Raw genomic sequence first — 544,222 nt, forward strand, 5'->3', positions numbered from 1 at the left:
GCTGGGAGGAGGAATTTCTTCACAAAGGGTCTGATTAGACGCTGGAATGGCCTGCCCAGGGAGGTGGTGAAGTCACCATCTCTAGAGGTGTTCAAGAAATGGCTGGACGTGGCATTTAATGCCATCATCTATTTGATTTGGTGTTCGGTCAAGGGTGGACTCTAATTCAGACGCTTTTTCCAAAATAATAATTGTGTGAAAACAAAACACGAGGGGTCTCTGGTGAATTACAGCTTTTCTCTAGAGAGACCCGCCGGCTCTGCTGCCCATCCCGGACGGCGAGGAGGGGCTGACCGGCTGCCTGCGGCTCCCCACGGTGGCACCGACCCCAGCCCCTTTCGCAGCGCCCCGTTCCGCGGCCCCGCCTCTCCCGGGCCGTCACGGGCCTGGCGCAGGCGCGGCTCGGCCATGGCGGCCACCGTGGAGCGGCGCCTCGCCGAGTTCCGTGCCGCCCGGCGCAGCGCTGCCGCCGCTCCGCGTCCAGTCGAGCCGCCGGGAAAGGAGGCGGCTCCGGAGGCCGCCGAGGGACCACGGGCAGCCGCGGAGGGCCCGAGCGGCGGCGCTCAGGTGAGCGCCGAGGAGGGCGGGGCGGGGGGTGCGGCGGCCGGCCGGTGCCTGACGCCGCTCTCCCCGCCGCCTCCGCAGGTCCGGCCCGGAGCGGCGGCCGCTCCGCTGTGGGCGCGCCCGCTGCTGCTGAAGGTGCTGCTGTGGGCCGTGCTGCTGGCACTGTTCGCCGAGCTGGAGCTCGGGCTGCCCTACTTCGTCCTCTCCCTGCTCTACTGGATGTACGCCGGCACCCGCGGCCCCGCCGAGCGGCGGCCCGGCGAGCTCAGCGCCTACTCCGTCTTCAACCCCGGCTGCGCCGCCATCGCCGGGACGCTGACGGCCGAGCAGCTGGAGCGGGAGCTGCACTACCGGCCCGCCGCGGGCAGCTAGCGCCGGGCCCGGCGGGGACTGCGCTGGGCTGGGCCGGGATTGCCGCCGCGCCGGGCCGGCCCCGCCGCCGCCGCCGCCGCGCCGAGGAAGGGCCGGGGCTCGGGGGAATGAAATGGGGTTTGTTCCTATGCAGAAAAGCACCTGAGCCTTACTGCTGGCCCCGTGTCCCGCGGCGCCGGCCGGTCCCGAATAAAGCCGTAGCAAAGCCTGCGCTCTGGTCTCGTTTCCTGGGGCCGGGCAGCTGTTTCGGGGCCCCGAGAGGCATGGCCTTGTCACAGCTGCGGCTGCCAGCGTGTCACCTGCAGGGCTTCAGCTCCCGAGAGCTTTGCCACAGGTGACAGACACGAAGGCTGGCGTTTGACGACACCTGCCGTAGAAGGGCTTGCTGCTGCTCTCCCCTGCACCGGCTGGAAACCTCATGGTGAAGAAACGACGAGCAGCAATAGCCATATACCTAAAATAGGCTGCTGCTTTGGTTTGCAGTGGTGTCTTTCACCTAACACAAACATCAGATTATAATTCCCTTTTTGCTTCATATTACAGTTTTCGTAACTGTAAGCTGAAAAATACTTATTCTTGGCAGGTGTATTTGTATGATCCACTTCTGTTTTTAATATGTAGGTCATTGCATTGAGCCAGACCTGCTCAGCAAAGTGGTAGTCACCTCTGCTTAAAGCATGGGAAAAAAACATGGGTGTGGCATTTGAGAACATGTTTTAGTGTTCTAAAACATGTTCTATGGTGGTGCAGCTACATAGACAGTTGGACTTGATCTTTAAGGTCTTTACCAACCATAACAATTTTATGATTCATTAAGTCATCATTTTGAAGAGCAGCTGCTAGAACTTGTGTCTCTGAGGACAGAGTTAAGAAGAAAAGTCACCAATTGGTCTTTCAGTCCTGGTCCACTATGTCTTTTCTAATTTAACAGCTAAACACATTGTTAAGTGTTTTCAACACAAGTTTCATCACTGGTTGTAGAAACAAAAGAAAGTGGTGCTTTGAATTTAGCTGGACTAGTAAGAGAGTAATAAAGCACATGTAATATGTTAACACTGATAAGCATCTCTCAGTAGCTCTCCAGAGCACTCTCACAGTTTTTATCTTGGGCTGTTGTATAAATTCCAAGTCCTGCTATTTGAAGGCAAAAAAATTTGTCATTTGCACATATTCTGTCATCCTCCAGTAACGCCCCCCGAGAGTTTTCATTATTCTTACTGATTCCTTTTGACTCTATAACATGCAGCATTTTCTATTTGATTAACATATGCTCAGCAGGGTCAAACACCTCTAGGTAGTGGACACACAGTTGCACATATAAAGCACTGTTTCCCTGAAAGAACCACAGAATCTTTCCATTCTTAAAAAGTAGTCTAGTAACAGGGTAAAAAGTAGTTAGATGATACTCAAAACACCTGTAAGCAATGGAATTTTGTGAGTTGAAACTTTATTCACAACAATAAAAATAAACATCAGCATAGTGTTTATGGGGAGTTGATAGTCTGACATCTTGTACAGTTCAGTTCTGTGGGTATTTTTTAAAACAAGGAAATACATGCAAATAAATATTAAATATAAGGCAAGATCAATGAAATTATAAAAATTCATAGCAGCAATGCTGGAAATAAAGTTTTCACTTGCTATACACTCTAGCTGCATTATGTCCAGGTGGATTTATAGACTCTTGTATTTAATGCTTCATGAAACAAGTTACCACAATAAGTGAGCATGAAGCCAAAAGGCACAATAAAAACTGACACAGTTCATCTCTTCCAGTGCTTCGTGTTGGTTTGCTTATTTCATGCTACTCAAATAAATGTACATTACACATTGTGAAATGGAGATGGCATGAATAACAAAGGCTTGTGAAAGGTCTTACTGAAGTAGATAAAATATGATGGAGAAATTGGCACTGAGGCCTTGCTCAGTCTTTAAATACTCAAATATATTGTAAATACTGTAATTCTGCTTGGTGTTAATTACTTCCACTGAGTTGTTTTGAGAGGGGATTTAAAAAGGTTTGAACTAATGAGAGCTTAATTAGAGGGGGGGGGAAATTTCCTCTACAGCCTTCTGCTTGGCTAAGACCTCACTTTGTTACCTTACTTTTCTCTTGTATTCTAACAAAGCAGAAGTCACCAAGTTAACAAGTTATTCCTGTGGGCCCAAAGCCCTCAGTTCACAAATGAGTAGGAGGGACAAGAACAGCTTACTAATTCAAAAGCACATCAAGCTGTTGAATCTTGCTTGTGACAGCAGCTAAGTACAGGTTTGTTACCACACATGGAAGTGCTCTCTATTCCTATGTCTGTCCTCTTTAATTTGTTACACACCCTTGTTTGTCCAGCACTTCAGTGGGTTAGAACACTTCTGTAACTTCCTGTTATCACAGCAAAACTATCATCTTGCCAACAGCTGTGCAAGCAGCAGAAACTTTTTTTCCCAGGTTTGCACGCAACTAAGTAGGACCGGCATCCACTCTTGAATATTAATGAGTGAAATTATTCCCACCAGTGTGCATTAAGCCACAGCTGTAAAGTGCATCTGTCACCATGCTGCCCTTCCACCTACCAGTGACAATCTTTAGTACTTTTTTTCTATTCTTAGCACTTCAGGATAGACATTAGATAGAAACATCAAGCATACTCTGTACCTAAACTACCTCTGTACCAGGAAACTAATTCATTAACTTGCAGGACAGCAGTTAACACCTGCATGTAGTAGACAAGTATTGTACTGATGGTCACACAGCACAGAAGCTAGTTATTAAATATACAGAAGAACCCGAAGTGCTTCATTCCAAAGTCAGCTTTGCAAACGACGTTAAGAGAGGGAAGGCCTGGAAGCAGCCTGCAGAGAAGCCAGCATGCTGGAGACACATAAGCCAGCCTGAGAACTGTGGTGGATTTCTGCAAACATGTCTTTCTCCCTGGAGCTCAATTACTAGCATTAGAGCAGAAGGTGGTAACACATCCTCTTTAATTCAATTCTAACCTTATGATTGCAGAACTAATCCATGCTGTTGGCAATTAGGATTCTAATACAATGATTAAATAATCCCATGCAAAGCAATCTAGCTTCAGGCAGGAAAGATGCTGAGTTACATCCCAGAATATCCAGTCCACTTTCTTGGCAATAGGGACTGTGAATGCAAGTGCAAAGAGACTTGAGAATAGGGAGGGTTATTTCTGCTGAGTCGTTGTAACTGCTTTGCCATGGAAGTTACTTATTACAAAAAAATCTGTGAGCAGGGAGATTCTCAGAGCTTGTCTTTGGCACTTCGCCTCTTTGTTGTAAAGGGAGCCCAAGTAAGAGTAAAGATGTGCAAAGCTTTTTATTAAGTGATGCAACCTATCACATCAGGCTTGTAGAGGTACTTCTGCTTGTCCCCAGCAACTCTTGTCAAGGTCAGGGAGCAAACGCACTACACAGTGCAGATGCAGTCACTGCATGAGCCCTTGTTGTTTTAAACAGACAGAAAAAAAGCTCACGGAGTTCAGGATTTTTTTTTGGAGCTGTTGGTTTTGTTGTTTTTTTTTTTTTTTTTTTCTTTTTTGGAATGCCGCTGATGGGAAGCTGGCAGGCGCTGGAGGATGGCAGCCCACCCCGGGAAGGGGGCGGGAGCTGTCCTTGGTTCTGAACCCGCGCCCTGAGCCAGGGCCACCTCCCCCTCCGCGCGAGGGTGCCTTGCGTCACAGGAGAGAAGGACCAAGGCCAGAGGGGAAACAAAAGTGAGCACACACTGCCAACTACCGAATCTTTGCAATGAGGAGAGGTCTGCTGAGACCAGCAGTGGCCACAAGCTGACTTCTTTCTGTGCGCTTGTACCCACAAGGAGCGGCGTAAAGCTCAGACAAGGAAAGGTTCTCTTGAAACACAATCCATCACCCCATCCCCATGAACACCTGTGTGCCCACCAGGTGGGCAGCCTAGCACTGGCAATGGAAGGGCTATGCACGCAGGGCACATTTCCATCCGTGTCAAGAGAAATAATGTGCACCTATTCCAAGCAGAGGAGGTACCTCACAGATACTGCATTTTTGTTTTGTTTGGGTTTTTATACTTTTTGAAGCGAAGCTTGAAGATAGCATTCAGAAGTGTTCACTACATTACCTGCTGTATATTGACAGACCTTCAGGACGCTGTTCTTCACCTACCCAGAAAACAGATTAGCATATTTTCAACTTTAACTTTGGGAAACCCCTGCTACAAAACTGATTCTTCCCTGAAACACAAGTTGTGTCCCACTAAATTATTTTTTTCTAAAAATGGTGATGGCACCTTACCCTATCCCCAGAAAAGTCTAAATGTATTTTCTGGCAATAATCATATTCTATATCCTTGTAATTTAATCAGTCGATCACTCAGTTCACCCACTCAACAGTAATAAGCCATTGACCCTGTGGTTTCAGACTGGATCAATGCAACGCTTAAGTTTTGGACCCCCGGAGGCCTTGTGTGCAAGTAGAAAAAAACTCTTTTAACTTACTTTAGACATGACCAATTTTTCCTCTGATGTGTTCATTACATTAGCAGATTGCTTTCCCTAGAAACCTTTGTCCAACAGCCTGAAGGCGATGAGCAGCACATGCTTAAGTTTCTTGCTGGAGATGGCAAACTTAAGCCACTTGCTTGGGTATTTAACGGTTTTCAGGTAGATGATACAGTTCATTGTTCTCCATCTGATTCACCTGCAGAAATCTCAGCTGAATGTGGCCTGACAAGTGGCAGCATAGACACTGCTGCCTACTGTGCCCCCACTGCTGATGCTGTTGGCTGGACACTTCAGAGGTTTCATACTGCTGTCTCTCTGGACATACAAGTGTTCCAACCTCCAGCGCTCCCAGCTTTTCCGAAACTCCATCTGAACCTAACAGAAACAAAGAAGGAAACAAAAGGAATGAATGTAGAACTAATCAGCTCTTTAAATTACTCCATCAGAAAACAGCAAGGATACCACACTACTAAGAAAAACTGGAAGTGCTTTAAACCTGCAATATTATTGCTTCCAATTATCCAATTATCTCATTAATCCATTATAGGCCATTCCACATTTAAAATAATGATGACATTCATTTTTACTTGTAGAGAAAAAGCTCTTCTATGCACCAGAAAATCTTACCTTCATTATTTTGCTCTAAATGTATTCACTTGCAATTACTGATTGGACTCTATGCCCTACCAGTACTAACAATTAAACTGACTTTGCTTATCAGCCACGAAACAGCTGAAAAGACTGACTTTCTGCTCAATATTGCACCACAGGTATTCTTAAGAGTTCTAACTTCTGGTTTGATTTAAACATTATTATGTCCTGGATTATTTTTGTTCTTTGAATATTTATGTGGGTTCTTTTTATTTCATACAAAAACTGTATGCCTATTCAGAATTGAAAACAACAATTAAGCAAGTTAGAGACTGAACTTGTTTCCCTTTTAAATAGAAATTACAGTTTCTCATTCCAGACACTAGCTTTTCTTGAAGCTATGAAGTATGCTCATCTAGTCCCAGGTTCTGGGTCAAACTGTGTAACCTCTGCACAGGTTTGGAAGTTTATCCAGGATTGTGTAACTCCTAACCAAGAACAGAATTAGATTTTCCTGTTCCACAGGCAAAGTTCTTGCCACTTGGCTGAAGTAAGAACCTCCATTAGCTTTTAACACATAAGGCAGAGGACATAAAATTTCACACTTGTTAATCTAGATAAAGGCAGGAGTGCAACCACAGTAATAAGTTCATTATGGTGTGTACTTCAGTCCGGAAATAAGTTCACTGTAGGTGGGTCACTTAAGGGAGCCTTCTCTGGAAAGATGCTTTTTCTTTTATTTTAGGGTCTCATACTGAGTACCAAGAGACTAAGTAGGTTGACGGCAGTTTCAGCACAGGTTTGTCATCATGCCCAGGCTGTTGAAACCTTCATATTTCTGAGGGAAACCTCCTAGGGAACCAGCTGCTGTATGTCCGCTTTCTTTGCTTGCGAAAGACTGAATTTGAGAGGCAGTCCTAAAAAAGGAGCAAAGCCTTACAAAATTAATTGTCTTCCCCTGATGGGTGCCTCTATCAGGGCTTGTCAGCTCTGGCCTACAGCCCTTCTACTGAATGTCCTGGTGGAACCAGCTGCATCTCTGTGTTTCTGACAATCTGTCAGAATCCAGAATCTAACCTCCACTGTCACAACCAAATGGGTCAGAAGGAAAGATGCTGAGACAGATGCTTGTATTCTACCATGGTAAGGGGGGGTTTGTTGTGTCAAAAGGTGCACAAAGACCCAAAGAAAGACAGCGTGTCTGGGATAGCTTGGCATAGAACAATGAGAGAGAATGGTCAGACGAAGGCAGAAATGCAGGAACCACAGTGTCTGCAGGAAAATAATTGACCATATTACTGTTCCAGTACTTGGCATCTTTTGTGGGCATGGAAGCATAAGGCAGCACTGGGAAAAAGCTGTTGTAGGCATTTACTGGCAAATCCTGAATGAAAGCATGACTGTAGTGACTGGCTGAGTAAGTAAATGAGCAATAGAAATAGGTACCTTTAGGTCAGTCAAAGGAAGGAAATGAGTCTTTACTCCAGCTGGACATGACAGTATTGAGCTATGATACAAACAGCCTGCAAAACTGAGATAAAATGAATGGAAGACCTGAACAAAAGACTGTAGGAATGGGTCTTTCTTAGGAACAGATATGACTGGCATAATATCAGTTATCAGGAGTTTTCTCTCCAGGGGTTAGGAAGAGGGTAGGGAGCAGGTCTGCTGCCTGTGTGGAATTGAGTCTTTGCCTAAATAGCTTTGAATGTATAAGCAAGGGAATTAATTAAGACTAATTTTGCAGAGGCAGTTCCTGAGCACAGAAGTAGATCTACAGATCTTTCAGCAAAATGCTTATCCTACTAACTTTCCTGTGTTGATAAGATTCCCCAAAAATAAGCTATACAGGAAAATGATACCAAGAACAAAGCCCCCATGATGTGCTGACATTGGCTGGGGTAGAGTTAATTTTCTTCACAGCAGCTAGTATGGGGCTGTGTTTTGTATTTGTGCTGGAAACGGTGTTGGCAATTATAGAGATGCTTTTGTTTTTGCTAAGCAGGACTTGCACAGTGCCAAGGCCTTTTCAGCTTCTCATACCACCCTGACAGCAGGCAGGCTGCAGGTGTGCAAGAATTTGGGAGGACACCCACTTGCCAGTGGGAAGTGGTAAATGAACTCCACATTTTGCTTTGCTTTACCTATTAAATTGTCTTTATCTCGACCCAAGAGTTTTCGCACTTTTAGTCCTTCAATTCTCTTCCCCATCCCACCAACGTGGAATGAGCAAGTGGCTGCATGGCTGCACAGTGCGTAGTTGCTGGAGGTTAAACCACGACACGTGAGACAGGGGAAGAAAAATTTTTATGTAGGGTATTTTAGAAGAAAATGGAAAGAGGGGGGACAACTTGAAAAACATGGTCATGGAGGTTAAGGCTGAAGAAGATCTCTCACAGAGAGCTCTTGATTGAGCTTTATGCAGCTAATGGGGAAGGAAGTTGACAGTGTAGCAATGAATCTGGAATCTAATTATAAAAAATGCCTAAATTTTGGCAAAAAATATCTCAGCAAGTGATAGTGAAAGGAAAGCAGATCTAAAATGGGACGGAACTAAGCTGATGGAAGAATTTAATTAATAGTCTGTATAGAGAATGAAAAGAAATTAAAAGCAAAAGGGAGGATTGGCCAGTATTTAAAGAACTCAGAAGTCCTGGCACCAGGACAGATTCTTTCAAGTAAAAGAGACTGAATTCTACTTCCATTGTGACCAGAAGGCAAAAAGGAGAACCAAGGCTACAGAGAATGAAATCTGAACCATCTTCAACCAAGTGGTGGAAAAAGGCAACACCTCTGTAGTTTAAAGTATTTCTTATGGAAAGCAGCACTAACAGCAGAAAAACTGGTCATATTAAGCCTAGCTCATTTTGCAAAGAACATTGGTGGTAACAGGCAATCTCATGAGACCCTACTGTTGGCTTCAGAGCAAGTTCAGAGAAAATCCAGAATCTTTCAGGCAAAGTAAGACTGAAATATGTGCAAATTCTATTTTTTTTTTAAGAAGTAAATATTAGAAAAGGACATTAATATCACTTCTATCTTCATTTCTACTATTGATCTGTGCATCAAGACTTGCAAGGAACTTTCATTCTGTATGGTTAAAGAAAAAGGAGTCAATGAGTCACAGATAAAAATAAAATGTAGGCCACATTGCAAACAAGGATAGCCTTTGGACACATACAGTGTGTCAGAAAACAGTTTCTCATTTAGCTGAGGAAAAGAATTCTCATCTAGTTTAGAACAGACTTTACTTAACCAAACTCTTTGTAAAGATTTTTGTAAAGATTTTTTTTTATGGACACTGATGACCAGGCTTCACAAAATCCTACTCCCACTCTTTGAACAAGAGTTGGAACAGGCAAAATAATTCATCCTAGATTGTCAGTGAAGCTGAACTCATTGTGTTTAGGCTTTATGAACTACATTACAAAGGCAAAAGAATTATAGTAACAAGAGATTTGGAGCATTTCTTAGGAGCATAGGTAAGCTATTACACAGTAAGCTCCCTCAAATGAAACAAGGGTGCCTGTTTGAGAGCTTGTAATAAAGTTTGGATTATGATGTAACTTTGCTGTTATTTCATGTGAAGGAAGTTATTGAGCATTACACATGAGAGGCCTGGCTGCAGCTGCACAAGGGATTTGTGAGCAAACACCAAGGTGAATCAAAAGAAATATATGATCCACCAGCAGACAGTGCTGCATCTCAGGATTGAAGCACACCTGTAAAGCCATACAAGGAATTTGAAACAAATATTCTCTAATTCATGATACACAGCAAATGACATTCATTACCAACAGCAAAACCTGCTGCTACTCACCTCTGATTTTGGTAAGCAATACAATTAATAGATTCACTTCACTAAAATCTTACCCACAACCTACAAAACTGAGCAGACTCCTGAAAGGCTTAATTCAGGATGCTTGTTGCTTTCCTGTTGACTCCAGCCTGGCCCTAATGATAGAAATAGCACATTCTTCTACTGATTCCAATTCCCTGATGAGGCCTGTCTCTCAATAAGTGATCTTGAATAGCCATGTCATAGTTAAAAGTAGATTTATTGTGAGCGTAAAACATATTGATGTGCATTTAATTTAGTAATGTAGTGACTAAATGAGTAGTGTTTACTTCCCTTACAAACCTGGCTGCCAAGTGAATGAATAATAATCACTTAGAAGGTAACACGAGAGATTTCTGTAATACTGAAACAGAACAATACCCTTTCCCACTAGAGGGCTGCGATTCAACAGAACCCACAGAAGATGGTACTTGCAATCAATTAATTCAAAGCTAAAGGTTCACTTCTTCTGGGTCTGTGAGTTTACCACTCCGTGAGGTTCAGTTTTAATGAGAGAGTGATGATGCATTCAAACAGCTGGGCCAGAGGGAAACCAAATGAAACCAAACTGTACAGTAATAGCCACGAGGATTCTCCAACTTCACCAGCAAGCTGAGCTGAGTTCATAGAATAAAAACAAGCAAATAAAAAGCAAGTAAAAGCAAAACACAGCAAATAAAATAAGACAGATTAAGAAGAACAGCTGTAATTCTTAATTAAAGAATCCACCAGTGCAAACTACACAACTGTAAGAAAGACTGTTTGTGAGATTCCACGTCTACGAATAGTGACCGTAAATTATACTGCCTGAATTCCTTCCAAACACATTTGTCTGATGAGTTATCCCACAGAGCTGTGCAGGGAAGGTTCTGTAAAAGAAAAAAAAGTCCTGAACAAGGACAATTTAGCAGTTCAAGACCATTTTCAATTTCCTTTTCCTATACTGTATGTTGATAAGGCAAATTGGAACAAAATAGTATCTCTCTTACCTCATTATTGATGAAACAGTAAAGAATTGCAACCATCAGCCCCTGAAATCAACAAAAACCAGAATAGTGAGCAGAGCAGTTTCCTTACTTTGCCAAACTCAGTTGCAAAGGGCTAGAGGCTCCACACTGACATGTTTCTGATAAGACTGAAAGGTGGAGAATTCTTGGTCCCTGTCAACTCTGATGGGAGAGCAGAGGTTTGACCAAACTATGTCTCAAAGCACATGATCTTAGGAAAAAGGAGTTGTTGTTTTCTTCAATCTGTTATTTTTGTCTAGTGATTTCTTTCCCCTTCTTCCTTACAAAGCAAAGGTTTCAAGTCTTAAACACTTCATAAGTAAGTAATTCACAGTGGCCTTAAATATAGCTCTGTGCTTGATAAACAGGGAATGAGTGAGTGTGCAAGGAAACAGAATAATTATTTCCTTACACAAGGATACTCATTTGAAATGGCTTTACCTAAGGGAACAGTTAAATAAAAATCACAATAAGCCTATGCCCTCCTCACATGCAGTTACAGCTGGAGACAGCTACCTCTCCCAGCACAGATTTTCCAAGGAGCATCAGAAACACTGGAGAAAGCACAAAATGTGCTTTCAGCAACACCACTGTACAATTACAGGAAATCACAGACAATTTTGTTATTGCCCTGAGGTGAACCATAAGAAATTAATATTAATATGTGGACAGGAATACCAGCTTACTGTAGTAAAATTGGCTCTTAAAAATTAGTCCTTACACTTTCCCTTCCACTGTCATAATTCTGTAACATCCAATGCTAAACTGAGAATTATAAGGAACATAAGCATGCAATGAATGAAAGAGAAAGCAGGTCCTCAAATAGCTGTTAAAAAAGATCTTATGCCCATGGGCACACTGTGAGTGCTACCTGGAAGGAAGCAAAGGAGAGCTCAGTAAAAAGCTTCACGAAGCGCAGCATCCCTCTGGCATGCTCGTCAGTAATAAAGGCAAAGATGACCTCATGGGTCCCCAGCAGGGGGATCAGAGTCAGCGTAGACTTGGCCAACCTAAGATCACAAAGAAATTAAAGATCCATCAGTGCCACTGAATAGACCATTGTTGATTCAAATGATCCCTGGGAGTCAACCTTACTGCATTCTGTTTCTGACATGGTTTCAACTTTCCTAAGTCACTGCACCACTTTGTGACGCAGGGTCCTCTTCAAGAGGCTGCAGGATAAAAACCTCCTCAAAATAACCTTAGTAAGTTCCTACAAGTTTTAACCTCCCCTACCACTTCACTGCAGACCATTTATTGGTGACAGAAAAGTTCTGTATCCAGCTACTGGCTGTATTTCACCTGGAAAATCTTCCATGTGCTTTCTTGTACCTGTGATATCTTTCCTCTGTATTCTTTTCTCCACCTCTAATTGGGCAAGACAACCAAAACCTACCTTCTTGATGTCATGAAAGACATAATCTATCAATAACTGGAATTTTTAAAAAATATCTTGGCAAAGGGAGGAGTACTTGGGTATTCCTTCCCAGCTCTCTGGGTGTGTTAAATCTTCTAAACATTGTAACTATCTGTAACTGCAGAACACTTTGTCAAAGCAATCAAACTGTCTTAAAATGAGTGATGGCAAGGTCAAAAACAGAGCTAGCAAAGGATGAAAGACAAACCAATCTGAAAGAAATGATTCTTCACTTGTGAGAGAGTTCAAGATACACAACCACAGGAAAAAAATCACAAGAATGATCCTTAACTCTCTTTTGATGGACATACATGTCAGCCACCCAAAAGGATAGTGAAAGATGCCTGGGGATCATGTGGGAGTTTCCTGGGCCACAAAACTCACCAACATCCCACAACAACCTGTCTTGAGACAAGCCTGTACATACAAAATCACTCAATCAGCAGGGCTGTCAGACCTTTGTAGCTCTTGTGTGCCTGAGGGCTATTGGCTGCTATTCTGAATTATGTCACCATTCAGGTTGGAAGGCACCTCTGGAAGTCTCTAGCCCAACTCCAGTTCACAGCAGGTTACTCAAGGCTGTGCCCAGCCAAGTTTTGAGTATCTCCAAGGTCCTCCAAAGCCCCTCTGGACCTCTCTTTCAGCTTCAGACCACTCTGACTGTGAATTTATTTTCACCTGACATACAAGGGGAATTTCTCTTTCTATAACTTGTGACATTTGCCCTTGTCCTTTCACTGTGACCCTCTGAAAGTACTCCATTTTCTATACAAGTGGGCTTGGAATCAAAGCCTCCAGCTCAAACAAGTCCTCATCTTTGATTTGAACTCTAAAGACACATTAAGATTTCCAAAATTTCATGTGAGGTAGAGAAGGTAGGTAACACACACGTCAACTCTACACTGATAAGAAATCACCAAAATATATGCTGTGTCTTGTTTAGAAGACTGCAGCATTGAAATACAATGTAAAATAGTTAAGTTTAGTGACAACAGCAGTCCAGATACCACAGCATGTAGCTCCACACTTCAAAAGCTAACTTTTTATTCTTACATCGTTTCCAGACTGCAATACAAATGTCAAGATGGACAAATGAAGGATGCAACTATGAATCTTAGCAAGGGGATTAAGTAACAGGGAGAATACAGACAGGGATAGACTGACTACAAACCAAAAATTGAATTTATCTGTGATAGCCCTGACATTTCTCTTGAAATATCTCATGCATTCAAGATTGAAAGTTTTCCCAATAACAACTGGCAAGAAGAACAAGGAGCAAAACTCAAAATGATCCCATCTTATCTTACTTGAAGTGAAAGCTTTTATTTCTATCAACTCATATTTCTATGTTCAAATTAGAATAAGATAGGATATTTCACCTGGGAGGAACCTATGGTAACCACCTGTTCAGAACTTAAAGCAAGTTCTTAAGGGCACTGTCCAAATGCCTCTTAAGCACTGACAGGTTTGGGGCATTGACCACCTCTCTAGGAAGCCTGTTCCAGGGTTTGAGCATCCTCTCAGTAAAGAAATGTTTCCTGATGTCCAATCTGAACCTCCCTCGGTGCAGCTGTGAACCATTCCCATGTCCTATGGTACCCTGGAGAAGAGCTCAGCACCTCCCTCTCTACTTCGACTCCTCAGAAGGCTGTAGAAGAGAACAAGGTCATCCCTCAGAGCCCTCTTCTCCAAACCAGGCAAGTCAGAAGTTCTCAGCCACTCCTCACAGGACATTCCTTCCAGCCCTTACACCACCTTTGCTGCCCTCCTCTGGGTAATTTCAAGGACTCTAACATTCAGTACTTGCATGTGCTGCAGGTATTTTAAAAATAACTGCTTACTTAATATTCCTTTAGTCTAATGGAAGACTGTAGAGTGACAGTCATCGAGCCTTCTGTTTATAGCACAGGTGAAATACCTGCCCTAGTTTCCCTGAGACTTTTCTGTGGACTGACTGTCCAAGCAGTTACACCAATGCATGACACCATACCTGTGCATTACTCAAGGGTCTTTAACCACCTTGGTCAACCCACTCCTTCCACATATGTCCTTGTCTGCTTCTATTCTGATGAGCACGAAAAGCATCAGACCACCTTAAGACATACCTGCATTTTATGTCAGTTTTGCACATCAAATTAGCCTGCAGTTTGGAGATGATGATGCATATAACTCTGATGAAGATGAGGAAATTCACCTGGAGAAATGGAAGAAGAATTTATATTACCATCAATAAACCCATGCACATAAGTATTCCAAAAGGCTGGTTTGTGTACGCATGTGTAGCTCTCTGTGCATCCTGCTATGAAGCAGCTGCAGAATTTGCCACAGAACTCAACTCCTTGCCAAGGAATTGTGGTCTAAATGTGAATGCACAAGCCACCCTTGAAAACACAGGTACTTCATTATACAAAGCAGAGGGCCCCAGTTACTCTCTGAGGAGTGAGACACAGTAAAGGTGTGGCCCATTTGCCTTGTCTGGAGTTCTGAGCCAGACACAGTATTGTGCCTGCAGAACATTTCTACACAATGCCACACATTTTGCAGGTCTTTTGTAGCCCAGTGTTTGACATAGTATCTTTAGTCTCCCTGAACTACCTTCCACACCTCCTGCTCACAGGGGAGTTAAAGGGACTGCTGCAGCATGCTGTTCTGTTATCATGTCCTGCCACTACAACATGACAGCTTGTGGCCAAATTAAAGAAACAAAATGCTAGTCTGGAATTTCAGTGACAGAAACCAACTTGGCTTCATAAAATCACATTTCTGAATGAAAATGTCAACAGCCTCAAAGGTTATTAGCCTTTGGAGATGCACAATGGCCACATGTGCATCCTTGTACCATATTGTGCTGTTCTCAGGGAAATGTGCCATCTCACAGCACACGTCTCAGACTCACCCCAATGGCAATGAGAATGGGCAGTCTGATGATCAGCCAGTAATTCATGTTATAGTTTCTGGTCCAGCAACTAGTAGGAGGACAAAAAAAAGGGAGGTTAAGGAAAACTTGCAGTATATTACAAAAATCTCTTTCTTTTCATTCTGTTCCAGCAATGCAGATGGAAAACAATATTAAGGACTAGATACCAGGAAAGCACATCATGCTGACATGGAAACAGATGCAGCTGCTTCTGAGAAACACTGAATGTTCTGTACTATTGCAGCTATCATAATCCAGCTGGATACTACTCACTGGCCTTTCTTGCCCACTAATGGCTAGCTCTCTTCCACAATTTGCTATGAATTATCATCCATTAATTGTGAAGATTTACTCCATTAAAACCAAGGTCAAATTTGTCATTTGGCTGAAAGAAGGAGTGGGGGGAATCTGTTCAAGTCTGATCTTTCTGCTGTCATTCTTAGCTTCCTCATCCTGCACTAGTTTTTATTATTCTTCAGTCTCTAATGCCAGATCACCTTATTTAATTGCTTGTTAGTTTTTATCCCATTACTTACCATCATTATTGTCATAACAATATTGAGATCAGTCACCTATTTTATCTGTCCTTATTTTCAAAAAGGAGTTACTCATTTCAACCATGGGAAAGCAATTGCAGCTGCAAACTCCAGCTCCTTTGGTGCATATGCACAAGGTCTCAGGCCCACTGGGAGTTTTAAAAATTATAAACAAGTGAAATCAAAAATGGGAGCAACAGTAACTTTTGCTGACCTGAGCCCTCTGCCAAATAAGTAGCCTGCTGCAGCAATATAATACTTCATTTACTGCATGAGTCTCATTTAAGCTTTCAAAATTCCTGTCTCCTTGAGCAATACGGGAGAAAAATGACAAGAAAAGTCACGGCAGCCACAGTTTGGGATCACTGGTCTGAAGTGAACCTTAAACTGAGGGTTTGTACATCTAGTTCCTTTCCTCTGGCCTCAGCCAGCCACCACCACTGCTTGATGGGCCATGTCTGTGTAGGATCGCCCAGGTGTTAGGGCAGTGCTCACATGCCACTTGGCTTGTTGCTGCAGTGACAGCATTCTTAATACTTCTGTGAAATTACTTTGTTAGCTTCTTGCTTAGCATTACTCAGAAGCAACAAACACCAGTAAAGACAGCAGTTTACTGAGCTATACAGGCTGGGAAACAAACCAGGAAACAGCACTACATAAAACATAGGTTTCTTCCCAAAAAAAGTTTTCTTCAGCTCCAAATCTGTTCTGCCAAGACATACATATACACAATTTTCCCTAAGGCTTCTTAACAGACCTATGAACGTTCAGCTTGGGTGATGCTGGTGGAGCTGAAACCCTCCCCAGCCTTGCAGTGGGACAGTCTAAGAGCAAAGAGCAAACCATGCAGACCTGGGAGGGATCCATGCTACAAGCACACACCCTCATGTGCTCACTTACTAGAGAGGAAAGCCCAGCAGCTTGGCTGTGGCAAGTCCACATTCCCTTGCAGGGACTGCAAGTCCAAGAAGGGCCCAGGATATTGTTTGTCCTTCAATTTCAATTTAATGCTTACAAAAAGCATATTATTGCTACCAGCAGCTCTACAGCCTCCAATTCAATTGCATTTTAGGTATTGGACAAAAAAGGTGTGCAGACTGGTGCAGTCAGCATACCTGAGCCAGAATCTCAGTTACAGAACTTCTTAATTGGTACACATGAGTGGGAGCCAGCTTCATGGAGCCTTTGAAATTAATTTTATTTGAACACTTCAAGACTGATGGGATAATAGGCATAGCTGGAAGTTGAGTTCCAATTTTCTCACTAGCTGCACTAGATGCCGAGGTAATTAAAAAAAAAATCTTTATAATAACAGAGGCTGAGAAACAATTCTTTACATTAACTCTGCTACGTTTCTGTGTTAATTTGCTTCCTGTGGCACACATCCATTTTAGCAACCTTTAAATTTATACAAATATGTGCAATAAAAAAACCTTTACAGGTCAATTAAGGTGTCATGGCTATTGAAGCATCCACAAAATAAAACTGGTAGATCTCTACATGACTTCTGGCCCATCTGTGCTTTGTGTGATTGCCACACTGATAAATACACCAATATCTATTGTGCTTGGGATCTATCCCAACAGTTTGCTCAGCACCTCTCAGAAGATGCTTGGCAACTAATAGCCTCAGACCCGTGAATGGAGAATTTGTCCAATGAAAAAAATGCTAGTGGGATGTTTCTGCCTTTGCTTACCAATCCAGTATTCTCCTTCTAGAAGTGAAAACACTGAATTTTTACCTTGAATTGCTACAGGTGAATGGAAAAAAAAAGAGATTGAAGGCTGACTGTTTTGCTCCCATACTTAATTGCAGAGAGAAGCAAAAATGTGTAAGTATCAGCTTTTTAGGCACAGTCTAATAACTAAGAACAACAGCTTGCCTTTAATTGTATTTATAATTTAGACAAAATATTTTTGAATTGTTCACTTTTCAAAACACTAATTGTGTTCTAAGGGAGTTTATACTTTCACATGTAAGGAAAGAAGAAGGCAGTGTGCAACCAACCAAGTCTTGCAGGCTTCAGTCCTTTACTCAAATGGCTACATTCACAGGACTGCCTCAGATTCCTAGCCCTGACCACATTTATTTCCTGTTATTCTTCATAGCCAGGGAAGTAGTTAAATCAAAATGAAATTTACAGCCCGCTGCATGGTGACAGAGCTATGGCAAATAGCATGAAAGATATCCCTGGCTAATCCAGCAAATGCCTGCCTAAGGCACAGAAATCTTGCCTTTCAGAGCAGCTGCTGCATGTAGTTATTTATTGCTGTATTTTACAAATATTTAGACAAGATTTAGAAAATTCAATAATGTGGAAAATTGCCCCTTTTAAGGTCTGCTGAAGGCAGTGAGTGACAGTTTTCCTTAATAGAAAATATAAATCAGCTCTGAGCACCACATAATGTGGGACGCTCAGCATGGGCACTTTGAATACATTTTCTACATCAATGGGAAGATATGCCCATGGAACATCGCCTGTTCAGAGGCTGCATGGTCTCTACACCTATTCTGATAATTTCAACAAACGTGCAGTACATCAGTGCAGCCACAATCTTGCTACAGAATATCATCACGTCAACACTGAAAAGGAAAGTCAAAAAATCCTAGCATCGCTTAAGCCAGAAAAGGAAGATTTGACTGATCTGGTGCAGTACTATGAGGAATACACACACAAAAAAGCTGGTTCTTAATAATCAGAAACACCAGAAAACGGTTTGGGGGTGGCTCTGACTAAACTGAATCTTCACATTGCAGCAACTCTCCAATAATAATTGTGTCTGGGAATTTAAAAAAAAAAAAAAGAAAAAAGAAAAAGATCCTCTACAAAAGTGTTGGCTGAGTAGTGTGGAAACTAAGTAAGAGGAAAACCATTAAATAAAAAAAATTAGAATAAAAATGAAATAGCATAAATTTATTTCTTTTCACAAAGAAAACTACCCAAATATTTCTAGGCAGCCACTATCTCTAAAAAGAAGCCACTTTCCTCACTTAAAAAAAAGCCCCAACAAACAAACAAAAAAATTCAACAAGCTACAGTGCTATTTGTAAAACAGCTATTTATAAAGCATGTACAAAGGTAATTTTTTCCAGAACAGCCATCATGGAAAAAATGCACAAGAAGTATTTTGTGTTTTACAGCAGTCTTGTTCGTGACATAGTTGACTTCAGCAAGACTAACGTAAGCTGACAGAGAATGTGCCTTTATTTTAGGAAAACCTAAATAATGGGAGCTTAAACAAGAAAAGGCAATCACTTCTCTGCTGCTAGGCATAGGCTAATCACTACAAATTGCAGGCAGAATCCTGTGGGAGGTTGCTGTCTTCTTCTGAAACAACTGTAAAGGCTACTGCCAAAGGCACAGTATCAGGAGTGGTCTTGGTTAGGTAGGATGACTGCTATTGTTGATACTATAAGTACAGAGAAACAAAACATACCTTTCTTTGACCTGAAAAAGAAAAGATTTATTCAGACACGCAGAAAATTCTGATCAGAAAAAAACATATTCTCCTTTCTGAAATGTTATGCAAGACCTTCAGACAAAACAGAAGCAATTACGTGAGTTTTCAGCACATTGCCAAAGCAAACCACGCTGAACAGAAAGCAAACAGTGACCTGCTGGTGCACACATACAGCACAAATGAGATAGCTATAAAAATCAGAACTAAACCAACCCCTCATCTTCATAAAGGTACTTGACAGTTCCCCAGAGGATAACAAACAGCATTGGCACACCTGAAAAGAGAGGAGACAAGGCTGACATTGACATTGAGACTGGGAAAAAAGTGAGAGAAGGACAACTCCCTCTGCCTCCCCCCATAATGATGAGCAACATAATTAACTGGTGTCAGGGTTGCAGCTCCTATCCAATACAGATTGCCATGAACAGTGGGCTCCCACCTAGCTCTCAACAGGCACGAAAAATGAACATCATAAGTGCCCCATAACAGGCATTCACCACTTCTTCTGTGGATATTTTCACAGACAGGCCAAGGGAATTAAATTTTTGGAAGCTCTACTAGCCTCTGTACTCATGCTTGAGAAGGGTGCTCTGTACTCATGCTTGAGAAGTTCTGACCAAAACCTTTGTGTCTGAATTTCTGCTTGTGGGTCTGTATTCAAGCAGGACCAAGTTCAGGCTGTGTATAGTTGAGGTGTTGAGGCTGGAGCACACCCAGCCCCGCATGCCCCCCATGGCATAGGGAGGGTGGGCACCCCCAGAAAGTGTCCTCCCCCACAGAGAAGTGCCAGTTCTGGCTGTGGTACTGGTGTGGACTCGAGTGGCTGCAGCAAAGACAGCAGAGGAAGCTGGCAGTGAGGAGAGGCTTGGCCCTGCCCTCACCTGACAGCACATCTGGGCTGGAAAGGGCAGGCACAAGCCAGGTAGGCTGGCACTCATTACCTGCTTTACAGTATCAAAGGCTCTCTAATTAACTTCTTTCCTTTATGAAGAGCCTAGGTCATTAAAAATAATTTTAAAGTGCACCTACCAACCAATACTCAGTACAGAGAATGATAAAAATGCACACAAGGAAGGAAAGCAGGTTGTGACTCTAAAGGCAGGATGAGAAATTTCTGCTTAAGGACAGATCAAGATGGTCTCATTCCTCCTTGGACAGTGTCTGATGCTGCATGTGCATTGTATAGAAAGAGCAACATTTAGCATACTTTGTTACTTTATTCTTAAGAACCAGTAAAGTCAGGCTGCAGCAGTAAGTTCTGGACAGGGCAAATCCACAGCTGGTGGCAGCAGAAGTCATAGGGAAACTGGTCATCCCCCACAGTCTGAATACCTCAAGCAGTAACTTCATTGGGTGTTTTCAGTAAAAAACCTTCACTTTTGTTGTACTGTAGAATTTCTCTGCTATTAGAACAGCTAAACACTACAGACACAGAATAATATTATTCTCCTTAATCAGTTATTAAAAAAAAAGAAAGAGGGAGAACAAAGAGCAGCATGGAAAAATACCAATAATTAGAATAATAGCAAAGATAATGAACTGAGTAGAGATTATTTGGGCAAATAGCTATCATGTTCCATGGATTTACTTGATATTGAGAATACACATTATTTTGGGAGCAAAGTTACCAAAAACTGTATGCTGCCTTTATAGTCATATAGAGAGATTAAGAACAGGCTCACTGCACATCACTTCAAAACCGAATGAGACTTTGATTCACAGAAATGAATTATAGTTTGAATTATTTCTTTCTTGACTTTGCTGAGCATTAAGACATCTTAATATGAAACTTTCAGGATAAGACACAAACACTGACAGCACAAAGGCTGTATGTCAGTGGATATATCATTTGATAGATCAAGTGATAACAATAATGATTTATGGATATTTCAGTCTTCTGGACACATCAGAAATCTCTCCATGTTTAATCAAATCACTTGACATTTAAATCAAGAACCTATTATTAATACTATATTTCAAAAGAGCCAAACTAGAGTGAGGCTGATACAACAGAATTGCATCAGCTATGCAAATATTATACAAATTAATAGGCAGCAAGTATAAAGCAACTTTTTCAACATTCTCTGCCCACTCCCACTTGTGATGCACACCACTGGTGTCTTGGTATTACAGCACCATCAGTCACACTATTTTCCATGCTGGCAGTGCACATTTTAGTCTGAGACACCAAGACTTAACAGTGCACACATGAATTTCCACTAATGTTCAAACCTTACTGCATGGATACTACCTGACATTTGCCAAATTCACAAAGCCTTGTCCTGAGAAATTGACTGCTCTGGAAACTGTCTGGGACATAGCCTCAGCAGATGGGAACACATGCAGTTTTCCAAAGCTCTAGTGAAGATCTAAAGAGGAGATTGCCCCAAGAACATTCCCTGTAGAGGTCATTCCATCACACCAAAAGAGCAAAGCTGAAGCATCTTTGCAGTAGCTGCCATTTGCAAGGATCACTGAGACTCTCTGAAGACTAATTAACAGTCTTGATATTTAGTTAGCCTACATTAACTGGCAAAAACCCATATATTATTCTGGTTACAGTCAAGAGAACTCTGTCTGGTTTGAGCAGGCAGTAGAAGTAAACTGAATACAACTCACTGAATAAACACCACAGATTACTACACTTCATTAACAGCATCGGTGGTGTATTCCACTCCTGGGCTTCCAACATAACACTTGATGTATTTGAGTTTCAGTCTCACGCTTCTTTCTCCTGCTGCTGCTATTCAAAGTATATCAGATACCCAAGAAAAAAACTGCACTTATTTAAAGTAGGCATTTATTTAAGGTGTTGTCTGAAATCTTTCAAGTTTTGCTTTTTGTCATACAGAAAGCTTTGAGATGGATCTTTTCTGAAATAACTGACCAGAGAAAAGTCTCTGAATTCTGGAAATGGCAATGTCTACTTTTTCTTCTGTACTGAATCACTGCTGAAGATGCCAGAAACTGCAACAGCCTGATCATGATAAACTGTGACCTTAATTCTTGCATGTTCATAGCTGACCCAAAATCTTTGAACGCTACATGGCAATTATGAAATCTGTCAAGTGTACTAGAAAATAAGCCTGCTGACAGCTCAGCTAATAAAGTTCAACTTCAAATGACTGGGCATCTGAATTATAGGCTGCAATAACAATATATATTATGGATGATGAGAAAGTAATGCAACTGCCAAATCATCATCTTAACATTCCACTGCATAAATAAGCAGCACAACCTACTTAGTTTCACTCTGGCTTATATATTCTACACCTGGCCAGGTGCCTGTATAGTAAGAAAAACAAAACAAAAAAAAATTGGTCAAACAGTCATTTTTCAGAATGGCAAAAGGATGGGGTAGGTAAGAGAAAAAAATGTTGAGAAAACCTGTACAGGTTGGCATTTTCAGAATGCTCCACTATCCCTAATGAGAGGGGCAAGAAACTCCTGCAGCTTCTATTGGAAGTTACCATGTCCTGATAGCAGCATGCAAAAATCAGTCTCTTCATTTAACAGGTCTGACATATTTTGGTAGCAGATCAGAAAAGCTCAGGTTTGCTCTGGAACCCAGAACATTCCCAAGAGAGGTGTCACCAGGTGGTGCTATTCCATGCCATCATCCTTCCCTTACCTCCACATGCAAGCAAGTTTCCCTTCTTACACTGTATTTGTAGCTTTGTAATGTACCTCACTTTACCTGGAGGCAATTTCAGGAAAGACATATGAGGAGCAAGGAGGCTCCCCTCATCTTCACATGCTGATTAGAGATTCTTCCTGAGGCAGATTTGTCTCTAAAGGACCAGAGCACTGCTATCCTGCTGAAACCTTTAAAGAAGGTCATATTCTGAATAGAGCATTTTAGGGCTGTTTTCAGTATTTTAGCTGTAACCTGACATCCCACATGTGATAAGTTCAACCTCTGAGAAAACCAGACACATAAACCAGAAGGACACTACTGCTGTCAGAAAAAGTCCATTCTTCTCTCTCTCAGAAAGCATCCAAGATGCTCTGACTTGATCAACTGATTGGTGAAGGAATTCAAGAATGATGCCATGAGGAACTGAAAGAAATTATAAAAAAATATGACTACAAGTAAAAAGAGTAAAAGCACTGAAGATGTGAGAAGATTCTTTTTTTCTTCCAAAAAAAGGAAAAACATGAAAAATTTTAATTTAGAAAACAGAGTGAAGAGGATTAAGAGGAATTCCTGAAATGCATTTCTTACCAAGATCAGTCTGGACACAAAATCTATTTTACATCCTTGTCTGAAGCAGAGTTTTCATTTGAAAATAGAAAAGAAGTGGTCAGTGCTATTATTTCTTACAAGTTACAGTTGTAAGAAATAACAACATGAAGTGACTATGTTTTTGAGCAATACAAACATGCAATTTTCACACATAAATATTAATCAAACGATGAGAAATGAAAAAGTTAAAAAGATATCCTGTAAGAGGACAATTCATTAATGGAACAAAGGGTCAGAGAATCAAATTAGCACTGGCAATCAAATAAATATTTAATTTTTTTGTTCCAGCTTTATTTTTACAGCTGATTGACTATTTCAAAGAGCAGGACAACAGTTCAAACAGGAACCTACTGTCTCTCTCTCTGAAGCCTCAGCATTACACTGAGGCTATGAGGCAGCTCAAAAATCAAATTAAATAAAATCTTCTGAGTGTTGCATACAGCAGAAAGTCACCTGGTGAGGGACTTGAGCACCCAAAAAATGGAATCACCAATGAAGAAGCAGAAAGATCAGGAAAAATTTTGGCATCTTTCCACTGGTTAGAGATGAAATTGTTATCTGGCATAACTAATCTGGGAGCACTGAAACAGCAGATGTTTCTGCATTTGAAGGTGGAGAACCATTGGCAAGGTTTGCACATGCAGACACATGTGGAAGAGCAAGAAATTGTACAGATAATGACTGAATGGCACAGACAGAGCTTTTCTAGAAAGCTTGGATGAAACCCATGTATATAGTGCCAAGTTCTTGCATTGCTGCTCATTTCCACAAACTCATCTAGAAATTCAACATACAATAGCAAAACCACCTTTGTAAAAAAAGAACTAAACCAAATTAACATCGTCTGTTTCTACCTTCTGCCTTTGCAGGAGACAAACTCTAAATAGAAGTGATTCAGCAGACCAAAACCAGCCTAACCCTTTCTTACAGTAAGTAAACACAATCCCCTTAGGATTTGACTAGATATAATTTTGTTCTAATTTCTTTTCCATTTCCTTTCATGACCTCAGTCAGTGCTTCAGGATAGCTCCCCCTCCCTCTTTTTTTAAATTAAATTGAGGGTCAAATTAAAACATATAGTTCAAATGTAAACAAAAAGGTGCTGCTTTTGCTGCATGCCTGACATGAAAGAATATGGAAGACAGAGAACTTTAAATAAAACCCTCCTGCAGGAAACTGCTATTATTTGCATTAATTTATTCCTATCAATATAGCAGAAAACCTTTTCTCATTATATATCAAGTTTTCGTAGAATTGGGTAATTCACAATAATACGCCATTTATATGCATTTTTCCAGAGAACTTATTTGCTAAAATATTCACAATTGAAATCCATAGAGAGAGGAGGAAAGTCAAAGCAATTTAAATGTTCAAACTAGCATCTGTGAAAGCACTTGTAGTATTTATTTGTATTTACTTTCATCTTTCCAAAAGTGGCCAGATTCCACCAAAAGGGGAGGGTAGAGAAGAGGGAGGGAGAGAATGCAGTAAAAGTACATGCAAGATCACTCTAAAAACAGGATTAATCCCAAACTGTAATGTATTTTCAGGTGAACTATATGGTGAAAGAATCAAAGCTTTACCCTTTCTACAGAAGGTGACCCTTACTCAACCAGCTGATTTCAAGACATCACAACCCTTGATTTCCATGTGTGCACACACAGGCACATGGCACATGCACCTCTGACCCTTTTTTCGCAGACAATCCCCATCTGACCTGCTCTGCCCACTTAGCCAAGCTGACACCTCCCTGCCCCTTTGCATCACTCCCCTCCCATGCCGTCACCATTTCTCTACTGTTGTCCTCGCCCAGATGCACAGCATATTTGCTATTTTACACCACAAGCAGTTCACATGTCTTTAAATCCAATGAAAAACTTTCAGGAGATGAAGCAGGGCAGTCCAGAAAAGTCCACATCCAGCAGGAACCACCCTCACACGATCTGTCCTGGGAAGGTAATGTCCTGAAGGAAAAGTATTTTAGCACTGATTTGGTGAGTTTCTGCAGTGTCCCACAGCCTCTGTGCCATGAGCATCCAGGAGCTGTGACCACACCCTCCAGCCCAAACAAGGTAAGGGATCAGGAACAAAAAGAAAATGCAGAGTGCAGGACTTGAACTGGGCAGCACTAGGACAGACACATAAGTAATCCCCTCTGTAATCCCTCCCCTCCTGTAATCCCCTCTGCCAGCGCAGGCACAGGAGGACAAATGCAAAAACCGACTCACCCCAGCCAATGCAGAGATAGAGGCGGAAAATCCTCTGCTCAGAGAAGACAGAGAGCACCAGCAGTGTGTACAGGTACATGCCTTCCACCAGCAGCCAGTAGTAGTTTGCAGCCACACAATACTGCATCATCACAAAGACCAAACGGCAGCTGAGTGATTCCTGCGATGGAAAAAAGCACAGCCCAAAGTAACCCAACAGGGACTGAGAATAAAAGGATACTAACTCAAAAGACTGGTTCTCTTTACTACTCTTGCTCCTCAGAAAGGGAGCTTGCTAAACTAATCACATATTTTATTGCTGAATGGACAGAAGCCAGGAATAGGTTCTATGCACAGCAGACAGAGGCTTTCAACAACACAACTCCTTTAAAAAACTCCTTAAAAACTCCTCCTGTTCTGTATTTTTCCCTCGATAAACAGTTGATTTTATTTTCAAAAGCCTGAATAAAGATGAAAAGATCAAGTGAAAGGTACTATATCAACCACAGTCAGTTAATCTTTCGCTTTCCTGGATACTATATTTTGCAGTTGAGAATTTCTCTGTTAAAAAGAAAAGAGTGGATGGCATAAGGTTGACTATTTGCCAAAGGATATTTTCATAGAAAAGCCATGTTGCCCAGTGCACCCCATTTAAGTGCAAATTCTCCTATAGCTGGTAAAATACAGAGATGATCAGTAAGGCTTTAGATAAGTATGATTACCTAATTAATATATCCATCAGACCTGATGAAACCACTCTTGAGTAAACTGTGTGTAAAATCAAAGTCAAGGCTTTTTGGAAAGCAAAAATGACTGACAATCCAATATGAACTTTTCCAAACCATTTAAGACACGATGTTATTTTCTGGTAACTGATAAATTGCAGATGAGAAAAAAATCAACCATCACATGAGATTCACTAAGTTGTTTTAGCACTTCTGCCTTAGGCAGTGTCAGAAAATGATGGGCACTAAGGATGCATCAGGAGAGTTTCCCCTTACCACTCCAACCCTGTACTGCAGCAGCAAATGCTGTACCCATGTTTTAGAGTCACAAGAGCTATACAGATAATAAAGCTACTTTTCTTTGAGGTGTCAAGTACATTTTGCATTCCAAATCCCAATGGGGAAGGGCACACTTTCATCATTATTTACAAAAGAGTTGTCTATCCTCTCTCATCAGTTAGAAGTATTTAATTAGCCTATTCCTCCAAAGCTTTTCTAAATGTTTTCAAATTTGCATTTTAATCAGATGCTTCCTTTTTTTCCTGTCATCAAGAGACTATAAGAGATGACCAGGAACAACCAACTTAGCTGGTGGAAAACCAACTGACCAGATGGACATTTCTATCACAAAGAGTGCTGGCTTAGGAGAATAAATGCCCTCTTGTCACTGTTAGAAAGAAATGAAACTGCAGCATAGAAAGAAGATAAGGGCATTGGTGCATGCATTCATATATATGTATGCAAAAAGATCTGCTTCTTGTTCCTCTGTCTTGTGGGGGCAAACTTCCCCCAGGTAGAGAAACATGTAATGCCATCAACTAAAGAATTACACTACCTGCTGTCCTGCAGACACACCACAGTGATGACTCCAATATCCTAGGAATGACCACAGTGTCTGCCCTTACCTGGAAGGCTATAAGTCCTTCCCACTGGTACTCTTGTGTGGCTGTGCTGTACATCCACTTCATCACTGAGTCTTTAATGAAAACAGATATAGCCCGGAGGATAAAAGAGGTGAAGAGGTTCAGGTGAATGTAATTCCTCGTGCAATGCAGATGTCTGTAAAAAGAAAAATCTAGTCACGATCCACTACCCGCAAAAAAGATGCAACATCAGACACAGGACTGAGAAAAGGAACAACGAGCCCTATAAGAAATCAGGAGGCACCAGAGGAAACCCCATAACTTGAGAATGGCTGTAGGGATTTCAAACTGTCTTTGGGAAGAAAATACTATCAAGGAAAACACACAATTCAAAACTTTAGCCCTTAGAGCCAATGTCTGGGGAAAGGAAAATAATAGGTGTGTTAAGGAAAAAAAATATTTCAAAAGCTTAAAAAGTGTGAAAATAAAGTCATTTTCAGAAGCCTTATCTGAAAGGACTGAAAAAGTCAAGTTCCACATAATGCTGAAGCTAATTGCTTTGAATTGACCCCAATGTCACTGCACAAATTTACCTTGGCAAAGCTCAGGACTGGTGTGCAGTGCAGCTCAAACCCACCATGAAAAAACATCCACCTGCAAATCACCCTTTGACAACAAGAAAAAAAAAATCTATATTCAAATTGCCTTCTGGGAGAATTGTAAATACTTTCTGTAGAAGTAAAAGGAACAGATTTTTCATCTCTGCATTCAGAATTGAAAACAAAAAAACAAATGAAAAATCCTCTTGAGTTTCAGCAGCCTGCTGCAAAGACAATAAAATTGCTACTTGTCAAAAAAAAGGCATGTTAAGGGATAGCAAAGAAACTGCAGTCATGTAAATGGCATCCAATTGCAGAGTACTGCCAATATTTTACCAGCCTTATTCACATTTTTCTCCCAGCTGTGCAAGGGTACACGCTTTACCAAAAGGAAGTTACACTGGGTATGATTTTTAAGATGCTAAAAGACAGATGTAACATATGGTAATCAGCAATTATTCCAGCACAATTTCCAGTGAACTTATACTTCATTTGTCTGGTTTTTACAGCTCTATAAATTTTGGTAGAAAAACTGACTTGGTCTGAAAGTTGGAGGTTTGCACTGAAGAAAAACTTGTTTGTCATAGGTCAGGTAGAATTTTTGTATCACTTTTAAGTCACAATTTATTTCAAAACTTACCTATTATTAATATTTATGTTCCTTAAACTCAAAATTCATTTGTTACTACCCTTCAGAACTGCTACACATTTCAATCTGATTGAAAAAGTTATGTAAATTAGCCAATTGAAGAAAATAGGTTGCAAGTAGTTACTCAGTATTTTTGCTACAGGCAAAAAGTTATTCAAATTGTTTCAGTCATGAAGTTATGGGCCTAATTTAGCTTCCACCACTGAAATTACAGACTTTCCTTCCATTTTTTCAGAGGATCCAAAATAGGACTCTAGAGAGATATTGTTTCCTCTGCTGTATCACTTTTAAAGACAAATATAAAGGTTATTTTGTAGTCTAAGAACTCTAAGAGGCCCATCAGTATTTGCATGTCATTGAATTAGATTTTGATCCCCATTTGTTGAGGCTGAGCAGCTCTGGGGAAATGGGCAGAGACTCCAGTCAGAACCCAGAAACTGCAATTTGCATAGGGTAGGTCTCATATTTCATGAGATCCAGGACCAAGTTGTCTCCTGGTAAACAACTTAGACAGGAGAACACAAAATGGATTGATTGCACAGTTTTAACAAGGCTCGTGGTATCTCTGATGTCCCTAGAATCTCACTTTCAAAATGAGAAGCACACACTCCTGTACAGTTCTCCAGTCCCTGCTTCATAGTTGAAGGAAAAAAACGCTAAAGCATCACCTCACAAAAGTCAGGACATCAAAATTCCCTCTCTCCTACCAGTCCTTGGTGACAAACTTGCTCTTTGTTGCCTGCCAGAAAACATCCTTTCTCCCTTCCTTCAAAAAGTACATGGTTGTGCTCTGTGACCTTTACATTTGGGCTGCTAAGATTACTCAAGGAGTGTCACTGATAGGTGAAATGAGGAGAAAACAGTTATCCTGGGAGACATTTGGAGACTTCAAGACCATCTGGTGCTTCTTCAGAAAGGTCCCAAAGTTGCACAGGTACAACACATACAAATCATAATTATCACATGGCACTCACAGAGGGTGAGCATGTCTCTGGATTTCTGCAGTCATCTTAAAACTTCCTGGTTATTGCCCACCTATGCTTCTCCATAGAAAGGAGAAGGGATAATATAGTGCTAAAAAAGCATGGCTCAATGTGAGAAGGCTTGCATCACTTTAGTTTTGGAAATTAGAAGTTAAAAGATATGACTGACCTTTTTAAATACATAAGGGAAGAAAGGAAAGGGACTGCCTTGCTAAAAGTGTAGTGCAGGCACCAAAGGAAATGACCAATAACTGGCAATGGTAATTCTTCAGTCAGGGAAGGAGGTTTCTTAAGGATCAGAGGATCACTGAAGGTTCCTGACATGACTTCAAATAGGAGTAGCAGGACATGAACATTATACTTTTTTAGGAGGCAGCCTCATCAGGACATAAGAGGGATGGGACCTGGCTGTAGGGATCAGCTTCATGGCAGAGGGACTTCCTTCCCACAACAGAACAGGATCTCATCTCTGTATCAGTCGCCTGTGCTCAGCACCCCCAAACTGAAGGAAAGTCTGGCTGGAATCAAAACATCTCTTGCATTTACAGAGGGAAAAAAAAAAAGAAAAAAGATCCCTATTAGAATCCAAAGTTGTGTTTTGGTCTGGTGGGGGTTTTTGGCTTTTATTCATTTTCTAACCAAACACATAGAGTGTATCTTTGGCATGGGCAAATTTTTATATGCTCTGTTGAATTTGTAGGTGCAAATCTGGATGAACTCAGTATACCACTGTGGCCAGCTGTCAGCAATTTATTTCAAAAACTTTTCAAGTTTCCAATTAGACTCTCTTCCATATTGTCAAAGAAATAAGAATTTCTGAAAGTTCTCCAAAATTATAAATTTTGTCAAAAATCCATTTCTGCACATCTTGCATGTGAAGACTGGGATATAGGCCAGACTGAGATTTGTGCTCTGGGTAACTCCAAGCAAAGCAAGATGAAAATTTTTCTCCTAAATATCCTTGCCCATCTCAGACTTGTGCCTCATCTGCAAGGTGAGACCATGAAGGAATGCTTGCATCTCTCTCTTTTACCACCTCTTCCAATGGAAATTTCATTCAAATAAAAACTTACCTAACAGAATATTCCAATTGATAAAAAGTACCTGTTCTACATGTTCATATGGTAACTGCAAAAATTTGGCAATTTTACTTGCATTTTGAGAAGGAATTATTTTAGGAAGGAACACAGAAGTAACAAAAGATAGAGAAATAATGAGGTGATGGAAGGAAGGAAAAAAAATCAAATGTTTCTGTCAAAGTCTGATACTGTCATATAGAAAAACATAAGACCTTTAGTCCACTCTCTTCAAAGCTTCGCCAGTTACCTGAATCCAAGAAGAATGGCAGTTGCTATTACAAGGGCAGAGAAGGAAAGAGCATATCCAATGGTGTATATGATGGACAAGTTCAGGAGCTGTTCTTCTGGTGCATCCTGAGAGCATATAAAGAAGAAAAGAAAAACAAAAAAGTGGAGGGGGAAAAGAGAGAACTCATGGCCTTCAGTTCTTTTCTCCCAGCTACTTTCTAGCTTTCTTAATGATAAATAGAAATCATTCTCCTACTTTCAAGTTTAAATGCACATGTCATATCAGTCTTCCACTTTCTAAAGAAATAAAAATTTAATCTTAATTCCTCAGCTGCTCCTAGGTATTCGCTCAAATTGTTGGGTTTTGCAGCCTGGCTAGAAAAATAGATAATGTGACATTATTTCATAATAAAGTTGGAGAGACATAAATTACCACACAAGCAAGTCTTAAAACTGATGGCAGGAAGCACAGACACAACTCAGACCTGCAGTAAAAATGGAAGATCTCACCTTTTCAGACTTGAGCACTTCAAGCAAGTCTCCTTTCTGTGGTAATGAGGAGGGTCCTCATCTACACTTCGAAGTGCAACAAGGCAGGTCTTATTTGATGACTTTGAGGCAAAGCATGCCTTGCATTCACATAGTTAAACCCTTTTCTGCCCCCAAATAATCTGTGTTCTGCCTCAACTATGCAACTTCCTGGTAACAAACCAGAGCCCAACAGCATCTCATGACCTGGGTGTTACCACACTGTTTGAGAGGGAGCAACCTGCTGCAGACCAGAGCAGTGGCAGCTCTCCTCAGATTCAATGAAAACATGATTATTGAGACCCTTGCTTGAAAACTCCAGCCAAAATCCTTATAGAGAAGAGAATTATTTGAAAAAGTACAGGCAGCTCTGAATTTTAACACAGTCTTATTGCTCACCCTCCAAGGCACATTCATATTCACAGTTCTAGTTCATCTCTAAGCACTTATCTTTGTCTAAATAGAGTCAGGGATTTTATTTCCCTTCTTCAAGCTGCTAACTCTGCAATTGACTCCTGAGACCTGTGCTATACAAAGGAATACATTCCTTGTACTTCATAAATTAGATACAGTTATTCAGATGCATTTTGGACAGCCAGGAGGATTTAAGGCTGTACCTTAGATTTGCTAGCTTAATGCTTTAAAGCATTAAGGATGTCTTTTAAAGGAAAATCTCTTCAGTATCAAAGCTTAAGCAAACAACTGAAACCTAACAATTTAAAACACACACATAGATGAAAATGGTATCATACACCTAAATTTATAAAGATTCACTAACACTTTGGAACTTTTAGTTACATTTGTAATATAACACATGACAAACTCATAAAAACAACTTCTTGTTCCCACATGCCAGATGCATAAACCAAAGTTACTATGGGGCTTTATATACATTAGCTGGAAAACCAAACATGGCTGTTCACATTTCAGGGAGTGACACCACCTACAAAGGGTTTCAGAATCCAGATCAGTTCATGAAAAATTGGAGGCAGGTGCCAAATGAAGAAGTGTTACCATTAGGTATCTCACTCATTGGCATGTCCCAACACAGCTCTGGAAGAAATCATAATTACCAACAAGGAGAAGTGAAACAACCAGGCTTATACATAGCATTAAGACAAATGTGTTCTGCTGGTACAGCACAGAACACAAAAGGGACAAGGAGTAAGGCTGCAAGTCAAAGGAAAAGGTTAAAATGCACGTATTTGGAGAAGAGAAACTCTCTCTTTTCCAATCTCCTCCTAGTCTGTAGCCATTTATTCGTTCTGAAGAATGAGGCACCGAGCAATGGAAACCACAGAGGGTATAGATCCTGCAGCTCTTGGGACTTCCATAAACTCAAACTGTTTTGACTAGGCAATGCACTGGCTCCCAGTACTCCAGGCTAGAGAGAGTGCACTCAATTTCTGTGAGGAAAAGCATCGCCCTGGGAGGTTCACAGTAGTAGTGGTATCATGTGTCATGGGAACGCACACAGTGCACTGGCTGACGCCAATGGCTGTCAAAAATCCTCTGAAAATCCCTGTGCTCTCCTTCATTTAGTGCCAGGCATCTCAGCTCCCTGCAGAGTAAAAAGCATGAGGGCAAGAAAATAACACTGACAAGCCTAATTCCATCGCCCACAGAAAATGAAGGTGTAAAGAAAAAAAAACCTTAAACCAAAAAAAAGGCAGGTATTGCCCCATGCCCAAAGGTGAAAAAGCAAATATCCTTCAGTTCAGTTCATCTTAATCACCTTAATAGCTGCTAACAAGACAGACAGAACAAATGGTCACTATTATAATGACGTGACAATGGAAAAAAGGCAAAGGAATAACAGTAGGTCACTCCTGCAGTTGAGCTCCTTGCTCAACTTGCACCACAGCTGGGATGACCTGAGTCACTTCTCTTGGCTCTCACGCACATTTAAAAGTGCTCTCATCTACCCTTCATGTTCCCTTTGTTAAAGGGGAGAGACCTGATGTCCCTCAGCATTAGGCTCACTGAGGTGAGTCAGTCAAGATTACTCTGACAGGAGAAAAACCAGTGGGCATCAACAACTATTTTTTCTCTTTTGCTTTGTCCTGAACAACAGCAGCAAGAGGGGGGGTAAAAGGGAAAAACTCTTACCTGGTCAGAGGGCTCACACTCAGACAGGTTCCTCCAGGGCAGGGTTGAATTCTCCTTGAGCAGCCAGGTCCCCTCCGAGGTGCAGAAGCGGTACACCTGCCCATGCAGCACTGCCAGGAGCAAAGCCAGCCACAGGGTCAGTGGGGAGAGAGCCCACTCGACCGAGGGGCAAGGCTCACAGAGCATCTCCGTGCAGCCCTCCTTGCTCACCCACTGCTCTCCTGGCTGGAGGGGGAAGCTGCAGCATGGCAGGGGATGTGCTGCACCCACACCCTGCCTGCCCCCAACACTCTGCTGCTTGTCCTCAGGGCCCCAGAGCAGCTGCCAAGGTATCAGGTGGCGCCAGGACGTGTTCCAGGACAGTTGCTGACCACTCCACAGTAACTAGAGACTAAATAATTGCTGCTATCTTTGTGTGGATTTTACAACGTGCATAAATTCCAGCTCACTAAAATATTAGATTCTGAAACATACAAATTCTAGGAATCTTAAGCTTCAGCTACAGATTCTACATAGAAAAGAAGGTGCAAAAAGACTAAATATGCTTTTTCTTTTCTGAAAGCATGCAGACCCAGAGAAAACTCAGAACAGGTACACTAACACAAGCTTCCCAAAATGTAAATGCTTATACAAACATCTGTGCTACATCTGGCAAATGTAGCCATAAATCTTTTCCTAAACTAACTATGTACTCTTTCTATTCCCTCTGCCTACCTCTCTGAATAACAAAATTAGCAATAAATTAAACACCTTTCTCAAGTAGTAAGCTGCTTGAGCTTGTAAAAGCAAGTAAATTGCAATGGCTCCTAATAAAATTATGCCACATGGAAGCACCAAAAGAAAAAGTGCAAAGGGAAAGCGGCACTCATTCACAGTGTATGAAAAGAAACTCCCTCTCTAGTTTCTGGAGAACTGGGGAAATCTAACAACTTAGACAGCTGTACACACAAGCAACTGGAAGTGTCCTTGAGCTGCTTTGCAAATAAAGTTTCTCACTAATCACATTTTTGACCCAATAAACCAACCTATTCTGTATAATGAAACTACTCCTCAAAAAGGAATGCTGGGTCAATCCCTCAGCCAGGGTTAGCCTCTACACAGACAACATTTGGAAAAATGCACTTACAATATCTTGGGGGATAAGAAGATGAGTTAGGAGGATTCAGTTCTACATTTGATGTAATAATTCCAATTACAGCTTTTGCTCAAACCCAGTCTTTCCTGCTGCAACCTTATCCTGTTGTCAGCTCCCTTACTACTGCAAACTAGAATCATTAGAATTTGGCATTTCTGTTCAATGGGAAAATTTTAAAACCTATTTGGAATTCTAGCAACCCAGTAGTAGGTTGTTTGCATGTTAGCTGACAACTGGTAATCTGTTTGATAATTGTCAGCAGCAGACAACTAGCAGGTACTATATGTAATAAATGTTTTTAAAAATATAGACATTAATATATTAATAAGCCACTTTTAATGAGCATACTAAATGGTAGCTGATAATGTTTGTGGTAGGCACAGTCTATTTGGTTTTGTAATTGCTATACGGAACATACCAGTAAAAGGTAATATGAAGATGATATGAAAATTAGGCTATGCTTGTGGAGGTTTTTTCTTACTATTAAGGGTATCTGTTCTTGTGAAACCAGGAGAGATTCAGCAACAGCATCTGCAACACAACACATTCACAGCCACTAATTGCACCTGCTTTCGTTATCTACTGCCAGTGCCAACCACTTCTTTAGGTCAGCACATTGCTGTGATGTTGCGCAAGGGTAATAAAAATGCTCATTTAAGAGCATCAGGAATAAAAGACAGACTAGAGAAAACATGGATCCTCTCAGGAAGGACAGGGGAAAACCTGGCTGCAAAGGACATGCAGAGGGCTGTGAGGTACTCAATGGCTTTTTTGCTTCAGCCTGGAGAAGAAAAGGCTCTAGGGAAACCCTACAGCAGCCTTCCACTTCCTGAAGGGGGCTACAAGAAAGCTACAGAGTAAATTTAGATTAAATATTAGAAAGAAATTCTTTACTGTAAAGGTGGTGAGTCCCTGCAACAGGTTATGCTGAGAGGCTGAGGATGCCACATCCCTGGAAGAGTTCAAGACCAGGCTGGATGGGACTTTGAGCAACCTGGCCTAGTGGAAGACATCCCAGTGCAGGGCATGGTGGTTGGAACTAGATGATCTTTCAGGTCCCTCCCAACCCAACCATTCCATGATTCTATGAATATATTAAGGATCTCACACATCATTCCCCCTCTCACCCAACCCCCTTAGGATTAGTGGTCAGCAACTTGAAGGAAGCCATTCAAAACACCTGTGCAAAAGCAGCCCTAGGAATCAGTAAATATTGTATATTTGGAGCCAATAAAATCCAGGAGGTTTAAGTCCAGAGGATCATAGGACTAGGAAATTTTTTCTGACTGTCATTAGATGAGCTATAACCAAGCATTACAAGACAAAGTTATTATGAGGAAGAATCCCAGAAAACAAGAAATTTGACCATATTCCTGGAAAAAAAAATAACACAAGGGGAAAAAACCCACCCTGCTAAAGGAGAATTAATTAAAAAACAAGCAAAAAAAAAAAACCCCAAACCCCAATATTATTTCACATTTTCTAAAATTCTTTGTGAATTCCCCCCCTCTGCCAGTATTTCTTAGTGGCAAGGTCTAATTGGAATGAATGCTTAGCTTCAATATATTTATTTTCCCTCCCAATCATCATGACACACTTTAATTTTCTTTTTATTGATAACACTTTTTAAATAATGAAGAGGAAAATCTGGTGTATCCTGAAGGCTGGCAAATATTAGCAAATTGAAAGGTTTACTGTAAATGAAACATGCAATTTGCTATCAGACAGAAAGACAAGGCAATTCATTTAGATATGAAATAAAAATAATGTAATGCTATTACACTGGACAGAAACATTCCTGCCACACCTAGGGGTCACAAATACTCAAAGTGAATGGCTCTCACAGACTTCTAGGTAGTGACATGCCAGCTGTGTCAGGTTGTCATAGACTCACTGACTGCCAAAACAGGGGTGACCAGTGCAGGACTCAGAGGCAACTGAAGACCAGCTGGGCTATCTGTACCCAGGAAGAGCCTTAAAATATAAAACAATAAATTAAACAAATTCCAAATAGATGAGACTGCACATCACAAAGTGAGAGCCTAAACACCTGGTCTACGGAATAATTTATTAACCAAAATGTTCATGAGATAGCAAAATATTACAAAAAAAAGAAGGTTTTAATGTTTGCTTTAAAGTTTTAAAGCGCATTTATAATGTTATAAAAATTTCCACTTCAAGGCACCATTGAGATGCTAGTTGATAGATGGGACAATGCTCATGAAAGAGCTGGGAGAGTGCAGAATGCAGGACATGAAAATAACACGGGGCTGATGCACCGCAGGCAGCCAGTTACTCTCAGAAATGTGCAAACACGTCTCACTGCTGTGGAAATTGAATGCTTTCAGTAATATGTCAGACTCCCCATTACCCACACAGCACCACTCTGTGGAGCTGAGAAGGGCTCAGAAATTAATAAACACCACACACATGAGGCCCTGCATGCCTTGCAGCTTGGCCCATCCAGCACCAGCACCATGCAGGGTCTCCAGGCAAACCCAGCCCAGGGTGCGGCCACCTTCGAGTGCCTGCGATCGGTCAGAGAAGCTGCCCAGAGGAGACTGCCCAGAGCCCAGACTTCACACAGCATGCCCATGGAAAGGTGTGCCTCTGAAACAGAACCCTCCCAAATTGCATCGGCCCACAGTCATTCCTACTTTCTCCATTTCCCAGAAGCAGAAGGCAAACAGCCTCCATCCGCTCCTCCTGGGGCAACAGGCTCAGTCACAGGCAGCCACCTGCTACTGCCCAAACACAAAAAGGCTGTTAATGTCCAACAGCTCAGAAGGGATTCACCTGAGCTGAATGCTCTTCCCCAATCTTGTCTCAGTGACACGAGGAACAGAATAAAACACCAGCAACTCTGCTCTGGTGTTTCTCCGAAATAACCGATAAAACCCTGGAGACTTTAAATCTTCTCATATACAAAATTCCCATCTTTGTTGCAGGCCCAACAAAATTCGAGGAATCCACAAGCTTTTAATCATCAATGTTTTGACTTGAGAATTGCAAGTGTCTTACCATTCTTTCTGCTCAGAGGAAAGCATGTGGCTTGCAATAAAACTACCTAAAAATGTTTTAAAACAATTTTTTCACATGTACTTTTTATGACTCTCTCTGCACAGGTGGTCATGGCTTAAGATGGCAGAGATCTTCAACCTTCTAAAACAGATACAGGGATAGTATATGTACACATTCTGTCCTTGCTGAGGGCCTGCTCCAAAGTTTACTAGGAACCTCATTTCCTGCAAATTTCATGTGATGCCCTTGCTGAAAAGAAAATCAGTTATTAATAGACACTGAGACAAACTAACAGTGACATGCTGGGAGGTGGCCTGTATGCTGTGACAGAAAGAAGGCACCCACACAGCTTCCCCCACAGCTGCTGAGCAATTCCACCTTCTTGCTCGCAGGTGGCTTACTCAGAGGCAATTCACATTTGCCCATGCCTGAATTCTGCAGTGACTCAGGCTCTCTTACCTTGAATGCAGTCAAAACACCAAGTATGCAAAGACCAGCAGCAGTTCTAACAGACCAGAATGACAAACAATATTTTTTTAAAAAGGTTCAAGGTGGTTCTTGCCTCCATGCTGTCTTGCAATAAATACCTTTTTCCTGTCCTGTTATGTTTTCTCTTACCATACAGTCAATGTTGCAAATCATTCCACTGTATTCTAGAATTGGCTATCATCCTCTGCAAATAAAGTGCACAGGGAATCTGATTTTATTTACTTTTTAAGTTAAGTACAAAAAATTGCAAAACCTTTGGAACAGCAGCCTAATGGCACGAGTTTATTTGAACAGTGTCAATCACACCTCATTAGAATTACGTGTTAAAACATGGACTGATGCCAAAAACTCAGTCTCTGTAAGCTTACAAAAGGTAGAGAGCTAGCATTGAAACTAATAACATCTATCTACTGAACCTGTAAATCAAATCAAATCCCAGAAGTAGCTGGATACTTTTACATATGGAGAGCATGGGCAAAAAGCTCACAAACTTTTCCTTACTAGCCCCACTTTCACTAGAAATAAAAACAAATTGAGTATCTTCTCTATTTGAAACAGCCAACCTCATCTGCATTTTACAACATCAGGGTGTCAAGGTCAGCGTGACATTACTTACCCAACTGTCCCTCAGGATAAACTGGAACATTATTCATTGTAAAAATAAATTACAGCATGTCCTAGCCAATCAATTCTATTCAGGCAGAGAGATGGGAGAATGAGAAGAACAAGAGACTGCAGTTTTGTCTGTCTGCTCTGTGTCAAGTATTATAGACTTGTCCTCTGTTAACATCCATTCTCTACTTCCAGCAGGGAAATTGTTTTGGAAAAGGTAACAATTTTCTTTATAAAGCAGGGACTCTGCAGTATGAGAGCATCACTACACAGACTGGCTTGTTCCTGAAATGAGCAAACTTCCCTTTGATGGGGACAACAACTTACCAGAATTGAGGAGGCTGCTTCCCCATCAGCAGCTCTGTTCAGCTATCACTTGCTGTGACTTGGGCAATGCTCTCCTGGAAGGAATCACTCTTGGCTGTAAATGCTGCTGCTAAGTGTCAGTCAGCCCCAACCCCCATGCTGCTTTCTGCAAAGACATCCTAATCCCAGGACTCATGCCTAGGAGCATGCAGCTAAAAACATGACATAAAGGAACAGCCTGATCCTGAAGCCTCCAGGGAGCAGGAAGAGCCCCAGCCTGCACCACTGTGTCCAAGAATCACATTTATCAAAGTGCTCCTTTGTGTCCAGCTTACCGCCAAATCATCTGAAATTATATTACCTCAACAAGCAGTTTAACTACAGGTACTTTATTTAGTATTCTTTCTCACCATTCCTCTTCCCTCATAATGGATTAGTCATCTCAACTCCTTTGCTTTTGTAACAACAAAAAAAAAAAAAACCACAAACCAAGCCTGTGCTTGCTTACTTGCATGTTTCCTTGCACCATGGGGTGGCTCTTAGGTGGGTGAAAGTTCATGTCTGTCTCTTGGTAGGAGCGTGAATGCATTTACTTCTCTTTTTCCTCTTGTTACTCTTCTTCCTTGCAGTGTTTTGGCTTTTTTTTTTTTTTTTTTTAATTGGAAAAGGCTGGAGGGATTCTTGGATCTTTCAAGCTAGGAACATTCACAATAGGGATGTTTGAGTCTGTTTCGCCACCTCCCACCCAAGCCATCTAAAAATTATTCTCTTCCTGCAGCAAGAACGTGAAGTGACCACCTGACATGACCTCTTGCAGACCTAACAGAACCTTTACACAGTGCAAGGGAAGATTCAACCCAGCATAGGCCACGCTGCAGGCTGCACAGACACCCCTGCATGTCCTGGAAATTCTCAGTGCCAGAATCCTCTGCTGTGCTATCAAAGCACAAAGTCACAGACACCGCAGATGGAGATGATGTTTGGCATCACACAAGGAATACTGCCTGCATATAAATTCTTATTTAAAAACATTCCTTTTGAAATTACATTAACACAACCGCACTAAAGATTCAAGAATTAGGAAGTGTTAAGCTAAAGATACTTAGATGAGTTCTAGTGCCACCCAGTAACATTGTTTCTACATACAAAGTCATGCCTTTTTATTTCCCAGAAGAATCCACGGTTTTATTGAGGACACAGAACAGAGGGAGATAATTTAAGGTGAAATTACTCATTCTTACTGTGAGATGCAAACCATATTTAAGCAGACTGAATCAAGTCTATACCAAATATTGCATTTTCTTATTTTTGTGGTCCATTCAAAGACCACCAACAATTCAGCTCCCCGAGGAACACTAAAGGCTATTAGCTCATATGCATAAAGAGATGATCAAAAAATAAAGATCATATTTTGGTAACATAATAAAGTCACATTTATACAAAAAGAAAATTATGCAACCACAAAATTTGTTCTGCATGGGCTTATTCAGTTCTCTTAGTGTAAATATCATCCTTGCCAGCTCTGCAATATCTTGCCTCACTCAACACAACTTTCTAAGTTAATGAGGCAATGATCCTGCAGAGAAGACCCCCCCTTTACTACATTTCACATGCAAATTCATTCTTCATACTGAAGGCCTAAGATCTGTGAAAAAGAAAACAATCACAGAACATAGCTTCATAATTAAAAACTACTTGCATAATGGTGGCCAATAAAGGTTATGGAAGCAAAGAAGACCATACCAAATCACAAAGTATTCCTTAAGTCAGAAATGTATACATCACTTGGTATGAGTGAGTATCTCAAGAATTAAAATAGCTTTCTGGAAAAGAATATTGTTTTTAACAGAGCATTACCCTAAAAGGTGCTATACTCTCCAAGCATTTAATTTGAGAAACTTGTATTAAGAAGAGGCTGCCATTAACTATGCTAGACAACACTGACACCTAACATAACTTTTTGAAATAAACTTTAAATAAAATCATAAAAGTGCATGCATGCATGTGGGCATCAGGTTTAATAAAGAATGTTGATGAACTATAAAAGATATGTGAATTAATGCAATAAAAGAAGGCAGCTTATGAAAAACAAGTATTTATGATAATGGCACAGCTTTGTCAACATTTGGTAAGATACCAAAAAATACCATTAGAAGTTTTGTTCAGAATAAATAAAAGTGATTGCAATAACAAATGTGATTAGAAGTTTAATGCAAAACAAACTTGTAAAAATGCTGTTAAGAGATTTTGTGGTTTTAGGTTATTGGATCAGTTAATGTAATTAACAGCTGCCATCCTATCAGAAGATATTAAAATTATGCAAAAAAATATTCTGCAGTGAAAAGTTCTCTTAAAAGGCTGCAAACCACACAACTAAGGTTGTCTCCAGGGCAGAGAAAGGGATCTATTTTATTACACCCATATTCCAAGGCCTTATAAAAATAAGCAAAACAACCCTCAAAACAAGCTAAAAAGAAAGGAAAAAACTAGACAAATCATTAGCATAATACTTGCTGAGCTAGAAACAACTTTGAGAAAATACAACAGGTAACTAGTATGTTAAATATGCACAGCCAGGAGGGAGAGGGATCTACACATGCAAATAAACACTGGTTAGTTGATGCAGCTTCTGCACAAAACAAAAAGCTACAGAACACGGAGGCTAAAACAAATGCCAGATGCTGCAAGCAAACTGCCAGTCCTTGGCAACACAGAAATTGTTGTGGTTTTTGGTTATCCACAAAAACAATGGTATAAAGAACCACTGATTAAATAATCCTAAATTTATCATCTCTCACAAGACAGGTAAAAAGATCATCCAAAAAATCCTAAACAATAGGAAGATTTCAGAAAATAGAACATAAAGTTTATCTCAAACTTTCAAACTTCATTTAGGGCTAACTATAATTCCACAAGAATTAGCCACTATCTACACAATATAAAGAATGTGGATACTTCAAAGCAGAACAAATAAAATCGAGCATCTCATCCATTTTAAAGACTGAAGACACACCATTCTTCTCTCCCCCAACTGCATTCCTTTCCTTGGTTCTCCTCTTCAGGTTCATTCCTTCAACCCTTCTTGCTGCTGCAATATTTAGTTCTATGCTGCTGCTCTACCTTCACCCTCCTGCCCTCTTTCCCCCCACACTATTCTACTTCTCTCTCAGCTCCTACCATTTGCCATTTTCCAAAGCCACCGTCTCCTACCCTGCTCCTCCACTGTCTTTTTCCACCATAATTAAAACTGCAACTTAACTCCAGCCTCTCACATCTCCTTTCTCACTGGTCTATTCCTCAGCCTTCTTCATCATACTCCAAGCTCCTCCCACTCCAGCCAAGCAGTGAAGAGGGGCAAAATCAACAAGGAACATCTGCTCTCAGATCTGGACCTACTGCAGCCAGCAAGGCCACAAGAAGCCCTGCTCAGCCCATGCACCAAAAGCACGTCTGACCTCAACAGTCACACATTTCAAGAGAAAGGAACACTACTCCACACTGACACTGCCTCTGGAGACTGTAGCTGCAAACACACATAAGGAATTCACCCCCACAAGCAGCAGGAGACATATCACCAGTATCACAGAAGCCACACTCCTTTTCTCATCCACATGCTGAAATACAGAAGAAGATTTTGACAAAATGTTCTTGGAAAACATCTGCCTTAAAACAGAATTCTAATTTGTTGAATCTCATCATGCCAAGCACTACAAATCTGTAAGAGAGTAAATACAAGCTCTTACAAATAATGGAAAAAAAAAGCAAGGACCAAGCAATTTTATTATGGAAACCGCCATCTTTTCTGTCCATAGCATCTGGAGGCCACTAAAGCTGCAGGTATATCTGGATTTACCTTTCCTTTACAAAGGCAATCTTTACACCGATCTCAAAGATTCTTACCCTTCAACCCAAAGCTGGGACCTACCCCTGATCTAAAAATCAAGATCTCTTACACTCTTATATGGGTAATTTTCCCCAAGTTCTCGATTCCAATTTAATTTCCATTCAATTTTCATTGCTTGAGAGGTATTTGGACGGACATAAAATCCCTTTGACTTAAACTTTTCTTTTAATGCCAAGGAGCAATCCCTTCCCTCGAATATTCACTGCCAATGATACCTGACATTTAAAAAAACCTTAGGCCCACTGTCATCCATCAGTCACACCAACACAATATTTTCCACATTTTACCCCGCTTTCATTCTGTTTAAAGGAATTGTTGGTGCCCTGCTTCATTAAGTTCCAGCACCATTACCAGGCAGTTTTTGCATGTGTAAGTCAGTTTTTTGCCTTCAGAGGAAATATGCCATTAAGCACTTGATCCTTTTCTTACCTAATTCATTTTTGCTCATTCCAATTGTCAAAAAGTAAATTAGAAGCAGAAAATCATGACTCTGACCAGGCATCAACCAGCATTATTTTTGTCATCAAACAAGTCACGTACAGAAGTTCTCTCATAAACATTGCCCAGAAAAGCTTTATTCTTATATAAAGAAAAATTAAAGTGATGTATGGGAATCCTAACAGTTAACATTTGGAGCATGTTTGAGGAGGATTAGACTTTCAAAATTCATGGCAGGAACCTGGGTCTCAGGGAAAATCTAGCCTATGACAGAAAACTCTCAAGGGGAAAGTCACCAATAAAATATGCAAGCAGAAAAGAATAATACTGCTAAACAAATAAAACTGTGTGCATGATTAAGAAGTGTAATCCTTGTAAAGATTAGTGTATTCTCAAGTTAAAGCTGCATATGCAAAATGGCATGAAAGAGGAGGATGTTCTATAATTAGACTTGCATTTAGACACCTTTTAAGTCAGTCCACATTTTTTTTGCAAGACTACCCTGTCAAATGAAAATATTATAAAAATTTCAACCACAGAGCTACTAACTTAAAGAGGCAAAGACTCAGCTGCCTTTACATAAAGCATATATATATATATACACATATATACGTAGATTGAGCTGTATCTTCACCAAAATTTAACTGAGGATATTGGGCAAAGAAATAACCTTTAAGATCACTACCACATTAGAAGCACATCCATTATGTGAGAGGATACATGTAGGCTGGATGTGAGAGGAGTCTTTCCCACCACCCAAGGTGAAGTGCCAGGAATTCCTGCAAAGGGAGGAAGAAGTGAGCCATATGGGCAAGTTCCTCTCCATCTATGCAGTTTTAAAATCAAGTACTCATATCTTAGCACATCTTCTGGGACTTGGGGGGAATAAAAAACCCAAACCAATCAGTATTTTTCTAATTAGCAACATTTAAGTAAGCTGAAAATCAACAATCTGTTTTCAGCAAGGCATTTAATTATGTAGCACACACAAACACTATTGCATATTCAGACCCTTAATTAGTTCACTTTACTCGTCCACAGCAATTAAAAACTGCAAGTTCTTAGGCATAAGTAACCTGAAGAAAGGTTTGAGGTCCCTCTGTTTAAGAGTGCAGTGGTACAGAAAACACAAAAGTAAGTAGATAAAAACTTCAGTTATGCAAGTATGTAATGAGAGCACAGATGAAGTCTAAGATATCAAACATATCAAACATATTTAGCTACCTGCTAGACTAGCATGGGCAAGGCACAGAGGCAGTCCAGCTCTTCCTTGCAGCTGGGTCTAATGGTGTTCACTTCTCACTGAAAGGCACTATTCATGGGCCTGATCAGCTGTAGGCAATGTCTCAAGCACTCACAAAATTAAGCTCAGCTATGTGTTTTCTGAGGTGTGCCTTGACATCCTTGACAGTGCATTTCAAGGAATTACTTTAAACAAAAACACGATACAGTTACAACTAAAAAATTTCTGGAAAACATACAGTCCTGCCAACTGCTCCAACTCCCAGAGACACAGAAAGCTGATATCCTACAGCAGGCTCCTCCAGCAGTGCAAAAAACCATAATTCTTTCTAGCAGGTCTCAGGTGACCAGATCTATACCTGACACACAAACATCATCTTTCCATCACACGTATGTGCATTTCAACATGTGGCTATGTGCAAAGTTTCCTGTTCCAGAACACATTTGATGTATTTTGGTTGCCGCAGGAGGGGAATCTACATGTACAGAAAGTCACATCTCAGCCCAGCTGGAAGGTCATATGCCACTGCTCTATTATATGTACCTCAATCTGAAGTTAAGCAGCGGTTTCTTTAAAAAACTGTTTCTTTTACTTAAGCAAAATTGACAAAACAGACAATGACATTGCCACGTGGCCCAAAATAAATGCATGTTAATAACATCTATCTGTTAATGATTTTAAAAATTATTTCTGCCAACAGCCTCTATATCTACCCTTGAGATGAGCAACATATGTTTGAGAGTTCTCTGGTATACTACCAGATGGAGACTGACAAACAAAGGCAGAGGTGAACTTGGAAGACTAAGGTTTTTTTTATTATTACTTTAAGCAAACTGAAATCGCCAATTAGCTTGAGACAGCTTCTGGTGCAAGGAAATATAAATTTTGAACCGCTTACGGGTTAGCAAATGCAAAGAAACATTTTTCACTGAAAAAAGGTCACACCTTTTTCAGCATTATGGAGAACTTTCTGGAAGCTTGGTTTTATTAAAGCAAGGAAGGGAAGAAATTTAATGAATGTCTAATCATCTTCAGAGTATCCAATATTTGAAGTGAAATTTATTTTTTTGCATGCAAAAAGACAAGCAGGTACTTAAACTACACACCCACGAAGACATCTGCTGTCTCGGTTTTAAAAGACCATCTCAAACTGCGAAGCTGGATGATTAAACAAAAAGTGAGAGAGATGAAACCAGACAAGGTTTAACTTGGTCCCTTGAACCAAATGTTCCTGCCATGCACATAACTTCAAAAACTGTCTGAAGGAAAACTCTCACACAACTGCCTGCTTCCTCAGCTGTAAGGTTTTCCACAGAGCCCTCTGGAAAGCAGCACAGTTTCTTTGGTTTGCTTTGCACAGGCAACACCAGAGCTTCACTGCCACAGCTCTGCTATCCATAGGAGGTTTCACAAAAAAAAAATCAAACATCTTTTTTTAATGTTTTTCCCTCTTTCTGGCACTATGGCATTCTGTCCCCAAACTCCCTCCCCCTCTGAGTTAGAACAGCGTGCAAATGGAACTCAGGGAAAGGCAAGAGGACCAAGACATTGAATTTAATCCTGCAGCGCAGCAGATGCCTCGGGAGTACAGATGCTTGAACACCAGCCCTGAATGACCATGTTTGATAGCAAGGGGCTGAGAAGGGTACTAAATCACATTTAAGAAAAGATAAGCTGCAGAAGTTTTTCCAATGGTCCAGGCACCCCAGGAGTAATGACACAAAATCCTGCTGAGGCAGAAGTCTATGTGTGATTCTCACCTGTGTCAGGATACAGCATGCCACAGACACAAAACACTTGTGGCAACACCTTGACAAACACAACAAGGTTCTGCTCCCTTTCTCAGCCCTTCTTCTCCCATTCACAGATAGATTTAGTTTGGGATCAGATGAATTCATTTCACTACTTTTGGTTTTCCTGCTTGTGTAGCAGGGAATGGAATTTTGAATATTGCTGTTCATGATACCATTACAATTGTGTAATCATGCAAGTTCAATTACACTCTTGGGAAAAGAAAGGCACCACACAAGAAGGAAGATAATAATTCATGATTTAAGCAACAGCCAGGACTAACTTAGACACTAATGCTGGGTGGGGACTGTGCAGACAATTTCCATGATCTCTGCCGCACCAGAATAAGGTTAGTATCTATCTCATAACCCTAGGGAAATTACTTTAAACAATCACAAAATCCTCATGGTTAAACTGCAAACCTCTGGCACTTCAGAGTTGCAAGGTAACACCCCACTTCCACCCGAAGCCTCATGCAGAGCCCCTACCTAAAGACACATCAGGAAAAGAAGTCTGCCACCAGAGAGAAAATGGGGAGTGCTGGAAGAGGGTCTCAAACGCAGGTTACAGCAGGGGAAAATGAGAAAGATCTGACCTCAATGTATCCTTGCAACTGATGGTACTCTGGAGCAGCAACCCAGTCTGATCTCTGCACTTCCACACCCCCACGTGAAGCTCACCTCATACAATCTCTGTGACTGGGTGAAATTATTGTGTGAAGTACAGCTGTGGTGCCAGTTATCTCCATGATTTAATCACAATGACTCCATCTCCAGCAGCCAGAGGCAGCCACAAGGTTACCATCAGAGGTCATCTGGTATTAGTGCTGGGTTAGTCTGCCACCAGAGAGACTTTCAGGTCTCTCACGTCACAGGCTGGAAACCAATGTTGTTTCCAAGGGTCCCCAGGCTGTACTTTACCTGATGATCTGGGAGAACAAAGGAGCAGGTGTCACCACTGCAACACATAATGTAGTAAAGAGAGGGTAATACAGAAAATAAAGTGAATTATAGGAGACAAGTGATTCAAGCAAAGGTGAGTGACAATGGAAGTTGTTAGGTAAACAAGGAAAACCATTTCAAACTAGGAGAAAGGTAAATTTAGACAGCACAGGGAACTACAAAGCACTGAGGCCTCATGGACAACATCAATTAAGGCATACAAGCCACCTGGCCCTTTACCTGGCACAAGAAACGTTACAATTTAATGAGATCTTGGTAGTGCAGAAGTCCTCCAAAGGCCCGTGTATGGCTGTAATGGAAGACTACATAGCAGTACAGCCAAATTGTTAGGTCTTATGCCTCCCTCCAGGACTGACAAGAATCCAGTGCACTCCTGGGGCACAACATCTGGCTTAGTTTCCTCCAAAGAAACAGACACCAAAGCTGCTCAAACTAAATCAGTCTCAGCAAGCAGCACAATTAGGAGCTGCTTCAAAATACACTACTGTGCCATAGCAAGATAGCAACACAGACACAGACTGTCATCAATCTAATTCAGGTATCAGACCCCTCAAAACTGGAGACAGTTTCTAAGCTGGAACAAAAGCATTCAAAGATTACAGATTTTGAGTGGAGATCTGAGCAACAGCCACATCTGTGTTGATGCAAGTCTGTGTTGATGCATCTGTGTTGATGCAAGTCCGCAGCCAGCCTTGGTGCAGTCCAGTGCATATAGAAGGAACTTTGGGTGGCTACTGTTCACATAACTCTTGCCTGAAACTAGTACCTCTGGAAGGTTTTTTAATTAAAAAGGATTTAGTGCTATTAAACAATAAAATATCAGAACCCCAGAGGAGGCATAATTGGAAGATGAATTGTGCAGCTTGACAGTTTCCAAATCCACATGGTGTTACTGGCAGCTGGCCTTCAATTATGCAAAGGTAACAAGAAAAAGCACAGAGCCAGTGACAGTGAGGCAAGGTGCCCATTGTCCCTTAAAGGAGCCCCTACCCCTCAGAGCTTCTGCACTGATTGGCTTTGAGACAGCTACAGCCCCAGAGCCTGTCATAATCTCTCCAACTGCAATGTGGATAGCAAGGTGTGCAAAGTTTACCTGGTGCAACTTCAATGTTATCCTAACCTGAGTGAGCTTCACATACAGGAGGCAAAAGCTTCAACTCTGTCAGCCACAAGTATAGAAAATTTGCCTTCAACAAGCTCTGGCTGCGGGCCGAGATCTGCACTGGCAACTTTGCAGAACAAATTCATTTAACAATAACCTCCCTCCTGCTACTTCAGCATCTCCTCACAAAGACCTGCCTTCAGTGGGAGTTGCGTAAGAACAAATAAAAGCCAAACAGAGCTAGAGTGAAATAGCTTTCACAGATTTGAGAAACTTCTGTAGTTTGCTCTTTCAAAAATGTATAAGCAGACCAAAACCAAAGCTTTGCTTTGGGTTTTTTTTTTTTTTTGGGGGGGGGAGACGGAAGCAAGTCATGCCAAAGTTAAGCATGTGCTTGTTTTGATAACCTAAACATTTCATATTTTGAAAGCATTTAAAAATAACACTTGAAAACCAAGAAATCTTCCCAAAGAGAAAATTTAAGAATTTCCCTAGAGAGCCCTGAACAGAATACTTTGTTTGACCAAAATTAGATTCCCTTCCATATTACATTTGCCTCAATGATCCTGCTTCTTCCTGTCAAGAAGCAAGAAAGAGCTCCCTCACTACATGCACAAAGCTATTTTATACGGCTCTCAAGGGACATGGATGACTTTATGAACTCCTGCCATGTAGTTGCAGCCCAGCAGTGTCTGGGCTCTTCACTTGCTAGGAAACCAACCCCTATGCTGTGAGACACATCAGCCACCTATTTCTCATTCCAGTGACAATGATTTAACCTGAAGCAGAGGCTACTCTAAACCTCAGCTACTTTGGCTTTAGTGGAATACTGATTACCCAGATAACCATAATAGTCTTATTTCACAATTTTATTTTAAGAAAATAATATAATGACCAATATACTTGAAGTAGATGAATGCTAATATAGCTGCAATCACACTTATCAGGAAACTGATCTACATGAGAGAAGAAAAAATAAAACCCAAACTCAAAGGAATGAGGAGAAATCCCACATCTCAGTTGGGTGAAATTTCCAATCTAGTTTGCTGCATAACTACAGATGAAAAAATGACAGCAGTGCCACTGAAGAAAGAGAAAATAACCCAGCATTCAGAACATATCTCAAAAGTGCACCCACAAATGAATACCCACTATTTCAGTGCAACCTATAATAATAAACTTCCTGTAAAAATGCAGGTTTAATTTACTTGTCTGTCACAAAAAAAGTCTGTAGCAGTACAGGCATACATGGTTTCAACCATAAAATCTTGGTCTAATGTTGTGATTTTTCTTCTATTCAATTATCATTAACATATTCCCAGCCCTCAGAGTCCATCCTTGCAGACAGCATGCCAATAGTGACTTTTTCACGGATGCTGACACACCTGCTAGGTAACATAACAAAAAGAAGGCTCAGCCTCAGCTTTTCCAAAGAGATCTGACACGAGTGGGATGGTATTGATTGTCTCTGCTGTACTTTATAGGCTGCCTGTGCAAGCAGCATTTTCAAAAAGGGTTGAAGACAAACATTGCAATCACAAGGGAAGCGATCTTGTAAGGAAACATCTTGCAAATGCACATATTCCTTAGCAGAAAAGACCTGTAAGCCCATCCTGCATGGATTTGTCAGGCAAAAGGCTGGTCTTGAGTGTCTGTATGCATACAAGTCCAAACAGGTACACAGCACTGGACACCAGATTAACTCTCAAGTTTCTCAATGAACAGATTCCCATCTCCCTGCAGTTGCTCTTGAGATAAATGCTCAGTCCAAAGAACTGGAGAAAGCACTTCTGCTGAAACATGCCCACAATGCAGACAGGTATTCAGACGCTGCCACATTACAGGAACAAGCAGAATGTCACACCTCAGGGAGCAGCTCTGTGGTATCACGTAGGGACAAGAACTGCCATCATGTGCAGCTGGACTACTCACATACCTGCTGAGCACATAAAAAGTTCCTCATACCATTTTCAGCCTGCCACTCTGCTAGGCAACCTGCTGGGCCACATCTGCTGCTGAGATTTGCAGAAGGGCAGGCTCAAGACTGACAGCCACTAGGATAAGAGTGGCACACAAACAGCAAAAGCTATTAAAGCATAGTTTGCAAAACCTGGAATTCCCCAAGGAATGCTCCAGCTTTCTGAACATTTACCATGAAAATTCTTCTCCCTATCTTGTGTTCTGGCCAACAACAACAGAAATTTGTAACATCTGACAATAATTGGTTACCAAAACTTATCTTATAAAAAAAAAATAACAGAAGCAGAGAATCACAAAGCAGTCAACACTGGATTGAGATTCTGGATATTTCCTAATACAGCAAGGAACTAGAGCAAGTTGCTCAGGTTCATGTCTAGTCAGGCTACGACATCTTCTTCAAGGACAGAGACTCCACAACCTCTCTGGGTCACCTGTCCTAGGTATTTGACAAACCTCACCATAAAATAATTACATTTAAAGGAAATTTTCTGTATTTCAATATGTGAGCATACACATTGATAAGATTTTCCCTGAGGCTTCTCTTCTCCAGGCTGAAAAACACCAGCTTTCTCAGTCTCACCTCGTAGGAGAGGCACTCCCATTCCTCAATAAACTTCACAATCATTTGCTGGACCTGCTGAAGTAATTCCATGTCTCTCTCTCTCTCATACTGGGGAGCCCAGAACTGGACAAAGCACTCAAGATGTGTCACCCTCCAGAGTAGAGAGAGAGGATCATCCTTTTGAACTGCCACTAATGCTTGCCTAATACAACCCAGGAAGCCGCTGGTGTCCTTTGCCTCAAGGGCACACTGCTGCTCATGCTGAGCTTGGTGTCCATCAGTACCTCCAAGGCCTTTTCTGCAAAGTTGCTTTCCACCCAGTCAGCACTGATACACCCAACTACTCCTCCCCGGGGCAGAACCTCACAGGATTCCTGTCAGTCCATTTTTTCAGCCTTTTGTCTAATTCACACTTCATCAGTTTGTCAAGGAGGATGTTATGGGAGCCACAGTCCTACTAAAGTCAAGACAAAAAAGTCTTACTAAAGTCAAGATAAACACCTCCATTGCTCTTCCCTTAGCCACCAGGCTAGTCCTCTTATCAGGTTCATCATGCATGATTTCACCTTCATAAAACCATGTTGACTACTCCTAATCACCTTCTTCTCCTCTAAGTGCCTGGAAGTCATTCCCAGGATTATTTGTTCTGTTACTTGCCTGGGACTGACCTCTAATTCCCCAGATTTGACTCCTTGCACTTCTTGAAGGTAGTGCTGACAATTGCAGGAATCTCCTTCAACTGCCATGGCCTTTCAAAGATACCCAAAAGTAACCTCACATCAGTATTAATCAGCTCATTCACCACTTGTCAGTACATCCTACCAACTGCTGTGGACTTGGGTATACCACATGAAAGTGTTCCATATTCTGATCCTCATCCAGTTAGAGTAAGTCTTCATTGCTTCCAACTTTATCACTGATCACAGTGGCCTCAGATTGCTGAGAGTGAGTTTTACCAGTAAAGGCCATGATGAAGGCAGTCAACACTTCAGTCATTTCCCAATCCTTTGCCAGTAAATACATCAGTCATTTCCCCATCCTTTGCCAAAGATTCTCCTCTTGCACTCAGCAGTGGATCCATATTTTTTTTCTCGTATCTGTTTAGATGCCCTTTTTGTTGCTCTTCATTTCACTTGACAAGATTCTGGGTGGGCTATGGCTGTCCCAATGCTATCCTTTAATGACCAGTGTATGCTTCCTGGATCACCTTTCCCTGCTTCCAGCTCTTCTACATTTTTATACGGAAGTGGTTAACTCATGAAGAGACTCAGATTCAATGCTTCCTCATTTCAGTACCCCATGATAAGCAACATTTGGTTTCAAGTGACTCAGTTCAATTCCCAGGGGATTTCTGGGGGTATACCCCAGGCAAGCTTTCTACAAACTTGAAAACCTGACTCCTAGTCAAGGGAGCAGCAGTCTTAAATATTTGAGTATACTTGGCTGAAGCACTTCATACTTGATGACCTTCCCTGAATATGTTTTGAAGGTACTTCCCAAACAACATCTCACCTTTTCCTCCTCTCCATTTCCAGGAGATGAGATGGAAGTCCTGCACTGCTAGAACCTACTTCAAGTTCCAAGTAGGGGGCTAAGCAAGAACAAGTAATAAACATCCTTTAGTGACCACTCTAAATCAGAGGTTGTTCAATTTTATATTGCTCTAGGTCTTCTATTACTAAGACATTACCTCTTCATCACAGCAGCTCATTAGCATTCAATTTGTACATGACTCCACAAGATGTCATGGAATCCTGTCAGGTGATGGTAATTCAGGCTCCTAAATTGCATACCTGGCAGAGATACGAACTTCTTGTTTTATATTGGACATTGAAAGGCCTCCTTGTTCCATTTTTATTCCTTGCTGATAAAACAGAGGTTGAGGTATATGCACAATTTGCTCAACAAAAGAACAAATCCAAGGGTTTAATGATTTTCTGAAGTGTTTTGCAATTCTCCCAAGCAAGGAGTTTACAAAATGCTGCTCTTCTCACTGAAACAAACACCGTTTTCAGGATAATTAATTTTAAAAAAAACTTACTTCCAAAAGTATGAAAGATATTGCACATTCAAGTAATTTATTAATCTGCAGTATTGCATTTCCAGCAGTGGTTTCAAGAGCAGTTGAAAGTCCAGGGTCTTAAAGACTGAAAATAAACAGGTCTAGAGGAAAGAAGTTAAAGTCTGCAAAGGGTTTTAAGTATCCAGACAAAAAAGCATTATTGGAAAAAATTCTGCCCTATCCAGCGATTTTATGTTAATTATGAGGTAAATATTAATTTCATACACTTGAAAAAGCTTGCTTATCTATTCCAAAAGCATAACATCTTTAATAACCTGAGGAGGATTAGCAAACAGCATTTTAACTTCTGAAGTCACTTAGGAAAGCAGGCAAGGCTGGAGATGTAACCAAGGGTGGTCTCTGCAAGGAGAGGCTGAAGTTGTCCCATGCTGGACACAACTGGTTCCAAAGATCCATTGCAGGGCCCTGCTGAGCCCCTCAGCCAAGACTACAGAATCAACGAGGTTGGAAAAGACCTTTGAGATCACCGAGTCCAACCTCTGAACTAACATCACCTTATCAACTAGGCCATGGCACCTCAGGGAAACAACATATGCAAGAAAGAACCAAACACTGCCTGGCAGTGAGGAGTGAGGAAAGAAGTGTGAAAAAGAAGTGCTGTGTAGAACACTAAGCTCAGAGAAGATGGAGGTGAGGAGATGCTGCAGGCACAAGGGCAGAGACTTCTTCCACAGCCTCTGGGCTTCCTTGGTGGACGAGGTAAACTGACTGGTGGGCTGCCAAACACACCCTTGGCTGCTTTCCCTCCTCAGGATGGGGGAGAAAAAATAAGATGCAATATCTAGCTGGTCAAGATAAATAAGTAACCAGGAGAAGTAATGGGAAAAACTGGGACTGGATGTTACCACAGAGGGGAACAACTACAGGGAATCCTTTGTGGTTTGAGTGAAGGGCCCAGGGGTGTAGTATGTTTACAGCATTGTATGCATAAATTTTTAACCTTTGTCAGTGCTGTGGTGACATTTTGATTTAAGTGTGGGAATTTACACACACACACCACCAACCCTTCAAGATAATGACAGTTTAATAAGTAAAGCAAAAGCTGCACATGCAAGTAAATCAAAATAAGGAATTTATTTATTGTCTCCCATTTGCAGGCAGACATTCAGTCACTTCTTGGAAAGCAGGGCCTCAGCATGGATAACCATTATGTGGGAAGACACCATCATGAATGCCTCTACTCACTTCTCCCTCTTTATCCCCCTTTCCCTGAGCTTTACTGCCAACCACATCACAGAGCAGGAATATCCCTTTAGTCAGATCAGATCAGCTGTCCCAATTATGTCACCTCCCAACCTCAAGCAGACCCCCAGGCTCGCTGGCCTCGGGCAAGGCTTGAAGTGAGTGCTTTGATGCTGAGCAAGGGCTATTGTGAAGAAAATCATCTCCAACTCAGCCAGACCCAAGATCTCTCCAGCCCTTATTTCATGCTATTTGTATTATGCCCAGGTCCCACATTACACAATATATTTAAGTAACCTCTGACTATGCCATCCCTTCTCTTCACCATTCCTGATATCCCTCCCTACCAACACAACATGTCCTCCATACTTACACCATATACTTTGCACCCATCAATCAGAACTATATATCCTCATTAACTAATATCCTCTGTCCTTTAACAGAGGCCAAAGCCAATTCTCCACACCACCGGAGCTGGCTAATAAACTGTTTCATTTAGACTTCAAAGCATAGAAAGGTCTTCACAAAGTACAGGCTGTACAAGTCACTGGTTTGAAAGACAGAATGCTAGACTAAATGATCTAATACACCTTGCCTTCAAGTGTACATGTACATAAGGCTGCAAAATCTAAAGGTGCCATTCAGTCCTTCATAGAAGGAGTCTGTGAGATGAAGGCATTTTCAGTGGTTGCAAAGAGTTCTGAGAAATAAGTTTATCTCAGGAAGCAGCACAAAACACTTTCACTTTAGACTCTTCCATCTCTATTTTCTACAGGATGATGTACCAGTCACCTTTGTTACTTTTATCTCAGTTTCCCAACTAAGCCATTATCATTATTTGACAGCTCTGCGTGCTTGCTGAAGGCTAAGTTACTAACAGTCACCACTATCCAAGAAGCAAAACCAGATGAGACCAAAAAATATCCAAACTAAACACAACCTTTAAGAAGTCTGTTCTCTCATTTTCATCTTCTCCTGCTAAACAGAGATCAAGAATGTATCATACTAATATCAGTCCCTACTTTCATGTTACAGAGAACTGACTGCACTCACAGACACTTAAGCCAATCTTGTCCTTGCTAAGACTGGGCAAGGAAAATAGGATTGGTTTAAAGCTGTGCCTATAAGGAAAGGCTCTTACCTGCATTAGCCCAGGGAAGATACCAGGGGCAGCTGACATTCACATAGGTGCCAGGCAGTCCATCTGGCCAGCAGGCATAATCATCAAATGTTCTGTTGCAGAACTTGCCTTCTGCAGAGGGAGAGAAGGGAGGCTCACTGCCACTGCCTTGTACTAATACAGCAAGAAGATTGAAGAGCAGAATATAATAGGAAATACAGACATGTATAATTCCACATCAGAGCTTAAATGCACAACATTTATTTGTCCAAAAGAGTGAGCTTACCTTCACACAGGAAACCATTGTTTCAGGGAGGAACTAAGGAACAGATTAGCATCTTACACTGACTCAACAGACAAGGAAGTAATGGATTAGTGTTAATTTATCTATCTTTTTTCACACTCTTACTTGTCACAGTTTAATTTAAAATCATTTTTGTTATGAACACTAAAGATAATAATTCCTCAGAATGGTTCAAATTCATGCAGTTGGAAAGTCTACCCTAATATATAGGTCCACCAATGAAATACCCACATATAACCATAACTTTGCATTACAGCTTAATCAACATGAGAATACTTCTACTTCAGATTCATTAAACTGTCATTCTTAGAGGGCAGCACTCAACTGCTCAACAGAATAATGCAGCAGAGGGAGATGAATGTGTCCCTGCCATTGTCATCAGCTACTGCTCTCACTCTGACATAATAATGTAGTTGAGACAAGGAATATTAACAGTTTAGAAATAATTCCTCACAGGTGCACCTTCAGACACATCTTCAGTGTGTCACAAAAGCACTGAAGCAGAGGAGAGGCTGCATGGTGTCCAACTGTGAGCATTATTGACACGTCACCACTTGTCCTCTAAACACCACAATGCTGGCACATCACAGATGCTCTCAGCATATTACAGCAGCTCAAACACTAAGACAAGCTACAGTCTCCTTAAGTCACTTGCTGCTTTTTCCAAAGCCATTTCAGCATTTTACAAGGCTCAGAATAGCTTATACCAACTTTACAACCCACAAACTCCTAGTTCAATGTGAACAGCATGGTCCCAGATTTCCTAACACCTTGACACCTAAAGAAGTTTCAGGTCTATTACATTACTGGCTGCTTGATATGGTAGAGCTACCACTTGCCACTTCATAACACTCTGGACCTAAGGACAAACATCTTTACAATGAAATTGCTCCATAAAATGCTTCCCCCAGCAGAGGGAAGAGCCCCACAGAGAGCAGGCAGGAGCAAATGGGATAAAGAAGCAATGAACCAGAAAGAAGTATTTTCAAGTTCATAATCGGTCCCTTGCTACTGTTATCGTGCATTTTAAAAATTAATACATCCTATCCCTACCAAATTAGCTTACCTGCCACAATGGGGGGTGTCTCATACAAGTTTTTCTGGCACTGGAGCTGATACTCTTTCCATTTCTGCACAACCTCAGAGAGGGACCCATCTGAACTCTGAAAGAGAAATCAAAAGTCTCAGACATTGCAGGGATTTAAACTATAGGGTTCTTCATGCAAAATGAGTGAGTGTGAAAATGACTACAAAAAGCCAGAACAGCACTGCTTATTACAAAGGGCAGAAGATGATGCTATGTATTTGCCTAATTTCAACCAAAAAAAAAAAACAAAAAAAAACACCCTTCTATTTGCACCAGAAGGAAATAAAAACTCTACAAACTATACCATGTCCTCAGTGAAACCCACATTGAGATAGCCCTGCTCTCTTGAACATGCCCCGGTTGTGTGATTTATCTCACGAAAAGACAGGGACAGCAGTAAGTCCTTTATTAGTAGAGGGTTTTTTTCCAACAGCAGTATTTCTGCCTTCCCATAAATGAAAACAAGGTAATTCACTGTATTCAGCAGACATTCCTCAAGCATTCTTCCAAAATGTGGATGAAAGCTTTACCAGACTTTTTTTTCTCTTTGATGAACAGCTTTTCCCTGCATCCTGCAAATGCAGAAAGATGTGGAGCCTCCGTTTTTGCAGATTTTGACAGGCTGCAGGTTCCACCATCAGCTACCCCAGGTAGCGACAGGGCGGGGGAAAAATATGTACAAACTTGGTCTGAGGACAAAGGAAATTAGCTGTTATTAGAGTGAGCAGCTAACTCAGAGCTGGCTGCTCACTCAGCCCTAGCAGATGTCCTACCTGGCTCACAGAGATCCAGCTTTACTCACTGCATTTGAGTAGAGACATTACTCCTTCTCCCTCCTCTTTTGTGTTTGTATAAACCAAGTTCAAATATCCGGATTAAGAGGCTCTAAGTGATTAACAATGCAAGTAACTCATCCTTCTTTTTCCAGAGAAAGCCCCATGGATGTCTCAGACATACAATCAAAAGCATGAACCTAATGGTACAACACACTAATGCTGCCAAGTGGAAGGAAGTTCATTTAATCCCAGATGCCAATCAATTTATTTAGTGAAGCATGAGGGTAAATAATCCTTGCAGTTTTACCCTCCCAGCTTCAATTGCTAATTTTTATTTTCCACTTGTGCTTCTAAACCTTTTCCAGATGGTTAGAATAAAACCGAGTATGGGAAGAAGAATTTTAAAATGAAGAAGCAATTTTAAAACTCAACTGCATTTCAGGAAAGTCAAGCTGAATTCTGTCCACTACAACCAATATGACTAAAATTTAGACACCAGGGCAATCATCTTGGTATGAAAGAACAGCAAAGACCTCTCAAGTCATCTTCTTTTAAATCCTTCCAATTAAAAACCCATTGGAAAAGAAACAAAACAAGCGGCATATGCATAATGCTTCTGCCTGGATTAACCCAGCACATTCAATTACAAATATGGTCTTGCACATATAATGAAAAATACAGCATTTAGTAAATGCCTGTATTGTGTTTCAAGAGTAAGTACCTATACCTTGTAGCTAGGGCCTCATGGCCATAATTTTAGAAGAATGAAGTCAGCTCCCCCTGAAGTCAAAACAAGCACAAGCCTATGGATCTTGGAAACTCTGACCCTGTTTGCCTGATTTAAATCACCTTATCTATGCCAATAAATGCTGCAAAGTCTGTCCATTGTAAAACAAATGGATTCTACTGAATGGAAAAACAAACCTGTAGCATAGTGATCTATGCTCAACATACCTGAAGGGGAAAGAAAACATCACCTAACTTAGATCTACAGGTGTGTGCAAGGAAACAGATAATCAGTAACCAAACCACCATTTACATATCCATGTAGGCTGAGTAACAACAGATGACCTGAATAGAGGGAGACAATCAGTTTTCATATTTAAGTTTCTCTCAGGCATCTTTACAAAGTGACTTTTAGGTTATAAATCTTTTAGAACCAGAGAATCATTTAAAGGTCTTCATTGTACAAGGCTGGTTAATTGAAATTACACAAGACTGTTTCACTATCCTCTCATCGCCACGTTAACACTCTAATAAAGGAATTAAAAGGAACATTTTCAGAATGAATACTTAAATTAAAATTCAGTATAATTTAGGAAGTTACTAAACATCACACATCTTCCCAAAAAGTAGCTATTGATCAAGCATGTTGATGACTACATCAAGTTAATCCAAACTTAGCTTTTAAAATCATTACAAGATACAGATGCATACAGAGTTTCATTTAGAAACAAGACTCTACTTTTAAAATATCCTTACAAAAATCCTAAAAACTGCTTCCACTAAGAAATCTAGTTCTTTTGGAGTCAGAGAGCTTTAAAGGAATTTTTCAAAATCAAGCTTTCATCTATTGCCTTCATGAATTCAGGACCAACTAGCTTTAAATATAGCTTAAAACCAAGCCTCTATTCCATAATTTAATGAAAAAGCAAAAGCATTCTACTTATACTGGTCTTTCATAATGTGAGAAGACAGATCTAAGAAGGAGACTAGTGAACTATAAAAGTGAAATATTTAGACATGATTTTCTGTGGAAATCGCTTATTTGGTAGACAGTTTTCTATTATCTATGGTTTGTTGCAATAAGACAATCAAATATAAATTCTAAGACTACATAATTTGTTCTCTCTGTGCAACAGTTCACTGTGATTCAGCTAAATACTGTGGTTTGTTATCAGACAAATTGACTTCAACATGATTTTAATACTATGCTACTTTCTATTTCTCTGAGCTTATGGCCCACAAGAAGAGTGCCACAGATTTGCCATGTGCATAGCTATGGAAATATGAGATACTGTATTTTCTTGAGAAGTTATTTAAAGCCTTCTGCAACAAAGTACTAAATGAAAGTATACAAGGCCAAGGTTCGTGGGTCAGTACCTAAAATTTGGAGCAAATGGAAAATGCATAGCTTTGTTAAACTCAGAACTGTTTTCATTGCTGAAAACATGTAGTTGTGGGTTTACTCGGGGTTATTTTCTCCTGTTATATTTAACCATGGGTGGAAAAACAGCAGTAGTTTTGCTGTGGTGAAAATATATCACAGAAGGGTAGCAGAGGAGAAGATGGAAACAGCTGACTGGTTAAGGTGGAGAAGCTAAAAGGCATGAATGGATGAAAGACATAAAGGAGGTGAGTGATGGTACAGCCTAAGGAGCATGAAACAAAGGGAGAAAAATAAGGGCAGTCAAGAGGACAGAGACTGGGAGCCCCTCAGTGTATGTATACAATTAGTGCAATTAATCTCTAGTGAGCACATGCCAAATTAGCACATTTAACAGTATGAAGTCAGAATTCTTTACAAATCCTTATCATAGGAAAGCCCCTTTCTGTCTGCCATCATCTGTCTTCACAGGTCCTACTGTTCAAGTACCCATTTTAATCACTTTTCAACATCTTTGAAACTATTCCTGCTGAAACAAAAAGCAGCATCCACATAGATCCAAGGTGATGAATGCCACAAAAGCAATATTCTAATACAGTGAAATCTGAGCACAGACGGTATAAAGCCTCCAGACAAAATGTCCACCATGAACTGGAATTAAAGTGGAAAGGAGAGTTCTCAGAGCTTCAGAGGCAACTGGTGACTCCTGGGATTATTTTCTCTCTTGTCCCACCTTTACCACATATAAGGTCTCGCATGCAATAGAATGAGAAACTCCTCCTTACATTTATATTTCTTTTGTCTTTGTCTGTTTTTAAATAGGACCACTTATGCTACAACTTTTTCATGTTTTTAATATTTCTGGATAACAAGCAAGACTTTACCATGCTGCTAAAGGCTCACATGTAACATTACAACCACTGGAACCTCCAAATGGCTAATCTTAATCTTCAAAAGCACACAATAAGGAACCTGGCATTGAACAACAATTTGGTACAGCCTTGAGATTCTTCCCTTGGATAGTAATGCTGGGATATCTACCTCATAAGAAGAGGATTCAGATTCTATTTACTGCCTTTTAGCTCAGAACAGCACTGGTGAGTTACTTTTAAACTTCACGGCCCTTGTTTGAAAAGCCCACAGGAAGACATTATTTCAAGGCTATTCTGCTCAGGATCAGCACAGCAACAAAGTCCAAGATAGGTGAAGACTACACAATACAAGCCTTATGCTTGTTCTGACTTGTAACATTTTTTCTGGTATAATATACCTGTTAACAAATCATCCCTTAGGTAACATAAGCCATAGGTTTGCATCAATACACCAGAGCAGAGTGGGACACTCCCCTCCCTTGCCCGGCTGGTGATGCTGTGCCTGATGCTCCCAGGACATGCTTGGCCCTCCTGGCTGCCAGGGCACTCCTGACTCCTCTTCAGCTTGCTATCAACCAGGAGCCCCAGGTTCCTGTGCCACTGCTTTCCAGCATCTCATTCCCCAGTCTGTCCCTACATCCAGGGTTTCCCCATTCCAGGTGCAGAATCTGGCACTTTCCCTTGTTGAACTACACATGGTTGGTTATTGCCCAGCCCTCTGGTTTGTCAAGGTCTCTCTGCAGGGCCTCTCTGACTTCAAGTGAGTCAACAGCTCCTCCCAGTTTTGTACTGTCTGCAAACTTGCTTAGTATCCCTGCCAGTCCTGAGTCTAAGTTGTTTTTGAAGTTGTTGAAGAGCCTAAGATAGAACCCTGCAGAACCCACTAGTGCCAGGTCCCCAGCTGGATGCCAGCCCATTCCCTGTAACCCTTTGTGCCTGACCCATGAACCAGTTGCTCACCCATTATATGATGTGTTTATCCAGTTGTGTGCTGGACATTTCATCCAGAAGGATTTGTGAGAGATAGGATCAAAAACTTTACTGAAATGTACCGTACTGAACTTGGTATTAACAGAGTCCTTTGACTCACTGTTCACCCCATGATAAAACAATCCTGTTGAGGATCAGACCTTCAAGTACAATGCTTCTTGAAGACCCAAAGACATTCTGGAAGCGTGTTAGTGTGGGAGAAAGCTTTATTGCTCAACCCTCACTCTCCCAAAGAGATGATATTCAACCCAATTTTGTAACTACTTAGTTAACCTTCTGCATAATAAGTTAATCTAAATCCATTACGTGCAACATCTCACAGTCCAGTTACTCTCCTTTAAGAACTGAAGCTATGCCAAAGGAGGAAAAGGTACATCAAAAAATGATGTCTCTACTAAAGATAATTCAAAAGAAGTATCATTAAAGGTACCCTTTCAAAGAGATGATAAATTAGATCATACTTCAGGACTGACATTCCCTAGATTTCTGTATTTATCACATTCTCTTCCCACATCACGTTGCCCAGTATCAAGCTTAATGTAGTCATTTGACATTATGCAACACTAAGTGACCCTCTGAGATAAAGTCATTACTCTCAGTCCCTTCTGTAGGGCTGCTTGACTGATCAGATGATATAACATTAATTATGCTTCCCAACTCATATGTTACAAAATATTTCATCAGTGGCTGGATCACTCTGTACAAATTCCTCACCCCTCAGAAAAAACAAACAGGATCAAAACAACTTATCTTTCAGAGGGAAGCCAGCTTCTAGGAGCTTTTCCTGTAAATGCTTCTGTTCCTTAGTTACTAATGAACCAATTATTTAAGAAGCTCAGGACCGTCAGAAAAAGAAATCTTTCAGCATCCTCCTTGCTACTAAAAAGCAAAAAATGAGTTCCCTCAAAAGGAGCTACTGAATCCAGGGAGAAAATCCCTGGTGACACCTGCCAGCTGTTCTTGCCCTTAGGCTGCAGCAGCTTAGTACTTTTAAGTCCTTGAAGAAAAACAAAAAGTCTCAGGACTTCGATAAACGCAAATCTTGAGAACAGTGTTTCACCCTCTGTCCATGCATGGAAAGCCTTCTGTTCTGTCACTGACTTCTAGTTCCATGACATCAAGCTTTTGAACTCACAGCTGTAAGAGGAAGCACTCATTAAACACATATGACCAACACACAGAAAAGACATTCCTCTGTCTGCCTCTTCAGATCTGCTTAGCCAGATTTCTTTCTCTTTTGGTGGTGTTTGTTGCTGTTGTTCTTTTTGCTTGTTTTAAACCAGTGGCTGAATTTCAGCACTTCTCTCTCTCTCACCTGAAAAAGACCACTGCACCACACAGTCCCTCATCCTGGCCTTCCTGCCTTTTTCTTTTCTCTTTTATACACCTGACCAGCTAAGGAAGGAAGGAAGGTTTGCCTGAGCTCAATCCTACAGCAGCCCATAATAGCATCTATAAGGGCACTTATCACCACCATCCCATCCCCATCTCCCACCCCCTCCATTCTTAAGATCTGTTCTTACTAAATTAAGGAAAAAAGAATAAGCACAGGCATCTCCTAAAGGTCTAGAAATGCAGAATGCTTCTGCACAGAATCACAGATAAGCCATTTTAAAGAACAAAACCAAAACTGATTTGAGGCAAACTCCTATTTCTTGGTACCTCTGCACAGGGAGCTCCCAGTTGTTCCACCAATCATTCCAAATACATGAACTGTCTGAGCAGGCAGGAGAGTTCAGCCCTAACCACAAGGGGTTTCCATTCCAGGACCAAACACTCCAGGTCCATCCTGGGATCTTTCATTCGTGCTTTGAAAATAACCAGTTTTCCCAACCCTGAAAACTTTGTTTTGACAAGGTGCATCTCAATGAGAAAAATATCTCTTGGCCCTGTAATTTTCTGGATCAAGAGAAAGTATTTGGCATTCAGAGACATAGATGTCAAAGCAAACTTTTAAAGACCTAAATCAAGTTGCACAGTATACAGTTTCAAAATAAAGGGAATAAAGTAAAGCCTAATATTTCAGCATGCTACAAAATTTAGCATCACCTTCTAGAGAAATAAAGAAATAAAATCAAACTCCCGTAGGTCAAGTAGGATAGTCTGAAAATGTGGTGCCAACCTGTGTTTATAGGGTTCAAGTTTCTATTGTTTGTGTCTTCAGTGATGGACAGACCTGGGACAAGAACAGTTACCTGAAGAGCTCTTTTGTTCCATGAAGAACTTCCCAAAGCTGGAAAGATTTTTGTCTTGGGTGACTGTAGGACCCATGAATCCATATGCTCACTGTTGAGGGAGGTACACATTCAGATTGACAGCAGCTGTTACCAGAAAATGTTATTTCATTACAATGTCTTTCATCTGTCCTGGTAAGTGTTCCTGTCAAGGATGTATTACATGAGCCACTCAAAAATGCCAGAAGAAAATTACTGAGAAACTATGCAGAGGGACAGAAGAAAAATGCAAAATTCAAAACTCACAAACTCTTGGAGAGAAGCAAGCAATCCAACAATTTCAGTGGGAGACAGTGTACAGCACTCATAAGAATTACATTATTATACAAGGAGATTTTACTGTGCATTGCAAATCTAGAAGTGCTCTTTAGCAGAGGACTTTTATTGATGCAGTCATACAACAGGGCAAGCAAAACATAATAGTTTAGCAGGTATTTTTAGAAAGATACACAAGATTATAGCTCTACAAACACCAAGGAATGAACAAAGGCAGAGTTGAAGACCACTACAGGAGGAGCAGAAGCTATAAAGCTGAAAATGAGAGCAGAACTTCATTTATACTCTCACAGATTTAGAAACAAAATTCAGCCTAGGCTACTGGAAGAGCAACTCAGCATTTCATTCATTAGTAACACAGAATAGAATGATTTGGGTTGAAAGACATTTAAAGATCATCTAGTTTTAATATCCCTGCTGTGGTCAGGGACATCTTTCACATAGATTAGGTTGCTCAGAGCTCAATCTAACTTGGCCTTGAACACTTCCAGGGATGGGACACCCACAACTTCTTTGAGCAACCTGTTCCAGTGGTTCACCATGCTAACTCTCATACAAAGTAATTTCTTCTTTCTATCTACAATCATTCTACCCTGCTTTGGTTTAAAACCTTGTCCTATGACACTACAAGCCCTGGTAAAAAGTCTTTCTCCACCTTTCTTATAAGCCCCATTTAAGTACTGAAAGTCCAGCATAAGGTCTCCTCAGAACCTTCTCTCCTCTGGGCTGAACTATCTGAGTGCTCTCAGCCTTTCCTTGCAGAAGTCTCAGATCACTTCCACAGCCCCCTTCCAGTCTAACAGGTCCATTTCTTTAATTTTTTGGGGACCCCAGAGCTAGATGCAGCACTCCAGGTGGGATCTCACAAGAACAGCAGGGAGAAAACCCCTTCCCTCACCCTGCTGGCCATGCTGCTTTGGAAGCAGCCCAGGATACAATTGGGTTTCTGGGCTCTGAGTGCACACTGCCAGCTCATGTCCAGCCTCCTATCCACCAGCACCTTCAAGTCCTTATCTGCAAGGCTGCTCTTAATCCATTTTTACCAAGCCTGTATGGATACTGATGATTTTCTTGATCAGGTGGAGGACCTCACACCTGGCCTTGTTGAACATGGGTCCAGTTCTCAAGCCTGTCAAGGTCCCTCTGGATGGCCCCCCTTCCCTCCAGTGCATCAACAGTTCCACTCAGCTTAGTACCACCTGCAAACCTGCCAAGGGTGCACTCAATCCCACTACATCCACTAATAAAGATATTTAAATTACTGGTCCCAATACAGATCCCTGAAGGACATCACAATCATGTACTATCAAATGGAATAGAGAAAAAATGAGGGATATATACAGCTGGAAAAAGCTGAAGAGGTTTAGGATGGAATTCAGATGCCTGATCATAGGTACCTATAGTTCCCTTTAACATTGATGTATCCCTCATGTTGTCTCCTGCCACACCTACAGAGAGGTACAGGATTCCCCTATATCCTACATCATATCAATTAGTCCCACACAGGGTCTTGAATACTGTAAAATTTTTGAGCAGCTCTAGATGCCTACATTTGGGCAACTGACTCATCTCTCAGCTGCTCAAGCAAAAAAAAAAAGTAAAGAACATCTGTCAAAGCTGGACTTCTGACTCCTCTTGCTGAGGTTTACAATGCAATTAGTTAAGCTGGTTCTTTAGTTGGACATACTGAACCAAGTGCATTTAAAAGGATATTTATTTTATGCTTATAATTGATTGGTTTCTCTGTACCAGCCAGCAACTGGAGAGTCCCAGTGCTGGCTGAGCAGAGACTGAGCTGGCAGTTCCACAGAGCCATGGAATTGCAACATTTGAGTTTCCAAGCTAAAAAGAGTTACTACAGAAAAACATACAAACATCACTTCATTGTAAATAATCTGTATTTTCACCAGGATGGAAAAACTCTAAATCTTTCCACTTTCCATACCAAAATATCCCAACAGAGTTAAGCTCCCCCAACTTTTCAAGTGACTATTTAACAGTCACCCTTCTCAAAGAGCTTTGGTGCAAAGTGTAGCTAGTTTTTTCCAAGATCACAAATCCTGTAACACTCTAAGCCTGGCCACCAATTTGTCATCTCATCACTGCAATCAGTTCAACAACAAGAAAAAAACCCCAACCAAATAAATCAGACACACTAATCTTCACAACCCTTCTTCTCACTGAAAGCATTCCCATCTACACTTTTTTATTTATAAACAGAGTTCTCTAGTTAAAAAAAATTACTCAATAGAAAAACAATCACCACAAAGCTATTTAAAAAACAACACCACACACAAACCCAAAAACTTCAGTTTACAATTTCATGGGTTCTGCATCTACTATCGTCTAGAGATTGCCAGAGTAGAATGCAATCAAATCTGTATTGCTTTTACCAGTCCTAGTTGAGGGCAGCAGTTTATTTTGGTTTTAACAAATGCAAATTAACTCCCTCAGCAGCTCATTGTCACAGCGGCTGAAGGTTCACTGTCCAAATTATCTGCTGTATGGCTTGTCCCTGCCAAGGCAGTTATATGCAGCACCTTTACAAATGGCCAGCGCTTTCATCCACAGTTAGGACACATTTGAGAGCAGAGCATACAGGAGACGTTCCGCCAGCAAAGCTCATTCTCCAGACGTCATCTGTTTGCTTTCCAAATCCTAAAAAAGTAAAAGTACTTGACAAATTCATCCAGAAGAGATTTACTTCTCTTTCCTGCAATCCCTCTAAGCCAGGAAGCTGACTACAGAAGTACAGACAGGTCAAGTTGAATCACAGACTTTCCTTACTCTAGGACTGCAAAGCAACTTATGAACCACCCTATTGCTACAGGAGTCAGCTCAGGTTATTCAGATCAGATACCTCCAATCTGCTGAATTAACCATGCATACCAAATACTCAAATACTAATATGCAGTCCCTCTTGTGCAGTCAGTGCCAGGATCTCTGGCTACAGCTGAATCAGTAGCAAAGGATCCATGCATTACCTCCGCAAGACAATCCCACAAGCTACAATGATTCTCTCCCCAGACAGCTGCAGAAGAGAGGAATTCAGAGGCAAGATCTAACTTCTATTTTTTCAAAAGTTCATCCCTACCCCATCTTCAGGTCACTTCTGGCACACTTTGATTTTCATCAGTTGGGGTCTCATTAGATCGTTTTCTCAATGCATGGGAAATCAGTGTATCCTCTTCGTGCACAATCCTCACCAGCCCTGGGGCTCAGCCAGACAGCACAGACTTCAGTCCAGCAGGTCTGCTGTGGGCAGCAACCAGCCTGAAAGACAGTCATAACTCTCCACAGATATCAGCCTGCCTCCACCTCACTCCTTCTCTCCTTCCCTTACACTCCCCAAGGTGTATGCAGCTAAAGAGGATTGTGCTTTAAGCTACAGAAATGAACTGCAATTGTGTTGATGTTAAAGCTGACAGGACTTCCATTTCTTGCCACTTTTCCTTGGGGACACTTTCAAAATAAAGGGGAAAGTGAGCAGCAGAGTAAGATTGCTGTTAAAGCAGTAAGAACACTAGTTTTTAGAAGGCAAGAGACAGGATAAATCACAAGGAAGAAGCAGCTTGGTAAGGCAAGCAAAGAAAAACATGCAGAGAGCTTCAAGTAAGCTGGACAAATGGAAACACAGAAAAGACAGCCACCCCTCCAGTCAAGTCTCCAAATTACTCATTTTGAGTAAGGTGAAGTTGTGCACAAAGCTTCCCCTTCACCCAGCTCCAATTTTAACAGCACTGAGGGAAGCAGTGACCATGCAGTAATAAAGCTGAAAATGGATAGGTCACTTAAAGGAATTAAACTCATTCCATGTTAGTAGTTTCACAGCTACACGTTTCCCCCTCTGACACTAACCTTAAATCAAACAGCACTTGTAGGAACAGAATATATTCACAGAGAAGATGCTAGAGAAAAAGCTTAGAAATTCAAATAGGAGAGGCTTGGCTTGACATGAATTTTCAGAGGAAAAGTTTTCCCTCTGAGGGAACCAGCTCTGCAAGACTTATGTTTTCATCTCAGTTCACCCTTAAAATGTACTTTTGAAGTACTGGGTCATCTTATGGCATAACTATCAGCATTTAAAGCAGCATAAACCAGCACTGCTGTTGAAAGCAGTGGTTTCTCTTTGCCCAGAGAAAGGTGGTGTTTTCTCCCCCACACCTCACTCCCCTTGTCTCCTTGGGCCTTATGATTCACTCATACCATCAGCACTGCAAGCCAAACAGCCTTACTCTCAGAGGCAAAATTAAACAGGAAAAATATTTGATGGGCTAAGTGTGGCTGTGAAGCAGAAACAAATGCAGCACAGCTCCCAGTGAGACATAAGAACAATCTTAATTATCCACCAACTTAGAAGTGAGTAGTAAGTAAAATCCTATACAGCACATAAAATGAATTACCAGTACCAAAATGTTAAGCTAGGAGTCAAATGTGCTATTCAAAAGAAGGAAAGACTTGAGGACTTCAACAATTGGAGAAATAGCCTCTAAATGTTCTTCATCTACACTCCCTACCACACAGCTCGTGATTTTTCACCTTTTGAAAACCACAGTGACCTTGAGGCCAAAGGACTCATGTGATAAACTCAGCAATTTCCCACATAGCACCTTCTAGAGCCTCCCACCAACTGCTGCATCCATCTCACACATGCCAGCTTGACCAGAAATACCCTTCAGAAACAGATCTAATCTTGACTTGAAGACTCCAAGCGACCAAGAATTCACTGCACTCTTAGGCTAGCTACTACTGTGGTTTATCACCTGCAGTATCGAAATCTTCGCTTATTTCTGGTCTGAGTTAAATTAACCATACAAATGACTTTGCTTAAAAGTAACTACCTTGTAAAACATGAAGTATGTCACAAAGGTTTTAATTAATAAGATGGACCTGAAGTAATAAAAATTGTATCTGACTCAATTTTCCCAAGATAACAGGTTGGTTAATATTTATGAGGTTCAATAACTTCTCAGTCTTTTCACAAAACAGGTGGATGCATATCAGATTAAACAGTTAAGAGATACTAGTGAAAGCAAATAGAAATTGAGTTTTTCATAGATGACTACAATTACGTACCACCACACTGTTGTGGAGCTCAGCAAAGCAAAGTCCAGGATCCTCCACCCCACTGCCACTAAGTTGGTTTCTGATAAAGGAGCCAGTTTGTCCTTTCGCCTCAGATTATGCAGACTTGTTAGACAGTTTTATCCTCATTAGCATTTTTGAAACTGTTGGTTTGTACTTGTTGCCATCAGCTTCCTTAACTTTTCCTTACACACAACTGCTGGAGTTATTTTAGCCACCACTTCAATTTCTTACCAGAACAGTTTAAGTTCTGAGAAGACATCTGCAGAGCTGGAAGAATTGGGGACACTATCAGCATCACTATCTCTTCAAAGTTAAAAATACTTGTGCTTTTTATATGATAATGTTTTCCTTTCACGCTATTTTTACTCTTTCAGCTTTGCAGCTGCAGATGGTACCTTACATTCTTTTTTTCTACTTCTCCAGTTTGAAGGAATTAATTGGGTAAACAAGTCAAAATCTGTAGATGGGAGTGCTGCAGTATCAGGGCTGTAGATCACATCTGCTTTTAGAGATTGGTAAAAGCTTTCATGCCTGAACACCCTGCCCCAAAAAATACATCTGTTCCTTGCAACTACCAAAGTAGCACACTGCTGTACTGCAGACAACAATCCCTTTTTCACCTGAGGCATCTTTTTTGCTTTAGCATTGTAGATTATGACAGCAGAAAGTTCACTGAAACACTTAGATTTAAAACAGGTAAATAAGCCTCTGTATGAGAAACTTCTGCTCAAACATCACTATATAAGTAAAAACACTTATTACCCAGGTAGATGTAAAAGTACTAAGTAGAAAAGAAAGGAAATGACAGCTCCAAAAACAGGATGGAAATGGCAGAAACATTGAAAACCTTGCATTCTAACAACCTGCAGGAACAGCTTCTGTTCAGGTCACTAAGATGCATCCTCCTTCTTTTTGGCAACCAGAATTTACTCAGATGCAGTAAGTACTTGTATATGAAAACCTCCTGCAACATCCTTCATACAACAGTCTCCAGTTACTGACATGAGCAACAGTGAGGTTAAATCCTTTACAATTCCTGTCTCCAAAATGATAGATCATTCAGATATATAGTGTTTAAAAAAGGAGGGGAAAAATAGAGAAAAGTGCATTTTTATTGGCTTTTCAAAAACAAGAGAAACAAATGCTCATCACTACAATACAGGTGATCCCAGAATCTCTGCAGGCTAATCACTATATAAAAAATATATAGGGGGGGGGATGGCAGGAACTTTCCAAAAGTCTCCATCTCAAGTTGTTCAGAAGTATCCATTTCATGGAATTCAAGGGAGGAAACAACACAGCCAAAAAAGGCAGTAACTCACTACATGGAGGACAGGAAGACAACACTGGCCAGAGCTGGGACATGCTCCCTAGAGGGGCCCACTAGATGAGCAGCTTGGGCAAGCAGACAAACACACAGCAGACCAGGCCAGCTTGTCTGCTTTGTTTCTACCAGAACTTTTAATGGAAAGGACACTAACCCACAGAACATTTCTCTTGTCAGATTCCTTGGACCAGAAATGGCCAAAAACTTAAGAAGGCGCCAGGGTGGAGGAAAAGACAGATGAGAGGGAAAAGGCAGCTAAAGAGAAAATGATTTAGTCAAGACCAAAGTAGGCTGACACTCTCCATTCCCAACTGTTCAAATAGTTTATTTTCCAATTTGGATCATAAAACTAAATAAAAGATAAGCATTGCAAAATAAGCATGAAGCATTTAGATCTCAATGGGAGTGAAAGGTGAATATTTCCATGTCGGCTGCCTGTCATCCCATACTTGACAGTGCTCCAAGCTTGCTACAAAATTTGCTATGAAATTATCTTCTCATTTCCCAGTGACATAGTTGCTGCCCATGCTGTCTTTCACATAACACTTTTCTTCTGTGCTGATCCCAGCTGTCCATTGAGCAGGATACAGATACTTTGGACAATATAATAAATCTGTTTTTTCCACAATTTGGTTTTGCTCCAAATATTTCCAGCATAACCAAAAAGAAGAAAGAGGGATGAAGAAGAAGAGCTATAAATTAAAAACAAACCAAAAAACTCCAGAGGCCATAAAGTACCATCAACATAAAGATCACCATATCAGATGTAGTTTGGGGATAAAATATTTGGAATTCAGTATTTTTATCCAAGTTCTTTCCAGCACACTAACTGGAAACTTAGTTTCTCCTTATCTGTCAGTACAAAGCTCTCTCTCCTTCCCCATACAGTACAGGCATATTAATGAATTACTCAAAAATGTGGATTTTCTTTAAGGCTTTAGTTAAGCATTATGCTAAGCAGCTCAGCCATAATGTCAAAGTCACGATTAAACAGAACTGTAAGTCCTTCTGTTAAAAAAAAAACTATAGAGTATTTTCAAAGACAACAGAGGAAAGGACACAACACAGCAAAGCTTAAAGCAAAGTTGTGAACTAAGCTGCCAAACCTCAGAACTCCACACACCACAGGCAATACAAAACACAGACATGAAAGAAACGAATCATTTAAAGCTCGAGCAAGTAGAAAGTTAACCTCATGAACTATAAATGATGTTTACATTAGCTTTTTTCTCCCAATATTACAGCCTTCAAGCTCCCTCAGTAGCATGTGTACACCAACTGACAGTTTGGTTTGTTATTAAGTGTCTGGCTCTGAAGAGTGTGGTGTTTAATACTACAAATAGTCTCACTGATGAAGATCTCTCCTGTGCAGCTGTAACCCCTTCTCCACCAGTAATCAATTATACAGGAACTGAGAACATTTTCAGACAAACACAGTCCTTCAACCTTGACTCAATATAAAAAGCAATTTGTCCTCCACTGCTTTCTGTTGCTATTACAGATCCTTCCAAGGCACCCATCATATTCGTATTCAAACACATAGACTTGGTGAATTAAGTGCAGACAGAAGAAAACATTACTCCTTCCCTATAACAGGCATTTGGAAGGGGTCATCTTACCAAATGGATTATCTCCACACACACACATTTCTAATAGCAAGAGTGACAACAGCTCCTACTTCCTATGCAAAATGTAAGGCAACACTGTAATCCATTTCCCTACTCAATAATTAATATGTAAAACCACAGGAATGTTACTCACCTGACTCAATCTCCCTAAAATGAAGAGAGCAAAATAATAAAAGTCTGAAACTGTAAATCTTTCCATACAAGATAGTCAAAAAAAAAAGGAAACACTTTCCTAAGGCCCAAATTTGGACATTTCTCATCATCAGCCACAAGATGTTCCACCAGACTTGATGAGGGACTATAAACACACTTAACACAAATCTTGAGATACCTCTGTTTCTTTTCTCACCTGACTATTCCATTCTCTAGTTCTGGAAGAAAGCCTTTATTTGAAAGCACAAACACTCTATCAGCCAAAAAGAAAACCTATGAGTGAGCCCCAAGTTACAGTGAGGCAGATTCCTTGTCACCAATAACCACTGCCTTGGATGACACCTCTCCCTTGATTGCTCTGACTAACCATGACTACTACAGCAACAAGATGGACAGCTTGCTGCCCAAATTCTCCTCTCCTAATGTAAAGAAGTTTGAGTCCTATCCCCAAAGGGAACCCCACAGCTGGAAGCAGATACTTCCCACCCATCCTGCCACAGGAATTAATTTTCTGTTGAAAAACATTTTATTCTGACTGGGTTTCAAACAGTTTCCTTACAATACACCACACACAGCCCTCAAGAAAAAACAAACAAAAAACCCACTCCAAAACCCCTCTCTATCATCCTTCTAGGAAGAGGAAGAGCATCCTGGAAGATCACAGTAAAGGTCCAAATATGGACTGCTGTTCACATTTGGAAAGTCTGTGACACTCTTTTGCAAAAACCAAGCAGATGTCAAAGCTGCACTAACACAAGGCTTCTTTTACAGAAAATTAAAAATCTACTAATATAAGAGCTTCCTTTAGAATTAATATGTAGGGGAAGAGATTAATCTATGTACTCATTTGCCTATCTCCTTACCCAATGTCTTGTGATCTCGTAAAGGTCTATTTGAGTCCAAACTAGGTGATTTTAAGTCTACTGGACAGAGACTTATTAGAGCTTTCACCTCAAAAAAGAGCCCAGATTGGTGAAATACCACAGTAAATTCAGTTTATAGCTAATTAAGATGGATGAATGGTAGCAGAGTGCAAAAGAAGGCAGGAGCAAGGAACAAGACAAGAGCTTCATTCAACTATCATAGGATGACCCACCAAACATTTAGCATAAGCAACAAGTAGGAAAACAGATCAGGACATACAGAGCTCTGACAGCTCAATGACCCATTGGCACTGACATTACCTTACACAAATAAATAACTAAGTGGCCCTGCTTGAGCAAGAAGGTTGAACCTCCTTCTAACCTCAGCCGTTCTGTAGTTCCAATGTCATTTAGGTAGCAAAACAAGTAAGAAATCAAGAAATGCAGTTTCCAACTCCAGCTTTGTTTCCTGCAATTTAAAACCATCTCTACTATTGCAAGGCCATTAAGTTAAGAGTTCAAACTATTAAGCTAACATTCCTTTATCATTACATCTTATTAGTAATAAAATCAGTTTTATTTTACAAAGCTTTAATAGCCTTATTCATTACCACCAGGTGTCTTAATCCCCAAAGAGCAATGAACAAATACAGAGCATACTGAATAGCTATAGAATTATTATTCTACAGCTTTTTTCTAGTACAAGGTTCTCCTCTAAATGTAGTTAATTAAAAGATAAAATTGCTGCCCCTTGGAAGTCCATAGGGAGCAAAGCTGAGTGCATCTGAATGCAGGTTTCTCAACTTTCCTGTGTCAACTTTTACTCAATTCAACTAATAAACAGGATTGCCAACATCTAGGCTCAAAGCAGATCTATCACAACAATAAATGTGTTGGAATTTCACTTTCTGAAATATTGTTTGAACAGGATGTTTCTGACTATCTTTATATCTGAAAGCCATCCATGCCATCTGTGATGCTCTGCATTTCATTTAGAGAGGTCATACATATTAAGGATTTAGGGCTTTTTGAAAGAAGTTCACGGTAAACACATCTTAATTTATTTGCTGTGCAATTTATAACAGTGTCACTGCAAACAGCACATAATAGCATCCTGTCTTCTCTTTTTTTATTTTCTCCAGAGTGTACTCTGCCTGCAGTGCCACTGAGTTTAAAAGAAATAGGTTCTTTTTGTTATTCTTAGAGTGATGCATCTCAAATGGTACTTGATGAATTTGTCTTCATTAAGAAATGGTAATGAAAAAGGCAGTATATTAGAGAGCATCACAGCATCTGAAAAAAGCAAAGACCAAGTGCTATTTCAAGTAATTTAGACTAAATACTACACCTTTAATTTTCCCATCCCAAGGGATAAAACCTAAAAGCTTAATTCATTCTGCATAACACACTTTGTACAGTAGAACAATTTTATTTGGGAGGAATAGGACTGAAGGAGGAAGATGGAGACTGACCCAAGTGTTTATCACTGATCTAGTGATACATAGCTGTATATCTTATTTGCAACCCATCCACAGCTCTACCAATATCCTTTTAGAGGTGACTTAGGAAGAAGTGTAAGTGCTTTACAGGGTCTGGCTCCCTCCACAACAGCAATAGCACCTCTGATGATTTTGGGGCATAGGAGACAAGCTGTTACCCTCCTAGATATTGGTGCTTCCCTCACACTTCATGCTTGCCATTCAATTTCACATATTGAAGCAGAGTGAAAAATTCACGCACTGACAGTTATGTTCTCACTCTCTCTGAAAGGCACGAAAAGTGAATTTCTATGTACAGACCTCTTCAGCACAATGATCAGTCTGTAGAGAAGTCACAGCCAACCTGGACTTTGCAAACATGACAGGTATTGTACCACCCTATTCCAGCTCTCAAGGTGCTACTCTGAGCCTGAACAACATAAAGATGACATTGGGTTGAGTAAATGAATAATTTCATGAAGTAGTTGTTGAATAGAACATTCTGCAATCTATAAAGCAAGCCTTTTGAGTTCCCTGGTTTTCCCCCTCCAAGTGGACAAAGTAAGACACCTGATACTTCTCAATACTTCTGTACACCCAACCTTTTCAACATATCAGAACGACTTACAGCAACTCTTCAGTAGCTTTTGTACACTCCAGACATGTCAGAGGAGAAACAAAGTCATCAATTTCCATCCTGAAGAAGATCTATGAAGAGGCTACTGCATTTCCAGGAGCCTGTGCATGTGAGGAAATGAATCTTGTGAAAGAGGACTGCAGATACCAGGCATATCAGTCTCTCCCAGAAGATTTGAAAGGCAATAAGAACTACTTTTTCACACCACAGCTTAGTAGTTACATTAAGCCTGTGCTTCAGAATTTCTACCAGGCACCTGCAGAAGCAGCAAACACCCAAAGGGAGTAAGTCTTCAACCATTGCTTTACCTGCAATAGTTCAGAGACAGTCTGCTTTACAGCAGAGAGCAAAAACACCTGCTGGGTTGCTAACAATACACATGGCACACTGTGCCTAGGATTTATTATCTGCTCAATGAAAAGCCAGCAAAGAGACAAATATCACAGGAGCATACTAGGCAGAAGTCAAGAGAAAGTTATTCTAATGTCTCCATACCTTCCCCAGCATTGGGGCTTTAGAGATGAACTGCAGCACAGAACAAAATATTAAGCCACATCCACCAGGGCTCCTCCTAATATGAACATCAAATATTTTCCTGTGCGCTTTGTTCATACATGACCTCAAACATAACAAGTGAGTTAAAAAACAGTCTCCTCATCTAACTGAGCACAAACCCTTGGTCCTTTCTGCTCCCCATAAAAAGCTGACTATGTCATCTTGAAAAACATTAAAGACTTGGTGATAAGATCTTTGCAATTGCAGGGACACACCACACCTCCTCACCTTCTATCCTCCTAATGCCTTACAGAGTGACAGCAAACTTCAAATTAAAAAAGAGATGTTCTAAAATCCCTTAAAAGTTCAGTTCTGTTTTAGAGTGATTCTCAAGTTCACTTTGATTTGTTTGTGTTTTGTTGAAGATGGCCACAGATTTTGACACCCCTCAGAGGTAATGAAGTAATCCTCTGATTTATTTGCTCTGTAAGGTTCTTAGAGAACTGTGGCCTCGTTGCTGCAGTTGAGAAGTCACCTACTTGTCATCTGCCCTTTATGTCCCCCAGTCCCAGCCTATATTGTCATAAAGTCCAAGTGCACTCATTTTATAAGGGCTTCTTTCAGATGTCAGGAAAGACTGAATTACTAAAAGAGATGAGCATATGCAAAATTTGACTCAGTCTGGTTACACAAGAAATAAACTCTCTGAAACTCAGTTGTAAAGAAGTTGAGCTGCAATTGAACAACTGGAATATGCTTTAAGCAAAAAAAAAAAAAAAAAAAATCAGTTTTCACAATGAAATAATACATAAAGGATGAATATGGCCACAACATGAGCAGTGCTGATATCTACAGAGCAGAATGGGAGTAGGAGTATTGGCAAAAGAAAGAATACAGTTGTTTCCTATAATATACAAAAGTTTACTGTTAGCAGAACTCAGAGGAAAAGGAAGATTAATACTACATATCATGAAATAACCTGGTTTTAAGAAGTGCAATCCACCCACTTAATTGGAATGACTTTTGTACATCTCTTGAGTGCTTGGTAGACATCAGGGTAAAGCTTGACATCCATTCCTCAGCTTGCTTCAGTACATACATGGTGCTCACAGGTAGCTGGACTGCCTTTCAAAGCATCAGAGAAATAGCCACCCTAAGCAGAGCCAGGGCAGCTCATCTGGCAGCTGAACTTCTCGTCAGCTTTTGGCTTGTCCACACATAACAGCAAGTCTCAGCCTGCTCATGCTGCCAAAGCCCCATGCTGTGGTGTAAAAGGACAGTTCCATACACTTCTGCCCTGCACCAGAGACACACTCAATGCAAAAGTCTCAGTGGTCACCATTGTTCTTCCCATTTAGAGAAGGATTTATAGGACAGCACTGCTCTCCCTCAAGCTGCTCACACAAGTGTTTTGGTTTACCTGATACCAGGCCTTTCAGAGTGATTCAGCTTCCAGACTGATGTACTGAGCAGCATCAGAACTGCAGATGTCAGAGGAGTTACCAACACATCATAGTCAGAAATGAAAGTCTTAAAAGGAGCAAGACTTCAGAGATTGTCCTATGCAGATGTGTCCATATACACACACCACATCCCCCTTCCTGTTTGCCCTAAACTCATTAAATCTAAAAAAGAAACTGCTTCATGAGGAGAAGGGGCAGCTGGGGAGGTGGGGGAGAAGGAGAGATGCAGTGCAGTTTTACAGAAGGGACAGGGAAAAATGAGCCTGAACAATAGTAAGATGTGAGCAGATATGCCCCAATTACAACAAAATTTAGATGACAAGCTAACTCATGCTCACTTGTTCTCTAAAAATCTAGAAGGTAGTGGAAAAAGGCAGGACACCACAAGAGCCACAAGCTTCTAAGTTGTGCTCAAAGGGTTCAGTTTCACACATGCAAAATGGTTCTTCTACAAAGGTCCCAACTGGTTAGCTGCTTTCAAGGCACAGCAAGAAAGCAGGTTCCTTTTCCTGAACTTGCTGTACAGCGCAGCAGAGAGCACATGGGTAAAACAGCACTTATCAATAATAGAATGCAAGTTTCAAAAATTGTCCTGAAATTACAGAGAAGGCACTGGGAGAGTACCAGGACATGTGCACAAGTGGGACAAGGCAAGAACAGAACAGGTGAATGCAGATGAGCACAGTGACCAGACGAGCACAAGACAAAAATATGGTAATTCTAAAAGCCAGCATAGAACAACTGTGGAAAAAGATGGGGAGAAGGCAAACTAACAATGAAATGCAATCAATTGCAAGAAAAATAGCGGTCAATACCAGACTGCACTAATACAGCAATCTATTAGCAATCAGTTATGGTGAAATAGCAATAAAACATAGTCAGTAAAATGACCAGCTGAATGAAATATTCTTTTTCACATGTCTAAACTACAATTTCCTCTACACGGTTACCATATTTTTGATTGTTTATTCAATTAAATTAAACCCCTGTTTTCTCTATACAATAACTGCAGTATTTATGAGACTATTAAGAAGCTGTATTTGACCTTGGGGCAGGGGCTACTCACAAGGTTTCATGTAAACATTTGGGAAAGAGCTCTTCATGTTATCATGGCCCCACTTCAGCAACCTGTATCAATTCATTCACGTACATCAGAGGCAGTGGCAGTTGTTCGTCTCTTTGGCAAGACAAAACCATAAAGATCAAGGGGAGGACAGCTGGTAGAAATCTAATCAGGTGGTTCTCCACAAAGATGTGCCACACTATATCCCTGGAACACTGTCTTTAAGGCTTACTGAAGTTCCAGTCAAGTGCAGGGAGTTTCCTTTTGGATGGGTCTGCATCCCTATCAGTAAGAGTAGACTCATCTACATTCCTTCAGCAGTGTAAGCAGTGGGCTTTTCATGTTTATGCTCACAAACCACAAATCATGATGCTGCTGCAACTTTTTTGGGAGTTTCTTGTCCTCATGCCTGTGAAGATCGGCACATATTTCCAAAGCTCCCCTGTATTCATACCAAGGCAAGGGATCACTGGAATGCAGCAATCATAGTCCAGCATGTTGAAATTCACAAATAACAGTTTCCAACATTGAACAAAATGAGGCATCAAAGAACAGTATTCAGCCACCACCACCAAACTGTTTTCACCCTTCACAAGTTCAAATCTGCTGCATATGAAACAATGACATTTGAAGAGGTTACCTTCTATTTGGCAAGCAAGAGATCCCTAGATACTGCTTACCCTATCCCTCTTCTAATGGGAAGCACTGGATGTAAGCAGTAACTCAGTCTTTTTTCAGCAGCTAGGTTAGGAAGTTTTATTTAATGAAATGAGTTCCTGCCTGATGTTTTAATTTGGGCTCACAAGAAAACAACATTGTAGAGCTTAAATAAAAGGTCTCTTAATCTACTTTGCTGACAATATTTTTTTCAAAACTGAGACATACCTGCTATTGTGTACACTCACTTTTGTTAAGACACAAACTAATAGAACTGATATACTGCACAAGGAAACTTGAGCAGGCAGCCTTGGTGGCAGTACATACACTGGTTTATCACAGAAACACAAAAGCTGCTCATGAAAGAAGATGGTAACAGCTTTCATTTCCCTACAGCACTGCAGAAGGAAACAATCAGTTTTGAAAGGGACTATTTCCAAGTGAAAAACTAGTGAAGGCCCTGTGATTTCAGAGATAACAGCTCCTGGTGTGTCCTCTCAAGTAACTGGCAATCAATCAATGCGGCAAATTAAAGCCCTATTTACACAGGCTCACAGAAACAGGATATGATACAATACCTTTAAGAATCTGACAGAAGGCAGACAACTGTTTATGTTCTGTATATCAGGCCCAGTTTCACTGAACTTTACCTCAGCTATAGAGCCACAGCTTTCAGAGTGCAGGAGGTTTAGTTTTGCAAAGCTCCATCACTTCCATCTCACTTTGAGAATACAAGTTCTTCTCATAAAGGAGAGCTACGTGTGCTTGTGCAGCTGTAACATCTGTCCTTCCATGCCCAGCCCTATCTGTCTATGCTTTTCCTCAAATACTTTTGTCCAAACTCTCAGATAGTCTCCTAGGTTGGGGGGTGGGGAAGTGATGGTGGTGTGGTCACAGCTACAGAAATAGGGGGAAGGATTTAAGAGCTGTTTCACTAACTTAAACTTTCCTGGAACAGACATCAGAGCTTTAAAACAATGCCAAGGGCCAAGTCATTGCTTTGTTGTGTGAAATACAGTCCTTTCCTCTAGCTCTTGGAGATCACAGATCCATGGAATGGCCTGGGTTGCAAGAGATTTTAAAGACCACCTAGTTCCAACCCCTCTGCCATGTCTTCTACTAGACCAGGCTGTGCAAAGCTCCATCCAGCTTGGCCTTGAGCACTGACAGGGATGGGGCATCCACAACTTCTCTGGGCCTGTTCCAGTGCCTCAATACCCTCACAGTAAAGAATGTCTTCCTACCATCTAACCTAATACTAGTCTCTTTCAGCCTGAAGCCACTCCCCCTCGTCCTTTCACTACATGCCCTTGTCCTAGGCTCCTTAAGCATAAAATGCCATGTGTCATCCCCACTACCCCCCCAATATAGTTATGTTTGGGATATTGTAACAAGTATCTTATTAATTTGTATCATGAAATTTGCTATGTTAGGCCATCTGGCTTTATAGCACACACACACTGTAACTTTATAAAGTTTCCAAAAAATTAGTTTTCTATACAAAACAAACAAGAAAACCCCCACATTATTTTAAAAATACATAAAGATTTTAGCAACTTGGAATAGCAATTTAATTTGCATTGAATTATATAATACAACCATCTAATTTAGGTTTGTAACATAAAAATATAGTAATGAACTTAAACAGCCTACAAATACTAAGTTTTTAAGAACCTGGCCATATTCCTGGGAAAGCAGCCCATTACCTAGAGGCTAGCCAAGTATCCTTGAATAATAACTACAGCAAGATGGCCCAGTGTCAGACCTTGTCCACCCTTTCCTCCACTGGTTTCTATACCTCTGCCAGTATGTGCTGCTGACGCTGGTGTAGCATATTTTGATTTTCAGAATGCGAGCAACAAAAAAGGACCAAAAAACAGTTCTGTGAAGCTTTTGGGAGCAGAAAATGGAGAAAACAAGCAACTCAGAACCTCCAGCCAACCTACTAATGGAGGGATTTTTACCCAGTTGGTGTAAAAATAACCCCTTGGTTATCCAGCTAACCAAGATGCAGTCCAACTCACCATCCTCACTTCTGCAAGGAGTCATTAGTTTATAGGTTCACTTCTCTTTCTGTTTCTCAGACAAGTCCTATCTACAGTCATTTTCCCACCCTAATGACTTCTAAAGAACACAGATCTACAGGACAGTGGTAGTCAGGAAACATAGCTCAGTTTTCTCACCTTTAGGGTGAAGGTGAGAAAGAATTCAAAAGAGGCATGGTCCTGCAAGCCTGGGCTGGGGCATGCAAACACTTTGGGGACCTCCATGCCCTCAAGGGCAGAGTACAGCACATTAACAAGGCAGTTAAAACCTCCCCCCTCACATCTTTTCCTCAAAGCTTATCAGGATTCAAAAGTAGCCCTCCTGGAGACAAATATCCAATCCTACATACCCATGGTAAAGAAGCAGATGCTGCATGCATGCAGAACTAGAAAGCAGCCACAGCAGGCTTCAGAAGGGCGAGCAATGAGCAATAACTAACTATACATGCCCCTAACACCTGCAACATAACACAATCCTGCTGCTGATCGGGAGAACAGCTGGCTGCTGTATCTAAATAAGACTCAGTAACAAAATAGTAACTGAGAGCACCAGTAACATACACACACCCACACTCAATGTTGATATTTACCTATGTGCTTTTCTATTCCCATACCAGAGCACTTCAGAAACAAGAGGTGAGGAGAGCAAAATATCTATAGCGTTTCTACTGAATTAATCTGTTTCTCCTTCTACCCAGACCCCCTCTATTATTTCTATTTATCCTCAAAAACAAAAGCAGAGGTAGTTTGAGGAACAAGACCTCCCAAATCACAGCTCTGGCACAGCTCTTTCCTGTTCTTCACTGACATTTAAACTACTTCTTTGAGATTATCTTATCAAACCTTTGAGCAAAAGTACTACACAGAAAAGCAGGATCTGAAATCCAAATCCAAGAGAGAGGCTGGATGGCAGTGAACCAGTGACCAGCTGCCGGTCAGCTCTCTCAGCAGCAGGGCATCACTGCTCAAGGCCAAACAGAGAAAGGACACAAGCCTGTCATCAGTAATGAGATTCCACAGTGCAGCCATGTGCTACCAGCTCTTGGTCATTTTACTACCCTCAGTGCTGTCAGGACGATCCAGACCTAGGAATTACCCATCACCCTGCATTTAAGATGATGGCATGTAAGCAGCACCACCTCAGATAAAAACTCCAGACTAAAATTCTTCTTCCTTCTACGTACATTCTCAGCTTTCGCTTCTTCCCTTCCTCACTTGTTTGAGGGGGTGAAGGGAGAGAAAGTCTAAGTAAAACATTAGTCAGAGCACCAATAAAATTCTTCTTCCCTCAACTCTGTATCACATCGTTCTGCCTTCCTCTCACACCTTTTACTACCTGCTATTGACTGTGCAGTGCTATTTTCAGTTTCCTTTAAATACCACCTTTAACACTATTCTAAACTGAACCTGAGAAAATAATTCAGATAGCCAAAGTCTCATACTTGTGTACACTTATGACCGAGTAGAGTACTTCATTCAGTTGTTCAGCACACAACAGGCACAGTCACTGCTCTAGAGAAGTTGTCAGATAAGACCTTCTAGTGTCAGAAAAGGCTATAAAAGTACTTGTTTTACTGCAAGACTGAAGCTATAGTGTTGAGGCCATGGAAGCCTCTTTCTTCTCACCTGCTCCCCATTCCTCATCCAGGTAAAGAAGGCCCCTTGGCCCAGAAATATACTTCACTTTGATCCTCTAATGCTGGCAGCTCCACTATTAGTTTGCTTTGTGGTCGAAGCTCAAGTAGCTCAGGGATTTAGCCTGTCAAATACCAAATACCTTCACAGATGGAAGCTCCCCAGTCTCTCAGGGCCCCTGTTTCAGTTTGATCACCTTAACAATGAATTGGAATTTTTCCTATGGCAAATTGTGCCTGTTCCACCTTTAAGGGCCTGAAGTAGGTAGCAAGTAAAACAAACCCTCCAAGAAAAGCCAATGTGTTAGACAACCCTAGAAGCTTATGCTCAGTTTGGTATTAAACAGATCCTCTTACTGCTGTATTGTAGAAATCTGTAACCCCAAAAGCTTTTAGCAGCTGTTAAGAAACTGGACAGTGTATTTGGTCCATCATCAGATACACTGTCCTTTCCTTGACCTCTGCAGCCCACAAGGCCAGCTTTGAGCCTATCCTTGCTCTCCCTAGAGCAAGAGCCTCCTGCTGCCACCCCAATGCTGTAACCTCCATCCCTCCCCATCAGTCTCTCTTGCCTCGCTGTCCCCAGTTCACCAAACCACAGCCAACCTTCTCCGTCCATCATCCCTTCCCTGGCCCTTTCCCTTTTCCCTATTGCCTGCTCTTGCTTTTCACACGGATTATATTTTGCTTTCCCACCCTCAACGCTGTGTCACAGCCGACCCTGCCATCCGCCGCCAGGACCCCGCTCTGGTTTTCCCACGGCACGACGTTTGTTTGCCATTGCAGACACGCGTGTTATTTCCTGTGGGTTTATGCCGGGGGGAGCATTACCTCCAGGGCAATACCCTCGCAGCAGCAGCTGCAGCAGCGTCTCCGCTTCCTTCCTCCGCTCCGTTCGCCCCAAGCCCCCGCCCGCCCGCCGAGCCCCCGGCGGTGCCGCTTGTGCGGCTCCTGCGCGGGACCCACGCACGGAGAATTCCCCGCGCTCCAGCCCCGCCGGTGCCGCTTGTGCTGCAAGTGTCGGCGGGGGCGCCCGAAAAGTGACGGGTTTGAAACTTCTGACTTCTCTTCGAGGCGTTCCCGGAGCCGCGGGCACGGCGGCACCGCAGCCCCCGCGGGATCCCTGAGGGCGCCCGGCCGGGCCGGGGCAGCGCCGCGGGGCAGGGGCCGGCACTCACCCGCCTCACCGGGAGCGACCTTCCCGCGGCAGCCAGCAGCAGGAGAGCGAAGCCGAGCGGCGAGGAGGGCATGGCCGGGAGCGGCTCCCCATGCGCGGGGGCCCCGCGAGGCTCCGGCTCCCGCTGGCCGCGGAGGCTCCGCGCTGGGCACAGGGAGCGGCGGCAGCCGCATTGGGCGCTCTCGAGGCCGCTTTTGTAGCGGCGGCGGAGGCGGGGAGGGGCCGGCCCAGGTACAGCCCGGCCCGGCCCGGCCCGGCCCCGCCCGACGGAGATGCGGAGCCGCCGCGGGTGGACGGGCCGGTGTTGGGAGGCGGGAGCGCCGAGGGTTGTGTCGGGGAAAGAAAAAAGTGGAGGCAGCGCCTCTGCGATCCCGTTCCCCATCTTTTCAACTTCATATTTTATTTTACTCTGAGTCTCTTCAGGCTTGAGCATTTTGGTGACCTTCATGCTGTTCGTGACGTCCAAGTTTTATTAGGTTTAATAATAGTGAATGCAATTATCCATTTATAACCTGAATTTGCAGAGCTGCACGCGGATCAGATCAGAGCTTGGTTTGTAAGTTGAAGACGGGGCATAGGTCAGTCCTGGCAGAAGTATGATGTGTAAATCTTAAAGATTTATAATACTTATTTTCGTAGCAAAAGAAGGCTCTGAATCTGTTTTGTGCTAGATTCACATTACTGTTCTTATTTATTCACTTTGCTCTGACTGCTAGAACTAAACCAGCACTAAAGCTCCTATATTTGGTGACATTCTAAGGCAGAATCTGGAAGAAAGCCATCAGAGCTAGAAGGAAAGCTGAAAATTGAACCAGGAAGTGGGGAAAATATTTCACATTGGTCAGTTAGATGCCACTAGAATATAAACAAGTTAATAGCTTAAATATTAATGATGTGTATTAATTTCAAACACAACACAGCATCAGTCTGATGCTTTGGAAATGTAACTAGTTAGAGCATTGACGGTGTGAGATCATGAAATAATGAAATTCTTCAGAGTGTGATTTGCCAGGACAGTACTTGCATCTCAACAGCTAACTCCAGACAGAAAGTATCTGCCATGGTGGTTTGGTTGACTGAAGGCAGAAAATATATTTCCTTCAACTTTTCTAAAATGAAATAAAATAAAGATTAAAAAAAATTAAAAATCACTACCTTAAAGCGAGGCAACAGAAACCTTTAAATAAAGAGAAAGTAACATCTTCCACCTGGACAGCCCCACCAGCCTAAACATGAAGCACCTATTTCACATGCCAACATTCACTGCTCTCTATTGTTTCTGCACCAGGCTTATTAAGTTTTCCAGTTAAGACTTCTGCTCCTGAGATGATTCCCAGCACCTGTGTGCAGCAGAGGGCCAGATGCTTTTGCCATGGCTTAGTAGACTGGTGCCTCCATTGAAAAGGGCTACGACGGTGATGTATATCCTGTTGGAAGCAGGAATTTTGCTTTGGAGATAAACTCTCATATCCAGAAATAATCCCATGTAGCTCTTCAGGCCTGGTGACATCATACCAGGGCATGATGACCAAGCAGCCAGGCAGACTAACGCTTAAACTATCACAGCCTGGGGTACACTGTGTACCCTCTACATTATCCTTGTGGATGGAGCTGTGCATGGCTCATACCAAGAAAGGATGAGTTGGCTGAAGGAAGAGGTGCTGTGGAGATTGGATGGTTCTGTTTAGGCTCCAAAGAATGCATAGAATAGAGAGGAGTTATATAACAAGAACTCTGAAAGACACCATGGCCAAAACCCCCACTCTTGCCTTAACTAAGGGACATTAAATATTAACAGGCAAACCCTGCATTTGCTAATAAGCTCAGTGAAGTACATGCTGCTGCATACATGAGTACATTACTCAATTCCCCCCCTTAGATCATGATATACAGAAGGAGAAGGGGTACAATCTTATGCCAATCTTATGATTGGGCTGTGTACAAGCAGGGTAGAAATGTCGCTTGATTAGGAAGAAGACCCACAAAGACCTTGGAGATCACTGATGGGCTACTCTCTTCTCCTCTCTTCTCCCTCCTCGTAAGCCTTTATTGGTAAGCTTCTGCACACAATTATTATTATTATTGCTACTATTAATATCTCCATTGCATCAAATGAATTTATCAACCTCAATTCTGAATCTGGATTTCTATTCCTTCACTAAACCACAATATTCGTGGATCTGTGATTGCACAAGTTCCTATTCACCACAACCAGACCTACAGGGTTGAAACTTCAGTATTTGTGAACCTGTGCTCATGGAAGTTCCTACTGAACATGACCAGACTTAGGGCCAAGTTGGTTATAATCAGAAATCAAACCCTCTGATCTCTGAGGACCTGCTGGAAAACAAGGGAGTTTATTTTCTTGCCAAATTTCTATACTCTTGACAAAACACATAGACTAGTGTTATCTATATGAATAGAGGAAAAAGCAAAGTAGATCAGAGTAAACTCTTAACAGGTGCTTTTTCACTTTAGCCATTAAAAAGCTATTATCACACGACTAAACAAATCCTGTTGACTGAAATGACTGTATGAAAAGACAGGTCATTTCCCTAGAGATGGAAAAGTATTTATTCAATAAATTCAAATATTTTTGTGGGGAAATACTGTTGAAAGTTGTATCTCAAATCTGGGTCTGTTGGATTTTTGTTACATTTATTCATATTTTTAATAATATTAAATTTTAACTTGGTCTTGTGTCAGTGATTATACAAGAAAAGAACAGTTTGAAAGTAAGTGAATCATTAAAATGACACTATCCAAGTTTGAAAGGAGCTGGGATCCTTTCAGTTTGAAAAATACAATGCAATGAGTTGATGAAGCTTTGTTCAACTTCAGAATTTTGTTTGTTGAGGCAAGCACTTCTTTTCCTGTAGCTGAAGGACTTCAGATGCTATTTAATATGCAGGACTTGGTAACAGCTCTCTTGTTCCCTTACCTTCCATCTGGACCAGACCTCTCATGCATTAAGCAGGAGCTGCCTTGCAGTTACACTGCAACACAGGGATTATCGTCCTTCTATGACCATTAAAGTATTCTTAATGCAACTGACTATGTTTTGAGGGCAAAATTGCATTTTGAAAAAGTCCAGTGTCTCTTTCAATAATCTCCCCTGATAATCCCTTTCTCTGGAGATGGCATAAATGTAACTGCAGGCAATACACAAAGCCTTATCAAGGGTTTGGGCTCTCTGCTATCTGAAATTTATCACCACTGGACTTGTATATTGCAGAAAGTAACACCCCTGTCCCACATGACTGAATGCTTTGTCTCTGAAACTTTCTGAAAGGAAAAGTCTGTGTCACAGAGAAATTGTGTGTTTCTGCTGTGACATGTGCTGAGTAGCAGACATTTTCCTAAGCTGCCATGGGCAGTATCCTAAGGAATATTATCAGCTTTAATTGCAAGTTATGCACCTTGTGCTTCTCCATTACCAGTAACTACTAGCTTTTATAAACACCATCTTTCATAATAACTTTGTTTAGGATAGAGATATACTCTTGGATCTCAGTGCAAATAGATCTGAACTCTTAGTGGAATTTTATTCCTTTCTACCTTGTACACGCATATTTGAAGTTGCTGACATCTGCAGAAGTAAGTGTTTTCTGAGACTCAGGATTTAAATGAAAACTGGAGGGAGTGGCTGCCCTGTACAGTGGCTGTACAAGTGTACAGCCTACTTGCCTATGAAAAGCAAGAGCCATTTGCTGTTGTGTTTTATACCTGTAGTGTGCTGCAGCAGTGAATGTGCTTTGGCTCAATTTTTCTTTACAAAGCTAAGAGGAGCTTTCAGTAAAGATCTTTCCAAGCTCAATAAAAGTTAAAGTGTCTGAGCTGAGAACAAGCACCGATGAAGTAACTCAAATAAATCACTTAAAAATTTGAAATATGTGCTTAGGAAAGGAAGAAGAAGAATTTCAGCATTGAATCATTGAATTTGAATGATGTTTGTGGAGCTGTAACTCATATCAATACCTTAACCAAAATAAAAGTTTATCTAAGTGGAATCCTTCTGTGGACCTCCTGGGAAAAGAAAAAAGGTATCTCTGAGCAGGATTATGTAAATGAGAGTTACAAACATATATGCCACAACTGCAATTACAGCACATTGTTGTTTAGAAAGCACATTTAGTCTTGGAGCTATAAATACCTCAGTATCTTTGGAGACACTAAATTACATTAATTGCACCTTGAAACCTGAACTCTGGGTTAATTTATACTTCATAGTAAAACTCAAAATTATCTTCTTTTGAATCAGAACATGACTACTCAAAATACTTATGTGACAGATCACTGTAAAAAAGTTCTAAAAGTTTTTCAAGGGCATTAGGAAGCAGGAGAATTTCTTCTGGTTGCTGACCATCATACACATTTTGCATTAAATCTCAGTAATTTCATTTATTTCTTTTAAGTATTAATTGTTCTGTTACTTAAGTTACCTGCCCACATGTAGGAGAATGTGCTCAGTTCATGAAATGTCTCATGGCAGCTCTGCAGGGCTGGAATGCAGGGGTTCAAATCAACCAGCTTTCCATAATTCTAGATGCAAGCTCAGAATGAATGAACATAATTTGTTGCTCACTTGTTTTTCCAGACATAAGGCTATGGTTGTAAGTAACAGACAATTCCATTTTCAGCTGTCAGACAGTATGGCTTCTGCACTTTGGGCTATAAGTTTCTTGATGACAACAAAGAAATGAGTGCAAATATATATATTTTTTAACTTAAGTTTTGTAAACTACATAATGAACTGAAATAGTTGTATCTACTTTTGGAGTCTAGCTGCCTTGTGGAATTTATTCTGTGTAATGATTGTATGGAGGGAATTATTTAGATGGGTATTTAATTTCAATACAATACAGTTCTCTGTCTTATAAAGAAGAAATTGATTTAAATAGTTTCCTTAAAATGTTGTTGAAGAATTCATATGACTGTTTCAATTTGTGAATATGATCCAGTTATTCCTATATTTAAAAATCTTAGAACTATAGAATTAGAAATGTCAAAGCTAGTTGCAGTCTTGTAATATAATAGAAAATAATTTTTATTACAGTTTGAATTTCTTAGCAAAATCCCTGACTCTTATTTAAAATTTCCATATTAAAAACCTTGTTCAAAAAACTTTGTTAAGAATAATGTTTTGGACTACAGAAGGCTGCTAGGATGAACTAATAATGGTAAGAAATTATCAGCAAAGAATTCAATTTCTCTCCTCATTTTTTACAAGAAAATAAGAAGCTATGACCCACAGAACAAAGGAAGAAATGATAAGTCTTCTTATTTTTATTAAGTAAAATTGACTGAAATATTACTCTCCCATCTCGCTCTTTTATTGTAGTAGCTTTTTTTTCTGTGAGGAAATTATTTGGAAATTCAATGTTTTCCCACCAAGGGAAACCTCAGTATAGAAGAGGAAGACTACCTTATACATATTGTGCAATGATCTAATACTGGTCTTTCCCAAAAAGATGGAGAGAACTTCTGTCTACTCTGCTGCTTGATGCCTCATGGGCAGGACCTGTGTCCCCTCAGTAAAATGCTTCCCAAATGCTAAAACAAGCATTTAGTTGCTTGTCTGCAGTATCTAATATATTTTATTATAAAAATGTCTTTTGAAGAGGGACAGGATGTGTCTCTTGAGAAATAAAACTTTATGGTCTGGCATTTCTTATCAAAATAGTCTCTGCATGAATGAATGAAATTGGGAACCTGTTTCTTGAATTTCCCATGTGTTACCATGGCTGTGACTAAAGAGAGAGAGAAGGGTACTCTTTGGATTAAATTCTCTAGATTGTAATTATACTGGTTTAATAGCTTTCATTTCCATTTACATGCCAATTTACATTTCACTATTTCGACTTTTTGTGCTCAGTGAGAAGGAGATCACAAACTGCTCATCACAATGTCTTTGAGGCTGTTGCTTATCACATCATAAACATTCCCCTAAAAAGAGAAGGTGGCCCTAACCATCCTTCATTTCCATTGCTATCCAGCAGCCTGCTCACAGGTCACCTGGAGGTGCAGGGACAAAGGGCAGTTACCTGTTGAATGCAGTTCTCTGAATTACTGTGTCTGTAAAAATGGTCATTCTGTCTCCGAGTGGCTGTTCACAGAAATCCCACTTTGGTGATTAGCCAGCAGACTTTGAGAAATTAATATTTGGGATTTTAATCAGCTAACCTCTTGAACAGCCACTCAACTAACCTGAATATCAAGCATAAATATATAAACTCCAGTAGGAGGAACTACTGAGTAGTGAACATATGCAGGAAGCTGCAGTTTACCTGTTAAGGCATCCTGCCACAATTACTTGGGAAAATGAAGCATAAGGTGAATTGAAGGAGTCAGCCTGTTGATATTGTAAGACATTTGAAGTTGTAGATCCACAAGGGAGGTCCAGGAGTTGGGACAGGGGTGAGGGAAAAGGCAAGGAGTCCAAGAGGAAATTCTTTAAGTGTGTCATTTTGTCCTGGAAATAATAAAAGGTAGTGTTTTCCTAATATTCAGAAGGTGGAATCACATTTCCCTGGAGCTGAATGAGAGTTAGGTGGAAAATACTGATAACTGTATGTTAATTAAGGTAAATGTTGGCACTGATATTAAGGATGAATTTTGGATGAGATCTCAGTATTCAGGAAAAATGATAAAATAATTTTGATAAAGACTAAATCTCACAGGAATAGTGTGAAGAGTATCTTGCTTCATTATAAAGGATACAAAAATCTGAGGCAAATTTTTAGATCAAACAGCAAGGTAATAATTAAAGTCCTAAAAATTAACTTTTTAACTGGTGGAAGGCAATCACTAATCCTTTTTGACACCTGGGAATGTGAAGATAGTGGAAATTGGATAAGCTACATCTTGTATTCCTGGATATTTCTTAATTACTAGTCATCTAACTAACTAAAACCTTGGTTGAGTCATTCCTTTATTAAATAGTCAATGCAGTAAGTCAGAGACTATTCTGATTTCCCCAGTGATGTTATAAGCATAGAGTTATATCAAATAAATTAGAAATTGTAATGGAACTAGAGAGGCATAGAAGTGAGTCAGACATGTTAGCAGTGCCTTACTTACCCTTGCTAATATCTGCTATATAAAAACCACAAGGTATTTGCCACAGCATGCATTGCAGTTGAGACAGCCACAATACACAGGGTATCACCATACAATTTCAAAAAGCTTCAACCATGCAGAGTAACATCACACCACTTCAGAAGGCTGCATCTGCCCTTCTTGTTCATTAGCCCAGCCTTTTATACCCCTCATCTTCCTGCATTGCACCTGTGTGCCCTCTGTTCCCTTTGGTGGTTGGTCAGTGCCCCTGGGCACTCCATGGCTCATTGCTGCCAATGCTGCTCACCTGTTTCTCACAGCTGTGCCCATTGGGGATGAGGCTCAGCTGCAGGCCCACTCCAAATTACCACAAACTGTGTGCCTACATATTTCTAGTTGCAAAGTCTTTCTCTGGATTTGACCTTTATCATGGACTATTGCTAAGCTACCAAACAGTTTTCCTGAATTTCTAAAAGTTAATGTATGCATGGCTCTTGGTGCTCTGAAGGCAGTGCTAATCACTGGAAAAGACATGGGGTTTTGGCTTTTATTAAATTAGACTCACCTCAGGAATATCCTGCTTGTGTGATGCAGATACAGGCACCAACCCCTACAAAAACATCAATAGACTTTAAAAAAGCACCCTGCACATTCCACACATTTGATTTTCAGTATTTGTGTCAACAGAAACACACTTATATACTGCTGCCAGATGTTCTTCAAGACTTTCAAAAACAATACATTAGTTTAAATATTAAGAATAGATATGGTCAGTGAATGAGGTTACTGAATAAGAAAACAGTGGGTTGTGGCATAAACTATGACTATTCTGACCAAATTTTGATTACAGCTGATCCAAATCTAGAGGCAGAAACAGAGGGTGTAGATGAAGAAAATGATTCTATGGAATTAACAAATCTTTCAAGTTAAAACTTAGCTGAAATGTTACCTTCTTGAAACAAGCTCATTCCAGTCAGTGGCTTTGTGAGATTTAGAAACCTGGACAGAAAACAAATCCTCCCTTTCTTGCCATTCACAAGCTCATTTCCATAGTTTTTGTTAGTTCTTAGCCACTGTCACATAAAATCTCATCACACAGCCAAGCTCCAGGTTTCTCATGAATCATTATCTAAGAAGAAAAAGTTCTGTGAAAAGTGAGTATCTTGAGGTACCAGCAGATCAATGGCTCCCAATTAAGGTGTCCATTCTAAAGCAGCAGGAAAGAATAGAAGTGCCTTCCATCATCTCACTGGCTTGGATTACCTCTGAAAATCAGAGTAAAAGGGCAGGAAAATTCTCTTGGGTGACACCAAGGGAGGAAAGAAAAATATACACAGTGAATGCACTCTCTAAGCCAATTCTGGACATGTTCTTCTTTACATTCTGAAACACAGACCTTTGTGAGTTAGGTCTTCTCTCATAGAGACTAATTAAATGTCATATTTCAAGTACTTTTATTCTCTTGATCATCTGTTAAATATTTGTGTTTTACTGACATGGTGTTCCTTTCTTTGTCAGTTTAGGCACCACAACAGTGTCTCACAACTTAAACAGCAGTAACTTCAATACCAAATCAGCATTAAAACATTCAGAGAGTAACTTTGTTTAGTTACTTTAAAAAACCACATCAAACCGTGTTAATTTAGGAATTTGAATGCTTCTTACAATATTCTGGAGGTATAGAGGATTCCTGGGAGTGAAAAGTCTTGAATTGAGATCTTGAATTCCTATAGATCATGACAGCTGGGAGGAATGACTTGTGGTTCAAGTAATTAACTGCACCTCTTCAGATGTTTGAAGAGCTGGCTGTAAACAAATTAAGTATAAGAATACTATCCTACATATGACCAGGACATGAAAATACTTCATAAATATTCTTGAAGTGTACAGAGACCAAAAAAAGTCTTCTGAATACATAGTAGATTGTTGCTGTCACAAAACATAGATTATTTCCATAAATTAACTGAACAGCTCTATGAAAATTAACGTTCAATGTAACCTGAAAGTAGTGAGCTAATGCATGGTATTGAGGAAAGAGAATGGAACAAACCCCTAGACAGGCTCAGAGAAGATGGGAAATGGAGTTTGGACTCTTGATAAACAAGAAAGAGATGATCTCAAGAATCTGATGCAATGATACAGCTGAGATAACAATATACTATTCATCTCTATTTTTGCTATTATACTGGATGGAGAATAAAATAATCTTCAGTGAAAGTTATGTAACTCAGTACATTAATTTGTACTTTCCCTGCTATTTCCCATATAGGCTTTCACTTGTAAATGTGTCAGTGCACATCTACCTGTGGAGGAATTCAAGGTTACACACTGTTTCTCCATTGTAATTAAGCTAAAAGTCTAGACCAGGAAAAAAAACATCTAGGAATGAATACATGTAGTTCTTGTGCTGGTTTTTGGATATAAACTGTTTTCCCCTCTGCCCCTGCAGTGAGTATACTGGACATGTGCAGGAACATGGGAGGGGAAAAAGCCAGGGCAACTGACCCAAACTGTCCAAAGGGATATTGCATAAACATGATGTCATGTTCAGCACCAAAGACTTCAGGAAAGAATAAGGGACATTTGTTCTCATTGAATCTGTCTTACCAAGTAACCATTTTGTGTGCTAAGGCCCTTCCCAGAAAACAGCTAAACGTCTGCCTACCAGTGTGAAGCAGAAAATAAATTCGTTAATTCAATTTTCTTGTGTGTGCAGCTTTGCTTCACTTATTAAACTGTCTTCATCTTGGCCTCCTTCTTTTCAGCCTCTGATCTTGCAATTCTTTGCCCCATTCTGTTTGGGCAGGGCAGGGTGGGGCAAGCCACTGGGTACTTAGCTGATGGTCAACCCACCACAAGTTCTCATATCAGTATTGCAATTACTGGGGAAAAATCTTTTGCAATTGGAAAGTCAGATTTTTTTCTTCCTTTTTTGAAGATGTAGGTCTGTGGCACAACTTCTAAAAATACATAAAAGCCATAAAAGTTACCCAACACCAGCAGGTTTCTTGTATTTGAATCTAAGTAAATCTATAGAGGAGAGAGAAGAAATGTTTTACTTAATTTTAATTAATTAAATGTTTTACTGAAATCTCACTTTTTTGTTACTCTGCTCATGATGTTGTGTCTGTGTATTGTTATTTCCTGTATGCCATGGACTTTCTGCAAGAGGATATTCTGGGATGGTGATCTCCAATAGAAAGCCATAGGACTCCAACAGGAGGAAGGGCCTTCTATCATCTCAACAGATGCCCAGGACTTTGTCAAGTAGTAGCTGCACTTTGCCACAGCAGATGCATTTGAACACTCTTGAATGGCAAAAGGAAGAAAGTCCAGTCATGGGGTGTAAGTGAAAAACTGTGTTGTCAAATACAGGTATCTGAAGGAAGAAGCTTTTTGGAGATTATTAAAGAGATAGTGTAGACTGCATATCTTGTTTAGAATTACATAAATAGAATTAGTTTAATACTAATTGTATCTGGAAAACTCATGGTTAGGATATTCCTGAGTATCATCACAGAATAATGCTGTGAGGGTCATTTCATGGATTGCAACCCACAGTTAAGAGCTACAAGGAAATGCAGACAAAATAATTATACTTGTAAATAATCTGGTTCTCTAATTAAAAAAAAAATCCATATTTAGCAGTTGGAACTGTTCTACTTCTGTTCCCACACAGCTAAACTGGATAAAAAACATACTGGCCTCCGTCAGATATTCCAGACACAAACATTCCTGGTGTAGTTTTGCTTAATCTAGATAGTTTAACTAGAACAAGTGAGATCTGGGAAAGCCCAAGCAAAAAATATGGATCAAATACATTTTTGTCATATAGTTTCCTGCAGACTCACAGAAAATAAGGTGTGTATCATGCAGAATCTAGGAATTTAAGTTTGTATCTAGGAGATTTTAAATTTTGTTGTCATCATACGTCACTGAAACACCAGTTAAAAGTTCTACATGTGAAAGAATAAAAAAAGCAAAGTTTTTATTTTTGTAAGTTTTAATAACATTTTATTTGACATTCTTAAAGCAAATATCCATTTAAAGTAATATAATGGATACTTCAAAGACTACAAGCAATGAACTTATTTGGAAAGATTTACTTCAAAACTATCAACAAACAGCCAAGGCAAACTGCATTTGCTGACAGCAGAGAAAAAACATGAGTAAGCCAAGACTGAAATGCAATTTCTAGTATAATGACAAGTAGCCACCAAATAAAGACCAGTAGAAGAATTACACATTTAATTTGCTACTGGTGCCACATACTCTTCTGCCATAGTAGGAAAAGCAGCTTACTTGATGTCACAGAGAAGAGCCACTCCTCTCAGAATCCAGTGGTCTGGAGACTTTGCTGTCTTTAAAAATACCTCTGTAATAAAGTTCAAATCTGTTCTCTTGGGCTTCTTGTAAAGAGGACAAACATAGAGCCTGGGATCCCTAGGTTTGGTTGAATCAACAGCAAACATATGGAGCACAGGCAGCTGGACAAAAAGAATCTTTGGTGAAGACTCAACAAGTATGCTTCTTCGTTTGTCCCAGCCTGCACCTTCCAGGAAGAGCCCGTAGATATAAACTCCTTCCTGTGTGAAGAGTAAGCAGATACATCACAACATATAAAGCATAATAATTTTTTTAAACCATTAAAAAAATTTGATTGTAAAAAATATTTGACATTGAATCTCTTCAAACAATTTCATTTTAAACTATAATATAATCCTTTTTCAGAAGATAATGCTACTGAAATTGAGGGCAAAAAAGTTGTTTAATAAAGTCCATATACTACAAAGTTTCATGTAAAGTTTACTATAAATTCCAAAAATTAACAGGTGGTACAATGAAAACAGGTCATTTAACTAATTATTTTTCTCACCTAATTAATATCTTCGTACTTAGTGTTTGGCTTCTATGCTGAGCAAAAACATTAAGGTGAAGAAAGTTGTAACTTTTTCCTCTATCAATCCAAAATGACTCAATGATGCATAATATAAACTAAATACCAAAATTAATACTGAAACATCTTTGCATGTCATACATACAGAAGGAGGTGATATGATTTCTTCTTTGGTCAGCTTTAGCACGTCATTATGTACTGCAACTTTATCTAAAGCCCAGTCTTTATGTGCTCGAGTTGCTTCTTGTTTCATTGCTGTCAGGAATCCTTGAGAAATTAAGCCAGACATTTAGTATTTATCTCACATTATAAAATAAAATCTTGCTCAGTTATTGGCATGGCTCTGCACAGAACTTACAGACAGATAATCAGAGTTGTATTGAAAAAGGAGCATCCTGACTAATGATAGCAAACTTTGCTTTGGGACCGAAATAGGAACAAGTGACAGAAGTGGCATACTGTGCATTACACCAAGAAAAATATTTTTAAATGGCATGTACTTTTTTCTTCTATTAAATTTCTATTAAGAAATATTTGGTCAGGACACTGACTAACAAATTATCATAAGGCAATTAACTACAGGATCCGCGATAAAGGCGTCTTTCAAGAAAGAATTTCAAGGCAAACAAGTTATCCATTGTGTGAGCTGATGTTTATGTAAAGGCAACTTAGCTAAAAGGTGGGGGTGTTTTAAATGAAAGAAGTAGAATAAATTTCATTGATGGAAAACAGAAAATATGTGTCTGAATATGATAATAAAACCACTATGTGAGTGTGGGGAATCTAGTCAATGCAGTGCCTATGAGGAATGAAAACCGTATGTTTTGTTAGGGGAAAAAAGGGTGTCAGATAGAAATTAAGGTAGAGGATGACATAACTGAGCAGCAAGTTAGGTGAATTTTTGAGCATTGTTTTGACAGACTTTACAGAAATTTGAAATAGGAAAGTTTTGAGATGTAAAGGGCTGAATAGTTTAGGCACAGATGACTGAGCAGCAAAGAGGTTTGAATGTGTTATAAAGGAAAAAGCTACAAAAACAGAAACACCAGTACCAAATACCTGGTTGTTTCTGTGTGTGTCAGAAGATAACAATGAAGTCATCAAAAACTCAATATCTGATACTTTAAGCTATGAGATGAACTGCTTGGAATTAAGAGTCATAGAGATCAAGATGAAGAAAGAGAAGTTAACATAGAGAACTGCATTCTTAATAGTGAATTTCCTGGTGACCAGTATTACAAATATAGTCTGATCTTACATATATACTCACCTCACCCCTACCCACAGCACACATTTTGCACTTAGCAAACCTCTCTCTAGCTGAAGAACTACTTTTGGGTTTTAACACAGAGGCTGAAGCAATAATAAAGCTCAAGTCCCTTTGTATCTCAGGTTGGTTGCCCGTTAGGCTAAATGTTTTAATTTGTCAAAAGAATGTGGTCTATTATCTTCTTTTACACCACTGTGAGTGCTGCTTTTGAATCATCAGAGATCAGTATGCTTATTAGCTGTGCCACTTAGTATACAAATGGTGTTTTGACTGGCATCCCAATACCATCTTTTAATAATAAATTGGATGTACTCCAGGCACCTCAGTTGTTTCTGAAAGTGACTCTAAAACAGACTTTGGTATTAGTAGTTTTTACATTTCTGGCAGTAGGAAGGCCAGTAAGAACAGAAGCATCACAAAGCAAAGGTAACTCATATAACATTCAAGAATTTCAGAGGTTAGTTCTAATTAAAACAAAAACACAAAAAAAAAACCCTCAAAGCTGTCACATACAAGTTTCTTATGAGAATTTTGTATGTGTAGTTGTATAGGCTGAAGGAGATTCTCTTAGGAACACACACCTTATAAGGTAATGGGTTTTTTTTTACTCATGGAGATGGTTAAATTTTGTTTTACCTCCTCTTTCCTCTAAATGGTAAAAATATCAAGCTATAACAGATAATGATAGATAATGTTTACTTGTACTTCACAGCATATCTTTGATGGATTTGAAGAAACTGTTCATTAAATAACCTGTGAAATGGATACATACATTTTGATGATTCTTTGTGAAAGACAAAGACCTGCTATAAATTGTGATTCTATTGCACGTTCATAGCCCACGTTGGAAGAGACATGGGAAGTTCACCTGGTCCAACCTTTCATGGGAAAGGGAAGACTAGATGAGGTTATCTAGCACCATCCAATTACATCTTGAAAACCTCCAGAAGCAGGGACTCTACCATGTCTCTGATGAGGCTGTTCCAGTGAGTGATTGCTCTTACTGTACTGTAAAAAGTCATTTTGTTGCTACTGTAACATCTTGCTCTAGATTAAAGCTCTTCCATATTCACAACTTACAGTTTAGAATGAGTTAAAAAGCTTCAAACCAGAGAAAAATAGTATTTTCCTGAAAAGCTAAATCATTATTATTAAGTATACTTTCTTTAGAAGTTGTATAATATCATGCTACAATATGTCAGCAAGATTAAGTGTTTTATTTATTAACCATATGTTTTCCTTCTTGTAATATAAAAACTGTGGCTTTGGGTCAGACTAAAAGATCAGAGAACCATAGAATCACATAGAATGTTTGGGTTGAAAGGGACCTTAAAAAATCATCAAGTTTCAACTCATCTGCCATGGTCAGGGTCACACACAAAAAAAAAAAAAAATTCCACTAGACCAAGTCCAATCCAACCTGGTCTTAGACACTGCCAGGAATGGGGCACCCACACTTCTTTTGTCAATCTGTTCCAATGCTTTAACCCCTCACAGTAAAAAATTATTTATAGTATCAGTTCTAAACCTACCCGTTTTCAGTTTAAATCTGTCTTCCCTTGTCCTATCACTAAATGCAGTTGTGAAAAGTCCCTCTCCAGCTCTCCTGTAGCCCCCTCTAGGTACTGGAAGGTGCTATAAAGGTCACCCCTAGAGCTTTTCCCCCCTGGCTGAATGGCCCCAACTTTCTCTTCCTGCCTTCATAAGAGAGGTGCTCCAGCCCTCTGATTGTCTTCATGGTCCTTTGATTCAGTCGCTCCAGCAGGTTCACATCCTTTCTGTGAGGGCCCCAGAGCTGGATGCAGAACTCCAGGTGGGCTCTCACGAGAGCAGAGCAGAGCAGAGCAGAGCAGAGGGGCAGAACCACCTCCCTTGCCCTGCTGGCCATGCTCCATTCAAGGCAGCCTAGGCTAAGGTTGGCTTTCTGGGCTGTAAGTGCACATTGAACCCATTTTTCATCTTGGCTCCTGTGACACACGCTGGCAGCATAACCATTGAAATAGTACTATTCAATACATTACTACTCAAGTCTTTTCAGTAGCCTTACCTTGCGGATTAAAGAATCCAGTTATCCAAAACACCTTTGGTCTTCCTTGAAATATCCAATTAGATAATTGAGCATTTCTCTCCAAAAGTTCAGTAAACCAGAAGCCAAGTGTGGAAGACTCCCAAGATACTCTTCTCCATACTTGAGGGATTCGAGCATCATACATGTTATCAAGTGCATCTCTTAAATTCTGAAAGAATTAAATTATATTCAGAGTAAATAAATCAATATTTTAAAGCACAGTATTCCATATGTAGTAGAAGCACTTTACTTGCCTCACTCATAACAATACTTCCATCTATGGCTAATTTCAGATCATTCAGACTGGTGCGGACAACTGTGATCACCCTCTGCATGCGGTCAATTTCTTGACGAAGAAAAATATTCATAGAGTTTAGTACTCCCATTTTAACTAAACGAGCCTTTACCTAAATTATAAAAGCACAGAAGGAATTTAGTTAAGTCTAAATTGTTTAAATGCCATTGTAGTTTGCAACATTTTAACTACCCATGTGTTCAGAAAAGTAAATATTAGATTTGTGTATTATTCAACTAACATTTATCTCCTTAAAACTGCTGCAGTTTTTACTTTTTGTCTGATACTACCCAATTACACATGATTTTGCTAGAACAGGACTTCACCCAGAGGGCCCAGGAGACTGCTATCACAAAATGTCAAGATTGACTTTTTTCTGTTTTCCCAAGTAGTTTTGCAAATCCAAGTGTAGTCTCCCCAACATATCTCCATAGCCAATTGTTAGATGTCTTGATTTTAGATAAAAAAACTTCATACCAATTCATGCTGGTAGCAATAAGGGTGTTGGTTCCTTACTTGAATCTGCTACTATTTATATGATCTTTTGTACAATTCGGTGTTTCTTTTTTGGAAGGTGTAATGGGAAAGCTCAACAGAGAGAACAGTAGGACAAGACGAAGGTTAGCTTGCCTCATGAGGTATGTAATCTGGAGGAAGTTTCTCTAGCATGTCTTCAGCCAAACGATAAACAACTGATTCACGAGTTTCTCCAGATCCTCCACCACTTTCTTTAGGCTGAATGTTGGTAATTGTGTCCAGAACATCAGCTGATGTATTTCTCTGGTATCTGAGAGGATGAGGAACATGCTATAAATTACACAGAATATTTAATAGTTAATGATAACTTTGTAGAATAGACAAAAAACAGTGTGCCATGAAGTCAAATCAAAACTCGCACAAAATTGGTTTCCTTTGCATCCTGCACCAACCATAATACACTGCATAATACACTGATCATGAAGGTTTGGTTTACCAAAGTTTTAAAGAATATGAACTTCCCTCTTCCCTGTTATACACTTGCTGTGTGCCTAATTCAGGGATAAGAAGGAGGTCTGCAAGCTGAGATTGTGAGGTGGCAGAAAAACCTACGATACCAGGGATTCTGAGGAAAGGGAAGGAAATGGCATATTCCTGATTAATGTCTTCTAAAGAGCTATTTGTAGAGAAGAAGCAATAAAAGTTTTGTAACAAGGAAGAATATTTGCCTCATTTAATTACTTCTTAAAAGTGTAACGCAGGAACAGGAAAAGGTGGAGGTATAACTCTGAAAGCTGCCCCTTTGATAATTAGTAAATCCATTCTGATTTCAGATGTTTCAGGATTAATGACAAGGGCTGCTAGATTTACAGCACTGCAGGTAAAAAACTTCTATTCCATAGTGAAGCACGGGCAGTGCTAATGCAAATTAATGTTCTGAGTCAATACAAAAATGTGAATTAAATTTGTGTGGCATTGGATAATGAAAGATGGTAGACCACATCAGTCCTTCAACAGAATAATTATAGGAGTATTTTTGTTGGAGTGCCATCCAGTGGCATAGAGCTATGAGAGGAAAAAAAGAAAGAAAGCCTGAAGTACTGAAGTGTCGGCAATGCCTACTTTTACCTTATGGAATCAGCTACACGAGGAACTGACATCAATGAGTGATGTGGGACATACATTTACACTGATTCAAAGCATAGATTTGCATGTCAGCATTACTTTTCAACTTTCCTATGACACCCATCTCCTTCTATTACTTTGTCATACATAATTATATAAGACAAGAAACCAAGGATAGAATGTGTGAACTGAAGGACCTAAAGATGCTTTGGATACAGTGTCACAATACCAGAGAAGCTAGATACTACAGTCTTTCAGCAAAAAAAAAAAGGTGTGAATGCAATTATAAAGACTATAAATCAGAAAAATGGAAGAAATACTACTGGGATTTTGCTTCTCTGAGGATATAATTTCTGCTTCTAAAAATAGGAATGGTGGGGGTTTTCAAGGATTTTCATAACCCTTGGCTTTAGACTCAAAACTCTCAGGCTTTTTTTCAATTTATGGCCCCATTAAAAGAATGAAAGATTTATTCAAGACCACGTATGAGCAGAAAAGATAAAAATTCTCTTGGATTCATGGCTTTATTGGTAATTTGGATGACATACTGGTGGTTGTAACCTTTCCTTTTTGTCTTGTTGATTTAACAAGTAGTGATTAGAGATATGTGAACCTTCATCTTCATACTGTAAGCACCATTCTTCCAATTCTGCCATCAGACTATTTTATCTAGAAGGTGTGGGTTCCCTGATCATTTGGGGTAAAAGGAGAGAATGGCTTTTGAGAAATAGCAGCAAAAGAATGGAATCAAAGGTGATATTGATTGGTGATATTCCTTTCTTAAATGACACAAGCTAGGAACCTTCTGAAGAGAACTTACATGAATCTTGCATAAATAATAATTACTCTTCGAACAAGACTTTTTTGTAAATAAAAATAGAAAAGACAAAAATATGTATCTTGGTCTTTACATAATTAAAAGTAATTTTCCACTGCAGAAGTGAGGTTAAAATACCAAGAAAGAATTTCATTTACATACCACTGGGACATATTCAACATAAAAACCACTCTGCAAAAAAATTTTTCTGGGCTTTGGAAAATCTCACTTTACTTTAGATTGCAAATAAAATGAAGTATAGATGCAAACAATAACAATAAAAAGATGGCAGAAGTCTGTAGAGGAAGTACCATGTTCCTGAGCATGGAATCAGTTGCACGTGATGGGTTGACCCTCATCACATGTAGATATTTATGTGTAGATGTCTCCATATCAGCTTTTTGTCTCGATTGCCCTATTCAGCTCATGTATTTTAGATGTCTGCTTTGTGATGAGAGAAACTGCACTTTAAAAGGATCTATTTTTCTCTATTACTGTTAAGCAAGTCTAGAGTAAACAGAAAGGGAGATACAGCAACATTAAACGAATCTCATTTATAGTGTGAGTGTTGCTTAAAGTATGTAAGATAAAGCACTCAATACATATTTATATATTTTTTCCCCCAAAACAGTATTGTAAAGTGAATTGTGTCATAAGATGAAAAAAGAAAATTAATTTTCTGTGGATTCTGAGCTCCAAAAAACATCATTAAGAGTATTTTCTCAAGAATTTGGATGTAACATACTATCATTATTTGATAGCTGGAATACGTGGCATCAGGGATTTTCACTGTAAGTGAAAACTAAGAAAAAATGCACGTGACAGAACCATTGCCTCAGCTTTTTATAGAAGACAGCAATATCTATTGCAGCATGGTGTTCAAAACCTTACATTCATCAGCTTAACAAAAATTCAGCTACATTTAAAGATTTAGAAGGGAACCAATTGGGAAAGGGTTTTGGCAGAAGACTGTCAGAATATTTCTTTCCTGCTCAGGTACCTGTTAACTATGTGGCTTTGCAGAGCCTATGATTCATACAGCAAGTTAAAATCATTCTCAATGATTTCAGGTGTTAATCCTAAATGAAAGCATTGAAATTCATTGAAGCCTTACAATTGTAACCAACAGATTGAGCTTTTGGCTGAAATGTAAAACTGGCTTGGTAAATTAGCGAGAGATAAGATTTTTCTTGTCCTCAGTAATAGTAACATGTAGAGCTGTTTGCTCTCTCAGGGTTTCAGTTCTAGCAGTTAGCCTTCTACATACTCTGCATACTCTGAGATGACTTGATAAGATATTACAAGAAGAATTTGAGTAGAATTTTATATTGTATGGGATGCTAATCCATTTGGTCTGTGCGTCAAAGATGAAATTCAGACACAGCAATTGTTGCTTATAACAGACCATGATAAGACATGGAAAAAAGCCTTAAGCCGTTAAACATTTTCCCCAAACTCTATAGAAATACCTACAAGGCAAAATCTACAGGAGAAAAAAAGGGGCCAAAGTAACAGGAATATGTGGAGGTAGCAAGTGGAAGGAAAACCGAGCACAGAAGAGAAACCAGAGAGCTCTTCCTACTCACTAAAGCTCCTCCAACAGTATTAGTCTCAAGTTTCCTACTATAAATTAGCTCTCCTACAAGCCTAATTTTGGATCTACAGCATGTCTCTCTTCAAGACTTTGTTTAGCTCTCTGTTAAATCTTGGCTTGTCTTTCTTCTTTAATCATTTCTGAAGGGAGGTCTTGCAAGTATCAGGGAATGACTTGAAACAGAATCTACTCTCAGATTCTTTTCTTCACCAGCATAAATTAAGAGCGGTATGTGCTAGTAGGAGTTGACAATAAAACTGTGTACTCTTCTCACAGCACACCTAGAATACAGGCCTCTTGATATGGCATCAGCCTCTCAACTTTGACACTGAAAAATTGTGGGAAATTATTGCTTCATCCAAAAATATTAGATGATGTTAGGTTTTCACAGCAGCTCTGCATTTGAATATTTTAAAGTAGAAAAATAGCTACGTGAAGAAACAATGAAGGTGGAATGTGGACATACTGCATATAAAAATGCAATATTTCATGGAAAAATTATTAAGAACATCAGTGAAAAAATATTATGATGTTCATATCCTTTTACAGGGCATATAATATTAGAAAGAAATAAAGGGTAAGCTGTTACACAGATTATTTGGAATGAAAGAGTGAATTCAGCCAAAGATAAAATTTTAAGTGGAGCTAGTACTTGGTGCAGTTGAAAAGCCTCTTTTAAATAATGGAAATGGCCAGACCGACTGCAACGTAAGTTTGTAGTTGCATCCAAAGGCATGCTTGTAAACCAAATGACAATCCAGAGAATCATTTAACAATTGTGCACAGAAAAATAAACTGCTCGAAACAGAAGCCAATACTAGAAACTTTCTCTAGTTGAACTGTATAGATCAACTGATCATGTGTTCATATTCAAGTTTCATAATGTTTTCAATTAAAAAAAGTAAAATCATGAGGAGTAAGTAATAAGAGTTCCAACTGCTTTAAAAGGATGTGTAAAACATAGCTGAAGATACTGCATTTATAATAATGTACATGACAGGAAGTGTTCCACTTCAACAGTGAAATTCACATGAATCCTAGGTTTCCAATGCAAAATAGACTTTACTTAACACTTGATAGGAATTTGTTTCCAAATACTAAAAGAAACATTCTCCATTTTCAATATGTTGAGACCTACTTACGTAATATCAGCGTTGGGATGGAGACCAAACACCTCTGGGGTGTCCATGGCAGGAAGTAACTGGATGTATTCAAAGTACTGTTCCAGAGTTTTGCATACTGGAATTTTATAGCCAGTGTAAAAGCAGAAAGCGCTGTCAAACATACTTTCATTAAACCATACCTGTGGAAAATCCATGGGGAAAAAAGAAAGACAGCAATTATTTTGCTACTTCGAGGGCTTTTTAACCTCACTTGTACTCTTGGAGGATTAGGGTTCTTGTTTCAGCTACTGCATCTAATTTTACTTTATTACAACTGTAAATCATTAAGAATATGTCTGCTAGGTTTGACTTCCAGCTGAGTCTTTTTAAGCTTCTGCTCCTCACCAAAGAGGAACCAAAGGAAAGATCCTCACTGCCAAAAAATGATGTTTTGAAAAATTTTACTTTGAAAATTGGTGAAATGCATATTCAGCAGAAAGAAAACCTTCTGATTTCAGTATTACAGCTGCCAATAACCATGACAAATAACTGTATTTCCAAGCTCTCCTACCCTTGCAAAGCAATTAAGAAGACGTTTATCATAGTCATCTGTGACTCGGCCTCCATACTGTACTTCTCCAATCATGTAGCGCACTGTGTTCCACGATATCCCCTGGATGCAAGTAAAGTACATGAAAGACTATAGTTATTATATGTAAGAAGAACATTTTAGTTTAAATACAATCTGAAGCTCATAATATTCTGAAACGTAAATTGAAAAAATTATATAACAATACGTTACTTCTAATGTATTTACTGAGCTCAACTCTGTAATTTTATAGAAGGGTTGGGCTTGATCTTGCTACTATAAATATAGAATCACAGGATCATTTACGCTGGAAAAGACCTTTAAGATCATTGCATCCAATCTTTGACCAAACACCAATTTTGACCATGGCACTGAGAGCCAAGTCCAGTTCTTTCTTCAACACCTACAGACACAGTTACTCCACAGCCTTCCTGGGCTGTCCATTCCTATGCTTGACAACCCTTTCCACTAAGAAAATCCTCCTGATGTTCAACCTAAACCTTTCCTGGCACAGCTTGAGGCTATGTCCTCTTGTCCTGGCACTGGTTGCCTGGGAGAAGAGGCATACACCCGCCTACACCTGGCTACACCCGCCTTTCAGGGAGGTGTAGAGAGTGACAAGGTCACCCCTGAGCCTCCTTATCTCCAGGCTACACACTCTGGGTCCCTCAGCCACTCCTCATATGCCTTGAGCTCTAGAAGTAAAATCTCATATTTTATATATATATGATATATATAAAATATATATATTCATCATTACTTCTTTGACCTGAAATCACTCACAGCTGCTATTGCCTCTCTTCTTACCCCCCATTCCACCCTCCCCACACCACCCCTGTTTCTTATTTTTCTCTCTTGTCTGTGCGATGCTTCATAAGGAAGGGCTATTCCCTGCTAAGCAGTAAAAGATCAAATGGTAGCTGTAGAGAGGTTTGATTTGCTCTATCAAACTTGGTAAATATTTTAGCTCCCTTTCCAAAACAGATAACATACAGACTTGTTAATTTTGGATACAGTGAAAAAGAAAAACAAATTTTAATGTTCTTAACAAATACTTATTTTTACATGCATGACAGCACATAAAATATTTCAGCTTGATTTTCTTGCAGAGAACCTCAACCTTTGATCATTAGAAGTGGCACTAAATGAATAGCAATGAGTAAATTATGATAAACATGAGGAAAAAACAATTTCTGCTGCCATTCAAAGCATTAAAATGTACTATATAAAGATTTTAGCATTCACCTTCTTGATGTCAATTTTTTTTAGGTGATTTATTATAAACTGAATGCTGGCTGTAAAGTCTGCTGAGTTAAATTCATAGGGAATATTCCAACCCAAAGGTCCAAACTTGCGTCGCTCCTTAGGAATAAAATTAAAACCAAATATATTTATGAAACAACTTATAATTTTCTTTCCTTAATAAATTTCAATAACAATACCAGTGGAGTAAAGAATTGAACTGGAGAAGAAATGTAGCCTAAGAAATAGCTGTATGCCTCAAACATATCAATAATACAGTTAAGTTATACCATGAGGGATAAATATTTATAGGAAAAGCAACAAAATAATTTATTAATAACTTTAATAATCAATTTGAAAGTCACAAGTTTACAATGTCACACTTCTGTGTGGATAATGAGATTTTTATATTAAATAATTAATTAATTTAGCATGGTACAGTTTTTCTCTTCTTTTTACATATACTATCAACTAATGATATTTAACATTTTCAAGCTCCCATATTTATGCTCAGTTTTCCAAAGAGTTTTATACTGCCACTTCTGTCTTATTTTTTCAATATGGTTTTTTTAATGTACATGTTTTCAAAATTCATAACTTTATGTTAAGTTTGCCACCATTACATTATTGAAATATATTATTGCATGCCTACTTGGAAATAAAGTCATAACAGTTGTATTAACAGAAAAATAGTCAACTATGAAAGTAAAGAAGAAATATTCTGTAGCCCAAACACTTTCAACATCTAGCACTTAGATTTTTCACAAATATATTAAAGCCACCTCAGTTAATTTGCTCAATGATTTTTTTTTCAGAATGTAGGACAAATTAATCCAAGAAGCTAAGAACTAAATTTATGAATAGCACTGACATTTATCAAATTAATAAATTACATTTTAAAATTATTTAAGTAATAACATATTTATCAGATTTTATATTACCAAGTCACTAATCACTGACAGTCTTTGACACCTGAAGTAACATTTAGGCACCCTAGCTACAATATTTAAAAAGAACTAGAATGAAAAAAAACCCCACCTTTTATTTTTCAATGAGAGTGTTGGGAACCATCATCTGCTTATAAGCAGATGAGACAGCATTAACCAATAATACCATGCAGAAAAGTGTAATCATTTCCTGCAAAGTTTTTTGAATTACATCTTAAGCTATATTTATCATCATGATCTTGTCACCAAAGGATATTAAGAACTGGTCACTTCAAAGGCAGGAAAATGTATATAGTGCTTGTTGGTTGGCAATTCATAAAATTTCTTAATAGATGAATAGCTATAATAGTTTTTAAAAATACTGATGGGTTGAATAAGCATAGATCTTCTAGTTCCACAAGAACAGTATAATCCCAAAGCAGTAAACAGAACAACTTTTTCACTGTTTAAAAAGGGTAGAAGGAAAATAATGGAGAATGCTGTAACAGTGAACATCAAAAAATTGTCCTTCTATCATCAGCTGCCTACACCAAAAAATACAAGATGCTCAGTAGAACCTAAGGCTTAAACAGTGTTTGTAACTATTTTGAGACCCTTGGTGAAAAGGCGGTACATTCAGAGAGCTCAGAATATTAGTCTTTATTGTGATCTCAAAACTTATTTCTCTTTAAAGTACAGTGTATATATATCTTTATTCTCACACTGGAATTAATGTAGAAAACACATTGGCACAGATATTATAAGAATTTTATTTAATTTTAGCCATCTAGAAAATAGCTACTCTAAATTAGGCATCTGGATTGCCTTTAAAATCAATGGAGAGAGTGATATATCTCTAGAAAAATATTCACTCTTAGAGAAAGACAGCTGTGACAGATAAGCTGGTTTTCTGTTTCAGCATGCTTATTTATTTCTATTGACTACAGAGAGAATTTTTTCCCATATACCCAATGACTAACTTTCCATCAGCTGAAGTTAGATGAGAAAAAAAAACTCTAAATGCCCATTATATGAGAATTGTTTAAAAGCTATTAAAAAAAAGAAAAAAGATATAATAATGAACCTTGAAATACAGATTACGGCCGTTAAACCTTTAGTCCTGCAGCATGATGCTACAATAAATATCAGAATGTGTTTTTTCAGGAACCTCTATTAGAGTGACTCCATATATTACACCACTATTTGCAAACCTTTTAAGAAATACCTGAACAGTAGAATGCAGGAAAGCTACAGTGTAAAGCAAAGGTTTCCACATAGGCAGGTTGCTAATGTTTAACAGATCCTGACTAATTCCAGAAAATGTTCTTTTCAGTCCAGCACGTATACCTTGTGGAGGTTCATTTGTGAACTTTATAGCAATCTGTCACAAGAAAAATTTAAAGGAATTGGATTTGTTTACTGAAACAAAAATAGCAACACATGAAAATGTCACAAGTACTAATTATAAATAAAATGTAAATAACTGAAGCCTTGTAGAAATGAAGTTGATATGTACTTAAACTGCATAAAAGGAGTACACAGAATCATAGAATAGTTTAAGTTGGAAAGGACCTTTTAAAGGCCATCCAGTCCAACCCCCCTGAAGATCAGTGACATCTTCAAACAGATCAGGTTGCTCAGAGTCCTGTTCAACTTGACCTTGAATATTTCCAGGGATGGAGTACCTTTCTGGGTACCACCTGTCTCAGTGCCTCACCACCCTCATTGTAAAAAACTTATATCTAATCTAAATAAAACCTTCTTGAGTTTAAAACCAGAATCCCTTGACCTGTTGCAACACACCATACTAAAATGTCTGTCCTCATCTTTCCTATGGGCCCCTTCAAGTACTGCAAGGCTGCAAACGGGTCTTCCCAAACCCTTCTCTTCTGCAGTCATACTAGATTAGGCCACAAAGGATTTTGAACACAGACCTTTAATTTCTTTTGGTTAAAACCATCACTGACACTTGGCCATGGACCTAAAATTTATCCTCAATGACATAAAAGCAGTCACTGTGCTTTTCAGAAGGCTTTTATATCCCTGATTCAATGACTGAATCATGCAAGAGAAGCATCCCTTATAATGACAAGAACAGCGTAGTATTTCTGTTCCCAGAATTTCACAGTAAATACAATGAAATCTCACCCCTCAGATCAGATATTTGTGTTCACAGTGGCTGCTCTGGCTCTGTGTCTGTCTACAGCAGCAAATTAGATTCATCAGAGAATATTCCTGAGTACTGTGGTCAGTAGACATTGAATCCATATTTGTGGTAGTAAATTGCCACAGCCCCTTAGAATTCAGCCCCTTAGTTTCATGCAAAACTACCTAATGGGAAGAATGGCTACACCATTTTCATTTTCAAACCATACCTGCAAATTATTTGGAAAAGTGCTAGTAAGCACAGGTTTTCACATCAGAGAATATTGTAACTACTTACCCCTATGGGCTATTGCGTTCCAGTGCTGGATAATGCTCATGGAACAATTTATTAGTTCAGACACAGACTGGCCCTACCAGAATCTCTGTTGCTCAAGACAAGTAAAAATGCTGTAGGTACTCAAATAAAAATGAAGGTTTTTTTTTTTTTTTCTCCAACAGTAAATACTTGTCTGTCTAGCTTGGGTAACATGGCAGCTTGCACAGGAAGGACAGGCCAGGCAGCCCATGGACACACCGAGCTGTGTTGCTGTTACTGTTGGACTGGATTGGAACACTTGAAAAATCAATGTTTCCACATTTCAAAGGATATCCTGTTCAGGTATTGATGAAAATTCTATATTGAAAAGAGCAAAGCAAATTGTTCTCTTTTCATCTGAGAAGGGGCTTTGGTTTGTCAATTATTCTTGTTCTGGAATTCCTGAATATGTTAACATTTTAACAGGTAACATGACAATATATAGTGGGAAATCACATGTGAAATATTTGAGATAAACACAGTGAAGATTGATCTAGCAACCCTCTGAGTTCTTTTCTCACTTTTAGCAAACTGTGTGTCCATACACCTCACTATTCATAAATCCCTTGGAGATGCAGGATGATTTCTTGTTCTTTTGAGAGAACACAGGAGTGCATACAGCTAGCTTTCCATACACAGACCATGGGGATGGACAATTCTTACTGAAGGTTGTCTCTACACTCTTTCAAGACAGGAGTCCTTCCCCCCTTTACATGCTGGATATCAGGTCTCTTTTTATTCAGAGAGAATTCATCTCTTTTTATTCAGAGAGAATGAGAATGACTAAGGAGACTTCCACTGTTTTTTAGAGGAAAGGGAACATAGGAATGTCAACATACAGCTATTACAGTAGATATTAAGTAACATTAAGACCCAATGAGAGTGTTGGGAACCATCATCAGTGACTTAAGCGTACTTTGTAAGAGTTTAGACAATTCTCCTGGTTGTGATAAAAAGCGTGTCCTTGAGATCTACAGAGCAGCCATTTATAGTTCATCCAAAGGAATCAGGTAGATGATGTTCTCTAAGATGTGTTATCCATGTGTGTTCTGTCCCATTTACACTTCATTTCTTTATTTTAGGGGAATCTGGAATCTTTCTCTGGAAGAACGTTTGTGGGCATTAATCTGTCTACAAGGCACCTGGTCAGGCCAAAAGGGATAGAAGTAAAGCCAGATAGTTTAGACTGAAGTGCTTCTGTGTACAGAATGGACTGTGTACAGTGTGGACTCACACATACATAATGCATCATCAAGAACTTCCAGTTACTGGTAAGTAACCTTCCTTTTTGAAGTGATATTTACATTGTAAAAAAGTCCATTTTTTCCTTGGGTTTTTCCCCTCCATTTTTTACCGCCATTTACATAATTAATTTGAATAATTTTCATTAAATACCTGAATTAAATATTTGAACAAACCTGTAGCAGTGTAATTGGGAATTTAAGATGTTGTTCAGTAGTTATCCAAACTCGAAATGTGTCATTCTGGATCTCAGCAGTAAGAAGTGTCTCCAGTAGTTCTTCCATGAACTCCAGTCCAAGGTGACAATTCTGAAGTAACACCCAGCCTCCCTAAACAAGGATATCAACTATTATCATATAATATTAAGAACAAGTCATTCATAATGCTAAAGCCAGCTCTCTATATAAGAATAAAATTTGGTTTTCCATGTAATTTTTTTAGAATTCTGTTCTGTTCCTAAATATATATTCTCTTTTGATATTATAGGATACTGGCACAGATAAAGCAAATAGGAAAAGTTAGTGCAAAAGTTATTTCCACATTCTCTTTTTCTCAATGAAATAACATAACCAGGCTCAATATTGTAAGTAAAGAATCAGTGCTATCTAGTGGCAAAAAGAGGTTCCTGTACTCTCCCAGCAAAACATCAGTGATAAGCAATCCTGTTCTCAGATCCAAAAGAATGTGAGTGGAAAAGTAACAGCTGAAATTAATGGAATACGTATTTTTAAAAACCGATTTGTTAATAACATAATCTAAATAACTGCAAAGAGGTGGTAATGTCTCTACCTCAAGACATTACTCTAAGACTCTAAAAGTTTTAAACTCCAATTAAAGTTTATATGCAATAAAGGCATTTGCATGATATTCAACCTCCACTTATTTTGATCTTATTCATCTCTCAAATTGCAAGAAAGCTCTAGTTGGATTATTGTCTCTCTAAACTTTTGTTTATGAATTTAAATCCAATCAGCATTTTTAGCATCACTTTAGAAGGCTGATGAATTAGAAGCCTGATATTAAAATGGGACATTATTTAATCAGTTCTAAACAGTGATAGACAGTGGATTTCATTACAGCTTGTAATTTCATTTTAGCAATTTTGTTTTAGCTCATTTAAAAAACATCAGTAACTGTTGGTGAAAAAATATAATTGACATATTTGTGGTGAATTGATAGATATTAAAAAAGAAGATTAAATGAAGGTGTTTTTTTTCATTCTTTTATGGGGATCAACTTTTCTGAGGGAGATCTTTAATCAATTTCATACATTTCCAAATGAATCAAACACAGTTTTTGAAAATTATCTTCCTGTAACACAGCACAGCAGTTTTAATCATATTATGTATTCTTGGCCAGAGGTACAAAAAAAACAAATAGGTATTTGTTCTCATATTCACTAATTCTGTTTAGTAGTTTCAAATCTGATGTACATATTTTCCTCCCTTCAGCACCAAGGCATGTAGTTCAGAAATTGTTACTGGGAGCTCTACTGGAGTGCTGTTTTTAGTGTCCTTGTGCTTCAATTTAAGGGCAAAAGAAAGGAAGGGATGCTCCAGTTTTCACCATTGCAATGAACTGGGAGTTTACAGTGACCATTCTAGACATACAAAAAAAGAAATACCAGATATATGCGTGCACTTATAATATAAATTTTCATTTGCTATAAAGATATTTATTTTTTCTCTTTTTCCAAATTGGTGTACATCTATATGCCAATACTCACGTTCTGCTCTCTATTACTGGAGATATTCTACCCCTCCAAAGTACAGGTATATGACTGATACCCCATATTTTGAGTTTGCAGGCAACTGTGGCTGTATGTCTTCATTTGAAAGACTGTCCACAGCTCCTTGAAGTGTCCAGCTGACCAGAAGGTACCACCTTTGCACTAAAACTTTTATATTGTATTTGAAGTTTCAATTACTATCACTCTGTAGCTGCTACTTGGGTTTTTCATGATTTTAGTGTTGGGGAATATGATCTGCCATAACAAATTACACTACAACATCTAAAGAAAAATTGTTATATATTGTTTAGAAGTTCTTAAACATGCTTGGAACTCAAAGCCAAAAGATCGACAATTAAAGAAACAAAGAAGAGACACCAAATTCTGGTGAGTAAGTGGTCCTGTCACTAGCAGTGTTGTAAGAAAAATGTGAAACAGTATTAGAAGCAAGCACATCCTTCTGTATCTACAACTTTAAGCTACATGTGCACTCACCGTTTCATTCAGTAGAAGCTATGCAACATCCAGGTATCTCTTATATGGGAGGAGAAAAAATGAAAAAAATTTCCAATAAAGAGGTGGGATCTGGACAGGACCAGGCCCCAGTGTCCTTTTACCCTTTGTTAAGAGTGTAGTGATAAGTAAGGGATGTGCTGCTTTTGGGAAGCTGCTCAGTAGCACTGCTGCCAGAGGCATTGCCTTGGACTCCACTGTCACCACATATATATGCCACAGAGAAATGTTTTTAAACTCAGGCATTCAAAAAGACATGGTCACCCTGAGATATGCTTGATAGTAAGATGAAAATGCAAAATATTATAGACTGGATGCTAAAGGGGTGTAAAAGAATATCAAAACAATCAACTTATGTTGCAATGTTTTTTCCCCACCTGTTCCATTGACATCTCTACGAGTTTGCGTGCATGAACCTCTTGTCCTTGGCCCATTGAGATGGTCCTACATTCTATAACATATTTGACAATATAAGATTAATGAACTTACATTATTGAGAAAAAGTAAGAATTTCAATTCCGTCCAACAACCAGTGATATAAATACAGCACAATTAAATAAATTTAATGCAAAAATATATAAATATGAAAGAATATGAAAGCCCTTCGCCATCATATTATGCTATTAATGTATAGCATTTTCTAAACATTGACACTGTATACATTGTATACATTTTCTAAACATTGACATTTTGTATAACAACATTGAAATACACATAGACAATATGCTTACAGAAGTTAAAGAGTGTAACTAATGTTGACTGTGAATGTGAATTTGTGACAAATTTTAACAACACCAGAGCATTTGAAATATGAACAGAGGTTTTTCTCAAGGTGTACATAAACACAATGCAAAGATGTAAAACTGAATTTATGAACACAATAATGTGACTAATGTCAAGAATATACGGGATGTACTCTCAACTCAGTTTGTATTCGCACTTTTTCGAAACTTCCATATAATGTAGAACTAAAGTCCAGAATATAAAAATGTAGACCTTGTAGCTATTTTTTTTGTTACAAAGTAACATTTTAAACAGATTACTGATTTTTCAGTTACCTTTAGTTAAGAGTTAAAACAAGAAAATATTATTGTCACCATAACAGGACTTTAAAAGAAGAATTAATTGCTTTACAAGATAGGGATTTAAAAAGTTATCATCACCAGGAAGGATGATAACAATTTATGAAAAAAAGACTTGAATTACTGTCCAACCTCACACAGAATGGTTCTTAGCATACTCTCTTCTATTTAAAACATTATTTTATCTCTAAGATGATATTTCAGGAACAAACAGTAGTGCAAGAGAATTCAAGAAATACTTCTCAGGAAAAATCATCTCTGAAATTACTTACACTGCCCATCTGTGTCTTAACATATGACAATGAATAATTACTTTCATACCCAGATGAAGCTTCCGAGACAAGGAATTAATCTGATCAGTTGGGTCTGATCCCATAGACAAGAAACAGATGAGAGGTGTTCGCATGTCACTTTCTTCCCAAGTTTTTCTTAAATTCAAAATAACTGGCTCTGTATATTTCTCATGCAAGGAACTTGCAATATATTTCCTCGCTTGGGAAAGTGTTCGGTCTGGACACCAAGACCTAGAAAATCAAATACATACAAAGATATAAATTCACTGCCTCTTCCTCCAAGATCAGACTCAAATTAGAAATTTTATTTTTAGCAATTAGGGCGATTTTTTAAAATAATGATATATATGTATACATACATTCACATTCATATATATATGTTTCTAGGTTTGTCTTTACAGACATTATAACAGGCAGAGCTGATGGTCTTCCCTCTATTTATGATATTTTCCAGTTGCTTACAATTTTGCTTTAACTATTTGCATTGGAATTTTCTCTTCTAGGCACCTTCATTAGTTTGGGACATTCTTCATTTTAAACAGAACTTTTGTATTTGAGAACACAAAGAGGAAAATGTTAAGATTTTTTTTGCCCTTTAGTAAAACTCTGCAGATGATTCATTTGGTCATTTAGCCTTTTAGGGTACAAATTCAATTCTTTTGCACTGGATTGTATTTGTGCTGGTGATGAGTGTTTTTCCCATGGAAAAACAAACAACTAATTTTGGATAAAATATATAACTTTGACAATCTTCAAGTTTTGAAGATTATTTAAATGCTGTGGACTTGGATGGTCCCCTCCCCTCTTAGGGTGTAGAGCATTAAACAATGTGGTATTTTCATCAGATTCCAGCCTTTTTTATGGCACAGGCTGAATCTGCTCCAAAGACAAATCACAGTCTAGTAAATAATGTTGTTGCAGTATTCCATTAGTATATCTGATTTATTTGTTACAGCATTTGGGAAGTATAAAATGAATGGAATAAGATATGATCTCATGTATAAGGCAGCTGAATGCTTCTTTGGGGAAATCCATTTTATCCCAACATCTTAGAGGTCTTATATGGTGCAAAAAAAATATAATTTATAGCACACCTTTCACATGGGATTTTGAATACTTATTTTGGATTTTCACCATCTCTCTTTTTTATTTTATATTTTAATACTTGTTTAAAGGTATTTAAAATAGTTAATTTCAAAAGAAATTTAATTTAAAAAAATTGAAAACTATCTGGAATATTCTACTTTTTCATGGGCTTCTCAAAGAAGGCTGCATCATGCAATCCAGTTTGCATTTCTCCTGACATAAAAGCAAAGTTATAAATAATATTTTCTATAAATACCTTTAGATGGCAGAAAATAGCTCTGAAGTAATTGAATAAAAACATATTTCATGTGAGTGAATTGCTATTTATTGTCACGCAGAGATAACTGAAATTACACTATTATGATAAGAGCATACTGATAGGTTGAGATGCGTTGCAACTGTGTAATTTCCCAAAATTTCTAAAGATGCTCACCTGATGAGTAAAAGCTTGCGAAAGGTGTCAAGTGAATCACTGTATCCATTAGGGATAATTTCTTCCTCAGGGGCATCTTTATCAAACCAGTGTTTCCATGCCTTATCACTGTGAGCTATCTAAATTTGTTACATTAACACACAAATAAATATATTTCAGTTGCAGTAAAATCCCCTTGCAAATGTAGCTTTTAATGAGAGGCCATTATTATATTAGGACATATTACAAGTAACATTGCCTATAGCATTTAAGACATATGCCATGAGAATTTCTACTAAAATACTACAAATAATATTAATTCAATTGCTGCACTCAGTGTTAAGATGCAGACTCTCAAGCCAGCCAGTTATCTATGCATTCCCCTCCCAAACACATGCATCTACTTAAAAAAAATCAGTAATTAGCAGGAGGATTCTATACTACAAGAGGAACACCCTGTGATTGATTAATTTATTCCTTTTGGTCACAAAATATGAAGAGGACCAGAAAAATTTGTCCCAGTGCAGTTTATCCAGCCAATGAATCAAGAATTAAAAGCAGCAGATTCTAGTAAGCTTTTGGCTTGAGAAAGAATAAACCTGACCACAAATATCATCACAATATAAGGCACCTCTTAGACCCCTGACCTAATAGGACAAGGAATACCAGAAGGAAGAACATAGTGAAAATGCAACCGAGCCTTCAATGCAGGGACTGAGGAGGGTCAGCTGCTGCAATGCTCTCAGACCACTGGAAAAAGAACGAGGAATGCACTGCTAAAGGTTTAAAACAAAAGATGTCTGTCTTAAATTTGGCCTCTGGGACTTATTTTTTTTAGAGGAGAAAAACAAATTGAAACTAGCATGAGAAAAAGAAAAGCACAGGAGACCTCTTGAGGACCAGGCATACCATTCTCAGTCCTTTTCTGGTCACTTTAAATAATTTTCTTTTTTATCTAAATGAATAATGATATGGTTGTATATTATATGATTAATCAAATAGAACAGCACTTCTAATGGATAAAAATAAGTATTAAAAAGATGTTTTCACAATATTTGGGTTTTTAATTGATATCCTATATTTGGGTTTTTAATTGGTACCCTTCCATATTCCATATCTATCTATGACTGAAATAATTTTAATTGCCCCTTTTTAACTTTGCAAGTACCTGACAAAAGTAAGACGGTGCTAAAAAATTAATTTTAAAATTAATTAAATTAATAATTTAATTAATTACCGCTTTTGCGGTAACATAGTCACCTAAGTATTTCAGAGTCTAAAATTTTGTTTACACACATTCTAGAAAAGTCCTGGTGAAAGGACTTTTATAGAAATAGGATTCTGGTGCCCTAACAACCCAGAGTGAACAACCTAACTAAAGCTTCTCCAACTTTCTCCTAACTAAATATTCTATTTTGATACCTCAAGAAACCAAAAACTGGAAGAATTGCACTAGTATGTATCCAACTCTTGCCTTGATACAGGTTTTAGAAACAGCCAGGACCACTTGCAGGTAACCATTTAGCTAAAATGTCTGCTACCCCCCAGGGCCATCACAAAATGGACTTGGCCAATGCTGTAGCAGCAAGGAGAACTTACTGTCCTGGCTATCAGCCTGATTAACAAGGAGCACTTAGATACAAGAAATGCTTAGGGAATGGTTCAACTGCACTAAAAAAAGAAAAATAAATTTAACAAATTGAACATCACAAGCTTATGTGCATGTAAGTTCATGCATGCCTATGTAAAACATGGCATTTGTAGCCAGCTCATCATATCTAAATGTTACCCTTGGAACAGAAATGAGTATTTAAAAAGAAGCAGCAAACTTGTAAAAATACACCAAAATCAAGACAGACAAAATTGTAACTTAAAACCTAATACTCAGATTAATTTTATGAGCCTTTTTGATACCTCTACCTTTTTATCCTATCTCTCTTTTATTGACTTCCTGTTTCCTTTGCTCCTGTTCCTTCTCTCCTTTTTCTACTTCAATTATTATAATACCAAATACCCTAAAGAACATAAATAAACACACCACCATTCATGCTTCCTAATTGTCTCTATTCTGTTATTCTGTATTTTTGTGGAAACACAATTGTGATGACAAAATTGGTTATTAACATTAAAAAGATAATTAGAAGATATCACCTGGTTCAAAATTTCTTCAAATTGTGGAAGTTTGTTCAACTCCACTAGATTTAGCCATATCATGTCAAGAATCCAGCGGCATGGTTTGGGTGGGCAAGTCTGTAGATCCAAAGCTGCACCTCCTGTGGATGAAAACACAGGATGAAATGTACTTTCTGATGAAATACATGATATTCCAGGGGTCAAGATATAATTGACATTTCTTTTTAATTTATATATTTTGACCTAAGTAATTTTCTCCAGGATACTAACTGTACTCTTGTGTACTTAGCATTTATTTTATACCTAAGGGTAACTTAGCATTATTAATGGCCTTCTCACAGGTGTTGGAAGGCTACTATTGGGTGCCCTCTAAGGCTTCCCTTTGCCAAGCTGAACAAGCCCAGTTCCCACAGAAATGTTGATAGAAACCATGTAGACACAGAAATAAGATTTTGAAATGGCATAAAAGTTAAAAAAAGTTGAATTAGTTCTACACATAAAACAATTTTTAAAACTTACCTCTAATGAGAGTTTGGAACTCTCTGTTTTCCACATGTCCTCTCTCAATATCAATTTTTAAAGCCAGGAGGAGGGTAAAGAGGAATTTGTGGTTTTCATACAGGCCTCTGACAGAATATGAGTGAATTTCAAAAGTAAGATATTCAATAATATTTGAGATTCTTTTCTGAGGCACAGGAGACTTCTTAGACCTAAATCATGAAAACAAAGCACAAAGAAACCACATGAATAAGAGCAAATACATTGGAAAGGCAAACATCTGAATAGTAGGAAAAATCTGTGTCTTCCTACCTGGCTAAAGATTGATCAAACAGCTTTAAGAACTGAGCCAGTGAAGTTTGATACATATTATTGACCATGCTCATTGCTGTAAGAAGGAAATAAAGAATGCTTCCACGTGTAGCAACAGGTCGATATTCCTCCTGAGCAGTGTTAATCTTCACTTCAGTTTCTGCTGCCACAGACAACTTGACAGCTATTTCAGCAGCTGTTTGCTTAGTTGTTTGCAGGACACCAATTAAAGATTCATCATCCACTAGTGAACCTGAAAAGTAAAATACTAGGTGTTTAGGATATTATTGTAACAATATTTTCACTTCATATGTATATATAAAACAAAAGGCCAAATTATAGGAATTGATTTCAAAAAATGAAATTATTTACTGAATTACAGAAAGCTTTGAAAATAGAGACCCGATAGGATATGTAATACTAAAGATTATTTTTACATCCAATATATTTGAGAAAATTCATTCAAAATATGTTAAATGTATTTATACCAACAGCTTTGCAACACATACTAGAGAAGATCCTATCTTATCCACACAACCTACATAGTCAACAAATGATTTAAATTATTTTGAAGTCTATTCATTGTCACTCTCAAAGTAAAAAAGACTTATGGTCCTAAGGGAAATGGTCATTCAACAATAGGCATGAATCTCCAGCAGTTACTCACAGATTTTCTGTTACCAGATTCTTTTTCCACCAGAGATTGCAAGTGGTCATGTTCAGGCTCATAATGTACTGCAGAAGAGTTTCAAAGCAATTTTAAGCCAGGCCATTCCAATTTATATTTCCATTAAAGGATTAAAGATTTGCCCATGGTCAGATACCTGATCTCATCTGAGGGGCAGAAAGCTCTCAAAAATATAGATGTATTTCAAAAAACCTGTTTAGGTGTTAAGCTCAGGTGTCCTGAGTTGCACATAGTGGCATGTTATAGCACCAAATCCCTCACAGTCCTCATACTCCTGCCATTGTACATTCTCTTACTAAATCTTAGATGGATAAACCAAAATCTGTAAGGAAAAGACCTAGTGTGAATTAGTTTTATCTGCCTAATCTGATTAATATTTTGATACATAACCTTTGGTTGCACTTAGTTTGTAAAGAAGATTGTCTTCCAGTTCCTTCATCTTCCTCTTATTAGAAGTTACATCTTCCATGAGTTTAATTCGTTCTGCCTCTAGTTCCTGTTATTGGAAAAAGAAGAAAATGGCATGACATTTTATGGGGTGCAACTTTTATGAGAGATACTTAAAATTCAGTTTCCGATTTTTCAAGTGAATGAATTGTGATTGAAGATAGAGGTGAAGAGTTGGATCCAGTCATGAAATGTCCATTTTACTTTTCTTGGTATCTAAAACATGTTTTTAATAACAAATGTTTGTTTAAGCAGTGTTTATTCAGTATCTTGTGATTTATCTTATCAATGTCAAATCCAGGTAATTAATTGTTTGTGTTGTACTGACAGTCATATATATATTAAGAGCCTCCCAATGCATTTTTGATATTTGGAAATGTCTATTCTGAATCTGAATATAATTTTACAAAATACCTAATACCTTTTTTTTCCATTTGAAAATTTCTTTTTTTCTACATACCAAAACCAATTAAATGGAAAAAAATTAAATATCACTATGATTTGTTTGTACTGTTAACTTACCTGTTTTTCAGTGAGTATTACTCTTCTCAGTAACTGATTCTCAAGTCCTTTCATTGTAACAGTAAAATCAATAATTGATGTTTTTGCATTAATTTCAGGTGTGAAAGAAGGATTAGGTAGCTTTGTAGTAATGAATAGTCTAAATGTATTCATAACATCTACTTCCTTATCACCAACTTTCACCTGTGGATTAAGTTAAAATAGTATTAAACAGAGGAAAATGAGCTTAATTAAACTCAGTAACATTGAGCAGAAAAAAATTACACTATTTGAAGTGCCAAAAAGAGGAAATTTATTTCACAATTTAAATTTGTCGTGAAAATAAAAGTCAATGATCAAATGTATAAGTTACAGTATGTTATAAAAGTAGCATTTCACTCCAGTTAAATATAGGGATCACTTCCACTGTGGATTATGATTAAAAGTTTCAGAACCATTTGGTTTCTAAGCACACCTCAAATGAAGAGGTAGTAGAAACTGCTGACCTTTGTAGAAGTCATCATTCTCTTATGTCCAAGGTAAAAGGAATTATATGATCCATCAATGGAACAGGAATTACTGGACATAAATTTTATCTTTATTAAGACTAAGCAGGTTTCAAAGAATATTTCCAAATGAAGTAAAAATTCATTCAGAGTATTCAAAATAATTTTTTATAGAATTAAGATATTCTGAAACAGCAGTCTAACTCAAAAGCTGTATGTGCACAAGGAAATCTGATCACTGGATATTGTAGTATGAATCACAGAATTGTTGGTGTTGGAAGGGACCTTAAAGATCATCTGCCATGGGACAGTGGGGGGAAAATGAGGCTCCAACATATGAGTCTCCAAGATGTCTTCAAATACCTGGCTTATAAAGGAGTAGGACCAAACCACTTCCTTAAGCATATTCGCACTGCTTGAAAATCACTAGAAAGAATTTTAAGCATTCAATCAGGTAAGTATAATTGGTTCCAGTTTGGAAACTTCAGTAATAACCCTGCTAGTTAAACTCATAGTTTAGACTTGCCAACTTACTACACAGCTGAGGCTCTGTCTGTTACATTTTATTAGTTCAGTTTGATTCTTTACATCTCTACTGAATACAAAGTTTACCTAGGTGTTTATAACAATGATAAAATAACATTTGTCACAAGGCTAGCTACTTTTTCCATTTCTTTTTTTGATTACTAACCTTAAAAGCAGATCCAGATTTTATGAAATTTTTTTCTAATATATTATCAAGGACTGGATCCAATTCTTCTTCTATATCTTCAATCAGGAGTGATCGTCCCAGTGAAAGACTGTCTTCAAGGTGTTGCCGGAAATACTTGTCATTCAGAGTTGTTACCTCAAAAAGCAAATTATAAATTTGTTGTAAGGACAAAGCATTTCTTCACAGTCTTACATGAAAACCACAGACCTAACCATGGAAAATTTTTTCATTGTTTTTGTTAGTTGCATTTTAAAGCAGGTGCTATAAATGTTGACCATGCAGCAATTTATGCAGAAATACTTCTGTGTGTACAGTGAAAATTACCATAAAATGGTGGCTTAAAAGGTTGGCTGTAACTGAATCCTCAGGACTTCATTATGAGAGTAATAATGTACTAAATCAAACTGGTACAGCTTATGGCATATTAAAGATGTTATCTATATTTTAGAAATCAGAGACACCTAGCCTTTAATTTTCTGTTCTATGTCCTAGAAGGACTAGATTTTCTAATTTTAGCTTTGAAGTGCTGAGAAATTCCTTCTGGAAATCTGAACTCAGTCTAAAAAATGAAACACTACTACAATATTATGAATTCAGATTGATATTTCATGAAATGGGATTCATACTATATGAAATTATTAAAAAGCATGCATAAAATAGTAAGCTATGTAATTAACTAATTCTAAAACCTCCAAAATTTATTGATATTCAGGACATATGAGTTTTCTCAGCATTCAGGCTAAGGTTTTTAAAATGCAGTTTCCTTTTGCCATGTCACATCATTTGGGAAAAAATAATTTGTGATGCAAATAGTGACACATGAACATCTTTGTATTATATTTCATGAGCAGGCATTTTAGCATATTGGCTTAACCTGTAAAAGAGCTATGAAGATTGCAGTTATGTTAGGATAGGCAAATTTTTCATGGGTATGGCTTCAGCTGGATTTCCTCAATTTCCTTTTGTAGTGACCACCTCATTATGAATACCTTCTCAGGTCCTAAATTATGGGCTGCAACACTTGAGGCACTTTGCCTACATTTTCAGAGCTGTAACTTATCCTGCCTTTATCTGTAATGTTACCAACAGTCGCCCAATTTGCTCTCATTTAATAATTTCATATGATACTCTTTTGCTTTTTAATTATCACCTCTTTGTCCTCTTTTGTGTTGGGACTATACCTACCCATCTTGAACAAAATACTTTTATACTTTTTTGCTAGAACTCATACAAGTTGGATAGTCTTTTCCATGCCCTTGAGTGGGATTTACAGCTGTTCTCAAGTTCCCTGCTGATGCATAATTGTCAGTCTGCATACATGTTAAACTCATCACAGATCACATTGACTCAAATGCAATCTCCTTCTAAAGCAATAATGTGTGAAGGAGTGTAATAGAGCACACACCCTTCCTTTAAGACACTGTTTACCTGTAATTCATTATCCTGTTCTTTATTTATAACCCACGCTTTTCCTTGAGTTTGTGGGTCTACTAAAAGTGGGTATCTTGATGCCTTAGTGACAATAATACCATTCTGAATTGAGAGGTGATCTCCAGGCAATCCTTGAAGATTCCACTCACTAATCTAAAGAAAAAAATTAAAAAAAAAAAAAGAGAGAGAGAGAGATGAAGGAAAAAGAGTAGTTTGAAATCAATTATCACGGGAATTTTTCTTCAATTAAAATTTTTCTAAGAAGTAACAGGGACATCACAGGGAATGCATTTCTAAACCTGCTGAAGAAGTATTAATGCAAGTATAAAAATATTTCCAGAATTTTATTCTTATGGATTTTTTAAACTGTATGGAATCACAAAAAGTATATTTTAAAGTGTAAGAATGTTAAAAGACAGCTTGACAGACAAATTAAGCATTGAGATCAATTAAGCAAAAACTAGTCTAAGAGAGCTTTTGGGAATTAATGTTTACTAAAGGAAACTTGAAGATTCTGGCATTTCCCACTCTTTGCCCATTTCTAATACATTTACACTGAATAAAAGGACTTTATGTATTCTATTTTAAATTACAACAAACCCCCTGTTTTAGAAATGTCCTGGTTTTGGCTGAAATAAAGGTCAATTTTCTCTTAGTAGATGGTACAGTGCTGTGTTTTTCTGCTTTAGTGTGAGAATAATGTTGGCAGCCTGATGTTTTGGCTGTTGCTCAGTAGTGATTACCCCAAGTCAAGGATTTTTCAGTGTCCTGTGCTCTGCCAGCGAGCAGGTGCACAAAAAGCTGGGAGGGATCATGGCCAGGGCAGCTGACCTGAACTGGCCCAAGGGATATTCCATACCATAGAATCTCCACTATACAAATTGGGGGAGTTACTCAGAAGAGGCTTGATCATGGTTTAGGGATTGACTGGGTATTGGTCAGCAGGGGGTGAGAAATTCGATTGTGCATCACTTCTTTCTCTTGGGTTTTGTTACTATTACTACACCAAGATTTAGTGGAAATTGCCAGGAGCATTTGGAAACCACAGAACTACTCAGCACAGCAATATTTGGAATACTGGGGATTATAGTTCTTCTCTAAGCAGGCATAATGCTGGCTAACAGTTGTAGAATGTGCTGACAGAAATTCAAATTAAACCCTCCAAGCACCAAGAACTTACTGTTGGTTGATCTACCAACATAGAAATCAGGTTCAAATCATCAGAAAAGGGGATTTTATGCTCTATCAACTCTGTTTCCCATAAGTCTTTAAGCAAAAGGTTTCTGAAGTCTTGATTAAAAGGTCCACAGTATGAAAGAAAGCCTGTGCAGAGCAATATATCTCCCACAAGTCTAGAAAAGGAAGAAAAATCACCATTAAAAGGTGGTGCACATGCACAAATTCAATTTCTAATTACTTAGACAACCAACTTTTGAAATATAAAAAGATTAAAAAAAAAGTTTTTTCCAGAGCATTTTTGAGGCAAAACTTAAGAATAGTATTTTATGAAAACATCATCTCCACCCCTACAAAACAATAAAGCCCTAATGACTATTATTATTTTTTTCCTAAATGAGTTAATAAAATTGTTTATTTCTTAAAAACATGTCTGAAATACAGTATTTATCAAGGATACAAACCTAGTTCTATTGAAACTCCCACCAGAAATGCCCACTTTCCCCATAGCAAATTTGTAGTAACATAAGTCTTCAACAGAAGCTGAGCTTATCTGAAGCTTTCACTTCCCCAGTGACATCAGAAGGATGTGCAGTATTAGGGGGACTGCAGAAGCAGCTGTAGTATAGGCACATAACAGCCATGGTAATAATTTTTTTGGAAGCTAATGCCAAAATCAGAGGTATTGTTCTTAACTGAAATACTAGTACTCAGCACCCATGTATTCTTACTTATGGGAGGAAAATTCAAATTTCAGGGTAGTTCATTTGATTGCATTGCTATATTAAGATTTCCAGGAAGAAAATTAAGTACCACAATTAAAGCTATTAAATTGTTTACCAACACTTCAGTTTTTACAAGCATTTTCTTTTTTGTTTTTCTGTAATGGATTTGATACCTTTTAATTTGAGATTTAAATTCTTTGCTTTGCTGAGTCCACCTAATTTTTTCTCCACTCAGTCCGTCTATAAGTGCAGAGGCTGCTTGCATCTTTCTTTTGCATGTTTCTGCATCATCCTCTAAGTCCTAAAATTAAAAAAAATGTCCTACTTAATCATCAAATGCAAAATGGTGGAGTCATTTTATATACTTTTCATCCTCTTATATTTATTATAACTATTTATTTAATAAAATAAATATTTTATTAATATTTCTCAATAAAATTAATACATTAGACACTTCAGGGCATCTAATATGTTCCTATTCACAGGAAGAAGATTAGGCTTAAATCTCTTACTATTACACCTGAATCTCAGCCATGTTATTCAAGGTGGCAGGTAAATGTGTGTTTGCAGCAAATTCTGATTACATAACAATATTGTACAAGCATTTTTGGTAAGACTAAAATACTTTTATCTCACCATTTTCTCCTTCATTGCTGCATCAAACTTTGCCTGCACTTTATCCAGTTCAGCTTGCTTTTCATCTAATTCTGCCTGAGCTTTATCTTTTTCTGCATTAGCTACTTTCAGGCGACCTTCTTGCTTTGCCAGGTTAGCCTGCAAAGGAGAAAAAAAATTAGAAGTTCAATCATACATATGATTTTAATATAATTCAATGAACTATTTAAGCCTAGTTAGCTGGTAATCACAAGACAACAATGCATCAAAATAACTAACTTTTATATAAACATAAAAACATTTAAGCTGAAAACTATATCACATATATACCAAAGATAAGATTTTTTTATGTGCAATAACAACACAGCACCTAAAGTTCTACTATATATTGTTAATTTTATTCCTTTAAAAAAAATTACATTTCAAGAAGACGGTTAAGGAAGTAAGGTTCCTGATCTGTACACATTGGTTAGACTAGAAGAAAAATCACTCAGTATTCTTGCTTGACTATATGTAGTTTCCTCTTCTACTAGTGAATTTTGTAGTGACCAGCAATCACAACAGGAGACTGGTCCTTTATCAGCTAACAATCTTGCTTTTACATGCTATGAAATGGTCCTAAAACAGTGACTCTTCCTATTGTTCCTAAAATTATATTTATGGTGAACACAAGAAATGAAATTATTTTAAAAAATATTAATCTGTATTACTGTTGCTCCTGTAAATAACACTTCTACCAGTGACAAAATGTGAAAAAAATTTGGGATTGCCATGTGCTCACCGCTTTTACTGGTTTTTTTATTATGCTATATTTAAGGATAAAATAGTTTAGAAGAAAAAAATCACTGACTGAGCTTCATAAACTTGAAAAAGAACACTCACACACACTAAAATAAAAATTTACTCTTAAAAATGTTTTCCTTATTTTGCTCCCTACTATTGCAACATAGCTCCTTTGAGCTGGTGAACTCTGAACCTCTTTAGAAAGCCAATAGGCAAGATGTCAGTGCTCCACTGCTTCTAAGTTACCAGGAGAAAACAAAAATGCTAAAATATCTGCAAACCTCTGTTTGCAGGACCTTCTGGAGAAGGAATGAAGATCCTGGTACAACATTTTTAAAACAATTATAAAGTAATTATAACATAATAAGAAAAGACTGAAAACACCGTTCCCTATACAAAGTAAACCAGATCACATAAATTTAGTCTAGGCTAATTTTTTGTTCTGTTTTCTCTCTAGAATCAAGGAGAAAATAGTTTTGTTTCTGCTCCTACCCTCTTTAGCCACTGGTAAGCAAACACAAAGGAAGAGAGGACGTATTACCTTAAGAGGCAGGACTTCTCTGTTAACACCATAAAATACCACCATGGCTTTTGTCCAAGAGAGGAGTCCTGCCACGTTGCCACACACCTTTTTACCATTTTCCAGTGTATAGTCTTCCATTTCAAAGTAAGGCTGGACTAATTCTACTGTCTCATCATTGATTGTATCCCTAGCAAAGTTCCTTAGGTTGTTCAAGAACGGGCCACTCATAAGCTTTAAAAAACAACACACGAGTTATTTACACATTTGACATTCAAAGTCTTGTACATAGGTGTTAAAGCTGTTAAAAAGCATTCCTAAAATTCTTCTGTAAAAAGAGGTAATTCATATTGCTAATATTATAAGTGTGCTATTCAGTTGTAACTCCTCCCACACACCTGCTGTTATTTTGAAGTTTTAACCAATTACACTCCAGTAACTATATTCCTGTGTTGCACTTCAGAAGCATTTAAGAAGCATCATTTTATTTAAAAAAATTGACCCAAAGAAAGACTCAGAAATATATTTGTAACTTAACTAAATGCAAAAAAAAAAAAATGCTTTGGCAGTTGTGATGTATTATCTAAATTCTGAAAAGTGAAATAATTTGGTTTAATTTTTTTCTAACAAACTTTTTGCATGCTAAAGGTAATTCATGGAATAACTGCTTGTCTCATTTTATTATATAGGTGAAAAGCAAAAGCTTTTGATGACTTTTTTAACTGTAAAAGTCTAAATAAAATGCAAGGGCACTATTTGTTACTATTACCATCAGGCCATGTGCCAGGAAGGGACAAAGAAACTCTAAAGCTTCTGGTGCAAAAGTCTCTAAGCAATTCACCTACTATTTCTACCAGTTAGACATAGTGTATAGATACAGTTTATCTTAAAACAATATGGTTGCCTTTCAATAAAATTCTGTCATGTTTTGGGTAAACAGCATCAAATGTTCTCTGATAAGCTAATTGCTATTTCTGATGTTTAAGAAGCACTGTTTGAAAACTCTACTTACTTTTAGTGATTCTCCCCATGATGGCTTGCAGCAAGGCTTTTCTGGATCCATGGTAACTTGATCCACTCTCTTTTGAAATAGTAGCAGACAGCAGTCCATGATCCTCATAATGAGGTGTGGAGGCTTTGCAAGTTTTCTAACAGTAGCGATATCCTCTGGTCTGATGGTCTGTTTGAAGAAAGGTGCAATAGAATCCTGCATCAATACCATCATTCTACTTTCCCATTCAATATCTTAATTTTCATGTTCATTTATAATACTTTTCTCTGAGGTGCATTTGTATTAAGGATACACCAAAAAAGTGAGAAACCTGGCCTAATTAATAAGTTTCATAGTTTGGTGAAACTTTAGTAATTTTGTGACTATTTTTGTAAGTTTCATTTAACTCATTATCTAAATATCAGTGTAAGAGCAATCAATGCTCCTTTTTTTTGCCTTTACTACTCAATAACTTCTTTCACATAAATTCTTATAATTGGAATGGAAGGCCATGATTGATTTCAGAGGTTTTTTACTGTTCAGAGCAGAATAATGAAATTATGTAGCACAGTAATGCCTCCAGATTTCTGAACCCTGCTTCTGATTGCCCTGAATCCCCTTTTTTCCTGTTTTAGTCTTAAAATCAAAAGCATTGTGGTTTTTGGTCAAGGAAGATATAGATTTTTATTTGTCTCAAAAGACAGGTGTAACTACTTAAGTTTTAATTAAAAACATTCTGTTAGCACAAGAAGTATTCCCTTGAATTCAGAATAACAGATATTCTAAAGGCATCAGTAGCTTTTGGAAAGATCTCCACCTTCATAATGATCAAGTATTCAGATGGAAGGGAAGAAATACTATAAAACAGTTCCTATGTGTTTGAACTAAAATACGTGTGCCTTAAGTATTCTTGAGTGACATGGCCAGCAACAGCAAGGAGCTGGTGACAGCAGTTAATACCAAGAGACAGCTCTGTGTTGGTGGCTCTGGCCTCTCACAGATGATGCAAATAATACTGTACTAATAAAAATGAAACTTATTCACTTTCAGAGCTTCTTCTGCTTCTTCTAGTGCTGGTTTAGCTGCCTCCAGTTTTTTCTCTGCTTCCTGCTTTTCTATATCAATTGCATCCACAATTCTTTGTGCTTTATCTTTCACCTCCTGGACTTCAAGTTTTATTTTAGTTGCGGCTTCAGCACTTTCTTTGACTTCTTCTAGTACCTGAAATTGGTAATAAACACATAAAATCTATAAATCAAAATGGTGGAACAAATGATTACCAAACACATGATAAAATAGGTATGTAACAGCTATTAAGTATATAAATCTAACCCCAACTACAGCTAACTACATATGGTATCATATAACTATTGAATAAAAATTAAATGTGAGAAGTTCAATTTCATTCCTTTCTGTCATATATTTCTCTCTTATGAGATTAAAGGACTCAAAGCATGCAAGCAGTCCCTAAGTCATCACCAAAATTCACTCTCCAGTGCATATTAAATATGCACCATCAGAGCATTATGGTATCTTTCAGAAAACAGAATGCCTACACTGATCCATTCCCTAGCATGCCTTTCCAGAGAGTCATTTTGGAAACCAGATTTCTACCAGACCACCACTCTCATGAACACACAGATACCTTGGTAATGTAAAAGACAAAATCTGAAACTGGACTGCAATGAACATTTTTCTAAGGAATTTTGAAGTAGAAAAGTCCCAATATCATGTTAACTTTTTCTCTGCTAGTAAGTGCACATAAATCCCAAATTTATTATGTCAATTAGGACAAAAAAAAATGGAAAAAACGAAATCTGATGCTTATCTGAGTGGGTAAGAAATGGGAGAAGGACAAGAAAAGCACTCAACCTCTGCTGCAGTTTAAAAGCCCCTCACTTTCAGAAGCTATATATATATAAATCAACGCTACAGAGAGAGTAAAACCTCATTTTAGATGAGGAAAATTCTTGCAAATTACGATAAAATTCTGCAATAGCATTTTACCCGCTGTATATTCTTGCGTTATTTAACGCTCACTCACTTTATCTGCCTTAGCAGATGTCACAGCCAGCTCCTTCTCCTTAATAGCCAAGTCCTTAGAGAGCTGAGCAACAGATTCACTGGCCTCCATCAGCTTGGACAGACCTATTAAGTAAAGGATAAAATTCAGAAATATAGCAACTTTTTTTTTCCTAGTTAGATTACACAATCTAGGCATGATCTCGCATAGGTTGTACCTTGTGTTCTCATTCAATTTTATGTAAAGGAGAGAAAGTGGGTGTAAGCAGACATACTACCATGATTGTGCCTACTGTTCACTTTTCATAGATATAAGTAATTTTGCAAGGCAGAAAATTATGATAAATACGATCAATTCTTCAAAAGAAAACAAAAATGACAAAAAAGGAACTATGTCAAGTATATGTTGCATCATAAAGTCATGAGACGATCAGAATTTCTGAACAATGCTTCATTGTGTCATTACATGAAGAAATTACTAAAGGATCCATGATTGACTTCTAATGGAGTCCCTTCTAGAAAAAATTGGGAAGAAGTGGAGTCAAAAGTGGACCTAAAGATCACAGCAAAATTATGATCTCCAGCTCCTGCATATTGAGTTTACCCTCTCTTGTCCCTGGTGACAGAGAGGGTGAAAAAGCACCTATGTGCTGAGGGCCAGTCCCATCCTAGCTTTTCTGTGTGCTATAGAAACCACTCCTTTTATAGAACCATGGAATCACAGAATATGCTGAGTTGGAAGGAATCTATCAGGATAATCTAGTCCAACTCCCAGCCTGCACAGGACACTCCAAGAATCCCACCATGTGCCTGAGAGCATCCAGAAAGAGATGTGCTTGCTCCCTGTATAGTTATATATTCAGTCTTTCCCATGCACTCATGGGTTCTTTTTTTCTCTTCTCTCTTGCTCATAGACTTAAGCACAGAAATTCTGGCCATTCCTGAGTTCCTCATTGCATGCTGAAGCCTCTCCAGCCTATTTCTTCCTTATCACTGAATCTTTAAATCCTACAAGCTTTCTTGTACTTTTTGTACTTTCTTCTACTTTTCTGGAAGTAAATCCCTTTATTGCCTTCTCTCCCTAAGGATTTGAGTCAGCACACCCTTGCAGCTACACACTGGATGTGTGATATTTCTCTGTGATGGCTCTCCAATTTTCTGCTACCCCATTTCAAACAGAAAAGAGTTCTCTCCCAGCATAGCCCTTGCTCTGACACAGCTGCCTTTTGATTAGGTTGCTGCCATCCTACAGAACCACAGAATCACCTAGGTGGGAAGAAACCCTCAATATCATCTAGTTACACCACCAATCCAGCACTTTCAACCCAGAAGCCACAAAAGGGAAAATGATACCCTTTAATGCTTTACTTTTCCTTTTCCTGCTACAAGCCTAGAGTGTGAAGAAGGAAAGATGGAAAGAAAATAGGAATATGCAGATCAAAGAGAATTGAAGAATTCAATTATAAATGAGAAACCTTTATAGCTTATTGAGGTCCCCTGCATACTTCCAGCAAGAAATATTACAGCAGTACCAACTGTGCAAGTGAAAATAATTAGAATATTTTCTAACTGGCATTCATTAGACATGGTTTTCTATGCATCAAAATTATGAAGATGCTGCAGTAGACCACATCCATTCACATGTTCACTGGTACACAATCATTTTTTTCAGCAGAACATGTAAGGAACTTGTAATAACATGTCAGAGGCTATGAAAATCTACATATGAAATTTTATTGATAGTGCTTAAGTTGCCAATGTTACTACTTCTGAATTACTTTGGAAATTAAAAAACTGTAGAAAGAATACCAAAAATACCTAAACCAACCCCAGCCTTTTGAATCTTCAAGGTTCTCAGACTTTATCCCCATCTCAAAGTACACTGAGGATAAATTCAGCTTTCAAGAACTGGCAACAGATCCATAGAGTGAAACTTACACAATTTGAAAATAATGAGGATCACTTACTCCTCTACAGTTCACTCTAATTCAGTAAAGAATTTATTAATAAAATATCTAGCATTTTTAGTCTAGACTTTTCTTCATATAAAGGGTACCAGCTAATCATTGGTTAAGTGCCACATTCTTTACCTTTGTATGAAAAATCTTATCATGTAGAATTCTTTATTCCATTGAATTGATATGCAATATCTTTTCTGATAAAGGCCAGGTTTCCCAAGGTGCTCAGTTGACTTTATAGATTTACAAAAGCATGTCTAGATGCAAACTGGAGAAAACTGAAAAGACTAGAAAACTGGTGTTCTGAAACCTTTAAATACTAATGCCAAAAATTAGGCCATTTCAAACAGATATCCAAAATCTGTCTGAAGAATATTTCAACCATACTTTTCTGTATTTCAGAACCACAGCTATAAAATGACCCCAATTAACAACTACTTATTCTACAGCAAAAATACAAAATAGATCACATGTGAAGCACACAGATTGCATAGTGAGAATTTCTATAGACAAGTCCAGAAACAAGTTAATAACTGTTTACAATTACCTCTCTCTACACCAGTAAATCAGATGCTACCTCTGCCCATTTTCAGGCTCTGCTTTCTATTAAAAATTCTGATACACAAATATTAAAGTTCAATACAATGCTGAGCTGAGTGGTTAGACTGGTAGCTTCTTTGAGGTATTTTTACAAGAGACTCATTATGAGGTTGTGACTGGGGGAGTGTCTGGTAAAGGTCCTCATATACTACCACTTCTGGACTGCGATTCCCTATAAGTGATCACTGAAAAAGAAGTCTAATGTTAAAAACATAGATCATTTGAGATCACACATGGAATGTATTTGCTTACCAGTTTGCATACGCTCAGCCTGCTCATTAATACTATTTAACTTCTCAGTGTAAACCTCTTTGTAGCCATTGATGAAAGAGAGATAAGATTTAGGTGTTACGTAAGCTCGTCTTCGATACCTAAACAAAAGCGTATTGGCAACATCAACTTCATGTGTATTTTTGATATATACAGCTATTTGATCACTTCCACAAAAAGAGAAAATTACATAACTCAAGTCTCTATTCATTCAAAATCAGATTTCTTCATGATGCAAACCCCTATACTTTTAGTTACATTTTTTTTATCCACATAGACAATATTAAAGACTGTTGAATAGTGGGAATGAAGATGAAGAATTTGCAAGGTAATAGCAATTCTTTTTCATGGCCTGAGGATATAATAGCATAGCAGATTTATTTTTTATTACCCTTAAAATACCTTTATTGATACATAGAACACGAGTTCAAAAAACACTTTCAGTAGCAACATTTTTGAGATTAATTATTGCATTAATGGAAAATATTACCTTTGGAAATAATTCTCACAGCTTTCTGATACTATATCATGGAAGAGACCCATGGTTTGTACTACTTCTGTTTTAACTGGTGGAGGGCAAACCATATTAAATTCTGACAGAAAATAGTTGGACACAGCTATAAGAGCTTCCCTGGGCCATCGACTGAACCAATCCATGGTGCACCCTGATATCAGACCAGGAAATTTCAAAGAACGTGCACGGAACTTCTCACCAACCTGAAGAGAGAATCGCAGTTTGTTAGCAATATGATTCTTAAGCAAAGGTCAATGAAAATGTTTAATTAGTAAAAACAACTAAATAGTCTATTTTCTTCTTGATCAATTTCTGCTAAGAACACCTTGAATTTGTTTTCTTCTCAAATAGAGTTTTGCAAAATTTCTAACATTCAACATTCATGAAATTTGAAGAAAGAAGTTCATTACAAATATATTTTGTTTTAATATTTTGAAGCATCAAATAATGTATTTTAATTGCCAATAAAATACTGTTTTCCAGTTAAAAGCCATAATTTCACAAAAATACATTCACTGATGTGTATTAGGAAAGAATATGTGAGAGGAAAAAAATACTTTAACTTGTAAGAAATTATTTTGTTTTTAAGTATTTTGCTGTTAAGTTTTCATGGCTGTACTATTACTTTTATTATCTCAGCAATTACAACAAGACTTCAGTAATCTTTTTATGCATCTTGAACTTCCTTTAAAAAATAAAACTTGAATAATTATCTTATACCACATAGGCAAGTTTGCTAATGGAAGAAAGGAAAACAGATTTATAGAAAAAACTTACTGGAGAGAAGCAGAGGACAACGTGCAAGTTCTTCTTTGCTCGACTTAAGAAGTACTCATAAAGATTGTCAAAGGTAGGAGGATGCCGAGGCAGCTCTTTTTTCATCACAGGTACTAAGGATTGGGTGATTTCATCCAATTCATCCCGAGCAAATAAATTAGAAATCTTTTTACAAAGTAAGAAATTGATAATTAATTGCATGGATGTCATTATTACAGAATTTATAAATATTTGCCTGTTAATATCTGTATCTCTCTCTCTCTCTGCATATACACAGTTTAGACTAAAAAACACAAGTTTAGACTTATGAAACTCCATTGAAATCTAAGAAGTCCAACTCCAGAAGAGTATAGAATTTGAGTGGCAACCGAATCATCATTTAATAAAAGACTACTGAAATACTAACCACAGCCCTTTTATATTCTCCTGGCTTATACTGAAATAAAGAAACTACATATCCAGAGCACTCCTTACTTAAAAAGTTGAAATATTTTAATTATTATTACTCTACAATGTATTACCAAGACAAATAAAGAAGTGAGAACAAATTCTACAGTACCCTGTCTCTAGAGCACATTGGCTGTCAGGCTGAGACCCTTACCTCTCCTGAAGACAGCAGATTATTTACATATTCCAAAAATGATTCCTCTTTTATCTCATTATCAGTGAAAATGAAGGTGATACCTTGTCCTTCCTGTCCAGCTGTCCTATATAATACTTTTAAATCTTCTGCCAGATTGGTTACATTATAGGATCTAAGAGAGATAAGGAACATTATCTGTTAGTTCAAAACAATGCAGAATACTGCTCTTTTTGGATTATAGTATTTTATAAATGACATTGCAAACATACTTTGTAAACACAGATATTTTGGTGCAGGAATAGCTAACACACAGTCTACCTCTTTCAAGTCAAAATAAATCCAGTGTTGTATACAGACCAGATAAGAGTGTATTGTTTTCAATATTTTTTCAATGGTGTCAAAATTGATATTAAAGAAGAAAGAAAAAAAATAGAAAAATCTGTAGCCAAGTAAAGACAAAGCAATACCATAAACCTGATTTATATATTTCTTGCATTTCTTACCTGGTTAAAGTTATCTGAAATATTTTATAGCCAGCAATGAAGGAGGCTAACTTTGAAAGACTTTGTTTTCCGGATCCACCGACTCCAACAAGTAAAGCATTTCCATAGGCTGTCCGAATAATTCGGGAAATCTATAGAGGAGATAATAAAGAAAAATATCAGTAATAAAGTTGAACATTAGTTAGGAAAATTAAAAAATCTATTATGCTTTATGCCTAATTTGCTATAATACAATGCAAAAATTATTAAAAGGATACTTGCAGAAAATTTTTCCTCAAAAGAACGCTTGTAAATTCTTTGGGAATTTTGTGTGGCTAATGAAGAAGCTGCATATAAGAATATGGGATTGTTATCATCATAAACACATGAAAGGGAACATTTTGAGCTCCAGTTTATTTTGAAGACGTCATCCTGAATGCGTTAAAAAATATCAATAAAAAGCTAGAACAAAGATACTAATTTCCTAATTTTAGTAGTCTGAAAGACTTAACACGAATAAACTACACTTTAATGTTACTTTCTAGTCTATCAACTTTCAACATTTCTTTTGTGATAGTTTTTTTACCAAGTCTCCAGAGACAAAAGTTGAATTACAAATTTTCTATTCTATTGCTTTTTGACACATATTCTTTGGGTTTATGATATATTAGTGCACTATTAAGATTCTACATTATATTTTTGTTCATATGTAAATTATGCACAAAATTCAAAAGATTGGCATCTACATCAAGTCTTTGAAATATATTCATTTTTATCTTTTATAATATTTTAGCTTACTGCACACTTCCTTATGAGGCTTTCCAGATATATATATTAAAGTCTAAATATGAAATTATGTAGGTGACTAGATTTATTGTCACCTTAGGTAGAAAGGAGCCCTGCTGTCACTGATTGCATATCAAGGATTCAAGGTCTTCTGAAATGCACCTTTTGCATCATGTGAACCGTATTTTAAAAGAAATTTATTTACTCCTGCTTAAATGCAAAGCAAACAAACATTTACTTCATTTGAGGTGAACTAGAGACAAACAAAACCCCTTCTTCTGTTTTTGTTTCACTGCAACTTTTTTGTGTCTTTCAGCAATCCAGTCAAAGCAATTCCTGAGATAACTCTTAAAGCTGAGACACTTATACGTTGCCTTTATTTAACCCCCATGAATCAGATTTTGATTTCAGATGAATTCTTTTCTTATACATTCCTTTCTGATTAGGACAACAAATGATTGTTAGTTGACACCTACACACTACCCTAATCTCTACCCTACACACTGATTCTATTGCAGCCCCAGTTTATATTTCCTTTCATCCAGTCAGATTCTACCTCAGGTTGTTTTTGTCCCCTGTCAGGCACAGATACATTTGAAATGTTCTCTGAATTCTAAATGGTTAAAAATAATTTTATATAGACAGTATAATTGTCTTTATTTATGGTCTCACATTTCCTATTGAGGAAAATTTTCATCTGTCCGAATATATATAAGTTTAAACAGATATTTAAATAAGGAATTTATTATAAAACATGCAAACAGGTAAAATGACTGTAGCTCTTTCCTAGTTCTCAAAAACGACCATGCAAAGATGGCAAAGTAGTTTGGGGATAAGAATAGCTTTTCACAATGTGCACTCTAAGAATAACTTGTCCAAATAAACACTGTTACAACAGTTAAATAAAAAAGTAGCAATACCAAACCTTAATAAGATGTGTCATTGCATCCTTGAAAAACACCAGATCAAGAAAGGACCCTCGAATATTTTCATTGTATTGGGACTGATATTGCCGCAATTTGTTACAAAGGAATTCATAGCTTGGAATCTGGGGACAAAAAAGAAAAAGAAAAAAATCTGTAGCAACACTTGTAGAGCATTTCAGAATTTTAAAACTCCCTTGATATTTCTACACAAACTTCAGTTTTATGTTTTGGCCATGTGTAATGATATTATCTTGCTAATTCACCATAATTATTGCAGTTGTGTTTACGCAGAAATTTTTTGCTAATGGTGGAAGAAAAAAAGAAGCAACAAGAACAGGAAAAGATAGATCACATTTGTATGTCATTATTAAATCTAACATCACTAAAATGATTTGTTGCATGCTAACTAGAAAAATCTGGATATATTTTCACAAAAATTTTCATAGCTATTTAACAAAACTGTATTGTATGAGTTCAGCAATATAACACACTTAAAAATTAAAGGAAAACTTTGGTGCCTAGTATTTGATTTGTAAAATGAAATACCTCCTCATAAACTTTTGGTGCTTGAAGCTCAACGTCTTCTGGTTCTTCACCAGTTGGTTCAGGCTCATCTCGTAAAAAATCTACAAAATACGGTTCACTTTTGAGAACTTGACTTAAATCTGCCTCCACATATTCCTCAATTGTTTTATCAATAGTTTGTTCAAACCAAGCTGTGTCTTCGGGTGTATTAAACCTGAAAACCATAAATTAGTACAAATTAAAAATAATATTTCTAGTTATATAGAGAGAAAACAGGTATCTAAGTACTAAGAAAAAACCCTAAAACAACAACAAAAAAACCCCAAAACTTGTAACATTTTAAAGAAAAATATGTATTAGACAATACATACTACACAGTGGTCACAGAAAAGGATTAGGCAACATTCAAAAAATCAAATGCTGCCATACTATAAAGTGTAATAGTCAGTGACATGAAATATAAAACAAGATAATTTGATTTTCCAAGTTTGACCAAGAATGAGACAACAACAGACTATGTAATTTTTCAGATAAAAAAGGCAGAAAAAGGGTGAATGCTTTCCCAAATAACCACGGCTAAGTGAATCTTTCATCTTTCAACCTACAGTAGAACAGCATCATTTCTGGTATCACAACACTGCCTATGGAACTGCAATTAGACAAGGAATACTGAAAGGAAGGTAGTATATGCCACTACATCCTGACTCCATTCTCAACACGTCTTACACAAAAACCCATAATTAGCAGAGGAATACACATTGGGGTAGAGGGGACTAATTAAAGTCCAGAAACATATACTAGTGACTACATTTCATTGTGTAAACAGCTTTATCTGCTTCCCTTAAAAGATTCAATCTGATTTTAATACAGATCAGACCTTTGGCTACTCTGCTTATGATTACCGGTGAAGCAACAAAAAATACTACTTAGGAGTGACTGGCAAATGCAAGAGACAAGATCCACCTCATCCACAGAAAAAACTAATTCCAACTGTCAATGTCAAAGTACATAAAAAATAGTTTCCATATATTTACTTCTTTTTCTTTTCAGTGATACTGAGAGGAAAGTAGAAAAAATGTGAAGAAGCCCAGCGCTGTGAGTTTTCAAATAAGACAAGCTAAATTGAAGAACTGTTGTAGAGATAGCCTAGGTATGCATTACATCACTATTGCTAGAGGTCTTTTGTAATGACATTAAAATATTAATCACTAGGAAATTTAAAAGCAGCATGGAAACAGGGAATGCATGACTATGCTCTCTGTCTCCCTCTTTCTAATATATCTGTACAAATACGTCTTCTATGCATTTTTAAATTTACCACAACAAATTAAAAACATGTATTAACATATCAATAAATACCAATGATACTGCTCCCTAATTTAAAGCAGAAAATAGTACACTGTATAATTCTGTATGATGCTTCTGCCTTAGTAGGGTGGATCCTAGCTTAAAATAAAATTAAATATTTTCCCTGTCTCATTTCAACAGCACTCTGTTGCACATAAAAATTTACAGACATAAATTTTATCAAATATGTATGTTTGTATAATATTTGACAGTAAAGAGAGTGAGAAATATCAGACAGAAATATCAGCACTGCTAATATTTTGTAGTGGACGGACTTCTCTGATCACAGAGAAATAATTATAACTACTCACAGTAGTAGAGGGTATATGTCAGGCTTTTAGCAGCAGCTTTAGTGCTACATCTAGAATTTCACAAGAAATTGAAGCACAATGAACAGAAAAATGTCTTGTGGTCTCCAAGACATACAGGTCATAGTTAGATCTGTTTTATGAATATTTTGAAAGAGATTTGTAGGAAATGGGCCAATTTTTAGTCATAAGCATGCAATCCTGTTTTTTTTCTGTGAGGAGAGGAAAGCAATTTTAAATTAACCTATGTGTATAAATTTAGGACACCATAAAGTTCTCTTTTCTACAGTGCAATCATCTGAGTGCAGCCAAAGGGGGGAAAAAAGTAGGTTAAAAGATACAATACCTAGATATTTTGATGTTTTCCATTCAGATACTGGGTTAATATATCAGTATATACCATGATATTTGTTGGAATAACACACCAATGCAGACTGTATGTAAAATAAGATAAAAGTTTTCATATTGGCCTAATAAGATTTACAACATTTAGCAGTTTTACAGATGTATGAGCATAAATGAAGTACATGGCTAAACCTACAAAATATAAAATGCCATAATTATTTTACCTGTCAGCAATTACCCTGGTACATTCATGTTTAAAAAGTTTTAGGATAACACTGCTGGTTGTGCATTCTTCTGCCTTTATAGTTAACATTCCTTGCCAAATTCTAGAAAGGTCTCGAAGGTTGAAGATATAGTGGAATTTAGATGGTGTAGGTAACATCTTTGCCTAAAAAGAAAGATTGTTAATATTCAAAATCAGTTAACACCAAGAAAGAATCAATAAAAATTATAACTTTATCATTAATAACATATATAAAACATGCAAATAACAAAATACACTACTTTTCACACATAATAGTGTGGGAAAACTGTTTATAAGAAGTCACCAAGAGTATCTAATTCCTTAAAAGCAGAATCTATCACTAAATGTAGAACACCAAGACATACAACATGTAATTTTTTCATCTGTTGCTCTGGGTTTATAAATTAAAAATTATAATTTGCAAAGAATTTCACTCCCTGTCCCTTAGCTATGGAGATCAAAGTTTTGGGTAACATGAATTAACTCATAGGAATGAATGGACTGGTATTTCTATTCTGTCTTCTATACTGAAATCTGATATTTTCCAGATTTCATCTGGAAAACATTGTAGCCCATTCTCTGGGGTTTTTTTTAATCTCTTATTTTCTTTTCCTGTGGTCTGTTTTTTTGTTTGTGTTTTTCTTATAGATATGATCTTAGGGAATAGTTGCCTAAACTAAACTAATAGTCACTCTATGTGGAAGGGGTTAACAGCAGGCTTGTTAGTTAAAGGAGCGAGAAGAAGTTGAGAAGTAAGAAGAAGTTGACAAGGAGTTTTCTCTAAGGTTGTAACTAAGAAGATTGAGAGAAGAAAGATAAGAGAACTTTGTAGCTAGACAAAACATTTTTAGAAAGTTAGTTGAAGTTACTATAACTTCTCACTAATAGTATTATGTTGACTTATTGTAACTAATAGTAAAGATAGAAGAAGCATAAACAATTAGAAAGTGTATAAAACTCAGCTGTGTTCAATAATAAAGTATTGCCAACTAAAACTGCTTGTAATCTCTACTTTATGTCGTAACCACCTCAACAACAACAACTCTATTCAGAGATAAAACTTTCCTTGTATTTATACCTTTGTCCGCTGCCACAATATTCTTCCTGTTGAGACCAATTTTTCCACCATACCACATACTTCAGGGTTGAATTCTCTACAGGGATGAAAGTATCCATTGGCAATTATACCTGAAAAATACAAGACACAATAAACAATTAATCTCAGCTTATAGGATATAATAAGGTAGGTCATGGACAAGACAAATAGGTGCTTATTTAAAATAGTACTTGGTAAAACATAATTTAAAATTACAGGTGAAATTATTTTTCTCTGTTGTCTATGGCTTTTCTGAATTGGTATAGAAAAATTGGGCAGTAAGTGCTGGGTTTCTGCCATATCCTGTATTGACAGAGTTACCAGAATTGAGAAATTTAGCAACAGAGTGCATTCCAGACAGTTCAGAGTTGGAATGTTAACCTACACAGAAATAGCAGTGCTTATAGTCTTCCAGGAAATGTCATTACTTTCTTAATATTTGTTTGTCCAAAATTAGAAAGACAAGAATTTTAAGGAATTAATTTCTCTTCCACAGCACTATTTTTGCTGTACCACAGCTTCAGCTGTTTTCCTGGAAGAACTCTGAATTTGCATGATGAAAGTGAGAAAGAAAGCATACTTTTATAAATTTTAAATCCATTACAAAGGGAAATAAACTGTACTAAAACAAAAAAAAAGTACCAAAAATTTTGTCGATGGATGCATTGGATGGCAATGTACAATTGAATACAGAAAATTGTCTTTTTAAACGCTGGGGAATATCGTTACGGCCTCCTCCAGGATGTATCATTGCTGCTATTATTTGTACATCCACAATTGTAAGGAAGTCTCCAGGTTTATCCAAGCTGTACATTCCTCTCATTTCCATCATCTGACGGACAATTTCATTTGTTATCTGGAAATTTATGTGAGTTGTACAAATTAGAAATTTATGCAAGAAAAGAAGAAAATACACCATGATAATTTAACCTCTTTTTGTAATTCTCCCAATCCATAGTGAGATATTGTTACCTTAATCGAAAAACAGATTGAACTACCTTCCTTAGACATATGGAAAATCTTGGTTTATGTGATTTTAAGAGGCAGGAAAATTTTTTCACAGCTCTACTGGCATATAATATCAAGAAATTGTGTTTGTATTCTTTTGAACTAAACAAAATTAATGAAATTAACTGGAGTAGAAAAAATTTTGTTCCTTAATTTGTTGCTGGAAATTCAGGTACAAATGTTGCAGCTATGCTTTTCCACTCATTCTTGGGCCTCCTTCAAAGCAAAATAAGTGATTTTTTAATGTTTCTTTTGGAAAGGTTATTCACTCTTCATTCCACTCTACAGCTCCAGAGTTTGCCCACAGCAAGTTCTCCAATGATATTCAGCAAGCCTTATGTATGTGCTCACACACCCCACCAAAACCAGTATGATGTGCAGCATGTCACCAATCACAAACCATTATTCCATCAAAAATATTTCAGCCATGTGTTGGGGCCATAATGCAAGACTTAGTGGAGGCCTTGAATTTTTCATAGCCTTTATTTCTCTCTCCAAGGTATTGGCCTTTCTCTTGGCAGAGCTTTATTTATTAGTCCTCTCAGATTATTGTCAATCTTGAAATTGATAATATGCTACTTTAGTACAGTGCTGATTTTTGTTTAGTCTTAAAAAAATAAGGAAGTGGATATTATGTAAAATATAGCATCATTATATTACATATTTCATCAATAAATATAATTTTCTCTCTTTTTTTTTGTGTGCGTCAGTGTACCAAAATTATAAAGCACTTCCAATAATTGACAGTTAATTAAAAAATTTAGGAAGTCCACTATATATATATGTATAAGAAATCCGCATAAAAAACCACAAAAATTTGAGAATAAGTAGTAAATATTTAAAAGGTCTACCTGATCTCCCCATTCATTGATAAATGGCATATTGATATCATCAATAAAAATAGTCATCTTTCTGCCCCCAGGAGGTCCATAAGTGCTTCCAACACGTTTGTCCACATAACTCTCTATTGTCCTCTAAAAAGATAAAGAAAGTTCTCTTTTTATATCTAAAGCAACAATATTTAAAAGAAATCGTTGAAAAACCTGCAACAGCACTCAGCCAATGATTCTGTCATTTTGCTAGCAGTTTCATCTTTAATTTTACTATTAAGGAAACCAGTTCCTAAGGCAACCAACTCCAGTCCTGCAACCCACCTCTGGCTATCAGAGCTTTTTAAAAAGTTTCCAAACTTAGAAATTATCATTTCATTATCAGCATTATCATTCTAATAACTAATATAACTTGTTTAATATTTGCAATACAACTGCAGGGCACAGAGGCAATTTAGATTCCTTTAATTATGATTTTCCAAGTGTCTTGTGAGGGATATAATGCAAAATTTTTAATATTTTGGTGGCAAGAAAGAGGATGCAATAGACAAGTAAAAATGATATATAGCTGAAATGTTTCTTCAAAGTTCTACAGCTCTGCAGTATTTCTAAAGATACATAAACAATGACATAAAAAAACACCTTACAAGATGGTACCAGATGTTTTCCTTAGACAAGTAATGTTTTCTCCATGAAAGCACAAATGTCACCCTATATGAGTAATGTAGCATGTGCTGTCATAAAGATAAAAGTATTAAAAGTATTTTTGAAACAGAAAATACACACATCTTTTGTCCAAGATTTTTGCCCCATTTTTACAACAGGATATTGATGAGTATTTTAAGATACAGGCATACAGAGAATATGTGATTAAGGTGTAAAAGAGAAACTGGTAAGTGATTACATAAGAAATCAAGAACTTTGTAGCATGTCTAATGCATCCAAAATCACACAACCTTTCAAATAGCCTCAGAATGGTGACTCAAAATTAAAAAAAAAAAAAAATTAGTGTAACTCTTTCAAGTGTTTAGAAGCATTTCACCTGCTTTTCTGCTACATCTCTCCATTGGAAACCAGCAGAGTGAATCATGTCTTGAGCTGACTCACTGCTAAGGGAGCCCCTCTTCTGAGGTGCTGCAGCAGAGACAACACACACCAAGGTCCTCTCACACATTCTCTGTACCAGAGACGAGCAAGCCTGGGATTTGTTTCCAAGAATGTCCTAAGGACCCATAATATGCTTGGTAAAGGACACTGGGACAGAGACACTGACTGTTCAACAAGCCTTGCATGCATGAAAGGGTGGCTGCCTTATTCTGTCTCATTTTGATACAAACCATGACCAGAGATCTTACACATAAGAATGGAAAAAACTGGGAAAAACTCAGCAGCCATTCTGTGAGTCTGGAATTTTTTTTAAAAACAGGTGTATGGTTCACTATTTTTCACCATTTTCTTAATAAAATTTATATTAGGTTCTTAAAAAATAGGCCTAATTTTGCAATGGAGTTTGTAAGACTTATTCCATGAATAGATTTTTCAATCAATAAATTTTTCAAAATGAATTCTTTTTCCTACCAGAGGCTCATCACTATGAATTCATTACATTGAATTGGTAATGAAGCTAATTTAACTTACAGAATCATATCCTGGCAAATTAGTAGTATCAAATCATACCACAGTGTTATAAAACCTCCTTTCAATCACTTGAAAAAACTGTGTACAGCATTTTTTTTTTCTGTTTATATAGATTTTTACCAGTTACATAGAGTAAGAGAAATTTCTACAAAGTTGTCATGCTAGAGGTCTTTAAAATTGAATTTCTGATGCTGTAGTTACTCTTGAGCTGAGGGAAAAAAATTATCTAAAGGTTGATATCAGTTCTTTATTTAACTAAAATTAAAATTAATACTTTGTACTAAGGAATCATAAAAAACTGAAAGGATAACCAAAAATCTAAGAAGAAAATCAGAGGTCTTTAGCAAAAAAAATTCATTCTTAGAATTCCTAATGAAAAATCTCACAGCAATCATGAATATATGTATCTCTATGTGAGTTTATATTTATGTATATAATATGTATTTAATGTATGTACATAATGTATGTAATTTATGTATATAATATGTATATAATATATGTATCTCTATGTGAGGCTATATTTTACTCTGATCTGCAAAAATTATTTTTTATAGAATTTTCTGAAATGTTGAAGTGACTTAGACAATACAGATCCTTTAGAATTTATTTCTAAATCACTTCTCATCAGAATTAAGTACCCTTTACACACTTAGCAAGGAAATGGCATGCAAGATTGCTTAAAATCTATATTTTTACCTGAAACATAAATGGTTCTGTGGCAGAAGAAAAGTTTAGACTTTTTGACAAATGCTCTTCTGGGTCATATCTCTTCATATATCCCTTAATCATAACTGTCTTCGCAGTCCCCTGTTCTCCTATGAGCAAAACAGCCTGTAACAGATAATTAAACCACATAAGTAATATCAAAACTTATATTTATATATGCATAACAGACCTATTTTTGAGAAAAGAATAGTTTCTGTGTCTATTTTTAAATGCTACATTTTTTGATAGGTTTTTCTTGTCTCCAGATGCACTGACACCATATGTGTTTTTCATCCCACACAGATTCTCCAAGAAATTTCCTTGAAGAATTAAAAGAGAAAGGAAGAAACAAGAATGTGCCTAGAGGATTTTCTTCCACTTGCCAAACTTCTTCCAGTTTCTGACACATCTGCTGCAACAGTCTCCTTTAGTGGATGACCTTATGAAGGCTTCCTGTAAATTCCTTCCTTTATATTCTAAAGTTTTGTTCTTGCAAAAAAAAATTACAGAGGATCCATGCTAAGAAAATAAAAATAAAACAATATAATGACGCACCTGAGAAGCAATGACTAGAGACAATGACTACAAAATTAAGAACAATTGTAACATCCAGTTATTTTTAAAGTGGTAGGTATATACTAAAATATGTAATCCTGTACTTGCTTTCTTCTGTTTTGCAATTGTGTTTATCAAAAACTGAGTTCTGGTATTATCAACATTTGGAACCAGAATAGATGCATAGTCTGGGACATGATCTGTTGGATAAACAAATTCCTGAACTTTATTACTCCAGTGCTCCCAGGCACCTGAAATGACAAAAAATAGAATACTACAAAGTGTAGAATACTACAAAGTGTAAAAAGGGATACATTTTCTCAAATCTGTCTAAAAGGCACCTAAGAAATGACATTCTATTAGTCATGACCTGTAATCAGTCTACAATCCTACTAAATGTAGACATATTTATTGAGTTTATATATACTTATCTAAATAAAAACCCTAAAGAATGTTTACCTAGAAACAAATTCTCACACTGCTAATGAAAAATTACAGAACATGGCAATATGGATTTCACATGTGTACACTAAACCAATATTGCTGGCAAAAAAAAAATAAATTTGGATATGAGAGAAATCAATTTCTTCACAAGAGAACATACTCTGTCATGACAGTAAGTTTTTTGTGACTATGGTTTTTTGTGCTAGTTAAATTTTAAAATCTGTTCTAGAAAATAGTACGCTATTCCAAATATCAAGAATCAAAATATCTCACTATTCTTATAATTCTATAACTTTTCAGATTCATGCCTGGTTATTAGACGTGAATTACTAAGCAAAATTAAAATCAGATTTTATTCCTTTAACAAAAACTACCACCTATAAGAAAATTAAACATAAAATAGTATTGAGCTAGACTAAACCAGCCTAAGCATGAAATATCTACAAATTGCAGGCTGGATAAATTGATAGAAAAGTAATTTGTAAGAAGGAAATTAAAAAGAAATAATAAAATATTATCAGTGAGCACTCTATGCCTTGTCTCTGACTTCTCACATCCACATATGTGCTGGTACTACACTGTCAAAAATCTTCAACTCATAGGACTGTATAATGAGGACTAAAGCAGTAACAGAGTTTTAAAATGACAGTTAAAAAAGAATATTGGTTCTTTTTCTTACCACGATCAGTTACATAAAACTCATACATCGTTTGATTGCTGCCACGGGGGATTTTTGGTAAGTCTAATTTACTATCGTGAGCTCTAATGAAGGCTTCAAGTTTATCTCGACTGTCCAGCTCCAGAAGGGCACCTAAGCTCCACATTATTGCAAAGTTGAACAATTTATGCAGAAGTTGTATAGTTGATACACCACGTTCTTCCTTCAGTGGAATCAAGCCCTCCAGAAGATTAATAGACTGAAAATATTTTAAAATACGCATTTAGAAAATATTACATAATCATTTTCTATTTAGCCATATAAGTATGCACATGCATTATTTATATATATTCAAAATTTAAATCAATACAGATTACAAAATCCACCAAGCATAAAATTCAGAACAACAAACCAAATAAAATTTATTAAAGATAGCTACATAAAACTGAATAAAATTTTCAAAGTTAATTAGGTAATTTGATTATTAGTTATCCTTCTAAATTATGCCTACAAAACAAACATCATTTATGAACTAGGGTAACAAAGCAGCTTTTTAAGGGACTTTACAATATTCAGAACTCCAAGAATAGGTGAAGCTTAGCCATTTCTTTCCATTTTAAAACATGAAAGAATTTTCAGCATCTGTCTGATGTATTTATCTCAATTATGGTACAATATATGTATCAATCACATTAACTTCTATTTTTTAATTTAAAAAATATTAAATTATTCTGTTATGTGATTGCTTCACTTTGTTTATAAGGAACTAGAGTCCAGATTCTAGAAAAATAGTAACTTGTTATCTACAATTCTGAGATGTTGCTTATGAATTTGGATGTTGACTGTCTTAGGCAACCCCATTTGTACTCCACTTCTATACAAGGCAGTGTACAGCATATTGTTCCAAAATATGCTTTTTTACCAGTGAGACAGATTTTCAGTCAGCTCTTGGAATTAGTATTCTTTAGGCTGTCTTGCATCTCATAACTGGAGTGGGAAGTAATAAAGTAACACATGCCTCTAATGCTTGCCCAGAATCTCATTTGCAACAGTGGCCAAAAGTGGAGGAGTCAAAAGAAAAAAATCTCTCTTGGCTTGCGATGGTCCTGGGGTAGTACTTTCTGTTGGTACCCTCTTCAGCTTGTGGCTTTCTAAACAACACACACTTTTTCTGTTTTTATAATCCCATGTGGTTTTTTCCACCCTGAAAATAGCAAGACTGGTCTTGAGCCTACATAAACTTTTATTGTCTATTACAACATTTGGCAAGATGTTCCATAGGCCTGCTATTCATGGCATTGAACAGTTTGTTTTCTTCTTGTGTGAACTCCTTCATGCTTATCTTCACTGAATTTCATTTGCCATTTTATTACCTATTTATTCAGTCTCATAAAGTCTGTCTACAGTTCTTCATGGTTAGTTGTTTTGTCCTTAATACCCTGAATAATCTAGTATCATCAATAAATTTCTTCACCTAAAACTTTTCCAAACTCTTTATGAACATTTTGAACAGCACTGATCCCTGCAAAGATGCCTCAGGATCAGTGATAGCCTCTATCCTTCCTAAGAACTGATAATCCAGTCATACATTTACTATCTTCCAATACATTGTTTATCTAGAAATGAAACTCCTATCTTCTGCTATGACTATTTAGCACCCATGTAAATGCCTGGTGAAGAAGGATGTCAAGCACCTTTGATCCTTCATGCAGACTATATCAATCAGGTCTCCTTTAGCTACAAGTTTACTGACTTTTCCAATAGGCTCATAAGGCAGGATCACTCTATAAACAGAAAATTGGTGTTGAATCTCCTAAGGTAAGTGATATTTGTCTTCCTAATGAGGTAGGCCAGAGGATGCATAAAGAGTTAGAAAGTCAGTGGAAATTACAAGGAAGAAAGCAAAGGTGAGACCACATTTGTATGAAGCCGTTATAAAGCTGTTGTACATGAATAGGAAACTTAAATTGCGAGTGCTAAAAAATGGAACATAATCAGGTACATGTGCATGTTTGGATAAACATCCAAAACTGAGCTTTGAAACTCAAATACAAGTCTGCCAGGTGCAACTGCTTTGATTTGGTTGTAATTTTTGAAAATGCATGAACTAAACAGGAGCAGCATGTCCTGAATCCTGCAGTTGCTAAAGAGATGTGAGACCCAACAAAACAGGAGGCTGATAAGGTCTCTCTTCTGCACAGAGACCATTTATGGCAAAGCTGGGATTTTAAGTAGGGTAAAAATCTCTGGTGACACTGGCTCTTAGATAACACAAGCGTGGAGGCCTGCTAAGAGTTATTTACTTTGTCACAGATGTGACAGAAACTTGCTAGAGATTTTCATTCACACAAAAAACATTCAATACAGCTTAAATCAGGGAAATATTTCCCTGATCAAGCAGCATGAATAGAGCACTGACTTGCTGACACTTCCTAACAAGTGCTAATCAAAAATAACAGAAACTTTTGATCACAGGAAAAATCTTCCATGAAGACCGCTCAGTTCAGTCAGAGGTTTCACAGATAACAAATGTAGAAGAAAAATTACACCTCTCTCAAAAATGTTGTGCATTGCACAACATAAAGTTCAATTGTTTCTGCCTGGGGACTTCAATTCTAAAGATACTCTACTGTCATTTAATACTGCACAGTTAAGCTCTCCAGCATTTACTGTGGCTATTAGTTTGCAGTAAAATACTTCACAAACTAGAAAATCTGAAACTAACTCTCTAATGAACAGAAAAATGATACTGGGTGCAAATTTGGTAATTTGACATTAAACTGGAGGGCTATCCAAAACATTATCATGTCTAGACTCTTCTTCAAGGGCACCACTGAATTTTTTATGAGTGTGTCAAAACAAAAGGGAGATTCATGGACAAATGGAAAGTCTGGAAACTTAGAAACTGCAGATGACAATAAACAGACTCATAAACAAATCGGTTGGAGATGTGCAGTACAGGACTGAAAGTCTTGCAAAATCTGTCAAACACATGTTTATATTATTAATAAATCACTGATATAGTTTGGACTCCATTCAAGGTAGAATTCCAACTGATAGGAAAGAAGAGGCAAAAATGACTTCATTGATCTTGAAAGACCTGAGGGACAGAATAACACCTATTACATCTGAAGATAAAAAGATAAATAGAATTATTCTTCTCTTTCTGCTGACACTGCCAGTAGAGATATAGCAACCCTTATGATAATGTTTTGGTATTAAAAGAAACAAAATGAATTCACTACCTTATTAAATATATGCTTCTGGAAATTTACTGAAGCCTGCAAATTCCAGTCATTAGAAGAGTAGCCTAGGTATGAAGTAGTAGAGAGAAGAAAAATTTTCTTCTGCACATCTTCACACTTCTTCTTATATTGCCCAAGAAACAAATATTGATTTTGAGCTTTTCTTTTTCAGGCAGCAATATTTTTAGATTGAATTTTATGCCTATCAAATGTTCTCCTTGCTCTTCCTGCATTTTCACTATTGTCAGTCAATTCACACAGACTCATACAGTATCTCTTTTACCTGCATAATGTAGTTACATTCCAGAAGCTCCATTTTGGGGTTAAGGTTCAGTTTCATATATGTATAGGCTGGTTCAAAGATTCTGTCATACAAACTTTGCAAAAGTTCAGCTTCCTGAGCAGTACGTTTTTTCAGCCATGCCTGAAAAAAACATCCACGACAATGTTCTGTATAAAAGGTATAGCAAGCTATAATAAGGAGCTGCCAGCAATGGTTGTGTTACCTGCAATATTGGTCTCCAGCTGAGGACAGAAGAACTGATGAAGACCATACCCATTCGAGAAACTGTTGCTGGAGAGGCATTCTCGATGTTGTGGACCTCAAATAGCAGTTTACAGGAAGGAGACATAGGAATTCGATCTCCATTTGCAAGAGTGAGGGTCTTGTTATCATCCAAAACTGAATTTAAATTCTCAATCCAGATTGCATCTACAGGACCATCTAAAACCAGAAACACATTTTCACCTGGAAAAATAATCAAAAGAGAGATCATTCGTATCACATCTCTGAAAAATCAAGAAAATAAGTGTACAAAAGATGGTTTGGAACTTAAATGTCATCCAAAATTTCATTTTATTTATTGTAATTTTATTTATTGTAATATGGATGCTCCTCACTGAATAAATTGCATACTTAGTTAAGGAAATATTTTTGAAAAGATTGGTAGCAAATGAGGGTGCAATTATACCTTTATAGTGTTGAATATTTGTTACCTTGGCTGGCTACTGGATAGAAACTGTACTACTCTCTTTCTCTACCCTCTCTCAACAGGACATAGGGAGAGAATACAGAGAAAATGTTTGTGGGTTCAGATAAAGACTGGAAGATCACTTGACAGCTGTCATGGGCAAAACAGACTCAACTTGGAAAACATAATTTTGTGGCAAATTAACATAAATTTGGATGATGAGAAGCAAAGACAAACACCTAGAACACTTTTACACCACTCCATCTTCTTTCTACAGATGCAACCTCTTTCTTTACAACCTAATCTAACTCTTCCACCATCCTCCTCCTGCCCCAACCCTACTCCAGCAGCACAGGGAAGTCGGGGAATTTAGTGTTTTGTTGCTAAAGTAAGGGTTCTTTGAGCAACTAAACAAGAGACATTGAATGTTCACAGATCCCTCTCAAGTTAATGAAAACTATGAACACTCCTCTGTTCTTAAAATCTGGTTGTTTTTCTTATACTTTTAAATATAAACATGGATGTAAGTACCTATGTTTTAGCAATTAAATTTTATAATTCCAGCTTCATTTGGAATATATAAATTTTCTAACAGAGAAAACATATGCATTTCCAATGTAAGAAATTCAACTGTCTTCTAAAATTAACATCTTTTTAGAAAGGTTCCCTAGAAGAATTCCCTTTCTTTAATATATTTATTTTTTCAGATACAAATGAAACACTGTAAAAAGGAATTTCAGTATGACAATCCTAAAATACTGGAATATAAATACAGGCAATCAATGCATGTAAACCATGACAATAACATTATTATAAAGATAGTGCCATTAGAACAAGTTAATATAATTTATGATTTATCAGCTTCCAACTAACACATCTACATTGTAGAACTGAAGTGGCAAGAAAATGATCCTTTTTTTTTTTAAATGTAGATATACTGAAATATTAAATCTTTATACCTCCCTTCTTAAGAGGTGTCATCTCATCTCATCTCATATGTTCTCTATGGTTTTCCTCAAGAGGAACATGCGTGAATTCAATATACTTTTTTCAATATATCATTCAAGATACATTTTAATGATATCAGATGAGAAGTATTTACATACCCTTTTTGGTTTTCAGTGTTTTCCTCCACAGAGTAGAAAAGATTCCATCTGTCCAGTCATTAGTTGCAGCATCTAGCTTTCCAAACATTTGAGGAGCAGTAATAGCTTTGGGGTTCATGCGCATTTCCTTATGAGGATGGCCACATTCTGTGAGTGCTCTCATTAATATAGTTATGACCATCGTTTTTCCAGACCCACTAGGTCCAAGCATCATCAACCCATGACGTACTAGATTAGTTTCATACAACTATTAAGAACATCAAAATAAAATATTTCAATTTAAAAATCAAAATAAAAACAAATATATGCTTTAGAAAGGTATTTGCTTGCACTTAGTAGTGATTAAGACATACAAGTTATATGCTCAGGATTTAATTTAGCATGCATTTGCTGAATTTTAATGTTTTGTGGAAGAGTACATATCTTCAGTTCCTAATCTTTTTAGCACTAAGCAAGTACACTATAAATGGTTCACAGAACTAAATCTTACCGAAAATTTTTTAAGCAGCTGAAAACAGTTTTACAAGATTTGAAAAAGGGTTTTCTGTATTATTTAAAAGAAAAAATTAATAGTAGTAAAACATCAATACTACAGAAGTATGAGTAATTACTACAGTCTGAAATACCTATGTATATGAAACAAACAGAGGGACTGCACTTCCTCCAGAACTGTGTATGGGTTTAGTTTCAGGAGAGTTCTCTACTGAATTTTATGTTTGTCATTTAATATTGCCTTTGGTTTGCTGTGGAAGTGTCAGTCTGCCCATACAAGTATGAATGAACTGAATGGCACAAAACAGTGGTAATCCTCCAGGGTGCCAAAATCTTGTAAGATGAAACATACACTGTGTCTTCCTCTGCAAGCTGAATAAAAGCTTGTATCAGTCCAGGATGAAGATCTACAGGCACCACAGTGCAAGTCCCTTGAATTGGTCTTCCTCAGCATGGTGCACACACAACCTTCAGTTTTTCCCATATGCCATGTGCAGGCTCTTGGGTAAGACAGTGGTCTAGCCACAAACACATTGTTCTGACTCCTGATTGTGAAGAATGCTTTAGAACAAAAAGTTTTACCTGAACAAGCTTAAGGTTCCATGGTGGGTGGTTAACCAATCCTGCCTCTTCAACCTGATGAGCTACTGCAGCCTGAAGCTCATCATAGGTACTGCTGTCCAACTGCAACCCCGGGAAGAGATCATTGATAAGACTCAGAAACAAAGGCTCATCTTCATCTATCTGAAACAAAAAATGTCATTAAATGTTTAAAGGATGGTTATTCAAAGAACATTTCCAAATCAAAATTAGTCTCTGTTTTAAAAGAAAAAGCAGTAATAACATACTTTCTAGATACAGATGCTTACAGACAGCTAACAGGAGAGCTTGCTACAAAAAGCAGCATTTTGAAAATGTCATCCACAAGCCATGCAAAAGAGAAATTCAGAATTGAAGGAAATTTCCCACTGAGTAGATGCTGGAGTCAATTTATAAAATTGATTTGTAAACCACTTGCAGCATATATTGGAAAGAACATCCTATCTGGAAAGAAATCTTTAGAAGTCTGATTTAGTGGATACTCATTATTCAATTTACCTATGGTACAGTGGTCAGTTTGTGCACAGGCCAGGACACTGAAAGTCACATGCAGAGGTAAGCATTAATATTAATCTATTTGAACCTTTGCATAATGAACGCTCTCTACAAGTCTAATAAATTCTCTATGCTGTTTAATGATAACATGAAGGTTATCATGCTTAATTTTTTAAAGTAAAGAACAATTGAGATTTTTTCTGATCTCATACAAAACCCATGAAACATCTATTAGGCTTTCCTCTACATGGTGCTTAAATATTAAATTAGATTCTTACCAGCTTAGAAAGATTCATATCTCTTAACCCTCTCATGACAATACTCAATTCGCCATCATTTGGCCTGGCTCTCTTTTGAGCTCCAAGAGTCCTCAGTACTGAAAGGATATTCCTCAGACCAAAGTCATAATGGACCTAGAGAGTGGAAGAAGGCTTATGTATCAGTAACAAATTCTCTAGCTTTATTTCATTAATATATCAAGCTTTAATTGCATATCTACTTATAAAGTGCAGTTGTCCTGCCTGGAAAAGGTAGCTAAAATAGGAATTGTTGCTGCTGTTTAGGAATTATTCTGTTCAAATAAATGAAGGATAATGAAGTTGTTTTCAGGAAGATGTGTGTATGCTATAAGCTTTTTCTTTCCTAATTTAAATTTAATTGATGAAACCATATATCATGCCATATAAAAAAAAATGTATAGCTCTGAATAACAGGATTCTAAAAAACTAATAGATCCATTCTGAGTCATGTCTTTTCACCTAAGGCATCTTAAAGCACAGACTTCAGATCAAGGCAATGCTATAGGGACATGAACAACTCCAATCAAACTAGACTGTGATTTCCAGTTTCTAATTTCCAACTACTTAGCCTAGCCCTAGATAATTCTTACAGAAAAATTACATGACTGGGATATTTTCTGTCTGGCTGACATGTTTAGGCAGAGAACTTCATGCACTTGCAATTAACTAAAAAGCATAATTTTTAACAAAAAAGGTGCATATACAACTACATATTAATGAATTAATGTAGTAATTTATTCAGAAATTTTAAAGAGGTATTTTTTAAAATTACATTTAAAGTACTTCAATATTTTGTAAAAGGCATGAAAGTGATGTTTCAAAAACAATTTGCATAACCCAAAAAGTAGGAGGTTTTATGATGTAAATACAAAGAAAAAAGAATACATAACATTACCTGCTTAGTGAGCTGCTCCTCACAAAGTTTATAAAGAACAAAGAATTTCTTAGCCAAGACCACATTATCAATGAATCCATAACTTGCAAGTTTAACCCTTATAATTATCTGAAATACAAATATTTGTAGAAATTCCATTAGGTTCTTCTGGAGACAGGTCAGGAAATTAAAACACATTTTTTCCTTTCAGTTCAGTCAAGAATTATACCTGTCTATCTGGAACCATCATTGCAACACTTCTAAACTGTACTTTGAGATTTTCTGGTAGTTCTTGACGTCCAGCATATCCAGGATTCTAAGTAAGAAAACATAATGCATCGTTATTATTTGCAAAATAGCCTCCTTTTTATTGTTCAATAGAAATAAATGCATGTATAAATACTTAGAGCAGTTCAGAGTTAGAAGTCTTGCTTATCAATTACCGTAATTTTAATCTCCCATAAAGTAATCTTGGATTGCCATCTGCCTTGGCATTAGGAAACATACACTTTAAAATTTCCTGCCCATGAGATTACAGGAAATAGTGCTATGAAGTCTCAAGAATCCTATGGCAACAAGACAGCATACTCTGAAAGTTAATATTACGGGAGATTGAAGAATTTTTACATATCCATGTAGGTACCCATTAGTCAAGACCTGTGTCCCTGAAAAACCTCTTTCTTATATCTCCTTCTTTAAGTGAATGTTATTTTTCTCCCTTCTCCCTACAGTATCTTTCTCATTAATACTGTTAAAATATTAATACTGTTAAACTACTAATACATTAATATTATTAAAACATTCAGGAATTATTAATGCATTATTATTAGCATTATTAAAGATACAATAGTAAAGTGTATTAGTGTTTCAGTCCTCTCAGTGAGCACAGAAAATTCTGCAAGTTTGGTCAAACTTCTAGTCTGCACAGTGAGTGCAACACAGCAATGAAGGGACATAATTAGGAACATTTCCCATAATATTAAAGTCAAAATGAAGGCAAGCTATTCATGAATAATCGTATTATTTATGTATTTTGCACTTTAATCTAATTCTATAGTAACATTATTTTATGAATAAGACCAATTCTTTTCACTGTATCACTTAACCTCTATGTAGTATAATTTGCCACTTCTTTGAAATTATTACTACACTCACCATAGTTAGGAAAATTCCAAACTCTGGATTTAAATCCACACAGTCCCCATCAGAAAAAATGAACTGCTTTTTTTTTTCTTTTCTTGCTGTTAAAATAATATAGATTTGTTGTGCTGCTACGGACAAGACAGGTAACTCAATTCGATTGAATTCATCAAAACATCCCCAAGATCCAGACTGTGCAAGACCTAAAACAGGGAAAGAAAAAAATATTATCTCTTGTCCTTCATGCATATTTGAATATCTGAACTAAATTACTTTTCCTGCAAGTAATTAAATCACACTAGTTTTATTTATTGCCCTGTGGTCAAGGCCCATCTTCCTCCAATCCACCTGACTGTTTCCATATCTGTCTGAATTAATATTAGTTGATTTATACACAATGCTTAAAAGCGAGCCATAGTCTGAAAAAATATTTTGATAATTTTGGGTATTTGGTAAATATTTTTTATATATCATTCTGTAAATGTAGCCTTTTATTGTAGAGTACCATTCAATTATTTGCAAAAAGCTCTACTGTTAGTCTAAAATATTAAAAATAATTGACTTAGAGCTACAAAACATTTGTCCTAAATGTCACCAAAAAAGTCACTGTTTTGATTTTACCATTTTAAGTCCCCACTAAATAAGTTTCTCATAATAGTACAACACATTAACAAGATTCAAAGTGTGGATATGTCTATGAAAGAAAGAGAGAAACCCAGAGAAAGAAAAAGAAATTAAAAGAGAAATCTAGAAGTACTATATTAATAAGAAGAGTACTTTTTGTAGAGGATTATTTTCACAGTTGCCTAATTTCTGTTTGGAAAAGTAACATGTATGTAGTAGCACCTAAGAGAATTGTTTTTCCTTTCACAATGTTTTATAAGAAAGTTTCTAACAGCATTTTTTCCCCAAATGATATTAAAGTACCAGCAAGCCATGTTTTTCTTTCATGCATGCTAAAAGCTTGTTAATTAATTGTGAATAATTTATGCCAGTCATTCAGAGTTTATTTGTGTTGCACAGTTAAGACTAAATCACTTTAAAGACATTCTGTCATGGATTTTGTCACTCAAAGATTTTCTAAAATTTTAATGACTTTCAAATGAGCAATATGTTTATAAACCCACAGCTTTAGCCACTTTTACGCCTCTTGCTTCCCAATACATACAATACCATTACTCTGAAAAATGAGCTGACAGAAATCCCGTGAAGTTCAAGTCCCTTAGACCAGAATGACCCCGTGCAGCAGTACAAGCTCTGTGCTGACTGCATTGCAAAGCAGTTCTGCAGAAAACGAGCTGCTGGTCCATTTCACAACCAATTAAGCATGAATTAGGTCTATGCCCTTGTAGCAAGGGAAGCCAGCTGCATACTGGGCAAGAGCCTGGCCTGCCGGGCGAGGCATATCAGTGTTCACCTCTGCTCAGCACTTGTGAGGTAGCAGCTGGAGTGTCATGCTCACTTTGGGGTTTCCCAGTAGGGGAGAGACCCGGATACATTCACATGAGCGCACCCAGGGGTTGCTGTGATCGTGACAGTGGCTGGAGGGAGGACAGGACACAGTGGGAGAGGCTGAGAACAGTATTTGTTGGGCCTGAAGAGAAAGCCTATTGCTGTTGACAATAGATAATAGGAGGCACTGAGAAGTTGGAGTCAGGCTTGTTTCAGAGGTGCAGAGGAAGAAGAGAAGACAATGGACATGTGTTTCAATGTGGAAGATTCCAAGCCAGAGGAAGTACAAAAAAATGTGATGAGAATGATCAAAACACTTAAGCAGAGGTGTAGCAGAGCATCCATCCCTGGAGACAGCCAAAACCCAACACAAAAAAGGTACTGAGTGAGCACCCTGCTCTACCTGCACCTGCTCATGACCTGTGGAAGTCTCTTCTATCCTACAGGAAGAAATCTTACCTTTAAAAATCCTGCCCAAACCTCTGAAGTCCATTTGATCAGAGCAGTTAAAGACTACTACGTATTTTCCCAGAGCCTTTCCCATGTCTTTCGTTGTTTCTGTTTTACCAGTTCCAGCTGGTCCTGCTGGAGCTCCTCCCATGTTCATTCCCAAAGCTTGCGCTAAAGTTATATAGCACCTACAAATATAAATTGATGTTAATCTATTAAATTATATTCAAGATATAAATGCATATATATAAAATAAAGATCAATGCAATAGATTTCACAGCCCCTATGTTGAAATGCTACTTCTTAATAAGCAATCCTATGGATTTCCGTGCAAGAAGTTCAGAAAGGTAAAAGGCACAAAATACGACATTTAAACACTACTTACAAAATAAAAGAACCCAACAAATCAAACAAATAAGAAAAGAAACAAACCCTGGTGTTAACAAGCTAAAAAATCAATGTACATCCTATAAAGATATTTCTCATTAACTTTTCTGGCAGCTATAAAGAGCTCATTCTGCTGCTGCATTCTGCTATGCCATCATATTTTGCAGCGTACTAACCCATATACATTCAATTATGCTACCTTTGACTAAATCCTCAAGTGTGAAAGAATAAGGACATATGCATGGCCCCTTCCCACGCTATGTGTAAGATAGAAGAAATAGAAAAGAACCCTAAGCTTTACCCCTTTTTTTTTTTAAGTTTTAAAAAGTCTAGATTACATTTTTACTTATATGTGAATGAGTAATGCTAAAGGAATTAAACAATGGGGTATCTTCACTATCAAATCAACTTAGTTTGGACAAATTCTAAATGAAGTATTTCTGGTATTAATCCATATTGAATAGAGTTTTATAACTAACTGGTTCCTCATTTTAGTTTGAATCACTGTAATTTATTACACCCAACTTGCACTTCAGGAACTTTCTTGCTTTCTATACAATAAAGAGCTCTGAAGTGTCAGGAAGGGTTTCTCTCTGCCATTCTACTTCAATCAATTTTGGGGTAGAGTTTAACAATTTTACATAAAAAATACTCAGTTGCTGAGGGCAATAAAGTTTACTGCAGAAACCTACTGAACTTTCTATATTGTCACGATAGCAGCTCTACCTCTTCTGGAGAAATAAAGGTATTTAAAAAGTCATAGAAGCACATATACCACAGATATCAAAGTAAATTATTGTAAGTTGGAAGTTGTTTTTATTTCTTGAGGGGATCTTTTTGCAAGTGAAGTATCTCTTGGTCTTCTATTTTCTCATTTGGTTTAAAGTGATATCTCAAGAAAGGATCAAAAGGAGAAATAATTTGGACAAGGAAGGAAGCAAAGATATTCCCAAAGGAAAAAGGAAATACATTGTTAAGCCACATTTGAAACAAAATGACCATTTACTTACTTGGCTACAGAAGAAGGAAGGTGAGTGCACACAGCTTTTTCTTAGATTTTCAAAGAAGCCAGAGAATCTTTACAGATTTTCAAAGAAGCCAGAGAATCTTTACAGAATCTCTTATTACAAAATTTGAAATATTTGACCTAACCTTCTCTTCAGTATACTGCTAAACTATATGCTACTATATAACCTTAAAACAATGAATTTCTGTTATTAAATGTTCTTTTTAAACTGTGATAAAGGCAGTGATAAAGGAATTAGTAAGTGTACAGAGTAGTGAGACTCTATTTTACTTTTTCTAAAAGAGTATATTAAACAAATGTATGAGAATGCTTTCAGCCCACACAGGACTTAACTCAGATTGTATCTCTTTAGAGATAAATATTAAATAAATACTATAGATATTAAAAGTATTCCTTATCTATAATTGCTTTTCTAACCTGTCTGTAAGAGGTGTTATAACCAGACGATCAGTGCAACCCAGAAATTCATTTTGGTAAACAAAATCAACATCTGTGATTGCTACGATGACTTGATCATAATCCTCTTTATAGTAGAATCTTGACTGCTTTAACCACTCAAAATCAGTTGGTGATTTGATGTTCATTTTTACCTTAAAAGAAAGTAAAAGTATGTGTTATAACCGAGCACCCATACTTACTGACTTCACCAACTGTGATAAAATGCTTATTTTTATGTGAATAACGAGTGATTACTCAGATTAAAGTTCCTGTGTAAGTAAACTTATATACAATAAACATGATATAACATGTTCAGATGTATGCTAAACTGATATTAAAAAACCTCCTGACCACTTAACCAAATCATCCCAACATCTGTGTTATCAAATAAGTCTGAACCTGCTTTAGTAGGGCAGTCACTTTCCAAGTGAGAAATGCAAATAGCACACTGCTAAATCCTCCAAACACATTGCAACAAAGGGTGTGATGAGGGAAGGATGTGACTGAGGCAGAGAAGCAAATGCTGTATAATCTAAACAACCTCTGGAAATATGTGAGGGACAGTGTTGAAGGATGCCTTTCTCCAAAGAATGAAGGAACAGTAACAATTTAGCACAGTCTCAAAAGTTCAAGTGTAGGATTGCAACTATTTTAGTAGGTCTTTTGTTTGTTTGAGTTCTATGTAGTCTCCTTAGGAAGGTGCAGCCGTGTGCCAACTGAGATTCTGTAAAGTCATGAGGAAATTATGTTACAGTTACAGCACCCTCGGCAGTCTCAACTTCTTAAATTATGCAATTAAGAGTAGTACAACTTCTTTTCAAAGAAAGGAAATACTTTGTTTTGTCTACCAAAAAAAAAACTCTATAGGAAGACATGGAAAATTTAAATGTTCTAGGAAAAGTGTAAACATTTGGCAAAAATATTTAGCTGACAGAACTAATTTTATTCTATTTTAAGCAAAATTATATTATTTTTACTGTGATGAGATTATGGACATCTCTTACATATGCATACACATGTAACTGTAGCTACCACATATAAGAAAGAGTATTATGATAGAAAATGCATTTAGTTGTCAGAAATCAAAATCTATACCAAGTCGTCAAAAATATCACGCTGATGCACGTGAATGGTAATAAGTGTTTCAAATTTCACTCTCTCAAACTTGGAAAGATCCAGTGTGGTCTGGCCAATCAAGGTATTCAGAATATCTAGAAATCTAGCATTGGTTACGTCCATGATTTTTCTGTCATCCTTAGCATTGCGTAGAGCTTCTTCTCCATCACGTGTCCACAATATTTGAATTCCCAGTAATCCAACCTAAAAATGTAAAACATGAAAAATATACAAACTAATCACTTGTTGAACTCTAGCTGTGTGACAGAAGGCTTAGTTATAATAGGAACGATAAATTATGTGTAGAGAGTTCCAAAATATCACTACATCCAACATGACTCTATCCCACCAGGACACCTTGGCTGAATTAACGGGCTCTGCTGCACAGCCTGCTGAGAAAGATTTAAAAATTTTACAAAAATTTGTCACATAGTGAGATACTCTCAAACTAAGGACTACAGTCAGTTTCCCTTCTAATCCTTTAGAGGACTCCAGGAATACGTACTACCCAAACTGGCTCTGGGGGGAGAAGACCTTCTGACAATTTTCCATTGCCAATTTGTAACTAATTAAAGAACATTAAATTGCTGTGAATTTTCACTGAACACGGGATGGCTTGCCTTCTAGCATTCTGTCATGCCCAGAGTTAAGCCTAGAGCACATTAAACTACAAGCTATTTTGCTTCTAAATAAATCTAAAGTTATAGGATGTTGTACATAAATTACTGTTTCAGATTGGTTTTGATTTACAACACCCACAACAAAAAATGACAGACAATCTCTGTATTCTTTTATTACACACATTTTTATATTCAAAAAGCACCAAGTCCTAGAAGTTTTACTAAACATCTCTTTCTACTTTTCTGGCTCCCTATAACTGTAGTGATTTCATGGTTACAAGTTTGTGTATTAGAAGAAAGCCTCATGATTTTAAATGGTGAGCTATCATAGGTAGAGACTAAAAAGATTAATTTTAGAATGACCAATTAGTCAAAGGAAAACAAAAAATAAATAACATTATATTAGGATGTGACTATTTCATGCTATCTATAACAGCAGTTTCTGAGCCAGGAAAAAGACAGTTTGAAGAAAACATTTAATTTGTCAGTATTTTGCCCAACTCCTCTCTTCTGTAGCACAGCTCTTCTTTGTAAAAATTCCTTGGCCAAACCCTTCCAAGACAAACAATTTTTTGAACATGAGAACTTAGCAAGATGTGAGAAAAGATCTTTGCAGACAGTAGTAAAGCCACATCAAAATGTCTGACATGAAACAAAACAGTCCTTATTTGTTTAAGATAGGAAAAACTTTCAAATAAACACTGATGAGACAATACCCAATTACATAATAAATAGAGTTTTAGGATAATTCTATTAAATATTTAAATGTATTCATTTTTTGGAAAATAGCTAGTTTTAATATCTGCAGGATTTTTATTAAAAATTATCCAGCACTGTACCACACAGCAAATTAGAGATTCAGAATTAATACAGAATAGGAAACAGTTCAATAATTTTAGCTAAAATTTATTAGTTATCAGTAAGATGGAGGAGTTTCTAGAATCTTTCAACAAAGCCTTGTACTACCACTGCGTTATCATAGTGACAATTATATGAACTATGAGGTAAATCTTAAAAATTATGAGAAAAATAATCATAGCTCTTACAATCTTAAATTATGAGAGAAATCAATCTGCACATGCAATTTTATTTGCAGCTGAAAGGGATTAAAAATCCATTACATAAAATATAAGCTCTACTTTATATTCACCAAGAGAACTGAAAAAACTAAATTTAAAGCAGATGGCAAGAAAAATATGATGCTATATACTGAGTATCAAAATCAAAGTGATTTAGGATACCTTCTACTGACCAGATCCTTCCCCTTGTGTCCTCTATGAAAATTTCCTCATACAGGCAATCCCACGTGCTCTTTGCCTTCCACATGCCCCCAGATACACCCCAGACTGCAGACACGTGTACACATCTCGTATTCTTACCTGTGCTGGGAATTGATTAAGAAAATTCAACAACTGATATTCTGGGTCACTAATTTGGTAAAATGCTGCCCTAATTATGCCATGCAATGACTTCTGCTGCATTTGCAATAAAGCCTTCAACCAGATTTCTACTGGTCCTTTTGCAAGCACTGGAGTGTCCAGCTGAAAAATTAATGAAAGCAAATGTATAAAATATTGAACATATTTACCAACATCCTGTTCAAGAATATGAGTTACTACATAGTTACTAAATTCCTATTCATGACAGCTACAGACTTTACTTAGTATCAAAGCAATTTATTTCATGAAGACATATTCTAGTCTTGTTAACAAAAATCTTGAAATATTTATTCGTAATTAACCATAATTCACCTTAATACATCTTATATGTTCAATAATAAAATTATTTATCTATTAATGTTTCTAGAAAAAAAAATCAGATAATTACTGAAATTTTTTCTCCTTCTCTTGATATGACTGCCAGTATGCGATCGTAATCCTTTGGGTGAAACTCTACTTCATTTATGTTGTCAGATATGGAAGTCAGATGTGGCTGTAAGGATAATTCGGGAATTATTCAATGTAAATATTTAGCATTAGCAAACAGAAAACCCCCCTCAAATAAGGTTATCCTGCGAAATTCATCTGAACTTACAAATGAATTTCTGGCCCTCCGTGGGTAACAATTACAGAAATGGTTGTGTAGAATTTTATCTCTGTCTACTGTATTTTTACAGTTTGCAGAGATGATCTAGCAGAGATACACTGGCTTATCTCAATTGACCCTCAGTAACAATCCAGACAAGCTGGAAGAATTTTGCAGTATGCAAAGCAGGGAAGCCTCACAGGGCCCTTTTATTCGTTCAGCTGGGAAAGAAACCACCAGCAAATCACTTGATCAAACTATGTTCTATTGTTCTGAATTCTGAAGATTGTTTTGAATTACAGGTATCCATTTCACATTTTTTAAAGTAGTTGAGAAAAAGAAACAAAATTTTTTTTCAAGCAAACTTTATAAAAAGAAAATGTTTGCATCCCATTTTATTAAATGCCTCTCTGTATATTAATTCTTTTTATAAGTAGAAAAAAATCATTAAGGTCATACCTGGATTGTATGAGAATCACTTGCTTGTCCAAGAATTTCAACAAGTGCAGGATCAGAAATAAAAAAGAATCTTGGAAACAGCAGTCTTTTCTTCTCTAAATATCTTTAAAATTGAACAAGATTTTTATTAAACCATTTCAGGTTGTAATTTTTTCTATATAGGGGTGTAAGTAAGACTGAAATACATTTAATGCTTCATACAAATTATTTACAATATAGTAAAGCAGTAAAAATCAAACAAATCATACCCTGTAAGTGATTTCTGACATACTTCCAACTGTTCATGTAAATAAGGGAGAAGTTGCTCCATAGTATCATCTCCAACACAGCAGGCAACTACATTTGCATTTTCATGAGCTCGTTGCATTATTTTTACCCATGATTTGTCAATATTCTGAAAACGCTTTGCTTCCTATATATAGAAAAACCAAAGCATAATCTGTTGAAAATTATTGCAAAGAAAGCTTTCAGTAAACAATATTAGGCAAGCATTGTAAAGTTTACCTGGGGTAACTCTTTTGCAATATCTCCTGCTACAAAAACAGCTTCAAGATAAATCCAGAGGTTCTGCACAATCAGCCATTCTTCAATTATGTGTGAAGAGTTGCTTAGTTTAGAAACCCAGCTCTGAATTTGCTTTTTAAATGCTGTATTGTATCTAAAAGTGGAGAGGACCATAAACTATTTAATTCTAAATAAAGCTATTATAAAATAAATACTTACAATGGTGAAAAAAACCCAAACCCAGAACAAACTAACTCTTCTTTCACTTAGAACAAGAACAACATTTTGGAAAGATTTTAGCAGCTTGATTACATTCAAGTATATTGAGATGAAAGTTGCCATAATTGAATATGCATTGAAGTCTTTCTCATAAGGAGGTTTGTCATTAGGCCTTTTAATAGTTTGTTTTATTAAAAAAAAAACACATTTAATTCAAATTTACTCCTAATTGAGCTCAATAATAGTATTGTTACTATCACAGTGTATTTCTGAAAATGCCATACATGAACAATGCCAAGTACCTATTGGACAGTAGAGAATCCAGAACCATTAAACTGTCCTCCATCAATATCATAATTTCTGCTGATTCAATCCCCTTTAGCAGTAACTCTCCTCTTCCTTTGAACTGTGCAAAGCTCAGATTCTGGGCTCCCCAGGTTTCAGCTACTTGCAACAGTTTGGCTTCTATATCCTTTTCCTTCATAGCAGATATGCATATATCCTGCAAGGAAAGAACCCCTTTTTAGACACTCCAGTCTTGTGAAATGAATTTCCTAGTACTGTACCACCACACATAGTATATTAAAAAATGCAGATATCACACTACTAATGTTACTCACTCAAATTACTTGTATGGACACCTGAAGAAATCACTTTTGGAAATGGATGGATATGTATTTTCTGTGGCTTCACATTTTGTTATTTCTGTTTAAAAAAGACTTTTGGATCATAATTTTTACAAGGCTGAGTGAGGAGGGGCAGTGATTAGAGTCATCACCAGATGAACTCTGACTCTTAGCACTTTTCAGTTTATAGAATCACAGAATCTAAAAAAAGTTTAAGTTGGAAAGGTCAAGTCCAACATTCTATTCAAATCAGAGCTTAATTAAAAATTAAGCTAGTCACCTTGGAATGCTTCCATATAAATCAAGTATAGATATAATATGTTTTTGCATACGTATTTACCATATGAAAAATGGAAATTCCACTGAGTTTTCACAAGTTATAGGGGGTGGTTTTTTTTGAAGCTGTGTGGTTCAAAAGAATCCAGAATAATCAAAAGATTATTTCTAATAATCTAGAAAAAGTTTTAATATTAAATATTCTTAAGCATGAAGTCCTCATCTAAAATTTCTGACTTACCTATAGAACTATAAAGCAACAACAGAGGTAAAAAAATTAGGTGACTATGACCATTTAAAGTCTTGTTTGAGGATTTTTTCCTGCTTAAAAAGAGCTAAGAAAATCATAAAAAATAATGGCAGCAGCAATGTGAAAAGATTATCTACAAATAAGGGTCTAAAGATTCCAGCTGCTACCTCTACATTTTCCCACATAGATAAGAGCTTCTAAATAAAACACAGACTGTTTTAAACCAGTGTGATCTGATTGAAAGTCAAGGACTTTAATGAAGTAATTATTTTTAAAGAGAGTGACCATTCTATAACCAATCACATTATTTTTGCTGACTATAGAAAAGGAACAAGGAGGGGAAAAACATATGTACCTACCTCAATATCTTCTTTATTTTGAAGAATTGGTGCTTCCATGATGTTTCTAAGGCAAAAGGTCTCAGATTCTACATCAAATGGATGCCCTGTTGTTTCAGAAATACGATCCCAGTGTCTTTGCTTCATTGCTTTGTCAGACATCATTTCCAGCAAAGAACAACACTCAATAAAATCCTCAATTCTTTTCTTGAGATCAGAAAATGCTTGCCAGTGGTGGAGGCCTTTAGGTAGTCTACGGCACCTGCAGTTCCATTAAAGTGATACTGTAGTAAATTTCCCTTTGGTCAAAATTACAATTGTTTAAACAAGAGTTTAAACAAGGAGATATGAAGTGGATTGTATTAAGGTCAACATTTCCTATGTCAACTAGCCTACCTGTTTAGGAAAAACTAATACAAATGCCCTACTTAAAAATCATAGTATTTTATAGTCTCAAACAATGATATTTTCCCTGCAAATAAAGGAAATAAAAAATACTATAGTTTCTGTTAAAACATAGTTATCTCTTGCTATTTATTATCAGAAACTCTTTATTGGAAAAGAAAAAGCAAAGAAAAATATTGGTTAAATTAGTTGAATTTCACATATTAAATCATTGTACAAATATAATATTTACTTCAATTTAATAGGCATGGCACTTACTAACATACCAATTTGGAGACAGACATGAAAATGAAATAAACATGACTGTCTCCTCCACTTTTGGTTAGTGGTTCTGAAACGCATTCACTAATGAAAACTATGTATTTCTAGTGTGGAAAAACCCCTGAGAACAGTTAAATAAAGATCCACCTCTTCGACCACACTTTTAAAGAGCCAACATACCAAGAACCGAGAAGGTGACCTACCACAGGAATACCATACTGCAAATGGTAAAGTATATCCTTATTAGGAAAAACAATAAATCCTTGGTTTTGCATCCTTTATCACTTACTTCTCTACCTCCCACTGATATGATTTCATATTCCCGGTAATCAGGAGCAATACAACAGCATGTGTGTGGCTTAGAGCTATGCCAGTGCTGGGTGGTTGTCAGTATGTTCATGTTGGTTAACTCCCTGCTTAATGTCAAACTGGATGTTTAACACCTGCCTGGCTTTCTCTGAGGGTGAAAGAATTGTGTGCCTATTATTATTGGATGCAAAACTTAAAATCAATGGGCTAATCATCCCTGTTGAAGAACTTAGCTTTTACAAATAAAGTTTCAGTCCTCCTAATCTTTCAGCTGGTTTAGCTAATGAGACCGGCACTTTGATCTTATGCCCTTCACTTATCAAAGCTACAGGTAAAAGGCTTCTTAACTACAAGTAGGGTGTTAACTCGTTCCTTCTTGAATAATATTATTGTTTACAACAAACCTTATTCATGGAGGCTTTGATAAATATATAAATGGCTTTGCTGAACTCTCCTAAATCTTAATGCACTTAACATCTATTACTATTAATACGTTAAACATACCTGGCTTGATAATCCGTAAGTTCATTAGTGATTTTTTCAATATCTATCTCTGTCCAAAGTATGTCATAGTAACCATCAATAGTGCTTATTACAGTATCATATAATCCATACAATTTCTGAAGCAAGCCTAACTCCTTCCTGGAAAAAAAAGAAGCAATTATGCCAATAATTCCAATCAGCTTTCTGGATACCTCACAGTATTTAAATACATGATATAGGAAATAATAATACAAAAAATAGGGGCAGACAATTAGAGTATTTTTTTTTAATGTAGAAAAGAATACTTCATCAAAAAATACCCACAAAAAAGGGCAGGTGGTTAGTGCTAAGGACCTAACATCCACTCTAAACATATTTGGAGGAAGTTTTGTTTTTGCCTAGTTCTCAAAACCCCCATTAGTACAAAAGAAACCTAGGTTATATGCCCTGAGCTGGCTCTGCAGTGCAAAGCAGAGCATGGCAGGTGGAAAAAACCTGTCAATTTACTTAGGTACACTCTCTGAATCTGAACTAAAACTCTGATCTAAAACCAGGCAGAAAGAGTGAGATCCTCCTTTGGGTGAATCATCATCAAACTATTGAAATGGCTGGAACAAAAACTTTAGAATCTGATCATCATTTGTACAGCTGCTCAAAAAATTCAGACTTTCAAAAAAGCTGTAGTTAAACTCTTCTTATATCATGATAGAATGATCTTTCCTTACATTTCTTCTTCACTTTCTACCGTATCTTAATATATATATATTTTAATTTATATTTATGTCTAGAACAGGGCATATTGCTGCTTTATATAGTATTTCTACAGAGTAAAATCATCTGGTATCATTCTATTGCAATAATAAATAAATAATTTTTTCAAAAATAACAAATTCAACATTAACAAATTAGAATTACCAAATAGAACTTTATAGATTTTATTTATTTATTTGTTTGTTTGTTTGTTTAAAGGCAATGGAAAACTTGCATATTGTAATATTTCTGCCTTTGGTGTAAGCCTAAGACTTTCTAACATACTTAAGGCAATGATATTTCCACAGTTACCTGACTCTATGTAACATGTCATACTCTGTGACAGGCAATCCAAACAACCGTTCACCAGACGAGTATGTGATAAACTTTCTCCACAGCTCATCAAAGTTAGCCTGATTGTGTTTCATACAGACCAAATGAAAATACAAGTTTTTTAGTTTTAACTTAAAATTGTCTAAAATAAAATCATTAAACTGTTTCAAACTTTTATTAAGTCTATTAGAAGAATATGTAAAATATCTGAAAATATTTTTGATCTAAACATGTATATAGCTTGACGAAAAACACCAGAGTGCAAAATAACACAATTACTTTCAAAGTCTAACTGCTGTCCAAAAGAATATGATCACCATAGAAAAATGGAAAGAAGAATGATTTTCACAACTAGTTTCCAAAAGTACAGAGCATTCCCTTAGCAAAATAAGAAACACAGCAAATTTAACCAGAATTGCTCAATTTTCAGTACATACTAGATGCATTAGAAGTGTTAAGCACCTTCTCTTAGTCACTTAGTTCTTTTTACAAACTAAGAATTTACTTTATACAATCTATACAATATTTTAGATTGACAAAAGTACTATTTAAGTTACTATAACTTGCAGAAAAAAGAAGAAGGATTAAAATGAGAGAAAATACTGCTCCTGGACCTATGAATTAAGGTTCATAACAAATAAATAACAAGTTGAAAGACAACTATCTAATGAAAAATGTGATCTTTAAAGATTACAAAATTGGCTCATGACTGCTTTGTAACCTGGCTTATTTTTGGCCATTATCAAGGTGTCACAATTGACTCTTGCCTATTTTTCTGCTTTTATTACTCCAAATTGATAATTTCTCCTCACAAAATATGAAGAGTGAAGAAAGGTTACAGATCAATCAATTGATCCTTCCACATTAAGGAAAACATTGTGTTTTTAGTGTTCAGAAACACATAATCACATAAGTGATTATATGCAGGTGCTTTTATTAAGAGCTCTGGGTGTCAGGAGTATTCAACTCAAATCTGACTCCAACCATACATTCGAGATGATTGTGTTTTTATACTCTATCGTTATATAACTTTCATGTTAATTATTAAACTTATATTGTTCTATTGTATAAATAGATTTCAGCTAAACATAGCCCCCTTAAATTTCCAACATAGTTTCTCCTGATTCTTCTTATGATTATGTAAATAATTATATTTATTTACTAAACAATCTCACATCTAACAATTATATCATTTATCATACTGCTTACGCAGGTGCAGTGATCTGAGAAAACACAAAGCCTAACATTTTCAGAGTTCTATCTTTAACATTTTCCAGGGCTCCACTATCAGTGTGAGAGGAACTATAGATAACAAAATATTATAAGGAACATCCGAATTGTAATTTGGTAAACTTGTTATGATAAACAAGAACAGATTTAATTAATTAGCTGCAAATTCAACAGTTTACTTTCTTACCTGAAAGATCTGCTGCCTCTTACTGGCTTCCTGAGGTGGAATGTTTGGAACCATAGGCCCTTCCTATCAAATAAGCAATTAACAAAAATGGAATACTAATTCTCAAAGTGACTGAAGGCCACTCTATATTTACAGACCATTACAAAATACATTTTTTTATTAGTCAAACTCCAATCAAGTCATGTAGCTTGGTAATTCAATACTTACAGTGGTAAATCTAAGAAGACGTAACTTCTATGGAATTGAAAATCCCTTACCTTAATTAAAATTAATAAGATTAGACTCTAACTTTTCATACTTCCCTATTTTGCTGAAAATAACAAAACCAGGACAGTGGTCCTTTTTAATGCTGATGTGTGTGCAAAGATGCCACAACATGAACTACAGTTTCTTAATTAATTTGTAATTTATAATCACAATTTCATTACAAGTTGCATCACCAGTGCTTCTTTTCTTTCTTTATAGAGTTGTGTGTATTTCTTCATACTGAAAAGTTTGACCTACAGTGATGACTGCTTAGCAACCGTGGCATCCAACATCAGTAGCTGAGCAGAATAAAATTCTGGCACCCAAATCCTGCAAACCAAAATAATACTAAATTCATTTACCTTTTCATAAGCTGTTTCAAACTGTGCTACATCCTCCTGAAAAACTGCAACCGCTTCTAGCAACTCTTTCTTAAACTTGGGCTGAACTTCAACCAACTCATCTTGCACTACAATCTGACATGGAAAAGATTAAAATGAAAGTTATTTCTGTAAGAAACAGTAACAGATATTTGAGTTAGATATAAATCAAAATTATGAATAAAACATCTCAAATTTTTGAACAAAAGTTGATTATTTGAAGCTAAACACCTTTTTTCCCCTTTATGGTGCTATATTCAATTTTTGAGAGGAAAGGTGAGGGATAAACCAAACCGCCTCAACCAAAAATCATAACAAAATCTTGCATTGGACTTTAAGGGAATATATTTCATTACAAGGGGGTGGTGGAACAAGATCCTATTATCTTTCTTTCCTCCCTCCAAAAAACCTCAAACCCCAAGCTAACAGAGTCATCTTTCTCATACAGGGCTCAGCCTTCTCTTTAACAAATTTCTTTTTCTTTGATCAAAATTTTGAGAGATATAACCAAGAACTACACAAAAATGTAAAATGTACTCTTGAGTCCTTTCCTGAGTGATTAATATGTGGAAGAGGATATAACTTAACAAATTCAAAAAAATACCTACATATTTCCATCTAAACACCTTCATTACATAAAATACTCAATAAACACAGAATTTTTGAGGTATATAAGACTGTTCTAAATCACAAAGGTGAAAGTACAACCACTACTTAAGGGTAAGGGCACCGGCAGAGTACGCACTTCTTAGAAAAATGTAACTTAAGGGTAATAAACTCCCTGATCAGACAAAAATGACACAAAAACTGGAAATGAAGAAGAGCAGACACAGCATTTTCTTGCAGGTTTTATACATATATCTAAAAGCTACAATAATGTTTAAATATCAAAGTTATCCATAGAAATGCAATTAGAATATGAACCTACTAACAGTAGATTAAGACACTACTGCACAACTGATGTCAAGAGTCAGAAGTCAGAGAGGATGGAAAATTAGTCTCACACTCTCATTTATGACCTGAAGAAATTCACATGTTTTCCACAAATGGAAAATAACATAATTTTATGTACTTACAGCTTGGGTTTTTAATTTATTAAAAGCATATCTCATTGTATCAACACCATCTGATTCCTCTTTTGTAATTTCCACATTAAATGCATGTAAAATGGCATAGGCTTCCTAGATGAAAAAAAAAAACAAACCTAACTTAGGAATATATTATAAGTTTATTTGAGGAAACATAGATCAAATTTGTAAAAAAACATTTCAAAGAAAATCTGTTCTTATATTTTAGGCATAACTGTTTTGGTGGGATTTTTTTTTTCTAATACGGATGAGGAATGAAGAACTAGGGAACAACAGCAAAAACTATTTCTTCAAAGATGTCGTGAATGAAAGACTAGGAAAACATACAAACACCATAGATTTAGTATCAGAAAATATAAAATTTTATCATGTCAATGGTATTTTATTTCATATATCTACAGTCCACCTGAATGCAGATTTTGATGAATTTTCCCTAACTCTGAATAACTGTGCACATTAAGTTACACATCTATAAATATTTTGCCATATCATCTACAAAACCTTTTTTGCTAAGGTTGCTGAACTGTCAAATATATGGATACGTATCTGTAATGGAATGAACCTTTCTTATTGTTTGTTCTCATCTTCAATTTATTTGCTTACCTTCTGCTTTATGATCCTCCTCCTACACAAACCGCATTATTTAAAAATAAGTTCATTTTCAGATTTTACTTTTCATTTGCCAGACTCACTCCAGTATGTCCATGTCTGTTTTGTAATGGGAAGCCCAGCACTGGACACAGCACTCCAGCTAAATCTCATATCCCAGAGCAGAGGGAATCATACCCCTCAACTGCTGGCAACACAGCTTGTAAAAGGCCCAGGAGACCCTTAAACCCCTTTGTTGCAAGGGCACTTTTCTAGTTTATGTTCACTTTGGTGTATTTTCAAAAAAGAACTTAGTTCTTTTACTGAAAAGCTGATTTTTACCCAGATTGCACTGGTGTCTAGGGTTATTCCATCTCCTCAAGAAAAAGGATGTAAGGGTGACTTGTTAACATGACTAACCCTAGTGACATTGACAGAACTCATTATATTAATCTAGGAAGGAAATAAATGCTCACGAGATATGAGAATTATAAGTAGTTTGGGAAAGTTCATTATCTTAGTTATTCATCTTAAAGTGGCAGAAGCACAATGATGATGATGATGATGATGATGGTAATAATAATAATAAACAAAATGTTAATACTTCATCTTTGTTAATACCTTTTATTTATTTACAAAGTTTGCGTTATTTCCTACTTATGTAAAACATAACAAGTAGACAGTGCTGAACTCAGTTCCTCTTGCTTGCTTTATTTAACAGCTATGGGTATGATTATCATATCCTGAAGACAGATTAATAACATTTAGTAGATGTGAATATTACTTTAAATGTCTACATTATTGTTCAGGTTCTTCTATTTGATGTAAGGCTGACTTTCTAACATACTTGATACACACTTAAGAAGGCAGCTGTATTTCCACAGTTTAGCTCTACATCATTTAATTAATTAATTTGTTCTATTAGCTGACTGTTTCAGACAGCGATAGTAAATACCAACTACTTATAATGAGCTTGTTTTAGCTTCTTTCAATAGAAAAAACTAAAAGAATGTTGCCAGTTTTTGACAGCATACCATGATGTGTGGTTTCATGAATATTCTCTGGCTATATTTCAAGGAGTTAGATGATCAAGATGTTTGTTTACACATACAGAAAAAGTAAGAGGATTAAGGCTAATGAAAAGCAAAAGGGAGCATAGTGCTCCCTCGTCTTGTGTTCTCATCATCTTTTTTCTGCATGTTGTCTCCTAGATTGTTTCTATATCAGAATTTGAGAAATAATTTTTTTTCTGTTTTGTATCAATACAGAATCTATCAAATAATCTGATTCATAATATATATAATCATATGAATATATATTCATCATTTATAATATAAAAAACCAAAAATAATATTTTGTTTCCCATCTTCAGCCTAGTTCTTTCAAGACAGTGTTCAAAGTTTATCTTATCCTGTGACACTTATTATATATATTATTATTATTAATAATAACAATAACATTTTTCCAATATAACAAATTAGAAGTCATCTTACTTCAATAGGTCCCATAGAGATGTCTATATCTGATCTCTTCTCTTGAATGGCAGATAAAGCTTCCATTGCTAATCTGACATCATCTAAGTCAACCAGAGGTCGAGCCAATTTGTTTAGGTAATCATTTATGAACGACATTATGTCTAACAATTTTGCTTTATATTCCTCATTTAAATAACGACAGAGGACCATCTTCCAGGAATTGGCTTCAATTGTTAAAGCTTTCTTCAGTGGTTCTGGTTTTAAAAAACAATAATAACAAAAAAAATTACTCAATTCGTATCCTAATTTTTTTCTTTAAAAAGCCCACATCATCACATATGGTTCTTTAACAGCAGTTAGAAAACAGCAGACAAGCAATTTAATGACAGCATTGTAAAAGTTTCAAAACAAATTCTATTTGTTTTGAAACTTTTCAAAGAACTTTTCAATAGAATTTTTTCAAAACAAGTTCTATTCTATAACTAAATATATTTCTGTTGTTTTATTGTATATTATGCTATCTGTAAAACCTATTGGTAAGCTTACCTAGTGGAGCACATGGAGAAGATGAATAAAGAACAAAATGTCTACATATTAATGTGGATTTTCAGAGAATAGCTTTGATATACATTAACCAAATGTATTAAGATCAGTGATATTTAAATGCTTTATACCCTTTGAGGAAATGGCATCCTGGGATTTCAAAATTGGGACTTGGAATAGTTCACAGCTAAAACTGTAAGGTGACACATCATGTTATATGCACTTAATATATAATCGCAAACCAACACTGAAGAGACAGAAGAGTCAAGAACTCAAATTTATTTTCAGAAAAAAATAGGATTTTATTAGGCAGCATTTTGTACTCTGGTAACAAAGAAAGCAAAATATACTAACAGCATAAAACACTTCTGCTCAAAAAACCACGAATTTTGCAGCAGATATAGATGCTCCTTTAATAATGTGTCTATTAACATTAAAGAGATGATTTGTGAAGCCCAGGCATATTTCAAGAAAATTACCACACCCTTCCAGAAGTTTAAATGTATAAATCACAATAAATCAGTTCCCAAACCTAAACTGAGTCCAAGAAACTACCTGCTGTCCCAGATCATAAAAAACATTTAATATCTTTGTTCTGTAACCTAGAGGACTTGGGTCCCTGTGATGCAGTGGTCAGAGCATGCTCTGCTCTGCACTGGGGCAGCCTCACCTTGAGGCCTGTGCGCAGTTTTGGTCACCACAAAATAAGAAAGATACTAAACTATTAGAGAGCATCCAGAGGACGTCAATGAAAATGATGAAGGGCCTTGAGGGGAAGCCATATGAGGAGCAGCTGAGGGCACTTGGTCTGTTCAGCCTGAAGAAAAGGAGATTGAGAGGAGGCCCCATTGAAGTTACATCTTCCTTGTGAGGGGAAGAGGAGGGGCAGGCACTGATCTCTTCTTTGTAGTAACCAGTGACAGGACACAGAATGGCCTGAAGTTGTGTCAGGGGAGGGTTAGGTTGGATATTAGATAAAGGTTCTTCACCCAGAGGGTGGCTGGGCTGGAACTGGCACCTCAGGGAAGTGGACACAGCACCAGCCTGACAGAGTTCAAGAAGCATTTGGACAGTGCTCTCAGGCACATGGTGTCATTCTTGGGGATGGTCGTGTGCAGGGTCAGGAGTTGGACTTTGATGATCCTTGTGGGTCCCTCTCAACTATGCATCTTCTGTGATTGTGTGACTATTTTACTCATTATCTTACTGTACATACTAAGATAAGAAAATGTCATACCTGTGTGCAACTCAATTGGACCAAGAAGCATAATGGGTTTAAAATTTTTCATCTCTTGCTCAAACGTATCATAGTGAACTATTTCTTCTTTAATTTCAGACAGGGTGGGACCAGTAGCAAAAAATTCCTGTGTGCAGTTTAAAATGTCAATCAACAAATGTCCTTTTCCATAATTTTGGTAAAACATGTCGTAACTGTAATTCAGCAATTACTGAAAATGTATACCATTATTATACTTGGTTTTAGCCTTCTGTAGCCTTGCTAGCATCATAAAATGAATGTTTATAAATTTCTCTGTCACTAACACTCAACCTTGTTGGGAAATTCCAACCAAATTCAACAGAGAAACAGATAACCAAGACATATTAAGGACCTACTTGTTTTGTGAAAACAGGGGATGAAACAGAGGTCAAATACATGCCCACACTTACAGAAAGACTACCTCAAAAGCCAAATTATGTGAGAAACAATCACAATGAAACACATTTTCTAAGTAGTTCCCTGAGCAGAACTCAAAGGTAGAAACATTTTGTGATTCTGAAAAGCTGAAATTCAGCAATGTTACTTAAGACCTGTATTGAATTACAGGTTACACTGAATGGGCAAGTAATAAATGCTGAAAGCATTTATCATCCCACTTCTACTCCTCTGTTCAAGAGTACCCAGATAGGCAGTGGAAGGGTTAGCATAGTGGAAAAGGAAGAATGTAGAAATTAAACATGTGTGTATAAAACTTAGCTGCCTTATTATTGAAGGCAGTAGCCTATTCCTCAGTAGTAACTAGATCAAGCTAGTAACATTAATTACTTTAGACTTAAAACTTTAATTAGACTAACAGGAAATTTTCAGCCCTGTTTATGAATTGGTGGGGTTTTAACCCACATAAACTCCTGTTGAATTCTACCATTTCATGGTCACTGCAGCATAAAACTGCCCCTTGAGCTTCACCTTCCCCACCCCCAGCTCCTCTTTGTTGGTGAGAACAAGGTAGAGTATGGCACCTCTTCTCACTGGCTCTTCTGTTACTTGCTCAAAGAAGTATCATCAACACATTTCAGGAGCCTCCTGGATTGCTTATGGCCTGCTGTGCTGTTCCTCCAGCAGATATCAGAGTGGTTGAAGTCCCCCATGAGGATCAGGGTTTGTGAGTGTGAGGCTGCTCCTGTCTGTCTACAGGAAGTCTCATCTGCTTGGACCTCCTGGTCAGGCAGCCTGTAGCAGATCCCCACTATAATGTCACCTGTCCCTGCCCTCCTTTTAATCCTGACCTGGTCTTCCCTGCCTAGCTTTCCTAAAGAGCCTGTGTCCCTCCATTCCAACACTCCACTCATAGGTGCCATCCCACCATTTCCCTGTGATATCAGTAGCCTTGCAGGTATGTGCATATCTCTAACTCCTCTTGTTAATACCCTGTGCTACCTGTGTTTGCATAGAGACATGCATCATATCAAATTGGGTTGGTTTTTTGTGGCCAAAAATCCAGAGTTAACACAAACAAAATAAAGCAATTACCAGGTTTTCAGTATCTAGAATGGCACAGAATCAGTATTAGCAAATACAGTACCATTCCTACAGAAAGATAAAAGAATTTCAGCTGTAAATGTGTTTTCTACATCTTTTTTTTCCTTGATTTTTCACAATGTTTTCTGATTTCAAAAGATAGGATTAATGAAGAATAGTCCTGTAAATGATAATCATTAAACTGACCTGAAATATGGTATCTTTATCTTCTGTCCACAACACCTTATATTTATCAAACTCTTGCAGAACTTCACTAAGTCCTTCTTTTAGAGAATTCCCAGCAGAAGAGAGAATCACAATTATTTTAGTAATAGCTTCATTTTCTGCAACACCCGAGTAAAAATTTTTTAACTTTCTGACAAGCTCATCACCTCCTTCTGTAAAATAAAATTATATAGAAATCAATTAATTGCTGACAGTCTGATTAGCATTCTCTTCTAAACCTATGCATACCAAATAGAGCAATGATGCTCTTCAGAAAGGCTGAGTATCCTTCTTCAAAGATCTGTCACACTGCTTAATGTGAAGTACCAGCTGCTAGCTCATGCCAGGCACTATACAGCTAGAGCAAAGTCACTCTAAAATGAAGGTTTTCAAATGGAAAGAAAATAGTCTACTTCATTCACAAATTTCATTTTCTCAATGAATTAATGAATGAAATGAATGAATGAAATGAAATTTCATTCAATTTCATTTTAATGTAATTGTAAGCAGAACATCAAAGGCCTCATAAACATTCCACATTATTTAATAATTTTTTTAAATTTTTGAAATTAAAGTTTTAATGTATATACTGCTTAAAGCTGTGTAAACTTCTTGAACTCTTTGATTAATTGCTGAGAAAATCACAGTCAATATAGAAACTGATACTCTTCAGATCTGATGAGCTCCTTCTTTCATAACAATCCCTGAGCATTTTGAAGCAGATTTCAGTGAACAAAAAAGAAAAATCCACCCTTCCCACAGTATATATTGTTTAATGAGGGGAATTTGAGGCAGCTCCAAGTTCTCTTTTACTCTGAAGGCCTTTTCTGGGGTCTGCTTACTGGAAACAGTCTCAGATTCATCCATCCTTATGAGTTTACTCCATAATCTCATTGCTACAATATTAACATATGCCCCCAGGTGTTGCTGGTGTCTAGTTAAAGGTGATGAAAATGGTCATTTGCTGATGCTGTATTTTGACACAGCAGAGGAAAAGACTCTGAGTATCTGACAAAGATTGGTTCCTGCCACCCTGCTTGAAGCCCATTAAAAGAGGTGAGAATCATACAAGATACATCAGTAGAAGAATAAAGTAACAGCTCTGGACTATCAGAAAGAAAAACTTTCCAAGATGTTACAGATTTTTGAAGGAATGATAACAAAGATATAACTGGATTGCATATCACTGGGTCAAACAGCTAAGAAAAACCGACATGTAAAACGTAAATACGTAAAAACATATTTAGGCTTTTATGGTGACTTGCAAAATGTATGGAGAGACACTTGGAAATAATACTAAGAAATAAAGTATTTGACTAAAATGGACGTAGATCTGTCTCTAGTCAAATATTTTTCATTCACATGAAAGAACATTTGAAGTGTTTTTAATCCAATCTAGGAATACATCCAACAATTAAAATATTTCCTGAAATCTGTCTCTTGCGGTATCTCAATATTTCAATGAGATTTAGTATAAAATCATGGCTTATGGTTTCAGCTATATCGTTATGGCTACATTCCACAATAAGGATGTAAAAAGATTGATCAACAGCTTACTTTGCCTTAACTAAAATATTCAGAATCTAGGAATTTTTAAAAGTTTTTTGCTTACTGTTTTTTGGAGTTGTAATACTTATGTAAGCCTGAAAAGCTATTTCTGAAAAATACAGCTAATTAAATCAAAATAAACCCCCCAAAATCAATGTAAAATAATTCACAGTAGGCTTCTCTGACGAAAAGTGAGCTTATTTACAAATATTTATATATGGCATAGTTATTAAACCAAAAAGTAAAATTAAAAGTAAAACAAGACCTAAACAAACAACTTACTTTCCCCTTTTTTGCCTTTTTTTCCTTGTGGTCCAAAGCCTGCAGATGCTGCTTGCTGCATGCCTGGTTCCGTTTTTAAAATAGATTTTTGCAAATGCCTCTGTCCCCACTGAGCAACTCCTCGATTTACTTCCAGTGTTAAATGAATCATGCGATTGATGGCATGCTGTATATCATCTAAACTGGGAACTATTACCTATTTGAAACAGTTGAAAAATTGTTGAAATAAATGCAACTAATTGTCATTTTTGAGACCTCAGTTTTACTCCACCCATAGTGAATTGCAGAGTTTACCCCAGAAGAGAAGCTGGAAAATACAACTTCAGCAGGTTGTCTGGCTCAGAATTGCTTCTCAAGAGATGAAACATACTGTGATGACCTGCCATCTAATTATGCACTCATACTGTGGGTGAAAAGTCAACCAAGTATATAAGCAGATAGATTTACTGGCTTTTTTTACAGCTATTAAAAAAACTCCTGCAACATTTTAAGCATCATTTTTATAATGACTTCTATATAACGTATGTGAATACATTACAAACCTTGTTTTTCACACTCTAGAATAACAAAGCATTAGAAATTGCATGCTAACGTGCAACCACCACTTCCCGCCCTTCTCAGGCCTTATGTATGATCAGCCACATACATAAAAGCAAGGCTCTTGCAAACTCTTATTAGAGTTTAGAATTAGCAAAGTGCTAATTAGCAAAGTGGTATTTTTCCCAGAATTACTTGATTACTGCCCTGGATCAGCCAAGCATTTGAGGACTGGAAAGACAGATGTACTTCCTTTGCAGTGGGTAGAGCTTGGTGCTTTATGTTTCTACAAATATCAACAAGGTAAGCCTTCTACACTTTGACAGAAATTACATATCATGTGTACACACACACAATGTGAATGTATAACAGAATGCTGATAGGAGCACCAGTTCAATGTCAAAGGAATATCACCTAAGAGCAGAACGTTTTTGCACTGTAATTTCAATATAAACCCATCAATCTTCCTAAGATATTTGAGAAATTTTGTAACCTCCTCTCATAAAATAAAAAATACATATTGCTGACACATAGTTTCCTTTCTACAAAAGGAAAACAAACTAATGCTTTACTTCTTTGCAATTGAGCTGCCTTTTTTTCCCTGTACATAGAAATCCACAACACCTTTTGCTGGTTTTGAATCTTCTATTTTTGTTCAGTGTTCCTCAGTCTGGTCATCTAACTTCCCATTTAGGTTACTAAAGCCAAACTGAGCAAAGATAATGTTCATTATTGAAATTCAACAAAAAATTTAGATTACATAAGAATAAGAATAAGAATAAAAATAAGAATAAGAATAAAGCAAGATGTAGAACCTATTCCATGTAATAGTAGTAATGCAACTACTACACATGAGGAGAACTGCAATCATTCTGCAAAGAACACAGATGAATGGATTGCAATGTAATTGCTAAACCACAGAAGGTTAAAAAGCAAGGTTCTGCAAGCACTACTGAGACAGAGGCCAGAGCATTGGGACTGCAAGCACATTTCATCAGTGCTCTTAGCCCACTGAAAGATATGAGCAACTGCTCTCCTTTGAAGAAGATGCTGGTTCAGTGAAAGTGTGCCCACACCTGCACTTGGGCAAATGCAGAGATAACTCTAAGACAATGTATCTTACCATACCAATATAAAATAAAACTTACCAGATTTGGAATCTCAAGGTGTACTTCTGCTTTTAGAAAAGGAGTGACGTTCTCAGATTTGCTGTAAAATGATTTTGACACATATCATAAACACTTTACCACAAAACCTCCTCAGTTTATCTGAGAAATGTAATTTTGAGCTACATTTTCTGACCAAAGCCTCATGGAGAATTTTCAAATGAAATTATGTACTATTTCGAAAACTTACAGAAGTTTCTTGTTTAAAGGATAAAGAAAATAGCTAGAGCGCCACCATTCTGACAAAGGCTAACTTGGATCCAGCCATTGCTTTCAGAATTTTTTCTCCAGAGTATTTTCTGATTCTGGATTTTAAACTCTCAGGTTCAGAATGATGGAACTCTGCCAGTGGTTTGAATAGGGCATAAGAAGATCTCATTTATCATTAACTGCAACAACCTATCAAGAGCAAAAGTTGTCCCAGTACATTTTAGGTAAGTATTCAACAGAATGGAAAAAAAGTTTCAAAGATGACAAGCTAATGCAAAATTATAAAAACATTATGTTAACCTACTCAAAACTGAAATTAAAACCTAAAAACATAGACCAAAGTAAAATTTTAAATGCTGTGGTATGATATATTAACCAAATAAGGGAGAATTCAACAATATGATACAGTAGACAAATATGAAGGAAACAACCAAATAATTCCCATTGACTTTGATAAGGATTTCAATACATATTTTATGAAACATGTCCTTAGGAAAAAAAGCAATTCAGACTTTAACAAACATTAATGACAAAACATCATAATCTTCACTTGCTTGAACTAAATTCTCTTAAAAGAATTCTAAGTAGGCTTTTCAAAGTACAATATATTATACTGAAACAATTCTGTCTCTGAACTCTATGCCTGTTCGAACAGAGAAGAATCGACAGAAATCATCCTGAATATAGGAGAGTGATTTTGTATGGATCTTGCCATTATCATGAAGAATTCATAAAGAGTGCATACTATTCAGGGAATCCTTCATTTGCAACTTACATTGGAACACTCATTCTTCTTTTAATACGATCCAAAGACAGTCGGGTTGATTTCTGGAGACTGACTAGCAGCCGGCGACTGAAATAGGCAAGTAAGTCTTTACAGTTCTGTAATAAATAAACCATACATTATTTAGCATCATGTTCACATAGGAACCTGAAAATTATTGCAAAAACGTCTTAAGTCAAACCTAATAGATTTTGTCAGAAGGAATTTAAGCTGTAAGCTACACGAAAGGCACAAAGTGAGAAGCTGGGGGGTTGTAAGTAAGTAAATAAGTAAAAGCTGCATGGAAAAGAGAATACAGTATGTGAAGAAACAACTTGTCTTATTCAGATACAGAATACTGAAATCTGTTTGAAATACGCTCCTTCAGAAAAGCTCTCCATATTAAAAAAGAAAAAATAGAAAACCAAGCCACAAAACGAAACCAATATTATTCAAGAATATTGGTGCACATGTACCCATTTTTGAATAAGAGACAAATACAATAAAATGCAACTGGATCAAGAATATGAAAATACAGCAACATGAAATTATCACCATTTTTTAAAATTGCAACATTGTAGCATTATTGTATTTGTACTTCCAAGCTTGAGAATCCTTGTTCTTTACTTCTACATTCCTTCTCTGCTGAACTTGAAGAAACTGCATTCTTCATGGGAAAAGTACAAAGACTATCTTTGCTGATGAAGTTGGAAGAGAATGATAGAAATGATGAAAAATCCTGTCTACCCAAGAAGTAAAGTCCGTGTTATGGCTTAGGCACATTATTGTCTCCAATTTTTACACTTACCACTTGTGTCAAGAATTTGTTTAATAAAGGTGATATACTTGTGAAAACTAAAATCCATCTCAAATGTACTTTTTAGGTAAGCTATTTCATCATTTGTACATTACATTTGATACTCTCCATGTGATGTCTTTCTGTAACATAGATATGGAGCTACCAAAACTCAAGATATGTTTACTAATCCAATTAGCCTAAAAATAATTTCCTTGTTTTCACAAAACACCTTTTTAAACTCTTCTTCTTTATCACCGCTCTTGCTATCTTCACTTTGAGATCCTTCCGCAGGAGTTTTTCCTTTCTCCTTTACTTTACCTTCAAATGCTATACGTTTGTCTTTTCCTGTAAATTAAGAAAAAAGAAAGTTGTTATTATATAAATATTCTGCTTTAAAGCATGCTTTCCCCTCATTAGAGGCAAAACAAATATTGACTTTTGTTTAGTAATACCTGGATCACCAAAAATTGGTTTTATTTCATGACACTTTTTCACACCAGGAATGTGGTTTAGAGACCAGCCTATAAGCCTTAGCTTAGCAAACACAGTGCACTACCAATCTGTAACTAAAGATGGATAGGCAGACATTAATATATCCGTGAAAATGACCAAAAAATCAAAATAATCATAAACAATTTAACAAAGGACAGAGAAGTATTTTTGTGTCCTCTTTTTCTGCTTGCATCCTACTGAACCACCTGTAGTACTGACCCTGCCTATGCCTCTACAGCTGGAGAAACCTGAACCCAGAAGGAAAAAATCCCATGAAAAAAAAGAGCTCCATTACTGATTAAGCCTCAAAATAAAATTTTCCTGAAAACATTTTTTTCCTCCAAATATAAACTATTTCTCTTGTAACAATACGGGATCTTCAAAAATCTTTGTAAGACACCCCAAAGAAGTGTCATTCAAGTGCCATCCTTTGACTATACTAATTTAAAATGACCAGCCAAAAAAGCACATCATTGTACTGCTGCAGGAAAGTTAAAATGACCAGCCAAAAAAGCACATCATTGTACTGCTGCAGGAAAGTTAAAAACAGAGGGACAGTACCAAATAGCTGACAGAGCTGAGAAGAGAGGAACACTGGATTTCATTTACAGGTGGTGAGATGTGACATGGGAGAGTTATGATGAGTGACTGATAGAAATGGAACTCAAATGTTCTTCCTCTAGAGCAAATACTTTGCTAATCTAAACAGAAGGATAGCTTTTAACTCTAGAAACCCCACAACTGAGTTATCTCCGTACTTCATGAGTTAGTGGTTTAGTTTAACAGTGGTTAAAGAAGGCAGAGCTGTAACACAGATGAAATTTTAGTGGGACGAAAATTTGTTTAGCAAATTAGCTAAAACATATCAGTTTTGATAAAAACTAGCTAAAGTCCACAGAACTTTTTATTTAAATAAGCAATTTTAACTACCTTGTAATTCTGAGGGCCTAAGAGATGGAAATTCATAATGCTTTTCAAATATCTCTATTAGATCTTGAACAGCATCTTCAATGCGCATGCTTTTGACATTAAATAACTCAGAACATTCTTTAGTATATTCCTGTTAAATAAAAATATCAATACATTGTCATAGTTAACACTGATTATCTTATTTCTGTTTCTCTTGATGGGGATTCAAAACATTTCCCTGAATATTGTATTAATCAGACCAAAACCATTTCAATGAAACATATATACTTATTAAAATATACTTGTACGTTTATAAAAACTTCTGCTATATTATCACTATACTTTTAATGCCTAAAAAAGCCCAGTTTTTAAAATGCAATGGTACTTTTAGGTGCTTAAAAAAATCCTGAATATTGAAGAGAAGTCACACTCTGAATCTGAAATTACCCAAACACTGTTTCAACTGTCCTTAAGAATTTTATTTACTTGTACTGATTTGATAATTAATACATTTTTAGCCTATTTTGTACTAAGAAAACTTTCCAAAAAGTATATTTGAAAATCTGAAAGTATTTTTTGCCTTTTCCATAAAAACAACAATTTGGAAAAAATAGGGAGGAAGAACGGCTATATATCTCTGAGGTCCTTCATACACAAGAAATCTCATCTAAATACAAAGCACTCAAATAAGATTATCTATGACATACTACAGCTGAAGTATCTCAAATACCAAAGAACCAATATATCTTCATATAAATTATTTTAACCAAAATAATTAAATTACAAATGAAGTTCTGTATTTCCACATAGAGAATTTTATAGTTTTATTTTCATTTACTAAGGCATTTTTTTCTAACATGCCCTAAAATTCAAGTTGAAAGATATAAAGTGGCACACACCTCATTGTCAGTCAACAGATCCTCAATTTTGATAGCACCATCCACTGGTAAGCTAACTAAAGAAGTTCTTGATATTTCTTTTAATATTGTACCAATCCGCACGTCAGTTATAACATTTACCTAAAAAGAGAAAACCACATTAATACCATACATTTATCTTTAAAGAATAATGTCTTCCATTTTAGAGTGCTCTAACAGGTAAAAAATGTATTGCAGAAAAATAAATGCAAGAATGTTACAGAGTAGAAAATTCTCCAAGAGAATAATAACAAGAGTTATGGTAACTTAAGGGTTATTTACAATTGCTAGACTTCCAAAGAATCCTGGCTGGTTTAACTGCAGTTTTAGGCAGACAGGCAGTAACAAAAAGTCAGACTCTGGATCATTCCTTTCATGCAAGGTACACTGCCTCTAGATTAAATAAAACAGAGTAATAGAACAAGCTACACCAATATAATTGGATATTTGTTCATGATCTTACTGACCACAAGTTTAGCAGCAAGGCAAGTGGGGGGGGGGGGTCTACTGTAAATTGCTTATGGGTTAATCTTCAGTCCTTCTCCTGACTTTTAGTCAACACCGTTTTTGCTCGGGTTTTGATCCTCAATTGCAGCATTATTAGTATACAGTTAACTACACTGAATTGTTTTTTGCCATGGAAGAATCCAAATAAAAGTGACTTCTGTCCATCTTTTAGTCTATTATCTGAAGTAGTCTGCGTTTGTGATATTCCATCTTGTTTTTCACAATATACCTCATGCTTCCATTGCACATCACTTTTTTTCCTGTTTGACAATAATACCCCATTCACAGAAATCAAGAGTCTAACCAAGGTTAACTTTTTTTAATTGAAATTGGAGGGAGAAGTAAAAAAAACCACATACAACCTAAATTTACATAAAAACATGGTTATTTTAGATATACTCAGGCTTACAAAACTGTTCATTTCTGACAAAGACAATCTTTTTCCAGCTTTGGGTTTCAGTGGCAAACAGGGCATTACTCATAATTATGATTTTCTAACAGACATAAAAAGAACTAGATACAGTGACTAGTGACTAACAATCTCCTACCGCAAAGGAAACACAATTTAAAATATTCATAGAAAAGATAATAGTCACACAGTTTAATCATCAAGCCAGAAGAGCAATCTGACTGTTAAGCTAAAGTCTTGAGAAAAAAGCAAGACTGGTCCTCAAGCATGATAAATCATAGAATCATAGTATACCAAATTGAAAGAAGACTTCAAGGATCATGTGGTCCAACTTTTCTTGGCAAAAGCACAGCTTAGACAAGACAGTCCAGCACCCTGTCCAGCTGAGTCTCAAAATTGTCTGGCACTGGGGAATGCACAACTTTCAGCGGGAGATTATTTCAGTGGCTGACTGTTCTCACTGCAAAAAAATTTTCCTCTTCTGTCATATTGATAATTCTCCACAAGTAACTTATACCCATTACCCCCCATCTTTTCCACATAAATTATTGTAAAAAGGGAGTCTCCATCTTCTTTGCAGCCAATCGTCAAATATTACACCATGATGATAAGGTCTCCTCTAAGCCTTCTTTACTCAAGATTGAAAAAAAACATTTCTCTCAACTTTTCGTCATTTGTCAGGCCTCCCAGTCCTTTGATCATTGTTATGGCCCTTCTCTGAATCCTCTGCAAATGTCTTCTGTATTGCAGGGACCAAAACTGAATACATTTCCAGGTTTGGCCTCACCAGCACCAAGTGGAGGAGGATGGTGATTTGTTATCACTGCTTATTAATGCAACCCAACATCCTGCTGACTTTCTTTGCTGGAGCAGCACACTGTTCACTCACACTGAACTTGCTATCCACAAGGATGCCCAGGTCAGGTAGATCTCAGCCTATGTTGCACTCCGGGATGATGTTTGCCTAGGTGCAAGACCTTACATTTGTCCTTGTTGGACTTTGTAAGGTTCTTACTAGTCCACTTTTCGTGCCTATTCAGGTCTTCCTGTCGGGTGTCTTTCTACTTTCCCATTTAGCTTGGTGTCATCAGCAAACTTTGTCAGGGCAGACTTGATCCCATCATCCAGATTACTCATGTAGATATTAAATATGAAATCAAATAAATTCAGAAATTATGTGATGAATACCAAGAGAGTAAAAGAGCACAGAGCAGCATGCCAAGAACTGTGAGAAAAGAGCATAATCTCATTCATTATTTTATGGGCTGCACAAAGAGTTTCACAACATGCCTGCTATGGACAGAATTAATGCTCCAAAGTTCTCCACTCAACAGTTCTTACATGGAAGTATCTTTTATGCAGCTGCAGTCATGGACAAGCACTCAAAGACAGGCATTGACTCTGAAAATCAGAGTGAAAGCCACAGAATCTGAAGACAAGAAGTGGAAATAGATTCTATTTTAAGGACAGAAGGAAAAGTCAAATATATGATGGCAATAATAGGAGAGAATCATTGAGTGTATCCCTACTCCAAGAAAAGCAACCTAATTTAAAAAGCAATAAAATTTGTAGGTATGGTACAAAAATAAGTACAGATTATGTTTCACTATGAAATATAGCATCCTAGAAATAATTTCTGTAAGGTATTGGTTTTATTTATATAGTGAGCAAATGTTTACCCTTCTCAAAAGCTGTCTATATATATGCAGAATTTGATCAGCTTCTTTAAAGAAAGTTTCCAATGTGACAGATGACCAAGTCAACATGGTAAGTCCTTGCCTCAACACAGCTTCCATCTAAGCATAAAGATATAATTTAATAGATTAAAAAAAAACCAAAACCACAAGAGAAAACAATTAAAACAAGTTCTATTATTATATTTACTAACATTGCTTATAAAACAGAGTGGTGTGCAAGGGAGGTTACAAGTTTCCACTAAAAAAGGTCAAAGAAATTTATGCAATATAAAGGAAGGGGAGGGTAGTGCATACTAGAGCCTCAGGTTTTTAGTTTCTCAAACTTCTGTCCAACTTTGTAGTTATACAAACTTACATAAACTCTGCAACCTTTCAGTGTGACTGCTTACAAACAAAATGGGGAGGGTTACTTCAAACATTCACATACGTACACTTGTAAATGTCTGACAAAACAAAATTGCTTGTGGGATAGACATCCTGCATCTCCAATAAAACTGTACTTTTAGTGTAGCATAAAACATCATAGTGTAGCATTCTACACCACTGAAGAGACTCAATTAAAAAAGCTAATAATTCCTTCTGAGCAAATTTCCATGTTTAAGCCAGAGATTTGTGGAGATAGATAGACCTCAAAGACCATATTTTTTGTTCTACTGGTCTTCTATCTCATAGGCACTAAGATTATTTGACCGTAAAGCACATTATTTGAGAACTGTATGAAGGATCAAAAAACCAAATTTTTAGTCTTAAAGGTCTCAGAAAAATCCATTAAGATCACAACATACAGATCCATCTAAATATTTCAGAATTATAAATTATTATTAAGGTATTTTAAAATCTTATGAGGTATACTGAAGTGCATGCAGCAATACTAACCCTTTGCATTTTTGGTGTCAGCAGATTTACAAACACATTTCGTGTTCCTTTACACAAATCTTCATAAGCTTCAATAACACCCTGTTGATTGTTAGAAAGGATAGCATCAAACAGAATATTTAAAGCATTTCTTTACTCAAGAAAACAATTTGTCATACAATCAAATCATCTGAAAAAAGATATTGAAAACTGCACAATTTGGTATTTGAAAACAAATTTAGAATTTTGCACAGACATTACATACCTATGAACATCATTTCTGGGATGTAATGAATTTGTATTATGCTATAGAAGGAAAAATGAAAGCCACCTTTTTGTAACACTTTCTTAAGGCACAAAGCCAGAAAAAGAATGAACTTTCTCTAGAAGTGAAGACATCTTAATCTTTGCAATATCCTCTTAATATCGAGTATCATATCCTTTAGATGCTTAAGTCAGTTTTAAAATATCCTCTTCTCTTATGCCGTATACACACACACACAGAGAAGTTTTGTATGATGCACAAGATACAGGCTCCCCAAGATACAGGCTCTTGAAACAACACCATAGCGGAGACTACAATAGGTATAACAAATGTAACTTCTCTTGCAGGTAACCTGCAAAATTCTTCAAAATTCTTCACAATTCCAAACCAGACTAACTCCAATGTTTCTTGTCAAAAACTCTAAAACCCTGCATTTTACTGTTTTTCTCACTGTGAAAACTATTTGTATAGCTTAAATTATTCATGACCAAAGTATACTTAGTGTGCCATTGGGTATATGAAGTGTATATTCTTATATTTAAGTATCTACCAGCCCACACAGGACTTAACAGGGAGTTTTCAAATGAGATTTTCTATGTTCACCTGTGCATTCTGCAAATTTACCTTAAACTTCCTCTTACCCAGCTTTAATCATTAGCTATAGATAAAAAATTACATGTTTAAACACACTATCTTTTTAATTTTTTTAAACAGCAATCACGATACTTTTCAAGTTTACCTCTAACTTCAACTTGTTTGACTTCAATTTATCTTCTATTATTGCAAGTTTGAATGCTTGCTCTGGTACTTCCAGACCCAACTTTATCATACATTTTGTCTCTCGCACAATCTCTAGAATCTGGGGATCAAAATTAACCAGGAACTTCTCAGTTGTAGGATGACGCACAAATATCGTGGATTGTAAGACTGTAAAGACATTCTAGTATCAGTTTCAAAAGCAAACAATTGTTTAAATTATATAAATTATTATGAAATCCATATTTCTAATGTTGAAATATAGTGATTAAGTATGTAGAGTTACTTGTGAAATAGCTTCATATTGTTTTCAGTTAAAGAAAATACACAATCCACTTCCATCATATTAACTTTCTGCCTTTCTCTTCATAATCTAAACAAGCCTCAGATCCAGTTTTATTTGTGTCATAATTTTTCTCAGCCCAAGTTAAAAAATCATTAAATTAGTTCTCTAAGTACGAGGAAACACAATGCTTGACTATCAAACATTTCTAGGTGTTTAATAATAATATATTTGTCCTTAGAGGGACTGGGGCAATACAACCTTATGAGTTATTATACTGGAAAAAGAAAAACCCAGAAAGAATTATTAAATAGTACACATAGAGAATTTAAATACCAAAATTTGTGTCACTAATGTTTACAGTCATCTGTACAGTCAAACAGTGTACCAAACCTGCAATCCTCTGCATCAAAACCCAGCATCAAGGTCAGTAAAGCACTGAGATTGTATTACTGAGTCTGATAACTGGATCACGATTAACTTACACATGTTAAGGGTAAATGAAGCTTTAAAAAAAATCTGATTTGATTTATGTTAACTTACTATTCAATAACAATTTAAAGAACAAGTTCATATTCACTTACTATATTGTAATTGTGACATTTCCTTCATCCATGCATTATGATAGACTACCTCAAACTCCACCAATACATATGCAAGTTTGTTGTACGATTGAACAACTGCTTTACCTTCTGGACTTGCCAAGATATCTGAATGTTTCTGTTAAAACACAGCACATTCAAATTAAAACTATTTCCAAAACCACCGATACCACTTGGGTTTTTCTCAATTTAAGTATTGTCTATACATAGTGTCGGTTAATACTATGAATTATACTGACAGAGGTCTTAAAAACTGTATCAAATATTAATGATTCAAATTTACAGAGCAATAAAGTCAGTAAGAACTTGTAAGGAATAAATACTAAATATTTAACATCAGTAAGAGCAATTACTTAATATACTGTCATAGATACCTGCAATTCACAGTGAAATGGATACTCAGTTCTACTCAAAATTGATTAAGTGAAAATTTATTGTAAAAGTTTTTAATCAGTTTGGGAGGATTAATCAGTATTTATGTCTGTTTTCCTTGGAACAGATTTAGATTATCACTATTCACATCCGAGGGAAACAGGAAAGTGAAAACCTCTCTCACATAGAAGTTAACTTGGCATAAGACCCTAGATGCTTTGTAGGAAAATCACTCAAACATTTCAAGAATTCTTCCAAGTTATTTTCAACTGAAATAGTCCAGTCTGTTCTATTCCAACACTACATCTTGGATCCATAAGGCTTACTGCAGAGCAGTATAAACATACAAAGAAAAAGGTTCCTTTGCATATAACAAGTGATGCAATCATAACCAGAAATTTTATGATTACCCTACAGAAGACAGTTCACAGTTACACAAAACACCTAATTTTTAAGCACATCCACTTACATGGAAATAGCTGATTGGTTCATTTACCCTTCTGAATAGCTGTCTCACCCACAGTATCTTTCCTGCAATAGGTGGCATGTTTCGAGCAAGAGGAGGGTCGTCTTTCTGGGTTTGGTAAAGCTATAGCAAGAACAATATCATTAAACAGATGTATTTTTAAAAATCTATTGAAATGCTAAACTTTTTTCTCTGGTAGCACAATTTCTTCCTCCTCCCAAACAGATTAAATTTGCATGGAGTCACACAACTCATGGAGAGAAAAATGTATTTCTTCCCTGATTTGCTACCCTTCAAAATGCACACACATCTACGCTGGTACCTCTCCTGTCTCCATTATCTCGCGCTGTTTCTCAGCTGTGCTCACTTATGACAGAGACCTGAGTGCACCAAAAGGCACTGTGAACCCTGGGGCAGAGCAGCCAGTACTCAGGATCAAGTCTGACACCTGACTTTGAAGCCATCTGCTGTGTAAACAAGCTGTTTAAGGAAGTGGTGTTAGGAGAACTCTTGTTCCTCCTTTGCTTGGAACCGGCCTTGGGAGATGCCCAAGCTAGACAGTTAACTGGGAGTTTTTTCCTGAATGGAAACATCAACACTGTTCTTCAGACACACATATCTGACTATTAGATAATATTTCAGGATTTGAACTTAATGATTCTTGTGGGTCCCTTCCAAATCACAATAATTTAGCATTCTATGATATGCACTTTTCTACTAACTCCTAACTAAAATGCATGTAGATAGTCCTGGATACACAGCCCATGCTTTTATCTGTGCCCAAGATGAAAAAAGAATGTCCCCTGCTCAGCGAATGGCTGCATTAAAACAAAACAAGGCCTAAATTTATACTGTATGAAATTTGCAATGACAAAGTATTCAATCACTTTAGAACCAGCATTGCAGTAAGAGCAACATTTTATTAGAAATAACTTGCTTGACAAAGATAAAAGGCAATTTAGTAATATCAAATAAATAGTTAAAACTAGTCAGCAGAATCAAGACGTGTTCTTTGACAGAAAAAAGGAGTATTTGGAGCCACCCAACTTTAGGCACGTGAACTCAGGCTGTGATGACACAATTATTCACTAACTAGAACGTCTTAGCCCTACCTTGTCTCTGGTGGCCCCAGCCAAAGAAATCCAAGCAGCTTCACAATGACCTTAAGAGGAACTTACCTGGATGAAACCCTCTCAGTAAATGTACCTATCATTTTTTTTTGTCTGGGAAAATACAGCTAAGGGTGGCTACATGATTTTTAAGCAAGCAGTGCTGCTAAAAATCTGTTCATTTAGTTAAGCCAGTAATTAGGGGTTCAGGGATTGTTTTACACAGTGTATAGATAGGGAAAGGAAAGAGTGGTTTTGTAAAGAGTGGTTCAGCACAGCCTTGCTAGGCTACAGTTCTAAGTCACTGTGTGGAGGAAAAATTTTCTAATAACTGCAGAGTTTATAGATATTGGCTCCTTCTATCATTAGTGAAGTGCAAACTTCTATCATTGATTTTACGAAATGTAAACATCTCAAAAAATCTTTTTCAACAATCCAGCTTTCCAGATTCCCTTTATATTCATTGAAGAAAAATGGTTATTTGGAGGGAATTATTTAAATCTTCAGGACATTATATAAAATTGATCAGATTAACTCACTCTAGAGTAATTCTTTCTTTCTTTCTTTCTTTAGTAGAAAGGGAGTTTAGACATCTAGGTCTGTTGCAGATGTTTATTTTATGGACAAAGTAATAGTTTACAGTAAAGTGATATGAGCAGTTGCCAAAACTTAATTCTCATTATACTTCAGTCAGGGTGCACTACAAAAATCATGAAAAATCATGAAAAACATAAATGCCATTCACCTATATTTTACATGTATTTTATGCTGCCACAGCAACTGATAATAACTACTTATTATTGCAAATTAACTGCAAAAACCTCATTTAATAAAAAAATCCAAAAGGTACAAGCAAGAAATGCACACAGCCAGCAAAGAACACACTTTTTAAAATTTAATTTATGAAGGAATAACAGAAAATATTTTGGTTTATAAAGTAAAATTGTGATGACAAATTTGCCTACAAGAGCAGTTGTCCATATTGTGCTGCCCACTCACTTAGGCCTGTTTTCTGTAACAGGAAAACAGAAGTAGGATAAATTAAGAATTGGGAGTAAATTAGTGAAAGAGGCAGAAAAAATAAAAAATAATCATATTAAAATGTTTGCTCCTATTTTAACATGATGTTTACAACTTACTGGAAAGAAATTAAATACCTTTTTAGTAGCTTCGAGTTCTGCTACATAATGTTGAAGAATACAACTAATTGTATGTGCTGTTTCTTCTTGAAGGCATGGCATATTCAGACTTTGAAACCTGTATTAAAAATTGACAAAAATGACCCAAAATGACATTTCTAAAATAATAACTGTTTTAACTTATTTGGGGGTATATGAACATTACATAAAATGAAATGAGCAAAAATCTAGGAAATTATTTTGATCCTGGAAAACTTTTTTCTTTGAGGAAGTTTAAACAAGTTGAAAATTTCTGTTCTGGTGGGTACTTTGGTAGTTGTTGCTTAGTATGTTTTAGGCTTTTCCTTTAGTATCTTCTTGTGCATAATAATATTCTAATGAAATTAAGAAAAAGAATATATTGATTCCCATAAGAAAGATAAAACATATATTTTATCATGATTATGTAGTTCAGAATATCAGTGAAAATGATGAAAATTAAATGAAAAATTCTCAATTAGGCTGTTTGTTTTAAAATTTGCTGGGCTGTTTCAATTGTGGTAATCAGTAATTTCAAGTTACTTTAAAATATTTTAAAACATAGTTGCCAATACCTTTGAAGTAACTGAAGTGAATTCTGTGAAGACAAAATTTTCCGAAAACAGGTGCGCATAAAATTCTGTAGCTGTGTCTAAAGAATACATAACTCAGTGTGGGTTTTCAGGTCAGAAAATAGTATTTTGATGATACTTTCTTAACATAGTATCATTTGAAATTGTTACTTAATCATTTACAGCACAAAATAGCAGCCTTCATAAGGCCATGCTTAATATAATTATTAAATAGCCAGTTTCAGTCAAACAATCTCTAAAATGTCATACAATTCTATGAAATAAACAAATTAGTTGCAAATTTATTCTGCCTAAAATTTGACCACATTTCTTCAGGCTAATAAATGACTTTCACATAGATCATTCTCTCAGGTATCACAATTTTTGTCATTTTAGCCACAGAATGAAAATCATCCTTAAGCACTGTTTGATATATTTTACACCTTCCTTTGAAAGAAGGAGAAGGAATGGAAAAAATCTCCCTCCAGACAAACAAACTCCATGCTGTTTAGAAGAACAATGTAGACTGTTCACAATCCAACATCCCATTGACAATCAGTTCCATAAATTCTTTCCCACGTAAGTTATAATAAGTAAAAATATTACTCACCTCTAAACGTTCAACTTCTGTCATGAATTTCACAAAATCCACATCAAATTCTGTTACATGTGGATCAAGGGTGTCATATGGTTTCTTTTGAAAAATGTGGTAGATATTTTTGAATTTTACTGCCATAAGATCTATACCTTCAATTGCACACTGAGTCAGTGCATTAAAATTCTGTTCTATGGCTATCATTTCCATGATCTGAAATAAAGATGTTATATTCATACTCATAATGAATTCTTTGTTATTTCCTCTATAAACTAAAACCTGAGCAAAATAAAATATTCAACAGCCACTCTTCTAGCTACTGCATGCACAAATGTGTTGTTTCTGAGACAAGTATCTTCAATACTTGAAGCATGGTTAATTCAGTTTTAAACATCAGTTGTCACCACAACTCAACACAAAGTAAAATAATAATTGTTTTTCTTAAGGATGAAGAGGGTTTTTTTATGTTTTACTGCTAGATCCAATAGGATAATATGGAAAAGGAGTTAAAACATGGCATACTTATGACAAAAATATATATCAAAGAATAAAAAACCACAACCCTACAGATTAGTATGTATATTGAGTGATAAAAAAGTACATTAAAGACTCACAGAATTCCTACCTTGTGATGATTATCATCTTATCCGTTGTCTGACCTTAATCTGTACCAAGAAGCACCTATTACCTTTTCCACTCAAGATTGTTAGTTTAAAACCCCTTCACTGCATAACCAAGCTAAATGTTAAGATGACACCAAGCAGCAGAATCATCTGAAGAATTCTGCTTGGCAGTAAACATGAGTTTTTAAAGTAATTAAAAAAAAAAAAAGTGTGTTACTTCTCACATAATTTTAAACCTCTTAAAATAATGATCTGAATCTAGATCAGGTTATTTCTCCCCACACTAAAAGAGATAAATTGGCAAGTTGAGAAGGCAATTGTGAGGTAATAGCATCAATCATTGGGATGACTTACTCTGTGGAAGTGCTTAAATTCTCTCAATAGAGAGTTACGGACTCCTTTAAAGGATGATTAAGAGAATGTATGTTGGCAAGCATCCACTTTGTAAACTGTTCTTTGGAGAGACTCTTCTTTGCAAATAACAATAGCACCCAATATACTCACTTTTTCTAATCTCCTACAAAAAGCTTCAGATTTTCCAAAAATGTACACTTCTGATACTTCCAATGCCTTTTCTCCTAGATTTTTAGAAGTCTCTTGCCTAGCTTCATGGAAGCATTTCTGATATTCTCTCAACAAATATATGCAGTCCTAACAGGAGAAGGAAAAAAAAACTATATTCATTATTCTATGCTTATGAGTGAGGGACTAGAGTATTCAAACCTATTGACATTCCAAAGCCATTAGTTATCACTTAATCTGGTTTCAGTCAAGAGGCAACAACAACTTAAACAGAGTGGTTTTCTTTCAGTATCTGAAGAAAGTGTTCGCAACATATGAAGGAACATGCAGTAGTAGAGCACAGTGAACCAGAGAGTGGTGGTGAATGGTGTTGCATCCAGCTGGCAGCCACCCTGGTGTCCCCAGGGATCAGTGTTGGGCCCAGTCTTGTTTAATATCTTCACTGATGATCTGGATAAGGGGACTGAGTCCACCATCAGCCATTTTGCAAATGTGGGTGTCCATGTAGATCTGCTGGAGAGTAGTAAGGCTCTGCAGAGGGATCTGGACAGGCTGGATAAATGGGCTGAATCCAGCAATTTGGTGTTTAACAAGACCAAGTGCTGTGCCCTGCATTTGGCCACAATAACCGCCTGCAGCACTACAGGCTGGGGACAGAGTGGCTGGACAGTGGCCAGGCAGAAAGGGACCCGGGGGTACAGGTTGATGGCAGACTGAACATGAGCCAGCAGTGTGCTCACATGGCCAAGAAGGCCAGGGGCATCCTGACCTCTATAAGCAATAGTGTGGTCAGCAGGACTAGGGAAGTGATTCTTCCTCTGTATTCTATGCCTTTTGGGGAAGAGTGGAACTCAGTAACTGAGGTCCAGAAAAGGAGAAGGTAGAAATGAAGTAAACTTGGCAACCAGTATTCCCACAGCTGCACATATTTTGCCATGGCATATTGCGTTTGCTTAATTTGTTCTTAATAGGTCACCATCAGATGAAGAAGAGGAAGACTATCTTAGCACTGACTTTTCATGGTATGCTAAGGAAATCTTGTATGGAAAGGAACTACTGTAACAAACTCAGGGTCTATTCAAACACCAGATTTTCCAGGGTAGAGGAAGATGGTACCATATCAGAGCTATACTCTCCTCCATAGCCCCTCTTCCTCAAGATGGAAAAATGTGAAATATTAATTCCTTGGTTACACATAAAGCAAAGACGCCAATTCCAAGGTCGGTGACAGACCACACTGATAAAGATGAAGCTATGAGTCCATGGGCATTGCTGTAAATGGGAAAACTTGGGAAAACTTTCAAAACATCATGAAATAAAAAAATCCAAGAGGTATGAAGCACTTGATACATATTGATATGGACTTCCTTACAATATCAACAGATAATCAATAGGTTTGACATGTAAATAATATAATGCCAAAATACAAACATTGATTTTTCCAGTGACTACTGGTGTCTCCTGATCCCAGAGTCGATTCAAGCCAGCATCTGTAATGTATGCTTTACATGTTGAGACCATTTGGTTTGTAACCTAGGACAGACAAATGAAAAAAGTTTAACAGTAATTTTAAGCTTAACAGTAAATTTTCCTGTTTCACAAAATCTAATAAAATTCTCATATACATATGTCAATACTATCAATCAAATTTGGAATAAATTTCACTTGTGGAAAGTTGTCGCAGACATCTTTCATGAAAAATCCTTTCTTAGGATTTTTCCTTGTGACAAGCTGCAGTTCAGCAACCAAAGTAAACAATGGTTATCTGCTGCTGTAGAATGTAACAGGTGATTGGTCTCCTGTGGGTGTTTGGATTTCTTGACCACTCATGGCAGAGCTGGCTCTTGCTCTGTCTGAGACACAGATCTTTGTTATTCATTCTTTTCTATTCTTAGCTTAGCTAGCATCTGAAGAAACTTTTCCTTTCTATTGCTTTTTAGTATAGTCTAATGTAACATATATCATAAAATAATAAATCAAGCCTTCTGATCATGGAGCCAACATTCTCGTCTCTTCTTCATCCTGAAAACCCTTGTGACCACAGTCACAGAAAGTGGCTAAAAAACATATGCAATATATACAACAAACACCCTATAAAAACTCTGAGAACACTCCCAGAAGTATATGTAAGTCCCAGGACATATTTGTAAGTCCTATAATTGCAGCAATACACAGAATGCCATCAATCAAAATTCAAGAACAAAAAGAACTTAGTGAGTTCCAGCTATTCTTCACTTACATTGTTGTCTTTACACTTGCAGCACTTATTTAAGGACTGCTCTTAGAGAATTTTTTATCCTAGTAGTATGGCTTTAACTTGATTTCCTGTGGCTATAAAAAGGAAAAAACATTCTTCTACTTCTCAACCATTCTTCTACTTCTCAACCACAAAAATCCAAATTTAGTCATGACAGAAGGAGAGAGAGGAGTATGTGCAGATACAGAAGACATACCACAGAGAACAGCTACAGGTAGACAATTTTTTTGTCTATTAAATAATATGAACAATTCAAAACAATTCTCCTGATGGTGTTGTTTGGGTTTTGCCTTTTTTCTTTTATATGTTCTCTGTATTCTTTGCACATATATTTGTTAGTAGCTAGTTTTCCCAGTACTTTTCCATGGCCTTTCCCTAAGCAGAAAGACAAAACAAATTCCAGAGCTTCAAGCCCTGAGAGGTAAAAGGCCCCAGTGCTCTCTTGGTTCTACCTGGGAGCCAAAGCCAAGAACAACTCTTCAAGATGCATTCTCATGGACAAAGCACAACTAGTGCGGAAGGGGGGGCTCCAGAGAAGGGGCTTGACCTGGAGGAAAATTGCACCACTTGTACTCCTAATTGGTGATTTTTATCAATTATGCTAATTTCCTAAAAGCTATAAATGTGTACTCATCCTTGTAGGGGTAGGCTTTCATGGACATTTTTCCATAACTGCCTCTGAAGGCCTTCATTAAAGATCCTCTTTTATACTACCCCCTTACTAAAATTATCTCAAGTTTCATTTCTGGGTTGGGAAAAAGGCAACACTGACATGAGGCTACTGTAAAGCAGGCCTTAAGTACTCCTAATTGAAAAAAGACTGGAAACTGCCATACCAAAGGCAGCTTCAAACTTTAAGAAAATTACTGATGAAGTTGGAGATAGGACCTCCAGCGTCACTGCTGATGATCATTAAGTGGAAACAAACAGTAAATAGGGACCTTAAACTACTGGATTAAAATACAGATTTTTTCCTTGCTATTTCAAGCATAGCTTCATGTAACCAGTTTGCTATTAGCCTCTGTAATAAAATACTTACTCCCTTAAACCATTAAATAATAGACAGTAGCAAGAGTCAATATACAAATGTACAAAGACCCATTTTATGATAGGTAATATATACCTAATGTGATATATAGAAAACAGCCACAGCGATGAATAGATACAGATTCAAAAGAGCATATACTTCTTAATATCCTAGTTCAAATTGAAATGTAACAAAATTTTATGCTCAACTCTGTGGTGTAAAGAAACAAAAACCGTGTGTCTGTGTAATGAGGGTCCACTGTGAATTTCCCCTGAATTCTTACTGCAGGTGTGTGGCTTAGTTAGGAAGGATCTCTTTGCTAGAAAATCATTGTACAAACCATCTTTGCATGCAGTGGATATCTGGATTCTGCAAAAGACATTGGTATAAATGCACAGCCAGTCTCAATTTTCTCTTTAAGGAGGGAAAGTTTATGATCTGAAATTCAATTAACTTTTCAAGAATGACTTGCTTCAGAAAACAGGAACCTTTTATCTTTCTCACTTTTTGGAGGAACAGCCTTGTCAGATTGATGGCCATCTGCCATTAGGTCATCCAGGCTGAGAGAAAAAGAGCCTTTGCAGATTCTGTGACTTGGGAAACAACTGATGAGATTAATTCAGATCAGAAGATTAATTAAGAATAAAAAAAATTAACACTGATGAACCAAGAATAAACAAAGCTCCTTTCAAAAGAGAAATCTGCAATCCAAGTTTAATCCTCTCGTGATCAATAGAGTTCTTTTCCTTTCCCTTACAGAACCCCACTATTTACTACCATTTTAAAACTCTTTTTACATTTTTAATGCTCTACTGTTTTAAACAATTTTTTTTCTTCTGAAAAGTCACACAATTTTTGTAATTACTATTTTGTTTAATATACTTACCTTTATAAGTAATGATGTAATTCTCTCAGAAGTATTGTAATATTTTGAAACACGGTGAATCATTTGTACAGCCTTTATCAAGTATGGTATTCCCTGTGTCATTAATACCTCAAAGCAAAGTTTCAAGAAAAAAATTACTTCCTATTCTTAGCAACTATATTTCCATTCTATTGACAACTTCTGAATTACATATTTCCCTAAGCCACACGAATCAGTCTTTAAAATTTCATGGCAGCTTACCAAAAGTTTTCTTATTAAAAAAGACTAACCATGCTCAATAAGATTTCAAATATCAACTAACAAGAACAATAAATGGCTAAGTTTGATCATTGGCTAAGAAATCAGATTAAAGATGTTACAAGATAAAATAATTTTAATATCCTATTTTGATGAACAAAATTGAACACTGATTCAAAGTGTAAAGGTTGCATTTTTTGGTGCAATAGGAAGTATTTTTCTGCCAGCAATTTTCTGTGATGGATACTTTTGTTTTCCTTCAGGTAAGGGTGCTAATGTACTTTTATTGTAATAACAATCTTTACATAAAATGTTTCATTCAGACACTTCAGAAAACTCATTAAATAATTGTCACAATGTAAGTTTCATTAACAAATGCCTAATTCCTTCAAGCCTATCAAACACCTAAAATTTTCACATATTTTGTGAAATCAATGGTCACATTGTTAAAATCATACAGTGGTATTACAAATACTCAGTAGCTCAAACACTTCCGAAGTATTTTGCTGGGGAAAAAACAAAACTAAACAAAACAAAAGACAAAACATTATAATTCATTGACATTATCAGGAACTTGTCAAAATTGCAATTCAGAACATGAAGGAAGTAATTTTGGCTGTCACCCCTCAATGGAGAAGCTAAGGTCCTGTAATTAAATTTGAGTTGCAAACTCAAACTCATAGTGTGAATAGAAGGCATTTGAATTTAGCAAGAGTGTGAAATAAATGCTATATAGTATAAAAAAACCCATCCGTGTCCATAGTGTTCATTACCAACACCACCTGTGAAATGGAATCAGGAGATTCTGAGTCTATAGGTTTTCTTTTCCAATCCTTGACAGAAAATAAAACCCTGAATACTGGACTGTGTAGAAATTTCTCTGATTCAAAGCCTCAAGTTAAATGCTCAGTCTGAATTTTCATATATTAACCTACTTCAGCACCAATGTTCACTGTGTGATACTGCATGCACCAAATATCATCATAAATCAACATGTATTCCTTATTCCATTCCTTATTCACTAATATATAAAAGAGTTGTCCATACCAGATACTAAATGCAACTCTGCACAGAATGAAGATCTGTTTAAAACAGGATATATTAAGCTTGGAAATCACTGCTTTTAAGCTGAACATCATAGAAAATCCTACCTAAATTAACTTGATCTCAGGAACATGATTAAACAGAAAATCACATGTATCCAAGCTGTTCCAGATTAAACAAAGAACTCTAATTAACTATTCTGTATTGGTAAAATTATGAACTTTTCAACAGGTTTGCACCCACTAATGTAAAGCAGTTCATCATTAGGGCCTGGTACCTGGCACCCTCTAGTGACACCTTTAAGAGCTGAAGATAAACAGCTTAGTGACACTGCTTATCATACTTGCCTCTTACACTATTCCATGTAATATGAGCTCTATGTCATATCAAAGCCCTTTTGCTTGCCCTCTGTTACAACTTTGTAGTAGGGTCCTAAGCTGCCAGAGATTCAAAAGAAATGCAGCACTTCCTGACAGAGAGCTGGAGGCATATAGGACCAAAACATGAAGGACTCAAAACCAAATGAGAACGAGCACTATTTTTCTAAGGTATTTACTCCTTTCATTCTGTTCTGCAATACACCTATTATAATAATTCATAGTTATTTTACCAAATAACTAGTATCTTGAACTACAACTGAATGGTGTACCCGGAGAACCAATTGTCTAAATTCTGACTGGCAGGTACTTCCGCAAATAGAAGCAGATAATATTGTATTCCATATTAAAAAAAAAGTTTTGCCTATTTAGGACCTTATCAGGTTTCATTATTTTCTATATAACTGAAATTTTAGTACTTTGGTTACAGTTATGTGATCATAGACACATATGGCATTTTCAGGGGAAGACATATTTGGAGATTTTCATATTATAAAATATGTAGCTGGTTTAATTGCTTTAAAAAATAATACCAGCAGCAGGACTGACTTATTAGAAAATTGTATGTATTTATGCTTATTTACTAAATACATATTTCATATTTACTAAATACATATTTCAAAACACTATATTTGATGAAATATATAATAACACTTCAACATTTAGCTTGACACGCTTTTAGAAAAAAAATAGTAAAAATTACTAAATTACTAGTAGTAAATTAGAAAAAAATGCTTTTCAGTAAATATAAGGAAGGAAAACTTTATTCTGCTCTGGGATTTCTATGTAAATACCTAAACTATGCATAAAGAATGGCGAAAGGCATACTTACAACATCAGTGCTATAAAGGGGCTGACAAACTTTTTCAAGTGTGCTTAGGTATCTCACATTATCCTTTGATTCATTTGCTGCATCTGTGATTTTGCCATCTAATTCTTGCCATGACTAGTGGGAAAAGAGTACTGTGAAAAACTTCATACATAGTGAACTGTTTCTTTAACTTGCACTCACTTGACAGAAGTAAACTTTGGTAAATGAATTTTTAAGAGGCGTTGCCAAAACAGGCAATAAAAGTTAACTTATTGTATTTATTACACATATAATGCATTTTATGTTCATTTTTGGCTGCATTCCTGAAATGTCTTGTTCTTTGTCTTGATACATTCAGCATACCAGCAACACATCTAAATTTTCTTCTTCTAATTCTCCTTGGCAAATCTCCCTTAGATGAAATAAAAATAAACAAACAAACAAACAATAACCTTTATTAAAAAAAAACTAGCATAAAAAAGAAAAAAATTATTACCTTTAGTATTTTAGAGTGTGCAACTTTCAGAACATTGATAACAGCTTTACAGTTTTTTCCTTTGATCTGTTCAATAATAAAGTTCAATTTAGCAGACATGTATTTCCAGTTCTCCAGTTCCATCAGTGGACCTGAATCCTTAGCTTCTCTCCTTAGCTGTTTGCTCTCAGTCAGAACCTGCAATCCAATTGAAAAAAAAAATCAAATGCTTACTACAGGAAATAGACATGTCATTATAGAGAGGAAACACTCTTGAGGAAACTCACTTAGAAAAGAACAAGCTTGCAGTTACTGACACATGAAAATAGTTCCCATTTGGAAAAGCTTTCTAAGTCTGAATTGCACTCAATCATATTTTTAAACTGAAAATAAGGCAATTAATATAAATTGCTGTCATACCCTGGGTGAATATCAGAGTATATAGATAAGCCTTTAACCAGAATCTGTGGATTGAAATGCACCAAATGTAATTTCACTTGCCCAGAACTTCAAGAACTAGTTTAATAAAAGTATTAGATATAAGTCATAAATTTTTCCATTTGTATGCTAATAAATGTGCAGTCAGCTCTTTTTTCATCTCTTTAACATTTCTATTCTTATAAACTAAACACACTAACTATAGTATGCCTTATAAGTAGAGTATGTCCCTGCCTACACAGATTCATATTTTGACAAAGGATTCTCTCTTTTTCATGGAAGTCTCAGACTTTGATAACTGAGACCTTACAATGCAAAACTTACACTGGATAAAATACGCCCTGCTGGGCCTGCTCAAAAATCTTCCTAAGAGCAGTACTTCCCACCACAAGTGACAGCAGAAATTTAACAGGTAACGTACAGTTAGGTATGCTCTATATGCATACGTGGTCCTCATCAGTGTTATTAGTCCTGCAACTCTCTGTTCTCTTCTTACTATTTGTGAATTAAGTGCTCAGAAACTCTTATTCTCACTAGACTGTAAATTCCTAGGCATAAGGACTATCTACTTAACTTCCCTTGTGCATAGAAGCAGAGCGCTTCTCTTAATTTGGGTGGAGATGCAGCTGAAGCCTTTGGCAAACTTCAGGCAAGTCTCACATATAATTTGTAAATATTCATCCATATTCATGCTGAATTGATGTGTTAAAAAAGCAACTTACATGTTCAATTTGTTTATACCATATCATAAGTACTTCCTCTAGCTGGTTAACTGTGTCATGACTGTCAGCAGCTGCAGTTATTTTATCAAAGCTCTGGAGTTCAGAAAAATTAATGTGATCTATTTTTTTCAACTCAACTGTTCCTTCAATGCATGCTGCAGCACCTGAGAAAAAGGCAATTAAAATATCAAACCAATTAAGACTTTAAAATAAATTTCCACCAGTCAAAGCAATTTAAATTTGAAAATATACATCTGCAGCCAGTGTCGTTTTGATATAATAGCAATTTACTGCACTCACATAAAGCAGAAATATCTGATTTTAAATGCGGTGGTATTCCTTAAAAGCAATGTGTCACTATTTGCTTAAGAAAATAATCCACCCATGTATATATTATGCAAGTAATGGATAATTTTACTTTTCCTTGCAGAATGTGAGAAGTTCCTTATCTATGCACTACTGCCTTTAAATAGAAATCCTTAAGCAGAATTCCTCTAGTTTGTTTCCTAAATGCAATGCTTACCTCCTAAAAATGAAATGTATTTCTTAATTGTTTCCACAAATTTCTGCTTGTCTTTTGTATCCTCTTTGGACTGACCTAAATCACCCCAATTACTTGTTTCGAGGATAGCAGGGAGAAAAACCTTTTCTAGTAAATCTTTAATACCAGGTAGGAGTCCATCAGTGGCATCCAAAACACCAAAGGAAATTTCCTGCAGCGTAAAAATATTATTGTTATCAAAGCAGTAACTTACACTAGAAACAGTATTATAAGTTCTATGTATTTTTATAAAAGCACTCCAATATGCCAAACAAAACTTTAATTTAAGGAGAGAAAATCATTATATTACACACCTACATTGTGCCTATAAGATAGTACTTTCAATAAAAGAGGGAAGTCAATAATTATTTAGTACAGTTTTAAAAAGCTGTCTAGTTATGCTTTTGTTACATCAGTTATTTATCTATCAATCACATAGAGTTTGGAAATTTTGAAATGGTAGAAAAATCCCTCACCCACAATTAGGTACTAATTAATGAATTGCAAGTAGCAAAAAACTCTCTGAATGTCCTTATCTGAAATTATATAAGAAGCAATTATCTGACTAAATATATATTATCTTGAATCAAGTTAAATTTTTACCTACTCTCCAAAACAAAACTTTACATGGTGTGACTATTTCTAATATTCCAGTATTTAAAATGTCCTTAAAATGAGCAAGTATTAACATACATCATGTAACAAACTTCCTAGAATATAAATTTTCTTTCCTTATCCCTTCAGCATTTGGAATTATTTGGGAAGGTATTTGATGAAAAAGTGATAAAGACAGAACTTGTATCTTACTTATGATAATGTTTTTTCTCCTTCACCTTCCTGGGTCTCAAAAGGAATGGAATATTTTATTATGAAATATAAAGAATATAAACTGATAATGGATTTTCTGTCTGAAGAATTTGAAATAATACTAATTACAAGATACATATGTGAAACAATTTTATCAATTTACAGTCCCTTAAGCACTGCCCAAATACTAAGACATGTAGCTATGAACAATAATGAAGCCCACACTTATATAAGAATTTGTCTTGTAAAGCAGAAAATCTCATGCCACATAATTTATACAGGATAAATGTTTATTTTGTATTTTATTAATCAAAGCACATAAAAAGGTACAGGTAAACTTTTTGTCTCCTGGTATTTGCAATAAAGTCTTCTCAGTGTTTCTTTGTAGCTTAGGAATTTTGATCACAATTAAAATATACTTGGCAGCTTTGACCACTACCAAGGAAAGAGAAATTAAGGGAAATTAATACATATTTCTTTAACAAGAATCCTGTAAGACACTAAATTCACAAGTATTTGCTGAAGTGATTCAGCTATTTGTTGTTTACCCAAAATGGAGAGCAAAAAAGTTACCAGTAACTTTAGTTATGTGACAACTGTGAAAAAAAATAATGACACAAAAAATAGCTGCTTTTAAAGCTTTTAGTTTTTAAACAAAATGAGAGAGTACCTCATGTATAGTTTTGTCATTTATGGATGTGTCATTCTTATAGCGAACAAAATATAAGCATAGTCCTAGGATTTTGTCTGGTGTCCTCTCCAAATAAAATTGAAAAATTTTACTTCCTTTTTCAACATCTGGAATTACCCGACCACACTCTGAAAAGGAATTTCATAGATATGACTCTTTTTTAAAATGAGGGTATTATAAAATGCTTAAAATCAATATAAGGAAATAAAATTGAACATATAAATAATTTATTTTCTTCTTTTGTCAGAGAACAAAAACCAGTATAATTTCTAACTGTAATTAATCACACTATTGAAAAAGTACACCAAACGTATAACGTGTATCTTACAAACATATTTGGGTGCATTGTAATACACTGAAAAGGGAATTTGCTCAGGCCCATAGTTCTGAAACAATTTGTTGGTGACTAAGGTACTGTATTTCCATTTATCCTACCAAAAAAGATGCCAGGTCTAAGTGAGAAAAGAGTGATTTCGAGATGGCCTCAGGTCCTCTGTGGATATATTCCTATGCAATTTGATAGCTCAGTATAAATAAGTAACAGAACAATATTTGCAGTAATTAGTGATCATTAGGGATTTAGGACATTACATTCTAATTCTCTACCACGCATGTGAAATGCGAAAAATTTCAAATATTTATAATAAATGAAAAATCAGAGACAGGTTTTATGAAAGTGCTTTCTAATGAACTGCAGGCAAAACTCATGTATGAAAAAGTCACAACCAATTCAGTACTTCAGGATAACACTTTATAGTCTTTCTTCTAGGAATGGCTAAAATTGATATTTTTTTTCCTAGAAAATTTGACTTGAAGCAAGCATTTAAAATATGAAGTTTTAGTCCTCAGAGCAAAAGCTTGCAAAATTCTGAACAAGCAAAAGCCGATTTTATTCTGAGAAACTTCAAATCAAATGAACAATAGAATGAACTGTTACATGTGCCTGTATTACTGCTATTAGTGTATTACTGCTAAACATTTACCTATTCCTCGTGGATCTCCTTCTTGATAAAAAATTTTCAATGATTTTTTTCCTCCCTTGGCAAAAAAGGAATCAAAAGCATCGAACTGTTAAAACAAAGAGTGAATATTTGTTACTCAAAATATTTTTATGTGCCTTTAAGAGGTGCAAAACTAATTTGACCATGCTACTGTTTAAAGCTTTGTTGGCACTGTTTATCCCCAGATATTGTGAGAAGATAGGAAGCATCCAACTGAAGGACTCAGCCATGGTAGTGGCTTCCTACTCATCAAAAAAAAAGGTCAGAAGTTTAGCAAGCATGTGTGGAGATGCATCACCTGTTCAGGGACAAAGGATACACTTCTAGTTGTGGTATATTTCTTACAAGCATGTTTTTTCCCCTAAATAAATAAATATTAAAGCTGAATCAGAGCAATGATGGGAAAATATGTGACACCCAGGTTGACAGAACTGAAAGCCACTCTAGTGAGAAGACAACATTGCATGAAAATAAAAGTAGCAAAAGCAAGCCAGCTCTGCAAGTGCATTTCACTTTTGTAAACAGCATTAGTGAATAACAAGGTTAAAACAGAGAAAAACACATTAAAAAGACCCACCCCCAAAATAGTGAAAGAAAAAGTTGTTAAGTGCTCAATGCTCAGCGACAAAAAGCAGGAAAAAGTTCACTACTACAAGAAGCACTCCAGCTTGTGAGAAAGAGGAGGACAAACAGTAACTTTGGAACTTGTATCATTCTACACAGAAGGTAAGATGTGAGCTCTTCCCACAGCTGCTGATTCTGCAAAGAATCAATCTGCTGTTTCAAGTCCATGTGGTTCTCACACCCACTGTGTGAATATATATGCAGGCTAACACTTTAAAGGGAAAAACAACTCATGGATATCAAAGACATATGTTTATGGGAATTTATTAAATGACAATTTGGTGAGGGACAATGTTGACACAGCCCCAGCAGCCTGAATTGTTTATAAATAAACTAAAACTGGGAGCAGGAAAATATTCAACCACTATAATTTTTCAGATGGTCCTGGTGACAGCCAAAAAAAACCCCAACCCACCCATACCCAAACAAAAATAAACAAACAGAAAAACTCAAACCAATACCAAATACAAAAAAACCCTAAAGAACCCAAAATTTCTCAATTTCTCAAGTGTTGGGATTAGTCAAACTTGGCGCAGAACAGCAGTTTCACATTAAATCAGAATGATTTAAAACTATATATCATTTAGCAAATGTAAAAAAGGGACAATACTTAGCACACCTCTATGTTGTGTAAGCACAAAAAACCAAACAAATGAGGCTAAGTACATTTTGTGATATAAAAATATCAATAAACAAACAAAACCCAAACAAAGTTGGAGTAAGGCTAAATTTGGCTTGTAACTGTAAAACTGAAGTTCTAAGAATTGATTTGTTTTATCAAAGGAGATATTACCTGGCTGACTGTTAAATGCTAAGTCAAATCTCTCTTAACAGACAAAAATAACATCAATAAGGTGCAACAACAGTCAAATAACAAAAACGTAATCAGAGAAGTTGAGTCGTATCTTTTCACAACAGCCATACAGTTTTGATAATCTCTTTAAAGTACAGTTTTGCTGTTTCCTGCTGTTTGTTTAATCATTTTGAAACAACATGAAAGACAACACTAAATACACAGAAATAGTGAAAGCTTTCAGAAGTTCCATAGATTTGAGATCTACACACTCTGCAAACCCACTTAATCTTTTAAACATACAAACATAAATAAAGTGCTCAAAAGTGAAATTTCTTAGTGGGTCTTTCAAATATTTCCATAGTATTTAAATGGTGCAGGATTAATCTTCCTTCTTACTACTAACAACATGCTAATTTTCAAAATGCTCCCATAAGTTACACAATTTTGCACTATCTTAGAAATTTCATTGAGAACTTGCCTAACAAACAAAATGATCATAATTAGAACATAATAAAGTCAGTCTCAGATGGATGAAACTTTTTGGAACTACTAGATGTGAAAATAAACCCTTTGATCAAAATAACAGCGGCATTTATATTTTCCTTGAGGTAAGAAAGATGAAAAAGCCACAATCAAAAATTGGAGATATTTGCAAATCTGCTGGGAAACTCAGCTGAAAGATTTAGTCAGGTGTCCTTTTAGATTGATTGTGTGCCTTAGTAATCACATTTTCTGGCAGAAACAATAAAAATTATGGATAATACTTTTTATAAAAGGGGTAATCTGCTACATATTTTTACTAATAATTTAAATCAACAGGAATACAAAAGAGACTCACCGAAGGGACATCCAATATCATTTCCTCCACAGTTGCTAAGTCTAAGCCTACCCTGGCACTGAGAACTTCAAATATGTATTTATATGAAGCATTAACTCTCGCTCTTCGATCTTCTCTTGCTTTTTCATATTGAATCTAAAACAGTAAGCAAGACTTTCAAGCTAAAAATATACAAAGTAATCACAACAATGACCTGTAACTTAACTTGCAACTAATGCTGAAATCTACTGTCTTGTATTTACAGCTACAAAATGTCCTAATTTTAGAAATACCTAAATTTTCAGAGGCTAACAGAAGAACAAATTATTAAGTATTATTATAAGATGTGAAGTCAAATCTGAGGATTTGTCAGGGAAAAACAAACATTAAGAATATGACAGTTAGATTTTAAGATTTTTACGTGACATTAACTGGCTTCCTTGTTCACAATCGAAATTTCAATTTATTAAATTAATACAGAAAGGTTAAAACGTCCATTTAAAATGAAGTATCTAGGGTGGGTAAATATTTGCAGGAACTAAGGTGAGTACAGCTTCTATGTAAGTTATTCAGGTAATATCTCCTGCCTCTAACCTCTATTACTTTAAAATTTTAAAATATTACAAACATGGAAAAAAATACTTTCTGCCAGAAATAATTTAGTAAAACAACTGAGTCTAAACAAAAATAAAATCAATAAACAAAAGATTCAAACTAATTTTTAATATAAACTGAATTTAATAATCTGAGGAAAGAATCAGAAACTTATAACCTTTTTTGCTTTGTGACTTTGCACGCTCGGAACTCCACTAGGGCGGTAAATCTTAGAAAAACTTTGACTTCGACTTCCAAAAGAACGAGATGAAGAGGAAAGGCTTCCTAATCGTTGAGCTGTCAGAGAAGGTCTGGGTAAATCTTCTGCAGTGGCTGAACCTTTTTTAGTATTTTTTTGTACTCCCGCCATTCTAAAATCTGAAATTTGAAAAGAGAAGATTATGTTTTTAACAATCCAAACATTTCAAGTCTACCTTTTGCAGAAGACAGGAGCATCTCAAAACTGACTTTCCAGGTATATAAATTTAATAGTCTCAAAGAATCCTCTTCCAGTTTTTAAAATGCCAGACATTAAATGCATTTTTATGATAGGTTACAAATGTCAAGACGAAGATTGAGACATTTTTTAAAAACAATTTTTCATACACATACGTTTTGTGGAGTGAATGCCTCTCTATAAAACAAATATATTTTACAATATAAATAATTTCAGTGCATATCTAATTACTGAGAAATAGAAATGGTTTCAAACATAAATGACTTATTTAAATTTTAGTTTCTAAAATATATACCCAAATTCAGCAACTTAGAAAAGACTTGCATACACAGAAATTGCTATTCTGCTCAGTGTACTATTACAATAAGGATCAAGATAACTATCAAGAATTTCTTAGTAGTTAATATGAGACCTAAGGGCAGCCTCCTACTGCTGTAACAGCATTATATACTCTCTTAGACATTATTACCTGATGTGGGAAGTAAAAAATCAAAGGTGAGGCTGACATGAAAAGCAGTATCTGGTTGAAAAGCAACACCTGGTAGTACATTACTAGCTCCTTACTCTTGCCCATATAATAGGTGACAAATTGGCTGATGTTCCATGGTTTTAGGCATGCAACCACCTGCTACAGAAAGTGTTCATCTCTTTCTTGAAGTAAATGTACCACCAAAAAACAAATTAAGGAAAGACACACACACACACAAAAAAGTAAATTATCATATTTATTTATTTTTCTTCATGTTTCTATGACTGGCCTGGTCATCTACAAGGTTAGCAGTGATGCTTACCTCCTTGATTATTCCACTCAAGTGGAATAGGTTGGATGCTAATTTCCCTGCCTTTGGTTCACTTTTAGCTGATACTTTCCCCTGAAGCACAAGATGACAGAGGTGGGGTTCTTACAGCTTTCTTTCAAAAACCCACAAAGGCTGCATTCTATCCTGGCATCATCCCTGGCTCTCCAAAATCTATACTCAAGATACCTGAAGATCTATCTCCAAAATTTATACTCAAGAATCTCAGGTGAGATTCTCACACTTTTCAAAAACCTGTGTGAGCTCCATCTGCCTCCTTCTCCTGGCTGGAATAACAAACACGCTTTCATGTCAAAACCTCCTTTCCTTCCCTCCAGGATGCCCCAAACCTTCTCTACAGGAACTGTTCATTCAAGGAAAGTAGGTCTGGCTTCCAGCATGCATCATCTTAGGGCTGAAGGAGAATGAGAGGGAAGCAGAAGCAGAAGTGGAGGATTCCCGAGTATTGAAAATACAGCCTTTCGGCTTTCTTCTGAAAAGCTGAGCTGCCTTAGCTTGCACTTCAGCTTTGGCAGAGAGATGCGGGCGAAGATCCCCACCGACCTGGCCGGAGCTGTGTCTCCTCGCAGGGCGGGCAGTAGGGCGCTCACCGGCGCTCCCCTCAGCGGGCAGAGCGGGCGGGCCAGCGCCCGCTGCGGGCAGACTCCTCCCGGTTCGGCGGAGGCGCCGGGCCGGTACCGGGAGCCCGTAACCGCTACGGGACGGCGGCTCCAACGCCTCCCGGCAGCCGCGGGGCTCAGGGGGCGCTGCCGGTGCCCGCCCGCTGCGGCCCCGCGCACGGCCGGCCAAAATCCGAGCCCCAGCATCCGAACCGTCATTCCAACGTAAAGACCTCGTGTACCTGGGAACCGCTTGCCCGCGCGGCTGGTGAGGGTAAATGCGCCTATGGAAATCACTTGAGTAACGCAGACTGAGCTCCGCGCTGCGGAAGTGCTTTGCTCTCGATTATAAAACGTGTGGAGTTTTAATTTTTTTTCCCCACATAGGGTATTCAATCCTGGTTTTCATTCTGCGTTTTTGAGAGAAATATTATCCTTCACTCTTTGGCCTGAAATGATATTTTTATACTAAAGGACAATGCGTAACTCCAGAGGGTGAAGAGACATCTGAAAGAGGGCCTCAGTAATGTTTATAAATATATAAAGGGGGTGGGAGGGGAGTGCCAAGAGGATGTTTCCAGGCTCTTGTCTGAAGTGCCAAGCAATAGGATAAGGGATAAAAGGCAGAAAGTGATGCACAGGAAGTTCTTAATGTGTGAGTGACTGAGCCCTGGAAAAAATTGCCCAGAGAGGTTGTGGAGATATTCTCCTCCCTGGAGATATTCAAAAACCATCTGGACACAATCCATGTACTCTGGGATAATGCTACATGAGCAGGGAAGTTGGAACAGATCCACTCTGGTCCCTTCCAATCTGCCCAATTCTGTGATTCTGTGACAAATGCTACTTGAAATCTTTTCCCAGCACCTGGAGGCAAAAGCAGAAATCAACCTCTGTCAACACTAAACCAAGGCTGTCATGAGTATGATAATAAGGCAAGGCCAGGATTCCCAAACAGCCTGATACTGCCAGGATTTACGAAAGCAGCACCATTCCAGTGGAGCTGGGTTATCAGCTGTGTCTGCTCTGGCACTGGCGTGGTACCCTCGGCCTCCCGGTGGCAACTGAAGGGATGCATCATCAGGTCATTGTAGGGGATCCTCACTTTCATGCCACGTTTCAGCTAAGTAATGCCACAGTCAGGGAAGCTCCTTCCCTTTGGTCCTTATGTTGTCTTGAATGCAGGCTCGTTACCTGTGCAGCACCAATTCACACACTGAGGCAAAATATTTCTACTTTTTATTCTAGTTTGCTCCAAATAGAGAGCTGAGTGGTAACACACAAAATGCTGGCTCCCCAATAATCAAAACTTCACAGTATTTATAAATTTCAACAAGCAAAGGCATCAGCATTCATTAGTTACAAATTACATAACCTTGCTATTCATTAGTACTCAACCTCGTATTTCCTAGCTGTGTCTCTTTGCTAGTTGTGTCTCTGCTAGTTGTGTCCACAGGTGCAATTCTTCCTTCCATTTGAGTCTGGGGTCTGTCTTGAGTGGGTGGTCAATGAGTCAGAGTTGCAACTGCCCATTGCTGGGATTATCTTTTTGCCACTTACTGCTCAGTTTTGCTGACTTCACTCTTGGTGGCTCTAGTCCAGACAGCCCATTCATCATGTAGGATTGCTTTCCCTTTTCCTTAAAACAGAAGATTAACCAAGCAGACGACGTTCACAATGTAGTTGCTTAATCATAACTGTGCAGATAAAACTAATGACTAAGAGAAAAACAAAAATTTAAAAGCTTGATTCAGAGCTTGAGGGACTCGCTATGAGTTAGGGATGAACTGGCAGACCTCGACCTGATCCCACACCTTCGCAGCACGCCTCGGGCACCCTTGCGAGAGAGCGGCCGGACCGCCGGTGGCGTGGGACGCAGCGCCGCCTTCCCGTCTCCTCCTCCTCCCCTTCCTCCTCCTCCCCTCCGCCCTCCTCTCCCGACATGGCGGCCCCCGCGGAACCCAGTGGGCTCACGGACGAGGCAGCCTACGCTGCCTGCTCGGAGCCGGATGCCAGCACCAAGGTGGGGTGGGTGGCGGTGACGGGCGCGGCCCGGGGCCGTGGCGCCCGCTCCTTCCCGGTCCCCTCACGGCGCCTCAGCGGGTGGACGTGCGGGGCATGGGAGCCGGCATGGGGCCGGGCCGGGTCCCGGCGGGGCAGCGAAGGGTGGCCGGGTCCGGAGCTGCCCTGGCGGGCTGTCTGTCAGGCAGCCCGGCGTGGTTCGGGGTCGTGGCGAGGGGCGGCCGGGCCGGTCCCTGTGAGCCGCTGAAGCCCGCGGGGCGCGCTCGGCCGGGCCCGCGGCTGTCCTGGCTCTGAGCGAGCGCTCCGCGGCGCTTCGGCCAGTCCCTGCCCGGGCGGCAACACAAAAATGCATGAAAACGCCACAAATCTCTTTACTTTTTATTAGGAGAACGTTGTAGTTGAATTATTAATTTATTTTTTTCCCCCGTTACCTCTGTCAATTATTATACCACTCACTTTGTATCCACTTGATCGTTCACAAGCCTCTTGGTATATCGTTGCCTTGGGGCTTCAAGAAAATATCCTTACAGGGTGCTAGGCCGGTTTTGCTGCTAAAATATAATCGAGCTTGACAGAAGTTCAATACCTGTGCCATGAAATAATAAAAATAATGAGCTCAGGAGTCTAGGAGGCTCAATATTGAATATTCATGTGTCTGTTGCACTTGTGTGTGAAGTTGTTTATGTATGCTACAGTCCCTAAAAGGATAATAAATATAAGGATACTCTGTTTTGATGCATCTGATAATACATATTGAATGATACCACTCATGGGATTGTTTATTTGTTTTAAACATTATGTTACAAAGATGTATTTATTTAACAAAAATTTGTATGTATAGAATCAGGACAAAAGGTTTACTTTACACTTGGAGTAATTATCTTTGTTACTTCTGAGCCTCCTGGTTTTAGAGTCCTTACTAACTGGCATCACCCATAATTCAATTCTGGTTGATGTATAAAGTATAAACCTTTTTTCCCCACAGGATTTTATATTTCAGCAGACAATGTTAAGAGTAAAGGATCCGAAGAAATCATTGGATTTTTATACAAGGATACTTGGAATGACGTGAGTAGAATCTGAATGCCGTGACTTATCAGAAACTTTTTTTTTGTTCTTCTGAAAATAACTATTTTTTTGGGATGTAATTATATTAATTGGTCTAACTACATAAACAATGCTGTCCCATCAGCTGATGCTTAGTTGGATGGTCTGGCAGTAAGCTGTAGATGCCTAAGCTGCAAATGAACTAATATTGGCCTTGACTAGAAATTTCTTTTTTTCTTAAATAGGTCATTAATTATCAGGGAACAGCTTGCTTACTTCCTCTTCACTGAGCCTGCAGCTAACTGGTAACTTTTATGACTGTGCTTATAATGAGGAGGCTTATGACTGCCTCCAATCACATGAGAATAAATCAATAAAGGGTGAAGACAAAGTCCAGGCTCAGTCTTTTGGAGAGGGCTTTTGGAAGGCAGATGCCATGCAGTAGCTTAACACATTTATGCTGGGGCTTTTTGTGCATTCTTAGCATTTATTTATGTTTTTGAACATTTTGAAATGAGTCCAGACTAAAGTAAAATAAATTACTTCCATTGTAGTGAAAATGTGTGAAAATAAAAATTAAATACCTTGTAAAAAAGAAATTAGATTAATTTTGCATGCTTACTTGTTCCAGTTAAGTGTCCTACATAAAAATGTATGCTTCATGTATTTTTAATTGATTAAACTGTCACATCTGAAAGGGATTTTATCATTATAGCTAGCTATTGAAACTGTAAATGTATTTCATCCAAAGGTATGTTTGCTGTGTTCTTAAACTTTGTCTGGTACCAGTGAGCTCTCTAGAATGAGTAAGATTGAAAGTAGATCTTTTTATTCCTTGGTGAAATTTTAAAGTGGTTAAAGGTTTTCCTGTGAAAACACAGTCAAGTTACAGCGTGACAATCTGAAGATCCAAGCCTTTGTGCTGACTTTTCTATTCAGTTACTGATAGTTTGGTTTTTAAACATCTGATTCTTTTAAATTTTGCAGGTTTGTAATGTGTTCTGGGGTATTTTTATTTGATAGTTTAAAATGTAGCTATTTTAAGGTGTGGATTATAGAAGAACAAAAATTCAAACAAAAAATAACTTTTCTATAGGAGAAGCATCTTGGTTTATTTGCAAGCTGACTGACTACCTTTTTAAGTTACTATTTCAAAATAATTGTTGCCCTTTAGACTGCTTCAAAAATTTGACTTTCCTACTATGAAGTTCTCACTCTATTTCCTGGGGTATGAAGATAAAAACGATATCCCGAAAGATAAAGCTGAGAGAACACCTTGGACCTTCTCTAGAAAAGCTACACTTGAACTGACACAGTAAGTATTTACATAAGGAGAGATGACACTTTGCTAACAGTGATTAAACAGTATTGGGTAAGTGTAAATCCCATTAGACTGAATAAAAAATTGTTACTGTGGATACATCTTCACTGTCATACAAGCTTACAATACATCCAAGATTGGATACTTGGAAAGGTTAATCTTCCTCTTTCAGAGCTCTTTCAAACTGCTAGGTGAACACTAATATGAAACAGTACTTGATATATTTTATATGCATGCCATGTGTGTAAGTAATTTAGGGACCTTTCTTTGGATCCCCAAAGCATCCTAATAATGGGTAACTATTGCTTTTGGAATCTAATCTGAAGAGGTATTAAGTCAAAACATGTGCTTCCTGTAAACAGGACAATTCGGTTAATGCTACTAATCATTATAATTGTGCAGACACAATCTCCTAAATGCTGTCTTAACTGCATGACCTGTTACCCTCACTTGCTGTTCCCCAGTGATGGGTAGCTCAACTGATTTGTGCAGCAAAACCTCCCTAAGCTGAATGAGACAGGAGTATTCCTGACTCATTCAAATGTAGAGCCTAAATAATAGTGAAGGAGTGTGAATATGCTGGATTAGTCCCAAGACCATCCCTGGAGCCCATGACTAGGGAAGATCTTTGTAGTTTAATGAATGCAGCCAACAGCTGAAAGTCTCTGGTTTTTTAGGAGAAACAATTTACCCTCCCCAAGGAAACTGAACATTTAGGATTAGTTAATTTTAATGCTTTTCTTCAATATGTAATAATTACTTCTTACAGCAACTGGGGCACTGAAAATGATGACAGTCAGTCTTATCACAATGGCAACTCAGATCCCCGAGGATTTGGTAGGTCTTTAGTCTTGTGTTTATAGTTTTTAACATTTGAAATAAAATGTACTAACTCTTGGAAAGCAGAAAACTTGCCTTTCATCTTTTATCTCTCTTCTTTCAACATGTATACTGTGAAGGATAATGAAAATAAATGAAGCAATGTGTTTCAGAGTAATGAGCCATAGTTTCACTCTTTATCAAGAATCTAATCCTCTGGCAAGCAAACACATGCTAATTGTAACTACTGAGTGAAGAACATCAGTTGTGGTTGTATATTAGATTATCATGGTGCTTAAACTGATTTAATCTTGGATTTCTGCTGTATAATCCACTAGTTAATGATTTTAAGGTAGGAGGACAATTCCATTCATCTATAGCACTGAGGATATTATTTGTGTGGCTTGATTTGATACTCTGAGTGCTTGAAAGGTCACTGCTGTGAAATTAGTTTTCACACTTGGTCCAGCCACTTGACATTTAAAGCTCCTGAAGTGATTTGTAAGCTCAGTCCTTGCATAGCACAAGTGTCAGTCTCTGCAAAAACAGCATTAATGATAAACTCCATGTGCTGTCAAACAGAGCAAATACAACAAAATTCTGTTATGGAGCTCTGCTTCAAGGAAGAACATGCTGATATAACAGTTTGATTGAAAATCTTGTTTTTTCCTATTCTAAATAAAAGTTCTTGACTAAACAACACAAGATACTTCAACTCTAACATTTGTATTTAAAAGGCATTATCAAAAGACAACTGTTTGAAGAAGAATAATGTTAATACCCAAAACGCTCTTCCTGGAGTTTGTTCTTAAATATAGTCATAGTTTATGTGAACTACAGCATGAAATACTAAACTAACTTCCACAGAACACTCAGCAATATTTATAATGCACTTCACTCTTTTTACCTTCTTGCACAGGACACATTGGAATTGCTGTTCCTGATGTCTATAAAGCTTGTAAGAGGTTTGAAGAACTAGGAGTGAAATTTGTGAAAAAACCAGATGATGGTAAGTCTTGATCAGAAATGCAAGTAAATTTTTTTTTTTTGGTTTTAATATATTCTGTCTATGAGATCTTCCTGGAAAGCTGGGTAATGTGTTGCTAGGAGTTGCCACTGCTTAGAGGTTTCTAGAACCAGTTACTCCCGCACCGCCTTATAGAGTGGGCAAAACTGGCAATAGATCCACCCCAGTAACAAGAATACATCAATCTGCTACATGCCTTTTGTATGCAGCCTGACCTTCAGTAAAATTCACATTCTCTATTGATGTCATAGTTTACATGTAATCTATACTACTCCCTAGAGTTGTTACAGAATTTACTGTAACATGGATCAAATTTACATGGCACATCTGCTTGGAAATAACAAGGAATAACAATCTGCTTAGGAAAATAAGTCAGAAAACAATAATTCCTACTCATTTAAACTGAGTCATTCTTGACTTTTCTGGGTATTTTCATGTAAATCCACCTAACACCTACTATACAACCTACTAGTTATTATATTTTTAACTGTTTTTTTTGAGCTTTGGTAGGAATAGCCCCATTAGTTTGTATCATAATTGACGTGCATAATGTATAGCACAAATGTCTAGAGAGTATATAAGCACAGAATGTGTATGTGAAAATACTGCAAAATTCAGAAGTGGTGAGAAGTCTTGCATTTTTCAGCTGGATTCTCTTTCATAAAAAGACCTCATGAGATTTTTAGAACTGATGCATTCAAAACCAGACATGTAATACTAGTAATTGAAAAGAGATTTAAGTGATTTTCATCTTATTCACTGTGTTCTCAGCTGAAGCAAAATAAGAAATATAGCTGAAAATTTAACTTGATTTCTTAAATTAAGAATAGATGTTGTTATTTCTAGCATTTTAGAGTTTCTGAGCCTTTTTTAATTTGTCTGTTTGTTAAACAGTGAGAGGCTTGAAATGACAGTTGCTGACTTAGAGCTGTGCAGTGGTAGGAATGAAAGTACATAGAAGTACAAACTTAGACTATGGAGAGAATCAGAAGAACTCCTGAAGCAGACAAGGCGTGGGAGCAGAACAAAACTCATCTTTAAAATTCAGAAACAAAATTGATGCAGCAAATGCCAAGGAGGAGGAGGAAGTTTTGGGCTTTACATTGTTTGCAGAGCAGGCTGGGAGATCAAGCATGGGGTTTACTTTCCTGCCTTACTGATCAAACATCTATTTTCTCAGTTGTTTTTGTGACTAGAATATATTAAGAGCTAGGCTGAGTCTGTTACAGTAATAACTTAATGGAGCAACTATAACTACAAGTGTATGGTTAACACTTTCAATATAACATGTTAAGCTGTGCTATCCTGATCTACTGTTGAAAACAACTTTTGGGGATCCTGTTTTAAGGAATAATATGTTTTCCAACAGTAAAGTTTATAACAATCCTGTCCTGCATTTCTTTGCTTTATGAAGTGATGCAGAAGTGTACTGTAAACCACATCAGAGGTAAAAATTTTATGGTAAAATTTCAGTGTGGAGTCAGGAATGATGGGAGATGAACAGGGCAGAGGAACACAGGATTTTATACCTGCAAAGCCAGCTCAAGAAAATATATCAAAACATCCCCAGAGCACAAAAATATTTTTCCGAATTTCAACGATGAACACTTACAGGGGCAAAAACTTCAATCAACAAAAGATGGAATTCCAAAGTAACTTTTAACTATAGCTCTATTGAGAGTAGGATTGACAGTTTGGCATACAAAGATCTAATGCTGATTAAAAGCTAATCTGGATGTTTTTAGAATTATCCATCTAAATTTGAACTAATTCTCATGCAAAAGGGAAAAAAATGTTTTTCAAAGTAGTCATAGTTGACATTTAGAACCAGTCATGTAGTCTTAATTTTATCTTTTTTTTTTCCCCTAATAGGTAAAATGAAAGGACTTGCATTTGTTCAGGATCCTGATGGCTACTGGATTGAAATTTTGAATCCTAACCACATGGTGACTCTCACTTAGTGCTAGTGAAGTATATTGTGTAACAGAGACCCACTTTCAGACTGCTGGAGAAAATCTGTAACAGTTTTGTGATATTTGCTTAATAGAGAGGAATCAGTCATGTTCAGAGTCTCCTCCAAAACTATTCCCTGGGACCTCACTTGGATTCCTTTTCTCTTGTCCTGTGATGTCACTGCAAATTGTTTTCAGTTAGGAATACTCAATCACTTTCTGGAAGAGCACTTAAACAGATTGTCCTTTTGAACATTGATTATGTTAATATTTCAATAAACATTGTCAAAAGATACGTGACCAGAAGCTCACTGCATTTCACACTGATTAAACTAGCAATGACAACAACTGTGTTATTACTGATGAGTATCAATGAGGCAGCAAAAAGAAACTTCAGTATATTTATTTATGAAGTCAAAAGATCCTGAAGACTTCGTATCCTATCTTGTATACTAGAAAATAAAATGTCAGGCTAATTTTGACTGGAGTAGTAGCGTGCTTATAAAAGTCATAATCGTACTTACATTATTCCAAGCAAAATTCTTTTAAGGAGCAGCCTTAAGCAGTCTTGCAAAAAGAAATTTTACAGAGGGAATAAATCTGTAGAGCAGAAAGAATTCCGTCTTTCAGCTCAGCTTCTGACTGCTGATGACAGCCAAGAGAAGAGGTCTCATAGTTGCTAACTCACAGTAACCCGTGTCTCTTTCAACACTAGGAAGAACTTGCTCATAATTTTTGTTTCAGTAGAAGCCTGGGGCTATATTTGACTTAAATGCTCTGTATATTCTGCCTTAGGAAATTAATGAAAAAGACTATCTAAAACAACAGTTTCCTACTACTGGACATTTGATCTGCCCTCCAAAAACAAGTGATAGTACATACCTGTGAGCAGCAGGAAAACATGTAGCATTTCCATGTGTTACACAAACTATAAAACCCTCTGCCTTGTCTTACTCTGGTTTGAATAGCACCTAACTTCTTCAGTTATGTGGCTACCAACTAATGTGTAGTGTAACCAAAAGCTAACGAATAGTGTAAAGGCATTGCAGTTCACTTCTCAATAAAGCATTGGTGAAAACTACGAAACATTTAAAAGCATGATGATGTGTTGCTTTGCTTATTGCTGGATTTTAGATGACTGAAAGGCTCGCTGTTTTGCTTTGAGGATTCTGTTTTGAATCATTGTACTCAGCAGTGAAATTTCCAGTGGTCCTTTCCTGTGGACTCTTCACAGACGTCACTGGTCCATCTCTCTGTCTCCTGGACAGTCTTGGAAACCCAATCAATTGCCAATGCCAAAGGGAGTTGGTCACCTAAAAACTGGGTGAGGCTTGACCCCAGCTTCTCCTGTCATATGTTGGTCCCAAATGGTGGAAGGCCCTGGAAAGCCCCCATGTGAGCAGAAAAGCCACACTGTGGAAAGCCAGTGTCCACAAAGGAGACAGAGGAGTCCTGCAAATTTATTCAAATAACGGGAGAGAGTTCACTGGGGCACACCTGTTATAAACTCGCAGCCACATGTTGCCCTCTTCCTTTTCCCATTGGCTGAGGTACTAGGAAGGTACAGCCTTCCTGAACTGCCTACCACATATTTCCTCCTTAAACATTTTCCCCCAAAGTTGAGAATCTCAGGCTTGTGCATGGACCCATTTGTCTGTTTCAGGAGTCAAATTTCTGGGCTCTAACAAACCTATGGCTTGAAGTTGGTAGAGACATTAGGAACTATTTCAAAGACATTAACACCTATACCCTGCCTATGGAATTGCTTGGAAAGACATTTGCACACATCTTTCCTATCATGTAGTCCAGTGGATAACTACATAAGTAGGAGCAGGCTATGCTAAAGCTTCTCTGCTTAGTAATCAAAATTTAAGCATGTTGGCTAATCTTGTAGTGACCCTTGGTTTTTTATATGCTTGACAAAGTGTAGACATGATAGATTTTGAGTTAGTAAAGAGGAAACTAGTAAAAATCCACTGGCATCTACAAACTAGTTATAGAAGTATCATGAAGTAGGCAAGGTGTGAGTTTGGGTTTTTTTGAGAAAAAAGGTACTGCTGCTTGTCATACTGAGAACTAATTTAAAACAGTATGCAAACAGGAAATCCATGAATAAACTACTAAAGAAAAACACTTAATGGTAAGTCTTTTAAACTGCAACGTTTTTAAAATATTTTAGATGTAGAAAATTTCTGAAATTGTTTCATGTTCTCACTGATTACAGGCCGCTATTTTTGGTTCTTCCAAGGAAGGCTTCTTTTCTTCTAAATAAAGCATGGCATTAAATAGCGTGTAGTGCTTTGCCTCTCGGAGGGCTTAAATTTAGCTTCATGCAGTGCAACCGAAGTCACTCTCACGGTTACATAGCGACAGGCCCACATTCCCCATTCCCGCTGGGAGAAGCTCTCCTGACGCAGGAAAGCAGGACACGCACCGGAGGGCAGGAGCTACGCACGCCGCTACCAAGGAAAGAGGGCTTTTGAACGCAGCCAAGGAGCAGCGGGCCGGTGGCGGGGAAGGTTAAACAGCACTCGCTGTTCCGCACTCCCCGGTGTCCGGCCGCGCCGCTGTGTCCAGCCCGCCCGCCGCGCTCCAGGGGCGGAGCAGGAAACGCGGCGGCGGCGGCGGCGCTCCCGCGGCGCGCCGGGACCTGCTTGCGTCACACGCAGGCCGCTGCTGCCCGGTGACGTCAGCGCGCCGCGGGGTGACGTATGAGCGGCGGTGGGGCGGGGGGAGGAGGCCTCGGCGGCGGCGGGGCCGGTGAGTCCCGCGGGCGGGAGGGCGTGGCGGCCGCGACCCCCAGGCCGAGCGGGGTTCCGAGGCTGCCCGGGGTCCTGAGGTGCTGCCGTCGGCGGCTCCCGCCGGGCGCGGGCAGGGCGGGCCGGGCCGGGGGAGCGCCGCCGTCCGGGGAAGGCGGCGGGCGCGTTTGGCGGGGAAGCGGTTTCACATGAAGTGCCTTGTTGTGGAGGCGAGGGAGGGGGCGGCCGAGCGGGCCGGGGTCGCTTCCCTTGGCGCCTTCCGAGCTGCGGGTCGGTGGCGGCCCGGGCTGCCCTGGGCGCGACCTTGGGCGCATCGCCGGCTCCGCTCCGCGCCCGCCTCACCTGGCGCCCCCTCGTCCTGCCCCTGGCTGGCTCCTCAAGGCCCTGCTGTTGCAGTCTAATTCGAATTTTATTTCTTAAAAAGTATGAGTTCGGTATTTTGACGCTGTCGCGGTACTCAATGTTTTACCTGGTGCTTTGGTGTCGTAGTAGTTCACTCTGCAAGTTACTCACTACTGTGATTCATTGGAATTACTCTTAGCTTAGAAGACATCAGATTTCAAAAAAAACAACTTGATGTTAACTTGCTAGCAATCTGCCAGTGATCTCGCTTGCCGAGCAATGTCTTTTGCTCATGTTTTTAAACAGCACACAGACCTCCTTAAAGTCCTGTGCTGGAATAATTTAAGCTTTTATGTGTTTCAGGATTTAATTTGAGCCTGCTCACAGAGCAAGTGTATTTGATGTGTCTTCTGTTACAATTCTAAATCAGCTGCTAGAAGTGTTCCCTTGAGATATTTACTCAAATTTAACAAAAAAAGACCCCGAGAATTTTCATTAATGGCTTTTTAATGTCTTTTGATAACACAGGCCAACTTGATAACATGCATTACTTATAGGAAAGATACTTACATATTACATTTTGATCCTCAAAAACCAGGAGACTTTCTTTGCAAAAAGGATTTGATTTGCAGGATTAAGGTGTGATTACTTCCTAGTTCATGAGACTACCTAAAAATATTTTTTTCTGCCTTCTCCTCCTTTGTTCTCTTAACCATATCCCATAAAGAAAATTAGAGTGACCCATATGAGAGAATTCATAGATCAAGATATCATCCATTTGGCAAATTAAATACAGTTTATTTTTCCTCCTGGAAGGTTTGATGGGAAGATTAACAGTAATTTGTAATTGTTGAGAGAGACTCGTTATGTTGGTTATGTATTTAAGCAAGTCAATTTCTCCATTTCCTGACCTTACAGTTTTGTTTTGGTTTCCTGTTTAAAAAAAGGCTCGTGCAATAGAAAGGTCAGCAACTGCCTTAAGTTTTGTAAAAAAAAACAACCACCAAAACCCAAACAGAACCCCTGAAACTTTAGTTAGGCAAGAACACTTGGAGAATTTTGTCTGTGTAGGGAATAAAGCATGTGTGATACAGTTTGTACAGACCTGGTTTAATTAGGACACCTATCTGGGAAAATGGTGTTTTCAGGGACGTTAATGCTGAGATGTAACAGAAATGTCAGGATGGAATTTTTTGGCTTATAATGAATATGGCAGTGTGGTTTTAACCATCACTGTCTTCTGTGATGGTTAAAAATATTAGCAGTCAAAATTAAATTATGATGACTCAGAATAGCAATACTATTCCTGCGTTCTGTTTTTAGAAGTTTTCCCATTAAATTGAAGGCTTTTTAAAGAATTTATTTCTGCAAGAAGTTGAATTGAGAAATACGCATTTCTGTCTCACTTTTGTCATAAGGCTTTGTGCTCATGGTTTCTGATGGTGTGTATTTCATGCATTGTTCCAGGAAATGGTCCAGTTGTTGCTGTGCAGCTGGATGTTGCTGAATAACATTTCTATGAGCTTGCTGTTCAATCTGCCTGTTGTTCAGAATGGCGAAGAACCCTAATTTCCCAGAAGCGGGGAGTCTGCCTACAGGCTACACGCACTGTAGGTCTTCAGACAGCTTCACCGGTGAGTGGACACCATGTGTTTTCTTGAGATTTTAATGGTTTTGTTTTATGCCATTTTAACCAGGTTAATTTTATATATGTGTTATTAAATAATCTGAACTAAGTATATTGTTCTTTGTACTTTGCTAAACTTATTCCTTCTCTTCTGTGACAGGAAAGCATCTGAGCGGAATGTAAAATATTAGCGCTACAGCACTTAAGTGACAGGAATGTGTTTGCAGATGAGCAGGGCATAACTTCCCATATGCTTTGAGTCAAAACATTTTTTGGTACTAAATTGCTGTTTAGAATGCTGTGATTGGATGGTGTGGTTAGTTTCCATTAGTGTTACCATCTGCTTTCCTTTTAATCCTTTCACAACAGAAGGGTTGGAGATGAGACTTGAAAGTTCTGTGAATTGTGCTTATTTGAGCTTTCAAATTCTGTTTTTATAAAGTAGTATGGGTTGATTATGTTTTTTGTGGTTTTGGCTACAAAGTATCAAAACTTGTTTGGTGGTTTTGTTGGTTTTTTTTCCGTTACAATTTTCACTCAGGTTCAACTTTGATTGAACCAACCATTGTTACTTAGAAGTACAACGGAGCTAGGGTTCTGACAGAACCAAAGTATTTACACTCTGAATGTTGAAGTATTTACTGAAAATTTCTGTTTTCTGAGATTATATATTTATGAAAAGACATATGTGTATCCATTGAAAATAGAAAAACCATGTGATTTGAACCTGTGGTATGTTTGTACAGTAGTGTTACTGTTACATCTATCATGTTCTGTGAGTCTGTGGTAATAGAAATTGAAACTTAAGTAATATTTTACTGGAATTCATTTCCAATATATGAAGTAATTATGAAGTGATGAATTACAAAAAATTGAAATACTACTCAAGTGCCATTTAATCAACTGAGAACCAATTTTTAGATAAAAGAGCAGCGTAAAATAATTACATTTAAGAAAATTCTCTTTGTGTAATTCTGATAAAAGTATTAGCTTTCTAGGTACAAACTAGAGTCTGTAGGAATTAGTTGTTTTAAAAGTATGAAATTATTTGCTCAGTGTTTATAAATTGGACTTATTTGATGAAAAACTTACTTCCAGTAATAGTCTGTTTACTTGCATTTATTTCTAAAGTTTTGATAGAGCTATCAGTTATGTAAGAATTATTTATTCATGTTATATAAAATTTTTCTTCAAATAATTCATGATTAATTTCTTATAGTCAATTTTCTATACCTGGTAGAAAAACAACACTTTCATGTTTCATTGAAGCAGCACTGCTTTTCAGAGGATTCCTCAATGTTAGCCTAAATGAGGGATGAAGAGACTGAATGCTGATCTTTCATTGCAACTGAGAGTTGTTTAGAAAGGATGTCATTGTTGTGTTTGCTGAATTTCCAGATGATGTTTTTGTATCCCATAACATGTTACAGATTACCTACTGAGTAGAAATACAGGAGACTGCAAGCATGGAGGGGGTGGTTGTTTCTCCAGGCACAGCACACATTATGTAGTATTGCATGCTGCCTTATGTCATTAATACTAGGCTGCATTTTTCACATGCTCGTTGTTGAAGATGGCCACCAAAGAGGGTGTCTTTCAGTGAGGTCATAGAAGTGGTTTGTAGGCCTTAGGACTTAACAAATGCTTTTTCAGATTGTTGCAGTTCTTATGGTGCCTCAAAATCACTGAGAAGACTGTTTTGTTTGTTGATTTCTTGTCATGACCAAAGCTGCAGGAGCTGACTCCTGAAGCAGTTAATTAGCTCTGAATACCTCCTGGAAATAGGTTACAGTGCTGGCAGCAGGCTTACAAATGGCATGTTCTTTGACTTCCAGGAAGAGTAAGCATCTGTATTCTCTGAAAAGGTGATGTTGTTTGATGACAGAAGAGCCAGAGGGAGCTTCAGGAAGGGTTCTCTGCAAGTTCTTAGCAGCATCCATCTTTTTTTTTTAGTCATAAATATTACTTTCGAATAACAACTACAAAATGACATGTTTAGCTATACAGGGAAGTTGTGAGCTCAGTGCAATTTGGAGCAGCTAAAGAGGTTATTAAGTTTTACTTCCTCAAACAAGAAATGTACAGATCACTTAACAAGTTGCCTGAATTTGTACCATTAATTAGCCAGCCTAGGAAGTGAAGTCATGTATTATTTGGTTCTATATTTTGGAGGTAGGACTGTCTCACTGGTCTGCTTTATATGAAAAATCCACAATACAGACAAAACTTCTTTGGGAATCTGTACTAGTAGACAGTAGATGAGTTGGCGTGATTCTTCAATATACTGGTGGTACCCATAGCACACAGAAGAGGTATGAACATGGTTTTGTAAAGGTGGCAGTGCCCAACACTTTGGGTCATTCAAACATTTGAAAGGCCTCCTCAGCTTGTAGCCATCATTTGAGTCCTGTATTTCCTGTGCTCAGCGGGTTTGTGTTTGAAACTGATGGTTGGAATAGTACATGGAACCAGCAATTTGGAGAGCATTACCCATCAGAAGAAATTTGCCTTGCTGCTTACACACAGGCCGATATCTAAATTTCTACTTTCATTGCTTGCTGTTCAGCATCTTGATGTTCATAAGGACTGGGCATCCTCGGGTCACTAGCAACTGTTCCCACTTCAGACTTTGCCCTCTTATATTCACTGATACTTGTTTAGACAGAGGTTTATGTACTCTTGAGAGGGAAGTGTGCTTTTGATTTTATTTGTTTATTTAACCTTAAATAGAAACAATTTCCCTTGAGCTTTTTGCCCTACTGGCACATGACAACATGCACAGCTACTGAAAGCAAAGTTAATGTGCAGCTGGTGGCACTCCCTTGTCTTCACTACTTTTACTCTCAGTTTTATTCAGACAGTACTTGTTCTTTTTAAAGACAAGAGTGGATTCAGGAAACAAAGAAGTAGAATGTAGTAAAAAAGTTGAAATAAAAATAGATTGTAAAATTAAAATGTGCCAATATTTGTACATGGATGAAGAATCATAAATCAGTTCCTGAATCAACAAATGTTTAAACTAGTAGAAGAGAGATTATACAGAGTTCCTTGATGATGTGTAATTCACACATAGTTCGTTTGCCTGACTATTGCAAATGAAGATCAACAACAGCAATTATGGGTGTGGTATGGAAGTCTTCAAGGAGTAGCAGACCTGAGATTGCAGCTGAGTAACAAATAACATCTTTTTGCATACTCCCTCAGTGTAATAAAAAGTTTTGTATTTTGAGGACATTTCAATTTTACTGTTGTCTATAAAGTCTCAAACAATTATGTTGTGGTAAGTGGTATTGCTGGTACAAACAGATGTTGCTGGGCTGATGTAATCACCTTAATTTTGCTTGTTAGAAAGTAAATCTTACTGGAAGTGTATGTAAAATAAATCTAAATTGTCTTAACTAATTGTAAGTTAACCAATGCAAGTGGAAGAAATAGTCTGTTATGATGAAAACTTGAAAATTAATTTGCTTTCATGTCAGGATAGAAGAATGACTACAGTGTTCTGTGTTCCCATGGTTAGGCTGCCTCCAGTATCTTGGCCAGCGTTGCTGGTTCTGTGCTGTAGTGGCTTCACAGGCACACAGCTTCTAATTCAAGTCCCAGAGACAGCCAGGGGAAACCTGGGAGTTTGTTCCCATTTGTGTTGTGATCTATGATTGATTTAGTATGCTGTATTTTTTTCTTAAATTTTATTTTCTATTTCTATCACTTTTTGTTTAGTTTCATTTGAGATTCTTTGGGATTGTGTTTCCACAGTATCTTGATTTTGGATAAAGCATTTCCGTGTGTTCAAGTGCAGATAATAATTAACCCCAAGTGCATCTGATTTTTTACATATTTGCTCATAGTATTTTTACAGTAGAATGTAAAAGTGTATTTCTGTCATGAATATTTGACTTGAAGGATTCGTGTGTTAGGTGTGTGTAAGGTATGGCCTCATCATTTTCTTGGTTCATGTGTTACCACACTTTTCTTCAGCACTGGATATCTGCCCGTTTTGAAAAGTGTCTAGTAACTGGAGCAGGGAAGATACCTCTGAAGGTATGGATGGTCATTATCTGAAACAACCAACCTCTTTTTAAAGAAAAGTAAACCAAAGTGTCACAGTAGAAGCCAATATAAGACCTAAATTTGCTTTTGGATGCTCTTGCCATTGAGACTACAGAAAGTCTGTGTTGCCAAAAAAAACCAAAACTATAAAAAGCTTAAAACCTGTTGTGAATGAAGAAGAAACAAAAGAATTCTGCAGAAGATATGACTAATGTATTTATCTATATTACACATTAATGGGCAATATCCTAATTTTATGACTGATAGTTATGTTTACATACATATATATGTGTGTGTTTGTGTATATGTGTGCAGGAACAAAAAGTCATCAAGGAAACTGAATGTAAAGAATAAGAAAATTGAACTGGACATTGTAAAGCTTTTCTCTCTGACAGACTTGGTTCTTAATTAAAAGTTTTCCTGATTGTTTTTTTGTCTCCCAATTCTGAAAAGCTGAATAGAAATCTACAAAAACAGTTTTTATTTTTAACTGATTTTAGTACAGAGAGGAGAGTTAAGACTAAGCTTAATTGGTTACCTTGCTTATTTTACTTTGTGTGTGTGCATTTTAATTCAGATAAAAGTTGCTTTCTAATGCTAACATGATGTAAAATAGTTGAATTTTTAATTCCCTTTGTTGGTAACTTTTTCTTTTAAGTAAATAGGTTGACTGAATAACAAGGTGATAATTCTCTGAAATACTTAGCTAGAATTGTTGGTGCCAGCTGTGTTGAGTCTGGTTGAAAATGAACTTTCACAGAAAACCTCAGTTTAATTTTTCTTGTAATTATATAATTACTTAGATTAGTCACATTTTTTGTTTTGGTTTTTTTTTGCAGTTATGCTTGCTATTCATAATATTATTGCCCTGTTTAATACTGCTTGCTTTCTTTGTGCTTTAGGTTATCAGTATCACCATCCCTCCAAGATGAGTAACAGCCACCCGCTTCGTCCGTACACGGCTGTGGGGGAGATCGACCACGTCCACATTCTGTCAGAGCACATTGGTGCCCTAATGAATGGGGAGGAATACAGTGACGTTACCTTTATTGTGGAAAAGAAGCGTTTTCCGGCACACAGAGTCATCCTGGCTGCTAGATGCCATTATTTCAGGTGAGTAAGGCTTTTTGTCAGGTTCACAGGAAGTTTTTGTGCAGATGAGATAAACATTATTTCCCTGTGAACTTTTCAGGGTGTAATCCTCTGTCCATTGAGTGTGACCTTTTCTGTGTGAATGCTTCCCAGCGCATCAAATCATTGTGTTCAAATAGAAAAGATAAATACCACGTCACAGTGTTATTCTTTTGACCTTCATTAAATTGGATTTTGAAGGTAGTTTCACAAATTCAAGAGAAAGAGAACTTGAGAGCAGGAAAGTACTACTGCGAAGTTGTTTTGATTTCTCAGAGTATAAATGGTGTGTTTCTATTGAATATGGTCAGATAGCAAGCTTGATTTTGATGAATTGGAATTGAGAAGAGGTTTGGCTGACACAGACTAGAATATATATTTTAAAACTGGGAATAATACTAATCCAACTTTTTCTTAAGAGCTGGAAATTTTTCAATAGAAATACATTTAATATCCCAGTGAATTTTGCCAGAGGGATAAACTACTAACTAAACTCAACTCTCTTCCTTATAGAGCATTATTGTATGGAGGAATGAGAGAATCTCAGCCTGAAGCAGAAATTCCTCTTCAGGACACCACTGCAGAAGCATTTACCATGCTGTTGAAATACATTTACACTGGTCGTGCTACGCTACGAGATGAGAAAGAAGAGGTTCTTCTTGACTTCTTAAGCCTAGCACATAAATATGGATTCCCAGAACTGGAGGATTCCACATCTGAGTATCTTTGCACAATACTTAATATTCAGAATGTCTGTATGACTTTTGATGTTGCCAGTCTTTATTCTCTTCCCAAATTAACTTTTATGTGCTGTATGTTCATGGATAGAAATGCCCAAGAGGTGCTCTCCAGTGAAGGCTTCCTGTCACTTTCTAAGGTATATCTTTAGTTTGTACTTCTTTTCCCCAAGAGTGCTGATTTCAATGATAATACAGTTTTGTGATGAAATACTAATGAGGGCACCAATTAAAAACTTGTGTAAGCTCATAGTTATTTTATGCTTGTGAAACTGTGATGGTTGGAAATGCTCAAGATAAGCCGAACTGAAAATTTTGGCAATCCGTTCTGAATTTTTCAGGTATTGACCAATCAATATAGTTTAATATACTATATCTAATGGAGTGTTCTAAAAGATGGCAGCAGGCAATCTAATTTTAATTTATCTTATTTCATCTGTTCCTGGTATAATATAATTTGACTTCTGAGTACTGCAGAGTGGAAGTCAGATATAGAATTGAATATGACAGGACATACTTTGTTCTATTAATACCTTGATACAGGCTTCATCAGTGATGGGTGAACTTTTCTGCAGGGTGAACTAAAGCATTCTGGAGATTACTGTGATTTATATGGCTGATTGTCATCATGCTCTGAACTTGCAGAATATGGTGGTGTGGTATGGTGGTTTGGGTTTTTTGTGTGTTGTTTTTTTTTGTTAGATGCATAAATATTTGGGACTGAGGCTGTTCTACAAAGTTGAAATTTTGCATTTACTCTGGAGGGGTCTTTGGGCTGGACTTAGTAGCAAGAGTGTTTTCACGTAGTGTTCACATGAAGCAGCAGAGCACCTTGAATGAATGATGCTTTAGTTGGGGCTTTTTAAAGTGTTTTTTTCTTAGGGGAAGAGCTGTGAAGGGTCCATTCCTTGAATGAGTATATGACCCTGCTGTAAATTACTCATTGTGTAAGGAAAAAAAGATATTTTTTTCTCTCTGTACTTTCTCATATGCCGTTTGTTAAAGCTGAGTTCAGAGAGTGTATTATCAATAAAGAAATGAGCAAATATCATTCATCAGGAAGTGTACACTTTGAGATCTTTGACACAGCCAGTGCTGGTATATAGGAGAGATCTTTCCATTTTCTAGGCAAGCTCCTGATGATTCTGCTAGCTAAGTGAAAATCAAAAAGCTATTTGATTATTTGTGTTCTCATTTTGCAGTCAGTGGGTTTTCTACATGAATAAAAGCCACTGGAGTTTTTACCTGATGATTCTTAGTTGGTACCCAAAGAGAGAGAAAGATTGACAGGGCAGAAATCCCAAGTAGTTGGAAATGGTTAAAAAAGTGGTTTCAAGCAATACTTTTTTTTCTCATCAGTGGTCTTTTAACAACCTAAGTTTAAAGGAATACTTTGAACTATACTGCTAAGTCCTCAAATCTGTTATAATATTCCAAAGTAAATTTGCACTACTGAATGGTATTATATTGATTTGATTAGTTCTCTACATTTCAATTTTTTCTAGTGATTTTGTTATATTGCCTATTATTTTGGTCATGGATTCTGTAATTCTTACATAACTAAAAGAATCTACAATTTCAGGGAGTCACCCCTTTGGAGATTATTTTGTAATAGCTATAAGGTAAAATAGCCATTAATTTTTGCCTTATTTGAATTTCCCTTGATTAAAAAAAAAAATAAAATTCAACTTAATTTCTGTTTATTAAGGGGTATATTTTTTGTTATTATTTCTCTTTTCTAGGCTGCTCTTCTAAGTATTGTACTGAGAGACTCATTTGCAGCTCCTGAAAAGGACATTTTCCAAGCTTTGATGAACTGGTGTAAGCATAACCCCAAGGAAAACCATGCTGAAATCATGCAAGCAGTACGTTTGCCACTAATGAGTCTGACAGAACTACTGAATGTTGTAAGACCTTCTGGATTGTTGTCACCTGATGCCATCCTAGATGCCATTAAGATTCGTTCTGAGAGTCGGGACATGGACCTCAACTACAGGGGCATGTTAAGTAAGCATCAGGTTTTTTGTTTGTTTCTCTCTCATTTAGTGACTGTGGTTGTCTGGAGGATATGCTTAATTTTTGCTTTGAGTTTTCATCTATTACTGTTCATCTATTTACTGTGTTAAAAAGGTTTGCAATATGAAACATCTTGTTATGTAACTGTTCCTGCCAATTTTATTTCTCAATATTAGTCAATTATTCTCTTGCTTTGTATCTCAGATGTTGTCAAAAATTAGTGTAATACCATTTTCCAAGAGGAAGTAATTTAGTAGAAAAAGTTTTACAAAATCATTGAAAATAAAAATTAACTGGCTGTGAAAGATATGATATTTAAATGGTTTTTCTGTGACTTGTTTTCTACTTCATAAATATTTTCATAATTTCTCCACTACTTAAGATTTTTCTCTTGCTCTTAACACGCATGTCTAAATACTTTAAACAAGTCTCTGAAGTCTTTTTAATGGAAGCCTAAAAAGTGTAAGAAGACTTGTGTTTGACTTTTTCTGTGTTCTCTGTTAATTCAACAGGAGTGTCTAACACTTAAGCTTTAAAAAGATATTGTTAGCCATCTAATGTATGAATTTGACCCACAGCAAAGGAAAAAAGTTCAGTGTTCTTTAAGAGTCTGCACTGTGGTCTCCATCATGCATGATGAGCCATGAAAATTACTGCTATCTTCGAATTGCATATTCTTTGTTCTCCCTTAGAAGTTATAGTTATTAATATTTAAACTTATGAGTTTAATATTAGGGTATTGTAAAAGTCTTGTTATGTGAGACATTCTGTTGACAATGCAGTAGATACATTTGAATAAGTCAAATGGTCTTCTCTGGCTTCTTTTCCTGGATATTTATCTCCACAATAAAATTTTCTAATCACAGCTTTTTGGAGAGTGGAATTTCTTTGTTGTTTTAGTACTCATTCAGGATCTTGAAGCTTTTTCTGTTTGTTTTCTAGCTCTTCAAATTCTGTTCTTTAGATATCAGACTTTTATCAGCCTGTTAAAATTCATACTTCTGTTGTCAACCTGCCTGAAAAGTTTGGGATAGCTTTTCATCATTTAGTTTTCAGATCATATTTTGTAGGATCTCTCCTCAAACAAAGGCTGTTAAAAATGTCTGTTGAAGAGACTAGTTTACAGGATTTTGTTCTGTAGTTGAAGTTAGGGATCATTATTCCCAGTTAGTTTGAAGGAAGCTGTTCCTAGGACACAGGCTTATTACTGTGAAATGGTGGCATAAAAAAGCTTGCTTTTCCATATGAGTTCAGAGCCCAAGTAGCCAAAAGTTTCCCATTTCACTTGAGTTCATTTAGCTTTGCAGGGTACTGGAAGCTTGTATATCTGTCAGAGGAGCATATGTGTGGCTTTTCTGCTTTGCACCACTCTGCAAATTCAGGATGGATCTTGAACATTTGATACACATCTTGTACATTTAAGTTTCTTCCATTTAGGGGGAAAAAAACCCCACCAGTAAAACCCAAACTAAAAGCAAACAGCAGTTGACAGGTGCAACAGAATTCTGTAAAATCATGAAGGGGACTGAGAATATAGCTGCTACATAATAGTAAATTATCACAGCTTTATTACCATAAAGCATGTAGGAGATACCAAATAAAAGTGAAGAAGCTAAATATTTTAATGCCTCTTTTTTATCTTATTTTCTTTTCCTTTTTTTTTTCCACTAGAGCATGTGTTTGTGGCCAAGAAAGGATACTAGCAGTAAATCTTCGGTCTGACCTAATAGAGTTGATATTCAGAACATCTAATTTGCATATTAGAGTGTAAAATTTAAGAAATTATTCCCTTTTCTTCTTAGTACCAGGAGAGAATATTGCAACAATGAAGTATGGAGCACAAGTTGTAAAAGGGGAGCTGAAGTCTGCTCTTTTGGATGGAGACACTCAGAACTATGACCTGGATCATGGATTCTCTCGACACCCAATCAATGACGACTGCCGCTCCGGCATTGAGATTAAACTGGGCCAGCCCTCGATAATCAACCACATACGAATTCTCCTGTGGGACAGAGACAGTCGGTAGGTGCCAAGGTGACATAAAAAGGGAAAGTAATGCATTTTGTCCTGGACATAATGTAGCAGTGCAAACTATAATTTAAATATTTTATGGGAATAGCATGGTGGTGTTGGAGCTGACAGTTACAAGGTTTATTTGGAAACAACCTGATTTTTAAATGTAATTTTGGTTACTTACATACCAGATCATATTTAGAGATGTTAAACTACCTTAAAGTATTTAAATGTTTTTACATATTTGCATTTCAAACATTAAAAGATTTCTTTTGTTCCAATTTTTCTTAATATATCAAAACAGTTAAGAAATGGCACACTTTGACAATAAGATTGGACTTGATCTTGGAGGTCTTTTCCAGCCTAAATGATTCTATGATTCTGTAATTCAGAGGTAGTAAATTTTAATTTAGAATGTGAATTACCAACTGACTACACTAGTTATTAGAAGCCAATTCATGGTTAGACTGCTGAAATATGAATTGTCATAGATGCTGTAGCCAGTTGTTACTGAGCTACTTCAGGTTATTATGGAATGTATGAAAATTCAAATTAAGCTCATTTGAGCAATTGAGAGGCTGCTGAAGTAGAAAAATTGCAGGGTTCTTTTTCTCTGAGAAATTTAATATATTAATTTTGTAACTTGCTATGACAAAGATCTTACAGTTTAGTAGACAGCTCAGCAGGTATTCATAAGCTGTTAAAAAACAATAAAACAAGCTTACTTATACATTTATTATATACCTTATTACCTTTCTGATAAGGGATTTATTTTATTTTATTTAAAACAAAAACAGTTTAGTGTTGCAGAACATTTTCATTTTGCTTTTTTAGCCAAGCCATATTATTCTAGAACAGGGTGTATAAAAGTTTTAGTTAGGGTAAGGTATTTTGTAAATTTAAATAAATTTTTAAATATGAGTTAGTTACTAATAATTCAAGACCAATTTAATTTTAGCTATTGAACTGTTTCATGGAAGTTCTACTACTTCAGGTCAACTGAAATTTGTTTCACTTATATTTCTTTTGTAAAGATCAAAAAAGTGGATCTTTGAAGGTATAAGGAGCTGCTTCATGTAATATTACACTAGTTGTGCTAGGAGATCAACCAAATTTATGAACCGATTTTCAACCAACTTTATAAAATCTGAAACAGTATTAGACATATATTAGTAATGAGTTCTTAAGCAATTTTTAGAAAACTCATGTAACTGGTAAAATACCCCTCATCTGCAGGGCATAAATTTGCAGCTGGTGAAACTCAAGGGAAAATACGTGCTCCTTGGGACAACTTCTTACAAAGTTATCTGTTACTTGGTGTCCTGTGTGCTTCATCTGAAGTTTGTACAACAAACTATTATCGCTGGCAGAATATCTGACAAGGTGGATCTCTAGAGATTTTTGTCTTCTTGAAATACTGAGAGCTTAATGGTTTAAAATCTAGTTTCTGTGTCTTGCTAATTTTTAGTTTTTTCTTTTTAAATCATCCTGATTTCTGTGGAAAGTTTACTGTTGGGCTTTCTTTTGCTTCCCAGCAGGTATAGTACTGGAATTAGCACTGTCTGTCTTGTGCAAGGCCAGGAGTTGGACTTTTATCATCCTAGGGGTTCCCTTCTAATTCAGAATATTCTGTGATTCTCTGTTCTATGAATTGTCAAGCTTTTTTCCCCTCCAGTAACTCAACTGTCTAAGATAAATGGAAATGAAGGCATTTGGAGTACTTTGTCTATTTGTGGGCTCTTCCGTATAAGATACTGACTTCCTGGAGCGAGTTCAGCAGTACACCAAGATGAAGGCTTGAGCAAGTGAGAACTTGTTGTTTTAGATGAGCAGGCTTAGAAGGGAGAATTTGTTGCTCTCCTCACCTATTCAGTGGAAGAATGTAGAGAATACAGGGACAGAGTTCTCTTGCAGCTGTGTGCTGACAGTGCAAAGAGCAGTGGACACAAGCAAGATAAATTAATAATAAATATTAGGAAAACAATTTACAGTGGGGTAGTTGAACTTGGGAAGAGTTTGGCCAGAGAGGTGTGCAGAAATTTGCCAGCCAAGATCTTAAGGATCTGGGATTGCCCAGACATGTCCATATCTCTCTTACTCTGAGATTGTTCTTGCTTTTTGTAGAGATCTTTTCCTTTCTACCATCTTTGTCTAACAATTGCTGGCCACTAAACTGTGTCTTTCTCCTGGGATACATGAATAATGAGATATATGAGAAAGAGGTGTTTTAACACCTGTACAGACATGAACAGACCTGTACAACATGATTGCTTCTTGTTGAACAATTTTTTAAGCTACTCTGTTAATTTTAACAATCTGTGTGAAGTTCTGATCTATTGGATATTCTTAACAGAACCAAATGGAAGCTAACAGGTGTTTTACACCTCTAGTTCAGAGGTGTTAACAGCTGAATCTTAGCTGTATAAGTGCTAGGGGGAGGCTATCCAAACTGCCTCTGCAAATAAGATGCTATCCAGACTTAAAAGAATTAAAGGCATACCATTGTGTATGATAATGGAGCTCTATTTTTGAGGTAATATTTCTTTGTTGGGTATCTTCAGAAACCAAAAAGTAGCGTTGTGTATTAGTTAGAAATATATGTTAGCAATGATGAGAGCCTCTAAGTTCTCAAGGCAGAGAGAACTGTCAGAAGTCAGTAACTTCTGTATACAAACTGCTCAAACTCTAAAACTTTGGGGCCTGGTTTGGTCAAGTACACATGTGTTAGTAATAGTAATGTTGCTAAAAACACATTGTATTTATGTGGGTTTTGAGTATTACACGTCTGATTAGTGTGAATGTGAAAGCTGGTTGTGCAATTGACATTTAAAGACCCAGCCTTAGCTTTCCAAGGTATTAACAGCTATCTAACATTTTTAGGATTTTTAAACAATATAGCTTTAAGTACGTACTCTTTTAAGTCATCAGGAAAATAAGAAATACCAACAAAGAGATTAATGTTCAATAAAAGATGCTTGTGTAGAACTCTAGAAGAGCAACTCCTCTGTAGAAATCAATGTGAAAGGATGTTAAGTGCTGACATGGTGCTGTTGAAATGCCTGTGAATGTTGCAGACTGGTTCCTTAGGAGAAGGAAAATATTCTGAAACATATATTCAGTGACTTGCAGTCCTACAAGTGAAATATCTACTTTATTCTAAGCATTAGAGTAATGGATACAATAGGGAATTAGCTGTAACTTTTACATTATAGTTTGGGTTTGCTTTCTTTTAACAGCAAACTATAAGGTAAACATAACTGATAAGCAAGAGGAAGACAGATTCTGTCAGTGGCTTTTTTATTTTTCATGAGGTAATTTTGGAGTGTGTAAGGAAGTAATGACAGGCTCAGTGATGGATCATAAAGTACCGAAAGGGTCAGAAATGAAGAACAACTTCAGTTGTGAAATTGTCATAAAGTTTAAATGGTCATAAAATAAATTTGTTTTTTTCAAGTGAGGAGTTTGAATTTGCATTTTTGATCTAGTAATTGTTTTTCATTTTTCTTTATTGATTTGGCAATAGAAGTACCACTGTATCACTGGTGATGATTTACTTTTATTCTATGAGGAAGGAATACAAATGATAATTTTTATGACAGAGTCAAAAGTCTCCATTTCATTGTTTTAGGCATAGTAGTCTCATCTAATGACTGTAGATTGTGAGTGTGTGGATGTTTTAAATCATTTTGAGAATACATCTTAACTGTGAGACTTCCTTTTCAAAGCTAGTTTGAAAATAGGAATCTGGGCAAGAACAGTTTTCTTTTCAGTACAACTGAAAATCCAGAAGTTGGTGTAAAATTTAATACCTAAAATTTGTTGACTTGTATTCTAACCAATGTTTTTTGACAATCCATAGGTCTTATTCCTACTACATCGAGGTGTCCATGGATGAGTTGGACTGGATTCGGGTTATCGATCACTCTAAATACCTCTGTCGGTCCTGGCAGAACCTGTATTTTCCTGCCCGTGTCTGCAGGTTAGTTCGTCAGGGTAATATACAGTGTCTGACACTAAAGAATGTAGGCAACAGAATAATTTGCTGGATTTTGCTACTTCATTATGTATTTCTGAAAATGGGTTATAGCTCAACTTTTATCAGCTATGCTAAAAAAATAGTGTATCTTAGCTTATATAGTTTTATAATAGTTTATATTATCCTTTTCTAATATTAATGTAGTTGATACAATGCAGGTATCCAGTTTGAAAACTATGGTTTTTCCATATCTACCTATCTCCTTCTTTTTTTTTTTTTGAGTCATACCTACCTTTTTTGCAGCTGATGCTGGGTTTTTTTCACTCAGTAGTAAACATGATTCCTTGACTGTCTAAATGTTTATAATGCACTTAGATACCTACTATAGAACTTGAAAATGTATTTTTATGTACTATGTATTTTCTACTGATGCACTGTTTGAAATAGTTGTAAAAGGGGAAAGTTAGGACTGAGGAGCTTTGAGGGATGCCTCCAATGTGCCATTTTGGGTGCCAGAATATAGGAAGGATATTAAACCATTAGAGAGGGTCCTAAGGAGGGCAGAGAAGATGATGAAGGGCCTTAAGGAGAAGCCATATGAGGAGCAGCTGAGGGCACTTGGTCTGTTCAGCCTGGAGAAGAGGAGATTGAGAGGAGATCCCACTGCAGTTATACCTCCCTTGTGAGGGGAAGAGGAGGGGCAGGCACTGATCTCTTCTCTGTGGTGCCCAGTGACAGGACCCAAGGGAATGACTTGGAGTTGTGTCAGGGGAGGGTTTGGTTGGATATTAGATAAATGTTCCTCACCCAGAGGGTGGTTGGGCAGTGGAACAGGCTTCCCGGGGAAGTGGTCACAGCACCAGCTTGACAGAGTTCAAGAAGTGTTTGGACAATACTCTTGGGCCCAAGGGGTCACTCCTGGGGATGGTGCTGTCCATGACAGGGATTTTGGTGATCCTTATGGGTCCCTTCAGCATATTCTGAGATTCTGCCATTGTGTGAAAATGAATAAATGGGTTTAAGTGTTGTTAAAGTGATGTTTTTTAAACCGTAAATGGTTTTTTTTAACTATAGGTATTGGGAATTCTGCAAGAAGCTGATAGTCACATTGAAGCAGTCTTATTCAAAAACTGAATTGAGCTACTTGATAGGGAGAATACAACCTATAAATACCAAAGATGATGTCATCAGTAGGTTTGGGTCATAGACACTGAGAGGAAATGACCTGCATTGTAATAATTATACTGTAGACATAAACTTTTTAATTGGCACGGCAACTCTTGGAATCTCCATGGAGAGAAGTGCTTTCTTTTCCCCAAAGAAGTCCTGTTCTTTTCTATAAATCTCTGTTCCTCATTATCATACCCACAAAATGGTTGGAAATGTCTTGGAGATGCAGCTTATTTGAAGAGTGGAAGAGCTAAAGATAAAGTCATGTAGCAGCCTAAGGTTATGAGCACTCATTGTTAAGGAGCAGTAACCTTAAGGCAAAATACGAATTCTCAGCTGAGTCACCATAATAATTAAATATAGTTTAGATAAGATTTTCTGTAATCTTTATTTACACTAGAGAATTGAAGCCTCCATTGAGGAGTTCAACATTAAGAACTTTTTATTTAATTATATTAATATAAATAGTTAGGTATTACTTGAAGGTTGAATCTCCTTTGATTGGGAATTTTGATCAAATTCCCTCCAGGAGAGAGGCTTTGAGCAGGGGAGGCTGTGTACACATAGAGTGTTAGAGACTTACTTGTCTGTCTTTTCATCAATAATCTGTTCAGAATGAAGTAAGCAAGGACTACTAAATTTTTCTTTTGTCCCAATTTCAGTGTTTTGTGATAATGTATTTAAGGTAGTTCTGTTTACTTAAAATTGTTTTAGTGTCTCAAGTCCCAGTGCCAAAATTTTCCTGTTAATGGATAACAGTACAGAGGAATGGAAGCATCATGTTATGTTCTGTCTTCTTGCCATTAGTTTTGGCATTTTACTCTTTTTGTCTTACTAATGCAGGTAATATTTTTGGAAGCAACCACTTAGGGAACCATGCTGCAATTTTTTAGAAGTTTTGAATGCATTTTTAGTAGATAATCATGGACTGAATGCCTTACCAGGAAGGTCTTCAACTAGGTGGTAGTTTGGTTTTTTTTTATTTAAAAAAAAAATATTTTAGCTCAAAGTGCTTTATGAGGTCACTGTTTAAGATGTCATTTTGAAGTGCAACAAAGAATTGAAAAGTAGAATTATTGGCTGGGTTTTTTTTTATTTGCACACCTTTTGCCAAGGTGAGGGAGTAGAACATGTACAGTTGTCTGATACACTAGAGCAATTCTTCATAGATTATAAACAGGATATGAGCCCTGCAACATTAGGCAGGGTTAGTTGCCTTTTTGAGTTACCTTTCACATAAATATTAGTTGTAAAAGGTGAGAGCTGTCAACATCTGAACTGATTTGTTCATCTAAGTTTTAAGAAGCTACTCAAACATTTCTGTGGGCATAAAAATTGATGGAGTGTGTCTTTTATATGCATGTGTACAGGTTGGGGTATTTGTCTTTTTGAAAACTTGTGACTTTCCTCTTAAGCAAATCTATCCATATTCCCTTTTTAAGCAAATCTATCCGTATTCAATTCTACAATCAATGCCTTTTTCACACAAGCTGGATGAAAAATGCAACCTTCTAGCCATTAGTCGTTAAATAAATAATTTATACAACAGTGAATTAAAACCAATTCAGCCTCCTTATTAATGAATCATTTGTCATGTGTGCCATAATCTCTATCATGATTTGATTTTTTTGATATATGGAGTGTTATGAAATATTTACAGTAGTGTTGGAGTTAGGGGCATTGTTGTGCTTCCAATGAAAGATGATTTGTATTTGGCAAAGTGCATATCAAACCATCCAAACTCATTAGGCAAAGTCAAGTAATGTGATAAGACTATTTACACTCTTGGCTTCTTCCTGTTGCTTACATGCTCCTGTCTGTCTTAATGTGTTCAGAGTAATTTTTGCAGCCATAACCTCTGTCAGATTAATAAGTGAAAAAAAGTGCAAGAGCAATAACCAAAGACTGAAATTCTAAAATAAAAAGATGAGAAGATTGTGCTTTCTCACACACATCAGATCATTTGTATTATTTGTAGGATGCAATTCCTGATTTAGATAAACAAGCTAACTTGTACAAAGATTACTTGTTCAGTGTCAAAGCTCAGTATAGCAAGTAACAGGGTGCTGCTGTATTTAGAGGGGTTTTAGTAGAAGAAAATACTGAGTAAAACATATGGGGGTTTTATTGATGTGATTGTTTTAGACTTTCAATTTTTGCTTTATAATCCTTCTAGAATACGTTATTCTACCATCTTTGAAAATTGAACAATCATATACTATGCAGAAAAAGCAAATAAGAGAGTGGGATTACAGGGATGTTCCTCCCCCCTTTTTTATTCAATACAGTAGTGCATTTTTTTAAAATTTCTTTTGGTCCTGATTTCTTTGTTTACGCTTTCATATCAACTTACATGTAAAGCTGAAAACTCTTTAGAGGGAAGACAGGACACAGAAAATGTTCCTGTGGAAGTTAGGAACAAGTGTCAGGTTCATAGTTATTCCATATTCCTCTTGTAGCAGTGAATGTTAAAAATGCTAAAGGTCTTTGAGCAGGTAATGCTGTTTTCTGTCTTACCCTTCCCACTTTTTTCATCCTTTCATTTTTGTTTTGTAACTTCATCTTTTTACTTCATCCTTGACCACAATATTTGAAGAACTGCATTGAAACAATTACAAGAAAATGAAAAATTTTGAGGTTTCATAATAAGGCAGATGTAGCCACAAGGTGTCACTACAATAAAAGTTTAAGAGACTTAATTTCTTTCTGTTTACACTTCTTTGATGAAAGTGTTTTTCCTACTGTGTGCTTTTTTTGTGTATTAAACTTCCCAGATTTACAAAATCATTCTGGTTTGCTCTTTATGCTATAGAGGGAGCAAGTACAGAGTTAGTACATAAAATCAGAAGGAAACCTTCAATTCATTTTCCATCTTTAGTTTGACATTGGATGATTCTGTGTTTTGATTGGGGAAATATTTCCCTGACCAGACCAATTTATAGTCTGAAATCAATGCTATTTTGTCGGTAATACCAACAATCAAAAAATATATTGAAATAGTAAAGAGATCAATTTTTGTCTGTATTTGCTATTACTGCCTTAGCTCTTTTTGTGGTGATAATAGTGTGATTTATCAAAAGGAAATAGTAATTATTTTTACATGAACAATTGGTCCTAAAGTATGTTTCTCTTAAGAGAACTGGTAGATGCCTGTAGAAGCATGCTGTAAACGTGGGAAATCATTTAAGCATATTGTTTTTCCTGTTTTTTACATCTGCTTTAAACTGAAAAATCTTGAGGTTTGCTAGTATTACTGTGTTGAATTAATAGTGATATAAGGGCTCCATGGTTTCCTTAAAGCACCTGGCTGCTATAGAAAGTGTGGCATTAGAATTATTTTTACTTTAGAAGGTGTATTTGTATTTTATATGTATTTATTAGTGCAGAAAAAATTACTTGCCTTTCCTTTTATTAAGCATTGATGATACTGGGTGGATTTTTCGTTTAGTGCTTCAACAGTTTTTTTGCTACTAATGATTACACTATTTGTAATCCTCTGCCTGAGTGAAGACAAATTAAATTGTAGACTGTGTCTTCTGAACATGGAAAAAATACAAGAAGAGTAAATTTTTCAGTACTAAGGTGGTTCTAAACTCAGACACGGTAGTAGTTGTGCACAATTGTTTTGTATGTAATGATATGCGAGGAGATGTGATTTTCAGATGTAGGTTAGACAAAACATTTTTCTTTGATTCTGGCCTTAATCAGGCAGCCTCACATAACTGTGATAATTTCTACTGGTGGTGCTGCAGTAATTTTATTTTTCTTTGTCTTTTGGAGAGTCATTGAAATTAGCTACTGATTAAGCAGCAGTGTCTCACTCTCAGCCTTACCAGTAGGTCTCTGACAATGGATAATTGTTATCTGTTATGGATAGCCATTTTGCAGTTTTCCTGAGCTTGGTGAAATCTTAGTGTATAGTAACTTACCAAAAGACATTCCAGGTACAGTTTGATTTAAGAAGATGTTGAAACAAGTGAGGAGTCAACTCTTGAGGAAGATGCAGTTGAAGTATAGTCCAACATATTTGAAATGAACTGAGGGGAAAGCAGTGTCTGCAGATTTAATTTAGTGCTGGGAGTGTTTTTTATGTGTTATTTCCCAGTAGGGAATGGTGGTGTTCAGAAAAAGCACGGAGACATCCAAAAGAATATTCTGAATTAGAATGAAGCCCTACTGCATCACTGAGCTAACTAGAAAACATAGACTAAGAGTTGCTGGTAAGAGCTTGGTAAGGCCTTCTGTCAGTCTGAAAAGTATGTGAAAATTTTTTCATCAGTAAGTCCTTAGTATCCTTATAAAAGGACTTCCTGCAAATGGAGTGATTAAACTTGCGTAGCTGAAACCATCTTTACCTTAGTTACTGTAGTACTGAGAACTACAAATAGTTGCACAGGCTACATGTTGATTATTTTATTTGTACTGTTCTTTGGGAAGCGTTGACTCTTGTGTAGATATTTTATTTGTAACTGTGCAGATATGCTGGTGTTTGTGAGTTTACAAAGAAATCCCAACCTTGCTGCATAATTCAAATTAGCTTTTCTTTATATCTGGATACTGAAATTTTAAAATCTTTTCGTGAATCTAATACTGTAAGTGATACAGCAATAATGTAACTTCCAGAAACAAGTAAAAATTATCTTGATTTGCATTACAGAAGCATGGTAATAAATAGTAAAAGCAATTTTGAAATGTTACTCCAAGCCTTTGAGGCTTTTCACTGACATTATTTTCAAAAATCAATTTTCATTGCAGGCAGTTTTCTTTTTTGTTTTGGGGCTGGGGAGTAGAGCTCATTGTTCTTTCTTGTAAGATGTGATCATATTTAGGAGTCTTTATTGGCATGTTTCCAATACCTTGCCTTTTACCTGTGAAATAGGAGGAAATGGTTTCCTGTAGTCTCCATTTTAGTGAATAGCTGCTGCTTGTTTTTCTGTCTATCAGTGTTTAAGCATCCTTTTTTCTCTTCCAGTGGGTTTTCATTCTGATGTTTTTTTCTGTTCCTAAGAAAAGGTGATAGTCTGAGATTTTTCAAACGATGTAGATCATCTACACGGGATCAAGAAAGCTATTGCCTCATCTGGGTTGGAGTGTTTATTGATTTAAAAGATCTTTTTCTTCATTTCAGGTTATGTATACTTTTGATCTTAAGCTTACATTTCTGAATTCATCTCCAAATGTGCTCCTAGTGATACAAAAGCTCATTTCTCTACAGGAATAATCAATAGTATTTTTCATGAAGAACTTTATCAAAGCAGCTTTTTTCTTTTCAGATTCCTTCTCCTGTCTGTCATAGCAATTTCAATTATCTTAACCTAAAGAGCCCAACTCAGCTTTGAGGAAAAGTAAAAAAGCTAGTGTGTATTTAAGCTGTTGATGACAACCTGCCAGACAACTTACCAGCTGAAAATGAGTATTTGTCTGAAAAAGTGTCTGTAGAGGGTCAATATACCTTGGATAGAAATACTTGAGAAATAGGGAGAGCCTGCCAATCCAGTTTGTTGGACATGAATTATTAAAAAAAGTGTAATTTTTTTTTTTTTTTTTTTTTGTTTTATGGTTTGGAAGAAACAATTAACTTTTTAAGAGACCTAGATTACATATTTGTCATGCTTGACATAATAATAACTAGGTTTTTTGTAGTATGGTTAGAATTACTTTAGTCTGAATTTTGAGGTATTCATTTTGAGTTTCTTAAACTCTAAATTGTCTTGAGTTCTGTTTTCAATGTTTCACCTCATAAATGAGATCTGATGTAGGTGAAAATTCTCAGTAATTATTCAGCTTGACAGTGATGCGTAAAGATACACCTAAATGCTGAATTTTCAAATTGTTGATGATAATTCTACAACAAGCTGTATTTTAAAGTTAATGTTGCAGAAGACAAGTGTGTTTAAAAGGCATTTTGAGCACTTATTTTCTTTAAACTCTCTTCTGTGTTTTCTGTTGCACTCCAAGAGATGGAATTAACTGTGAAAACTTGCCATACATGTTTACAAAGACAGGCTTTTCCAGGAGGAAATCATGTTTTGGCAAATTTGTAGGAATTCTGGTTTATTTCACTTCTTTGATCCGTGATGGCTGTCTCTTGAAGTTGTTTGATGCCGCTGTGTAAAGCTTTTCTCTGTTTCCCATTTTTTAGCAGATAACGGGCACAGTTTGCCCATGTGTATCTGAAATGCTGTACCACACTTAAAACTGCACATTATGAGTATTCAGATTGTTTGCATGAACCAAGTAAAGCACTTCTGTGGATTTACTTCTCAGTGTCTAAATTTATAAAGTCACCTGTCAGCCAACATTAGGCCAATCTTTACTGTGGAATAATTTGGATGATAAAAGTTTTACAGTAAAGCAGATTTGTCTGTGATTAAACTTGATTCTTTGTTCACAAACCTCAAGTTATCTTCTGTGCAGCAGAAAGGTAAGAGTATGAGTAGAAAAGCCCTAAAGTAAACTATTCTTCAGTGTCCTTTTTCTTTGCAAAAGAAGCTCATGCAACTTGTCTGGAAGTTAAAATTCTTAGGCTTCACCTGTATTTGCTCTTTCTCATCTCAGTTTCGTTGGGGAGGATGGGGCTGATGGTTCCATTTGGTGCAGCTTTAAATAGTTTTTAAAAGGAATATTCACTCTTTAATATGAAAGAAAATAGGATACAAACAGTTGAAAATGAAAAATCAAACTGAACAAATTATGTGCTATAGAGAATCAAATCTGTAGATAGTAAGACATGAACCTGTGTATAAGTCTCTTCAACTGACAGAAGTGAGAGAAGGAAAGAAAACAATGGAAGAGGTATATTACTCAGAAAAAATACAGTGTTTGGGAAAAACTCTGCAAGTGAAAAATGTTTTAAGAGAGGTTTTTTTATGGTAGGGTTAATGATAGGAAAACCACATGGGATTTATTATTTTTAGGCTGCTACTGTACTGAAAGCAGTTATTATTTGTAATGTCTTCTAAAAGAAAGAAAAAACAGTTTTTCTAAAACACCGGATTCTGCATTTGGGTTTTGATTTTCACCACAAAGTGACTTTAACAGCTTTATACTTTCAAGCTTGTTTTTCATTTGTAAGACTGGGACAAATTTTTCTATACTTCATTGCAGGTGTAATAAAGATCTTGGAAATTTTAGGTACTGCAAGTAACATCTTTAGTGATCAATAAAGTAGTAATTCCATTACTTTTCTTCATACCATTGTCTTTCTTGTTTGCATTGGGGAATAACAGCTGTGATGGAAGGTGTATTAAGTATTGATCTCTAAATCTGTGTTCTGTTCAATTAAATTACCCTGTCTCTATTAATGGCAAATTGCAAAGATGACTAATCAAGCTGCATTTTCATTACATTAACAGTGTAGGTGCCCTGTTGAGCCGGGTCAGTGGGCACCTTGCTGTGTGTCCAGTCTCTGACCCGGAGAGCAGGAGGTGCTGGTCAGGGAGAGGCTGTGAGCACAGACTCCCGTGTGTTCATCCTCGTACTCTTCTGATCCTGCTCATACATATTCAGAGATAGCTTGGCCATTCATTTATCTAAGATCCCTCTCTCGACTGGGGTGCTGTCAACTGCTTGCAGGTTGTAGTGGCAGCACTTTCCAAAAGCTCATTAACCACTGCATAAAAAAAGTAGTTTTATCTATTTAGACAATCCTTTTGCTACTTTGTTCTTTCTAATTCCAGTATTGTGGGATCTGGTGAATGAAGACGTTGCATTCACTTGTTTGACTCTTAGTAAGCCTTTGTGAATGTGAAGTGTAGACTCTTCAACCACTGCTCTTTGGTTCCATCTATTCAGTTGCTTTTATGATTTTTGGTGGTGTTGGCTGTACCATCTGTGACTCTGGTATGTGCTCCTTGAGGTGTGGACACCAGAACTGTATGTGCACATTTGAGGTTTGGGTGCAGCAAACTGTAACAGAGTGACAGAACAGCACTGCTTTGTTCACAGCAACCTTCACAATGATGTGCAGTATTTCAGTGACCCCACCCTGCTATCTGACTACTCAGAGTTTCTTTCCTCATCTGCAGACTTGGAGGCTGCACTAACAAGAACTTAGGCTTATTAGCTCCCAGGCTATTTAAAAACAAGATTAAAGATTTCACTACTTCTGTTCTTGATATTTGACAGTACTTAGCAAATGAAAACATTTTTGGCTTTCACTCAGTTACAAGTAACTGCATGAGCCAAATGAGAATTCCCATTTGGTTCAATTTTTAAAATTAAGATTTGGTAGTATTTCTTTGAATTTGATGTACTGTTTGCAAAGATTAATGCCCTTATATACATTAGAAGCTAAAATCAAATGGAGGGAGATGGATTTTTCTGCTTGGTTGCTTAGTTGGTTTGGTTTCTTTCGGGGGGTTTGTTTGTTTATTTTCTCCAAAATTTTTCCTCTAAAAAATTTCCTCTATCCAGGGAATTTTTTAAAGTCTCTTTTGGGGGAGAGGATAAAAATCCAATTTTGTTTTTTTTAAGTTCATGACTAGAACTCTAGTCTTAAAAATTAGTGAGACATTCTGAAGTTAAAATAATTTTTTTCTTTGATGTTCTCCTGTGAAGACTTGAAAGGGGAACTTTTTCATTTGTTTTGCAGTTTACCTTAAAGTTATTTGATTCTTTGGATGTATAAGATTTGTATTGGAGTATTTTATACTCATTTTCTATATGATCTAAAATTATGTATTCATTTTCCCATTAACTGATCAGGCACCTCTGCTCTTTTTATACCACCAAAATTTGGATAATAGTTTAAAAATAACTTCAGTTAAGAAAGCAATAGCTGAAAAAAATAATGCCTTACTGTTTCTGTAACAAGCTTTTTAGACTAGAAATTATGGGTTTAAGTGTCACATATTTGGACTTGTGAAAAATTTAAGAGTAAATTATGAGTATGTAGTATTGAAGCATACAATCAATCTTAACTGTGCCTTAGGCTGATTTTGTATAGCAGTTGTGTTCCCTCAGTGCATAGTACTAAGTTTTTTATCTGTTAAACTTTCTTCTAATTTCTATTGAGCTTGGCTTTTTGGAATTATTGGTAGCTAGACAATTTAATTATTTTTTTCAGTTTTGCTAATGATGCTAATGTTTTATTTGGGTTTATTTTTCTTTTTTTTACAAGAGAATTCTTGATTTTGACTTAACAGCTAGGAAAACTAAATCTGTGTGAAACACTATATATATGCATAGACACTCTTCCCATTCAGATATTATTTCATCCCATCTTTTTTAAAGGAATGATTTAATGTATATTAAGATGAAAACTGATTTTAAAACTTCGATAGATCAAAATAGGGTGAAGGGCTAGAAGACATTATTGCTGATGATTCCAGCTTGCAGTAAATTATAAAGCACATGTAACAGCTGTAAAGAGAGATTACTTCCTGTGTCATATTTCATCTTGCCTTCATAGGTAAGTGTGTAAATGAAAGGGAAACAAATTGTTTCAATATAGCAAATCTATATTATTTCTTTGGAGTGAAAATGAATGAAATTGAAATAGTTTACTCTTGGGTGAAACTAGAGACTATAAATGTCTTTTATTCTCTTGGTGTGGATTGACATAATGCGGATTAGTAGTAAGAGAATGTTCCTCATATCATCAGCAGTTGTCAGACATGTTCACGAGTATTGAATTATAGTAAAGTAAAAGGGGTTCACTGTACTCACAGGTAATTTACACAGAAGAGTGTGCAATTCATCTTTTTAACAGAAGCTACTGTTCGCTGCTAGAAGATTTATTTTTTCAGACTCCCTAATCTTTCTTTACTCTTTGTATTATGGAAACTTCTCAGTTACCTATGCTGTGCCTGCACCCTCTATGCATCACCTGATTTCTACGTAGATAACTCAAGGCTCTTTACCATCCTCTGGCATGTGGGCATGTGTTGGCACCATCACATCTGGCACCTAAGTGGTTTCCCCCATAGGTCTCTGGAAGTAAATATAATAATGCTCGAGGTCAGCAGCATATTTAGAATACTTTTTTCTGCAACATTTTAACAAAATTTTTGGGCTTCTTGAACTAAGGAACAATTTCTAAGTTGGAATTCTCAAAAGATGTATATTAGATACAATATTAGTTTGTGTCTAAAATTAATTTTAAAAGGCATTTAGCAACTGGGGAGTTGACTGAACATTTTATTCTGTCCTCTAAGCTCATTTAGTAGAGATTACTTTCAAAAGTTATTGCTGAAGAATCCTCCAGACCACAGGCTAAGGAAAATTGTGTAAAGTAATGCATGGAATGTAAACTGTCTGCCCAGATTGGCCCATTTCCTGTATTAGCTTTGGCAAATACAGGACCTCAGTTAAAAATGTGTGGTTTTGGAATGATTCTGTGATAAATTTTTTATTGACGGTGTGGCATGTAAGAGGAAGTAGAATCACGGAGTCATTTAGGTTGAAAAAGACCTCTTAGATGGAGTCCAACCATTAATCCAGCACTGCCAAGTCCACCACACAATTGCCACATCCACACGTGTCTTCTAAGTTCAGGGATGGTAACTCACCCATTTGCTGGACTGCCTGTTTAAACCACTGTTCTAGAACTGTTCTTGAGCAACTTCTTGTTTTTGGAGGACTCAATTTATAATTTTTTTTTTTAATTAACTGATTTCCAGATAGATCTTCTCTATCTACTCTGTTTGAAATTACTTGATACTTTTTCTCATATTGTACTTTGAATAACCAGTGTTAGAGCTGTTCAAAAACAAACTATGAAACTGACTTACTGGCTACATTTGACAAAAACATTGCCAGGGGAAAGATATATCTAGGCACTGAAGAACATCTATTATCCCATTTTATTTTAAGGTAAGCTCAGTGGTACATTATGTAAAATTGCCGTTTTGGTGAAATTCATAATCTAATCTTCATTATGTAGCTTTATGGCTTACATTGTATATAACTGCTGTGATGCAGTGTTAAAAGTTGAATATATTTGTTCTCTAATTCTTTACCTAAAATGGAAATGTTTCAGTATGAAAATGTTATAGTCGTTATTAATTTCTTAAGTGCATGTGGGAGGAATGGCTATTGATCTATCAGATTTAATAGTTCACGTTCAAAATCTATGGAATAGAAGTAATATTTTGCATCTGAGTAACTGCCGAGTAATCCTTCAGGCAGAATTCTGAAAGCAGCGGTAAAACTGGAAAATTACCTTCTTTTCTTTTTCAGGCATAACTGCACTTGAATATCTTTGTTCATTTTAGCTTCTAGTGAATTATGAACATAATTCACTCGAATAAGGAGCTAAAATATGTATTATTTAATTCAGGTAAGAATTTGGTTAAGCTATTAAAATTAGAAACTGTGTGCAGTTACCATGGAAATTACTTGAAGTAGTTGAAGTACTTTAAAGAAAACAGAGGTCACCAGTGGAGTCACAAACAATGTATGGAGAGTGCTTTTGTATGAGGTGCATAGGATCACACTGATAGAAAGGGACTGAGCTTTTTAGCGATCTCTGCAGTTTTTTCCTATTTCTAGTGGTCTTTTTAAAGGAGAGAAGAGTTGTTTCTGGGTTCCTCTGAACATCTTTTGGTTTGCTTCCTTTCACAGTTTGCTCCTTCTCCTTCTGACTTCTGGCTTTCAGAATCCATCATTGTTGCTTCAGACATTGGATAGAAGAAATGTCTTCACAGTACTATGGAACTTTCCTACCCACCTAGTCTTTTAAGGAGAATTTTTATGTTGACCTTGTAGTTAATCTTGATTTGTGGGTCAGGAAAATCATGTGCTCATATGTTGGTTCTTAGTTATAAGAACTATAAGCTCTTATATAACTATAAGCTCTAGCCCAGTTAATACAGTAGTTTAATGAAATTTGGCTAAAATACTCTTAAATTGAGTGAGCAAAAGTTCCGCTAGGATGGAATAGACTAATGTGTCTGATCTTAATGTTGCACAACTTGAAAGAGAAGATATATATATATATATATAAATTAGCATCACTCATAGGGAAGAGTTACTTTTTTTTGTGGTTTATTTTCTTGTGCAGGATATTTTAGGTGTTCATATGTGGTACTTTAGAGTGAACTTATTCCATAATAATTATAGGCAAATATTTTCAACGTTCCACTTCAGATTTATTAGATCTGGAAGATAAAATGGGTATAAAATAAAGTAGCAAACACCTATATGAAGAATAAAAATGGAGAATTCTTATCCAGGTATTCTGAAATACACTTGTGCTTTTCACAAGGCTTGGAAGTACAGGGAATATGTGATCTTAAAAATAAAATTAAAAATTTTCTTCTTTGTTGAATTATGGCCGTGCCTCAGTGTTAGAGGAAGTGTTATTCATCGTTACTGTAACATTAGATCTTTAATGAAGAATACTTCATTCCAGGCTCACTGTATTAATTTTTGTGGCCTGTTTTCTAGAATGCAGTTTCTCACAATTTCCAAAAGAACAAATGGAACAAGTGCTTGTTATCTGGGATGCTAGAAGATGCATTTCTTTTTTACTCTGCTTTCCTCTTTACACCACTTTCTGTTGAGCAAGTTAAATGCAGCAGTTCACTTGCACATTAACAATGTCTTGATGCTAACATTCTTCCCCTATTGCTTTGGAGATCCTTGTAGTTAAAAAACCTGTTAATTCCTTATTTAATCCTTTAAATTCTTTTCCAGGCAAGGGCTAAATTGTAAGTGGTTTATTCTGGTTGAAAGAACCAGATGTTAAGGCAGCTGGTTTCTTGGCCTAGTGACTAACACACAGCTGCCATATGCTGTGCTATCACCGCTTCATCTTCCTTCAGAAGGCCTTGTTGGAATGGTTCCTGCTGGTCTGCCTCTGCCCTGAGCTCAAGGTTAGCACTGAGGCAGGGATTTTTGATGCTGACTCTCACTTTCCTCTTGAAGAGGAAAACATCTGGTGCTCTGCTTTAACCTCATATGCTTAAACTGGAAGGTGGGACTCCAGAGTGTGTGGGAAACTCTGCCAGCCTCTTGCAGAAAGAAGAACAATTAGCTAAATTAGATGTAGACAGGAGATCCAAGAATCAAGCTTGAAACTTCCTTTGCTTTATTCCCTCACTCTACAGTGGTAGGAGATAAAAAAGTCATCAGATTTTTTGCATCATTAGGTATCTTCCACTGGCTGTGGATGCTTGAGAGCAGGATGGTATCTAGTCTGTGAGTGAAGAATAGTTCTTGTTCATAATGCACAGTAATTAAATAGGAAAACACACTCTTGGATTAAACATGAATATGCTCTCCACCCATAGCACAGTGCCCTAGTGACTCTCTGCAGGCCAGTCATCAGTAAAGTGGAAAAATGCTGATTTGATCAGTACCTGGAGTAGGCTGAGCCTTTGTTTTACTGAGCTGCTCTTTTCCTTTTTTCTGCTGTTCCTGGTAGGGTTTCTATATTTTCTTATATCAATTTTTTTTCTTCTGTGTTTTTGATGCTCTTAATTCTCTGCTGAGGTAGTGCCAGATAGCTTTAAAGCTATCTCACATTTGTGCTTTTTCTTTGTTTTTAGTTTACCCGGCATGGCTTCATTCCTTAAACATGTTCTTACCTGTAGACAGATGTGGTAAAGACAACAGGAGCTCATCATTAATTTCTCTCAGTAAAACTGAGACCTGGGTCATACAGCAGGAAGAAGAGAGGGAAGAATAAGGAGTAAAAGTTTCATACTTGATGTGGGAAAGGCCTTAATTCCTCACTGGAATCAGCTGGTTTTATTCTGGCAGCATCTTTCTGTCCTGAACTGGGAGAATCCTTCAAAAAATTTGGACAGCTAGGTGAATGCTATGGACAACCATGATACAACAGCTTGTAAGTAGTGTGTTAATTTAAGGTAAAATGGATCGAATAGTTTCAACAGAATTAGAAGGAATATTTTGTTGATTTGAAAATGATGGGATAGTTGTGCTAGATGAGATGTGGAACTGTTTCAGTAAATTAAATGGTTTATATATGGCAGGCAGTAAAGATTATTTGTAAAGTTTCTTTGTGTGTATTTGGATAATATAATTGGATTTAAACAGAAATACAGGATAATAAAGTAACTGCCAATGTCACTGTTTGATTCTCAGGAGTTTCAGATCAGAAAATCAGCCTGATAACCACAGCGTTTAAAGGGAAAAAATGCTGCACTGGTTTTTTTCTTGATCCAGATTTTGTAGCTCTTAAAATAAAAAAAAACAAACTATTTCATCCTATTTGAAGGCAGCTGGCATTCTCCAGCTTTAAACACACAGTATAAGCCTGATAGGGAGATTACATAAACTCTTAAGAACTCTGTAGCTTGGGAGTCTCAGAAGAACCTGGGCAGAAGACAAGAATAGGAGGATAAGCTTTTAAAGTAAAGAAAACCTTTTAAACTGAGGATATGAGGCAAAGGGCAAAGTAAGCTAAATGCAGAAGGTACGATTAGGAGCAAGTGTCATGTGGAAACCACAGAAGTATGGCCATGAAAGACAAGCCTGGAGAATGCTGAACAAACTTAGGGAATTTATCATTTGGCCTAGAAAGTATATTTGCTCCTAATAACTATTGTTTTAAACCTTTGAAACTGCTTCAAATAGTCTATAGCTGTATCTAAAAATTAATGGACTAAATAGTCCCAATGCCTGTTCTTTCGTCATGTAGAGTCCTTTTACATTTTGGCCATAAAACTCCATTCAGCTTTCAGAATGTATTGAGTGTCCTCGTTGCCCTTGGGTGGAATAGATTCTGGCCCATGTGGATCCTCACTGAAGTAGTGCTTGAGAAGGGACTGCCAGTTGGGCTGGGCTGGAATTGTGCCAGGGACAGGCCTACTGCATTAGCAGTGTGGGCAGTATACTGCTTCCGTTTTCAGATGACCTCAAAAACAGTTAGTGTAGCCAGAATAATCTCGAGATTGGATTCTGGGAGAGGTTTTCTTGTGCTTTTGTGCAGAATGACTGCTGTGTAGAATAGGGGAAAAGCTTGGAGGTAGCAGGCCTAAAATGGGGCTATCAGGTCTAGTGAAGGCATAGTTCTGGTTTGCTTGAACAGACTTTTACAGAGTGTGGAACCTCTTTGCACAAGGTTCAAGTCATTAAATGATTAATTTGGAGAACTTTGCTTGGCATTTCTCTGATGAATGAAAAGCATCTCAGTGTAAGCTGACCTATGACACAATATATATGTGTGAGCTGTACAGAAATTTTGGTTTCTGTTATGATACCGAGTGAAGTAATAAAGTATGTCACTGATAATTACTTTAGGTTTTGTAGAGTGCATTGCTTTTTTTTTTTTTAATACAGGTTATCTAAAAAATTCTTTTAGTTGTATCATCCTTTTGAAAATGCGGAAAATAAAACTAAATTATATTGGTTTATCTGTTTTTGTTTACAGAACAAACTAAAATTGCAAACTTTTATTTTTCATGCTTAAAGGATTTGGATACTGTATATAAAGTAGATTCTAGGAACATTAGTTGCTGGATTTTTAATAGAATGCAAGATGTGTAAGAGAGGGAAGAAAAACATGTATTCAGCAATTGCCAAATCCAAGATCACTTTGTTTCTGTGGCATGTAGGGAATAAGAAGTGCAATGTCAGTTACTCATATAGAATGTTTATCCTCTGGCTCAAGATGAGATTTATTATTTTAAAGTCTTTTGTGTTTTGATCTTTTATGGCATTTTGTTAATACCAAGTTGTCTAGCAGCTCTGGACTGCTTTTAGGATGATGGAATGAATGATGAACCTGCAGAGATGGAATACCCTCTCAGGGGGATGCTGAAGCATAAGACTTCCTACCTCTACAGAATGAGAAACCTTGAGGTAGCATATTTCAGTGGTAGAGTTAATATTCAGTTAAATACAAGAGGAAGAGGAGCAACAGTGCAAGGGAGGAGTGAGAAATTAAGTGGTATCTTTTTAGAAGTCTGCCTTATTGCTGCCTCCATTGCTCCTTTGGGATTTTTCCTATCGAGTGAAAGAAAAACAGCAAGCTCTTCCTGAAAAACCCAAGATGAAATTACTGCCATAAATTTTTATTTTTTTCCTAGTGTAAAAGCTTTATTTAGTTGGGGAGGGTTTATTACCAGTGTTTTCCTGGCATGGCTAAGTTCAATTAATTTCAGATGACAAGCTCCAGGGTTTTCTTCCTCTCCTCCCTCACAGCCCCCACATCCCAATGTGTGGAAAGTACAATTTGTTATTGGTTTGCCTTGGGCTCTGGAGACCTCATTAGGAGCCCAAAAAGGGGTTTCTGTCTCTGCTGTTGGACACTTTTCTGTTGTCTGCTGAGCTGAGGCCATTTGCATTCTCATATGGAAAGGAATACAAGGGCCAGATGATGAAAACTCTTATGTTTTATATTGCTTGTCGGTTATTAAAAATGGTGATAAGAGATTAAAAAATGCTGTTCTTTAGGCTCTAGTGCTATACTAAACTTTGCAATGCAGAAGCAGTTCAGCTCTGAGAAAAGAATGTAAAAAACCTCAACTTTTTGTTGTGACAGCTCATATGTAGAATGTCCGTTTGTTTGATGGTAAGGAAAGATGTCAACAAAACACTACATTTAGTCACAGTTTTAAGGCACCGTGCTAACTTTTCAAATTCATATTCCTATGAAAATTCTTTAAGACTGCCTCTGGAAAGAAGAGACTGGGCTTTTTAGTCTGCACAGTAGTTCAAGACATTGTTTTGGAGCAGAATGCATATAAGAACTGTCATATAAATTCAGTGTATTTTCATAGCAAAAGTCAGCGTGCCTGTGAGAAACTACTTATTCTGTCCTTACAGTAATTTCAAGGTTTAACATGAAATGTGCACAGTCAGATCTTCCTTTGACTAGGAAACGAAATTTTGTGTTATATGTATTTAAGCCCATGTAGGGTACTGAATTTTAATTTAAAGTATTCTTACTGATATAAAATAAATTAGGAGTTCAAGAAAACTGATTTTCTTATATAAGCAGTGGTTCTTATACTATTTTTCTCAGGTGTTGTATCATTATAAAATAATGTGTAGCAAACATAGAATTGATTTTGGCTTTAGTGTTTTCACAGTATTTGGTAGTGTTTTCAATGGCTGTATAAAGCACCTATACACACATGCACACACACGTTTATGTGCATATGCATGAAGACATAAAAACCTATTTAAGCAGAATACTAAGACTACTTTCAGGAAGATTAAATTCTGTTCCTTTATAAATGTAATGAATAGTTGTTTTAATTGCACATTGTATGCTGGTGTAATACTCAGTTTATGTGGGGAATGCAACATTTAAAATTCAAAATGTTACATTAAAATTAGATCAAACTGGGAGTATTAAAAATCTAGCTAGCTAGATACCACATGTAATAATATTTAAAAACAATAATACAAGATTTTTTATAATAAAAGATTTCTTAAAAGTCTTCTTTCTATCAAGACAGCTATGCATATAAGAACTAGAATTTGTTTGTTAATAAAATAAAGTAAGAAATTCAGAATAAAGTCCTGATAAATTTCCTTTCCTAAATTATCAGTTCTGGAAACAACCACAGTCTCCATGGTCATGTACTCCTTAAAATTAAGTCAAAGACCAAAAATGCTTCAGAAAGTCTTTTAATCTAGAATAAGTGTTTGAAACCCTAAAATAGGAATATTTTTCTGTAAAGTTTGAAAAAAGGAATAACATGGATTTATATGGTCTTAAAAAGCCCTCTTGCTTTTTTTTTTTTTTTTATTTTAGGTAGGATCCTCCAGCATTTAGTCTTTACTATGTTCAAAATGAAAACTAAATGGTGCGAACTGTTCTAGCAGATACTTGATAGTGGGAAAAGTTCTTTACGGGAATGCAGTTCATGTTTTAAACTTGCATGATGACAACAATCAGTGCTTTATCCTATTGTGGAATTAAGTTTTTTTATTAGGTTCCAAGAATTCTGCAGTTTTTAAGCCATCAATATGTTTACGATACAACCTTTAAAGGAGTAAGCTGTACTTCCAAAGCTTTTCTGAGCTATGACTTTAAACAGAGATCCTGCTGTGCTCAGCAGGATCATTTTGAACACCAGGTAGAGATTGGTATGGGCAAAGGCTGGTTTTGTATCTGTGGTGTTTTCCAGAAGTTGTGAAACTGTGATGCTATTGTACCAGAAAGACCTGTTTATTGCCAGGGTAGCTTTTCAGAACAACGAATATCCACCTTTACCTTCACTAAATAGATTTAGAAAAACCCAGCAGACCCTGGTAATAAAATCAAGGAAAGTGTTCCAAAGAGTGTTGAGAGACCTCGTATTCTCAACAGGAGCAGCTTAGTTCTGGATAATGTAAAGACCTTAAAATAATTATAATAATAAGAAGAAGAAGAAGTAGAAGTTAAGAAAAATTCTGGTTTATTAGGAGTTTTTTATCTAGTCTCTGGGTCATACCTCAGCTGGTAAGAGGTATCAGAAGTCAATAATGCTTCAGAGCTTGTATGTGTAAATTTTAGGCATACAAAGAAACTGATCCATGTGAAGGCTTTCCAGTGGGCTGTGTATTCCTCCAGCACTAGGTGGTTCCTTAGATAAAAGCATTTTGGCTTGCTTTCTTGAAGCAAGTTCAATATTTAGGTACATAAGTTCTTTTTGCCTGCCGGAGCCTTTTGAATCCCTGGTCCTTGAGTTTACTTTGATCAGAGCCTGCTCAGCTCGCTGTCAGCAGTTGGAATACACTGTTTGCTCCTGCCTGGGGAGCTTGTCTAGGGATGTGTCACACCAACCAATGTATCCCTAGTTGTCTCTTTGGAGGTTTGGGCTGAAATGTACTTCAGTAATTAAAATGTTTTAAACTCTCTTTATTGTGTAAAAGTCTTGTCTAGAAAGCCTAATTTTGCATGTGATACTTAACGCTTAAAAATGAGCCATTTAAATAACAAGAAATGAACAAATGTAGTAAATTGCCATGGCTCCTAGCCTCTGACTATAATTCTAAGTCTTACATTTTGTTAAAAAAAAAACAACACAAACCTGTCTTCAGGGTTTTATTGTTATTTTAAATTTCTTTTATGACAAAGTATATTTTAAGTCAGATGCTCATAATATTTGTATCTTTAACAATGACTTTTAATACAACTGAACTTCACTTTTAATGTTTAAAAATTGTTATAGACAGTTATTAACAGAATATTTACAATTTTGTCATAATAAGGAATTAGCCAGTCTTACCTGTGCTTGTTCTATTGCTAGAATTAAGTTAGTATTTTATTAATCTGCCAGAAAGAATGCCATTTCACTGAAAGATATAAAATGGGAGTTTAGGAACCAGCATGTCCTGAGTGGTTAAATAATAAGGTACAGCTTTTCCATTTCACAGCTGAGTTTCAGATTTATTTTTAATGAACATGGAAATAAGTTGATCTGCATTTGAAAAGTAACGTAAAGGGTTTTTTTTTCTTAGTTCACAAGTACAAAAGGAAATCTGCGTTGTCTAGCACAAGGATCCCAGTAAAAATTTGCTTTTAGGAGAAGTAGGGAGTGAGCTTATTGAAAGACCAGTAAATTCCTCTGCACTTCTTGCAGAAACCAGCCTTGTATCTTTGTTCCCAGGCGATGGATGAGTGAATTTGGGATGACATATGCAAAGATAATAATAATCTAAAAATAAAATAACTTACTTTAAAAATATAACAGAAAATATTACCTATTATGTCTTTTTTTGGCGCAGATTAATGGAGGTAGGTGATATTTGTCATTATATGTGTTAGCTACAATTTATAATGTGCAAAATACAATTTGGCTACATGTGTGGGTATCCACATCTTCATTTGTAACCTACTGAATCATAGGCCTCTTGGAAATATACTTTAGAAAGACATATACATGCAGACTGTAGAAGCTGCTTTCCAGCAGTTCAGAATGATCTGTCCTTACGGGCTCTGCTTGAAGACAGAGAACATCAATGGAGAGTTATGCAAATGCTTTGTTTTGTTGTTCATGGAATATCCTGCCTAGATATAAATTAAAAGGCATGATTTAGGGAAAGATGAAATGTTATTAGATTTAGCATTGATGATCTTCACAAAGATTGTATTTGAAGCACTACCATGAGAAAAGTTGCATGTGAGAGATTGTAGTTTAAAAAAACCCCAAAACCCCACAAAACTAAAACAAAAACTAAAACTAACACAAAATCAAGCACTTTTCCCTAACTCCAAAGAAACATAGGTAGGCATTAAGTAATGCAAAATCGTGTTATGACATAAATTCTTCAATCAGAATTGTTCCAGTTGATTTGAACACTTCTTGCCACTAGAGTGTGCTATGCAATAACTAAAATCTTTGCAGGAAAAAAATCTCCAATTGCGTCTTTCCTTCTTCACACTGAGCAGATAAATTATTGATATTCTTCGAATGGAAAATTAATTTACACTTAACATGCAGGCTTTAACTGTAGAAAATTGAGTGACAGTAATGGTTTCATTGCAAGTTATTTAAACTTTTGAGGTTATAATTTACTCAAAGTGATGTAATTCCTTATTTGACTGAATCAAAACAAAATGCTGCTGCTGTTGTTTTTAGCATTAATTTAACTGTATATGTAAAAAAAAACCCACAAAAAAAATCCCCAATCCCCAAACAAAATAAAGAAAAAACAAAAAACCAAGCCAAAAGTCTTTCTGATTCATATTTTGCCATCCAGCTCTTATGTGGAAAGAAAGTTTGAAAATAAATGTAGTTTTGAAGATTTTAATTTTTAGAACTAGAATTTTCTCAATTTATCTATTCTTTTCTTCCTTCTGCTCAGTTTAATAGTTCTTTATAGTTCTTCCTGTGTTTTTGTTCTAGTAGACTTACAGATCAGATTTGAAGCAAGTGCTGATTCTATGTAGGTGTTTCTAAAAAATCTTGATTTTGAAGTCATAATTATACCTTCTTTAATCTGTATGATTCTATAAATTGAGCAGAAGTGAATGTTGTGGTTGCTGAAATAATAACGTCAGTGTAATTGCCAAACAGGGAACTAAAATGTGGACTTAACTGACAGTGGGAGTATTTAATTCCTGTCTCCTACTGCTGAAGTTAAAACCTCAGCATTCAAACCCAGAGATCTCATCAGGAATTTTTTTGCTCTTTGATACAGATTCAGCTAATAAAGGTGTACAAAAGTACTTTATTGTGCAGTTTTAAAAGGTTTGAATTTACTGAAATTAGCTGCTAGAAAGCTGTAAGAGTCTTGGCTGCTTTTCTTGTTTGGAAATTCAATAGCTGCATTGTGTGAGTACTCAATAGTACAGTATTTTGTTATCAGGAGTCCATAGCTATAGCAGTTGAAAAAAGTGCTCTCCAACCTCATTAAAATGTTGGTCAAAACCTTTGCATAAGGTCTATTATTTTGGTTTAATTACTCTCTAAGTTATGGCAATCAGGATTCTTTCAAATTCTCCTTTACAGAAGCTCCCTTTAGAGTCTTCACTAATAACCTTTAATCTCGGTGAGGAATAGCAGTGATGGTACAGCCACCTGATCTAATTTTCCAGGTGCTCAGAGCACTTTAACAGGCCTCTATTTTTCCTGTCACATCCAGAAACAATATTTAAGAAAGCTTAAGACAGAGTGAGCAATGGAAGTAAGAGTGAATGTTGCCATATGTCTTCCCAAAAGGAGCAGGTAGATGATACAAAGCTCAATACAGCCATTATGCTTGTGTATTGAATACATTTTGTACTGAACCGTGGGCTTTAATTTTACAGTCATCTCTGACAACTGTGAAGTTAGTTTAGGGTGAATTTTCATACATAGTAATAAAGGTTGTTTGATAAGAAATACAGTGTTGTCACAGTTTGACAAATAAGCTATAAATTGTGGTGTAATATAGTCTTAACATTTCCTAAAGAGATTTTATATTTTAATCAGACCTGATATGGAATTGTATGAATAATAAAATTGTGTCTTGTGGAAAAAACTAAAGAGTGTTGCTGCTAGATTTTGGCAAAGGATAATTTTCTTAGTTAAACATCTCTTTAGCCATGTATTTTAATGTTTTGTGTTTCATTGCTTCAGATCCATTTCTGTTGCAATTTGTCACAGGCTCACATTGTAGCAATTTTAGAAGGAAATGCATACTTTTTTAAAAAAAGGAAAAAGCAGAATAAATATGTCTGCAAAACAATCCTTGTGCATAGGATTCCGATACTTGGATTTTACAAAGTTTTAAATAATTATATTCAATTTCCTTAGGGTTATGTGGGTTAGACTTTATAGGAATGTGTATAAGTAGCTTGGGTAGCTTAAATACTGGAAAGCATGTACCAGGCTTGTGATGTTCCATGTAGGTCAGTTGCTCTGCAGCTTGGTATGACCTGGTGGTCTGAGTAAGGTGGTTTTGGAAGCATAGCTGCCCTGTTTCTGATAGCCCTGTAATTGCATCTGTCAGATCTGTTCATCAGTTGATGACCCTTCCCTTCATATTTATTAGGAAGATACCAGGTTATTCTGCCTGAAGTACTGACATGGGAGTTGAGTGTTTTGGGTGCAGTTCCATGCTTTCCTTTAGGTGCCTGATGAGATTTCAAGTACATCACTTATCATTCAGGTACTGACATACACCAGCTTCACCACACGACTTCTGGTCACCCCCTGCTTCAGAGCAAGGCTGTGAGAAGTGCTCAGAGCTGGTGGTGTGAATCCTGTCCCCTCACTTAATGTCTTGACATGCTCACTGTTGGAAAACTCTTATTAACAGTGAGGAAATAGTTGTTTTCTACTTCTTTGAAGCAGTTTAGGGGACTAATTGGTTCATAAGATGGGTTAGCTGTATGTGCAACTACAATCTGTAGCAAGATTGCAGGAAAGTTGAAAAGGATGGAAGATATTTTTTCCTCATTCTTGGGTGAACATAGTTGCCTTGCTCCATTGTGCTGGCTCTGGTGCATTTCTGACCTCTGCATGACCAGTTTCAATTCACTGACCCATGACAGGGTAGTTTCCTACCTCCCAATAAGTTAAGTGAAGAACCTCTGTCTGATAAACACCAGAAGGTGTTTATCAGAAGGCGAGGTGGAACTCCTTGGCCAGAAATTTAAAAAGTGTGAGGCTTGGAATAATGAAATTGGAAATGGAATGAGACCTTTTCTTTCAGATGGTAGAGAAGTTGTCAGCTTGATCATCATAATACGGCAGTCTTATCACTTGACAGTTTGGCAGATGATTAGACTCCTATATTAATTCTGTCTTTGAATTTCATTCCCCAGGACAAGAGATAGAGAGCTCTTTGCTCTTAAATTTAACAGGTGAAAACCATGAGACTTGGAAAAAATGACAGCTTTTACTTTTTCAGCACTAAGTATATTACAGAAGTATCTGGAAAGCAGAGTAGCCACAGCTGAAATTTCCTTTTCAAGGAACTTTACTAAATTCTTTTTTTTTTTGTTGGTAAAGCAACATGAAATGACTATTAGTTGTTGAAGCTTTTATTTCTCTGGATTTTTTTTTCTTTTTTAATTTAAATGTAAAATGGCTGTCAATGTGCAACTTCATAAAGAGAAAATATTTCAGGTTCTCGTGACCTGAGTTATTATTAACAAGAGAAGTTCTGCTTACTCTGTGTTACTTGGTTCAATCTGAAAGATACTTTTCTTTCTTTGACTCCCTTCCCTCATAGGTTTTATTGTTGTGACTAATGCCTTAAATAATAGCTACTTGACTACTTTTTCATATCAAAGCATTATGGCACTAAAGGATCTACTTTCTTTTTCCCAGGATGACATATTTTAATGTATAACAGGTGCCAAACATATTTGGGAATGTATTTTCACTAAAATTTTTGTTTAAGGAGCAAACCTGTCCAATTGGGATGCTGTTAAACTGTGTCCTGTAAACTGTAGTCAGTTTGCTGCAGTGATTCCTTGTGGCCTCCTTTTCTTTTGCTCTTTTAATGAAACCGTGAGGAAACTGTGAGATACTTGACTTTCATGGGGTCTTGTTCTTGCCTTTGCAGAACAACCTGTGTAGCCAGGCCATGTCCTGTCTCTGAGTGGGAAGTTGGAAATTATCTATCAGGAGGTAACACGAAAATAATACACAATGTTTGGGCATGCACTACTCTACAGGTAGAAAGGAGTTTTTTCCTGTCAGGACTTAGAGGTCAGGATATGCACCGATGTGTGAACACCACTTAGATTTTTGACTATTCTAATCAATATTTTTTGAAAGGGTATTTTATTAAGGTTTCTAGCAATTATTATAACTTGTATTGCTTGGTGGTGTGAACAAATTATACTGTACTTCATTTTTACTTATCTTAAAATATTTTACCTTCCAACTGTACAATTGGTCTTACCACTTACTATAGTTTCATTTTGATTCTTAGTAATTTATAAACCTAATAACAGAGTAGAGCAGATATAATGGCCTAAAATACCAGTATGTTAAACATGAAGTTCACATTTTTGTTTCAGGGTGGTGGTATTTTTCTACCTTTATTTTGCAGTTTATAGTCAGCAATAGATATAATGTGTCTTATTCTTAATTGGTTATCTTGATGATTGATGCCCTCAGAAGCATGTGTATTCATTTGAAATACAAAATAATTTTCAACACAAAGGAAATCTAAAAGTGAAATTAAGAAAAATCACCTTTCCAAATCTGAAGTGTGTATGAGCATAAATAAGTTAAGAAGAAAAATTAAAACCAGGAGTGCTAATTGTGTTTATTTCTGTTTATATTCTGTTTATAATTAGTATCACCTTCAGATGCATTGAATGTTGGTTTTCCCCTATCGGCAGCAAATACTGTGAAACTTGTTGAATGTCCCGTTCACTTGTACTGCTGATGGGGTAGAGAATGAGTATCTGTTGTTCTTTATTGCTCTTGCTTGACTTTAGTTGACAAGTCTGCATGAGAAATGCATTTGGTCTGGTCATCTAAATGGACAAAAGTGTTACACCATATGATAGACATATTGACTTTAAAGGTCAGAAGTTATTGTTGAATTTTCTGTGTGAATTTTCTTTGCAAAATTGCAAATCCAGTAATTGGATGTTTGGAAAGGCCAAAATCAAGGTGCTGTATATAACCTTACTTGGCCTCCTTCAGTTTATGTTTATTATAAAGTTTTGCATTTATTGCCATTTCATATTGAACTCAGTTCACAATTATGAACGTTAAGTGAAGCCACGAGCTTCAGATATTGGGGGGCCCTCCTTGATGGGTGCTTGAGAAAAGCCTGTTCTACCTGGGTTTTTGGGCATCCCATCAGAACTGCAGCCTGCAAAGGGACTGTGCCCTGTTCAGCAGTGCAGCACTGAATCATGCAACTTTCCCCAGTTATGTCCTTGACTCTTGTTTGTGTTTTTTTCTCAGCTCCAACTGTGCTCATGCATTATTTGCTGACTTGTATTTTATTTTCCTCTGAGGATCCAGGGAGTCTACATCACATTTGGACAAATGTATTGCTCTCTTCTTGGGATAAACTTAGTTAACCTAGCAGGTTCAGAATCACACTGCAAGCACCAAATTATCCCTTCTAGCTAGGGAAAAATCCTGCTCTTTGTAGCATCAAATACATTAGAATCTAATATGGTTTTTAAATGGATTCAATTTTAAAAATACATTGACGTTAAAGCATAGTAGAGAGTGTGATATTTGCCAAATTTTGTGCACAGGAGTATGTCTAATATTTTGACTTTCCAAAGCTTTATGTAATATATTGATAAATGAAACAAATAGTAGATGTAAAGGAAATTAGTTACTAAGAGGAAATTAAATGCTCCAGAATCCATTCATTTAAAACTATAAGATTTTGTTAGTTTTTTTAAACTTTTTTAATTATTTTTTTAGATATTTTATTTTATGCAGATGCCATGTAAGTTTCTAAACCCTACAAGTGATGTACAATTGCCTTTGTTCCCCACAAGGCACTTCTAAATTCAACTTCTATTAATTTATATATTCTATAATATAGAATTTTTAAAATATTATTATGGATTTTATGAAATCTACTAATTTATAAGTTTAACTTACTTTTATTTGTCTAAATGTCACTTTAATGCCTTTTCACTGTGAATTTCAGATTGTGTCCCACTGATAGAGGTGGTCTTGTTGAGTAGAAGCTTTTCAGAAGAGCTATAAATGCTTTCAGCTTATAAGGAAGGCTGAATCGTACTGGTTCAGTTTTATGCTGGTATTAGCTTAGCTTTGGTTATGCTACTGAAGTTTTTCTGGATTTTGAGTCTCATTTCTATCCTGGAGTTTTCTGTGAAAATTTCTACGCATGTTAAAACAACAGCTAAGCCCCTATCCTCTAGGTGATGATATAGAACATTCCTTCCATCCAACTTAGGCATTTAAGAGCCCAGGTTTGATAAGTATAGACACACACAGTCTCATACTGCTTCTAAGAGGAATAAACATCAATAAATGTAGGTGGAAAAGATGGGACCAACTTGTGCTGGTTGACAGCCAGCTAAACATGAGCCAGCATGGGCCCAGGTGGCCAAGAAGGCCAATCCTGGCCTGTATCAGCAGCAGTGTGGCCAGCAGTGGTTGTTCCCCCGTACTTGGCCCTCCTGAGGCCACATCTTGCATCTTGTGTTTAGTTTTGAGCCCTTCACTGCAAGAAGGACATTGAGGTGCTGCAGCTTGTCCAGAGAGGAGCACCAGGGTGAGTCCTATGAGGAGCAGCCGAGGGAGCTGGAGTTTTGTAGCCTGGAGAAAAGAGGCTCAGGGGGATCCCTACAGAATCACAGAATAAGCTGAGTTGGACAAGGATCATCAAGTACAGCTCCTGGCCCTGCACATCCCCAGAGTGACACTGTGTGCCTGAGAGCGTTGTCCAAGTGCTTCTTGAACTCTGTCAGGCTGTGCTGTGACCATTTCCCTGGGGAGCCTGTTCCAGTGCCCAACCACTCGCTGGATGATGAACCTTTATCTAATATCTACCCTAACACAGTTTTAGGCCCTTTCCACAGGTCCTGTCACTGGGTACCACAGAGAAGAGATCAGTGCCTGCCCCTCCTCTTCCCCTCACAAGGAAGGTGTAACTGCAATGGGGTCTCCCCTCATTCTCCTCTTCTCCAGGCTGAACAGACCAAGACCTCAGCCACTCCTCATATGGCTTCACCTCAAGGCCCTTCACCATCTTCACAACCCTTCTTTGGATACTCTGTAATATCTTTCTTAAATTGAACTGACCAAAACTGCACACAATATTCAAAGTGAGGCCAGGCAACCAGTGACAGGACAAGAGGACCAAGTCTCAAGTGGTGCCAGGTGAAGTTCAGGTTGGACATCAAGATGAATTTATTCATGGCGAGGGTTGTCCAGCATTGGAACACACTGCCCAGACTCACCATCCCAGGAGTTTTTCGAGAAACAACTGGACATGGCACTTAGTGCCATGGGGTAGTTGACAAGTTGGTGTTTGGTCATAGCTTGGGTTTGAGGATCTCAGAGGTCTTTTCCAGCCTAATTGATTTTGTGATTCTGTGAACTCAGAGCTCTGCCCTTGAGAGTACTACATTAGCCGTCTTAGCATAGAAGCACATGGTTGAAGCATATGGATCATGTATCTTACCAAGTGGCATATTAGAAGGACTTCAGGCTGCATGGAGGAAGATGAATGAGTAACTCAGTGTGGCAGAAATAGAGAATTGGTGTGTACATTCCACTGGATCATGGAACACAGGGAAAAGTTTTAGTTGGATACACTAAGGTGTGTAAGCATCAGATGCGCAGGAGTCCTTCATGTAAGGATGCAGGGCTTGCAGGACTTTTATGTGCAATGCAGAGATTTAACACTTCTGTTCACCTTTATTTGCAGACTGAGTTGGTACTAGGGATAGCAGAAGTTAGTTTTTCACAGTTGTAGACCAAGCCTATACACAGTTTGTACAAGAAAGATATTTGCTGATAATTTGTTATGGCTTAAACTAACTTTCTTAAAACATTGCATATTGGAAGAACCACTGTGCATCTGTTGAGCGAGAAGAAACTGCAAATGAAGTGGCATAACATTGCTAATACTTGCAGTCTTCATTATACTGTCAACATGAATGACAGACAAACATGAGAAGTATATTGTAAACAGAAGGTTCCACTATTGCCAACAAATTTGTGAAAGAGAGAAGAGAGGTCCACTGGAAAATTAACAGAATTTTAAATGACAGGTAGTTATTGCTCTTAAATGTAACAGGGAAAGAAAACAGCAGTTTTCAGGAACCTAGCCAAATTCCTACACTTTTTTTCCTTTATTTTTTTTCCTGGTAGCAATTTGACATTACCTGTCTACTGTAGTGAGTATCTTGTAAGTAGCATTTGCTTTTCCTGGCACAGATTTTATGTGCTGTAGCACAATATACTTTGTGGGATGTAGTATAGTATAGTATAGCGGATGTAAAAAACTCCTGCTCAGGATGCACACATGTGGGAATATCCCAGGGCAACTGCAGTGTTGAATCATTGGAAGTATGAGAGAGAGGTGTATACTAGCTAAGGATCTTAAATCACCATGATGATTGTCATATAGAAATTGAATAGCCTTCAGTTGCTTTTGCTTAATCATATGCATAAGTTGTAGTGGCTTGTTTTGGTCTTTAACACTCTGCAATATAAATATCCCACCATCGAGCCTTTGTACGGGAAGTGTTGTTTTCCTGCTCTGGGTGGGATCATAGAGTGGTTTGGGTTCCAAGGTACCTCAAAAGATCACCTTATTCCAACCCTCTGCCATGACAGGGACATCTTCCACTAGACCAGGTTGCTTGGAGCTCCATCCAACCTGGCCTTGAACACCTCCAGGGATGAGTATATTATACAATTCCCTAAAATATTTTGGCAGTACAGTTACATTGGTTCTGCAGTTTTCCCCTGGTATAGACAGTGGTCAGAGGTATCATTTGGGTTTGGTCTTACTTTTTTCCATATACTGACATAGACATGCAAAAGATTTGTTCCTGGATATTGCTATGCTGGCTAGGCTAAAATCCTACAAAGAATACTCCATTCACTCCAGAAGATTTTTTTACTTTTCCTTAATTCTTTGCAATTCCTCAGTTCTTGGTAAAAATTCTTCTGTAGCATTTCAAAGAAATATTTTTCATCTGAAATTTTTGTTAACAATGAGAATAATGCTATACTTTAAAAGAAAAAAGTGCATTTTGAATAATAGGAGTTAGGTTTATTGTATAGCTGACATTAAAAGAGCAGAAATGTTAATATGTATGAAGTAGCATGAAATGTGGTGAATTTGGGATTTGTTTTGTATATTGCAGACCACTGTTGCATCTGCTGGAATATCCAATTCAGAGAAAGGAAAATAAACCTCTTTAATCAAGTTTTGCCTTTTTTCCTAAAGATAGGTTTAAAGGGTTTTCTTTTGGACTTTTAATTGACATATTTTGCGAATCAACTGTATTGAATGAAAAATATTCTTTCCATGTGATATTCCTGATTCAGAAACAATGTGGTGGATAGAGAACGTAATTGAAAATAGACTTTGTATCTGTCTCTTGCAGAAGGTATCCATTTTAGCTTAAAAGAAAGCTGATTTAAATATGTTTGCCAAATTAGGCATTCACATTTCATGTACAAGCTTTGTAGCTCTTTTCCTTCTCTGAGTCTTGTAGTAGTGCTGATGTGTTCCTTGCATCCTGCTTTTTAGCCTTCTTTCTCTGAGAGGCCAATATATTTGAGGCATTGCCATTCCTGCTAAGTCAGTAGTGTCTGAGGCTGTTACAGCATCGTCTTTTATGTCATCCCCACAACTGACCCCCAGCTGAGGATGGTGTGATAAGGAAAGTCATGTATTTCAGGTGATTGCTCTGGGGCCTTATCTCTGGGAGATAAAATAAACATACTGAAAATTGGAATGATAATGTGCCATTGAATGAGCTTGAAAACTGTGTTTGTTTGGTCTGAAAGTATATTAAATGTATCAAGTGTCTTAATACAGACAGACAGGTTTGACTGGAAAAAAATTGTCTGCCCACCTGCTTCTTTCCTACTGTCTTAGAAAAATAATTACCCTATTTAGAAACTATGGCTCTGGAGAAGAAGTACTCTGACTGAAAGCTGCAGACTGAGTTGTCTTTGTGCTCTGATTTTATTCTTTCAGCTATATTATCAGTAAGATAGAATTGCAATGGGCTGAATAGATTAATCTTTGAGATAAGCAAAAGTTGAACTGATTAATTGTTCTGTGGTTTCTTAACATGTCAGAACCAGAGTTTGTGTTACAAACAGAAGGGCAGTATTATAACTGCAAAGTAATACTGAATCTGCTGCTGATGTATTTCCTACCACCCTTTAAAGGTGGTAGGTGACAGGAGCAGCAGCAAAGTCATAGAAATGCACTCAATAGAGTGGTAAAATAAATGTAACTAATTCTCATTTTGTAGGCTTACAATATCTTTTCAAAAGCAAAATTTGTTGATGTTACTCGAAATTGCAAAGTATCAAAGCTACAGATCTAGTGTTCTTGAAGCTTCTTTTTGTCAAGCAACTTCTAGGAAATGGCTCTCAAGTGTTAATTTGTCATTCAATATTTTTCATTTCCAAATATACTTTGCTTGGTGTAATTTGCATGTTTTGATTGAGCTATTAATTGAAAAGGAGCTAGTGCTGACTGAGATGAAGGATGCTTTTCTGAAAATTCAAAGTGTTTGTTTGATTGCCATCTCTTGTTCATCTGTTAAACAAAAATATCAACAAAATAGAAAAAACAGCAAATAAATTACTTTTCACAGTGGTTTTTATTCTTATAATTTTTGTAATGTTAGCTCTATCTTGGTAGGGGTTTTTTCTTCACTAAGGTCAACAAAAGTGTCAGGGTCACTGGATCTGTGATGATCAGGATACTGTTGTAATGTCCAGACTGCACTAAATGTCTCAAAGTTTCACTTTAGCCTAGGCCGTCTTTTATATTTTAACTCTACTGGATGGATGTTCAACTGGTAAACTGTGATGAAATGCAAGAGCTTATTGTTATTTCACAGGGAAACAGCAAACTACTGGCAGAAAAAAAAAGTTTGTGTTAAAAATATGGAATGAACTATTACCAGAGTAAGGTAAGCATGTAACTGTTCTAGTTGAATGAACAGTGAAGAGATTTCCTATAAAAGAAAGTATGATCCTAGGCTGGAAATAAGCATGGAACAGCGTATTGGCTTTCATTTCAGTGTTGTTCTTCATAATGTCATAAGAAATAGATCGCATAAATTCCTCAGTGGGACACAGCTATTTTCAGTCTTTGAAATTCTACTACTAAACTTTATTAACAGTCCATCTGAAATGAATGAACATGAATCCTTGAAGTTAGAAAGCTGTTACTGCAGCTTTACAGTTTGAAGAGCCTTTTATCAAAGGAAAGATATTACATTTACCAATCCGCAGACTTTATTTCTTACAGTGAAATAAAATATACAAGTACAGAGAAAGAGGGAGACATGTTTTTGCTTTGGGAGTTCAAATGTACCTTTACCTTAGCTAAAAATTACAGCTAGGAAAATGGGAGGGGCAGTAGTAGTATTAGCTAGTTGTTAGTAACCAGTAATTAGTGCCTGGATTTTAATTCTCTTGCTGCAAAGTTCTGCAGAGACATCTCCAAGATGTGTATTTAAGAGCGGTGCAGAGTGGGTTATCAGCCCCAGTGCAGACTCATCTTCTTTTCTGCAAACCTTCCTGGAAGCCTCTGCCCTCTGCTTTTCCACTCCTGATGATCAGGATGATGAGCATTGTCCACCCCTGCTGTGAAGTCTCTTTTCTTTTTTGTTTATAATCTGAATACTGGTGGTGTGCTTGTTCCAGTATAATAAGCTTGGGTGGGAAATGCTTCAGCAGCCCTGCAGGACTTAGCCTGGAAGTGGTTTGAACAGTCATTGTGGATTTAAGTTAAATCTGCTTGGAAGTTCTGCTCTTCCCACACTGAAGTTTCTTCGGGTCACAATTCCAGTATTGCAGTGCTAAGACTGACAATTTCTGAAATAATATTTTACAATCATGTTATGGTTTTGTGGTTTCTTTTAAGATTTGTATATCACATGGAGAAAATTTGAATGTAAAATGACTGAGCTTTAAATAGAAAGAGCTGGTAATTAATCTCTCTTGTGGAATAGTGTTTGTTCTTCTGTTACCTGATTACAGTCATCAAAGGATACTATAATAGGTTTGAAAATTAAGCTTACTAAAGTACTCAACTTTTTTTCTGATTTTGAATTTGTGTGTTATTGGATTTTATCTTGACACTTGGTATTTCTGAGGCTATTCTTGTCAGAAAATAGGTCTAAAGGAGCAAACGTAGCATTTTTTTTGCTTTATACTTACATATTAAACAAACCTATGTTACTTCAGCTGCTCTAGAGGGATTTTAAGTGTATCTCTAATCAGAGTATAAATTTTTGGAGGTACTAAGGTAAGAATTTGTCTCACGGGTTTCTGAGTTTTGTTCTTTTTCCCAGTGATTACTGCATTTAATATTACAAGGATACCAATGTGAAGCATGCTGATATGTTACTAACGCCATAGGCTGATGTTACTGAAGTGTAAAAAACATTGTAAATGGGCAACTGCTTCTGTAAAGTGGGAATGCAGCTCTCAGGGTTTTGTTGCAAAACACATAAGACGTTACTGACACAGCTGATTTTCTCTCTGCTCCCTTATCTTGAGTCTCCAAATTTTAAAACAATGGTAAAATTAACTTTCAGGTATTTGCATGGAACAGACAAATGCAATAGGTACTTCCTCCTTGATTCCCATTTAGCCATATTATAAAATAGTTATTTCAAATAAATAAAAACCCCACATCATTTTACCTCAACACTATTACTTTTGGCATACAGAAGAACAAGACAGAGCTGTGTTCTTTGGGTTTGTTGTGCCTTCCAGCAACCAATTTACATTTAGAAAAATAAATCATTTTTTAAATAGTTCTTTTAATTTTATTATTTATGTTATTTTAACCTCCATATATAATACGATTAGACAGACTTTGAAATACAGTTTTCTATAGCACTTAGGTTTAGGTAGAAAACAACAGATGATTCTTATGAATACTGAGCAGATACCAGCAGATCAGCTGTCACACTTCTAGTGATTTCAGTCAGTAAATTAAAAAAAAAAAAAAAAAAGGTGAACTTGTTTTTCAGAGCCATAAGTGTCCTATCATGATGTGTGTTGAACAGTAGTTTCTGTGCATTTCCAATAATATAAGCATTCACCTGCAGAGGTTTTCCTCTTGAGTGGGATCTTCTCAAGAAGTCAGTAAGCTGTTTGGAATAGCTGTATTCTCTCCCTCCCTTCCTCCCTTCCTTCCATCCATCCATTGCAGGAGGGATAAGGAGAATTAAGGTGTCAATATTTTTTTTCTTTAAAGGCTTGCAGCAGAATATGGCAGTTCCACTTAAGGCCTTTTCTCCTCTTCTGCCTTCCAGTGGAGTTCTCTGAGAAGCCCTCACAGGTGTATTGTTAGGAATACTATTGCATCTGATTAAATTAGTGAATAATGGTCTTGGCAGTATGGATTACATTCTGTCTTAACACTAACACTGAATATTTTATTTAATTTAAACTGTTTCCAAATTACTCATCATATTTACTTCTTTCTCTATATGTTCTTGATTTGTGCTCCTTAGAGAATATTATTTAGTAAGATGTAATTTTTCTCTTCTATTTAAAAGCTTTTTTTATTTTATACTATAGATGATTTCATGATATGGAAAGTTAATTCCAAAATTCCTTATTTATTTCACTACAAGGCTGTACAGAGCAATAGTGATGTTAGAAAAGAGGCAGTACTTGTTCTATTCTTAATAAAACCGGGAAATATAAGCAATAAGATAAACTCTAAATATCTGTTGTCCTTGAAAATTTACAGTATGTAATCTTCCAATTTCTTGACAGTAATGCAATTAACAATTAGTAATTTTAGAACCAGGAAGAAATTTGTTCTGCTGGTACCTGAAATTTATATTTGAATTCCCTTTTATTTCTTTACAGAAACACAGAACTTGCTTTTTACTCCCCAGAAAGCAGCTTTTGAACTAGTAGTTGTAGCTTATACCTATTAGCTGGGAAGACTTATTAATTTTATAAATTAATGGAAAAGATGTAATGAGTACCAAACTTATTCCTTTCCCATCCTTAAAAGAAACAAAAAGAGGGAGCTGAGGAACTGTGTCATACAGCACAATTTCAGCTTCCAGAAAAATATTGGAGCAAGTAATTGAACCAAATTGTTTGTAGGCACTCAAAGATAAAGGAATTACTGTCAGCTAAACTGGATTTGTCAAAAACAGATAGTCAATTTAGTTTCCTTCTGAGGCAGAAAAACTGGGCATGGATAAGAAATAAATCAGTACATGTTATATTTTGTCATAAGTAAAGGTTTTGACAGTAAAAGGGTATTTCCATATCCAAGCAAGAGGAACATGGTCTGCAGGAAAATATTGTAAAGTGAAGATAAAATTTGACTAGCACCTGTTGTAATCATAGTTAAATAGAAATGGAAAATGGAATGATAATGTGAGGTGGGATTTTTATGGGGTTTTCGACACAGTCCACACAACTCTGTATATTAGGAATGTGTTTTTCTTAAATTTGCAGATAGCATGAAACTGTGAGAGAAGATGCAGTTATGCAAAAGGACAAAATGAGAGTTAATAAGGACCTTGAAAAGGGGAGATAGTCTAAAGTAAATAGAGTGCAGTTTCCTAAAAACAAGGGCAAAAATCTCTCCCTGTGTAGGGAAATATGATTTAGAGAATGAGGGTAAGCCCCAGAAAGTTCTGCAATGCCAAACTGGATATAGAACTGCAGTATCTCCTGCTAGTGAAAAAAAAAAGTATTTTAATATATAGATAGGAGTATAACTTGTAATATGAATTGGTGTCATTCAGTCAGTTCAGTCATATCTGAACTGCTAATTCTGGATCCTTGAGGGGATTATCATTTTATCATTAGTAAAAGAAAATTCCACTTCAAAAAGTGTGTGAGCAGTCCAGAAGGGAAAACTAAGATCCGACATAGTCCGACCTACAAGAAAAGATGGGCAAACTTGTGACTGACTGGTTTAGAGAATAGAGGTCTGAAGAGGGGTATGAAAAACCTCTCAAAAGGTTTAAAACCCATAGAAAACTTGGAGAATGGCCACTGACCAAAGAATTTGGGAAGCTTTGATTTAGGTGATTTTTTTAAATGCAGTTTTTTCTGCAGTCATATGTAGAATTGTAACAAATATGCTGGAATGTATTTTACCATTGGAAGATAATTTTTGACTTACTGGGCAATCATACATTGTTTAAAATTGTTGCTGAACGTGCTTATGCTTCTCTTCTGACATATGAATGACTATGTGTTGCTGAATAGTCACAGCAAGGCTCATGATCCAGTTTCTGTCAGTGTTAATTGCCTACTCATAAATGCGCAATTGTGTCTGATTCGATGACAAAGAATAACCCAGCCAGACTTGGGGAACTCAAATCATCATGCAGAGCTCAGGTAGAATCCAAACAGCTAACTTAGGTCATGTGAATAGCCCTATACATAGTGTGCTCTATTGGTAAATGGTTTTGCTTCACAGGAGCCTGTTTCTGCATAGCAATATCTTTTCAGAAATAATGGCCTTTAAGTGATACACAGTACAGCTGCTTCAAAGGTTTCAAAAGGGAGGGAGGGTGAAAAAGGAGGTGAAAACCAGCAGCACAAAGTAAGCTGATTCTGTATGCCGTCATAGCAGATGAAATATTTAGCAAAAGAATGAGTTAATTTATTTGTGCTTGGAAATTCCATTTTACTGTATAGTTAAGAATTGTTATAGTAGTCTGGGATGAATGTGATATAATGGCTAAAACTTTTTCCCAGCTGAAATTAGTTTCTAATATGACTGGTCACATGTCATGTTTCTATTACAAAGAACACAGGTAAAACACCTGATTTTTTCTTTATTCTGTTCTGTGGATTCAGTCAATTAGCTTCTGCGGATTTGTTCAAAATAATAACCTTAACCTTTTCTTTTCATTTGTTAGACAGGAGACATAAGTGGGAGATAAGTGCTTTCTACACTGATTTGCAAATAAAAGGATTACACCTATATTTCTGCAGCCCTCTTAATTTTTTTTACATTCAGTGTGCCATAAAGTGACATACTGGTTTGATGTTTCTCTTTTCTAGTTCTCTTAGAAGAAGTAATGCATTATCTTTCATTGTAATTTTCTTTTTCCTAATCAAAATTGTGCCACTCCTCTTTATTTCTTCACACAATCTGTTGTCTACTGCCTCTTCCCTTTCTTCATTTCTTGTTCTCTTTGTGAGATGTTTTGTTGGCGTATTGGCTGTTCTTTTTCAAACATCTTATTCCCTACTTATATGTTCATTATAGGATCTCTTCGATTTTTTTTCTCCTGAAATCAACTTGATAGCAATATTTCAAACTGATAGTAATGTAAAACTACAAATCTGGGTTAATGAACAAAGCACAAGGACAAGGCATATTGCATAGAGTTTACAATCAGAGAAAGAAAAGAAACAAACATGAATAACTGACTAGAATAAGAGCTAATCAGTACAGATTACTCTTAAGGATGATTCTTCTTAAAAAGTTATCTGAACAGTTAGTAACTTTGACAAGCAAGGTAAAAGAGGTCTTTAGCAATTGTATGGGCAAATTAAGTATGGAGCTTGACAGTAAAGGGATTATTAAGAAGAAGTTATGTGAAATGGTTGGAAATACAAGCAGTGTTCAAATATTTTAAAAGGTGGAAGTAAAAATTATGTGTTAAGCTTTAGAATTACCATTCATTGGCATTTTTAAATTGTTACACTAAAGACGATGGGAGTATAGAAGAAAATGAACTTGAAGCAGGGGTTGGGGCCATCTTCACTTTTTCTCCCGGCTGTGATCTTTCTCTCCATCAAAGTTCTTCACACTAAAGAACACTTAAAATTAGGTACACCACAAATTCTTGTCTTGGGCAAATAGCTAACAGATTTTATTTTGGATTCAAGGTTTAGACTGGAACTATATAGGAGTGTAGCGATTTGATTTTCCTTTCTCATGGATGAAAGTTTAAAAACTGTATGAGCTTTAAAGGCTCTAAAAATACATACCTCAAATATTCTTTCCTTGAGTGACCTGTTAAAACCATTGCATGTCAGAAGTGATGAAAAGTTTTTGTGGGTTCTGGGCAAGTTCCTGATCGATTGGTTGCTAGTTAATGAGGGAGAAGAAGGGCAAGTGCTGAAGTCCAGCTGACTGTGCGAGGGCACCCCTGCCTTTTCTCGTTACCTCATTTTCTCTGTAATGAAGGAACCAATTGGTTTAGAACAATCAATGCTGACCTGTTAGGATCAGGCAATGTTCTGGCATTGCCAAGGCAATTAAATTTAGCAGAGCAAGGATTAAAGGAAGAAATAAGGAAGGACTTGAAACGTTGAATTGAATAAGAGCTACATTGATATCTTAAGGTTGGCAAAAAACCCCAACCCAATATAGTTAAAAAGAATTAAATCATTATTGTGTTCTCTTTTCTGTGAGACTGGGGATGCCAACATCATTGTCATTTGTCCTTTGAATCCTCTTTCTGTAACTGGGAATTTCTGCACAATGTAGTGTATATATTTGGAGGAGGCAGTTTGCTTCAGAATTTCATATTGATAGTTGAAAATTTCCCCCATTGTTCTACATTGTATTCTGCACTATTGAACTCATAGGCTGTGTATGCTCATAGAAGAATTCGTTCAAACTGAGGTGGGTAAAAATAAAGCTCAAACCCTTAGTAAATGATTTTACTTGTCATCAAGTGTTAATTTTAGAAAATTTTTCATATGTTTTAAGATTTTAATATTAATTTAAATCTTTTGTTTCCTTGTATGGATGCCCTTAAAAGGAAATTATTTGTTTTCTCTGAGAGTTTTTGCCTTATCAAAAGAAATATATTTGGCCAGTTGGAATTCACTTACATAAAATGCTAGTTTCCTGCTCCATATTGTAATTTACAGAATCATTGGCTGTGTATATTAACTGGCAATATTATTGATGTTAAAAAAAATGTCAGGATCTCCCTTCTGCTTTTCTTTCCTGTTTGGAAGAGGCTAAAGCATTGTTTTATAAGGTTCATCCATTCTGAGTTGAGAATAACATTTTTAACATTTCTGTTAAAAAAGTAAAATAAACCAGCCAAAACCATTCAAGCAAACCTAAAATCTTGTTAATTGAAGTATAATATTGAAGCATTGAAGTATAATATTAAAGCAATAATATCAAAATATGGTTTATCTTTCCATCTGATAATTTCAGTTTTACTTGATTGACCTATGTTTCAGGGCAGAGAAAGGGTGACCTTCACCTCTTTCAACTTCAGAAACATCAGAGATCATGAATATATATAAAGTTCCTTTAATCATCAACTGCATGTTGTCATTTTAACTGTCACCACGTAGGCATCCTTTGGTTCGTGTTTGCCCTTGAGCAGATGAGGTGTGCAATCCTATTATTTCAAGCTTTTAAAGCATTTTTAATGGATCTTTGTAATGGAATATTATGTTAAATCAACTTCTTAATTTGAAATCTGAAGCTTCTGAGCTTCAGGTCCTTCTAGGTCATGTCCATTCTATTTGTTAACTGTGGCTTTGTGCTGACTTATTTTTAGGCACATTTATATATATGTAGATATATCTGTATATAAACAAATATAACAAATATATAAAAAAATATAAAGTAAAATGATCATGTCTCCTGTAATGGGTAGGAGGAGTGGAAATTTTTATGAGGATACTTTCTGATGTACTACTTTTTGGAAACAATTGTTCCCCCTGCAGTAGTCTCCGCCAGTTAGTTTTCAGATACAAATGTAGAAACTCTTTATGTTTGAATATGTTGACCACAGAGCAAATGTTCTACTTGAAAGCAAAATATCAAATATGGACACTTCAGAGGTCATTGTTAGATTGGTACATTTCTGCCCTCAGTGTGGGGAGTGTGCTGATGATGGCTAGTGCTAATGACTTCTGTCCTGAATGTATCCTTTTTTAGGATATCTGATGAAGAAAAGTTTTGAGATTGTTTTGGCATTTTTTGCTAATTTTATGCTCATAAGGCATGGGACAGGTTTAATGTTAATTTTCATACTGAATTTAGTATAGAGTAAGAACACTGGATATAAGCCTGTATCAGTTACCAATGAAGTGAGTTCTGGGTACCGTGGAGGATACTAATGTTCAACAGATCTGGAACAGATGGTTTAAAAAAAGAAGAGTCAAAGATTATTCATCCCTTGATAGTGAGGAAAATTGGTCTTAGCTTATCCTGATCTGGTGCAGAGCTTAGCTGTGATTGTAGTGAACACACTAACAATAATGTTTATAAATACAGATGAAAATTGGTAGGAGAATATTTCAAGTAATATATCCCTTTTAAAAGGCAAGGGATATGTTAGCCATGTGTGAACTCGCTCAAAAATGAATAGTCTGTACTTTGGTTTTGTGCCAAAACAAGAGTGATTTTTCCAGGCCAAAAGGTTCACCACGTCTTCAGCTTTTTATTTGTATGAAGTCTGGTCTCTAGTCCAGACCTTTTGTTAAATACAGGTCTGAAATATCCCTTTCTGGAAAGGGACATCACAGCATAAAATATAAGTAATACCTCTAAAAATGTATTTTTGATGATGGTTTAATATTTCAAAAGTCATGAAGGTTTAACTTTGATTTCTAATTTAAGTGTGTCTCAGGCCTTTAGCTTTAGTATTTATGAGAATGTGAGTGATTTCAAGGCTCAATTTTTTTTGGTGTAGAGTAGGCAGATTCATAGACTTCACCAGTGCAAAGCAGACACGGTTCATACCAGTCGTAGTAAGGTGCACCTATACTGCTGTTCATTTGCAGTGCACTAAAGCAGACTTCTGAATTTTATTTATTCATTCTGGATGTCCTTTTTAGCTTATATATGTGCAATATTATATGTGCTTTGAAACAGAGGTGGAAAACCAAAGCTGTAGGTGCAGAAATAAAAGCATATATACAGGCTTTACTTTTTAGAATACTGACATTCTGCAGTGATAAGTGAATTATTGATAAGAAAAATGAGCTTTGAATTTTTACTATTTAATATTGACAATGCATACCTAGCAAGATATTTGCAAAATGATGCTGTTTTTCCAAATCATTTTTTTGTTTCTTTTTGTCTTTCACAAAACATGGTGTATGTTTTGAAGCCTGAAGCCAAGTATGTTAAGAGATGTCACAGTAAAATCAGATCTCATTTGTATGGGGAAATATTTGGTTACTTTTCACTATGAGGTTAAATAATACTTGAAATAAGTTCCTTTTAAAATGTTTTGAAATGAGATAGCTCTAGAATAATGTGGACCTGCCTGTTTATTAATTTTCACTGCATTTTCTCCTTTTTTTTGGTCACTTTTCCTACTATTTCTGTTCTTTCCCTAATTTTGTTGATTGTGTTGGGGGGTTTTGTTATTGTTTTGTTTTTTTCTTTTTGTTCAAATATCTCTCCTGAAACACAGGTAGATGTCAAGTCTCGTAGATTAGTTGTTCTTCTTTTAGCATTACACCTCATTTTGTTAGATGCTGGTTGCTCAAATTGCTTGTCATGTATAGTCATACATCTTTATATAGGATCTAGTTGTAATGTTTTCACAAAATAGTTCATGGTATTGATATTTATATATAGAATGGAATAAGACATTGAGCAAATAATTTTTAGTATTCTGGCTACAGAAAATTATTAGAGCTGAAATTTGTTCGTGTCCAGTCACTGTATTTCTGGTTTACTTACTTATTTGTGGAAAATTAGGAATTACAGTAGAATCCCTGAGTATGAGAGAGCTTCAAATGCAGTTTGATAACACAGAAATACCGTTTCTGTGGTGTATGTGTATAGCAAAATGAAAGCATGATCCTAATATGAGTTAAACTTCCATGTTTTAACTTTAATCTGGCTACCATGGATAATAATAGGCGAGTGGTAGGGATACAGGTTTCAGCTACTGAGATTCTAAGGGTTATTTGTTAGACTTCTAAGTGTTTTAATCCATAATGTAAGGTGTAAAGCCAATGGTACTGTAGCATAAAAATTACCATTACTTTTTTCCCTTATGCTTTGGTCACCATATCTGTGGGCCTAGACTCCTTTCCCTGAAATCAGCCTATAAACCACTCTTTTGCTAGCATTTTGGTGTTACTGGCATCTTTTCCCTGAACTGATGTTTTGAATCTGAAAATTGAAGTATTTAGAGTCAACTGTGTATATTTAAGTTTTTCTATTTTCATTAGAAACAATGACCAGATTTCTATGAGCTGATACTATAATGTAATATAAAGAAAATTATCAGATAGTTTGAGTTTAGTTTAGTATTGATGCAGTTGAGTCAATTAGACACTGTAGGACATCAAGAAAACTCTCTTGAGTTATGTAAAAATGGTTAGGGTATACATCAAAAGATATAGAGATGTATATATAGATATATATATATATATATAGATCAATACTACAGCTACCTGCTAAATATATGGGCAGTAGGGTATTTAAATGTCATTTTATGATGAAAAGTACAAAGGTTAATTGTTGATTTCCACTAAAATCTGGAGACTGTATTCTAAGTATATCAAGATTCATTTTGACTATATCAAATACACTGTCTATTTTAGGATACATGACATAGTAGGGAGATGGGGTGTCAAGGTGAAGGAAAGAATGTGTGAACAGAGAGGTGGAGAGTAAAAGATAGGAAAATTAAGTGAGAAAAATTGATTTTCAGCATAGGTAAAGAAGGTCAGAGAGGCCAGGTGAGGAAGGTCAGATGGGGGAGCCTTAGTTCTGAAGTTCAAAGGTTCTACTCCATGAAGGACAGAAAGAAGTCACAGCCTTGTATTCTCTGTAAATTTCTAGTTAATGGAAAATAGCAATAAATAATATTGATTGCCTCCATTTCTAAATGGATATTTATGTCATTAGACTGAGAATAATAATATTATTATTGAGGAAAAGGTACTATTAGACTCATAATAGCCACCTAACTGACATCAGTTACAACTAGGAATAAAGCAGTGAAGTATGACAAAGAGCTGCCTCCTGAAACATGTTTTCACTGCATTCATATATAAGAATAAAATGCATTAACTCATCTTTTAGTTATATATCAAAATAATGCAGTACTGAGTTCAAATTATCATCTTAATAAAGTGAAGTAGATGTTTTAAAAGGTAATGCAAGACATTCAGGAAAATTGAATTGATGTGCTAATGAAGTTTATGTCCATAGAACTGAGATCCATATAACTGTGTGGTAGATTCATTTAAAAGACACTCTTCCACAGAGCTCTTCTGTCACTTCTGAGGCAAGAATAGTGTTATTTAAAGGAAAAAACTTGCTTGAAGAAGATACAATACAACCTAATGCCTTTCAGTGGCCGTTTTTCCAGTGTAATGTTGTAATGATTTAATTGGATTTCAAATAGGAGAGCGTTGTGTATGCTCACAGCCACTTTGGAAAGGCCACATACAAAGTAATAACAATGGAGAGCTATCAAATATCCTGAGAGTAGCTGTGGTGAAAGAAGCACTTGAATAGAGCAGCTTAGCTGATTCCAACACAAATGTGTAACTGCAGGTTTCTGATGGACTGTACAATTGTTAGAGCTAATATCCTAAATCACTGATTTCATTCTCACGACCTTACCTGCTGTGCAGTATAAGGAAATACCTTTTACTTAGTTTTCTTTTTTTGTCTTTTCCTATGCTTTTTTTCCAGACTTTTTAGTTCAGGTATAGTGGTTTATTTCTTCATTGAGGAGTCACATTCTAAGTGCTAGCTGAGTGAATTCAGAAACAGTCAAAAGTAGAAGTCAAAGAAAACAAGTTCCCATCAAACCAAATGTTGGAAACTCTTTTCAGTGCTAGAGATGTGCTGTATAAGCAGAATTCTTCTTCCAGCTGCTATTGAGGTGAAATCAGAAGCGTGACACAGGTTTATAAGGTGGTGTCAAGGATATTGTGGTAAGCATTTAGATGGATCAGAGCACTTAAAAAATCTCCTTCACATTTTCTTTACGTATATATATACATATATATATATATGTATATATATGAATTTTTGAGCTGCATTTGAGTGGTTTTGAACATAGTTCAAAATTTAACAGTAGAGGAAAAAGATATCAAGATTTATGTGATTTGGGGTCTAATACAGTACCTTTTTCAGTAATGAAAATATTTCAGAAACAGCTTTAAGCTCAGAAAAGAAGTACTGCATGTCATCTGAATTGAAATAGGCAGAGGCTTATGAAAAAGAAATAAGTTTGTTACATTAGAGGATCCTAGGTAGATCATTAAATTATTTAAGAATGCTTTATTTTGTCATAACTTGGCTCTAAGCCTATTGATTTGCAACTTCCAGCATTTTCAGTGCAGTTCTTATGCTCAGGGAGTTTGTTACTTTTTGAAACAGTTGATTAAACTGTTCTTTGGCAGTTTTTAATATATAGATAGCCAAATGGATGATGGCTTAATGCATTCTGTCTTCAAGTAGGCATCCAGATAAAGCTCTGTTTCATTTTCAGATAAGAGTTTCTTTGTTCATAGTGAAGGAAGTTATTACTCTGGTGGTTTTTTCCATGGCCATAAAGCTTACTTCACTACAGAAGTAGTCATCCGGCAACTGTTTGAAATTTTTGTGCACAGGCAAGTACTGACTTTCTCATGTCTTTCCAAAGCTCTGTAGAATCTGTTACTAAGTTTTTGGAAGGCATTACTAAGAAAGACCAAAGCAGATTTTTTGTTGCTACTGATACAAATATGCATTATTGTTGTCTTAAACACAGGCTCGTTACCTGTGCAGCATCAATTCACACACTGAGGAGGGTAATTTCTATTTTTTATTCTAGCTTGCTCCAGGTAGGGATCTGGGTGGTAATGCATAAAATACTGGCTCCCTGACCATCAAAACTTTACACTATTTATACATTTCAACAAACAAATGCATCAGCATTCATTGGTTAGCAATTACATAAGTTTTGCATTAATTAGTACCCAAACCCCTATTTGTTAGTTATATTCCTCACTTCCCATGTTAATTATTCTGTAAGTAGTGTTCTTCCTTCCATTTGAGTCTGGAGTTCCTTCTGAGGAGGTAGTCAGTGTATCAATGGTTGCAATCTCCCGCTGGATTAGTATCACCTAGAAGTAACCTATGTGCAGCTTAGTCAGTGTTGGGGAATTTTGGGCAGGTGAGAACTTCACTTATTATTACACACTGAAAGAAATAAAGTTTGGAAGTTTTTTTTTCTGGTTGCCATTTCTTCTCTTCTTCCATTGCACCCAGAATGATTTTAAGATTTATGAAATTAGATTTAAAACAGTTTAATATTTTTAGATGCTTAACCACAAGAGGAGAACTTCTTGAGTGGTTATTGTTCTTTGGTTAAGGAACGAGTTGAAGAGATCTGAATTCAGTAGCTCAGTCAATATATTTCTGTTTTCTGCAGATCTGCTCACAAGTGGTGTATTTCATAAACATGTCAAACAAGTTACTTTTGTTTTGTAGGAGAACAAGAACTATATTTTAACAAAATAATAACATTTTCTTGGGGCTGTGGCACTCAGTGTGCCACTCCAGGCTGATGATAATGTTTCAGTGAATAAATATCCATTGTAATCAGTTTAATTGGTGCAATACTGCAGAGTGCTGTTCTGAATTAAACAGTTCTTACTGCTTAATAATCAGCAAGAGAAATGTGGCAAATGTTGTGTGATACATGTGGCTGTAACACTCTAATTAAAACAAATAACAAAAAAAAGTGAAGCAGTGAGAACAAGACATCAATATAGTCTGTCTTAAGACATCAGTCTGTCTTAAATGCTCTGTCTTTAACCATAATTCAGCTATTCTCACATGAACTTGAGTTTCTGGAGATTTTATTATTTGTGTACATATATTGGAAGTCACTACCCTTCCCTTTTGCCATCTCATTGCTGATGAGCTGTGTAGGAGTGTTTGTTCAGGTTAATACAGACCACCTACTTGTAATCCAAATTTATGATCTTCTTTCACCATGTCATCAATTATTTTCAGTAAAACACAATTTGATTTTAAAAGAACTAGACCTATGAAGCTTACGAGATTGAATCTGCTGCACTGTCTGTGTTTGATTAATAGGCCCATAAATAATATTTCTTTTGTCCTTTATTTTACAGCTCAGTTCAGACCTGCAGTAGCTAAGAGTTGGGTCTTCAATATGCTGGAAAGTATAAGCAAGGAAATTTAGAGACACTGATTAACTGAGGTAGCAATGACATATATGTATAGCAGATGATACTGCTAGTGGATATCATCTGAGATTTTTTTCATAAAAGACAGAACTTGGTGAATTTAGAAATAATTGGTTGATGCTTTCACTGTTCTGTCTCACATCAGACATTTGTTTCACAAACACTCTTTCATAGTATTTGATATATATTTCATGTGAATTTTAGTCTTCAATAATAATTTCTAAAATCCATCTAAAGAATGATCATAGTTTAAAAGTTTGGCTAAGCTGTGTGTTATCAGGAGCAGGTATTGCACACTTTATGTTAGAAAGGAGCACCAAAGCACTCAGAACTGACATTCCACTGCTTTGGATGGGACATTACTTGTAATTTTTTATTTTTAGTGGTTTTGTTCCTAAAAACATTGCTCCTAATGTTGAACAATTGAAGTTGATATTTCTTGTGGTACACTTACTGTTGGCTGGTGTTTGTAAATCCATAAATCACTGGTAGTACAGGGGTTTAATAATTGTATGATCATATCTTTAGTTAAAGAACCAAATCTTGTTCAGTTAACAAAGGCATTCTTTCCCCAGATCCAGCCCACACTTGAGTAGTAACACTACATGCTACACAAAATGTTTAAAATGTATGAGACATACTTTGCTTAATGAATTACCCCATATTTCAGCACTCCAAAACTGAGTAGCAGATTTGAAATTGAGCCAGCAATACTTTGAATCAATTTTCTAACCACCTGCAAGTATAAGAAGTTGTATCTGCAGGTACAAGTTTTCAAATCATAAAAATATTGATAAAAATATATAATCAGTCATTTAAATGTTACCAATATTTAGCTGTTTTCATTTGAGTATTGTTTAGTAGTTTTCTAGTATAATTTTAACATAATGGATGCTAAGGTTTCTTGCATATATCCTTGGATGTATTTTTCTGTAAGTAAAATGTTATACTGTTTGGATAGGAGTGGTGGTTTATTTAGTCATCGAGCATTTAGTTTATTTGTTTGTTGGTCAGTTTGTTAGGGCTTTTTTTAACTTAAATATTTAATTCTTCATGTGTATTTGTGACCCCCTTTTGAGGTCTTCTCTTATTCTCTTATGCCTGTGAGCTCAAATACCAGGAGTTACTGTGTTTCTGATTAGTAATGATTCATCCAAACAACACTTATATTAAAAGGATTCTTCAATAATTGCCTCCTTTTTTAAAATAATTTTCAGACTTTTTTTTTTAAATCCACCCTTCTTTACCACTGTCTGTCAGATTTTTGTGATGCCAGAGCTAAATACAAATTTTTGAATGTATCTTCATTACATTTTTATAGGATGAATTTCAAATTTCTTTTCTTTTTTAAGCACAGGTCAAAAGTATTGTTATTTCTTTGTTGAGCTACCTTGATGCGGATTGAAATCAATTAAATTCTTTTCCTTTCTTCTGTCCTTCCATCCTCCTCTCTTTTTTCTAATACTTTTCAGGTATTTCTTTCTCATATTGTTTATAGTCTGATTCTAGTCTAGATCTAGACAGCATTTACTGAAGTGTCACTGGAGCAAGAAAGAAGTATTGCATGATAAATTCACAGACTGGTGGAGCAAGAGAAGCTGGGGAAAATGGCAAACATTCTCAGATTTCACTGAACAGCACTTTCCTGTATTTTCTCATGTTTTGTTTGATATGTTTAAAAATGTGAAAGCTTCAATGTATCTATATAACGAAGCTCAATTGATCCTAAGTCATAAAACCTCATGAGGATGTAGTGTGATTCAAAGAAAATTAGTTCTACTGAAGATGAGGCTCACTTTGGAAAGAATGTGGCTTCATGTCACATCCGCCTGGAAGGTGTGCAGAGCCAGCTCGTGTCTGTTCTCTGAATCCCCCTGTCCAGTTTGTTTTAGAACTAGACTTTCTGAAAAACAATGCTTTCTTCTCTATTTAAAAACTATTTTTTTTTCTATACAGTTAAACTTAATAGAGTCCCATTTTATGTATTGAGTAGAGATGGCATAAAAATAAGGTGATATTTAAGTTGTGCTTGGCTGCGAAGTCAAATCAGGAGTATGGTTTAAATATAGATTTCATGTCATCCAAATCTTCATATCTTCTCTTATTTTGTGTTCTTATAGTGGAAGTCCATTATGAGAACAGGTGTAATTGCAGATTTCTGCTTATATCCAGATGGGTTCTAGGAAACTGAGCTGTTTTGGGTTGAGGTCTGACCCAAAATAAAACCAGGTGAACCAGGTTCAGATTTGAGAACTTCACTGGAACTAGAGATGCATATAGTGTGAAGATGGAGGTTAAAGCCGGTTTACCCAAAACTGGGGTTTTTTTGTTTTAAAGAAATAAAAATGGGAAATCATTAGAAAAGAACAAAGCATTTGTAAACTTATTGTTCTTACAGATTATTATGTATGGAGTACACAACCTATTACCACATTGTGCAAGTCTTACCTATGTTCCAAAGCACATCAGTGTTAATTTGGTTATATCCTTTGAGAAGCACTGGTTGATTGGTTGACATGTTGCTTACATGTGGTACACAAACAATTACATGTCCTGTTTAAGTGTTGTATACCAATATTTTTAGTCACTTCAATGCCCCAGCATAAAATACCTGCATACACATTCTGGCACATTACAAAGGGAAATATCCTGTGTTTTCAAACTGCTTCACGTCAGTTGTGTTTCCAAGGTGAAAATGTTTGTTACTGTCCAGGTTCTGTAGGTGTTAGATGTACTTTTTCTACTGGAGTTCAATGATTTTGTCTTGTGTAAGTGTTTTATTTAATTTGTCACAGTTGTTTTCAATATTTGCAGCAGGGATTTCCTCTGGTATAAAATAGACTTTATTAGACTTGCCTGTCTAAGGGCAGGAAAACTTGTCTTCTGTCAAAAGACAGATATGTTTTCATGTTTGTTCTGGCTTAATTATTTATATTATGTATTTATTTGTGTCCACTGTTCTCCCACATGATTTAATGCTGGCAATAGATTTTTCTTCCTTGTTTTTTCTATCTTCTTGCCACAGGTTTGTTGATTCAGCTGTGTGAGTCTGAAGGATTATTCGTTTTAGGGAGCTGTCAATAAATGGAGTTTAAGCGGTGTTGAATAACACTGTTTCCTTTTCCACTGAAAAACAAACACAATGTCTTTTAATGCCCTTGTGTGTTGGGCTGTGCCTCATGCATCTTAGTGGCAGTGATTGGAATGTGAATGTCAGTGGTTCTAAGCAGTTAGAAGAGGTATAAAGTCTGTAGTTAATTTTGGCACTGGTGTCTCATACCAAATGCTCCATAAAGGAAAATGAAATGCCAATTTCATGAGTGCATTTTGTACTGATTAGATTTAGTTCATTGAGTTTGCTGTTGCTATTCTAGGTTGCTTTGATAGTAACTGAAGAGTGGATATCAGTGCAAAATACCTGTTAATTTCCATTCCCTCCCTTTATTTAGTCTTCTGTCTCAATAGTCTCAAGGGATTGGAGTTTGTGCTTAATATATTTTAGTTTGTCTGTATCTTACTGCTGTTATTATAATGAAGGATTAAAATGACTCCTAGAGTATGCATATTTTCATGCTTTGACACATATTTCCTAAGCACTGTTGTGATGATGTAGGCAGCTGAGCTTTGGTGTTTGTGGTCCTCTAGGGTATCCACAGCAGAATCAGTGGTGTGATCTGCAGCTGCTGTGATTTGAATTATATGTGTCAGCTTTACAGATGTAAAGAGCAGAAGTAAAACATAATTTAGTTGTTCAGATATGTAGTCACATCAGAGTACAAATACTGTAATTTCATATGAAGGAGAATAATTGCTCTTGGAACAATGGGGGATAATGAGAGATGTTGCCATGTAGGTGCCTAATTAATCAGCCCAGGTCAAATTTCAGTCCTTTAAAATGCTACCAAGATCCAGTAGAACATGCTGTTTCCCTATAGTCAAAACAATTTTCTTGGTAGTGGGGGAAAAAAAAAAACACCAACCAGATTTTTCTGATATTCCTGTTGTAAGGATTTTAAGGTCATGTGTAGCTTGACTCTATGTGGCTAGAGAAGTCTGTGACATATGAATGAAACTCTAGAGCACTTATATATTATCAGTATCCATTATTCTCAAAAAGGGCCAGAAAATAAAAGTAAGGGGGAAAATTTTCATGTTGCATTCCTGTTTACCTGCTAGGGAAGTCTGTTTAAACCCCACAAATTGATCAAGGTTTTTTTCTTTAAGGAATGATTCAGGGGTTTTTTTCTGTCTTCCAGTCTCATCAGTTGAGTCTAACATCCATAAACAGGGGAGCTAGTCTAGGCATTGGACTGTGATTCTTTTACTCTGCAATCACACAAAGATTCATAGATAACTTTGTGTCATGTGAACCTGCTTTGTTGCTGACAGGAATTTGAACAACTTCCAGTTGCTCTGAACAAACAATCAAGAAGTTTGATCTAATGATACAATTTTATAACACAAAAAAATCTAAGTAAATTCGCTTTTAAAGCTAATTATGAAGCAGTTTCTTGTGTTCCTATTAATCTTGTTACTTTGTTTATTCTCTAAGCTCTTTAATGCAGGGAAGCGTAACTGAAGGGTGTCAAAGTACATCTCCATTAGTAACACTCTGGTGGTTTGACTGTGCGTTTTGTCCAAGCAGCACGACTCAATCAATATCTTCCTTGCCTGGGAGAGTCAAGGGAGTGTCTATGGCAAGCCAGGCTCCATGTGCACTTCAAAATATTCCAGAATTATTCCTGTGTTTAATTGAATTCTGTGCTTCTGAGGCTGGAGGGAACAAGATCAGTTACCATTGTCGAATTTTGGACATTCCCTGTGTGTTTAGGGTTTGAACTGTGGTCGTGTGAAGCAGCGCGGCGAGAGAGAAGAAGGGTTGGCCTTCTTGAGCGTCCTGGCAAGCTGGCCAGCACCGCTTGCAGCTCGGGGGGCCCTGTCCCACTCTCGGTCTTTGGGACTGTGCCTAAGGAGAGCACCCTGCGTTATAGCAGTGATGCTTCCTTGCAAGAGGATGAGGCCGCCCCTGGCTACAACCGTCAGGAAATAAGACAGCACTCTCCAGTTGGGGCAAGTCCAGATTTATTGAAGCTCCCAGGGAAGCCAGCAACAGAAGAGAACATGGGAGGGACTACAGCAACTTATAAAGGGAGAGGGTTACAGGGGAGGAGCCTGTCTTCAGGCGAATAGGGGTGCAGGGGGAAGTGGGGTACAGGAAATTGACATAAGGGAAGTACCAATGATAACAACTTGGAGGAGGGGCCCCGGCCCCTGAACCAATCATTCCGTGCCCTAGACAGAAGTTTCCAGAGAAAAAGGTGGTGGCAGAGAGTGACTGGCAGGGCACTGGGGAGGGGTTTAGAAAAAGATACCTCGATCTCCAGAGAAAATCTCCAGAGAAACCGGGGAGGAACCAGAGTAACTGACAAGTACAGGGAGGGGAGGGAGAACCAGGGCAGAACCATTGCAAAACATGTGGGGAACAGAACCTACCAACACAACACAACAGTCGTGAGTTCATAAGAAAACGTCAGCTGGTTCACATGGGCAGGTCTGGGGAAACACCTCCTGTTTGCCTGCCTGTCAACCAAGATTCCTGCAATACTCTTCACAGGCACTTGGCACAGCTACAGCATAAGGGCTAAGTTCTGCTTTACTCTTAAAACACAGGTTCATCTTCTTCGTGAATAATAAATATTTTCTCCACTTTTGCAACTTTGTTTTTTCTACGTAGAATGACTTTCAGGACATTTGCTACTGTGATAATTGATTGATCTGTGAGTTAATATTAATTAGGCAATAGCATAGAATTCTTTGTTCCCAATTATGATTATTTAAATAATTTTTAAATGAAATTTGGAAACAGTAAATAGCTATGATGGTTGTTTTATTTGTTAAAAAGAAAATCTTAGAAAATATACTGTGTATCTTCTCAACTTGATCTGATGAAGAACACAAGCCACAATGATGCTGTTGGTGAATGGCCAATATAATTATACCATGTAAATGAAAGACAGACTAAGATTCATACATTCTGATAGTTGATAATTGAAATGAGTTAAATTCATACAAAGTTTTCTGTAAGTGTGGCTAACCCATCTTGTGAAGTAATTGATATTTGGTTTAGGTAGTTTTCTGGTTGCTTGTTCAGCATTTGTTGAGAGGTGTACTATAGTCCTTTTGAGATTTTTCAAAATTTACAGTAAGAACTGTTGGATCTCTACAGAAAATGCAGGATCAGACTGAATCAAGGTTAGTGGTTGTTTATGGAAGGTGAAACCTCCAGGGTAATGCAGCAGGTGAATAGGTCACAATGTTTGAGAGCAGCTCTATTTGATTTGCAATTCGGGTGTGGAAATGTGAGTTATACCACCACGCATGAAACCCAGAATAGCTTTGTTTCATAATATTTGAATGAGTTTTTTTCATTATTAATAAAAGATACACCAACAGAGATTGATATCCTGTACATCCAGTGTTAGAATTAGAAACAGTCTTAATAAAATGGAATTGATTTTTGGCTTTGGAAGAAAAGCCTGACTCCTTTTTTGCGTTTGTCCTGGCTGTATGACATTTTTCACAGTGCTGAAAATTTGTTCGTAAAAGGATGATTATTACTGTTGTTTTTGTTGTTGTTATTATTATTACTGTTATTATTAGTATTAGTATTTAAAACCTCCATGAACATGTATTTGCACTAACAGACCATTTCAGAAACAGAAGGTCCCTAATTTTGCTTTTCTTGGCAAATTAATCCAGAAACATTTTTAACAGATTCCACATCTCTTTAAAGATTTGTTTTTTCTTCTTAAATTGCACTGGAGCCAGCATGAAATGCTGGACTAGATGCAAACCTGCTATGAAATTGATATTCTTTTTTACTCCTTTTTCTTTTTTTTAAGCAATTACTCAGTTCTTATGGGTCTGCATGTTATAGTCTAACTGAATCAATTATATTTAAGTGCACAGAAGTTGGTCATGTTTAACTTGTGCTGTTTACCATTTTTTGTTTCCCTATAGGTATATTCGAATTGTTGGGACCCACAACACAGTGAACAAAGTTTTCCATATTGTGGCATTTGAATGCATGTTCACGAACAAATCCTTTACCCTTGAGAAAGGTCTGATAGGTAAGAGATAAAACCATTTTCCTTTCTTATGAACTGGTGTAAACACTTTTAAAGCTGGCCATTACTGCACTCTACTTCTGTTTCCATCCAGAAATCTCTAAATTGAGTTAAACAGTATTGTAAGCATAGAATTAATTGGCTAATCCTTACAACTTCTATGAAATTCCTGTACTCTGGATTAATTAATGATGCTGCGGGAATGCTGAAATTCAAATCAACCGCTGCTGACAAAGCCACTTGTAGCTGAGTCAGTCAGTGCTGGCAATGTGATTTTTCTTTGCCTGTCACAGTATGGTTGCTCATGCCTCCCAGTAGGTTAGCCTGAACTCTTATACAAGAATGGACTAAGCACAGCTATTTATTGTAGTGATGATGGATTTGGACATTTAGGGCCTCTTATACAGCCTGGTTACAACTGCTGGAAGTAAACTCTCATGTGTTCATTTCCCCCCAAAGAGTCATAGACATGCTTAGCCATGGCAGAACATTATATCAGCTATGCTGCTGTTATTCTCAGAACACCATGCTGATGGAGCACTCTTAGCTCTGGGCAGCTTATACAGCACTGATTTAAGTACCTTTATGTTACTTAAGGTAAAATCCCCTAAAGATCAATGGTACTGAATGATCAAATGTGTCACAGAAAGATTTAATATTTATTTTTTTAAATCGTTAAAATGGGGTGGTTTCTGTGCTTTCTTCCATATAAACTCACAAAAGTCAGATCCTGAAGTTCACTGGAGAGAGAGTGTTGAGTAGTTGTCTAGGGCAGATTTCCCAAAATTTATTACTTATGGCATAAAATCAAGAATTTCAGCAAAATTCTCAGAGTTCATGCTGGTTTTAAACATATATTTAAATTTTAAATATATACCCATGACAGATGGAAGGGAAAACAGTTTTCAAAATAGGAGGAGAAGGAACATTTTTTAGTAAGACATATTCACTTCAAATTTTTCTCTGAGAAAGCTATAATATTTAGCTGTGAAAAACCAAGACCAAATTTCTCCAGCCTGTTCCCCATGCATTATACAAAGGCAAATCAAAAGCCTTCCCTTTGTTTTAGGCAGTGTGCAAGCAGCAATGCAATTGCTATTGACTTCAAAATAGAATAAGCAGTAAGGAAGAACTGTGTTAAAAGAAAGTATCTCGCTTCAGTAAGCTATTTAGCAGAGAAACAAAGTATCTCAGATTTGATAAAACCATTGAGCTGAATTTCATAGTTAGCACTGCCAGCCATGAGTTTTTAAAAACTTCATACAAAATCAGTTAGTGTGTACAAATATTTGTATGTATTTGATTTCAGATGATCAAACTTATTTAGTAAACACTCAATTTTGGACTTAAATAATTTTGAGTGTTAACACAAAGATTGTTTGATCATAAGTAGGTGAGGCAGTAAATCCATGGATGTTTGTGTAAGTGAACTTATAGTGAAAGTGACTCATCTTTCATAGACTCAATTATTTTTACTGGTGGAGTGATCATTCTGGTGAGACAAACAGATATCTTTTATCATTTCTTAAGTTTCAAAGGTAATCTAGGGGATGGAGACTTTATATGGATTTATTAAAAATTCTCTGTTTGAGAGAATGGTTTTGTAGAATCTTACAGGTGAATAGGATTTGGCAGCATAATACTGAGGGTTTCTGGTGTTAATGATGATTGTTAATCAAGGGCAGCTTTGTTGTTCTTCAGTGTGGGTCAGTCAAGATGTTATACGTGTAAGTCATTTCAAGTGATCAACAGTAAGGAAAGAGAGGGGCCTGTAGGTTTACACAGCTTTTTATATTTAAGGGATATTAGTCAATTCAATTGGTAAAAGTTAAAAGTAAGAATTTGAGGAGCAGTTAATTGAAAGTGGGGTGTGGATAGTCTTCCAACTGTCAGTGAGGCACCAGCAGTTGTATACATGACCCTGCAGAGTTTCTGGTGAGAAAGATAGAAATTGAAAGATTTGAGGACTAGTTGAGGCCAGTCCAGTTGTGAAATGGAGCATGGACACCTCTGACTGTCCATCAGAATTTTTGGCCATTAGTATTGCTTATTTAAAAACATTCTCAGCAACTTTGATCCAACAAAGAGATATTATATCTCTTCAATGCTTTTTTTCAATGTGGTGATTACCATAAGGTGCTATATTGTATCGCTTCTGCAATCAAGCAGACTGCAAGTCCGAGGTCTACCTGTGTAAAAACTTAGTTTGAGTACCAGTGGGTTGGCACAGATTTATTTTATTACTGTGTTGAGGATTTGTCATTTTGTTTCTGCTTCTGAAATGACCAGATAGGATAAAATGAATTGAAAGCAGTTAGGAAAAATCAACGAAATATAAGAAAGTGCAGTAATCAGAGCAGATTGCTTTTAAGCTTGACTGAGTAGAGAAACTTTCATCTTAAACCCTTGAAAAGCAGTTCATTGGGTTCATTGCTTATCCCATATGTTATTAAATGTGGTATTTATTAAATTAGCCTAGAAAAAACACAGCTGCTGTTTCTATACTCTGTTTTATTTAAAAAATGAAGTATTGGTCAGCCCTAGAAGGCCATAAGGTCTTTTCAAAAAGACTTAGTGACCCCCTACTTCTACCAAAACAACACTAAAGATAAGATGTGAAGATTTGTCATTTGAAAACTCATTCCAAAGAAATGAGGCCTCTGAGGTATTTGGTTAGAGATGTTATAGAGACTTGAGAAATTATTTATTTAATTTTTGTGAAAGATACTCAACTTGATCAGAGAGCTGTGTATGTGAAGAGTGTAATTTATCAGATATATTACTACTGGTACATAATATCTATGTGATGGCCATCACCATACAGTGAAGATTAGAAGGCTGGTAAACAAATAATAAAAATGAAGTGTTGCTTCATTATAACAACAATTTTATGTTGTTGTGGTTTTGTTTACAAGGTTTTACTGAAAAATTACTAACTTTACATACTACAATTAAAAGTCAATATGGAAGGTGATTTATACAGTTACTTTATACAATACTGGATGTGGTACTAACACAACACAATGGTAGCTGAGTAGTACTTTTGAAGCAAAAGTAGCAGAAAATGCTCTTCATAGCACTGCCCGGTGTTTAAGTGTTGGTTTACAGTTTGTTGTCTTGTGAAATGAGGTGACAGAAAGGAATGTAATCATATGAAATTATTTCCCTAATGCAGATGTTAAGGTTGAGATGTATTTTTCTTTTTGGCATAGTATTATTTCTAAGTGTGTAAGTTAGCAGTTTTCCATATTAAATTCATGATATTAACATAACTCTTTTGTTTAAAAAGGATGCAAATATTCTTTAATCTGACAATCATAGTGCTTGCTTATAATGAACTTCTGCTTATGAAGTTTTGAATGGTCTTAAGCCATTACTATATAATCTAGAATTCAAAAGAAAAGATTATTTTCTCAAGTAAGAGATATACTGCTTTGGAAGCAGTACCTGGTGTCATGCAATGTATTGTAAAATGTTCTAATCTGCCCAGTGGCAAAATGTCAAAAAGAGGTAAAGAGTTGCTTCTGTGCAAGGCCTCTTTAGGTTTCTTGGAGTTTTTTCCGCGCCTTAGTAGAGGAAAAAAAAATTCCTCTTTTCTGCCTGAAATGGAAAAAAAAAATTATAATCTCAGTGTCCTTTAATCAATACTCAGTGCTAAGGGGCAGTCAAGGATTATGTGGGCTTGACCAACCTTCTTTCTGATTTTGAGCCTGGTGAAGGGCATTGGGAGTGCAGTGTGGATGGTTTTTCCATGAAGCAGTGTTGGTCTGTGGTCTATCTCAGTCTATCAGGCTGTCTTGTAATGTGTACAATACACATGAAAGAGAGAACAGTGAATAATGAGTGAAGAGCAGAAGATGGATGTAAAAACATTGGAATGTCCTTTGGTCACCCTCTGAGGAATGCTGTTCAGTTCTTAGGAATCATCATGAACCTTCATTTGTGTGCTGTTCAATGCCTTAGGAGAACTTGTTTAAAAAGGGATAAAATGATACAAATAAATATTCACTTGTCTTTTACTCTGGCAGTTATTTAGAAAAAGAAAAAGAACAAACAAAACTCAATGTGTAACAGGGAGAAACCAGTCATATCTGTTTCCTAGTGTGTGGTTCAGCTTCGTAAAAGATGACTTTGTCTCTCCCCAAGGAAGCAGTGAAAGATGCTGGGTTTTGTCTAGTTTATTGTTGACTCCACACAAAGCTATCATATTTTGTTTATTCCTTTTTGAAAAGGGTCACATTTTCCGAAACAATGCAGGCTTACCCAGCAGTATAATTCAGCTCTGCTGCAGACATAGCTTTAGGAAATTATGAAAAATTGAAGACAATCTAAATACTGCAGGATTTTTTTCCCCTTTCTGCAAGAAAGGATAGCCACATGGTTGGTTTTGAGAGAGATCTGTTCATGTGGTTCCAGTTCTTTTTTTTTTTTAATCCTTTTCTGTCTGTTTCCAGTGCCACAAGGAGGGATGCACACTTCCTAAAACAACTGATATTTCTGACAGCCCTCTGCAGACACAATGTTTAATGAAAGAGCCCTGTAGCAGCCAATTAGTTGGCAATGAAAAGTATGGCCAATTCTAGTGACTTGAATGGTTTTGTTCTAATTTATTGGATTAGGAATCACAAACTGTAGCAAGTATCAAGTGAAAAATCAGCCTTCTCTGAAGTTTTTCTAATACAATTTCTGACAGTTGGACAAAAACGCATATTAGTGGGGTTTTCTTTTCCAGCTAAATATGGCTTGCAGAAGGCTTTTCACTGAAACAGGTGAAGATACTGTTGAAATTTGTTTGAAGTTGATATTTTTTTAGCTCTTGATTTCTTTGAATAATTTAATTGAAGATTCAAATTAAATATAGTAATTTCATCAGCAAGTTTCAACTCAAGAAAATAAGAAAGACTATGTTGAATGAAAGGGCATGTGGCTGTACTTTTAATTAACTGAAAAGTCTGTAGATTTCTTATTTTTTCTACCATGTAGCAAATAAACAAGGGCAAATTCATATACTGAATAAAGATTAGACTTAACAACTCTTTTGGCATGTGGAAAATAATGAGAGCAAAATGCATATTATCCCTTTAATTCTTTAATACAATATGATCAAACTCTGAAATAATCCTTGCATACTTAATTCTCTTTTTCTTTAGTCTCAGCTTTCTATTGTCCTACCAGCCAGGAAGGAAACTTTTGTCAGTTTAGTAGTTTTCAAGTAGAGAATGAATGCAATTTTATAGTTAAAAATTGAACGATTGGAAGATAAGCTTTTAACAGATATAATCATGAGAAGAAAATCACTCCTTCTTACTAACTAAAATAAAATTATGCTTCTTCTAGTGTAATTGCTTGTTTATAGTTTTCTTCACAATGATAGTTTTGTGTCTTAAGAGAATTCCCTAAAATGAACAGTTTTGTTGCAATGATGACACATAAGCAAAGAACTTTTGACTATTGCCTAGAGTGCAGTATAAATATATTCAACAGTCCATAATGCTTTAAATTGCTGCTTTCCTATAAAATAAGACTATGGAATAGATCTGCTGTCTCCCATGTATGTTTATTTTCATAATTTCTTTAAGGTTTACTAATGGCTGGTTTTGTAAACCAGTACAAATACCCACTTTGTTCTGTTCTTTTCTGTGTTGCAAAAAGTTATTTGAGGATTTTCTTTCATATTCCCACCCACATACATTGTAGTGAAGTCACAGTGGATGGACAGAAAGCAAAAGCTGACCTGTCCAGAATGAGAGATAAAAGGAAGTAGTCCACACTCAGATATGGAAGCTACTTTGCAGCAGCAGCAATTACTTTTTTTTCAGAGTGCTTCAGGGGAAAAAAAAATTCTTGTGAAAAATTAGGTATGCTAAAAAGACAAAGAGAAACAAGCTTAAGGAGTGATAAATGACTGAGGCTACAACACACTTCTGGTACATTTTTATCTTGGGAGATCTCTTTCAGTATAAGACAAAGAGACAAGAAAGTAAGTTTTAATAACTGTTTGATGCTGCTGTCCTGTAACCTCAATCATCTTCTCCTTTTGTTTGCTTACAGAATGTGTTTGCTTTGCTAACACATGGTCTTTCCTGTTCCATAAAAGCAAATCAGACTTTTCAGCCCAAAACTGTTGTGTATGAACCATAGGAAAAAAAAATTGTATTTGTAATCTTCTCTTTTCTCTGACATTATGTAAGAGCTGGATAGCTGGTAGATTAAAAAAAGAAAAAGGAAACAAAAATAGAAACAAGACTGTTGGTTTTGACAGTTTCTGTTTGTAAATAAGTGACCTAAATGGAAGCGGATATTCTAATGGGAAGAAGAAAGACAACCAAAAGACTTGAAAATACAGAAGAGTCCCCACCAGATGGTACTTTTAATAAATTTATGAAGCGTATATAAAAGATAATGAACATTCAAAATAGGGAGTGGCAGACCCCCTGGGGAAAAGGAACAGGATCGCACTTTCTGCGCACTTCAATTAGTCAGAGTCACTTTCTAATTAGCTGTTGTAGGGAAGACCACAGAATTATGTTAAAACCACACCAAGACAGTTTCTGTAAAGTTTTTAAGGAGTTTGATTAATCAGGGTAACATCTTCTTAGGAGGGTCATGGATTAGTGCAGAAATCTAAATGTGAGAAGGAGCAGGATGATGCTCAGAGGGCACGCAGGCCAAATATTGCATGAACTGAGCTGCACTACATTCAATTAATCACTTCGCTCAGAGTGTGTCTGGAATGTGCCATGGAGCCTCAATAGGAGCATTGATTTTGACTCTTCTACTCATTTTCTTTTTTGCCAAGATTGGAATAGCTTCCTCTTCCTATTAAAAAAAAAAAACGAGCTCTATGTAAAAGATGCTTTAACGTTTATATAAAATGAATACATGTCATGGTTTGACACTGGCACAATGCCAGTGCCCCCATGAAGATACCTTCTCCCTGGTTTCTGCTGTGAGATGTGACCAGGAATAAGCAAAGCAGGCTCCTACTTAGGGAAAAAAAAGAACCAGAACTTTATTAACTACTCTACAACTACAGATAAAAAGGAACACACACACAGGGAAAATGAAAACCTCACAAATGCATTTCCTCCTCCCCCCACCAAATTTCCAACCCAATACATTTGTTCCTCAAATCACCAACTCTCGGTCCAGCAGCACCTTTTAGACAATCAATCCTCAGTTCATCAAGAGGAGAGGAGTCCTTCTTGTACCATGGGCTTCCCCTGGAAACACAGTCGAAGCCTCGTGTGTTTCTGTGTCACTCGTGGCACTGCCCGGAGTACATCTGCCGTCGTGACCTCTTCCTTTTCATGTCCAGTGCTCTCACCACTGAACACAGACCAGAGCTGCTTCTAGGGTTGTCTTTTAAGGATGCTCTGTCCCGATCCAAAAAAGGCACAGTCTCTCCTTTGGGACACCTGTCCCCACAATCTCTCCTTTGGGACACCTGTCCCCCCCATATTTTTCACCCCCTGGGGCCAAGGGGCATCAACACTGAACCCTCTTGGTTCTGAGGCCATTGCCTCCCCCTAGAATGCAGTCTCTGTATCACAAGGAACATGGGTCTGTCCATGGCTGTACAAAAAGAGTCCAGCAAAAGCTACTCCATCATCTCTTCCCACTAGGATTCTTCTCTATTCTTCTACTATCTCTCACTCGCCCAGACCTCTCTCACACTGGCCCATTTCCTTCCTCATCTTTCACTCTATCTTCCAGGAGAGGTCAATGATCTGTAAAGTTCTCATTCTCTAAAAAGGGGTTAAAAGCTCCTACAAGCGGCCGGCTGAACCCCCCCCTCTTCTCCGTCCCAGCCGTGCTGCCGGCACAGGCCCCTGTTTATCAAGCTTCAAGGTTACAGTCTCAGGCAGCGGCTCTCTCTCTCTCTCTCTGTGTCACTCAGGGGGGGCTGCCCGATGGCTCCCGGTGTCTCCCTCTCTCTCTCTCTCTGTGTCTCTCAGGGGGGGCTGCCCGATGGCTCCCGGTGTCTCTCTCTCTCTCTCTCTCTTCCACCCTTCCACCCCCGGGCTCAGGCCTACCTCTCTCGGCCACATGGCTTTTCCCTCCCCCTGCCCAGCCAGCAGCTGGGCCGGGGGAGAGACCCGAAATCTTTCCCGCCGGAAACCCAAGAGGGACCCTCCCAGGGGAGAGCTCTGCTTTTAACCCCGTGTTCTCAGAGGTATGTCCATGTCCCAATGGCCAGGTTAAATGCCAATATTAAAGTCTGAATATCCATTGGCCAAAAACACAGCATCCCAAAAAACACATTTCCTGTCAAACCACCACAATACACAAATAAGTTCCTTTGCTCCCAGGGAGGGGAGGAAGAAAAGGAAGTCTAGACAAATTTTAATTCAATGCCAGTACTCTTAGTTCGCAGTGTTAGGCTTTGCTTTATTGAGATTGTTCCCAGTGAAGTACTTCTAATGTCTAACACCTGCTCTCCCATAAGAATCTAGGAATTGTTGAGTGCCTCTTTTCAGTAATTGGGGAATCAGGAGATTTCTAGAATAGTGAAGTGGTGATTTTAGTAATTTTTTATGAGCAGACAGAGATGATAGTATATTTGGTAATGCAGTAGCTTTTCCAAAACTGGTTGTTTTCCACTGCCTTGGATTACTGCTTTGCAATGATCTTACAGCTTCTTCCCATACGTTTTTTAAGGTGTTTTGGTTGGTTAGTGGCTTTCTTAAGATTATGCTTCTGACACCAATAGCACAGTGAAATCACAGAATTCTAGCTCTTCATGGAAAATTATCTCTTTTTTTGCATGCTGAAAACTCATAGTTATCTCTGAAATTTCTCATAGCTGTGTTCTAGTCATTTTTGAATGTTGTAGTAGAGGGAGGATTCATCATGAAAATAGGAAGAAATTATTTCAAAATTTCTGAAGTTTTGCTGGACAAGATATTTTTTTCCCAATTGTGTTAAAAGAGTGCTTTCATATCACCAATACTGAAATCCATCTGTTAATTTACCAAGCTATTCTGGAATCAGTGGTATAAAAAGTATCTGTACCACTTGTTCATAGTTCATTTTATGTGAGTTAAATTTCCTTCTGTTGATTGTATTTTCTTTTTTTTTTTTTTACCAGTTCTTCTCCAGCAATAAAGACCACTGGCATCTGAAATGTTTTCTGAATGTCTGTCTGTCATCTTTGTGTTTTTAATTTACAGTTCCCACTGAAAATGTGGCAACAATTGCAGACTGTGCCAGTGTGATTGAGGGTGTAAGTCGCAGTCGCAATGCCTTGTTGAATGGAGACACGAAGAACTACGACTGGGATTCTGGATACACGTGCCACCAGCTTGGGAGCGGAGCCATTGTGGTGCAGCTGGCACAGCCCTACATGATTGGATCAATACGGTAGGAGGATTTATTTTTCTCTAAATTAGGGGCCACGGTGAAATTTTTGCTGAGCAGTTATTTTCTTTAGAATGTATGACATTTGGAAATGACATTAATTAGGGGGCTAGTTTAGTAGTTGTCACTTGGCTTCTTACTTCAGTATAACAGGCATGTTAAAAATTAAATGTGTGAATTATATGTCAAGATACAGAGTGCAATTGCAGAAAATAATACTTTTCAAAGGCATAATAGTAGTAATAGTCAAATTATAAGATTAAAGTTATATACTTATTTTATAATAGAATTTAATTGCAGTCTCACTTATGGTTAAGTAGGTGCAGTTACTGTTATCCACTTAATTCTGAAAACAATTTCCTTGAAGAAAATCATCATGTCAAGTCAACCCCGCTTCCTTTCTGCTATACAATTACTGCTAGTTTTTACTTAAACATGGAGGATGTAATAAAGGTACAGCAACCTGAATATTGATTTACAAGGCTGGATTTATGAATGTGTTTAGATTTGGATTGAAGTTCATTGGGCTGTTTCTACTGTAAATGTGTGTATACATATGCAGATGAAAATTTTGGCTGATGTAGAGACCTAGGAAATAGATAGGAGAGCCGGATTTTTCACAGGTGAAAAGAAAAATATTCTTGCCAACCTCATATTCTCTGACTGTTAATGTTTGGGATGTTTGTTTCTAGAAAACGTTGTCTTAATGGGATAATGGTCTTTGTAAATTTAGACTGTGCAGTCAGGGACTTAATTTGTATGCTCTGTGACAGAGAAATAAAGATTTCTGAAGTTCAGAGTACCAGTGATCAAAGGCTGAAATCCCAGGTGAGTATTGGCTTGCAAACAGAGACCATGTACGTAGATATGTATTTCTAGGAGCTCAGTGCCTTCCCCCTATTAAGAGCTGCCAAGTGAGATTTGAAAGCTCTTTTATAGCTGCCAATTTCTATTTTGTGTGGTTTGGTTTTGGCCTATAGCATTGTTATGATGGTTGTAAAACTCCAAAGATAAGAATTTGACATCAGCTATCCAGGCAAATCCCTAACCCAACAAAAGTAGTGTTTTGTGCATATGCAAGCTGTAGATGTTACGCATAATGCAAGTCCAGCATTGTTCTCACTGTGGGAAACAAGTTGAGTAAGTGTGGTTGGCAACTTTCCACACTCATTTGAGTTTGGTGTTGTTAATATTCTATTAAATATTGCATTTCAAGTAGAAAAACAAGCAGTACTCAGATTTCTTTAAATAGGTACATGAAAATGTAATGCTATCATTTTCATGGCATTTTAAACTTAAGTAGCAGTTTTTAGCAGCAAGGCTTTGGCCATATAAAAGATGAAGAGAAGAATATGCTAACTAGAATGGATTGTTTCTCAGTTTCTCTGTCTTTCTATCTTACTGTTTTCTGATATGCTTCAATTGTTATCCTTCAATTATATATCCTTCAATTGATGCATTGTACCATCTTTTTCCAGTTAGTGAAAAAAACTGAATTCCTATAATAAATGCTATGCTATTGTTTATTCTTGTGCAGAAGATTTTTAATAAGTCTCTTTATTAAATGGTGTGTTAGGTGAATTAAACTTTTGGTTGCCAAGAAATGGTAACTGTGTAATCAGCAAGTGTGTAGAGCAAATTAAAAAAATAACCCAAACATTACATAATTCAAAACTAATAGGCATTTAATGATTTATGTGGTATTGAATTGTACAGCTAGAGGTTCAGAATCTCATCTTTCTATGTCAGTTTCCCTGCATCTATAGTACAACCAAGATTAATAGCTTGCTTTACAAAAATAACAGTAATAAACATAATAGTCTGGGGTATCTTCTCACAGAGGAGACTACCTGCATTGCCTAGGGACAGAAATGCTAGCAGCATGTCATTTTTCCTTTTTTTGTGTACTGCCTAGAAGAACAAGGGTTTTGAGTTGGAGCCATGTCTATTGCAGGTCATAGGAAGCCAAGGGAAGCTGCCCCTTGGAGTGGGGAAGTGAAGTTTCACTCTGTGGCATCTACAGCCTTGACAAGGGTCTGGAACATGTTCTGTGTTATGCACTGCTAAAGATGATGACCGTGGTCTCTTTATTCAGCATCAGGAAATCTATGTTTTGTACAGAAATCAAATCATATATAAACCTAGACAACAGCAAAAAGTCTTAGTATTTAATCTTTATGGAAGCAAGAAATTTTTTTGTTAACAGAATGTCTGCCACAACCGATGAAACTGTAGTCACTGCCTGTTTTCCTGCTGTTTGCTTGTTTGAAAACTCCCTTGATCTCATGCTCCCACCAAATAGAAAAAAATTCCAGGAGCATTTGCTTTAGGCTGGCAGCACACCATGACTACAGAATGAATTAATTCTGCTGCCCTCAGAAACTGAGTCATTATACCCATGGGTTTGGATTTTAAGTGAATAATTAGGAATTAAAGTATCTTTTTGGTTCAGAAACACAAATGTGCCATCGAATATATTTGTTACAGCGGGGGTAAATATTACATAAACCTTTGAAAAAAGGTAGTAGCTGCTTTTAGTCTATAGAAATGGGAATATCACTGGAGAGAGCCTCTAAGACATATGTTACCATGGCAACTAAATTCTGAGTATGGAAAAAAGACCAGAAGAACTATTGGTGTTCAGATATGCCTTAGAAATGCAGAGTTGAATGTTTCAAGAATATATATTGTATGCATGCTTTCTGCCAAAGTCATTCCAATGTCTAAGAATCTTAGCACCCTTCAGGTTGAAAGGGACTTGAGGAAGAAGGAATCTAGCATCAGGTTGTTTCTCAAAGGAGGGTCAGTTATGAAAAAAGACCATCCAAATCAAGGCTTCATGTACACAGGTCTTAAAATTTCCAAGGCAGAAAATTCCACAACTTCTCTGGGTAGCCTGTGATAAGCTGTTCTCAGACACCGACAAGTGCTGCTAGGTTCCTCCCAGCCCCAAGCCTCCTTAGGCTGAACAAGCCAGCTTCCCCAGTCTCTTGCACAGGGTGTGTGCTTCAATATATGTATATATGTTGTTATGTATATGTTATGTATATATAAATTTGGAGTCTTGACTTCCACATTAAAATTTACTCAGAAATTCTGAAAGAGGTCTAATGACCATCATAGGTCAATACTATTTTCTAGTGGAGAAGACATGGAAAACATGGAGATTTCAATCCCTCTCTTTCAATCCAAACTATTCTATGATCCTATGGGGTTTTTTAAACAGTTGTTACTAAATACGGTCTTTTAGATTAAGAAATTTTTAGAAATATTTATGAGTTTTGTTTTTTATTAGTTCTCAGAACAGTTAACAGAGTAATTGTTAATTTAGGTATTTTTTCCACATAGTTGCCTGTCTGGACACAAAATATCTTTCTACTTTTAGTCCCTGAAAAGGCCCTTATCAGTGGCAGAATGCTATCGTATTTAATTAGGAGCAGAAAGAAAGCAACTGATGTGTGTAACATAGTAAACATAATTTAATTTTTAAATGGCTAAAAGTGAATATTGCAGCAGCTGCCGTATCACAGTGACTTTCTCTCTAATTCTCCTTGCATTTATCTGGAATAGAAATATAGTACTATTATGCTACAGTCTTTGGCTGATTTTTCTTATCAATTAAAAAAAAAATAATTCTTAGAGTGTATGTGGTAGAGATGGAATTCTATACCATAGTGATTTTCATATTAGAATAAATAGGAAGACAAAAAGTATGTCTTTAGAAAAGTACAAGAACTATGTATCCAACTTTAATCTTTTTGAAGACTTTAATGGTCATATGAAATTGATAGCTTTTCGTTTTCAGAGTAATCCATAAATTAACAAACAGCATCAGTGAACTTGAATGTATTTTCTGTTTGCTTATACCATCATCATATACATCATCATCTTATGCTTTCTGATTTTCCATACCATTTCCACTTATGAAGCTTTTCTTTCTTTGCTGCTCATTTTCTGTGCTTGCCTGACTTGAGAGTAAAATCATGACTCAGAATGAATGATCATAGGAACACTTAGAAAATAGGCAGAAATTTTGTCTCCTTTATAGGATCTTTGTAGGAAGGAAGAAGGTTTCTTGCAGGATAACTACTGAAACATAAATATCTGCAGAAAATTGAAGAGGTTTATAGACAACCAGAGGCAAAAATGCAGCAACAATTGTATATAAAACCTCCTTCCATGTGGAAGGGTTTTCTTTCTTTTTCTCTTTCAAGATGTGTCGCTACTTCATATTTTAATTTCTGTCGTTTAGGTTTCTACAAGTATGCAAGTGGTTTATGAACACAGGACTGTCAAATATTTATCTGTATGTTCTCTGTAGTGACTTACAGTACTCAGGAAGCAGGTGTCATCCTGTCAGGTGCATGACTAATATTGTTTGATTTTCTGCTAGCACCTTGAGTATATGTAGTTATATAGCAGTCTGAACTAAACAGTGACAATCTTTTTTACAGAAATTTAAAAATAAAAAGTAAGTACAGACAGCAGAAAATGTTTTTAGAAATGCAGAACATTCAATCACAGGGCAACACATGACATTTAGGGACATAACTGTTTAAAAATACTGCAGCTTTTTTTTTTCCTGTAACAGGTAGCCAATATAATCATTTTCCTATGCCTGCAATGTGAAGTTTTATTCATATTTGAAAAGCTTTTATCTTATAAAGTAAGGCATTGTGGACAAGTGATGTAAACAGCAATGTCATATTAAATGATTCACAGGCTTAGGCTCCAGATACCCAAAACAGAAATATGTTTAAATCTCACATGTTGCAGAGTGTAAGCTGGATAAATCTTCATTCAATTTTTCTTTCTCAGTCCTGAGGGTGACATACACTAATGAGCTAATTTAACTTTTTATTTCAATATGGAAAGTCCTAAGAACATAGGGGCTTTTGCCATAAACAGACGCATTTCCAATGGGTATAGTTCTGACTTTTTAAGTGGAATATTCTCTTTCTGGTCAAATTAATATTCATCTTAGCAAAGCATAGCTTTGCTAAAAAAGTTCAGCATGGTAATTTGCCTGTAATGTGTCACAAAGATTATTGTGCCTGTCATAAAAAGTGGCCTTTGTGCTCAGTGTGCACTGGTGAATATTTTAGTTGTCACCTGAAATTTCAAGCAGAGTAAATTCCATGTAAGTTCTACTGTCAGTCTACATCCTGATTTTCTCCTAAAAAGCTACTAGAGAAGAAATAACTTTTTATTTTCCTTCAGAAGTATCAAAGAAACAGAAATCTACATTTAGCATTCATGCAAAGTCACTTTGGGAAAGATGCTGCTGACTTTAATTCACTCATTATTTGATTTATAATAATTCTAAACCATATGATTTTTAAACCTATTTAATGAGGTTGATTTGGAAGAGATCAATTATATATTTTTTGAAAGGAACAAATATGTCCTGTTAGACTTTTGCTTTAAAGCCAAGCCAGCTGTGTTTTAATTATGGTATTGTTAGTTGAAATTACAGTCGCCAGTGTGCTTCTGATATTTAAACTCTTGATCATAGCTTTGAAAACATGGATCAAGGAAACAGCAATGAGTCACCATGATAAAAAGGATTCTATCGAAAAGCATAATTAGCTACATTTTGATAGACTTTTTGAAGGAAAACAAATTTATGAATGGTTTTATTTTTCCTCTTTTTATGATTTAGAAGACTTGGTTTAAATATAAATGTTAAATCAATTCAGGACCTGTTGATTAGTAGCAGTTACCAAAAAGAGGACTGTAATCAGTAAACTTCTTTTTTTAAGAAAATGCTCTTCATTCGGTGTCTTTGAAGACCTTTCAGCTGTAGAAAAGCAGAATGGGGATAATCAGATGAAGGAGAGGTGTTGAAGTTGAGTGGTTGTGTTTTGGGGTGTGGGATGTTTTTTTAAGACTGTTATGATGCCACAGACAACTCTTCATTTTTACTAAGTCAACTCTGAATTTTTTAATTTGCAAATAGACAGTATTCATATGTGCTAAAAAACTTCTGTTGAAAGTGTTTTCATTTAGCTTCTTAAAGCTACTTTTGACAGCATATTATTTCTGATAATATTAATGAGTTACATTCAGCATCTAGAGAACTTGTTTTAAATCTGCTTGGCCACTAGACCTAATTCCACTTTTAACACTGAGATTTCAAAAGCTGAAAAGAAAGGCCTGGACTAGGATGTTTCTCTCTGTACTTGGTGTTGGGAGGCTTACCTCGAGTACTGTGTCCAGTTCTGGGCCAGATATCTTTTATAACAGGGAGATAATGCCCATATAAAGAAAAGTAAAGAAGATACATTTCCCAGATATGGTTTTTGATAATACTTGAGCTAAATGCCATCCCTGATGCTTTAGGTCTTCTTCTCTGTAAGACAAGTATGGAAATCAAAGGCTATTCAATATCACTTAGTGCCCTTCCTGAAGAGAGTGCATGTTTGTTAGAATTATTGTTTTTCTTTTTCTTCTGCCTTTTTAGCAATTTGTTTAACAATTTATTGCCTTTTTTTCCTTCTTCTTCTGATGAACCAGGACTGGGAATTCCCATTTCCTTACTTTTTAAAAAATATATTTCTGATATATTTTCCAAAATCAAAATAAAATACAATTAAGAAGGCAGCATAATCCTTTTAATCACCTAATTATTTTTTCTGTCCTCTCCTAAACTGTCTTTTTGAAACAGATCTTTGCATCATTTATTAAGAAGGCAATTCCATGTGGCAAATAAGTTAAAAGTAATTGGATGAATTTAATAGATTAATGTACATAAGTTGGTTATTACAAGCTTGTGAGTCTGTTGCGGGCCTCAGGATAATAAGAATGGAGACACCGTAGTTTGAGATGGCAAAAACAGTAAAGACTTTGTTGAGTGTTATAGGTACATTCCATAAGAAACAGTTACATTTAGAAAGGATTAAGTGGAGAAAATAAAGGGCTGGAAAAATTTAAAAGTTGGTTTGATGTTTAACTTACATCTCAAAAACTTCTTCTTATGTAGGTTGCTACTTTGGGATTGTGATGATCGGAGCTACAGCTACTACATTGAGGTTTCAACAAATCAGCAACAGTGGACCATGGTGGTGGATCGCACAAAAATTTCCTGCAAGTGAGTTTAGTTTTTTACACTCATTTGCATAAATTAAGAACTGGAAGCTGGGATTTTTGGTGGGTTTTTTTGTTCACTACTTATGTATATTACTGTGAAAAGAATGATCATTGCATAACCTGTGGATTAATGCAACACTTTCAGATTCAATTTCTTAAGATTAGTTCTGGATCTTCAGACAATCAGTTGGATTCTTCATTCATAAAAAGTCTGCCTACTATACCCTTGGTTTTGTGATCACTACAAGTTAAACTGTGTTTTTCTGGAGGTCACATGTTTATGGTGACCCTGGATGTCAAACCATCCTGCCTTGAGAAATGTGGTAGGAGAGGGAAGAGAGCATACTTGATAAAGGATTTTGCTACTCAAATGTCTTTCTCCCTTACCAAAACTCATCATTGTCTTGTATCACATCTGAGGAGAGTGAGGGTAGGGACCAAATCATAATAGACCACACGGTTGACAAAGCTTGATCTTGTCTCTGTTCAAAAGTAGAGTACTTGACTTATGCACTGAACACTCTGCTTTTGAAAAGCACCCTTCCAGAGAAGAAGAGTGCTCCTTAAGCAGAGATCAAGAAGAGAGAAAAACTTCCATTTACATTTGAATATTTAAATCAGGAAAAATCAATCAGGCACGAATACTTTCCAACTGTATACTCTCCATTGGCTTTACTGCAGTTTCTGCTGATAAAATCCATTCCCCAAGTATGGATGAGTAATTTGGTGCTGAGAGCTTTCTTAAACCATGTGATGATGATTCAAATTCCTAGCAAAGATCTAGATGCTGGTCATAAGACTGAAATGACAGTCTGCAAATTCATATATTACATATCCAGAAGCCAGGTATGCTCAGCACTCAGTGAATGTTGATGGGATGTGATTTCCTGATTAAACCCCTGGGAAGCTCAGAATTATAAAAATCTTACATTTTCCCTGAGTCAGTTTTCCATGAGATGTGCTTTCTTTCTTTGGACAAAATTCAAGTCATCAGCTTATATGGGGCCAGCCCCACCCATCTTCTACTTGTGCCAACCAAAACAAAATTGATTTTACAAATTCAGAGACATTCTGCATTCTCAGTTTGTCACATAAAGCAAGAGAGTTATTCAGTCCTTTGTAGCAGCGCTGCTGACACACGTTTTTCTAAAGTTTATATTTCATCTCTTAACAAACAGTGTGACTCAAATGCTTTACAGTGCACTCTGGATGTGTTGGTGAAGGAGAACTTGACACGTCCTTTCAATGCCTGTAAAGGGGGGGTACTGATGAGCAGAAAACCTGGGTTCTGCCTGCAGGTCTGGAGAACGATTAAATCTTCACTCATTCTCAAAGGCATCTCAGCGTAATAGATAAAACTCATCTTTTTGTCTGCCTCCAGCAGTGGGAGCACTAAAAGGCTGAAACCACAAAAGGGAGAGAAAGAGATATCAGGAATCTTTGTGCACTTTTTCCTTTTACATTTTGATATTGAAAGCCTTTTAACAGTCCAAAGGAGCACTTGCTTAAGTATGCACAGTGTAGGTGAAATTGCTGATAGACTGCCCAGTTCAAATATCTTTTCACCATGTTCAAACCAAGCTTTTTTGCTTTTTTTGTTATTTTCCAAGCCTTAGCCTTGAGCAAATAAAGATACATCCCTAAAGTAAAGATAGCTACCTTCTTTGGGTATACTTCAAAATCTTGATTCACAACATAGATACTCTGGAAATTCTCAAAGCTGTGGCTGCATGAACAATCTTCATGTGGATTAAAGAATTGCATTTTGCCTAACTTCTTGCTCTGACAGATGTGCAGTCAGCTGGCATTATGCCAGTCTTTATTCTTGAAGTCTACAGACACGGAGTGTCCTAGCATTGTCTGTATCTGCTTTAAACAGATAAAAAGACCTGGTCATGAAGCTACCAGAATTCACTGGCCATCAAATTTCACATGATTTCTTTGCATCTGATAGCATTTTTTATATTCAATTTATATGTCTTGCCTTTATGATCAGAAATATAGACTTGGGTTTTTTCAGTCAGGTATGATTTGCAGAAATACTGAAGTTACTTCAGCTCAAAAAATTACTTGAATTGTAACAGCAGATTGATAACCAAGTATATGTATCATATAAATATATGCAGTAATATCCATAGTTTCAATATTTTTTCTCTAATAAATATGTTAAATATATAAAATGATATATTACTGCCACATGCCACAAATGTTAGGACTGGTCTGTAAAGAAAAGAGCATTGTCATTTCATACAGTGTGTAATTACATACAGTACTGGCACACTAATTTTTTTTTTTCTGAAAAATACTGAAACACAGTATGATCTAAAAAAGCCATACTCCTAGTGTTTAAAAATAGTGGAATGTAGAATAGAAGAGACATCATCATTCAGTGGCTCATGTGCTGAATGAAGGCCCTCACCTAAAATTGTTGGGTAAACATTCAATGTGGTGGTAGAGATTTCTTAATGAAAAGGGAAAAATTGTACCAGTCACTGCCTATGACTGGTGAAGAACTATTTTTTGGGTTAGTTTCTGTAATTTAAAAAAAAAAGCTCAAATTGAAAACCTGGGGATAGTTGCCATGAAAACAAACAACTTGTTTTCACTTCAGACAATTTTAACAGTGACAACAAATAGAAAAGGTAGATTTGGATCTTAACCAAAATTAACAGATGCTGGTAAAGTGGAGGTGGTACAGTTTTCTGGTTTACTATCATGGTGTAACAGTGAAGATACTCCTGCTGGATGCAAAGGATTTCTTTTTTATCTGTCTGTCCTTCCTCTTAGCATTACATTGATAGTTTTAGTCTGCCTCTGAATACCTTCTGTTGCTGGTTTACAGGCTCCCCAAGGAAAAGGAATGATCAAACTGAAGCACTGTGCTTGGGTTTGACTCAACATCAGGTTTAGGTAGACAGTTGTAATGCCTACATTTGGCAATTTTTATTAACCAGACTAGATCATACAGGGATAGAAACAACAGTACCCTCATCTCTTTGTTCCCTGTATGGTTTTGAATGTTGTGCTCCTCTCTCCACTTGAGTGAAACAAAACAAATCTTTTGCTAATTTGTGCTCCAATTTTGCAGCTAGTTTTTTATCTCAGCCAAATCCTATTTTTTTTTAATGAATATTTGACATCCCAGCCTGAAATTAACTAATCCTCTGTTGATGTAAAAATTGTCTTCACTTAGACTTGTGTCTTTGTTTAAGGAAAATAAGAAGTAGGTATGTCCTTCCATGGGATTGTGGTTGCCCACTTGACTGCAATATACATACTGGAGATGGAGTGCAATATAAGTGATTGATAAGGTCTTGAAATCCTGAGGTTAGCCTTTCTGGCATTAGTTCTGTGTTTAATATATTGCTGTAGACTGAAGAAAAATAACTCACTTGCTTTCCAATCTAGAAAATCAAAGTGGATGTAGTGAAAACGTGGGAGAATTTCACAGGGGCCCACATTTGAAAAGACAGAATAATTCAATGAGAAAATTTGCATTACTAGTAATATTTCCTATTCATTTTCCTGTCTTCAAAGATGTGTGGGTACGACTTCTTCTTGTGAATAAGACTTTTTGCCTTCACTGTTTGCTGCCTGGCTTTATGGCTACCTGTTCTTGCAGTGGAGTTAGACTACTGTGGAAGTCATTAGCCTGCTCTCTTGCAAGTGTTCTGTGAGGTCTCCAAATAATTTTTGCTCAATTGCTGGCACAAAGGGGAGGATGAACTGTCTGCTGAACACAGACCTTGACAGACACCTTTGATAATCGGGAAGTGGAAGAAAAAACTGTGAGAAAAAAATTAAATTATGTTTAAAGAGCGTGTATTGGTTTTGGCAGACTACTGAAGCATGAACTTCCCCTTTAAACTCTCAGTGTGCTGCTTTAGGTTGTTTTAATGGCATTTTTAATGTAGTATTTTGTGTAAATTAATAATTCAGTGCTCAAAGGCGGGAAGTGACAGGCTACTCCTAACCTTTTCTTCTCCCAGTTTTAAAAGGCTGAAGAAAAAACTGGATGTCTGTTATCTTCACAGAGGAAGCTTGTGTACCTTCCCTAAGTGAAAGCCAATTTATGCATACTGGTTGTGTAATTGACAATTTTCACATGCTCTGTGGAGGCTATTTTTTTTTCTTTTCCACAATAAGCTGTTTTTCTCTACACAGTATGACAGTAATGAAAAACAGTCATGTTCCCTTCTATTTTTAAAAACATTTATGATAAGTGAACTTGAGCCTGTTAGTGTTGAACAACAGAGACTTGCACTTGTTAGGAGAATTTGCTGACAGAGTCTGAAAGTCAAATGAAAAACAAAAGATACCAAAGGCCAGTAGGAGAACCAGACCTCAGAGTTAATGACACTTCTGATAAAATAAACCCTGCAAAGACAAATACTAAGCAGGCTATCACGGTGCTCATCAACTCAGTATCAGTCTTCAAAGTTCTCTGCTTTGTAGTTATTATGAAATGGATCTAATCCCTTGGCAGCAGGCATAGTATGTTCTGTCTATTGCTGTGATGGAATTTGAGAGACAATGAATATTGGTTTTAGATGGACAGTTCTAAAGCAGTTTGTATCAACTGTCTGTATGGCTGGTTGAGATTTTCTCATGGCAGGCATTACTTGATTTCCAGGTTTGTAACATACTGCATTATACATATATTTTTAGTTCTTTGTTATTCAGAATGTTCTGCTGTTACAAAACTGTAAAAGCTTACAAACTTAATTTTACATTTCCATTGCTTATTGAGCTTTTATTGTATAATAGCTATTTCAATTCTCAGTTCAGTTCCCTTCAAATTTTTTTTCTGTAGTTCATGTATAAATCTAATCAATAGTTTCACATGAAACAACCTTTGGAGTGTGGATGCAAAATTTATTATCAAAATTTACTAACTGTCTTCTGATTTTTTTTTCAGAATAATTTTCAACTTTGAGATTTTTGCTTTTGTCTACTGTTTCATATTTCTTCCTCATGACATATTATGTGCATTTCAAGTTTTCATTCACTACTGTATTTTATTTGATGATAATTCACAGGTAAAGAACATCTAGAGAGATCTAGATCATGCACTTAACAGTCCTAAACCACTTTCCTGATGTACAGAAGTGTTTTCCATGTTGTCTGAGGATTTCTAGACAATTCTACTATTATTGCTATGTTCTTAGCAATAATAGTAGCAAACTCAAGTTGGGATTGTTTCCCTGGGTATATTTTTGTGAAACCAGGTTAATATCTATCATGATATGATTATTACTTCTGCTATGGAGATAATATTTGAAGTGTATGAATATCTTTCCTGCACAGGGCACATTATGTACTTATATTTGTAGTGTCTTATATTTAACCACAAACCCAGCAGTTTTTTATTCCTGTCCTCTTCTAGTTCCTGCACTTCACTGTATGATCCCATTTCTAGAATTCCCTTGCATCAGTTTTCATTCATCATTATTCTCCTTAACTACTTCCACAGAAATGTTTTCTTGCATAGTAAAATGGCTGGAAATTTTCTCAGCTCTCTTTCCCACTGCCTGTATGCCTGCATCACATTTCTTCTGTTGTTTCCCATCAGTTTTGCATGCATCTATTGTCCTGTCATACCTAGAATGAGAAAACATTTTTCCTGATTTCTGTGTAGTCCTTAATTCTGTCTCATGCCTGAGCCTCCCAAGTGGCCAGGTAGAACAGGACAAAAGGACCTGTTCTTGTACCTCTGATGTCAAGCAGATTTTTTGACCATACTTTGTCATATTTGACATGAAGTTAATTTCACAGCAAAACTCTTCTTGTACCTCTTCTTCTGTCCAATGGAGTATATTTCAACTGTGATTCATCCTATTTATTTCACATGAAGCAAGTTTCACAGCAGCTCTCTGAAATCCAGATGCCTGCTCCAGGGTTGCCGAATTCACTGTGGCCACATTCATACAATACAAAATGAAATATATTCAAGCAAGATGTCTGGGAAATTGCTACACTGTGAAGCTCAATTTCAAGTCTCACTTCACAAAAATAAACTAAGAATTCTCATTAGTCTGTTCATTATCCTGGTAATAATGCCTACTGGAACAAGTCAGACAGATATAAAGGGTCATTTTGTGTAATTATTGAGCTTTTAAGCCCTGCATGATAGAGGCATTGAAGTACATATTTTTCCCTGTGTTTATATGCTCACATTTTCGAATTATTCTAATAAGGGGAAAGAAGAAAGACTCCAGCTTCACAGTGCTGTCTTATTAAGCACAAAGAATTAAGATTTCACAGAGAGAAACCAGAGTTTCCATTTTAGAGCATTAGGAGCCTCTCAGCATTGTAGAATTTCTGCATCTAACATTTCATTTGCTAGTTTTATTTTAGATTATTCTAGCTTGATTGAAGAAGCATCTGGCTTCTTTAAAGTTACATTTCTTAGCAGCAGTTCAGGATCACAAGGTTTTCAAATTGTTCATTTGTCTTTTCTATTTTTCCGCTTCTACCTTCAGTTCCTCGTGTTTGCTTTTCAGCCACAAATATACATGGAGCTTTTGAACAAGCCTTCAACAGAGTAACAAGGAGCTGCACACTGCAGTGTCCTATTCTGCCTTAAATGTTTTTCCATGTTCTTGTTCACTACAGCTCTGCATGTACCATATTCATTAAAGTTTTGCCTTGTGACTGCCATGGTCTCAGCTCCTCTTCACGCACATTGCTGTGAGGAGAGTTGTGAAAACACCACAGTAAATCTGACATCAATTTGGATATTAGCTCAGTTCTGCCTCAGAGAAAATAAGCAATACCAAATAATACCCACAATATCACTACGTGTTTCTTTTAAGTATTGAGTTTTTCCCCTATGCCAGCAAAGACATGAATGTCTCTTTGGAGACCAGCAAAAATTGGTAAATTCAGAATAGATATACGTATTGCTATTGCCATCTAGAAAAAATACTTTTAAGAAGAAAAGGCAATTCAGTATGTGTAAAATATTTGTAGCATAGTCCTCTATTCAAACTAAAAAATCAAAACGGTCATTTACTTTCAAGAATTATTATTATTCTCTTGTGGCAGTACATTGGCTTGCATTCACAGTCTTAAATTCTCTCTCTTGAAGATGTCTGTGTGTGCATGCATATACCCACATGCATGTAGGCATGCATGCACCCTCTCAGCACTTGTATGAATAAGTATTACTACAAAAAAGTTATCCAAATTGTACATGTCTCCTGTGAAACTGGCCCATTTATCTGCCTGAGATGAGAAAGGAATGCCTAATACCTGAACTGTTGTTTTGTGGCTATGTTTGTTTACTTTGAAATTCATTGTTGCTTAAGAAAATAAATTAATGAATAAGAGATACCCAAATAAACTAGAATGTAAGGGTTTTTTTTTTTGTCTGTAGGCCTTTCTTACAGGTAAAATAATTAAACAATACAGCAGCTGTTGACATCTCCTTGTACTGACAGGAGGCCAGTCAGTTAACATGTCAAATCAAGAGGTTTGCCCTAATTTGGTTGTTGATATTCAGGACCTAATTTCATCAAAACTCTGAAAAGTACCTATTTGTTTATGCTAGCCTAAACAGGTATGATCTTTAGGGTTACAAATGTTTTGCATTGAGATTCATGCAGTATTAAGCCATTGATTTATTCACAGTAATGTTTTTATGAAGACAGATTATAACCATGATACACAAAGTCAAAGAATTACTGTATCTTTAAGTTCATCTTTTGAGGTCTTCTGCGCTGTGTGCCATGTGGTCTATTTTTTTAGAATAATGTTTTGTCAGTTTGTTTCACATACTTAAAGAGATGATGCTTCCATTTTGCTCTTTGTTTTTCTATTACACTGAATTCCCACAGTAAGAATTTTTTATTTCTCAATGACAGTACAGAATATCGTCATATTACCTAATTTCATTTCATTATTTTTCTTCTATACCTGTAAACTAATTTCTTAATGGATTTCATATATGTCATGTACCTATTTATTAAATCATTTTACGTTTTTCCTGATACTTCAGTTGCTACGCAAACAAGTTTTGCCTTTGTTTTGTGCTCTTTCATCCTGAGTCATGTTTCCTTTCTTTTAAAAATTCTATTAGTGAAATTTTACTCAGTTCATTCTCTGTAAATTTTGAAGGCAGAGAGTTCCCAACTAAATACTAAAATTCAGTTTACCAGACCCTATGTTCTGAGGGATTTTCATTTCTTCTGTTCAAAAAGTAACAGAAAAAGAATGGTATGTGTTACTTTTGTCTGTCTTGGCTCACTTCACTCTCATGTCTAAAATTACTGCAGTCCTGGATTCAGGTTCAGGGTTTTTAGTGGGTGAGTTTCAGTCTGAGGTCACAAGGCTTTCCTTTCTGACACTGAGGTTAATAGATAATTCAGTGTGGTAGTAGAAAGGGTAACAGTTTTCCTCCCTTCCATTACCAAACCTCACTATGCTTGTATTGCTGTTGGGAGGAGGCACATGCTGATTTACTTTTTTCACTATTTTATTCTTCTTAGAGGCTGTGGTTCAATTTACTGCATTCCTTGGAGGTTTGACATGTCAATTAGATGTTATCGACTGTAATAGAAGAGCGGTTGCTGTAAATGTGAAGTTTTTACGAGTGGGCCGTGAAATTACACCCAGGGGAATGTAAGAGACAAGTGCGATAAATAGCGTTAGTGTACATACTACAAAGAAACTGATTAATAGGAACCTCATATTCTGCCTCATATCTCTAAAAGAATTGCTTATATATTTGTTTTTAATCAACTTTTCCATTGGTATGAAAAGTTAGATAATAAAAGTAGCCTACAATCTCTTGTAGATCTATGGGGACAAGAAGTCTTCAAAGTTGAAAGCATCCCATTAATTGTATTATTGGGTTTGCTATTGCATTGGATGGCTTTTCATATCTTTGCTACCACATCAGGTGGTATTGCTCCTGTGTGAACATCAGGAGCAATAACTATTGGTAACAAGTAAGCACAAAAAACCCAATTCAGCCTCTGGGATTATGCAGACTTGTCATGTGCATGTATGCTCTGATGTACACAGAATGAAGATGAACTCTCAAGTTACTCCAGTTCACAGCCTTTGTCTGCTGTCAGCTTCATCTGCCACTGCCAATCCCCAAAGATGTGTGTGTAGGTACTACATGCACAATTCTTACTACAACATAGAAATTTGGCTTGTGGCATTCTGCCAGTTTCCAGCAAATTGCTAATAATTTAATTTTATGTAAGATTTTAAAATATAAGCTATATTTTGGGGAATAAAGAAAGATGACTTTTTGAAACTGAAAAAAGGTGTAAGCAAGCTAAATTATATCACAGAATCACAGAATCACAGAAATTCTAGGTTGGAAGAGACCTTTAAGATCATCGAGTCCAACCCATGTTCTAATACCTCAACTAGATCATGGCACCAAGTGCCACATCCAGTCTTTTTTTAAACTCTTCGAGGGATGGTGACTCCACGACCTCCCTGGGTAGATGATTCCAGTATTTGACTACTCTTTCTGTAAAATACTTCCTCCTTATTTCTAGCTTGCATCTCCCTTGGCGCAGCTTGAGACTGTGTCCTCTTGTTCTGTCTGTTGTTGCCCGGAGAAAGAGACCGACCCCCAGCTCACCACAGCTACCCTTCAGGAAGTTGAAGAGGGTGATAAGGTCACCCCTGAGTCTCCTTTTCTCCAGGCTGAACAACCCCAGCTCCCTCAGTCGCTCTTCATATGGCTTGTGTTCCAAGCCCCTCACCAGCCTCGTTGCTCTCCTTTGGACACGCTCAAGCATCTCAACGTCCCTCCTAAAGTGAGGGGCCCAGAATTGGACGCAATATTCAAGGTGTGGCCTCACCAGTGCTGAGTACAGGGGAAGAATGACCTCCCTGCTCCTGCTGGCCACACTGTTCATGATACTGGCCAGGATGCCATTGGCCTTCTTGGCCACCTGGGCACACTGCTGGCTCATGTTCAGCCGATTGTCAACCAGCACCCCCAGGTCCCTTTCCTCCTGAGCACTGTCCAGCCACACTGTCCCCAGCTTATATCGTTGCAGGGGGTTATTGTGGCCAAAGTGCAGGACTCGGCACTTGGACTTATTGAACTTCATCCCATTGGATTCTGCCCATCCCTCCAACCGTTCCAAGTCCCTCTGCAAAGCCCTACGTCCTTCTAACAGATCCACACACGCTCCCAGCTTAGTGTCATCTGCAAATTTGCTAATAAAGGACTCTAAACCCTCATCCATGTCATCAATAAAAATAATGGGCTTATGCAGTACAGAAATGCCAGCAGTTGCCTACATTGGTATGTGGAAATATTTGAAAATTGATTGCTTCGTTTAGATAGAAAGATAATTATTACATTCAGTTTTCCAATTGTTCAATTTGATTATATTTTTAGCATTTTCTTCTTGTAATACGTTTTCTAAAAAAATGAAGCTGTCAGCACTGAGACTTTGAAAGCAGGTGTTACTGTATGGAGTCTTTCAAGTGAGAAGTTTTATACAGATGTCAGAAAGCCAGTATAGACTTCATGAAATCTATTATATGTCAGAGCTTTTTTCTAGTAGGTCTGTTTTGTCAAGCCCACATTTGGTTTTTTCAACAAATCCTATGCAATGCAACATTTATAGCAGTTTAATAAAGCATTCTTACAGAGGACAGATATTTTGTTTGGGTTGGTGCAAGGGACCAAATCATAGAAATTATCCTACAAGTAGGTACTTATTTAGTTCAGATGCTTTCAGAATTATCCAGTCCTTATGGGAAGTATATTTACAATAAAAACTTTTGAGGGAAAGTTTCCCAAAAGATGTTCATGCATGTTTTTACTTGTCAGTATATAAAGCTATACTGCAAGAGGTGACTTTCAGTATTTATTATTACTCTTACATTTATTCTAGACTCTTGTATTATTTATACAAACTATTTTTATTATAATAGTAATATCCTTTTTTGGCTGTTTGGTGTTTTTTGGGTTTTTTTGCCAAGATGCATAATTAGGTCAGTTTTGCCTCCATCTCTGAGAGGAACAGATGAAAGGTTGTTACTTCCAGCTTGGACCTTCCTTGCTTCCTTAGGAGCCCCATGTTTCATAGGCCACCTGTTGAGAAACATAGGTCATGGTCACAGCATGAGATGGAAACTCAGTTTTAGTTGAGGTAGACCAGTAGTAGAATTTATCTTAATTGGCTTCAATTCATAAACCAAAACATTGATGACCTTTGATTCCTAACAATATTTTCTTTCTCATGCTTTGTCTTCCCCCCTCAGTAGCTCGGGAGGTTGGATGGCAAGGAGCTGGTTGAGCCAGCTACTCAGTCTGGCTTCTTTAAGGGTCTGTCTTTCTGAGTTCCTATGTTAAAGTACAGCTGTAACAGGAGAAAGGAGTATTCCCTTAATTGTTTAGTGCTGTTATGGTGGAAAACATAGGGTTTATAGGCAATTTATAAGGTAACTGTAGACCTTTTTATAACAAAGAGTATCTGTATAACAATTAATTTTATAGCATTTATGGTGTGTGCTTCTGTGTCTATTTTATAGGTACTCCATAAGAAAGGTTAGTATGGTATTCATTAACAAAGCAGGGGGTGTAACATACCATGCAGAACATACTGTGGCACTCCTCCAGTAAGCTTGCTTATCTGTGCACACAATTTTATTTGGCAGCATCACATGCTGGTTACAATCTGCCTTCTTTGTATCAGTACAGTCATCAGACTAATACACAGAAAAAGGACACAACTCTTCTTTCATTGTCCTGTTACCTGCTTTTACAAATTCCCTTAAAAAAATACATAGTTACAGTTGAAAAAGTCAACATCCAAATAAGCTAAGAAGTGTTTCATCACTTACTGTAGAATAAGACATATGTAGACAAATATTAGAAAGTAAAATGGAGGTTAAATTCGCTTCAAAGTCTTCTTTGCTTGTTTTTTTTTCTTAGAGTGAGGAACAGAAATATGGAAGTTGTAGGTCATCTTGGAAAGTGAGGAGACATGATGTGCACATTGAAAATGTACATGCTTAGCCTAAAGCAAGCCTTGATAGGAATATGATATGGTTATTACAGCTTGTTGAATGTTAGTTACATGTAGCAGCTTTCTTTTTTGCCTGATACCTTTGGCCTGAACTGGGTTTCAGCTCTGATCAGTGCTGCTCTGGTAAGCCCACAGTGTGGTAGTATTGTGTAGTGCCACTGGCTCATTAGAAAGCTTCAATAAAATATAAGCTTCCTCTTCTTTCTTATTTGTTCTTTCTGGAAGAGAAGGACATAATGGGGAAGAATCCCTATTTATGTCTTATTATGTGTAATAAATCTTTAGAAATATAGCAGCTTTTCTTAGAAATAACTAGGAAAATATTCAAAATGCTGAAAAAATCCATTATGTTCTTTAAGAGGTGAATTGCTATTTTGGAGCTACAGATAGTTTAATGAATAGCAAGGTATTAATTTGGTTTACCTGGAATTTCTTGCTTTTTTCTTGCAACAGCCTAATAAGGAAAAAGACAAGAAGAAATAGAAAAGTGGGGGGATTTCTAGTGACCTTTTTCCTTTCTCTGAATAGAGTGTGGTGAAGAGATTGTGAGATGCACAAAGCCATCATGTTTTCAGCTGTTGCTGTTGGAGAGGTGAAAATTCTTGGCCCAAGAGTCTGTTTATATGTTTAAGCAGAGAAAGTGATTTTCATTGCAAGGAGCTCTAAGTGAGACAGGCAGAGTCAGAGAATAAGAGAGCAAAAGATAATTATCTAAATTATGTTCAGGCTATTATAGAAGACGAATATAGTTAAAATGTAATTAAATATGACAGGCTCACAGGATGCATGCATGGCTTTGGAATGCTAATCATCAATTACTGCATCTCCTTAGGAGAGTCAGGCAGAAAAAGAGTTAGAAGTCGTGTGGCTGAGGTGAGATGTAGAGTGTTAAACACTGTAGGACTGTAACAAGGCTAATTTCTTTTTTAAAATGGAGTTGCTGCTAGCCAAGCAACTTGTAGTGCTGCATTTCAGCTTGAGGGTCCTGGTATAAATCTGAGTAGGCTGCTAGTCCTGGGTCTTCTCTTCGAGATGGAAACCTCAGCTTGACGCAGTGATTATTTCTGTTGTGAAAGTGATGACCAGAACTGCTGCAGACTGAGCCAGCAAATCTAAAACAAATCAACCAGCAAGACAGGTGTCAAAGCATAAAAAATATCAACACTGCCTGAATATTTAATAAAGCTAAACCCTGAAAACTACATTTGTTATAGGGTCACTAATAAGCTGTACAGAGACACAACAACTCAAAAAGACAGCAGTGTCATTTTATGGGAGAAGTAAATTCTGATAGATTCTTTATGACTGTGTCCCAGGTAAAGATAGTAAAAGTATTGCTGCCATTTGAAAAATTTGTTTGTTTGGCATATGGGGAGTAAAGGTGAAGCAATGCCATCCATTACACAGGACTGTCTAATCCCAGGCTAAAAATTAAGTGCTTTTCATCTGCTTTAATGCTGCTGTTCCTGTTACAGAGTGACTTATGTGTGAATCAATGTGAAAGCAATGTATAAAGTTTGGAGGAAATTTTTGTAGAGACCATCAAAAGTGATTTTGAGAATAGAAAGACAAACTTGTGCGAGGAAAATGTAAAGTAAGCACCTAGGCATGGCAGGACTAAATAAATGACATGGCTACAAAAATTCTATTTGCAGAATAGAATTTCTACAGAGAAACTGAAATTATTAAAATAATACCAGCAGAGATAACTAGTAGTAAAAAAGGAAGGTTAAAAAAAAACTTGAGGATTACCTGTGATGTATTTAATTGAGGAACACCACTGAAAAATTGTTATGTCTCTATACATTAATAGAATTCTAAGTGAATTTGTTATATCAGCAAAAAATGCAAAAAAGAGGTCAGATATGCCTAGATAATGTTCTGTAAGAAATCCCTTTTCTCATAGGGGTATAGTTACATACATAAATTCTCTTTGCTGCATAATAATGTGTATACTGTAGAGGTATTGCCTTGCATATATAGACAATCTCAAATGTACTGTTGCAGTCAAATCCATGCATCTTTCTAGTGAAGGTTTGCCTTGCTTATTTAAAAAATTATTCTTCCCAATCCACTTGGCTTGTTTTCTATTTGGCTTTTATCCTTTTTGCTAAGAAAATAAAATGAGACCTCTAATTTTCTCATTATGCAATTAAGTATTAATTCTCTAGGGGCAATATTATTGCATTTTAATAACTTGCTTACAAATTGTATGTAATTTTGACTTTATTTTTCCAATGAGAAAGGAGTAAAATGGACACATACCAAAATAGTAAATATTCTTAGGACTGAATTTGCTGAAAATGCTATCTAAAACACCCTCAATAAATGTTTTTTTTTTTTTCCATTATATTTTAATATTATTAAAGGAGTAATTATAATCAAATCCTAATACCGCCATTGTAGCAGAAAGTAAGGACTTGGAATGCAGCAGGAAGTGAACAAGCATAGGAACTTCCTGGAGGAATTGATCTGGAAGTATGCCATCAAAACAATCTTCAGAGATCTTTTTCTCAACCTCTCTTACTATCTGTGCTCTTCAGATGTATTCCCAAATAGATCATCAGCCTCCCTGGTATCACATCATGTCACAGACAATGGCATTTATTGCCATGCTTGGAAATTCTGCACTGAGCTCTTGCAGTGTGTATCTGACCAGTGCTTAGAAATAGTAGAAATAAATACAGACCCACTTCTATTCTAGTTTGTGGTCTCTAATTAGCATATTTTCTTATCACAGAACACAAACTCTACATTAGTGTCTAGGGAGGCACAGGCTCTTCTTAATAGCTCCTTTAGGATTTTAAACTCTTTTATTTAGTACAGCTTTAAAATATTTTCCAAATCACTAGAAAGCAAACTGGTTTTTACATCACCGTTCTCCTTGAATCAAGTTTTTGTGTGTAAATGTCAAAGCATATGCATAATGCATACTGAGGCAGTGCTTTGTTATGAGAAGCAGTGCTGTGATCATCTCTTTGTCCCAGCCTCTCATCTTTGGGACATTGTAGTTCAAGATAACAAGTTCTGTTTGCCCATGGAGATTGACTGACCGTACTAGAGTAAGGTTAGAAGGGATATCAAGAAGAATAAATCATAACAATCTTTCAAGTCTTGAAACAATCAACAAAATAGTCCATTCCCATTTTATATTTTATTTAGAGCATGAAGAAATAACCTGAGCTTTAAAACAGAGGTATAGCCACATAAGGCATATAAATAAACCATACCATTAGGTAGATAACTGCCTACCTCTGAGGCCTGCCACAAACCACACCTGTCTGTTATCATGAATGACTCTAATTACACCCATTACCTCATGCAGTAAGACCAGTAAACTATTTGAAATTCGTACTTGATTGGATTTGTAATCTTCTTTAAGCAAATACAACTGGACAGCAGTGATAAAAGTAATAGCCAACTAAATTAAGCTGAGAAATGCTATGTTTGTGACAAAAGGAGTTTTCCCAACAAGAGAAAAATCAAATGTCAGACAAGTAGTCAGCAGTGAAGCTGTTCATACTGCCAGGCTTTGGGGTTGTCTGCTGGCAGTGAGTGGTGTTCTATTCCAGTTTTACTTTGGTACCCTTTTTCTTACATGAACACTTCTGAATATATTCAGAACCCATTCTGGAAAACTATCCAGCTTTTTTCCATAGTAAATTAATCAAGTTAGACTTAATTTCATTTTATTTCTGAGGCCTTCTGTGATAGAGTCTAGTTTGGCTGAGAAGTTAAATTCTGGATTTTTTTTCATGTTTTATGAATATAAAATAATTGAAATTTTAATGTGTTCAAGTACTAAACTAGTGGAAAACTGGTACCCAACTGAAACCTCTAGTTCCTGGTATTCTTTTTATTTGTTCTGTTGTACTGTGAGCACAAAGTTATGCTGTCCTTTTCCTGCTGTGTATTAGGCTGCTTGAGGTGTTGCACCTCACTCAGATCAGATATGAGTGAGAAATGAAGATTACAGTGGTTCCAATGTACCTCTAGTGTTCTCAGTCTAGCCTGAAAATTATACACAGCTCTGGAATAGTGGTCTGTTCTCCTCACTGCCGCTGTGTCAGGATGGGGAAATGCTCACAACCTGAACTGCAAATGGTGCTTTGTGGCATTTCTAACTTCCTGGAAGGACCTTGGTCCACACAAAAAAAGCTTGGCTCCTCTTGCTCTACTGCTCCACTTAGAGTGTGAAAAGTTTGAGGTTTTAGATGGTTTGATGTTTTTTTTCTCTTAGATTTGTAATTTTCTGTAACCAAACTCTGGTGATTCCTCGTGAGAAGTTAATAGGAGGATGCACTTTTATTTATCTGACCTTTGTTTTTTAATCTAATACAGTCAATATTAGTCAAAGATTTTCAGCTTTTTTCTTTGAATATTTTCTTAACTTTCAAATTCGGTATGATTGTTGTCCCTCATACAAATTATAGTGGTATAAGGTATGTATGAAATTGCATAAGCAGAGTCAAGACACTTAAAAATGAGGAAGTAGTGCTGGAAATTCAGGCAATGAAGAATGTTTCTCCATTTGCCCTGTTAAGTGATAATAGTACATACTGTCACTTGAATGCATTCTGTATGTTTTATTGGAGGCTTTTGTGACTATATTCAATATTTGTATGTCTTTCTGAATTTTCTTTGTAGATCCTGGCAAACAATCACTTTTGATAAACAGCCTGCATCTTTTATCAGAATAGTTGGAACTCGCAACACAGCTAATGAGGTAAGGAACTTCTAAAAAACCCTATATCCTTCAAGAATATACTACAACACAGTTTTTCATATCTTGCAGTGAAATTGATAAGGCCTTCTCAAATGTACATACTTCATCTTTTTGCTCTGGCACTCTAGCAAAATGCTTGAACAGTGTTATTACCTGTTCCTCGTTTTGACCTTTCCACACTGCCATCAAACACTCCTATTGGGTTTGGTTTTAAATTAATCCTTATTTTGATGAACAATTAAAATACCAATTTAGTACACTAGAGAAAGGTGTATGGTCTCTGATGTACTTGGGTTTTATCACCTGCATATTATCTTTTTAATTAACAAAACATAAGAAAAATCTCATTATTCATAAGAAAATCTTATTTGCATAACAGTCCCTTAAAATTAATTTTCATGCCTGGTAACTCGATTGACTAATAGTGGCCAATTCAGAAGATTTTTCTTTTTATTCAGAAAAAAATGTTTTTCTGTATAAAAAGAAAGTGCAGTATCATCCCATCTTTGTTTACTTGTGCTTCTCTCTTTTGTAGTCATTGTGTATTGTTTCAGATGAAGTCTAGATTTTACTCTTGACTTCAGTGAAACAATTTACAGTATATGAATTTAAGAGTAGATGCGTGTCTTTGTGAGATCAGGACTTATATATGACAACATCATAAGAGGCACCAAAGGCCACTGTTTGTGTGTCTAGACCTGTTTGTGTGTCTGTGTCCCACACATGTAACTCACCACCAAACATGATACTTTGATGCTTTACACTGAGCTTGAGGTAGCACTACTACATTTGGATTAAATAGAATTTGTCAGCTCCAGAGGTGAGGTTTTCTGATTGTATTTAGCATTTGGGCCTGCTGGTTCCTAAGCAATGGGAGCATTGTCCAATGGCAGTGTCTATTCCCAGTTGTAGTGCAACTCCTGCAAACAAAAGCAGCACCAGATATCAACATCTCAGCCAACAGCTGGAAAGTAGCTGACCAACCAACAGAAGTGGGAATACAAATTTTTATTTTGTGTTTCTGAGCAGTGTCTCCCACCACGTACAGTTCAGCCTCAATGAGTCCTTAGAATTAGTGTCAGAAGCTGCCTGTGGGGCAGTACATGTGTGAAGAAGGCTTCTTCCATTACTGATCCATATTGACAGTCTTGTTTCCTCTCATGCCAGTGTTTGTAAATTCCCACCTCTTTGTTAAAAAAGAACGAGGTGCATTGCATAAATTTAGCAATGCATGAAACATTACTTTCAACTTTGAGTTCTTGAAGGTAGCTTTAAGCCCTGAAGAGCAATGGCCTTTTAGCCATAAGTCTAATTTCAAATTGGTTACTATTTCCAAGGAATTTAATATCCTGTATAATTATTTATATAGAGCACTGCATAACTGTAGGGAAGATGAGTGTAGATAGAGGTTACAGCTATTCATGTAGTGTCTCAGTTGAATTATAAACACATGCTGTTCTCCTTTGTCTTTCCCTCTTTTGTCTGTAAAATCTGTATCCAGCACTAATTTGGTTTTTATTTTTTAAATTATTTCTTCTAACACCTATAGAGGAGGAACATTGTCACTGTGTACATATTACTAAATTACTTTTAAATATATATATATATTAAACAGAGGGTCTGTAACATTTTGTCATAGATTTTAATTTTCCAAAGAAAGCAGCAAGATATTTTCCATAGTTAAAAATTGAATAGGAACAGTGTAACCAAAGTCTTGGTTTGTTCTATAGTCTCAGTAGTCTCTTCAGTAAGAATGCAAGCAATGTCCAGAATTACTTGCCCACAGCTGCTTGTACAGTATGTCAAACCATTTTCATTTTAAATAAAATACACAGCATATTCAGCAGCATATTCTTATCAAGGAATGTTACTGTAATAGGTACAAAATACTCCTTACTTGTTTTACCAACAAATATCTTTGAACTTTGAAACACAATCTGTACATCCCAAAGGGAAGAGTAGATTTTTGGAATTCAAAAGAAATCCCATAAAATTTCTCCATTTTGTGAATTCTTTAATCTTTTAAACTCGTCTTTTTCTCACAGAGTTTTCCAAGTTTTGAAAGACATGTTCACAAATTTTTTTGACCTGGAGTTTGAGTAGTTTTTGGTATATTAGAGCATGATAGAAGTGTAACTTTCTGTTTTCTTGAGCTTACACATTTCCTACTTTTGTAGAGAAAAGAATTATTTTTCCTTGTCATTATTTGTCAGCTAGGTCACCTGATACTTTATGTAAGTTTTCTCTTGTTATTCCTCTCCAGTATCACTGACCTGGAAAGGACACCTAGCTGCTGATGTGAGAGCTTTATCTTACAAATTACTGCACCAGTGTATTTGTACTTGGCCTTCCTGCTTTGGGTGTCTGACCTCTTTTAAAATATCCATGAGAAGTAGAACATGATGTGGGTCACAGGATGATCCTGAGCTGTCATTTTTTCTTTTGAGAGAAGCACATGCAAGATTGTTTGTTTTAGTGATACTGTTCTGAAATGCTTAATTCTGATGCCAGATGAAGCAGCTGAGCTCAACTGTGCTTCTCAGGCTTAGGCTTTTCCCACACAGTGTAATTCTTTATATGCTGAGGTGGCAGGGTAGCTGAGAATAATGTTCCAAATTCACAGGCTTGTCAATATGCCACATGTTTTCACCATTAACAATTTGATATGAAAGAATCAGTAAAAATGAAAGTTACAATTTAAGAATTGTGTACTTCTGACCTTCTAGATTAGTATTAGCTAAATTTCAGGGCTATCCACACTATGTTTAAAAAAGCTGTGTAACTATGTAAAGTGAGGTTTTAAATGAGAAATACTATTATTGTGGGATACAGTAGAAATACAGAATCTTCTGGCTTAGAGACCTCCATCAGATTCTGTGCTTCCTTTCAAGGAAAGCAGCATCTTACAGAGCTACACGGATGAGAGAATGTTCTTTTCTTCAAGGCCTTATCCTGAAAAGTGCAGCTGGAGAAATTACAATAGCTGTTACTTGAAAAACACAGGAGTGGGATGAGTACAAAAGGGACTTCTCTAGAAGTGTAGATAAATACAAAAATTGGCTTCTCAAGAACTGTAACAGATGCAGAGAATGCATGCCAGTATAGGAATTAGTTCAGCTTTAGGAAAAAAACAGAAGAAATGCAGAGGAAAACCATTTTGTGCACGTGTCTATGTGTGGGTGCCTGTGCAGATTTGTAATCTCTTCATATATATGTATATATAAAGACATAGCAATACATCTTTATGTGAGCATGAGTGTATATATAGAACTATAAGCATGTATTGCAATGTATCTGCATAAAAAACTTACACTGAGGGGCACAAGAAAATATAATGGGGATTAAAAAAAAAAAACAGGCCGTGACTGAAGATTTTTTAAATTAATTTTATGTATGCTGTCAGAATTCAAATTAGCTAGCTACATCCTCAGAAAAGACCTGGGGCTACTGCAGACATGTCAGTGCAGATGTCTGCTCAATGTTCACTTGAGCAGGGATGGTTCAAAAAGAATAATAGGATTTTAGGTTATGTTGGAGAAAAGATAAAAAATACAGTATTCTGTAGTCTTGTATGAATATGTAGTATATCCATGTCTTGTTTATGATATTTGATTTTGCCCATATTAATTTGAAAGGGTCTGGGAAAGGGCAGTTAAGATTATAAGAGATTACCTTTGTTTGTGAGAAGAGTTTTAAAGACAAGAATAATAGAAGATGTCATAAAAGTACACAAAATTAAGACAATAAGTTTGAAATTCATGATTTAATAATCATTTAGCTTTTAAACTATAATGCATGGGAAAATAGCAAATATAAAGCAGTGTAAAAATACTTAAGTTTAGTATGTGACAAAGATGTGCAATTCATAGCAATGCGAAATCATATGGAAAGAGGTTTTATAACAATTTTAAAGAGTTCCTCCCCCTTCTCCTCCCAGGCTCTTCAAGAACAAGTAGAAGTAAGTAAAGTAGAAAATAAATTGGAAAAATGCTTAAGCACATGGTCCTCTTACTCTAAGATACAGTCACCTGTACACTGGTCCCAGGTATTTGAATCATCAGAAAATGATCACTATTTCAAAAGGAATATTTCATCTCATGAAGCAGCAGCCACCTTGGACACTCTGAATGCCTTTCTACATACTCCAGGACATGTCTGTAGAGCTGCCATTGTTATTACAGCAGAGGGCAATCTTGAAATAGAATCATGTTGGTAATGATTTAAATTTCATTTCTAGTGTGCATGAACATTCAGCCTCTTGAGGAAGTTGCTAGATCATAAAATGTGTTTAAGACTACTAATATAGTTGTTGTTATTATCCAATAGCATGTAGTAGGTATTTCTGGTAGTTGGCAAAGAAAAAAATTGTTTACAAATATCCCTATCTGATTTTTAGTGCTATATATAAAGGTTGCTATAATTTGAAGGCCTTCTCTTGCTCCAGTGTTGTCCCTGCCTAATGTTTATTGCCCATGAGTAAATGTTTTTGACCCCATGGTGAAACATTCTGTTTTGACTTTGTCACTGGCCTGCAGACTTCCACATAGACTTCCATGTAGATTTCATCTTATTTTGATCATGCTTTTGCTAGCATTAAATTGTTTTGCTTTATCTTCATTTTTTTGTTCTCTCCAGGTGTTTCACTGTGTGCATTTTGAGTGCCCAGCACAAAACAGTACCCACAAGGACGAGAGTAGTAAGGAAGTAGCAACAGCAGAGGTGGGGACTGGTGGACAGTAGTTTGTTTCTTGCCCTGTTGGAGCTGCAAGCACCTGCTTCCCTGCATTCCCCTCCTGGATCCATCTTGCATCCTCATGCTCACCAACCGTAAAGGAGGTTGAAAGGGAGCTTTTGCAGCCCCACTGACATTCTATGAAATTATTCAGAACCTTCTTGTGCTGGCACCTTTTCTTTCTTTGTGAATGAAGGGGACCATGTCTGAAAGCTGGAAGTATTGAAATGGAAAAGGCTTTCTCCCAAGGACATGAAGAGACTGTTGCACTCTCCTGGATATGTTCAAATCAGGCTGGTCCCGAGGGGGGAGAAAATAGGTCTTCAATCTTCATCAAGTACCCCATTAACACCCTACCTCTCTAATCTAACCAAGGCAAGGAAAACAGAAGGAAATAAAAGGCAGAGCTACAGTGGAAATCTAAAATTACTCAAGCAGAATGGAAAGCATATGAAATAAGTATTTGTTCCCTAGAGGCTTTTATTAGCAAAAAAAAAGTTTATGGAACACATCAGTCCAGAATATATTTTATTTTTGAAGTGATTCTTCATCCATATTCTTTTGTAACTAGTAATCTGTTTTCTAAATAATTTTGATTCTGTATTCCACTTAGTTTCTTATTTTTGACTATAGCAAATGCTGTACAGTAGATTAAGGAAGTATCAGACATGTTTACCTGCTGAGATGCAAATTCTCTCATTCATCAGTGGGATGATAAGAAAAGCATTCATGATATCAACAAACTAATTAATGTATCTATATTAATCTTGACCTTAGTTGACTTTTCTAAGTACAAAATTGTCTTTTCCTACATTCAAAAGGAAGTTTCTAAATCAAACATCCATCTTGAAGAAAATTGTATTTTTTCACTCCTGAAGATGATTATTTAAATTCTGCCTGCCTAAGACAACTTGCAACAGAACATCAAAAATGTTTGGTTTAGAAAAGTGGAACTCCATCTGGTCACTGACAAGCAGTTGTTCAAATACCAAAAGACAAATTTGCAGATAATTTACATTTTTCCAAGAAGAGTTGTTTTACAGTCTGGAGCTAAAAATTCAAAGGCTGTGTATGCATTAACATTTCTCATGATCTTCATAAAATGTGATGTTTTTGCACTGTATTGTAAAAGATCTGGTTCTTACTTTACAGTCACAGAATCTGTTATCCATCCGTATCTGTCTGGATTACATTGCCTGCTACTTTGCTTATTCTGTTTTCACACTGATGATGATGTAATCTCTTACTCTCCAGATCTGCATGACTTTTAGGAAGAGCTCCATGCCAGTCTTTCCATATGGGATAAAGAGATTTTGTATTAAGACAAACGCTGGTGTAATTGGCAAAATTGATTAGGATGCTTGCTCCTCCTCACAAAGTATATTATATTGGAAATGTCAGCTAACCAGTTTTATGAACTTGGAATTTCCTGTGGTGATAAATAACCTTGCCTGAAGAAAACAAAGCTAGTGCAGGATAAATACGGCTTTCTATTACATAACCATAGTGATAAAATGAGTTATATCAGCATAGCAAATTGTATCTTAATTTATCACACTGCTTAATTTGTAATAATTTCCCTGTTGGATACTAGTTGTGCTAAACCTAAGAAATATAATCAGTGGTAGCAATGAATCAGAGGATATTTCAAATAAGAAAAGCATCCCTTTTCTTTCAAATAAAATTGATTAGGCTTTATCAATAATATTATAGTATTTTTCATTGCCAAATTACAATTTAGTTCAGACATTTGCATACAGTTCCCACCCTTCCCACTGCTGTGTTCTTACTTGTGAATGTCTGCTGGTGAAGATGAACGCCCACTGTGCTGTATGAAGCTTCTAATTCATGTGCCACAGCTGCCTTGGACAGTGCTCAGTTCTGAGGCAGGACGCTGCGTGTGCCAGCCACCTCCCAGTCTGCAGGGCTGATTATCTTATGGCTTAACAGCCTTTAGAGCATGGAACAATTGAGACCAGCTACTGAGGGAACCACTCTCATATTCATGTACAGGTCCAAAATATTGGAACTTTTTTTCCCTTTAAGAGCAGAAAACTTTTTCAGTCACAATCCATGCTGGAACTACTGAGATGCCTGGAGCATATCTTGCTTTTGGTAGATAAGTCCTTGCGTGGCAGTGGTGGTACTTCTTTGCAGTTCCATCAAACTGGTCTGCTTTTCTCAGACTGTGGGTAAGCAAAGGGCATAACTTCCTAGCTGGTATTATTTAGTAGCCAACATTTCTAGAGAATGTTAAAAAAGCTAAAAAAAGGTTGTGCCATCTGTTCTGAGCCTAGGCTCTCAGAGAAAGAATGGAATTTTTCCATTTATAATCTTTGATGTGCACAGTTACTTTTTATGTTACAAATAAGTCTTGTAGGCTATAACCTATGGAACATCTGTTTGATCTTGTCCTGTAACTCATTGTGGAAAAGAAATGTCTCTTTATTTCCCATGACATTCACTCTCTGCCAAGAATCTGGATGAACATATCTGAAATCCCCAAAACAAAAACTCTTGAGGTCCTACAGACCCTTCAGTTTCCCACCCCTATAAATCAATAAAAAGAAGAACTAACTTTGCATTATCCCTTCATGCAGGTGAATAGCAATTTTTAGTTGTAGACTTCTTCTCAGTCACAATTGGCCTTTCTCAGAGTCTTTATTTTATTTAGAGTTGCTCTGAGAACCTGGCATCAAGATGAGCCGTAGGCTTTTAAGGCAAGCCCTGCCACAAGCCCTTCACACTTTCAGCCTTTACCTTCTTTATTTAAAGATATAAATGTTTACAGAGAGCTGAACTCCACTGGGTCTTCCAGTGCTGCCCCCCAACAAACACCCCTAATTACCTGCATTGCCTAGAAGAGGTCTCTTGTCTTAAAAATTGTGTTAGCAATGTATTAGTAGTGACAAAGGAGGATACAACACAGAACTGATTTGTGGTTTTGTGTGAATGTTCTCATTCTTTCTAATTACTGTGTGTGTTTATTGACTCTCAAGTTCACATGTACTTCCTGTATATTCCTCTAAAGTTTCTTTTTCCTTTTCTTTTTTATCTTTGCTTTTTCTTTTAGGAAAACTAACTTGTGCTGTTATGGCATAGTATCAGGGTTTATCAAAGTGATGAAATGCTGTAATTATTCAGAACTGTGTAATCAGTCTTATTCTATTTAGAACAAGGTTAGAGCAGAACAGATCAGGTACTCATTGCTTTTTATCAGAATCTATAAAATAGACCTGTTGTTAAGAGTTCTGTATAATGGAAATAACTATACTGACAATATTGAGCCATTGATGCTATTTGGTACTTCAGCATCTTTAAATTCCCCAAGCCTTCTTTTCTCAATTTTACTTCTGTAGGTTGAATTCAGGCTTAGACTTAACTCACATGGAGCTCAGCAAAGGCCTTTCTAAAATCTTTTTATTTAGTTAACTTTTTCCAAATGAAAATAAAAGGGTTTTTATTCACAGAATGTAGGGTAAAATTATTATCTGAGGAAATTAATTTTTGAAGTGAGCAAACATTGTGCAGCTTACAATTTTTCAAGATGCTTTTCAAGCCATTTCCAATCAGCTTTAAAAAAAGTTCAAATGGCTGTTAAATGGAATTACAATGAGAGAAGTTAATGCAAGTCTAATGTAAAAGACAATACAGAGAAGAAATTGCTAATTTTGTTAGAGTAAGAACTCTTCTTCATTGCAGTTTTCTTCCTTCAGAGTTCCATTTCTTTCTTCTTTTCTTCATGAAAATAAGTTATTCATTATGACAACTCATGTAAGTGCTCAGTGCTTCTCAGCATTGCTGAAAAATTCAGTTTAATGCATCTTCATCTTTACTAATGACAACATTAGAGAATTTTCAGTTCAGTCCCTGACTTGATGAGAGCTAGTTTCCATAAAAGAAAGCAAAAGAAGTTTGTAATTGTTTCAGTCTAATTAAATTTTCAGTACAAAAATTAGATTACAAAGTTATTGCCGTTCTTGTCTGATTGTTGTGTCATCGTAGTTCTGGTTATAAAGTGCCGCCCACTCAGAGATGCTTAATAAGGAGTTAGAACTTTGATTTCACAAGCTATAGATTGTATTTCTCTATGAAGATATTAATTGGCTTATATTTTGACAGGTGTTAGTCTACTACCAAATAAACAAGCGAATGCATTTGTAATTTTGTTGTTGTGACTAGAGTAGTAGAGCAAATGATAGAACCAGTAAGAGTTAATGTATCCAAGAGTAAACGTTTAGGCTTGTGCGTTGTCATATCAGTTGCCAGAGGACTAAACCATGCTTCAAAAATAATTGTAGATCTCAGAGGATGCTTGAGGCCTGGTTTCCATCCCCATCTCTCAGTTAATGGTTCTATTTAGGTTAGAATCGTTAGTTCTCTCTGAACTGATTGTTGTTGTCAGTTGTGCTAGTTAACTCATATATATATATATGTGGAAGCTCCATAAAGCTTTGTTCAGGATAGAGAAGTAAAGGTCCTGGGTCAAGTGTTAGGACTGCTTAAATACTCATACATACATACATATGTGTGTGTGTGTACATGAAATTGAGGTCATAGCTAATTATTTAGCTTGCATTTAGAATATGTTCTAAAGCTCCAAAATGGGAAAAAAAACCTATGCAGGCAGGTGTGAAATGCTGCTGTGGTGGTATGGCAGGATGCTGGTTGCTTTAAAAATGTAAATGGCTAAAAATGGTACAGGTGAACCAGTCCAAAGTTTTTGTCCAGTTAAATATTGGCAATTTGGCTGTAGTGAGGTATATATAAAAGCAAGTTAAATGCTCATCTCAAAGATGAGTGCAGTCCAAAGAACACAGATATTCCTCCTAGCTACTTTGTCTGCCGTGTTTTGCAGTATTTACAGAGTGAACCTTCTTAGGACTTCTCTTACCTGCTGAAAAAAACCCTGCAGTCTTTTTGGCCTTTGCCAAGCTTTTGTTGCAAAGCTTTTGCTGGGTAATGACAAAGTCTCACTCACATTCCATGGTGGAATCTGGGTCTGTGTTTGAATGCTTACATGAAAAGTTTTAAAATTGCTCTGCAACTTTCTTTAAATAAAGAAAGCCCAAATTAAAAACTGCAGCGTAGTATGAGGAAACTACAGGTATCTGTCATATACCCACATTCTGACTAGCCTGTGCAACCACATACCCATCTTATCATACTGTATGTGTTTAATTACTAGGGCATGTCCAGTTGGTGGAAAGTGAAGAATGAACTCCATACACCCATGACATGATCAATTCTCACACAGCCAGTCATTAGAGAAGTACTTCTTGTACTGTTCCTTGCAGCCTAATACAATAATACAACAGTGTTCTGAAGAAATTGAGATTCCTTACATGAATGTAATGGAATTGAAGTTCAGATTACTAAATATTTGAATCAGTGGTGGCATCACCCTGCACAGGTGTAAACATGCCTCTCCAGTGCCTCTTACTTCTTTAGGCCCTGGGCTATCACAGAGGAGGAAATCTACACTATTGATAAAATAAACTTTTATGCATTCTTTTTGTGCTTATCATCTTGGCACTTCTCTTTGTGCAGCTGCTCAGTTAAAACATGTTTCTTGTCATTCTCAGAATTAATCCTCTGACTCCTGAAAATCTGCAGATCCACATCAACAACTTCAGTCAATTATATTAAGCAGTCTGAGGAATTTCCAAAAGTAATCTAATATGGTCTTTAACCAGATTCTATGTGCCCAAAAAGTACCAGCCTGAAATACCACATGAGTTGGACAGTATCACCACTCAGATGAGGCTGTCTAAACTATGTGCCCGGTAGTCCAAGTGAACAGTAGTTATCACAGTATCTTTCTGGAGAGGAATCAGGGAATCACAGAGTAATTGGGTTGGAAGGGACCTCAAAGATCATCGAGTTCCCACCTCCCTTCCATGACAGGGGCACATTTCACTAGACCAGGTTGCTCAGAGACCCATCCAAGCTGGTCTTGGACACTTCCAGGGATGGTGATCCACCACTTCTCTGGGCAACCTGTTCCAGTGTCTCACCACCCTCACAGTAAAGAATTTCTTCCTAATACCTAATCTAAACCTGCTTTCTGTCAGTTTGAAGCCATTCCCCCTTGTCCTGCCTGTACATGTCCATGTAAAACATCCATCTCCATCTCTCTTGTAGGCTCCCTTTAAGTACTGCACAGACACAGTCAGGTCATCCCAAAGCCTTCTCTTTTCCAGGCTGAGCAATCCCAGTTCAGCCTTCCCTTCATTCATGTAATTTGTGGTCTACATCACCTATCTGTTGTCTCTGTACTCCTGAGCTGTAGTTTCTAAGTGGCAAGATTAGTGGTTGATACCTGGAATCCAGTGTGTTTAACCATTTCTTAACCATGATGTTAAGAAATTTTTGTCTTTACTCAAAACTTTCAGCTTGTGCTTTTGAAACATGGTCAGGCCACAGAATTGCCTTTTGGGCATCTTCTATAGCTGTCTGTTGGATTTTTGAGTTATCTTTAGTTGCTAAAAGATGGTAAGATTCTTTTCAGGAATTTCTCATAGAGATTTGTCATGCTGAGAAATGGCTTTTGAAACAATCATGGCAGGTACATTGCTGGAGAACAGGGGCAGGTTTCTTCTGCTTCCACAGGCCAGGATCCTGTTTGGGTTATTCTCTGAGTTTGTTTTTGCCATTTTTAATAACAAGGGTGTTGGTGTTGCAGGATCTGGATCTGTTTCAGAAATTGTGTCACTCATTTTGAGAGGCAAATACTTACATGAATGTTTTTATGCAGTAATACAAAGCTCATGAGGCTTGGATGATTAGATTAGAAATATCTCTTAAAGCAAGAGCTGGAGTTGCAAAAAGAGGTGTTTGGGGGAAAGAAAGACTGGTATGGAATTATATGGAATTACATGGCTGCATCTGTGCATATGTAGCAATGGAAACGTATGTGTTAAGCAAGTTGAGTGACTATTTGCAGAGATGTGTTTCTATATGGCCTTACTTTTGGTTAAAAATGGAATTTTGTTAAGGAATCTATCACTCATCTGAATATGAGTGCTAAAAGAGAACACAGGAAGTGAGGCTTTAGTAGTTTTTATGGCAACCAACATGAAGATAAAATTCCTGTGGTCTGAGCTAGTTCTATTTGTCCCCAGTCTTTCCAGCTGTTACTTTCTCATACATGCTTTCCCCAACCTGCTTGTTACTCCTTTTCTTTTCCTCCCTACATAGCATCATATCACTGCTGCTGGAGTGTTCCCTGTAATTTTCCTCCATATTGTGATGTATTAAGGAATTTTTAAAAATTACTTACTTTTACCTCTTTATCCTATCCTGAATAAAATATAATCATCCCCTTTCATTCACATCAGACTCTAAAAGGCAACCGCCACTAGGCTGTCAAGTGCTAGTGAGCAATGTTTGAATTTGGCTCTCTATGGATGTGTAAAATACTATTTTGGGCCTTGTACTTCCGTGATCTGTTTACAGTCTGTTACCCTTAAGAGGAAAATAAGTAAGAAGTTTACTGTTGACTTAGGAACTAGGTCAGGTTTTATGCTGGCTTACATAACTTCAGTTTAAATATAAATTTTAAGTATTTCTTTCTCACCATGGTACACCAGCTATGCACTCAATTTGCTAGTAGTGCATTGTCCAAGGCATTAATTGTACGTAAGTGCTCTTTTCTAAGTTAACTGCATCATCACGAGTGAACCTTGAAAGAATTCATAACTTTTCAGTGTCCCTGTGTCAGGGTATTTCACCTGTCCGTATGAAACACCATACTGAGCACACGGACTTTTGTGAAGTTCAGCATTACTTAACAATTTTGTCTGTTAACCTTGTCCATTCTCTCGTAAGATGTTCTTTCCTTTTTGCTTTGCTCAGTGTCACTGTTGTCTTTGGCTTTCTTTTTTAAGTGAATGTTAATGTTCAGAGCCAGGCTAAATAGAAGTTTAGCTTTTAGTGAACTTTTTCACTCATTCTCTGTTAGTGGCTCCTCTTTCTTGACAGACAGTAATTTAAATCCATTTTACACTATGTTACCTTCTCCTTCTCTGTAGCAATTATAATTGTATCTTGAAATTGTTGTGCATCAAATCCCTTTCCTTCTTTCTCATAGAGTGGTTCTAAACTACCTCAGACTTTGTTGTGAACAGGTACGAGTTTCAGCTACAGTTTTTAGCCTCTATCATAATGTTGGAATGTTCTTTAAGTGCATGTGTATGTAGCAAAACTGGCCTGCCAGACCCTGATGGCATTTTCAGGAGCATGGTCCCAAGTGATACATGTAATTGGGATGAATTCACAGCCACACCTGTTCAGGCTCTTGCTGATACCTCTTTCAAGAAAAGCTTTTCAGGAGAACAACTTCTGGTATGAGAAGTGCTCCAACTTTCTCTTTGAAGGGACATGATTCTGCCTGCACTGGACAACTTCCACCTCTCCGTCATCGTGACAAGCATCATAAAACTGCATCATCAGGCCTCCATCCCTGGCTGCAGGATCCGTGCTATTGCATTGGACTGTGCTCATCATATGAGAATAAACCCCACATGGTGTGTTCTGATGACCTCGGTGTCATTTTATTGTCATTTTATACTGTTGCAGATATGCATTACCGACCCTTTGGGCTAATTAGGTTTCAGGTTAAACGGTGGTTGCAGATTGTGCTGCAGTGATCCAGTTGATAACTTTGGGAATTGTCTGGTTTTGTAAGTTATCCATTATACAACCCGGCAAACCTCGTTAGTACTGATTTCCTTTTCACCAGCAGACATGCATATCATCAACAAGCATTTTGTAACATGGAATTTTCTATGAGCATCCAGAAAAAGAAGCATCCCAATTATTTTCTTAGTAGCAATGTGTGTATTTGTAACAAAAGTTTTAGAATTATTAAACTGCTGTAAGCTATTCTGTGCATGCTCTGGCCTTGTATTAACAGTTTGTATTAACAGCTGATAAGCAGAGGGCTGTGGCACATGAGGAAGGCTGGCTGTGGATTTTACAGTTTCAAAGAGCAGCAGAGTGCCAGAGTGGATGCAGGACCAGACAATGCTCAAAGCAAATAATAAAGTGAAACTGTTGTGCTTTGTATTTATTTCTTTGGGGATTCTTCTTCAAAGTATTTAACTTCACAGGAAAATATAGAGTATATTTAAAATAGTAACAATTAGAAATACACCTTTTCAAGAATGAGAGAGGTGTGATTTGGAAAATAAAGTGATCTTTTGTGCTTCACTGCTTGTCTGTAGTTCTGTTAACTTAATGTTAGAACCTGTCTGATGCTGCTCACATATTGCATGTGTGAATAGAAGACTTTGGGCAGAACTGTATTGATTTCTCATCAGATCAAGGAAGTTAATAACCCCATCATTGATATATTAACTCATAACGACACAGTCCTAATATCAACATAGAAAATGGGGGTGATTTTTGCTGTGATTCCAGGCCACCGGGCATCCACTAAGCTACTGCAAATGTTTGGACCAACAGGTGCTGGGTGTTGCTACCATTATGTGTTGCTACACTCTCTGGATGAAGTGTATGAATCAGTATTTCACTTTATTTCACAAAAAAGTGGACTAATATTGTGAGACTTGGGATTCTGTTTCCTAAAAACCAAAAAAGGCTTAATTTTTCAGAGGTTTTTAGCTGATAAACCCATCAGACTACCATGAAAGGTGGGAGCATTGAATGTTTGATTAATGAATATTAGACCTTTATCTTCCTGGCTTATCAGCCTCACATATCAAACAGAATTTTTGTGAGCCTTGCCCATCTTTCAGAACCTCATGCCCTAAAGCAGTGACCGTTCTCCATTCTCTCTGTAGCTATGCTACATTCCTCCATCATGTAATCTTCTAAACATTTGTATGTCATGCTATTTTCTTCATAAAAATACCTAGAAAGTGGAGAGGTCAAACTCAAAAAAAGATAGTACTAAGTTGTGAGATCAAACTGAGGTACCTCAGCAAACCATACAATGCCATAATGCAATTAAATCTAATTTCTTTTGTGTTTGATTAGTCATACAATAGTAAATACATTTGACAGTTACTATTAGATTCTGAGAATAAAAATGAGATTTTTTTAAGTGTCAGATCCTCCTGTTCATTTTAAGAAGCAGATGTGTAGATTCTGAAGCATAAGCTGCCACTCAGCTCAGTTACTAAATTGTGACACGTGTGGAAATACTGGGGTGAGGAAGCCTTACTTTTGAAACGATGTGTGCATAATGAGGTACAAGCTGAAAGCAAGCCAGAAAGCAGTATAACCCAGTATAATCCAGTCAATGAGAAGAAGCTCATGCTGGAGCCATCTGCATTCCCATGCCATGTGTCCAAGTTAAAAAGAGAGTCAATGACTTGACTGTCTGGACAAATCAGAGGCCTCTTGAGGCCTTTGGGAAATTTGCATTTCAGCCCTCAGCAAAATTTTGATTGTGTTCAAGATAATGCAGTCTGTAGTGAGTGCTGGATATATTAAACTAGAAGAAAAAACACATTTAAAAAAGCTTTGAGAAGAGGAAAACAGGTAGGATGAGAACAAAGCTAAGAAGAAATATTCTTTCTCCTTGCTCTCGTAAGGGTCCAATTTATCTTTGTGCTTAGGTAAAATCATCAGCAGGGAGGGCTCATGAAGAGAGTGCAGACTGAAGTGGAAATACAGAGCTGCCTTTCCAAGCAGTAGTGGAGTGCAGTCAGCACTGTCTCTGCTATAGCCTGAGGATTTATTTCAAAGTTGTTTCTAATTCTAAGCAATGGGCTTGCTTGCTTGAGCAGTGGCAATTGAAGCTTAAAATACCATGACACATCATTTCAGTAAGACCAGATACCGATCAAATCACCATCATTTTATCTTTACAATACAAAGCAAAATGCACATAAACAGGACGTTTTTGTTGCTATTTTGTATTTTATAATCTATTAACTTCTGCTTAAATATCCTTGTAGGCTGTGTTAATTAAATTAAACATTCTGGAAAGTAGGCAATGGTTGCCTTATAGCTCAAGGCAAAAAAGAAATAATCGTATAAAATTTTATTTGAGTCTGAATTTCCATGCTTTGCCATTCTCTTTCCCTTTTTCTCATCCAATAATATGCTGACCTTCTGCAGCTGGAAGAGTGCGGGTTTTACCTCAAAAGCAAGAACTGAGGTATAGAGATAAAAGCATATCCCTCTTAATAAGAGTAGACACATCACAGAAGTACTTCTTGTTGCAGCTGAGTCATTGGGAAGTGCCTGGTCTGTGCAGTGCCCCCTTTAGTCCTGTTTATGAAAGAGTGTTCCTTGTTGTCTGCTTTTGAAGGTGGTAAATACTAATACCTTCAAGTTAATACTTGAAGGTTGATGGTTAAATTGCTAGGTATGTTTCCTTGAAGACTGCATGACGTAGGGAGAAACTGAAATAGTCACAAATCTTCCCCTCTCCCTCAGCAACAAATTGTATGATTGCACAGGAACCCTTCTGGCCTGCACAGAGGGCATGGGATGGTTGTTCTCAATGTGTGCATCTGCAGCTCTGTTTGATCAAACACCTCCATGTTTTTCAGATGTGACTGTTCACAGCATGTGTGTAAGGGAGATAGTGGTATTCTTAGCACAGAAATATCACCATCTCTGGAATAAAATCAAGTTGGCAAGAAAGAAGTGTTTTTATAATATAAAAGGTATATTTGGTTTTCTATCATCTGAACATTATTTTTTGTGAGGGGACATTCTACACCCTGTGACAACTGAGTATCTTTTTGGAAACCTAAATATACCCACTAGATCACTGGTATCCTTGTGTTCATTCACTTCTTCAAGGCACTAAATGTATTTGTTAGTTAATTATCTCTTCTACAAAGCCATCCTGAGTGTTCCCATTGTGTGTCTATTGGGGAGGTAATGAAGATGAGTCACCCTTCTGTGCACTGTGCAATAGCTTTTACATTTTCACATCTGCCAGGTCATATGTGTGCTTCTACCTGAGACTTGGTTGTCAGTCCCCAGTTTCATTCATAGTCCTTCACTCACACTTGTAGTGTGGTTTTTAGAAGACACGAGCTGCTGCTGGCCACCTGCATGTGCTGTATGTAAGGGAGGAACCTGCCCCAGCCAGGGAGGCACAGCTATAGAATAGCCAAGGGCTTTGGTCATCCTCAGAACCAGACTCAGATGGGAAAAGACCTCTGATATCATTGAGTCCATAATCTTTGACTGAACACCACCTTCTTTAATAGATAATGGCATTAAATGCCATTTCCAGTCATTTCTCAAACATCTTCAGGGATGGTGACTCCACCACCGCTCTGGGCTGTCCATTCCAATGTTGAATCAACTGTTCTGTGGAGAAATTCCCCTTGAGGTCCAACCTGAACCTCCCCTGGCACAGCCTGAGGCTATGTCTCATCCTGGCACTGGGTTCCAGGGAGAAGAGGCTGATCCCCACCCAAATACACCCTCTTTTCAGGGGTTGCAGAGAGCGACAAGGTCTCCCCTGAACCTCCTGTTCTCCGGGCTAAAATCCTCACAGAGGTGTCACTGCTTTCCAGTCCATCCTCCCTGATCTACCCTTGGCTACTCCCTCGTGCCCGGGTACTTTCAAATAGTTGCATCTACTGCCTGGAGCTCATGTGTGGGCAAGAGCAGTGACTGAGATACAGCTGTGCTTATTTCATACAAAAACCTCTTTGCCTTGTAGGTGATGCATGCTCACACATATGTCTGCACACCTGATGTACGCAAATGGCCACCAGCAAATCAGCTGTGCTCATGCACACGCTTTGTTAATGAGAGATCCCGAATGCAATACAGAGAATTTGTGAGCTTTGAAGATATGGGCTGATGTATCCTTAGGTAGTAAGCTTTGTCACAGGTTACAGGATTGCTGCTTAAAAACCATGTGAAAGTGATTCTAGCAACAATTACTCCTAATTGCCCTTGCCTTGGAGATGCATGATACGAAGTCTGAGCTCTGTTCAGAGGTATTTACTTTTTGATAAATAGCCATTTTGCAGCTTGATTTAATGGCTTCATTAGTCGCACGTACGAAGAGATCATGCACTGACAAATGTACTTGTACATATCAATGAAGGGCATGGTAAGAGTATTAGAAATTTGCTTAAGGCACAGCTGAGGCTGCCTGGTGCAGGTCTATAAGTGCATTCTGTTTACAAGGCAAATTACTATCAATCCATCATTGCAATGTGTTCAACTGAGGCCGGTATAAGGATCTGAAAATTTCTTGCTTTCCAGCAGACTAATGAAATGAACACTTACAATGTGTATTTTAGGAAAGGAGAATGTGGTAGAAATAGATCTGTTTCTGTCAGGTGTGTTCTTTATGCTGAATGCTCTCTGCTAAATGTCTGCATAAATATCCTTGTTGTTTTAATTCAGATGTGACATTATCACATTTTGTTATCAGCTGCTGGGTGAAAAGATATTTTTGTCAAGGTGCTGACATAGTATGGTTTTATTGCTACTTACACTGCTCAGACTTCAGTATCACATAATGGAGGTGATGCTTTATTTTAAAGATGTGTTTCTAAGCTAAAGTTTCACTATTAATAAACAGATAAATGGGAGTTTATTAATATAAATGGAACATATGTCACAATGATCCTTTAGCCATGTTCTAAGCTATATAATATTAGTAGAAGTTTGCTACCAATATATAAGCTTACATTATAGTTACATTTTGATTTATCTGGTTATTAATGGTAATACCAGATGGGAATGGCTACCTTTGGAAGTGACTGGAACAAGGAAAGCAATTGCCCATGCTTTTGATGCTGTCATAGTACTGTCCTGGTTAAACCTTAGTAGGGCAATAAAAAAGCACAGCTTTGCAATTGAGGCTGTTAGAAGAAATGTGGTTTTCTGCCAAACACAGGAAATAACAGTAGGGAGATTCATATATTCCCAGTCAACAGCTTTCCAGTCGATGTGTACAGTTAACTCTTCTCCCATATGTTTAATGGTCCTGCTTTGTTGTCCTGCTCCCAGCAGCTTTCACCCTTCTGTAGCTCCAGTCTGAAGGGCTTTCTGCCCGTGACAGTTCTGTTCCCCAGCTCCCAAGTTCTACAGAAAGGGGAATAAAGCATATAATTGCTATATTACTATAATACAGATATTTTATTTGTCCACGTTTTCATACAGGCTTGGTACAAATATTTATTTAAATGGTGGGAAATGCCAGTAGCTCCCTTTCCAAAAGCATCACTCCCAGCTGCCGACCTGGGGGGGAGTATTTGGGCCGAGAACACTGAATACAGGATTAGTACTTTAAAAGCCTTGAAAACTAACTGGGGAAAGTTGTGGCACAATTGTGATTTAGTGTTAGCTCCAGATTAGAACAGACAGTAAGTCCAGTGTTCTTCCTACTTCTCTAGAATGAGGAGCAGTAATATAAGCATACATGTGTTATCCTGCATATTTTATGAGATCAGAATTCCCCATTAAACTGACCTTTCTTTTTGTTTCAAACTAGACTAGGCCCCATGACTTACAGCAAGAAATCCTGTAATCTTCTAGCATTTGCCAGATTCAGGCTTGACTGATGGTGTGTTTAAGAACTTCCACTGTCTCTCACACTGGCACACAGCTGTTTGGGTGATGGCCCAACACGTGAGGGTTCTTGTACATGACCAGGGTGAATAAAACATCTGCTCAAAGAGGATGTTGTTTTCCCTTCATGTCATTGTTAAAACTGGCAGGCTCAGAAACACAAGCCACAAGTTTACTGATACTCCAAGGGCATTTTATTTCTTGTTTTCCAAGTATTAACTCTGAACTGCTCCCAGTGTTAGCTGTTCAGGGAAATTACTGTCCCAAAAATTTAAATGCGATGATTTCTAAGCTTAACCATGACACATTTCAGATATTCTCTCAGTGGGATAAGAAAACAGAAAGCCAGCTTATTATTCATCTTCAGAAAATGATCCTTTAGTCAGATTTATGTATATGAAGCAGCTCATGAAAGGGCCTGGAACTTCACTTTAGGCTATCATATGACCCATAGACAAGGAGATGCTCTTGTAAACATTGCAAGGATTTTTTCCTCTCTGACAGAGATAGGAGCTGATGAAATATGAATATTCAGTGCCACAGCAGGCAATTGACCAACAGGTAAGGCTGGTGTGTCTACCTGTAATAGTTTCTAAGGTCAAGAGATGACAATTTAAATAATTTACTTTTCAAGGCTGTGAAATACTGAGAATGTAGCCTGAACTTTGAAGTTGGCAGATACCTATATTAGGCATATTGAATATGATCTCTAATTGTCTTCACTGATTGCAGTAGTGGGCAGGCCAAATCAACCACGCTGTTGGGCAAGACATAGATTTATGTGCCTTCTGCTAAGACACCACAGAGAATGCTCATGGTTGCCTGAAGCAGTCCTGTATCAAATTTTATTCCATTAAGGTGCATCTGTAATATCTACATCCAAAATATTAAATGTTTTCAACTTGATTACAAGTTTGTGTCAAGGTAACTATGGTACAGTCTCTGTCACTAATACCACTTTCAGCACCTCCCTGGTGATATAAGATCACAGTTTTGGTAGTCATCTAACTGATGAAAATATTCTCTGCTAGGTACTGTGCAAAAGTGTTATTTCAGGTGTAGTTTGGAAGTGTTGGCTGGCCCATTTTGTGGCAAGGAAGATAACTAATGTATTCTGTTCCCCTGAAAATATTATAGAGACTATTAGGTAACAGGTGTTTGATTGTTAGATTGTTCTTCTGAGAATGTGAAGTAGCAAGTTGTTTTAACATTTTCCTCTTAAGTGAAAATAATATTGCTTTTTTTTTTTGACTAATTTTAATCTTTAGGTTGATGGGCAGATCAGAGTCTTGTTTTTCTCAAGATTAATGGGTTTCCTTACTTGTCTTTCTCCCCATTGTTTTTCCTTTTCCCTCCACCATCAGAGCCAAACTACTAAAACATAGCAGATGCTGACAAACAGAAAGAACACCTTCTGCTCTTAATTTATCAAGAAAGTGCTAAAAATTTGGTTTTCTTGTTCACTTAATCATTTTGACAAGCTGACAGTACACTGTATCATCACGAGACAGGTGACAATGCTAATTCTGCAGCAGGTTCTCAAGGGAGATTTTTATTGTAAAAATTGACATATCTTGTATCAAGGCAATCAAAATACATTTAGGAAAATAGCAATTCACTACTTTGTGCAGTTAAGCATCTCTCTGGGTCTTTATCACTGTAGAGACAGAGTTTCTGCTAATCTCAGCAGCCTCAGAATGTGGGCTCTGGTAAAGCTGGCAGGTCCTTCATGTCAGTCCCCACTTCTGAAGCTGTTGTGATGTTGACAGATAGGAAGCAGACAGATGTTTGCTTAATGATTCTTTCCCTGGGGAGTCTGTCAGAGCTCTTGGCAGGAAAATTGGGGAATTACCTTGGAAATTGCTAACTCACTTTCCCAAAGCGATAGACCAGTGCATTACAAAACAAATTTGACCAGTTTGTGAATATATGAGCTGCCTCCAGAAAGGGAGGGAAACTATTGCTAGCATAGATGCTGTCACACATCTCTTGCTCTGTCAAATCTGTTCCATTGGCAAGGACTGATGTCTGATGTTTCAACTGAAGGGAAACATTCTCTAAAACATACAAAATTTGAGTGGTCCTGGACAGAAAACAGTCAGGAAGCAATTCCTGAGAAAACCCCCTGGGGGTAGGGGGGAGAAAAAAAAGAAGTTTAATTTTTGTTTTGAGTGCATTTTCAGAAACTGTGGTAATCAGCATGGTATAAGATTCAGGTAAAAAGAAATTCCAATTATCTCCTCATGTGATGACTGTTTGTCCTGCAGTGTGAGGTCAGATTTCCTTTTCTCTCCATGGTCCCCATAGTGGTAGTCAGAGACCAGGCTGCAGGCAGAGGGATCTGAGATGGCTGTACCCCTGTGTGCAATCAGGTGCTGGAAGTGTCAGCTGGCAATATGTTACACTGCTTATTTTGCTCCATGGATTACGTACTGTGCCCACATATTGAGATGCTTTTAACTCATGTGCAGACTTTGATCTTTCATTTTTTTTTCCCTGGTATTATTGGGTTTTATCTGTGACCTGTGCAAGAAACAGCCCAAGCTGAGGAGAATATCTAAGCCTTGCTGATGCCTGCCATATGGTGACTTATCCTGAGATATATGTTTTCTTGATTTCTCTGATATATTCAACATCACAATCCCCATATGGTTAGTGCTTCTTTGTGTATTCCAGTGGGAGTTTATCTTTTGCTTTTCGAAGATTTGCCACAGAGACTATCCTTAGTGGAACAGCACTGTGTAGCCTGGCTCATCTCATCATCCTCTCTAGTTAGGGATGCATCAGGGACTCTATGTTAAACTGGGAAAGGCTTTTAAAGTTGAATATCTGAATACTGAAAGCTGTAGAAACACTGAAGAGCAAACAGAAGGCATCATATATTAGAGTGTTTGGTCAGCTTTGACTTCCTACTGCCAACAGCTATGACTTGATTTTCATGGCAAAGCTTGGGGAATCACAGTAAAGCAATATCCCCTCCTCCTGAAGTGACCAGAAATATTTTCTTCCATTACAGCAAATTCAAAACATGCAACATGCTCAAGGATCTTTGCTGAGCTCTTACAGTAATGTAGGACTGCATCACAGTTCCACCCATTCAGTATCAAAATATAAGTGTATCTTGTTGATACTGGCAAGTCAAATCTATCTAGGTGCTCAGTGGTTTTTAATAAAATGACAATAAAAAACCCAAACCCCTGTTGTTCATCATAAAGCACTTTTCATGCTGTTTCACCTTACCATGAAGACCATGATTTTTCACATCATCATCCTGGGGGCGTGTCCGTGGGAGTGAGTAGTGATTCTGGGAGAGAACAAGTGCATCAGCCTGCTTAAGGGTCACCTTGTAGAGGGCAGCATGAGTCAGTGAAGTCAGAAAACCATCCTAAAAAATCCTGAAACAGAGTCCAAAGAAATGCAGACTCAATGAGACTCTTCAGGATACAAGCAACATGCTGCTCCTATGCAATTGTTTCCAGCTGGAACCACAGTGGAAAAATAAATCCAGACCAAAGTAGATGCTGCTTTTTCCAGTTCCCAGTAGACACATCAGTGCACTGCATAATTTGATTTATTCAATTACATGTTTGTCATTCAGACATCTGTTAGATTTTTATATCCTTAGCCATAGTAATAAAGGATTTTCATATAAAGTCTTATTACAATGGTATCAGATGCTGGAAAGCAGCACTGTGAAAGATGTCACTGTGATTTTGAGAGGTACAGTGCATGCATATCATCAAGATTAATTAATGGTAACAAACAACATTAGTGTGAGAATTTTATTAACCTAACTGCCTTTGTTTTCAAAACAGAAAATATGTGAACAGTTATAATATTCTGTCCTTCAACCCCCAAGTCCACTCTTCTTCCTTTCTCCCTCCCCTTGTTAGTCAAAATCAGACAGATGGTGTGTACTGAAAGGCTGTAAATCAGGGAGGATATAGTCTAAGGTCTGTGGCATATGTAGTAGTTATACGTATTTCCTATACCAGTATAGTATTAGTATAGTATTATTAGTATTATTAGTATAGTATATTATAGTATATAGTATATTTCCTAGTACTTCACACCTCTAAAGCATCAAGTATACAGTAGTATGAAAATAGGAATAGAGCAATTAAAAAAACCAAAACTCCAGGGTATTTTTCTGAGATGAATGAACTGGTCATAGATATTGATTGTACAAGTACTTCCACCATGGAAGTCTAGACAGACTGAAAGACTCTTCACCCACTTTTTTATACTGGTAAGGTTATGTATGTATGAATCTATGCATGTGTATGTACAAAAAAATGCAGATGCACACAGACACACACAAGAGCTTTCTTTGATCCAGCTCCCCAAGTCTCTCAACTAACTGGCAAATACCTATCAAAGCTCCAAAAAAATAGCTAAACCAAGTATATACAATGTCTTATATTTATCCACAGTTAGGTTATCCAAGTCACAGTGTCTGGCAATGTTCTCACGTGGTTTGAACTGCCATAAATCCTGGAGGAGTTCTGTAGTGAAGTTACACAGTAAGTGCTATGTGTTACACACTGAATAGTGGAGTTTTACCAAAGAAGCTACTGAATCACAGAGTTTTACCAAAGAACCTGCAATATCAGCTTCCTGAATTGCTTGTATTTAGGGGGAGTGATCATCAGTGATATATAAGGTCAATTTGTGCTGTTGTCATCATTGCCCAAAGACCAAGAGTGCAATGATTTTTCAGAAATTCTTTCTGCTTCTTGCCTGTCCCATGTCACCTGGAAAATGAACTCTGGTGAGAACAAAAAACAGAGTGGCACAGCCAGTGCACATTTGAGAGACACTGCTGATCTCAAAACTGCATGATTATCTGATTTACTCTATTACTCACCAGTAAAACTGTTGAGTTGTTGTCTGCCTGGGCACTCAGGTTCTACAGCCATGAGCACCACCCACACTTAAGATGGGCATGGTAAGTTAAGATTGTAACATTAAACTCTGTGACTGAATCAATATGAGTTTCTATAATGCAGAAGTTCAGAAAAAAGTTTAGAATGTAATGGCCCCAAGCAAAACCAGAAGAAGGTATCAGTGTCCCAGCAATAGCAAAGTTAGGTGTCTGAGAAATTGCTTGAAGGCAACCTCTTCTCCAAAGAGCTGGTATTTTCACAAGACAAAGGGATCTTTAAATAAGCAAGAAACATTTATAAATAAATGGATAAAAGGATAAAAACCTTCCTGAGCTAATGACTTTAGTGATGTCTGTGGTGGCCTTATTGGTTAGCTGGGTGGGGAGATTTGTCTTTATTCAGGTGAGTGACAGGAGGTCTGTGAAACTAAAATGTAAAAACATTATGAGTATAGCGTTTGCTCCCAGTTTGCCCACATGCAATCTTTAATTCCAAATCTAACACAAAATCCTTTGTTTGAGAAGTAAAAACTGGTGGAGATGTGCAATAATGGAGGCCCATGAAATTCAGAATCACTGCCATGTTATGTTTTCTTCTTTTTAAGGTGTTTCTAAAGTCAGCTCAGTGTATTCTAAAGATCTCTATGTTGCATAATATGGGATTCCAAGGATTTCAAGGAATTTTTCAATTTCAAGGAATTTTTGAAATTCCAAGGATTTCAAGGAACCTGAAACCTAATTTCAAACACTAAATAATAGGTAAGGTCACAAAAAAATAGAGAGATGTGAGGTGAAAGTGAGAAAAGAAATTGAGGTGGGAGTCGGTCTCTTTTCCCAAGTAACAAGTGATAGAAAGAGAGGAAATGGTATTAAGCTGCTCCAGGGGAGGTTTAGATTACACATTATGGAAAATTCCTTCACCAAAAGGGTTGTCAATTATGGGAACAGGCTGCTCAGGGAAGTGGTGGAGTCACCCTCCCCGGAGGTATTTAGAAGATGTGTGGGTGGGGGCACTCAGGGACGTGGGTTAGGGGGGAACCCAGCAGTGCTGGGTTAATGGTTAGACTCAATGATCTTAGAGGTCCCTTCCAACCTAAATGGTTCTATGATTCTAAACAAAAATTAGTTGGTTTTTTTGTACCCAGAGAGTGGATTATGGATTTAAAGGAACTCTGCCAAATGTCTGTTATATAAAAATAGAAACCATAGAATAGTGGTGTAGAAGACAGATTTTGTTTTCATTGTAGTTTTATATTTAGAGAAAGCAGCTAGTATATTCCATCCCAGGAGGCCTTTCCTCAAAATTTGCTACAAGTATCCTGCCACATAACAAATTTACCTTAGAATGTTGGGATTTTTTTTCATTCATACCTTGAAGCAAAAGAGATTGTAACAGCTGTCTTTCATATTTCACCGTGGTACATCTGTGTTTCAATTACTGTTTTGTCTAAATTTCCCTTTAGCAGAATTTAGATAACCAAATAAGATTAAAGGCTTCACTATGCAAAAAAAGCAAAACACAGAAGTCACTGTATTTATACTGATGCTCAGCCTGATGTGTTTCTACAAAATAGCACAATTAAATCCAGTCTGGGACATCAGACTTACAATTTAGGTGGGCAGGAAGGAACATCTATGTTAAGGGAAAAAACTGATGAGAGAGGGAGGAGAAAGCAACACATGAAAGAGTGTATCCTAAATTAATAAATCCTAAGCTCTGCACATTTTTGTCTCCTCCTTTCTGGTTCTTGCTATTGCTCTTTTGTGCAATCCCTTTATGACGTGTCTTTGGTGCAAGTGTCCCTTTGGCCCTAGTATGTGTCAGGAAAGTGGCTATCCCATAATATAACCAGCAAGGATCAATGCAGTGATAAACTATTTTACTGTGAATGGAGTTGATAAAACATAACCAATAAACTTTGCTGAAAGGCTGACAGGGCTGACCATCACTAAATTCAGAGGGGCCTTGGAGTTTTTGAGAATCTTTTTGCTTGAAAAGTGCTCTAATTAATGATTAAAGGAAACGAGGAGGCTCAGCATATGAAGCAGAGTGGGAGGAACCTGCTGGCATGATTAACAGCTGGTAAAAATATGGATTTGAAATAATTGCACTGTTCTCCATGTTCATGGCCTGTTTTTAATCATTCTACACAGTTCTTTTGATGACAGAAAGAGAACAGGCTAACTAACTCACTGGCTGGCCTGAGAACTGTAGGAATCCATTTTGTAGGCTCTGATCAAGAGAAAGCACTTCTCTAATGATTGTAGCAGGGAAGGAGCAAACAAGAATCATTCACTATCATGTCAGGTCAGGGATTTATATTCCATGGCTATAGGAAAGTCTAAATTCTCTGCAGGATACAAGCTCAAAAATGGTAAATCTGGGCCTCATTTTAATAAGTTCAAGAACAAAACAAAAAAATAAACTTGCATTTCTGACTACCAAACAGGTCCCTGCAGGCATGTAGAGGATCTTGCATGACTGTAATTTGACTGCAGATGGAAAGTTACAGGCTTTCATTTTTCTGATGTAAATTTTATTTTCCAAAGCATAGTTTTTGTTTTAAACAACCCTCCTGAAATGCCCTTTTTGGTGAATCTTAGTACATATCTCTACATTCAAATGGGTTTCTCAGCCTGCCGGATGCTACTGGCAGGGCAGTGATTTGTCTGTGGACTTTATTCATTCTCCTGTGATTATTAATCAGCTAATAACCACCTCAAAACTTCCTATAAGTCTCAGCAAACCATGACACTTACTTCACCTCTGAAGTGAAACTTCTGAATAAACATGCATCCTCACAGCTTGTCCAGGAATTTAGGAACAGCACTGGAGAATGACACACAGAAAGAGGAGACAGGGCAGAGAACAGTCAAATTGAAACACTCAAAACCCCATGCCATGTTCAGATATTAAGGCTAACACTAAGACTACTCTAAAGGTAGAAGCCATTTTAAAGGTGGAAAGCTTTTCAAACAAAGCATGGCAAGAGAAAAACACTGCAGGACTGCAGGGAACAGGCATTTGTGCTCCACAGTAGAGAGAAGCTGGAAAGAAAGGGAAAATGAAAGCTTAGAGGAGCAGAAAGTAAGAAAAAGTAGGAGGGAAAAGATGTGGAGAACTAGAACAAATAAAAAGTGCAGTACTGATCCTTAAAAAAAAAGGTGGAAGAGGTATTAAAAAGGAAAAACAGCCAATAGAATTTTCCATTAAGAAAACTGAATTATTTCCTAGTTCTTTCAAAAAATGGAACCTCAATAAGCAAAGTTACTCAGAATCTCAATTTTTGTATGTCAGCCAAAACAAAGAGAAAAATTAGAAGCTGTGACAAAAATCAGGTACAGGAAGCCAAAAACCTGAAAGAAGCTTAGTTTTGGAAAAACTGAAGTGAAATGAAATGTGCAAATATACTTTCTGTTAAATCAGCTTGAAGGAAATCTCACACACCAATGGTGCAAAAATGACAGCCAGGGACTTGGGAATAGAGCTAGAAGTAGAGAAATGGTAGTCATAATCAGCTAGTCCTAACAATTATTTACTCTTATTTCCCTCCAAAGTGTTGTTTTTCTTGAACATTAAATGTCCAAAGCATATCAGATTTATTACAAACTACAGTTAATTAATTTAGCACCCCTGCTAGAGAAACCAGTCAATTTTCCTCTGTGTCAGGTGGCCTCTCCAGTACCATACTCAGCCTTGGCAGGCTGCCTGGGCATTCCCTGGCCTCTTGGAAATGTAAGACAGGTGCTGCTCTAGGTTGAATCTGTTGATCTTATCTGTGTGTAAATAAGTAAAACATCAGAGGCAACAAATGAACCAAGAATGAAGCTGTGCTTGATCAAGTTGTGCCTGGGCATCTTTAGAATCTCTTGCAAAATGTATTCAACTAAGAATGGAAACGTGGATACTGAGCTGCGACAGTTGCAGTGTTTGGCAATTTGCAAATCTCTTCCATGTTTGTTCTTCCCGTGTACATAAATACTGTTGGATAAGAGATGGGAGAGAGATCCTATAGCAGAATCTCCCATATCAAAGGTAATGGACAAGCCTGTGAGATGAGAAGCCTGTACATGCACTACTGGGTGCACCTGAGAGCACAATAAAATGAACAGTGCAGGGCTGCATTCAGTTGAGCCTGGTAGCTGGCTGTATCAGAGCTAGGCTGGCTCTTCTGTCACACTAGCATTCCCAGTCTTCCAGAGAGGCTTCACTAATATCCTAGGCACAGTGCTAGGCTGACTCTGGGTCTGCACCTGCACCGTGCCTTGAACAAACAAGCCCTGGAACCTGGAGCTGCAGTGCACAGGCAGTGGTTCTGCACAGCACTAACTCAGATCCTGCTTGCACAGGGCTGCTCTGCACAGCTGTACTCAGTCTCACTGCTCTGGAAGTTGTTCCTGCACACTATTCCTGACAGCCCACCTGATCCTGCCAGTCTGGCACAGACACTGAGGGACTTTGAATCTAAGGTTTACAGTGGGGGCTCCAAGCAACACAGGTGATTTCCACACCTCATACAGTGGTGTGTCATTGTTCTCCACCTAAGCAATACCAGGAATTGTATCAGAGCCAACTCCCCCTGCAGCCATACCAGAGATAAACACAATCTGAATAATCCAATCCCAGAAAACAGAGAGGTGACTGCATAGTCGTGTCCATGGTATTAGTTTTCCCAAATTACAGCTCTGCAAGGCTAGGATGAGTGTGGAGGTGCAGGAGAAGAAAGACTGCAAAGGTGTCTTGAACTGAACATGAAAAAGTGCTTGTCTTCTACACTGTCATGATAAATCAGATACTTGACTATCTGAGTATTCTCAGGGGGAAAGTAGGATGAGCTTCTTAAATCTGCTGAAATGTATATGCAGGAGAGGCAGCTAAATGAAAAACCCCTCGAAGGGAATCCCGGGTACTCAAATATTTAGAAAGAACCAAAGCAGGTTTCATTTGCCTCCTGGATATAGTCACCTCCCTGGGAGAACATGGAAAACTGCGGGGGATAGCAGTAATCTGAAACATTCCCCTTCTTGGCTAACAAGCGAAAAAGGAAAATTCCATTAGAAGGAATATGTAACCAACCACTAAAAACAGCTCTCTTTGTGATTCTAAAGCATTTGAAGGAGAGCTGTTTTTTCACTGTGACAGCATTAATAGATTATCCTGATTCTCTAATGGGTAAAGGACACCCAAACGCCAGCATCCCTGCCCCCAGAATTACTTATTGCTTTTTTTATTCCTTTGATATCCTGAAGAAAGGACACCAAGGTTTTAGTGCAATTAAGCAATAGGGAGACAGTGTTTTTAATAGAAGTGACTAATGTATGCCCTGGGAATGATGTGAATTTATGCCAAAGAAATCTTATACCTTCTTCTGACTTATGGGGTGGTAGAACTGCCCACGTGTGACCAAGACCCATAAGCTCAGTAGGCACACTGTTCTGGAGTTCTGTGAGAAGGCACGAGCCTTCATTAACCAGTCTGCTTTCAGGCAGCAGTGCCACGTTTCTAAGATGTCTTCCTGAAGCAATACTCCATGATCCATGACCTCTCACTCTGTCTCTGTTTACTCATATTTGAAAATGAAAATACTGGCTCCAGCCTATCTCACCGGGGTTTCTGAGCCTGAATTAGCAATTATGAACTGTGATAAGATCTCTGGAGAGCTGACAGATCACAGTATTATAATCAGCTTTTTGCTGTCTTAAATACTGGGTTTGTGTAAGTTGGTGCATTGTGTCACCCTGTTTTGGGGAGAAAAAAGAGAGAACAAGAAGTCAGATACAGATTTAGAAATTCTTCTTTATTGCTATATAATGAAGAGTAAAGGCACATTGATTCTTCTGACACATTCTGGTTCCCACGTGCTAACACTGCTGAGAATTAGAGACTAGAATTTTGATTGATACCTCTGTGCCAGCATTACCTTTCCATGAAGAATCAATTGTTCTACTCTAACGTGAAGCAACAACCAATATGAGCCAAACATTTCATGTTTGTGGATAAGGATTCAGAATGAATGTTAATAGAAAAGTTCTGGTTAAAAGTCCCTGGCTTCAGAGAATACCCATTTCCTTTGTTATCTTCATGGCAACAAAAAGATGACTCGGGAATTTATAGAAAAGTGTGACTATTCCTTGAAGGGTGCAAAAGTCAAGTATGTTCTGAAGGCTGGCAGGATTGGACCAGAGATAGTAGTTGCAAGATTCCTACCAATCAGTATCTACTTCATCTTGCTGCCAAGGCTTTTTAGAGGTTTCAGATTTTCTGGGGAGGTCAGATAAATGTTATTTTCCTAGTCTGTGTGATGGTGATGAGGGGAGTCACTAATCATCCCTCCTGGGTAGCCAAGTGCCTTCACAGCAAGGTTCTGTGCACTGGGATCGTAGCCAGCCATGGTCAGCATGAAGCAGGTTTCAAATCACCAAGGTTAAGAGGTACAGTAAGCAATAGGCTAATCATGTTTCTTTAATAGGAAAAGCATCATGTTGTACCCATTCCCATAGCAATTCTCTCCCCAGCCTGCCTGGAACCTTCAGCTCCTTATAAAAGCTCTGGAAGAATAAATCTTGGCTGATATCTAACGTGACACTGATATAAATGTAGACTAAGTTGTCCATCTGCAGCTTCTCTGATTTATACATATTGTCCTTTTTCCCATATCCCACACAAGCCCCTTTCTCAGAGTGAAACCAAATCATATTCCAAATTCCTTGAGCAGACAGCCCTCATTGTTGGCCACCTTAGGCCACCAGCAAGGAGGGCATTCTTATATGTCAGTCCCTGATACTGACACTATTCAGTCTCAGTAGAAAATACTTCACCTTCACAAGTTGCTCTGTGTTTTAATGAGCCACATTTAAGCAATTCACCAGCATCAAAATCCCTGTTATTATTTCAGCTGTGCCTCTGAGATAAGGCAGGTGGTAAACAGATCCAGTTGGACAGCGGATTTGACTGCAAAAAGTGTGCTTGTTCTTTGGAAATTTTATAGAGCGCTTGCTTGACTTGCCCTTTAGAAAAGCTTTGTTCTATTAGAGCTTCCTCTTTCCTGCCCACAGCTTCATGTTGTCTACTGGAAGCAGCTGACAAAAGCATCACGTATAGTTTTTCCATTTAAAAAAAAGCTTGATGTTCTGCTTGTCCTTTACGCTGATCTGCAGCACGCACCCTTACAAATGTTTGGGGGTTTTTTTGTGGGTACAGAGAACAGTGACAGAGCAGCCTGCCACTGCTGGTCTATCTGAGCTATCTGCAACAAATTATTTACCCACTGAGTCTGAATTTTGTTTCTGAACAGAGAACAGTTTCTCACCCGGAGCTACTCAATGAGTATTTTGTGTAAAGAAATTTTAACAGAGGGACTGTACTGATAGCTATCACTGTTTGGCACTGTAATGTTTGCAATCTAAAATCAGATTGATATGGGCTTGTTCCATGAGGTCATATAGCTGTTTGAAAATAGCTCATGACTAATATATTCATCACTCACAAAGTAATCATTAGCCAATAATATGAGCGTGATTTAACCATTAATTCTAAATGCAGAATACTCTTTGCTCCTCAGATGTGTAAGTTACATCAAAACAGCCACATTCACTGTCAGCTGCCATCTGTCAGGTGGTTTTGTAATGTGGAGTCTTGAAAATAATTATTTTTTCTACACTTGTCTTTTAAAAAGGCTTTTCTGTAGTGAGAGATGAGAGATTAATCTAAATTCTTATTAGTAGATCTTGCATGGTAGAAAGACCTCTGTGAGTGGCTACACCCCAATACTGCTCAGCAGAGATTAAGACACGTTCCCTGCCAGCTTCCTCATTAATGCTGTTCCCAACATGGTAGGAGGCTCAAGGTGGTGGCATTTCTAAAGCTGTTTTCCTAGCATGATAGTAGTGCCTTAAAAAAAATACACCTAATTGTTATGCATATAATGATCTTTCTTGTGGAAAAAGATGTTGAAAGCAGCTAGAGGTTTTGTTTTCTGATCTGATCTCTAATTAGAGTGAATTCTTGGAAAAGAAAGGCTTCCAACATTGATAATCAGATGGAGTTTTCCCAAAGATGTGACTGTTTGTCAATAGACACTCCAATTTTTCTGCTGGTACAAAGTATTTTGAATGTTTTTGGTGCATTTAAAACATTTTCTGTTCTTATTCTCTATCTAACACAGTTCATTCATAACCCTCTGCATAGTATTAATTACAATTATCAAATTAAACGATACTGCACTATGTAGCCAGAAAAGGTCTGGGAGATGTCCCTCTTCCTCATACACAGATTAATCCCAGCAAGAAGCAGGATGACTAAAGCACAGCAAAGCTTGCTCTTCACCTAATAACTACAGTGTGAAAGTGTTCCCAGAAATCCTTACAGATGGGAGTCCAGGAATAGTATCAATTTGAGATGCTTCGAGACTAGATTCATAACGATATCACAGTAAAGATTTAGCTGCTTTAAAGGGAAATTTTATTGAGTTTCACTTGTGCATTTACTACAGAAGTCTTGACAAATGGGACCTTTCTTCTCCCTCACCCTGCTGTTCACTTGCTCCTGCTGTGGTGGGGTGAGTTGGCTTTAGGGGCTGGCTTGGCACCTGGAGCTTCCACTGAGCCAGTAAAACCACACCCACTATAAACTTGTTCAGGAGCCAGCAGTAGTCTGTTCTTCAGAAATATCTGTATTTGAAAAATGAATGAGTTAGAGATAAAAGAGAGTGTGTTAACTCTTCTAAGTAAATTATTTAAACTTGCAACCTGTTTCTATCTTTTCCATATGAAAAATTAATGTGCCACGGGCTCTTTTGCATCTTCATGGTAAAAAAAAAAAATCATCTTTTTATAGGTTTATTCCTCTTATGGGCTTTCCACAGCCAGTATCAGTATTTCAGCTATCAATCCTCAGGCTTCTCTCTCCCATCCCTCTCCCCAAAGGGGACAATTCCATTCATGAGCATCTAAATATGAACAGAACAGAGCAGGCCCAGTAATCTCCAGAACAATGTGTGCTACTGAGAAAGAAAAGCTGAGTCAAAAATGCTGTTCTTAACATTTGCAAAGAATGAAATGAGGATTTTTTTCCCCCATGTGCTACATGGATCTTGCACTGGGCCTGGACTGATGCTTGCTAAAAATCACGGCCAAAATCTTCAACCTGAGCGCACAGACGAGGTTTGTGTTTGACTTTTATTTTCAAATTGATGCAATTCCTGAATAAAACCACCCTAATTTTCAGCAGGGCTGAGCAAATGCCCCTCCAATTTGTTTCACTGATAGTTAAGAAATATCAGCACCTCTGAAAATCAAACAGTGGTTAAATTTACAGCTCCTCTATTTGAAAATATCTCCCTGAGTCTCCATCTATTTAAATGGAAAACTGTGAAGCCAAGGGCACACAGTGATCTGGGCAGTTAATAATCTTCCTTGCTATATAACAAATCAATGAAACTCGGGAATAATGGCATCAACTTGGATTTGTCAGTTTAATGACAGCATCAGATTTCCCAGAAATGTTAGACATATGGCATTATGGAAAGGTGAGTATTGTCCTGCTCATCTTGAAGGAAGGGAAAGAAAGAAGAGAGGACAATTCCTGATTTATTTCCCTGAATTGGCTTAGTCATTCCAGAGCAAGATCACAGATTTTTAATGACCTGAAATGGCAGACTCCCTGATCTTCTTTCTAGCAGAGAGCTCATCATTGCAAGTAGGAACTGATTCTCCTTTCCCTTGTGACCTGCAATTAGCATCGGAGTCCTGTGTGAGGCATTAATTTTTCTAGCCCTGGCAGTGCCTGTGCCTGCACTTGGAGTCTCACTGCGTCTGCCCTCATCAGTGGCAGCTTTCTCTTCCACCTCCCCGTGCTGGGTGGTTGTCTGGAAGCAAAGCTGTAGTGTTTGCTCTGTTACAATACTGCTCTCCTGGGCATTCCCACATCTTTATGGCCCCATGTTTCAGGGCCTTCTGCTTCCACTCATTATTTATTTATTGCATTTAGGGGCTTATTTGGCTGACAGTGCACTTTCTGTCCTTGTATACCTTTTCCCCTCCAATGTTCCACATACATTTTAAAGACAATTTTATTAAAAAATAAAAGCAGGTGAGTTAAGGAACAGTTTGTGAAGACAAGACCTCAAATGAAGATTTACCTGAGCTACAATATGAGCTTCACACTGTAATAGAAGTTGAGGCAATATTTAGTTTTGTTTCTTTTACATAATTTCTTGCAGAGTATCCCAAGGAAATGCTGCCTAACTGCTGGGCAAGGAAAGATTAAAGGGAAAGCAACCTACAAACTACTTAATGCTTTTTGATATCCACCGGCCAGAAAAGCAATAGTGACATATTAAGGTTGACATTGTGAGCTTAATGCAGTAATGTATTTAAGGGTTTACTACTTTGTTTTAGGATCCTTAGCAAAATACAGCTGAAATAACCGATTTGGGCATTTTGGGTGACAGGTGTAATTTTGCATTAATAACTTCTGGGGAAAGTTCTCTTCTCTGTAGAGATGGATAATCTACAATGGCCATCAATTTCTTTCCTTAGTATCAGTAATGTGAAGCGTGTATTGGGCATTGCTTTGTGAAAAACCCTTTGATATCTTTGTTAAACACTGTCCTTTGCTATAGCTTTATCTCTAGCAACAAATCTGGTGTGTTTTGTACAGACAGAATGAACGATAAAAACAACTTATTTTATTGAAAGAGACCATTCAAGTTGGAAAAGAGAATGCTTGTTACAGGAAAGGTGGTTTATCAGATCAGATAGCCGGTGAATTCAAGGCACAGGGCTGCACTCCTCGCTCCGGGCCTCCTCAGGGACACGGGCGGGATTCCGCTGGGAGGCACCGCCCGCCCCTCACGGCGGAGGCGCCGGGAGAGCCGCGCTCCCTGCCTGGGCTCCACACCCGGGCTCCGAGCCGCCCCCGCTGCACTTCCAACATCGCCCCCCGCTTCTCTCGCCTCCTCCTCCAGGCCCGCTCCTCTTCCAGCGGCCGCACCCCGAGCGTTTTCCCCCTGCCCTTGGCCGGGCCCGGCACCTCCGGGCCCCCCCTCAGCCAGCCGGGGCGCTGGGGACAGGGGGAGCTGTGCCGGGGACACGGAGAGCTGTGCCGGGGAGAGGGGGAGCTGTGCTGGGGACAGGGGGAGCTGTGCCGGGGAGAGGGGGAGCTGTGCTGGGGACAGGGAGAGCTGTGCTGGGGACAGGGGGAGCTGTGCCGGGGACAGGGGGAGCTGTGCCGGGGACACGGCGAGCTGTGCCGGGGCTGCCCCCGCCCAGCCCAGGGCCGCCATGGCAGCGCTGTGCGGCCCCGGCAGAGGGAGCCGCAGACCGCCGAGCCGCGGAGGCGGCGCCGGGGCCCTCGGGCCCGGTGTTCTCTCTCTGGGCAGTACGGGCGGCTCGGCTTTCCCTCCTCCTGCCGGGGCCTGCCGGCAGAGCAGGGCTCAAGCCCCAGGGGTGTGACATGTGTCAGTGCTGTTGCCGTGCCTCCCGCTGAGGGAAAGGGCTGCTCGGAGTGCCGGAGGTGCCCGCCGCCCGCTCCGCCTGGAGCCACCCGGATCAACCAGGCTGCTCTATAGCTGCACCCTACGATCTGTAATTGGTATAATTTGATTTGACAGTAATTCCATCGTTGTTACGGTTATTTACAAGAGGTGTCCTGTTACTCGTTCGGTTTCTGCCTGTTGTTTTCCTGCCTTTTCCAGTCGTGGTTCCATGATTTCCCATGCAGTTCTTGGGGCCCGCCGTGTGTCGCGGCTCCCGGGGAGTCAGTCGCTCCTTTGTGCCGTGCAACCATGAGGTCTGGGGTCTGTAGAGGAACTGCTCGTCCTCGCCTGGTAAAACCACTATAGTCTTACCTGAAATCTCTTATTTCATTGTAATATTACAGTGAAAGGTGCTTTCGGATTTCCATCAATTTAGTTTTTCCCCTTTTCCTTTAAAAACAACTTGCTGTGTTTACCTTCAGATGCTTGTTTAGTTCAAGGAAAGCAGGTAAGTACAGCTTCGTTATGTCACTTTCTAGGAGCTAGATACCAAAAACAATTCAGCACAATGAAGCACAGCACTTTAAATGGCAAAATGGTTTCTTTTTAAATCCCTTCTCCTTGGGGCTGAGTCTGAAACCTGTATCAAATCCCACTTGTGCTTCTTGAATGGGTTGTAGGAAAAGCTGGGTATATCAACATGACTTCCAGAACAGTATTTTAAAGATGCTTTGAAATTACTTCCAGAACAGTGTCTGCAGAACAGTGCTCCACAAGATAGATCTAACCAGTAGGAAATTGTGAGTGGAAGGGTTCATCATCCACCATGTTTCTTTTTAGAGTTCAAGTGTTTAATTAGGAAACATTTGGGATATTGTCTGGAGTTCTTTACCGAGCAGAGATGCCTACAAAGAGAAGAGAGCTTTTATTTTTTCCTTAATGCACCCTCATTGTAGGAGATGAGATGAAGGTATCATCTTGGTATACAGCACCTTGTCAGAGAAACTGTGCAGCAACTGAGAGACTGTTCTCTTTGCAACTTCACAACTTTCAAAGTCACATCTCTCTCTACTCCCAGAAATACTATAAGCCTGCAGTTACAGGGAGAGAGGCACAGTACTTGTTACCTGTGTCATCATCCAGAAAATAATACATGAGAAAAGAAAATTTGGCACCCACATGAAGTACTTCAGTTGCCTGAGTGCCCAGAGTTCTGAGAACATGTAGTTATTTTTCCAGTTAATATTGTTCCCTGGAGTAATGCTCAAAACTCAATGCTGCCTTCTCTCAGGTGCATATTTTAAGTCTTCAGGTGCTCTGTAAAAGCAAACCATTGCCATTAATAGGCAACAACTGAGTGAAAGCTGTGGGTTAGTAATTTGGGATCTTGATACCTTATGCCTAGAGCCCAACTAGGTGGCTTTGTTTTCCTCTTAAAAAAGAATCAAAGGAATAATGATCTGCTCCTCTTTTTTGAGGTTTCCTGTAATATGGATATTCCTGCATACATCTGAATGGTAAGATGATTTTTGGTTTTTTTCAATGATACAAATGGCTGCTTTGGAAATAGTAAGGTCATTTAAAAAATCGTGTTTTTATGTCTAAATCATGCCAGTGTGTGAGCACAGTGAAAATTTCAGGATGGAGATTTTAAAACTAATGGAAAAGTTATGTAAGCATACACATGTGCCAGATATGGAGATAAAAGTTACAGAAAGAACTTCTAAAGTTGGATTTGCATATATTAACTTTGTAATTGTATGCACAACAGGCAATTACACAAGAGTTAATAAAATAATAGTAATAATGATTTGTACTAGGTAATTGAAATTTATGAAGCAGTTTTGGTGTCTCTAATAAAGCTGTGATGTCTTCAAGTAGAGCTAATGAGTATGATGGAAGTGACTAGCATGAATAAACTTAATTAATTTTGCAACTGTCAAACAAAGATAGTAAAATATTTTTAAAGGTGTCTGAATATTAGTTGTCCTGATTATATAAATGGAAAACTGAGGTAGGAATGCAAGTTACACTTTTATTTGCTTTGCAGCTTAAGTCAGAAATGGGATACTACAGTCTTTCATCTAAACACCCTTTTCTCCTACTCATTAAATCCTTGGCTGCTCTCAACAAAAACCATCTAAAGTGCTGATGCTTCATCAGTACATCCATGCCTGGGCCATGTTCCCCAAACCAGTTTTGTGTTTAGCTACTTGATTTCTTTTCTCATGTTTGCACCACTCTAACTGTACCTGTTTGTTACTCTTGAGTTTGAGTGTGTATCCATTATTCTGAAGGAGTAGCCTGGTGGCTTTGGGATCAGGTGCTGTGCCTTTGAAGAGCAAAAGAAAGAAAATCTCTGAATGTGAAAATCTTTTTGTTTGGGCATGGCTCACTTTTAAAAATGCGGGTTTGTGCTTAGGGTTTACATTAAAGTTACTTTCTTTATGTTCTGTGCCCTAGGATAGATTTAGCACTTGATAGCCAGAGCTTTTTCACACCAAAAAAATTCTGTGTGGGTTGCAAGTCAAGTAAATACCATCTAAATAAAATGGTCCTTACTTTATGTGTTTTGTGGGGGTTTCACCTGGACAGAAGACCTTTATGCTGGGAAGGGTTTGTTTTTCTTTATGTTCTTGCTTCATTGCAATGTCCATCTCCTGAGAAAGTACATTTACTGTAGGGTAGGATGAGACAGTAGGGAATGGATTCTTTCAGCTCTCTCACTGATTGTGTTACTTTTTCTTGCTGCACAAAGTTACTGGATTGCAGTGGTGTGGATTATTGGTGGCTTGGGGGGATGCAACTGGGAGGAAGAGGGGCAAACTCCAGAAATGAGGTAGTGGAAGAAGAGAGGTAATGGAAGAAGTGAGTCAAATTGTTGTTGAGATGTGGTGTTGGTAGTTGGAAGCTCTGCTGTCAGCAGTAATGACTGCTGGGGGCACAAAGGTCATGAGTCAAGGTAATGTGTATTGGCAGAATAATGTATCAGTATTGTGAGAACTAGATAGATAGAATTAGGTTCTCTATTTCCCTCCTCTCCCATTCCTTCCTTGCCTCCAGCTGAGCTCCTAATAGAAATACTGGGGGGAGGGGAAATGGGAAGCAGCAGAAGGATGTTTATTGCTGCTTGGTAGGAATGTAAATTAAGTGCCTAATGATGTGCATTGAATAAATGCATTTTGGTATTTTTGTCTTACTTCTTAGCACAGATTGCTACTCACAGCCTGCCTCTGCCCTTCACTCACACATAAGCATGTGCAAATTTGACCTTTTCCTAGAAAGTATGACCAAACTGAGTCTTGTTTTTGAGCATCTCCCTCTTCTAAAGGAGCCAGAAGTTTCTCCAGTCAGGTGTGACGTGGCATGTTGGTGTTCCACCAACATTTGTCATGTTTATGACTACAACGCAGTGTGGGAATGATGGGTCTGGTTGCCAAAGCTCTGGGAACCATTCTTCTTTTTGAAAGTAAGAATGTGGGATTTTGGAAAATCTGTGAGTGCGAATGGAATGGTGGTGGTACTCCTCCACACCCTTTTTGGCAGGTGGGGGGGGAGGAAATTCTGAAATGTCTCTGGGTGTGGAGCTGGCTGATGTTCATGACCTCAAAATGGGCTCCTCACACAGGGAGAGACAGTCTACAGTAAAGGTGCCAGAAAACTTCACCAATGCAGCTTTTTCTTGGACTGCATTTCTGGGTGGAGTTTGAGCTGGTATGAAGTGGGAGTGTTCCACATTCTCCTCAAGCAGAAGGAAGTAAGAGGAGGGATTCGATGTTATTTATTACTGGGCATGCTGAATTTGACAAATGACAGAAAAAGGAAGCAAAGGGGTAATGGCCTTAGGTGAGATCAGCTCAGGTCTCTTGTGCTGACAAGCTAAGAGAATAATTGGACTGACACAGGCAGTAAAAATGAGTGATGCTACATGTCATGCCAATTGACCTTGGAGTTTAACCTAGGACATTGCCAATTTAACCTAGGAATGAGGAAGAGTGGTTCAGGTCTTTCTGAAAACCAAAGGAACCATCAAAGAACTTTCCATAAATATGGCTCAGCAGTCTGCATTGTACGTGGACATAATGCCTGCTTCAGCTGCTTTAGGTTTGGCACAGAAGGTGCTGTGACCCAGTCCCAGAGTGCAGTCTCATGTCTGAGTTGGGTCACAGAGCCCTTCACAGTTCAGCTTTCTGATAGTTGCAGGTTCACTCTTATTGTGTAGGATTCCGTTCTTGCTAAATAATCCAATTTGTTCCCACCCTAACTTCACTGGCCACGCTCGAGCCATCCCTGCTGATGTGTACAGGAAACTGGGGCAGGATCTTAAGACTGGGAGCTGTCTGCTGAAAGCTGCTTTGCTCCATTTGGTACAAAAAATTGCAAAATACAGTACAAAGCTTTGTCCGTGGCCTGCAGTGTCTGTCTTCAATAAATAATAAGGAAGATGGGTGACTGCTTTGAGGCAAAGCTGCAAAAACATTTTGCTTGATTTTTTGGTTGGTAGGCACTGGTGGATGTTGTTTTTAAAATATTTCCCTCCACTTCCTTGCTTTATCTTTCCACTCTTGTTTTGCCCTTATGCACAGGCTGACCCTGAGAAAGTAGGGATTATCTGCTAGGGTGGTAAATCCAGCTCCTTCCCAAAGCACTGTCATAATTCTCACTGTCTCTCCTAGGATCACTCAAGCAGGAAGGTGTGAAGAGAAGTACTGGTGAGAAGGTGTGAACAGAGGAAAGACTTGCAGTAACAAAGATGCTTTGGCACAAATAGTTATGATCTTTTCTGGCTTGGTTCATTTCTTCCTGAACACCCAGATCCCTGAACTGTGTATTCTCTGGACAATGTGTCACTTAATTATTTTTCACTGGATGGAAAAAACTATAATTCCAGTAAATTAAAAATAGAGCTGCAAATGGACTTGGTTTGATCTCTGTGGTGTCTGAGGCAGAGGAACAAGATTAATTCCCACAATTAGATGTTAATTGATGTCTGAGCATGTCTATTCCTAGAAACAGCAAGACCACGTACAACATAACCAGCACCATTAAAACAGCATCGCCTTCCCCCTGTGCTCAGCGAGCGCAGAACGGGATGGGGGGAGCTCACATCTAAATGGAGCAGTGGGGGATGCTGTGAAATGAGCAGAAACTTGTGAGGGGGGAGAGGGAGTGCAGCCGCCTCCGATGATTGTGAACTGCTGGTTAAATGCACAGGAGAGCCCTGGCTTTGTTTGCTAAGCCTACATGTGCTTTATTTTCATTTCTTTGCTGGTCAAGTCTGCTTGAGATTCACATCATAAGCAACTACAAAGGTTTATTACAAAGTGATGAAATATGTAATAAAGAAAAGGGAAAAAAACCCAGAAATTTTCTTTGGCCTTTGGAAAACCATATACTAACAATTTTGATTAAATGGAATAAGAGGTCATTGAATCTGGTCTTTTGCCTACTGTGTGTAACAGTTTCAGCTACATCCATTTCAATAATGAAATTCTGTTCCTGTGCTGCCTGTGCCTTATATATAAAGCACCATGCACTGTATATATTTCATTTTGTTTCCATTTTACAATACAGTAAAGATCTTTTTCAACTAGAATAGATGCTAGCCTTGGATACTGAAGTGCTGAATAGAATAATAAATCCTGTGCATCACTAGCTTGACTTTCATCTAAGAGTCTGAAAAAGCTTTATAAACATCAAGTAATCTTTCCAGCATGCCCATTACAACTGCAGAATATTACCACTGCTCTGCAGCTATTATTATTATTTTGTATCATTGCATCTAAGGGCCCCAATCAGACTCAACGCTGTACTCTGTATGTAATGAAAAGTTAAGCCCTGTCCCAAAAACCTTTGAACAATTGTTAAAAAATAGAGGGATAGGGGCCAAAGTAATGCAGGATAACAGTAGAAGGGGGGAATAAAAATTGCAGCTTGGGGAGTGACTAGTGTTGGAACAGCATGATCCATCCAAACCATTGTCATATATCTTGTGGACTGAAGATGAGACCTGAAGAATTTTCTCAGTGACACTGTAGATTTTACTGTGTGACTACTTTTGTGTTTAAAGGGCAGCACAGAAAGAGCCTGAGGCACACTTGACTTGATGAGCAATTAAGTTTGCCTCAACATTAGGACAAAAATCTGCAGAGTGGAGGTAACTGAACTGTGAAGGAGTTGCATTATGTGAGGCAGTAATGTAAACGGAGCCAGTAGGCTGAGAGAAAGAGGAAAATAGTGGCCAGCCCCTTGCTCTAACAGAGGTGACAAATGGAACATGGATAGACCTCACTATCACAAGGTCCCAACACCTTGTGATAAACTCAGCTTTCTATTTCTGCTTCCAGACATGCTTAATGAGGAGTTTGCAGCAGCAACAGGAAAGCCCAACATGTATAGAATATATGTACCAACATATGTAGAATATTGTATTGTACAGCCTGGTCACCTGCGGCCAAATCAATTAAACCGCAGCAGGTGCGGAGTGAGCTCCTCTGTTGATTTTACATCCACAGAAGCAGTTTTAGGAAGTAGTGTCTGGCATGTTGAGGCTGTGCAGTGCTTCTGTGCCACTCAGGATTACCCTTGCATTCTTTGTGTAGTCTATCAAGCAGGGCTTTCACTAGTGTTTTGGGGGAAGGAAGAACTTCCTTCTGGGATTTCCTCCTAGCCCAGTGCCAGTTAACACCTGGGCTGCGGGGACAGTGTTTAGCTCAGCTGCCCATGTAGGGGGTGCTCTAAGTGGGGGTGAAGTGCTACTAAACTATCTATTGCATGATTTCTTTATTGCTAAGCTGATAAAAATATGCTGAATGTCTCTCAATTTACAGCTCCTCTACTGCAGCAAAATTGCAGATCTAACAGGGGTTTTATACTTTCCATCTTGTGTCTCTCAAGATGCAGAGTCTGATGAGCATCTACAGAAGAGTTGCTAATTTTACCCTGAGATGTGTTCTCCCACTGAGATGATCATGCCCGGTTCTTACCAAGGGCAGAGATCACAACTCTGACTGCTCCCAGCTTTTGAGTACAAAAAACACCTGGGAGAGGGAGAGTGTTTTTGATTGCTGTGTGCAGCTGCTGTTGGACTGGACCTCTCCTGTTTAGTTTCACCCTGTGACCCCACCTCTGTTTTTCTCATTTGTTTTCTGATCACCTGGCTGTTCATGGGAAATCTGAAGCAGAATTTGCTTCACTGTCCAAATATAGACAGCATTCTGCTTCTTTTGAGTAATTGTCTCTACTGTCTCTACATTGAAATGACAACTGCCAGTAGAATATAAGCACCTGGGGCAACAACAGACCAAGAGAACCCTCAGAGCCCTCACACTGCTTCTGGGATCCCCCACAGACTGGGATCCCAGGTGCTTCTTAGGCACACACTGCTTCTCCCATCTCCATGTCACCCAGGACTCCCACAGGCTTCCTTCATGCCACAACTGCAGCTCACGCTTCCACAATGCCAGGGACAGGTTTATCAGCCCAGGTTTATTAGCCTGGGCCCCTTTGCCATCCACACCATTCCTGCCAGTAAACCTTGCTGCTGAGATATGCCTCAGTGCCTGCAGCCAGTGAGGTGGGCACAACATGAACCTGCTGAAATATTTTTACGGGTGTTTGTACTGTTCCTCTGCATCGTCAGTGGGCTGGGGTGGCTGCTGTGTCGGAGGGTTGGGGTTCCTGAATCCTGGGCACTGAATCTCTGCCTCTGTTGTGTAAAATGTGTATGCTTGAGAAACTCCTCTTGGGAAGCCTGTACTCCTTGCATTCTGTCATGTTATCCCTGACTTTAATCTAGAATCCCAAAGACTGTGGTCTAGAGAGATGTCTTCTAACCCAAGGATAATGGACCATGATATAAACATGAGGCTGTGCCTTGAATGTTTCAAGTCAGGCTGGCTTTGAAATACTGGCTGTTGAATCCTTCTCTTCCTGACTAGTGACCTTCCAGAAAGTTATTTGATCCGTTTGGGACTTGCACAGGTAAAGGAAAAGAGGGACAATACTTTGGGTGACTGCCATTTAACATCAGCAAATGTGGTATTCCTTTTGTGTGTCTTGTTTTCCCATTCTAGTACCCATCTCCTTGTGGGGCTACAATATCCATGTCCCATTCTGATGCAGTGGGATTTCACAGCCATTTTAGTGCCAGACTGTTGACATGGGCAGTGTGATATCTTGCAGCTGGTCTCTTTGAAGATGTCACTGGAGTTGAGGCTCCAGCTCAAAGGCAATCAGTCAAGCTGGGAAAAAGACACTGACTGCATAGATCAGAGTAGCATTTTGATTGGCATGCTGGCTGTCTGCCACAGGCTGTGATTCTGTTAAATTTTGAGAGATAATGCAGGTTCAAATCTGGTCAGTTCTGAGGTGGGAGAATGCAGAGGGAAAAGCTTGTGCTGCAAGGAGTGTAGTTCTTTGATGGAGGAGCTGGCATTCCTCTCTCTTCAGGGGCAGAGAGCACTTTGCTGTGATAACAGGGGATGTTGTCCTTCTGGAAGTGCCATCATTCATGCACTACATGAAAATTGCATCTGGTTTATGCTGCACTTAAAAACTTCCCAAGGCAGGGGGAGTCTTATTCTGCATGGCCTGTTCAAATTTCCATGTAAACAGCTTCAGTGCTGCCTCCCTAAATCTCCATTCCTATGATAACAAATGTTTGAGGTACTGTGTGTGAAGGCCTGTGTTTGCAAGAGGAGGAAAATGCATGTGAAGAATTACTGAAGTGCTGGTGATAGATGGTTCCTTAGTACAAGATGTTAAGCTAGGCCACGTGGAAGTGGTTTTACTTTGCATTTGCAATGGGCTAAGGGCACACCATGGCCTTGGCTGCTGCTGCTCAATGGGCAAGCTCTGATCCACTGTACACCACAGTAACTCAATCACTTGCAGCTCCATTCAGGATGGAGACAGCAATTTCATTTGAAAATGATTGGGTTTTTTCATGCCAAAGAAAGGTGCAGTGTTACCAGCGTGCTCAGAGGGATAGTGATGAGTCTCTCTTTAATCCACACGTTTCATGATTTTCCTGTGTGAAAAGGATTGGGCTTTGTTTACCTGTGTGTAGGCAACTCAGCAGGAGAAGAGTATTTTTCATATTAGAGGTTTTATTTTTTGAAAGAACAAATTGTTTGTGATTGGGGCTCTTTGCAATTGAGGTTACATCTAGCAGTAAAATTTCAGTAGTAGAGTGAATGTTTGGATTTTTCTAGTGTAAAGAATAATGAGACGTTCTGATGCCTTGTATCATCTCCAAAGGGCAGATCTCTGATGCTTGTGGCATTCTAAATGCCACGTGAAGCAATTCACTGCTCTGATCAGGAATCGTTTGGCACCAAGGCTTTGCGTGGGATTTCTAATTCTTCTTTGTTGCATTTAGACTTTGGCTTGACTGCAGAAACTCCTAGCAAATACTTCAGATGATATATTACCATTTTTGCTGCCTTTTAAAATCTAAGATGAAAAAGAATGTAATGAGCCACCTAATCTGTGCAGTACTTGCTCTCCCTTTCTTACATATAAGAGGAACTGCTCTTTTTTCCTTTTGCCACTAATTGACTTGATCTTCCCTTTATGCTGCTGAAGTTAAGATGCTGCTATGCTCTTGCATCAAGGAGAAAAAATGGCATGTACAAGGTAGGTCAGCTCAGCTGCCACTGAGAAATAGGTACTAATTGCACTGATTTTTCACCTGCATCCTAAACGACAGAATTGCTTGAGAGACAGAGGGCGGGGGCCGAAGATTAACCATTGTAACCAAACTTATGTTTGAATGGAAAACCTTCTGGCTAATTTTTTTTGCCTGCTGGGTGCCTGTTTTACAAGCCCATTAAATGATTCCAAATGAGAGAAGAGAGCCTAGCCAACATACGCATCTCAGCTGTCTTCTTTGGATGGTGAGGAAAGAAAGATAAAGGGGCGCTGCATTGCTGTAATTAATGAAAGAAGAAAAATTTATTTTTGCTATTCAAAAAAGCACTTTGGTTCAGCATCTGACATTGACTGACTTGCACAGTTTGACTCGACTTCTGGAATTCTGATCTCAGTGGAAAGGTATTGGAGAAGACAGAAATGGAACAAATTAGGACCAAAGATTTCTCCATGCTAACTAATTGAATATGTCTGTAACCACTGAACAACCCCACAATTGCTGCTGAAGCTATTGTGTGTAACAACTATGGAAATTCTCAAGGCATGTAGATATAAAACATGTTGGCAGCTGAGAAAGGAAGCTGTAAAAAGGGAGAGCATTTTAAAAACTTTTGGATTACAGGTTCCCACGCCTCATTTAAAAACAAACAAACATAAGAATAGAGCTGTTATGCAAACCACGTCCCTCTGATTCCTGCACAGTGTTGTCAACACGTGCCCTTTCCATTCCACAGTAAAGAGCAGCCATTCAGAATGAGCTGAGCACTGCACAGGTTTTCAGGCCATCTGTCAAACAGTGCTCACCCACCCATCACTGGAGACCTGGAGTTACCTCTGTGCTCATCCAGACCTGCTGTTATCTCAGTTTCTCTATTATTGTCATTTGTTGACATCAAGACATGGAGGTTATGGAAGATATTATTTATGTGACTAAAACAAATGCTACCTTATTGGCAGCTGCTTTCTGTCTGGATTTTTCTTTGTAAAAGGAAGAATATTGTCTTCATAGCTCTTCATGGCGTCTTTTTAAGTTGCCCACAAAATCTAACCACAAAAATACAGGTTTAATATTCTGAATTAAATTTAGGAAGCTCATTTTCCCCAGCTTTCCTGTTTATTCAAAATTACTTTTTAGTTATTCTTGGCTGCAGGAAATTCATTATCTAGGGTGTATAGTAATGCAGGTTGGGCACATCAGCTGAGTTGTCCTAGTTCTTGTACACAGTTCTTGTTTTTTGACATGTTTAGCAGATGAGGGTGGTACCAGACGCAAAGGGTGCATCTGCTTAATTTGTTCCCTTTGTTTCTCATGAGGTGTGTTGTAGGGGAGTAGCAGTGAGGAAGAGCTCCCTGTGTGTCTTGCACCTGCTACATAAGGGTGAAATACTGTTGGAAGTATTTGTACTTTCTCTTGGGGATGGCTTCTTGGATTCTTCTCGGGTAGAAAATCTTCAGCAGAATAGATCAGCAACGTGGGTAGGGAAACCCTAACAGAGAGACAGAGTCCCTCTCTTTTTCCATAAGAACAGGGTGATGTGAAAGGGAGAATGTGCTTTGAAACTCTTTTATTGACTGCCTTACCAAGCAAATCTTGGTTTTTTATCTATTTGAAGAAAGGGCTTATTTTAGAGCCTAATAAACTAGAACATCATCTGCTTTAGAGATTGAGAGCTTCTTGGTGTACTTTGATGTGCTTATCTGAGAGAAAAGGTGGGGACTTGTTCCACATGAATACTCAAGCTGTTTCAGGGTTCTGTCACAGACTATTTTTCTTCTCTCCTTTTCCTTTAATTGGACAAATGGAAAATAATGAAGAAGGTACATAGAACAGGCTACCTGGATCAATAAAAATGTCAGTTTGGCCGCATCAGTGTAATAGGCAGGGCTAATGTAATTTAGCTAAATAAATGAGTATGTTTTGTGCAGCATTGTGGTTGTCTAGAGTGCTTTAAAAGCAAAGATAACAACAGAGCTCAGCAGCTGGCAATCAGTGTGGCCTGGTGATCTTAGAGCAGAAGAGACTTAGCCCAGTTTTCAGCAGGAAAGGGTCTTTATTCCAAAGCACTGGCTCTGCTGGGGCCAGAGGAGGATTGTGAAGCTCAACAGGGAAAAGCTGGGCATTGTTTACCTGATAAATGGCAATTTTGCCAAATATAAGAAACAACCCAAGGCTTTGCTGAAGTCTGGTCAGTGTTGCTGCTGTCTTTGTGGCATTGTGGCAGTAGTGTGTTGATACTCAGGTGCTGAACACTCTATGGATATTAAATCTGCAGTCAGGAGATCTCAGCACTGGATGTGCCCAAGACCCACAGATTAAATTGGTGGCAAGAATTCAACCAGACTTGATGTGGAAAAGTACAGCCTAACTCTGCTGGCCAGGTTTGCAAGCCAGCTTGAGCAATGCCTTTGCAAGGCAAGCACTGCAGGCTGAGCAATGCCCCAGTGAAGTTCAGAACTGCTTTTGCATCTGTGTGGAGTGGAGGGGTGGTCAGTGCCACCACAGCTACCCAGCTGTTTGCTGTGCCCTCAGGGTGGCTGCCTCTCTCCTGGCATGAGATCCCCTTGTTGGTGTTTCTTCTTTTGCTCGCTTTGTCTCCCACAGCACTTGAGCAGAATTCCATATACTCTGGTGTTGTAACACGGCTGCATGATGTTGTGCAGTTGATTTAAGTCCACAGAACAGCTATTAGCAGTACCTAACTAAAACTCTTTATGAAAGGTGACATCGTGTCATTTAGTCTTTGCTGCCTAAAGAGATGGCAGCAAATGCATTTTCATGGCATTGATATTTGTTTGGGACCACAAAAGTTCTATTAGGCTAGAAATTTACAGAAGTCTTTTGTAATTTCTGTGATGCTGCAGCATTCCCAGAGAGGCTTTCTTTAAATAAAGGAATTGGGAGGAATCTTAATGGTAAGGGTAATAATCAGGAACTTCTGATTTATCTAGGATCTAGTTTCATTCTAGCCACGTAGCAGAAGTTTTTGTAGTTATTTGGTCTCTTAATTCTCAGCTGTGAAATGTGGCAGCTCAGTACATTTTGTCCACTTATTAATAAACACAGATGTGAAATTGGAGTGCTACTAAAGACCTGAACTGTTGGAGAGGTAGCCATGTGAGATGGGGAGATTTTCTACTTTCAAGGCTGCTAAAACAAATGAAAGGAAAGTCATTTAAACCCTACCCTTCAGGTTCTGGGTCAACAATGTTCATGTTCTTTTTCAGGAGCCACATACTGACTTTATTTATATTTAGGGTCACACACTTATTTTACTTTCTGCTACACACAGGTTATTCTGAAATGAATACTGACAGACAGCCTCTTAATAGCCTGTATGCAGCACTTTTTTGCAAGTATTTCTGTGCTTTACAAATTGGATTGCACACTTTGATCCCTTTCCCAAAGGGCAAATACCTCTGGGAGGATCCGACACGTTTACAACATTGAAAGAGAAATCAAACACCCTGTTAGTGTGGGAAAGAGGAGAATGGTACTCCAGCTAACCTTAGGAAACCTGAATGGCTTGTAAGAAGTCAGTGTAATGTAGAGCCCAGTCACCCTGGCTAGTGACCTGTCCTTTCAGTAATCTTCCATGTCTATTTGTTTTTCATTTCTTGTGAAAATGAAATACTGAGTCAAAGCATTAGGTCAGCATGGAGCCAGATATTTTATGTCACACCTTGACATTGTGGAATCACTGATGCAGGGCTCAGCTTGAGCAGAGAATGAAACTGTGGCAGATTTACTGTTCCTGTTCCCGAGGAACAGTCTTGTACCCAGACATCAGGTCACTGACTGAAACTTGCCTTCTGCAGGAAGCTCTGTGTCCAAAATGATAAAATGGGCACAGTCACCTCACTAAACAGAGGCTGGTTCATGCCAGTTTTCAAATACAGCATAGCAACTTCCTTTGTTGTGTGTCAGGAGGACATTCTACCCAAGTTTTGCATCCCATGTCACCCCCACCAAACTTTCCAGTACCATCAAAGCCGCCGCTGCAACTTTGGGCAGGAGCTGGTGGGATGTTGGAAGTAGGCTTGTGTGGAGCATGTGTGTCCCTTCACCAACCTTTGCTTGACAGGTTTTCAGGACCTGAAACAAGATTTGGAGAATGGGGAAAGGGAAGATTTCAAAATGGCCTTCAGCAGTCCAAAGCAGCACAGGGAGTCCTAGTCCCTTTTTCTTCCTCTTGGAGGGCTTTTGGTCAAGCATTTGCCAGTGTTGATCTGCCACTCTCTGAGGAGAGAATGAGACAATAAGAGTGGATGTTATTGCAGAGGAGCTCTTAAGCCCTTTCTACTGCTGCAGGAGAAGCTCTGCAGAGTACAGGGAAGTCATGGCCAAGTGATGTGGGGGCAGAGCATGGAGCTCACACAGGAGGTGCCTTGGCAGCACTGCACAGTCGCTGTACTGACAGTATCTTACCCATGGCTGCCCTTCTGTCCTGCCTACCAAAGTCACTGCAGGAATGTCATAGTGACTTCCCTCCACACTAGCAGGAGGTTGTACCCTTTTCTCTGTGGAGAGGCTGGTGCACAGGTCTCAGCCTGGCCTGGCCAATCTGAACTCCTTGATGCTGCCTTTGACTTTGGAGTGACAAGGGACTTGTTTGACTGTCACACCAGAGATGGCATTTCTTTTACTGGTTTGGCATAGTCAGTGTGGGCAAGCACAGAAATGGAACTTGATTCTTTTATGCAGGTTGCTGTGGACTGTAACTCAGTATCAGAGCTGGCTACCAGATTCAGATAAATTTGGGATACTTTGGGGTACAGTATTACTTCTCTCTCCTGGCCAAATTACATGAACTAGTTGCTGAACTGTGTGCAGGTGAAGGTTGCATAGTTTGTCATCTCTGAAGAAATAATGCCTGTGTGAGACTCCCCTGTGAGTGTTGTAGGCCCATCACAACTCAAGGAATATGACCAGGTTTCATATTCTCGAGAAGGAAAGATCCTTTTTATTTTGGGGACAATTATGTGCAGTGTTTAAGTCTTAGTTGGCTTGGCACCTCACAAAACAAAGACATTTGTTACACTTCTCCATAAGCCCTACGTGCCAGCAGAGAAGTAAAACAAAGGATGGTTGGAGCAGCATTGTGTAAACCCGTTATCTGTTGCAAACCTTTGAAGTTCAGCTGCCTTTGTGGACTGTGAGAGCTGCCGTGCAAAGCTTGTACTGTTTGTGTGGCTGTGCTGGCACGGGCAGGGCCCCAGTAGTCACGGATAATTCATATGGAACAGAAGCATGCCATGAAGAATGTGCCCCTGGCTGGAGTGAGTGAATCACTGTATCACTGAGGCTTTTTTTAAACTGAACATTGTTTACCTGGCAGCTCTCAATTAACATGCTGATGGAATCTGTGCACACAGTTTACACAGGCTCCTTGAGAAAATTTGCTACTTTAAATTTGCCTGTTTTTCCAATATTCAGGGGATCAAGCCCTTAGCCAAGGATAAAAACTAGACATTCTAAGACTTAATGCTTTCATTCTTCTCACACACTTGGAGCAGCAGTTATCTAGCAATGGAATTACACAGTATCCACAAACTGTAGTTCACTGTTAAGCTCTCTCAAACAGAAAATTACACCAAGAAATCCATAAACAGTAAGAACAGCAAGGGTCAGACTGTCTTACTGTGAAGAATTATATAGTGTGGGAAGCCTATTGCCTTTTGCTTTTTTCTGCTGTTAATTCCCCAATCTCAGCTCACATGGAGCTTTCTGAGAAATCAGAAATGTAGTGTTATGTTTGAAATGCATTGCAGTATTAGAATTCTATTTTGGCACACTTTACACTAAACTGTGTAATCCTTATAGTAGATATTTAACTCTGATGCGTTTTATCTGCAAACTGCTCTCAAAATGATTGATCCTCCTTGCCTTTACTCTAGAAAGATGCTGAATGTTGGCTGAGGGAAACTGATCTGTGTTGGTGTTAAGTGACTGAATCAGGGTTGGTGTGAAATAAAAGCATTAATCTTTCTACCTTGCTGGATGTATGCAGACTACATAAAGCCTAACGTTTGTTTCAGTTCCTGTGGAGTGATTTAAATTCCACAGGCTTGTTGAAGTTCCTTACCCACCTTACTGCTACCAGCCAAAAGCTGCTAAGAGAAAGCCACCCTGGAATGCACAATTCAACTGCAGGTCAGCATTGTCTTAACGCATCACATCTCTTCATAAACAATTTTATTGTTCTGCAGAACACACACGTTTAGAAAGAGGTACAGTGTACAGCTTGACTGCCTTCAGGGACTCGTGGATGATTCTTCTGTGACTCCTGAGATCTTTCAGGGCCTGGGGCACAGCTGCCGAGCCAGGGGACCACCGACACAGGCTGTCAGCTGAGGCAGCAGAGTTGGCTTTACCTTTATTCTCCACATGGAGAACAGCAAAGGCAAGGAACTCCTTCTGATTCATGTTAAGAAGTCTTGACTCGGGTCTGCCTGATGTGTCATTTCTACGTCAGTCAGATCTGCCTGTTTCATAGTTAACACTTGTCTTCATGAAGCTTGGTGTAAAGAAACCAAACAAACCCACAGTATCAACCACATGCTAAAAATCTGAAAGCAATCACTGTGATTGATAAATAGCATGACTTGGCAAATGAGTGCTTGATAGCTTTATGTTTTATCCACAGAATAGCAATACTGGGTTAACAAGAAGAAGAAAGAACTAAAGAAAAACAGACAATATTTTATTCTTGGTCTGGATGGGTATTTGGTACTTGCAGAGGTGCTATGAAACACTGCCTGCATATCTCCAGTGGCTGCAGTATCAAGCTAGCCCAAGGTTCCTCAGATGAAGAAAGTCCAGAGTTAAGAGCAAGGAAGAAGGGGGTTGAACTGCAAGTAGAACTCAGCCTTAATGTTATTTGCTACAGTGTATTAAAACAGCTCTAGGAGTTTCATATACTAAAGAGCAGCAATCATTTAACATTTGAAAATTATGTTTTCATTGCAGATGACAGTACAAGCCCCAGCACCTTTAGATATGGATCAGCTCTCCTGTTGTCTTCACACAGACTCTGTCTCTGAACATGACAATTTGATGTAAGAGTGGGCATCATAGTCGATGAGGGGGAATTTGCAAAAGGGATAACAGAGAAAAGCTTATGGAAATCATGGCAAATCAAGAAACGAAGGCTGGCAGGGGTGCTGAAACAGGCTGATAAATAGATATTTATTGGATAGTAAGTTTCAAATAGCACATATTTATCTGCTCCCAGTAACTTAGCAGGAGTTGCTGCCTCAGGGGTAAAGTATCTCTGTTAAGGTGGCAGCTGGAATACAATCAGCATCACCTTGCTGATCCTGCACAGGTGCACACTCCTGTCATCCCTAAGAGCTCTACGCCCCAGGACAGGGGGACACACACTATGGAGAAAGAGCAGAACTGCTGGCAGTCACTCAAAACTCCCACCTGCTCAAGGGGAGTGTTTGTAGTGGAATTGTAAATGAACATGATGGTGGTTCCAGAACAAAGTCTATAGTAGGTGACAATAATTTAACTACAGTTACTATTAAACAGGCAAATTGAGATATGGGGACAAGCTACTTTTCCCCAGACCACAAGCCAGACAAGGACTGGTAATACACATGGGGGTGTGCAGGAAGTGAAAGCCGGCTTATTCCAGCAGCATCATTCTCCTGCAGCCATTTGATGTCCCAGAAGATCCAGTGTATATAGGTCCATGCACAGGAAATACGGGTGGAACTATTATTTTTGACAAGACCTAAGACCAAACAGTCAGAAGGAGAAAACAAGGGGTATACAGAGTGACCTGAAAATAGGTGAATAGCTGTAGAATTTCTAACTAACTGCTGCTTGTCTGGTGAGTGTTTCTATCTATAGAGATGTTGGGGTGGGTGTGTGTAATGCAGGGCAAAGTCAGCTTGCAGACAGGACAAAGGTCACACCTCTGGCTGCTGTGCACATGACAGACTACCCAAATGAGAAGGATTGACACAAAGCTCCTACAGGAGGATGAGCTGAAACATTTCTAGGCAACCATCCTTTTCACGCTCTAGTGTGGACAAGAGTTGTGCTGGCCAGCAGTGATTTAACTTTCATTTTAACCTACTGGAGCTCATCACCTTCCTCATGCTGCTGCTAAATGCAGCATGTTAAAAGACTTCTTCAGAAACTGGTGTAGCTGAAACTTCCAGGAATCTAAAGCAAATGTAGTATAAACACTGCAGAAGGAGGAGGTGGGGGGAGAAAAGACAAATTATTGCTAGAATGAAGAATTAACTTAGCTTAGCTTTAGCTCACACTCTTCCCTCCCTCCTCTAAGAGTCTTGCATTTATGTGCTCCTTTGAAAAGCAGAGAGATGGGACTGGGTATTTCAGGAGTCAACAATGAACCTTTCATTGAGCTGGCTTAAAGTAGCAGTGCTGATCATGCAGACCCTTTTCAAAGGAAGATACAATGCTGTGCTTTTCTTTATTTTTTAGGATTCTATTAGGATTAGCTTTTTGATTCAAAGAGATCCTAAACATCCTACAAAGATAACAACACCCCAAAACTTCCAAGTGTTCCTTCCAAGAACCCTAAGGAGAGCTCTGTGTGGAGTTGCATCTCTGATATCCACATGACTTCAATACTTTGCCTTCAGACATATAAACTTTTTTTTTTTTTCGAAATAACCTTTAGTTAGAATTTGGTTTTCCATCCTCCTTGAGCATGTTGGTAGAGGGAAGGAAAGTGTCTTCTGTGACTCAGAAAAGAATAAAGGGGAGTAAGCAACAAGGAAACAGTGGGTGTTACCTGTCCTTTCATGTGAAGGGAGAGCCACAGACAGGAGTAGGTCTCTATAATTTTATTCTCATCACTTACACAGTAACTGCACCGTGCTACAAGTTATTAACTCCGAGCATCCTACTGCATGTTACTGGCTTTGCACAAACCTAGCAGAAAGGAACATTCTGCTGATGGTTAAACCATTGGCATCAACATTTGCTACTATGTGAAGAACAAAACCCTTTTGTTAGAGGATGTAGTCGTCATCATCATCATCATCTTTAAAAACTATATATAATTTCAGTAATCTTTTCCTAATGCTTCAGATGCACGTACTGAATTTGAAATAATTTAGTTAGTCTTATAAAGTTCTGCTTGTTTTTCTTCCAAAGAAAATAGCAGCATATTGCAAAACAGGAAGGTCCAGTAACAAAATATGTAGTTATTACTAAATAATCCATCAAAATGTTTTCCTATTATGACGGTGCTGTTTCATTTCTTTGCATATAATGTCTGTTGCAGAATTGACTCAGACAAACTCTGCACAGGTAAAGTCACAAACATAAAGCAAAATGGTTTTCTGTAGTACCAAGTGAAAAAAGGTGGTGCTGTTTGGCAAGTAATTACCTGTTTCTTTGCTATTCTGTGATCCAATCTGACTTGAAGAGCAAGGTGGATGTGATCACTAAGCATCTGTCACTTTGCCATCCTCTGCCTCCTGTTTTCATGCCTTCTTTTGTCCTTACTCTTCAGAGTGGAAGATGAAGCATGCAGAGTTTATGGGAATATGTTTGTGAACAGAATCATAGAACTGAAGTTCAAAAACCTCACAGCCCAAAATCCAGAACAGGTAAATTGTGTTTGCATTATGTTTTAGTTAACTGAAGAAAGAGGCTGCCACTGCAGTAAAATACAAGGAGGTCATCACTTCTGTAGAGCAACACCTGTATTTTAATGTGCTTGAACTAACATGCAGGGACTTGTAAGAACAATGAAGTTGATGGGATTTTTTTTCAGTGGGGAATACTGAAAAGCCAAAAAGAGGAACATTCAAGTGGAACTACTTTCAAATGCCGAGCTGCACATGCTGACTGCTTCAACAAAAAGGAATAATTAATGAAGATGAGGAAGAGTCCCTCTCACTGATGTATATCAGGAACATTATTTAAGAGTGGCTCTTTCCAGCAGCAGTGACATTTGTTCTCCCAAAACAGCTGCTGATAGTGAGGAATAAAGCCCATTATTGCACCAGTTCACCATGTAAAATGTGCACTGCAAATACTTTTGAGCAGTTTAATCTTATGCACTCTTTTTTCACTGTGATTCTTTTGTTGTAAAGTATGTACAGACACAGCCTTAACTAACCATAACCTTATGAACTGGTTATACTAAAACTACATCCTTACACAGCAGCTCCTGGCACCACAGCCTTTGTGTTGAACCAGATATATTATTTTTGTTTTTATGCAGAATTCAAATAATGTATTTGAGTAATGAGATAAACATCTGGTACCAATAAATGCAGTTAATTTTAAAAAGTGCAGTCTTAAATGTTTCCATTGGATTTCTAGGCATAAAAGTTTCCAGGAGAATATGAATTTATTTCTAGTGTGAACTATATATAAGCTCATTGTTACATTAAGGGATTACTTTGCTTAGACCTTCTCTTGACTGTTCATCTGGTGATGGACAGTATCAGAAACTACAATACAACAAAGAGAATGCTACAATTTGTCAGGGCACTTAACTGTCTACACATTGACTGTGAGGACAGGTGCTGTCAGATATTACACTGGTATACTTCTTGGAGTCTATTATAAAATCTGTATTTTTATGACACAGTTAATAACAGTTTTCCTCCCTGCTGAGTCTTTGTACTGAAATAATCATTGTAAGATTAAAAAAAAAGTCCTTTTATCCCCTAGAGATTTATATCTAAGATATAGCATAATTACAGAAGGAACTGCTGATTACACAATGAACCAAACACCACAGTGAGTACAAAGCCAAATATAAAGAGGACATTGTATTCACTAGGCCAGGGGATTGCAATTTGTCCAAAAGAAAAGTCATAAAAAATTTAAGTTTAGAATGTATTTATCACCTGCCATTGAGTCAATAAAAGCAGCTAATATAACTTCTGGATTGCTGGAATTACACCAGGACTCTTTCCAGGGTGTTTCCTGTGCACTACTGAAGAGCAGTTCATGTTCTCAGGTACCTCAGGTTACAGATGTGCTGCTGCTCAGTCAAGACATGGAGCTGCTTGAAACAGAACAGGTACACAGCAACATTCCCAGGCAAGTCTTATTTTTCCTAGAAGCCCTGGCTTACACCTGGACACAGGTTTGAAACTGGATGAAAAGGCAGAGCTGTTTTATGTAACTTACCTTTACTAGAACACAGCCATCTTGTTCAAGAATCATGTAGTTTTATCACTTAAAGTACCATAGGAATTTGAGGAAAAAAAATGGGTGAATGTGACCCATGAATCAGGCACAATTTCAATTCCAAACGATTTTCAAATTTTTTAAAAATGATTAATTACATACTCTCTCTCCCTCTAATACAGTAAATTATGAGGTTTTTCATCAGCCTTGTGTTTTTAGCATCTAAATGTTTAAGAAACAATAGTTATTCCTCTGTTTATCCATTATGAATATAGCTCATTCTGATCTGGAATACAGCTACTCTAGGTGAAGCTGTCAAAGTGCATGAAAGAACATTTAAGACATTTTAGTGCCAGTGCTACAGTGTACAGTCTGCATTTGACTTGAAGACTAAACACAACTTATTCCTTTGATTACTGTATCTAACCTCAAAGTTAAATGGACCAAACTGGCTACAGTAGATTTGCTTACAAAACAAATCCCTCAGTTCAAACCCAGTAGAAATACTATCCTTCCCTTCCAAACCTGCAGAAAATCCTGTCCACCCTTCACCAATTGTAAATTCAGCTTGAAGTTACTGACCTAACCTTGGTCTTTCCCCATTCGTATTTCTTACATGAATTTACAGTAGAAATGGTGCAAAATAGCAAAACCTGTTGGAATAGGCAGAAAGGACTTCAAACTTTAATCTGATTGGTTTAATTTTTTTTAGCATGAGGAAAAAGAATAAAGTTACAAGATTCTTTTAATATTTTCACAATGTTAAACTAAAACTGAGGTCTAGGCTACATGTGTAAGTAAATCTAGAACACAAAAGGGTTAAATAAGATCTTCTTTTAAGATACAAGAACTTAAGCTTTCTTTACGTTTAACAAACTTCACAGAACAGATACTGCAAAGGAACAACCCCCTCCCCAACTTTTTGTTTAAAGTGAACATTGTCCATAATTCACATGAACTTTAAGTAGTGTCCTCTCAAGAGCCACCTTGAAACTGTCTGTGCACTTGTAACAGAATTAAAGAGAATATTAAGGAGGAACAAAATAGCATCTTCAGTATTAATGCAGAAAAGTCTTGTGTATCAATCAGAATGCCCATCAAATGCTAGGATAGGATTTTGTAGGAAAAGAAAGTGCGTATCACAGCAGCCGCCAAAATCCATGTTTTTCTTAAACTCCTCATGGCAAATGTAAATAATATCCTTGGACAGTCCCTCTCACCAGGACCACTTCCTGAAAATGCAGCCCATTACAGAAGCTTTTGCTGCTGGTTCATATTCTTGAATAAGAACAAGGAAAAAAAAACAGCTTGCCTTCCAGACAGCTTGCATTTATAATGATGGGACACTTCTGATTTGCTTCATGGTTAATGCTAATACAGTCAGATGCTGAGTGTGTGTGTGGAAAGACATATATATATGTGTATATATATATGTATTCTTTTTTTTATTAGTTGTCTAATTGTTACATGTTCCTAACTGGCTACCAAAGTAACAGTATAATTTGGCCTATAAGGAGTTAATTACCTGTAACAAGTAGAATGGAGGATGCCTCATACAAGCTGGGGTTTTCCAAGTGACAGGTTACTTCACCCCAATGTTTCACATCTGCCCAGTATTTGAAGATGAGACAAAGTCGATCCCTCCCTCAGGTTTTCTTACGAATGTACCCATTGTTAATAACTTACTAATTGACTGTGAAGTTAAACTTTCAGGATTAAGCAGGGCGACAAGGGCACCAATCACTTTTACCTGCAGAAGCCCTGTGTGCAGCAGCAGACAGCCCGGTTATGGTGTTTTCTTTTATGCTTCCGAAGTGGCAAAGCTGGTGCGGCTCAGCTCAGCTCAGCGTGACACACCGTAACACAGAACCAAGGCTCTGACCAGATCCAGGTCATGCATTCACATCCACTTGCTATACTCACTTTGTGGGCAGGGTTTATTTTTTCCTGGGCGCGTTCAGCTGCATAGAAGGAGGGCTGGTGGAGCCCCTTTGATTATCTCATTGACACTCTGAACGTGAGGAACACGAACTCACTCTGACAAAGGGCGTTTGTTTTACAGGTTGTTCCCCAATACTGTTACTGAATTCCATTTGCTACAAAATGTCCTTTTTTCCCCAATATGTAAGTCTAGCTACAGAAAGTCAGTCTGTAGAATCCAGCCATGGCTACTGTGCTGTGAATTAGCCTTATTTGATCAATTATCAGATACCTGCACTTAGCAAAAGGCAAACAAGAGCCAATCAGGTTTCAGCCAGTGGGAATGGCTGCACTGCTCAAGGTATGTGGAATCTGTTCACACAACGCATAGAATCTCTGTGGATGCCATGTAAAAAGTTATGCACCATTTACTGCTCCGGGATGGAGTTGGCTTTAAAGAGAGATCATAATTTAACAGAGAAGAAAGAAAAAAAAAGAAGAAAAAAAAACCAAACCCTGATAGGTTCTTTATAGTATGATACATATAAAAATTTTTCATAAGAATCTCTGTCCCCCTTTCTTTTTGGCTTCCTGGGAAGAACCGGAAAGGTGTTCCTACCCCAACAGAATCCCTGATGCTGGTGACACTGCCTAACTCAAAAGCCACATGCGATGAAGGCACGAGTGACCAGTCAGGTCTTCTGGGCTTAAGCAGCTGCAGTTGCTGCTCCGAGTAGTATTTCACCTCCTCAGGATTCAGTAGCAGTGAAGAGGTGAAAGGCTGCACATTAAACAGTTTGTCCGAAAGCCATGTGCATAGCAAACTTTTACACCAGCTTCTATACAACTATTTGTTTTAACTCTGCAGCTGGAATGTTTCCAGCATAAGGCTTTTAGAGTGACTCCAGCAATAACAGAAGCCTTTGGATTTTTCTTGCTTTGTTTAAATCCACTAGCCATACTCAAAAATAATATTTCTTCATGTTTTATTTTTATACGGTGGCTAGCAGGCACCTTAGTAACCAGCCAGAGATAGATTTCAACCACCATCAATCCCTAAACTACAGTACCAGGATGGTTGGCTAAAGGAAGGAAACTGATTGGCTGTAGTCTGAAACTTGCCTAGTACAAGGTGTCTGGCTGACTTTGTCCTAAATAAGGCTAACATTAGTGAACTAAGAGAACAGCATTTGGTTGCAGTCTTGCACTCAGGAACATCCTTCGCCAATGCGTTGGCAAGATCTCCCTACTTTCCGATCCAGTTTCACCATTTTCATGATGGCCTCCTCGCGCCCGCGGCCCATGTGGTCGAACGTGCAGTCGTGCTGTTCGGGCAGGCGGTGCAACATGCAGAACACATAACCTGCCAGAGGGAGACAGGAGACACGGTTAGGGACTGCTTACAGAGCTGGCATCTCACCTGAACCACAAGTGAGTAACCCCCCTCTACTGGGGATTACTCAGTTCTCAAAAACTCACACCATTTAAAGCTTTTACTTATTTTCTTACAGGGTGACAAATATTTGATAATTTACTGCCTTTTGTTGAGAATTTATCAACACAGTACCACAGCTCAAGTCATACAAGATTTGTGGTGATTTTTTGCCATCCTCTCATCCTATACAGGAAACCTCCAAAATCATCTAGGCTACGTATGTCCACATAGTAACTAAGGTAATGCTTTTGGGTTTTAATCACCTTTGCTGAAATCTTTCCTACTTTTGAGTGGACTTTGTTGTCTTTTCTGAAACTCACACCTATGGTACTCTAGGGTGAGCTCCCAAGCAGATTTTCAAGTCAGAACTGTAAATTTATGCACCTTTCTTCCTCCTCACTGCCATTGTTGGCAGTGACGGCAGGAGAGTTCACTGCTCCTTCGCTATCCCGGTCTTCAGAAGCCTCTCCCCGTGAACCATTCTGTCACTAACCACAGGGGAGAACAGGCATTTGTCACAGGGATGTGGCATGCCACATCACTTTGCTCTGTACCTGAGAAGTTGAGGTTATTGTCTCTTTGTCTAAAGCTCTTTGATGTTACTCAGCTTTCCAGGGAGCACATGACTTAAAAACATGCCAAGACTTTTCCCTGCAGGTGAGGAGGGCATGTGCCATAGACACCACTTTTTGTCTACAAAGGAAATCAGCTTTTTCCTTCTTTGTCCCTAACACTTTGTAACAGTAAAGAAACTGCCTCAAATTTCCCGTCTCCATAATGAATGTTAAATAGCAGTGGATGCTATAGAGGGGAGAAGTCACACAGATACAGGGCCCACCAGTCCACTGTATAGGAAACCAAGTATGGTTCATGTAATACCACCTGTGCTAGGATATTTTTCCTGCCTGATGGTGCAGAGTAACACTCTGCCTCTTACTTGAAAGCTTTACATTACTGCTGCTCCTTAAATGCTCAAAAGATATTCATCCCACAAAATTATAATATTTGAGAGAAGGAAAAGGATAAAAATGAGTGAGTGAATGATTGGGAGAGTGTTTTATACATATATACGCACATACGTATACATATGTGAATCTGTGTGTGAAGTAATTTAAGTTCCTGGACTATAAAATATCAATTGCAGGAGAGAAGAACTTGCTACCTTTATATTAGAGTGATTGTTAAGAAAACAGAGAGGGGAAAAGTGTCATACATGGAATTATTATTAAAAAGTGAAGAAAAATTGATTTATCTTTGCTCTTTGTTTCAGTAGCACCAGGCTATGAAAAGACAGAGCTATTATCTGTGTCAGGCTTTGAAACCCAGTTCTAGGAACAAAGCCAAAAGGACAAGTTTTCTGTATTGGTATGTACAATTCAGAAATATGTATAGAAACATGCAGATTGAATTGATATGTATCTCACCCCTTGTGATCATTGCCTCCCCTTCAATCTCAGTCTGGGTCATACCACACACAAATGTGATAAGTATCTTTCCTGAGGTGCCAAAAATTCAAGGTCTGATTGTTAAAATGAAAATATCCCTGGACTATAGTGCCAATACTGAACAGGCATTTCACTCAGTTCTCTCTCATAGAAAGCAGGGTCTGAATGCTTCCCTTATTTCTTGAAATAAGATATCAAATTGCTAAACCAAAGTCCACTGCAGGTATAAGAATCATAAATACCTACCTGGATGAGCTCAAAAATCAAGTTCATCATCTCCTCTTGCAATGAATATCTAAGAAGGAGATGCAAGACACCACAAAGATATGGATTGGGCAGGAGGTGTATCAGCCCCCTCTAAATAAAAACTTGTTTTAAATCCTGGCAGTTTTACAGATCCTTTCCAAATGTTTAACAAGCTATATGTAGAAATGCCATCTAATGTTACTGAAAAGAAGTCTTGAAAATTTATACCATTTTCTGCACTGCTTCACCAAGACCCTTTGACAATTCTGTAAATGTAGTAAGGAAGTTCATATGCCACATGATTTATCACTTTTGAACATGACCTTTCAATTGGCCCATTTCTTCCCCTTCTACAAAGCGTCATACAGACCAGCACAGCTTCATGATGTTCCTTTCTACCCTGCCACCCCTAATACAATCTATCCTCTGATTTGCCCAATCTTCATTTCATCTTTGAACACCTTTTATTTCTTTATAGAGCACCTGTTTTCACATGGGAAAAGCTGTACTGTACACTATATTTATTCCACATGACACATTATTTATTTTTTTCTGCTCATCAAGAATTTTTTTATGCATTCTTGAACAAAGTTTCAGTAACTGTCCACAAAAGAATGGCAAGTGATTTTCAATTTTCCAAGAGTATGGGAATAGTATGTCTAATTTCAGCAACTAAGTGATCTAAACTTGTTATTAATATATGCATATATATGTATTTAAATATGTACTGCTAATTAGAACAGATAGTATCTAATGAAAGAATACCCAAGCTCATTTTGAATGTTACGAAAATAGTTCTGCATATATTGGCTGATTCATGGAATGGGTCTTATTCTGGTTGAATTAGCAATGCAGATCTCCTGGAAGCTCCATTTCCAAAAAGAGAATTCAGATCTTTAGTCTCATTGCTACAAATGCTGAAGTCACTTTAAAGATTGGAATTCAGTTTTTTGTAGGTTTTATTTAAAATATAAAGGCCTTTAAACACCATGATTCAGCAGCTAATTGAGTGACACTAGTTCTGAACATTTTTTCATTAGTTCAGAATGGGTATATTCAATTAGGTTATTACTGGTGTATTCACTCCTTGTTTCTTCAGTGGTTTGAAAATCAGAATGGACACTCTGTGCTCTGCACGTGCACAAGTGCCTGAGCTGCATCAAGGCCATCAGATTTTACAGCAGTTCCATTACTGACTTGTGTGTGCTGGGGCAGAAGGCCAACAGATGCATCTGTATTTTGATCCTTAATGCCAATCCATATTTAGAGGTGAAACCTTTTCTCCTGAGAGCTCTGCTTCTACGGTTACAAAGCAGGTTAGATGAATGAACTCCTGCAGTGTATATGCTGTTAAGTTCATTATGGGATGGTATCAAATACAGGTTGCGTCTCTTAAAGGAATTTACTGCAGAAATGCTTCTTTTAGCACACTATAACTAAAAGCCAAAACAAATAACTTTTCTTCTAGTGTAAAGAGCATTGCAAAAGGGAATACATCTGCTAACTGAAGTTCATTTGCCCAAGTCATCAAACATGCCAGACTTCCACTCCCAGTGCAGAAGATTTCAATCTAGTAAATGTAATAATACATCTCACAGCTCTACAATTGTTTTCTGATGTTAGAAGTAAACTATGAATCACTCACTCCTCAGGTCTCTAATGCAAACATCTTGGAAAAACATTATGTAGTGCCTCAAAACATTTTTGCTCCTCTGAGCACCACAGAAACTTCTACACAATACATCATAAAAAAATTCACTTCCATTTCATCACCAGAGCAAAAATGGCTAAAGCCATAAAGCAGAGCACCATCCCTGCCTTACAGAGGAGACACTCAAAGGAAGCCCAAGACTGCACACCAGCAACTGTGAAGCTGCTTTCATCATTCCTGAGGAACCTGATGGGAAAGGGATATTGGAGAGAACAGAAAACAGAATAGGCTTCCATATTCCAGACCAGAGAGTTATCACAGACCTACAGCATGCTGTGTGTGGGTAATGAAAAACAACTGCCCTTTCTTCTTTGCTACACTCAAGAGCCCTGGTACATTTTTGAGTTTCTGAAGGCCGAGCTGTTCAAGTATCACTGCTGACATGGAAAGGCAAAGCCCTTCATTACCAAGTACCATCAATCACCTTAATTGTTCACTCTAGCCATTTATCCTTTCATTGCAGGCACCAACCACTCTGAAGGTTTAGCCTTCTATGCTACAGTGACCCCTTTTGATACATTCAAAGAAACTCCCACTGGTAATAAAAGAAAGTGAAGTCAACATTACCATAAAACCCTGAGCTTCTGATACTTAAAAATCATCTTACCTATCCACTAGGATCAGTATTTATTAGTTTCGTTCCCAAGTCAACAGGCAGAAGTTCAGAACTGTCAGAACTTGTACCATTTCCAAATTTCATTCAATAAACAACCTATGTTTGTATAGAGCCCTATACAAAGCCTATTCAAAAGCAGTCCTAGTAATGACACAGACATAAGCCTATGCAGAATTGTACTGTGTGCTTTGACTTCACATTCTTCACAAAATATTTTACTTCTCTTGCAAATTTGAAATTTTAATCAACAGATGTTCAAACAGAATTTAAAAATACCTTGTAACTTAAGAGTTGAAGATACTGCAAAAATTCTCTACCAAAGGTTAGAAGTATACTGTGTAAGGTTAGAAGAAAACTAACTACACCAAAGATATGATCTAACAAGGTATTGCATGAGTCTACAAGCAGATTTCTGTTCAATAACAGATTTTAACATCTCTTTAAGCAATGAACATATCTGCAGGCTATCATGCAGCACAACCAAACCAGGCAGATGAGCCAGCCGAGAAGATCAGCTCATGCTGCTGCACTGTTCAGAGCAACTGCACACCATTCACCCCCAAAACAACATTTATGCATCTCCCCCGTAGCCCTTTCAACTGGCAAGATGACTTAATGTGTTGCAAATTATACTAACAATAAAACTATTTATAAGTAAGTGTGGGAAGGAATTTTTTCTGTTTTTTTTTTAAAGACATGAAATAGGTAAGAAATGACTGGAAGAGCAGAACAAATAGCTACCAAGACCCAAAGCAAGATCCTAAAGGCTTCAGCACCTGAGGAGTGCAGTATGACCCAGCTTACTCCCCTGTGTTCTGGAGACTGTTTAGCAAGAACACGTGGTAATGAAAAGATGGGAATGTGCGCTGTAGTCCGGGGCAGCTCGGGGCCGCTCGGACACACTGCCTAGGCAATAGAAATGTATTCCAGTCTGCTGGTATCTGGTATTATTCTCTTTTAGACAGCTCCATTCATGCATCTACTCTAATTATCTCACCTCTCTGTTCTGTGGGAATGCTCTGCACTAGCATTGTCAGCTTTCATTACACAACTCAAGGAAATTTCAGGTTTACTGATGTTTTCTGTGTAACCGAACCAAATCCCACCCAGCTAAACAGCGAGGTTTTGGAAATAAGTGAACTAAACTCTTCTGTTTCTCTTTCCCAGCTTTGCAAGTTGACAGGGACTTTGACAAAGTGATAAGTACCTCAGAATAACTTGGATGGGAATCTTGTAATTCATTTCCAAGGGGAAAGAGGAGCACACCACAGTATGATGAAGCTTTTTAACCGGATAGATGTACTTATTAAAACTCCACAAAACTGAGGTAGTCCTTTCTATCATTTCCACTCCAAATTGAGTGGATGGAGAGTGTTAACCTCTAGGTGCTCAAAGCTAGAAGTCTCTAAATGTCAATGCACATTGTCTTAAGCATTGCCCACTCAAAGCACTTCAGTTCCATCAATCTTCACAAACAGCACACAGCTGTAAAAGGTTCACAAAACATACAGTAGGATGAAGTGTACTTTTCCTATTAACTTATTTTTCTAACCATTTGCTATGATCACTGCAACTTAATTTACAGTACTTTCTTCTTCATACAGATCATTGATACCCACTCACAACTACCAAAATGATCAATAGCTGAATCAAAGAGAGGAAAAGGAAAGGGGTGGTGTAAAACATCTTAGAATGTTTCTTTTACTTTGGCAATCTGTCCCTGGGACTGGATGGGCACCCTGGGACTTCCCTCCTGCTCTCAGTCAGTGATAATCTCAGGTTTCATGCTGGAAGCATACAGCTCTGTGATATCTCTGGTGCTATGTAAGAGTGTTCATGAGATTCTACAGATTCATTTTGTATTTCTACTACTGGTTTTATACTTAGGAGAAAAGAAAGGAGTAAGAATTTTTTTTCTGTTCTTCCTCTGTTTTGCTCTCTGCCATAAAGAGGGTAAAGCAATGTGTATGTATCTGCATTAGAGACAGAAAAAGCATTTGTGGAAAGGACTGCCCAAGAAGTGAATGGAAGAACTTGCATACGAAAGAGAGAGGACATAATTTTAATATTGTAGCAGCCACTGGACAGGTATGGTTAAAGATTCTGCAATAATTCTTCCAATTGCAAGGAAAAGACTCTGTATTTCCAAGTTTGGTCATGTATAACCTGTGTTTCAAAGTTGTTTTCTGTCTATTTCCTTTAAGATCATAAGCCTGGGAAGCTGCTTTAGGGAGCACACAAGAGATGCAGTTTGGCACTGTGGAGACCCTGCAAACAAAATATGTTCTATCCCAATTTGTGCTAATTTCAAATACACTTTCCTATTCATCTGACTACTTGCACAGAAAGATGTCAAACTATTTTTTCCTACATTGAATGTGACAAATTTTGAACAGAGAATTCATATCACTTCAGGACAAAGCATGTGCTGCTTTTTAGGGGAATTTTTTTGATCAACAATTCTTAAGGAGATTCTACACAAGGCACTACTCTATTCCTTGTCTTTGGAACTAAGAAGAACAACTCAAAGTTTCCTCCTGTTTCTTTGAAGACATTGTATTTGGAGTGGAAAAAATTAGGATATGGCACTCTTCTAGACTCGATTTTTAACTTCTACTGTAGTGAACACTAATCCCAGAGAACTAGGGAAAATGTTTAGGAACAGAGCTGAGGTTTTCAGGAAATTATTTCTGAATTTCAAATAATCCCTAATCAAAGTCATAAATACAGCACATTTACTTTGTAACAGTAAGTTGCCATTAACAAATGTTTGCTGTGTCCCAGTTCCATCATGCACCAGAAGAAGATGGTGGTTAAATAATTTGAACTGGACCATATTTTTCTTGTTGTACAGAACTCATGCATTTGAGAATAAACACTTCCACATCACAACTTCTACACCCACAATAGATTTGTAAGTTAAGGCTGTTATCTACTGGGGACAGACTATCAGAACAATTCAGGTCCAGGAATACTCCCACAGATACTCCATGCAATCAATACTCACTTCTAAAGTGCTTCATACCTGAGGTCACTGACTTACCCAGTGGTGACAATGGCATCTGTAGGCTCCCCTTCTGACCTATTACACTGTCCCTGGCTTTTGGTCTCAGCTTTCACCCACAGCAGTCAGGCACAAGCAGCAGCTGTGACACCACAAGCTCGCTCTCCAACCACCACAACTGTTGGGTCACTGCTCTTGTGTAATCTCTGCAGAACTGGGCTCTGGTCCCAGTTCATCTGTGATAAAGATGCAACTTCCCAGAAATTAGCATTTTAAATTGTCATGTAATCTGTTGATATAACTGGAAGAAACATTTTTCACCAGACTTGTGCAATTGTTGAAACACAAAGGCAGGGAAAAAACCCCAAATAACCAAAACCAGCTAAACTTTAATTTAACAAGAGAATTTTTGGAGAAACCATTTTGCTCCAAACAACTTAGAGCATCAAGTGAGGTATCAGATAATAAACATCAATGATAACTTATTTGAAGGAGGGGAAAAGTAAGGTTCAAAATTAAAAGTTTAGACTTCAGGTAGGTGAAGAGTTTCCTTATTTAAACAATTGTGTGACTTTGCAATGGCATATTCAAGAGGAATTAGTATCACTGCTACACTTGTAAAAGGAATATTCATTGCCACGTTTGCATGACCAAGAACACAGTGAAATAATACTGCACCTCCCAAATCATTCGTAGTTTCACAAGGTTATGTGGGAAAATAAATCCAAAGAACAGGATGCACAGTAAAAAAGCAGAATTATGTCAAAAAGGCCTCCTAGTGTCCAAGGCAGCTAATGAAGTAGAGGTAACTTGTACTAATAGGTGACACTATCACAAATGTTAGTACTGCTATAAAATTAGATCTTCCATGGGTTATACCAGCTAATCAAGAGGCATTTGTTTCCTACTCAACATATTTAGATTTGAGCAATAGACTCTCTAGATTTGAGTGGTGTGAAACCTTAATTAAAGTGTCCTGAGAAATGGCAGGTGGATGACAGAGCTCTCCTAAGGTCAGAGCTGGGACTTGTGCAATATTTAACACTTTAAAAAGAGCTGTGTGAGCTTTAGTACTTCTAGAATTCTCTACACCAAACCCACCTGAGCTTATACACTTCTCCCAGAAGCTGAGGATTTAATTAAAAGCTGAAGTGTACCCAAAAAGTTAATTAAAATAGCAAGCAATACCTAGTGATTCAATAATGTATGTGTGTAATTTTGTTTAGCCCAATGAAAATGCAGGAAAGATAAGGCTACTAATAAAGAACTGGAATGAATAATGAAAGGGTCTGTACTAACATCCAGTATGTGTGGCATTAATTTTCACAGGTCTCCTGGATCCTGCATGTATTTTGACTTCATCACATGCTGAATGCAATTGAAGGTTTGACTTTCAGTCAATTTCCTGAGTTGTATTACTTATGCCCTGGGTTTCAGTAGAGGTTGCACCATAGTGATCTACAGTCTGAGATCAGCTAGGCTGGCTGGCCAAACAAGAAAGATGCAGCTCTACTTCTTTTAAACCTAAATAAAATGTGCTTTATGTCTTCATTCCTTATTTACACCTTCTGTTCAGGGTCTCTTAGATTAGACCTTCTGCTCCATGAAAGTCTTCTGTAGCCTCTTGCAATCTATGTCAAGAGTAATTCTTCTAGTCATAGGAAAATAGAGCTCCATTCAGAAGTCCAATTTATACCACAAAGGAAAACAAATGCTTAGAGCAATGTACACTACCACTATTCCCTTTTTTTTTTCTTTTGGTGTAGACTTACAAAACATTCCTGGCTCCAGCTTGTTCAGAATATGGCAGGATCCCCATACATGACTTGTGCCTGTAACTTGCAACACTTTCATCAACTCAGGAATGTTTAACAGCTCTGAACACCTCTGAAGGTATTTGCATTTCAATACATACAAAGAAAGATACAGTAAAGAAATATATTACCTTTAAAAACTTAGTAAATACTCATATGTGATTATAATATCCACTGATGCAGTTTCTCAGCTCTTGAAACTTTCCTCCAAGGCCAGTAAGACTTAATACTTAAAGGTCCTGATGCAGACTAATACTATTCTTTTTACTTTTGTGAAAACTGATTCACACTGATCTCAATGCCATTTCCTTAGGACATCAATATCCTTAGAACATCCACATCAAGTAGTCTCAAGTCTCAGTACCTACCTTTAACACCTTCTTGTAACTGAATTACATAATTTAGGACCACAGGTGGTATTTTCCTCTAAGATAAGATTTTATTTAAGGGGAAAAATATTCTAGCTCCTGGAAAGAATTCTGACTTTTCAAGCAAATTTAGACAATTCCTTTCAATTATCCTTTTTCTCCTCCCAGTTCTGGTACAGCAGTTGTGGCTATGTTCTTTCCTCACTTCTTCCTGCAAATATCTTAGACTTTCATCAACAAAATTTACATTCATCGCTACCTAAGCCTTACCTTAAGTAGCTGGTAATGTTCCTTCAGGATTAATCAGATTATTATGGCATATTTTTGGACCTTCTGTGTCTACTTCAATTATCAAATACTAGTAGAATCAGTACTTCTGTGTACAGCTGTTTTTAACATATGGACATATTTGAATCATTTTTAAGGGGGACTTATCTGTCCTTTTTTCCTAAGAAAAAAATGACTCAGAGACTGAGCAAATACTTCCCTAAAGGTACCTGGAAAAGATATGAGATAGTCTCAGATAGCTTTTTATGTTCAAGTTCACTAGGCCATGTGTCTCTTGTGCATAAATGACAATTAAAAAATTGTATCATCTTTCTCTTTATGGACACACTTCACTCTTCTGTAACTACAATACAGGTATGTAGGGAAGAGATTCAATGTGGCACACTTACAAAATGCTGATTTTTCACCCAGCACTGCAGTTCCCATTTGAAAACCCCAGAAGGTTATATAGTGATGGACTTACTACATCAGTAATGTCAAAATAAAACCACTTTTTGTTTTTAGAAGGAACAGCCTAACTTGTTTTACTTAAGGAGGACTTGGGGACTTAAGAGATGAGCAGCCCATTTCAATTAAATGGACTGATTGGGACTACAGGAAGGTAAGGAACAGGCTCAGTACATATTACTAAATCAACACTGCCAAACTTTTGGTAGCACAATGGAAGAAATCAAAATCAGCACATCCTGAAAGAAACCCATGTTAATTGAACAAGCCGGAGAATTCTACTGGAGCCTCTTCAAACAATATTTCATGATTCCTAATTATAAGGAGCATGAACTCCATTAACACTTTTAAAGCTGCAGACAGCTTTTCTGAAACCTAGACACTAAAGCATTTTTCTGGGTCCTACACTTGGAGTCTAGGATGCACCAATTAATCAACTACTTCTTCATTTCCAGTACCTTCAGAATACATACTAGAAAAACCAACATTAGTTAACAGCTCCTATTCCCCATCCATTAAACTGGAGTCTTGGAATAACATCTTCATAAAATACAACAAAACAAACCCCCCTCCCCCCTCTAAGTTCAAGTTCAAACTACAATAGTCTTTGTGTTTTGTTAGGTATTTTTTTAATACTTGCAGCAATATAAGGTAAGATGCTGGACATTCCTGAAATGGCTGAAGCAAAAGAACTATTCTGGGAGCAACTCCCTTAGGAGAACAGCCAACATAGGACAGCTGAATGTGGCACATCTTACAAGCTGACAGTAAGACTTGCCAGGGCTGTAGTAACCAGTCACTAATAAGATTTATTTTAATACTTCTTACTGAACTGGCTGACTCATACTCTCCAGAAGCACTGTGCATATTTCGTCTCAATCAATGGAAGTACATCTGTTATACCAAGACAGAATCATGCCCTGAAGCCATTTTGGCTTGTACCAGATAAACCTTATCCATCTAGAAAGTGAATTTACCAGCACCATTACAAATTCTCCTCCACAGAAAAAGGTTCCATGGAAATGGAACTATGATTTAATATATGACCAAGTTTTAAAAGAAACATTAGTTTCAATACATGTTTGACAACTTTGTATAAAGATGGAGCAGCTTATCTATTCAAATTTGTTTCTTTTTTCCTGTTTTTCTGAAGATTATTTCTAAATTAACTGAGTAAATCAAATCACTCCAAATTTATTTTGGCACAATCCAAACAAGTGCTTCATCTCCTGTATTTATGGACCAGCAGTTCTGTTATCCAAGTTAAGAATCTGCAGCTGCTTTTCTTCCACTTTTTTGATTACTCATTGACAGTGAGACTTGCTGCCATTTTATCTGTAAGTACAGTCTCTGCTGTGTGGATGTATTTTGTTTCTGCTAGTGCTTGATAGGAGTCTGTTTTTCTCTCCCTCTTATCTCTGTGCTTAGACCAAACAAAACAAACCAACAGTAACACCAAGAAAAGAATTTCAAGAGATTGTTATAGATTTATACAGAACTAAATGAAAAACAGGGATGTGAAAAATAAGCACAGTAACTAGGAAGGAAATTTATGCCCTTCTAAAGGAGCAGGCTGTCGTGGGTCATGTGCTCCACCCTCAATTCCAGGTGCTCAGCACCCTGAGGTGGCTCTCTGGCTGAGTTGCAAAGCTTGACTCTTGTTTCCTGGCTCAGTCTTATTGCTGTAGAGGCCACTTGTGAACTGCATCCCTTCCAATCAAAAAGCAGACAAACATCAGTACTTGCCAACATCTCACAAATTAAAATTGCAAACCACCACATTCTGCCTTCACCTCTGCCTGAGGTTAGTGCTCACAGCAGCCTCCCCCAAGAGCAGCAGCGAGTGCACAGCTGTTAGGCCAGATGCATTCCAGGAAATTGTAGCTTCTTACAACATAACCTAGGCCAGTAAAATTCCAAGAAAAGCTTTCTTGTCCACACAGGCAAGAAATATGGCTAGCAAGCGTTTGATCATGTTTGCAACATGACTGAGCAATTATTTTTCAAGTATGATCAAGCTGGAAGGTTTCAATGTCTTCCCGTCCTCCTAAGTACCCCCTCTGGCCCAAGAACAGGAAAAACATTACAATTCCTATCTGAGAAGCACACAAACAAATGGCACTGCTGCTGGAAGCTGCAGCCTGGCTTGCTTTGCAGGGCCCATTATCTCAGGCACCCCTCTGATCGCCAAGAGCCAGGTGGAGTCTGAGGTACAGACACACCCATAAGGATGTGGCCAACAAACACCAAAGTGTTCTACACAAAAGCTGCTGCAGAGCTGGCACCCTACACTAATTTTTCTCTAACTGCTGACTAGAATGGATCATATTTCGCATGCAATTCCAAAAACAAGATCACTGAAGAGTTCTGCATGTTGGCTTGTGCTACCAGAACTGCTTTTTACTGTAAAACTGTAAGCCTCTTTCATAAAATTAAATTTTGCTTTCTGTGCAAATAGTTTCTATAGAGTAAAAGTTTACAGCTCAGTGTCTTTTAAAACTGTACATGACTTTATTTAGTAGCAATATACATCTAGTCAAGCAATTAAGGGCAGGCCTAGAAATTTAGAGTGTTATTTGCAACTAATCAACCTGTATTTTTTACAATACATTTCCAAAACTCAGTGTTTTATAGCTACTTCCACTCACACATTCAGTGTCCCTACTTTTGAACCAACTCTCTGGTAACCATCCAGTTATGACACCACTGAGGCAACAACTTCTTTTTCAGATCAAGGATCACAGGCGGTTGATTTCAGAGTGCTTGCAAAAATGCTGTAACAGTGTAACTGGAAGAGTATGATTCCTGCAATTCTTTGATGATAAAACTGACTCCTAAATTTAATATTAAATAAAAATGATTTCAATACAATCATTACCCATTGTAAGACACTGAACTATTGGAAGGGCCAAACTAGAGAACACTGCTATCTGCAGGACTTGCCTACTCTTACTGTCACCTACAAACAGTGCACAATAAGCTGATTTTGTTTTAGTGGTGTTGGTACAAAGGTTATGCCATCAGAAGCTCAAAATGAGAATTCATTTAAAAATTTCTCTTTCTCACTGGAGCTTGCAAAGTGCATCAGCAATTAACAATTCCTATCACTTCTCCCAGTTTGCTGTGTGAAAAGGCTCAGAACTCATCTTACAAATTGCTCTTTTGAAGATCAAAGGGAAGCCGAATTTGTCTTGTGTGTGCTCTGGATGAGTTTGTAATTTACTGGAACTTTCAGAGGAGGTTTGGCAGCACACTCGTTTGACAGCCCCGGGGCACAGGATTCAGGGGAGCTCTGTGACTCTTCCCTTCTGAGTTCCTTCCTTAGCTTTAATTGGCGCCTCATTAGAAATTAATGAAAATGACATCCTCTGTTCTTCCTGCTCCGGGCGTAGAATGCTACAAAAAGACCCATCACAATTCATAACACATTCAATTTATACAGCAATGGCTCTTAAGCATTATTTATGAGATATGAATTTCTTGTCAGCAGTTAGTAACTTGAACACAGCGGAAGAAGAATGAAAAAATATCTTGAGAGTATGTGTGTATGAAAACAAACAAATCTCTCTACATCTGAAAAATGTTGTGTTTGAATTGCTGGAACTCCCTTCTCAGTAGTGAATTGTTGTTCTTCACAGCAAAGCCCTGCAGCACTGTCAAATCTGTCTAAAATTCCATGTAGTGTCAAGGGAACAAGCTCAGCAGCATCACCTCCCTCTGGACAGGGCTTACAGGAGACAGGAGAGCCAATACAGCAGCCTCCCAAAGATCTCTGAGCTGATGTAAAGCACCAGTCACTCTCTCTGTCTCCTTTCCAAAAAGGCTGTGACTTGTTGGACAAGTCCCAGTTAACTGGATCAGTATTTGCAGATACATCTACATTAAAACACTGTTCAGTATGTATAAATTTTCCTTTCCACTATGTCTCACTAAAAATCTCACTGGAGGATTCACCAGGACAAATCATCAAAAAATAAGATGATTTCCAGTACTTTTAACTTTAGGACAAGAAGATACACAACAGGAAACAATTAAATTGTTGGTCTGTGGAGTGAATTTGGATTTTAACAAGACTGTTTCAGACACAGCTTTGGATCAACATTTTTATGCTTTAAATCCTTTTTTCTTACATCCAAGCAAACGCACACACTCATCATTCTGAAGATGATGTCTGCCTTTTTAACGATCCTGATAGCAGATTTTCTCTTAATGTTTAAAACTGGGAGGAGTTTCCCCCATTTTTTCCCATTGCTTTAGTTCAGGATTAAGATGCCAAGAATTTAATAGCAGTGGTTCAAAACTCAGTTCAAACAATGTTCTATGCTGACCATTACTTTTGAAGAGTGTATGCGCTTATTTTATACCAGTTGATTCTATCTCATCACCTCCACCTGACCACACATCATTCATTACCTGTGCTTCACATTAGGACAGAAAAGTATAACCCAGTCATGTGGATTTAGAAAACATTTTAAACAAAGCACAGTTTGACAGATTTGTTCTACTGCATTTCCATCACGTCCTCCCAGGGTTTTTGAATGGGCTTGTCATTCATGACCTAAAGCAAACTAATTTTACAGACAGCAGGGCAAGCTAGCAAGAATGGTTTCTCAGGCAGCATCTTTAAAACTGACCAGAGACACATGCTGCTGATCATTGGTAAAGCAGTTTGGGTGATGTGAAGCTGAGGTGCCCAGGGTGGCTCAGTGGTAGCATTTGGCTTGCTTCTTATTAATCTGACTATTAAAGGTAGGTGGCACAGGGTATGCCCACACTGACATCACATCAGAGCAAAGATAACAGACCCTTACTGCACACAGTATTAATGAAACATTGTAACTGCACAGAAACCAAAGATTTCCAGTTTTTTTTAGCCTCTTGGACACATGGAAATAGACTCCTGCCTTCTATTTTCTCATTAAAAGTACAGAATAGAAATGTTTATAATCCAAACTATAAACTGTGTAGGATGTAATACAGGAATGCAAATTTTCATCTCCTCACTTATTGGCTGAGGAATTCAGAATTTTTTTCACATTCATGTTTTATTAACACATTTTATGAACTTTAACAGAAGTATTTCCATAAAGCTATATATATCCAATAGAAGAAAATTAAAGAATAATTCCTACAACATTTATATTACAACAGTATTGAATTATGGAACCACTTCATGAAAACTTGAGAGGAACCAGCTAAATGTATCTGTAATCCAGTTTACAGAAAAAAAGGCAGGTCTTATATAATTTTAAAAACATTACTGATCAATGAAAGGGCTTTTTAAAAGTTGCTTTCAATGTAATTGCTCTTACATAGCTCCAATATTGCAGAATGCAGGAAAGATTAATGATGTTACATAATGGTTAAGCAATCATTTTTCCAATCCACCCCAAAATTCAAACTCTCCCACTATTTGGGACCATTCTGCAATTTCAATCAGGTGCCTGTGAGCAGGCTCAGTTGTTATATACTTGACAACAGCAGACCAAGAACAGAAATTCCTGCCTCTCAGAAATTCCTGCTCCATGCTGAGCAGAAAGAGCCATACCAAAATGTGTCATTGATAGCCCTGAATTTCTTCAGTTTGATAAAAAAAATGTTACCAGACACTTCAAAGTATCCTGACACATGATTTCCATAACAGGAATTTCAACATTATAGCTATTGATTTCATGTTTGGTGGCTTCACATATCATGTAAGTTCTGTGCCAGTGCGCCAATGTCAAAACAAAGCCTTATCTCATGTCCAAAAGAGCCCAACACAATAGTAATCTCTAGAGCCTGAGGACAGACAGATGCTGAAGAAGAGAACAAAGCATAACCCAAAATCTTTGCAGCTTTCTATCGCTTCTCCTCACTTGGCATTTGGTATTCAGTATAGGATTAACTGTCTCTGTTACTACCTTAGCCCACCCTTCCTCTCCACACTGCTGCTCAGAAGGACATGCCTTCTCTCCAGATAATGGTTTCAACACGAGATGTTATATTTGACAGGTGCAACATGAATTGCACCTATCACTTGTGCAGATCCCTTGGAAATTATCCCCTGTCTGAGACACAATGGAGTAACTGAAACAAACTTCTCCAAATGTATCAATAAAACGACTGTCAGAGAGTTCAATGCAACCCTCAATACATGATTATATGAAAAAATAATTAGCAGGTAAAACTACCACATGCCATTATCACTGGGTCTAACAAGCACATTTAAACCAGTTAAGAACACAATTGTTCCATGAAGGAGAGAGCATCTCCTTTGGAATCCAGTCACATTAACATGTTCTGAATAATGTTCTGAAACATTATTGTTTCAGAAAGATTATTTGCATTTAATGTGAAACCCCAAATTAGCTGCCTGCATGGGATTATTGTCTTCAATTCAACTGCCTGAACACTGTCATCAACTTTGGAAAAGCCAAGTTGGATGATTTTAAGTGTATGGTGAACAGTAAGTCTTCCCCACACAAACTAAGTGTGAGAATGGAAATATTTTCTGTTAGAGGGGGTTTTTTGATTTAAGTTTTCAATATTTATGTAATTATAACATCCAGAACCAGCTACTGACCTATGTTCCTTTACACCTTATAGAAACCTTCTTTGCATATTTATTGATGTGCTTTGTGCTTTATTTATTGATGTGCTTTGTGCTTCTTCTCCTGTCAAGTGGGTATGATGCCCTTCCTGCCTTAAAGGGAACTTCTGAAGCTGAATTCATTAATATCTGGCATCTCTTGAGACAAGGCATTAAGGCCAAAGTTTTAAAGGGGAAATTTGAGGAACTAATTATAACTTTTTGCTACCAATGGAAGCTATAGCTTCTGTTTAAAGCTTCTTTGCAAGGTGAAAAACACAAGTGTTCTCTGTATTTCCATGTGTGACCCAGACCTGAGCACGGCTGCGTTCGAAAGCCGGGTGCTACTGCCGAGCTGTACTCACCACAGCGACACGATCCCAGCTCCTGCTGTACTAGTTCCAGTTTTGTTTGGCACTGGAAGCATCGACGTCTACTCTTCTGTTTGGATCGACTGGTTTCTTCAGGCCTGTCATTACTGTCATCCAGTAGCCGTGGCCGTTTCACAGGAGAAGCCTCACTCTCCGACTGTGAATCTGTTGTATTCACAACAAATATTTTAGGAAAAATATTAGAATTTCCTTGCTGAGGCATCCCTTTAGACAGACTGAAGGTATATTGCTTTCAGCTGATATATTGCTTTCAGAGGTATCACAGCAAGCAGTGTGATATCTCCCATTGTATTGCATATGCATGTTTTCTTAATAACCAAAATGAGCATCAAGTAAAGGACAAATTATCTTTGTTCCCTGTAAGAACACCTCCTGCTATCAATACTGAGTATAAAGTGAACTGATTAGCTTCCTTCCAGCCTTGGCTGGGTCATATGGAGATACATGTAGAGCATACACCATCCTAAACAATTGCAGGCTTCATCTGTTATCTCGTTTATTTTCTCCTGCACCGCCTTCGGTGTCCCCACACAAACTGACTGAAGTGATTGAAAACAACCTAGCACAGGTTTGACCTATTTCCTCCCTGGACAGGAGGGGGATTTTTCAAGCACAGCATGTAAATTGTATCTCTTATGACTGAAGGCAGTACATGAAAGCACCATACCGTGCTTCCCTCTCTTTTCACATGGATAACAATTTAAATGTAAATTAGTATACACCAACAATACAAGCCCAAACAAAATAAGCATGATCTGTACATACATCCTATAAATTCCAAATGCCCAGCCATTTCTAAAGTATTAGTCAGAATACTATTTGCATTAATAACTTCATAAATTTCAGCTTGTAAGAAAATGGTTTGTGGAAAGCCTTTAAGAGTTAAAGTTTATAACAGTCTTACTTCAGGTAGTGTAGTGCCTTTTCTTTTTTCAGCCTTTCTTATTTTTTACAATGGAGAGTGTACTGACAACGGTTCTAGAGTAACACATGGAATGCACGTTATTGACTGAACAGTGAGATGCCCAAGCCTTGTTTTTGTGGCATGTCAGAGACATGACATTTCAGTGGATCTGCTGCTCTGCAAACCAAGTCAGGTCAGAAAAGATATTTTCCCTTCCCAGATCTGTGCACAGTAGAATCAGTGCTGTATTTCTTTGTAATACAAACTGCAAATAAATCTAATCCCAACTGTACTAAAAATTAAATTGTTGGTTGCAGTGCTGCAAGGAGCTGCTGAAAGACATTACTGCAATCAGTCAGTATTCTACTGCATGATGGTGAGCAAGGAAGAAAAAGCCCATTAGCTGAGTTAAATCCCTTTACAACCAACATTAATCCAACAAATAATAGGCTAAATCTATCTTTTTGCCAGGATGGTAACCCATTGAATATGTCTGTACCATTATTCTAAGATTCCATTGCTTATGTCTGCTTTGTGCTGTCCTGGATTAGGCAGGAGAAGGTAACTGCCATGGATACAACACTGTCCATAACCTTGATGTGTCAGCTATCTTACCTGAGCCACTGCTGATCAACATCATGACTTTCCTTGAGTAAACACCTAAAGGAGTCAGACTTGGAATACATGGTAGCTTCTCCCTTGGGGGAGGCTCTGTTAACTTCTCCTGGCTCCTCACATGCAATACAGACTAATTCACATTTCTTACCTGTGTTTCAGCCCTTGTGGCACAGTGTTTTTCCTGTTGTACCCCACTGTTCACAGACATTACAAATAAACACCTTGCCTCACTGGGGCCTATGTTGTTTGTTTCTGCCACACTGCTCTTAAGATATGCTGAAAATGTGCCTGGCTTTCCAACAAGTATAAAGTTTCTGTATCTCACATTTCATAGAAGAGTGAACTCCTTTCTGCACTGCATATAGGTGATAAGTTTTTATTAAGCTGCAATGATTTTATCTGATGTGTGCCTCAAGACAGCCACCTTTTTGATCAGTGTCACAGATTACAATTTACACCTTACAAAATACATATATTAGGCCTAAACTAACATTCAGTACATAATGTACTCCACCTCTGCATGCCTGGCTGTGCAGGAGCCTTGGCAAGGAAAAGAATGTAGTGCATAATGCATTAATACAGCTATGGAACAACTAGTCCTGTCTTAAATCTCTGGAGATAACAGTTCAAGGGAAAGATCCTCTGAACAGACTGCCTGACTCCCTGAACAGAGATCCCAACTCATGTCCCATGGACACATGTTTTCAGAGTGGCTAGAACACCAGGCTGGGGTGTATAAGGACACCCCCTCCAACAGGCAGATTCTGTCCTGTGAGCTGGCTGACTCAGCGTGCAGTAAAACCTGCCCCAGCCCACCCTGCTGCCCCAAATGGAAGATGCACATCATTTGCAGTTTATTCACTACTCAGATACACTGCCAGTATGGAACAGCTGCCCCCCCCCATATTTGCCTCTGGAAATATAAGCCATTCTGGTAGTTCTCAGAAGCAAGTTTGGTATTCTGAATTACACTGATGGAAACCATAGTGGTCTGCTGATCCTGAAGTCCAATTCATGGTGTGAGTCAGGCAGTGTCTAATAAGTTAATGAAACCATACGCCTTAATGAGAAAAACAGCTACCTCAAGTCAGGCTAGTAGTCCTACAAATGAAAATACTTAATCATACACTTTCAGTTAATTGGTAATGACTAACTGAATATTAACATGAGTTGTTCATTATCATAGAAATTATAGATATCTCATTTTTTACAATGTGTATCTCTCTGCCATAAGCTAAACCACTTAGCACTGAGGCAAACTCAACCTGGCTCTCAGGGACAGCACCATCTCTCTGATCACTGATTGCCCAGGACCTTGAACACAGGAGTCCAAGCTAACACTTATCACAAACCAGACCCACAGCTCACACACTTCCATCTTCCCATGGGCAAGTACAGCAAGCAAGGAGAAAGCACAGAGCAGAAATCAGACCTCTTAGAGTCAGTCCAGTGTGGATTTCTTCCAGATCACGTTGCTTTTCATGATACTGACACATGCAGTACAGGACACGAGATACATCTTCCAGCACCTGGAATCTTGCAATCTTAAAGTTCAAAGATCTGATAGCAAAATGAAATTGCCCTACATAGCTTTACTACCTGGAGTGCAACTGAAAAAACCCCCTAGGAATACAGGCTGAAGTGCTGCAACCAGAATCAAGAATAAATGCCCAGCATGAACCTTTAAACAACCAACAAAGCCTACAGAGAAGAGGATTCTCTCAGCCAGTGACTGACAGTGGCTTTTCTCAGAAAGTTGGTTAATTCAACAACAGTTACTTCTTTCTTTGCTTGTAAGAAACATTTTCCATGCTCAACTTACATTTTATTATTGCACCTAAACCAACAAATACCCAGTCTGAGAGAAAAACAAAAATGCTCTTCTTCTACCCACAGATGTAAAAATCATAAAACTTCTCTGTAAAAATGAACAATAAGGATTAGAAATCCCCAAAATTTCTGGAAGAAACTACTAAGCAGAGTAACTGCCATTGACACATCCCCACTGGAAATTTAATTCTGAGTTAAGAAGCAAGGATTCTTCTGATATCTGATGGTGGAGATCCTTCTAATTGTGAATCAAACTCCCATTTGAAATGAGAGAACAAAGAAGTTCAGTTAGGCAAGGCTGAAACTGGAGGCTTGTCTGGAATCAATAAGCAGAGCAGTGTTCTTAAAACTCTTATGTCATGAACAGAGACTTACATTTGTTCCTCACTGTCCCTGTTCTCATCTTCATTACTCATATTCTCCCCTCAAAATTTTTCCAAAAAAATGGTGCCTGAGCTGATTTTCACTCCCTTACTCTCCAGCCTTGGAGGAGTTTGCAGGCTGCATGCAGATGGCATCAGTTCCAATCATGATGGCTCCTCCATGGCATTTGGGGAGAGAGTGGGATGCTCTAGGCCCAACAGAGACACGGGCTAAAAAAACTTAACAGGGAAGGAGGAAAATGGAAGAGGTGGGAAAATCATAAGAAAAAGAGGATCTCTCCTCTGCTGCTGCTTTGTTCAAGATGAATCTGTTTAATCTCTGGTTTCATGACAGCTTTTGAGGCACTCAATCAGGTTTTTTTCTAATCACAAAGAACCCATCACACAGACTGGCATTTATGATCTCAGCTGTCTGTGCAAACACCAGAACAAGCAGTCTTTAATGAAACCTCAAACATTACTGCCATCTCCCCTGAAACTATTTTAGAAGCAGCTTAAACTGTTAAAATCTCTGCCCATGAAGAAACTTGCATAGTCACAGACAACAACAATGTAATATGGATTAACTAAAATTTGAGCAATAGCTTGTTGCCAATTTCTAGTTGGTTTGTTTTCTTTCTTTTTTAAAATTCATTATTCTGTTCTTAGATGAGGGATTACTTAACTGCCTGGCATGTTGATTATGCATTAAAAATTTCATCTAGAAAAAACTGCCTCCATACAAATCTTCCCTATCACATTTACCAGAATCATAATTTAAAATAATCTCTCTAGTTCAAATGAATCTAAAATTAACACAGTGGTTCCAAAACCCTTTTGTTTGTTGACTATTAATAAAGAAACAGAAAATCAAGACTAACACCTCATAAGCCAAGTCTGACAACTGTGACTGCCTCAGTCCCTCCCTGTTGCTGCACAGTGCTGTGGAAAATGTTATTCTGAAACTCTGATATTTCATTGAAATGAACATCTTATCTTTTCTTCTCACACAATCGTGACTGCATCTCAAGGCTGTGCACCTCTTTGGAAGCACTACCAATCATAAGAAATGTATTTCTTTTGTGAATTCACCTCAGTTTTTTTTAAAACACTACAGATGTCTCAAAAATATCTTACATAAGCCCTTTGGTAATATTTAACCACACAATCTCTTTTCTAGTATCATTGCAGGGCCTTTAGCATCATTATTTCACCAATTTATTTTTTCCCCTCCATAGAGTTTAAAAGCAACAGCACTAAAACTCAATGTCCCTAAACAATGTGGAATAGAGAGACCACATGGGAACAGTCTCTGTAGAACTCACATCCCATCAGTTGCTTCTTTGCCTCAGGAGGCTCTCCATGAAATCACACTGGAGACTATAAATAACACCCATAAGTTGTATTACATAAGTTATTATTTCTCATCCATCACCAAAACCATGCAACAGTAGTTGTTTCCAGCTCTAATGAGTAAAAACAACCAATAAAAACCCCTCACAACTTTCAGCCTAGCTGTTTGAGACACATTAGTGGGAGAACTGCTGCAAAATGTTACAAATCTGAAACATTACTGATGTGCTTCAAACTCTTGACAGAAAAATTCTCCTTCCCGCTTTGCAATAGAGCTAAGAAAAAGGATTCCGTAACAGACTTGAAGCATTGGATTAATTTAAGAAAAACCCCAAAAACAAACCCTCAAAAAACAAAAAAGGAACTTAGCATGTATACTGCTTTGGGTGTAAGTGGTATTTTCATGTTCAACAACAGCATGGCTTCATTTTTCCAAAATGACAGCTGGCACACATGACATGTGTTGCTAGAAAAGAGGATATACAGATACATGTATCCATGTATGTGAGTGAATGGGTATTAATTATATGATTTCAGGAAAACAGACAAGTGTGGGGGAGTAACCATACATACAGTTTGGGTAACATTCCACTTGCACATAAGAAAAGGCTTTCTTACTGTAGGGGAGAGCTGACACTGGCATAAGTTGCCCAGGTGGGTTTGTGGGGGCTCCATCTATGAAGGTACTCAAAACCTGAGTGGACACAGGCCCCAGCCTGCTCTAGGTGACTCTGCTCTAAGCAGAGCAGATCTCCTGACCTCTCTCCTACCTTCAGCCTTTCTTACTTCTAAGATTCATGAACAGGAAAATAAAATTAAAAATTTTATACTAATTCCTTCCCACCATTCAGTTTTTGTTCTCCTTTAAACCCATATTGCCAGTATTGTCACCTGGAAAGAGGAAGTGTAACTTAATGAGGGTTCTAACTACCATCTCTAATGAAACAGAAGAGACTAATCTAATGAATGCTGAAAATGTATGAGAAATAGCAAACTACATAGGCATCTGCATGCATTTTAGCTAAGGTATAATTAGAAAAAGTGTGAAAATGGTATTATCCTTTCCTGTCAATAAAACTCATAATTGTTAAATTTTGTGAAAAGCTAATTAGTTTTCATCTTGCATTTAGGCTCCCATAGTACATCTGCTTTACATTTAAGTTTTTGCATTACTTCCCCCATACTCTCTGATGTCAGCATGTCTTTAGTTAAATGAAATGTTAATTTATTTTCTCAAACATTTGTACTTATATACCAGATTGATTCAAACAAGCACATATCTAAATGTATTCAGGCACCTGTACGTACAGTTCCTTTGATGGATTAACTTCAGGCATTTCAATTAGTTAGAACATTTCCTGAGGCAATGGCCACCTCTACTGCTGCTGGCTGACAGAAGGATTTTGTTTGTTTAGAAAACTACATGAGTGGGGTTCCTTTCCTGAATTACACCCATGCGAGAAGCCTGAAAACCTCCAGAGCCACAACAGATGAGTTTGTGAAGAGAGAACAGGTTGGACATTCCAGGCCTGCTGTTCATCTCATGCTCCAAGGGTAAACACCTGAAGAACGTGTTTAAGAACAGCTGCTGAAGCAACATCATACACACTCAGTGACTGCTGGTGTGTACAGGCATGAGGCAGAATTCTCATTGCCTTGACTACTGGGGGCAATTGATGCAGGGTAGAAACTTGATACTATTCTAAGGATGCTAAGGGAAGCTGGTTTAGGTTGTTGGTGGGGGTTTTTTTAATGGCTCACAAGCAGCATGTCATCTTCATATATTCAGACTATTATAAATAATGAACCTTGAAAAGGCCAGAAGAGAAAAAGGGCCACGACACTAAACTCAAAAAAATTACAAAAAAATATTTTATGGTGTCAATTTGAACTTTTCTCATTATTAAACAATGTACTTTAATAGTACAGGGCTAGGGCTGGGAGAGGGACAAAGGCTGATTCTGGTGACACTTGAAGTTAGAGAACAAATGACATCCTAAGTGGCCTGAATAATCAGAACAGGATTATTAAGTGAAAGGATAATGCACACTACAAATAGCTAAATGGAAGAACAAGACACAAGTAGAAAGAAAAAAGGCATAACACTAATACACATTATGAAGAACCTATGAAGACAGATCATGAACATCCTGGCCATTCCTCAGCACCTGAAGACTACTTAGTAGTATTCAAATATGCATATTTACATATCTGAATATGTATGTAGAAATACACACAAATAAGCTCACACTGGTCCTGATAAAATAGGAAACTTGAAAGCATTCAGCAATATCATAGTTTTGGTTTTGCTGACTTTAATGAGAACCTTCTTTTGCTTTGTGAAATTCTCTAAAATATGATTAGCAAGAATAGATAATGTTATAAATATTTCATATTTGCTACTCAGCTGCAGCGTGCATAAATAAGCAGTGCTGCTCTGCTTCCAAATCCTAGTGGTATACTCCAGCTATGTCCTCATCAATCAGATGGTATACAGTATTCAGGAAGGTAATTCTTCAAACTAATAGCCTAAAACAAGTTCTATATAGAAAATATTTGCTCTGTTATTTTTCATTCATACACAGAGTTTGCCTTAGTAGACCCTTCCCCCATTGGTATAATGAGGGTTTTCCAAGGCTAAGAGAGATATTCAGAAGAGGAATTGTAAAGAACTCTTGCCTGCTAGCAGTGAAAAAAATACTTACCAATATTTATCTTTCAAAAAACTAATTTTTCTTTTAAGTGCAGAACTTCAGTGATGTCATTAGTAACAGAAATCTTGCAATGAGAGACTATAGCTCCAAGGATTGTACCTGATTAATGTCAAGGAAAAAACCCTAAGAGTCCTTATATTTTGATAAAAAAATTCCTGAATGCATTTGTGAGAAAGTACATTCTGAAATGTACAGCTAATTCATCTTCAAACTTGGTTTTAATTCCATTACTTTAAATAAAGCTTAATGATTTATATTATATAGTTTATATTTTGACTGTGTTACTTTGGGGCCGGGGGGGGGGTGAGGGGGGAACAACCAACCCTGGCAGAGGACACAATTCCTGTACACCTGGTTGGTGTCTACAGTACACCAGAAGTCAGGCTGGTTTACCAGGTAGTTCTTACTGTTTGGACAGCTTCTACACAAACCCGAACCAAAGACCAGGGAGAGGAAGAACAGATCAGTGAAACTTGGAGGATGCAACAGTACATGCACTGTCTTGTATCTTATATCCAGCTGCTTTTCAATCCTCTTTTGCTCCAAAATTTGCTCTCATTAGTTATTAGTTATTCCTCAAAGTTCATGTTATGGAAATAATTTGGAACAGAAACAGAAAAAAGACATCATTTGTATGTTGATGGAATTCTCACACAAACAACTTCCTCACTTTCTAGGAAGTTACACTTTCCCCGTGTGTGTTCAACAGACTAAAGAATACTTCCAAAAGGCTTTTAAATTACCTTCATTTATTTTTGAAGTCCTTATGAAAACTGTGATCTAAATGAAAACACTGAAAACTTGTTCTTAGAAGTTGTCTGATGCTCACTGAAATAATTAGTCAGAATAGAGATCTTCAGGAAGAGTCAGATGAAACCTTTGGGGCACTCACATCAAAAAGCACAGCAGGAATCTGATCATGGATTTGTTCCCTGCGAGATACATGCGTTTTAAAGTAGTAAAAAAAAACCAAACCTGAATTAAAAAGTAAATGTAAGTGGCTATTTGTTTCAAATCTATTTCAGGCCAGTTATTTAATGCTTAACTTAATTTCAAAAATCCCCAGTGCAGTAAAGTAACAGTTTTAAAATTATAAATTATAAGTTTATAATTATAAATTTAAAATTATGTGTATCATTTGCTAAAGCATACCTGCAAGGAAGCTGTCTGATCTGAACAGATCAGATCAAGATGCTGACTGCTGAGGTAAAATCAATTCAATTCTTCAACCTGACAGGAGCCAGGCCTTTAAAGTTAATGATCTCAACTATTCTTTGTGACATTCTCCATATTGTCAAAATTAAAGCAAACCCTAGGCTCCCCAAATCCTCTTCCAGTAGAGTGTAGGTGAGAAATGCAAGACATACAACTCTTATTTCTTTACCCTTGAAACTGAAGTGGATGTGCTTTGTTTAAAGTTATGAGATGCAATTTTTCCAGCAGTCTCTGGTTATACTTAACATTGCTCTCCCTCAGAGCTGTAGGGAGAGCAATGTTAAGTAAGGGCAATAGATGTATATTCTTTCATAGTATACACCTACTGTCAGAGATCACTCAATTGACCGTACAGATCTTTAGAGTTCTGAAAACTAAACATGGCATGAAACCACTAAAAAATAATCAAGGTAAAGCTGTTTCATTTTAACCAAAATATACATAAAGGACATAATATTTGTTGTTCAGTTTCAACAAACTCAAGACAAAATTCTTTGTCATAATTCCCTAAGACTTTGGTAAAAAGAGGTGGCAATATCTGAATTTTAAAAGACAATAACCTTTTAATTGCGTAGTTTTGTATTTGGCAACAATTTCACCAACCAGACTGAAAAACATCAGCCCATAGAGAAAGTGTAGTGAGAAAATGTTGAGGGCAGCAGCACATGTTTTTTCAGGACAGGAGAGTCTCATTTACAAAAGCACAGGTCATTCATCAGCTCATGGCCCAAGAGAACACTGCTGCCTGGACTGCTCTCCCAGATCTTTGCTTTGCATTGACCATCCCAACCCTCCCACCTTTCCAAGAGTCTCTCTCCTTGCTCTTCTCCACAGAGCTTGAAGTGCTTGAGGCACTAAATGCTTGCCTGTACTTCCAGACCTCAGTTCTCATTAAGTGCTACAAATGCTACTGAGGTTAGACTAAGTATCTCTAAAGACTCACATCGTATTTGTTTTCCGTTAGTGTCACTGAAAAAATTAGGTTGGAAGGGATTTCTGGAGGTCATGCAGTCCAGCCTCCTGTGCAGTGCAGAGTAAAACATCAAAGAAATTGGATCAGGTTGCTCAGGGCCTGGTACATTTTCAAAAATTTTCAAAGACTAAGACTTTACAGCCTCTGTGGGTACCTGTTCCAGTGCCAACCAGAGGGGAAAAATCTCTCTTCCCTTAATCAGCCAGCTATACTGTTTCTAAGACAGTTAATCCAGACAGTGTTTATTCCTATCATCTGCTACCTCTAGTTTGACATTCAAAATAATTTCCATATTGGCTGACAATTCAATGTGAACTCCTCTCAAGAGATCATCCTGTCCTACTGACCCAAGTACATTTTCCTCCAAGTTGTTCTTTTTGATGGGATTCAGAATTTGGAAATGAAAACAGATGAAAAAATTGAAACAAAAGCAGCAAAAAGAGATAAAGCCATGTGAAAGCCGAGAAATGGACTTACACAAACCCAGAAAGTCTTAAAGGGGTTATTTAGTGAAGAATAAAAAAGTTTCAAGGGCTTATCTGAACTGTACAAAGGATAAAAGAAGACTAATTTGGGTGATTTGAGAGGATAAATAAAGACAGTGGGAACAACAGTTTAAGCACTTGGAGGACATTTTTTGTTAGGATGCTGAACTTGAAATGACCTCAGAGAGCTGGGAGTACTATGAGGTACTCAGAGGTGTGTGTGTGTCAGCACCTGCTGGGAGGTCACACAGGCCAGGAGGCCCTTCTTCCCCAGCCACAGAGAGATTCTGATTATTGTATTTTACTTCTGTTTTACTGGGTTGGGGTTTTTTTCCTCTCCACAAGGGAAAAAATGATTGATTCTTATAACCTATGAACCTCTGAATAACCAAAATCTACCTGAATTATTGCACGTTTCTGCCACTCACACCAGCATATACCAAATCCACACCAGCATATACCAAATATCTGCATAACATAGTGTCCTGGTTTCCACTGGAATTTTCTTCCTAGTAGCTGGTACAGTGCTGTGCTTTGGATTTGGGATGAGAATAAACACTGATGTTTTAGATGTTGCTAAGCAGTGTTTTACACAGAGTAAAGGGCTTTTCAGCCTCTCACCTCACCCCAACAGTGAGAAGGGCTGGTGGGCAAAATGAGCTGGGAGGGGACACAGCCAGGACATCTGACCCCCACTGTCCAAAGGGATGTTCCATACCTTATGGTGTCATGATCAGCATATAAACCAGGGGGAAAGCTGTCCAGGGGCTGCTGCTCAGGAACTGGATGGCAAAAGTTGGTTATTTCTCTCTCCTTTTTGCTATTTTCCTTTTTTTACATTTTTTTTTCATTATTAAACTGTTCTTAAACCCAGGAGTTTTCTTTCTTGGAGATCATGTTCAACTGCCTTATATAGTCTTAAGAGAATTGATCTCAGTTAGTGTGGTTTTTGGGACTATAATGTTATAAAATAGGAAACATTAATAAGCATATGTTATCATGCTCATCTATTTATCTTATTCCACAACATTAATTTTATTTCTTAAGGCCAACAGTCCTTTCAAGAATGACTACAACAGACTGGTAAGTAAAAGGAGTTAATCCTAAATAAAAATTACTGGCATGTCTGATAAGTATTTGTAATTTATCTATACAGCATGTGAAAGAGGGCTTTCACAGCCACAATACATTTTTAATCCCTTTGGCCCCCTCAGCTATCTAGCTTCCTCACTTGATGATCAATGCAAAGAAAAGGTACACCTAGGAGCCACTAAATGTGAAAGTTAATTTCAAAGTAATACTGTGAAAAGTTCCCATTCATCTTAGTTTAGTGTACTTTAACACAGCAGCAAAAGTATTCCTATCCTAATACCATAAGATGATAGAAAAATAATCTATTTATTTTATCTTGCCTGTGCCGAATAGACAGGGACAGAAGTCACTGTTTTCATATGCTGTCATGCTGCTGCACGCCTTTTCATTTCTGAATGCTGTGTTTTTTCCACGACTTGGAAGAAAATTCTCTTCAAAAGTAAACAGCATGAGTGATTAATGTAAGAACTATGAAGATGCTTGCAAAACTTCTGTTTAGTTCAAAGCAAATACAGACTAAAATTCAAGGCATTTTTTCACTGCAGTTTAGTAAAGTAATGATTTAGATGTCTAGCACAGAAATGTGCTAGACTGTGATAGATAAAAATCAAGAAAGACTTTTTTACAAAAAAAAAAAAAAAAAAACCAAAAAACAAAAAAACCCCATTATTGTGTGCTTACAAGCCCTTACAAACCTTCCCAGGAACAGCTGAAGATTTAAACTTAGAGGCAAGGATCATCACAGCTATAGCTGACTTTTAACAAACTTTTTGATGTATTGACCCCAAACCCATCTCTTTAGATTCTCCAACTAACTCAATTAGTCTAAAATCATGGGATGCCTTCAGTGTAAAAGAAAGTTCAGGTGAACCATATCCACTATTTTTAATGAACAAGGAGGGCTTGTAAAGCTGAGAAAGGCAACAGTGGAAATAAATCATAAAATTAGAGCAAGTCCTTAATTTTGTTTACTGCTATGACTATTATGATCCTTACCACTAGGAGGATTTTAATCTACAATAATCATAACACTTTGAGAAGGCTCTTAGGTAACCAGGAGGAGAGGAAACCAATCTGTCCATCCAGATAGACATGGGAGCATGGAACAGGCAATCCAGCATGTCACAGAAGTAGGCAATAAGCTGAGGCAGTAAAATGCCATCACCATCCATCATCTGATCACAGTTTGGTGTCATCCCCCAGCCTCCATCAGCTCCTGCCACATCAGTGCCAGTCCCAGGCACTTCATCCTGTTTGTAATTGCTGATGAGCAGCAATAAGGCCTCCATGCCTCAGCTCCTGTCTGTTCCACTTCAGCACCCACCTATTAGGTTGTAACTTTTATTTACAGCCTTGCTTGATGTGCTGCTCTATTAGTGCAGCTGGAAACTGAGCAGAGGGAGGGGGAAGAGCGTCCCTAATGGGCACTATTATTGCTAGGGCTGGGTGATTTACTAGGCTGCTCAAAGGCTGTTCTATCATCACTTTCCTGTTGGTGAGAGAGCCCCAAGAAGGGGCTGGATTTCAACACAATGCCCTCCAGATGTCAAACACTAAAGAACACCTTAAGAGTCCCTTGAAACACCAATGAAAAACAGACCTCAAAGTTGGTTTAGTGCTATAAAGCCCTCTTCAGTAATCTTTTGTGTATTTTTTGCTCAGGAGCTTAACACTTTGGAGCAATTAAAAAAGAAAATCTAATTAGTGGTGTATGAGGTCCTTTTGTCCTTACTCAACACATAATGATTGATTAAAAAAAAAGATCATATCAATGTAATGATTTCATGGTTTTAGCTCAGGCTCAAAATCTCTCTACTTCTATTTTCATAACATGACCTTCCTACAACTCCACAAAGGCTGTCCTCTTAATTGTGGAGGTTCAACCTCAATGTATTTGGATTCCTGGCAATGTTAAAAGTAAGCACATATCTTAGTACAAGAACATCAATAAATTCAAAACTTCAAAAAGAACCACAGCCCTGTTTAACCACTTTACTCAAGCAGTGAAATAATTATTTCCATCTTCTAGACTCAAATTTTAAACCAGAAAACACTACCTACACATATAACTATACAAAATATTACAGATGCACATCTCTGATGAACTGCTACTGAGAAATAAAGTACTTAAAACCTCACCAACTTTATGAATGTAATGTATGAATTGATTGTATCATTACCACATTTTATCTGCCTGTTTCTACCACCTTCTCTACTGCACAATTAAAAATTAAGTGAGCATACTCACACAGTTCCATCAATTTTTTCCAGGTTTCTTTAAGTTGCATAAAAATGTTATAAAATCTGGCTGTTTAGAGTTGTGTAGTAAATCATCATTAAAGTTGTACAGCAGAAAAACAAGAGTAATATGCTACTTGCTACTGCACTTTCCCAACATGGGCACCTGACACAAATGGGATATGAATGCCCTGTACTAGAGGAAGCCTCCCAGTACCTGCCATCAATCATCACATTACCCAACCATTAGGAAACAAATCAAAATGCATAAGAAGCTATACACTGGGCCACACAGTCCCATCTTTCTTCCCACAAAATCTTCAGACTGCCAGCACTCAGAAGCCTTTGAGGCATCATCCAAACTAATGATTGCAAGGCTTTATTCATTTTTTTCATTATAATTCCTGTCCTGTGGGTACAATGGAATAGAAATACTTTTACCACAGCGATGATTCTGGCAAACAGGAGGAAAAACCCCACTATTTGGTGCCATAATACTATTTTTTATCAGAACAGCTCTTACAGCATGCAGGTTGACAAGTACATTAGGTAAAATCTCTTTTTTCTCTACAAGAACTTTTCCTTTACCTTGGCAGATTTATTATTTTGATCTTTCTTCGATTGTTACACTCATGCTGATAAAATATGAAAGGTTTGTCTCCTTCCTTAATATTCTGATGGAAACTTACATATAAAATAAGTAGGTCAAATTTCTAATTTTCTGTCTCAAATGCTGATCTAAGGAACTTTGGGGAAAAACTATGCTGAAGGGTGAACAGAACTACACAGATAAAATCCAGTGCAACATTTTTTCCTCAAAGCTCTTCCAAGCATAAGAAACATAGGATATTTACAGAAAATAGGCTTATAAACAATGTGTAGTGTTGACAAATACTACTTGCATCATTTAAGTAGCTTCCTGGGAATCTGAAGTGATTCCAGTGTGAAAGAATATGCTGGTTTTGGCTGGGATAGAATTAATTTTCTTCACAATAGATAATAGGGCTGTGTTTTGGCCTTGTGGTTAAACCCTGACAAATGTTCACCTACACAGTACACTGCTCATGCCTGAAGATGTCACAGCACTTCTGGGTAATATTTTGTAGCCAATGTTTTCTTGTCAGTTCCCATGACAACATGGTAATTTATTTTAAAGATGAAAGTTTGCTGAAAATTCAAGATCTGGAGAAGTAAACTAATTCCTGGTACCAGGTTTATTCATGTAAGGGACTATAAAGATAGTAAGTAGATTACTGAGCAAATAATGTCAGAACCTCAGGGGAAATTGAGGGAATTCAAAATCAGTAGATTTAGTTGACTGAAGATTAAAGTTGTGGTATCAAATTAAGGCCATCTCCTCCTTTTCTTGCAAAACATACTAAATGAAAAACATAAAAGCATGTACAGACCAAACAAGAGCACAAACTCAAAATAAAAGAACTACTGAGCAAAGTTAGCAAAGGCATTTCTCAATTTCTCAGTATGTCTTGTGGTTTCATCTGCTTCACTCCAAGGAGCTTTTCCTGGTGCCATTCCACACTCCAAATAATGAACTTACATTTCTTTTTGCTAAGACACACACACACAAAAAATTTCCAACAGTACTCTCAGTTTACTGTATCTGTAGCACCACAGCAAGCTTTTAAATTACTCTGCCATGAAAACCAGCTAAACATTACAACAGCTAACATATAAAGAAAATACAATTTAGAAATACTGTGAGCAAAGTAGATTAGTTTTCAAGGGATATAGTGGCAAACATTCCATCTTGTTTAGATACACATCCATGGCTACACAGAAAAGAAAATCCAGTCTCCCTGTTTTGAAGAACTATCATCCAGTTCCAAACTCAGTTCTTTGGCAGAAAACACTCACTGTCACAGATTATCATGTGCTACTTGAGAAGTCTGCCTCTGCAGCAAGAGCAAGCTAAAACAGTTTCTCTGTAACCTTCCTTCACTGCAGAACAAGCCAACTTGTATCACCACACATCTGCTGCAAGCTAACAACACCTATGGAATAACTACAGCTCAGCTCAAACAGTAACTTGAAAGACTTTTTGAAAGAATGACTTCAGAAGAAATTTCCCCTGAACTCCTTAAAGAGCAAGGGCCTTTACTCAAACTGGAATAACCTTCCTTTCTGCACATAAATGCAAATATAGGCAAAAATTATTCTGGAAACACAGACTGCAAGAACATTACCACTACCTACACACCCACCACTCCCCAGGAGATTATGGCTTCCAAGAGTGGCCCTGGTGGAAAGAATCGTGTGTTCTCCTTAATCCACACAAAACCAAAGCCTGCAGAAGACCTGAGCCAGTGCAGGTAACTTGGCTGCCTGACTGAATGAGTGCAGATGTGGTTCTTCAGGACAGATCTGATTCAGAAGCAGTGACTTCAGCCTGGCAATGACCTAACATGTCACTCCTAATACCAGCTCTGTGAGACATTATCCATCTACATCCTGCATATAGAAATAAAGGCATCAAAAAGCACCCAAAGCAGGTAAAATTTAGTCTCAAAGCAAAGATCAGCTGTCTATACTGCATCTTCAATCAGGGAAAGTCAATATACTCAGAACAATTTTCTACTCAATACTTTGCATTTCAAGGGCAGGATTTCCAGAACACTGTCACAATCATTAGACTTAAACTGATTACTCCTGTATGTCTTGTTTTTACAAAGATTAATTGAAAACAGAGTGTATTTACAGAATTATGTTTAACAAGATTCTCAGATGAACTATCTGCCATACTAATCCTTTTATATTTACATTTCTGTCAGCAAAGTAACAATATTTATTTTCATTTGGCATTTGCCAGGTAAGGTTATTAACCTTTACTATTAAACTATAACTGCTAAATATAATGCAAAACCTGATTTCTTGATCCCACAAAACACATACCTGAGTCACAAGATCTTTTGGTTGGTGTGGTTAACGAGGCATGAGCTGTACCTGTGCATGGCCCACCTGGAAACAGAGAAGATTGTATGTCTCAAAACACCACCTATATTTAACATTTACAACCACATCAAGATTATACTTAAGAATATAAAAAACACAGAGGAGCACTTGTCTTTGGAGAGCACATATGGAAGTAGTCTCAGTACTTCTTTCTAGTCTCAGCTTCTTTCCCAGCTGAATGTGAATGTCTTGTGGTAAAAAAAAATAGAGGAAAAGTTGGGACAAAGTTACACTTTTAAAATATACTTTATAAATATTTCAAGAGGCATTTTTAGGAAAATATGCACCGTAATTGCAATGCTAGAAATGTATTTAAGTGACCCACAAGTAACACAAGGGACAAACTGATCACTTCTCTGATATCAAATATTGCTACTGACTCCAGTGAGATAACAACTTTGCCTCTGATCTTGTTCTCATTATGTGTTCTAAGTGTGGCACAAGCATATGCTAACAAACTCTTTTCCATGTTTAAGGTTTTTCAGCTCTGGACTCTTGCCCACTCATCTGGTATCTGCTTGGTAGTAAATTGCTTTCTGCTTTTTTTCTTAACATGCATCATCGTTGAGGAGTTCTCCAGAGATCTTGTTAAAATAGCAACCAATTGAGTGTACACAGTGACTTGCAGGAAAAATAAATAAATAAAAATAAACTCCATGCAGAGAAGCCAAGACAAATTGACAGTAGCATTGCCAATGGTAATACACATCATAGCTTTGAAAATTGAATATTATAAATGGGAAGATGGTAGAGAGCCTGAAATTGAGTTAGATCTACTAGAGTTTGGCTATCAAAATACCAATAATCAAGTTTGCACTAAACTGCTGGTAATATAGTAATACTTGCTGGCAATACAACAGAGCTTAGTATAACAGGATAACCTTTAACATTAAGTCTTCATGCACAGAAAAATACTAAAAATACTTTTTCCCTTTTTTTCCCACTCCTCAGTCTTTGCATATCTGGAAAGTAGCAGTGTGACTGTGGAAATGCTTTTACCTTTTCAAGTATTTTCAAGCCTGGCTTGCTAGTAAAGTGGCTCTTTTTGCTTCTCTCTGGGATGCTCCCCCTTGAAGCTTTCCTTTATTTCTCTTTTTCACTAAGTTTCAGGTCTCAGGAATTTTGTCTACCTTGAAATAAATACTCATAGCATTGTAACTCTTAAAAAAAAAAATCTGCAGTTGAGGGGGAAAAACGGGAGTAACTTTCTTTGTCGCATTTGATTTCAATGAACTCCACTTGGGAACAGAGTTTTACACTCAATTTTCTAGAGAAGGATCAATAAACCTGAAGAGTTTATTGTTCTCCCAACAAGTTTCTCCAGCAACACACACCATTTCACAACTGTGTGATGGACAATCTTTCAACGGGTGGTTACAATGGCCAAGAAGCCAATTCTTGGCCTGCAGGCCAACACTGAGGGCACTCATCAGGGCCTGGTCAGAGGTTAAGGGAACCTTCAGGATATGGGAAACTATTGAACCTGACATAAGAAATTGCTGCTTGTGACAGGCAACAGCATAAGTAGCTGGCAGATGCTACAGACAGTGATGCAAGGCACTGTTGGATTCTCCAGGCTGGCAAGGAGGGAGCTGGTGAGAAATGGCTGAACTGCACAGGGAAGGGGAGGGGAGTGGTGGGGACTCTATGCAGGGTCAAGTCTGCATATGAGAAGAGACAAGCTTGCTTTTGCAGTGAGGAGGACTGCGAGTCCTGGGGTGGGTCCTTTCCTAGGCAAAAATAAAGCATCCTGGATGGATGGATGGATGGATGGATGGATGGATGGATGGATGGATGGATGGATGGATGGATGGAGCATCCTGGTATCACCAAACTGGTGTTGGCTTAAAGCCTGACAGCACTGGCAAGCAACAACCTCTTCTCAACAACCAGAAATGGTCAAGTAAACAGAAATAATTTTTTACACTATAATATTTTCATTTTTTTTATATTCTAGCCTAGAAAAAGTTTTCTTGATCTATGTTAGTACTACTGTTGCAAAAGGCTCAAAAGATGTTTAGTGTAGGGGTTGGTGTATTTGGGAAGAAAATCAATACTGAAACAGAATCCTTACCAAGTTTTCTAGTGAAACCTTCTGCATATTCAAAAATCTACAGAGCAGGTCTGTTAAATCAGTCTTTACTTTCAGACACCAAGTATTTGGTTTTAATATAAAATGTGTGTAAGCAATAAATTCAACAGGGCACGGAATTTCAATGAACTGACTTTAGATGCAGCTGCCTCTTAAAATGCAGCAGCTCTTCTGTAAATAATTTTAGTTATATTCTCCCAGTTTCACTGAATAGACAGTGAGAGGCATCATCACTGTGGACTAACAAATAAGACTAATCCTTTCAATTATTGCAAAGTAAATATTTACAGTAGCTGATACTTTCAGTATACAGCCAAATGTAAGAACTTTATTTCTCACTCTCTAAAGTACAATCAGTTGGTATGCATTCTGCACTTCCCTTTGTCAGAGTTCTCCTGTTATTTATTCTTCCCTCATTAGGTATGGCTTCCATACAGCTTTGATTTGTATAGCACAGCACCAGAGTTTCAAGAAAGAGTATCCTGGGATTTGCATGCATGTACACTAGTGCCTAATAACCAGTGAAGACAGCACGCACTTTGCCGCTTTTCCTTCTGCTCCTCCTTTTGTTCCACCATTAAAAATGCCATGCATAATTCAGTGCTGTGGGCTTGGCTGTGCAGCTCTATGTGGAAGTCACTACATGGAATCTTTTGGTATACGTAACTGCTAATTCCAGCATCTTCGTATTGTTTGGAACAGGACAGTATATTTCTCACAGCTTTGACAAAAATTCTGTGTGTGAAAAAGAAAAGGGAAGTCATAACAATAGAACACCAGTCTATCTTGACTATTCACAAAGGTAGGCTTGTAACTTTGTATGATTCAGGATGTATCTGCATTTTCATTGCCAAAAAAGTAAATTTTTCAAGGTTATTTAACTGTGCTATATAAAACACTTCAGTGCACAGTGAAAGGCCACACATGTCTAGCTTCTAACATAACCCACAAGGCTGTAGAGTTCTTTTTGTTCAGCACAAACAAGACATTAAAATGGAAGGAAAGAAATATCTTTCAACTCTATATCCAATTAACAGATAACACAACAGCTTCTGCTCCTATTTTTTCCAGTGTATGGTTTCTGACATTTGCAACTCCTCTTTCAAACAAAAGCAGTCACTGCCCAGGGATAATGTAATCCCAAGAGAAGATTATTATAAATGCAAAAAATACTAAAAGCTACTCAAGAAATTAGAAGAATTGTGAGAATTTTGAGAATCCTCAAGTTTGCAAATTCAAACACAGAATTAACAAAGGACAAAACAAGATAACTCAAACCATATGATATATTATTAATACAATAGGTCTTGTTAATGTAGTTACTATGTTTTTGGCTTCTGATATCCACAGCTTTCCGTAACTTACTGTTAGCTGTACTCAAAATATATTGATTAGAAAAACAGATTCAAACCTAATTTCCCTAATCATCCAAAGTAGTACAATTTTATATATTGCTTATATTTCTATGGATACATTAATATTGCTATTATTTACTATTCTAGACTAAATTCTAAATTCTGATGTGTAAATTGTCTTTTAGAATGCCCTTCTGCATTGTCCATCTCCCTTCCTGAACTATGTTAACTGCAGCCAAGCAGTATTTGTCCTGAGGATATCTCTGAGTCAGGGCAACTTGCTGTTTCCCTTTCCTGAACTCTGTAAAGTGAAGTGACTCCACTCAGCCAGAGCCTCCTATGCAGGAAAAAGGTTCAACACCAGGGTGTTCAACCCCCTCTTCTAGCTGTTTGGAGAAGCACTAAGTTTGAGCCCAGAGGACACGCATCACGTGGGTTTGAACAGCTCTCAGAAGCACATTGTGCAGAGAAACAGATGCAGAATGGAACAAAACTAAGTTAACACATGAGTAAAAAGTCTAAATTACAGTAATACATTGAAACAATTTCAGATGCCACAAAACCTGCAAGCCAGACAATGAACAAACATGAAAAATACTGAATCTCAGTAACATTTGATCACGGTAATGTAAGGACAGAGGAACCCGTCTTTGAACTTTTGGTACTTTGATGGCTCCTCCCCAGATACACCACACTGACTCCTTGAACACAACAGGCTGGCAGAAGGTAATAAGTAAGAGCAGAACTTCCTTGGACAGCAGTGTTCTAGCCAGGACAGGAACAATTTCATGCCTATTTGCAATACAGGAAAGAACCCACCTTGGAAAACCTGTCCAAACCAGTAACCTAATTGTACATTTCCTGAACTGGGAGAGATATAATCTAATTAATCTACACATTGATTACGAACACCAATACATAAACAAAAGGAAACATAAATATATAAGTTCAGTCAGCACTGACAAGCTATGCTATCTTTAAGGAAAAAAGGCAGAAGAACTTTATTTGCTGCAGAATGGGCAAGATGCATGATCTAAGTGATGTCATTACTACACAGATTAGAGGATTATATCACATAAAAATGTTGTCTTTTTAAAATCTAGTTTTACAAATCAGCCTTTAGGTACTTTTGTGGATTTTTTTCTGCATGAAGCTTTTGAAGAAGGAAATGAAACCTGTACTGCTTTGTTGCTGAATTGATGGTAAATTTAACAACTATAATGAAGTAAAGGGAGACAGGATTTGGATTCCACCTTCTCCCTTACTATTGTCTCACTGGGTAACCTGTTTTTCCTCAGTAACAGATGCTATATTCTCCAATTTTGTAGGTGTAAGTTCAACTGTAAAAAGAGCTTTTGAAACCAGCAGTTAAATAACATTTTTATAAACAATTTTATTTAACCTCAATAGCTGTGCAGCTCTAACCCACATTTTTCCAATGTGACTGTGTTTCTGTTTTGTGTTCCATGGGGTCCTTTCACGCTAATAAATGGGACCCTAGGATACACAGTCTACTCTGCATGTGAAGTGACTATAAATCAGAAGGAACAATTAACAGTGGTATAACATCCCTGGTCTTCATTATGTTTCAAAATTATCATGCCACAGACGTGGAAAGATGTGCTCATTTAATAAATCTTTGTGCCAGACCTTTGCTTGTCAGAAAACAAGAGATATGTTCTTTATATGAAACTGAGACTGCATGGAATAGATGGAAACTTACAGAAATATCTTCACCAAGGAAAAGATGATGATGACACTTATTCAAATTTCTAACTGCCTTTATGTCCTGTACTGGCACCTAATACTGGTGGCACTTCTCAAAAGAAATAGCCCACAACTCAATATGGTTTTACATTTGATAGCATTCTTACAAATTCCCATAAGAAAAGTGCTTGCATTGCTATTGAAATATATGTATTTTGTGACAAATATTTTTAAAAAAATCAGATTTAATGATAATCAAATTTAAAAACTGAGTGAGTTAATTTCAACATTAAAAACAGTACAAAAAGACTATTTGTAAATAGGTTCTAATGAAAACAAGGCTAAAAATAAAAAAATCCCAGACAATGCAAAACAACTTTTACTATTATCTAATTTAATAAAAGCTGAGAAAATAGCTAGTTCTTGTTCCGTGGCATAGAAACCCAAAGATGCCTATAACATCAAAAACCAGACAGGTGCATATCTTGTATTAGAGATGCGTCCACTCTTGCTTTGATACAAGACACAACATGACAGTCTTGTGAGTTGATAAAGAAAATTAGAATTATTCACCATCACCCAGTTGCAGGTTTCTCAGTTATGTTTGGGTATAGGTTTAATTTAATACTGGGTCATGTGGGTCACAAAGGCTTCACTGTAGCCCAGCACAATTTTACCAGTTACTGCATTCTTTTGAATCAGAGAAAAACATAAAAATTGGTATTATTGAGAATAAATCAGGTTAGCAACAAAGCAAATTACTTTCTATAACCATGTGTGACAAGCAAGACAAAAACAGGCAGCTAGCTTGGTCTGTTTATACATTTACTAGCTACAGAAGTGGGTATGCATGTAACCTTCAGTCAGAGATAAGCCAGAGAACAAAGCTCCCCACTGACTGAATTAGGAAAAAAAACAAAACCCAAACCCAAAACAAAACAAAAACACAGCCCCCACTCCCCAGAAAAAAACCTGAAAAAACTCAAAACAAATGAAGACAGGAAGAACAAAACTGACTCCTACTGCAGTAAGCAGCTAAATTCTCAGTCAGGTCATCTAAAAAAAGTATACAATGAATAACGTCCAAGAGCAACTCTCATTTTAAAAATCACTCTCCTTAAAAAGCACAAATTGAAGTTAAGGATGTCATCATAATAACTCAAAATATGAAGTATTTTCAGAGCATACACAGAAAAGCTGTCATCTAGAACTCTACTCACAAACCCAGGCAAAATACAAAAACCATGAAGTTGTTATAAATTGGTAGAAACCTTTTGCATAGTGTCAGAGAAAAGACCATTCAGCAAGAAAGAAGCAAAGAAAGAATGTACTTGTTTATCCATTTTTCACAAAGTTATGTTGAAAAAAATCACATATATTTTTATTTTATTCCAAAGAGAAAAAATACCATTACTTTTTGAGTGCTATAGCCTATGTGGCTTTTTACACAGTCATGTATTGCTTCAGCAAGCAATAAAATTCAGAGTATAAACATCCAATAGGTGCAGTAGGAAAAACAATCTCTCACCTTTCTGTCAGGTATCTCTTATAGAAGCCTACTGCATCTTTGTCTAGGACTAGTACACTTAATGTACATTAACTTCACTAATATTACTCCATCATTGGGGGTATTTCAGTGCTTCCACAGCAGACAAATGCTTAATAAAATAAAGATGTCATAAAGCATTTTGCTAACCTTATCTTGCAAATTTAAATGTTCAAGACAAAGGTGTTTTCATTTTGATGTGCAATGGCTCAAGTTCTGAAGGGTATACATAAACTAGCCAAAATTTAGAGACATCCAGTCATGAAATACCTTTGTATTTGGGCATCTAAAATTCAGCCCACAGAGAGGTAAGGTGTGGTCAGTGATCATCACCATCTTTCTGGGCTGAAATCTCCAGTGTATTTCCTGACATTCACAGCAATAATGATCTTTGTTTATCTTCTTATAAATTCTTCAACACAGGAATGAAAAGCATTTAACTCTTTTAGAAACAGCAGATATTCCTTTTGTCCTTTTTCAGTTGTGGTTCTTGCTATTCAAGAAGGCCAAGAAAAGTTAAGCACATAATTAAAATAAAATCCTGTCAGCTGAAGCTAACAACTACTGAAATACCAAATCTGATCAAGCTGCCACAGTCAGTGTTCTTCACATTGACATTTCTCCTGTCACATAACAACACAGTTAATTTCAAACCTGCACAGAACCAGCTTTAGCTCTGCTCATACAGTGACAGAAAAATGATGTGACAGCCCCAAAGAAAGCACTGAAGGCCTGAAACTAAGTAAAATTATTCCATGTGCAGTGTGACCTTTTCTCTATCAAAATACTTAGAACCTTGCTTAATAAGCTGCCTTTTTTTTTAAGAATATTGGTGGCTGAAGGTAAGGACAGAGAAGTGAGGGCCATTGTCAAATCCATTTTTTCCTGTCTGCTAAAAATAATCAAAAACCTTGCCCATCCAATATGAAAAGGAAATTTTTGACAGAGGAACTGGCTGATATAGTGACTGATGCTAAAATAACTACCATTAGGAGCTCCTAAATGAAAGGAGGACATGGAAGGAAAAATGTGAACAGATTAAACTTATCTGCACATAACGCAGCAATAGAACAAAAGTTAGACTGATTTAACTACCTGTTAAGAAATGGATCAGTAAAATCCATGCAGCTCTAGACTAACTAGAGCTATACCAATATCAATATTACTCTTTGTCTGCAAGTTTATTTCAGAAAATTTACTGCAACTGGAGACCTGAAAGTTTTGGAAAGAAACAGGAAACTCAAGAAGTATATCTGAAGGGGGGAAAAAAAGAATTCCATAGAATTCCCCCCTCACCAATTTCAACAGAATTTTTTTAAAAATCAATGATTAGTAATATATCATAAAAGGTCAAACACATGTGAAGGAAGGCAAAAAATTACTGAAGTTGTGTCACTGTCTCTGTGTATAATTTTTTAACACATTTTTGTTGACTGTTATAATATTGAGAACTACTGGGTATAAATGTTTATCTCATTTTTGTTGACTGTAAATATAATACTGAGAACTACCTTTCACCTGTAAGGGGGAGAGATATTAGAAGGCACAGCAGCCATTGTTGTAGGTAACTCTTCAGAACTAAGGCTGGTGGGAGATGGAAAGTCACTACAACCTGGTTGCATATGTAAGACACTCAGGAATGCAAATGCAGCTCTCACATAAAATCAAAACAGTAACAAAAAACCACACAAATACTTGCACACTGTCAAACTGAACTCCTGCAAAATACAGTTCAAGGAAATCTTCTCTTATATAATTCATTCTGTGATAAAAATGAAACAACTATTTAAAAATAAGTACAAAAACCCTTTCACATTTTCTGATACAGAGTATGAACACGTGATTTCTATGGTTTTCTTCAGTTGTTGTAACATAAATGACTTTAATTGCCTAAATGACTTGCTGCAATTTTGTCCCCTCTGTTTACCCTGTGGACTCAAGTACTGTGGCAAATGCCTGGACGCAAGACTCTCCTCAAAATCTTGAAAGGAAAGAGAGGTGAGTGGAATGAAATATGAGGATCCTTCCTGATTAGATCAATCTTCCCACACTTGGATAAGGATTACCACAGCAATTCCATACAATGATTTCTGGTGAATTACCACAATTCTATTCAGAACAGAACACAGCTGTATGCCATCACACACAGTGAGAAGTATCAGTCTTTGAAGAACACAGCCGTACTAAGAACAGTGCATACTTTACAGAATATGCTGCAAAATAAATAAATATTGCACAGAAAAAGATAACCTCAAAATAAAATCCACAAGACATTTAAGTCTGGGCATTCTTCATTAAAGGAAAGAACCTTGCACAATGAGGTCATTATCCATCAGAAAATCTCCATCTGTACATAATTATTTCTGATAAATGATATTAAGCTTCATTAAAGAGGTAGTGGGGATGTGAGAGAAGGCAGAGCTGTAAATAAATCTCTCCACTGTATTTCACTTAAAAACATCCCAGCAGGAAGTCATAAAGAGAGTTTTTTTAATAGGCAATATTTTCAAATGCTCTGCAGGCTGTGCTGCCTAATATCCATCACGTTCGGTGTATGCTCACAAGCTCACAGCAATTCACAGCGAAGGACACTATTTAATTTCTTTCCCATTCCTGCAATCACCTTCCCACTTACCAAATCTTTCTCAGGCACAACAGAAACACTTCGTTGTAACGGAATTTCATTTCTACCTGAACAAATTTTCAGGAAAGCTGACCCAGTAAGCACTACAGAAGCACCCTGTGACACTGGCTAATAAGCTAGCTAGGTGCTCCAAGTCCCCTGCACTGTGAAGGCCCAAATGTGTTGCTGGAGCATAATGTGCTTTCCTGAATTCCCCAGGAAGCTTGTTTTAAGGCCTTGTTTTTACAGCAGGGTACAGGTTTCCCCTGAAGAAGCACTGAACAGAAGGAAGAGATGGAAGGGTGGTCAGCAGCAACTGTGTACACAAAGCAGAGATAAGAGTTACACGGCAAGTTTAGTCTTATGACAAGAACTTGTCACAGAACACCCACATTTGAGCACTTGTATTTCTCACAATACAAGAGAGATAACATCATCACAGTTTAAAAATTTTACTTTAATTAGTCCAATACTTTGTCCACAGCCAACCTGCATTATTAAAAACTATTCATACCTGTACACAGAATAAATACTTGGGCAACTCAGCAGAACCATCCTAAGCAAATAGTTAACACAACAGAAAGCAAGATGTGTTAGTACTAGTGCTTTGTCAACATTGCTATTTCCAGCAGTTGCCTAAATGTTCAAGAACCAGAGTAGCTCTTGCAAATTTCCTACTGAAAAAAAGCATATTCTTGCAATGTGTAGATGAGTTCACTAGCCACAATCTAACATAATCTCAGCTCAAGGGGGTTTCTCTCCATAGAGCACCTTCTAAAATAAATCTACTACTGGAGAAAAATGAAGCCACAAATTACACACTGGAGCTTAGGTTGTAGAATGCAGATTTTACAACTCAATATATTAGATGCAAGATGAACTTTATTCAGAGGTTTAGAGTAATTTGAAAGTCAATTTTATCTCACTGTGTTTGCTAAGCATTCTAACTTACCTTCAGGGAGAATTTTTGCCGGACAGTTCAATAAAGACAAAAGATAGGTCATGAAAGAATAGATAAATTACCACACAAAACAAGTTATATTTATATGCAAGTAGCAATCTAGACAAACACACATTACAGTCAATGTTCTGTGCAACTACAGTAATTAAAACCCAACATATTTAAAAGGCAAATTTCATAAGATACTGGTGTTGATGCTAGAATATACATACAAATTTACCACTAATGCGAGGAGTTTCCACAATTAAATTCTTTCCCATGCATCAAATGGCTTACATACATATGAAATACAATATATCAAATGTGAAGTTATTTAAAAACTCCTATTTGTTCTTCAGTTAAAGCCATCAATGTCTATTTTGTGAATAGCTTCTAACCTTCCCCCTCACCCCAAAAGCCAGGGCAATAACTTCCACAGGAAGTCAGTGAAACATAAACCTGAGAACAAAGCAAAAAGTTTATGCCTCCTTTGCTTTCACCTAGGACTTGTGCACTTACATTCCTCTTTGCTGGGTGAAGTTACATTCAGTTCTGTCAAAAGTTGCTGGTTGGAGTTAGTGGCCTGCGTGGTTAGAGAGGTATTGCTGTTGTCACTGTTCGTTTCCCCAGAGAACAAATCTGACTGGCTGTTGCTTGTGCTGGGAGTAGAGTCATCGTCTGGCTGTTTCTTCTGGAAATCTAGCAAAACCAAGATTTCATATGTCACCACACTTGCTCAGTCTAATCATCAAATTTTATGCAAAAACCCCCATATAATAAAAATAAGCTCAAAATACCGCCAGAGGTATCACCACTTTGATAAACACAAACAGCGGCCTTTGAATTTTTACTTCAGATTTAAAATAACTTAAAAGTTATTTGTAGGAGAAAAAACATTTTCAGCATTACACAAAGGTCTTGTTTCCCCAGCCATCCAAGAGCATTCAAAGCTTACCACAGCACACAGTATCATTTTAAAAAGGGTTTACACAAAGCATGTACAGAAATATAAAGGGAGCAGACATCCAATGAGGGAAGAACCAAGGCATGTAATACCGCATGGGAATGTTACTCTTTTCACTGCTATTGTACAAAATCCCATCAGAAACAGTTTTGGCAAAGCCAGTGTAGACAGTGCCAGGTTAGCATGGAGAGCTGGTGAGGGATTGCCTCTGCATCATTGGTTTGATGGGTGTTTGGGGTGGAATGTGTGGGAGGAAGTGGGTGAAAGTTTGGGGTGTTTCCTCCTTCCTTCACTTACTCCAACACTGGCACTAAAAGCTGCCTACTGATCTACTGAGCAGAGAGTTAGGTATGGAAGGTAAATCACTAAAATACATTGAAGATGTGTACAAACAATTTGGCTTTCAAAGTTTTCTTTTTTTATCAGTAAATGCCAAGTCACACTTGTCTCCAAACTGTCCCCATAGTCCAAATCCCATGTGTTTGACAAATGCCACCCACCCTCCAGCTTACCTTGCCTCCCAACCAGATTCAGGTTTGAGGGGAAATATTTTCAAGTGCAAATTCCCCACTGAAAGCTTCTTCCCACATCTGCAGTCCTGATATATGATTGATTATAGCATTAGTCTACTAGCTACATAACTGGATTTCAGTCTGGTACACTCTGCCTCTGGGAAGCACACCTGCCAACCAAGTGAATTTTGGTTTGCTTAGCATCTAGTTCTCTCATGTCTTCCTTGAAAAAAGACAGCTGAAGTGCACCACCGCTTGGTATCTAAGTACATTTTTTCTAAATTACATACAAGGGTAGAATTTATTCAATACATAAATACATAGATAAATCAATATTTGGTTGCTCATTACTATGTCATGACAGAGAAGAAAACAGAGCAGTCTATAAATATTTGCAGATGATGATGTGTTAGAAACATAGGTTGCCAACATGACTCACTGGGAATGGGAAGCACTACAGTCAAACAGTCCCTGAATGCTGATTTAGGATTTAAGTAATTTGCCAGAAATTATACCTTAACTTCTGCTGGGGAAGAGTCAGCCAGAAATCTAGATAGGAGAGGAGCAAGCTCAAAGCCAGGGAGGAGGAGGGGGAGGATGAAGAGAAGGAGGGAGAAGGTGGCAGACAGGAAATCATCCACCTCCACAATACAGCTCTGAAAAACTAGTGGGAAGCTTTTTGTCAGGGATGAGTTACAGGGCTCAGGAAGATGTTCTATTCAGGCCTCACTAGGTATCAACAAAGTCTAACCCAAATTGGGCTTCTGGATTTTGTGTTTGTGCAATCAAGAAGGCTTCAGACACTTTTCTGCACCAGCCACAATCAGCTGTGGCAATTTTAACAGTTCAGAGCTGCTGCAGCAGCAAAATCCACCATGGCAGTGAAATGCTCTTTGCCTCCCTCAACCCATGACCTCCTGTTCAGAACTAACTTTTACTCAGACTGCAAATCAATTAACTTTCAAAAAAGTTTTAGCCTGCTCAGTTGAGTGGAACACAAGAACACCTCCTGCCCCTGTTTTAGCCCCTTCTTCATTACAGACAACAGTACTTGAGAAAACCCTTAAGACTGATGACCCCAAACACAAGAACTGTAACTGCAGCTTGCCTTTGAATTTCATCCATGTATTGGGGGGCATTTGGCTTCTGTAAACTAGGACTCTCATTAACTCAAATAACTTGCAGATCACCTTGCTCTTCCTGCAAGCACCATAAAAGTTGGCAGTATTTCCAGGAGAGCTGAGCCTGAATAAATCCAGTTAAGCCTTAACTGCTTAACAAATAAAACAAAAATACACACATGATACAGGCAAGACCCTGGCAAGTTTTGAAAGGTAAGCTTTATTCTGATTAAAATCAGAATGCAATTCTGTTGACAGAACAATGACCTCACCTAATAATCTCAACAAGGAAAAATCAGAATAAGAGTTGGCAAGACATTAATCACCATCTGCAGAAGTTCCTATTTAATTGGAAAGTCATGATAAACACTTTAATTTTTAAAAAATTTTTCCTGAGACTTTCACTATACTAGCAAAATCTGTGCCAAAATGCACAAGGGTGACCTAAAGTCCATGAAACCTGCACTGCCCATTCCTAGTCAACAAAACGCATCTTTGCAGTTTTTAACACAAGCCTTCTCCATTTGTTAGAAAAGATGTTTTCTTTTTACTCTCAACATTGTCTCCCTTTCTCCACTGCCTTCAGGTTTGGTGGGTTTGGTTTTTGGGGCTTTTTTGGGTGGCTGTGGTGGGTTTTTTTTTTTTTGTTAAACTGCAAAGTATTCTGTTGTTAACAATATGGTGGAGTCAACATCAAAATAACACACAAAAATTTGCTCTTTCCTGCAAACATGAAGAAATAGTAGAGGGAAAGATCTATCAACAAATACTGCATGAAATACTGTCAATAAACTATTACTGCTTGGTAGAAAAGCTGCTAAGAATAAGCAGCTGTCAGCTGCTTCAAGCTCCAAAATCCTTTTGCTTTGTTGAGGTCAAGGGTTATGCAGCCAGTATCTCAAATAGTTGAGCAAGAACAGAATATCTCAGAGCTCTCGTGCACTGGATATTAATACTAAGAGTGTTATTTTTGTTTTGTTGCTTAGTATTTCTTTGCAAACAAAACAACTATGTGAATGGACAGACATGATTCAATCACTTCATATTCTATATATACAATGAATTCTAATAGCTTAGACTAAAGGAAGGCAAGAAGATGCATGTGTTTCCAGACTTCAGGTAAGACCTTCTTTTGCAGGACAATCTCTTGCCCATTTTTATTAATAAGCTACCATTAAGAATGAAAGCCATTGCCTTTACAGCTTCTGATTCTAGCTCATAAAACAGGAGTTGCCACACAAAATCACACTTTCTGCACAGCCCTAAAACTTTCAAGCTCAGTTGTCCAGGTACTGCTACCAGGCTATGGTGAGCAACCTTCAAGAGCTCATCTTCCCAGCATGTTTCATTTCACCCACTGCCTCAAGAACAAACAGGACATCCAACCCCTTCCACCCCTAAAATACTTGATTCTGTGACACAGGAAATCAGACAGTCCCAATTTCAGTATGTAGCCTTCTTTAGCCATCAATATCCAACAAACTACTGAAGAAAATCTTGAGTTCTGGACTTTTGCTTAACTAAGGGCTCTGTGACTAAGCAGGAAATCACCCTTCACGGCTTCTGGTAACTTCTGTGATTACATTCAGTTAAAACTTACGGCAAATGGTAAGTGAGAACATTATCAGCATATCACAAAGCATTTCTTCTGAAAAAGACAGGCATTTTAAAGTACTACATGAAATGACTTAACACTAAGCCAGACTGTTTCTTCATTTGCACTCCTGCTATGACATAAGACATCATGCTATCTCCAAAAATACAAATGTTTTATTAAAAAGAATAAGTTCATTCAAATATGTGATGGAAGAGGTGTCAGAGTAAACAGCTTGCTAAGGGAAGAAAATCAGAGTCTTTAAAGTAATTATTTTAACCAATAAGAAATATTACACTTCCTTATTCTTCAATCCTACAGTTCCCATAACTTAGCAATGTGAGCTAGCAAAAAGGTTATTTGGAGAGTGTTAGCGTCTTACCCTGCATTAAATGCACAATCTGCATGTTTTTTATTCCCAGAGCAACTTGTTCTTTTACAGAGCATAAATTAATGTGTTGGTATAACATCAAATGTTTCCAGTCCATTAGTATCCCAATGTACACAACAGATTTGCAGTATTCTTCTCAGAAAACAGTTCCAAAATTAAAAGGAACTGCTTTCTGAGAGTACTCTGTGGGAAGTAACAAATGTTATGACATTGAAACTGCTACTGTGAAATCTTTAAGTTATGGCCTTTTTTTCCTTTTCTTCATGTGTCTGTTCACAGAACTGAGAACAGAGAAACTGTTCACATATGGCCTGGGAATAGTACTGAAAGGCCCAAAGATTTTATTTACCTGTGGAGAACTCTTCACTAACTTCTCTGGTTCACAGCTTACTGAAGGCATTTCAAGTGTCATTCATACATAACTACTTTTTGCATAATAAAATAAGGTGAGATGGATAAAACCTTCACTTTCAGTATATACTGAATGTAATCTAGAGCTCCAGTAATGGTCTGGCAATAAAACTCCACTTGGAAAGAGAAGTTTTAGCTTTTTTCTTTTTAAATAACATGCAGACAGAAAGATGCAATAGCCCACTTGGAGAATAAACACAGATATCTGGCTATTATGGGAATGCACCATAGAATACGCACAAGCATTTGCATTAAGAGGTGACAAACAAAGTCATAAAAAGGTACAAGAGGTATGTATTAATTAAATTATATTTATAAATATATAAATAAAATATATTATACTGCAAAGTACAAAATTACAATTGCAGTATTTTCTTATATGAACTATCAGTAGATCTCATAGTTTTCACAGTACAAAGTGAATTAAAAGAAAGAATTCTTTTAATTCTAAGTGAATTAAAAGAAAAATTCTACTAAAAGAATTAAACAGTAAAAATACTAGAAAGGTGATTTTCTGTAAAACAACCTTATTAAGAGTTATGAGCATGTATGATACAGGAAAGCTACTCAGCCTCTTAGGGGTTTTATTCATAAATACAACATTTTCTCTTTTTTCAGCTTTTCTTCTTCATGAAGAAAAACTGAAATGAGTTCTTTATGCTAAGTTATCCTCTATGATTGCTATACTTTTAAAAATTTCAACACATTATTAATACATTTCAAATAACACTGAGCTTTGCATATTGCATATACGGAGTTCTTCATAAGCATTTCATTATCTTTTCAAATAAACAGAGAAGTACTACAAAAGCAAAATAAAAAAGATGCATCTGCAAGGGTGGAAAACACTGAGACAACACAACTGCAACTACATGTATTTATCACTCAGGCATAAGGACCAAGGCATATATCACTGCCTTATTCGTAAATCTTATGCAATGTATCAATATTTTGGGGATTTAGCTTGGTGGGGGTTTTGTTGTAGAGTTTTTTGGGGTTTTTTTTGGTTGGTTGGGTTTTTGATGGGTGGGAGGAAGTCTGCTGATGATGTGTTTTGACCTGGTTTTTTCTCCAAAAAGACACTAATTTCTTAAAGACGACATTCCAGAATAAACCTTATTTCCCTTGGCTCAATAAAATGATTCTTCCCCAAACTTACACAGGAACCTCTAGATTTGACTACCAGATTTTGCTATTATTTAGCAAGAAAATTCATGAATAGCTAATAAGCAAAGACTATTGAGACAACAAGCATAACATTGTTAGAGATGACCTTCAACTTAAGATCCAGGTCATTATTATATATGCAGACATGTTTTTAAGGAAGGAAAATGCAGTCTTGTACAAAAGAATCTACAGTAACTGTATTAACCAGGCTTATAACACACTGCACAACAGACATGAAAAAATTGTCATTTTTACAGCATATGATCCCATCATTTTCAAAGCAGTTGTGAAATCCTAAATTGATGAAATAGGAATTTCATTATCATCTACAAAGTATCCCCTGAGAATGGCTACTCCACAGAACAAATACTCCTTGCTCTGCCCGATAATCACAATTTGCTTACTGTAGCTATTTCAGTACAAGAACAAGGTCACTGAAAACTTCTGTACCTGGTGTCACATTTCCCATTCTTACGTAAAGTAGCAGACTTACATTATTCCAACTAAAATGTCATTACTTGAGAAAACTCACCAACATAAAAAGAATAAATATTATTGACTTTTACAGGATCCAAACTGCTGAAGCCATGAAGAGTAAACTCCTATTTTAACAATCCACTTTAAATTTCCTGTTAGAGAATCCCTAAGATCCACAGTTAGCATTCATACTTAAATTTATTATAGAGTACATACAGTGAAAAAGCTCTACTTGAAGGTACTGTTACATTGGAAAACCTAAAACCAGTGAGGGGCTTAGCTTATACAGCACCTGCATCTGGTAAACTAGGGCATGAAGACAATTTAATACCCAACTAATTGACATTCTACAGATTCTTGAATCTGTATCAAAGGATATTGGTAATAGACCAGTGCAAGGGTAAAGCATGAAATTTAACTGAGGAAGACAAAGAAACCACTCCATCATGACTGCAAGAAATATTTTATTTTTCAATGATACACAGAGCGGGTATTCATTAGGAAGAGCATATACTAGAGTGGACTAGTAAGACACCAACTGAGTGGGCAGCTTGCCAAGGACTCTTACAATGCTCCTCTGCTAAAGATGGCAATCTCAACAATTTTACCAACTCCAAGAAACAAGACAAGGAGCTCCACTACTTAACAGCCAGGAAAAGTAAAATCCTGCAGCCATTTGAAGACCCATATGGCGCTTAAAAAGAACAAACATTTAACATGATCTTAGGGTAATACAGCAGAGATACAACAGAATTAAACATGGGAAAATTTTTAAAAAGTACCTGGAGAAAACATCTAAGCAGCTGTGATCCATAGAATTTGCTCTCAAAGACAACTTGGAAACCGTGTGACATGGGTATTTTACAACAGATGAGGCATTCTAGAAAATGCTCAAAAAAGCAAGCATAAAAGACTAAGAGCAACACCCATAAAAACTGCACATCTATTATTCCCCTATATTTTGGTATGTTTATCACTAGAATTCTTTCACTATTGCTGTCCCTTCATGAAACCAAACAGACTAGTAAAAGCACAAGTTTGAACTAAATTCAGAGTGATGAGACATCAAAACTTACGCACCTAAAGGGGGAGAAACATTTGTTCTGGTGGAGGAAACTGACCCATGAACCCATAAAGCAAGCACTTTGCAAAAGCAGTGAGTCCTACGAAACAAACTAATGAAGTGAACTTTTCAAGGTGCATTTATAATAAATGAGAGATCTTGAAAATGGGATTGTTAACTGACAGAATTTAATTACAACTCATATTTATTCTGGACACATAAGAACTATTATTTTAATAAAAGAAATGTTTCAATTAGCTTTTCTTATACTGGAGCTATCTTTCAAGTCACCTTTACCATGCCCTTTCCAATATCTAGAGAGAACCTTCCAATTTCAAGACACATGTCTATTATTTTTTAATTAATTCCTCCAGTCCAATTTATGTGATTCCAATTAACGTGTACATTTGCCTCATTTTCTGTCAATAATAGTCACATTTATGGTTCAAGCATTCCCAAATGTTCGACTATGTCATAAATTGACAGGATTTTCACAAGGGACCAAAGGCCTATGCAGCAGATTAAACCTTGCTTAGCAGTAAACCACTCATCAGTTCCCTCGCCCTTATCTTCAGTTAGGGCACCTTAATAACTACCAATACTCTCAAAACATCTCCCAGAACCACTTATTTATCAGATTCTTTTCCTTTGAACAGCCCAGAGGCTGTTCTGGAAGAAAAGGGAGAGCAGGCACTCCCATTTCCTGGCCTCATTTTCCCAGAGCCAACCAAACACTTTGAAATGTGTGTCTGTAAGGAAGATTTAGTATTTTCTCACTATTTAGGTTTTACCACCAAAGCAATGAATAATGAAGTATAAAGGGTAATCTTCCTACTCTTCTCAATCTTACTGCAACCTGATGCTTCTTCTTGTAATACACATCTGCCTTTCATACAAACTAGCTACAGGAAAATGTGGAGAGTAAACTCCCAGTCTGATAGTCCTCTGTTGCTGGGGCAGCAACTTTGCAATGGTTAGAGTTTATATGAGCAAGCTGTAACTTCAATAATCTACAATAATATGAAGAAAACTGAAGTAATGTTTTAATCATACAAGTGAGAACACCCCCTGAAATCTCATCTGACCCCTTGCTGCCTTAGCTCCAAGTTCCAGAGCTTATTAACTATGCAAGGAGTCCAGAAGTTTAAGGGAGTGGCTGTAGTCTCCCACTTACCAGCCCCTCCACCACATTCTATAATAGAAATGCTGGAGAGTAGTGTTCAACCTGCCAGCAACAACAACAAAAAACCAAACCAAAAAACAACCAACCATCCAACAAAAAAAAGGCAAGAGCTAAAGGACAAAGAAAAGAAAGGCTGGCTTAGGTTTACAAATCCCAAAGCTCAAACACTGAGAAGTCTCCCTAGGTGCGGGTGCCACAAACCACCATGCTACATTAAATTTTGACTATGGAACACCATGGCTCAGAAACCAAGCCCGTACTTAAGCATACCATGCTTATTCTCAGTGAACTTTAAATACAAATATTTATTTTCCAGTCCTTTAGGAACAAAAGTATCAGACACAGAAATCGAATGCCTACATAAAATAAACATTGCTTGGGCCTCTCTGTGAGCAACAAAACATGACGAAGTTTTGAATTAATAAAAGTTTCTTTATATCTTATTAAAATTGTCTTTTAGAAGAAGGCATTAGAAGTGTTGAATATAAGTCAAAGACAACAATAATTTTCATTATTAGCAAATTGGTCCCAAAGAAAAAAGCTGGAACACATCTCAACATTGGAAATTGGTACAAAATTTATTACAAAAAAGTAATATATCGAGTTAATATCTGAAGTTCATGGATTTTTAAGTGTTTTTTTCCTTACAAATGCTAACTATTTTGATATTGATGCTTCTTTTAACGCAAAAAAAACCCCAGAAAAGTGTCAAAAAGGAAAAGGAATAGAAAAACTGCTCTCCTCAGAATGTTGCATTCCTGTCCCTTCAGTGGAAAACACAGATAAATACACTTCTGCTCAATTCACCTTATTTTTAAGTAACAAAGACATGAGAACTTAAAGCATCTCTTATGATGATGAAATGATCCTTCTGCTTGTCAGTGCTGGAGAATCATTGCTGAAATTGCCTAAAACACCCACTCTTGTCTACGTCTGTATCTCCATATTAAGACAAAGTGCAATAAAAGAGGTGTAAGAAGAAAACAATCCTTTTGCTTCTCATATCCGTGATTTGTCATCTGATGTGATCTGACTTCCTGTGCTATCACTTCCAAGTTAATGCAGATATGGAAAAATAACCTTTCCCCAGTGGTGTTTCCAGAGCTCTGGCTTGCAAAGGGTTGCTAGATGGCTCAATAGGTGTGAAATCCCTTAAAGGGGAGTCTAAATAGCACTAAGCAAATCAGAGCAGTGATGTGCTGACCTTGAACAATGCATTAATTAAATGCTGGTAACACTGGGATCCTGCACATAAAAATGGGCTTCTGTAGCCAGTCCTCCATGTCTAAAGTTTTGTTTCTCTGAGTTTAACAGGTCACAGTCATGGAATTAGGACTCCTACTCATGAAAATGTCCCAGATTTTTTGCTTTTGAACTGGAGCCTTGGAGAAGATTTACAAGATTTCCCAGGTTTTTCTATTAATGACATACAAAACAAAGCTAAAAGCGTTTTGAATGTTCAGCCTGGATGGGGGGAATAGAAGCAGGTTTCACTATGCTGTGAAATAACAACAGGAAAAATCACCATAAAATGCTTACTAAACAGAAAGGAAAACAAGGATCAAAAATGTTATTCTCACACATTCTGCTTGTTTGCTACACTTTCTGAAGCGTAATGGGCATGAAAAGCAAGGAACTATAATATGCCCTCAAGAAGCATTTTAAAGCATTCTTGTTATGCCTAAACAGAGCTAGAAATAACAATTCTACAGCCTTTTTGGGAGCTCACATGCCTGATTGATGGATTGAACCCATCCCTGTTCAGCTGACAAAAAAAAATAATCTTTGAAGTAATATGTTTCTTGGCATTAATACCCTACAAGATAAACTGTTAACAGCAACCTTTCTCCTCCAGTTAAGGTGGCTAATTGTGTTTCAAGTACAAGTAATTATAGATATTACTTTGGAAACTAACTGAATACTGGCACATGAAATTCAAACCAAGCAGCTAAATATGAATGAACTAAGAGATTAATTAAATTTTCAGAACAAGCCAAATGATTGCTAGAAGCTATAAGCTGTTTCGTGCATACTGTTCTCATTACCTGCTTAAAGCACCAACATCCACAGAGCCTATTCCTACAGCCCAGCAAAGATGGCAAAATGCAACAAATCCTAGCAGCAAGATGGGAGGAGAAGAAAGTATGGATTACCTGACAAATTCAGAGTGAAGGGGGTCAAGCAGCCTAAACCTCCCCCATCATACCCAGGGGGGAGGAGACTATATATGCAATTCCATTATCTTTTTAAGAAGTTCTCCTAGCTCTTCAGTAGCAGTGGCATTCCCGCCATGAAGGTTCCAGTCTCGGTGTGACCGAGCAGACTGAACTGTAATATCTACCACCAGAGGGAGGTGTTCTATTAGGCAGCATTTTCCAAAACCTTCCTTCCCTGCATTGATTTCTATGCTAATCATCTTCAGCAGAAAAAAAAAAGCTTCCTTATTTCTGTAAAAACATTTTTGAAGAGTCTCTTTTTATGTATATCAATTTTAGAATAAGCACTGCTATGGCAAATTTGATTATTTAACTGAAGCAACTTGGTAACTAAATCCATCCTTTTCATCTCAAACAATCAACAAAAACAATGCCCTTGATCCTCTTTCTGACACATAAAACAAAGCAGAAACGCTCATCTTCCACATGACTGGGGACCATTACAGATTTTTTTTTCCAAAACACAAACTACATCTACTTTCTTCAGTGAGGAAGGAGGGGGATAAAAAAGAAGAAAAAGGGGAAAAAACCCCCAAAGTTGCACCACTTTGCTGTGCAGCACATTATCAAACTTGAATGATAAATTTTAAATTAAATAGGAGAAAAAGAGATATAGTTGCAGAAGTAAGACTTATGTCATTTCATCTTTGCTAAATTCTGCTGTATAAATCTGTGGGAACAACTAGCAATGTAGTTTTCTAAGAGACAAAGGAGTGGTACCAACAATGTCTAACTGCAAGATTTTAATTTTGATAGAAGTTTGAGACGACTAAGGCAGAGACCTCTGGAAAAACAAAAAACATTCAGAGTGCCAACACTAGCAAAAAACCGACTACAATATACAGTGCTTAAACGGCTCTCTTGAAATATCCACTTCTACTGACTACAGTGAGCAACTCAACTATGCATGGAAAAACAAAATTAATCTCACAACCCTGCCATCTTGCTTTACAATTTCCCCTGTTCTGCCTAAGTAATAAAAACAAACTCTCTGTCTGGGGAAAAAAAAAAAAAAAAAAAAAGACAAGGGTTGTATGTTTCCTACAGAACTGAACAGGGAATACATGCAACACTCAAATAGAACCAGCAAATAGAAATGCAGATGAAAAACAGAAAACAAGGATTTCCTGTATCACTTCAAATACAGGGTACACCAAATACCAGTCTTCAGGAGTAGAAATCTGTCATCCACTGCATTGACTATTTCTAATTAAAGTCTGCAAGTTCTTCAATATATGAACACTAGATGACAACTATTATCAGGACAATCTCCAATGTTAAATCTAATCTTGCTGGAGAAACAGAAATGTATCTACGCAAAAAAGGGGAGCAAAGCATTTACCCATTCAATAGATTTGGCTTGGAAACAGTGACAGCAAATCTAACTTGTAATGCTCTGTGACTGATGCTCCAGTGTTTGTCCTCATCTAAAATGCTGTAAGGTAACATTTCAATCCTGCCTAATTGTCTGTGCATTAAAATATTGGAGGCAAACAACTTCAGAAATTTCAGTTCTGAAGTATAGATTTTATTGTCATAATCATATACTAGGACCATAGTGACATATATAAAAAACCAGATACATTTTAATGCCTAAATATAAAATAAACTTCAACAAAAATATATATTTAGCACAGGTAAAAATGAAAGAATTTTTTTTCTACATGGAACAGGAGCAATTGAACCATTAATTATATTCATAGTATGGGCTTGGCTTATCTCTAGAAACACTGGTTAAACACACAAGAAGATGTTTTATATATTTATTCAAATAAAAAATAGGCTGCACTAGATATTCTGGAAGACAACACCAGGAAACATCTGCTTTTCTATTAGTTGTCTAAGGTTTCTGTAAACATTAGTACATTAACATTCACAGCAAATAAAAGTGGCAGCTCAACTGAAAGCAGAAGTAAAATGAAGGGATTTCAGGTAATTAAATCAATCCACAGCCCAATATTTGCATTTTTCTTTTCCTAGAACTAAATTCTAAGCTAATGCATGTTTTCTCCAAGACTTTTAATCGAGAAATTAATTTGTAGACCTGCATGCTAACTATACTGATATATTCCATAGGAACTCAAATTCTGAATCTTAAATCTTGTTTCATAAAGGCAATTCATCTGCAAATCTCCTGCACTCGATTTCACAGACTCAAAAGAGTTGCTGGTTATGCCCTATCTTCCTCCTGCCAAATTCAGCAATGACTAAGAACATATTAGCACTACAAACCCTCTGATATGAAACCCATATATACAATTCCATCAACATACTCCCTTGCTAATTAATTTGTGACCTCTACAATGCACTCTGGGACTTCAATCTATAATCTCCTCCAGTCTCCAGTTCAGAACATAACTCAGTCTTGACTGCAACACTGGTCTGGCTTCCTGCTTCCTTCATTTCTAAGCTCCCCAGGCTATACTAGAAGGTGTCAGCCTACATCTGAGATAAACAGTATGATTACAGAAGCTGAACTTTCAATTACAAGATTTCAAGACCTCATATTTAATTTAAGCAAGAACACTCATTTTTATGTTTTGCAGACATTTACAGTAACAGCTGTGCTTCTTCTGCTTTGCCTGGTCCGTCCCAAGTTGAATTCTGCTCTATTAAATTACCAACAAACAAAGTTGTGGTTGTGATGCTACTTTAATTAGCAGATTCAAATTTGCTCATTTAAAAGATTTTTTTTTAAAACAGAGACAAATAAATTAGTAGCCCAGAAGGGACCATGGTGGCAGAGGTAGCAGATGAAATCCAAGCTTCTCTAGTATGTTCAACTGGATTATTTCAAGCTGCTTTACATTGAACTGCACACCATTTAGAGTGGAAAATGTCACATGTTATATGACTGAAGGTTAAGTTAGTGTTTACTGTTGAGTGATCTTTTCAGCATTATCAAATACACTTTCAGTACTGTTAGTTATATTTTTACAACCATTTTTTAAGGGTATCCAACTGTCTTTAGCGATAGGGAACAGCTATGAATAAGGAAAATTAAGCTACTAGCCCAATTTCATGCTGGAGATGCATGACAAACTCGGGAAACCAACATTCATTTCAAATTTAGGAAGGGTTTCTTTGTTGAGTATTTTTAGAAATTCTGAGAACAGCTTGCCCTATTTGCTTAGTCTGGCACCTTGGTCACAACTGGTGAGAGGGTGCTGATTAGTCATAGCTTTGGCTGGCCCTGTACAAACATTATTTTATTCAAATTAATGAATTATTTAGGAATTGCTCACTTGTGCACAGGAAACAGTTTGAAGAGAGCAAGCAATGCTGTAGCAAAAAATGGAGCTGAGGAAAGAATGACAGAAAAGAAATAATACAGTTGCTCACTGTATACTGTGTGAAGAACTCAATGTCACAAATCAATTAATACAAAAATTCGGAAAACAGCCATTGTGCTTGTGACTTGTAAGGCTTGTTGTTTTTATCTTGCTTAATTATTTTAATCCTTCTAGACAAACAAACCTGTTTTTAAAAAATATTTTTGAAAAGGAGATCACCCAGCCCTTCTGAAAAGAAACAGCACTTGTAGCATCTTTATAAACATTACACAATACTCAAGTAGTTTGTTATTTTGCTAACAGCAAAGTGACTAGCATAACTTCAAATGAAGTAATGCCACAGCTGACATGTAGAGCTTTTCAGTTCCTGACTTTTGCTCTCCTTTTCCAGAGAACCCTGAAGTAGCTCATTATAATGTATGGAAAAATTACCACTGTCTGATTCTTGAGCTACTTTCTCTTATTCTTGCTTTATCAAACCTGAAATATCTTTCCTTCTCCACACTCTCTCAAAAAAGTAGTTTTAGAAATGTGAATCTTATGCTCCCTGGTCAATTTAAAGATGATTTACACAGTCAGTATTTCCCATCAAACTTGCTTTACAAGAAAACTACACAGTTGTATTGATTTGCAATGCCAGGAGAAAAACTGCATCAGCCTGAAAATCTGCAGCAGCCCCTCATGTTGAAGACATGGCACTCACCTGAAGTATTTCCAGACTAGTTTTCATATCATAATTAGGTGGCAGAAAAGTAGTGACTTTTTAAAAAGCATTACAGTCACAAAGACAGCTAGGACTAGGCTTGTCTGTAAAATGCTGGATTCTCAAACTTTTTGTTTAATTCATGCTAAAGACTGAGGCAGACATTGGTCACTGAGGAGTAATAATTGTACATGCCCAGAAATGACATTGCCAGCAGCCTCTAAATCCAAGACTTGTGCTTGTGATTTTCTGCATTAGCTGCCTTCTAGGTTTCTTTCAGAAAGAAAAAGTAGAAGGTATTTTTATCGCAGTGATACACGTCTTCCTTTCAACACTTAGTTTTAGGGAGCAGTATCAGATGTTACACTGATGGACAATTCATACATTTTCTTTCCCCTCCTTTTTGATAATATCCCCAGTCAAATGATATCTTAAAGACATTATACAAAAGGAAAGTTAAGACTACTGTAGGTTGTATTTGCATTGTCTTCTCACGTAAGCATAATTTTACTTTCTTTTTCTTTAGGTCATTCTCTTACTTCTGTTATCAAGCACAAGTGGAAAAAAAGCGCATGGCTAGAAGCAAATTAGAGCAACTTTATTCTTAACCTGCCTGCTGAGAAAGCAAACACATTAACACCAGGCAAATGCAAAGCAGTCCCAATGCAGCTGAATCTCATCAAAGCAAGCATGCAAGAATTATCACATTTAAGAAGTTCTTTTTTTACTGATTTTTACTTTTTACTGAAAGTTCAGTAAAGGTACAGAGCTATTCTTCTGCTATTCTCTACTCGTTCTCACAGTTTCTTTAGGGAAACAAATCTCAGCCTGCTATTCTGATGCTGAGAGAGTGTCTATTCTCTTTACCTGTTCAATGACAGCAGAATGAAAGGCTTTCATCAAATCTCATGTGGTGAAGAACAGAAAGCTTTCCACCTGGATGCCTGATTAGTACTAAAATATCTTCAAAGACATCTGCTTTTAAAAATAGAGGTTGATAGCACAGCCTCTCTACGTTAATACAAAATTGCTGTCTAATTGAAGTTCAAATGAAAGTGATCCAGAAGTGCCAAGCTAAAACTACTCTGCAGACTTTTGTCTTGCTTACAAAGTTTTACATTTTTCACAAGAAGAGGAGATAAACTCTCTATACTGTGTTATGTCATGGATCTATCATTGATGTCTAGAAGTTCCTTGGGAACTTGCTCAGTTTTTCAGAAGGAGTCAGATGTAGAAAGTCCACAACTATGAATTTCTGAAAGTTTTAAGCAAGAGGTTACATGATTTGTTTAGGCAAAACTCAACATCTAGTCTGTATTCAGCTGCCAACAATGTATTTCTGGAAATACTATCTGAGCTAAAGAACTAGAATTTGCATCAGAAAAGTAAAGAACACTAGAATATAGATGTATCCAATTAGGAAGCGTTGCTATTTCTTGCAAATGTTCAGAGTATATAACAACAACTTATAAGGCTTGTTTAAAAACACACCAGACTAATGAATAATTGAATTATGAAGTGATTAGAAATCTGTAGATGCAAATAAAAAAGCAGCCAAGATGGTAACAACTTCACATATTTTATCCAACTAAACTGTAAGTGCAACCAAAATATATTTATTTGATATTCTATTCAGCAAGTAAATATAATGAGAGAAAAGAGAATAAACAGAGTGATTAGCTACACCATAAGAGAAAAGATGCTCTTTGGTATCATGAACCTGACAGTAATTTTATCAGAAAATAAAAATCAAAAAGAGATATTGCAATAACAGCATGCAATTTACATACTGCTTTTTTTAAAAATAATTTTCATCTTTAAGAAAGCACTCAATAGTCCTAGGTTAATCAAGATTCAAAATTATTAGAGGAAAAAAAAATATATATGTATAAACACCAAGCACTCACTGAACTATTTTAAAAAGTAATTTAGTAACAAAAATTTGTAACAAAAGCACATCTACAAACAAAATACATCTAAGGTAAATCTGTCTTAAATCTAATGGTATTTATGCATTTCTGCGGCTCTCCTAAAAATGATTCAGTAAGAAAAACTTTTGTGAGGAAACCCAGTCGCTCCATTATCATTTCTGTTGTCCCTGCAGAGACAGCAGGCTGGGACCCATTTCCTCCTCTAAACTCTACCACATAGTCCCTCTTTTCAAATGCAAATAGTGTGTGAGAGCACAACTATTTAATTCACCCATTTAATCCTCTTAATACTTTAAATATGCCAGAATTTGGTCACAATGAAGAAAGCTTTTCTCTTGTGGCACAGTATTACCTTTATCTACTGTATTTTAGTATCTATTTTTCATGCTCATTCACACTAATTAGGGCTTTACTGAGCAAGAAGGTAGCAATTACTGTGTTCTCTAGCCAGCATAACATTGCTTCTTCTAATCAACATGTTGAAAAAAGACAAGACAAAGAAAATTACAAAAAAAAATTCTGAAAACCAAAAAACATCAAGTTATTTTAATCATGTACCATGACAGGCAGTTATTATCAGAGACTCTGATACACAGTATACTGTCAAATCACATTCTTAGTAAATACATGAGCTAGAATTACAAGACATGCTACTCTGCCCTTTTTAAAATACAAATCTATACTCAAATGCAAAACTTGAATTTTCTTAGAAGTGAAAAGAAGAGCAAAGAAGAGGTGCAAGAGAGGCAACTTGCATTAGGCTTCAAAAATCTCTACTACTTTATTTTTGCTGACTTCATGACATCTTTTTAGTGATTAAGAAACCTTCCCCTTCAGTATCTATTATTGGTTGCACGGTCTCTGCTAATAACAGTCTTTTATATAAATATTACAAAGGCAGACAGCTGTGAAAAAATTTATTCTTCAAAACTTCATATTTATTTTCTGTGACTTCACCTATTATTACATAAATTGCTTTAGCTACAGAATTCCACCAGGATTTTAATTCTTTGTATGTTCATTAATATTTTATGTATTTGGTTAAAAGGGATTTTAAAAATATATACTTTCAAAGTGTTTTATATACAAAAAGTATGTTTTAGGAGATTGTGCGGGAAAGAACTCTGCAATGAACTTGAAGATGTTGAGGAAAAACAAAGCCTCCAAAGTGCATTTTATTCCTGTTCTCTTAATTGCACCAGACTCAAAAGAATGAAGTAACTTCCCAGTTGCCATTCACTGTTTCGTGACTTACACAATTCACCTGCAGATTTCTGGAATTTGAGAGCAATGTAACTCTTCAGAACATCTTTTGACATTGACATTTAACACAGTCATAACATGTTCACAGCACTTGCTGAGTTATTTTCTGATTAAAAAGAAGGAAAGGGGAAGGAAAGCAGTTTGGAAAACACACAAGGATTTTGATTCTACTGATAAAATTCTTCGTGCAAACATGTTACTGAACGTGTCTGACATTTGATGTTAATACTTTAAGATTTGACCATCAATTTTCAAGATATAAGCAGTAAATAAATGGATCTGTGTCAGACATTAGTTAAACATGCCTCAGATTTCAGTTAAAACTATCTAAGCAAAGAAAGGCTTAACCTGAATTAGTTCCTTTCCAATATGGAACGAATCCTTGTACTTGTAAAGTAGTTTGCTTCCCAGTGCTAGAGCCTCAAAGATCTTTGATTAACATACATGTGATTTTATGGTTTGCTATTTCTATGTTAAGTGTTGAAGCCTAAATTTCTCTTGCTCATATCTTCCATAGTTCAAAATGTCCTTAAAACCCCAGTGAAATTCTGAACTTATAATGTAACCACCACATAGTCCCAAATACATATCAGGGCTCAGTTTACAGGGTCAGGGGTAAAAGTCTGGAATAAAGGAAAATATTAAAACTATCTTTTTTCCTGCTTGTTGAGATGATTTATTATTTATTGCAAGAACCACTATTTTTGTTTACACAATACTCTGACCTGAATTTTCATCTCAGATATTTAAATGCTATTGATTCCTCCTAAATACACATTTGACAAACCAGGCATCATAGAAAAATTAATTAGTTTTGTTAGGATAGTGAAGTAATTTGTGGGAAATTCCAAATTTATCCTACATCTTCAGATCCTTTTATTTTCCTGCTTCCATGTCCTTATTTTTTAACATCACTTTATAGACTTAGTTTTGTAGACAATTAGTGGATGCACAGATCTGTATATATATCTATGTATCACCACATTATAAGTAAATAAAAAATACAAGACCCTAAAATGACTGCAGGCCTAATAGCCCTCACACTTCTACCATCTTCCCTGTAAAGATCCTAAAAGTCACTTTTGAAATTGTGATTTTTTGGTTCCTAATGGACAATCTGATTGCTCTTAAAGGAGCTCTGCTTTCACCTCCAATGGACTCCATTGATGGGAAACAATAGTTACTGCTGTTATTTTCTCCTGGCTAAAGGAATTTTTCCCATCTTATTGGCAGAGCGTGTTATGGGATTGAACAGACCTTTATTTTTGATATGGCTACCAAAACTGTTGGAATCACATTCACAAAGGCCAGTTTTAAAGGTGTCCTGCTGGAGATGGCACTGACATAGTGGCTGACAGATGTTTGGAGTAATAGAGTATTTTTTTAACTATAAAAGTCAGATAGGTAAAGCGGAGGAGGCAAACTGTTCACCAAAACCTGCAATGAGCTCCCTCAGGACAATAAGCCACACACAGCTCAATTCATTTCTCTACATATGCAAAGTATGTTTTTTATATATATTCCTCCTAACACGTAACATACTTATACACATATCTACCTGCCCAGTCCCATCCCTTCCCCAAAACCTTTCTAACAAAAAACCACTTACATAGCCAGCACAGGATCTTACCCCTGGCAAAAGAACAAGGGAACTGTCAGCATGAAAATATCATACTTCTTCAGCACTGTCAGGGAATGATCAAAACATACAGTGACACACAGTAAAGAATCCTGCATAAAATATTACAGAGATGTGCCTTAGAGCTGATTTGATTTTAACTAATTCTGGGCAAGATGGAGCAGTAGGCACTCCAAAGATTTTGAAAGGCAGTAAAAAACCACAAAGAAGTTCATAGTTTGCAAGAAAATTTGAAGCACAAAAGTTGAACGTAAGCATTTCTAGAAGGGTTTTTTTAATTTTGTTTTGGATGTTGGTTTGTTTTTCACATTTTCATAACTATCAACATTTTATCAGCAACAACACAATGATTACTAAAGAATAGAAAGGAACTCAAAGTATTTAAGTCAGATGTTGACCTTACTTTATAGTACTACCTTCAAGTGGCCTAGAAACTACTTGGAATAGAACATATCTGGTGATAAAGTTAATTTTATTCCTGTATCAGGAATAGGTTTATCTAACTTTGTTTGTACAGAGAAGAGATGTTGGGTAAAAAGAAATACTGCATAGGGATAAAACAGAGAACACAAATTTCTGTGAGAGAAGGTAGTGAAGATCCTGATCATTGTTAACAAATGTTTATTTCACCAACACACTGTGACCAGTGGAAGTGGGCAACTTACCACCAGCAGGTTTGGTAGGAGAGATAAGTAGGGTCAACCACTGGCTGCCTGAAAAGCAGCACTGAACAGCCCTCAAAAAGACCAACTCAAAATATTCAGCCAAGTGTATAAAACAAAAAGATTTTGAAGAGAACATCACTGGGTGAAAAATTCACAGTCCTGCACAGTGTAAGGAGACACTGAGAGCTGAATGAATAGAACTTTTGGTAATTTTTAGAAGAGTAGGGCACCCAGCATAGAGGATACTTATTTGTGTCAAAGCACTTGGGAGCTATTCAGCTCTCCAACACTTGTGTTCCGGGTGATGTTGCACAACTCACTAATTTCGTCCAGCTTTTTCTGTATACTGGTCATGTCAAATTAGCTTTCAACAACACAATAATTTGTTCTCAAAATTCATCTAAAGGATGCTCCAGAATATCAAATTAAAATGAATTAAAGTCTGAAGTCTTTGAGCATAGGGCTAAGTATAGTAAAGTCTCACATAAATTTCTCCAAGATAAGCCTAAGATTAAACTTCACACCTCCAGTCAATACACTCTAGTTTCCCTTTATCTAGCACTGGCCTCCCACTCACATTCAGCAGTAGATTTCCAAATTAATATTTTAATAAGAGCTTGGATGTACAAAATTACTGCTCCTCTCATTATTTACTATTGCTTTTTACTGCTTCAATTAGTACAAAGGGATTTTCACCCAAAAAAAAAAGATTCTTGGTCTTAAGAACTAGAATCAGAATTTCCTAGTCTAAAAAAATATACCACATTAATATGCAGCAAACTAGCTGCAGCCCATCAAATTAAGCTAGCACACCTGCATTTTAGTACATTCCTTGAAGCCTTATACTAATAACCCATCTATATACCAACTTTCATGGACAAATCACTAAAATTCCCCACGCTGCTTATCTCAGGTAGGATAATGTTTGATCTAATCCTAACAGATTTTCATTTTGGAACCAATTGTAAATCTCAGCATGGGATTATATACAACTTCAACAAGACAGTAACATGCAAGAATCTGCTGCCATACACTTGTTTAGATTTGCAGTATTTTCCTTTTGGAGGTCAAAGCTCAAGGAGAAAGGTTAGTTGAAAAAAGAAAATTTAAAAAGAAGTGACACTTCTTTCCTACTAATCATATTGATATGACTATATATGAAATATGACTTAACTGCTCATGGCATTTCTATTTACCTTTAGAAATTTCAAGACAAACTGTGCTGTTTATAGGTGCTTTTCAGTGCATCTACTGAGTTGCAGAAATTAATGCAAAGCAAGAAAGCAGCTCTGTAAACCTGCTGACAGCCATTTAATGGGAGAGGTGGCAAGTGGTGGACGTGTCCTGGCAGTGTGCTTAATGGATACACAAGCACCCACAGCCATCAGCCTAAAGTGATACTGGCACAAAATTAACTGAGAGATGCAAAGCACATTTAACAAAGAGATCCAAAGCAATCTGGACAATATGAGGCCGTGTAAAGGTTGGAAGAAGGAAAACAAGATGCATTTCTTCAAGGAGATGGCAGTCTTTAATTTCACAAGTCATTTTATTTAGCTTTGTCGCTTCAGTGCAGAAACCACTGCCTCTGCTTTACAAAGCAAATGCTTTTGTACAATCTTTAAGTCCCCTGGACAGAGCACGTCACAGAACTGCTTGAGTTAAAAGGAGATTTTCGTGTTAATAACACTGCCACTATATCATGTTTTCTTCAGACACCACTATTACTGGCTGTAATAGAAATCATAGCCTCTCTCTCTCATTGTGACCATTTCAAAAAGCAAACCTCAGCCACTGTCAGACCTTTTGCAGTTACTGACAGAAAAGCAAATCAGTATATTGAATTATACCAAGTACTGGCATTGGGAAATAAAGAGAGAAACCTACAAACAATGATTATAAAAATCTCAAAACACAAAAGAAAAAACCCCAATTCTTTACCTATCCATACTGCAAAACCTTTCTACACGGTTAAATAAGAAAAAAACCCCAATTCTTTACCTATCCATACTGCAGTAGTAACCAGCTGCCCAAACAAGTCAGGGCTGCTGTTCTACCATACAAGGTGAGCTGTAAACAAAAGAGAACACGCAAAGGCAAGACTGCAGAGAAATGTATCTGCAATATTACAGAGAACTTCAAATAACATAATGAAATCACAAAATCAGTCTTCTGTAGCATTTCTGTGGGATTCTGTCTTTGTGGTGACTAGACAATCACACAAAACTATTTTATGATCTAGTATAAAGGGCAACCATCCCCTTCATTAGTATTTTTAAGTAACTTCCTGTGGCAGTTCTTATTGCAGAGCAATAAGAAATTTCAAGTGCATGAAACCCTTGCAATAGCAAAAAATTAGGAAAATATCAGGCTCTCTTTTCTGGGACGTGACGTTTCCCAACACAAACCTGAAGTGACCTGTAAGCCCACTACTCTCTTCCTCCAAACCTTCTCTTTGAGCCATCTGTACAACAAAAGCTAGAACAAAGTCTACAAATTCCCAAATATTACAGCAGGATAATTAGACAGCATTCCCTTAGGTTTTAGAATTATGCAGCTAATGGTAAGCCTTGCCATCCTCCCTTCTTATGTAAAATTAAAAAAAAAAAAGACACCGTATGTAACACTGCAATAACAAAAAAAGTTTTTTCCTTAGCTAAAGTAGAACTTCATTCATTTTTAAAAAGTAATTTTTAAAATTTTTTTAATACAGTTAATCCAGTCTCTAGTTGAGGATGATTTTATTCCTCAAAGAGGAAAAAAAAAATCCTAAACCTATCCCACCCTATTATCTGCATGAGCCAGAAGTCTGAAATTCTGTTCAATGCAAAAATAACCAAAGTACTTTCCATCCAAATAGTATCCAAAACAAGATGACCACATCATAAAAAAATTTCATCTCGAAGCGATAAACATGCCAAGGTTCAGAAAGCATTTCTTCCAACAACTGTGCCAGTTTAAGCAGCTTTCCCTGCGTGTTCCTCAGGCAACTGTCCTACCCCAGTGTGATGAACCACACCAGAACACTGAATGCGGAAAAAATACAGCACCTCCTCTCATCCTAAAGAGCTGCACATTTTTGTTGTCAATTTTTTTTTTATTCTGGTCAACATCACTTACTTCTCAGCCCAGGTTACACAAAAGAACTGGGGGTGGGTGAGGAGGAAACAAACAAAAGGGAGTCCTTGAAACTGTATCAATCGCAGAAGAAATGTACTTTAACTCTGACTTCAGTTTCATATATCTGTAGAGTAAGAAGTGATAAACTTTCAGAGCAGTTGTGTTTTCAGTATCTGAAAACTGGCTGCAAAATCAACTAACATAGTTACCTTTGCTTCAGCAGCTTTGTGGAAAATTTCTTAAATTATATCCTCTACCTAGAGAGGCATATATATTTTAGTATCAATAAATGGTTCACACTAGTGGATAGTATGGCGATAGTATGTCAACATCCTAGACCTTTCTCCCTCCCCTCCATGCAGCTCCCTCAACTTTCTAACAGCAAAACTTTAAAACACCTTTTATCTTTTGGTATGACAATCTCAACTAAGATTTTCAATATATTTTCCTTTAGCAGTAACTCTCTAAACTATAAGCAAGTACTACTGTCTGTTGGACACAGTCAAGTATTTATAGCAAACATACTAAATGCAACCACACATCTTCCATAACTTTCCCTTCCATTTTTTTTAGCTAAACAACAGAATTATTTTCTTTGTAGCCAGACATGTATTTACCAGACATATCATGGGAGGCAACGTTTTAGATTTAGAAGAGGGAACATACACAATGCTTTTATCTGAAAGAATAAATAAATTATAAATTAAATCCTCCTGCTTGAAGCAAATCAGTTGCCAAGAAGAGTCAAAAGTAAGTCTCCCTCTGCTATCAGTTACTAGACAGTTGTGCATTTTGTGTTCTAGATATTTTTTTTGCTACTTTTCTTAGTAAAAGTCGTGGATACCTCCCACTCCAGAGAAGATTTTAAATACAATGCAACTCAAGTGTCATTTCCATGATATTCTGAACTTCTCTTGGCAATAAGGAAGGGAATTCATAAATTTATTCTTATCTTTCAGCTTTCACTACTGTATTACTCTGGTTGGGAGGCACCTCTAGGCATTGCCCTGTCAAAAATATGTAAGCACATGACATTAGTATTGATTCCTTTATTCTAAGATGCAGATAACAAAAATAAAGACATCTCTATTTATTCCTAAATTGATTGTTAGACAGTTTAAAGAACATATCCTTAGTTTGAAATGAGTTTATTAATTTCTTGTACCTATCTATGTTAACCCACGTATAATTGCTCCCTTCCTTGTGGTCACAAAATTATTTGTGAGGTGATGAAATACACTGAAATACAGAACTCATCCAGGTGTTTGCATTTTGATGGGATATCTTGGCCCTAGTCTGCTGTGTGGCGAAAATCACCACACCCACAGAGGGAAATATCAAATGAGGCTTTCTAACTCAGTTTACCTAAACCAGTCCATATTGATAGTACAACTCTATAGTGAATTACATTTGAGCTAACTTGACTTCAATCATCTAAACATAGAAAGCTTGATCACCTACAGCTTCAGATGAAACTTCCAAACACTGAGGCAGGAACCAGCCACTGAGAGCGGTGTAACACCAGTCCAAATATAGACAAACTTAATAAAATAAAAACACAGCTGAGAAACCTACAGAGCAAACTGGACAACTCAGTAACTGAAGCACTTTGAGGTATGGTTACTGTTTGACAGGCAAGAATGGGGAAAGAAATACCTAAAGTGTAATAAAGCAATCTATACCACCATGTGTCTAATTCTATATGACCTTTAAGATGATGTCCAAAACAAAATCTGAAAAAAGTCACTTTAGAGTACAAAAGATACTAGATAAAAGCAGCTATTAAATCAATAGACAGTACAAGTCTTCTAAAAGGGATTTACAGAAAAAGTAGTAACCTGCAACATGACATTATGTCTCTAGAGAACAGTTTGATCTTTGATATAAAAAAATTGAATAAATCGTGTCACTTCACTGTCTGCTGAGAAACCTGTATCCTGTCATCTGTTCAACCCCAAGAACATTAGGAGACATTTCTGCAGTGAGCTCCACAGCTTTTGAGAGGTTATGTGATTTTCTGCTCTTGCTTTCAGGTTAGGCAATTCTTACAAAGGTGTGGAATTTTGCATTTCTCCTATTGCTTCTGCATTGTCAGGAGACAGTAGAAAAACCTTTAAGAAATATACATTTTAGAATTTATCTTGAATCCCTGTAGGCACAAAGTGAAAAGAGGCAGTAAAGTGTTTTCAAAAGCAGGAACATTGATATAGGGGGTCTAATCAGATCAAGCTCTCAGACTGTATTTTTAAAGCACTGAATACATGGCTGGCTGGGTACACTAATAAACAACTTCAAACACCAGCTGAAGGTGCTCTATAACAAAAAGACAGCCTAACTAAATAAAAGCCCAGCAGGAAAAACAGCTTATTTTTCCATTACTCCTACCTACTTGTCCACAGAACCCATAATAGTAGTCTTCACTATTAGCCCTGTATTTATTTTACATATTGAAAACTAATATACACAAATTTGTGTGAGTGGAACTTCAGAACTATTTTGTGTACAAGACTTGCAGCTTGGGTTTTATTTCTGAGAAGTACCCTGTTGTTTTGATTGATTTAGGAAGTGTTACTGTTGAGAAAATAAAGTCACAATTACTTAACTATTCTGAATCTAGATAAAACATTTCTTAGGTTCAGGTGCACTGTAGCAAACACTTGCTTTTTACTCTTCTTATATCCAGAACAGTGAGAGTGACTTCCCTATTATTTTTTCCATGTCTAGAGGAGTTTTAAATCACATATATCCCCATTTAATTGTCAGCCTGGGATACCCAAGCATGTTCTCATTGGGTATGGTGCAGTACTTCAGTTTCTTCAACTATTTTACTTATCTGAGGCCAACATATGTTCCTATGTTAGCTGATAGAAGTCAGAATGTAAAGATCCAAAATGTGTGTCCCAACTATCAATGCAAAGACTAACAGATACAGTCAACAGAAATTATTTTTAAACCATTAACAGATGTAAATTTAGAGATGCAACACTGTGAAGTTTACAGCAGAACTCAAGATGAATATTTCAGTTCCTTAACTGTAAACTCATTCCTGCTCTCAAGAATCGCCTGTACCGTCCAAGCTATGGGAGACACATGGAAAGCAAGAGAATTAGCACTCAGTAGTGAAAACAGAATAATCTCTTGAACATATGCATATTCATTACCATACTAGCACTAGGTCCAGTGTTGGATGCCACTCAAGTTAGGAATTCTGTCTCCTGGGAAAAAACTTTGGTATAAAAGTTCTCTTTAACAGTGACAGAAATTTTAGAAGTTGTTATTCTTCATGGTTGGTGAAATTTATTGGGAACCAGCATCATGCAAAATTAAAAATTCAAGTAAGCAAAGCAGTACAAACTCTTGTTAATCATCCAAGTATTTATCACATTAGTAATAGGAAGCCTGGGGACAGATGAGGAAGCTGTCATTTCCTACATGGAATAAAGAACTTACAAGCTCACAACACAGGTCTCAAAGCACAGAAACTTGCTTTGGCAGGCTGCTACAAAACCAACAGAAGTAAAAGAGAGATTTAAAAATGTTAAATTGTTTCACCTATTGTTACAGTGTTAAGTTGTTTCACCTGTTATCTCCACTACCTTTGGTGAGCTGGGAGACACGTCCTGTTCTCAGCCAATACATGGCTGTGTTTTGGAAGAGATACCATGCCACAGAGACAAATTGTGAAATATCATCAATAACTAATAAATACTAGTGTGTGCAAGAGTGATTATATAGGACACTGCTTCTGTGGACATAAGCACACTGGACATAAGTAAATACTTTTGCCATTGCATGACAAAAAAGACATTAAATGAGAACGATGTTTGTTCATTGTGTTGGAAGGCACACGGTGCAGCTGTGCAGCTGCTTTCCCACTCATTTCTACTACTATGACATTGATGTACAGTAAAGGAAACTGAATAAAAAGTGAGAAACAATCAATAGCAATTTACCTTAATGAGTTGACAAGCAGTATAAGCAATGTTTCATTCTTACAGAAACACCTAAAAAGCAGACTTGAAGCACTTAAATGTCTTCTATTAGGGAATAAAAAAATTAAGACATACCTGAGAATTTGTTCCTATCATTTTCTACAAAAAGAAAATTCAAAATAAAGGACTGGCAGACATTACTTGAGGTTCTTGATAAGTAGTTTTATTCTTTAAATATTTTAAGCCAAATAAATCCAATATATTTTTGCACTAAAATTCTGTCCAGTGAGAAGATAAAATAAATAACTTAATAATTACACCATCAGGATCCAGCTTAAGAAATGCAGTACCATCTTCCCCAATTGCAGAACTTGCACATACTTTGAAGCCACAGAAGCACTTCCTATTCCTCCTTCAGGAAGGAGATATTTTTTAATGCCTAATACAATCATCAGCTCACGTGGAAAAGGGCCAAGGCCCTGTCAGCTCTCCTTTAGAATCAGACAAGGGTAACACTTCACACCACCCACGATCAGTGATTGCCAAGTGGCACAGCTACCCTGCACTGCTTGGAGTACATTCCCACATGTAATGCACAGTGGCCAGAATTTAGTATTTCTAATGCCATGTATCAAGTCACTTGTGGATCATGTGGATATTGTTGTGGAGGTCAGGGAAGAGACTACAGCAATAGAAATATGTTTAGGCAAACACATGGAGTAATTAACATCCTTAAATGGAAGATGTTATTTTTTTCACCCAAAACCAGTAACACACTTTTCCATGTAGCAACTTCAGTGCTTCTGAACAAATAGAGGCAACATTTCATTAATTTAGGATTAGTTTACTATCTCATACAGCCAATTATCTGACCAAAATCACTAGTTTAAAACAGTTTCCAAGGATTACTTAATACTTTACCAAGAATACTGGCTGTGTTTTTACTGCTATTTTACCCAGTGTTAATTACTTGACACAGAAAAACAGAAAATAAATGCTTAGTTCATTATAATGACATCATTTTCACAATTACAAAGCATGTAAAACTGTACAGACCATTAAAACAAAAACTACTAAAAATTAAATTCAAATTTATGCCAAGGCTAGATTTTATATGATCAGTCTCTTATATAGTTCACTTGCATGCATTTGCATGATTAATAGCTCAGGTTCAATATGGGATAAGATAAACTCTGCTCACAGCATCTCTCTCACTCTATATATGTATCTATACACATACACATATATACACACACAATCCCCTTCCCCCCCTCCCCATATGGATAGGTTTTTCACTTAATTCTAGGTACAGGGAAGAAGTGAACACTGTTTTCATTATAACATTTCTGAAGAGATTTTCTAGCTAAAACATTGATTTTTCCCTTCAATATATGCCAGCTTGAGGGCACTTTTCAACTAACACACTGATCCCTGAAGCAACTTTGATTTTAGAAAGTGTTTTTGTATAACAGTTAGCAATCAGCTTCTCATGAGGGCTCTCATTTATGGTGCATGACTTCATTCTGGACATTTTTCAATTTAGCTGACACCAAGATGCTACAGCTCCTCATAATGAGGAAGTGCTATTTATTCCATTAGCATATGGTGCAGCCTTTCTGCTGTCTATTGAAGAACATAAGAGTTGCCAAGGGATGGTACCACTTCATAATTATTTAGAGCCTCTCAAATTAACACCTTCATCCCCATATCTTATATATGGACAAAATTCTTCTGAATACCATATGCTGGTAATTTCTTCCTGACGATCTCTAGTTAGCCTGTGACCTCAAACACCTCCAGAAAACACACATGTAAAGGCAGATCACCAGGATTTTTAAGAACTGTGCAGCTTTTTATTGAACTATCCCAAGACAGGCAACCCAGGACAAATCTTCTAACAATCTGCAATCTTCTAACAAATGCAAATCAGTCAAGGAATGAGACAAAGGCAACTCCATAGGCACCTCAGGCATCATTTGCAATGAAGTCCTATTTCAACTCAGTTATGAAGTAATATACTAACCCTTCAAGGCACCACCATGAAGACAAGTGAATGTATTTTGGGATATAGTTTGATTAAACCTCTGGGTTTACATTTAATTTAAAGAGAGCGTTCTCTTAATTGTGAGAGCCTTTTCACGCTTTGCATGAAAAAGAAACAATTAGAACAATCTGAAACAAAATGAGTGTGAAATTTCTCCTGCATCCCACATGCCACTGCAGCAAATGCAAAGATGTGTAACAGCTGGCCAATTTAACTTACATTCTCAGTTATTAAATACTACCTGAACGTTCATTAAACTCTTTTCTACTGGAAACATGGTATAAAGTACTTTGTATCCATAATGCTAAGGATTAACCTCACCTTTCTCTAGGGCATGATATATTCTTGCTCAAAGTCACTCAAATACAAACCTAAAATTATTTTAGCTGTTCTTCTAGAGTCACATTTTAGAGGAACATCTTTTGTAAGTGACTCGGAGAGTGTCAGCCATCTACCTTACTGTTCCTTTATAAGAAACACCATGAAGTTAATGGATGCTAGGGAAAAACAAAACAAACAAACAAACAAACAACAAAACCCCAAGAACCACCAAAAAACAATAACCCCCCCAAAAAAACACAAAAAAGCCCCCAAAACAAAACAAAAAAAAACCCAAACCAAAAAACCCAAAAGAATCCAAAAAACCCAAACAAGAAAACACCAACAAAAAACTAACCAACCAAACAAAAAACAAAAAGAAAACACCAAATCAAACCAAACAAAAAAACCCACAAAACCACATTGACAGAATAAAGTTCTATTACACAGTCATAAAAACCCAGGATTAAGAATCCTGGTCAGCCCTTGAGGGAGACAAATAGACATAAGTACACTTTCACATGACTGGTGTATCTGTGCCCATTGTATGCAAATTATATAACTACTTTTACCTATAATTATAAAATTGCTTCAATAGCTCTGGAAATTACAAGCCATAACACTGAGACACTGCTTTTAATTCTCTGCCTGGAAAAACTAAGAGAGTCAGAACTTGGCCAAATATTGATTTTACCCAAGGTAACTGCTTGCCATATGACAAGCTACAAAGACTTTATTTTGTGTAGCACAATTAACTGTATGCAAATTAGGATGATTTCTGAAATCCATCATTACAGCTAACCTAATTATTTAATGCATTACAATCCTTGTAAACAGCATGAAGATGAATAGAGGTTTGGTATCATTAAAACCTCAAATAAATCTACTCCTGCTTCAAATTTTGGGAGGTATGAAGCAAAAATTCTCCTGTTGCTTCCTGTCATGTGACCTTTAACACCTGGACTGTAAAGAAACAACAAACATTTCATGATTTTCAGGAAGTACACTTGTGCTTGATTGAGCTCTAAGACACAAAAGTTAAGCGAAATGGAATACTCCTATGTAGCACAGAATGGAAATTCAAAGATATATTTGGCTAGTAATACCATTATGCATTTAGACATAGGACCGTGTCAAAGCAAACAGAACTTTGAAACAATATTCTTTCCATGTAATGACTTCTACACACAACAGCCCAGGGAAACAATGGATATTCCTTGAAGCAATCTGAACTATTAAAAACCTAATTATATTTTCTTTCCTTCTTCACAAATGTTTACTTTGGAATGGCAAGAGTATGTACTTAGACTACTTGCTCATCCTGCTCCTTCCCTGACAATCACATTCCTTCAAATATGGGCAATGGGCAAACTGAAACATGTGAGCCTCCATCCAAATATGAAGAAACACAGGAGCCAAGGGAGCAGCCTGAGGTTGTGTCAGGGGAGGGTTAAGTTGGATATTAGGAAGAGGTTCAGAGGGTGCTTGGGCACTGGAATAGGCTCCCCAGGGAAGTGGTCACAGCAGCAGCGTGACAGAGTTCAAAGAAGTGTTTGGACAATGCTCTTGGGCACAGGTGATTGTGCAGGGCCAGGAGGATGACCCTTGGACTCAATGATCCTTGTAGGTCTCTTCCAAATCCATATATTCTGTGATCCTGTGAACACTTTTCACTATGACAGTGACTGAGCACTGGCACAGGTTGCCCAGGCAGGTTGCAGTCCCCATGCTTGGATCTATTCAAAACCATCTGAACACGGCCCTAAGCAATCAGCTGTAGGTGGCCCTGCCTAAGAAGGGGGCTTGGATGAGATGACCTCCAAAAGGTCCCTTCTGACCTCAAGCAGTCTGTGATTCTGTGAAATATGCAGCAGTCTGACTAATAACAAGAATCCCTCACAACATAAAGCAGGTCTCATAAATTGCAGATAGAGTTACCTGCAATACACTAAGACTGTATTCCTATGCTACTGTTTGAGAACAGGAACAAACAAAAGATTTGAACAGCATATGGAACATCAAATCATTGTGAAAATCACAGGTGACAACAACCTATAAATACCCACAATCTACAGGTAAATATGATTTCCAAGAAATGGCTGCTGTAAGGGAAGTTGCAGCCCAGCTGATGGTGATGATCTGGCCTGAACTACATTCAACTTCATCACACTCAGGATGCCCTACAGCTATGCTGATAGTCCAAACCCTCAGGGAACTACAGCTAGAGCTGAATATAGCAGTCATCACCATACTGCCAGTAGCACATGGAACCCATCCAAACCTTTATCCTGGCTTCTCAGAGAAGAAATTCGGGTGAGATGTCAGATCTAATCTTTGTGATAAGTGTTACCTGCCAACACGGTACTAGAAAGCATCTGAAGAGAACCATGCAGAACACACCACAAATTGCCTAAAGCAAGGGTAACGCTCACCTGCATAGCACAGATTTCCCCACAGTCAATTCAAGTCTGTGAAGGATTCCTACAGAAACTAAACCTACTGCAAATATTATCAGCATCTTCTCTAAGGGCAAGGTATACTCTGGTGATGTAGCTTTCACTAACAAATATAGAACACAGAATAAAGGAGTGTATTTAGTAACAACCCTACAGGACTTACCTTGTGGAAAAAACAAACCATCCATAGCAGATGCTAATCAGATTGCTTACTTAATTTCAGGCATTACAATAAGGAGAACTATATATGAAACAATAACCCACACTAAGAAGGCAAATTCATTGGAAATGTCACAATTGAGCCAATACAAGCAGCATTCAAGGACACTGTGTATTTAGGGCAGACAAGCAGCTAGACTAGAACACAATCCCACAAGAAGATCACATAGTGCCATGGAGAATTGAGAGAATGCCTGAGAACTTGCTGAGTAAAACATTTACCATGAAGGGCTGCTAACAGCTTGGAAGCAGTCTTCTGTAATATTTAAATACAAACAGACACACTTTAAACACACTGGGCATAAGTTTTTGCAATCCTTACAACATTCCACAACAAAGATGACTTTAGTATTAACAGAGAATATCTCTGGATTTTTCTTAAAGACACCATGCAATATTATTTAATTTCTCTCATGAATTTCAAGATGTTCCCATTTTGTTTAAAAACATTCTCCTTTTAAAACTAATTTTATGGAGATTTTTCTTTCACATCCATTACACTGTAAACTAACTCTCATTTTTTATTTGTAATAATGACAAGCAATAAAAGTATATGGAGTGTAAGTGTACTGTCCAAGTAGCCTTTGAAGCCTTTCTCCAACGCAAAGATTTGTGCACATTTATACTCTGGGACAAAATGTATTCTAGCCCATATTCTACACTCAAAACTAGGGTATGGCAACTGATAAATTAAAGGAAATGTATTTATAAAACATTTGTTTTCTTCTCACATAGACAATATTGCATAGATATAATCAGTATTAACCATTAATTAATTTTGTTTAGTTTAGTAAATGTAAGGCATAGCTCCATTATTATTCTCCAGAGCTACCATCTTGCTTTGAGATTTGTTGCAAAATTTTACTTTTGAAACAGAATTTTATAACCATACAGTTCTGGTAATTCTTCTTAAAGCAATTATTATCTGCTAAAATTTTTGTATTGTGTGATCAACACAACAAAGACAAGTACCATATATGAAATGAAGAAAAAAAAAAATTAAAGATAATTTAAATGAGAAATTCACAGCAGAATGCAAAATCCACATGGAAACCATGTATATGAAAATATTTAAATACTGTGAAATTAGTTTGAAAGCTACCAAAGTAGTGCAAGATGTATTGTAATCTGCTGCTCAAAACCAAATAGTAAAATGTACAGTTTTACTTATACTATTGTTATCAGTGGAAAACCTGCTTTAAACAATGCCTTTTTATGTCTTCAGATAGGAGATTTTCTTAGAGAGAATGAAAGTCCAACTTCATACTGTATGGTGATGTTCTTATACCAATGGGAATTGATTTTTTCTTCCCCTTACTGTTTAACTAAACACTTTTGTAATGTACATTACATCCACATCTGAATTGCACCTTCCAAAAGAGAAAACCTGTTGGCAGCTCAGATGTAAATTCACACACAGTAAGATAACTGCAGGCTAGAAACAGCACCAAACAGAACTCAGTGAGGAAATTTCTAGTTTGATTTGCCTAAAACTATGGAAAGAGAGACCTATTTCTAGGAACTCAAACTAAAACTCAGAATAAAGCATCTGACACAAATTAATTTTTCTACACCAATGCAATAGAGGCAAAGGAAAAGGTCTGTGTCACATTAACAAACTAAATTTCTACTAAGAAGCCTCCTAAATTGAGAAAAATGTGGTTAATGGAATCTCTTGCAAGAGTCAATAGATTCCACTATGGCCCTTACACAGGACAGTATATCAACAGAACTAATATTATTTTAGTAATGTCTCCAGTATTATGGTGCTGCCACCTTCCCTTTTCTGTTTTCACCTCTCAATCTTCCATTCATTCACTGTCAAGCAATGCAGCTGATCAATTCTTATCTCACTATTAGCAATGGAGAAATTTTCTACTTAGAACTGTTGAGGTAGTAGAGGGCACACTTCAGGCCATGGTGAAGACATCTCCCCTCTGTTTTTAAACAGATGCATGATGTCCTTACATGTTTAATGAGCCTTTCACCACGGAAAGAAAATAAATTATGCACAGAATATGCATAAAGTAGAGAATGTCCTCTTGCAAAGGTCCATCCAGAACTCCAGTAAGAGGTGCAACATTTTGTTGCTCTGTCAAGTGTTTCATATGTGTTGTTAGAAAGCAGATGAAAACGTAGATGTTTAGTCAGTAAAATACTGATTAAACATTCTCATTACCTACAATGACAGGTAACAAGAACAAAATGCTCCAGTAGCTACTCCTAGAAAGGAGCGTGTCTTCAATCAATGAATAAAACTTGAAATGAGGAATACATCCTCCTTCTACTGAGACTGGGATAGGGGTCACTTACTTCTATGGAAACAGCCAAAACAGGAGGACGTCAGCATCTGAGAAACTTACATAACTAGAAGGGAAACCAATATAAATAAATGGCTGTGCACACATGCACACAGTCTTCCTCTCTCTCCTAAGACAGCCACAACCATATAACATAACTTGGAAACCAGAAAAAATATCTATTCCATCAAATTATGACAAATGAAAAGTCTTTGGAAAGAATCTGCTCTCAGAGTTAAAAACCAATATATTTTGCCCTGAGAAAAAAATCAAGCAACAGTTTCAATGGTTTCCTACCATCAATATTTCCAGAAGGTATTACATTCTACATGGTTTTACAGGACAAGCATGCCTTTTACAGCCTCAGGCAGAAAACCCTTCCCCCACTGTCACCTAGTCTGAGATCTGCACTTTCCGCTCTCTGGTAGTTCCCTATCTTGCTTTGATGAATGCAAGAAAATCTGAACACTTACTAGAGGAGCTTCTGTTCAGAAAGAAGATTCAGGAAGAGTTCTTTTTAAAGCAGCTTAGTCTCAACAAATCAAAAATATACTATACATGGGGCCATTTGATGAAGAAAAAGAAAATATCCTGATGTGCACATGCTTACATACTTCAGGAGCATTAAATGAACACTTTTGCTCACAAAATTCCAGGTTTTACCTTGTGAGTAAAAAGCCTCTATCCATACAGAAACTTCAGTGAGTTCTGTCCACCCTGCTTTAACCTGCACTGACATTTTTTCATAAATTCTTCCCCTCTATGACACCAGAAGTTAAAAAGGAAGAGAGAAAATTCTACATTCAGGTATAAAGAGGCAGTTATCTGTAAGGCAGTATTTCAAACCAGACATACATTTGTCATCAAAACATGTCTCACTCTCCTGCACCATGCAAGGAACTCCCCTTAAAAGCCCACATGAACTCCACATTGAGAAGAGGAACCAAAACTCATCCTTTCAAAAAGCAACCTTCACCTTTTTCCATACAATCTATTCAGCTATGTATTTCCTGTTCCCATGCTACTTGCTCAGGATCACAATTTCAGAGAAGATCAATGTTCATTGAACTATGCCAGTAAAGGAGCAGTGTGTAAGCAGGGTGACTCCTTAGCCTGAGCTGGATGAAGCACCAGTCCCCTCTCCACCTTTCAATGTTAAGAAAGTTTACTCTGCGCCTCGCTTTTATTTATACAGGACACAGCTTTGACTGAAGCATACAGAAATTACAATGCCTGCTGCCTAAAGAGTGGAAAATCCACACAATGAAATTCCATAGACACTACTACCATGGTAAAACGAAACTGAAATTAGCAACCACTTGTTTTTCAGTTTTAATAAGAAGACCTAGAAGATTCATTATTGTGACTAAAGCACGAGGGAGTAAAGAATTTTTTCAGGCTTCGTAGTAACTTTGCATCACCAGTGGTATCACATGGTACCACCAACTTATGGAGACTCAATTGTTTTTAAATTTACTAATTACTGAATAGCTTTGCTGTGCTCCAAGAGAGTAGTGTGATTTTCCAACCTATATGCGAACCCTACATAAGTAAATATAGTACCACTGTTTAATGCTTTTGAGAAATTTGACAGGCATGGTGTGAAATACTGGCCCATTGAATATAAACAGCAATGCAAATTTTTGTCATTATGATAGTGGAGCCCTGGAAAATGTTAAAAATAGTCTTTGAAAATATTAGGCTTTGTGTTTTCTCAGATCACTGCACCTGTGTAAGCAGTATGATAAAAGATATAATTGTTAGATGTGGTCGTTGTTTAGTAATTAAATATAATTATTATATAACCATAAGAAGAATCATGAGAAACTATGTTGGAAATTTAAAGGGGGCTATGTTTAGCTGAAATCTGTGTATACAATAGAACAATATAAGTTTGATAATAACCATGAAAGTTATATAACGATAGAGTATAAAACACGTTCACCTCGAATGTATGGTCGGAATCAGATTTGGGTGGAAACTACCCCGATTCCCAGAGCTCTTAAATAAAAAGCACTGCATATAATCGCTTATGTGATTATGTTTAAATTGAATCCTAAGATTCAATATATATTCTCAAACTTTTATTTTTATTTTACACAATTCTCTCATCTCTTTAGCCCTGTGGATAGAGTTCTGAATATTCACTTCACTGGCTACTGGCAGAAGACAAGTTACAGATGCAATTCCCCCAGAATGTCCAGGAGAGACAGATAAAAGCTACTGAACTAAAATTAAAATTAAATATTAACGACTTTCAAAAGGGAGCACAGTTTCTCTACAGACTCTCTTCCAGTTAGCTCCTATACCTTTCACAATTTGTCTGTCAGTACCTAGTAAATTAACCTTACCCTAAATTTTTAATCATGGACCAGTCCCATATCACACACACACACACTATTGCCAGGTTAGAGTTAAGATTAATTTTCAGTTTCTTTGGAAAAGTAATAAGCATACATACAGAAAAAACCCCACTTACTCTATGCATAGCCCAGTGCATTTCAAGCGTGAACATATCTGAAAGCTTCAGTCAGAAATGAAAACAGTTTTGAAATCTCATTATAAGAGTTAAAGAAAAGGCCCAATCAATTTAAACACCAGACAGCACAGATGCAGAAAAATCCTTCAAAAATGCAGTTCACATTTACCATTTATATCTACATGGGAAAAGGTGACGGGAAATGACTTACGAGATTAACAAAGTATAAAAATTTTTAAGGTTTCGCTTATTTTCTCTCCGTGAAAAACAGTAGGAGCACACTGCTCAACATGCTAATGCACATCTGCCTCTCAGAGAATCTTCATAATATTGGTTTTACAATTCTTGAACACTGTGGGTTCGATTTCAAGAATTTAAAAAGGTTACCAGAGAACACCTGATTTGAAAGGAACACTTTCCACTGATCATACAAGACAGGCAATGTATTGTATCTGAGGGATTAAAACTGCTTCTCAGAAAGCTATCAGAGATACAGGTGCTTTCCTTCAACCACTTTGTACTGTACTCTGTAAGGTATTTCCATACTGACAGATGTGTCATCTTCTGAACTAAACCAGGAAACAAAAAAGGTAGAGGGACAGGGGCATTACAAAGAACCATCTAATATAAGGGAACTGTTTCCAGCAGACACCTGCAGACATGGCAGCACAAACTACTGCCATCTGGAACACAGACATCCCAAGCTCAGTTCCTCATTAGATGAAGGCTTTTCTATTCAAACAGATTCCCCATTTTCTCCTGTGCATTTCTGTAGATCAAGTTGAATAATATGAACGTCCATGCAAACCTTAAAAAAAATAAGGTAACAATCCACTCTAAGTTGGGCTCCTGCTACTTCTAAGGCAGGAGCGTTAGAAGTAGCCTATGAGGCCAAGTTAGAAAAAGCTAAGTTAGACTGACAGCATTACAAGAATGCTTGAAAGAAGACAAGTCCAAGGTAAGGTACATGCCTCAGATTCTTCATGCCTATTGGGGACCAAGCTACATCTGACATTCTGTGAAGGTCTCACTTCTCAGAAGGAAGGAGAATAATTAAAAGGAAAAATATAAAAAATTACAGTCAGCATTACCTATAACTTATTTTAACCCTAGAAAACTCACACTTATGTTTTGTGCTTTACTGGTAAGCTAATACATTGACAAACATTATGTTATTATTTAAAAACCTCTACAAAATCCTCTAGGAGCAAATCTAGCTCAAGAGCAAAAACAGAGTGTTTGACAACATGATTTTTTTTTTGTATTTGCAGTGAAATTGCCAGGTTTTAAGTATATGTATTTCAGCTCCTTTTGGTATCTCATTTGGTAGACATCAGTGAAATGAGAGTTTTCTCTTTGTTCTTTGAAAAGATGAAGCAATTCCTTGAATTTATTTGCCTTTAATCCTCAAAACAATTTCTGTAGCTCACACCAGATGCCAAAAAAGAGTATGAGAAATCCCATATCATCTGCAGATGGACTAGGCAATCAAAATGTCTTTACTACACTAGGTTATGGCTTCTGTAGAAGCTCTCTTCATAAGTGTCATAACAGCAAGTCAGTCCCACCATATGAGCACACAACTTGGATTTTCAGTAGGAAAGTTTCCAACTACTGCTTTTGTGATCTAAATTTGAGCAGTATTAGCCAGATAAAGGAACTAACTCTAATCCTAACTTTCCCATCTCAACCTATCACTCCATCAGTGCATGACTCCACTTTTAACACTTTTAATTCCTGGTTAAAACCAGTAGTTTGCACCAGTTATAAAAGCCTCAGGCACAACACTATTAAAACCAATGTAACCCAAATTTCATTTTATAACTCAGCCAGTTGAATATAATTTGAAGATATTAACTTTAACCAAATGCATTAAAAGAATACACCTTATATGGTTCTGCTGTTACTCTACAAGAGAGCAAGCAGATGACAGGACACTAGAAAAACTTCTGGAAAACCATAATTATCTCATAGAACAAACTGAAGATTATTTTCTTTTTCCTCAGCTGCTGTGTGCTGGCCATCCCACTAGGACAAAAAAACAACAACAAATACAAAACAGTAAGAGTAAATCCCCACTTGCCTAAGGAATATAGAACATTCTGACAAGCCCAACTTAAAAACTATCAAAAAATGGAGTGCTTCTGTCTAGGGCTGGTAACTGGTGAATTATTTTCCATTCACCTTTTCTTTGCTGTAAAACTGTTGAGTGGTTTTCTTGTACACACCATCCCCCCTTGGCAGAAGTCTGTGCTCCATCCCTTGTCAAATACCAACTTACCTACATTTATACCTAAGCTTCATCTCAGGGCTGTAAGCCTTCAAGTAGGATGATTAAATTATCTTATAAGCAAAACAAATAATTTCTTTCCAAATCACAAACCTCTAATTGGTTATGCTGAGCACTCCAGCTCCATCTATATGGATCTATCTCTTTGCTAAAGTTAAAAGCAAATGCTTCATCTTGAGTATTCTGAAATTTTTACAAAGTACTCAATAGAAACAGAATTATAAAGCCTGTTTATCTTCCATAGGCAAACAGAAATCCCTTATCAATAACTTCTAGTTAAGGCTGACCTGAGCTGAATCAGAGCAAAAATCTATAGTGAAAGCATTTGCAAAATGCCAGCTCCAAACCTGCACCCAGTTTTGTTAAAAGGCTCTGTTCAAAGCAAACAAAACCAAACCCAACCACCAGGATTGACATTTAATATCAAACAGCTTTCCCACGTCTCCATACATTGCACAAAATTTGCATCACCAGTGTCACAGGGCAGTTATTGAAAAGGCATTATCATGCTCGCTCAAGGCAGAACTCCGAAGAGTTTCTTTTCCTTGGAATACTGACAGAGATGGACAACAGTATCTCCTCTTCCTCAAGAATCTGCCCTTTTGTCACTCTGATTTTCACTCATCCTTCTCTTCTGCATTCCTCTGCTGCTTTGAATGCTCCACAAGCACTTTTTCATACATGAAAGCAAAACTAAATCATACATTGATTTTACATTATAATCTTTCTAGTTGAATTCTACTTCAAGGAAAGTATTTAAACAATTAATTTTACTGTACCAGCAATACAATTTTTTTCCATTATGTTCCAATCTGAAGACAAGAACAAATCCAGTAACAGAACGTCAACATTAATTTAAGAGGAGAAGAAAAATTACTTAATAACACGGCAGAAGGATACCATTCTTCAATAGGTCATGGATGCATAAAATTTTCAACAAATTCATTCTTGTACCACTGTATATTCCTGCTAATAGGCCAGGGAACAACCAAGAAATTGTTAATACCTTGCTGAACAAACTTACATAGTGGAAAGAGAAACTAACTTTTATAGTCTCTGTTTCCCTGATCAGCAGTAAAACTGGGAAAAGAGGCAGGAAGCCTCCTACTTGCTTTCCCTTGAGCAAAGGGCAGAAAATGAGTTGCAGTTAACCATGAAATGCAACTCCATATTCTATTTAATAAGTGATACTAAATACTACTATAGGCATGTTCTGGTGAAGAAAGCTGTGCACCTAGAGAGCCAGAACAGCACAGAAAAGCAACAAGAATAATTTGCTACTCATTTCATCCAACCAAATGGATCCTGTAAGCACACTCAAAACTCAGGAAACTTTCTCTTCAATAACCCAGTTACTGATAAGTGTTTTTGTAAAGGTGCTCATGTCCTTACTAGAGTACAGTACCTTGCTGAATGCAATATAAGGTACAACATAAAATGAAAGAAGAGTTTTCTAACACAAGGGAGGGCAGAAAAATATAAGTCAGTTTTGGACACAGTAAATGCCATGTCACTTTAAATTCTCCACCCACCCAACCCTGAGTCTTTCAGAGAACAGGGAACCGTAAGGTGGCCCAGACATATACTAAGCTAAAGGGTTTCCACTCAGAGTCTAGAACCCAAAGCTCCTTTTGGCTAAGCAAAAAGGAAGGCTGGGTAGAAAACAACTCAACCCTTGCACTTAGCTGCTTACACAGGTTCTACAGCCTCTCAGCCTCAAACCTGATGGAGAACACACAACAGAACATGGGACTCAAGAATACAATCGCACAGTAAAAGGATTTTCCTCAAATTTCAGGGCCTGAATTCCTTTGAGTTTCACTAAGAAAAGCGAAATGGAATAAATAGGTTAAACCTGGCAGCTCTAGAAAGAGTTTTCAGATTTTAAACTTAATGTTATTCTAATCCTGGTTCATGAGGATGCTTTTTAACTAAAATGTTTTATTATTTGGTGAACATGTTTAAAGACTGATTCTTAGTCACTGTTAATATTTAATAATGAAATTTAGAACTTCTTTTTGTTAACTAAAAAAACTAAGGGCTACCTACACACACTAACAAAATAAATAAGCTTAGTATTTGTCCTGTTTGTTGGACACTTACTGTTTTCTATCTCATTTGTCTATTCATGGTTTAGGAATACAGCAAACTGGAATTTCATAGAAGGTTCACAAACACAGAACTTAAAATAGATTACTTAGTTGAATAAGAAGTTACCTCAAATGCTTTGTATTTATTTAGAGGCACTGCTACTGTTAGCAAAAATGACTGCTTTTATGATAATGTTAGTAAAAATTTCACAGAAATCATCTTCAACTTGAATTTTTATAAATTATGTGTCTTCACATCAACACAATTATCTGCCTAGCTTTTTTTAATAGAAAGTAGCTAGACTCTTATTTGAACACCTTGCTAAATCTAACTAAACAACAAGCTGCCACAAGAGAATACAAGATTTACTTCTTGAATTATTTTCTGAAGTGTCCTAAATGAACATACACTCTCAAGTCCTACTGACAATATCATCTTCAGAAGTCTGAAGTGAATAAGACATGAGTTTCCCCTCCTTGTAAGTTAGGGCACAATTAATTTCTCAGGCCCAGGTGTGTGGATGGAGTCACAAGTGACCATTCTGTCTGCAGGGAGTTACTGCAGCTTGCTGTATGACAGAGAAAACAGTTTCAAGTTAAAATAATTACTCCTGCTCTCCTGTAAATGGACATTCTCTACTTTGTTGCATTACCTGCAGAAAAGACCACAATAAGTATCTTAAAATTCCTTTCACCAAGGCATGGTCAGCGGTACACAGCGTTGCTCAGAATGTCAGATGTTTATGCAGTACTAACTCACAATAAATATCTTATAAATCAAGTGCAAAATAGCTTTCTTTTTGTCAAAAAAAAAAACCTCAAGTGTGAACAAATACATGAAATCTGACCTTTACATAAAGAAAAGCTCATTTAGTTACTATCAAGAAAAACTGGTTCTGTTATGAAAGCTTTCAGCACTCTGCATTTCTAAATCTATTAGATGAATATTCCTATATATTCTTCCTCAGCTAGAGCATACCAGGACCCTGTCAAAGAAGAAGAAAAAAAAGGAAAAAAAAAGAAAAAAAAAGGACTGAAATGCTCTGGAGACCTACTGCAACCCACAGCTAACAGATACATTGATTTGGAGAACATTACCAGCCCTCTTGAATTTGGACTCAGACATACTCTTTTTTACAATTCAGTTGTGCACAGATTTCAGAGCTCATTTAGAAAAAAAAAGAAAATATTCGTACTGGAACATTAGCTGCAGCCACATATCAACTATGATTTTCATGTGCTGATTATCAAAACAAGTCACTGCTATGTCTATCTTACATTAAAACTTTACAGTTAAAAGTTTCCAGTTATACAATAATTTTAACTCTTTTCAAATAATAATTATGGACACTAACAGAAGCAGTGCAGAATGAAGAAAAATGTTTTAACAATTTCTAAACATTAACTTTTCTGTGTCAGTTGAGTAGATGTCAGCACTCATTATATGCATTTGTATTTTTGGGATTATTTACACCTATCAAAATTTTCTCTAGATATTACTGAGTCTCTAGGAAAAAAAGAAGCCAGCACTGTCAAACTCTAGCTTCCAAATTGCTACTCAAAGTGTACTTGAAGCTAAGCACTGACTTTGCTGAGGCACAGAAAATGTCATGGTGAAAGACTGCATTCACCTACACTGGGATCAACCTTCTATTTCTTCACATATTGCAGGGCGAGGCATGTCAACAGAGGAGAATGAAAGCTTGTCCATGAAGACCAGTAATGCCATACTAAGCATTGCGAGAACACAAAGGTAAATAGCACAGTGTATTTCCTTCTCAGCCTGGAAATGAGCCAGACTGGTATTTACCTCCACAAACACCCTCTAAAGTGTTTAAAGTTTTAGGGTTTTTTTTCTATTCTGAAGCAAAACACGTGACAGAAGACAAAACTCCGGCGTCTTTTGTTAAAAGAGTAAAGCCTGTAACTTACAGAATTACCAAAAAAGAAATTAGTCTTTTATTGCTGATTGAGCTCACCACAAACAGCTTCCAGTGACTACTGGATCAACTTTGAGCAATCATTTGAAATGTAGAAGTGTACTTTTGGTCATTTCTAATGCTTGCTAACCTCCCAAGACATCTACCGTCTGCTCATAATTTGCTTTCCACTTATATGGAACCTTTTCCACAGACCTGGACAGAAATGCCCCAGTCCCAAAATATAAAAGCTCCAGTTAGTAAAAGCTGAAACCCAATAAAAATGCTACCAACGTTGCTAAACTATTAATGTAGATAAATGCACATAAATACAAAATAAATGTTTAGAAAGCTCCAAGGTTCTTTCTTATGCACTGGATCATTAACCTTGCACATCATGAAATTCATCTGCTCACTTGTTCAAGTAATGAAAAGCTAGGATGTGGGTAACACTAGTAGTTAAAAATATACAAACCAGAGCCTCCTTCAACATTTGTCTGATCAGAAGCCTTAATGCACAGGAGAGCAAAAAAAATCTTGCATTATTGTCTGAGGACTATTACTAGAGGTGCTTTTGTTGAAGCAAGAAAAGAGCAATCTCAGAAGATGGACTCTACAGAAGACCCCAATCAGGTTGCTTTTTCAGCTTCAGCACTTCTGATCAACCATGGCAGAGCATTTGTGTCCAACCTGACTGCAACCCAACAGCTCAGAATCAACACTCCTGATTCACGGTTTCCAAATTCTTTGGCCCAGTAATAGTTAATAGTTTCACATAACTGCATTTATTTACACCAGAAGATTAGGGGTGGCATTACAGGATAGCAAAATCCTACACTGAGTTTGAAAAGTCAAGCAGTCTGAAATAAAGAAGTGCCTGATCTAATCAATTTTTTACACTTGTGATCTGACCTCTTTATTTGATTTTAAATTACTTTCATAATGCATGCAAGTCACAGAGCCTCTCTTTTAGAGGACCCTTAACTTCCTTGCTGGGTAGAATGAAAGACATTCAAAATGTGCAATTGGAATTTTACAGCAAGCAAAGCAAAGCTAAGCTCCTTTCTGCTCTCGACTTTGTTTTAACCCCAAGCACCATTCCAAAGAAAAATCAAAGATAATTAAATTCTACCTACTTTCTCTGCTACAGAATTTAGAAGACTTTTATAATGTATTTACTGCATTTATTTTCAGGACGTTCAAAGTTATTCTTAGCTTCACCAAGTGAAGCATTAAATACCTTTGCAGTTCCATAGAGTTATGGAGGTGTGTATTTTTAACACTTAAAGTATCACAAATTTTATATCCTGGGGGAGGGAGATAAAGAAAGGACTGCAGTTAGAAGCCTTCTCAAAGTTGATACCCAATATCTTTGGATGTTTAGCATTCGTCCTTTAGATTCTTATCTATGTACAGTGAACAAGAATATCACCACCTCTGACTCACACAAATGTCAAGATGGTAAATTACTTGTTTTCTTGAAGCACTAAGGGGCTAATGAGTTCTTTAAAGAAATTCTCTAAAGAAAATAATTATTCTCTATTCAGCTCAATGTGCAAATGTCATCCCTACAACGTTGCAATTAAGAAGGCATACCTTAATTTTACTTAATAGTAAGGGGGCCTATTCATTAGAAATACTACTGACCACAGTGCATTCAGAGCCCCAGGCATCCTCACATCAAGGCAGAGTAGCTGTTTAAGGGGGAAATTTTCAGCAAACAGAGCTTACCTAGATGATATTTAATTATTTGTGATTTAAACCAGGAGATTAGGCCAGCAATCTTGTGCTTTCCTGTACTCTGATCCTTTTATCATAATTAAAAGACAGTTACAATGCATACACACAGATTGGCTTAATTATTACAGCACTATAACTTGTCTAGTCATTTCCTAAACCTTCAGTATCAGATTCAGTCAACAGCCTATGCTTTCTGCAAAGGAAAGGAACAACATTTTACAGGCTGAACTACCAGAGATGCAGTTATTTCAGGTGACTTTTCAAGAAAGGCCTTATCTGTATCTTCAGCATAGGATTACACACACAGACACACCTGCCCCCATAATAGAGAGTCATCTACTTAAAATTAAGGATAAAGATATTCCTGCTGAAAACTGTTTTAAGCTACTTTTTTCTCCCTGACTAATAGTTAAGTGATATTTAGTCACTTATTTAGTAAGGGATATTTAATGTGGTAACAAGGAAAAAGATTATCTAAAGGGGTATATTTCCCTCAATGCTTGCAAATTAGTTCAAAAGTTTATATTTTACTTTTTTAAAATTCCATCTCATTCAGTGTAAAATTTTAACTTCTTTATCTCTGAAGACAACAGTCATTAAACTTCTCATTTAATTAATACTGCATGGAAACTCACTCAGAGACTGTTGGGCTTTTTCTAAAAAAGGCAGGAAATTACAGTTGTATTGACTAAATCTGCATAAGCAGTTTGCCCTCTGGTGACTAACTTTGTGAGAACGTTTTGCAATACATATAAGAAGACTGGTATGAATAAACAACAACTGGCATGTTTGCAGGCTCCATAAGAAAAAATCATTAAAAGTATTAAAAGAAATGGTATGCATTGATTGTACCAGTGCAGTATGATTTCCTTTAAATTAAGAGAGAAACAAACTGGACTGAAGGTAAAAGTGTCAAGAAGATGAAGAACAGAAATTCAACTGCAGAAAAGACACATACAGAAAAGAACTGAAATTCCACAATTTTGCCTAAGACTTCTGAAGGCTAAGACAAAATAAAGGAACAAAAGGTTCCTATCTACATACATTTCTCAAGAGCATGAAAGGCAAGTCCAAAATCAGGTTGTCCCAAAATCAGTAGAAAAATAGTATCATCTCTCAGTAACTGATGAGGAAAAGAAGTGCAAGACAAAAAAAACCCAACTTGTCTAGTATCACAAAGAAATCCTCATTGACTGTGAAAATGAAATCAAGTCAGGATTCTACCTAGCTATCTAGCTGCTAGATCACATTTCTTTCATATGAAATGGCTAAAGAACTGAAAAGTCATCAGTTACATTTCGTTCTATTATCCAATCACATTTGTCCCACACACCTGCTTTCCCTAAGAGCTTAAATCACCTTAGCAAACAGCTGTACTTCCCTTACAACTAGCTGCTCAATTAAAAAGGTCTTCACAAGGGAGCTCCTTCTTGGTCTTGCCCTGCTTATGTATGCAAGGACTGTTGAAATGTTGTCTGAGTTAGCTGCCATGACTGTTCACCTAAATTCTTTCCCACTGTCCTTAGCTAAGAGCTGCTGTTGGACAGTAACTACTTCCATTTGGAGATGCTCAAGCGTGTAGATGTACAAGTTAATAGTAATGACAGAGGAAAGGAAATGCTGGGGGTGGAATTCAAGAAAGAATTGCAAAGTAGAGTTAACTTCCTAAATCACTGTTGTGTCTTGCTTGAATTCACCAGGAGGTTTAGTTAACTTCAACATCAGTAGAAGCTGGAAAATTTCTTTGATTATCACAAATATTGATCCTAAACACACATCTTCCCAGCTGCCTCAAAACATAACTTCCTCTTGGCCACCTAGCACATAACCTTAGCACTCTAAAAAAATAAATACTGTTTCTAGACTCCTTCCCTTGTAAAATACCTTCTGAAAACAGCTCTTTCACCATCTGGCATTCCTCCTGCTTTTTCTCAGCCTCTTGTGTGGCAGTACAAGGGAAAAGAAAAAGGTAGCTGCTAATCCTGTACAATTTTGACGTGACATTAACAATCAGAATGCTAGAAAACATGCAGTCAGCTCGACAGATATCCTTATGAATTTCTAAATACTCCTCAGGCAGTAGTGCCTAACATCTCCAATGGCAAACTACATTTTATTTAAAAGGCAAACCATGAACCTGCATCATACTTTTTAAAGGAATGAGTTGAATGATTCTAGAACGCATACTCTGATATTGCCCTCTCTTCCCAGGCAGAAAGAGTTAAATATCCTCTTTTTATTCCCCAAAGGCTGCTGGTCCCACGCAGAGGTGCCATGTTTTATTTAAAACATGCTCTCTCTCAGTAACCACTTGTTCTAATTGGCAAGGCAAGGCTGGGTCCCCAAAGCACATAGCTCGTTAGATTCAGTTTGGATTACAAAAACACGATGAAACAAACTGCATCGAAATGTACAAATTAACAGCTCAGGAGTGCACGACACGGACATGGAATTAGATTGTAATATGGAACAAACTCCACAGGGAGGCTAAGGAACAAATCACTAGTGTCTCTATAAACTATAGAAGGGTTCCAAATGAGCAAATACACAAAACAGAACACAGACTTTTCCATAAATCAAGCAAATTGCTAAATTAGAAAAAAAAGAATAACATTTCTTCTTCTATCTTATGCACACATTTATAGGGAAACACAGTCATAAAAAAGTTAAATAAATTAAACCTGTGGGTTGCACATCCTCAATAGGTAACTCCACTTTCATGCTGGCAAAGTGCAAACATCATGGCAATTAAGTCGTATTTCTAAACATTTTTTTTACATCAACACAGAACCTATACACTAGAGACTAAATTACAGCCGGTGCTTCAATGAGTCATTTGGAAAGGTTATGAGTTAGAAGGGGAACAAGATATTAAGAAAAGAGAAAGAAACTGGCTTTACCATAAAGAAAAAAAAAACATACTAGAAAACAAAGCTATGAAAAATTAAAAATAATGTCTGAGGAAAAAAAGGGCTTGAGCCCTTTTCTTTGCTTGCAGATCAATCTGTACAATAGGACTGGCAATCTCCTGAGATAAGAAAAAGAAAATACATGGAAAACATCAGTGATGTCTTGTCAAGACAGAGCAAAAATTAAATTAAGACACTTTCGTAGTCTATTCAAGTAGCCAGTACTGAGAAAAGATCATATTTTTGTGTGAGCGTAATTTATATTTTTAACAAATAAGCCGCAGTCTACTAGATTGAATTTTGCAAGATGCAATCCAACAGCCACTATTGTCCTACAGGGTAGTTTGCTGACAGAATTGATTGACTGTAAAATGATAATAGTTATTAATTAAAAGGCATTCAATTTTACTAGACTGTGTTGGTGAAAAGACCCTTATGTGACAGGATAATGCCCCACTAACTTAAAGAAGCCATAAAGAAGAAAAGAGAAAAAGAAGAACCTGTTCTACCTCAATACACAACATTTGAGTGGCAGCTGTGAAAGAAATTCTTTCTTCAACTAACAATTGCACAGAAACTTCACGGGTCTGTTCCCCATCAGTGCTTGCCCCTTCCCACTATTCCATCCAGGGGAACTTAAAGGAGGATGAAAAGGGACAAAATAATTGAGCACACCAAACCAGCAGCTGAGCCACTGGCCCTGTTGACACCCTTCATTGCACTACTGTGTACACAACGCCTTCACACAGCCAGGTCCCAGGAAGGTGAGGGTTGTGCCTTCTACTCAGCATCTTCCACACCTTTTTATACAATGCACAGCCAAATCATATCAGTATTGACACAAAGCAACACAGGAGCACTGTACTCTGCAGCTTCCATGCCATGACAATGTAGATATGGACACGTCAAGTCATGTTTTACTAACTTCACTCAACATGTGATCTGTATTTTACTCCAGCAAGGCTAGAAAGCTTCAGGTATCCCTCTGTCCCAAATTTCCAATTCTCCTGTATATACTGAGACCTAGGAAGGCACTGTATAAATATGCTAGATGATTTGGTTGATGTTTACTTTTGACAAATGTAAAATGATTAGTCCTAAGCTTAGATCATACAACTGTATTTAAATAAATTCATTTTCTCCTGATTTGTATTTCCCCTCTAAACCTTTAAGACAGGTTAGGGTTAAAAGGAGTCAACTAAAAATCCTATCCCAACCTTTCCACAAAATATTGCCCTGCTTTAACAATCCAAACAGAGCTACTACTCAGACTTTTAAATTTTTTTAAAGTCAAAGAATAATGCATACTAACAGAGTAAAAGAAATGATTGGGGTCAGCAGTGCGAATCAAGCGTATAAATAACTGAAGCAGTTTATCCAATTTTTTCTTAATTCCATTTCATGGTGACTCTCTTTTTCAAGCTTAGCACATATCTCACATTTCAAGCTTACTAATTATGCTAAGACATCTTTTTCCTACCATGTTTACCCATTTAGAAATTCTTTGGGTACAGAGTAAAAGAAATTGAGTGTATGCCAAACAATATCTATGGTTATATCTGAAATGTTACATTCTTTACTAGAAGGTGCTCTAGAAATACGAAGCATTTTTGCTGCCACTGTAACAGCTATACAATTTTCCAAAGAAATATTTAGCTGCAAACTTGACTGTGTAATAGAAGTTAAAGATGAAACTTGACTACTTTCAAACTCTAGTCAGTGAAGGCCATTTTTTGTAGGAAGCAGTCCATGTACTTCAAAGCACAAAGATGTGAATACAGCAGCAAATTCTAACCTAATGGAAGCAACAGATTGAGGCACTGGCTTCTATTAGGGGCCAACAAAGGGAATACCATATTGAAAAAAGAAATGTCTTGTGTAGTGGTAAAGAAAACTAGTTCTTAGTCATGTTTTCGAATTTCTGGAAACACTTCTTGCTGCTTTTCTAACAAAGTACTAAAACTTGTAGATACACGTCAGAAATTACAAGTGTATGAAAAATACAAACAGAACAGATTTGTATCATTCATTTAGGACTGAAAACTTTATGAACACAATGCCTAATGAAGCATAATTTAGTAATTACCATACAATAGGGTACAGCAAAAAAAGCATAAATTGAACTAGCAACATGCAAGATGCACCTGCTGAAAAGATTTCCAGTAAGCAAGCTGAAAGCCTGACTAAGAATCAAACCAGCAGTTAATTAACAGCAAAATCTATTTAGGCAGGAGCACTGATTTTTGTCAGCTCATGCTTACAATAGCAGTCATTACTGCCAGACGTGGCAGCAATAACAGACAAGTTGTAAAGAGCTCCCAAGATTTACAAAAACTGAGAGAAAAGGAAATTGTACTATTCAATAAGTCTGAGACACAAAAACCTGCCAATTTTGTAAGCTCCAAAAACTGCGTGTGATTTAAGCATGACAAAATAAAGATCTGCTCAACAAAGGAGGAAGGTTAAGATATGCAAAATATTAAGTAACTCTACAGTCAGATACCTGAGTTCAGGCAATAGGTGAATAATCTGACACTTCTAGATTTAGATGATAAATAGACATTAATATGTACTATGTTTCTCTTTCACTCCTTATTAGATCTTTTCAGTGCAGGAACATAAAAAATACTATCAAAATTTCATAACAGCCTAGCACAGAGTTAAGCATATGTATTGAAAATACAAATGTGGTTCTAGCAATACTGACTTTCTGCTACTATAATGAAGATTAAAAATTTCTAATTTTTTACTCATCAAGAATCCAGTAATTAAAAAAAGATGTTTTACTTCAACCTAAAAATAAGACCAAACTATGAGTGGAAGCCCCTAAAACTCAGACAATTCTTGGGTTATTTGGCTGAGTTATCTTTTCAGTTTCAGTAATGCTGATCTAGTACTTTGCACAACATGAAAATAAATATTGCACAGCTGGATTAAGGGATAGATACCCACCTCCAGAAGTTCCAATTACATGTTCAGATAGAATGCCTATGATTTTGATTCACAAATCCATGAAAACTCTAACCATATTTTAACTTCTTCCAGTTTTGCAATTGCATCTCTCCACCAAACCATCCAGTGCTGCACTTACCTTTAGCTTCACACACTACTGAAAAAGCTGAAATCCATTTCCTGTACCTCTCTTTCCATTGCTGATAGAACATAGCACAAATTAAGCCTTCCAGGCTCACAATCAAATGGATTAAAGACAGACTGCATTTTTGGGGGGTGATGTAAGTAGAAAGTGTAGTCTTATCATTTTCTCTATTTAAATTTTTGTTCTTACTCTGTAATAGTTCATTCTGTGACTGTTCAAGAGGTTCCAATTAAAATTGAATTCTTGAGGTACCAGGTACTGTTTCCATGAATGCAGAATTCCTGCCTGAAAGATTCTACTTTATCTAGTGGCATTTCAAAAGGTACTCAAACAATGTCCCTACCTGAAGTTGATACTAGAACTTCCATAAACCTAATGGGAGCAAAGATAAGTTAATAAAGAGTACTTTTGAAAATTTTAACTTATCACTGTACTGTGTTTAATCACTCAAAATTCACAGTTTAGTGTATTGAAAAAATAAATGTTGCAGCATTCTTGAAAGATGTGGTGTCATTAAGGGAGATACTCTGGCCATAATTTACAATTTTACTTACCAGCCTATATTCTGACCAAAAGAATAAACATCAAAAAGCCTCCCAAACCCACAACACTTTACTGCATTTGTATTCTAGATGCATGGGAAGTCTGAAGCAACTATGTCTTCACCATCTAAAGAGCATATTTATTTGAAGCACTTCAATATGTAAGGTTACACTTGTTTTGTATCTGGAGACTATGAGACATTGATAACACATGGTCAGCACTGAATTGGAGACAGAATGTTGTGAAGTACTTTGCAGAAGTACAATTAACTTGAAATTATTTCAGAGAAGCTCTTGAACATTTTAGAGTCTGTTGCTTCTCCAGGGTTTAAGTAAAGTCAGGTATTCCTTATTGGAACCAGCAGATGGTGTGAAGAGGAGGCAAAGACAGCTGAAGAGGGTAGCTAACTTCAAGCTCTTCTGCAATATTTATCAACCCTTATCTTCAAGCTAAGAACTAGTCTGTAGCAAAAGAACAGCAATTTTGTGGTTGTACAGAAGAGCTTAGTGAACTTTCTGGATCTACATGAACACACTGGGCAGTTACAGACAAAGGGCTGCATGTATCTGTGCAGTATGCAGCTCACTCTTGCCATGCACTTATCATTTCTTGCCAACAACTTATCTCAGTAGTATCTTGTGAGCATTGTTCCCATGTTTAATGTACAAAAAAAGTACAAAAGATAGGCAAAATAAGGAATGTTAGTCTCTCTGCCATATTATCTGGTTGCTTTTGCAGTTTGTTTCATCTTGCACAAACGTGGGTGAAAACTCAGTGAATTTATTTTGATAATAAATTTAGAAAACAGAAGCACTTGGTCAAACAATAAGGCAAATTGACATTACCCTTTGCTCCAATTCTGGGCTAATTAATCTGATTTATGTCAAACTTGATCATTTTTCCCCTAAGAGATGGGTGTCATTGTTTGGGAATTGTATTCCCAAATTTAATGTCCCACTGAAACTCCAAACCATAAGCCGCTCTCTCTCTTCCCCTCCCCTAGTGGCAGGCTGGAGAGGAGAAGTGGAGGCACAAAGGTAAAGATCCCAGGCTGAGATAACAACAATTTACTGGAAACAGCAATGAGATAAGAAAAGGAACATTAACAGTGACAATATTAGTAACAAAAATGTACCAGAGAGAGGAAAGTGGTTCACATGCAAAATGCTCAGAACTGGCATTACCCAACCACTCCCTCTGCCAGACTTTCTTGACTGGAAGACAACCCCTTCTCCCTGGAGGAGTGTCCCGTTCCCCCACCCCTGGCTATGAGGTGAGATGGTACAGAATAACCTCATGTAACCTGCACAAAGTAACCCTGTCCTGGCAGAACCAGAACTATGGGGAAGCCAGGAAATGCAGAAAAGAAGACTTCATGATCATGTATTTACATACTTGTTGATAGTTCAGAAAGTCTGAAAAACCTGCTAAGATAGGGAGGTTCTGTGAATAAATCATACTGTACTGTAAACAGAATATTTCATCCCTTCAGGACTTGTTGCCCTTCTCCCCTGATATATGTAAGAAAGGAATGCTTACACAAATGTAAGGGTCTTTCCTGCAGTGTGTGTCTCAAATTATTTTTTTTTTTTAAGGAAGACTGGATTCTTCCATCTAGAAAAAAATGATCAAAAAAAGTAATTTAAAGAGTTACTAACCTTTTTCATTGTGTGGATTTCTTTTTTCTGAAATAAAAGAAAAAGGAAATGATGGTCAAGAGAAATAGTCTTTTGAAATTTTCCCTCTGCTTCAACACATTTGAATAAATAACCTGCCATTTTAAAAGAGAAAAAAGAGGAACTAGTTTTCACACCCCTTCTCTGGAGCGCCTGAAACAGTGAAAAACATCTTTCAACACCTTACTTGCCTAAAATCTTGCTACCTGTGGTGGTTCAATTTACAGAAACAGGAGTACATATCTTTCTATATCAGTATGTAGCTAGAAATCCAGTATAGAAAAATATGCTAAAGCTATTTCAGTAACATCAGGGGGAAAAAAATAAAAAATAGAAAACTGCTTTTATGTTGGAATGATGACACTGAGAGGTTTTGAGTTATGACTCCAACAGAGTTGGAGTAGTTTTAATACTACTTGTTGAAGGAACCATAGTTAAGATCTAAATAAGATAAACTTGTCTTTTTCCACAGCACCTTCTACAATACCTTTATTCCAACCACTAGCAGCTCTTTAAGTTACTAAAACACTTACAAAGACTTATGTCATTAAAATAAACAGGCTCTAAGGAACATCTTGAAAAATTAAAAACATAAGCTCTCCCACCTCCACCCCGCTAATCACATAAGGTCTCATCTTAAAATTTTACAGCAGAGAAAAATTAACTTTATCAGAGCTAATGGCATTTTGGAAAAATTGCAGAATAGAAGGCAAGAACTTTTCTTTTCTTTAAAAAGAAACAAAATTACAAACAAACAAAAAAAACCCAAACCAGTAAAAACAAAAAGAAAAGATGCTCTGTCTAATGCCTGGTCTGCTGGCTGTGAAGTGTTGGGTACTCTGCTAAACTCAGCAAATGAGGGATGGGCTGTTTTGATGTCACAGAATCAGAACACCTGCACTGCTGAGTACACAAACACAAGCTACTTACAGTGCTAGTATGAATATAACAGTCCTACTGAGTCAAATCAAAGACTTGTTTGTGAATGTGGACAGAAGGGAAAGAGTACAAGAAATTACTTATACTTTCTTCAATATACCATTTCCAGAGATCCATGCCTTTGGAAAACAGCCAGAGAAATACATTTTGCTGAACAACCTTTTAGCAATCTTTATTTCCCAGGTGTTTAAAGTTAAAAAAAACAAATTCTGGACCTTTTAAAATTTTATCTGTTGCCCCAAGGCAGTTAAAAACCATGAACTATTACAGGACCTTAATTACAATTAAAAGTAAGATTACAATACTAAGTAATACAAAAAAATTAATTCAGAAGGGCAAAGCTAGAAGCTGCTAACAGGAAAAGGTCAAAAACAATTCCTAAGATTTTACACAATAGCAATGACCTTACAATAGGAAAATAATATGAAGTAATTAGAACAGCCTACCAATGACTTACTGATGATTTAATGTTCAAGGGCTGCAAGTTAGAGGAAATGAAATGAGGTGTTCTATACCAACTTTTTATTTTAATTTTTAATCCATTCTATATATCAGAAGTTATTACAAAATAAATCCTACAAAATTCCAAATTACAATTCAGACTTATGTGTTGTGGAAACCACATCATCCATACAGGAGCTGTGCTGGCAATGGGGCTCTGTAGTACAAGGATGTACCTAAATTCCCTGAACTTCAAGAATTAATTTTGATGGGTACATTTACACAAGAGGTTCTTGATTAGCAAATAAAGGAAGCACTAAAGTGAGGAAAATCTGATTACATATACACACTGAAGGAAAAGAAACCCATGCACAAATCCTAAGGGACATGCCAACAATGTGGTTTCAATAATCTACGGGAAACACAAAACCTTTTACTGCACTTACCAGCAAAGCATTTGGAACAGAGATTCATAGTCTTGCTGGACCTGGGGCAAAAAATAAAAAAAAAATAGAGCTAAAAAATTCATTATCTTTCTAATCAATACAGGGAAGTTTTGGGGGCAATGAAGCAAGGGTACAGAGAAGGTAAGAACTTAAATGGCTAGGAATCAAAGGTAAGTGGCTAGAAGTGGCTGAACTAGAAACAAGAATATAGAAAAAGACTTTGCATGGTAACCTCTTTCCAAGAGTTTCCAAAATATGACTTCTATGCATTTATCTCATATATTAAAATAAACTTACTTTACCATTCAATATATTTGTTACACATTCATCATTCAAATCTTTGTATTGCAATGTGACAATAATCATAGATAGGAAGCACCAATACATTCCATTTGAATAGCAGACTCCCCTTGGCAACAGCTCTGCAGTCCTGACAAATCCTGAATACAATACAGCAATGGAAAGATTAAAGTATTGTACTTATAAGGACACAGACAGATGTGCTCTTGGAAGTCTAGATGGAATGGTTTAACTAGTTATTACATCAAGCTGTATTCAGCAGCAGTTTTAAATAACCTGGCTGGCTTTGCACCGACATGGACTAGGATAGTTCATATGATCCACAAGGGTGGCTCAGCTCTGAGGGCAGCAACCTTCAGCTGAGAGAAAAACAGCAGGAGAACAGCAGCAATATCTTAAGCCTCCCAGATGTCTACAAAGTGCATATGCAATTATGCCACAGGTGCTCAAACCTCAGAAAGTCAGTAGCCTTACCAAAAAAAAAAAATTAAAATTTAAGGTTATAAGACCTCTCTAAGGCTCCAATGAAAATACCCAAAGCAATACACTATGTCACCCCCAGTTTACAAAAAGTTCTCTTCTAACATCCCATCTCCTTTACAAAGTGACCTGGAGAATATTCTCTGAAGTTCTCTGTGTTGGATTATCCTTAGGTAAGAATGAACTGGTTTCTGTGCATACTGCCCAATACTTGATTTGTTCAGCATTCCTGAATCAACTCTGCCATTATCTACAGGCATTAACACCATCCTGGGCAAGTCTGAAAGCACCTATTAAAACAGGCAAGGTTGCTCCAAAACTGTCCATGCCCATAAGACCTTCTTTCCTCCTCAGAGCAGCCTCCAGCTGGAACATACAATTTAGCCAAATTAGTTGCACATTTCTCTCTAGAAAAATACATACAACCAACCAAGACTACCCAAAACAGTTGTTTTCTACCTCCAACCAAACAGGAAAGGAATTTTGAGAGATCTGAGTCATAACAACACATCAATCATAAAACACTGCTTGTTACCTTGAGACAAAAAAATTTGACAACTTTTTCAAAACAATTGTATCATAAATGAACACATATCAGAATTATAGATTCTCCCTGCCTGAATTTGCAGATGGTTATTTTAAATTGTTTTCTAGTAACAAAGTAAACCCAGACCTGGTCAATCATATCTTGATATCAGTCACACCAAACATTACAGATGCTTTTCAATTCATGCACATCTGAAAGCTGGTTTACATCAGGCTCAAAAATTCTATAAGAACACATATCACTGGAGATTTGAGACAACCATTTGCCAGCTATAGCAAGAGCCATAGACACATGAAAGCTAATTTTAAATGCAAACAGTATGTGCACAGGAGAAAAGTTAATTCCCAAGAAAAGAAAAGCAAAACAGCATTTGTAGCCATAGAAATATATCTTCAGATTGGTAGATACCCAAAGATTCAATGTGTTGGCAGTCTACACAGATTATCTACCTTCAAGAGAACTGCAATTAAAAGCAGCATGGTGAGTCAACACCTCCAGCATCAGTGTGCTGCAGTTCAGTACTCACTGCTTACGGGTTAGACCTTCTGGAGCAGCTCAATATGCCAGGCAGGACCTTCTCTGCAAAGCCATTAAACCCCAGGGGCAGCAAAGAAAAAGAAAGGCAGAGTTCAGCTGGTTCATACTGATGACATTGGAATGGGCAATGACAAATGTTTTCAGTGGTATAATCAACCATCTCAGATGTTAAATATCAATCCAAAGCCTCATATAATATTTACTTATCAGCACACAAACAATGGAAAACACAGACACAAACACAACATAGAGCTCTGTGAAAAAGAGTCAAAAAGGCTGCCACGTACATCTAACACACAAAACTCCATGAAATATTCTGAAAGGACATCACTATTGGGCAAGTGACCTTGTAAGCCAAATAACACTGTTACAGTTTCAAGGATCACTTTCCCTTAGATCCTTGTATACAACTTTTCAAGGCATCCAAGGCAGTCTGAGGCTGCTACTAGGATGAGAACCCAAACGTTGAGTGGTTTTTTTATTAGTTTCTTTTACATAGCCACTTATGTGACAGCAGGTACACATAGCAGCACTACACTAGAACTAAGAAAAAAGCAAAGACAGAGTAACAGCACTGATCAACAATCAGCTTCTTTATGAAAATGCAATATTTATTTAGAGCAAAAGTTTTATAAAGTAAATGCATTACACAGTTTATGTACATCAAATTTTGTAGGTCAGTGTATGCCAAGTAAAATGTTTGACAGCCTTTTGCTATACTGCAAATCCCTCCTCCCACTGCTAGGATCTCCTCTTTTCAGCAGGCAAGGGTTCACTCACCAGACTTAAAACTCAGCAAACCAGCATATTGCTGTTCTCTCACAGAGCACATGTTAACCACATCACTGGTTTAATTATTTCTCAGTGACTACAGAATTCACCAGAAGCTCACAGTGCCAGGGAGGAACACAAAAATGTAAAATTCCTTTGTTCCCAACAACCTTCTCAAATATACCATACATCTGCAATATCTGTTATTTCTAGGGACAATTTTATTTGAAACACTAAAGATTCTGAAATATCAAAGTCTTAATCACGACACAGCCTTCTGTTTCCACTTCATAGGAAAAAGAGGATCATGGATGACTTTTAGAGAAGGCAATACAATTCCTGTTTCTAGGAACACATAACAATATCATGACTGTAGTGGTGTATAAGGCACAGCAAAGCTAGAATTCTAAGCTAGCCCTGGCAATGAGAATTGTGTGGTTTAGACTGCAAGTCTTTAGGCTGACACCCAGCACTTCTACACCCTTCTGACACAGCTGGCTTGGGATGTGCTTCTGAAACAGATATAACCACAGTTTTTAACTGCACATACTATAGTAATTCCTAGATTTCCCTCATGAAAAGTCAGCTCCATGCTGAACAGCACCTCATCCAGCATTACTCAGAGTATACATTTTATATGTACAATATCCCTAGAAAGTCATTTTTATACAGATAATTTATAATCTCTACTTGTACATAATTTAAGCTGGCATTCAGAAAGACATTCATATTTATAGATAAATCAAGTCAAATAGAGTGGCATTATCGCTGAGGCAGAATATATAGTTAAACCCTCTTTGGAGGTACTTCCATTTGTCAAAAAGAAACCATTTAACTAAAGTGTAACACAAAATTATTATGTAGATTGGAAACCGCAAGGTGAAGCAAGCTCAGAAGGTCAAGTGGCAGACTAAGTGAGGATACTTCAAGCCCAGAGGCTACAGAATGATTGCATGCAACAGTTCTGCAGGGTTTGGTCTGAAAACAGTGAGGGTATTAAAATTGCCTCTGCTGCCAAAGGAAAAAACCCACTCCCTTAACAACATGGCCATGAAAGCAGTAGCAATGACACAGGGACTTTGAAAGAGAAGAAATTGACAGAAATGGGAAATCCTGGAAGTTCTACCATGTTTATACTTTAAGCAGGAAATAAATTGCATGTAAGGGTAAAAATAAAATGTGTATTTGAGACTCTCGAAACCATCATCCCTTACTTGTGCCTACAACTTGCCATAGCAAAGGGAACTATTTGAGCATTCAGACAGACATGCACACAGGCCACTGTAAGGTCCCAACCTCAGAGAGATGCACATCTGCATCTCCACTTAAAGGTGCATAATGCAAACTGAGAGCCAGCAATGGGTGTTAAATAGCAAAAATCACATACTTCAAATCCTATATGTGCTTATATTGTGTACTACCATTGATATATAACTAATTGAGAAAACTAAAGAGATCGCTTGCCTGATTCCATTTTCATATGGTACTTCCCTTACATTCTTATAAAGGTGTGAAGTGGCTTTATCTGCTCCAAGAAGAGCACTTGATCTTATAAACTCAATTTTATGCTCTATCCTATCAATTGTCCCTTTTATTTCCTGCCATTTTACACTATATCACTGCAAGGTACCATCCAAATCAATGCATATTCTACTCTGTCTTCACTGGAAGTTTGGTTTTCCTTCTCCCTCCTCTTCCGGTAAATGACTACCAATACAAAACCACATTTAGAGAATGCAAGTGATTTCTAGCCCTAAATCTCAAAGAAACAACTGTTTGATGCACAGCAGCTGATCAGAATAAACATAATTAAAAGACAATCTCACTTGAAGATTCAAGAACAAGTCACATGTAGAAATTTTGTGCAGTCAAAGAGAGTTAAAAAGAAGTATACCAAAACTTGACTGATCTCAAGATACTCAGTCTCCAAAAACAAACTTCTGCCAAGAAACTTGGGCACATCTAATAAATAATGAAGGGTTTGGTAACAGAATCCTCCATTTTCCAGCAGATGGTCAGGTGCTTCATAACTTCCCCATCCCATGTTTAGGACAAAAAACAAAAGGAGACCAGAAACATTAAATCTAATACTAGCTTTACTCTACACAAGTGCCAAAGGGCAGTACAAAATGCTCAGTTTCACCTGTATTAGCATGCCACCTAGACTTTTTAAGGTAATGGTAAACTAGTATTATTAGTGCAGATGTTCATCAATGACAAGAATGGTGCAACTGCCTCAGAGTAAAAATTCTACTACTACATACAGGTATGTATTGTCAATGCTTGAAAAACAACACTAGAATAATTATAATTCTTTAAACTAATTTTTGTTCATGTGTCTTTTGATGATGGAAGAATAAGGATTTTGGAAAAAAAATGCTTTCATGCAGCATATGTGCATTAGACATTTAGTTTTAAAGACATTAAAAACCACAGATGCTAATTAAGTATGACTATAAAATCCCAGGTTCTGCATTTTTATTGGAAAAAAGCCTTCCAGCACATCTAGTAGTGGTTTGTTACGATTCAGAAGTTGCTATGACTTGGTAGCAGGAAAACATATCTACTTCAGTGTCCCTGTAATTGCACTGGTGATTAAATGCAGCATGTTAAATGCTTCTTGGTCCCCTTCCAGCACAGCAATTACAGCGGGATCACAGTGCCACTACAGTACAAATGTGTATCAGCCCCTGAATGATACCTGTCCAACATTGTCAGGGGCCCTATGTTTGAGGAAGATTAACATAGTATGAATCATGTAATTAATTAGTTAAAACTACAAAGATACTCCCTCTATGCTCAGCACATACTGTATCATGCATTTTGCAACTTAGGACGGCTATACTCATGTTAAATCAATGCATTTATACTACTGTAGTTAATGATCTGTCACCATTTCCATTAGAAAGCAATTTTCAAAGCCTTAGACCTCTACTAAGAATTCACTGTGAGCTGAATCCTGGCACAGGGCAAAAGCAAAACCACAGCAGACACATTTACTTTCATCCAAATAAATTAGAAGGATTATTTATTATTAAAAGAAAATCGATCCAATTCTGTATTTCCCTGACACTTTTCATCATTCATTCAGAGCATCTAATGCTTCACCTTGTACAGGAGGGAGGTTAATTAGGCTGTGTTAATAAGATACTCCATTGTTCTTTGAAAGTTCTATATATCCTGTACATTACCTTCTGAAAAAAGCCATTTTACTTTTCTAAATCAGAAGTCACCTCACTGATTTCATATATGTTTTATATTTGATATTTATAGGTCCTTTGTAATTTATAATCTTGTTAAGGGAATATGGGCAAGTTTTTTGGGGCAGTTTAATAATTATTAATATTTTTAAACTGAGGTAATTCAATCATTCTTCATAAATGATGCATGCCAAATTCCTTTCAAATTAAAGAGCAGAAGTGGAGCGTGGCAAACGCAAGTGGACCTACAGAGAACTCAGCAATGAGAAAGTCACATGCATTCAGAAACAGATTTTTAAGTGAACTAAGATCTGAAATTAAATATCCCATGAACGCACTCAAAATCTACTTCATCATCTGTTCTATACCTATATGCTCAGGGTTAAGAACTTCAATTAGAAAAGTGTTATCAGTAACATTTTTTATGATTACAGCTACTACAGGGGGTTGTGCTTTAAAAACATCAGTATTCTGGTGTTGGACTTCTTATTTTCACTACAAACAATTTGGATGTTGCTTATCTGAAGATTTTTATTAAGCTGCTGAAAATGATGCTTCAGTCAGTGAGCCACATGTTCTTACCTCAATTTGAACTGAAATGGAGGGCAAACTTTATTAACTTTACAGTGTACTAGTGGAATGTCCTTCTGGCAGCTTTCCACACTCAAAAGATATGCTGGTGTGCTGATATCCCAATGAAGTAGCTGGATCCTAGTTTATTATTTTTTCCAATAGTTACACTAAAGCATCCTTTTTAAACTCCATGACTGAAAGACTTTTTATGCTTTAAATACATAAAGACACTGAAGTGCTCAGTTGGAAATTAGTCCAGAAAAGAGCACAAACACACAAGTGGTAAGATGGGAGAATGTGGAAAATAGTGCAGTACCTTACAAAACACACAGAAACACTGATAGAGTTTTCACTAAAGCCTTTTCCAACAATTCTTAAAATAAACTGCAAAAGAATACAGTGCATTTAAACGAGCCAAGACAGATTGTAAGAACTTCAATCTGATTCATCTGGGTTTCTAGCTGAGCTTACAACGTTGTTGCCCTCCAGTCAAAGCTAAATGGTTCATATTCCCAATGAATACACAACTCTATGCTTTTAAAAAAACAAATCTCAGCAGCAAAATCATATACCAAACTTTGCTCTGATAACTCTTCAAAAATCTTTTTCAAGATGTGTAGCCTACTATTTAAAGGACAATTAAACATTTGGAATTCTAAGAGTTGAAGCCTTTAATGAAGTAGGAATAAAACTTGAAAGTTGTGAGCTACACACCTTCCACCATTCCTCAATGATATTATTTTGCTGTATATTGCAGGTAATAACTAACATTGCCCTATGACAACACAATCATCCTCCTGAGATTTACAATATGAGATATTAACTTTATCTTTTTCTTCAGATCAGACTCTCCAATAAATGCTCTGCTGATAAGCACCACTCAAAAATCTATTCCATTTCTGTTATTCCTTTTACCACAGGAGTAGTAAATAGATACTAAATAGTAAAACATCCTTAGGAAAAAAAAAGCAGCTGGAAGAAACCTCGAGAAAGAAACTGTTTTGTCCCTGGACTTAAAGGTATGGGTAAATACATATCAAACTTTCCCAGGAAACCCCCCTAAAATACTTCCTGACCTGAACTGCCAGATTTAGCATAGAAAGAAGGAAAATGTTTGATTCTCACTGATTTTAAGCCCAGCATGTCTCTTCTGTACACAAATGGATAGCAAAGCATTACATTTTTTTAATCAAAGTTCTTTTTCTATGGCACAAGTACACTTAGGAATGCCTGCCATTATGATGGCTTAGAATGGTTAGAAAGTTTGAATTCTTGGTGTGGGGGGAAAGGGGAATAACTTTGCAAAGTATTTCCAAGACTGCAGGCTTTATGTCAAGTAACATTTAAAAGGACAAGGTATGTAAACTAGTTTTAAAATGCTGTGGTTGCTTTAGTATTAACAAATCACACCAATAAAGTCTGGTACAAATATTGTGCCATGTGTTTTCTCTCAAAAGCTAGCAGAACACCAAAATTATAAAACAAAGTACTTTGTTGCAGAGCTCTACATTTCGTGTCTAACAAGTCAAACATTAATCAAGCAAAAAGGAGTTGCAAGTGTTGACCATCCTAAACATGGAGAGAGAAGGCACATGAAGGTGCACTATATGCAAAAGATCTGACAGGATGAGTTAGAATCCCAGCCATTATTTTGACTATTCATTTCTATGAGTTAAAAACACAGGAAGCTAGGTTCAGAAATAAAGCAGCCAAAACCAAGAGGACAGAGTATTCCTTGGACAAAGCAAGAAAGCATTACTATTCTGAGATGGGTAAAGAGCTGTGATCTATTTGGACAAGGCTGCCCAGCAGGATCTCTCACCTGCCTAGACAACACCAAAAAGCAGCAATGAGAGATATTTTGTTAATGAGAGACAAACTCCCTTTTATGGTTCTCTGTACTCCTTGGTTATTGAATCCTTCTGGAACTGTACACCATTTTAGAATTGTGGCACTTCTCGAAAAGCAGCTGAAGAATATGGACAACATGCCTGCAATCCTATCTTACTACATTATTCATAAACACATCTGAAAGAAGGTTCCAGTATGGAAGTTAGCAGACATTTTTCCTCCTCCCCATTTAAAACAGGTTTCAGTAGTCCCCAAAAGTTTACCTGGATGTTCACCATGGGAAATTCACTCTTTGATCCTAGCCTGCCTTATACCCAATTGTACAGTCAAGAAGCAATGGGGCTCTTACTCTGGTCACTGCTGCCTCTACACCTGACTGACTACACCCAGACATTTTCAGCTCTCCGGTGTGAAAATGCAGCTATGTCTGATGATCCTATTTTAGAAAACAAGAGTACTTCAGCTCCTCCTCAGGAATCTGAACTGTATTAAGATTATGCCTACATTAGGAGCAATCTGCCAGTTAACTAAACAAAACTTTCCTCGAAGCAGATCTACCTACACTGTCAGAAAACAATTCCACCCTGCTGTTACAATAGCAGAAAAATAAGACAAAGAAAGTAGGGAAAAAAACCACATTAAAAGTCACTTTTAAAATTGGAATGAACCACCCAAGACTATCTTACTCTTAGCAAAAGCAGGTTTACATGTTCATCTTGGTCATCCCAGAATTTTGGCCAACTTCCAAATAGCTCTCAGGTGGACGTCTGTCCCTGATTTTCTGTCTGTCAGGTATGAGAGGCTCCCACCCTCAAAAGAACCATCCCAGAGTAAAGAAACAGAGTGTAACTCTCTTGCTCTATGCAGAAATGTTATGAACTAATGTTTTTACCAACACATTACACAAAGTCTTGGCTCAGAACGACACTTTGGAATGTTTAACCTTGAGAAGAGATATCCTCTCCTAAGTACTTTGAGGTTTTCTAACAGTTCAGCATCATTCCAACCAATACAGCATTTCTAACCAGCATAAAACTGCTTATAAATAATTCTTTCACAATGTTTCTGTGTTAAACATTCAACTTCTAAAGCATCTGAAAAAGACTAAATAAAACAGGTAAAATACAGGACAACAAAGAGTTAAGGAACAAACCAACATAAACATGTTTGGTAACACCACTTCAAAAAGCAAACAAACCCTCAAAAAAACCCCAAAACACTATAAACAAGAATTTGGCTGATAATAACAAAGACTTACACAAAGCAAGACATGAATGTGAATATGGAAAAGGTGTGATTTTTTTCTTTCCCACATGTGCACCCAGGCACAAACACAGGTAAAGAAATACAACAGCAGTTATACTCTAACCACCATTAGCTCAGTGAAAAATGACATTTGATAGGCTGGGATCCAGAGTTCCATTGACAGCTCATATAAAGCAGCACCCTCTTTTCAGCAGTGTTCAGTATAAAGTTGCTTTCTCAGGAAAGCATCCACTTTTCTCAGTATCCACTAAGACACAGTAGATACTGGCCATGGAAAGTGTCTTCAGCCTCAAGATCCTTCACTTGCTGAAGGGGTTTGCTCTATGAAATATCCCAAAATCAGTCCATTCAAAAACAGTTCCAAAAGTGGGGGGTGTAGGAAATCTGCACAATTAAGAAATCCAAAATGAAATGGAAGTGCTTGAGAGACTTCAGTAGTTTTTTTTAGGGGAAAGGGGAACATTATTTTGTTTTTTTTGTTTGGTTGGTTTTGAGGTTTTCTCTAAGCTGTGATTAAAATATTAAACATGAAAGATATTTTAAAAATCTGAAAATCTCATCTCCTCCCTGCATCCTCAACACTATTTCCAAGACCTGAGCTTGACCCAGGGAATGCTGCTCAATGCCATTCTTTTTTTCAAGTATGGGATTTTGGAAAGTTAATGCGTTAACAATGTTGTAGAGTTCAGTAACTGAACTGCAAGTAAATGTGCTCTTTTGCTCAAATCCTATGATTCATGTGCCCAGGAGGAACAACTGCCTTTAACTCTACTTTATCCAGCTATGTTATCTGAAAACTCTTCTCAATTTTCCTTTGAATAGAAAAATGCTGAAAATAAATTTAACTGGGCTAAAGAACTACACATTAAAAAATAGATTGCAATAAACATCCTGAGCATATGACGCAAGCCAAAATGTCCAGAATTTGTGGTTGAAAAAATAGGAAACAACTTTAAAATAATGTAATGCACCACAATGTCTATGTCTTGAATTTTCCAGCATTCTGAATGCAAATGCATGATCTCCAAGAGCAATTACAATAGGAATAGTACTCCACGTTTTTTCAGAAAGAAAAAGCATCTTAAATACCCCACTACAACTCTAGAAAGAGAAAAAAGGTTATTCAATAAATGCAGATTTTAAACCTGCCTATCACTGATATAATATGAAATATTAAAATATTATTAAATCTTCTCATTACCTAGAGTTAGGTTATAGGTCTGGCTGCTGGTCTTTCTGTAATTGTAGCCATACAATTTGGTTCTACTATAGAAGAATTAAGTTTATTAAGTTACTGTAGTAAAGCTTTTTCAAAACACAGATTAAGCGTATTCTATGCTCTCTTTTAGTAGACAGTTTTCCAGTCTTTGCTATTTTCTTTTATCACATGTTAATTCAAGTTAACATGCACCTGACTCACTGAATAAAACTGACACACCACTAGTCTATGTTTATTCATTTCTTACAGACAAAAACTGAAACTCTTCAAACACCCAAAAAAAGAACAACTCTCTGTTATGGGAAAGCTTACAGCATGAACCTTTCCATGTTTAACTTTCTCTGTAAATAATGCAACAAAAGGAAACAATTAAATAAAAGTATTTTGAGTCTTAATATGTAAATGTTAATAATTATAGAGATGCTTTTCTTTTTTTCTTTTAAATCAACACCTTTCTATTCTCTTTTGCGGTAGTACGGTCACTACCATGGCATTGATCAGGGAGTCAACAGCATGAAGTATCTTCCATAAGAACTGAAATAGAATGAGCACAGTACACAAAAAACAACCCAGACAGAATCAGTGCTGAACTGAATCTATCAGACAAGTGTCACAATGTCATAATAGAACACTGGCGTTTTTATGCTAGATTATTCTGAGTTTCTTATTTTTGCATCTTTCAACTTTCTATACCTTTTCAAAATATTACATAAAATTACATTTCTCAAAATTCTAAAAGGAAGCAACAGCATTTTTTTTCCACAAACTCAGATTTGGTAGTTAACATAGTTATCCCAGCAAAACACTGTTAATTAAAATATCCATGTGCTGGGGATCTTGTCAGAATCCTAAATTGCTTTGTTTCTGACTGTGACCAAAAACTGTTCTCTGTGCATGTTCAACTGCAGCATGCCTGAAAATCAATCCCTTATATTCCACTATGAGCATCTGTACCCACTGAAGCAGAGAAAGGATCGGTGAAAAGAACAGATTCACAGATACATTTTAAGAATCTTTCTCCATACAGCCTGTCATCTCAGGCTTAAAGGACTCACTGTTTGAAATTTTAACTAACACTCACCACTGTAAATGCAGCTGCTGTTATCCCTGACACAGAACAAATTATTCCTCGTGCTGTCAATCAGCACTGCTCACCATCCAACAATCTACTACAAGCATATTCTAATCACTTTCGCATGGGCTAACTTCCAGCTACCCCCCATCATACCTGGGGATTTGTTAAATCATTCCTAGCATTTGTTAAATTGGAACCAATGGCATGAACATCAAACTCTGTTATTTAATCAATTATTACCTGAGAAGACAGTCAGATCTACAACAAACATACTCTCTAATCAGAAGTTTGATCTTTATTTTCTTAAAGGTATTATGGTGAATTGGGTGCAAAAGAAATAACGCAGGTCTTATGATATGTATGCAACTACAGCCAACTTCAAAAGTATCTTGCACATATAATTCCTAAAATCACTTATTTTCCTGAGAGACATTTACGAGCTCGGCATGTGTTAAATCAAAAGCATTTCTAAGAGAGACCAGCTGGGTCCCACAGTGTTCACTAATACAGGAGGTTATCTATCAGTAAATATTCTACCTGGCTCTTTTGAGCACATCCTATGAAGAACGGGCAAATTGTTCCAGGCTATCTAATTGACCTACTAAGAGAAAATGGACCAGACTCCAAATCTCAGTTTAGTTCTTGGCAAGAGTTATTTTTAAAGTCTGGAGAACTTTAAAAAAAATTTCAGATATCAAAAAAATATCAGATATGGCAATAAAAAAGCAGCAAAGGAAGTTGGGGAGAGACTGCTCATCTTTTATTAGATTGTGCTCACTTCCCCTTAGCCTTCACACTTAACCAAGGTCAGAAAATTAAATTTACAGTTTGTTCAATAAAAAAATGTTAATGTCTCAGTATACTTTCAAATATACAATTGGTCTAAAATCCATGGATTGTACCCAGCACCCTTAAAATGAGGTGGCATCACAGAAAAGTACCCACAGAGGTAGGAGTCAACATAATGCCTGTCTGCTGCATTAACAAAATCTGTACTCTGGGTCTCTGCTAGTTTGCACCGAACATTTATAATTCTCTAGGTACTCTAACATCTGTGAAACATTTTACAACTCAAACTATCAGCACACATGGGCTTCTGCTGTTGTAAACACTGAATCAGCTGAACTACTAGAAACACTGAAAAGAATTTAATGTATAAAGGAAATGCATTACAGAAGCAGGCTACCACACTCCAGTACCAATGGGTGAGTCACAACAGGACTTAGAGCAAGTTCTGAAGACCTTCCCTCAGCTCTACAAAACCCAAATTAGATACATAACCTGCTTACACTTGCATTGCAAGGTTCCGGTGAATGCCATCTGCAGTGGGCACGACCAGATGATAATTTTGACTGCAAATGCCCATGTCTGCAAATAAATCTCTAGGAAAGAAATACCATTCACCAAAATTAGCATTCAGTAATCAAATACATTTATTGATGTGGTAGTTTTTTGTGTTATTAGAAGGGGAAATGCTGAATACTGTATTAAATGAAACTGGATCAATATTACAACTTAGCATATTACAAGATTCAATATCATGTAAGCAAAACAACCCAGAAAACTTAGCCAGTATAGAAAATAAAATATGAGCAATTACAGAAGCATGTATCTGTTTGCCTCCTTTTTACACTGTATTACAAGAATCCTGGTCTACTTTTTTCTACTTTTCTTTTTGGCACAATAAAACTAGCAAATCAGAAGGTGAGAGAATGAACACATTGGAAGGTGTTATTCCCAAGCAAAGATTCTATAAAAACAAATATGAATACTTACTATATTTAAATAGAATGTGAATCATTCACAAAATGCTTGAGAAATGCTGAAGTGAATAAAATCATACTTTTTACTCTTCCTGCTCCCTCAGTAATGGTTTGCAGGAACTCCCACTTCTGCTCTTGAGACTTTACTAACTTCAGCAGAAGCAAAGAAGTAGGCCCACCAGATCTACTGAAAAATTTGAGTCTTTAGGTGTCTCTATAAATGTTAAAACAACAACAGAATAAAAGCAAGTGAGACATTTTCAGTAGTCCCTTTTTAAAAAGGTAAGTGGCTTAGTATTTTCAAATGGCTAGGGCTTCAGATTCCAGAATTTTATTCTCCTCCAAATTTCATTTGCTGATCATCTGAGAACTCTAATTATCGTAAAATTGTAAAACAAATATTGTAAAATATGTAACTGTAATCATAGATAAAGCTTTTGCTTTTCTATGCATCACATAAAGAATTTTGTTTCCCTGTATCTTAAAAGTTTAAAAAATGTAACACAGCTTCTTTGCTGAAGTCAGCTACGACAGATTAAATGATCAATTTAGTAAGAAAACACTAAGGTCCATGGCTTCAATGAGATTATGTAGAGAGAAATACATATACGCATGTCACAGAATAGTCTGAGTTGGAAGGGAACCACAAGTCCAACTCCTAAAGTGACTGGTCCCTACAGGGATTGAACTCATAATCCTGGCATTATTACCACCATGCTCCAACCAAGATAGAAATATACATCTATAGATAGACAGACAGATAAAATATATATTTATATGTATATATGTATATTTGTATTAGTATACTGTTAACGTTGTCAGTTTGTGGCTTGTGAAATGTGCTCTCTGGAAACCTGAAATTGACTAGAAATAATATATTCAAGCAGTCAGCTCATGGCTTTCGTAATGTAAGAGTACAAAGCAATATAAAGATATATTGCTTAAAAGTCATTTTCTCTAGACAACTTTCTAAACACACATTAAACCTTCGCACATGAAATAAAATGCCTTAAAATTATGGAACATGTTCTTCCCTGTTACAATACTCACTCTAGGGGAAAAAACCCAACAAAAAGCCACCCAAAAAACCTCAAAAATCAAAAAATCCTCTTATTTCCCTAGCTATCTTATGCTATTTTTGCTATGAAAGCTTATTTTCTTTCTATTTGTGAACCAGCAACCAATACTTTCCTAAATCTTCAAGATGCAAATAGATTTCTAGCTTGCATTTGACTGCATCACCTGTCATAGTTTACCCATCAGCTACAGCAACCATCACTGTAAGCAGTTTCAGAGAAATAAAAGTTATATTCAGTTTTGTATTTTTGCTACAGTGCAAGAAAACCATAACTACACTGCAGGTTTCATTTTTCCTTTATAACACCTATACTAAAACTGGTCACACAGTGTGGGCAAGGTTTCTTCCTGTAATACAGTGTGAACATTTCATCCCAGAGCACAGTGTCCAGAAGTCTCCTCAATAATAGTGACAAAATGGTCCAAAGGAAAAAGAAGAAAGTTTTTGAACTACCTGCTTCTTACCTCTGAGCTGCCAATGGGACAGACTGTCATATCTGTCTCTCCATGCTCTGCTTTGTGTTCCCTAAAGGTGTCTTATTTTGAATCATCACTTTCAGCTGGAATAGAAGCATTACATCTATGGTTTAAAAAAAAAAAAAATCCTCTCAATTGGAATAGTCAGCTGAATACTCTGGTCTTCATTCTTCAGCGAAGTTCCCTGATGTACACTGATGTACAAAGCAATGCACTTATACATCAGGCCCAAAGGTTTTGAAAATTTTTATCTTACTATTATACAGCTGAAGGTCAGTGACTGCAGCTGTACTTCTGGCATTTATAGCATAATAAGAAAAGAAAGTATGATTTTATAGAAGTGTCTCAAATAATTCAAAGGCTGCTTAGGGGAAGGCAAAACACCTCCAAAAACATTAGCCTTCTCCATAAAAACTGTTTTGTATGAAAGCTTTACATTCTGTTGATACCACATGTAATTAAAAGCAGAATTTATGTGGATGGAGTAATGTGGGTTTTTGCACTACTGACTCATCTTCCAAGTTACTGAGGCTTTTGAAACTGTACTGAATCAAACATCACACCCTGCAATGTCAGAGCTTACAGCTTGTCTGGACTCACGGACTATTTCTTACCCAGTTTCTTATCCACATCTCACTGACACTAGAGGGGCTTTTTTGGGTGCATTTATTATGGCAAACACAAAAATATTCTAAAGACCTTTCAAACTCACAGGATCAAATGTCAAACATATACTAATGACAGCTATTTTCCCTGCCCCTTTGCCCCGCCACCTCTCCTCTGAATTTAACAAGGAAGTATGGGAAATTGAAAACCTGCTGATTCAGGATACTCAAACTTAAGCATATTTTAAACACCTTTTTTTTTCTGTTACCATCATCTAAATTATTCCCCTCACACCAGTCAATGTGTTCAGTAATCCTGTCTTGTCCCCTACTTCAAACAATTTATTTGATCACTCTGATCAGGAAAAATCCTAATGCTACCAGTGCTGCCAGATTCCATGAGATACTCAAACATATCACACAATGAGGCTGCAGAGAAACTCATATAAGAGTTAAAATTCAACAGAATGGACCCGCTACATTTAGGATTTCCAAATTCTTCCCTCAAACTTGTAGACTATTTTGCAGGCTGTAAACATACTCATGCAAAAATCCACAAAAGAAAAATTACTGTATCTTTTTGAAGCACAACAAATACTTGAAGGCATTTCTAGCTCAAAACTGAAAATAAGTCAAATGATGCAAAAATTTGGTATACTGCTATGAGGTCTGTCAAAAAGTAGTCATAAATAGAATGTTAACATAATGCTGATGAAGTATTTCTTCCAAAACAGTTTACAATCAGAAACAATAGCAGGTTACTGTGGCATGATGCATCTTACCAAGGGGGAAAACATTTATATTTTAGTACACACACAAAATGATCTCTGCCAGTAATTAAACACATAAAAGAGTAACTAGTAAGAAGTAAAAAAACCAAAGCCTGCCTTAGGAAATTATTAAATAAGTATCATGAAACTACAATAAAAACAACTGCACTCCTGTCCACAGCCATAGAAAAACATTTCATATGGATATTAAAAAATATTAATGTCACTATGTATTTATTACTTATTTTCAGATGTGCAAACCATGGACAGAACCATAGTTAGTTATTTCATGGCATTCCTTTAAAATGTTCTGAACTTTTAATACAAGACTGAATGTGAACTACAGATTGCATATACAACAGTTTTTATTGCCAGCTGGGGAAAAGATTAAAATGTAAAACTGCATCATTTATTCCTACATCTAACTCTTTTCAGAGTTGCTTAAAGCTGGTTCAATATTAAACATATACATGTTTTCTAAAAGAAATGGACGACACAACAACATTTTAAAAGCACTTAGGTCAAATCATACATAAGCCTATCCAGCGCTGACTCTGCCACTGAAGTAAATCACCCCACTAAGATATTCACCACAGTTCTGGCTCTGGATTCAGTCCTACAAACCTACAATCACTGTTTGATCACATTACGCAAGTATGGACGGTAATGTTGCATTTTCAAAGGCTCCCAAGTGTCAAGGGGGTTTAATACACAAGTCATTTAAATGCTTTGAATTTCTTACATTTAGATTTTCAATGAAGGACACTCAGTTACAAGAACTATGTTTACTTTGTTACTCATGAAAGATAATGAGTTTTTTTGGTTTTAAACCAATCACGTTATTTTCAGGGCATCTCTAACTAGATAAAAGGCCCTCCCAGGAAATCACTCGAAAAATTCAAGTTGCACAAGGAAAAAGAAATACAACAGACTCTATGATTCTATATCAGAATTCAGTTGTGTTTCTATCAGTCTTAAGCTTGTCAGTATTTCAAAGTGTACAAAAACAACCTCAGCAACAGAAACACAGAAGACAAGACTGTAATACTCTCTAGAATGAAAATACCCATTGATTCATGATTTCTATCAATGTAAAGTAATATTTTTCCATTTTCATGCTCCAAGGTGTAGTGAGAACTTCTGGCGATTTTCTCAAAAATCTCATTCAACCTTATGCCTTTCAGCTTCATCCTCACTCCTCTTAATGACATAAGGGAGGGAAAACAAAGCTTGAGCTCTTTCTTACTGTTTGTCTCCCGAAGATGGAGTTTGATAATATCCATCCCCTGCAACAAAAATTGTTCTGTGCTTCCTCTAAAATTGAGTTCAAATGACTCCTTACAGGTTGTACAGTGTGCAAGCAACCCTGCCCTCTGCTCTTACTTATGCAAATTTTGCTACTCTAAGTAGGAAGTCACCATACAAATTCTGCTCCTGTAAGTAGCAAATTATATATCCAGCAGAGATCATTCACCATTCTTCAAACACACCTTTCATTCATAAATCTCCATTTATGTTTGCAATAGGATAACAAATATTTTGATTTTCAATCTCCTCTGCATTTTTCCCAGCTTTATACTTTTGTAGCTGAACTCATTTCTATCTCTACTAGACCCAGGTATTTCCTGGTCTATGTTGTATCACACTTCTTTTACGTGCTTGGAAAACCAATTCCATTTTAGGATTTTAAACTACTCTAGTGCAAAACACACTGATTTATTAAGAGTTGATAATTCTGCATAATGTCTACTTGACAGATTGTTTTTTCCAGTTTAGGGAACTTTTTGTGTCCCTATAGTAGAAATAAATATTTTCATGTGATTGGTGTTCCAAGTTTAAGTTTAGTAGAGTGGAAGTATTAATGAAAAAATTATTTATCTTACATTTCAGTCTCTCTGTGGCAGCTCTGAAAAGCAGAACGTACATGGCTATCACTTGCAAATTGTAACAAAGCACATGAAGCTCAAAGAAACAAGCAGAAGCTGTTCTTTTTTGAAAAACCCAGCGTTTCCTACTTATCATCTAAGTAATGCAGCAGTATAAGAAAGTGTTACTCAAGAATCTAGCAAAACATAAACAAAACCTGCTAATCTCATTTCCTCTCAGCATCTAACTAATGAGAAATGCAACTAAGTAAACACTATGCATGCTAAACGACAGGGGGGTTAGTTAAGTGTTTAGGTCAATCACCAAATGTGCTATCAACAGCAGTAGGTCTTGTTTGGAAACAACTTTGACATAACCAAATCTGTTCAGCTAATCAGTGATCCACAAAACTAAACTCCCAAATTTAAACAGACCAATCTACATCAGGCCACTTTAGCATTTTAAACATGCAAGTTCTGTTAATTCATACTATTAATTGAAGAGAAGTACATAAAAACTACATAAAACCCATCAGCAGCCTCTTTTAAGTAAATAATCAGAATCTCTCAAACATCTTAAACCTTATCTCCTATGTCCTACTGACTCCATCAAGATTTAAAACAAAATTGTAAAAAGCATTGGTGCTTACCATTCTGTAATGTGTTTCTTGCTGTAATAATTCAATTGCACATAAGCAGTGAGGTTTTTTCCTAAAGAGTTTTAAGTCGTATGTGGAGAAGTTTGCAGTGTCTACATAATAAGATAGACCGCACTTTGTGACTAGCCACTTGACATTTTCCTTATAAATTTATAACTAAAGCCTTTATGCAAGTGCAGCAGAACTAAAGCTTAATGGCTGGAGGACAGACAGAACAAGGTCACCCAAACCTATTATATTCTTTCGTTGACAAAAATAAAAATACCTAGGTTTTTCTTTTGTACTTGGAGAACTTAGAAGAAAAGGCAATAAGGGAACTAAAGGAATAACCAAAACATGAACATGCTTTACCCTCCCCCTTCCTATCTCCTTTAAAATTTTGCCAGCCTAAATTTATTCTTGAATGTAGATGTTTGCAGACAGTCTTTCTCACATGGTGCCTTGGAAGCTGAGTCAGGAGCTCTTATTCCACTGCTGATCAGGTGAAAGTCCCTTAAGCAAGACCACAGCTACTACAGAAAGCAGCGTGGACAGGCTGTAGGGGCAGCTCACTCTTCTCCGCTATGTTTGCACTGGTCATCTCTGATGGAAAGTGGAGGAAATGAGCTGCTGCACGTGCCCTTCAGTGGCTGACAGGCCAGGGAACAGCACTTTCTAAAAAGGGAGTCAGTCAGATGTGAAGATGGGATGAGACCCCCTATGTAATGCATTGTGCCTTTCTCCTATTTCACACAGCACACTTCCCAGGTCTCAGACAACTGCATTTCAATTACCAGGGTAAAAAGAATTCCAAATGCACATTTTGCTTTAAAGTTCAAGGGTTTTAAACATCTAGTAGAAAAAAAAATCCTTCATCCTACATCCTTCATCCCATGACAGAAGGAAACCTTCACAAAGGGTGGTATTTTGGCTTTTCCATCTTCAGTGATCCACACTAATGTAAACTGTAATCTTCATAGCTGTCATTTTCACATGGTAGCTTCTACTATTTTCTAAGTGTTCGAAGTAGACAGCCTAGAATTATTTACATGAACAAAAACAAGGGCATCACAGCACTCAGAGAAACTACTATTAGTCTCATCATTTTCCTATTTTAGAATAATGTGGAGAAATTGTGGGAACAAGCCTCAACTTATTTTCCTCTAATAATGGAGACTGAGGGAATAAATCACAATCACTACATTCATTTCATCCAATTCCGACAGTGGGAAATCAGGGCCAAGTCAAATATTTTATTCTCATGCATGCAAACAGCAAAGGCTCTTTCGTTAGAGCAGCTTTTTATGCATCTCTGAAGGCAATCTCAGGCAAAGGCACAGTAAGCAAGCAGAGTGATCATTAACAGCAAGTAACACAAATGAGCCCCGAAACCTTACCTCATCCTGAACTCTCATCCAAGCTATGTGTAACCTTCTCAGTACACAAGAAGAACAAGCAAGTTTTAACCACCCAACCACTGGGCCAGGCTGCAGCTGCAAACTGCAACTCTACTGCTTCAATAACTATGTCAAATTAATGCTGAATCCTAAACACAAGCAGGAGTTAAAATAAGCTTTAAAATTTAAGCAAGCAGCACTATCAGCCCATAACTCTTCAATCATCTCTAGTCTTCAAGTAATAAAACTGTGCACCTTCTTCAGCTGCATCCTTCCCACATGGAAAGCCCCCTATGAAAAAAGCCCCACAGAATCTTTTGTCACTCTCCATTTACACTAATGCCTGACAGAAGTCTAGGAAATTTAGTGACATGTAACAGAACTAAAAAAAAAGTGTTTTCACTATTAGCTATTAAACTAATGAACAGCAAATATGTAAATTACTAATTTCACGTGCATTGTTTTCTTGTCCTCTTACTTCCCAAAACTTTTACCCAACATCTAACCCTGTGCAAACTGTGGACTGGCAGATAACAATTTTGGATTTTCAGCTAAGCATCATTTTTCTTCAGTCAATTCATGTAGATGATTTTGCTCTGTTTTGGGAAGAAAAATACTACCTATAACCACTCAAAGAAAATGTTTACACTTGCCTAATTCAACTAGACTCAAAGCAATTTCAACACATCTCTAGTTTTTTTTCTAGATGGTACAAATTGGACAGTTCAATCTTCTGTGGTAAGGAGAACACCACATTTAGTATTTGCTACGTATCATGCCAGAAACAGGGGTTTTCTGAACAACATACACACAAAAACAGCTGAAAAAATACGGAAACATTAAATCAGGCCACCTGTCCTGGCAGATAGAACACACTTGCCTTTCATGTCACTGCTGCAACCATGATGACCTAAGGGTATGGGCAAGACTTATTTTGGGGACAGAGGTAATATCAAGGTACATACTTAGAAAAAGCACATTAACTTTCCCATACACTGAACAAATGCCTGTGCCTCCAAAAGCTGGTCTACTTTTTCCAAATTAAGTAGTCTGCTGTGCTACTAAAAATGTAACACTTACCTTCAGAATTTGTCCTGCAGAATGATGAGGGACAGGAAAACTAAGCCAAAGAAAGTTAAGCACCACTGACTAACCAGCTAATAATCCCTAAATGAGGATCATGCTCACCATTTCCCATACACTCTTCTGTAACATGAAGGCATGGACACCCAGAGAACACAAGTCCTTGAAGCCTCTATTTGTGTCGGAATTTACTAGGTAGCTTTAAAAGAAGTGTAAATCCATTTGGACCATAAACTGATTTAAATACTCACTGGTTGTCTAGTGGCCTTAAATAGTCTTTAAAAATAATAATTTAAAAAAAATAATAATAGTCCTCAAAAATAGTATTTTTTTAAAAAGTCTCTTCTTTATACAAGTTTGCAAAAAATACCTTGCTAGCAGAAGTCAGGAAGCCACTCTAAATCAGCAAACTGAAATAAGGTCAAAAAGAATGCTAATAAGAAAGCAGCTAAATCACTGTCTCAATGGCATCGAGGAGTGTGATGAAAACTTGATCTAAAAGGAGGGGGGAAGGGAAACACAGAAAGCAACCAAAAAAAAAAATTATAACAATCTCTGAAAGCTGCAGACTTAAGTTTCTCAAAGCACTGGTCTAGTTCTGTTTACTTTCCAATTCCAATTACAGCAGTTTCAACACCAACCAGTATTTTCTGTAATCTGAATTTCAGCTGCACTTCAGCTCAGGCAACTGAATTTTAAATTGTAATGCTGGAGTTCTTGTTATACCACTGAGTGATGGCATTTTCAGTATAATATAATGCATCAATTTGCTATATAATAATATACATCACTGTAATACACATCACTGTGGTTTTGTTTTTACCTTTTGAATCTCTCTTTGCAAGTCACTTGAGCAGAACAGGAAGTGTTAATTATTCACCAGAAAGATTTCTGGTCTTTCCTGAATTAGTCACACAAGAACTTTAATAGTCAAAGGAGAGACTGCATCACAGAATAATGGATAATAATGGGGTCCTATCTTCATCAAGAGAGTGCTGCAAAACCACCTGAGACTCACAGATGTGTAATGCAGGCAGTTCTTGCTCCTCTAATTGCATAGCAACTCTCCTGATTGAAAGAGATTTCCTCCACCCACCACAAACACTTCCTTCTAGATGAACCACCTGGGAAACAACTTGTCAATAGGTCAATATTGTCCCACAGCAAGTTCTGATTTAAAACAAACACCTGTTTCTAAATGAAAATACTCCTTGCTCCTAAATATGCCTTGCTCCAAAATCTCTCATTCAAGGCTCGTAAAGCACTGTGGAATTGAACGAAGAGGGATATATGATTCACAAATGAAAACAGAGAGAGTCCATGCAGAGAAAAGCATGGACTGACTGTCACCCAGTGTATCAGCAGGAGAAATGGTAATAAATCCTTTCCAAACTTAAATGTAAGAATGGGACTTTTATTAAAAAAGGAACATCCTACTACCCATATCTTTATAGGTTTACAGTCTCTAAAGTCTTGTAATAAAGAGATGTCTCAAAAAAATCAGCATTAAAGCACAATGTCTAAAGCAGTACCCCAGAGAATGTTAAACAGGAACACATCCAGTATCCTAAATAAAACAACTGCTAATAAACTACAGTCAAAATAAGAGAAAAATATATAGTGATATTCAACACTATATGCAGAGGCATTCTAACATCTAACTTGATGTTAGATTCTGGAAAGGAATTACACTCCAAAATAAATATGCTAGGACTTACTCCATGTATTTGACAACATCAGGATTTAACAAGCAGCAGAGTTAGTCCACTTTCCTAAATAAAAGAAGTCAACCTGCTCCATCTTAATTATTATTTCCAAGGCAAGTTTAATTTCAGTTATTTTGTCAAGACATACTAATCACAAAGTCTCAATGCCAAGAAAAATATATTTCAAGTGTGTAAATATTATTGTTAATTGCTTTCTTTCAAAAGTTCAAAAATGAGTCATCACCTAGGGAAGATACTGAGTATATATGGACTAATCCTAAAAGCTCTTTATAAGTTGTAGCAAAAATGATCATTCATCCACACATCTATGTACAAAAATAAAAAAAAAACAATCTTTCAGCTTCTTCAAAGAATTTAAAATGTATTTTAAATTTTATAAAATTCTGAGCATTTTAAAAATTTAAATCATGATGCTTTTTTCCTATTAAAATGGAGTAATTATACTAACACGCTTGCTAATTAAAATTGGAGAGAATCTTCATTATGGAAACCCACTATATGATAATTGCATTAATTCCTTCATGGAAGTACACAGTCAAAAGTTTATTCAAAAATAGAGATTAATAGATTTTAAATTGATAAACATATAAACAATTCAGGGGAACATTTGAAACCTATCTGCATGAATAAGCAAGCATTTGTTAACACCCAGACAATTTTGGAAACCATCAGTGTCCATTAGCTCACTGAAGGAGTTCACTAAGGAAAAGGTAACAGTAGGGCATTAAGCAATGAACAAGCATTACTAACACCTCGTCCTGCAAACTGATGTCAGCGATACCCAACCAAGAACTCTTCTTCAGGTAAAAAAATGCATTTCACTAGGTAATAGTGGATAATTGTTAAAGAAAAATTTCAGACACACTTAATTGATTTATCAAAAAGCCAGGCTCCTTAATATTGACATTATCTTGGACCAAAATAGCACCTAATCAATAGTTAGAGGACAATACAATTTTCCAATACTGAGGGACTCTCGCTAAATGACAGTATTTTGCATACTTTATATATGCAGCTTCCTCTGAGACACTTCTGAATAAAATAGAGATAAAAATGCTGCAGTTATGGCGACAGAGCTGATGTCAGTAACAGTCATATTGTGAAGGATGGTTGTGTTTTAGCAATTAAGTCAATGAGGACATGACTTTGGATTCTGCTTTTCCAAGGGCACAACTAGGTAGTTATCATGAAACCAGCCTGCTTTTCGTTCTTTTAAACACTGCTTCAAATCCAGTATTGTGCTCCTTTCTCCTCCCCCTTCCACAGATGCTTAGTATTTAAACAGGACTTTCAACTTAAATAGCACATTCAACCAAGCAGAAGTTAAATATATACATTACTAAGACAGGCCTTCAAATAAACAACTCACCCAACATTAGACACTATATAATCTGAAGAGCCAAAAACTAAGACAGTAATCATCAACCAAACTCTTTTTCTCTGTTTGTCTGACTGCTTATTAAAATTATTTTAGAAAAACCGGTTTTTATCTCCATTCAAAATTTTTCGTTACTTTCAGTTAGTCTCTAATTTACACCACACAAACATTGGAAATCCAACACTAGCCAAAGTACATTTATTAAAGGACATAACACTGATGAAAGTAATATTAGAAATAAACTTCCTTAACACACTAATAAAAATACTGCAATATTTACAGACAGAAATTTATCTTCCTTGCATTGACTTATATTGTTCAAGTTCAGAGCATGCAAATGGTGGCCAGATTAAACAGATGGAATCAAACAGGATACCTAAAAGTCTTTCATACAGAGCATGGAGCAGCATTCTCTGCTGCAGGGAAGATGCCAGATGACACACCAAGTGTAAAAATCCATCAACAATTTTCTAATACAATTTCTCTGCACAGGCAAGTACTGCACTTAGCACAGTGCTACTAGTCAGATGCTATACACAGAAACTGAACACACAACTGTGAACATCTTCCTTCTCCTCCTGGAATACTGCAACTCTTCAAATACTATATTTTCCTGAGTACAGGTAAGGAATAACTTGGACTTAATGGAGTTATGCATTACAATACATTGTTTGACATTCAAGATTTCAAAAAAGTGTCAAAAAAATACAGAAAGCTGACCCCACACTCTTTAAGTATATAAACTTTCCACCTTTTCAAACAGAAGACCCAACTCTCTATTACAAAAATAGCTATACATCAAAATCTTAAATTAGAAGGTAATGATTGGGCATTTTTGCAGAACCTAAAAATGCCAACCCACTACTTCTGTACATTAATGTCATCTCCATAGCCTGAAACCATTGTGGTCATTTACATAAATGTTTCATTTGTCAGAACCATTTATTATTCAATGCATATGGTATCCTCAACAATATTTTACGTGGCCCTCTCAGTGTCCTGAGGAGATGCCATTTTAATATCTGCAGCTACTCTGACCTAAGTTTCTTCACAGATCTGTCATCAAAAGAAGTTGATTCATGCTACAGCTACTGCTTGATTTTCAATTCTTCTTCCAAAAGCAAAGAAGGGACTCCATCCTAGTGAGCCCTGCCTGGTCAAAATAGACAGGAAATATTTCTGACACTTCAGTTTGAAAAGGAGATAAAAAGTGGGAGAAAATATAACTGGAATTTACTAGCCTAAAGTGAGTATGAAGTTTATCTTAACCCAAATAAGGGTTTCAACATAATCAAGATCAAATACTATCCAACACTCACAAGACATTTGTCTTAACTTTTGAAGTACAATAATAATTACATCAGTCAGGGTTGCATATTTGAGGAGACACATGAACAAAATTTTTAACTTCAAAGAATATAAGCAGTAATTGACTGAGAAAGTATATCACATTCATAATTTTTACTCACTGGCTGTAAAGAAAGCCTGTGCCTATTTATATTCACTAGCTTCAAATTTAAAACAAAATTAAAATCCAGTAATGGCATAGCATGTTAGTGAAAACATTCAAGTCAAAACAGACATCTCCAATAAATACATCAATCAAGGATCATTCTCTCTAGTTGTTTTGCATCACTGATTTCAACACTTTAAAAGAAATACTGAGTCGTGAGGCTTCCACCAATGTGAGACTTCAACAGCTGTCCAACATGCAGCAACAATATTAACATCAAATTTCAACAGAAGTGGTAAATTGTTTGAAATTTATGAAATTAAAATCAGCAGCAGTATTTCCCCAAAACTGATACCTATATTATAACCCTCTGACTGACTGGGCTTATCATCAGAAACTATTGATAACAGAAAGCATCTCCAGCAAAATGAAGCCTTACACAACCCACATCTATGGTACCATACAACATTTGAACATTTTAATAATTAGCATTAAGACAGATATTTCCTAGCACTAACTGTGGAATAATTGCCTGCACTGCCCAAACAGTAATAGCTTTGACTAATCACAGTTTACAGAAGACACGATAAGGTTCTGTCACACAGCAAGACAGAAACTGGGAAGGTGACCTAGACACAGTAACTTTTAACTCCTCCAAGTTCTAAAAGGAGGACAATCTACTTCTTCCTTGTTTGTTCCACTTGTAAGAATAGCACCTACGATAGTGAATTTCATTCTGACTGATGAGGAAGTTACAATTAGATTAAAAGGTGCTGGATATGCCTGTCTATAATTAACACAGCACCCATTTAAAATCAGAAAATATTTACAAAACATTTTATACACAGATTTTGAATAAATTCATGGTTTAAGCAAGAGGGCTTTTTCCTCAAATTCTGGCTGCACTATGTTAACAGACATTTTTAATCAAGCAGGCCTATTTTTGGATCTTCTTAAATAAAACGCCCTCATACACCAGCTGTTTGAATTTATTCACTCCTTAGAATTATCACACAGCAAATTTAAAAGAAACAGAATCAATTACTTTTTTTCCCACAGAGAGAATGGTTAAATTATGGAATGTCTTCCTGCAGGATTTTGTAAGGGTCAAGAGTACATATGGCCTCACCAATTCATTATGCAAATTTATTGAAAAATAGGTAAGACCTACTAAGCTGTAAATCTATAAAACAGAGGACAACCTTATGTCAGACTGCCAGAAGCAAAGGAGGTATACCAAGATAAGCATCACTGAATGCTTGCTCTGTCCTTATGCTTATTCCCTCTTCATCACTTATCACCCAAATCAGAAATAGGGCTGGATGTATCCTTGGTCTGATCCAGAACAGCTGGTTTTCATTAAGTAACAAAATCTCCTTTCTGTTTTGTCTATTCTATTAAGTACTGCAAAAGAAAGCATTGTTTTCACATTCCTAGAAAAGAGCTTATTACAGTTAAAGTATTAAATCCAGTTCATCTGCTTTTACTTCAAGTGCAAATAAGCCCCATTTCACAAGGTAAGTTTCTACAGCAAATGGAAAACTTAGCAAAAATGTGATACCTTGCAACTTCAGTTGCAAGAAGCAAGAGCTCACTGTACAAAAAATGGATAAAATTTATACTTTTGACTTTATTTGATATGTCCTTCTAGTTGCATTATGACTGAGGGAAATCACAATTTATCATTCTTTATCCTGCATATTTTTATTCAAACAGGGAACACGACAAAGCTCAATTCCTCACCACCACTCCCTCCTCAGACAGAAGCTTCTCTATCTCATAATTCTCAGTATTGTCTAAAATCAGGATCTAAGCAAATAATTTCAGTGCCTCTCCAACATCCCTTATCATACACTGTAGCACTTTGTAAGAAACTTGTAAATAAATCAATTTCTCATCAGTCTTTGTTTCTCAGTTAAATAATCTGACACTTCTATTTCTGCAACAGACCAATAGATATATTATTACAGCAGTTAGTGCTGGATTTAAATATAAACTGCTTCAAGTTCTTTTATCCAATAATTTAACAGATTATTATATAAATTCATGCATAATATTAAAAAAATAGAATATTAAGGTATTTTTAGTCTTAACCTAAGAGCAAAATAGAGTACACTGTCTCACATAAAGTGACAAATTCATTGCTTACTCCAGCATCTGATCCAAAGTGCCAGCCAGGGAAAGCCGGGCTAAGGAACTGCATGATCCAAGCCCAGCGAAAACAGATTCTCAGAGGGAAAGATACATATTTCAACAGTGTACTCAAGCTTCATTTAGGAACATCTACATGAAGTTGCAACAACAATTAAAGCAAAATTATGTTTAGGGAGGCATTATGCATTCACAATGACCTACACTGCCTGTGAGATGAGACAGTGTTTATTAAAAAGGAACACTTAGAGTTCCTATGGATTGAATAGCGGTAATCACCAAAAAAAGTAAAGAAAAGACTAGTCAGAAAAGAGGCTTCTAAATGGCACATTATATATAACCATTGTTTGTTTAGAATCTAAAAGCAAGCTTTGGTGATATACACTCACAAACTCATCATGCTTAAGTTAAATGATTCACTGTTTGATCAAACATTTAATTTTAGCAAACAAAATTGAGGAAAGAGCCAGATTGGCATGACAAGGATCTGATGATCCATAAGTGACTGGAAAATCCAGACTCAGAAATAAACTCTGAATTGGGCCTGCACAGAATGCTTGGGGCACAGTGTCTCATCACACATACGATGCATGCAGTGTCAGAAAAAGGCAGACCAAATGGCAACATCCTGCAAAAGCCCTGCTGGCATGTTCTCAAATAATATTGCTATCAGTTTTAGCTGACTACAGAACCTTATAGTTGCCAGAACTAAGATGAAATGAAACTAATCATACTGTGTTTTCAATCAACTTCCTGCTGGCTGCCACCATTTCAAGAATGGAATTCATTTGTTTTATGTCTATTAACATATTTCCCTCTTTTCTGGTTCTAAGGCACTAAATGCAGTGGTATGGTATCAGTCTGGACAATAAAAATGATAAGCAGCAGTCACTACAGTACAAATGTACTCTAGTGACATACTCTTTTCACAGTATAGGCTACCACCAGCTTACAAGTCCCTTCTATGCATATAACCATTTAACAGTAGTATTCCCAGCCCTCTGATGGTTTCACTCACTAGAGAAACCTTCATGGAGATCTTTAGAAGTCAAAGGGAAATTGCCAACATGTAGGTCATTAAAGAATCAGCCTCATCTCTAAAAAGCAAAAATGCTTAACTGGAATATAATACATCCAGTAATATTTTCATGTATTTATGAAATCTTCAACTTTGAGCTCATATACATCATAAGGGAAAGGCTTCTGAAATCCTGTAGTCTAAGAAAACATAAACATTACACTATTCTGTAATTCTGTAGTCTGTTAACCAGGAAAATAAGAAAGCATTTTTCCAGGTCATAAGGACCAGAAGTTAAATACAGCATATTTTAGATTAAGAAATCTAAGATAACTTGCATACTGAACCCTTTCCAATATTTGTATACTAAGACTATTCCAATAAATAGTGAGATAGTTCCTAATGACTGAAGCTGAAGATATAAAAACAGGGAGAAAGGGGAGCAAAATATTTCCAAACACTAAGTTGTATGAATTTTTCATAAATAACATGAATACAGATGAGGTTTTTTCAACTGAGATTATATGGGAAAGTGAAATGACTCTGTAAAATATCAAGATCATCTCAGTGCTCCATTTAAACTTTACTTGAGCAGAAATTACTGACTGGAGAGTCTAAAAAGAAGGGCGAGTCTGCAGATTTAAGGATGGATTCCATGATCTTCAACAAAAGGCAAGCAAACGTTAGTTGTTGACCTTAAGCAGACGTTTCAGAAGTTCTTAACAGCGTCACTCAAAAGTATCTTCTTTCAGCTGTTCATTTTTCAGTCTCTCAGATCTTGAAACATCAAGAGTTTAGTAGTTTTCCAGTCTCTAGAGATTCTTGAAACCTAGAGGATCTGAATTTCTAATATAAACCCAAGTCTTCTAAAGGAAGAACCCCTCCAACTTCAATGCAATAGCACATATTAGTCTGCTCCTGTAATCTCTTTGCATGCCATCACTATCAACACGTGTCTCTGGAGCTGCTTCTATCCCTGTTCAACCTATGGGCAAGCTTTAGCACAGTAACCCATAGCTTACTTTAATTTTAATAATGCTTTCAGTCTTTTCCTTAGTAGTTTCTGTCTTTGTGGCTTACTGCAGAATACATGCATCTTATTACAAAGAGTCCTATAGGCATTATATAAAATCAATTTCAAAAAACAAAGGCATCATCTTTTATATTTGGTAAAATATAGACCTTATTGTTTGACCCCCAGACACAAAATTGTTCTGCTGCTCACCTGGCTTGGGCTGACTCAAGAAGAACTGTGAAGGGGCTCTCAACCACAGTACTGACCCAAAAACATAAAGCAATACCTCTACACTACCTTATTTACAAATTCGATGGAAACTACTACATCAAATTACAAGTTTCATAACTTTTCATAGCTTTAAATGTACTGGCCCTGTTGTTCCAAAACATGACTTGACAGACATTGAGATGATATGAAAGTCACAGGTAAGATGCTGTCTTAAAACATGTCATAACCCTAGGTAGAGCAAGGGTTGCTCTAGGAACCCTAGCTGAAATCTAGAGCAGCAGAATTTCAACTTTACACAAATCTAAGTCTTTCTGCTATCACAACTTACTTTCTTCAGAAAGCTGGCATAAAACTGTAACCCCTTAAGAACTCCTGACAATGCAACTTCATAGAAAGGCACATCTGCACTGATTTACCACACAATCCGTTCTAGCACTAGCAAGGCCTAGGTAAATAAGGTCATGTAGTCACTTAAGCTTTTTCAGGACTGAAAAGCACAGCAATCAACTCTGGAAACTGACAGGACCATTTTTTAAAGTGGAAAAATAGATACTTATTTTGTCAGTGTGTATTGAAATGCACCTGGCAGACACTTAAAGAGACTGAAAAACAGGCTAATTCATTCACTGTATTAGAGGAAAAAGTGAAGGGTTTGTTCCACACTGCTGTCTTTCAAAATTATCATACAAAATTATCATACAAAAACATCCAGTACATGGATGGCACTCTGAAGGAAAACAAAAACGGGAGGGCGAAAAAAATACCAGCTGGTATCTGCTTGTGCAAGGGAAGCATGTTTAAAAAAAATCAGCTTTAAAGGCAATGGGTTTTCTTGAGAGCCTCCTGTAACCATTAAGCAGATCCTTGAACACAAAGCACCAGATTTCTTCTCATTATCAAAACATGCTGAACTAGCCAAGAAGTCAAGCCCAAAGAAAAAGTTCACTTTCAACTTTCTACGATTCTCCCATAAGTATCACGTTACAGAAGTCAGTGCACTGCATTAGAGATAGCAAAAACTTGTTCTCCACTACTTTACAAAAAATATCAGACCCAAATATGGGAGCCTAGCAAAACAAACATAAACAAGATTTTTTACTATGTCTTTATAATCTGTCTTGTAAGATCACTCCCAACAGGGCCACGGCATTTGTTGCAATTCAGGCTTCTGTCAATACTAAAAAATGGGATTTTGTTTAAAATCCTGCCACTTCAATGAACCAACCAAACCTGCAGTGACATCACTAAATCACTCTTATTGCATCTTTTTTCTCTCAGCCTCCACTTCCCCAGAGTACCTTAAATTGCATGACATAAATCCCAAGAAGGTACAATCACAGACAAGTGTAAATCTCAGGTGGGCCCTCAAAAGTCTATTTAGTCACATACCCTATGAATTTTCCATAAATAAGAACGTTAGGGACTAATGTTGCTGTGATAGACACTAAAGACATTTTACGATGGTGTGTATCTGCTAGAATACCATCTCCCATGGTACAAGTGATTTTTTTTTTTAAAAATCAGTAATGGAAATATCTTTAACAGACACGACCCTAGGGGTGGTAGTTTAGTAAGGAACAGATTTACTTTTTTTTTTCACCTTTGGCAAACAGGAATGACCCCTACTTCCTTCTTCCTAAAAGGGTATCAGCAACCAGCTAACAAGGGCCTTATCTATTATGAACCACTTCGCTTTCATAAGGTGGAGAACGAAGTATGTTTTTGTCCTTAGCCTTTTTCCCTCATTAGTTATGCTGCCCTGCGTGAATCGCAGCGACAGCTCCCGGTTGCCGGGCACAGGGCAGGGATGCGTCAGGGACACCCGTCAGGGCACCCAGGGGCCCGCATTACTCAGCTGCGCCTTTGAGGAGCTGAAGGCAGGCCCCGGAGCGCAGCCCGCAGCCCCAGAGGAGGGGCGGCCTCTCCAGGAAACCTGCGTGCCTGGGAAGCGGTCAGGCCTCCCCCGCCGGGCTGCCGGGAAGGCCGCGGTGTCCGGGCGGCGGGGGGGCCGCGGGCGGCTCCGGCACCCCCTCCCCCTCCGCGCCCGGGGGCAGCGCGGCCGCCTCCCCCCGGGGCACCCGCTGCCTTTTCGACACCGCGGTCCGGGCCCCCCGGGACCCGGCACCCACAGGCACGGAGACATCCCTTTTCCGAAGGGGGGGAACCCCCATGGCCCGCCCGGCAGGGCTCCGGGGCCGCCCCCTCCCCGCGGCGAGCTGCGGGCTCGGGCCCCGCGACCGCCGGTGCCGGGGGTTACGACCCGGCCCGTTCCACCCCCCGCCCGGCCGAGGCCCCCCGCCGCCTCGCCCTTCGCCTGGCCGCCCGCCCCCCTCCGTCCCTCCCCGCCCCAGCCCAGCCCCGGGCCCGGCTCACCCCCAGAAGCCGCAGGGGCAGCGCGGGGGCAGGCTGGGCGCCTTGCTGCGCTCGCTGCCGGCGTCTCCCATGGTGGGACCGGGGCGCGGGGCGGCGGCGGGCGGGGGGCGCGCGGCTCCCGGCCGGGATTCCAGGCCGGTCAGCTGGAGCCGGGCGGCACCACTGGGGAGGCGGCGGAGGGGGAGGGCGCGGGGGGGCCCGGCCGCACCCTGCCGATGGGGCGGGCAGGGGAGCGGAGACGCGGCGGCACGGGGACGCGGAGCTCCGTGCGACGGCGCCACCCGCCCACCGGTGCCGGTGACCGCCCCGGTGCCACAGCGGCGCACGCCCGCCCTCCCCGGAGCGCCGCTCGGCCCCTCGCGCAACAATGCGTGCCCCCCTCAGGCACCGTGACTCCCCCCGTCCTGAGCGCGATGGTTTCGTCAAGCCACCGAATCAGCTGGGAGCGGCATGTACCACAGCACATCCCCGGGGGAAGTTGGGGCGGATCGTGTGCGGGAACTGCGTGAAGGGCGAGTCTGGAGGGCACCCATAGGCTCGAGAAGAGAACAGGATTCTCAATGACGAGTCCCAGGAGGGGCTGAGGCCCGCAGAACCGCCTGGAGCCGCTGCCCTCTTTTGCCTCTACCCATACGTTGGGCACACAGTGGTACAGCCAGGAACGGGTGGCGGGGTGCTGGTGCCGCTCGCACATGCGCAGACGGGCCCCTGTCGCGGAAGTCTGTCGGAGGGAGCGGGTCCCGGGGGGCCGGGCCCGTCCCGGGCTGCCGTTCCCGCTGTGCCGGGACCTGCTTCGCCGAGGGACGCTGTTCAATATCTTTCACTTGTCCTGGTCGCTGCCAGCGCAGTGTGCCGGGGCCGGGCCGGCTGTGCGCGCTCGGGAGCTCTCCCCGGAGGCTGGGCGGCTCTGGGGGGCTCCGGTGCGGTGCGGGGTGAGGACAGGGACTTGTTCCCTTGGGGCTCCGCTTGGTGAGAGATCTGGAGGGCCCCGAGGGCGACGCTTGCCCTTCTGTTTGCCTTCTTATCCTGTAGCTGTTCGTCCTCGGTTGCCTCAGTCCGAACTAAAGCCGTGTAGGTGTTTGACGTACTCAGGGTTCTCCTCGCCTGTGGTGAGCACCATGAGGAGACGGAGCTGTGGGCTGGCTGCAGCCGGGACAAGGCAGGCCGCGCCGGCCCGCTCCGTGCTCTGGGACCTGCAAGAGGTAAGGGATGCAGGGAGGGAAGAGCACGGCTGGCACGGTCATTACTGGCGGCTCCTTTGACGGACAGGAAAGGAGGGGAATTTCCAGCACCTGGACTTGAGGGCTGAGTAATGGGGATTGTACTTCTGGTACTGGTTTAGCCAATAGTATTGAGCAAGATACAGCCTTGCACTCTCTGTACCTTGGTTTTGTCTGTGAAATGGAAATGGTGCTGGCCACCCCCACCCCTCCCTGCCAGAAATTTCAGATCTGAGTGGGAAATGTGTGGAAAAATACTGGTGTGGCATTAATGGAGGGGGAAATTTGATCTATTCCTGGCTGCTGTTGCCTGTCTTATATTTTGATTTTTGCTTTGCACTTAAAACCAAGGTTATTAAACTTTGAAAATAATAAACATTCTTAACGAAGTTCAGAGTATGTGAATTTTTGTGAACAGTAATTAATTCTGACAAAGATATTATGGCTTTGGTATTAAGCTTCCTAAAGCATCTTCTATCAAATTAATTAATGACAGAAAAAAAGCAATAACGAAGTACATATACACACATGCTTAAAACTTTTTAATAAAAAAACTTAATTGAAATCATGTAAACAAGACTTCTTGTGAAAAAGCTGGTTCATGACAGTTTACTAATGGTGATGATTTTTTCAAACCATTCTGGTCTGGGGTTGCCTGAGTCCCAGCTGATGCAACTCTCTGCCCTCTTTGAAGTGTCTGTGGCTGCAAACCACCCTGTGCACTGACCAGCACCAGGCAAAGCTGTCCCTGGGCAAAGCTCTCTGAGGACAAAGCTGAGCTGCTGAGGGTACCAAGAGAAGGGAGTACGTGCAAAAAAGTAGCCTTGGCCTTGTTAACTCAGCCCTTTAAGCCACTAAGTCAGCTGGAAACTGAAATGGTCTTTTTTGTGCTGGTTACCTGCACTACTACCAGAAGCTGTAAACTCCCCTCAGATAAGGAGTGGCTTCTTAAAGATGATCTAATAGGCTTTATGTCTGTAATTGCTATTAAGGTAAGCTCATACTGAGTTAGCTTTCAACTATTATGAATGTTGTGCAGAAGCAGTCTCTCTGCTCAGTACTTCTGTGTCACCTCAAATAAACCTTGGCTTTCATCACCTGGAGAGAGCCTAGAAGAAAGATGGAGTCTGTTTACATGGGCGTGTAGGGACAAGGACAAGGGGGAATGGCTTTAAACTGACAGTAGATTTCGATTAGATAGTAGGAAAAGAATATTTAACTGTGAGAGTGGTGTGGCACTGGAACAGGTTGCCTAGAGAAACTGCGCTTGCTCCATCCCTGAGAGTGTTTGAGAACAGCTTGGATGGGGGTCTGAGCAGCTTGATCTAGTGGAATGTGTCCCTGCCTGTGGCAGGGAGGTTGGAATTAGATGATCTCTCTTTAAGTCCCTTCCAACCCAGGCCATTCTATAATTTTGTAAAATGATGCTGGGATTATGTCAAAATTCCAGTTTTTCAAGCAGTTCAGATTTTAAAAAACCCTGCAAGGGTGTGGTACTTCACTCCAAAGTTAAACACAAGCATGAATATAGGGACAGTGCTGTTACACAAAGCAAACACTTACTAAGCAAGCTGCCAGTGAAGATACACAAACAACTGACTAGCTGCTACTAATGCCCTAAGGAAGAATAATCTCAGGGACACACACATGATAGGCTTCAGGATTACAGTGCAGCTAAATACTAGGGGATCCAGAAGAGGGGAGCATGTGCTTTGATTTCATGTCATGTTTTAATAATGTATTTAGCCTTTTTTATTTTAAAGTATGACCTTTGCAACACTGTTTTTGTATATTTGTGATATTTCCCACTTTGCCTAGACAACAGAAAATTACCAATGTATCAGTTCAGCATTGTCTCCTGAAAATTCAGTATGTTAATCTGTACCTGCTTTTCTAAACCTTTTAATGTTTTGATTTGTGTCATGTGTCTGCTAATCACATCCATCCATTTACAACCACTAGAAAGTGTTTTTGTGTTGAAATGTGGCAGCAAGGGGAAGTACAGCTGAGCGACGCTTCTTTAGAGGCTGGCAAGGAGAAAACTGGTTCAGCTGATCTAAAATTAATGCTGTCATGAACAGGGCATTGCAACCTCCATTCAGATCCAACCTCCAACAGATCTCCTCCTAAGACAGGCCTCTGGCCCCTGAGGAGTTTCAGTGCTGACATTTTCTCTGGCTTTTTTTGATCCAGAGTCCAGGCCCTGGATACTTTCTCAATAATGTACAAGCATCCAGAGACAAATGGATGAACAGCACTTAGGAGATACATAGAAGGATAGGTAGCATATTAGTTGGTTCCAGGGCTGGGAATACTCATATGCAGAAAGTTATCAAATGATCCAGATGCAGCAAAGCATGTTTCAGCCTTTGGAAGCAAATATGCATTATAAACATGCATTAGGTGGGGGAAAAACCTCTTGAGTGATGGGAAGGTAATTCGGAGAAGAGTGGTGCCTGGAATAGTGAGCAACAGTTTAAGTACATAACAAGAGAAACAGCTCATGCAATTTTAGTTCTGTGTATCTGAATGCATGAAAGACATGGGGAAGGTGCTAATCCTTTCTAATGAGTGACCCTGCAGCTATTCTCCAGGCATATTTTTGCAGACAATTCAGAGAAAAGCAGCCAAAATACAGGCTGCAGATGCTGAAATACTTGAAAAATCTCATGTTTACTGTCTGGCCATTTGGGGAGAGATTATAATCATACATTCTTACTTAAAATTGTCACCCAAAATAGAAGGTATTTGCTAGCAGGACACACAGAATTTAGTAAAAAATAGAAACATTTCTCTAAGGAGATAAATACCTAGGACATATGCAGAAAGTGTTCTCATGGTAAAGTCTGATTTTAACCTCTCACTGAGGTTCATTTCTAGCTCATTCTCAGCAGGACCCCATTGTAGGATTAGATGAGGTAATAGACCTCACAGAATCAGGAGGCACAACTCCACCAAATTTAGAAGCATCAATTAAATACCATTGTTTCTCAAGAGCTCCCTTTTTTTTTTTTTTTCTCACTATGCTAGAAAAGGTTGTACCTGTAGAGAATCAGAACATTTTGGGGTGGTTTATTTTAGTATAAACATGATTGCCTGACTGAAATACATGTGCACAACCATAAAGTGGAGCAGGTGGAGAATGTCACAAGTATTGTACATCTTCCTTCTCATCTTGAGGTCTAAATTACCATGAAATGATAAAAGTGACTCGTGATGCCAGTCTGTTTGAGAGACTCTTGAACTGATTGAAATAATCACCACTTTTTAATTCCTCTTCAGTAGGCAGATATTCTTAGTGAAGTCTTTTCTTTTGGAAGATCATTCTTGTTAAAACCTGTACTGAGGCTGCAAAATAAAATGAGCATGTGGGAAAGGGCAGTGGAGAGGACATGTCTGAGCTCTAGCCATAGCAAACAATAAAAGTGAACAATTATGATGATTCACAAGAGCCCAGGGCACGGACTGCAGACCATGAAGGCATTAACCTGCAGCAAGTCAGCAACATAGATCTGACCCTGGAAAAAGTGACTGATCCGTGCCAAAGGCTGCCTGAATGGGGACTGAGGCTGCCAGGCTTGCAAGTGCCTGCTCTTTGCTGCATAGCTCACCTCATTTTCTGCACTTGAAAAGCATACCTTGGGTTTTGGATGCACCTGGCCTGGCAGGTTGTGATCCAGCTGAATGCCTCAGCCTTTGCTTACTCATTTAGTTTAAGGTAGGTGTCAGTGCAAGCTGTCTGAACAGAGAGGTGCCCACACCTTAGCCTCTGGCTTGGCCTCAATGAATCCAACTCAGTTTTCTTTGCTGCTCCAAGGAAGTCTCCAGATTAAAGAAAGCAAGCTGAGCTCATCTTGGCACTCAACATTGCTTGTGTTGACAAAGCAAAAAAAAAAAAAATCATCAAAATATCAGCCATGAATTATCAATTTATGAGTCATGCAGATTAGGAGGTTTTGTAGCTGTGTCTTTTTAAAACATAAAACATAAGCTTGAAAACTAAAGGACAAGTTTAAATAGTTACAATACAGAATTTGGAGTTGGGACTTTGACATTCTTCCGGTTATTTTAAGTTTCTGTGCCTCAGTTTCGTTTTCTCAACTGGAAACAATAATCTCATGGGCACTCTGGTAAAGGAGTCTTTAGTGGATGGTGGTTTTAGAAATGAAAAACTGCTGCTGTTGCTATTACTGTGAGTAAGAGAGTGCTATTTCTTTGCAGTTAATGGGTGGATGGAAGGTCTAAGGTTAAAGAAAAAATTCTTAACCAGTTGCAATTTGCATTATTATGACTAACCCAGAGGCAATTAATAATACTTCTATTTTTTCAGACATGTATTTCTTCCCCTTCCTGCCCCTTATGTAATCAAGGGCACTTGGAAAAAAAGCACAGATGGAGAAATTGGAGTGCAATTAAACAAACATTCTAGGCTAGTCTAAAAATGCCAGATAATGTATTTCAAATAAAAAATCAGAATATTAGACATGATTTAGTAGAAGGAGTGAGGATGCCTAGAAAACAAAATTGAGTAGTGACCTCACACAGTATGGTGACAGCAACTAATACTGAAATCACTCACACAAAAATAAACCTGCAGATGCTAAAAGATGTGTAGATGTGGTACTTTGGGACATGGCTTAGCAGCAGTGCTGGGTTGACAGTTGAACACAATGATCTTAAAGGTCTTTTCCAACCTAAATGATGCAATGGTTCTATGCTCTATATAAGTGAGACTTTCATTATTATTAGAAACCAGGAGACTTATGAATCTGTAATGATGCTGAATTTGTGCTAGGCATTTCCTGGTGATGCATGGCAGACTCAGCAAAGTCCAATCTTAGCCTTTGAATGTTCTTTTTAGCAAATGATCTCCAGTACTTCTTAAAAGAAAAAAAAAAAAAAAAAAAAGGTAAGCATTGTGACAGCAATTTTACCGGGAGGAAAGCAGCTTTGGAAAGTGAAACAAGCTGCCTCGGGTCACACAAGAAGGCACCTGCAGATCTAGTAATAGCATTCACATTGCTCAACTCCCAGTATAGCAACCGATGCAGTCTCTCTTGCAGAACTCATGCCTTGGGTGCTCCAATAAGCACCTCCCAGGACCTGCTTCCTCTGCCACAGTGTCCAGGTTTGCTTAACAGCAGTATCTCAAGTCATTGCTGCAGTTGCTTGATTTATAAATTGCAGGGATAAAAATGAATAAAGCACTATACATGTCCTTCCATTTGAAAAAGCAGCTTAGGCTGAAAGAATATGGTTAAATGGAAAGGTAGAATATTATAATATTTATATATTTCTTCTGTTTTCTTTACCTGTCTTCAGGATTTTCATAATGCCTTGCTTAAAGGGACCTTGTCTGCACCTATGTCTTCTGGGTCCTACTGCAACACAGATAAAGAAGCATTATAAAAATCTCATCTTGTATAAATATGAAAAAGTTCACCTTCATCAGATTGGAAGGTGCCTGCCCCTGGTAATCTATTTGAATATAACTATTTCTGCTCTTTCTTCCACTGCTCTGAAGATGTCAGCCCTAGGGATGCGGCAACTGAACATATTTCTTGGCACCTCAACAGGTTTATTAATTCTCTGACTTCTGACCTGGTGTTTTTGAGCACAGCTGAGATGGGCAGTAATTCCCTCATAAACACTCCAGTGTCAGGGAGGCTTAATTGCTTGGCGTCATAAGAAAGTGTTTGGTAGTTCAATGACAAAAGGTCTTAGAGAATGTGAAATGAGAGCTGACAGTTCTCCCTTGCTGCCCCTGCCTGCTCCCCTCCATAATGTATCCAGCATTTAGCTTTTTCAGGGCTGTGGCACCAATGTTAGCAGAGCAAACCCTGATCCTGCTGTTGATGGTATCCATGTGATCACAGCAAGATCAGAAGTTAGAAGTCATAAGTGCCACTTGGGTAATTTAGTAAACAGCAGCAGCACCAATTTCTTTTACAGCAAGAAAAAAAAATACATTGCAACTGGAAATGAAGAGCATACAGAGCAGCTGTTTCAAATTTGTCTGATGCTGTTATAAAACAAGTTTAAAGTGTTAACAGTTGTACCCATGGCACAGTTTCCCCTGCTGTGTGCACACTGACAGCTTTCCTTTATGCAATGTAACTGAGCTACCACATTTGTGCTCAGTTCCCTTGCTGTTCCTCTGAGATGCATTTCTCCAGCTGTGGGCTGGAAATGACTGGGCAGACTTCTGGACTTGGAGGAACACTGTGCAGCCAACCACAGCTATCACACCATACAGCAGCATCTGCTGGGCTGACCAGTGCTTGTGGTGGTCCTCAAACCTTCTGCCCATCCTTTTAAATGTGTGTGACCTTCTGACTCCAGGTGGGGAGTCACACCTCCAGAGAGCCCCAAGTGTTTCACACTCTGCCTGTCACATCAAGGTGATGGCAAAATACAAGCAGGAAAGGCTGGAGGAGGTGGTGGAACTGACCAGCTTAGTGCTCCCCAGGCCAGAACAGCAGCCATGGGCCTTGAACAGATACTGAGGAGGAGGTGAATTGGTGAGGGGCTACTGGAGAATCCTGTCCTGCATCTTGCAGCAACATACCTGGGGCAGTGTGCTCTACTGTCCTCTCCCTGGGCTGAAAACACTGAGATCTGAAGGAGTCTTCACCCAAAGGGCAGAACTGCTACTCCAGTTTGGAGGAAGTGGAGTATTTGCCAGAGAGTGAGGCAATGGTGCTCATTGAAGGTAAGGAGAATGCTGAGGCTTTGAATTTTCCTTAGAAACTCAGCAGGGGATTTCTGTACCCCCTCTGTCAAACTGCAAAGCATTTCACTCTAGCAGGCTACCACTTAAGCCAGGATACTACATTTTGTTTCAGTCAGTCGAGAAATTTGAGGAGAACCTAGACAGCAAAGCAACAGATAAGAAATCCAAGCAGCAAGACATGAGAGGATGGTTTCCAGGGAGCTGGGGGAGTTAGAACACAGACTCTGGAAGCAGTAGTTAGGGAGATGCTTCTGACAAGATACCAGCCATGGTGACAAACCTTGGCCCGCCTGCAAGAGAAAGAAATTGGTTTGCACAACAACATTGTAGTTGGGACGGAAAGTGGAGAGCAGACTGGATGAGAGACAGGCTGCAGCACCTGAACTTCATGACCACAAGCTCCAGTGGGAGCAGCTGGGAAACTCCAGCTGCTGATCCTTACTTTGCTCCTGCACAACTCCGTTGATGGTACCTGCAGTGCAAAAAGAGGAATGGTCTGCATTGTGTGGGGGTACTGCTGGGTGTAGGCAGGGAGATGCTATCTCCCCATAGTACAAGGAGCAGCCATCCTTTTCCTACCCAGAGCAGCAGGCACAGCAAGCCTTGTCCCAAAGTCTTTGGGACTCTCTATCCCAGGTTTCATAGCCTGTAACACACCAAGTACATTGGTGGCCCCAGAATCACACAGCTGCTGTGAGAGGGAGGATTTCTTAAGAGCAGGTGGGAGGGAAAGTGGCTGTCAGTGTTTGTGTATGGGTGAGGGAGGTAGAGGTCTCAGAGTGGAGAGAGGAGATGGAAACGGGCTCACTGCAGCTTCTTCACTTTCTGAAGGTCAGCTTACCATTCCAGCAACTGAAATGCATCTTCAACTTCAGCAGTGAGTCTGGCCTGTATGGGCTCCAAATGGGTGGATTTGTAGGATAAATTGAGGGTGTGAGTGGAGTAAGAGTCTGGCTAGAAGACCGGTGCAAATGCCTACAGTCAGGTGTGGAGCCAAGTGCTAGCACAGGAATGAAACACTGGGTGATCCTGTATGTCTAAACCATGCATGCAGGAGAGAAAGAATAAATCACTGTTGGGGTTTGCATATCGATTTCAGGAAGATTATTGCATTTTACAGACAACTTTTCAACAGAAGAACAGCTTACAGGGTACATCTATAAGGCTACTGATGGGAAGAGGTAGAACATGTGGCAGGTCAATGTTTAACAATCTGAAAACAGTTCAGTGAAATACCACAGGGAGAAACCATAGCAATGGAGAAAGGAGTAACAGGAGGATAGGAAAGAAGAAGTGAGGTCTTAGCAAGCAATACAAAAACAGAGAGACTTCTGAGCAGGGATCCTCCAGCCCTTACTTGTCACAATTAGCCTCCTGAAGCTTGTCTGTGTTGCTGGGACTGTCACTTGTGTTACCTGCTGAGTTTATTAATTTCTTTATTAACCCCCCCAGCAGTGGTTAACATGAGAGGTTTAAGAAGACCAAGGGAAAAGTGTCAGAGTGGCATTGTCTGTAATGACTTCTATTGCTGAAAAAATGTGACAGTTCAACACCTCAAAATGGGATCTGGGACAAACTGCTTTGTTTTCCAATTCTGTTATCCATAGTCAAGGCTGGATTCAGACTGTGTGAGCTGCAGGCCTAATCATTTCACTAAGGAAGAAAGCTTTCTGCTGTCCTGATCAAAGAAAATCTTGAAAAACCCTATTCAGGAATTTCTACTACCTTTTGAAGGCAATTTATAGACAACAGCTCTGAGGTGTGAGCTGCATGTGCTTTTTAGTGAAGTACTGTTGTTACCGACTTTGATTACCAAGTAAGTTCATTCACTTCTGGGATCAGAAGGTGTCACAAGTCCTTCAGGAGCATGACTGGGAGTAGGTGTTGATAGCCATTACTCACTCTCAGATGCGCCTCTCTGCATTTCTGGGATGGGCCCATCACCTGCTTCCAGAAGGCCACAAACTTTGACTCTCTCACTTCTACTCCTGCACTTTCTGGCAATGCTGATTTACTGCAGAGGGGGCAATAGCTGCTCTCACACTCGAGGTGGTTCACCTGGCCCTTGGCTGCACTGGGTAAAGGGGCTCCAGCAACCAGGCAAGGGAGGCTGTACTGCTGAAACTGAAAGCTGGGTATCTCTTTTTAAAAAAAAGCAGACTGCATTGCTCTGGTCCCAGAAGTTAAATGCTGAAATCTAAGTACCTGGGAGCCAGTGTTTTTTTGTATTTTGAGCTGCTGCTAGTGCACACAACTGGTGTGCACAAGGCATGGCCATGCTGCTAGCAAAGCCCACTGGAAGCAGCTCATCTTTACTGGAACACAGTGCATCTGCATAACATCTATGAGAAGATCAGAGACGTCTCCAGTAAGGAGTTCAAAGCTTTGCTAGTTTGTACACATGCATGGGCAACAGATTTCAGCACCTGTTGACTAATCATCACATAAATGAATAGGGAGAGCTAGCTGGCAGCTGTTGGACATTCATCCTGCTTGTGAATATCAGAGCTTGTCACAAGTCTGTCCTCTGGTTAAAAAAAAAAAAAAAAAAAAAAAAAAAAAAAAAAGGAGGCACCCAGTCAGGAATAAGAAATAAAGAGGGTGAACATCCAGGTAGTGTTGAAACCAGGAACCAGAAGATGGTTAAAAATTATTTCTTCTCCAGCTTTCTGCATTATTTCCAAATAGCAGACTGTGAACAATAACCTTTGGAGACTAGTATTGCTGTCAATGTTTTCATTCAGTATGGCCCCGGGACCTGTAATGGACTGGGTGGGACAATGTTGCATCACTGGTATCAGCACATCTGGTTAAAAGCACACTGACCTGCTCAACAGAAATAAACTCATGTAGACCATGGTTCTCCATTTCCTGTCTTATGCTGAAAAATGCATCAGTTGCTTTATAACACTACAGATCCAGCTCTGCTGCTGCATTTATTGTGAGCCCATTCCCCAGGAGATCTTTAAAACACAATTATCTCCAGCTCCACTTAATCACACAATCTGTCCCAAGGTCTATTCTTGTTTTCTTCGTCCCCCTGTTGCCAAGGGCTCTCACAAGGACTCTGCTCTCTCTGCTTTGATCCTGTATCAACACTTGTCGATGTGCCTTGTCAGTCACCTTGCTCTGGGACAGCTTAATGGCAGCTCTTGCTGTGGTGGTACATTGCCTTGTAAAGCAGATAGTGAGGTGGTATAATTCTGTTTAACCTGCCCAAAAGCAGGACATATATCTTCATAAGCCTTTTCTTTGCCATCTTCCCATGTCTGTTTTCATCTGTGTCATGACACCCATGCAGGTGCCAGTGTGCTTATCCAAACCACATTGTTTCCCCTTCTCTCACAAGTGAGCACCCAGGACTGAGCACACAGCCCAGCAAGTAGTCCATTCAGGTAGTGTCTTTTCAGGCTGTTGAAGAGTTCTGAGCAGTGAAGCAATGGGTGATATTTTGGGTTTCAGCTTTGCTAGAAACAAGCAGGTGGCTTCTAGTAAGCTGGAGGAAAAGGAGGGGCAATAGAGTCTGGAAAATACAGGCTTAGGAGATGTGATGGCATTGAAGGATTACTAAAATTAAACTCTGCTGTCTAGGTTTCAACTGTGTCGAGTTTGGGTTCAGCTTACACTGAAACCTAGGCTCTAATTTATACCCCTGCAAAAGGTCTATGTCTAGCTTTCTCTTTTTCTGGAGGTTGAAGTAAAATGCATGAGGACAGCAGCCACAGGTAAGGCAGTACAAAATGGATGAGAGACAAACTACCAGTAGTTAGCTGTAGCTTAATCCATAATTATTTACTGCAGAATCTCTTGCACCCATGTTAGTCTCCTGTATTCTATTTCAGGCGACAGGCTGCTAGACGTTGGCTAAGCAGGTGGTTTGCCGATGACTCCCACATTATATATTGATCTCTTCTGGCTCCCTGTTCCTGGCTGGTAACTTTATCAAGGCAGAACTGCCTATGTAGGTTATGTTGTGACAGTGCCCAGAAGTACTGGGCTCCTGAATGGAACATATCAAATCCTCTACACGTACAAAACCACTAAAAGCCCCAGGCTAAAGTACCCATTTATTAAACTTCCCCCTCTCTTGTTGTCCCATGCCATGCCAACCCTGGACAAAACCTAGCAAAAAGCTGTGATCATTCATTCTCCTTCCTGCAAGCTGCTAAAGCTGCTTCTCAGTCCCCCACCAAACTCTCTGCCTGGGGGGCAGTGTCTCTCAGGAAGTGCCACTCTATTAGACATTGTCACCCCTATATAATACTACTGAGTATTCTTTGTCCTCTTTGCTGTCTGATCCTTTGTTCCATGACCCAGCCTAGACTGGTCTCCTCCTTTATCAGTACCAGCGTCAACAGCTTCTTAATGACTCTTTGCCCCAGCTTTGGATATGAAAGGTAGCATACACTTTCTTTTCTTATACTGCCGCTTTCCCAGCTCATGCAGGCTGATGCATGAACCAAGGGGAGCTTGACTGTGCCTCATGTTTTATGCTGTATCTTTGTGAGGCTTAGGCATTTGGGATGACATATCTCTTCATCACTTTCTCATCCAAATCCACTAATATTTCATATTTTGGATCTGTTTAATCCAAAGATGTACCTTCTTCATTGGATAGCACTGACAGTACTCCCATATTTTCATAAAGTGACAGAACTGGGCCTTTGATATTTGTTATCTGGCTTACCCAGCTGTATTGTCCTGACAGCAAAAACAAAAAGTAGGACAGTCTAAGGGCACCAAGTTAGCATTTTGGTTTCCACAGGCAAATGCTCTGCCCATATGTATGTGTAAAGAAGTGATGCTGCAAATTTGTGGATTAGGTGAAAGGTGCAAATTGGTTTCTAGCTAGACATAGCTCAGTCAGAGATATTTCCCTCTTCACACCTTCAATAAACATTAAGAAGAAGATTGTAAATGGACTTCATAGGAAGCAGAAAGTGAGAATGACCTTTGGGAAGGATGGAGCTTCCATTTGGGATGATAAGAATAGTTTGAATCCCCAGACTATTTTTTCCATTGAGTTTGGTTATAAACTTTCTCTTTCAGAGAAGAGCTCTTTTTGCCTTTTTTTTTGTGCATACTTTTTGCCCAGTCATACCATTTCCTTCCAGTAGCTGATTTTACATGTCACCTTTTGCCTGCCAGGAAAATTCTGAGAATGGTTTGAAAATCATGGAGGACAATCTTACAGCAGAGAAATAAAAATGCCTTATTCCAAGCTCAGTTCTGCATAATATCAGTAAGATGCAGTTACTTATGCTGTCTGAATCAACAACATTTATTGCCATTATAAAAAAAATATTTCAGGAGTTTCAAATGGGAGCTTGTAGCTTGATGCACTGATTGGTGCTCATAGATTTATTAGACATGTGATAAGTAACTTGAGAAAAAGAAAATAGCTGTAAATAATTGAAGAAGCATTTAACTTTGAAAGATATGGAACCAAAAATAAGTATATATTAGTTGTAACACTGAGTAAGCATGTGCCCTGTTTCCTGCTGGAAAGTGTGACCTGTTTTGAACTTTGTAGTCACCATTCAGAAGCAGTTTCCATTGGCTCATGCAGACAGCTAGGAAATAGGTTTCCTATTCTGTTGAAATGAGGTAAAATCTTTTACCAGGATCTGTTTAAATGTGTTTATAAATGTTCTAAACATTTCATAATCTCCTTGTATTCTGTCTTCAGGTGGTCTGCCAATTGTTTCTGACATGTTTAATTTATTCCTGAAAGACTGCTCAGAAAACACAAGATCTGGTTCTTCTTCTGCTTTCTTGTCTTTCAAAGCTTGAAATCCTACTGATGAAAGGAAATGACACCTGCTTTATACCAGTTAAAAGCTTCAGTTATTAATGATATCTTAGCCTTAATAACACCTATACATCCATTCTTAGGATTAGGACCAAAGTGAAAGAGAAATTCATGGAACACATTGGTCTCTTGGAGTTTCAGGGAGCTTTGTTGACTAAGTGATAGATGGGGAATCCAAGAATCTGAGTTCCTGAGTTTCTGCTATTTGTACTACTATGAATTAATTGCCACAGATCAATTGATCTTTATGTGTCTTGGTTTGCAATGCCTTTAATGCTTTTGCTCTCAGGGAGGTGTAACCTCTCAAAAGTTGTAGAATGCTTTGAGACTAATAGTATAGACGGTACTGCATGAAAGCTCAAAATTACATACAGCAAGTCTGACTTCAGACTTCTTGTTGCTTTTCTGGACTGATTTTAATTGCAGTGGGTTAAACAGCTGTAAACATACAATTGCTGCACATTGAACTAAGGTTTTCATACCTGGGTTCCCATGCAGGTGTATGGCTGTGACCTGTCTCTGCTGATCCTTCCCTGGTTTCTCCCTTGCAATCGATTCCAGCAGTGATGAATTCACTTCTTGAAATTAATAATGTCAAGTTTGTCAATATTTTAAAAGCTAAACCTAATTTTGTTCTCTTGAGCCTTGCCTTTGGCTTATGAAAGCAGAAGCTTTAAACTCTATTATTTGGGAAGTCTACTGGGATGCCTTGGTGTGGCAGGTGCTATATATAAGTTTAGCACTGCATCACTATTGAAGTCCATTAAGAAAGATCTTTCTGGAGCTGTCAGCACTGTGCAGATTAAAACCAGAAAAATAAAGGCACTCAATAAATGCTGCTATAATGGTTCAGATAGCTGCAGAGAGAGGACTTATCTTTGGCTTGTGATCAGTTTACTTCTGGGTTCAATGTAAAGGTTTTTTGGCTTCCTGTATAAGCTCTGAGAAAAAAAAAAATCAATGTGGAGAACCTTGGGTGAGTGCCAGAAGAAATATTGTACTGAATCCAGAATATAATATAGAAATCCTTCACAATTTCTATATTTTGCTCCATGCAGTCTAGTAAGAACTAAGCTTTACTATCATGACTTCAGTACCACTGCAGGGTTGTACAGGATGTGAACAAATTGTCAGATTTTATTTGGTCATTTAAAAACATGTATCAACCCTTCCACACAAAGTTACTGTTAAAAATGCAAGGTTGATAGAAGGTGAGAGGAAGAAGCATCAAACACCTGGGCAAAAGAACTGGAAACAAAGCATAGGAATAGGCATTCAATTTTAAAGTTGGTGAAAATTGGCAGCAAGACACCTCCTTAATCCCTGCCATGGCTACTATTTAACTGTTAGGAACAATGGCAGAGGCATCCTGCATGAGCAGGCATAGGACAGTGCCTCTGGAAGCGGTGGTGGAGAGCACCCAGGCACTTGCAGGGTTTTCCAGGAAATGTAATGCCTCAGGAAAGGAACTGTGAGAGTGCAGGGGATTTTTCTGCTCAAGGCATAATGCGGTGCTCAAATTTGCAGATAATGCCAGTCTGCTCAGAGTATTGACCAAACCAGCCTGGAATCGTGATAATGCCTTTGGTTGGGTCAGTTGCACAATCCTTTTTCCCTGCTCTGGTTTCTGTTTGGCAAAGATGAATAAAGCTCTCAGATACAAGAGGCAGAAATTGCAAAGTGATCTGAATGTGGTATTTGACTGGGGAACATCTGGAAACACTGGAAGTTGTACATCAGAGAGAGATGTGAAAAATGTGGGTAGTAGAAAGAAGGAGAAATAGGGAGAAATAGTATTCATGCTCCCAGAATACAAGGGAACATTCAAAGGAAATAAAAGGCAGCAAATATAAAACTGTTAAAAGGAAATACATTTTATACAATACCTAATTAGCTCATTCCCATAAGATAACATTAAGCCTAAGAGATTAGTAGGATTTAAATAAAAGGATTAGACATTTATATGGATAATGTAATTGGGGATGTTCTTATTAAATACAATGCATATTTTCTTTTGTTATGGAAGCCCTCTTGCTTCAGGGCCTAAGCAAGTTGCTAACTGATAAGAATGAAAAAGAAACTTCCCCTTTTGGCAAGTTACTCCATACTTGTCTTCTGCTAGGTTCCTTGTATTTAATCTGAATTCTTTCTACAGGCCCTGTCACAGCAGGATTATTAAACTATATGGTCCATTTGTTTGGTATAGCATAGCAATTCTGTTCCTTCATAATCAAATATCTCACTGAAGGATCACAAATATCTCAGTGGTCTGAAACAAAATTCCCTTTTTCTTCTGCAAGTTCCAGAAGAGGATTGACCTTGAGTGCCCACCCATTAGCCACCACCAAATCAGCACCAACAAATCTTACTTACCTGTCCTAACAGTAATATCTTCCAACTCTCATTCAGGACTTACACAAGCTCAGTTAGAGAGGTGGCAAGACACCAAAGATCCCTCAACCTTCATGAGTGGGTTGTCAAGCATTGGAACAGGCTGCCCAAGGAAGTGATGGAGTCATCATCCCTATACTTATTTGAAAGATGTGTAGATGTGGCACTTAAGGACATGCTTTACTGTTGGACTTCACAGTGTTGGGTTAATGGTTGGACTTGATGGATGATCTTGAAGGTATTTTCCAATCTGAACAATTCTATGATTCTATGTCCTCCCACAGATGTGAATGGGAGTGTCTCATGGATGCTGCAGGCTGTCAGAATTTGGAACAAAACCCAGTGATAATCAGAAGGAAAAACTAATTCAAAGTTCTTCCTTTCACTTCCAGGCAAGATAAGAAAGTTGCTGCTAATAGTCTAGTCTTCCTATTAAAAAGCATCAGATGGCGTTATCTAACCTGGCTAAAATCCAAATGTCTTGCATTTTGATTACTGGAACATCCTTCTCTTTGGTCTTGCCAAGTGTATTTTCAGTCTGTGCACATCCCTGCAAAATACTGCTATAAAGATCATCCTCCTAATCCATCAGTTTGAGGATTTTACACATTCTTTGCTCCTTTCTACTACATTCCTCTTCTTTACTCCATCAAACACAAGCTATTTGTCTTTCCTGTCAAGCCCCTTCCCACCCTGCCAAAGAGCTCTCCTTTGCTATGACAATGTCATCTTCTTCTCATCATTTTGTCAGTCTCTATTTCTCACTTGTTAACATTTTTATAGAAACAACTTCTGGACTTTTTTCCTTGCTGCTATTGAGAAGAATCTTGGTAAAGCGCAGCAAAATACCCTCATTATCTTTCCAAATCTCTGTTGAAAACACTGCTGTACTGTGTTGCCTATGAAAAGCTTGCCAACCATGTGGCCACTCTCTTTTACACTGACAAACAGGACCCAAACAAACAACCCTCTGCCCTGTGTGCCCAGATGCACCTGCTGCCCTTTCCATACACCTGGAAGGTAGGGATGGTCTGTTTGGTTCTGCAAAGTGTCTTCACAACAGCTTACCCATCACCGACTGGGACTTCTGAGGGCCACTACAAAATATTGATCCTTCCTCATTCCTTTTCCATCACTTGAAGAGTTTAACAGAGTGCTGATGCTTTTGTTCCAGTGAAACACTCAAGTTAGGAACTGTTTTCTGTAGGAGCTCTATGTGTGTGGTCAGCATGCTCTCCAGCCAAGGTCTCTTCTGAAGGCACATGCAATTATAAGTGGGCTCCAAAGAAGAAGTGTTCAGCTTAGCCCAATGCTTGGCATTGTTGCTTTTCCCTCATTGGATAACAACTCCTGCAAATCCTCCAGTTCAAGAGGGTGTCTTTTGTGTACTAAATGCTGTCATTATTTATAAAGCACTCTTGCTAAATGTGCCTAAAGTCAGTCCTGCAGGACAATTTCAATCAAATTGTGTTCAATTTATTCCAGCTGAATAACTCTGGAACGTAAATAAAATTAAATTAATGGTGTTGTATTTTGTATTGTGTTACAAATGTAATAAGCTTGAAGTAATACTGACTGTAAAATCAGATGAAAACTATAGAGTGAAAATCAACCCCTAGAAAATAGTGCAAAATTTGATATCTGGCTTGCAAGAGCAATCAGGGTACATGTAATCCAGAAGGTATTTTTAATTATATTTGTTCATACTGTTTCTCTGCTTCATTCTAAAAAAAGACAAGAAATACTCCCCTGCAGTGGTACTGTTTAGTTTGACAAACATGCAGAACACCCTGTATCTGTTCCTAGCTGACTGTTTTGGGACTTGCAGAGATACTGTGACTAATAATTATCTTACATTCATAGGACACCTTTAATCCCAAAGCACATTATAAATTAGAAATGAGGCCCAAAGTGCTTACACAGCACTGTCAAAATATGTGTGTTTTCTTCCACTTATTTGGTGACAATCCAGATTTCATCCTAGAAATTGTAAATATTGATATATACATAGCAGAATATCTTATCTATTGAATACCTCCCCAGAAAATTTACTTCCCAGAAGGTCTAAGATTCCTGTCAGTTAGATATTTGCAAAATTCCTGGTGCAAACATTACTGAGAATCAGTGGGGGAAACCCAGCTTTAACCAAGAGTGCTTCAAAATATGTTGTAGGCATACAAAGAAGGCACAGCTTCAGTATGTGATGTCCTATCTAAAGGATTAGGAACAGGAAAATACGTGGAGTGCAGAAGGTAACTGGGAATAGCTGGTTGAATGGCCCTGTTGGAACTCCAGCCCCTGGCTCAGAGGAGCCCAGGTATTTTGAACGCTGCCATCTCTTCAGCCACAAGATGCTTTGCTTTGAGCTGCCCAGGGGGTAGTTTGGAACCCATCCAGTCTCTCACATACCCTTCTGCTTATCTTACAGGAGCATTGAGGCTTCGTGGTGTGCAGATAGAGGATTCCACAGACTCAGGGAAAAGATGCAAACCTATCTGGGGCAGCACAGGTGGAAGGAAAGGGAAAGTGGGACTCAGCTGACAGATACCCACTGCCATCCCATCGTGAGTTATGCACACTGCACTGAGGAGGGGTGATCGAGCCCCTCAGAGCCATGGGGTTTTTTTCCACCCCTCTTGGTTCTTTTCCAAAGACCTTAAAGCACAGTGCAGTAAAGTTGTTTCCACAGTATACAATGCTCCAACCTCAGAAGATCCCAGGTCTTCACCAGGACTGGCAATACCTCTATGTATGAAGCAATGCTCTTTGGTCAAGTAATCCCTATCAGGTTACCAGAGGCAAAGTGAGGTTCTCAGTGGACAAGAAACTCTTCTGACCTGCTAATAACACGCAGATATTAAGGACATCTGGTTTCCAAGACATTTGTGACCTCAAAATGCTTGGACAGTCTCCTCTGAAAATCTGACAGAGTGTCTATGAATCCCTGTGTTTAAAGTGATACAGAAAATACTAAATCAGTGTCAGTGCTGATAGACTCAAAAAACCTGATGCCTTAATATTCCCTGACTTTAAAAGCTTGCCTAGAAATCTTTCTAAGTTCATTTGGACTGTAGTAAAATTCATGAAGCTGCAGTCATACTGTTCTTTCTATTTAATTTCTGCTTCATACATTCCTTTCATAACTACTGAGCACAGTTATGTGGCCCCAGGAAGAGAGGGCAAAGTCAGCTCTATTGTAATGGGGAGAATCTTGGTAGAAGGCACTGGGATTATGCCAAAGCAATGTTCAGTTCAAAGGGTACCAACCCAAAGTGCTGAATTAAGGTATTCTTAATGTATCATCCAAGAACTAGGGAGGTCTTTCAGTAATCTTTTATTTCTAATTAAACAAATGAGCAGTCAGTGGGTTAAATAAATTCTAAAGAGGAAGAAGCTCTAACATTCCCTCTGATCCTCCTTTCTTTTGTGGCTCTCTCGTATGTGCTGCTCACGTGCTTGCCTCAGTTATTCACAGCCACATGACAAATGCTACCTAATGGCCAGCTTATTCTATTTGTGCTTTTGTACTACCCTCTCCTTACAAACCTGAAACACTTTGAATTCACACAGTGAACTACAGCAAGTCAATGTTCACTTTTGATACACTGGATTTATTTAAAAAGTGGCTTGTGTAAAAATCTTTGGATGAGCTACGGTGTATAAAGTTTTGTGTGGACACATCTATACTTTGTGCTTTTCTACCTGGCCTCTTGCTGATATCCGATATGATATTTCTTCATGCCAGGGTTGTTTCATCTGCTTACCTGTAGGCTCTTGCTGGATCAAGGGCCAAGCTAATGGGATTCAGCTAATGGTGCATGTACCCAAAAGTAGCCTGTGAATACATACTCAAAATCTCATGCACTATTTCACACCTTTCAATCTCCTTGCCCAGAAAATGAGGAGTCATCCAGGACTCATAGACCATCATACACCCAGGAAAAGCAGGCTGATCAGACATGCTGCGAGTGACCTGGAGATATAGGAGTATATGCCAAAATGATGGAGAGGGTGTACATAGGATATAGCTCATTGCAACAAGGATTGAATAAAACTGGCAAAAACGGGAGAGAAAACTCTGAGTCTGTAAACAAGGTCTCTGTCAGTGTTTCATGTACCAACTTCTTCCCCAAGGCTTTGTGTCTGATATTTGGTGCAGAAACTTGTGTGCTGTGACCTGTGCTGGTGGAAGACAGGAGTCTTGTCCTAATTTAGTCAGGGCTACAAGAATGTAAAATTTCTGTAAACCTAGGACCACTCCCCTGTGGAAAAACAAACAAACAAAATCCCTGGACAGACCCAGACAAGGATGATCCTTAAACAACAGCATAAACTTGCTGTATAGCTACAGTAAAAGAGTGCTCAAGATGGTGGTGGTAGACTTCACATTCAGGTGTATATTGGGGTTATACAGGGAGGGATGAGGGAAGGAACACAAATGTGTTCTGTGAGCCCTGTAATTGATATCATTTTAGGCCAAAAGAATCAGGCAGTTTCTTCAACCTGTTTGGGTTGTGGATTCTAAGTCTGCTGAAAGCAGCATCCACGCCAAGGAAGTTTTGTTTGGTGATGATCATTCCTCTAAAATTTGCATAATAATTGCACAATGTCACTTATTTACCGTCCCCATTCTCCCAGCCTTTTGCATTTTCATACTTTCCAGGCCAATCACTGTGGTACATGCCTGCACCTCAATTAAACTAATGACAGTGCAGCACTTTCAGATGGATAAATGCTTAATATGGGCATCCAAGTTTACTGCAGCTAGGGAAAGCGTGGGCAATAAACAAGGCACTTTGCTGTTTGATGGACACTGTCAGCTTCCAGCTGACAGTGACGTATATTTATGAGGTATATTTCCCAAAAAAAGATGTGTGGAAATGGAAGGAGATTAAATACCCCTGGGCTGGTCACTGTCACAGTCACACTCTTGGCATCATCAGAGTTTAGGTCTAGTAAGGTTATTGCGGGACTCGGCGTTGTGCTTTGAACGTGTCCCCTAGTGGAATGAGGGGGAACAGCGAGCAAGGCGGTGCTGCACCTCCTCACCAAGAGTGCAAGACAAAGCAGGTCCACAGGGGTTGTTGGTGAAGTGATGACCTGTGAGACGACTCTCTGCTTACACAAAGTGATCACACCTCCCTTGTCTGTGCTCTGCTTTCAAATAGCTCCCTTCTCTGCCCTTCAGGGCCTTATTTAATGAAAAACTTTTGAAATTTAAATACTGCGGTTGCAACACTTTTTTTGCTTTTCCAGTAACAAAATATCATGTCTGTTTTGAAAAGCATCTGTTTAAAAGACAACAGTCACTCTAGGAATAGGATATTTACACCATTTTCACTGTTTTTCTTAGAATACATAAAAACAGTACAAAAACTACCAGTTGGAAATTGCAAACTTTCATGCATTTAGTTTTTTATTTCTTCCAGTATTCTGGCAGTGGTTATTGGTATTAAGTCTGTATGAGTATTAGGTCTGTTTCATTTTGATACTTCGTGGAGCAAGCTGTAAATGTAAGTGCAGAAATAGGGATGTGGTTTAGCCGTGGATTTGGTAGTGCTAGGTTAACAGCTGGACCCTTGAAGTTGTTTTCCAAGCTCAGAAATGCTATGATTCTATGATTCGTGGCAGGACGAACTTCTCCAGCATAAGAACAATGTGCCTTGACACACAGGCAGGGCTGACTTAATTCTCTCCCCATCCCTACTCTTTCAGCTCCTTAGTGCATGGATTTCTCCTGCCTAACCTCCCTACACCTCTCATCCCCACCACCTTTCCAAATTTTTAGGGTTCCTCAGAAAAATGGAAGCAGCGTGGGAAACATTTTATTGTTGCTACATCTTCCCCTGCCTGGGAAGAGAGACTTGGGAATGGCATTCCAAAATCCTCATTTTGGAAACGTTGTCATGGCTGTGATGAAGACCCCAGCTGCCACAGTAATAGCTTCATCTGATTGTCAGCCTGTCCTGCTGCCACATCACAGTCTCCAAGAAAGGGGAGAGCATCAATTGCAGAGTACCAAACTGACTTCCTAAGGAAGAAAGAAAAGGGAAGAGATCAAGTGTTTCACATTATCCTGATGGTATTGTGGAGGATGAACAAAAGAAAAAAATGAGGAGAAGAAGGGAACTCTCTGAGCAGAAATACAAGACAGTTTTTTACTTGAAGGGGGTGTAGGAGGGAGAGAGAACTGAACAGCAGTAAATGAAAAGCAACAACAGCAGCAAAGAGAAAGAACAGCCCTGCAGAAGGGGCTTCTGGTTTGGAGACGGAGCAGAGAGCTGGTGGAGGATGTGCTTGTGGCTCATTCCTGTGCACTATGTCAACCCCAGCCAGCTCTTTCTGGAAAGCAGAGGGACAAGTGATTATTATGGGGAGCAGTACACAACACAAAGCCAAACACGAGGCAGAAGCTTGTTCCTTTCTTCTGCAAAAGTTGGGGCAACAAGAGCAGCAGGCCCCTCACTTGTAGTCAGGCAAGGACATCAGACAGAATGGCCACATCTTCACCCAGTTGGGAGCATTGCAGCCTTCCTGCATGCACCCAGCATCTTTTCCACTGCTTTACAGCATGGATTACATTTACAATGGATTTTATTGGCAGTGTTTTACAGATTGTTCTGTGGATGCGTCTGTACCTTGCCTGATAGAAAATTCTGCCTGGATTTTTCTGATGGGAGGTTTTACTACTTGCATTATTTGATTTCCAGCAAAGGCTATTTTTGAAAAAAATTGTTACAATTTCATAAATTTATATGCTCTCATAAACATCATAAAATGCCTTTTTGACAAATCTAATAAACATAACAAAATGGCCTTTCAATAAAATCACTGAAATCTTGCCAAGCTGCATAATAAACTTGCATTTTAGCATGGTTAGCATCTGGGCTTAAAGAAGAAGTGTAAAACCACCCACACCTTTGAGCTATGACTTTCTGAAATTTGCTGATCTTGTCATGTCCAAAAACCCTGTGCTTCACCTTTCTACCAGCCAGTGAGGCTCAGAACTAGGTTAACCTATGGGGCAAAACAATGCAGTGGGTTTACACTTCACAGGAGCAGCTATTGCTCAGTAGCCTCCAGCTTTGTCATGCCTTCGTCAGCCTTTAAAATATATATTTCATTTGCATTCCACGATAACTCTTTGTAGAATGGAGTGGTTCTTGTAGAAGTGCCCCAGAAAAAAATGTTTAATGAAAATTTTCATCATGAAAAGTTTTCATTAAAAAGTTTCATGAAAATTTTCATAAAATTTTCATAAAAATGTTTCATGAAAATAAAATTTCATGAGGGAAGCTGATGGATAGATTTTCTTAGAACAGGAAAAAATCACAACACCCTTGTTGTCAAAGTGTTGTTGGGAGTGAGAAGAGCGTGTGTGTGACTCTGTGTGTGTGACTCTGAGAGTGTGTGTGTGTGTGTGTGTGTGTGTGTGTGCATGTTGTGCATGTCCCGCAAACTCGGTAGTTACCAGCTGGTGGTAGCTAGGAGTGGTGAACTTGCAGTATAAGGATGTAGTGATATCCATGGTGACAAGCAGAAAAGGAAAAAAATCCTCTGGGATACATGTCCAGAATTGCAGAGCTCCTGTTTCTCAAGACCTTGTACAACCTCATGGTGCTATGGGGACACACTCTCAGCCATGCCTTTCCTTAGATGCACAGTCACATGGACACCTTTCCTGAGATTCTGTGGATGCATGCCTTTCTTTGTGCCTTTGCCTCTCCATTGAGGAGGGAATGCAAGACCCATACTTCAGTTTCTGCTGCCTGCTTGTGAGTCAGGCATCCTGTTTTCCCTGTTTGCTATCATCCCATTCTCCCCTTTATCCAAGAATTGCAGGAAGATGACAAAAAGATGGGAAACTGGAGAGAGAGGAATATGGCCAGACTGTGATAACACAGTCCAGAGGGACATGGGCAGTGCTGCTCAGGTGAGTGCTACCACTTTCACCCACTTGATTCATGTATGAACTTTATGGCCTTATTCTTAAGCTGGAGTAGCTTTGGCAACTTCCAGAATTTCTTAGGGAAACAGAAGACTGTAACTCTGACATTACTAAAGAGACATGCTCCTATGGAGGCTGAAGGGTGCTCTCTTAACTCTTCTGTGTGATGCAAGCACTTGTCTGGCCCCTTTTTCCCCCTGCAGATGATCTGTCCACCACGATGTAGTTGAGAGAGGTTTGGCAGTGGCACCCCAGAGCCATGGAATGCTGTTAGCAGCACTGAGCTCTTCATTGCAAGGAAATTTCCATTTTCTTCCACTAGCCTGATGAACTTGTTGTAGCATAACAATGGCAAGACAAGTGTCACCACTGAGCTTGCTGAGCTGTGCTCTCTCCTAATGAATCCAGTGAGTCCTCTCTAACTTGTGTCTTCCCTAAGTATTATCTTCTGGGCGTCAGCTGCCTTCCACAAACACTTGCAGAACGGGCATGGAAATAATTTGAAGTTATGTCTTGCTCTGACAGATGAACTGCCAAGTGTGAAATGCCTCTCCGCTGGTGGTGTTTATTAAGATCCTTCTGGAAATGACATGCATCTTCCAATGGGCTCTAGGTTGGCAGCTGATAACTGAACATAAATGTGAACCCCTGCTCACAGAGCTAAAGATAAACAGCAGGAAACAACAAAATACATCTCAGTCCCACAAATGAAGCGACATTTTTCAGCATTCTTTTCTACTTTCTCCAATTTAATGGGATGTATTTAATTACTTTCGATTATAAGTGAGAATTAAATAAGACAAATGTGCTTAGAAATCTTTTCTTCATTGCATAGCTATATTAGCTTTGTGATGTCACAAGTATCAAAATAAAACACTTACATTCTTCTCTTTATTGGTTAAAGTTTATCTGTGGTTGTAAATCCACAGAATTCAATTAGATCACACCAGACAGCAATTTGATTCTATTTGTTTAGGTTCTGAGGTGAAAAAATTTACTGATGGCTCTAATTCCCCTGTTCTAGAGTTAGTTATCAAATTCACTTAAATGATATTCTGCCTTCAGTGTCATGAGAGCTATTGCCAAAAGTGGAGGTAAATGAGTGATTTTCCTCTCTGTGTTATATATTCATGGCATTACCTGAGAATGCATCATGACATAAGTGCTCAGCTTTTGCTTGGCCCCCATCTGAACTAGGTTCTCTCTTAAGACTGATAAGTCTCTGCATATGCTTCATCCAATTTCATATTTGATAGGTCAGGCCATTTATCCATTGTTTTAGGTTTTACAACTCACCTAACGCCTTGCTGTATAGGGCAGTGAGATTTTGCTGATTTTCACCTGCAAAGTGTGGCTCTTCTCTGGCAGACTTTCACATTCATTCACAGCTTCAGTTGAACATGAGGATTTGCTGGGTGGTCAGTGGGTGATGTGGCCTTCTAGAGCTTCAGGCTGAGCTGGGTAGGCTCCAGGAAAGGTCTTTGCAGCAGTGGGAAGCAGAACGGGCTGCAAGTGCTGGTTATGAAAATACATTTAATTAATATGCCCATGTGCAACAAAGGAGAGTCAAAGCATTCCACCAAAGCCTGTAAGCAGGTTTTCTCACTGGTTCTTTTGGGATGAAAGGTACTACAGAAATGTAAGATGTTATTGCAATGGTACTATCCATATGGCTTGGTGTGGCTTGGCATTGTTTAGTATGACAATACAAGTTTGCTTAACCTGGTCAAGTCATGCCTGTTCTGGAGCTTTTATGGGGAGTCTGGGGAGGTGATGAGAAATGCTAGCTCTAGTCATCTGTAGTTTCCTGCCTCCAAATGAAATGGACATGAGATATATGATTTTATCAATATAAATCTGCAGTACCACAACTAAATAAGCTAAAATAGTCTGTACTACTACAAAACTACTGAAATTTCAATGAATTCCATGGATTCATTCCAGATTTAATGTCACTAGGAAAATAATCTGTCCTAATTGTTATTCACTGACTCAAAGGGTCAAAAGTCCACTTTGTCCATGGGAATCTGCATTTCCAGATACAGTTGTGCGACTAAGCCAGCTGTACAGATGTTAACACTGCAGTGGTGTAACTGTGAAAGATGAGCTTTATTAAGCCAGAGCACTCCAGAACACTGCTTCTGGAAGATGTCATTATAACATATTGCTTCCCTTGGACAATTATGTCTCTTTTGACCTAGATCTTAGGTGTCCAGGAAAACATTTCTGCAGAGTTCAGCTTGGATCTGCTTTCCCCCACAGCCAGTCTTTAATTGACCAAAGTTTCCTGAGCTCATTTCAATGAATATTGAGTGGATATGTCAGAGAGTTTGTTTCTGAGCCCTCAGAGATCTCATTTGCTCTGGCATCTCTAGTCTCCATCAATTTTACTTTGTCTAGGCTGGAACATATTTGTACCCATCCTTTCACCTTTTTGTACATAAATAGAGGGTAATGGCTGAAGAATGAAACAAAATTCCAGGAGAAACATTACATATTCTGTTTATCCATTTCCTTTTTACATGCCCATTATTTAATTATCATTCAGCTTTTTCTCCAGAAGAAACTTGAGTAAAGACTGATTTAACACTGAGCTAGAAGCTCAGAAAATTGGGCAGCACTAAATGCTTTTTTATTTTCTTTTACATGTAACGTTGCTGTATAGTGTTGGTACCAAGGAAAACTAAAGTGAGAAATTGAATAGAGAGATTGGAGCAATGTGGCAGTCAGGTTCTTCAGTACATTCCAACACTATTATGGACCCCAGCCCAATCCCAGAAAAGCATCTCCTTTATTAGTTTCTAGGTATCTGTCATTTTCTGC

At 37.5% G+C, this 544,222-nt stretch overlaps 6 protein-coding genes and 1 long non-coding RNA gene across 7 annotated transcripts; 4 read left to right on the forward strand and 3 right to left on the reverse strand.

The window, feature by feature from the left end:
• The first annotated feature begins 402 nt into the window (after positions 1 to 402).
• Positions 403 to 2,711, forward strand: SAYSD1 (SAYSVFN motif domain containing 1). Its single transcript, XM_066546544.1, has 3 exons — positions 403 to 567; positions 646 to 929; positions 1,106 to 2,711. Exons 1-3 carry the CDS (start codon positions 409 to 411, stop codon positions 1,272 to 1,274), a joined length of 612 nt encoding a protein of 203 aa, XP_066402641.1. The 5' UTR covers positions 403 to 408; the 3' UTR covers positions 1,275 to 2,711.
• On the reverse strand, positions 2,367 to 83,847 carry GLP1R (glucagon like peptide 1 receptor). Its single transcript, XM_066546543.1, has 13 exons — positions 83,700 to 83,847; positions 56,715 to 56,811; positions 55,366 to 55,476; positions 33,415 to 33,524; positions 30,797 to 30,903; positions 27,282 to 27,435; positions 25,673 to 25,832; positions 19,412 to 19,472; positions 15,181 to 15,250; positions 14,390 to 14,478; positions 11,739 to 11,877; positions 10,850 to 10,891; positions 2,367 to 5,806 (listed from the first exon to the last, which is right to left on the reverse strand). Exons 1-13 carry the CDS (start codon positions 83,769 to 83,771, stop codon positions 5,639 to 5,641), a joined length of 1,380 nt encoding a protein of 459 aa, XP_066402640.1. The 5' UTR covers positions 83,772 to 83,847; the 3' UTR covers positions 2,367 to 5,638.
• Positions 83,848 to 95,055: 11,208 nt separating this feature from the next.
• DNAH8 (dynein axonemal heavy chain 8) lies at positions 95,056 to 210,214 on the reverse strand. The gene is made up of 92 exons (XM_066547881.1): positions 210,023 to 210,214; positions 209,272 to 209,406; positions 206,996 to 207,080; positions 205,992 to 206,140; positions 204,497 to 204,686; positions 203,974 to 204,137; positions 202,835 to 203,011; positions 202,360 to 202,473; positions 199,870 to 199,977; positions 197,131 to 197,232; positions 195,682 to 195,828; positions 194,570 to 194,767; positions 193,963 to 194,039; positions 193,388 to 193,487; positions 191,125 to 191,244; positions 190,266 to 190,401; positions 189,382 to 189,569; positions 188,399 to 188,479; positions 187,505 to 187,621; positions 184,892 to 185,011; positions 184,014 to 184,143; positions 182,821 to 182,930; positions 181,805 to 181,911; positions 180,802 to 180,862; positions 179,117 to 179,312; positions 177,269 to 177,459; positions 175,562 to 175,688; positions 173,800 to 174,035; positions 171,707 to 171,811; positions 170,613 to 170,726; positions 170,005 to 170,067; positions 168,567 to 168,667; positions 167,526 to 167,663; positions 166,068 to 166,308; positions 164,859 to 165,058; positions 164,338 to 164,491; positions 164,082 to 164,245; positions 163,834 to 163,936; positions 163,177 to 163,281; positions 162,729 to 162,890; positions 160,709 to 160,933; positions 159,593 to 159,765; positions 157,771 to 157,949; positions 155,875 to 156,062; positions 154,949 to 155,035; positions 154,741 to 154,848; positions 153,825 to 153,959; positions 153,034 to 153,195; positions 151,960 to 152,206; positions 150,389 to 150,630; positions 150,166 to 150,306; positions 146,659 to 146,896; positions 145,644 to 145,786; positions 144,972 to 145,106; positions 142,659 to 142,781; positions 141,442 to 141,655; positions 140,782 to 140,891; positions 139,684 to 139,847; positions 137,481 to 137,673; positions 136,934 to 137,056; positions 135,244 to 135,374; positions 134,759 to 134,912; positions 134,158 to 134,322; positions 133,357 to 133,583; positions 132,849 to 132,967; positions 130,061 to 130,164; positions 129,061 to 129,237; positions 128,038 to 128,205; positions 127,047 to 127,259; positions 125,744 to 125,881; positions 125,281 to 125,408; positions 124,387 to 124,558; positions 123,204 to 123,359; positions 121,755 to 121,910; positions 120,579 to 120,761; positions 120,000 to 120,105; positions 118,922 to 119,174; positions 118,631 to 118,821; positions 118,130 to 118,251; positions 116,000 to 116,118; positions 114,509 to 114,711; positions 113,483 to 113,556; positions 111,040 to 111,192; positions 108,386 to 108,541; positions 106,238 to 106,354; positions 104,975 to 105,076; positions 104,443 to 104,603; positions 99,918 to 100,074; positions 99,247 to 99,399; positions 98,972 to 99,161; positions 95,800 to 95,921; positions 95,056 to 95,343 (listed from the first exon to the last, which is right to left on the reverse strand). Exons 1-92 carry the CDS (start codon positions 210,212 to 210,214, stop codon positions 95,056 to 95,058), a joined length of 13,896 nt encoding a protein of 4,631 aa, XP_066403978.1.
• Positions 210,215 to 213,613: 3,399 nt separating this feature from the next.
• GLO1 (glyoxalase I) lies at positions 213,614 to 221,004 on the forward strand. Its single transcript, XM_066546545.1, has 6 exons — positions 213,614 to 213,741; positions 214,726 to 214,808; positions 215,962 to 216,102; positions 216,878 to 216,945; positions 217,847 to 217,936; positions 219,827 to 221,004. The coding sequence occupies exons 1-6, from the start codon at positions 213,661 to 213,663 to the stop codon at positions 219,913 to 219,915; spliced, it is 552 nt and encodes a 183-aa protein (XP_066402642.1). The 5' UTR covers positions 213,614 to 213,660; the 3' UTR covers positions 219,916 to 221,004.
• Positions 221,005 to 222,632: 1,628 nt separating this feature from the next.
• Positions 222,633 to 339,161, forward strand: BTBD9 (BTB domain containing 9). The gene is made up of 12 exons (XM_066546546.1): positions 222,633 to 222,666; positions 224,475 to 224,641; positions 229,587 to 229,797; positions 230,329 to 230,692; positions 232,295 to 232,559; positions 234,371 to 234,590; positions 238,441 to 238,560; positions 291,921 to 292,030; positions 301,201 to 301,390; positions 308,370 to 308,477; positions 325,138 to 325,216; positions 329,852 to 339,161. Exons 2-12 carry the CDS (start codon positions 224,560 to 224,562, stop codon positions 329,954 to 329,956), a joined length of 1,854 nt encoding a protein of 617 aa, XP_066402643.1. The 5' UTR covers positions 222,633 to 222,666; positions 224,475 to 224,559; the 3' UTR covers positions 329,957 to 339,161.
• Positions 339,162 to 362,269: 23,108 nt separating this feature from the next.
• On the forward strand, positions 362,270 to 365,757 carry LOC136554186 (uncharacterized). The gene is made up of 2 exons (XR_010783292.1): positions 362,270 to 362,356; positions 365,516 to 365,757. It is a non-coding gene; the product is annotated as an uncharacterized lncRNA (long non-coding RNA).
• Positions 365,758 to 382,313: 16,556 nt separating this feature from the next.
• ZFAND3 (zinc finger AN1-type containing 3) lies at positions 382,314 to 517,428 on the reverse strand. Its single transcript, XM_066546547.1, has 7 exons — positions 517,296 to 517,428; positions 484,456 to 484,496; positions 482,612 to 482,638; positions 429,424 to 429,603; positions 418,582 to 418,647; positions 401,861 to 402,031; positions 382,314 to 384,913 (listed from the first exon to the last, which is right to left on the reverse strand). Exons 1-7 carry the CDS (start codon positions 517,364 to 517,366, stop codon positions 384,759 to 384,761), a joined length of 711 nt encoding a protein of 236 aa, XP_066402644.1. The 5' UTR covers positions 517,367 to 517,428; the 3' UTR covers positions 382,314 to 384,758.
• Positions 517,429 to 544,222: the final 26,794 nt, after the last annotated feature.

Source organism: Molothrus aeneus, chromosome 3 (assembly GCF_037042795.1).
Source record: "Molothrus aeneus isolate 106 chromosome 3, BPBGC_Maene_1.0, whole genome shotgun sequence".
NCBI classification, from domain to species: domain Eukaryota; kingdom Metazoa; phylum Chordata; class Aves; order Passeriformes; family Icteridae; genus Molothrus; species Molothrus aeneus.

Excerpts from the sequence above, each read along its gene's own strand:
- SAYSD1 (XM_066546544.1), top strand. The coding sequence starts at position 409 with ATGGCGGCCACCGTGGAGCGGCGCCTCGCCGAGTTCCGTGCCGCCCGG. Across the intron at positions 568-645 it reads GCCCGAGCGGCGGCGCTCAG|GTCCGGCCCGGAGCGGCGGC; the intron begins GTGAGCGCCGAG and ends CCGCCTCCGCAG. Across the intron at positions 930-1,105 it reads CACTACCGGCCCGCCGCGGG|GCGGCGCCGGCCGGTCCCGA; the intron begins CAGCTAGCGCCG and ends GCCCCGTGTCCC.
- GLP1R (XM_066546543.1), bottom strand. The coding sequence starts at position 83,771 with ATGCCCTCCTCGCCGCTCGGCTTCGCTCTCCTGCTGCTGGCTGCCGCG. Across the intron at positions 55,477-56,714 it reads GACACCCCCCATTGTGGCAG|AAGGCAAGTTCTGCAACAGA; the intron begins GTAAGCTAATTT and ends CTCCCTCTGCAG. Across the intron at positions 27,436-30,796 it reads GCCATTCTTCTTGGATTCAG|ACATCTGCATTGCACGAGGA; the intron begins GTAACTGGCGAA and ends TTCTTTTTACAG.
- DNAH8 (XM_066547881.1), bottom strand. The coding sequence starts at position 210,214 with ATGGCGGGAGTACAAAAAAATACTAAAAAAGGTTCAGCCACTGCAGAA. Across the intron at positions 194,040-194,569 it reads CAGAAGTTGAACGTTTAGAG|ACACAGCTACAGAATTTTAT; the intron begins GTGAGTAATATT and ends TGTATTCTTTAG. Across the intron at positions 174,036-175,561 it reads TCCAATTGAGTTGCACACAG|AACCACTGAAGAAAGCTTTA; the intron begins GTATGACATTTT and ends TTTTAAAACCAG.
- GLO1 (XM_066546545.1), top strand. The coding sequence starts at position 213,661 with ATGGCGGCCCCCGCGGAACCCAGTGGGCTCACGGACGAGGCAGCCTAC. Across the intron at positions 214,809-215,961 it reads ACAAGGATACTTGGAATGAC|ACTGCTTCAAAAATTTGACT; the intron begins GTGAGTAGAATC and ends GTTGCCCTTTAG. Across the intron at positions 216,946-217,846 it reads CTCAGATCCCCGAGGATTTG|GACACATTGGAATTGCTGTT; the intron begins GTAGGTCTTTAG and ends CTTCTTGCACAG.
- BTBD9 (XM_066546546.1), top strand. The coding sequence starts at position 224,560 with ATGGCGAAGAACCCTAATTTCCCAGAAGCGGGGAGTCTGCCTACAGGC. Across the intron at positions 230,693-232,294 it reads GCTTCCTGTCACTTTCTAAG|GCTGCTCTTCTAAGTATTGT; the intron begins GTATATCTTTAG and ends TCTCTTTTCTAG. Across the intron at positions 301,391-308,369 it reads TACATGATTGGATCAATACG|GTTGCTACTTTGGGATTGTG; the intron begins GTAGGAGGATTT and ends CTTCTTATGTAG.
- ZFAND3 (XM_066546547.1), bottom strand. The coding sequence starts at position 517,366 with ATGGGAGACGCCGGCAGCGAGCGCAGCAAGGCGCCCAGCCTGCCCCCG. Across the intron at positions 482,639-484,455 it reads CTGTTCCAAATGCTTTGCTG|AAAAAAGAAATCCACACAAT; the intron begins GTAAGTGCAGTA and ends CTTTTATTTCAG. Across the intron at positions 418,648-429,423 it reads TTCACCCAGCAAAGAGGAAT|GTGGGCCATGCACAGGTACA; the intron begins GTAAGTGCACAA and ends CTCTGTTTCCAG.